This window comes from Taudactylus pleione, unplaced genomic scaffold (assembly GCF_031769625.1).
Source record: "Taudactylus pleione unplaced genomic scaffold, aTauple2 ptg000609l, whole genome shotgun sequence".
Classification (NCBI taxonomy): Eukaryota; Metazoa; Chordata; class Amphibia; order Anura; family Myobatrachidae; genus Taudactylus; species Taudactylus pleione.
The window spans coordinates 92,367-669,082 of NW_028285011.1; the positions used below are offsets into that span (position 1 = coordinate 92,367).

General features: G+C 44.0%; 2 protein-coding genes across 6 annotated transcripts; one reads left to right on the top strand and one right to left on the bottom strand.

Annotated features, from left to right (window-relative positions):
• Positions 1-8,107: 8,107 nt before the first annotated feature.
• On the bottom strand, positions 8,108-25,789 carry NIPA1 (NIPA magnesium transporter 1). Its single transcript, XM_088454033.1, has 5 exons — positions 25,517-25,789; positions 20,862-20,909; positions 19,558-19,648; positions 13,687-13,847; positions 8,108-9,637 (listed from the first exon to the last, which is right to left on the bottom strand). The coding sequence occupies exons 1-5, from the start codon at positions 25,632-25,634 to the stop codon at positions 9,126-9,128; spliced, it is 930 nt and encodes a 309-aa protein (XP_088310159.1). The 5' UTR covers positions 25,635-25,789; the 3' UTR covers positions 8,108-9,125.
• A 71,237-nt stretch (positions 25,790-97,026) lies between these two features.
• On the top strand, positions 97,027-365,533 carry HERC2 (HECT and RLD domain containing E3 ubiquitin protein ligase 2). 5 transcript variants are annotated; one of them, XM_088454087.1, is made up of 93 exons: positions 97,027-97,147; positions 107,916-108,006; positions 129,988-130,099; positions 136,819-136,956; positions 147,599-147,818; positions 155,206-155,342; positions 156,618-156,771; positions 159,284-159,394; positions 159,619-159,790; positions 159,932-160,105; positions 160,792-160,980; positions 161,241-161,392; positions 161,788-161,945; positions 164,892-165,005; positions 166,827-167,078; positions 172,197-172,390; positions 175,260-175,460; positions 175,761-175,989; positions 189,292-189,416; positions 190,160-190,338; positions 191,534-191,718; positions 191,801-191,956; positions 192,050-192,235; positions 192,393-192,563; positions 192,909-193,012; positions 198,295-198,445; positions 199,923-200,137; positions 201,061-201,193; positions 202,311-202,438; positions 202,535-202,730; positions 202,835-202,968; positions 203,851-204,024; positions 217,251-217,387; positions 217,473-217,624; positions 217,699-217,890; positions 218,835-219,022; positions 226,369-226,561; positions 230,012-230,194; positions 230,374-230,558; positions 232,558-232,705; positions 232,779-232,975; positions 243,878-244,111; positions 244,261-244,399; positions 244,813-244,956; positions 255,087-255,229; positions 257,486-257,756; positions 258,922-259,061; positions 261,272-261,370; positions 268,542-268,710; positions 268,796-268,921; positions 271,872-271,980; positions 273,558-273,697; positions 273,796-273,986; positions 282,004-282,109; positions 282,190-282,281; positions 282,366-282,541; positions 282,814-282,925; positions 293,661-293,742; positions 294,037-294,180; positions 294,288-294,378; positions 294,575-294,752; positions 296,403-296,484; positions 296,746-296,917; positions 297,998-298,142; positions 298,389-298,614; positions 298,764-298,938; positions 301,155-301,341; positions 311,246-311,383; positions 311,480-311,671; positions 314,622-314,775; positions 320,329-320,436; positions 326,708-326,839; positions 326,992-327,150; positions 327,775-327,893; positions 332,076-332,201; positions 333,353-333,508; positions 333,627-333,742; positions 333,861-334,059; positions 334,163-334,377; positions 336,850-337,027; positions 337,739-337,900; positions 347,063-347,154; positions 347,766-347,905; positions 349,068-349,255; positions 349,493-349,690; positions 350,204-350,287; positions 350,896-351,037; positions 351,645-351,839; positions 355,823-355,935; positions 357,393-357,583; positions 362,674-362,779; positions 363,474-363,686; positions 364,595-365,533. In XM_088454087.1, exons 2-93 carry the CDS (start codon positions 107,935-107,937, stop codon positions 364,865-364,867), a joined length of 14,553 nt encoding a protein of 4,850 aa, XP_088310213.1. In that variant the 5' UTR covers positions 97,027-97,147; positions 107,916-107,934; the 3' UTR covers positions 364,868-365,533. The 5 variants fall into 5 exon arrangements, with proteins under 5 accessions (XP_088310213.1, XP_088310214.1, XP_088310215.1 ...); XM_088454088.1 differs by having other exon boundaries at positions 243,881-244,111; XM_088454089.1 differs by having other exon boundaries at positions 156,618-156,759.
• Positions 365,534-576,716: the final 211,183 nt, after the last annotated feature.

A 576,716-nucleotide genomic window follows, 5' to 3' on the forward strand; every position in this document is an offset into this window, starting at 1 on the left:
ATGTAGTTGGCGGAGTGCAGGTTGTAAAAGGGTCTGCCAGTGGTGTGAGGATTGTCAATCCAAGGTGAGTAACTCAGAAGGGGAGAGAACTATAGTGGAGGAAGGATCCAGCAAGAAAGGTGAGTCACCCAAGGGCCCACACGCTGCAGGGCAGGGCTGAGAAGCAGGTCCGACAGGAGGGAGGCAGCACAGCAGGGGGGAGGTAATCAGGAGAGGCTGTGAGCAGACTGGTGTGATCTGAAGTGCAGGCCAGGCTCCAGGGCCATTTGCAAGATGGCGGCCACCCGCGATTTGCGGCTCCAGCCGCGGCTGCTGATAAGGGGCCTCTTGGTTAAATATCTCCCCTCCAGAGGACCACACACCACCAGGGAGGTCAAGGGAGAGGACCGGGAGGTAGTGCCGGTATTTGGGGCCATTCGCGGCTAGTCGCAGAGCCGCCGGCCTGCGGAGCTCCAAAATCGAGCCCTCGGCTTCTGGAGGTGAAGTAGGCCGCAAGGCTGCAGGAGCCAGACAACACTCCCGGAGCTCAGGTAAGGGGTCAGAGGGGTAGTAGGGGAGCAGGAGGTGCGAGGGGAACCATTGGGGCAGCTGGGACAGCAGAAATGGGGTGGTTTGAGGCAGCTTTCTGGGGAGCTCTGGAGAAACACAGCCTCTCTGCTTGCTAGTCAGGCCACGCCCCCGGCATATAAGATTTTATCAGCAAAGAACCCTTACTTAATTGCTAGTAGCCATGCAAAGTCATTTTCTTAATATTTTATTGCAAGTGAAAAGTTTGCCTGCCCCTGCTCTATACTACTTTTAAAGTGCACCAAAACCCATAAATATCACTTTCTTGTCCTGTATTGATTCCACTGTTCGATGGAGATATTTGTGGTAGCACCCTCTGTAAGGTTGCATTTTCAATTTCAGATTTCTGGACAGCGGGCATGACAAGAGACATGGGCAGAGGTTTACAAGGATTACAACAGTGGCATAACTTCATCCCAGGTGCCCGGAGGAAAGTTAAATGTTGGTGCCCCTCCCCCTAAATTAAAATGTACCACCCCCCCAGCACCTATGCCAGCCCCACCTGCCGCCGCCCCCCTATGCAGTTCCTTTTATACAGTGCCACCAGTAGTGGTCCCCCTATGCAGTGCCCTCAGTAGAGGTACCCCTATGCAGCGACCGCACCCCCTGCACCCTCCGTAGTTACGCCACTGGAGGTGGAGCACTGATCAGCGGTGCTCCTTCTCCATACAGCTCCTCCAGTTCTCAGCAGTGCCCGGAACGGCCGGGGGACAATGGAGCCAGGTAACCCCTTCAGGGCTGGCTCCCGGCGGCAAATGACTCCATTGTCTCCGGGAGTTCTGCCACTGGATTACAATAAATCTGCATTGCTGTCCTTGGGTGCCCAACACAGGGCTATACTTTCCATAAGTGGCCAATGCATGCAAGTAAACCCTGCCAAGGGCACCTAATATCTGACTTCTGCAGGCTCACTGAATGTGGCCCCCTAGCTGACGCAGGATACAGAAGGCCACGTCTGCAGAATCAAACTCTGCCTGGTGAATGTCATTCCAGGAAATCACCTCTAGCCAAAACACTACTCCACCACAAACCAATCAGCAGCAACGCGCAAGACTAACTTCAGATGCTATTGGCTGAAATAACAGTGGTGCGGCCAAGCGTTCTCAGATTAAAGGTTATTGATTTTTCATTTTCATTTTTTAAACTGCAGGTTTTAGAAGTACAAAATATGTTTTCTTTAAAATTATTATACTATATATATATATCCCATTGATTACGTGCGCACTTGGGTAAGTGCAGGGGCATAACCAAGACTTTGTGGGCCTCATAGCAAAATTGCGGAGGGGCCCCAGTGCCGTTAGAAAGAGGAAAACTGTGCTTACCTGCCATCTTAATGTTCAAATATGCGGTGTCGAACACGGACTTGTCTCCGTTCGCCCACGCTACTTCTGATTGTCATCCACCAGCCTTGTGTAGGAGGAAAAGGCACAGTTGGGGATGACAGTGGGGGCACAGTAAGAGATGGGGAGAGGGTCAGAAGCACATATGGTAAGGTGGTTTAGAGGTAAGGAATGGTAGGGGAGGTCAGAGGCACATATGGGAAGGCGGTCACCTGCAGACATAGGGAGAGGGGTCAGCGGCACACAGGGGAGGTGTGTTCATAGGTTCACTTGGGAAAGTAGGTCAAAGGTACACATGGTAAAGTGGGTCAGTAACACACATGGAGATGTGGGTCAGTGGCACACATGGGGAATTGGGTCAATGGCACACATGGAGGTGTGGGTCAGTAGCAGTTTAGTAAGGGGGGTCAGATGAACACTATTGGAGGGGGCCAGAGGCACAGTAGGGGAGGCACACATGGGAAAGTTCTGTGTGCCTTTTTGGTTCTGTAGCGTCTACTGCACACTGTCAGTCAGTGGGGCTGCAGCTGTTTGCTGCCAGTAGCAACAGTGCCAGCAGTCCTTACCACACACATTTACACACACCAAAGCCAGCCTGGTTATATTGTCCAGCAGCATCCCATGTAGATTTGCCTGCCCTGTGTAGGTCTACCCCATTCCATGTAGCTTCGCCTCAGCCCATGTACCCCTGCCCCACGGTGACATAGAGGAAGTCACCAGGACTCAGAGCAGGAGGGCTGTGATCATCAAGATCAGATCAGCTGCTTTAAGTTCTCTAATTATATGTCAGCGCTGCAGATGCTTATTTATAGATTGCAGACTAGGAAGCAACCGCTGGCTGCAACATGAGCGGATTGAGGTGATCTGGGTGCAGGGGGCGGGCCCTGTAAGTCCTCCGGGCCCCCTAGCAATTGCACACACAGCAGCTATGCCCCTGGTGGTGTGGGCTGTCTTGGGTTTTGTAGTTATACTCCATTTTGCAAGTCAGGACACTTAAGATTTGGATTTGATTGTTATGCTTTCCCATCTACAACGAGCTCCTTTAATGCACACTATGAATGAGAATAGATGAATTAACAAATTAAGAGAATGAGCAAAATCAAATAAGAAAAATTAGTAATTAAAAGAATAATAAAATAACCTTAGAGTTTGCTCTAAAAAGTACAATATGTAGTGAACAAAAAATGGAAAAAACAATTTAAAAGTAATTTAATAGGGTGTTGTGCCATCACTTTCTGCACCTACAAATGTCTAGTGAAAGACACTGATATCTGGTTGATGGTGGTGGACAGCTCTGTCTCATGCGTTGTTGCAGAATCTTTCAGGTGTGTGATTGGGTTCACATCTGGTGACTGAGAAGGTCATGACATATGAATACAGTGTCGTGTTTCTCAAACCAATCATACATACGCTGTGGATGAGGACACAGGCTCTATTTACTGCAATCTGCATTTGAAATGCAGATTGTAGTGTGATATTTTCACCTAAACTCGCATTGCAAATTTAGGCAATATCAAAGGGATTTATCAAAAATCCCATGCAGGGACAGAACTTGCGGTGAGCAATTTACAAGTCCTATAGGATTTGCTGCTAACAGCTTGGTGCCAGATACCACATGACACTTTGGGGGCGATTCAAATGTTTTGGCGGCGGCTTTTCTTTAAAGACGCCCGACAGAGCAATTCAATCGTTGCTCTGTCAGGGCGCGATAGCCGCCGGCACCGGCATTTCTGCACGCACTTAGGAGGGTGCGAGCAGGAATGTGTGAGAAACCCCCTGGTTAGGGTGCGCTTACCGCAGTTAGCGCGGCCTAACTATAATTTTAGACAGGTTTAGCCGTTTTACACGGCTAAACCTGGTCTCATAGGGGGCGAAGAGGGCGATTAATTAATGAGCACCCAGAACAATTGAATAGCAAAATTGGGCGCTCATTAATTATCACGGCTTAAAAAACATTTGAATCGCCCCCTTTGAGTGTTCTTGTGGAGTTCATGTCTTGATGGATCAGAGCTGTTTTGGCAGCACGAGGGGGACCACCTACACAGCATAATGGTACTTATTCTTCTTGTAAAAATCTAAGCGATAAGGGAAGAGAACATCACATACTATAATGAACGTGGTAAGTACACAGAGGTGTTACAAAGTGTGCAAAAGAAAAAAGGGATTTTAGATACAAATGTTGAAGAGTTGTAAGTGATAATACCAATGGGCAGAGCAGGAGTGAGAACTGGGAACCAAATGTACATGCACTAAAAGTCCTGACGCTCATCCTTCATCCAAAACAGTGGGAGGGTCACCAATAAGAGCACGAGACTCATGCCACTGAATTAAACATACACTATGAATTTTCTGAGATTGCATTAAAGTTGGAAGAGTGGTGATATAACTTTCCCATGTATAATTTATTGTGTTTATTGTATATGCTTAAGTTTGCATCCTCAACACAATGGAAATATCCACACTAAAAGTTATGTCCAAAATTACCTTTTTTTTTTCGTTAATAGAACATATGATGCGTCCAAAATACATTTCCTTTTACTTAAATAGAAATGTAAAAAAAAAAAAAAAAAAACACTCATGAAGACTGTAAGAACTTTTGTTTCTTTTTTGTCTGTTTTATTTTTCAAATATTGTATGAGATCAATATTATTATTATATAAATAATTTTAATAAAACAACATTACAAGGCATAGTTGTCTGAAATTCATTTGTAATTACAGTACATTAGTCTGATTAAACAAGGCATGTATAATATATATTGTCATGTGCTAATGAAATAAACCTTCATTAAGAGCATATTAAAAATCTTAGTTCTTTGCTGTGATAAATTCCAAAATATAATGTAATAGGAAGTGAACATCACACTCATGCAAGGCTGTCTCAGTAAAGTAGGAGACCTAAAGTAAACTCCACGTTTGAGGCCTCTTAAGTACATCAGATCTATAAAACCATGGATGTAATCAGGTGGAATGAGTAGTAGGTGCTGGTGTGTGGGGGGTGCTGTTAAAATGACATATATGGCAATACCTTTTATTGCTTATCTAAGGGAGCACATTAATTATGGAGCATACACATGGTCAGATTTGTCAGACTTGTCAGATTTGTCAGATGAACGATTAAACGATTTGAACGATTCTACCAAAGTTTTGAACGATTTGAACGATTTTTGACTGCATTAAAATGAATGGAATCGTCCAAGTCTGACTGCAAACACATCAGATGTCAGAAATAGTTATCTGACCATCGGGAACGCGCATCGTTGATCGGCCATCGTTCAGGTATGTCAGATTTTCCTTCAGATATGAACGACTGAACGATTTTTAAATCGTTATCGTTCATATCTGAAGGAAAAATCTGACCGTGTGTATGCACCATTAGGTTATCAATTCATTTTGCAAACATAACTGAAAATAATATTTATAGTAAACATTAACCAAAATATTTATGCCATCACAGAAGGGTGTGGTATATATTGTCAGTGTTGGGCCTGCTTTAGCAATGTACGCAGCGGCTGTGCTAGTATATGCAAAAGCCACAGGGGACGTCTTAAGTAAATAGATGCCCACTGCCGTCTTCTCTTATCCAATGACGCAGTAGTGGATCAACTGCGTGACCATCGGACATCTGAGTGACACTCAGCGTACTCAGGATGCCGGACAAAATCACACTGCCGGGGCCAGTGAAACTGCGTCAAAAGGACACAGCCACTGGCTATGACATGCCCTGAAAATGGATCCGACACGCCCCCCATTTTCTGGAACGCTCCATGTCACGGACACCCCAATGCCAACAGCATGTCAATCATGCTGTGGCGTTTGGGACACTGTGAGCAACATTGCAGACTCAGATCGGCACATGCGCAGTGGGGCTCCTGCGCACCCGCAGATCTAATAACATTGGAGATGTGCGTAAACATCGGTTTTGACTGTCGAGATGCCACTGTCGTTATTCTGACCGTCGCCATCCTGATGATTGGGATCCCTGTACCCAATCCCCCTAACCTTCCCTCTCGTAACCTAACCCTCTAAATACTTCACCACCTACTCAAGCCAAATGGGAATGTTCTATTCAGTAAGGTCTAGCCTTATGTGTATAAGAAGAGACGTATAGTTAGGTTAGTAAAGCATGCACATTATTTTCTTCATGTATATATTAAAGTTAACTGATTCTATGTCAACCGATTCTATGTCAATGCAACCGAATCGTATACTATATATATATATATATATATATATATATATATATATCTCTGAGTGAAGCTTGGTGATATTTATATTTTCTGCCTGGAATATAATTGCCCAATATCATTTAATAGAGAGCACTAAAAAGGGGAGAACCAGGGGCATTAAGATGCATGCTAAGGAAATGTAATCAAATTACTGATAACATATTTTGGCAGGAGTTTCTTATGCTTCCATTCACAAAACCAGTTGTGGCTATAGTGCCTTGGGTATAAGGTTTTTTTTTTATTTTTTTTATTTCAGTAACCAAAACCTTTTGCACAAACCAGGGCCAAGTGTGATTGCTTCATTGGACCTAATCTTCAGTCACCTCTGCATCAATGTATATTTTGTGGTGATGTTCCATTAATTAATATGTTCAGTGGGTGTCTAAAACGTCAGACAAGAGTTTTTTCATGTGTACCATTTACAGCGCGGAAACAAAATTGTTTCACGGTAGTAATTACCAATTCAGACAAATACAGCAGGAAAATAGGGTCACCCCTGACTGCTGTTCTAAACAGAGGTAACTGCTTTGGAAAAACAAGTCACACTATAATTTTTTGTAAAATAATAATACATGATACTGAATGGTTTGTACCCCTGTATTTATTTTATGTTTACAGGATAAGAAAAAAAATAGTCACAATACCCCTTTTTGTGAGGAGTTTTGTGATAAATAGTTGAAGTAGAAAAAGATTCTATAAGGTATTTTCTATACATTGAAGGATTAGGTATTTTATGACATGCCAGGATGCTCTTGCAGATCAGCCCTGCTGATAAGCCGGAAGGTCAAGTGGATGCAATTCACACTAGAACCACTTTATAGAACGTATAATACAACAACATACACAAATAACCTATTTATTGAATGCACATTCCTATACCGCCATCATTTAAATAAATAGTTCTGTTTACCTGTTGAGGCAGGCAATATAAAACTAACATAACTTAATTTTATCCACAGTACAATGCAATTATTAGGTTATTTTGTCCTATTTAAATCTTCACAGTTTTCCATTTTCTCTCATAACAATGGGTTAGAAAACCACATTTTAATCAGAGAAAACAATGAAAAGTGTCTTCGCTTAGTTAATGCAGAGTAGCTTTAGATGTGTTACCTGAGTGCAAACAAAGCTTTTTATAAGACTATACAGTATAACAGTGTAAAACCAGGCCTCTAAGTCTGACTCATATGGCAGATTACATACCAGGATAGGCATCTGACTTTACACTTACAAATTATATACTGTACATACAGTATTCTCCATTCCATGTCAAAGATCATTTGCAACCTGCTACTTGATTAATGTTTAAAAAATATACAGTATATACAGTATATATATATTTTTAGGCCTGCTGGTTTTTAAAGAGTGAAAATTTTAAGAGAAATTCAAGTCAACATAGCAGTTTTCTATTAAAGATTCTTTTGGTGTCTTTGCTGGTAATAAATAATAATAATGATTTTGAAAAAAGTAAATAATCTTGATCAATATTGTTTGTCCCAAGGGGATGTAGTCGGCATCCTGCACGCCGGGATGCCGACTACATCCCCCTGGGACAAACAATATTGATCCCGGCACCGGCTTACCAACAGCCGGAATTTCATATCCAACCCGTCCCAGGACTAGTCCATAACTAACATTATGGATGTTTTATATACTTAAACATTGCTGGGTTAGCTTATAATGAAGTCACTGGATCAAACATTAATATTGCTGTAATATTCAGTGTGCTGTGGTGGAAGGTTGACTCAGTTGTAATGGGATGGGTACGTGATGCCGGCGCTCAATATCCCAACGCCGGGATCCCGACAGAGTTAGGATACAGACTGTCAGTATGTATCCTAACTCTCCCCCTCTCACTGTCCCTAACCCTCCCTCCCTGGTGCCTGAGCCTAACTTCCTCCCCTAGTGCCTAAACCTAACCTCCCCCACCCCGCACCCTAAATCAAATCTACCCCCCCCTTAAGGTGCCCACACACATAGCGACATTTTAAACGATTTGGCCGATTTCGACGAGTCGGGTAAAAAAAGTACAAATCGTGAGTTTATACTCACGAGCACGATGCCGATGCGCGTCCCCGTTCGTCGTACATCGCATCTTCTGATCTGCCGTGCTGTAGGGCAGATTAGCCAATCTGGGATACAATGCATTGGCTGCAAGATAGATCTTTAGTCAGATTGGACATTTTTAACTCCAAATCGTGATCACGACGGCAAGGGAGCTCCCGTGAAAGTTCATGAGGAAAGTGGCCATAAAATCGTATCATGAGGACATCGGTATGTGTGTGGGCACCTTTAGTGCCTAAACCTAACCCCCCCCTAGTGCCTAACCCTAACCCTCGATACTTGACTTCGGGATTCCGGCAGTTGGAATGCCGGCGCTGGGATTATGACAGGTGTCAGAATTCCGGCACCGGCATTGTGAGCACTGGAATCCCCGTGGTTTAGGATATTCACCGCATCCCGTTGTAATAAGTCTATACAACCAAAATGGACTTGAATGATTACTGGATTAAACAATTTTATTTAAAACGGAAACTAAGGGCCTGATTCAAAGTTCTACAATTTTGCACAGCCCCTGCAACCTTGTACGCAGAGGCTATGCAATAATATTATAATGCCGCAGGAGGCATCTAGTGTAAATAGACGCTACCTGATGGCTTACGTGATGAAGGATTTTCGGACGCAACTGCCAATCAGGCTGCAGCATCCGGGCACTGCAAGCGATCTCACAGTAGGCGATCTGCACATGCGCAGTACAGATCCTATGCAGAGTTGTACGTAAACCATCAGCTTTGTGTACAATTTTGAATCGGCCCCTAAGCCAAGTGAAGCGTCTCTGAGGGTAAAGGCTGTCTGACAGTGAATTGTGCTATCAGTTTTGGGTATTTGGAGTATCTGTATAATAGTTACACATATACAGGCACACATCAGAGCAGGTAAGAGTCAGCTAGGTTATTTTGACATGGAATGTCCTGTCAATTTGTACTTTTTCATTCTTTTTTCTCCAGTGTCTTGTTCAGCTCTCGAAAGCTTATGTTAAGCTCTTTAAACATTTGAATTAATATGACTCCAGTGGAGACAGTGATGAAACCACATAATATAGCCAAGAAGTCCACTGCGCCTACTTTGGTCCATTCTTGAAACAGTATTGCTGTTGCGAACAGAACTGATGTTGTGAATATCACGTAATAGACAGCACTAAATATACAAGAGTCAAATTCTTCTAATGCCTTGTTAATATATCGAAACTGGATGAGGATGCTGCACCCCAATACTGCTATTAGACACATGAAAATGTATGCTGCTCTCGTGCTGCTTGGATTGTTGGTGAAGGCATCCTGAGCAACAAGGCCAATACCTTTGGTGCAGGGGACAGTGAATGTCCCTAACAGTGAGCACACCCCAATGTAAACCATGATATTTTTCTTTCCGTAAGCTGGTGCTAACCAAAATATCAGCAATGTCAACATCAGGAGAACAATGCATAGGTAACAGAGGAACACTGAAACAGAAAATAAGATATAGGTTAGAATCTTAAAATGATTCCCAATAAAGCTGCACTGCCACCTGCTGTAAAATGTGCTGCACCATCCCTGAAGGACCTTCTTCAAGCATCTGTTTTTTTCTAGGACTTCTCTGTTCTGCAGAGAAGGGGGTATTGTGAACGGCAGGTCCAATCAGAAACCAAAATTGAGAATTTGTGGATTCTGGGCCTGATTCTGACTCGCTCGCGAGCGCTGTACGCTCGCAAGCGGGTCGATGGTGCCTAAGTGCGCATGCGCACGACGGAGGGAGCTCCGTCGTGCGCTTGCGCGAGACCCGGCGAGCGACGGGGAATCCGTCGCTCGGGGTATCGCACCAAAGGGGGCGAGCTGTCGATGGTGAGTGACAGCACGCCGGCGTGGCTGCCCAGACGGAGGCGTTCCCATGGGAACGCCTACCGTCTGGGCCGGCCCCACTGACATCACTAGTGATATCAGTGGGAGTGATTTTGGCTCTGATAGAGCCAAAATCACTCATGGGCTTGCGGCAGCGAGACCCTACCGCAGGGCCTCGTCGCAAGCCCGATGGTCGCGATGGTCTTGACCATCGCGACCATCATCATGGACGCTCGCTATAGCTGTGGGTGGTAACCCACAGCTATGCGAGCGTCCAAGAGGCCGCTCCAAATTGAGGTAGGAGGGCCCTGATTCAGAGCCAGCGCTCTGGTTAGAGCGTTCGGCTCTGAATCAGGCCCTCTGATTGGTTCTCCCACTCACACATTCCCTAAGCCATTTTAAAGTGGTGAACAGAACTAACTGGAATTAATTTAAAAAAAAAAAATGGCTGAATGAGTGGCCAACAGGGTCCAGATACAGGGAGGAACAGCTTAGCAACATTTTACAGTAGTATAGAGCTTTAAACTAATATAGATTTTTCATTTATACAGACTAAATATGATATAAAACAATATATTTATTCAATAGATGAAATACTAAACGTGATAAAAACAAAAATAATTCACAATTGGAGTGACAGAATATTAATCCTTAGGGCATGATTTCAGTAATAGCATAAAAAAATAAATATACAACAAATAAAAAAAAAAAAAGAAAAATCAGTCAAAGTTCATCCGGAGAACCTCAAAGACATAAAATGAAAGAATAAAAGTAACACCAAAGAAATAACATTTAGAAATTGTTTAGGTTGCAGGGGGAGGTTAGACTGAGGCAATAGAGGGAGGATTAAGGGAGAAACACCGCAGGATCGCAGCTCTAACCTGGAAGTCACAGTCACATGACCACTGGGATCTGGAAGACATGCTAGACTGGCTGCAACCGTCAGGAGCAGGTAAGATACCACTGGGCCACCAGGGACAATATGTCGACATTGTAACAGGTCGACATTTAATCACAGTCTACATGATGAATGTTAACATGGCAACACCGACAATATGATGGTTGACATATCATACCAGACCTGCTGAACAGAACTTCAGAACTGAGTATTGTAAGTCTTTTTACTCTCAGTCCATTGGGGAAAACTGGATACCACGGAGTATAGAGTGTGGTGACAGGAGCTTGGGCATTTTACATTTTCTGAAAATAGCTCAAACTTCACCCTCTATACATCCCATTTGCTGCCTGGGATGGCATCCAGTTTTCCCAAATGGGCTGAGAGAAATGCATTTAACGTTAAGTACAATGTCCCATTTCTTTTCTCGTATCCAACTAAGGTACACTCACCTTATGTCCATAGGTAAACTATGGTGGCCCTGACTTATGAAGCAGATACCACCTTGGGTTATGCTTAGAATTTAGTGTACCAAGACCTCCTGGGCCAGTCCGATACTACCAGAAATGAAAGTAGGCCCTCAATATGTTTTTTGTTGTTAGGATCCCAGGAATCATCACTACCAAACGAAACAGACAAATCAGATTAAAGCTCCAAGAAATGGAGATGGAGCCTACAAGTCTGTGAATACTCTGACCAGGAGCAGAAACGTTCCACCTTGTGTCTCTCAACTAAGATACCACCATGTCAACATCTGGATAAAGGGACTAATCCCAAGGGTGAAGTGTTTGTCTGCTAAGAAAATCTGCTTCTCAGTTTCCTACCCCGTGGTTGAAAACCACTGCGATAGCTGGAATGTTTTGCTCAAACCAACACATTATCCTAATGGTCTCGCTCATAGCAAGGGCACTTTTGGTGCCTCCTTCTTGGTTTATGCAAGCAATAGCTGCATCATTGTTGGACTGGATATTGAAGGTCCTTCCTTTCAAGAACTGGCATTGAATATTACTCAGAGTTCCAGTACTTATATTGAAAGATTGAAGGACAGTCCCACAGCCTGAACCTCGAATCTGAGGATGCAGTTGTCCCTCAAATTGGAAAAGGAAAGTATCAGGTTCATAATAGGTCAAAAGGAACAATCCTGTTTCTGGGTCAGAAAGAAATGTGAGTAAAAATCCAAAACTGCTGTTTCAGGAAAGGAGTAACTACTCCTACAAAAACAAGGGACACCTGTCAGGACAGAATGTTTGGTCTCTAGAAAGATAGGTAGGAAAACAGTAACTGGATATTGACTTCAGGAGATATAGGAACTATCCTAGATCTCCTGTTGTGGAATCAAACCATTGTTCCTGGAAGGAGAGCAGATTGTCCCCCACCACATGAGTACCCATGTGGGTGGTCTTCAAGTCATGCTGACTGCTTGTCAGAGGCTTGGTAGCTTGCAGCCTAGCTGCACAAGCCTGCTTACCTCTCTGCAGCTCTCCATGGGAAGCAGAAGAAAAACCTTTGGAAGTCTGGGCCTGATTCAGACCCGCTCGCGAGTGCTGAGCGCTCCCAAGCGGGTCGATGTTGGCCCAGTGTGCATGCGCACGACGGAGGCGACTCGAGACCCGGATAGCGATGGGCAAGCCGTTGCTCCGGGTCTCGCTACAAAAGGGGGTGTGCTGTCGATGGTGAGTGACAGCATGCCCCCTTTGGTGGGCGTGCTGGGGGTGTGGCTGCCCAGACGGAGGCGTTCCCATGGGAACGCCTACCGTCTTGGGCCGGCCCCACTGACATCACAAGTGATGTCAGTGGGAGTGCTCTCGGCTCTGATAGAGCTGAAAGCACTCCAGGGCTTGCGGCAACGAGACCCTACCACAAGGGCCTCGCCGCAAGCCCGATGGTCGCGATGGTCTTGACCATCGCGACCATCTTCCTGGCCGCTCGCTATAGCTGTGGGTGGTCACCCACAGCTATACGAGCGGCCAGGAGGCCGCTCTAAAAATTAAGAGGGACGGCCATGATTCAGAGCGAGTGCTCTGTCAGAGCGTCTGGCTCTGAATCAGGGCCTCTGTCTCCTTACCTTCTTGTTTGGATGAAAGGAGCAAAACCATTGATTGAGCATTGTGTCTAGGGTATGTAGCCTTATGCATTATCAAGGTTTGGACTGGACATTACCACCCAGAGTATGGAAGGAACTCCAGAGTACTCATAGACTCTGGATTTGTCTTCCAAGTACAAATCCAAAGTACACGCTGGGCCGTGACTGCCAAGTTTGAAATCTTAGCCCCAGTGAGTCTCATATCAATGGTGGCTTCTCCCAGATACTTAGAGGCCACATGGATATTGCTTTCCCTGTGTTAGCACATCCGACTACATCTCGCAGCTTAAAAAAAAAGGTAACAGAACCAATGCTGCATGGGGATGGTCCCAGTGCTCAGACCAAGCAATCAGGTAAGTCTGGCTGCAGATGCATACAACTAAATTTGACCATTTTAGCTGTTCAGTACTCCAAATGGGACATAATAAATGGGACTTTGGGATGACTCTACACATTGTCAAACTGTGGAGATCAAGTGCCATATTTTCTGCTAGTCCAGATTAACTACCAATTGATCCCTATCAAAGTTGGGAGCTATTACAGGTGCACATACAACCAAATTGGGGAATATATATAGGAATAATATATATAGGAATAAGGATAGCCAATCAGTCCCCATACTATAATACCAAGTTATAAATCCAGCACAGCTAACCAGAATGGAGATGATGAAAATCCTAGAAAAATCACTGTACCTGGGTTGGAAAGTTTATCTTCAAACTCGGCTCGAGAAGTTATATTTTCAGATTTAGGGGAATGGATAATCAGAATAATAGAGCCCACGCAGCTGAGCAGACATCCAAGTTTGCCCAGGAAGTTGAGCCTTTCTTTCAGTAGATATGAAGCTAAGACAGACCTTTCAAATGTAAAACAAGATAATACAGAACATCAATCTTTCACAAATATCTTAGATTATTTATTTTCAAATACATGTTAATGTGTTTTGAACAAATGACAATGGATTTTATGTGTACATGATTTTCAATGTTTAAGACCACTTTAACTACTGTAAAATACTAAATAATTACATGTAATACACTGAACAGTATCAGGAGATCATACATAGGTCACCCTATCATATTTCTAATAAGCAGTGAATGTATTGTGACTGGCTTTAGTAGTGAAAGAGTGATAACAGAAAGTGTCCTGTCATGGAATATATGAACAGCATGGTGGCATAGTGTTTGAGATTTGTGTCTTATTAGCACTGAAGCTGTGGGCATTATGCTAGAGTACAATTGGTGTGCAGTTTGTATGTTTTCCCTATATTTTGCAGGGTTTCTTCTTGGAGCTATGCTTTCCTTCTGCAGTCCCCCAAACATTGGCTTCTGACAATGAAACCTAGGGCCCCATTTAACAATGAGACATAACCTCTTTAGCTAGTGTACAAAGGGTTATGCCCTCCTTTCAGTATTCAACAAAACCGCAGTACACTAAGATTACTGCTGTTTCGCAATGTATCGCTTACGCCATCAATAGATGGAGAGAGCGATATGTACCCATTGCTGGCAATGGGGACACAGCACAGCCTTCATCAGCGTAGCCTTCCAGGCACTGCTGGTACCCCCTGCCGGCTGAAAGAGTCATGCGCATGTGCAGACTGGCCATCACGCATACGCATGACACAGCAGCCCCTCGCAGGCAGCGATAGGCTGCCAGCAACAGAGCGGAGGATGCCACTGACGAGGGGGGAAAATGCTGGACCTCGCTGGAGGTAATTAATGTTAAATATCAATGGTATATTAGTTATTATCACTGCAATACTAAATTAAATAAGCAGCTGTTATTATGACTTGTTGTTAAATGGGGCCCTAGTGTGTGTGTGTGTGAGTAATGGACAGTTTAGACTTTAAACCTCAACTTGCACAGTGACTGATCTCAATGATCAAAACATCTTTTGTGAAGCGTTATGTAATATGTTGCTGCAATATTAATAAAAGGGTGATAATAAACTGGCTTTACTAGGTAAAAAGATGACAAGTCAAGAGGTTTAAACACACCCATATACCATAAATCAAATCCTAATGAAATAGTAAATTATAATAGAATAGAGTCTCCCAATCTGTGTGCCGCGGCTCCCTGGATTGCCGCAGCGCTGTCACTGGGGTGCCGCACCCTGTGACCTAACATGGTTGTCTGATTTTTTTTCCCCACGTCGGAAGAGGATCGGGTTGGTGAGCGGAGTGGAGTGGGTGTGGGGATTGCAGCGTGCAGGAGTGTGCGGGAGCTGTCAGAAAGGCTGCTTGTTGCTGAATGGGGTCCTAGCTGATCTGCGGAGCTGAACGGCGCTGGTGATCGTAGCTACTAAAGGTAAAGGGCGGGGAGAGGGCTGCATAGAGAACTATAGGGGTCTGCAAGGAGAGATAGAGAGGGTTGGGTGGTGGTGGGTACGCGCATATAGTGATGAGTGCTACATAGTGTTCTATAGAGAGGGGGCCGCATAGGGAACTACAGGTGGGGGAGAAGGGCTGCAATGAGAGATAATTGGAGAGGGAGCTGCACAAGTAGACAGGAGACACTTGGAGGGGGCTGAGTGCCACATAGTGTTCTATAGGGAGGAGGGCTGCAATGAGAGACATTTGGAGGGGGCTGCAAAGGGAGAGACTTGGAGTGGGCTGCAATGAGAGACATTTGGAGGGGGCTGCAAAGGGAGAGATGCAATGGAACAGAGATGGGGCAATGAGTAAGAATAGCACAGTTTTTCTTTCTTTTTAAATACTTATTACGTTATTTTGACCCAAATACTTTAAAAATGTGACTCCTCGATAATTATATTGGTTTGGGGGTGCCTTGAAAAAATTAAGGAGACCCTGTGGATGCCTCGAACTGAGAAAGTTTGGGAAGCACTGTAATAGACATATACTAGTCAGCAATTAGAAATCTAACAGAGTATATTATTTTCACTGAATGAATAAAATCCAGCCAAATGCACAAGACATAGGATTTTAAAGTTTATTATATTTCTATTTTCATGTTGCCTTTGTGCAACTTTGAGCTGATCTACAATCTGTCAAACAGCATTGTATGTACACGTTACACTTGGTTGGCGTACAAATACAGGAAGCTTGTCCCCCAGACAAGAAAAGTATGGTTCCTCTACCGAGGACACCATCAGTCGCACCATTGAAACCAGCCCTATGGTAAGTGCAGATTATCCATCTGAGTATGGTCTCCTATGTGAGCGATTGAGCATCTGTGTACGCACACACTTAAGTGACACTCATGTAACACGCCCAAAACACGTCCATAATACGGACCATCTCCACCTCCCAGTCATCGCCCAGCACTTTTCCAAGACATCCCTGACACTGTGCATCTTAATCGCAACAGCGCCTTTGTTCATCCACTCTGTAATGCATGCACTGTAGGAAATTTTAGGGATTTTCCCCCATGCGCAGCACCAAAGAAAATCACTCATCGGCATTGCGTGCAACTCTGCCTCAGGCCCACAGCCTCACACGTCTCACCAACTGAGGTTGAAGCTTCAAAGGTAGTAAATAGATTCAAATGTACATTATGCAGCAGTCTAAGGGCCTGATTCTGAGTCACACGCAATTTGCACACAATGCCAAAGTTCATGTAATTGAGGGATTATTTGCAACTGCACACATGCAAGAAGAGTGTACGCACAAAAGGTGCTGATCCGATCGGGACAGAAAGGTTGCGGAAAAGGGATGGGCATTCCTGGGAGGGGACTGGGTGGTGGCATGAAGTGAACACAAAAAAACCCCTGTCTTATGGGCGTGTTATGGGAGTATCACGGCATGTAAATGCAAGTGGTTGCGTTCACTGACACACAGCTGCAATCACAGGAGGCCGTGGTCAGAGACACTGCGTCTGCCAAAGGGGTTGGTGCAATTTTCAATGGTGCAGCCAATGGTGACATATAAGAACGCACCAATCAGTATTACAATGTGTACAGGCGCTAAAGGTGGACGTCTCAGCCCTTGAGCATTCAGCCACACAGACAGGGCCGGATTGAAGGCCACATGGGCCTAGAGCTGAAAATGATCAAGGGCCTATTATGAGAAGCAGAGGAGGTGTGACCATTACTGTGTAGGTGTGGAGAGTGCCATGTGGGAGTGTATACACCCTACACTATCAGCCCCAATGTCTCCCTAAATATGTAAAAGCAAAAAAAAAAAAAAAAAGCTTAATTTTGTGAGGTAACTAGAAATACAAATCTACTACTTATGATCTATGGGTGACCTTGTGGACAGCAGATGGCCAGTCAACATCATGCTGTCACGATGATGGGGCTATTTGTATGTGGAGGCCTGGAGCTGTAGCTACATTTGCCCCATTGTTAATCTGGCCCTGCACACAGATGTACACAATGGAAGGAGTTTGTATGTATAAATTCACAGACAGGCTACCGGCAATAGATGCTGTTGCGTGCAGTGTTCCACTTCTGGGATTACTTTCCTGGCCTAATAAAATTACGTTTTCAGGTTAGAATTTTTGTTTTCTGTAGTTAGTTTTGTTAGCTCCCCTGCATTTTAAGTACAAAATTTGGCAGGGAATTTATACAGGGAATTTCACCATTAAAACCAGGAAAATAAACTGGTAGAGACCAGGGAATCTGACAGTATGAAAGCGGAAACACTGGTTTGCGTGCGACCCAGCATCATGCCCAAAATAACAAATCTACCCTATACTAACAAAGCAATTAGTAAGAGCAGATGTCGGGTCCCTTGTGGAATCTTAAATAGGGCAAATTACACTGAATTTGGAGACAACGAACAGGACAAACTATAGTGTAGACCACAAGTAGCTAATGAGAACACATTCAAGTGTATCTCTTTTAGTACATTTGGTTACTAAAGTTTCTGATATTAAAGAACTATTCCAATGTGGGTATTTGGGGGTTGAAAGGACTCTAACCCTTCCCATGCCAGCCTGATGTTCACCCCAGATGTGCCATAAGTAGAGAAGAGAATAAGCAGAAAACCAAATATTTGTTTGAAGCCCTTTACTTGTAACTGAGGACTGTGGGATAGTTTTCTTTTATCTCCACAAACATCAGATCTCTCATGAGACTAATGCGGGCTATAGATCTACGGCTCGATTCCCCGTTCCGTTGTCAGATCAGGAAATTCAACATGTTAAATGTCCCCGACTCGCCAATTCCTACCATTTTCATGTCGGAGTCGGGAAATTGAGATTGTCCAACATGTTGGATTTCACCGATTCCCCAACCCCGGCAGGACTGGGAATTGCCGCGACAGCAGCTAGATGTATGGGCCCCATAAGCTCAAAGGGGGACATTTATCAAACCTTCTAAAAAGGACAAGTGGAGGTGTTGTCCAAAACAACCAGTGAGATTGCATGTATAATTGTATAGACTGTGGGCCTGATTCAGACCCGGTCGCAAGCGCTGAGCGCTTGCAACCGGGTCGATGTTTGCCCACTGGGCATGCGCACGACGGAGCCGGCTCCGTCGTGCGCATGCGTAAGATCCGGCCAGCGACGGGTGGGCCGTCGCTCCGGGTCTTGCACCAAAGGGGGTGAGCTGTTGATGGTGATTGACAGCTCGTCCCGTTTGGTAGGCGGGCAGGGGGGTGGTGGCTGGCCAAATGGAGGCGTTCCCGAAGGAACGCCTGCCGTGTGGGGGCGGCCCCACTGACATCATCAGTGATGTCAGTGGGAGAGCTTCCGGCTCTATTAGAGCCAGAAGCTCTCTGGGGCTTGTGGCTACGAGACCCTACCACAAGGGTCTCGTAGCAAGCCCAATGGTCACGATAGTCTTGACCATCGCGACCATCAACCTGGCCGCTCGCAATAGCTGTGGGTGGTTACCCACAGCTATGCGAGCGGCCGGGAGGCCGAACAAAAAAAACAAACAAAAAAAAAACGCCCTGATTCAGAGCGAACGTTCGTTCAGAGCGTCCGTCTCTGAATCAGGCCCTGTGTTAGATAATCATCCACTTGTCCTTTTTAGAAGGTTTGATAAATCTTCCCCCAGAAGTTGCCAAGCAGCAGCAGGAGTGTGCTGTATACAGGACATATTACTGCAGGCTGTAGAATCATAATACGTTATTCCCAAGGACAATAATGAGAACAAAAGCAGTACTTTATGCATCTATGATTGCACAGTGCCATCTGTGCATATGGATGTGCAGGTTAGCACAGCAATATGGCGCTGATAATAACTTTAGCATATTTTGGTTTCTTTTCATTGAAGCTTGTCTGACATGTATGGTCTGGGCAGTTCTATGGAGAATGTGGGATAACAGTCATGTGCCTACTTCTATTCACAAACAGATAGGATATTTTGTATTGCAAAGAAAAATCTTAAACTTGAATGTGGTCATTTTTGATCAGCTTACTATTCAGCATTTATGGACGGTATGCCTTGTAATTTTATACCATATGCCAACATTAGTGATGTAGAACGGCCAGATGTTTGCACCGACACACAGGCAGCACATGGTCTTGGCCACCCTCTCTGCAATAGTTATCAGACCATGTCTGCCAGATGTATTATTATCTATGGGTAAAAAGTGTATGGATTCAAATTTTAGTGTATACAATAATGACAAATAAATATTATGTAGACCACCTACCCAAAAGGAATGCCCAGAGCTCCCAAGGGAGTCACAAGTACAGCTGGAGCAGTGTTATATGCTAGGAAATTTCCAATCTGCCCCAAAGCCACTAAGAAAAAGTCAAAATATCACATTGCATTTCAGTCACAGTTATGCTACATAAATCACTAGTTTAAAATTAAAACCAAAGTGTGCCTGATGTAACCTTCTACATACAACCAGAGCATTACATATAATACCATATTACTGACCCACTTTAATTTGCAATCTCTAGGTTTTACAATATATTCAATAAAGGCTACTTTTATTTTTGTTACTATGTAGAATAAAGATAAATATACAAAAAGCCTTCAAAGTTGATGTCATATGTTCAGTCAGGCAATGTAAATATTTTCTAAATATTTTGTACTTAAGTCTATGGTGTATGTGATTCCCATTCAAAATCTGTATACTGTAACTTATCTGGCGTAGCTGGAACCATATGGTTTTAACTTTTGTGTGCCCAGTGTTAACAGCTATTATCCATGTAGACAACTGGAAGAGTGGAGAATTCTGGGATGGTTTGATTCTACCTCCTTTTCACTTGCTAAAATCTCTGGCCCACAATACCCCATTGCCCATTTCTAAGCATGTTCTGGTCCTATTGCTGACAAGAGTGTAAGCTCATTTGGGCAGTAAAATGTTTGTGCTTTACAAATATAATAATGATAATAAATAATAACACTAAATACATACAGCAATCAGCTGTTTACACTAGCTGGTATACAACACATAAAATGTGTGATAAAAGTCTAATGCTGAGTACACACTTGTTGCTCGATCGATGCACATATCATGCATGCAATGGCGGGTGTTTACACTCGATATGTCTCTGAATTATGTCATTCACAGACATAAAGGTCGGCTCTGCAGCACAGCCGATGTCGATATATCGGTTAATCTGCATGTGTGTACGGGCACCTGCCGACCGTCCATACACTGGCTGCAGGGACTGCCTATACTGACATCACAACTGAGTGGGCAAATTTAAATGCCAGCGCTCATTTGTGATGTCCGGCCAGAAAAATCGAGCGGCCGACTGGCAAGTGTGAATAGCTTACAAACAGGCTGATCGGACGGCGGATCGGTCTGCTGACAGATCGGTCGTTTAAGTGTGTACCCAACATTAGAGATCCAAAAACATATGACTTTGATCTCTTAGTTCTATTGCCAGATGTATCAATGCCATCATTGTCACTTGCGCAAAAAGGTGCATGAGAATATGAAATGATAGATCTGATTATGGATATTATTTATAAAGTACAACTAAGCTTGCTACTTACTTGTGATGGTGCCAGCCCACCAAATCAAGTCTGTAAGGTAAGATGCACCTACAATAATGACAAAAAAACCTTCTAAATGCAGACAGTAACATAAGGGGTAAGTGAAACACTCATATAACACTTCGCGGTCATGTTTCAAACCTTCAATTTACTTTATGGCTGGAATGAATTTCCCTCCTTCTCAAGAGAGAAGAGAATGTAGATCATTAGTCTCACGTAGTATTATGCAAAGGTGCAAATTTGCATTAGAAACTTTTATTTCTATGAAACTATGCACTAAACAGGTAAATGCAAATTGCTATCTGGCTGCTATGATTTCAGTGAAAATGTGCACCTTTTAGCAAATGTTAGTAAGTAACCCTGAGTGGTTCTAAATGTGTGGCTACTATAAACTACTGGCTCTTATAAATTCAGTATTTCTTATTTCCACTACTCCAAGTATATTAAACAATGCAGCGCCAGTCTAAAGACTAATTTTAAATTTGTAAATACAGTAAAGACACACATCCACTAGACGATTAAATTAAGCGATTGAACGATAACGTTATCATTCAATTATCGTTTGAAAATAGTTTACAGATCGTTTAAAAAAATGTCTAAAACGACCAGCGATGCACGCTTCCGCTGGTCGTTTAGATATCATCATATGTTGGAAACAACAAAAAGTATTCCCCCAGCACACTGAATGAAATCAGCAATAAGATTTGAAAAACTACATGGTGGTAGATAATTCAGAGATCTCAGTTGCATATATTTGCAAAGATATGGCTAAGCCTCCGGGCCGCGTCACGGCGTCTCTGATACCGGAGGTCCCTATCACTTGGTCAGAATCTGGGGTGCAGAACCCAAAAAAATCCGGCGATAGCCAGCCACCCCAGCGAAGCACACCAGTGAGAGACTAAAGTGTTAGTATAGGATTAAAGGAAAAACTATGTGTTAATAAGTGAAGGTGTAATTAAAAGGCTAAGAAAAAAAATATATATATATTATATATATATATATATATATATATATATATATATATATTATACACACACATACACACAAAATATATTGGACAGTTGGAAAGTGTAAAAGTGCTAAATAAAGTGTTAATGTGTGCCTCACCAGAGCAGCCCAGCCACACCAACCCCAAGGGGCACCGCACCCCAAACTCATCCACAAAACTGATAAGTATATCCAATTTGGGTAATAATTGCCCAATATACAATATGACGATAACGTCAGGTTCAATATGTTTGCAGATGATTGATGTGCCTACACTGAACAACTGCTTGTTCAGTGTAAGCACATCACAGACTGACAAACGACTGCACGATTACAATGTCGTATTCGTGCAGTCGTTTTGATGTCTGCAAGTGGATGCATGTATAAAAATATCCTCTAATGCACGGGAGCTTGTCCTATTTCATGTACAGCCATGGCCAAAAGTTTTGAGAATGACACAAGTATTGGTTTTCACAAAGTTTGCTGCTTCAATGTTTTTAGACCTTTTTGTCAGATAGTACCATGGTATATTGAAGAAAAATTACAAGCATTTCATAAGTGTCAAAGGCTTTTATTGACATTATATTAAGTTTATGCAAAGAGTCAATATTTGCAGTGTTGACCCTTCTTTCAAGACCTCTGCAATTCCCCCTGGCATGCTGTTAATCAACTACTGGGACACATACTGACTGATGGCCGCCCATTCTTGTCTAATCAATGCTTGGAGTTTGTCAGAGTTTGTGGGTTTTTGTTTGTCCACCTGCCTCTTGATTATTGACCACAAGTTCTCAGAGGGATTAAGGTCTGGGGAGTTTCCTGGCCATGGACCCAAAATTTTGATGTTTTGTTCTCTGGGCCACTTAGTTATCACTTTTGCCTTATGGCAAGGTGCTCCATCATGCTGGAAAAGGCATTGTTCATCACCAAACTGTTCTTGGATGGTTGGGAGAAGTTGCACGGAGGATGTTTTGGTACCATTCTTTATTCATGGCTGTGTTCTTAGGCAAAACTGTGAGTGAGCCCACTCCCTAGGCTGAGAAGCAACCGCACACATGAATGGTCTCAGGATCCTTTACTGTTGGCATGACACAGGACTGATGGTAGCGCTCGCCTTTCCTTCTCCGGCCAAGCGTTTTTCCAGATGCCCCAAACAATCTGAAAGGGGATTCATCAGAGAAAATAACTTTACTCCAGGCCTCAGCAGTCCAATCCCTGTACCTTTTGCAGAATATCAGTCTGTCCCTGATGTTTTTCCTGGAGAGAAATGGCTTCTTTGCTGCCCTTCTTGACACCAGATCATCCTCCAAAAGTCTTCGTCCTGTGTCATGCCAACAGTAAAGCATCCTGAGACCATTCATGTGTGGGGTTGCTTCTCAGCCAAGGGAGTGGGCTCAATCACAATTTTGCCTAAGAACACAGCCATGAATAAAGAATGGTACCAAAACATCCTCCAAGAGCAACTTCTCCCAACCATCCAAGAACAGTTTGGTGATGAACAATGCCTTTTCCAGCATGATGGAGCACCTTGCCATAAGGCAAAAGTGATTACTAAGTGGTGGTCAATCCGCAAGAGGCAGATGGACAAACAAAAACCCACAAACTCTGACAAACTCCAAGCATTGATTAGGCAAGAATGGGCAGGATGTGGCCCAGTATTTGATTGACAGCATGCCAGGGCAAATTGCAGAGGTCTTGAAAAAGAAGGGTCAACACTGCAAATATTGCATAAACTTAATGTAATTGTCAATAAAAGTCTATGACACTTATGAAATGCTTGTAATTTTACTTCAGTATACCATAGTAACATCTGACAAAAAGGTCAAAAATCACTGAAGCAGCAAACTTTGTTAAAACCAATACTTGTGTCATTCTCAAAACTTTTGGCCATGGCTGTATATAAACATTAAGTCATGCACAGGCCCGAGTTTACAAATCATGCTTTCTTCTGAGCCACTCTCAGCTCTCCCCCACCCACCACAATGCTCCATTGTTCTTCCTCCCTTTGCATTCCACCTATATAAATACACAAATATAATAATGATTACATGTTTTAAATAAATAATTAATATGTGCAATATTGAGCAGAGTGCCAGCATCTTCTACTCCTTGCCCCAGTTGTGTGGCTTTGATATAAATCCAAGCCTGCTTATGCAGAGAAACATCTAGACAGGACATTTCTTAACATAGGGAAAACAAGATTGGATCTTTAGTGGTGTTTGCAGAGGTTGGAAACGGGCTGCCGGTACTCAAAATATATCTACAGCTCAGTACCAACTCTAAAGCACACCATCTCTTGAACAATATATAACTCAGAGTAGAGTAGTCCACCAGCGCTGCTAGAGTATTATCTGTGGAAATGTTCTGTATTCTCCAAAAAGGAAATATTATTATTATTATAAGTGTAGGACACTTGGGTTCTCTCTGCAATGAGTCCGTAAAGTACACAAGTACCGAATACATTAAAGATTGCTGTTTGTGGAAAATTGACGAAAATTTCCTGTTTTTCTGTTTGGGGATGGATAATACTCTAGCAGCGCTTGTGGACTACTCTACTCTGAGTTATAGGACTTTAGATGGGTTTAGCCATTTTATGTGGCTAAAACCGGTCTAATTGGGTGCAACAAGCACGATAATTAACGGGGACCCAAAAACAATTGAATTGCTACATTGGGTGCCCATTAAATAGCACGGTTAAAAAAAACAATAGAATTGCCCCAATAAAGTTTAAATCCAGAATATCTGAAATCGTGGCAACTTCCCTGTTATGGATCCCAGGTATGTGGTCATTCTTGATAGGAAGTTATAAATAATATTAACATAATAATAGATGCTACACCCATGAACTTGTTAACCACCCAGACAAGGAGTTTGCAAATAGGTCAGATATCCCATAACACACATTACAATATTTAGAGAGCAATAATACTCCCTGCAGACCAACAACCTTTACATCAACTGTAAATGAGATAGCAGGTTATGTTCAGGATATGCTAGCACATTTATGGCTGAAAACAAAAACATATCTACCAATATATCTCACACACTATGAGCAAATGTAACTAATTCATTTACAGCAGCTACAACACCAGCTAATGTTATACAAATGTGATACATGTTATATAATATTATTTGTCAATTTGTCATAGGGCATCCAATAGTGACGTCCTTCTGGATAACTTATTCAGTTTGTTAACCTTTTAAAAAGATCAGAAGCTGTGTAAAACATGCAATATTCAGGAGGATCAGTGACTCTATATATTTTGATGTGTATAGGACAAATGAAATGTTTTTTTTTGCCATCTGCAAAGAAATGTTTCTAGGTAGCGGTCAGTAAACTTAACCCTCATAGGGAATGCTATAGTCTACATGCCGATCTCCAGTTGTTGTGGGACTGTAATACTGGAAATAGTAGTCCACAAGAGCTGTAGCTTTTCCTGTTAGCCTGCCAAAGCCTCATGCTGCTAGATTTTAAATGAAGATACATGGCCACATATTCATTCTGACACCACTGCTATGTACTGGCAGGACAAAGGCCACAGCTGATGGAAAAGCTCTGATCTCTAATGACTGCAGCCACTGAGCTGCGCAAGACGCATGACTTACTGCACCAGCCTCTGTGTACACTGAATGTCACACCTGCCCAGAGCCTGGCACCCTGCCCTTTGTACCTCTTGTGCGGGCTCTCAAGATGCCTTTCTTCTGCAGCACAAACGTGGAGCCATTGAGCAGGCTGGAGAAAATAGCCACGCTCAGCCCCAGGAAGGGCAGCTCTGCTTGGAAGTCCATCCTAGCAATTCCCTGCAGTTATGCTATTAGCGCTATGCCGGCAGCCTTGTCATCGTCTGTGCTGCTGTCAAAGCAGTCCGTGTCAGTCTTCCCTTCCGGGTGTATCCCTGCTGCTGCTGCTGCTGCTGCTGTCACTGTTGGTGCAGCAACCTCTGGACTGGGTGCTCCACTAGTAATAAGTCAGTCACACACTAGTCATACAGGGCTGTAAACTAAAGAGGTAAAGTACTCTTTTTTTCCTTGTAGAAACTTTATTGCAAAAACAAAGTGACACAATACATAGGCATTTTGTTCTTCTGTTCTAAAAATTAAATTTATATGCTGAATTTTTTTAATACCAGTTTTTAATATATTAAATAGCAAACCCAGTAAAGAAAAATAGACCTCATCACTTTAGATATTTTTATAATACAAACTGAGGGACATTCACATACCCTCCAACATGACCCCTTCCGCCAGGTACAAAATTCTCCACTCCTGGACTTCACTCTTAATTGTTGCTGTCACCCGTGATGAAACAGCCTTCACATCAATGAATCAGTTCAACACAGGTGACTGCAATCATATATGCTGCGGAAAGTCCAGGAGCAGAGCATTTTGTACCTAGTGGGTCTAGCATGCAGACCCACTGCGAAAATATGGTAATGAATGATATCGCAATGCCATCGCACAGCCAGCATAGAGACGCCCACTACCGCTAACCTCGTCGCACGCAGTGAGTACTCAAGCTGCGTATGCCGTCGCAGTGGCCCATTCAATGGTGTTCAAACGGACTGACACGCCTGCATTTCTACAGCCAATCCCCCGTCACCACCTCCAAACGCTCAAAGCCTGTCACTCTCTCTGCGATGGATTCTTATCTGCGTAGGTGATCCTAATGCGATCACAATGCTAACTCACACACGCGCATTGCGGTGCATGCACAGTATGCACCACGGCCGATCTGCATACACTATTGCAGTTGCGATCCGTAATAAATCAGGCCCCAAGTCAGGGCTGAAACTAGGATTTTTGTCACCCGGGGCAAGACAGTAGTTTGGCGTCCCCCTGGTAATTCGCCCATAGTAATGCCCCCTGCAGCAGTGCCCCCTTCAGCAGTGCAGCTATTGTAATGCCCCTGTAGTAGTGCCCATATGGTAGTGCCCATATAGTAATGCCCCTGTAGTAGTGCACCTATAGTAATGCCCCTGTAGTAGTGCCCATATAGCAATGCCCCTGTAGTTGTGCCCATATGGTAATGCCCCCATAGTAATGCCCCTGTAGTGCCGCTTACACACAAAAAAAACCCAATACTTACCTTAAACCTGCTCTTCCGCTGCTGTCCGGTCCGCCCGGCTGCTCCTCGGAACTATGGGAGAGACATCATGACATCTCTCCCATATTGCCCGTGGATGAGTCGGAAGCTGTAATTCAGGAGAGAACTCCAGCCTCCAGCTACCGCGGCACTACAGTGAAGGAGCCGGGTGCCCGCTGGTAATAAAATCTTTATTACCAGCGGGCGTCCAGCTTGGAGCCCCACTGCAGTGCTGGGCTGGAGGACACTGGCGGCGGGTGCAGCGGCTCACCCGGTGCATGTGCACCTCCAGTTCCCCCCTAGTTGCGGCCCTGCCCAAGTGTAAACTACCAATATTCTCTGTGGCCAGGACTTATAACCTTTTACCCTGTGTATTGCGTCCCAGTAGCCAACAGCCTCTAACTTCCAAGCAGGTGCATATGAACACCTGAGTGGGCCCGTGTGTAGTGGGCACCCCACTTCGAGCAGTGTGCCCCTCCATAACTTACAGCCTCTGGCATGTGGGTCCCCCTTCCTACATGGCTCCATTGTCCCAGTGATATTCAGGAAGATGGCATATGCGCATGCGCACAAGAAAACAAGCCATTACCCTATACAATGCCTCCCTTACTTCTGCTCTTGACTCTGGGTCTCATTCAGACCCGCTCGCGAGTGCAGGATGCTCGCAAGTGGGTCGATGGTACCCAAATGCGCGTGCGCACGACGGAAGCTGTTCCGTCGTGCGCATGCGCGAGACCCGGCGAGCGACGGGGAAGCTGTCGCTCGGGGTCTCGCACCAAAGGGGGCGTGCTGTCGATGGTGAGTGACAGCACGCCCCCTTTGGTGGGCGTGCCGGAGCATGGCTGCCCAGACGGAGGCGTTCCCATGGGAACGCCTACCATCTGGGTCCGGCCCCACTGACATCACTAGTGATGTCAGTGGGAGTGCTTTTGGCTCTGATAGAGCCAAAATTACTCCAGGGCTTGCGGCAGCGAGACCCTACCGCAGGGTCTCGTCGCAAGCTCGATGGTCGCGATGGTCTTGGTCGCCATCATCATGGATGCATAAGCTGTCGCGATGGTCTTGGTCGCCATCATCATGGACGCTCGCATAAGCTGTGAGTTGTAACCCACAGCTATGCACGCGCCCAGGAGGACGCACCAAAAAACCCCCCAAAAACGCCCTGATTCAGAGCGGGCGCTCGTTCAGATCATCCGGCTCTGAATCAGGCCCTCTGTTGCTTCGGTGATCACTACTCACACAGATCCACACCTCAACCCTGGCATTCCAAATGCACCAGATGCCTGCAAAATTGTTCACGAACCGCCAGTGGCGTCCCTCTGTCTTCACCCGGTGCGGGGAGTTTGCACTGCGCGTCGGCATATAAGGGCGTGCCAGAGATGCAGGCTGCCCCCGAGGACTAGCCTGTGTGAAGTTCCAGCTCCCTTACTGTCCTAGGAGCTGAGTGCTGCACGTAATCAGCACCCGGCTCCTGCCACTGAGGGGGAGCCAGCACTTTGGTGTCACCCCTCGGCTGGTGACACCAGGGTGCGAAAAGCACCCCCCCCCGCACCCCTCTTGTGACGCAAGTGCGAACCGCTGAGCGACAGTGGAGAAGATCATGCTCTAAGGCAGACTTTTCAAATGTATACTTTCATCCTACAGTGCTGCCCTTTCTCTTTCTAAACAGTCATATTTCAAGAACCTCATCTCCTCTCAGTCATTAAACCCATAGCATCTCTTCGCCACCTTCAATTCCCTCCTCTGCCCATCCCCTCCTCATTCTCTGCCTGTGACTTTGCTACCTACTTTACATCTAAAAATTATTCCATAAGTCAGGACATCATATCCCACCAGTCCCCCAGCACTCCACCCCCTCCTTTCCCGGATCACTCCTATCTATGGCCCTCATTCAGAGCCGTACACTCTGAGCAGAGCGCACGCTCTGAATGAGGGCCGTCCTCCATAACTATGGAGCGTCCCCCTGGACGCTCGTATAGCTATGGGTCACCACCCACAGCCTATACGAGCGTGCAGTTTGATGGCCGCGATGGTCGTGACCATCGCGACCATCGAAACTGCGAGCCGGAGCCTGCGGTTGAGGTTTTCAACCGCAAGGCCCGGAGTGATTTTGGCTCTATCAGAGCCAAAATCACTCCCACTGATATCACTAGTGATGTCAGTGGGCCGGCTTCTGACGGGAGGCGTTCCCATGGGAACGCCCCCGTCAGGGAGGCACGCCCCCGGCACGCCCACCAAAGGGGGCGTGCTGTCAATCAACATCGACAGCACACCCCCTTTGATCAGACACAACGAACAAAGGAAAGTCCTTCGCTCGTCGCGTCTGGCGCATGCGCACGACAGAGCTCCCGCCGTCGTGCGCATGCGCAGAGCACAACATCGACCCACTTGCGAGCGGACAGCCGCTTGCGAGTGGGTCTGAATCAGGCCCTATATTCCTGCATTTGTTTGGCTATAATCCATTTCCTGGTTGCTAGCCACTGGTGACCTAAGCTGTTTCCTGACTCTGGGGGGTATTCAATATGGGAGCGAAGAGTGCTGGACTTTTCACTCCTATCGGAGGTTTGACAGGGATAAAGTATCGCCTGCCGCTTTATGCCCGTTTTCAATTTGAAGGCTGCAAAAACGGGACCCAGCGGAAAGGTAAGTATCGGGGATAAAGTATCGGGCGTGCACCCGCATTATCCCCGTATTCAATTTGAAAGCTGCGAAAACGGGACTCAGCGGAAAGATAAGTATTGAAAAAAATTTGTGAATTTTCGGGAAAGCATCCAGGGACCTGGCATGGAGGATCGCTATGGGTACCCCTGTTTTGGCCTGCGGAAGGTAAGTATGGTTCTTAAATAGCCGCAGCAGGTGTTTTTTTCCGCCTGGGAAGAAGGGGTGAAGAAGAGCACTTAGCTTTTTATTTTTCTGAAAAAAACTAGGTGCATCAAATTTGGGGTACATGAAAATGGGTGCAAGCATATTTTTAAGTCCCTAAGGTGCATTTTTAAAATTCTTTAAAAATGCACCTGCCGCTGCCACCCGCATTCTTTAAAACACTTGCCACATACTTGGGAACCCCTCCAGAATTTATTTAGATTGTTTTAAACTTGTTTCCCATATTTTTTTCATTTATTTATTTATTTTTTACTTCAAAATTCAACTAATTTTTGGGGGGAGTCACGATTTTTTATTTTAACGTTTTTTAGACAGATCATTTTTAGGGGCCATTCCCAGGGGTGCAGGCTATTTTTTTTAAACCTGCGCCCCTAAACCCCAATTCTGCACTTTTTTTCTCCACCTATTCAGTGGTGAAAATGTATCCCCGTTTTTTTACAAAGACTTTTCGCACCGGCAAAAAGTCTTTGTAATTGAATACGGGGATAATTGAAACATGCGAAAATGATGTCATCGGAACGTCTTTTTGCAGCCAAATTGAATACTGCCCTCTGTGTCCTACCAGTCTTACCAGTCTTGACCTACTCCAGCTGCACTCTCTGTCGCCATCAGGGATTAAAGTGGGACGGAACGGGGCGGTACTGCGTTCTGTCACTTCTATTTGGAGATGGAACCAGTTCCACCTCCTCCGGCTCACCTCAGCCCGGAGCCGCAGGGATGCTTCATTTGCCGGGCTCCTTCCCCACAGCGCCAGCAGCAGCCAGAACTTGGAGCTTACTCCTGACCTCCGGCTTCCAGGCTCCTCCCATGGGCGCTATGAGAGAGACGTCAAGCGGACCAGACGGCAGCGGACGCAGGAGCGGGGCTTAAGGTAAGTATTGTTTTTTTTGTGTGTGTGTTTGTGTCAGCGCGCTGCACTATTAAAGGGGGCATTACTACTGGGGGCACAATTACAGGGGGCATTACTATTGGGGCACTATAACAGGGAGCATTACTATTGGAGACACTATTACAGGGGGCATTACTATTGGGGGCATTACTGCAGGGGCCATTACCACTGGGGGCATTTCTCTTATGGCCATTAATACAAAGGGGCATTACTTCTACAGGGGGCATTACTGCAGGGATCACTACTATTATTACTATTGAGGGCATTACTACTACAGGGGGCATTACTACAGAGGGAATTCCTACTGGGGCATCACCACTGGGGGCACTACTATTGGGGGCATTACTACAGGGAGCATTACTACAGAGGCATTACCACTGGGGTCAATACTACAGGGGGCATTGCATAAGGGGCACCACTCCTGGAACACTGCATAATGGGCACCACTACTGTGGGCTCTGCATAAGGGGCACTACCACTGTGGGCACTAGAAAAGGGGCACTACTACTGGGGGCACTGCATATGGGGGACCACTAATGTGGACTCTGCATAAAGGGCACTACCACTGTGGGCACTAGATAAGGGGCACTACTACTGGGGGCACTGATAAGGGGCACCACTACTGTGGGCTCTGCATAAGGGGCACCACTACTGTGGGCTCTGCATAAAGGGCACTACCACTGTGGGCACTGCATAAGGGGTATTTCCACTGTAGGCACTGTATAAGGGGCACCACCACTGTGGGCACTACATAAGGGGCACCATCACTGGGGGCACTGCATAAGGGGCACCACTACAGTAGGCATTGAATAAGGGTCACTACTGCTGTGGACATTATGTGTAAGGGGCACTACTACTGTGGACATTTTATAAGGGTCACTATTACTGTGGGCATTGTGTATAAGGGGCACAAATGTGGGCATTGTGTGAAAGGGGCACTGCTGTGCATCATAACATGAATAGGGGACACTACTATGTGGTGTAATGTGGATAATATTGTGCAACTGGTGAGTAATATTTCATGTGGGTGCCTATATGTGAGTTTTTTTCCTGCGGGTGTATATTATGCAGTGAAATGTGAATAAGATTGTGCTAGTGTGTGGAGTAATTTGAATTGGGAATACTATTATGTGACCACACCCCTTTCTTTTGAGACCATCCCCCTTTTTACAGCGCACGCTGTCCCTTTTTTGAAAAAGCGCCTTTGGTGACTTCTCTAGGACCACTTTAAGCACTGCTCGCCATCCAGCTTCTGACATAAACTCCTGCCACTTTTGGTATGAGTCCTGGAAGTATCTGAGTACCTGTGAGAATATAGATCTCAACAAGAAATGTTGCTGCTGCTATAGGTTTTCTGTAGCCGGCTTCTAAGAGTTCATGCTGTTACCCAAGAATGACACCTCCTTAACATCAAACTCTCACTTCTCCAGTTTGGCATACAGGTTGTTATCCAGTAATCTTTTCAAGATCTGCCTGACATGTCTCCGATGTTCCTCCACAGACTTAGAATAGATGAGAATGTCATTCAAATAAACCACTGCAAAGACTCCCAAGAAATCCCTTAACACCTCATAAAGTCTTGAAACACAGCTGTGTCGTTGGAGAGGCCGAATGGCATAATTAGATACGTGAAATGTCCTGAATGGGTGTTAAAAGCCGTCTTCCAATCATCCCCTTTTCTGATGCGAATGAGATTGCATGCGCCTCTGAGATCAATCTTTGAGAAGATGGATGCCTCACGCAGTTGACCAAAGAGCACAGAGATGAGTGGCAAGGGATATGCATTCTTGACTGTGATTTTGTTCAGTCCACGGAAGTCAATATAGGGTCAGAGGGATCTGTCCTTCTGGACAAAGAAGAACCCCGCTCCCACTGGGGATTTGGACGGATGAATGAAGACTTTATCCAGAGGCTCCTAAATATAGTTCTGCATGGCTTTATCCTCCGGAATGGACAAGGCATATAATCGGCCCTTGGGAAGCCTGGCACCGGGCAACAAATTGAGGGTGCAGTCGAAGGGACGATGAGGTGGCAGGACATCGGTGTTTTTCTTAGAGAAAACTTTGGCCAGGTCACTATATGGAGCTGGAACTGATGAGGCGACAGCAGCAGAAGCCAGACGAATAGGTCGGGACAGACATTGATTGAAGCAAGATGTACCCCATTCCAGAATCCCACCGGTCTGCCACTGGATCACCGGGTTATGCTTCTTCAGCCAGAGTAACCCCAAGACCACTGGGGCCAAAGGACACTGCAGAAGAAGAAACAACAGTTCCTCACGATGTAGGACCCCAACCGTCCGGAAGAGCACTGGGGCCTCAGAAAGACTGGTTCTATCCAGTCCAATCGCCGACACAGGAATGGATAACAACAGCGGGTCAGACCCAAAGTTTGGAAAAAGGACATGTCCATGAAATTATCCACTGCACCACTGTCGACAAATGCAGAGACAGAGACCTTGGTAGGTAAATAACTGCGGTTATCAGGACAGAATTTTCTGAAGAGATGGATGCAAGGCCTAGATGAACCTCCCCTTGTTCACCTAGACCCTGTCTGTTCCCGACTTCAGAGGACAGAGCTGGGCAACATGACCTCTACCACCGCAGTAAAGACATAAACCCAATGAGCATCTCCTACATTTCTCTTCTGGTGGAAGACAAAACACTCCCAACTGCATGGGTTTTTCCAAGTCAGACTGAGCCATCCACAAAGGAGATCGAGGGGGTTGAGAAGGCAACTTCTTCTCTATTCTGCATTCCCGAAGCCATTGGTCGACCTGAATAGCCAAGTTCATGAGGTCATCCTGGGAACTAGGGGCAGGATACTGGACCAGGATATCCTCAATTTCATCTGATAAACCCCAATGAAACTGGCTCCATAAGGCTAGATCATTCCATCCTGCATCGACAACCCACTTATGGAACTCCATACAATAATCTTCTGCAGCTCTATTCTTCTGCTTTAGTGACCTAAGACTTGCCTCCGCCATGGCTGCCTTATCCGGGTCGTCGTAGAGCAACCCTAAAGCAGTAAAAATGCCTCAACTGTCTGTGAGGCCGGATTGGATGAGGGAAGACCAAAGGCCCAGGTTTGTGGATCGCCCTGTAGTAGAGAAATTATGTCTACTTATTGGGTCTCAGAACCCGAGGACCTGGGCCGGAGTCTGAAATAGAGCTTACAGCTCTCTCTGAAGTTCAGAAAATCCTTCCAGTTTCCAGAGAACCGGTCAGGCAAATTTAATTTTGGTTCACTGATAGTGGGAGCAGTGGCACCACGAGGAAAGTTCCTGCACCTTCTGTGTTAATACCTGGATTTGGGCAGACAGATTCTGAGCCGGATTCTGACCAGGCTCCATAATTGAGGACCACAATAATATCCTGCAAAAGAAAAAATATGTTCATGGCCGGTGATAATGTTAAGCCTTTTCGTAAGACTTCGTAGGGTATTGTCCTGCAACCACCTTGAGGGCTGGTATAACCTTGGCTTGATGCAGTCATGTAGTAGCGTTAACCGCTCATGGCTAGTGTGGCTGAAGCCTGGATCAGTGGGATGAGATGCGGCCTTTGGGCCTGTAGCAGCCTTGAGGGCTGGAAGTGCCTTGGCTGGCTGTGGCCTGTGGGCCTGAAGATGAGATGCGGCCTATGGGCCAGTAGCAGCCTTGAGGTCTGGAATTGCTTTGGCTGGCTGTGGCCTGTGGGCCTGAAGATGAGAAGTGGCCCTTGGGCCGGTAGCAGCTTTGGGGGCTGGAGGTGTTTTGACTCGCTGCTGTAACAGATGACTGGAGGAAGTATGCTGGATTACAACTTGTGCCGCCAAGTTGACACAAGCGCGAGTACACTGGCTTGTGCACTGAGGAAGCTGGATTGTGGCCTGTGCTGCCGGGTTGACACAAGCGCGAGTACACTAGCTTGTGCACTTAGGATGCTGGATTGCGGCCTGTGCTGCCGGGTTGACACAAGCGTGAGTACACTGGCTTGTGTACTGAGGACACAGGAGTGTGACCTGTGCCGCCTGGATGACACAAACAGCAGATAGATGGTAAGCATAATTGTGCCACCCAGATGACACCAAAGGCAGGTATACAAGACAACAGAAGGGTTGGATACTTGACTGGATACAGGAGACAATTCCAGAACTGGAACCACGTGAAACTCTATCACCAGCATGGAGTGAAGGGCTGGCTGTAATTTAACAGATACAGGGTCCAATCAGAGCAAGCTCTGCAACCTCCCTAGTGACAGACCAGTGTGCACCTAGCTTGTACACACAGACAAGACAATTAACTAGTGTGCAGCTGATACTGCACACAGACAGACAGTTAATTAATGAACACATGAGATCAGCTCACAGACAAATAGGACTGACAGGCTATGAGCTAACAGACAAGACAGGATAAAATGCAACCAAAATGATCTGCTAACCGCAGATCCTAACAGTCTGTGGTTGATAGGCAGGGGAAAATTTTAGTTTTATTCCACAAGAGGAGCATAGAGCTTGCCAGAATCTGGCCATGATTGTACACCCCGGTCAGATACAATCTCTTTAGGTAGGCTGTGGAAGCAAAAGATTTCATGAACAAAGACCTTAGCCAATTGTAGAGCAGAAGGAAGTCCGACTAATGGAATAAAGTGCGCCGTCTTAGAAATTGGTCCACCACTAACCAAATAGTATTGTGTCCCTTGGAGGTTGGTAATTCCAAAATGAAAATCCATCAAAAGATGGGACCATTGACTAGTTGGAATCGTAATGGGTGAAGAGGACCAACCATTCTCCTACGAGTAGATTTGTGGTTCACTTGGCACAGGAGGTAATGAAACTTTTGATATCTTCCTTCATTGAAGGCCGCCAAAAAGAGCGTTGGAGGAACTTAAAGGTCTTGAGAATACCTGAGTAAACAGCAAAGACAGATGCGTGAGCCCATGTTAGTAATCTCTTGCGTAACCGAGGAGCCAGAAAAATTTTGCTAGGAGGAGGAGTCAGAATCTGAGTGTGAGCAAAAACTAGAGGATCAAGAATTGGGTGAGTTTGAGGCTGATTTTTGTCTTCATCCAAGGGTAAGAAGGAAAAAGAAAGAGCGTCAGCTTTTTTATTCAGAATACCAGGCCGAAATTGTACCTTGAAGTTAGACCTGGAAAAAAAAGTGACCAGCGGGCTTGTCTGGAGTTAAGACGGTGAGCCGTTTTAAGATACAGAAGATTTTTTTGATCAGTAATAATATTAATAGGGAACTTGGCGCCCTACAAGAGATGTCTCCACTCTTCAAGTGCTAACTTCATGTCTAGCAACTCCTGGTCCCCAATAGTGTAAGTCCTGGGGTATCCGAGTACCTGTGAGAATGTAGATCTCTATAAAAAATGTTGCTGCTATAGGTGAAGACCTCTCTAGCTGGGTTCTAGGAGGTCACCTTGGTGTACCATAACACAAGCATATAACTTTACAAACACACATAATTGATACTTCCAACCACCAGAGATCTTGCAGTGGGATGGCACACTGGGGGCACAGTCACACCACCAGTGGGTGTTGTCAGAACCAGTGGGCGTTTTTTAAAGAAAATTTTAATTTTATGTCCGTGCTGTGTACACCTGCCTCTATATTGTGCGGGAGTGCAAGACCTCTCAAAGCCCCTGATCCCTGTGAAACCATGTGTGGTTAAGGACAAAGGAAATCAGGGCTTTCTCTTCCTATATTAATTTAGTGTAACAAGCATTGTAAGGTGAGAAATTGAATCAATACAGTGTTCACATTCCACTTTTGCTGCACCATTCCACAGAATGCATTGTACATTACAGTATATGGATAGATCTGGTATGATGACAGTCCAATTATACTGCTGAGTAATGTGACTGGGAATACTTATGGCCAAATTCCAACAAAGAAACGTGTGAAAGTTTGTGTCCAAATGTAGAATACAGCAAATATTTTGCAAAATAGTTTTGAAATTTGTACTCACGTCCACCACCAACATACAGATACCAAGGTGATGATTTAGAGTTGCACTCAAGTCTGCGAATTATGAGTCTGATTCAGAGGTACTATTAACATGGCCGATAAGCTTCGTACAGAGACGCCAACCGGCTGCGGCGCTAATCTACTGCTGTATGTATTAAGATGCACTATCGGAGATTGCACCAGCCCTGTTGAGATGCAGAATCTCTGTCTGAACATGGCCGCAGATGCCACTGCCCCTGCAGCAGAAAATGCAGTCACTGAACACAACACATCCGCATTTGGATAGCCACTCCCCTGTTACCACCCAGAAATTACCCACTGAAGTTGCTTCTCCCTGCATCCATATTCGTTCTACTTCTTTTGACAGTAACCATCGGGACATAAGCACAGTGCGACTCAGACGCATGCGCCGACTGAAAACATTGGCCTCTTAGCAGCGCGTAGCATCACCACCTCTGAATCAGACCTTGTGTCTGGAAATATTGCAGATATTTGCCCATATTCAGAGTTGTATGCATCTGTGAGCTTGCACCTCCAATAGCCATGAGTTTGTGGATGTAGTCATCATAACCAATGCCACTTCCATGCAGTGTCCCACAGGGGTCTATACTATCTACCATGCTTTTTGCAGTATACATGCTACCATTGGGTGAAATAATCAGACGTCATGGCCTGGTCTAACACTGCTATGCAGATGATACACAACTGTACCTGTCCTTTGCTCCAAGTACAAAGGACCCCATAACAACCCTAAATGGCGGCCTAGTGTCGAAGCCGGATGGTTGGCTGAGACCTAAATTGTAAAATCAAAATCTGCACGACGCCATTTTGCGAATGGCTACACGACACCATTTTGCGTATGGCTACACAGTGCTATTTTGCATTCCCCACACTGGACCTCATTCAGAGTCGGTCGTTGTGGCCGCACGGTCGTACACCACCGATGTTCGCTAAACTGCGCATGCGTAAAATTTGCAATGCGCGTGCGCAAACTAGCTATTACGATCAGAAATTGCTCTCTCCTTCAACTTGGCCAGGTCGTTAGTTTGAGTGACAGGATGAGGCGTTTGTGGGTGGTAACAGGGGAAGGTGCTTGTGAACGGGGGAGTGGAGATCCGAACGCAGGCATGCCTGACTATGCAAACTGCGTTTTATGGGAGTGCATAATTAACTAAGTAGTGTCATGGCACATGTGAGATGGGAGGTTTTTACACTGACTTGATCGTAGTGCTTAAGAGAGGGTATGGTCAACCTTAAGCTCTACGACCAGCTCCGATTGTTCCCGATGGTCTTGATTAATCCTTATATGCCTGGAGATGACGTGCAATGGGAACGAGAAGGGGGCGTATTTTTAGTCTTACGGCCGCATCCTCCCCTTGCTCGTCCAGCTAACGATCCCATCTTAACGAAGCAACTTGCGAGTGCTTCATTTGCATATCCGGCTCCTTTTACCTTACGACTGTGCGGCCGCAACGACCGACTCTGAATGAGGTCCACAGTATCAGTAATATACAGCGCTATGTTGTTATTTAGCGTTGTGCGTTTCCCATGCTATAGAACACTGTTAAAAGTCCTGACAAAAACAATACGTACATTTATTACTACATATAATATGAACATTCCCGCAAAGCATGTACCATGGTGTACTTCACAAACACGTAGACGCACAACGCATATTAGCGACTATACGCAATATCCCCACACTGACACATTGCATACTTACACAAAAGGTTCCCTAGCATTAAGGTAATTTTAAAGGTTGTATACATTATCAAGTCTATTGTGAAATACATATATTTGGTATCTAAGGTTTAGTACATGATAAGCAGACCATGGCCCTCATTCAGAGCCACTCGCTAGCGGCAGTACGCTCGTTCCGAGCGATGTTCGCACATCTGCGCATGCATACGGTTTTTAGTACGCATGCGCGAACCAGTCAGTGCGGCCAAAAATCATTTGTACGCTATATAGCGAATGCCTGCTATTTTGAGTGACAGAATGAGGCGTATGTGGGTGGTAACAGGGGAAGGTGCTTGAAAACGGGGAGTGGAGATCCGATCGCAGGCGTGCTTAAAGGTCAAAACGGGCGTTTTATGGGTGTGCATAATTAATACAGCAGCGTCATTGACCACGTCACTGGGTTATTTTATAGTCAGAACTGCTCGCAAAATAGCGAGCAGTTCATACCCTGTTCGATGTACTCGATTAATCTAATAAATAGCGGACATGACGTATGGTGCGAGCGCCCAGGGGGCGTTTTTATCAAATAAACGAGCGTATGTTTTGCTCGCTCGTTCAGACTTAGAGGTGTGAACAGACTGCAATGTGCGAACGGATGCATAGCCGCCCCTTGTTTTTGAACGAACGAACGCAAATAGCGAACGGCTCTGAATGAGGGCCCATGTTTGGTGCCATTCTAAACCACTGTTTATTTGCAGATTTCTGGTTCCATCGGCAAGGAAATCACAACATGCATCTGCGAATTGTCACGAATGGTGCTTGAGAATTACCTGACTCAGGTGTTGAAGTGGATTCAGCGGAGACCGGCTTGACTGGAACCATGGTTGAGGTAAATAGCTCTATTTGCAAAAGAATTGTATAGCAGTGAGAACTGCCTTTGGTGATAAATCACAAGAACAGGAAACTTGTAACGTTGGAGTGGAACTAGTAGAAGACTTGGAGGAACCGGACCGGGACCGGCAGGAAGACTTGCTGAGTTGAACTGGTGAACTTGGAACTTGACTCTGGACTGGAATAACGTGGATTTAACTGATGAACTTGGAAGTTGACTCTGGACTGGAATAACGAGAATTGAACTGGTGAGCTTGGAACTTGACTTCGGACTGGAGTATCGTGGAATGGACTTGGAATATCACTCCGGACTTTAATATCATGGAATGGACTTCGAATATCACTCCAGACTGGAGTATCATGGAATGGACCTGGAATATCACTCCGGACTGGAGTATCGCGGAATGGACTTGGAATAGCACTCCGGACTGGAGTATCCAGGGCTGTGCTGGGAAGCACTGTTAATACATAGGGAACACAGGATCATAAGTCATGCGACAACAATGGACATTATGCACTGGCCTACGAACTGGTAGAATTTCTGGATGCTCCAGGTGTATTCATGTAGCAGGACTACAGATAGAACTAGTCTGGCAACCAACAGGATATCCGGATATACTAGGTATTGCAGTTAGCAGGATCGCTGGATATAGAAGGTATTGCTGTATCAGATTTTCTGGATTGCCAGGTATTGCTGTAGCAGGTTTTCTGGATTGCCAGGTATTGCTGTAGCAGGTTTTATCTGGATACAGGTATTGCTGTAGCAGGTTTTCTGGATGCACCAGGGTTGCTGACAGCAGGAGACAGACATACATTTGTACACAGAAACAAGCACGAACCATACACCACCAGAAGTAATGAGATATTCAGGCCCAGAATGCTATCAGGGGAGGATATATATACCCTGGGTCTGGCTGCAATTGGTGGATATGGACAGGTGGTAAGGCAGTAGCATTCTAGGTGGTGGAAGGCACAACATGCAGAGGGAGTACTCATCTCTGCAGTACTGAGAATCAGAACCACACCTGCGATTCCAATCAAGACTAGCAATGCTCGCTGACAGAGGAGAGCCCAGGTGAACAATCAGTGTGGAAGGGAATGCATACAGAGAAGTGCTGCAGCCAGCATGATCAGAGCAGGTCCTCCAGGCAAACTACACATACAAATCCATGGAGACAGTTGGCAGGGGTAAGTCTACAGGTAAAAGGTAAATACTAGACAGGGTCGTGACACGAATTATGGATCATAGAGAAATAGGCATTGAAATGTACTCTGTAATGTAATGTTTATTAGCCAGTTTAGACTTGTTCTTCGGTGGGAAAACGCACACAAAGAGCTGTTGGAGGGCTGAACTATTACAATAAAAACTGACCTATGAACTGTATCGTAATAGAAGAACCAGGAGGAAGAACCAATGGGATTATGCCAACTCTTACTATTGTATTGCCTATCTCTGCAAGGGTACGTATGCAAGCACTCTAGATCTCGTAGTCATCTTTCTTTTTCTGTTGGCGGAGGTTTCATAGTTGATTCCGGGAAATCTGGATCCAGAGCGCATGAGTATGTATCGACTGTACCTTGTATTTTGTATAACCTTTGCGCTAATTGTGTTCTAGATCAAGGCGTGTAACTATATGCTTTTATGTGAATAATATATTTTTTGTGCTTTGGAACCACAATCAAAGTCTGGAAAGCAATTATTTCTTAAGCGTACGCAACGCTAAATAGCAACTTTAGGGTATAGAGATTAAAAGGAATTCATAGTTGGGGGCTTGGTGAGTGAGATCACGCTGCCAATTTACATGGTAACATACGGTTATTGGTCTCTCATCAAAGGGTGGAGGCGCCATACGCAGGAAAGAACGCACTGCCTTCAAAAACCTGCTACCACTTGATGCTGAGAGACCGCTATCCGTTATTGTGTGTGTTCAAGGAGCACTGATTAGAATCCAGGGACAAGGAAGGAAAAAGTTTGTTTTCCTTCATTGATAAAGTTTTGTGTTAAAAGGGGAAGTTGCACAATAGTGTATGCATATTTCCTGTATTGCTGCCTCATGTTCAAATGGACATTGTATGCATAGCGTGATTGCTTGTTAAACCTCTGTATTATACTGCTATATTTAGGGAAAAGGTTCTATTTTCTGCACAGAAAAGGTGTGTGTAAATTGAAATGTGTGAGTGTGAAGGCTACTGTCTGTTAAGCCTAAATAGTGGAGGTTACTGTTTGTTAAACCTCAGTGAAAACTCGGTAGGTGCCTGACGGGGCCGTACAAACTACTGGGCCAGTGTACAAAGCAGGTACATTGTGGCTATCGAGAAACTAAGGAGTTTCTTGGTCTGGCACCCATTAATCACAAAGTCCATTGATCAGTTAGGTTCTTTGTGCAATGCGATCGAACCACATGGTTATATAAACCGTGATTGTGAAGTGGGTTGTTGTGGGAGTGAAACTGCTGGCAAGGTTAGGAGTTATTGGAACTTCTAGATGCTACTAGGGGGAGTAAACTGAAAGTAGGAGCGAGCGGTGGAAGCTCGGGTTTAATATCGTTGCAGGTAGAATAATTTTCAATAGGTGGTTATTCTGCTTCTCGTTGTACAAGCCGACTGTAATGCCAGGCAGGTCTGCTGTGTGTAACGGGAGGGAGTGTGTGAACGTAGCTCACTGAAAATCGTTCACCAATCGAAATTCTCTAGAAATTGCTAAGCGTTTTTCTCAGATGGGTGCAAAGCAATCTCTAGTAATGGTCGATGATGTGCTGCTGATGGAAGGGCCAACTGGATCGGCCAGATATGTTATGTTTAAAAAGTATGGTGCATACGCTACAGCGTACTGCAACATATGGGTCAAAATGACCAAGAATTGTAGAGCATGTATTCCTAAGATTGGTAGCTTTGATTTGGAGGTTCTGAACAATCTCAGAGACAGTATATGTTTAGTGAAGTCTCTGAAGAAAAGGGTAAAGTTTAATGATTGCTTGAAGTTGTGGCAGCATGAGGGGAACATATGGCTTAGTGCTGTGACGCGACGCAACGCAAACTAGCATTGCATGCACAATGCAAGGAAGCGTGCATGCACATAGCATTGTGTGCATGCCGCAAAGTAACGCACACGCAGAGCAAGGTAGCATTGCAGAAGGTAATGTCAGTAGCGCACACGCAGCACCAAAGCCCTATGAGGATGGGGGTGAAGGTACAGTCAATCTAAAAAATCATAAAAATGTAACAAGTAACTTGTACCCTCTCCTAAGTAACTATAAGGAACATGTTTATGATGCAGATGATGAACCTGTTGTGATGTCCGCTCTTTCCTATGTTGCACAAATGTTAAATGTACCACCACAGCAAGCACAGGTAGCTGCCCCGCTAGTACCAGAAATGGAGGTAGCCCCACCAGTGCAGGAAGTATTAACACCTGCTGTAACAGTAGCAGAGATTGCTAATATCATATATAGTAGCAATAGGCTGAACCCTCAAACAGGTAGTTAGGCCAAAGGTAGCAGTGTGGCGGGCATCCATCCCGTCCGGACAATAACTGTTCCCAATGGGAATCCGGATGCACATGGCGAGGTGGCCACAAGGAATGTAGTGATGCATGGTCCATGGACAAGAGCAGAACTACGTTCCATAATGACAGATTTCCCTGACCCTAAGAAAGAACTAGCAAAGTGTCAGAGATTTGTAAAGAATTTAGGTAATACTCATGAGCCAGCCAATAAAGATTGGTGAGTGGTATTACGGGCATGTCTTCCACACAATACTGACGTGAAAAGGTTTATCACTGCCTGTGTATTGGATGGAGATAGTCCCATAACTGATGAAGGTAATCAGGACAATATTACCCACATTGTCACCCAATTGGCTGTATTTTTCCCATTAATTGTTAACTGGAGTAAAATCTTCACGATTAAGCAGAGAGAGAGTGAGTCTGCAGCAGATTATTTCACCAGAGTGCTGCAGACTATTACCCAATACACAGGCATAGAGGATATAAAGGACAACACCCATCACAGGAAAATCACCATAACGTTGCTTATGGATGGTCTTAAAGATCCTCTAAAAGCCAGGGTTCAGACCTCACTTCCTTGTTGGAGAGGAGTTACAGTAGACACACTCAGGGAATCTGCAATTGAACATGACAAAAACATCTTTAGGAAGAGAGAAATGCAGAGCGAGAAACTAATGGCTGTTAGTATTCAAGCTCTGGAAGGAATGCAAATAACACCGCAGCACTCTTATCACACTCAGCCACAATACACTCAGCCCATACAACCTCCAAACCTTTATACACAACCACAATCTTTCCTCATTCCCCAACCCACACAACAAGAACCTTTCACAACATGTCAACCATGAAGGTGTTATAGATGTAACAAGGAGGGCCACATAAGTAAGTTCTATAAGACTAGAAATTGGGGAATGCAAAACCAGGGAACACCGACATACCCACAGAAGGGGCACCAACAGTCAGGACAATTCCAGCCATCACCTACTCACGTCACAGCAGTGAATGTTTTGTTGGAAGAAGATAGTCAGCTCTAGGGGTCAGTTCACACCTGTAGTCTAGAGCCGGTCAGGTTAACTGGGGGTACTAGGGGGTACTAGGGAAGAACCTGTAATGACGGTTGATGTCATTCTTTTCTTGTAGACGCAGGGGCCACCAGATCAGTGATAAAATCTCCATCTAATTTACAGGTGACCAGCAAAACAGTACAAGCAATGGGTGTAACGGGTAAAGTGCAACATTATCCTTTAACCAAATCTGCAGAGGTTACTATCGGTGCATTGCATACCAGGCATTCCTTTCTCCTGGCAGCAGTGGCCCCTACTAACCTACTGGGAAGGGATTTGTTATGTAAAATGGGATGTGTCATTTATTGTACCCCTGATGGTATATTTTTAGATATCCCAGAGAGAGTTGCGCACAAGGTGAGGAATATATTGGACACTCCCCAAAGGTTAATGTTTCACTCTACTGTTTCAGATAATAATCCATCTCAGGTAGAGCAGATGTTATCTCAAATACCAGGTTCACTTTGGACCAAAGATGGACAGGACACTGGAATGATGGCAAATGTAGCTACCGTAATGGTAAATCTAAAAAGTGGTAGGCAAGCTCCAAAAATTCCCCAGTACCCGTTAAAAGAGGAGGTAGAGATAGGGGTTTATCCCATAATTGAGCGGTTATTACAACAGGGAATTCTAGTCCATACAGCGAGTGTAGCCAACAGTCCCATCTTTCCTGTGAAGAAGAGTGGTGGGAGGGGTTGTAGACTGGTACAGGACCTTAGAGGGGTTAATAAGGTAGTTAAGAGCCAATTTCCCGTAGTGCCAAATCCAGCTGTCATTCTCATGCAAATCCCACCAACTGCAACCCATTTTACTGTCATTGACCTCTGTTCTGCCTTCTACTCTGTCCCTCTTCATCCTGACTGTCAGGACCTATTTGCATTTACATACAGGGGGGTACAATACACATGGACATGATTTCCCCAGGGCTTCGTAGACAGCCCCAGTATCTTCTCCCAGGCCTTACATGACTGTTTACAATCTTTTCAAACTGCCAATGGATCAGTGCTAATACAATATGTGGGCGATTTATTGTTGTGTTTTGATTCGTTTATGTCATGTTTAAATGACACTAAACTTTTATTGCTTTATCTCTCGAAAACATGACACAAGGTTGCTAAGGACAAATTACATCCATGCCAGTCCAGGGTTAAATACTTAAGACACTGTCTAACCTAGGGATTACGACATCTGACTACTGACAGAATCCAGGCCATACAGACCATGACACTGCCACAGAACCAACAGCAAATCCGTACCTTCTTGGGAATGTGTGGATACTGCAGAATGTGGATCCCAGGTTTTTCTATTTTGGCTTTACCATTGCAGGACTTAGGCCTTCATTCAGAGGCGGCCGTACGGTCTACGACCGCATGGCCGCCTCAATGTTTGTCAAGTGCGCATGCGCATGAGGGAGCTGGCTCCTTCATGCGCATGCGTGAGACCCGCTACAACTGACAGCGCCGGTCGTAGCGGGTCTCTTTCCAAAGGGGGCGAGCTGTCGATGTTGATTGGAAGGCGGGCAGGGGGGGTGGCAGCCCAAATGGAGGCGATCCCATGGGAACACCTGCCGTTTGGGGGAGGCCCCACTGACATCACTAGTGATGTCAGTGGAGAGCTTCCGGCTCTGACAGAGCCAGAAGCTCTCCGGGGCTTACGACAAGTGAGACCCTACCCTAGGGTCTCGTTGTAAGCCCCGATGGTCGCGATGGTCTCTGACCATCGCGACCATCACCCTAGCGGGCGTTAGAGCTGTGGGTGTAAACCCACAACCTAATGACCGAAACAGAGGCGGGCTGTCAGGATGCAAGTGGCTGCCCAGTTTCTGAGCGGCCGCTTGCATCCTCCGACCGCCTCTGAATGAGGCCCTTAGTCTCTTCCTCAAAGCCTGATCGTGTCGTACACACAGAGGAAACAGAGCAGGCTATCCTTAACCTTAAGGACAGTCTGACCAGAGAACCTGCATTGGGAATACCAGATTATGAAAAACCTTTTGATTTGTACTGTACGGAAGCCAATGGTTGTGCAGCAGGTGTCCTCACACAAAAACACGGTGATGCCAGTAGACCCGTAGCATACTACAGTGCACAATTGGACACTGTGGCAAGATCACTCCCAATGTGTTTAAGAAGTGTAGCAGCAACTGCTCTATTGGTCAGTAAAAGTGAGAATGTAGTATTAGGCCATGATATGATTGTTTATACACCCCATGCTGTACCTGCTCTGCTGAACTCTGCCCAAACCTGACATGTTTCCTCAGCTAGGTTCACAAAATGGGAACTAGCTCTTATAGCACCTGCAAACATCACCATTAAACAGTGCAGTATGTTAAACCCAGCAACGTATTTACCATATGTGCCTCAGGATGCACAAAGGGTGGAGAGAGGTGAGTCGCTGGTAGAAGGTGAGTTTTGCAGGTTGTTACAGTGTGTATATTAAAATCAATAATAATAAATCCTTATACAACTAGAATCAAATATATATATATATTCACACATCCCAGAGTCAGATCTCAGAACTAGTCTGGCCAGATGGTTTAACATACCCATAGATGGGAAGAGACCCCACAATACAATCTAATTAGCATTTGTTTATCCATAGCTAAGAGTCACAGTTTCCTGCCTGAGGCTCTAGATAACACAATAAGTTTTGGGATGCTTTTGTATGGGTACGACACCTTGTAGGTGGGAGGCTGGGAAAATAACAGATACTCAAAACACACAGCTGACTCACTGTTGGGACAGGATTGAAACACCCCCTTTTTGAACATACCTATCAGGTGTGTTCAAGGCGGAGTTGGGTTCACAAAGAGACCCTAGAGCTCAACTGAAGGGCTTGGTAACTCTGTGGCAACCAGACTAGGAAGATGCAACCTCAATCTCTTGGAGGCATGGAGAAACTGGCCGTTTACCTACCTGGAGGCTAAGTATTCTGTCTCTCCAACCACACATGGCGTACAGGAAAGATGTAGAAATCATGTATTTTTAGGGATATTAATTATGTATTAAGTAGTTAGTATAATATGTAGTGATTTATGTAGTGATTAATATTGTGGTTCATAGTGGAATCTTTGTTAACGGCCAGGTTATCAAGCTGTAATGCTTTGGTTATGCCTTAGATAGTTTGTGTTAATCTGTAGTAGACAATATGTAAAAGTTTGCAGTGATTTGGTTTCAGTTTTATATATATGGCTGGCTGTGATATATATATATATATATATTGTTTTATATAGGTATACTCTTTCCCCCCTTCTTCCCATGTGCTTGAACAATAGCATTGTCTGAGAAAGATAGGTTTAGTGTGTGTTGTATTCTTGTGGTCTGACTGTAACATTGTGTAGTTAAAATTAAGATGGAAATTGGGTGAAATATTGCAATCTGTAGATATATAATTGTTTGATATCAGCTGGTGATGAAGGAACCCGTAATTCGATAGTTGCCAATTACATTGTAATAAGTTTGTAAGTAATGTACACTGTTTAGTAGTTTATACTTTCTGAAATATTATATAATGGAAACTGGTTGAAATATTGTAGTATGGAATGTGAATATTTCAGGTTGAATTCGGCTAGTGGTTGTGGTTCCATGGGAGTTGTGGATTGCTAGCCATATTGTGATAGTATTGTGAAGTTATGTACTATCATAGGTTTGTGATTTTTGGTATAAGTAATAATAACCATGTGGAAGGTAGTCTGCAGTTTTGTTAAAGATGGCTGCCAGCAAATGGGTTAGACAATATCATTACATGTGATACTCCCCTCTCCCCCATTGAACCATGTGCTTATTTCAATGGAAGTTGTGAATTGCTAGTCTTGTGATCATAGTTATAATTCTACCTAGTTTTGGTGTTGTATAGTTCAGATAGGTTTATTATAGTTATTATAAGTATGATCATTAATGGATATGTGAGTTTCCTGACATTCAAAATGAAGTTTGTGTTCAGAGACCATGCGGTTTGAACAATAGGACATGGGCCCTAACAACCCCCACACACACTCTCACCATGCCTTCTCAGTAGCCACCTTGAATATGTGGCCTCAACATCCTCCTTCATAGCTCTCTCCCGATCTCTCTCCCTCATTCTCTCTCTCCCACTCATTGTATTTTGTCTAGTATTGTTAAGTTTAAACACTGTTTTATGAGAACTGATTTGATGAATATAAAAACATTTTACTTCTTCAACGCATCTTGTGTGCATCGTTATCCTTATGAAAGGAAATTATCCAAATGATTTAAAGGGTATATTATTCTGGTTAAACACGTTGCGAGTTTATATATTTATGTTACGTATAACCTGATGTTAGTTATATGAAAAATAGAATATTTGCTTCAGATATATTGGGATTAAACAAGCTGACAATGGCCTGTGTGTACAAAAAAAAGGAAAAACACCCCTCATCACAAGTATACTGATGCACATGATTGTATGGAATATTTAAATCAGACTTTTACTGCAAGACCTGACATACGTGATACACCTTTAGAAAATGTAGATGTGACATTTTACACAGATGGGAGTTGTCATAGACAAACTGACACTGGAGAGTTATGTACAGGTTATGCTGTTGTAAATGACGAAGACATCATAGAAGCCGGACCCCTTGGTCCACCTCACTCGGCCCAAGTGGCAGAGCTGGTGGCACTAAGGACAGCATGTGAATTAGCAAAAGGCAAATCTGCTAATATCTACACTGACTCTAGGTACGCCTTCGGGGCAGTAGATGATGTTGGTGCTCTACGGCATCTAAGAAATTTTATGACAGCAGCAGGCACACCAGTCGCACACTCAAAACATATAAAAGGACTATTGACAGCTATCCAAATGCCTAAGGCAGTAGCCGTCATTAAGTGTAAAGCCCATACATGTGAAGACGATCCGGTGTCACTGGGCAATAACCGGGCAGATGAAGCTGCCAAATGGGCAGCAGGTTTAAGAGTAATCATGCCAATTAATCAAATGATAATGGTTCTCCAAACGATTGATATGCAGAAATTAATTGAGATGCAAAATTTGTGTTCCATTCAGGAAAAGGCAGGCTGGAGATCCAAGGGATGTGGGCAAGAATCCTCTGGACTCTGGAGAGATGGACAAGGTAAGCCGGTGGCACCCAAGGCATATTACCCAAGCTTGGCTGAGGCAGCGCACCGGTCTGACTCACCTGGGAAAGCAAGGTATGTGCAAGTTGGCCAGGGCGTTTTGGTGTGCACCAGGTTTCTCTTCCCAAGTTGAAAAGAGGGCAATGTCCTGTTTGACATGCTTGAGGAAGAACATTGGAAAAACAATACCAACCGAGCCATCCCACGTTCCTCCGACAGACGGACCTTTTCAGGTAATACAATTTGATTTCATCCACTTACCACCCTGCAGGAATCTCAAGTATGTATTAGTTTGTACAGATGTGTTTTCTAATTGGGTTGAGGCATATCCAGCTGCTACTAATACTGCTGTGTTTACTTCTAAAAAGATTTTCCAGGAGTTTGTATGCAGATACGGTATCCCTAGAATTATTGAAAGTGATAGGGGTACTCATTTCACAGGTGATGTCTTCCAGAACATGTGTAAGTTGATGGGTATTAATAGTAGACTTTACACCCCTTACCGACCGCAAGCCAGCGCCAAGGTGGAGAGGATGAATGGTACTATTAAAAATAAACCGAGTAAGATCATGGCAGAAACTGGATTGGGATGGCCAGAAGCATTACCACTAGTCTCATGGCATCAGGACAACTCCCAGACTCCCTCTTAATCTGTCCCCCTTTGAAGTACTGTTTGGTAGACAACCTCATTTGATTCTAAGTCCACAGGAAGATTTGAAAAGTAACAGCGAGGTAACTGTAATGTATCTTATAACAATGAGTAAACAGTTGAAGCAGCAACAGCAGAAACTGAAATTGTTGTCACATGATATGCCAGAAACAAACTGTCATGATGTTGAACCTGGAGACTTTGTTATGATCAGAAATTTCTTGCGTTCATGTTGTTTGACAGATCGACAGGAAGGTCCGTATCAAGTGTTGCTGACGAGTACAACTTCCTTGAAAGTGGCAGAGAGAGATACCTGGGTCCATTCCACTCACTGTAAGAAGGTCAACCAACCGGTGGAGAGACAAAGCGGAGTCGAGGCAGATAACGTAGACCTGTCAATTGCGAATCTGTTCCAGGAGAGTTAAAAGTTGCAGTGAGACACCTGAGCTAAAGAAATTTGTAGATCACTGATCCAGCAATGGAGTGGTATGCTGGGGTTACATTTGTGTCTTCTTCCAGAGTTTTCATCGTCCTAGTTTGTTTCAGGATTTCTGGTTTTTGTGACAGAGGACAGATGACGGAGAGGGGAGCTGATGGTGATATTGATGGAGTGGAGTTGGGAGAAACCAATCGGGGGAGTATCTGACCAAACCCAGTACAATAATTGTTAAGAGATCTGTTATTTTGGAAAGTCGGAGACAGTGTGAAGGTCTATCATCTGAGGATTATTGTATGTGTGAGTTTTGTGGGTCCCTAGTCGATGAGTGATGCTTCCAACGGTGCCAGCCTAAGTATAACCCATATTGGGGTGGGTATCCTTTAGAGGATTATCATACCATGGTGGGTAAAGTTTTAAACCAAACTGACTGCTGGGTGTGTGTCAGGATGCGGCCTGGGATTGGCCGCTACTCACCTATGCGCTGGTATCCAAACGCTGGGAGTGGAGGTGAGTGGTGACTGAGTATTCTCCCTGGGGTCCGCTAGGGCTTCCATGCGTGCATCTTGGTTTCTGGGGTGTCGGGCATGGGCACAGCCATGTTGGCTTATAGCACCTGACTAGTCTCTCCCAATGATAGTTCTGTGGTCACTCAGCTGATCCTCTGATCCAATGATCAGCCACCCAGGGGTATTTAAGTCTGACTCCAGGAACAAGTAACTGCTGTTCAACTTCTTTGTTCCAGTGCCTGTATGTTGCTTCAGCCTGCTCACAGTTCTCTAAAGTCTCCAGCATTAGCTTCCTTGCTAGTCTCAGTCTGAGAGTTAGTTCTCTCCTAGTAACCATGTTTTTCTATGTCTGTGTGTCTTTGTATATGTGCTACTGAGGTGTCAGATTACCTGCTAGTACTAATTAGCTCCCAGCTGCCTCTTTAAGCATTCCCAGCCAGTCTACAGCTCTGTGTATATCTGCACCTGCATATGTAATTATTCCCAGTATATGCATGTGTCCAGCCTGCTCTGTGTTTGTCTGTGTATGTCAGCATTTCTAGTTTTCCCAGGATCAGCCCTTGTCCACTCTGCTCTGTGTTTGTATGTGCACCCAGCACCAGCATTTCTAGTTTTCCCAGTATCAGCCCATGTCCACTCTGCTCTGTGTTTGTCTGTGCAGCCAGCACCAGCATTTCTAGTTTGCCCAGTATCAGCCCATGTCCACTCTGATCTGTGTTGGTCTGTGCAGCCAGCACCAGCATTTCTAGTTTTCCCAGAATAAGCCTTTGTCCATTCTGCTCTGTGTTTGTCTGTGCAGCCAGCACCTGCATATTTAGCAAACTCCAGTACCCGCCAATGTCCACATCTCCCTGAGCTGCCAAGCTAATCAGTTCCTGGTTTTCTCAGCGATTCTCAGTACATTTCTCAGTAATCTCATGCAAGCCAGTGATCAGGATTTCTAATTGTGTTCCAGTTTATCTCCAGTGTTCTAGCAATAACTTCATGTAATATAGTTTCCGGTCTTCTGCCATTCCCAGGTACCTGTCCAGAGGGCCGCGACCTGCTCACTTGGTGCAGTGGAAAACCAAATCCCAATTGGAGGGATCACTGGAGAAAACCACCAAGTGGGGTAGACTCCGCGCCTCTGGGCAGGTCTAGCCAAACCTGGGTTCAGCCACAACTAGGAGACCTAGTCCAGTCACTCCCCTAGTCACTTGAACCTCCTGGCTCACCGTCCTCCGGAGGAACACTTGCACCGGATTGTGACAGTTTGAACAGCCATAATGCAAGTCGCCGGGTTCCAGGGTGAAGCAGGTTTTCAGGATTTTCTCCTTCGTGTGACTGCACAAGAGACAACTCTGCTACTCATGAGACAGCAGCTGCAAGAACTTTCTAGTCAAATGATGGTTATTCATTCGGTTCTAGCTGCTTTGTCCCCAGACACCACAAGTTCCGCCAGTGAATTCTCCACAGTTTTGTTCTGAAGTTCCAATTACCCCTACTGATGAAAAATTTTCTGTGTATGCTAGTGAACCTCTCAAGTGTCCTCTAGTTCCCCAATTATCTGATTTTTGTGACCTTGAACCTTTCAAGAGTTTCTACTGGCTGATAGAACAATTACAAAATCTCCATCCCAAAAATGTTCAAGTTGTTTCCAAGCTTCCTAGTTTTACTCCTGGCTTGACTAACAGCCCTTCCAAGCAAACTACAGTAAAGCATCAAAATTTCCTGCGCCCTAAACTTACTGAGGTTGAACGTCAGTGACGTCGGGAACTGCATCTGTGTTTATATTGCGGTTATGACGATCACTTTCTTAAGGACTGTACTCTGCGCCCACTGAGAAGTGGTGGCAAGTGTGTGACTCCCAACGTCTGTGCTTTCAGTTCTCCCCATCATCCATCAGTGATTTCCATTTCTTCAGTTACAGATAAGAAGATGATGTCCACTAAGCAAAAGAAAGTTCAAGTTTTCGATTGGGGTCCTGTTACAAGATGCTTCAACCCTCGTCTAAGAAATATTGGGAGGATGTTTTAACCTTCTAAAGTCAGGGACACTACTCATTCCATTTCTACTGGTCACAGCCCGGATTCTGCCCATTCCGGTCCCAGCCTGGATTCTGCCCGTTCTGGTCCCAGCCCGGATTCTGCCTGTTCCGGTCCCAGCCCGGATTCTGCCCGTTCCGGTGCCATGCCCAGATTCTGCCTGTTCCGGTGCATGCCCGGATACTGTCCCTTCCGGTACCAGCCCCAATTCTGCCTGTTCTGATCCCAGCCCCGATTCTGCCCGTTCCGGTCCCAGCCCCGATTCTGCCCATTCCGGTCCCAGCCTGGATTCTGCCTGGTCCGTTCACAGTCCGGATTATGTTTTTCCCAATACGGGACTCCAGTCAGTAGCCCCATGAGGGGTCCCAACTTCCTTACCCCAAGTGTTTCAAGCCTCACACCTCAGCAGGGGGTCTCAAGTCTTGCACCCCAGCAGGGGGTCCCAAGTCTCGCACCCCAGCAGGGGGTCCCAAGTCTCACAACCCAGCAGGGGGTCCCAAGTGTTGCACCCCAGCAGGGGGTCCCAAGTCTCGCAACCCAGGAGGGGGCTTCAAGTTCCACACTCTTGGTGGAAGTTTCCACTGTCCTGTCTAAGAAAAAACATCAATCAACTTTGGCTGAATCATCCAATCATCGCGTTAAAGAATCTCTAAGTGGTTCCGTCTCAGTTCCTGAAAAGAATGCTGTAACTCAGGATGCTATAGTGTCCATGACCTTCGATGATGATGTGTCCCAGTACACCATATTGCTTAAGCATTATGATGCCCTAATGAGAACCAATCCAACTTGTGGTATTACTCCCACCAACATCGTCATGTTTCTTTTTATGCACTTTAGAGGTAAAGCCTTGGAGTGGGCTAACCCACTCATTGAGTCCAAGGATCCAATTATACAAGATGTAATAGCTTTCAGTACAGCTCTGCTTAAAGAATTCGCTTCTATGCGTCCATCTTCAGAAACCTTTTCTGATAAAAATTCTAGATTTATTTCAGCGCCTTCAGATGTTAAACTCAAATGCACTTCTTTGAGTCTTTCCCAAAATAATCCGGTGCAAGGACAGCCAGTTCAGAAGGAGAAAACTCAGAGAGGCATTAGAATGATGGATTATAATACAGATTCTGACTACGATCATGAGCACGATGAAAAACTGTTTTTGGTAGTTCCCGTGGAAGACCGTTTTCAACTTAAGTCTTCAAGTGGTTCGAAAAAATCTAGGAAAAAGAAGAAGAATCGATGACTTCCTGGTGACCAACCTTTCTATGACAAATTGACATCTTGTTCTCCAAGGAATTATTTTATGAGCAAATCGCCTCAGGAAACAATATTCCAGCACCTTCTACAGTCCTCAAAGTTTCAAGCTCTTGAAGATATCTGACAGGTTCAGTCAAGATTTTGGAAGTTTTTTAAGTTTGTCCTGGAGTTTCAAGTTTTTTGGAAGCTTTCTTGTATTTCTGGAAGGAAATTTTGTGCATGTTCTTGGTGTCCGGAGTCCACCCTAAAAGGGGGGGGTACTGTCAGGATGCAGCCTGGGATCGGCCGCTACTCACCTCTGCGCTGGTGTCCTTGGGCTTAGGTGTCCAGACGCTGGAAGTGGAGGTGAGTGGTGACTGAGTATTCTCCCTGGGGTGCGCTAGGGCTTCCATGCATGCGTCCTGGTTTCCGTGGTGCCGGGCATGGGCGCAGCCATGTTGGCTCATATCACCTGACTAGTCTATCCCAATGATAGTCCTGTGGTCCCTCAGCTGATCCAATGATCAGCCACCTAGGGGTATTTAAGTCTGACTCCAGGAACAAGTAACTGCTGTTCAACTTCTTTGTTCCAGTGCCTGTATGGTGCTTCAGCCTGCTCACAGTTCTCTAAAGTCTCCAGCATTAGCTTCCTTACTAGTCTCAGTCTGAGAGTTAGTTCTCTCCTAGTAACCATGTTTTTCTATGTCTGTGTGTCTTTGTGTATGTGCTACTGAGGTGTCAAATTACCTGCTAGTAATCTGACACCTCACACCAGCATTTCCAGTTTTCCCAGAATAAGCCTTTGTCCATTCTGCTCTGTGTTTGTCTGTGCAGCCAGCACCTGCATATTTAGCAAACTCCAGTACCTGCCAGTGTCCACATCTCCCTGAGCTGCTGTGCTAATCAGTTCCTGGTTTTCTCAGCGATTCTCAGTACATTTCTCAGTAATCTCATGCAAGCCGGTAATCAGGATTTCTAATTGTGTTCCAGTTTATCTCCAGTGTTCTAGCAATAACTTCATGTAATATAGTTTCCGGTCTTCTACCATTCCCAGGTACCTGTCCAGAGGCACGCGACCTGCTCACTTGGTGCAGCGGAAAACCAATCCCAATTGGAGGGATCACTGGAGAAAACCACCAAGTGAGTTAGACTCCGCGCCTCTGGGCAGGTCTAGCCAAACCTGGGTTCGGCCACAACTAGGAGACCTATTCCAGTCACTCCCCTAGTCACCCGAACCTCCTGGCTCACCGTCCTCCAGAGGAACACTTGCACCAGATTGTGACAGTGTGCTCTCACGTGCCTCAAAGACAACATAATGTAGGGTTAGTGCCATTCCCATTGAATGTCTCTGAGGTTTTAGAATTGTGAAGAGGGGATGCACTGGATGGAAAATTTCTTATGTCCAAACCACCTCATTTTAAACTCCACCAGTACCAAGTAGATAGATCACTTTTATGTTTGAACATCACCAACCCCGAGAAACCAGGAATTTGGGAGGTGACTGGGAATAACCAGACGGATGACCTTCTCACTAAGAGCTGATAATGAACTTATCAATTTTGAACTTTTATGCACAATTAGAACAGGTGGAAGACACTTCCGGTATAAATATACACTAAGTTCCACCAAGGAAATGGTTGGTAGGGTACCAGAAGGGTACTGTGCCAAGGTAATACAACCAGAAACTTGTATGAGTCAAATGGGAGAACCTGAAATAGGATCACTGGCTAGGGAAATGTGTTTGACGATAATGATGTTTACTATCCCTTATGTACTCCCTGATTATGTGTATTTTATATGTGGAAGGAAAGCGTATAAATGCCTCTCCGAGTTCAGAAGGTTTATGCTATCTAGGAAGAGTAGTTCCAGAAGTTATGACCCTTTCACATGGTGAAATGCTTGGTATCCATAAAAACACACCATCCCCATAACTTCATCCGCATTATGAACACCGTTACAAGAGAAACATGATACCTGGTGATGTACATAAAGCCACATAATTGATTTCAAATTTTAGTAGCATTGGATCCCACCAGGATCGCTCAGGGTACTCTAAATTTCAGATATATTCAAGATCGTGCTAAATTAATAGATAATATCACCGAGATGTATGATGACACGTTTAGGTATACAGGTAGGGAGTTATAAGCTTATAAGAAAGAACTTGTGCAACATAGGCTAGTGTTAAATCATTTAACAGCTGTCACTGGAGGGTATTGTGTAACTTTGGCCACCAAATTTGGTGTCAAGTGCTGCACGTATATTACAAATAATACTAGTGACCCCAAGGAGGTGATAGACCGGAACATGGATGAAATTCTGCAGCTGAAATGGGAATTTCGGAAGAACCATAATGCTTCAGTGGCTGAAGTAGAGGAGAATGTAAAAGAATGGGTTTCTTGGTTGAACCCAGTGAAATGGTTCTCCGGTCTAGGAGAGTGGGTCCAGGAAATGGTTGCTAGTATAGGTAAACTCCTGATCCTTATATTGGTTGTCATCATAGTAATTGGCTTATGTGTCAGGTGTGTTCCTGCTGTGTTGAAATGTTGAAAATGTAATGCTAAAGTAAACCATGAGAATGAAATCATGATGGTGGTAAGCAATGATAGTATGAATACCAAGGTAAATGAAGAAATGCATTACAATCCTGAACTAGAATGTACCATTAGATAATGTATACATTTAGCCATGCATGAAATGTATTATTAAATGTTATTTTAAAACATCCTAAATAATGTAAGTCCCTATCCCCTTCAAGACTTCCTTTATAGGTTAGGTGCATCCCCACATCTTTCCCATGATCTTGCAAGATCCGCAAGGTGTGCGTATAGGGGTAGTTTTATGTCCCTCCCAGAGACACATTATTGATGATTTAATGACCACATTGTGCCATCCCATAATATAACATTAAATGATTTGTCATAGTGTAAGACTAAAAATAAATTTAAGACCAGAGTGTGATAGCGTGTGGTTTGATATCAAAGGGTGGACTGTCGAAGCCGGATGGTTTGCTGATACCTAAATTGTAAAATCAAAATCTGCACGACGCCATTTTGAGAACGGCTACACGACGCCATTTTGTCTATGGCTACACAGTGCTATTTTGCGTTCCCCACACAGTATCAGTAATATATGGCGCTATGTTGTTATTTAGCGTAGTGCATTTCCCACGCAATAGAACACTGTTAAAAGTCCTGACAAAAACAATACATACATTTATTACTACATATAATATGAACATTCCCGCAAAGCACGTACCATGGTGTACTTCACAAACACGTAGACGCACAATGCATATTAGCGACTATACGCAATATCCCCACACTGACACATTGCATACTTACACAAAAGGTTCCCTAGCTTTAAGGTTAATATTAAAGGTTTTATATGTTACCAAGTCTATTGTGAAATACATATATTTGGTATCTAAGGTTTAATACATGATAAGCAGACTATGTTTGGTGCCATTCTAAACCACTGTTTATTTGCAGATTTCCGGTTCCATTGGCAAGGAAATCGCAACATGTGTCTGCAAATTATGGATCATAGAGAGATAGGCATTGAAATGTACTCTGTATTGTAATGTTTATTAGCCAGTTTAGACTTGTTCTTCGGCGGGAAAATGCACACAAAGAGCTGTTGGAGGGCTGAACAATTACAATACAAACTGACCTATGAACTGTATCATAACAGAAGAACCAAGAGGAAGAACCAATGGGATTATGCCAACTCGTACTATTGTATTGCCTATCTCTGCAAGGGTACATATGCAAGCACTCTAGATCTGGTAGTCAGTCTTCTTTCTTTTTCTGTTAGCGGAGGTTTCATAGTTGATGCCGGGAAATCTGGATCCAGAGCGCATGCGTATGTATCGACTGTACCTTGTATTTTGTATAACCTTTGCGTTAATTGTGTTCTAGATCAAGGCATGTAACTATATGCTTTTATGTGAATAATATCTTTTTTGTGCTTTGGAACCACAATCAAAGTCTGGAAAGCAATTATTTCTTAAGCGCGCGCAACGCTAAATAGTGACTTTAGGGTATAGAGGTTAATAGGAATTCGTACTAGCTGAGCATTCAGGAGTGGATGAGTTCAAGTTGGCTGTGACTGAACCCTGATAAAACAGAGGTCCTTATGATAGGTCACAGGACAGGGCTACAGCATAGCCAACCAACAGGACTTACACTTGGGTGATCAGAATTACAAAACACTGAACATGTGAGGAATCTTGGTGTTGTCCTGGATAGTGGCTTGACACTTAAACATCAGCTATAAGCCACAATGAAATTCTCATTCTTTCATCTGAGGAACATAGCCAGAATCAAGCACTTAATTCCCTCAGAAGATCTGCCTAAAGTCATACATGCATTTATATCATCACGCCTAGACTACTGCAACGCCCTCTACCTTGGACTCCCAGCAAAAATATTGCACCGCTTGCAGATGGTACAAAATGCAGCTGCCAGGCTATTAACCAACCAACCCCGTTCCAGCCACATAGCACCCATTCTCTACTCCCTTTACTGGCTGCCTGTCAGATGGCAAATTGTTTTCAAGATTGGTTTACTACGTTTCAAAGCCCTACATGACCAGGGCCCAAGGTACCTGAAGCAGCTTCTGATTCCCTGCGGTCCCACTCTATTACTGCAATTCGTTATTAATAGTACCTAGAATCTCCCGGAATTCGTCTGGGGGTTGAGCTTTCAGCTTTTTATGGAACTCTCTTCCCCACACAATTCGAGAGGCCTCCACTCTAGAATCCTTCAAAAATAGACTCAAGACTCACGTATTCACCTAAGCATTTCACTAATGTCCCTTGTTGAGCTTGTTTTGTATAGTAAATCCAAATGTAAAGCACTTTGAGTCCTTTAGGAGAAAAACGTTATATAAATAAAATCCTCCTCCTCCCTGTTCAGCTGCAAGTGGAGATGCGACTGAGTTGCGTACGACTCTGAATTGTCCGTAATTTCTCAAAGATGTGTTTGGCCATGGAGCATGCACATGCTAAAAATTGCAAGATCCAACCCCAAGAGCCCGATGCTGACTAGCAGCCAGATGATACTTAGGGCTGGTGGGGCATAGCTAATGTCAGGAAGCCATCTCATTTATATGAATGTGCTGTTATAACATTAGTGATGAGTACAGAAGCCATCTGACTAAAGCAAACGATGTGAAGAGTCATTCCTTTGTAAGCAGATTCCTAATATATATGATATATATACATATATACATATATATATATATATATATATATGTATATATTGTATATTGGATAGGTCCTGTCATGACTGAGGCTGGGGTATTGGAAGCTGTGGGTCTGGGTTGTGGGAGAAAACGTAGACGAGGGGCCTGGATATATGTTCTCCTTATCCACAGATCTTGGGTGTTGACGAGACCTGGGCAATGGTATGGAGTCTAACCTACAAGGTGGTGTTTGCCAGTGACCCCTCCAAGCAGGATATGGGCTTAGCTGCACCCTGTAGGCAGGTCGCGGTCCTTTGACCAGGTACCCAAGCCCCGCGGGAATGGAGACACAAATAACGGGCCCTGGGTGGAATGCCTAATACTAGGCACTCTAGTATTGCAGGTTTCCATGAGAGATAGCACCCCTGAGAATGTATACAGATGCGCCTTAGCGCTGAGGACTGGCATCTGTAGTACTTTTCCAACAGTAGCGTGACGGCGCACTGTAGCGCAAGAAGCACGCTGGTAGTAGTGCACTCAGGCTGAGGTGTGACACACACTGTTGCACGGGAGATCTCTAGAGACGTGAGCACACAGGCAGAGATGTTTAAACACACTGTTGCACGGAGATCACTTAGAGATGCTGGCACACAGGCGGAGATGATAAGCACACTGTTGCACAGGAGATCACTGGAGACGTGGGCACACAGGCAGAGATGGTAAACTCACTGTTGCACGGGAGATCACTTAGAGACGCTGGCACACAGGCAGAGATGCTAAACACGCTGTTGCACAGGCGATCACTGGAGAAGTGGGCACACAGGCAGAGATGGCAAACACACTGTAGCAGAGACAAGGAGCAAGGAGCCTGGACCGGGAACTCAAGAATCACAATCTGCACTAGGAGACAACCGTTGTTCAGGCAGCTACCTGAAGAATGAGAGCCGGATATATACCCCACAGGACCCATTGATAGGTGCACAGCGTCAGCTGACACACACCTATCCTGGAACGGAAGTACTGTCACAAGGGCGAACTTTCATGGCGGCGCCCATGACGGGAACTCTGATCCCCGGCACCGGACCACCCACAGTCTCCTACGCTCAGGGAGAATACTCAGCTCCTCCTCCGCCACCGCACCAGCCACCCGACTGCCCGGGAAGTCAAAGGAAGCCGGCACAACGGTAAGACAGCGCCGATCCCTAGCTGGGCCCTGACAGGTCCCAAACTTTCATCACCAGCATAACCCAGCTACTGGGGTGCTTTCCAAGGATCCTCAAGGAAAGTAGTGTGCGGATGCTCCTGAGGTGAGACACCTAAATACCTCTCTTAACCCCAGCATTACCGCTATTCTGCTTACCGCTGTTATCCTTTTGATATCAATAAACCAAACATCCTGGTTATGGACTATCTGGGCTTGATCCAATTAGGTGCAAATTACTCACACCCACCAGTAAGTGTAGCTGTATAACACACCCAATAAGACGGACCATCAGATGATTTTTCATATCGATTTTTAAGTGTTAGTAATTGTTTGATTTAGCCCCTTAAACACAAAATAAATTTTGATCAACTTATATTGATTTTTAATATATTAAAATCGACCTTTAGGAAATTTACCCCAGTGCGTCTCAACTGAAACAGTGCCGTTATGCATACACTCTATGTAATGCATGCGCCATATTTGTTTTTAGAGATTTTCACGCATGCGTAGTAGCAAAAACATTGTTGCGTGCAACTCATAGTCACGCACAATGTGTGCAACTACAAATTGTCTGGATTAATATGTTTTTGTACCAGGGTTTGAGGTCAAATGAGAACCTGGCAACATCCCTGACTACAAATTTGTAATGAACTTTGGGGCTGATTCATTACAGATCGCAACTGCAAGAGCGTAAATTAGCCACTGCGACGGCATACACAACTTGAGTACTCATACGATGAGGTTTGCAATTTCTGAATAAGGTCTGACCTGTTGCAATTGTGCGTGAGGAGCCGATGTTACTCGATGTTCCCGATGTATATACAGGACTGCAAGGTATTACGGATGTGAGATAGCAGTAGTGGGCGGCAGTGGGTGTCTCTATGCTGGCTGTGCAACGGCATTGCGATAGCATTCATTAGCATATTTTTGCAGCGGGTATGCGTGCATAATTGCAGCTGCGATCGCAATAGCGATCCGTAGTGAATCAGGCCCTTTAATAAGTAATTCCAAACATATTGCAAGCTTTTGTGGGCAGAGGCAGACATAACTACATCTGTAGATTGGTTAGCAATTCAGAGTTCTGACTTGTATAACAATTTATTACTTTCTTCTACAAAATTGTTGCATTCATCGTATTAGTACAGTATGACTGATTTTTGCAACTTATTTATACAGTACAGTACAATGTATTTCAGCAATGGAACACTTTTTACCGCCATCTAGTGGATCTTTTAAAAAGTTTGTATGCGCTTGAGTTATACTTTTCACATGATGATGCCATTAATGGATTCAATAGAATTAGTATTACATACACCAATATTATTATTATTATTATTATTATTATTATTATTATTATGACACTATAGCATGGTACACAGAAACAATTACATTGATAGCACAACCACTTCAATATAGAAAATACAAAGAAAAAAATGTATAAGGTAATAAACTAAACAGTGAAATAAGGCAATTTCATGAGTCACAGTAAAACAAGCCAACTCAAAGATCTAGTGTCGTGGGGTGGGAGGATAGAAAGGATCACTGATAATGACTATTAGTGGGAGTGCACTAGGGACATGGATGGTGGAGAGAGAGAAAAAGAGGGAAGAGGGCTTTGCACGTGAGAGCTTACAGACTGAGGAAAATGTGGTCTAACTAGTAGGTGAACTGGAAAGAACAAATGGGAGGGCAGAGAGATGAAAGCTAAGAGGGTGAAGAGAGCTGAAAGAACTCGAGGAAAAGGTGTGTTTTAACTGAGTGTTTGTAAGCAGTGCAGTTATGCCATTTTGCTTTATTTCCATTGCACATGAGACATTTAAATATGCTGTTCCATTTATTGTTTGTGAGGCACCTGATCTTGCTGGGGAGAAGAGTGTCTGTCAGGCAGCCAGTGAGAGCTGTGAGGGGAGAGAAGTGAAGCTCCCTCCAGTTCTACTGTGCAGCTGCTAGCTAGACTGACACATTAGCTGATTATATAATAGATTATACAATTTAGGGGATTTGACAGTGAATTTACTTACATGTTTGGCATTTTTGGATTAGCTGTCAAACAAAGTGAGTGAGGCTTTTGTTTCTGACACTCAAACAGACAGTTCTTTGAATACGTTATTCCGAAGCCATACTGGGCCTGATACAGCAAGGAACGCACGAATGCAGACTGACGTCTGCTGCGAGAATATGCTAATCAATGCATACGCAGGGAGACCGTAGCACAAGATGCAGATGCCCAGCCCCATACTATGCCATCGATCTCCCTTTACTCCCAGCCTGATCAGCACGCAAGATAGTGTAAACATCGGGAACATCGAGAACCATCGGAGCCATTAGCATAATAGTGGTTGACCTAACCTGCCGCAGGATTTTGGCTGCTTCCTGTGTACAGCTTACGGTATGGCTGTGTATGCCGCCGCACTGGCTTAATTATGCACACCTCTATAATGGCGTTATAACGTCTGCGTTCGCCTGACCACCCCCCGTCACCACCCAAAAACGGCACTACCTGTCAATCAATATCGGAGAGGTCTGCATACACACTGCGTGTAGTCTGCATACCCTAACCCGATTGAACTGGCATTCCTTGCTGAATAAGGCCGATTATTCAGTTGTATACCAGTGAAACCTTAAAGGTAAAAAACTTAGGGCCTGATTCAGAGCCACTCGTAAACGGCAGCTCGTTCGCTCCGAGCGATGTTTGCCCAACTGCGCATGCGTACGGATCGTTATACGCATGCGCGAACCAGTCAGTGCGGTCGAAATTCATGTGCTCGCAAAATAGCGAATGCCTGCTATTTTGAGTGACAGAATGAGGCGTATGTGGGTGGTAACAGGGGAAGGTGCTTGAAATCGGGGAGTGGAAATCCGATCCCAGGCGTGCTTAAAGGTCAAAACGGGCGTTTTAAGGGAGTGCATAATTAATCCAGCAGCGTCATTGACCACGTCACTTGTTTTTTTTTAACTCAGAACTGCTCGCAAAATAGTGGTTGAAAAAACCAACCACAAGAATAGCGAGCAGTTCATATGCTGGTCGATGTACTCGATTAATCTAATAAATAGCGGACATGACGTATGGTGCGAGCGGCCAGGGGGCGTATTTTTCAAATTTACGTTCGCATGTTTTGCTCGCTCGTTCAGACTTAGAGGCGTGAACAGTCCGCAAAGTGCGAACGGTTCATTTGAATAGCCACCCCTTTTTAGAAAACGAACGACCGCAAATAGCGAGCGGCTCTGAATGAGGGCCTTACTTGGCCCCTGAATTTTTTTTTTTATAACTGTGATTGCTTTCCTTCTATCACAGTACTAGGAAGATTAGGATTCAGAACAGAGCCCCTAAGGCTAGCTGTGGCTACTGCAACGATGGCAAGGCTAGAAGGCCAAATGACACAGGACTTTTTACACTGGCACCTGGTCATGGTTGGCACCGCAGGGTGACGTTCTTCGATGGGGATGAAGCAGAACTGCAGAGTAGACTGCAGATATACAGTAGTAGCAATGATACTACAGGTTGCCAGAGGTTGGCAGGAGCAGCGAATGGATGTGCAGGTGATGATGCCGCAGACTGCCCGCAGGTGGCAGGAGCAGCATATAGATACAGGTGAGGATGCTGCAGACTGCCCGCAGGTGGCAGGAGAAATGTATAGCTGCAGGTGATTCTGTGGACTGCTCAGGGCAGCATAGCTGCACGGTAGATAGCAGCTGGGTGGAATTGCACTGGCAACTGGTACTTCAAAGAGAGGTGATAGGCTCTGAAAGGCTTGAACACACAGCAAGTTGGTAAATATGGGTGAGTCATATGCACAGCAAACTTGAACAACGCTGGGGATGAGAATACACAGTGAGCTTGAACAACACTGGAAAAGTTGAATCACAGTGACCTGGAAACAACACTGTAGAACTTGAATCACAGTAAGCTAGAAACAAAACTGGAGAACTTGAATCACAGAGATACAGGATTCCAAGAAGCACTCTGGAACCTTGAGCCAAGGCACACAGTCCACTGGTGTAATACTGTCAATCCATTGCCAGCACTGGCAGGTTTAAGTAAGGTGCTCCTGCAGCTGATTGGCGAGGCCAATCATGTGAACGAGACCTAGGAACTTTGGATTGGTTGGATGGCCGCATGATGTAATTTCAAGGTGGCAGCACCCATAATCTGGAGCTGCAGGAATAGAACGGAAGGTTGCCAGCCGTTCCAGTTTGGTTCACATGCAGCCTGACTTTCCCTGATGATGGCCGGATTTTTTTCTCTATCTTCACCAAGAACAAGAACCTTCATTATGTTCCGTAGGCAAATAGGTTGACCCATCAGTAGACACAGTGTATGTTACTCCTTACCAGGTTATCATTATACCATACTGGCCTGAATCCAGTGACAGGCCAACACATTTTTCCAGCAAATCTCTCTCAAACAATCTATCGTAGATGATGAAACCTCTCTAAACAGTGTTATGATACATGTGCCTACACTCTAGAACCATATACTGAGGTCTTCTGCCTATAACAACCGTCTTTATTCCCTTAGAGGTTGATACTCTCAACAGTACTGAGATGCCGCCAGATCTTAAACTCAGAGTAGTAGAGGTTTATACAAAACGACAGGTGATCACATGATCATGGCTGGAGTAGTAGAAAAGCACAAGCAATACAGACTGAATTATTCAATATGTGCCTAGATAATCACAGCAGGAACTTAGTAACAACATACTGTAATTGGTGATAGCAAACAACAATGTAATGGTTCCAAAAGTATGGTGATACTTAGCAATAGATGTTTTGCAGGAAGCATGAGACCATAGATCAAACTAGCTAGACACACATTGATAACAGAATCCAACAGCAGTGAGTAGACACCAAGGCAAGAAGCTATAACCTGCAATGCAGAGAAAGGCTGACTGCCTTTTAACTAGAGCATGGGCCAATCACTAGTCTCTACAGAGACCAGCCCTCTAATGAACTAATGCACCTGAGCAGCTGCATGTACAAATAGCATCCCGGCTGCTTAGGTAACAGCCAGGACTAAGAGCCATTGCGACCATCGGCCTGTGTGGCCGGCATGATGCGGCAAGAGGATGAGCCACTGCGGCTAATAACAGTCAAAGTTCTATTCTTGGTCCTTTCCTATTCTCCCTCAATACATCTTTTTTAGGTGAGCTGAACAGCTCCTTTGGCCTACAATATCGCATCTATGCTGATGACACTCAAATCTACCTCTCATCCCCTGACTTTCCCCTCTCTTCTCACTCATATCTCCAACTGTTTTTAGCCCGCTGTCACGATTCAGGGTCTTAGCCCCACTTACCATACCAAGCGTTGCCACAACATTGCGCTGTGCAAATCTCCATTGTCCCAGCAGCAACCCAGCTCTCTACAGCACGTGTAAACAAACAATAGCTACATGGGCGTGGCCATGTTGGATTTCCCTGAGTGACTCCCAGTCTAATCCCTGTGTTGCAGCTGTGGGCACATGATTCTGGCAGCCTATAGACTTCCACTGCTGCCTATTTAAATCCCTTCAGTCTAATGGTCAAATATAGAGGGTCAATGAAGATCTCAAGGCTTTCTTCCTCTCAGGATGATTGGGTAAATCTGCTTCCCTGGGCAGAGTTCATTTATAATTCCCATTATCACAAGACATTTGCATCCACTCTGTTCCCCACCATCTATACCCTACATCCCATGGTACCACTGTTTACACCTTTACCAGCATTCATCTTCATGCTTTTCTGGTGCTTGTCCCATGATATTCCTGTTAGCTGGGTGCTTGTTCTGTTACATCAGTACATCATTTGCGCAAGGGTTGGGGGTGGAGGGTGCCAGCCCAGTGAGTTGCCTTCTTACGAAGGCACAAGTAGTCACAGTTGCGTCATGCATTTTTGGCAATACATCATTTTGCATTTGTTTAGGAGCATTAGTGTAAACCGAATGTAAACATGTTTAGCACCACATTGAAATGGTGTTTCATCCAAAGAATTGCCTTATATGATATTTGCAATTCTCAATGAAAAAAAAATCTGTTGCATTAATGGCACCCTATGCCTCTCTGTCATGCTTCCCACAAGGTGGAAAGTGTTGGTATATGGAGTGCACTACTGCGCTTCCTCCATGATGCTCCTTTACATGAAGCATCTGATTATTTACCAATCTATCTGCCATTCTTTAGCCTGCGAATGCGTGGCGACATCTTGACTCACTTGAGTGCCACAGTAGTACATGGACATGTAATCCTGTGCCTACATACATGACCAGCTGATCCATTGTATGCTCCGCTCAATCTCTGCTATATGTATACATAACTTTGAGTATGGCTGTACTAAAACTGCGCACTACAATAAATACAAGCTCCTGGTTACGTCTATCCAGCTGACATGTCTACCAAACTTCTTTATTCTATCTTACATGGAAAATGTCAGCACAAGATATGTGTATAGCACTGTAGGCAGCGTATGTACTGCTAATAAAACTATCTGCATTTATTTTTACAAAGGCCCTTGACCGCTGCTTGAAAAGTGCAACAGTTTACCCCAAGAGACAGCACTTTTACCCAGTTCCTGCCACATAATATATACAGGGTCGGCTCAAGGCCCATTCTAGCAGGACGGCTGCACAAGAGTGCCACCTCAAGGATGCAGTGCGCTGGGTTCCACACCCACCGGGCTGCACCCTGATTCCTTGTAGCCTGACGCAGGCAGTAGTGGGCTCTACGAGGTGGTGCAGACCCTACAGAGACAACGATGTGTCGGCCTGACATCATATGTCATGTAGCTGCACGTCATCCCCGCCTGGGCACAGTGATGCAGTGACTCAGAGTGTTCACTGAGTCGCTGACACTGACGCAGGGCAGGCTGTGGTGCTAACTTTGGGCTGCAGTGATGACTCCAGCTGAAGGGCTGACCTGAGCAGGTGCTGAGGTAATGAAAATTACTCTATATGGTTTTGTTTCTGTAGGTGCCAATCTGTTTGTTTGTTTTTCTTATCGGGACCAATATGTTTGTTTTTTTTCCTCTGGGGGCCAATGTGTTTGTTTTTTTTCCTCCAATGTGTATGTTTTTTTCTCCTGCGGGAGACAATGTGTTAATTTTTTTCCTATCGTAGCCAATGTATTTTTTTTTTCTATCGTACCCAATGTATTTGTATATTTATTCTATCGGAGCCAATGTTTTTTTTTCTTGCGTCAGTAAAATCATCACTCCTTAGGTCCCTTTTGTCATAGATGAATTGTTCATACAACCTTCCTCAACCAATACTGTATAGAATAGTGAAAACCACATCAAAATCTGTCCAGTGGTTAGAGATTAGCCCAAACGGACAGACAGACCCCTAAACCAAGGACTTTATAATATACAGTATATATATATATATATATATATATACACACACAGTGTATATATATATATATATATATATATATATACACATAGTCTGAACCACACACAAGGGCGAAGATACAAAGGCACTCAACAGATTAATTGTAAATCAACATTTATTTTCTCATCTACATATAAGATTCAATCCATGTTGCAATAAATAAACACCAACGTTTTAGTCTACACATAGACCATTATCAAGGCATGCAATCCAAAATCCATAAATTATACATTTTGGACTCACATGGAGTCACCTCAACAAAGCAACTTGACAGCCATCAACAAATGTGCCTCACCGGCCCCTCATATTAATTAGAGATATCCGCTGACCCCCGTGTTTTGGTTTTGGATCTCCCCTGGTTTTGGATCTGGATTGGTTTTGCGAAAACCTCACCTCCGTGTTTTGTTTTTCGGGTTTTGGTTTTGGATTTTTTCTTAAAAAATCATAAAAACAGCTAAAATCACATAAAATTGGCCTTTTTTGTTCCTACAGTATTATTAACCTTAATAACATTTATTTCCACTCATTTCCAGTTAATTTTGACCACCTCACAGCCCACAATATTGATTTTTTCATCTAGTTAAGGGGCAAAAGGTTGCATCCAGCTAGCTGGCTCAAAACTGAGTGATAAATAGAGTTGAGGTCTGTGCAAAGATGATGGTTGGGGTACCCCTTGAGCATTGAAGAATTGATAGTTGATAATTGGCTGGCTAAAGAAAGATTTGATAGTTGGCGCAGCCACTGGCTGAAGTAAGAATAGTAAGAATAGTTGATACTTGATAATTGGTGCAGCCACTGGCTGAAGAATGAAGATCCACTCATAGCAGCAGCAGGTGTAACACTCAAGGATCCTTCTGATGAACAACGGATAGGGGTCAGTCCTTATGATATTGGATGCAGGACTACTTCCGATCACGAATGAGGATGTTGATGATGATGCAGGTGTTGGTGGATATTGCAGGTGCTTGGATCCAGATAGAAGGGAGCAGCTTGGGACACTGGACTGATTGTTGTTTGTTTTTTGTCCCCAAAGTTTCAATACCCTTTCCAATTTGATGAATGCGCTGCAAGTTACGTAACAGGGAAGAGGTTCCAAGATGGTTAAGGTCCTTATCTCTACTCACTGTTACATGGCAACAGTTACAAATGGCTTGGCAAAGGTTGTCCGGATTTGGGTGGAAATGATTCCACACAAGAGATGTGGATTTTTTTGTCCTTTGCCCAGGCATGCCAACAATGGGATTTTTCCCACCATGGGCAACAACTGTTGCCTGATTGTGATTAACAGTTTTTGCACAAACATCCTTGGCATCAACATCCTCATCATCCCTGTAGTTGTAATCGCCAACTACATAAATATCCTCCTCATCCAATTCCACAGAAGCACCGTCAATTTCTACATCAGCATGTTGACTTGTGCTGCTCATCCTCACATTTGCAGAGGGCACACAAATGGTGGAAGTATGATCCTCTTCAATTACAGTATTAGAAAGGTCAGGCTCACACATGGCAACCGAGGACACACTTGGACTCTCCTTGGGGATCTGTGACTTTTTTTTTTGAGACAATTTTCATTATTTTTGTACCTCTCCTACAAGCAGAAGGGCTTAAATCATCACAACTAGAACCACCTGTCATAAATAAAGGCCAAGGCCTTATCCTTTCCTTGCCACTTTGTGTAGTGAATGGCATATTGCCAATTTTTTGTTTCTCTAAAGCTATCTTAGCTTTAGATATTTTTGCTTTAACAGGGTAAAAGTTTATTTTTTTTGCCTGACTTTTTGGCCTGACTTAAGCCCTGGTACATCGGCCTTCATAGATGACGTTTACGGCCTTGCATCATCATCATGACTGCTGCCGGCAGCTACAAGACTGGTATGTGGATCCTGCTCTCCGGTCTTGTTACTGTTCTCCATACTCACTGTGCTCTTACAGCAGTGTCACCAAGCAATTATAGCGCAGCTAAGTTGGGGATAACGCACACAACTACACACTGGGGGTGAACAGCACCACTGAAAGAGGCAGCAAACCCTTGTCAGCAGCACAGCACCCCTGCGCACCTACGTTGATGACAGGTGTGGCTGACACGCACACAGAATTTTTTTTTCTTCACACTGGGGGTGAAGAGCACCAATGAAAGAGCAGCAGCCCCATGACAGACAAGCAGCAGCACAGCACCCATGCGCACCTACGTTGCTGACAGGTGTGGCTAACACGCACACAGAATTTGTTTTTTTTCACACTGGGGGTGAAGAGCACCCCTGAAAGAGGCAGCAGCCACTTGACAGAGAGCAGCACAGCACCCCTGCGCACCTACGTTGCTGACAAGTGTGGCTAACCAGCACACAGAAAAATTTGTTTTGTTTTCTTAATTTCACACTGGTGGTGAAAAGCACCCCTTATGGACAGAGTATCCCCTGGACAACACAGCAGAACAGCCAGCCCCTATGGACTACAGCCAGTCAGCCCCTATGGACAGGACAATAGCCAGCCCCTATATATGGACAACAGACAGCCAGCCCCTATGGATGGACAGAACAACCTCAGTCACAACAACAGCCAGCCAGCCCCTATATGGACAACAGCCAGCCCCTATGGACATTAAGCAACACAACTGTAGCCAGCCCCTATGCACAGCAGCACAGCTCCCTCCTCTTCACTCTCCACAGCTGGAATGAAAAATGGTGGTGATCGCAGAACCTTTATAGAATCCAAAACCCATGAGAATCCAACAGTGGGATGATGTTTTGCCTCATTTTGCGATCTGAGTCAGGCGGGTAAAACCCGAGTCGACTCCGATCTGACTCGGATCCCCCAAGTTCGGGTGGGTTCGGTTCTCAAGGAACCGAACCCGCTCATCTCTAATATTAATACCCTTCCTTCATTTTCAGCAATAGCTAAGTGTGAAATGCAAAAGCCAGAGATAAAAGCATGCTGCATGTAACAGAGTCAAGGATAGAGTGTACTCACATCCAGTTCTAGTCATAGGTGCCGCTCCCGGTCCCCCGCCATCCATCATCGCTCAAACAGCACATTCCAGACACTACCACCTTGTGCTGATGTCACTCAAAAGCGCCAACAGCGTCAGACCCCGGAACCCCACTCCTGGACCACACTGTTCTGGCACATGTGCCAGCATGGATACAATGTGACTCACGCCCGCTGCCCATGCCCAATAGCTATGCATCTCACTCATGGAACACAGGCCACAGGGCATATGCTCCCGGCCAACACCAAATTAGTCCAGATAAGCACTAGACAGGGTGGCAGGAGGCACCATTTAGAGGAGGCAGCAGGCACTGCTCTAAAGAATCACCAAACGTAAGGTATACAGTGATAACCACAAAACACTATTGGACATACCTTATTATAGAGAAGATGAAAGTAAATACCTTCCTTACCAGAAGGTGTATAGTATTGTTACATAATAATAAATGAACTAATTCAAAATGTATAAATCCAAGTGCCAACTGTGCAGGAATGTTGTAAATACACTTAAGCATGACAATTCAGTCTATAGCTCAGATATTTTTACAGCAAGATTATTGAGAAGGGGTTAAACTCATTCAATCCCCTAGGAGAGACAGTGTCCAGATGGCTAATCTATATACTTTCCTTTTTGGTATAAATTCTTTACATGATCGCCACCGCATTCTAGGGGAGTACCCAATCGTTGATTCTACACTTTAAGGACGATATTTGATGGTCTTTTGCAACAAAGTGTCGGGCCACAAGTTTATCAGACACCCGTGTCTGCAACGTTGCCCAAATGGAGGTCCTATGGTTAGCCATCCTCTTCCAGAATGCATGAGTTGTTATAGGACATAAATAACAAAATCCATCAAACAATGGAGACGGTATCTAATCTTTATTTGTTTTCTTGTGTGGGGATGCAGAAAAGATGTACCCTGCAATAAACTTCTGCAGGTCACGCAATTCCCATAACCAACACATCCGGGTTTTTGTTGCAACCAGTCTGTGCCTTTAGGGGGTCGGGGTTGAGCATTGGTCTTAGTAGAATTTGTTTTAGGCTGGGATTCCTCTTGTATGCTGCCATGGGTGGTGGTGTCCCTTTCAGAGTTCTGACTTGTATAACAATTTATTACTTTCTTCTACAAAATTGTTGCATTCATCGTATTAGTACAGTATGACTGATTTTTGCAACTTATTTATACAGTACAGTACAATGTATTTCAGCAATGGAACACTTTTTACCGCCATCTAGTGGATCTTTTAAAAAGTTTGTATGCGCTTGAGTTATACTTTTCACATGATGATGCCATTAATGGATTCAATAGAATTAGTATTACATACACCGATATTATTATTATTATTATTATGACACTATAGCATGGTACACAGAAACAATTACATTGATAGCACAACCACTTCAATATAGAAAATACAAAGAAAAAAATGTATAAGGTAATAAACTAAACAGTGAAATAAGGCAATTTCATGAGTCACAGTAAAACAAGCCAACTCAAAGATCTAGTGTCGTGGGGTGGGAGGATAGAAAGGATCACTGATAATGACTATTAGTGGGAGTGCACTAGGGACATGGATGGTGGAGAGAGAGAAAAAGAGGGAAGAGGGCTTTGCACGTGAGAGCTTACAGACTGAGGAAAATGTGGTCTAACTAGTAGGTGAACTGGAAAGAACAAATGGGAGGGCAGAGAGATGAAAGCTAAGAGGGTGAAGAGAGCTGAAAGAACTCGAGGAAAAGGTGTGTTTTAACTGAGTGTTTGTAAGCAGTGCAGTTATGCCATTTTGCTTTATTTCCATTGCACATGAGACATTTAAATATGCTGTTCCATTTATTGTTTGTGAGGCACCTGATCTTGCTGGGGAGAAGAGTGTCTGTCAGGCAGCCAGTGAGAGCTGTGAGGGGAGAGAAGTGAAGCTCCCTCCAGTTCTACTGTGCAGCTGCTAGCTAGACTGACACATTAGCTGATTATATAATAGATTATACAATTTAGGGGATTTGACAGTGAATTTACTTACATGTTTGGCATTTTTGGATTAGCTGTCAAACAAAGTGAGTGAGGCTTTTGTTTCTGACACTCAAACAGACAGTTCTTTGAATACGTTATTCCGAAGCCATACTGGGCCTGATACAGCAAGGAACGCACGAATGCAGACTGACGTCTGCTGCGAGAATATGCTAATCAATGCATACGCAGGGAGACCGTAGCACAAGATGCAGATGCCCAGCCCCATAATATGCCATCGATCTCCCTTTACTCCCAGCCTGATCAGCACGCAAGATAGTGTAAACATCGGGAACATCGAGAACCATCGGAGCCATTAGCATAATAGTGGTTGACCTAACCTGCCGCAGGATTTTGGCTGCTTCCTGTGTACAGCTTACGGTATGGCTGTGTATGCCGCCGCACTGGCTTAATTATGCACACCTCTATAATGGCGTTATAACGTCTGCGTTCGCCTGACCACCCCCCGTCACCACCCAAAAACGGCACTACCTGTCAATCAATATCGGAGAGGTCTGCATACACACTGCGTGTAGTCTGCATACCCTAACCCGATTGAACTGGCATTCCTTGCTGAATAAGGCCGATTATTCAGTTGTATACCAGTGAAACCTTAAAGGTAAAAAACTTAGGGCCTGATTCAGAGCCACTCGTAAACGGCAGCTCGTTCGCTCCGAGCGATGTTTGCCCAACTGCGCATGCGTACGGATCGTTATACGCATGCGCGAACCAGTCAGTGCGGTCGAAATTCATGTGCTCGCAAAATAGCGAATGCCTGCTATTTTGAGTGACAGAATGAGGCGTATGTGGGTGGTAACAGGGGAAGGTGCTTGAAATCGGGGAGTGGAAATCCGATCCCAGGCGTGCTTAAAGGTCAAAACGGGCGTTTTAAGGGAGTGCATAATTAATCCAGCAGCGTCATTGACCACGTCACTTGTTTTTTTTTAACTCAGAACTGCTCGCAAAATAGTGGTTGAAAAAACCAACCACAAGAATAGCGAGCAGTTCATATGCTGGTCGATGTACTCGATTAATCTAATAAATAGCGGACATGACGTATGGTGCGAGCGGCCAGGGGGCGTATTTTTCAAATTTACGTTCGCATGTTTTGCTCGCTCGTTCAGACTTAGAGGCGTGAACAGTCCGCAAAGTGCGAACGGTTCATTTGAATAGCCACCCCTTTTTAGAAAACGAACGACCGCAAATAGCGAGCGGCTCTGAATGAGGGCCTTACTTGGCCCCTGAATTTTTTTTTTTATAACTGTGATTGCTTTCCTTCTATCACAGTACTAGGAAGATTAGGATTCAGAACAGAGCCCCTAAGGCTAGCTGTGGCTACTGCAACGATGGCAAGGCTAGAAGGCCAAATGACACAGGACTTTTTACACTGGCACCTGGTCATGGTTGGCACCGCAGGGTGACGTTCTTCGATGGGGATGAAGCAGAACTGCAGAGTAGACTGCAGATATACAGTAGTAGCAATGATACTACAGGTTGCCAGAGGTTGGCAGGAGCAGCGAATGGATGTGCAGGTGATGATGCCGCAGACTGCCCGCAGGTGGCAGGAGCAGCATATAGATACAGGTGAGGATGCTGCAGACTGCCCGCAGGTGGCAGGAGAAATGTATAGCTGCAGGTGATTCTGTGGACTGCTCAGGGCAGCATAGCTGCACGGTAGATAGCAGCTGGGTGGAATTGCACTGGCAACTGGTACTTCAAAGAGAGGTGATAGGCTCTGAAAGGCTTGAACACACAGCAAGTTGGTAAATATGGGTGAGTCATATGCACAGCAAACTTGAACAACGCTGGGGATGAGAATACACAGTGAGCTTGAACAACACTGGAAAAGTTGAATCACAGTGACCTGGAAACAACACTGTAGAACTTGAATCACAGTAAGCTAGAAACAAAACTGGAGAACTTGAATCACAGAGATACAGGATTCCAAGAAGCACTCTGGAACCTTGAGCCAAGGCACACAGTCCACTGGTGTAATACTGTCAATCCATTGCCAGCACTGGCAGGTTTAAGTAAGGTGCTCCTGCAGCTGATTGGCGAGGCCAATCATGTGAACGAGACCTAGGAACTTTGGATTGGTTGGATGGCCGCATGATGTAATTTCAAGGTGGCAGCACCCATAATCTGGAGCTGCAGGAATAGAACGGAAGGTTGCCAGCCGTTCCAGTTTGGTTCACATGCAGCCTGACTTTCCCTGATGATGGCCGGATTTTTTTCTCTATCTTCACCAAGAACAAGAACCTTCATTATGTTCCGTAGGCAAATAGGTTGACCCATCAGTAGACACAGTGTATGTTACTCCTTACCAGGTTATCATTATACCATACTGGCCTGAATCCAGTGACAGGCCAACACATTTTTCCAGCAAATCTCTCTCAAACAATCTATCGTAGATGATGAAACCTCTCTAAACAGTGTTATGATACATGTGCCTACACTCTAGAACCATATACTGAGGTCTTCTGCCTATAACAACCGTCTTTATTCCCTTAGAGGTTGATACTCTCAACAGTACTGAGATGCCGCCAGATCTTAAACTCAGAGTAGTAGAGGTTTATACAAAACGACAGGTGATCACATGATCATGGCTGGAGTAGTAGAAAAGCACAAGCAATACAGACTGAATTATTCAATATGTGCCTAGATAATCACAGCAGGAACTTAGTAACAACATACTGTAATTGGTGATAGCAAACAACAATGTAATGGTTCCAAAAGTATGGTGATACTTAGCAATAGATGTTTTGCAGGAAGCATGAGACCATAGATCAAACTAGCTAGACACACATTGATAACAGAATCCAACAGCAGTGAGTAGACACCAAGGCAAGAAGCTATAACCTGCAATGCAGAGAAAGGCTGACTGCCTTTTAACTAGAGCATGGGCCAATCACTAGTCTCTACAGAGACCAGCCCTCTAATGAACTAATGCACCTGAGCAGCTGCATGTACAAATAGCATCCCGGCTGCTTAGGTAACAGCCAGGACTAAGAGCCATTGCGACCATCGGCCTGTGTGGCCGGCATGATGCGGCAAGAGGATGAGCCACTGCGGCTAATAACAGTCAAAGTTCTATTCTTGGTCCTTTCCTATTCTCCCTCAATACATCTTTTTTAGGTGAGCTGAACAGCTCCTTGGCCTACAATATCGCATCTATGCTGATGACACTCAAATCTACCTCTCATCCCCTGACTTTCCCCTCTCTTCTCACTCATATCTCCAACTGTTTTTAGCCCGCTGTCACGATTCAGGGTCTTAGCCCCACTTACCATACCAAGCGTTGCCACAACATTGCGCTGTGCAAATCTCCATTGTCCCAGCAGCAACCCAGCTCTCTACAGCACGTGTAAACAAACAATAGCTACATGGGCGTGGCCATGTTGGATTTCCCTGAGTGACTCCCAGTCTAATCCCTGTGTTGCAGCTGTGGGCACATGATTCTGGCAGCCTATAGACTTCCACTGCTGCCTATTTAAATCCCTTCAGTCTAATGGTCAAATATAGAGGGTCAATGAAGATCTCAAGGCTTTCTTCCTCTCGGAATGATTGGGTAAATCTGCTTCCCTGGGCAGAGTTCATTTATAATTCCCATTATCACAAGACATTTGCGTCCACTCTGTTCCCCACCATCTATACCCTACATCCCATGGTACCACTGTTTACACCTTTACCAGCATTCATCTTCATGCTTTTCTGGTGCTTGTCCCATGATATTCCTGTTAGCTGGGTGCTTGTTCTGTTACATCAGTACATCATTTGCGCAAGGGTTGGGGGTGGAGGGTGCCAGCCCAGTGAGTTGCCTTCTTACGAAGGCACAAGTAGTCACAGTTGCGTCATGCATTTTTGGCAATACATCATTTTGCATTTGTTTAGGAGCATTAGTGTAAACCGAATGTAAACATGTTTAGCACCACATTGAAATGGTGTTTCATCCAAAGAATTGCCTTATATGATATTTGCAATTCTCAATGAAAAAAAAATCTGTTGCATTAATGGCACCCTATGCCTCTCTGTCAGGCTTCCCACAAGGTGGAAAGTGTTGGTATATGGAGTGCACTACTGCGCTTCCTCCATGATGCTCCTTTACATGAAGCATCTGATTATTTACCAATCTATCTGCCATTCTTTAGCCTGCGAATGCGTGGCGACATCTTGACTCACTTGAGTGCCACAGTAGTACATGGACATGTAATCCTGTGCCTACATACATGACCAGCTGATCCATTGTATGCTCCGCTCAATCTCTGCTATATGTATACATAACTTTGAGTATGGCTGTACTAAAACTGCGCACTACAATAAATACAAGCTCCTGGTTACGTCTATCCAGCTGACATGTCTACCAAACTTCTTTATTCTATCTTACATGGAAAATGTCAGCACAAGATATGTGTATAGCACTGTAGGCAGCGTATGTACTGCTAATAAAACTATCTGCATTTATTTTTACAAAGGCCCTTGACCGCTGCTTGAAAAGTGCAACAGTTTACCCCAAGAGACAGCACTTTTACCCAGTTCCTGCCACATAATATATACAGGGTCGGCTCAAGGCCCATTCTAGCAGGACGGCTGCACAAGAGTGCCACCTCAAGGATGCAGTGCGCTGGGTTCCACACCCACCGGGCTGCACCCTGAGTCCTTGTAGCCTGACGCAGGCAGTAGTGGGCTCTACGAGGTGGTGCAGACCCTACAGAGACAACGATGTGTCGGCCTGACATCATATGTCATGTAGCTGCACGTCATCCCCGCCTGGGCACAGTGATGCAGTGACTCAGAGTGTTCACTGAGTCGCTGACACTGACGCAGGGCAGGCTGTGGTGCTAACTTTGGGCTGCAGTGATGACTCCAGCTGAAGGGCTGACCTGAGCAGGTGCTGAGGTAATGAAAATTACTCTATATGGTTTTGTTTCTGTAGGTGCCAATCTGTTTGTTTGTTTTTCTTATCGGGACCAATATGTTTGTTTTTTTTCCTCTGGGGGCCAATGTGTTTGTTTTTTTTCCTCCAATGTGTATGTTTTTTTCTCCTGCGGGAGACAATGTGTTAATTTTTTTCCTATCGTAGCCAATGTATTTTTTTTTTCTATCGTACCCAATGTATTTGTATATTTATTCTATCGGAGCCAATGTTTTTTTTTTCTTGCGTCAGTAAAATCATCACTCCTTAGGTCCCTTTTGTCATAGATGAATTGTTCATACAACCTTCCTCAACCAATACTGTATAGAATAGTGAAAACCACATCAAAATCTGTCCAGTGGTTAGAGATTAGCCCAAACGGACAGACAGACACCTAAACCAAGGACTTTATAATATACAGTATATATATATATATATATATATATATATACACACAGTGTATATATATATATATATATATATATATACACACATAGTCTGAACCACACACAAGGGCGAAGATACAAAGGCACTCAACAGATTAATTGTAAATCAACATTTATTTTCTCATCTACATATAAGATTCAATCCATGTTGCAATAAATAAACACCAACGTTTTAGTCTACACATAGACCATTATCAAGGCATGCAATCCAAAATCCATAAATTATACATTTTGGACTCACATGGAGTCACCTCAACAAAGCAACTTGACAGCCATCAACAAATGTGCCTCACCGGCCCCTCATATTAATTAGAGATATCCGCTGACCCCCGTGTTTTGGTTTTGGATCTCCCCTGGTTTTGGATCTGGATTGGTTTTGCGAAAACCTCACCTCCGTGTTTTGTTTTTCGGGTTTTGGTTTTTTCTTAAAAAATCATAAAAACAGCTAAAATCACATAAAATTGGCCTTTTTTGTTCCTACAGTATTATTAACCTTAATAACATTTATTTCCACTCATTTCCAGTTAATTTTGACCACCTCACAGCCCACAATATTGATTTTTTCATCTAGTTAAGGGGCAAAAGGTTGCATCCAGCTAGCTGGCTCAAAACTGAGTGATAAATAGAGTTGAGGTCTGTGCAAAGATGATGGTTGGGGTACCCCTTGAGCATTGAAGAATTGATAGTTGATAATTGGCTGGCTAAAGAAAGATTTGATAGTTGGCGCAGCCACTGGCTGAAGTAAGAATAGTAAGAATAGTTGATACTTGATAATTGGTGCAGCCACTGGCTGAAGAATGAAGATCCACTCATAGCAGCAGCAGGTGTAACACTCAAGGATCCTTCTGATGAACAACGGATAGGGGTCAGTCCTTATGATATTGGATGCAGGACTACTTCCGATCACGAATGAGGATGTTGATGATGATGCAGGTGTTGGTGGATATTGCAGGTGCTTGGATCCAGATAGAAGGGAGCAGCTTGGGACACTGGACTGATTGTTGTTTGTTTTTTGTCCCCAAAGTTTCAATACCCTTTCCAATTTGATGAATGCGCTGCAAGTTACGTAACAGGGAAGAGGTTCCAAGATGGTTAAGGTCCTTATCTCTACTCACTGTTACATGGCAACAGTTACAAATGGCTTGGCAAAGGTTGTCCGGATTTGGGTGGAAATGATTCCACACAAGAGATGTGGATTTTTTTGTCCTTTGCCCAGGCATGCCAACAATGGGATTTTTCCCACCATGGGCAACAACTGTTGCCTGATTGTGATTAACAGTTTTTGCACAAACATCCTTGGCATCAACATCCTCATCATCCCTGTAGTTGTAATCGCCAACTACATAAATATCCTCCTCATCCAATTCCACAGAAGCACCGTCAATTTCTACATCAGCATGTTGACTTGTGCTGCTCATCCCCACATTTGCAGAGGGCACACAAATGGTGGAAGTATGATCCTCTTCAATTACAGTATTAGAAAGGTCAGGCTCACACATGGCAACCGAGGACACACTTGGACTCTCCTTGGGGATCTGTGACTTTTTTTTTTGAGACAATTTTCATTATTTTTGTACCTCTCCTACAAGCAGAAGGGCTTAAATCATCACAACTAGAACCACCTGTCATAAATAAAGGCCAAGGCCTTATCCTTTCCTTGCCACTTTGTGTAGTGAATGGCATATTGCCAATTTTTTGTTTCTCTAAAGCTATCTTAGCTTTAGATATTTTTGCTTTAACAGGGTAAAAGTTTATTTTTTTTGCCTGACTTTTTGGCCTGACTTAAGCCCTGGTACATCGGCCTTCATAGATGACGTTTACGGCCTTGCATCATCATCATGACTGCTGCCGGCAGCTACAAGACTGGTATGTGGATCCTGCTCTCCGGTCTTGTTACTGTTCTCCATACTCACTGTGCTCTTACAGCAGTGTCACCAAGCAATTATAGCGCAGCTAAGTTGGGGATAACGCACACAACTACACACTGGGGGTGAACAGCACCACTGAAAGAGGCAGCAAACCCTTGTCAGCAGCACAGCACCCCTGCGCACCTACGTTGATGACAGGTGTGGCTGACACGCACACAGAATTTTTTTTTCTTCACACTGGGGGTGAAGAGCACCAATGAAAGAGCAGCAGCCCCATGACAGACAAGCAGCAGCACAGCACCCATGCGCACCTACGTTGCTGACAGGTGTGGCTAACACGCACACAGAATTTTTTTTTTTTCACACTGGGGGTGAAGAGCACCCCTGAAAGAGGCAGCAGCCACTTGACAGAGAGCAGCACAGCACCCCTGCGCACCTACGTTGCTGACAAGTGTGGCTAACCAGCACACAGAAAAATTTGTTTTGTTTTCTTAATTTCACACTGGTGGTGAAAAGCACCCCTTATGGACAGAGTATCCCCTGGACAACACAGCAGAACAGCCAGCCCCTATGGACTACAGCCAGTCAGCCCCTATGGACAGGACAATAGCCAGCCCCTATATATGGACAACAGACAGCCAGCCCCTATGGATGGACAGAACAACCTCAGTCACAACAGCCAGCCAGCCCCTATATGGACAACAGCCAGCCCCTATGGACATTAAGCAACACAACTGTAGCCAGCCCCTATGCACAGCAGCACAGCTCCCTCCTCTTCACTCTCCACAGCTGGAATGAAAAATGGTGGTGATCGCAGAACCTTTATAGAATCCAAAACCCATGAGAATCCAACAGTGGGATGATGTTTTGCCTCATTTTGCGATCTGAGTCAGGCGGGTAAAATCCGAGTCGACTCCGATCTGACTCGGATCCCCCAAGTTCGGGTGGGTTCGGTTCTCAAGGAACCGAACCCGCTCATCTCTAATATTAATACCCTTCCTTCATTTTCAGCAATAGCTAAGTGTGAAATGCAAAAGCCAGAGATAAAAGCATGCTGCATGTAACAGAGTCAAGGATAGAGTGTACTCACATCCAGTTCTAGTCATAGGTGCCGCTCCCGGTCCCCCGCCATCCATCATCGCTCAAACAGCACATTCCAGACACTACCACCTTGTGCTGATGTCACTCAAAAGCGCCAACAGCGTCAGACCCCGGAACCCCACTCCTGGACCACACTGTTCTGGCACATGTGCCAGCATGGATACAATGTGACTCACGCCCGCTGCCCATGCCCAATAGCTATGCATCTCACTCATGGAACACAGGCCACAGGGCATATGCTCCCGGCCAACACCAAATTAGTCCAGATAAGCACTAGACAGGGTGGCAGGAGGCACCATTTAGAGGAGGCAGCAGGCACTGCTCTAAAGAATCACCAAACGTAAGGTATACAGTGATAACCACAAAACACTATTGGACATACCTTATTATAGAGAAGATGAAAGTAAATACCTTCCTTACCAGAAGGTGTATAGTATTGTTACATAATAATAAATGAACTAATTCAAAATGTATAAATCCAAGTGCCAACTGTGCAGGAATGTTGTAAATACACTTAAGCATGACAATTCAGTCTATAGCTCAGATATTTTTACAGCAAGATTATTGAGAAGGGGTTAAACTCATTCAATCCCCTAGGAGAGACAGTGTCCAGATGGCTAATCTATATACTTTCCTTTTTGGTATAAATTCTTTACATGATCGCCACCGCATTCTAGGGGAGTACCCAATCGTTGATTCTACACTTTAAGGACGATATTTGATGGTCTTTTGCAACAAAGTGTCGGGCCACAAGTTTATCAGACACCCGTGTCTGCAACGTTGCCCAAATGGAGGTCCTATGGTTAGCCATCCTCTTCCAGAATGCATGAGTTGTTATAGGACATAAATAACAAAATCCATCAAACAATGGAGACGGTATCTAATCTTTATTTGTTTTCTTGTGTGGGGATGCAGAAAAGATGTACCCTGCAATAAACTTCTGCAGGTCACGCAATTCCCATAACCAACACATCCGGGTTTTTGTTGCAACCAGTCTGTGCCTTTAGGGGGTCGGGGTTGAGCATTGGTCTTAGTAGAATTTGTTTTAGGCTGGGATTCCTCTTGTATGCTGCCATGGGTGGTGGTGTCCCTTTCATTTTCAATGACCCAGCTGTTGTTAACAAAGGCCATCTATTGTTTAATGACTTCTTCCTCAATTTATACTGGTCATTCAATTTTGTCGACAAGACCATTCGGGGGTTCGATCCTACAGTCCATATCCCCGTTGTGTCCTGTGATCAGTATGTCATTTTTGAATTTTACAAACTTCACCTATTTGCACCTTTGGTGTACCCGTATTCCAAGAATCTCTGGCTCATCTACACCAGTTGCTTATTAGCGATCTTAGGGTCTGAATTATTCCATAGCACTATTCTTCAGGACCAGTGGTATAACTCTATGCATGCAAGATGGTGTTCTGGTCCGTCTCTTTACGATACAATCTTGAAAACAACTTATCACCAGACTAATATTTGTCACATCCAAAAAATGTATTGTAACTGGTCAACAGTGAATGTGAACCTAACACAGTGGGGTAATCCATTCAGAGTCTCTATCATATTCATATACAAGGTTTCCACACTATCACCCCAGGGCAGGAACACATTGTCTATATACTCTAACTCTGGAAAAAGATGATATTGGATCCAAACACTGGTATGATGTGACACACCTCATATGCCGCCACATAGATTTTACATATGAGGGTGCCAGGTTGGATCCCATTGCTGTACCCAGGCATTGCATATAGTATACTTTATTGTACATTAAATAGTTATTCTCTAGTACCAGCTCTGCAAGGTTCAGGACGTATTTGACCGGAAAATGAGTATGAGGTTGGGCTAGTAAAGCCTCAGAGTGTTTTAAGCCTCTCAGTGTGTGGTACAATTGTGTACAATGAGCACACATCCATCATGGTGAGCAAAACATAATCATCAAGATATTTAATTTCATTCAATTTCATGAGGTAGTAATTAGTGTCTTTAACATAGCTAGGGATGTGTCACAAGTGGTTGCAAGATCTGATCTACAAATATTGCTATAGGCTGTAGCAAAGATACTCAGGCGGAGATGATAGGTTTCCCTGGTGATCTAGCGAGTTTATGTACTTTAGGCAGGGTATACATATAGGGCTGATAGGGTGGTCCACGGTCAAAAACTGAAAGATGGTTTTATCAAGCCAGCCATTAGACCAGCTGAAAGAACTGAATTGATTTTTTATCTTATTTACAGGATAACAATGTAGCCTCTCATAAATCTTTCTATCAGATAATTGCCTAGTGGCTTCCTGATCATAATCAACCCAATCATGGACCACCACAGCCCCACCCTTGTCGGCTGGTCTAATAACCAGACTAGAATTATCCTGAAGTCGCTTCAATGATTCCCTTTTGGGGACCGATAGATTGTCATAGGATCTCTGCTGTGTGGACATAATTATATCGGAATGTGTCATCCTTAAAAACATTTTAATGCTCACATTGGATGGAGGGTCAAATGTAGATGTTTTTTTGAGCGATGTCACAATTGGTAACTTTGGTTTGTCCAAAAACTTCATGTAATCTTAATTTTTGACCAAATTTATAGTGGTCCATGGACCATTCTAGTGGATCAAACCTTGCGGTTGGCACAAAAGATTGAGAGTAATGATAATTCAGCCACATCGAATGGGTGTGATATTAAAGACAAAATTTAGGTTTTCCTCTTTAGCCTACAACCCCTCACCTCGGGTGCGGCCTGTGCCTCTTAGAGTGACATGTAGTTCTCCTGGTTTCACCAAAGGACCCGGCTCTAAAAAAGGCTGTTTGTTGTTCAATACTGTCAGTATCAGAAGAGGAGGCTGCTGTGGAATCAATCGTGTCGAACCGTCTATTATTTAGTCTTGGTCTCTGAGGTCTTCTTTTCTTAAAATCCTTTACATAACCGGTGTCACCCTCTAGCCATCTATACACAGTGTACGTCTTATAGTTATTTGCTACAATTGCAAGTTTCTTGCGCTTAAAGGCTACCAGATCACGTTGGTAATGATTCACCTATTCAGATAACTTATCCAGCCAATTAGTAGTCTTATCATGGCTAAGTGTAGAGGCATGTAGTATTAAATTATTCAATTTCTGCTTTCGTAGCTCAGTACCTACTTCTTCGATCACTAATAGGAAATCCAGTGAGCATTTATTCAATACCCCACACCATCGGCTGCAGAATACAGGATTGATGCGTCCGATGGTGGGGATATTGCGTATCCTAAACCCTTGTGGTATTTCATTTTTCCTAAAATACACTGACAGAAATTATCCATGCAGGTGCAGATCTATTTAGCATTTTTGAAAACGTAACAAACGATGGTACAAGTCAACTACTGTCTCACATCCAGTTGTAATCATAGGTGCCGCTCCCGGTCCCCCGCCATCCATCATCGCTCAAACAGCACATCCCAGATACTACCATGTTGTGCTGATGTCACTCAAAAGCACCGGCAGCGTCAGACCCCGGTGCCCCACTCCTGGACCACAGTGCTCTGGCGCATGCTGGATGTGAGTACACTCTACCCTTGACTCTCTTACATGCAGCATGGATTTATCTCTGGCTTTTGCATTTTACACTTAGCTATTGCTGGAATTTGAGGGGTATTAATATGAGGGGCCCGGTGCACATTTGTTGATGGCTGACTCTATGTGAGTCCAGAATGTATTTATGGATTTTGGATTGCATGCCTTGATAATGGTCTATGTGTAGCCTGAAACGTCGGTGTTTATTTATTGCAACCTGGATTGACTCCTTTATGCAGATGTGAAAATAAATGTTGATTTGCATTAAATCTGGTGAAAGCCCTTGTAACTACACCCTTATGTGTGGTTCAGACTATGTGTTGATATTTGGGTTGTCATCCAAGAGGAGCACCCCAGTGACTCTACCTGAATTGGGACGTGAGTGCAGAACTACATGACTGTATATATCTATATATATAAAAATAACCTGCAGGGCGGCACTCCATATCATCTTTTAAAGCCGCCGTGCACAGCATAAGAAATCATGTAGAAAGCACAGACGGAACTCGATCGGACTTCACAAGGACACACTACAAGGTTGACTTCAACATTTCAGAATTTAATCTGTCTTCAGGGCGTATACATATATATATATCATTTACACATAATATATACAAATAGATATACCACTCTTAGGTGTGCAGTTGCACTCTGGTGTATGCATGCCTTGGTGTGCGTAAATCAGAACACGACCAGACACCCCAGAGTGGTATATCTATCTTATAAAATGGTCCCTGCTGTGACAAAATAGTTCTATGTGGAGAATGATGTAGGGTGAAACAGATACAAAATAGGAGATAAAATTGTTCAGAATAGGCTATTTAATTGAAATTATTTTTAATGAATAAACATTTAACTGTATAACAGTGTAAGTGAATACAACAGTTGAACATTCAGAATAGGCTGTTTAAACAATTAAACATTAATCACTACTGTCACTTTAAGAGTGGTTCAGTTTGGAAAGAAAATGTGTTGAGCAGTGAATTGCACTGGCAGAAAGTGCTTATTGCTTCTTCAGGGTCAAGGCTGTCATGTCTACTCATTGTTTGCTGTGCTGGATTCTGAAGTGGCTGCTCAGGTAAGTCCTGTTAAAGTTCCCTGAATAGATCACCGTTGTACAAGTCAATCTTTGGTGAGGATTGGTGTCATGTCCTTTGAATTATGAAGTAAGACTGGCATTTGTTGAAATTATTCTGTGAGGAATGTGTATTTCAATCAGTCAGCGATGTGCTGCTTTTTGTGAGCAGTGTCTATGTGAGAAATGTTATTGTTTTCACTTCTGGAGTGATACAGCTGTGATGAATTTTTCAGAACAGTGGGAAGTAGATCAGGCATTAGGTGTGGGAAAAAATGCACGTTCATGTGATCTAGTGTGTCCCATCATGTTGGTGGTATCTGTCTAAATACACCACACTAGCCCAGTGGATTCAGTCCAAGGGTGTGTATATATATATATATATATATATATATATATATACACACACATACGTACATACAGTCAGGTGCATAAATATTGGGACATTGACAGAATTTTCATATTTCGGTCTCTATTCACCAACACAATGGCTTTGAAATTAAACAAACAAGATGTGCTTTAACTGCAGACTTTCAGATTTAATTTGAGGGTAATTACATCCAAATCAGGTGCATGGTGTAGGAATTACAACGGTTTCTATATGTACCTCCCACTTTTTAAGGGGCCAAAAGTAATGGGACTATCAACTCAAAAGCTATTTCATGGACAGGTGTGGGCTATTCCTTCGTTATCTCATTATCAATTAAGCAGGTAAAAGGTCTGGAGTTGATTCTAGGTGTGACATTTGCATTTGGAAGCAGTTGCTGTCGACTCTCTATATGAGATCCAAAGAGCTGTCACTATCAGTGAAGCAAGCCATCATTAGGCTGAAAAATCAAAACAAACCAATCAGAGAGATAGCAAAAACATTAGGTGTGGCCAAATCAACTGTTTGGAACATTCTTAAAAAGAAAGAACGCACCGGAGAGGTCAGCAACACCAAAAGACCCGGAAGACCACGGAAAACAACTGTGGTGGATGACAGAAGAATTATTTCCCTGGTGAAGGAAAACCTCTACACAACAGTTGGCCAAATCAAGAATACTCTCCAGGAGGTAGGTGTATATGTGTCAAAGTCAACAATCAAGAGAAGACTTCACAAGAGTCAATATAGAGGGTTCACCACAAGATGTAGACCATTGGTGAGCCACAAAAACAGGAAGACCAGATTAGAGTTTGCCAAACAACATCTAAAAAAGACATTACAGTTCTGGAACAACATCCTATTGACAGATGAGACAAAGATCAACTTGTACCAGAGTGATGGGAAGAGAAGAGTATGGAGAAGGAAAGGAACTGCTCATGATCCAAAACATACCACCTCATCAGTGAAGCATGGTGGTGGTAGTGTCACGGCGTGGGCATGTATGGCTGCCAATGGGACTGGTTCCCTTGTATTTATTGATGATGTGACTGCTGACAAAAGCAGCAGAATGAATTCTGAAGTGTTTCGGGCAATATTATATCCTCATATTCAGTCAAATGCTTCAGAACTCATTGGACGGTGCTTCACAGTGCAGATGGACAATGACCCGAAGCATACTGCAAAAGCAACTAGAGAGTTTTTTAAGGCTAAAAAGTGGAATGTTATGCAATGGCCAAGTGAATCCCCTGACCTGAATCCGATTGAGCATGCATTTCACTTGATGAAGACAAAACTGAAGGGAAAATGCCCCAAGAACAAGCAGGAACTGAAGACATTTGCAGTAGAGGCCTGGCAGAGCATCACCAGGGATGAAACCCAGCGTCTGGTGATGTCTATGCGTTCCAGACTTCAGGCTGTAATTGCCTGCAAGGATTTGCAACAAAGTATTAAAAAGTGACAGTTAAATTTAGGATTGTTTAGTTTGTCCCATTACTTTTGGCCCCTTAAAAAGTGGGAGGTACCGTTGTAATTCCTACACCGTTCACCTGATTTGGATGTAATTACCCTCAAATTAAATCTGAAAGTCTGCAGTTAAAGCGCATCTTGTTTGTTTCATTTCAAAGCCATTGTGGTGGTGAATAGAGGCCAAAATATGAAAGTTCTGTCAATGTCCCAATATTTATGCACCTGACTGTATATACTCATATACATATACACACTAACATATGTTTATATATCAATATTAGCAGAGATGGTGGTGACAGCAGGTGATAGTGTAAACTGTCACAATGATGCATATGCGGAATATGCTTGGAGCAGTACTTCTCTAGATGAATTTATACACCAGAGGATATCACTGGCCAGAATGTGAGTGATGTATAACATATTGTCACAAGCTCACAGGCGTATAGTGAATGCTACCCGTATTCAGGGAATTGGCTAGACCTATTCCTGAGACGCGGAGTCTAATGCGCCAGCGGTTTTCACCAGGGACCCTCGCAAGAAGGTATGGACTTGGCTGCGTCCGACACACAGGTCGCAGCCCTAAGGTCAGGTTTTCCTATACAGGTGCTGGAACTTGGTCGGTATACGGGAGACTTGAGCGTAGTCGACTTAGCCGGGTCAGAACCAAACGGACGAACCGGTACCAGGGAGCAGACATAAACTGGTCACAGGGAATAGCCGAGGTCAGAGCCACATATCAACGTAGAACCAGGGGTCAGGCAGAATCAGAGTCACAAAACATGCCAAGGGTCAGAACCAATAATCAGGAAATGCACAGGAACGCTGGAGTATGGTAATGGAGCCTATACTCTGGCACTGGAGTGCTCCCAGGAACTTCGTTTTATAGGTCAGAGTTCAAACTAGCCCCAATCAATGCTTCCATTTACAGGTGCCTGTCCCTTTAAATATAACAGAGCGGCGCACCTGCTTCTAAGGAAGCCGCGGCCGCCTGCACACAGCCGCCGGGGGAGAAGAGCAGCTGACAGCGGGTGTCGGGGATCTCCCGCCCGCTGTCACACACCAGCCCGGACTCCAGCGTCGCCGGACCAGGTAAGGGAAACCTGGATTCGGCGGCGCTGTGACATTACCCCCTTTCTAGGTGTGGGCACCGAACACCCCACAAATGGCTTGCCAGGGAACTTTTGATGAAACTTCCGAAGGAGTTGGGGTGCATAAATATCTGAAGCCCTAACCCAACAACCCTCTTCAGGACCGTATCCCTTCCAATCCACCAGGAATTGAACTGCACCTCAGGAATCTAGAATCTGTTTGACTTGATACTCCTCTTGGTGATCCACTGGAATAGCAGTAGGAGGGTTGCACTGCTTCGAATATCGATTAAGCACCAATGGTTTCAGGAGAGAGGTATGGAACACGTTGGGAACCCTAAGAGTACCAGGAAGTTTTAAACGAACAGCCACCGGATTGATGACCTGCAGAATCTGGAAGGGACCAATGAATCTAGGAGCAAACTTCATGGTGGGAACTTTTAATCGTAAGTGTTTAGTGGATAACCAGACTTTATCGCCAGGATTCAGTACAGGACTCTTTTTTCTTTTCTTATATGCCACCTGCTTATACCTAGAAGAAGCTTGACACAAATTTTTTTCACCTCCCTCCAAATCCTGAAGAACAGACTCGCTGAGCCACCAACAGCCAGAAGAGACACTGACTGAACAGCAGGAACTTCTGGTATCACGGGATGTAGCCCATACTGAATGAAGAATGGAGAGTACCCCGATGACTCATGGTACAAATTATTGTGAGCGAATTAAGCCCATGGCAAGAAGGAAACCCAATTGTCTTGATTAGCTGAGACATATATCCGAATGAATTTCTCCACCACTTCCCAGATTGTATTGAACCCCTGGCAGGAGGGCAGGTCTGTTATAAAGTCCATGGATATATGGGACCAAAGACGATCAGGTATTGGAAGTGGACAAAAAGACCCCGAAGGAAGTTGAGGAGGCACCTTATGCTGAGCACAGATAGTACAGGCAAGTCCTTGACATCGCGACGTACAGTCGGCCACCAAAAGCTCCTAAGGATCAGTTCCAAAGTTCTCCCAATTCCTGCATGACCTGAAAAACGAGAAGAATGGGCCCACTGGAGTAACTTAGACCGGAGTTCGGGTGCTACGAATGTTTTCCCTGACGGGATTTTGACCTTAGTGACTGCAACAAAGCACCCAGAATTTTAAATTGGTTTGTCTTCCTTTACTTCATCCTCCTGGGCCACATTAAATGCTCGAGACAGGGCATCAGCTTTTACATTCTTGTAACCTGGACGATAGGTAATAACTAGGTTAAAACAGTCGAAAAACAGGGACCACCTGGACTGGCGATAATTCAGGCAATGCGCGGTTTTGAGATAAGTGAGGTTTTTGTTATCTGTGGAGACTGTCGCCGGAAATTTTGCCCCCTCCAGCAAATATCTCCTCAACGCTAGCTTAATGGCTAGTAATTCCTTATCCCAACTGGATAATTTTTCTCTGGAGAAGAAAACTTACGGGAAAAGAACCCACAGGAGTACCACTTGCCCCACTCATCCTTCTGTATCAGTACTGCCCCAACTCCCACCGTGGAGGCGTCCACCTCCTAGAAGGCAGATCGCAGTCAGGTTGTTTTAGAATAGGGGCTGACATGAAGCACTGTTTTAAAAGAACAAAGGTCTCTTCAGCTGAGGAAGACCATCTCCAAGTATCTTGTCCTTTTTTGGTGAGTGCAGTAATTGAAGCTATGAATGAGTAATTCTTGATGAACTGGCAATAGAAATTGCAGAATCCCAGGAAGCGTAGTATTGCCTTCAACCCGACAGGGCGTGGCCAGTTAGTAATGGCAGCTAGCTTTGCAGGATCCATCTGAAGGCAGGAACCCAAAATAAGGAACATTTTTCAAGTTTGCAAAACAGCTGGTTGGCCCGAAGTTGTGTCAGCACTTCACATACATGCAGGCGATGACTTGTCACATCCTCTGAAAATATCAGGTTGTCATCTAGATATACCACAACGTATTTATAGAGCAAATCCCTGAAGATGTGATTCATATATTTTTGGAAGACAGCTGGAGCGTTGCTTAACCCAAAAGGCATGACTAGGTACTCGAAGTGACCATCACGAGTATTGAAGGCTGTCTTTCCACTCATCTCCAGCCCGAATCCTGATCAAATTGTAGGCCCCGCGAAGATCGAGCTTGATAAAAATCTTTGCTCCTTTAATTTGATCGAAGAGTTCGGATATCAGAGGTAATGGAAACCAGTCTTTGATGGTAATAGCATTCAGGCCCCGGTATAGGTCAGAGTTCAAACTAGCCCCAATCAGCGCTTCCATTTACAGGTGCCTGTCCCTTTAAATATTTAACAGAGCGGCATGCGCGCTCCTAAGGAAGCCGCGGCTGCCTGCACACAGCCGCCGGGGGAGAAGAGGAGCAGCTGACAGCAGGTGCCGGGGATCTCCTGCCCACTTTCACACACCAGCCCGAACTCCAGCGTCGTTGGACCAGGTAAGGGCAACCTGGATTTGGCAGTGCTGTGACACATATTATGTTGGTGCTGGTGGCGGTTAGTGCACACATGGTATGCTTAGCCAGTTCTTAGATTTATTATATATCAGGTAAAAAAACAGGTAGCATGTAACACAGGGAATTACACTTTTTGTAGCAAGATGTAAAACACTTTTTATTGCAGCTTGGGCATTATAGTGCGATGGAAATTATCTTGGTTCTGACATCAACAATAGCGCTGGTGGTATAGTGTACAATGGTGAAGGTATAGTGTACTTGCGGACATACAGCAGGGCACTGTAGGGCTTTTTGGTGGTCAGTCTCCTAGTCTGATCTCCTCATGGATGCTGGGGAGTAAAGACGCAAAGAAACCTAGCGAATGCTTAGTAGCATGTCAGAGGTTAAATCTCCCAGGCGGGTCCTAGTGACTGCCAGATTTCTCCTACCTGGATAGTGCTGGAGGGAGACAGAGCAAGAGTACTCATTTGACATCTCTTTCCTGCAATAGAAGACATGGAGGGTTAGGCAAAGACATTTAAAAAAAAAAAAAAAATCAACATTTTGAATATGTTCCAGTCCACATTCCTGCAAAAGAAAAATTTGAGCATGAGAAATTAGATATTTGCTTAACATTTTACTGGAAACATAAACATTCTTCATCAGATACCTAGTAAAGTGATCTTCAGCAGCAATGTTGATGGCCCTCTCTGAACTAAATAGATCTAAATAACATTTAGTCCCAGAAACAAGAAAAGCAATTGCAGAGGTTCTTCCATTTCCTTCCCTCGTAGTTGAATTCGCAACACTTGCTACAGGCATGCTTTTCATGCATTTGTCTTGGAAATTGGTATCATTAGACTTCCATTCCTGCCAATCACAGGTTGGTTTTGGATCATGAAATCTCTGAGGTATACAGCAAACAAGTCCAGCAAACTCCTCACTGAACTTCCTAGGAGATGACCTCTTGTTGCTCCTCATGGAACTCCTGTTCGACAAATGTTTGAATACTTTTGTTATTTCACTCTACTCAGACACACTTTCAAGTACAGGCATATCCAGTAACACAGGTCCGTTAACATTAAATGACGTATTCTCTTGAAACACAAAGTCCCGTGATAGCATAAGTATTTTGTTGTTAAAGTCCCATAGACTATAGCCTTTGCTCTGATCACAGTATCCAAGCATGATGCATTTGATGGCCTTGGTATCAAGTTTGTGTCTTCTTTCCTTGGGTACAGTACATGAGCGTACGCTCTACTTCCAAACACACACAGATGGCCAAAATATTTTTTTTAACCTTTTCACACTTCCAACGGTGTCATCTCCTTGACTGCCACTGTAGATTATGGATTTTTCAGGTAACCAGCTATTCTTACTACTTCAGCTCAAAAGTTATTATCGAGATTTGAATCACCCAGCATAGCTCTGGTTCTCTCAACTATTGTTTTGTTAGCTTTTTCACTGATTCTATTTTGTTCTGGTGTATAGGAAATAGCTGATGTTGGACGCCATTTTGTCTTACGTACTTGGCTAGTTCCTTATTCTCATATTCTTTACCATTATCAGATCTTAGAACTTTCTGCTTCTCTTTGGTTTTCAACGAGATTCCTGTACACTTTGATCCTACTTGTAACTATTTTCGCTCTTCAAGAAATAAGCATGTGTCATGCTTGTAGCATTGTTGATGAATGTCATGAAGTAAAGCCTGCCACTCATTGATTCAACCTCCATTAGTCCACACACGTCAGTATGTATTAATTCCAATGTCACTTGTGCTCTGTATGCGACTTTAGGAAAGGTGGAAAGTGTTTGCTTGTCTTTAACACAGCTCTCACATGTTGGTCTTCTAGGATTGTCCTTTGACATCGCAGTCACCATACCACTCTGAAACTTCTGTTCTCTGTCACAGCCTAAATTTCCCAACCACCTGTACCACAGTTCCATTGAGTGGGTAGATTCCTCAGCGACCATTGCACAGGACACCACAGTGTCAAGGGTATACAGTTGTTGGTACCACGTAGCTGACAGTACCTCTTTGGTTGTACACAACGCACTGACCCTTTGCAAACTGGACTCTGGCCCTCATTTAGAGGCGCTCGCAAAATGCAAGCGGTCGCTCTGAATGTGGGCGGCCGCTTGTGCTTTGAAGTGCGGCCTCCTGGTCGCTAGCTAAGCTGTAGGTTACCACCCACAGCTTTAGCGACCGACCAGGTTGATGGTCGCGATGGTCAAGACCATCGGGGCTTGCGACGAGACCCTAAGGTTGGGTCTCGGCAACCACAAGCCCCATGGAGCTTCCTGCTCTGATCGAGCAGGAAGCTCACCACCAACATCACTGCTGATGTCAGTGCGGCCGCCCACAAAACGGCATGCGTTCTTTAAGGAACGCCTCCGTTTGTGAAACCACCTCCCCTCCCTGCCTACTAAACGGGCGAGCCGTCGATCAACATTGACAGCCACCCCGTTGGTAGCTCCGGGGCTTGCGCACAAGCAGTGCGGCCGCTGATGAGAAATACATCGCTCGGGGTCTCGCACCGAAGGGGGCGTGCTGTCAATGGTGAGTGACAGCACGACCCCTTTGGTGGGCGTGCCGGGGGCGTGGCTGCCAGACGGTGGCGTTCCCATGGGAACGCCTACCGTCTGAGTCCGGCCCCACTGACATCAGTAATGATGTCAGTGGGAGTGATTTTGGCTCTGATAGAGCCAAAATCACTCCTGGGCTTGCTGAAGTGAGACCCTACCGCAGGGTCTCGTCGCAAGCCCGATGGTTGCGATGGTCTTTGACCATCGCGACCATCATCATGGACGCTCGCATAAGCTGTGGGTGGTACATTTCTATCATACAGAGGAATAAGGGTCTGTCCATACGGGAAGCAATCGGGAAGCCGACTGCCTAAATACCGGCAGCCGGCTTCCCGACTGTCATATCCCGGCAAGGGTGAAATGCCGGGCGTCTAGATGTAGACGCCCGCATTTCCCCGACGCCGGGAGACCGGCATCCTGATCGTAGTGATGCCGGGCGCCGCGAGCGGACAGCCGCGGGGGGGAGGGTTAGGTTTAGGGCTCCCGGGGGGGACTTAGGGTTAGGCACCCCCCGGGAGGGTTAGGCTAGGGGGAGGGAGGGTTAGGCACTCCCGGGGGGGACTAAGGGTTAGGCACCCCCCCCGGGGGACAGGTTTAGGCAGCGGGGAAGGGGGTGGTTAGGGTTAGGCACTTAGAGGGGGGATTAGGGTTAGGCACTTGGGGGGGAAGTTACGGTTAGGCACCCCTAAGGAGGGTTAGGGGGGTTAGGTTAGTAGATACTCACCTATCCACGATCGGGATTTCCAGCGCTGTTGGGCTTCCGCTACTCGGAACTCTGCTGATGTCGGGCTGCCGCTGACGGGAATCGAACCGCCGGCCCTGCGGCCGGCAGTATTTCATACCCATTCCATCCATACTCACTTAGATCCTCTTGTTCTGTGTTGTCTGTGACTTTGTTGAACTTGGTACCAGCGTATACCACACCAGGGTAATCTGGACTTTCAGCAGGGGTATTAGTGCACCGTGACAGCTTTGGAACAATTCCCACTTGCGTTAGCCTGGTGACTAGAGAGATTAATCTAGGGAAGATGGTAACTGCTAGCACATCGTTACTGAGCCCATAACCTAATAGTGGAAATGGTGGTGATGGCAGGTGATTGTGTAAACTGTCAAAATGATGCACAAGTGTAATTTGCTGGGAGCAGTAGTTCTCCAGATAAATTTATACACCAGAGTGTAATTTAACTGGCCAGAAGGTGAGTGATGTGGATCAAATATATAACGCAGTAGATGACCCTAGGGATGACCATCGATAGTTAATAATCTTCGATGGTTAACTGCCAATGGCCGATTGTGTGCCATCGATGGCAGGGAGCCAATATTTTGCACCATCAGGTAATCACTGATGGAACCATCGGTGCTGGTGGCAGTTTAGGATCTGATTCAGAGATGTACGCTATCCTGATGTTTAGCGTACATCTAAGATGCTTCTGAGTCTATGCATGTGCAGGATCCGTTCTGTGCATGTGCAGAACGGGTCCTGTGATATCGCTCGCAGATTCCCCCCAAGCTGCAGCATGATTGACATGCTGCAGCATTTGGGGGGCGGATTGGGGGCATGACTGGTCACTGTTCCCGGAAACCGGGGTGCGTCGCCCCAAGTTTCCGGGTGGAACCAGAGGTGTAGCGTGTGGTCAGGGTGCCCGGAGCACATGCATGATACGCCCCCCCCCCAAGTGTGCCAGGGAGGAGGTGTGTCTAGCATGTGGGGTTAAATTAAAGGGAAACAAAACTAAACATTAGAAGCATTATCAAATTGGGGCATGGTGGGCTAGATATATATTCCAATTCCACTAAAAAAAATCCAGTTTTGTGTGTATGCAATAAAAATACACCTTACCTATATGGTGGTTTCTCAGCAACACCACTCCTCTGTCACCCAAGCCCCGTCACACCACCCCTCTGCCACACCAGCCCCATTTCACCACCCCTCTGCCACACCACACACCAGCCCCCTTTCTCTTCAGCCCCGTCACTCCAGCAAAAAACCTTCCCTAGCACCCTCTGACTTGCCTTCTCTTCAACGTGCATGCTCCTCTTCCTGCTCCTGGGTGTGGCGTGGAGAGAGACATGGTGGGTGATCCGCGCATGCACAGAAGGCGCATGTTGGTGGTCATGCCGGGACCTAGTGCCCGGCTGCTGTTGGATGACTGGAGCCGTGGTGCCCTGGCCGAAGCAGGCACTAGGACCTGGCCAGACTGAGGAGCAACCATCAGTCATAATGGTCGCCATGCTGATCCCAGGCTGCGACTTAAGTCGCAGTGCTAGGATCGCGAATGCAGCAAGGTGGTGTCTGACACCTCCTGCTGCATTTGCATTTTAGAGAGACGGAATTACATAGCCGCTTGTGTGCGGCTCTGCAATACGTCCATCTGTGAATCAGGCCCTTAAGGTGCCTACACACATGGCGATATGTTACCCGATCTGGCCGATTCTGACGCATTGGAACGACAGATCGTGTAAAACTATGTCCTAATCGTGAGTTCCCACTCATGATCACAATGCTGATGCGCGTCCCTGCTGGTCGCACATCGCATCTTCAGATCTGCCGTGCTGTAGGGCAGATCTGACAATCAGGGATACGATGCACTGAACAAAAAGAAAGGATACACGATGTATCGTTTGTTCATACACCAAATCGTGTACCAAATCATGAGCAGGACTGCCGGGGAAGTTTCAAGGGAAATCGTACACATCGTCGGATCGGCAGCACATCGCCAAATGTGTAGGCACCTTTAGTCAGTACGTTGTATGCTTAACCAGTTCTTAGATTTATTATATATCAGGAAGAACAACAGGTAGCATGTGACACAGGGAAATACACAGGTTTAACAGTTGTAGATGTAATACGCTGTTTGGTGCAGCCCGGAGCTCAGGATATTGCTGGGTGTTATAGTGCCCCGGACGTCATCGCGACTGTGACATTGGCAGATAGTTGCGCTGGAAGTCTAGTGTACAACAGTGGTGGTATAGTGTACTTGCCTGCATACAGTAGGACTCTTTGGTGGTGAGAGTCTCCTCGTTCGACCTGTCCTTATGGACGGTGGGGAGTAAGGACATGCGGAGACACCGTTCATGCGCAGTAGCGCATGTCAGAGCTCAGACTTCTCTTAGCTGAGTTCCAGCGGGTCCTAATAATCGCCGGATCTCTCTTACCTGGATAGTGCTGGAGAGAGGCAGCGAAAGAGCGCACTCCTTCCAACAGACACACACATATATACTCCTATACACACGTATATAGTTTTATATATTTATATACACACATACTGTACATACATTCACAGACACACACATATATACTCCTATACACACGTAGTTTTATATATTTATATACACATATACTGTACATATTCACAGACACATACATATATATTAGTACACATAAACATGCTCATATACACACATACATGTATTTATACACACACACTACTTGCACGCTATGTGTTTTGCACAGCCTGGCAACACGTCACGTGAGAGCAGCCTGGCAGAGGCGTCACTCACTGCCCCTCACATTCCCGGGACCGGCCCCTCTCTGCAGATCTGGAAGGATATCCCGCCCCTCCGGCATCCTAATTCGCGACTCTGGATGTATTCTAATCGCTGATTGGCTGTCCTGCTGCTGGTTGGGTCGTTTTCTTCCTGTGTAGCTTACAGAGGCCGTTTGATCCTGACGGGTGAGCAGGGTACCTGCTGCTGGGGCAGGGTGTGTGCGCGCGGTCCATTGGGGGTGTCACCCCCACTCAGGGTACCGGGACAAAGCCCAGCAGGTAAGAGGGGAGGTGCCAAACGCCTGTAGGGGGACGTGTTTGTAAGTAGATGTGACAGCCATGATCTCAGTGTAGCTGTGTTCTTCCTATAGCTCTCCTGGCCGTCACCTCTACCATCATACCACTACATCTTTCTGTACATCTGTGCCATCCACATATCCCTGTGTACATCTTATTTGTGGCCCGTGTATGGAACACTGTATTCCCATAAGGAATACAGCTCAGCAGACGTTGTACATGTAATTTGTCCTATCACATGCACATATATACAGCTACCAGCTATCTTTCTATGTACAGATTTATATTACATGCAGTTCCTACTATCACATATTATTCTCTGGCCTATATAACAACCTTTACAGGAACATTGACAAGGCAAATAAGTGATTATTATAGGCAAGTTTTAAAAGCATACTGTACCATGATGGGAAGCTTGTTATGGGTTGGGTATGGGATGACGGCGCTCAAGTTTTTCAGCGATCAGAATCTGAAGCCGGTATCCCGACAGGGTTAGGATACTGACACCAATCGGTTAGGCAAGTATCCTAACCCTCCCCCCCAGCGCCCAAATCTAACCCTCCCCCTAGTGCCTAATCCCAATACTTACAATCCCGAAGCCGGCGTCTGGATTTTGGCACGGGCATTCTGAGCGCCTGCATCCTGACAGCCGTGATGTCAACTGCCTCCCCTTGCTATGTCTAACTAGAATGGTACTCTGCGTGATATCTAGGCTAAAAAGCACCTGCCCAGGACTATAGTGTGGTACTAAGGTGCTGCTCCTTGCAGGAACTAAACACAGCCATAGTTCCTGGGCTTTGCTACAGTAGTTCATTAATAGAGTATCTGCAAATCCATTTAGTTCAGCTTTAAATGGTGGCAGAGTGGGGGTGCTAGCAAGAGGACTAATTGCAAGCCACAATGTTTTGCTTATATTTGGTCTATGTTTCAGTGTTCCTGTGGTGTTTGTTTTTATTGTACATATGTGATTGGGAAACTTTGATCACTGTTGAAATATACTCCAATGAATTTCTCCATTATTTGATGACTAAAGGTGGGTATCCCTTACGCGATATTAATGACCGACTGAATGATAATGTTATCGTTCAGTCGTCCATTAATCGCGCACTGATCGGGCAGCAAAATGTCGGCAACGACCAGCGATGCACGTTCACATTGGTTGTTGCCGGCATCGATCATCGCCCGAACATGCTGGTCAATCTGCCGAAAACGACAGATTGACCATGTCCGGGGATGACTGAGGGTGCCTACACTGAACGACTAATACCCCTTTTCCACCTAAATTCCGGGTCTGACCCGGAGTTGGAACAAAGTTCCTATCCGGATCAGACCCGGAATTTTGCCGACTCGGGATATTCCCGAGTCAGCGCCGCTCACACCGCAGTCGGGTTTGCGGAGTGAAAGTGGTTGCTTGGAGATGATGTCATCTCCAAGCGCCACTGAAACCGGACCAATCGGCCGGCTAGCAGCGCACTCCAGGTCATCGTGACCCGGAGTGCGCTGTTCTCACAGCAGGGTTTCACGGGCTACGCCCGTGTTAAACCCTGCTAGTTACCTGGGTTGGATTGCCGGGTCCCTCGACCCGGCGATCCAACTCTCTCCCCTTTTACACCAGGGAGCTGCCCGGGTTAACCCTTCAAAAACCCGGGTTTTAGCTCTGGTGTAAAAGTGGTATAATTGTTCAGTGTAGGCTCTGCAGGGGATGGGGCACGACGGCACGACTACGATGTCTTAATCGTACTGTCGTGTACCCATCTGCTAGTGGATGTGTAGCTTTAATGTGTGGTCAGAAAAACAAAACAAATTGGACTTTTAGTTGGTAGCACAATAGAAACAGACTCTGTCTAAGTTGAAAATTAGATCACGGCACATAATCACAGTGATAAACAAATCGGCTTTTAACTGAAGGATTTGAAAGTTGATTAGCAGTGCTAATCCGCTATACTGGTGCAAAAAGTTAAATTATAAGATTCTGCTTGTTACATGTTTTGATAATTAAATTATCTGCAATAAAAGTGTTTCTGCAGTTCTGAACAATGGGTAAAATACAGCATATACAGTCAGGTGCATAAATATTGGGACATTGACAGAATTTTCATATTTTGGCCTCTATTCACCACCACAATGGCTTTGAAATTAAACAAACAAGATGTGCTTTAACTGCAGACTTTCAGATTTAATTTGAGGGTAATTACATCCAAATCGGGTGAACGGTGTAGGAATTACAACGGTTTATATATGTGCTTCCCACTTTTTAAGGGGCCAAAAGTAATGGGACAAACTAAACAATCCTAAATCTAACTTTCACTTTTTAATACTTTGTTGCAAATCCTTTGCAGGCAATTACAGCCTGAAGTATGGAATAGACACCAGACGCTGGGTTTCATCCCTGGTGATGCTCTGCCAGGCCTCTACTGCAAATGTCTTCAGTTCCTGCTTGTTCTTGGGGCATTTTCCCTTCAGTTTTGTTTTCATCAAGTGAAATGCATGCTCAATCGGATTCAGGTCAGGGGATTGACTTGGCCGTTGCATAACATTCCACTTTTTAGCCTTAAAAAACTTTGGTTGCTTTTGCAGTATGCTTCGGGTCATTGTCCATCTGCACTTTGAAGCGCCGTCCAATGAATTCTGAAGCATTTGACTGAATATGAGCATATCATATTGCCCAAAACACTTCAGAATTCATTCTGCTGCTTTTGTCAGCAGTCACATCATCATAAATACAAGGGAACAAGTTCCATTGGCAGCCATACATGCCCACACCATGACACTACCACCACCATGCTTCACTGATGAGGTGGTATGTTTTGGATCATGAGCAGTTCCTTTCCTTCTCCATACTCTTCTCTTCCCATTACTCTGGTACAAGTTGATCTTTGTCTCATCTGTCCATAGGATGTTGTTCCAGAACTGTAATGGCTTTTTTAGATGTTGTTTGGCAAACTCTAATCTGGTCTTCCTGTTTTTGAGACTCACCAATGGTTTACATCTTGTGGTGAACCCTCTATATTGACTCTTGTGAAGTCTTCTCTTGATTGTTGACTTTGACACATATACACCTACCTCCTGGAGAGTGTTCTTGATTTGGCCAACTGTTGTGAAGGGGTTTTTCTTCACCAGGGAATAATTCTTCTGTCATCCACCACAGTTGTTTTCCGTGGTCTTCCGGGTCTTTTGGTGTTGCTGAGCTCTCCGGTGCGTTCTTTCTTTTTAAGAATGTTCCAAACAGTTGATTTGGCCACACCTAATGTTTTTGCTATCTCTCTGATGGGTTTGTTTTGATTTTTCATCCTAATGATGGCTTGTTTCACTGATAGTGACAGCTCTTTGGATCTCATATTGAGAGTCGACAGCAACTGCTTCCAAATGCAAATGTCACACCTAGAATCAACTCCAGACCTTTTACCTGCTTAATTGATAATGAAATAACGATGGAATATCCCACACCTGTCCATGAAATAGCTTTTGAGTTGATAGTCCCATTACTTTTGGCCCCTTAAAAAGTGGGAGGCACATATAGAAACCGTTGTAATTCCTACACCGTTCACCTGATTTGGATGTAATTACCCTTAAATTAAATCTGAAAGTCTGCAGTTAAAGCACATCTTGTTTGTTTCTTTTCAAAGCCATTGTGGTGGTGAATAGAGGCCAAAATATGAAAATTCTGTCAATGTCACAATATTTATGCACCTGACTGTACAAAATAGACATGAAAACAAAGGCTAGGGGGATCCCTGCTATAATAGGAGAAGGGACCAGTTGGGAGGAACAAGTGTGGTTCAAAAAGGTGATTTGCTAGTTCTTTAATGGAAATGGTGTACAGAAAAAACAGGAAAAAAAGAAAAAAACTGCGGGCCGAGGACCAAAACTGGTTTGCAACCATATAGGGCCTTAGAGAGGTATTCAATTAGATATGAAAAGTTGGAATATTTTCTCCTGTCCGACTTTTCGCCTCATTCGCTGTTTTAGAGGCGAAATCATTCCATGTGCGTCCCCACTTTTCGCCTAATTCAATTGGAAAACAGGCGAAAACGGAATTAGGCGAATACGGAACAGATGAAAAGTACTGAAAGAATTGTGGAAATCAGTCTGTACCCCAGAAAAAGATGCACTAGCACAGGAAATCAATATAGATGTGTACTAATAGCCCTAATAAAACTATTTTGCCTACTTAAGTTGTGTAAATTGCTTGCTATTAGCATCTTTGTAATAGTGGTGAAGAATAGCATAAAGCAGTATTTTTTGGTGAAAATAAGTAGTCCAGTCAAATTTGGGGTACTTGAAAATGGGTGCAAGCATGCATATTGTAATGTCTCTAAAGTAAACTTTTAAAAACCGTGAAAAATCCACCTGCTGCATGCAGCTGCAATCCCAGAAACACCTGACCCATCCTTGCAGCCCCCCAAGAAGCCTATTTCGCTAGTTTTTATGCTTGTCCCCCCACTCTTTGCATTTTTACCCTAAAAATTACATGTCTTATTTGGGGTGCTCTTAGGTTTTTTTTTTTTGCAGATTTGTCTTTTGGGGGTCTGTTCCAAGGGTTCTGAGTAATTTCCCCACGTTTGCACCCCAAAAGAAAGATTTTGCACTACTTTTCACCTGCTATTGATTGGAGAATCTTTTTTGGAGAATTCAGTGCATCGAGTTTCCGCTTAGGCGAAATTGTCCTGGAATTGATTTTGGTGATTTTTTTTTTTAGACAAAATTTTCTCAAAAAAAAAAGGCTTTTCGCCTCTAAATGAATATGGCCCTTAGGCATGCTGTTAGTTTTGGAGTCCCCTCCAGCATATTTTTCTGTGACCACTAACTTTAGTGGCTGTGCCCTCAGACATTACTTATACCATAAGCTATGTCCCCAGCCACTTCAGCCAGCAGTAGTTAACTAAAAATATCAGAAGTTGTGCCTACACAAATCATGCCACTAGCCATGGTCATGTGCATTATGCACTAAAAGCACAAACAGCAACTATAAACTTTGACACTAGTTTTAATTATGCCAGAACCAATGGCACTAAAAAAAACAAAGCTGTGAATATAATGAATTACTTATACCCCTTTCACACTGAGTCGCTGACCTGGGATATTATTGATGGGGCAACCTGGGCCCTAGCTTGGTGTCAACCAGATTGTGTGTCCCGGGTCCTCGACCATTGTTATTCCCGGGACTGACCTGAGGGCCTGAATCAGAGCCGCTCGTAAGCGGCCGCTGGTTCGTTCCGAGCGATGTTTGCACAACTGCGCATGCGTACGGATCGTAATTCGCATGCGTGAACCAGTCAGTGTGTCCGAAAATCGTTTGTTCACTAAATAGCGAATGCCTGCTATTTTGAGTGACAGGAGGAGGTGTATGTGGGTGGTAACGGGGGAAGGTGCTTGAAAACGGGGAGTGGTGATCCGAACGCAGGCGTGCTTAAAGGTCAAAACGGGCGTTTTAAGGGTGTGCATAATTAATACAGCAGTGTCATTGACCATGTCACTGGGTTATTTTATAGTCAGAACTGTTCGCAAGATTGCAGTAGGAAAAACCAACCACAAGAATAGCGAGCAGTTCATACGCTGGTCGATGTTCTCGATTAATCTAATAGATAGCGGACATGACGTAGGATGCGAGCGGCCAGGGGGCCTAGTTTTCAAAAAAATTACCGCATGTTTTGTTCGCTCGTTCAGACTTAGAGGCGTGAACAGACCGCAAAGAGCGAATGGTTCATTTGAATAGCCACCCCTTTTTCCTGAACGAGCGAGCGCAAATAGCGTCCGGCTCTGAATGAGGTCCAGAGTACGCTACGGTCTGAAAGGTGCGGTAGAGGAGCTGAATGGTGGTTCAGGCGCGCTTTGAGATGTCACCTACAAGCCTAAGCGCAGGCAGCATGGCAAACTGATGGGATGCAGAGGTGAGGGAACTCCTTGCCATAAGGGGGATGATGAGATCAAGAAGCAGATCAGACACTGTGAAGGATACTTCAGTAAACAGCAACATTGCCATAATCCTGAGTGCCCGGGGGGGTTAAGTGCTCACAGCAACAAGTGGTCAATAACTTAAAGGTTGTCAGAAAACAGCAGAAATTTGCACAGGAACTCTGGGCTACACAGCAATAACTCACCAGCCATGATTAATGCAATGCGATGAGCAGTGACCACCCACTTTTCATGATTCATCTTTGTGAGCCTGTAATAAAAAAACTTCTTTCTACTGACACACTGTCAGTACCGATCGCAAGTGCAACTACGGTCGCAGATCGAGCGATGCTTTGCCATCGTGCATGCGTATAAGCCGCACTGCGTGCGCAAAGATCGCAATGTGATTATGGACGCACAGAGGTACCCATCGCAGGGTGAGTGACAGTCTGACAGCGTTTGGGGGTGGTTACGGGGGAGTGGTCGGAAAACGCAGACGTGCATATACATTTGAATGCCGTTTCCTAGGCGTACATAGATTAACCACTGCGATTGCATACACAGCATGGGAGCCCTCTGTGTACGAGGAGACTTGCAGTGCCTGTGGCAGGTCAGACAACTGTAAATGCTGCGCTAGTCCTCGATGGTACCAATATTTATGCCTAAGAGCGACATTGGATGGATGTGAGAAGGCAGAAGTGGGCATCTTTATGCCGACTGAGCTTTGGCAAGCATTAGCATATTTTTGCAGCGGCGTTCCGTACGAAATCGCAGCTGCATTACGTACTGAATCAGGCCCGGTGTTCAATAACCCGCATCGGACCTGGGATTTAGATGTGAAAGGTGAAAATATACAAGCAGCTGGCTCTATAAAGAATATAATTGTGTATGGCTTTCAAATGAATGAATAGACTGAAAAGAAAATATTGAGACTGCGCTGCAGTAATACAAAATTATGTATATAAAGAATAATATTATCTAGGAGTCAGGTATTAAAGTAAATTACAACATTTAAAAAAACTGCCACATAAGAACTAAATAAAATAGATTACTGTGCACATCACAAAAAAAATACTAAAATCACCTTTAGCCTCAGTGTTGCTTTAGCGATAAGTGCAGTGACTATAATAATGCTTTCAAAATAGACCAAATAAGTTGACACTCTTTTAAGGATGTCTGCAGTGATGTACCAGAGGGATGTGGGATAGTTCCCTTCAGAATAGATCTTTTGCTCCCCATACTGGTTCAAGATCAGGTAATTCCCACTGAAGTTGGCAATGTGTGTTATGGAGCATACACACGGTCAGATTTGTCAGGTGAACGATTTTACCAAAGTTTTGAACGATTTTTGACTGCATTAAATGAATGGAATCGTCCAAGTCTGACTGCAAACACATCAGATGTCAGATATCGTTATCTGACCATCGGGAACGAGCATCGTTCATCGTTCAGGCATGTCAGATATGTCAGATTTTCCTTCAGATATGAACGATTGAATGATTTTTTAAATCGTTATCGTTCAGATCTGAAGAAAAATCTGACCGTGTGTATGCACCATTACTCTTATCCCATGATAGAGCAGATAAACTTGGTTGGGTATAGTCACTCAGGCTTGACACTAGTGACTCATGCTCACAGCAGGGTTTATGAATGGATAGTCCCTCATTTGTGTGGTAAAAGGCTGTCTCCGGTACTTTTATGTATGCTTCCAGCTGCAGTTCCCGCTACTTACTGTAGTGTGTGTGAATTCATTTTATAAGGCCAACTTTTATGGGTAAAATATCCTCTTATTCAAAATGTGCATTGGCCATACTGTGAATCTGAAGGAAGCTGTGATAATGACCAAGAGCTTTCTAAGAAATGTATTGATAAAGTTATAGACCTGGACAAGGTGAGAAAAGACTGCAAAATAATATCAAAGGGCCTTGATATTACAGTGAGCACTGCTGCATCATACCACCCAGGCGCTGCATAAACAAGACCAACAATCACTTTGACGGAGCTTCAAAGTTTAGTGGCTGAGACTGGAGTGAAGGTGCACCAGTTAACCATATGAAAAGATCTGTATACAACTGGCCAGTATTGTGGCTAGAAAGAAGCCATTACTGAAGGAAAAAACTAAGCACTTTTGAAGTTTATCTAGCTAAAATGTGGAATAAAATTTTGTGGTCACCTGAAACAAAATTTGAGCTTTTCTAGGGGTGTGGATTAAAAGATCCACACTATTTAGATAGACCGTCAAAAGATTGACACCAACTGGTAGACAGACAATAGGTAGACAGGTACAAAAAGTTGACCTGGTCAAAAGGTCGACATGGATGAAGATCGAATTGTAGAAAAGGTCGACGTTTGGATGGTCGACACAAAAATGGTCGACATGATTTTTTTTTTTAGTGTCCCTCCTAGTGCCTAACTCTTCTGTAAGTGCCTTACCATCCCTCTTAGTGCTAACCCCAACTGTTGGGGTAAGTGCCTAGCCCTAAAGCAGGGTACACACTGACTATGTCTAGTGTGTACTGACCTCTCTCGAGACTGGACCTGGTTAAGTGCCGGCATCAGCAAGTGCATATAAACTTGCCGATGCCGGCAGCGACAGTGGGGGCCATGCTGCATTCGGCAGTATGGCTCCTGCTGGCGATATTGCCTGTCGGACCTACATGTAGGTCCGACGGACAAAGTCACTGACGACACATCGTCAGTGACATTGTCCGTACATGGACGACTTAACAAATTTTTCGTAACAATTGGTTGTTATCGTCAAATTCATTTACAATGTATAGTGTGTACCCAGCAACTGTCCCTTCTAGATCCTAACCCTAACCCTCCGATAAGTGCCTAACCCTAAAAAACAAACAAACTGTTTTCCATTCTTGTCTACCTTTTGTACCTGTCGATCTTCAACCATGTCGACTTGTGTGACCTTTTTATCATGTTAACCTTTTGTACTTATCGACCTATTGCTTGTCTAACCGTTGGTTTCTACCTAGACACTGTTGACCTTTTCATTGTCTATTGACCAGATCCTCTTTTATCCCTAAATCAAAACCATATGTGTGGCGCATACCTAACACTGCCCATTCCTGACGTGTGGGGCTGGTGACGTTGCAAATCCGAGGGCCCCACAAGTGTAGGGCTGACCGCAGTGAGTAGCGGTCTGCCCTACACAGAAACAAACACAGCAGCCAGTGGCAACTGTGTGTTTGTCATAGCAGCGCAGCCAGCCAATGAGAGTCATACAGACTGATTGGCTGCTCAGGCCACGGAGGGAGATGGCTAGAGCTCACTCATGAGCTCCCATTCAGGCTCCCCCCCCCGCAGCGTTTGATGGGAGAGACGTCATGACGTCTCTACCATGGTGCAGAGCGGGCCGGGCAGGTAAGTTGTCTATTTTTTGTTTTGTAAGTATGCGTTACTGTATAAGGAGGCTGCTACTGGGGGCACTGTGTAAAGGCGCCTGCTACTGGGGGCACTGTTTAAAGGCGCCTGCTACTGGGGGCACTGTGTAAAGGGGGCTGCTACTGGGGGCACTGTATAGGGGGGCTGCTGCTGGGGGCACTGTATAAAGGGGCCAGCTGCTGGGGGCACTGTATAGGAGGCTGCTTATTTATTTATTTATTTATTTATCACCAGTTATTTATATAGCGCACACATATTCTGCAGTGCTTTACAGAGAGAATATTTGGCCTTTCACATCAGTCCCTGCCCCAGTGGAGCTTACAATCTATATTCCCTACCACATGCTCGCGCTCACACACACACACACACACACACTCTAGGGTTAATTTTTTTTCTTGGGGGGGGGGGGGGGGGGGGGGGGGGGAAGGGGGGAGACCAATTAACCTACCAGTATATTTTTGGAGTGTGGGAGGAAACCGGAGTACCCGGAGGAAACACACGCAAGCACAGGGAGAATATACAAACTCCATACAGTTAGGGCCAGGGAATTGAACCCATGACCTCATTGCTGTGAGGCAGTAACGCTAAGCATTACACCATCTGTGCTGCCCAATGGGGGCACTGTGTAGGTGGGCTGCTACTGGGGACACTGTATAGGGTGGCTGCTACTGGGGGCAGTGCATAAGGGGCCAGCCTGGGGGCATTGCATAAGGGACACTATTTAAGCCTGGGGGCACTACATAAGGGACCAGTCTGGGGGCACTACTTCAGCCTGGGGGCACTGCATAAGGGCGAAGCTAAACTACAGTGGGAACTGTATAAAGGGCACAGATACAGAGGGCACTGCATAATGGGCACCTTTGACTGAGAGCCAGTGGGGGAGCAGCCTGAGACCTGTCGGGCTGGATTGGTAAGGGAGATACCCCTTTTCCCGGCGCGCATAATTGCGAAGGCCCCCACCCGGCTACTTTTTGATGCCACCCTGCTGTAAAAAATTTCTATGTAGAACACTACAAATGGGAACCATAGATAAGTGTTATTGTAGTGTAGTGCCCTCTGAGTACAGTTTACCAGTATTTTGGTAGTAGACCTCATTTTTATAGGTGGAAAAATTAAGAATAAATATATCTTGGTTGGCTTCAGTTTTAATAACCTGATTTTTTTACTATTCTTGGGCAGATAATGACACTATTCCTGTTCAGGGCAACATTTATTTTTTACAATATGCAAGAAATGAGTCTAATTTACTTTCCAATTGACCATTTTCTGATTTACTGTGTTCTTGTATATGCTACTGTATTCTTTTCATCTTTCAAGTCGTCTTGTTGTATCCATCACTTTGACTTAAGTTTTTTTTTGTCTTTTTTTTTTGGTACTAGAAATATACCTTTCAATATCATTGTCCTTGAATATATTTCCGAATTAGTGGAAATTACTTGAAATTGGGTTTCTTTCCTAGGAAGGCTACTGCAAGCAAGATGTCTTCAGAAATGTTCACCCTAGCTGCACAAACAAGGTTTGATTCCAAATGGCTGAAGACAGATTTGCAGGTAAGGTTGTATTATTATCATCATTGTATATTTTATTTATTTGTTACCAGTTATTTATATAGCACACACATTCCACTGCACTTCCAGAGATTATTCAGTCATTTTACATCCATCCATGCCCCAGTGGAGCTTACAGTATATATTCCCTACAACATGTACACACACTAGCATTAATTGTTTGTTGAGAGCCAATTAACCCACTGATGGGCGGAGGAAGCCCATACAAGCACGGTGAGCATATACATCTCAATATAGTGCCGTTGTGAGAATGGAACCCAAGTCATGCTAACCAGGACACCAACCATGTTGCCCAAATAGAGCTGATTTCTGGTGACTGTCTACTGCAGGTGGTTTTATTGTGAATAAAATATTTTGTTTGCAGGATTTGGTTTGAAGTGTTCCAATACTTATAAGGATTGCAAAGTGTTTGTATGGTGGTTGTTCCATCAATCTCAGATGTTAATTTGGGCCAATATGAGCACTCGGCGATGGACACCTGTTTTTCAATAGAAGATTAATTATATTCGTATTACAATAATGCTTACATTTTTATATTTACATTAATGGTTTCATTTACTGCATTTGTTTGTTTTTATAAACATCCCGCCACTAACTGCATCTAGTACCAGCATTGCATTTGGGAAATGTTGGCTTTTCCTGGTTAAAAAAATTGGTAAAACACCGACACTATGTTCCTGCATGAGGTGGACATGTGATCCCGGTAATGTCACTAAAAATTATTCCAAAGGGTCTGGCTGCAGAGGATAGGCATGATCTAGGTCTCCTGTCTCTCAATAACGATGGACCACTGTCAGTCTTAATTTAATGTTGCTTAGCGCAAGAGAGACATGGATAAATTTCCTTCTGCATCTCTGTTGACACCCCCCTAGTATAATAGAGAGAATATGAGCCATATTAAAGTAAGAACTACAAATGTCTTTCCAGCTAATCCATACTGCGTCAACGCATCAAGAGTGACAGCTGCACTTTGTAATGTCATAAATTGATACATCTAATAAGGAAATGATCGTAGGATGTATTTTATCCCAAAAGCACACAAAATTTGCTACCACCCTATCCTTTGTGTGCCCCCCCTACACTATACTCTTATGCCCACGCTAAATATTTTTGTGTTTAAATATTTTTGATGTGAGCAGAAAACAGGAATCTCCTGTGCCCTTTACTGGTACTTTCCTGCTCCACCCCCCTTCTCCCGCTTGTAAACACCTGTGCCTTGTGTTCCACTGTCGTCCAGTTCCTGCTCACAGCTGCGTGTATGGGGTTGCAGTGTTTATGGGGATCGGCAATAAGGGGATTGTCTGGTCTTTACAGTGCCCACATCTTTTCATGGGGTGCGGCGTTTACTCAGGAAAATAAGTTAGTTAAAAAGGTTACTTTTGTTTTTGTTACCAGCTAGCTTCATCAGATTAAATGGATATATATTAATGGGAAATTTTGTTTACAAATTAAGTAAAAAAAATGATAATTGCCCCAAACTACAGTTTATTAAAAATAAATAAATCAAGGCAGTTTTGGGGGATATACACTGTGCAAAATTATAGTTTATCCCAGTTCATCTGTATATGCAGAAAGTCTATGAAATATTTTTCCTATAGAAATAATGGGGAGAAGCTCAGCCAATCAATTTCTACATGCTGTTGAGTTCTGATCATGGATTGCGCTCCAGCCACACTGAAAGTTAAAGTGCTGAATGTGAACAGAAAATTAATTCTGTGGAAAGTTTCCTGGTTGACGGGGCATGCTTGTACTTATAGTTCCACAAATTCCAGCAATTGTTGGGACTTGCAGGTTCCCAAATAACCAGCATCTCCAAGCAGTCAATGGTAGTTCTTGCTGGGAGTTGTAGTTCCATGTGGTCATCAAATGGTTATTGACTAGCTAATGTACTTTTGTTAGGTCATCTTTATATTGCACCACAACATAGTATGCAACAATAAATATAATTTCTGTGGGATGTAGTTATATTGCTGGCCGATATTACCGAAGGAAATCAGGATACAGGCGTCTGCATCCCGAACCGCCGGAATCCTGAACGTCCACACTCTGGTAAGTATACTAGTTTCCCCGGGGATGAGGGTTAGGTTTAGGCAACACCCCCCTGTCACGACCCTCCGGCCGATCTCTCCAGAAACGCCAATCTGAGAATCGCCACCCGTGACTTTTTACAATTTAACTCAGCACACGTGGTTAAATATCTGAAAGCTGCCACCAGCAAAAGTAACTTTAATGCTTCTGCATAAGGTGAGCTTTTGCTCTCACCTGCATACACACTTAGAAAAATAGCTAACGTGGGCCTAGTTAGTTAGTTAGTTAGTTAGTTAGGCCTTGGGTCATAAAAACACAGTTCCAGAACTAGAATTAATGTTTTAATCAAAGAATACCTACAAAGCGTAGTTACAAAAAGTTACAAGATTATAATAATATTAAATAAAAGGTTGCACACAAATTACTTATAATTTCAGAAATAAAATAATAGGGAATAAACAAACCCCACCTTTGTCTTAAGTGATTTGCGACTAGGAAGTCTCAAGAACGAACTTCTGGGTCACTCTGTACCTTTGAGGATAGCCCCTCAGAAAAGTGAACACTGACCCAGAAGTCAGTTACAGTTTTTATGCCTGTTTCTCCATGCAGCATGGGTCGCTCCCCTCCCTTGGGGTAGTTTAACACTTCCATTGCTTAGGAGACTGAACACAGGGTTTCTTGGTCAGTTGAGCAGGAGTTAGTTCATTTAATTAATCATTGCTCGCTATCCTGTTTGGAGGTCAGAGATTAGCTCTGTGTCCACAGAACTGGACACTTCTTACAGATGGCTGGGGGAAAGATTTGACACCTGGCTGGTCGATCTGTCTCTCCTTGGCCTGTAAGCCTGACCCCCTGTGGGGTTATAACCAGACTCCACGCTTTGATCCCTGCTTCAAGTGAGGAAACCACAGATATTAACAACTTGTACCCTGAGCCTAGTCAAATGGCTGGTAATTTCTAGGGTCATTTATAACTGAAACAGGGACACAGAACTTCCTAACATCTCTTCACTCTAGGTTCAAAAGGCTTGTCACCCTTCACACACGAGTAACATTACACCAAGTCAACAAAAGGGCAAGTTACATGTTTATACCAATGACGTATCCTGCACAGTTATGCCCATGCGGACGCAAAAATCCATCTTTATGCTACACCCGGGGCGGTCAGGCATGACTGGGGGTAGATTAGGGTTAGCCCCCCCCCCCCAGGAGGGTCAGGATTAGGCTACGGGGAGGAGGTTTTAGGGTTAGGTACCACTGGGGGAGGTTAGGAAAATGCAACCCCCCCCCAGGAGGGTTAGGTTGACTGTGTGGGAAGGAGGAGTTAGGCACCACTAAGGGAGGGTTAGTGGGGGACAGTAGAGGGTTGGCATACCTGCCAGCCCCTGTCGGGATGTTTAGTCTTTGGTCTTCCAGCGTCTGTATTTCATTACCATTCCTTATCTGTTATGTGCTATTAAAAACTGTATAATATGACACATTCTCCATATGCTTGTATGTCAGGAATTGTGTTAAATGAACAGTACATTGAAACTTTCATATAGATGTGTCCTCATACATCTAGCCTCAATATGCCATGCAGCACGAGACCCCTGGTGTGAGTGAGCTGCCAGGTCCTGTGCAGGTGCTAGCGCCAAGCCTCTTTTTTTGTCTAAAAATGAGTCTTAGTTGCAATATGATGCATCTAAAATGCACCAGGAAACTGCACTGATTAATTTGATATGCGACACTTGTACTTCTTTGCGCGACGGAGTCTGAATAAAGCACAACAGAACGTGGTGTGGAAAAAAGCAGCGGCCACTGCATTGTATACAGATTCAGACTCTGTCACACACATATATACAAGTGTCGCATATCCAATTAATCAGTGCAGTCTACTGGTGCGTCTTGGTTGCAGTGCGACTAAGATGCATTTTAAGGAGAAAAAGGCACTCTGCGCAAGAAGAGTTGAATGGCATGTTGAGAGGTGTGGTTTGGGGTGACTGCAGCAACATTGCATGACACATATGTAGATCTCATTTTTCTTTATCATCCATCTGGGGGATGCCATTACCTCTGGTTTATATATAGTGAGCTGTGAAGTCGGGTACTAACTAAGGCTGGCTCCCACCCCCTATATAACCCCCCCCTTCCACTAGAACCTGTCTTTTTTTTTTTAGTGACTTGGAGTAAGACACTAGCTAGGTCCTAGTTCTTTTAGTTGGGTTTAATTTATTTATTATCCTTTTTTGGTTTGGGTGCTTAGTCCCTAGCAACAGGTGGCAAGCACTAGCAGAGTGGGATAGGAATAGAGGTTTTGTGTGAACCCTGTATCCCACTCTAAAGACCTGGGAGAGTCACCAAACGAAATAGTCCCTGGGACTCTCCATACCAGACACACATCTGAGGGGGGCCGCTGGCAAAAAGGGTAAGCTTGATAAATTTTTTCATGCATAGACATTGTTGCTTTATTACTGCTTCCCAGCACGCTGCTTTAGCAGAGTGACTGGGCATGTTACTAACGTGGCAGCTCGGCGCCGGCCCCCCGAGGCCTGTTGGACCGAGAGAGATTACAGAACAAGAGCATGCTGCTGGCTTTTTGGGGCGGCTCTTTGGCCACGCTCCCATGACACGGCTCTGCTGCACCTGCAGACTGCCTATGAAGTCATCACTGAGAGCCACTGTACACAAGTGCTGTGGATCTCCGGAAGCAGATGCCGGTGGCTAGGGAATGCCTATGATGACGTCAGGTGTCCTGATTGAAGCAGGATGCTGACAGCGTGCTGGTCACACCCCCATGCAAGTTGAGAGACAGCAGGCTCACTGTGCTTCATAGTCCACGCCCCAAACACTATTTGGCGAGTGTTTGAGCACTGCTGTATTCCCCTATCTGAGACTCACTGCAAATATCTGTCTGTTATCAGATAAGCAGTTAAATTAGAATGATTACTTTTGGTAGTTAACCTGGTGATGTATGAAGGTCTTATGACATTATGTGTATTTAAGCAACTTTACTGCACTATTCATTAGGAATTTAGGCAGTAACATGCATTGTTTTGTACTGAAGAGTCTGTTTGCCTTTGGTTTTGTTCAAATGAATGTGGACTTCAAGGAGTCTGGTTTTATTTTTTTGCATTAAAAAAGATAGGTGACATGGAGTCTTATTAAGCCTCCTCTCTTTTGCTGTCATTTCAGAAGCAGTGGTTGGTATTTTGGGTGGAAAAAAAACAACAAAAAAAACCCTTTCTTAGTTTTTTTTTTTCAATTCAAACAGTGCTACACTTTTTCCAGAGGAATTTAGGTAACTATCTGTATCGGTTAGTTATCTTTTCTCTTAGTATGGAGAAGCCAGACAACTGTTCCAAAAAACAGGGAACAGTCACTTATCAGGGGCGCTGAGGGGGGGGGGGGGGGAGCGGGTACAATTTGCCCGGGCTTCCAGTGGGGCCCAGCGGGGGCCCGTGTCCGGCGCCGCCCCCCCTCCCTCCTCACTATCTCCCAGCACACAGCATGTGCTAAGATGCAGTTGGAGATTGCTTTGGCTGCTGCTTAGCAACCGCGAGCAATCTCCTATGCCTGAGGGGGGGAGCGATCACACTGATCGCGCCCCCCCTGGCTTTGCGCTGGGCTGAGGGGCTCACAGCGCTACAAATGTTTTACTTTTTTTAACTTTTTTATTCGAGGGGGCATGGCCACGCCTCCCGCAATTAGGCCACGCCCCCTCTTTACCGGGGCCCGGCAGCGCTCTTAACGGCCCTGCTTCTTATACTTGTACAAAATGTGATAAAAAGTTGCAAAAAGGTTGTATGGACCCAGGGTCGCTCTGTGCTGTTGTTCACAGGGAAATTCAGTATCGGGAAGTTCGGCTGAACAGTCTGTGATGCCTGATTGGGCTCAGCTCTATGGCTGAGGCCATAGGTGAATTACGTCACTCTGGCAAATGCTATGATATCCTGTGCTCATATTCCTAGTTTGTCTGATCCCTCGGTAGAGCCCAGATGGGCCCAGGATATGGGTGTCTCGCTGAAATGGCAACGGCCATAAATAAAATGGTAATGTCAGCAGGGGCCACAGCCACTAAGAGATGTTCAAGCCAGTCCTCAGTAGATTTTTCCGGAGATGAGGCTTCAGCCACCTCTTCCCAGGAAGAAGGGGAATTAGATTGTGACTGGGAAGAGAGGATGACTCCCATTATTATTCATGGGTTTCTATGCTGGCATATACGGTCCAGGAGACTTTGCATCTATAGGAAACAGCAAGTCCAGTGACTAGTTCAGTCGCTTATTTAAATGTAAGAAGAAACCTATATCTTTTTTCCCAGAATTTTAAAATTTTGGAGAAATATTAAAAGAAGCCTGTTTAAAACCTGATTCCAAATGTCATATTCCGAAAAAAAATTAAGTATATTTATCCTTTTTTTGGAAGAGTATGCCAAGCTTTGGAAAATTCCACTCATGGTGGATGCTCCTATTGCTAGGTTGGTCAGGAATACTGTTATTCCCACAACAGTCTGTAATACTTAAGGATCCTATGGCTAGGAAGAAAGAAGCTGTGCTTAAGTCTATATTCACTTTATCAGGAGTCTCGCTGCGGCCTGCTCTGGGCAGCGCCTTTGTGATAAAAGCCATCAATTCCTGGATGGCCAAGATGATTTCTGGGTTTCAATCAGAGGATTTGTTTGAAGTGAATTCTTTAGCTGATCAAATTTCAGAGGCTCTGACCTATATAGGTGATTCTTTAATAGACACTAATCGTTATATCAATTTAGTAAAATTCAAGATGGAGTTCGTAAGGTCAGTCATTTGTTCCATGAACGAAGGGGAATTTCTTGCCTCCATAGATATCAAGGATGCCTACCTCCATATTCCTATATGGAGGGGTCATAAACATCTTCTACAGTTTGCAGAGGGACACTGGCATTTTCAGTGCCAGGCCCTGCCATTCGGTTTGCTCCCAGAGTCTTTACAAAGGTTATGGCACACATGATCTCCCTACTCAGGAGTGGGGGGGGGGAGGTCAATGTGTTTGCTTATCTGGAAGATTTGTTGCTAAGGGCACCTTCAATAGCCCTATTGCAACAACATCTTCAGATTACCATATGCATGCTCCAGAGATTCTGCTGGATCATCAATTTTCTCAAATCAAATATAATTCCCTTTCAGAGGATGGTAGTTTTGAGTCTTCTCTTCGATACCCAATCTCAGTGTTTCTTCTGGAGGCAAAGATTCAGGATCTTCAATCCAGAATAAGGATCATTTTACAGATGCCTCATATCTCAGTCCTCAAGGCTATGCAGTTTCTGGGAAACTGGTGGCTTCATTCAAAGCTGTTCCTTTCGCCAGATTCCATGCCTGCCCACTGCAAAACCAATTGCTTAATCGATGGGTGAAGTCAGACCCTCGATTAAACAGCAGATGTTCAGATTATCTCTGCAGACTCGTCGGTCACTTCTATGGTGGCTACAGGATGCAAATCTGAACAAGGGTTGCAAGTTGTCAGTAGTAAATTGGATCATTGTCACCACAGATGCCAGCCTAACAGGCTGGGTGGTGGTGGTTCTAGACATGCATCTACAGGGTCTTTGGTCCGTCCAGTAAGCTTCTCTTTTCTTCAATATTAGTGTTCGCTCTAGGTCCGGCGCCAGAGAAAGGGCACATTTGCGCATGCTGAAGGTGAGCGTGCCTGAAAAGGATGCATGGCGAAGGAAAAGGGGCATGTCTTTAAAATGCGTCCCCTTTTTGTCACTCTTGGAGGAGTGCCCGGCGCTTACGGGCATCCCGGGCTGCCCCCAAGCGCTGCTGTCAGTGTGAATGGATGCTGGGCACACATTTACTGGTGGTGACTGCTACACCGCAGTTTCCCCACTCGCGGGACACTACAACCCGCGGATGAGGACGGCACCCGCAGGCTGTTTCAGCGGGGTGAAGGGCAGGGTGCTTTTTGACCTTAGAAATAGGCCAGGGCACGGCGCCCTGCTAAAACAGCCTAGCAGGAACACTAAATATATTGGAATTAAGGGCGAGTCGGTATGCATTAGTTCAAGCTCAATACCATCTAAGAAGCCTACCAGTGCGAATCCAATCAGACAGTACCATAGCAGTTGCTTATATAAACAAGCAGGGTGGCACATACAGCTGGTGAGCAATGAGGGAGGTTTTTCACATCCTTCATTAGTTAGAAAGTTGGGTTTCAGCTATTTCGGCAATTTACACCAGGAAGTGTTTGCGGAAATAGTTTCCAGATGAGTGTCTCCAGACATAGATCTAATGGCTTCCCGTCTCAGCAGGGAACTTCCTCCTCTGGTAATGTTACCAAGAGTTCTTCAGCGGATTCAATCAGTGGCACAGCCGGTCTTTCTGGGAGCTCCAGACTGGCTGCACAGTCATTGGTAGGCAATTCTTCGGAACATGTTGGCAGACGTCCCGTATTGTCTGTCCCTGCGTCCATATCTGTTACTTCAGGGTGCATGCCGTCAACCTGATTTGCCTCGCTTGGCTTCGACGGCATGGTTCTTGAATCCAACATCTTGAGGGCCAAAGGGTTTTCAGAATCTGTCGTAAAAGCCATGATACAGGCTTGCAGAACAGTCACATCCCAGATGTGAAGCTTCAGTGTTTCGTCTTTTGTATTTTCTGCAGGATGGTTTGGTTAAGGGTCTTAGATTGTCCTCCATTAAGGGACAAATTTCGGCCCTGTCGATCCGGTTTCAAAGGAAATTGCCCGCTATTCCTGAAGTTCAAAACTTCTCGCAGAGGGTTCTACGCATACAGCCTCATTATGTCCTGCCGGTTCCTCCTTGGGACTTGAATTTAGTTTGGGAGGCACTTCAAAGGGCACCTTTTGAGCCAGTGGAATTTGTAAAATTGCGATTACTTACTTTGAAGGTGGTTTTCCTTTTAGCCAGAACTTTCTGCTTTTCTTTACTTTTCAAAGAATTGATACTGTTATTTAGATGTGTACTTGGGGTCATTACCTTGTTGCATAATTAACCCCTTTCCAATATTTCAAGTTCCACTTGGTACAGCTTGATGTATGAAGCTACTGTGATATTGTTTCTTATTCATAGTTGATGATATTTTAACCAAATCTCCACCAAAACCACCCCAAATCATGACCACCACCATGTTTAACTGTATGACTTATACAATTATCTAACACCTGTTCTCCGACCACTCTTCAAACATACTGATGTCTTTTGGTTCTGAAAAGTTAAAATTTGGACTTGTTGGTCCAAAATACTTTTTTTCCAGTACCAGTGCTCTTTGGCCCATTTAAGGCATTTTTACTTTATTTACAGACCTCAAAAATGGCTTTCTGTAAGCTATGCGACCATTTAGACCTACATTACGCAGATGTAGTTTTACTGTATCAACTGATACTGGAGTTTGTCTAATTTTATTGAGTTCTTCTTTGATTGCAGTTGCTGAGTCTTCTATTTTGCTTACTCATTACGATAATGTATTTCTTTCCTTTTTGATGTACACTTGTGTCATCCAGAACGTTTTTAGACCCACTTGTATCTGTTTCTTTGTATCGAGCTAATGTATACACTTGACCGTGGAATTTTAATAATTTATTTTTTTTAGCAATTTGTTGATGAGTATAGCCTTCTTCCAAAAGAGTTTGAATTTTGCCATGCAATTCAAGTGAATATTCGCATATTTTCTTAATTTTGCAAATGTTATGCATATAATTATTGATTTTAACACTGTAAAAAAGAAAAATATAAAAGTAAGATCTAAAATTAATAAAAATATATTGTAGATGTTAATATTATTGATTAAAATTAATCAACATGCATACCAGATTTATTAATTACCAGCTCTAAATTACGTACTTTAGTATAACCAAAAATATCCAGAAATACGCTTGTTTACCTCAAATGTACTATACTTAATTTACCATATTTGTAAAGTCCTAAAGTCTCGTTTCTAATCATGATGATGATTTTAGAAATCCATTAAAGTTGATATTCATTAAGATAGAGCAATATAAGTAAATCTATATAAGCTTTGGGCAAAGGGCCGAATTCAATTCAATGCGATATTGAATAGCCGCTGGAGGGAGCTCCCGCAGCTATTCAATACAACGCGCTCTGTGCCTTGTCAGGAATTGGTTAAGTCAGAGAATGCCGGTTCTTGCGACTTAACTTTTGTGTTTAGGCGCAAGAACCAGCCTTCTCTGATTAAAGTGCCGGGTTTGTGGCTGTTAGTGCCGTGCTAAGCCGGCAAACAGATGCGCGCCCGGCACTTTTCTTGGATATCTCCTCGCATCCCAAGGGGGGTGCCAGAGGAAATCCTTTAACCGCCCAAACAGCGCGATATATATTGAATAGCTGCGGGAACTCTCTACCGCGGCTATTCAGCTTCGCATTGAATTGAGTTCGGCCCACTGACTTTTGCACACTAGTGAACATATCCCACTTGTGAGTGACACATTGGCCCTGATTCAGAGCCGGACGCTTTGACCAGAGCGCTCGCTCTGAATCAGGGCCCTCCTCCATTAAAATGGAGCGTCCTCCTGGACGCTCGTATAGCTGTGGGTCACCACCCACAGCATATACGAGCGTCCAACAAGATGGTCGCGATGGTCTTGACCATCGCGACCATCGGACTTGCGAGTGAAACCCTGTGGTCGGGTTTCTCAACCACAAGCCCTGGAGTGATTTTGGCTCTATCGGAGCCAAAATCACTCCCACTGACATCACTAGTGATGTCAGTGGGGCCGGCTTCAGACGGTAGGCTTTCCAATGGGAACACCTCCGTCTGGCAGGCACGCCCACCAAAGGGGGCGTGCTGTCAATCAACATCGACAGCACGCCCTTTGGTGCGAGACCTGGAGCGATGGAAAGTCCTTCGCTCGCCGGGTCTCACACATGCGCACGACGGAGCTCCCCAGTGGGGAACATCGACCCACTTGCGAGCGTACTGCCGCTCGCGAGTGGGTCTGAATGACCCCCATTGTTTCCAAGTTGTTGTAAGATGTATATGGTGCTGCTATATTCAACTGACCATGCCAGCGAATTACTGCTTACTTCTCTGAGTTTTTTTTTTGACTATTACACATCAATTTTTGGGCAATATGACATTGAACATTCTGTTGTATTAATTTTGAAGTTGTTTTGGAATGTGTATATTTTTAGATTGGTAACATATATATGAGTGTTTAACAAGCTTCAGTTTAAATTTTACTTCTACAGAGCCATTGAGTTTTTTTTTCTGGTGCGCTTTCTTTAGGGACCACAACTTTAAATAAGGATAATGTTCTAGTTATTGACAACTGTATGTATAATTTCCACAATATCACCATAGACATTTAAAAGTAGATCCAATAGGTAGTTTACATTTTCTTTGTTTTATGTTTTTTTTTTTAATTGTGTTTATTTTTGATGTACCTTTTTAATTGACTTGGCATCAAGATCAATTGTTTTGTGTACCATAATCCTTTTACCATCATCTCTGGAACATTGATAACCCTTTGGAGCAGTCAGAAACCCTTATAGCTTGCAAAGAAGGATAACCTAAATCTATTATGTAGAATGTGTATGTATTTTTGTATAGAAGTGTGTGTTTATTTCCATTTTGGTGAGAGAAAATCTCTGAAACTCCAAGTTCCTGGCTGCTTTACAATACAGTGGTCTCCAACCTGCAGCTCGCGAGCTACCGGTAGCTCGCGGTCTTAATATTGGATGCTCACCTAGCTGAAGTACTGCCGAGTCAACTAGGAGGAAGTGACCTCAGACGTGTGCTCCCCCTTGGCATTGACTCTATGGGTGGAGCCACATGGAAGCACATCAAGTGATTGCCACAGCCTCTACAGCAATCGGCTGATATGTGCATCCCCGTGATTCCACCCATGGCGTCTACGCTACGGCGGAGCGAGTGACTCCCGCCCAGCCCTGCCGGAAAATCACACAGCAGCCCTGACTATATCTTTTGCTTCTCTACTGCACTTACCTCCTTGGAGCTGGTAATTAACAGTGAAATGTGCCTGTGTGTAAAATTGTATTTACAAACTACAACAATATATTTGTTTTTATTTATTTCATTAAATTACCTTCAGTTGTTCGGTTATTAGCCGGCTTTTTTTTTTTTTTTCTACAGTTTTAATAGCTCTTCAGGAGGTTTCATTTTTCTAAAGTAGCTCACACCTCAATTAACGTTGGAGACCACTGGTTTAATATATTAAAGCACAATTGGGTGTAAAGATATTAAATATGATTTTTAAATTATAGCCTCAGAATAATATGGTGACTTTACAAGATTTTTAAGGTTTGTTTTCCATGGAAACTGGAAATTGGTGAATGATTCTCAGTAATTTACATATTGATATACTTGTGAATTAAAATATTATCATGGGTTTTACCTTGTACGTAAATTGGAGCAATCTATTCAAATTAAGGGTTACATTTTGTTTGTACTGTTGTGCTTTTTAATTGCTTCTAATTTGAGCATGCAAAAGGCTATCTGATGCTGTAATACATTAGGGTTATTCTGACGTGTGAACTGTGAAAGCTGACGGCGTGGTAGATAAATATTTTAAGGTCTGTGTACTCTGGACAATGCACTATGGTTCATGCCCTAATGTTGGACACTCTCTAGGTGACCATTGGGCTGGTTAAATTTTGATAGTCTTGGGAACCATCATAATCCAATTCTCATTCATTGACTGCAGCAGTTCTGCCTGCCCCTGAGCAGGAGTCTGCCCAGATTAGTGTATCTCATTATACATTTTAGAGTGCACATTACATTAAAAATGGCAACTTATACTTCATTGTCTGGATAAACTATGATAAATACATTTGAATGTTAATGGTTTCTCTTATATATAAGAACTTCTTCTTCACCTTTTATTGGTAATTTTAAGCCATCCTCTTTTGAGTGGAAGGTAACTTTGATAAATGTCCCTAATCTACCACAGTAATGGACCCACTCATGACACTGAATGACCCTCCAGGCTAAATAGTAACTTGTGTAATAATAGTAGTAGTAGTAAACAGCATCAGCTCATCTGTCAGACTTGTTGATGTTTCTGGTAACTGACTTGCTATTTCTTCCGCAGTGCCTTTTTATAGCATATATTCCTGGAGTTTGTGGGTATGTCCTGTGTGTAGGGGACATTTTGCAATTTAGCACCTGAACTAAAAACAACTTGTCTGAGAAATACTTGTTCACTCAAATCTGTCATTGGTTCTTTGTATATAATATTTGTAGTTACTTTTATATATGGAGGTCTATGCCGTTCTCAAATTTAGTCCTATGTTCAGATCTGGAGGCTGTTCTGCTGGAAGTGTGGTTTATTGTATATTGGTCCCTCGTGCTAATATCTTGACGTGTCCGGATTATTTTTTTAAATCCGTAGATGCTAATTTACTTAACTAGATATCTGGCTGCATACTGTATGTTAAGTTATCTGAGCTCGGCAGAAGGGGAGTGTGATCTTGTGAGGCAGTGACCTGTTAGCTTGTGATAATGTTGGCATGGACAGGGCTGTATGTGGCAGGATAGTGTCACTTGAGAAAAATGAAATTTAGATTGTAAGCTCAGCTCAAGCAGGACTGTTATCTATTGTTACTTTGAACTCCCCTTTCTACTGTATTTTCAAAGATCACTGTATGGGGTACAATGGAAAACACATGATTTATAGAGGGGGGTTTCCAAATGCTTGACTTTAAAGCAAGTGTAGCCAGTCCATAAAGAGGGCATAATCCACAAATAACCAGCTAGAATATAAATCATACGAAGTATAGTGTATGTAAGAATTCGGACATATACAGGACCAACAATCACAGTACTCCATTATATGCGCATGTAGGGCCATCCTGCCTGACCTGAATGTTTTTATTTCAGATGTGGGCTCCATTACAGATCATTTCAGCAAGTTCAGGAATTTGGGGGGCAGCAAAAGAACCCTGCACTGCCCGAGAGAGAGATGTCTATGTACTGGCTAGTTCATTATTATACACTGTTGCTAATTAACCCTATAGGTGATCTATATCCGTGCACCCCGAATAGTGCATGTTTTCTGGATCTCCAAGTGTATTCATTACTGGCTCACACATTTTAAAAGATCATCATGTGATGCTTATTTAATTTGTGAAACTGAAGATCTTAATTTTTTTTTAACTTAAATATTATATGCTGTTTTTATTGTGATCATCATGGTGTGGGCTTGGAAGGGGTGTTTCCAGGCAACCGGAATCCCCCCCTTTCTCCCCTACGTTTGCCAATGGGGTAGATTCAGTTAGGCGTGAGCTTAGTGCGTGCATACACTGTACGAACTGTAGCCCAGAAATTAGACTTTTGTTTGCAGCCCACAATATCTGGTAGTAATGGGGCAATTTGATGTGCAGTTTCTTGCATTTCCTTGGCTTTGCAATGGCACATCACCTGCATTTGAATCTAAAATTTCTACACTAACGTCTATGCTTCAAACACTGAAAAGTAGTCAAAAAAAATCAAATGCACTTGCCTCCCTCTCTAGTATGGAGGCAACCATGTAAGATTTTCAATAAGAAGGTGCTGGCAAGGTTTTTTTTTTTCGTTTTTTTTTCTTTTTCCTCTTTTCTTTTTTTATTTCTCTCCTTCCATCCTATACTATCCTAATTTCTACTTCAGGGTCCATAGGGGGTCCACAGGGTTGACCTTGGGGTATAGCTTGGATCTGGATCCACGGGCACCATACAGTTAAAGCTTTAGCTCCCAGGATGCACTCGGGTCCTCCTCTATACCCCGCCCCCGAGCCACAGGCACCTCAGTTTCAGTTTGGTGCCGGCCGAAGTCGGTTGCACTGTGCAGTGGGGCTGCAGGAGCAGCCCCTAAGCTTTATTTTTACAGAAGAAAAGTTTTTTATTTTTTCTCTTGTTTTACACTTAATGCAGCAGCATAGGACTGTCCTTCTGGACGTCCATGCTGCCGCTTCAACATCCCGCTGGCGCTGCGACGCCAGTACTGCTCTGGGGATCGCAGCGGGACCCCGGAGTTATTCCTAGCATGGCTCCGGGACCTCCCTCTGACTGCTGCCGGACTCTACGGGGAACAGGTAAGCCGCGAGCAGCGCTCTTAGCGCCGCTCGCGGGGGTAAATGCAGTCAGTTGCCGCCTGTCTCTGGGGACAGACCGGCGGCGCTAGTAGCGGCGGCGGGCTCCCCCTCATGCAGGCATACCCCGCGCTCCGCTGGACCACCAGGGTATAAGTTCCGGAGGGGAACCGGCATCCCTGGGGTTAAATACTAGCCAGGGGAGGCAGCCTTCCCTGGTTTAGCGGCTCCTCCCCTCAGCTCAGCGCGCCTTTTCTCACGTGTACTGGCGTCGCTGAGCTGCTCCTCTGCTGGCCACTCCTCCTCAGAGCTCTCCGGCTAACGCAGGCTCCCAGGCAGGTGCATGGTCAGGTCCCCCTGTGTACCGCTCCCCTACCTAAAGGACAGTGTACACAGCGCTATAACTCCCCCCAGACACTGAATCTGGGTGGTTGAGGGCAGCGATTGGTGCAGTAAGTACAATCTTCCTGCATTGTATGTGACTTTGCAAGTGCTGCTGTCTGTACTCATTTTCTACTTGCTGTCAGCTTATATCTATCCCTTTGCTTCTCCTACAGCCCGAAGGTGTGTGGGGGAGGGGCGTTTTTCTATCAACCTCACTTTTATAAATCATGTATTTGTGAGGTCAGTCACATACTGTTGTGTGCTACACAGTACCATATTTTTGGGCCTGTTTGTGCTGCATGCTGGTGAGTGCGAGGGTGTTAACACCGTATGTCCTCTGCTGATAAGTATTTATTGTATAATTACTGTATCATGTCTGATGAGGAGACTGAGCACTCCGGGGCTCCTGTGTTGCTTTCCTGCAGACGCTGTTCTGCTGGTGTTAATGGGAGGATTTATCTCAGGATGGTCTTTGCGGGCAGTGCCAGCTGGCACCAGGCCCCTCTATACCCCCTATGCAGCAGGACCCCCCTTGGGCGATGTTTTCACAAGTGCTGACATCTATTGCAGATGTCGATCCCTACAGTGACCCCTTCTGGGGCATTGTCCCAGCACTCTATCTCCCATTCCCCGGATATTCCGCAGGTATTGCGGTCTCCCTCCGGGGCCCAGACTGTGAGACAGTATTCGGGGCTGCCTGTGTATGTCCAGCCTCCCCCTGTATCACAACAGTCTGTAGTGCCTTTTCAGGGCTTCCCTCAGTCGGCTCCTCCGCCTTGGGTGGATGTTCTCTCCAACTCGGTACAGAGTTTGGCGCCTTCATCCTCGACTTTTCAGTCATTTTTGCAGGGTGATGTGCCACAGAAGGCGACTAAGCGGCCTGTTGTGAGTTTACTCACTGCGCAGGTATCAGAATCGGATCCCTCTTCAGATGATGGAGAGGTCCATGAGGATTCTGATTTGGATGCTGTGGGACCGGAGGTTGAGCCTAGGTCCTCCATTAATGTTCCAGCATTAGTTAGGGCGGTGCGGGCTATTCTCAATATAGAAGAGGAGGCACCGGTCCCTAAGTCGAAGTTTCCTGACTTCAAGAAAGCAAAGGTTACTTCTAATGTGTTCCCTCTGTCCGATCAGTTGGCGGATCATATGGCGGCGGCCTGGCAATTACCCAGCAAAGAGATTCCAACCGCAGAAAGGGTTGGCTTCTCATTATCCCTTTCCTGAGGATCATTGCAGGAAATGGGAGACTCCACCAGCGGTGGATTCACATGTCGCTTGCTTGGTTAAAACCGCTACGCTACCATTGCCGTCTATTTCCTCTTTAAAGGATCCAACGGACAGGAAAGTGGAGATTTGTTTGAAGTCGCTCTCCGGAGCGGTGGCGCGCCCGTCCATGGCCAGTTCCTGCGTGGCTAAAGCCATTGAGAACTGGGCCAAAGCCTTGGAGGATTCTCTTACGGACGGTGTTCCGGATGTTTAGAGAGCATTAGTGGCACAAATGAGGGATGCCGATTCCTATATTGGGGAAGCGTCATTGGACGCAAGCATGTTAACCTCTAGAGTTTCGGCTGCGGCTGTGTCTGCTCGGAGATCCTTGTGGCTTCGGTCCTGGAGGACTGATGCGGACTCTAAAAAGGGTCTGGAGGCTCTCCCCTTTAATGGAGATTTGCTATTTGGTCCAGATTTGGACAAAATAGTGGATACCTTGGCTAAGTCCAAGATGGCTTTCCTCCCTTCGGCTTCTGCGCCGGCTAGGGTGAGGAGCACTGCAGTTCGGTCCTTTCGGGTTCAGGGTAAGGCCAAGGGCCAGTCCTTCCCGAGACATTCAGCGACCAAAGCCTCATCCAAACCCAAGAAGCATATGGAATGCTTGGCGCCCCTCTTCCAAACAGGAGGATAAACCTGCTGCCTGACGGGACAGGCCTCTCCCTGGGGGACTCCAGAGTGGGAGGCCGACTTCTCAGATTCGCCCAGTGTTGGTTCAGTACCACCACGGATGCTTGGGTTCGAGAAGTAGTCTCTCAAGGGTACGCCCTGTCGTTTCGGTGCAGGCCGCCCCACCAATTTTTTTGCACGAGTCCTTCGCTGGACGAGTCCAAAGCTTCGCATCTCTGTTTCTGGTGCAGAGACCCAATGGGACTCATCGCCCTATTCTGAGTTTGAGGCATCTGAACAAGTACCTCCAGAGTTCCCAAGTTCAGGATGGAAACATTGCGGTCCATCATCCTGGAGATGGAACCGGGGGACTTCATGGTCTCCCTCGATATCCAGGACGCCTATCTCCATGTGCCCGTGGCATCGGCACATCAGCGGTACCTGAGGTTTGCTATCCTAAACCAACACTACCAATTTCGGGCGTTGCCTTTCGTTCTTTCCACGGCTCCGAGGGTTTTCACCAAGGTGATGGCAGTCATGGCTGCCCACCTTCGGGGTCAGGGTATACGGTTGCTGCCGTACCTGGACGATCTGCTGCTGCTGGCGAGCTCCCCGGAGGTGCTTCTTCATCATCTCCACCTGACAATTGCTTGTCTTCAAGCACATGGGTGGTTGATAAATTGGAAGAAGTCGTCTCTGATCCCAACTCAACGGATGGTCCATCTGGGAGCACTTCTGGACTCCAGTCAACAAAGGATTTTCTTGACTCTGGAAAAGGTATCCTCTCTACAACTGAGGATACACGGTTGCCTAAGCAGTGGCAGGGTGTCAATACATTCGGCAATGAGTCCTGGGGTCCATGGTGTCGGCATTCGACATGGTGGAGTTCGCCCAGTTCCATTCCAGACCCCTGCAGGGGCAGATTCTTGTGGAATGGAGCGGGTTGTCCCGCCGGATACGATCCCAGATACTGGTATTGTCCCCGGAAGTGCGCCGGTCCTTGGCGTGGTGGCTGCAGTCAGCTCATCTCAGCCAGGGTCGCCCCTTTTGGATTCCGGACTGGGTTCTGCTCACGACAGATGCCAATCTCCGGGGTTGAGGGGCAGTGACCGGCTCGTTGTCTCTTCAGGGCCGTTGGTCGGCGGAGGAGGCCGTCCTTCCCATAAACATTCTAGAGCTACGGGCAGTGTACCGTGCTCTTCTGGCGTCAGGCACCGTTCTTCTCGGAAGAGCAGTTAAGGTGCAATCAGACAACACCACCACGGTGGCATGCATAAATCACAAGGGAGGAACTTGCAGTCGAGCTGCGATGTTGGAAGTGTCCCAAATCCTGACTTGGGCGGAGTGCCACCTTCCAGCAATATCGGCAGTCTTCGTCCCGGGAGTCCTCAATTGGGAGGCAGACTTCCTCAGCCGTCACGACGTGCATCCCGGGGAATGGTCGCTTCACCCAGAGGTGTTTCAACTTCTCAAGGACAGGTGGGGACTGCCGGAATTGGACCTGATGGCCTCTCGTCACAATTACAAGTTGCCCATATATGGCTCAAGGACAAGGGACGCAGGCGCAAGCCTAGTGGATGCGTTGTCAGTGAAATGGTCGTTTCACCTAGCGTATCTGTTTCCTCCAGTCTCCCTGCTCCCTCGGGTACTCAGAAAGATCTAACAGGACGGAGGCGCGTTTCTGCTGGTGGCTCCAGCTTGGCCCAGACGTCCTTGGTACTCCGATCTCAGGGGCCTGTCTGTAGACGCTCCGTACCTTCTGCCTCAACGTCGAGATCTGCTGTCTCAGGGTCCCTGCCTTTACCCGGATCTGGGTCGACTGTCTTTGACGGCGTGGCTCTTGAGACAGCCGTCTTAAGGTCCCGGGGCTTTTCAAGCGCTGTCAACAGTACCATGCTTAGGGCACGTAAACCTGCCTCTGCACGGATTTACCACAGTGTGTGGCACACTTACTTTCAGTGGCGCGAGTCTAGAAGCTATGACCCTCGGGTGTTCAGAGTTTTCTAGGATTTTGGCATTTCTGCAGTCAGGTCTTGACCTGGGCTTACGGCTTGCTTCCCTAAGAGTTTATGTATCGGCCCTGTCAGTGTGGTTCCAACGAAGGATTACCACACTGCCTGACGTTCACACTTTGTTCCAAGGTGTTCTGAGGATCCAGCCTCCCTTTGTGCCTCCAGTGGCTCCGTGGGACTTGGCGGTGTTTCTTCGGGTCCTGCAGGGACCTCCTTTTGAGCCTCTTGAGTCGGTTGACCTCAAGTGGTTAACACTTAAGACTGTGTTTCTCCTGGCTCTTACTTCGGCCAGGAGGGTATCCGAGTTGGGGGCACTTTACTGTATCCCCCGCTTCCTGAGTTTTTGCCTAAAGTGGTTGCTAAGTTCCACATAGATCAGGAACTTGTGGTGCCAGCTTTTCAGGCTCCGGGTCTTACGGCTGGCAAGGCTTCGCTGGACGTGGTCCGGGCTCGTTGTTCATCCTCTTTGGTTTCCATAAGAGGGGTTGGCCTGCCAACAAACAAACTTTAGCCCGTTGGCTTTGTTCTGTTATTAGGGAGGCTTATATACAGCAACGTTTGCCTGTTCCAGCCTCGGTTAAGGCTCATTCCACTCGGTCTGTAGGCCCTTCTTGGGCTGCTAGACGTGGTGCCTCCGCTGTTCAGCTGTGCAAGGCAGCCACTTGGTCTTCAATTCAGACATTTTTGAGGTTTTATGCGTTTGACACCTTTGCCTCTCAGGATGCATCCTTCGGCGCAGGATTCTCCTTTCTGCTCAGGAGCGTCCCCGCCCTTAGTTGAACTGCTTTGGGACATCCCCAAGGTCAACCCTGTGGACCCCCTATGGACCCTGAAGTAGAAAACAAGAGATATGGTAAGAACTTACCTTTGTTATCTCTGTTTCTACGAAGTCCATAGGGTCCACAGGGCGCCTGCCCTGACGCACCTGGCTTCAAATGGGCTGTGGTACTGGTCACCGGTGTTTCCGTCTCCCATTTCTGTGAGTATGGTTTCTTGTGTGTTCCAGTCTTCCTTCTCTCTGTTTAGTCTCCTCCTTCGGCCTAGGCTACTTACCAACTGAGGTGCCTGTGGCTCGGGGGCGGGGTATAGAGGAGGACCCAAGTGCATCCTGGGAGCTAAAGCTTTAACTGTATGGTGCCCATGGATCCAGATCCAAGCTATACCCCAAGGTCAACCGTGTGGACCCTATGGACTTCGTAGAAACAGAGATAACAAAGGTAAGTTCTTACCATATCTCTTGTTTTTTACCTGGTATTCCATTGGTTCATAAAAGTAATATAGACTCCAAACCAGTACACTTAAGAAATTGTCATTTTAGTACTTAATTAAATAAATAAATAGAGCTAGCCCTTAATTGGGAGTGCATATCCCCCAGGGTTAATGCAGCAATAACAATGATAGACTTCATTTTTCAGAATCTTTATACCTTCCTATTAAGTTAATACGCCCACTTACATCATTTACATCATACTCCTAGAACATCCTACATTATGCAAGCATATAACATTTGGCATATTCAAATAATTATGTAAAATATAATCTTTCTTGTAAATTAGCCTTCCGTCCTTGTATTACCATGCATTGGTTTTTCACACACCTTAACTGTGGGATTGATATCTTTTCTGCTTTATAAATAAAGACAAATAGTAGCTAAAATTCCTATACAAACAAAGTTCATACCTCCAACTTCATTGTAGAGTGGATTGTAACATCACCTCTATGGAGACCTGCGCAAATACCAAGGATTAAACCAGTGGTGCTTTCACCCCTGAAAGAATCTGGTGGTGCTAAGAAACCATATTGGACTAATGTGGCCACAAATGTGGATGTCTTGATTGGGCAGATCTGCTATATTGGTCAAGTATCTGTGTTACATAGGGTCTAATTTGTGTATTTTATGTAGCGTAGTTATCGGTTTCTGTAGAACATATTATTGCTCACCTTTTAATATCTATATTTAATGAACTCATGCCAGGCTTGCCGACTTTCTAGCTGCCCCTTCCGGGAGGAGGCGGGCCGTCCAGGCGACGTGCATCTGTGGGCGTGGGGCCTCACAATCGCATCATTTTCGCCCCGCCCCCGCTACACAATGTCGATATTAAAGGCATTGTGAAGCAGGGGACCGAGCCAAAATGACGCGATTCGGCGTGAATCGCGTCACCGGTCCCCCTGCTGCAGGGGTTTCTAAGGTAAATACAGGGGGATAGGAGGGGTGGGCGGCAGCTGGGAGGATTGCCTGCCTGGGAGGTCGGGAGCGGCACCCGATTTTCAGGAGACTCCCGACCAAATTGGGAGGGTAGGCAAGTATGACTCATGCAGCACATTACAATGAATGTTAAATTGTTCACAGTAGTCCCTGCACCAGTGGAGCCTACAGTCCTACTCTCTACCACATACTTACACGAACATTAACTAACAGTCATGGACTGGGGGAGAAAATTGGATCACCCAGAAGAAGATTTCACAGACATGGGAAGAACAAACAAACTCCACACCGATAGTGCCCTGGTGTGAATATAACCTACAGTCAGTGTTATGAAGCAGCAATGTTCACCATTGTGCCACATGTAATTAGATTTTTAGTGCTGTACAGATACATGAACCCTATAAATGAAACAATTACTAACAGCAATTCTCTTCACTTCCAGCTTGCATTCACACGCGATGGTTTCTGCAGTTTATGGAATGAAATGGTGAAAGACGGGGAGATTGTTTACACCGGAACTGAATGCACTCAGAGTGGTGACCCGTCAAGAAAAGGTGATGCTGTTCTCCTTGCTTATTTATGTAAATAAAAATCGACATCTTTATTACTGTATATAAAGAAACATATGTTTGTACATGTAGAATGGTTTGCAAATATTATTCAGACCAATGATAAAACTATCATGTAAGCAGGTTTTAAGACATAAGTAACTTTAAACAAAGTCCAAAATTGTATAAAAACACTGAAATTGTCAGTTGGAAAGCATACAAGGGAGGAAACATGCATTGCCAAACTTCTTTATAATTGCCTAAAGTCTATGGGATAGAAAATATGGGTGATGGTTGCAGGAAGAATGGGAGGATTAGGGGGCAGGACTAGGGGAAGCGGGTTCACTGGTGTGAGAACCCAAAACCGAAGATTAATCAAGGGGTGCTAAAACATCCCTGGGAGGGCACAGGGGTTCGAATGCTAAGTAACTGTTGGTCGTAAAAAAAAATATCTGAAGTGCCAACAATTTAAGGAAGGTAATGCAGGAGTTTATTTTCCATGCTGTATACTCAAGAATGTGATGGTATATTTTTTGACAGTCTGGATAGGGGTCCCCCTCCTGGGGTAGACTGACTCCCTCTTTACACACACCGCAGCCGGAGAAACAGGACACAATTCTGGGGTTCTCGTACAAGCTGGTCGGAGCCAGTCTTTATTGTGCCAGGTTCATAAATAAAACAAAACATAAACAAAATCCTAACCTGTCTGGGTTCTAACTAGACAGTTAGTTCCCTCACTATCAGAACACTAAACAAAATCCCTGTCCACAGTACCTTCTGGTTTACAGCCAAGAGTGTCTCGGAGCAAGGTAACCTGCGGCCTGCTCTCCCAGGTATGAGACACTTAGCTACAGCTGAACACAGCTTAAGTCAGCCAGTTCCAGGAGTAAGCCCTAATGAGCCTGCTACCAGGCTGAAAGGCCCAAAACCTGGAGTGGCCTGTGGATGGAGCCCTTCCCCTCCTCACATCCACACCCCCAGGACCCAAACCGGCTTTTCGAAAAGCAGATACTCTGGTCTGTTTACAAAACAAACTTATCCTGGGGTTTTTAGTACACATAGGCCAATAACCTAGGACAAACGTACCTTCCATTAACCACTTTACCAGTGCTTCTATCACATATCCCCCTCCTTTGTTTCGACCTGTGGGGCGGAAATGCTGCAGCCCCCAAACAATGGACACGTGACAGAGCATCTACATTGGCCAGCTGGCTTCCTGGCCTGCGTTCTACCATAAATTTAAAGGTTTGTAATGCCAAGAACCATCTTGTTGTTCTCGCATTACTGTCCTTTTTTTCTGACATCCACTTCAGAGGGGCATGGTCAGTGATCAATCTGAACTTCCTTCACACCAAGTAGTATCTGAGAGTCTCTAACGACTCACTTTATGGCCAATGCTTCTTTCTCGACTGTAGCATAGTTTCTTTCATGTACATTTAATTTCCAGTTTAAGAAGAAAATCGGGTGGTGTTCATCCGCTTTGCTTTGGGACAGGACCACTCCGATGCCTGCATCTGATGCATCGGTTTGTACAACAAACTCTCTCTCAAAATCAGGGGTCATCAGAACTAGTTGGGTACATAACACTATTTTTAACTCCTGGAAAGCATTCTCTGCTTCAGGACCCCATTCCACCATGACTTTGTTTGCCTTTGGTAAGGTCAGTAAGTGGGACTGCAATGGTGGCAAAATTTGGTATAAACCACCTATAATACCCAGTGATCCCTAAGAAGGCTCTCACCTGTTTCATATTCAGGAGTCGTGGCCAGTTTTGTATTGCCTCAATCTTATTGAGCTGTGGCTTTATCAAACCTCTGCCAATGGTGTACCCAAGATACTTTACTTCTTCCATCCCCAGACAACACTTTTTTTGGTTGGCTGTCAAACCTGCCTTTATACTCTGGGCAACACTGCTTGTACTCTGGGCAAGTGAGACTGCCAATCAGGACTATGAATTACCACATCATCCAGATAAGCAGCAGCATACTGTCTATGGGGCCTTAGAATCCTATCCATAATTCTTTGAAAGATAGCAGGTGCCCCATGTAGCCCAAAGGGCAACATCTTGTATTGAAACAACCCCTCTGGTGCAGAAAAAGCTGTCTTTTCTTTGGTGTTCTCAGTTAACGGCACTTGCCAATACCCTTTGGTTAAGTCAAGAGTAGTTAAATATCTGGCTGTCCCCAGCCTTTCAATTAGTTCGTCCACCCTAGACATAGGGTAGGCGTCGAACTTTGACACACTGTTCAATTTCTGGAAGTCATTGCAGAATTGCACACTCCCGTTGGGTTTTGGAATGAGCACAATGGGACTTGACCACTCACTATGCGATTCTTCAATTACACCCAACTCTGACATTTTTTTTTTTTTATTTCCTTCGACACTGATTCTCTTTGGGCTTCTGGTAACCTATAGGGCTTTAGGTTAACCTTAACCCCTTGGTCAGTGATTGTCATATGTAATGACCGTGGTTTTCCCTGGTAGGTCAGAAAACAGCACCCTATTTCTGATCAGAAATTCCTTAACTTCCTACTATTGACTGGCTGACAGGGTTTTTGCCACTGTCACTTCGGGTACCATGGGCCCAGGGTTTACTGGAGTGGCTCGGACGGCTGACAGTGCTGCTCTATCCTTCCAGGGTTTTATAAGATTTACATGGTATATCTGTTCTGGCTTTCTTTTCCCTGGCTGGTAAACTTTATAATTGACCTGCCCCACTTTTTCTAAGATTTCAAAGGGTCCTTGCCATTTAGCCAAAAGTTTACTTTCTACTGTGGGAACCAACACCAACACTCTGTTCCCAGGAGCAAAGTTGCATAAGCGAACATTGCGGTTGTATACCCTCTGCTGTGCCTGTTGGGCCTGTTCCAAGTGCTCTCTAACTATCGGCACCACAGCAGCAATTCTTTCTTGCATTTCAGAAACATGCTCAATAACTGTTTTATACGGACTGGACTGCCCCTCCCATGGCAATGTCAAGTAATCCCCTTGGATGTCTCCCGTACAATAAATCAAAAGGGGAAAACCCTGTGGAGGATTGGGGAACAACTCTTATGGCCAACAGCAAATAAGGTAACAAGTAATCCCAATCTCTACCATCTTTGTTCACTACTTTCCTTAGCATGTGCTTTAAAGTTTTATTAGACCTCTCCACTAACTGATCAGTCTGGGGATGGTACACAGAGGTTCTTAACTGGTCAATTTTAAACAAACAGGCGGCATAACTCCATCATGATTTTTGACATAAATAGGGTACCTTGGTCAGTCAGGATCTCCTTAGGTATACTCAACCTGCTAAAGACATGGACTAATTATCTAACAATGGTCTTGGTTGACGTATTGTGTAATTGTATCGCTTCAGAGTACCTGGTAGCATAATTCATTATCACCAGAATATATTGATGGCCCTGGGCAGATTTCATTAATGGCCCAACCAAATCCATAGCTATTTTTTCAAACGGGACCTCAATAATGGGTAACGGTACCAGGGGACTTTTGAAATGTGGCCGTGGAGCATGATACTGACATTCAGGGCAGGATGCACAATAGTCAGATACCTCTTTATGGACCCTGGGCCAAAAAAACCTCTGCAAAATTCGCTCAGTGGTTTTCTCTACCCCTAGGTGGCCTGCTGTTATATGACCATGGGCCAGATCTAACACTATTCTTCTGTATGCTTTTGGGAACTATTAATTGTTCCACAATATCTTCCCCCTTCTTAGTCACCTGTTCCAACAAATCCTTACATACTGCCATGTGAGGATATGACAAAGGACTATCTGGGTCTATGGGTTTACCATTGATCACCTTGACATTCTCCCTGGCTTTTACCAGAGTAGGGTAATTTAACTGCTCCACGGCAAAGACCTCTCTTCTGACCTCTAAATCAGGCAGACTATCAACTGGCTCAACAACACTACCCACCTCAGTGGGAGGCACATCACTTGGCGAGCCACCATCACGCTCCGCATTCTCTAGTTGGCCAATCATACTAGAAAAAGGGAACATCTCTGACTCTGCTACTACACCAGTAACCCTCTCAAATGAATCGGGGCGATTTACCTCTGTGCAAAATCTGCTTTCCCACAACTTCCAGAAGTGAGCAAAGTCCCTCCCCAATATTGCATCATACATTAAGCCATGTACCAAACCCACAGAGACTATCGCGGAACCACATGATGTCTCGATGTTCACTTCTGCAGTAATATAATAGCGAGTGTCCCCATGTATGCAGGTCACACTAACAGTTTTCCCCTTGCGCTTCAAGGGGTTCACCAGCTCCACTTTCACAAGTGTCACCAGGCTACCAGAATCTAACAGAGCCTCTACAGGGTTGCCTTCTACATTAAGTACACACATATGCTTATCAGTCTCAGCCCTCCAGTCGGCAGTACAGGCTGGCTGTGCAAAGAAAGACCCCCTGCGGTATACATACATGAGCAGTATCAGTTTGCATAGGTTCATAGGTAAGTGGACAACTATTTGCAATATGGCCGAAGCCACCACATCGGAAACACTGAATCGCATTATAATCTTGTCTTTTACGGGGAAGGAACCTTCATGTCCTGACCCTTCTCCCCTGGAACAGTCTTACCAGTGCTGATGGGAGTTCGCCGTTGCGCCATCGGAGCCCAGTGGGGCAGACTCAACAGCTCCTCAGCCGCCACGTACCTCTCCACCAGTTCGACTAGCTGGTCTGCAGACTTGGGGTCTGCATGGCTCACCCACTTTCGCAGAGGTAGCGATCGCAGATACCGGTCCATCACCACTCTTTCCACAATTTGTGGTCCTGTCAGCTTCTCGGGCTGCAGCCATTTTGTGGTTAGATGGACGAGGTCATGCATCTGTGAGCGTGGAGGTTTTACCATTTGGAACTCCCAGCGGTGGACTCGTTGGGCCCAAACAAATGAGGTGACTCCCAAGCGGGTTAGGATCTCCCGTTTTAACTTTGCATAGTCCTTGGCATCATCCAGGCATAAATCATAGTAGGCCTTTTGTGGTTCTCCAGACAGGAAGGATGCCACAAGACTTGCCACTGTTCCTTGGGCCAACTCTCCCTTTCCGCGGTTCTCTCAAAGGCCGTAAGATACGCCTCCACGTCATCACTCGGGGTCATCTTCTGCAAAAAATTACTGGCTCGTATAGAGCGAGTGTGGGTTGGAGGGTCAGTGGAAGTGTTGTACTACCTCTTTTAAGGCCTGGCGGGTTTCCTCGATGGCGACTTGTTGTTGCCTCTGGGCTGTCTCCAAGGCCAACAGTTGCACATTGGTGGATTCCTGCTGAGCTCTGGTAGCTTCCTGCTGCAGTTTGTTCGTTTCCTGCTGAGCTGCCATAGCTTGGAGCAAGGCTTTAACAATGTCCTCCATTTTGTCTTGGGGTGTAGGTGGGAAGCAGAATCTGGCTTCCCTGAGAATCTGCGGACGCCACCTCCTATGAACGTCAAAGGACACAACTTTTATATCCACACTGACTAATTGGTGTCTGTCCCTTTAAATTTTAAACGAAAATTTTTCCTTGCTGCAATTTCAGTGTGTGAGTTGCCCGCATTCTCCACCACTTGTCATACAGTCGGGATAGGGGTTTCCCTCCTGGGGTAGATGGATTCCCTCTTTACACACACCGCAGCCGGAGAAACAGGACACAATTTTGGGGTTCTCGTACAAGCTGGTCGGAGCCAGTCTTTATTGTGCCAGGTACATAAATAAAACAAAACCTAAACAAAATCCTAACCCGTCTGGGTTCTAACTAGACAGTAAGTTCCCTCACTATCGGAACACTAAACAAAATCCCCGTCCACAGTACCTTCTGGTTTACAGCCAAGAGTGTCTCAGAGCAAGGTAACCTGCGCCCTGCTCTCCCAGGTATGAGACACTCGGCTACAACTGAACACAGCTTAAATCAGCCAGTTCCAGGAGTAAGTCCTAATGAGCCTGCTACCAGGCTGAAAGGCCCAAAACCTGGAGTGGCCTGTGGATGGAGCCCTCCCTCTCCTCACATCCACACCCCAGGACCCAAACCGGCTTTTCCAAAAGCCGATAACTCTGGTCTGTTTACAGAACAGACTTCTCCTGGGTTTTTTTAGAACACACAGACCAAAAACTTAGGACAAATGTACCTGCCATTTACCATTTTACCAGTGTTTCTTTCACAATTTATATAAATATACTGTCATAATAGAACTGCATCTCTTACTGAAAAGGCAATCTAAATTTTGAAATTTAAGAAATAATAAAATCCATTACCAGTGAAAGCAATAGTTTCTTTCGTCTGGAAGGTGTGATTATAGACTTAAGTACTGTGCTGATCTGTAATTTCCTACCTTTGCTCCTCCCATTTTCCTTGATTTATTTTTTTTAAAGTTTTTGTTTCAGGTAAAAATCACAGGAATGCATGTTTAATGCAGCTTATTCCCAAAAGATAAAACATCACATATGAATTTATTATAAACTGGTCATCTGTGATTTCATGTATATCTTTGCAGATATATTGCTTGTTAGTGGATTGTATATGGAATTCTGGAAAATCCATGAAATATTCCTTTATAATAATATGGCTGTCATTGGGGTATGTTACTTCAAGCCAAAACTGCTGATCTTTCACTTGGTCGACAATATCTTCATACACATTTAGCCATGTTTCCCTATATAGATTTTCTTATTTTCTATTAATTTCCTGGTAAATTTGTGTTATTTGACATTATTATTTACAATGATCTACTTGTCTAGATGAAGGAAATGACACCCAGAGTAGCTCAAAGAAGGAGGATCAAAATGACAAAGAGAAGAAAGAGGAAGACGAGATGCCAATACCAAATTACAAGGCCAAAACCATTATGGATAGCTGGGTCTGGGGCAGACAGCCAGGTAACTTACACAGTTGGAGAAGCTGACTGCTTTGCATCATTTCTATACTCAAAACAAAAGTTTGCTAAAGTATTGGTAAAGGATAATGCCAAATGTGTAATCTCCAATGTACAACTGGGTCTCCCTTGGCATTCATGATTTCTAAAGGATGTTTCCTACTTCCTCGCTCACTACTGTACGCATCCACAGACAGTATAATGTTGAACAACACAGTCACTTCCTTTTTAAAAGAAAAAAATAATTATCTATAGAATAAAAAAAAATATTATTTGGAGGGCAGGAGTAAGATGAGACCTAAGACATCTACTCCACCACTCCATGGTTCTGCCGACTTGGTCTGTTTTCAGCCAGTGGGAACGTGTAAAAGCGCTCAGATCAGCAGCATTAGGCGTTGTAACTGCCTGAATGGTGGATCCCAGGTAAGTAGACTTGTGGAATTGAGTTGTACTAAAACTGGATTTTCTATGTTGGGTAGAATTTTTTCAATAAAATACGAAGTCAACGTCACAAAACGTGTGTTTTGGTCTTTTTTAATTTTTTTTATTTTTTTATAGAATCTATATAATTCGAGAGGAAACAATTATTTTTGTGATTTTTGCTGTTTTACATTTATTGAAAGTCCTTTATTTTTCTTTGCATGTAATTAATGTAGGCCGGTACAGTTAACATTAAAGATAGTCATATTGTGTTTTTTTTTTTTTTTTTTTAATGCATTTGAATAATTAGTTAAACATAGTTTAGCAACAGTCTATCCTGCATTATGAAAATATGTAATTACATATTTTTTTTTAGCCTATTTAAGAAGTTGATACCTGAAGATTGGATCATTGTTAGTGCTGACAGTTGTTACCCTGGAAATGTGGTTCAGGCACTTTTGAATGAGTGGCAGTCATTGCTGCACTATAGGGGTTTATTGTTCAGGTGTTAAAATTGCTGAAAATGAATCATTCATTCCCCACACTCAGGCGATTTTGGGCAATTTCACTATTTTTCCCCACTCCTCCTGAATAGGCAGTGTATTTCTGTGGGAGCAGAAAGCGACTTATATGAAGAGCACTGCTTCAGTTTTGGGCTGCAAGTATGGAAGATAGTGTCTGGGCGTATAAATGAGTCTGTCCCCAAACTGTATACCAAGTCATAAGATAATACAATCTTAGCAGCCTGTGAATGAAAGTTTTTCTAAGCAAGTTTTTTTTTTTTATCTATAGAAATGAATAGGAAATCTTTATTCCTTACTAATTTTCAGGCAAGTGTCTGATATCAATGGGAATACTTTGGTAATTTGTGAATCACCTGTAATAGATTTCCCCTGCTTTGCACCTGCAGGGGATTAGGTTTTTTGCTTGAGTGATGTATGGTGTTTTTTTGTTTTTTTTTATGTGAGGGTTTGAAAAAGTTAAGTTTTACTTGATGTTTTGCAAATCACTAAAACTGGGTTATTTAGTCGTCATCAACTTTCGACAGATCTCTAAATAGATGACCAGAGTTATTTATTTTTCAGCTGGAGATTGGGAATTTTAATACAGATTTACTATTTAATAAGTTCTAAAATAAAGGACAATGTCCATATGTAAAATATTTGCTGTAGTACATAATATTATATCAATTAAATGCTATCATGTTTTGAGAATTAATGTGAGTTTGGCTAGGCAAGGCATGGAAAGCAAACGCATACAAAGGGTATGTCAGGTCTGATTTAGGGTTGCACGCTATTGCAATTCCGCTGCAACATTGTACGCAGTGGCTATGCAGTAATATGCTAATGCCACAAGAGGCGTCTTGTGTGAATAGACTCCTCCTGCCAGCGTAAGCGATCAATCGGTCATCTGAGTAAAGTTTACTCAGGATGGACGTTGTTTTCACTCAGCTGAAGCCAGTAAAGCTGTGTACAATGTTGTAGCCACACTACATCATGCCCGGAAAACTGGACAGACATTCCCCCGTTTTCTGGAGCGCTGCCTGGTGCGGCCCCCAAACTGCCGCAGCCTGTTAATCAGGCTGCAATGTCGGGGCACTGTTAGTGTGCTCGCAGAAAGATCTGCACTTGCGCAATACAGATCCTGCACATGCACAGATCTGAAAACATCGGAGTTATATGCAAACCTTTGGGGGGTTATACATCTCTGAATCAAGCGCTATACGTATGAAGCTGAAGCTTTCTGAAGTTTTCTTATTTGAGTTTATTGCTCTAGCTCAATAGTTGACTTACTGGAAAATGTATATAATGGACACTTTAATTGGCGGATTTAAAAAATTATAAATAATAATTTACTTTGATGACGGAGTCCCAAGATGTCCTTTTAACATGATACTAAGGCTAGCATGACTCAGCTACACGGGGATTCACACTTCCTCCAACTTGGAGCAGTATTGGAAAGATGATTCTGTCATAGAAGAGGAACCATGCAGCTAATCTGTGATTTCCCAGAACTGCCTTGTTTAATTCATTATTGGGACGCAGTCAAGTAACCTGTTAATAATCACTTGTAAAATGACCACCATTATATTTTTTCCTCTGCTTTGCAAAATGCAGTTAACCACATGTCACTGCCTTCAGTTAAGTGAATATCTGAGAAGAGCTTAAGGGCCAGATACAAAGGTACACGCAGACACTGCTGTATCTTTATGCTAATGCAGCCACTGATATTGAACTTACCGAGTTGCCCGCAGGCAATGGCACTAATACTTTTTGGTGTGTCGCACCATTGGTGCATCATTGCTCGCAACATTGAAGCTTGCACCTGCCACCTGTCTGGACATGGCGACCTGTGCTAGTGCTACTGCGTCTTTTGACACAATCTCTGTTCGTGACATGTCCATGTCTGGCTGGCCACCCCCCCTGATACCTCCCAAGGACACCCATTGAAAACCAAAGCTCTTACGTCTAAATTCATTCTGCGTGGACTCATACACAGTATTTCCACCATTGGGCAACTGTGTGCATATCTGCATTGTGTGCAGTTAACATGCACCTCCGGCCCTAATCGAGAGCAAGTCCAAAACCAAGAATTCTACTTTGAGATCTGAAACACAGAAAACTAACCACCTAGGACAAATAATTTACCGTAGTTTGATTACCTACTGAGATTGATCACTTTTTACATGCAGGGGGGAATATAATATCCTCTTATTTTGCAAAACTGGCGCATTTCTGACGCCGATTTTCCGGTAAGTGTCAAGACGCCGTATGTAATAGAATTCGAATATACACAAAGTAGTCAGAAACCCAACTGAATCAATCTTGACCCAGCTTACCGTCCTGAGTTTTATATTGTCAAACATAGAGGTTGCCAGATATAACAGCCAGTGACTTCTGAAGTAGCCGAAATGCACCAGAATAACTCTCTAAACAATAGACAGGGTCCTGGGCAGCGAGATGGCTGTTAATGCAATTATTGTGTCTGTCTCCATATGGCTATTCTAATTTAGTTTACCACTTAGCTAATGTGGTGTTTGGTTTTTTTTTTTTTTTAACCAAATGACCCCCTTTTTTCTTTTTTTTTTTTCTTTTTTCTTTTTCTTTTTTCTTTTTTCTTCTTTTTCTTTAAAAAAAAAAAAAAAAAAGCTTTTTCTTTCACTACCTCATGGTTTGAAATACGACTTTAGAGCACATGTGGTGTTACTCCAGTTTGAATGTGTTTTTTGAAGTTTTTTATAATTTGCAGGAGAGACCTCTCACAAGATGATTAAATTGGCAATGAAATCATATTGGTCATTGGGTGGAATTCAATTGATTCCTGCCCCTATCGCTCCCGACAGAGCTACTCAATTCTTGCTCCTGTCGGGCACGATCAGCTGCCAGCGCTACATTTCAGCTCACAGCCCCAGGGGGGTGAGAACTGAAAAGTGACATGTTTGGGCGCCCAAACATCACTTTTCGCGATCGCGCCCAGCATTTTGGTCGGGTTTAGCTGCTTTACGCTGCTAAACCCGACCACTTTGGGCGCGATCAGCACGAAAATCTGGAACAATTGCATAGCGGACCGCAAACTCCTGTCACTTTAGACGGGAGATGTGGGCCGCGAAAACAATTGAATTCCGCCCATTGAGTCCATCTATTTACACCACTCTGTCTTATCTAATAAGTTTTTTAGCAGGTACTGGGATAAAGAGCTCATTGGATGTCTTATCTGTCTGAGCTGTAGTATTTATAATTGCCTGACTGCCACCTCTTTAATATAGAAACAAAATGTGTATATATTATAGTGCAATATAAATAAGTAATAATGGTCTTTACTATAGTAGTTTTATGAACACTGAATCAAGGAGAAATAATATATCCAAACCTATAAACTGAGGTGAGCAAAAGTAATGCAATATTTGGCATCATTTGTATTCATAGATGGAATTCACTCCATCATAATTCGAGAGAGAGGGTGAAACCAGTTGCAGTGGTGCAAGACATGAAATTAAAGCATGTGCTTGGCCAGCTCTTTCTACTTCAGGGTCCATATGGTTGACCTTGGGGTATAGGTTGGGAACCAAATCTGGGCACCACGCAGTTAAAGCTTTCAGCTCCCAGGATGCACTGGGTCCACTCTCTCTATAACCCCGCCCCCAAGCCGGAGGCACCTCAGTTTTTAGTTTGTGCCCGGCCGGAGTCTGGTCACCCTTGGCGCAGGGGGGCTGCTTAGCAGCCCTTAAGCATAAATTTTATTTGAAGGTTATTAATTTAATTTATTATATTTTACTACTCTTCAGAGCTGCAGCATCAGACTGTCCATTGGACATCCAAGCTGCCGCTCCTACACCCCTCCGGCGCTGCGAAGCCAGGACAGATCTGGGAATCGCAGCGGGACCCCAGAGTCTGTACTAGCTGGACTCTGGAGGAATCCCTGGGCTGCTGCCGGATCAACGGGGACAGGTAAGTCGCAGTGACCTGCGTATGCATGCAACCTTATGCCTCCGGTCTCTGGGGACAGACTGGAGACTGTAGCGGTGGCGGCGGGCTCCCCCTCCATATAGGCATACCCCGCGTGTTCACTAGACCACCAGGGATTATAGCGGGAGCCAGCACACCGGGGGTTAATTGCTAGCCGGGGGAGGCAGCCTTCCCTGTCTAGCGGTTCCTCCCCTCAGCTCAGCGCGCCTTTCCAGCGCATGGTCCGGCGTCCCTGAGCTGCTTTCTCCGTGTGCCACGCTTCCTCTGAGGTCTCCAGGCGGCCATTTTCCTCTATGGATGCAGCAGATCTCCTAGGATGTCAGTGAGTCCAGTCCCCCTGCGTACCTCACCATTTAGTTCAGTGTACACACAGCACTATAGCCTTCCCAGACACTGAATCTGGGCAGTTGAATGTAGTGACATTTGCAGTATAGTATATGTAATGTTTATGTATATATATTTCTGCATTGTATGTGACTTATGCTAGTGCTGACTGTCTGTGATTTTTCTCTCATCTGTCAGTGTATATCTATCCCTTTTCTTTACAATCTGCCCTAATACAGGTGTACCTAGGGTGGTTCTGAGACCTCACATATATATACTTGTCAATATAGATAATGGGTCCCTGCAGCTAATCTTAGCGCCAGTTAAGACCAGTATAGTGCTGCCTGATATTTCCACAATGATTGTTGGTCAGATATGTCTGACCAGGAAATGGAGCATAATACTGCACCCATTTTTGCTATTCTGCAAGTCATGTGCTGCAGGTGTGAGTATGGAGGATTTGACTCAGGAAGGGTTATGTCTAAGGTGCCATTAGGTGCCGGGCCCCGTACAGGACCCCCTTGGGCGGTTTATTTTCTCAAGACCCAGGCCTCCATTGCGGATCGCCTGGCGGCCCCCATACTTGGGGTTACCTCAACATACCCTTCCCTCTCAGGGTATCTCGCAGTTCTTGCGGTTTACCCCTATGACACAGACTATCGCTCCCTACCGGGGTTTTTCACAGTACATGCAATTCCCTCAAGTACCACAACAGAGTGTAATTTCCCTGGCAGGGTTTACCATAACAGCCACCCTGGGTGGATGTCGTTTCTACGAAACGCTAGATGGCGTAATACACGCTCTGTGGTTCTTCCCAGTCTGCACTGCTGTCTGACACAGATCGTCAGCTAATGGAGAACTGGATGATGTTTCGGACTCCTATCCCTTTCACACGAGGGGGAGCCTAGAACAAGTATTGTTATCCCTGCTTGGGTGCTGGCGGTCAAGTCCATCCTAGTTAGAGAGGATGTTGAACCTGCACCTAAAAAAATCACTCAGTATAATCATTAAAGTGTCTTCGGCTGTTTTCCCCCTCTCTGACAGCGGGTGGATCACATGGCGGAGGTCTGACAGTCGCCAGATAAGAGGTATCACAAAAGCGTTTGGACTCGTGTTACCCATTCCCTGGGGGTCATTGCAGGTAATAAGGATCACCTCCTGGGGTGGATTCTCATGTTACTCGTCTGATTAAGAGCGCTACTACGATTTCCATCCCTGCTCTGACAGATTCTACTTATATGTAGGTGGTAGCTTTGCCTGAAATCAATATACTCTCTTTTGGGGGCTGTTGCCCGTCCAATCATGGCTAAATGCTATTGAGAGATGGGCTGATGCATTTGTTGACCGTTTTTCCCTCAAAAACTTCTGGGGATCAGACTTCTCTTGCTGCTCACATACAAGATGCAGTTTTCATATGTTGGAGTAAAAACTTTGGATACCTGTCTCCTAACCTTCAGCGTTTCGGCCGCCACTGTATCTGCCCACCATACCCTATGGCTGCGCTCCTGGAAGGCAGAGGTGGACTCCAAGATAGGCTTTAAAATAATTACCCTATAATGGGGAGATCTTGTTTGGCCCTGACCTTGACAAGATTGGAATAACGTTGGCAGTATCACAAACGACATTTCTGCCTCCAGCTACTTCCGCTACAAGGCCTCGGACTACAGCTGTTTAGTCCTTTTGTACTCAGAGAAAGCCTAAAGGCCAGTTTTTTCCTAGACTGTCAGCCTCCACAAGGGCCGCCATACCCAGAACCAAGCAGACCTGGAACTCCAGACGCCCTGCTTCTAAACCTGAGGATACACATTCAGCCTGACGGGACAGGCCTTCATCTGGGGGATCCCAGAGTGAGATACTGACTTTTTCAGTTCTCCCAGTGCTGGTGTCAAGTCACCACGGATGCTTGGGTAAGAGTTGAAGTCTCTCACGGGTAGGCCCTCTCATTGCTCAGACGGCCTCCCCACATGCTTTGCTGCACAGGCCCTTCTTCAGACCCGAACATGGCATTACAAATCCAGAAAGCTATACAGTCCTTGTGGTAAGCAGGGGTAATTATGTCAGCCCCACTATCTCAGCAGGGGGCTGGTTATTCTACTTTCTTTATGGTGCAGAGGCCGAATGGTCCTCATTGGCCTATCCTCTATCTGAAATCCCTGAACCAATTCCTAAAAGGTGCCTAGGTTCAGGAGGGAACCCCTACGCTCCATCATCCGAGTTATGGAACCTGGGGACTTTATGGTATCGCTGGATATTCATGACGCATACCTATAGCGCCCTCTCATCAGTGTTGGCTCAGGTTTGCTGTGCCACAGCAACACTTCCAATTTTCGGGCTCTGCCCTTTGGACTGTCAACAGCCCCACCAGGGTTTACCAGATTTATGGCTTTTATGACAGCCTACCTGTTCAGGGTATCCGACTGCTCCTGTAACTGGATGACCTCCTGCTCTTAGGATCACCAAGGTACTTTAAGGCCATTTCCAGTTAACCATTGCTTTCCTTCACAAGCACGAATGGTTAAGCAACTGGGAAAAAGTCCTCCCTGAATCCCGCTCAGAGTATGATTCATCTGCTAGCCCTGCTGGATTCTCAGAATCGGAGAATCCTTCTGACGTCAGACAAGATCTCCACTCTTCAACTACAAGTGCGCGGATGTGTCCACAGTCGACAAGTGTCATCACACTCTGTACTGCGGGCTCTGGAATCTAGGGTGTCTACCTTCGGAAGGGTGGAATATGCTCAGTTCCATTCCAGGCCTTTGCAAAAACTGATCCTCTCCAGATGGAACGGGTTTCTCCATCGGATCACTGTTCAGACGATGATTCTCTCTCCGGAGGTGCGTCTGTCTGTCTGGGTGGCTATGGCCATCTCATCTAGGGTAATCGTTAATGGACGCCTGTCTCTGGGGCACAGTGACTGGTCCGCACTCCTTTCGGGGCAGTTGGACGTCTGTCGCTTCCTCCCTGCCAATCAACTTATTGGAACTTCAAGCTGTCTTGGGCCCTCGCTCTGGCCTAACACATACTTCACGGTAAACCTGTAAAGGTTCAGGCCGATAATGTCACCAGTGTCTTACATCTAGGAGAAACTCTTAGTTGGGCAGCAATGACTGAAGTGTCATACATTCTGACACACAGACCAAGGGTCTCTTCCCAACCATCTCTGCAGTGTTCTTTCCGGGAGTTCTCCATGGGGAAGCAGACTTCCTCAGCTGTCACGACGTGCATTCCGGGGACTAGTCTTTTCTCCAAGAGATGTTTCAACTCCTAGTTAGCAGAGGGTCCTCCCAGAGGTGGTCCTCATGGCCTCCTTACTCTATCACACTCTTCCGGTGTTAGGGTCCAGAACTAGAGGTACTGAAGCAACCTTCGGTGACGCGTTGTCAGTGAAGTGGTCCTTCAAATTTGTGTACCCGTTTCCTCCGGTCTCCCTTCTTCCTCGAGTTCTTCGGAAGTTCAATCAAGAGGGAGGTACTGTCCTTCTGGTGGCTCCAGATTGACCCAGATGTCACTGGTACTTAGATTTTCAGAGTCTCTTCATCGACACTCCGTTCCTGCTGCCTCAATATCCAGACCTGTTGTCTCAGGGTCCTTGCCTTTCCCTGGACTTGATTCGTTTGTCTTTGACTGCGTCCCTACTGTGGTCCTAAGGCTTCTCTGGCTCTGTCATCATCGGAATGTTTAGAGCGTGTAGGCCAGCTTTTGCTGGAATCTACCTCTGAATGTGGTACACATAAATCTTATGGTATCGTACCTGTAGCTACAATCCTCAGGTGTGTAGGATTTCCAGAACTTCTGGCATTCCTTCCAGCTGGCTTGGGTCTAGCCCTCCGCCTGGCCTCCCTGAAAGTGTGGGTCTCTGCACTGTAAGGATGGTGCAGATGTGGAATTGCTTCACTCTCTGGTATCCAGATCCTCCTTTAAGGGTGTTTTCTGGATTCTACCTTCCTTTATCCCCCCCTGGGGGCTCCTTGGGTTTCGGCAGTGGCTCTTCGTGCCTGCCTGGGGCCTTCATGTAAACCACTAGTTTGGATAGCCCTTACGTGGTTTATGACTTAGACTCTCTTTCTTATGGCGTTTGCATCTGCCAGGAGAGAGTCAGAATTGGGAGCATTCTCATGGGGCTCCCTCTTCTGGATATTTCACCAAGACAGGGTTGTGGGTCGAACTTGCCCTGTGTTTCTTCCTAAAGTGTTTTTTGAGTTCCATATTATTCAGGAACTTAATGTACCGACATTTCAGTCTCCAGTCCTATCGGCTGGGGTGCCCTCATTGACTGACTGTGGTCCGGCCTCTCAGGATTTACGTGGTCCGTTCACGTTCCTTCAGGAAATCTGACTCATTTGTGGTCTATGGATTTCTGGATTTCACAGGAAAGGATGGTCGGCCAATAAACAGATATTGGCTGGATGGCTTCTTATGCCTATCTCAGGGGCCTACACATAGGAAGGCCTTTCTGTTTCTGTTGATGCTTATTCTACTCTGGCTCTGGGCACCCCCATGGGTGGCTCGCTGTGGCGCCTCGGCTGTTCTGCCTCGCAAAGTGGCCATGTAGTCTTCTGTCTAGACCTTTCTAAGTTTCTATGCATTGGTTTCCTTTGCCTCTCAGGATGCTTCCTTTGGGCGACTGATTCTCCTCTCGGCACAGGAGCATCCCCACCCTTTATAAGGACTGCTTTGGGACATCCCCAAGGTCAACCCTGTGGACCCCCTATGGACCCTGAAGTAAAAAACAGATATGGTAAGAACTTACCTTTTGTTATCTGCGAAGTCCATAGGGTCCTGCCCTGACGCACCTGGCTTCATATGGGCTGTGTTACAGGTCACCGGTTTCCCGTCTCCTTCTCTGTGAATATGGTTTTTGAGTGTTCCAGTCTTTTCTTGCTTTCCTCCTCTGGCCTTTGGCTACTTACAAACTGAGGTGCCTCTGGCTTGGGGGCAGGGTTATAGGGAGAGTGGACCCAGTGCATCCTGGGAGCTGAAAGCTTTAACTGCGTGGTGCCCAGATTTGCTTCCCAACCTATACCCCAAGGTCAACCCTGTGGACCCGATGGACTTTGTAGAAACCGAGATGGTAAGAACTTACCTTTGTTATATTTCTTGGTTTCTATATTGTTCCTTATAACCAGTCTGGAGGTTTATGTTTTGGAAACCAGATCTTGTTTGCTCTTAATGCTTCCCCAGGCTTTTGAGCAACACTTCCTTTTCATCACTGAGGCCTCCTAGCTGCATACTGATAAATGACACACTGGACTAGGCAATTCTTTCCATAATTTATTAAACATTTAACTGGAAAGCCATCCTCTTTCCTGGAGTTATAGCACATAATTAGGCATTTTTGTGAACAGGATATAATACATATAGATGTTCTCTATTGTGTTTTTATTTGCTTTAGTGTTTATTATTGTTCATGACATTAGTGTTCCATTTTTCTGGTAGATGCGAGTGAACTTAAGGAATGCCTCTATGTGCTGGTCAAGGAGCAACAAGCACTTGCAACGCAGACTGCCACCACCACACTCTCTGCCGTGAGGCTAAAACAAAGGCTGGTCATACTGGAACGTTATTTTATTGCACTGAACAGAACTGTTTTTCATGAAAATGTCAAAGTGAAGTGGAAAAGTAACACTGCCTCAACTCCTGCTGCTGAAAAGAAAAGGTATTTGTAGAATTGTGTGTTTTACATATGTATTTGTGTATAAATAAAAAATACTGCTGAATGCATTTTTTTAACCTTTCATTGAAGGCTGTAAGATTAATTTGGTGCCATTTATGAACCAAAATATTTACCGACTTGTGGTCATATTCCAGATGAATACACATTCTGCAGTGATTTTGCACATATTCTTTGTTATGACCTACTGTAATCGATCATGACTTTTGGAACACCTTAATACTCGTTTTCTTTATTTTTGTTATTCTAACTGTCTAAAGGTGCCTACATAATTGGCGATGTGGTCACAATGCAATATTGTGTCCGATTTCCCTTGAACTCTCCCCAGCAGCTCCCCGGCAGACGTGGGCACGATTTGGTGTTAAAAACTGTCCAATGTGACAAACTATCTACCGTGCCTCCTAACTATTCCAGTTCATCGTGACTGAGATTGTCAGATCTGCCCCACAGCATGGCAGATCTGAAGATGCAATGTACGACCTGCGGGGACGCGCATTTGGACCTATTTTACACAATTTGTCGTCACGATACGTTGGAATCGGGCTAAGTGTATAGGCACCTTTATACCTTAAGCAATGGGATTTTGGGGGCATCTGTGCCACATTTGAACATTTTAAAGTTTATTTTTTTTATTGGTTTGTATTACATGTAAATTCTTAAAATATGTCTTGATAATGCAAATGGCAGTGTGCATGCAGTTACATCTATAGTAGGTAGAAGTTTTGTGTAATGCATGGGTTTATAAAGATTCAACATGCTGAAGAAAAATGTAAACCTATTTCCTAATATAGTAATGATCCTTCTATGTTCCAAAATGTATGGATCGACTTTGTACAGCAGTTTGCCTTATATCATGTAGTTATGAGGCTACCCCAACTTGAGCTTGGATGACGTGTTACCACATACAGACTAGCCATAAAATTAAGACCACCTGCCTAATAGTGTGTAGGTCCTCCTTGTGCTGCCAAAACAGCTCTGACCCATTGAGGCATGGACTCCACAAGGCCTCTGAAAGTGTCTTGTGGTATTTTGCACCCAAGGTGTTAGTGACAGATCCTTTAAGTCCTTTAAGTTGCAATTTGGAGTCTCCAGGGCCTGGACATTTCTATCTAGCACATCCCACAGATGCTTGTTCGGATTGAGATCTGGGGAATTTGGAGGCCGAGTCAACACCTGGAACTGTCATGTTCCTCATACCATTTCTGAACAATTTTTGTAGTGTGGCAGGGCGTATTATACTGCCATCGGGGAATAAAGCCATGAAGGGGTGCACTTGTTCTGCAACAATGTTTAGGTAGGTTATACAGTATGTGTCAAGGTAACATCCACATGAATGCCAGGACCCAAGTTTTTTCCAGCAGAACATTGTCCACAGCATCACACTGCCTCTGCCAGCTTGCCTTCTTCCCATGGTGCATTCTGATCTGCCAGCTTGCCTTCTTCCCATCGTGCATCTCTTCCCCAGGTGAATGACGCACAGTCACCCGGCCGTCCACATGATGTAAAAGAAAACACAAGATCATCCTTCTTCCATTGCCCCATGGTCCAGTTCTGATGCTCATGTGCCCATTTGTAGGTGCTTTTGGCTGTGTACAGGGATCAGCATGGGCACTCTGACTGGTCTGCTGATACGCAGCCACATATTCAGCAAGCTGACACCTTTTTATCATAGCCAGCAGAGAGAGGCACAAAGATTTTAGTTAGAAGCTTTGGTTTTGTCTATTTATTTTCCCATTATTTAGGGTGCCTGAATCCCCTTCAGGGATCAGGTTTTTAGGGTAGTGGGTGTTAGGCCACCTGCCACAGCTGGTCCCTGGATGTGGGTGCTTTGGGGCTCTAGCCTTTATCCATGTGATGCCCATTAACTAGCAGCGCTGCACTCTGGATCCGCAGTTTTCATACTATGTCCACATCAGCCTTCGCTTGTAGCATGGGGTGGCAGAGTATGGAATTGAGTTGACTGGAGTCTGCTCCTTAGGCCCCAGTTCTAACGTGCAGTTCTGCTTACTCTTTGTTCATTTATTTTATTTTTTGCGCCAATTTTATGGTGGCTCTCCTCTTGGGCACACTTCCCTATGGGCAGGGGGAGGTCTCTGCTATTGGACCCCTCCTACATGCTCACGGCAGTGATGTCACATGCCAACTAGTAGCATGGACAGGGTCTGGAGTGCTGGGAAGTTGGCTACTGTTAGAGGTTGCAGGGTTGCTTTGTTAGCCCTGCAGTTTTTTGCAACCGAAATAGTGCTTTTATATGTTCTTCTCTTACAGGGGCAGCTTATTAGGTTTAGTAATAGTTTAGGGAATTTGTTTTAACTTCTACTGATATTGGTGTTCGTAGCCTGCTTTTAGGCAGGCTGCTTACACATTTTCTCTTTACACACACGTATGTAGCATGAACCTCTCTGTGTATCTTGTTCGACCAAGGCACATAGTGCATATTTGAGGACTTGCAGAGGAGAGGAGGTGTTACCGGCCAGGGCGAAGGTCATGGCCCAGTCAATTGTGGCTCTGGCACATGTAGTACGTGATGTCTGCAACCAATCTGAGGCGAGTACTTTAATTCCTATCGTAACTCAACCGTGTCTGCTCCCTGTGGTTGCCCGTGCCTCTGTAGATCCCAGTTGACCCACCAGATGGGTAAACTTTCAATAGTGTGTTCCAACTTAGAAAAATTCATGGAGTCCTCTGTCCCTATTTCTGTAAGCGCCAGGCTCCACCTGGCATCCATTTTCCATGTGATGGGGATTTCCATGGCTTCTCTGACCAAGACTAGGATGATCATTCTAGTTTGGAGGACAGCTCTCCATGGGAGAGCCATGGAGTTGGTGACCTGACTCTGGCCATCTGCAGACTTGCCACATAGCAGAGGATGTGCCACCTGCCTCCGTGGCTCCTTCTGAATTTTTAAGATTAGGAGGAAGTAGGTAATTATGTTCTTTGTTTGTTGACTTGTTTCTGGGAAGCATTGGTCATTCCCCACAGGCACTTTAAACTTTCTACAGAGTCCTGGTACACATACCCAATCATGGATAAATACCCTGTAGTTTGATAGTATGCTCCTTTGGTGGACACCCTATTGCCCGGCTCTTTTCATGACAACTGCAGCTATATTGAAGGATTTAACAGACCATAAGTGTGAAGATAAGTTTTAATTACTGTTTCCTCTAGCAGCAGGGGCAGATCTTTGGCCAGTCTTGGCGAGGGCCTTGGCTACCAAGGCCATGAAAAGCTGGTCTGACCAATTGGCGGAGTCCATCCAAGCAGGAGCGGATTCATCGGACATTCCAACCCTTGTGGACAACTTGAAGTGTTGTCCACAAGGGCTGATCGTATGGCCATGGTGACCAGATGACCAGGCCCTCGGCAGAGCGACACACAAGTTGGCATGACAGCTTCCAGGCCTTTTCCTGTATTCGGGGTAGGTGCCCGCCTGCTCAGTTTCCGGGGACACCTGGGTCTGGGGTATCTTGTCTGGAGGAAATGTTCTTGATTTAGTTGGTCCCTATCCGTGCTGGCTCTTTGTTAATACCTCTTCCTCGGAACCAGGTCAGAGGAGCTACCTTACGAAGGGAGGTGCTTACGCCTTTACTGGCTCCTGTACATCAAAAAGAGTTGGGTTTTATTCCTATCTTTTTCTGGTGCAGTTACCGGACTGGTCTTTTCACCCCATTCTAAACGTGAGATAGCTAAACCTTCAATTACGGGTGCAGAAGTTCTAAATAAAATCTGTGCTCTGTCATAGCTTCCATGGGAAGAGTGGAATTCCTTGCGCTCCTCAAAATCCAAGATGCCTATTTGTACGTTACCTTCTGAGAACAGGACCACAAACTAGACTTTCCACTGAACTTAGAGTGTTCACCAAGGTCATGTCCCCAATGATCGCCCTGTTGTGAAACAAGGGGATCACTGTCATCCTTGGATTGTGGCCGGGTACCGTCCCGAACCAGCTCCCCTGCCCCCCCCACGTGGTTAATGGCGGCCGCAAGCTACGGCATGGTCTCAGGCTGCAGAGCTGGGTGCCCTATGCATAGCTTTCAGCGATCAAGCACTGCGGGGCTGTGGTTACAAAGTAGTATAAATGTACCAACAAATATATAAAAATGTTAAATACATGGTTAAACGCTTTTATACATTTTATGTGCAACACTGAGCCGGGCACACTGATCCTGAACTGCAGTGCTGTGCGTAAAGCCTGATGCTGTGTGCAAGCTCAGTGTGAATATTTTTAACACTATTCGGGGGATCCAGGGCTCTGTGGGTTGATGGGTACCCCAGCCCCTTCCAGGGAAACTGACTGCTCTCCCATGCAACCTCATATCTGAAAGTGGTATGAGGGGATGCATGGGGAGCTGGCCAAGGCAGCCAGCTAATTACTTTCAGGGAGCTCCAAAGAGTTTCCCCTCTGTGGCCAGGGGACCTTGGTTGCCCACCTCTGGAGCTCAGAATCAGGCTAGAGGTGGCAGACTTGGTCCCTTAGCAGATTCCACGAAGTACGTTTTGGAGACAATGTGACTGAGCCTGGGCGGGGACGAGCACTACTGGTGGGCCCAGGCACAGAGGAGTGACCACTCCCCACTGTCCAACAGAGACAATGTTAAAGGTGAGCATGCCTTGGGCATGCAAGTCAAATGCACTTAATTTGACTGGGTAAAAACCACAGGGCGTACTTACTCTCTGTGGTAATGTGTATTGAAATAACATACACCCAAGGCTCGCAGGCCTTCTTTTATCTCATTGAACATCAAGAAGGATTGTACTGCTGTGAACATCTGTATGCTTTGATTTACCCTGAGCACCTTCAGCGAGGGGAATTGTCTTATTCAAGACATTGAGCAATAAACATCTTTTCTTAATAACTATGCATCTGAATCCTGCGACAACAAATTTGCGCTAAACGCTATTCCGTTCTCCAGCTGTTCTTGATTGAACCCAGTGTAAGCCCTCTGCCAGCTACTGAGCAGAGCATGGTCCATTGCGAGGGATCAGGAGGTATTAGCCGACACCAATCAGGAGGTGTGGCCGCAGCTTCTCTATGCATTCACAGCAGCAAGCGGTTCCAGGGCCAGTGGTAGGACCTGGTGGTGGCAGCAACGTACCCTCCCAGTGGGTGCAGTCGGTAACAGGCGGTTACTGGCTGTAAGAGGGAATCCCTAATACCCCAAGATCCAGTGGGATCAAGAACTAATCTGTGATCGAGTGGCGAGTTGAGGTCATCTGGGCACACCTTACTTAGTCGACTTGTTGATAAAAGCGTCCTCCGGGACACTGCTTAGTAGTCCTCTGCGGGTGATTGTGTCGACCTTGGAGGAATATGGTTGGATGCTCAACTTTCCCAAATCCAACCTGGTTCCACCCCAGAGGTTTGATCTTCCTGCTGTTTCTGCTTGACATGTCCTGTCTCCATATAGGGCTGTCTTCCAAAAGACAATATTCTGGCCCTGCAATCTTTAATGCTGTCTCTTTTGCACCGCAAAGGGTGTCTAACCTGTGGTATAGGCAGTTGCTGGGGAAGACGGTAGCCACCTTTTGTTTGCTTACATTCCAGGACACTCCAGTGAAATTTCCTGTAGGATTTGAGGAAATTAGGTATTTTTTCCCTTTGTCACTTCTGGCCCACAAGTCCTTGGTTTAGTGGCTTCTCTCCCCCAACCTGTCCAGAGATTCTGTTCTCGATCTGGTCTTAGACCCTGGTCACGATGTATTGCAGTCTCCAGGACTGGGGTTCCATATTCCATGTGTCTGGTACAGGGAGGAGGCTGTCCTTTCCATCAATGTGCTGGAACTACAGGCGGTCTGAAATGTCATGTCGCAGGCACAGCAGTTCCTGTGGAGCAGGCTTCTCCTCGCTTAGTCGGACAATGCCACGGGTGTAGCGTATATAAACCATCAGGGTGGGACCAGGATTCACTAGGCCATGGGGGAGACTGCTTGGATCATGCGGTGAGTAGAAAAGTTTGTTGGGGCCATCTCTACCCTATTCATTCCACCAGGACACGATCAACCTGCTTGTGGAGGATTTGTGTTGTCTAGAAATCTTGTCCTGTCATTTGGGTTACCTGTTCCTGCCCTTCTCCATGCTGCTGTATGTGAACCGCCGCATAAAGAGGGAAAAGGCCCATGTTCTCCTCATTGCCCTGGACTTTCCATGGAGTACTTGTATGCGGACCTTTTGACTCTGTTGGTCGGGACCTGCTAAGTCCAGGGCCCTTCCTGCATCTCGATTTGTTTGCATTGTGCTTCAGACCAGGATTTTGAGGCCTGTGACGAGGACTATGTTTCAGCCTCGTAAGCCAGCCCTGACGGCCATTTGCCACTGTGTTGAAAAACACTCATTGGTTGGAGAGTGCCAGGGAGTCTCTGCTTCTCAGTTTCGCTTGCCTCATCTTTTTTTCCTTTTTACAGACCAGGTTGTCCCAGGGCCTCTGGGTTTCTATTCGGATGAGGTCAGGTTTTTGCCGTGCCAGTTTAGTTCCTGAAGCTCCTGGCTTCACTTACTGGAGTTTAAACGTTAATGCAGAGGGTACTAATGTACAGCCAATTTAAGTTCCACATTGGGACCTCAATTTGGTGTACTAGGGGACTTAGGACCCTTGAGGGACCATGACTATATGTCACTGGTTTACTGGTTGTCCTTCCTTGGTCCATTATTAATTTTTTTTTAATTTTTTTTATAGATATTAACAACTGCATACCAGAAACACCCCACAAGACCTGTCATTTTGGAGATGCGGTGACCCACTTATCTAGCCAAGTTATCCCTAAGTTTCAAAGTCGTTCAGATCCTTAAGCTGGCCATACACCAGACCAACTTTCCTCCAACCATCTAACTAGTTGGTTGGTTGGAATGAAAATCCGGTTATGTATGGGAGCAAAGGACAATCATCAATTTGCTCCCAAACACTAGAAAACACGAAAAGGGTTGTTTTCCAGTGCTTTGGAGCAAATGGCTGATTGTCATTTGCTCCCATACATAACCGGATTTTCATTCCAACCAACCAACTAGTTGTGTGGTTGGAGGAAAGTTGGTTTGGTGTATGGCCAGCTTTACTCTTGGCCATTTTCCTGCTTCTAACACATCAACTTCAAGAATTGACTGTTCCCTTGACAGGTGCTATTTTAACAAGCTAATCAATGTTATTCACTTCACCTGTCAGTGGTTTCAATGTCATGGCTGATTGGTGTACATTTATTTTTTATTTAATTTGGTACTTGCATAAAAAGCTTTAACAATGTTTGATTCATTTATATTGGGATCAAAGTGCTTGCTGACAGTATTGTCTGGTTTAATTGAATGAATAACATTTTGCTCCCCTCTTTGGTTGCTTGTCACTTGTGTTTTTGTTTCTGAAATCAATGACTTCATCCCTTGCAGTGAGGAGATTTTTGAGCATACCTTTCATGTACACAGCTCCCGTCCAGTTGGCCAAGGGGTGGAAGGACTTGCCAGAGTGGGCTCCAGGGCTGCCTTATCCTTTGCATTTGCATTCCTGCGAAGAGCATGGAGGTCTGGTAAGGCAAATTGGCTTTATTCTATCCACTATTTCCAAAGCAGTAAGTGTACACTAAAACTCGAGCTAGATATTCAGCAGCTCCTAACAGTAGTACCCTTGTTAGTGGGTACCAAAAACCATAACATACAGACAAAAATCCAGAAGGCGCTAGAGCTTCCGTCGAAGTTCTGGAATGACACTCTTGATCTTAGTCCTTGTGTCGTACGGAATATTTCATCCTTTATCTCAAAGTTGGTAATGGAATATTTAGATACAGTCTTTCTTTAACCATATGTGTATTTTCGTAGGTCTGCAAAAAACTCGCTCACCAAGGAAAACACCTAACCGAAGGCCAATCGGCCATATATTAGTATGAATACCAATAATTTATTTTGAATAAAAATAAGTATAAAATTCTTACATAAAATAGCCCGCCATTCGTTTACACCTTTGAGGGAATGTTGACAGTATGCCCACTATCACCCTTGGGTGTGAGCTCAAATAGTAGGGTCCACTCAGAGGTATTGAGATATGACGGCTTTCAATAACCTTATGCGTTTCGTCCTACACAGAGGACTTAATCAGGGGTAATCAGGAAAAGTATCACATTCTGAAATTAGACACTAATTGACAGCTCATCTTACTGAGGATAATAAAATGCAATCCAGGGTTGGCCTCTCTGGAAACTCTGCATCTTGAAGTGAATCTTCGTTTTGCAGACAGGAAGATTCCATAGATTTAGACAGACAGAACTGGAACATAGACCAAACAAAATGCAAGGTATCAAACAATGACCAGCCAAGTTTCCAGAGAGGCCAACCCTGGATTGCTTTTTATTATTAGATGCCTTGGTGAACAGTTGGAACAAATGCTTAGACAACTATGGGGACTATGTGGAAAAATAATCTGTGCCAAGGCCATACAATTGATTGTACGTATATATGTAAGAGTTGAATAAATTGATGCAATGTGAGGTCTTGTTACCTTATTTATTGAACCACCCTCGTAAAATGCTTAGTTTACGTTTTTTGTTAGCTATAACATCCCACATGGGTCCTCATGTTGAATTGAATCCCACCTTGAATGTTCAGTAAACTGACAATGTGCATTTGTGGCTGGAAATTTCTGTGCTACAGTATCATCCTTGTAGCACAGAATGTTTAGTTAAATAGATATCAATGAATAATACCTCTTCCTTTCATATGATTATTGCACCTACTTGCTATACATTTTTCTGCTATTTGCTATTATCTTCGTATCGCCCATTTTAGTGTTTTTTTTCTTTCTTGTCCAGGTGAGGATGCTGATCTTTGTAGTGAGCTGTTACAAGAATCACTTGATGCCCTCCGAGCACTCCCTGAGGCCACACTATTTGATGAGGGAACAGTTTCTTCTGTCTGGCTTGAAGTTGTAGAGCGAGCCACCAAATTTTTAAGGTCTGTTACAGGGTGAGTTAGTGTAATTTTTTTTTAATTTCAAAATGTGCTTAAATACTCTTGCAATGTTGATATGTGTCAGGTTTTGATTGGGTATGTGCTTGTATTGCTGGGTTTTTAAAAAAGTTGATTTCCAATTTCGGATACTGGAAAAAGTCATATTTTTCTAATGGATTTTATTTGGCAAATATTGTTTTGGCTTTGAAAATGTTTTTAACTTCCATCAGAATGAACAGTTATTAACCCTCCACCCCAATGACGGCATTTGCCTGCTATTTAGTTACCACTTTCAGCATGTGTAGACATTTTACAGGTACAGATGTTCCCTTATACATCTTTGCTGCAGTCATGGTAAAAAGCCCCTCTTGGCGCACCAGGTCCTGTGAGACTCTATCGCCGGATGGCTTTTTTTGTGCTGATTTAATTTGATATGTGACACTTGTATATCTGTGTGTGACGGAGTACCTGAATCTGTATATAAAGTGCTACAATGTAGTGGCCGCCGCTTTTTTATTCCAAGTTCTGTTGTGTTTCATATACAATCTCTGTTGCACACAGATATACAAGTGTCACATATCAAATTAATCAGCACAGTCTTCTGGTGCTTCCTAGTCGCAACGCATTGTGACACAGATGCATTTTCAGTATAGAGACACCCAACGCTAGCAGAGTAGCACAGGACCTGGCTGCTCACTCACACCAGGCAAGTCGTGGTGCGTGGCGTATTGACTCTAGATGTATGAGGATACATCTGTATGCATTCAGTTGTCGACATTTGACGTGGACATAGTGAAAATGTTGAGATTAAGGGATACCTTAAAAATGTGTTGTCAACCTTGCGACCATGTTGACATGCTGCATGGTGACATGGTCACTGTCTTACTAATACACAAACCTACTGGCATGCTAGAACATACTGCTTAACCTATTCATTGCCTATGGCCAATAGCTGTTTGTCTCGATTGTTTTGTTCTCTTTATTTTATTTGAAATATGGATTGTTTTTAAGACTCTTTATTTCTCCACAGTTTTGCTTGTCTCTTGAAATACCCAGAATGGGCAATGACTGTAACAAACGATTGAACATTTTTTAATTTTTTTTATATTCTGGCCTTAATTTTGGACCCCATAGACTTTGCTGTTCCCACAGCATATGTTTTTCATATAATTCTAGTCCTTCAATCTATAAATTAAGCACTCTGTCTGTAGTTCTGTGCTGGGCTTGTAGGCCATAGTCATGGGTAGGTTTACACTTCAGCAGACTGTGTATTGAAAATATCCTCATGCTATGAAATAACACCTACTGTGGTAACCTTGTTCTGATGGACTGGTGTGGCATTAACCAATGTCAAATGTAGCTGGGATTTTATCCTAAGCTTGTGACTAACTCTAGCTTTCCTCTGAGTGTTACATGGCCTCTCATCACCCTACCGATCTAAGCTGGCTTGCTGCAGTTTTCTCCTATTTAGACTTCAGTCTGTCAGATTACTGGGATGCCATGTCAGTGCTAACAACACTTTTTTGTCCAGTGACAAGTTTTTAGGCTAATAAGATTAGCTTGGTGAGAAATTAGCAACCCAAACCCAGCTACAGAGGTTGTTTATCAAGGTCTTAATCCTTTATGTGGGGACATGATGATGATTATGATGATAATGATAATGATTCAGTTTGCATTGTGTTACAGTTGTTCTCTGGGGAGTACTTGGTGGTCCTGCATGGTTTATATTTTCTCCCTAAAACTTACTGCTGCAGGTGCACTTATGGGTTGGGCTGGGCTGTGGATAAAATGCCTGTGTCATTTGGATTAGAATGTTATGGTAGATTGCAGTATGTTGTCATGGTAGTACGGTTCTGATATTTATTTTGAGCATGACCTTGTGTATTATTGGTAAACGTGGATAAGTATATATCCGTCTGTCGGTCATTTGGTACATCTTGTGCTTATTCTCTTTGCCCATAGCCAGCCTTATTTCCCCCTGTGATTAGCTTCCTTACATTGTTGCTGGTCTTGTTTTCTATAGCATTGTATTTGCTTTATCTGTATCCCTGGTTAGCTTGGTGTTTTGGGGGCTTGGTATGTCCTCTGGAGGAAGGGAGAAGTTTAACCGGTGTCTAACCTGCAAGGGGCTGGGTTTCCTCTATATTAATGTAATGGAGTCTGTGTCCCCATGGAACTTAGAAATTTGCTATAATTAGTAGTACAGAAATAGTTTTCTTCCTAATTTGTCCAGTGCAGACTCTATGCAATCTCCTTAATCTTCGTTTCACTCTTATAATGTCATATTATTTCTTTATAGCACAATAGAGGAGAGGCTCATAGAAAGAGGAGGGAGAATGTAACACATTTATTTGAGGATTTCTGGGGTAGAGAAAAACTTAATCTAAAGTGTTTGTATACATATGACTTGCTATGCAATCTTCATTAAATACACTTATTGCTATTTGCAATAACCTCCAGATAAAAAAAATATAAATGTTAGGGATGCTCATATGAACAGGTATGTAATATAGTATCTGTATTTCAGTGATGTCCATGGTGCTCAGAGTCCTCGGGGTGCAGGAAACATTCCACTACAAGACCAGCACTTGGCACTTGCTATTTTACTAGAGCTAGCTGTGCAGAGAGGTACCCTAAGGTCAGTATGTCTAAAATAATTTCAATATTTTTTTTTTCTGTGTTTTTAATAAAAATATATTTTATATTATACTTCTAGTGTACTCCCCACCCCAGTGGTCACTGGTCCACAGTATTTATTTATTAAACCAGTGTGTGAGAAGCTTACTCTGTAACCAAGCATTTCACCACCTATTGATTTTGAGTTCTGTTTTTCATTCGCTTTTGTTCTTCTTCTTATCCTAGCCAAATGTTATCTGCTGTTATGCTGCTACTTCAGCTTTGGGACAATGGAACAAGAGAAACTGATAATGAGAGGTCTGCCCAGGGAACCAGTGCACCTCTCCTCCCATTATTACAGAGGTTTCAGAACATTGTGTGCAATAAAGATGCTCTTAACCTGGAGAAAGAGATTCAGGTAAGCTTTTGATAAATACATTGTCAAAATGAGACCATTCAGATTTCTTTGCTCCTGGTCAAGAGTTAGAATAAATTGCCAATGTTATTAGTGTAGCTCAATTCAGTGTTTGTTGTATGTAATGAAAATATTATCTTCTAGATGCTCTCTTGTCCACTAAGCCCAAATGAAAACTTTTTGAGGTATCTGATCTTGCCCCAGGATAATGAGCTAGCTATTGACTTGAGGCAAACCGCTGTCGTTGTTATGGCTTATCTAGACCGACTGGCTGTGCCTTGTATGCCTCCGCAGTGCAGCTCTCCAACCTCGCACAAGGTATGTTGCCCTCAGGTCATGTCCGTTTCTTCTGGTAGCTATATGTATTAATCTGGGGATAATACCACATGATCCTCTAAAAGACTATGTATGTGTAGTTCACTATTACAGCATGTCTGGAAGTTGAAGTGGTCAGATGTACTCCAAGAGTCGGGCTAGCATGGTACTCCTACCACCAATTAAATCTGAGCCATAGATTTACAAAGAACTATAGAAACCATTAGTGAGAGAGATCTCTTCCACTTCATTGAAAAGGTGCGTATCCACTAGCAGATAGTGGAACGACAGTACGATTACAGCATTGTAATCGTACAGTCGTTCCTCTTCCTCTGCAGTGCCTACACTAAACGATATGTCGTTCAGTGTAGGCATCCTCCCTCATCCCTGAACATGGTCAATCTGCCATTATTGGAAGATTGACCAGCATGTTCAGGCGATGATTGATGTCGGAAACGACCAGCGGCAGCGTGCGTCGCTGGTTGTTTCCGACAGTTTCATGCACGATTAATGAGCGATTGAACGATAACGTTATCATTCAATTGCTCATTTTAATCGGCAAGTGGATACCCGTATTTACATTATGCATGGATATGCTGAAACAATCATCCATACATTAAATTAATGACCATTTCATATTACTATATGCAATAAGCCTTTTTATAATGTAATTTTCCTTTCTTCCCTAGGGATCTTTACAGGAGGTGATCAGCTGGGGTTTGCTGGGTTGGAAATATTATGCTAATGTGAGCGGCCCGATACAATGTGAAGCTCTTGCTGACCTTGGTGTTACACAGATAGCCTGTGCTGAGAAGTGTTTTTTGATACTCTCTAGAAATGGCAAAGTTTACACTCAAACCTACAACAATAATACACTGGTAAGTAGATTTTTAGGACTTGTGTATACTTCTGTATAGGAAATTACCATGGCAGTAGGTTAATCTGATCCTCTCCATTGCCAAAAATCTAGATGTAAGAACTTTGACAGGGTTTACAAAAACTACTTTTTTTTTTTTTTTCCCCTTAATCTGTTTTTTTTTTTTTTTAAACAAAATGTAGAATGCTTTTACTTGAATAGAAGTTTTCTAGCTGCTTAAATGGAACAATGGTTGCCTTTCTTTTTTTCCTGTACTTCCAGGGACCACAGCTCGTACAGGGTCTTTCTTCTCGTAACATTGTGAAGGTTGCTGCTCACTCTGATGGACAGCACTATCTGGCCTTATCTGCCACCGGTGAACTCTTTTCATGGGGCTGTGGTGATGGCGGCAGACTAGGACATGGAGACACAATGTAAGAGATAGAGATAGATATATAATTATATATATATATTTTTTTAAATGTGTTTATTAAGCTTAATATAGTAATTTGCAAGTACATTTGCATACTCCCCTTTCCACAAAATGGCATTGTGTCTAATGAACTTTCCATTTGCATACACACGGAGGTGGAGTGATTTATACAAGGCCCTAAGATTCCCAAAACTGAATCTACTTCAATGATTAGACATTACTTTACGGATTCTGCAATTACGGCATAAAAATGATTGGCCCTGTATCCTACACACTTGTGTCATCTCAACAAACCGTTCAGACAATCTCTATTCTCAGCTTGTTCAAACTTTTGTGTTCTGAGACTGAACACTGAGCAATGTATGCATATTTTCTCATGTTCATTTTTCTTTACAGCGCGTTAGAGGAGCCTAAGCTAATTTCTGCTCTGTGTGGAAAGCAGACTGGGAAGCAGGTAGTCCATGTCGCCTGTGGCAGCACTTACAGTGCAGCGATCACTGCTGAGGGAGAGCTTTACACTTGGGGCCGTGGGAACTATGGAAGACTGGGGCATGGTAAGTGTAGGAGTTAACGTACACTACTCTAAGCTAGTGACACATGGATGGTTTTGTGCATACGCATGTTTTTATGCATACACACGTAACTATTTTTTTGAACGATTTGTCGATAACTACGTAGTTATCGTTAAATGAAAATGAAACAAACAAGATGTGATTTAACTGCAGACTTTCAGATTTCATTTGAGGGTAATTACATCCAAATCAGGTGAACGGTGTAGGAATTACAACGGTTTCTATATGTGCCTCCCACTTTTTAAGGGGCCAAAAGTAATGGGACTATCAACTCAAAAGCTATTTCATGGACAGGTGTGGGCTATTCCCTCGTTATTTTATTATCAATTAAGCAGGTAAAAGGTCTGGAGTTGATTCTAGGTGTGACATTTGCATTTGGAATCAGTTGCTGTCAACTCTCAATATGAGATCCAAAGAGCTGTCACTATCAGTGAAGCAAGCCATCATTAGGCTGAAAAATCAAAACAAACCCATCAGAGAGATAGCAAAAACATTAGGTGTGGCCAAATCAACTGTTCGGAACATTCTTAAAAAGAAAGAACGCACTGGAGAGCTCAGCAACACCAAAAGACCCGGAAGACCACGGAAAACAACTGTGGTGGATGACAGAAGAATTATTTCCCTGGTGAAGAAAAACCCCTTCACAACAGTTGGCCAAATCAAGAACACTCTCCAGGAGGTAGGTGTATATGTGTCAAAGTCAACAATCAAGAGAAGACTTCACAAGAGTGAATATAGAGGGTTCACCACAAGATGTAAACCATTGGTGATCCTCAAAAACAGGAAGACCAGATTAGAGTTTGCCAAACAACATCTAAAAAAGCCATTACAATTCTGGAACAACATCCTATTGACAGATGAGACAAAGATCAACTTGTACCAGAGTGATGGGAAGAGAAGAGTATGGAGAAGGAAAGGAACTGCTCATGATCCAAAACATACCACCTCATCAGTGAAGCATGGTGGTGGTAGTGTCATGGCGTGGGCATGTATGGCTGCCAATGGAACTGGTTCCCTTGTATTTATTGATGTTACTGCTGACAAAAGCAGCAGAATGAATTCTGAAGTGTTTCGGGCAATATTATATCCTCATATTCAGTCAAATGTTTCAGAACTCATTGGACGGCGCTTCACAGTGCAGATGGACAATGACCCGAAGCATACTGCAAAAGCAACCAAAGAGTTTTTTAAGGCTAAAAAGTGGAATGTTATGCAATGGCTAAAGTCAATCCCCTGACCTGAATCCGATTGAGCATGCATTTCACTTGATGAAGACAAAACTGAAGGGAAAATGTCCCAAGAACAAGCAGGAACTGAAGACATTTGCAGTAGAGGCCTGGCAGAGCATCACCAGGGATGAAACCCAGCGTCTGGTGATGTCTATGCGTTCCAGACTTCAGACTGTAATTGCCTGCAAAGGATCTGCAACAAAGTATTAAAGTGAAAGTTAGATTTAGGATTGTTTAGTTTGTCCCATTACTTTTGGCCCCTTAAAAAGTGGGAGGCACATATAGAAACCGTTGTAATTCCTACACCGTTCACCTGATTTGGATGTAGTTACCCTCAAATTAAATCTGAAAGTCTGCAGTTAAAGCACATCTTGTTTGTTTCATTTCAAAGCCATTGTGGTGGTGAATAGAGGCCAAAATATGAAAATTCTGTTAATGTCCCAATATTTATGCACCTGACAGTACATATTTCTTGAAAATCTTAAAATACATTGTTCTTGTTTTGTTTCAACAACACAAAGACAACATACAGATATACTGACATACAGTATACACTCTGTGACTGATCAGGTCACACCTTCCTCATTAATTTATGAGACAGAGGATTTTTTACATGGGTGTGCACAACACTCCATTTACACACCAATGCTAAAACCATCGACTAAACATTCCAAGAATGTTTGACTATTAACTCTCTGTATCCCACTTCTGACACCACTTTAATGTTCCCAGTGGAACTAAATAAGGTTCTTGGATACAGAAAGTTAATTAAACCACACAAACCAGTATCTTGAAAAAAAGATGCAATTTATTACAACAAATAACAAGATATAAAAGAATAATAGTTACTCAGCTTCGGAATATAAATGGTTACACGATCCAGGAGCCTCGTCTCTATTCAGAAGAGAGCTGGAACAAACAATTTCCTGGCCACCAGCTGCAGTCTGATCCAGGCGTAGGGCAGGCTGCTCAAATCTCCTTTGTCTCTGTTTATATAGCATCCTAATTGTCATACCCAACTAACTCTTACTAATATGGGTATAACTTACTTCAAACTACTCTATTGGTTAACTACTGATAAGGACTTTCTAAAACTTAATGCAGACATACATCGCAAAAGACAACGCCTAAAGGATTTATGGCTTGTCTGCTTTCCACATTCCTATACCATTTCATGCCTGATACCACTTCATGTCTGATACTTGATAAATGGTACTTCAATGCTGATTGGTTGCTATGGGCAACATCTCCACACTTTTCTCTGATTGATACATAAACCCCTTAATCACTCGTAGTTTCCCAAAGTTGCATATGTTCGGCTGTGTGCAGTTAGAGAAAATGGCAAGAAATGTCAGCAGAACAGACTGGCATACAACTCCAGATCAGCTCCACAGTATTTAACTATGAAATTGATTTGTTACACCAGGGTTTCCCATACTCTACCCTCAAGGCACCCTACCAGTCCATGTTTTAAGGCTATCCATGCTTTGCATACATAGTATAATTAAACTCATTAAGCATGAATATCCTTAATGCATCAGCTGTTAGTGTGTCTTGAGGTCTGAGTTTGGGAACCACTGAGTTACACTGTAGGATCCCCAATAATTTGGAAGAAATGCACTCCCACTCTCTGCACGTATTGGATGCACCAGGAAAGTAACCATGATAATTCTCTTATGTTTCTGCCTCTATCATATAGGCTCTAGCGAGGACCAGACTGTTCCAATGTTGGTAACAGGACTTAAAGGACTTAAGGTCGTTGACGTTTCCTGTGGAAGTGGTGATGCTCAGACACTGGCAGTGACTGAGAATGGTCAGTTGATTAATCATATATTTGTAGCTGATTTAAATAACACAGGAAACGCAGGTTGTACAAATTGCCTGGACCAGAAATGTGTGCCTAAATGCTTCCCTAAAACTCCCTCTCCATATAAATGCATACTTAGCCGTGCTTTGTGTGCTATACATGTAATTTTAATTTAGTTTGATTGTTTTTTATAGAATTCAGGTGGGAAGAGTTGAATTGTTTTTTTGTTTTTTTTTGTTTTAGTGTATTTTTATTTGTCATGTATTTATGCAATTTCCATACTGTACATTGCCCTTATGTAGACTGAAGGTAATATTGCAAATCATGGTATGTTATGGCAGTTCTAGTAATTTCTAATGATATTCAATAAATGTAAGTTTGTGTTTGAATAATATAAGTAACTTTATACATTTGACAGACGAAAATGTGATTTTCTTGTGAAAGATTGTGATTGGTATGTCTAGTACTATACTTAGTACTATTAGTGTTATACTGTATATCATCAACATTCTTTTAAAGATAAAATTGTTGGCAGTTCTTTTTTTAAATGTTCATGCCAGTTATGTATATCTTACGTAAAACCTTTCCCTCAAAACTTGATAAAAGTAACAACAGTCCAAACATCTGCGATAGGACCAGTTCCCCAATACTCAATACCAGCCTTTACAATGGTTTAGCTCCCTTCTAGATAGTCATGTATACAATTTAGCTCCTTCTCTTCCCCTGTCTCTGGGTTAGGCAGGCAGAGCACTGTTTAGAGCAGTGGTTCTCAAACTAGATCCACAGGACCCGACACAGCTCATCTTCTCCAGGTCACCTAGCAGGTGCACAGGTGTATTCATTACTCACTGACACATTTTAAAAGATCCACAGGTGGAGCTAATTATTTCACTTGTGATTCTAGGGTAGATCTATTATAGCGGCACTTCTCGTGCCGCTATAACGCTTTCTGCTTCGCCTCTTAACCGAGGCAAAGCAGGAAGCACTACCAGTTAGATGTATTAACATCTCATCGACCGGAGCGGGAGAGTGAAAACTCCCCACTCCGGCAGTCCCTGCTAGAGCTGACAGCGCATCAGCCTAGTGCTGATGCGCCGTCTCTCACTCCCGGCTGGCTCCACTGAGCATGCGTGGGATCTCGTAAGCATCGCAAGATCCCTCGTGCAGCCCCCGCAGCGTGCTGTGGGGATAGGGTAATTCCTGCTGCAACTGTCAATATCGATAGCTGCAGCTGGCGTAAACGTCAGGCGAACTGACCATTCATACATAGCCCAGCACATCTGCGCTGATATCTTGTAGATAGCAGTGCCGATAATGACAGGGGCACATGGTTCCTCTGTCATTTACAGCCCAGCCCCCCAATCATACAGGGGGGAGAAACAGTATCAGCTCACATAATGTGCGCTGATGCAGCTTTGGCGGTTAATACATCTACCCCTCTGTGGGGAGACCTGGAATTCTAAACTACCAGAATGATTGACAAATGTAAAAGTCATACTTATGTGAAGGATACGCAATAATCTTAAATTGTTTAATCATATAAAATATATAATTTACTACAGGGAAATTGGGACTAATTTGCAGTTATGTTGTACCTTGATTAGACCATATATTTCAATATTGTAAAATTCAGTTGAGATGTGTCCTGGCCACTCCTTGTAATGAGTTGTTCAGTGTAATCTATTTGGCCTCTCATCTCATAAGTGATGATTTCTCCCCACCTCTCTGTCCTAGCAATGCTTTCCCCCATGTCTCAATTACATTTTCTTTTCTTTTTTTGTATATAAATACAAACTTTTTGTTTAAGTGCCTTCATCTTTATTTTAGGTCAGGTCTGGTCTTGGGGAGATGGCGATTATGGAAAGTTAGGCAGAGGAGGAAGTGATGGCTGTAAAACACCCAAACTGATTGAAAAACTGCAAGATCTGGATGTAGTGAAAGTTCGCTGTGGAAGCCAGTTTTCTATTGCTATCACCAAAGATGGCCAGGTCTATTCCTGGGGAAAAGGAGACAATCAGAGGCTAGGACATGGGACAGAGGAACATGTCAGATATCCCAAGTTCCTTGGGGGCTTGCATGGTAAGGAACTAATTCTAAAATTTAATAAGCATAATTAAAAGCTAGTTAGTAACCACCTCACTGTATCCTTCTACATTAAATATATTTTCCTCTTCAGCTGTAGACACAGACTGTCTAATATGTTTCACCCTATGGGAAGCCTAACCTTGGAAAACAAAAAATGACTCCTTGTCTTCTGCCTTGGACCATTCCTCAAGAGTGTACATGTGTGGGCCTGAGTACCACAGATTTATATCTTCCCAGGACCCGTCTACTTAAGTCTATAACTCTTACTGGCATTGGCCCTTCAAAGAAAGTTGAAGTCATGCAAGAACCTCATTGTGCGAAAGGCAACTGTTTTCTCTTCACTGCTACTTTAGCCTCTTGTGAGGTGTTTTGGATGAATTGATAGTGGGTCCTTTTTCTACTGAATAACATCATTCGGGAAGGTGATGAAGATATGGGGTTTCAGACAGTGTGCTATCTTATCTAGAATCCAATATATCCTCCCTGCAACTGATTCTGTTGATTGTTTTATTGCTGTGGTTCTTTTCTGTTCCTAAATATTTTCAAGAATTAAAGTTCATCCCCATGCTATCTTTTTCATTGCTGAGGAACAATAGGGGGTTAAACCCCCCTCCTTTTTCTATCTTTTTCATTGCCCTGTTTTTCTCCCTGATGTTCAGTGACAGAATTTCCTTAATCTACCACCCTCTTATCGAGGTTGTGAATTTCTGGCTGTATCTTGGGGGTTTTGCTTACGTCCCTAAGAACGGTTAATGAACACTTCTACAGTTGTGTATTAGCAACAAATTACTCACCTATTAAGGGTCAACTGAGTACCACCGTTTTGCCCTTGTTGGAGAGATCTCACTTCCACCACCAAGACCCTTCAACAGAACCTGGAACAGCTTGCTTCTGTGTAATGAGTTGTAGCTACCTCTTTATTGGTGACTATTGCTGGGTCCTGCTGACTCTGGATCAGCACAGCAGTGTATCAGAAAGAGCCAAGATGCTGGGTTAATAAATGCATTCCAATCCAGGAAGTCAATGTGTTTTAGATCTTAGGTAGCAGGAAAATACAGTAGGTGAATTTAAGAGCAATAGTGTATATTGGTTAATAGTGTTAAGAGCTATTACAAATCACTAAAGGTCTTGATGTACACACACATTTTGATTAACTTATCTTTCATGTGAATCAGCCTGGGCCTTGTTCACATTTAACATTGCAATCAATGGCTGCAAAGTATTTTTTCTACCTCCAAAGTCAGGATGAGCCAGGGTCTCGGCTTCCTCTTCACCCTTATGCTGCAAACTCTAGTCTGTTAGATTTATCTTTAAATCTCTGCCCAAACTACTTCCATTAGGTGGGTCCCCGAGTAGTGTCACGTCTAGACTGAATATGGCATCAACAGCCTAGATTACCCAGTCTGTAGAACAGCAGTCCCAGTGATGCGCAGTCATTTATTTTGACTACTGGCAGCACATGACTATTCATATCCACACCCAACCACCAGATTTGAGATTTGTGTCTTTCTTTTACACTTTTATATTTAAAACAATCAAGCCATTGTGTGACACTTTATACATGGGAACACTGTGCTGTCACTTCTGTACAGAAAACATTTCCATAAAATATGTAGGCGAAAGAGCTGAATGTCCTGAAAAAAATGTCAAAACATTGCCACATTACATTTTTAGGATAAAATATTTTAATGTGATACGCCAAATAACTGTTTAATTATTTTAAATCTTAAGGCACTGTAGTACCAGCTTTTAAGCTACAACATGTTCTGCCACACCAGCTCTTCATTTAGTTTATACTGGGTGACTAGGTGGTGCACGTGGTATTTTGGAGCAGTTAAGCCATTTTCTCACTTTGTTTTGGAGCAATCTTGAAAGACCACGATTCTTCTTTTGGGTATGACATCCTTTAGGAATGGATCCCTTAGAAAAAAGGCTCGGCAATCTATTAAAGAGCATATTTTCCACATCTGGTTCAGTGCTTGGTCAGCTTTTACCATTGATTTGGTTAAATCCACTTTCACTTTGAACTCCTGACGGAATTGTATAATGCTGTTACAAGGGAACAGCTGTTGTAGCTTGCCTCTTACTGTATGTCACAACTCACAGATGGATAATGGATGCTAGCCTGTACTTCGGTATTAGCGAGACCTAGTACTGAGGCGCGGAGTCTAACGTGCCGGCGGTATCCACCAAGGACCCCTGGGGTTTGGACTTAGCTGCCACCGACACGCAGGTCGCGGCCCTTAGACTTTGTGCCGTTGTACAGGTGCTGGTGTTCTCTGGATCACAGTGTCGACAAGCCCTACCAGAACCGAACGTATAAGACTGTACCAGGGAGTAGACTTAAACAGGTCATGGCAGAAAGCCTATGGTCGAAACTGGAATACCAAGTGCAGTAAGAGGGGGAGATGGAATCTGATCACTAACGAATCCAAGGTCAGGAGCCTATTCTCTGGCACTTGTTAGTGCCCAGAGACTACCTCTTATAGAAAGAAATTCGAATCTGGCTCCAAAAGTGACCACCCATTTAGCGCACCTATACCTTTTTAAAATTCTTCTGCAGGTCGGTTCGCACTCCCCTAGGGGAGCTGCGGCCGCATGCACTCTGCAGCCGCAGCACAGCTCAGGATGGAGCCAGAAGCAGGAACTATGGCAGCGGGCGCCTGGGACTACCTACCCACTGCCTGCTGCTGCATGGGACTCCACTGTTGCCAGACCCGGTAAGTGACCGCTTGTGTCCGGCACCCTGTGAGGTATGTCTTGGATGCATCCTACACATAGACTCTCAGCAAATACAGTTTGGAGTTCTCTGGCTCAAGTTTCGGCACACTAACTGTGCTCATCCAAAGTATATCAGATGGCCCTCCTTGCATAAAAGCAGAGAGAAGAGAATAAAGTATGCTTTGGGTGGGAACAGTTCCTTCCTCAAATTAAATCCAAACCTGTTAATTTCTACTGTAAGAGTTTTCCTTTTCCTGGGTGCAAATCTGATATGGGACCATTCCTTGAGGAATTGGTATGAAATCCTGGCAGTCGAGGAGTGTTTGCTGTCAATATACCGACAACGGCATCCCGATGCGCAGGATCTCGACGGGTAAGTATCATTACCCTCCCCCCTTCTCCCCCTAACCCTCTGTTTCTACATCCTAACACTCACCCCACCCCATCCTAACCGTAACGGTCCCAATTGGTGCATGAAGCTACCCTTCCCCCTACACCCAGTGGTGCCAAACCCTAACCCACCCCCAGGGGTGCCTAAACCTAACCATCCCCGCTATACCTACGTTCGGCATTCTGGCTGTTGGGATTCTGGCGCCAGTCTTCTAGCCGGGTAAGCAGCATTCCGGCTTCTGGATTTCTTCCTTGAAGTCAGAGGCCACCTTTAAGATTTTTCCATACTGAAATGTTATCGTGGCTAAAGACTGGTATACGGAGCTGACAAGTTATCCGCTTACTATGTAGGTTCTGGATATTCAAGTCCAGTTCATATTCGGAATCAAATTGTTGCTGATACCGTAGACCATCTTTTTCCTTGACCTCTGTTTTGGCACTGTTCAGAGTATTCATTCTTCAGAATAAATATTTTATATTCTTCAGGAGCTAATTTCTCCAATTCTGTGCAACAAATGCCATTTCAATATATCTAAATTGTTTGAGTGGTAGGAACCATGGTCTAGAATCAGTGTATTATGTGAAGCTCCACGTTTGCTCAAAACAAGCACCAGCAGGAGGGAATGCAATGCCTCTGCTCAGCTGATCTCCTCCTTGACTGGACTGCAATCTCATGACCGATTATGTGGCATGTATACTACACCTCACACTACACATATCACCTGGCCCTTACATACCTTTAACCACATTTTACAGTGTGCTGCCTCTACTGGATTCCTGCCATCCTGTTGATTTGTGTCTTTTCTGCCTGTGGCCCCTTACTATTGAAGGAGAAAAAAAAAAGATTTTATTTTTTTTCTTACATCCCAGAATTGTGTGTCTGTTTTACTCATTTCTTGTCTCTTGTGCTGCTAATTGTGGATGGGACATGGATGATCTAGGGTTTTGGAATTGTGTTCATTGTTGTTTTCCAGTGTCCTTCTTCTCTGGACTGAAATAGAAGTCCGTCTACAACAGGAGTGGGGAACCTTTTTTCTGCCAAGGGCCATTTTGATCTATATAACATTTGTGGGCCTGGTGCGGGCCACGCCACATCCCTGTGACATCACACGGGGGCGGGCCACAATTGCCAGTGATTGCAGCAATCACGGAGCTTCCTCAGGATGCTCCGGGGAGCTGTAAGGACAGCGGTGTGACATCCTAAGGACGCGCCAGGTGGCACTGCTGCATAGATTCTGGCTGCAGTGTGCCATTCTAGGCACCCTGCTAGCCAGATGAGGCTATCAGAAAAAAAAATAGATCCGAGGCCAGACCAAATGATTCCGCGGGCCTTATACGGCCCCCGGGCCTGAGGTTCCCCATCCCTGGTCTATAACTTGAGGAAAAGGATTGAACATGAAATACAAACATCATACCATTCTCATAACATAGTAAAATTCTGTCATTTACTCCAATTTAGAAAACAAGTGGCGGCTTCTCTGCCATTTTGACCTTGACATTTAAAACCGCATTAATATTGAATGCTCAACACGCATTTGTAACTTTCAGGGGTAAAACCTCTTAGTATATCTTGCCCTAGTTTTAAGCTGCATATACACTTATAGATTTTCTGTCCAACCATCCAACTAGTTGATTGGTTGGAATGAAAATCTGGTATCGTATGGGTGTAACTGATGATCAGCAATTTGCTCCTAAATGCCAGAAAACAGATGAAAATGGTCGTCAGACAAGTTTTGTTAAATGTTTGTTCTAAACAATTTGTTCAAACAGTTTTTGTCCATTTTCCGGCGTTTGGGAACAAATTGCTGATTGTCATTTGCTTTCATACCTTACCAGGTTTTCATTCCAACTAATCAACTATTTGGATGGTTGGACAGAAACTCTTTACGTGTGTATGCAGCTTTAAACTGAACTAATGAATGTCTGTGTAATCTGCGTATTTTCTTTTTTTGTGGAGCACATTGGTGCCTTACAAATCTACGATTTTCTTTTTTCTCTCAGGTAAGAAGGTGGTTGATGTTACAGTAGGATCCACACATTGCTTGGCACTTACTGAATCAGGGGAAGTATACAGCTGGGGGAGCAATGATCAATGTCAGCACTTTGACACATTACGTATTGCAAAACCTGAGCCCTCTGCACTCCCGGGATTGGACTGTAAACATATAGTTGGAATTGCATGTGGACCTGCTCAGGTATAGGGTTTTTTTTTTTTTTACTTTCTAAATGTACATTATGTATAACTATTATATGCCAGTTTTAGTTTGTAATAATTAGAAATTGTTTCTTCTACTATAGGACATAGGCCAACACAATTAGTTGTAGAGCTACACATTTTTACATGGCTTTGTTGTGTTTGGCATTTACTTTTCATCTTGCCACAGAATTTTTTTAAAGGCAAAGCCAAGCTGGTTTTTCTATTATAAAAAAAATAAATAAAAAAAAAATGCTTTAAATCCAGCTGCAAAATTTCCAGAAAATCTGCACTTTTGGCAAATCGCAGGCCTCAGGTCAGTGACATACCTACTCTCACCACCGGGACTAAGTTTAGGGTAAATCGAAACTCTTCTCTGGTTCATAAGCTTATACCTTTCCACACTACTGCTCTGTACTCAGAGGTAGTTCTTCCTGGACCCTGTGGAATGGAGCTTCAGGTAACTCACAGCTACTACATGGTTTTACACGCTTTTACTATGTTCTATAAGCTGATTATCATTGCATCTCTGTAATGTTTGGGAAGAAGACTAATTGTCCTCTTTTAGGACTTTTTCCCAGAAAGCTTACTTCTAAATAATTTTATCTGAAGCCAAAGGATAACAGAGCAGCCTTTATTTTATTTTGCCATGAAGACATATAGGATTTTTTCCCACAGTAACCAGTCTCCTATTGTCATCATGACTGAGGTATGTTTGATAGCAGTAGGTTTGTTAGGTAAAGGGTATCTAAATAAAAAGTTAATTCTCTTTAGACGATTGAATGGAAGGGATTATCTTATCCAAGTGGTGGAGATCTTTCTACTCTCCATGGATGGAGTCAATTAAGGCATTTGTGGCTGAGATGATAGAAGAATGTGATAGACACACAGAATATAAGCTTTGCTTCTGCTGAAAGCTTCACCCACAAATAACTAGTTCTTTATATTTTTTTCATGGTGATAAAAATTTTCCCCAACACAGACAATATTATTAAACTGGCGTACCTTGTTTTATGGAGCAGTGTAGAACTAATTTCCTGTGAGAGGTGCTCATCCATTTGCGCTCTGCAACGGAATTGTTTTTTGCACTAGCAAATCCCCATATCCTTTCGGTCCAGTATAATTGGCTGGCTAGCGTTTAGGAGCTCATAATCCATTATACAAAGTTGGCATTCCAGGTACCAAAATTTTGTGAATTCCCTCAGCCTCCACAGCCCGGAAGGGCCAGGATTAAATCCAGCACTCTACAGACCAGAGTGGTAGCACCTCTTGGGTGGGTACATTGCCTTTGCAGCAGCACTTCCCCATATAGGCACCAACAGTCTTACCAGGTCTTCACTATGGCAAGGGTACCGCACACCTGTGGTCTTCCTGTTACAGGGAAAAGCCGTCTCATGCTGTCTACTGCTTGGGTTGTTTGAGAATTTGTTCTGGGTGTTCTCATTTATTTATTTTGATTCATTAATGGGCAGCACTTGTTTTCACTTATCTGACGTATATAACTGAAGCAAAAGCCAGCAAATGTATTTCAATAAATAAAGTATCTTCAGTATTTGGGGTACACTGAAATATATCTATAATTATTTTTAAGAGTGTATATACATGTTTGTAAAATCTTGGAAAAAGAGCAAAGTTCATAATCCCCTTTCCCATTATTACAACACCTCATCATGCATGTCCCACATCATTAAACCCATTTTGCTGCTTTCTAGGGAAAATTGACTCTTTATTGACCGTCTTTTCCTTTTTAAAATCTCTAAATACATTATTCATTGTGTGGGCTGTCCCAGGGGTACTGCAATATGTCCTGACATTTTTACTTTTAAGGTATTTCCCCTACTTTTAAGGTGCATACACACGTAACAATTTTGTAACTAACGATTATCTGTCAGATGTTCCCTTGAAAAAGTGAATGATTTTTTGAAGTGTAATGAACGATTTTTACAACGATGAGCAAAAATGTTCCTTCCCTTAATGAAAATCGTTATGTTGGACAGTGAAATGGACGATGAACTACAAACGTCAGTGCGCTTGAACGATTATCGTTCAAACGATTTTCTTAACGATAAAGACGTCGTTAACGACAAATCGTTCAAAAAATCGTTAAGTGTGTATGCACCATTAGTCTACTCTGGAGGTGTCATGTTAACTCCCAATGAAACCTGCATTAATGGTGATTTCTAATTGAATAGCAAAAAGCAGCTGATTTTTACCTGCATCTAATTGAATTCTGCTTGTAGTATGATTGTGGCATAGTCCCATCTGCTGGCATAAAAGTGTATTACAGGAAATTCCTAAATTACACTGTAAAACACACTTCATTTAATTGATTCCTTAGTAAATGTGCATGGCATGAATGAAGGTGTGCCATGTTCAGTTTTTGTTTTAGTGCTTTCTACATCTTAAACTTGTTTTTTTTTTAATGCTTTTAATTCAGAGTGAATGACTTAAAAGAGATAGATATATATATATATATATATATATATATATCTCTATATTAGGGATGTGCAGGCTCGGATAGGTTCGAGTTTGCACGTTGAGTTCGGATTTTTCCCTCCAAAAAAACAGAGCTCAGAAAGAAGCAAAACGTCATCTTACATGGACGAACATCATCATTCCTAGACAAAAGTCCAGGAATGATGATGTTCGTCCATGTAAGATGACGTTTTGCTTCTTTCTGAGCTCTGTTTTTTTGGAGGGAAAAATCCGAACTCAACGTGCATACTCGAACCTATCCGAGCCTGCACATCTCTAATAAATAAATAAATAAAAAAAAAAAATATATATATATATAATAAAAAATATGGGAAGATATTCTTGTTTTGACTAAGTGAGGTTTTTGGTGACTGTTTTGTGTAACTTCTGTGCAGAGTTTTGCCTGGTCTTCCTGCTCTGAATGGTCCACTGGCCTGCGCGTTCCCTTTGTGGTTGATGTGTGTCCCACGACTTTTGAACAGCTTGATCTTCTATTGCGCCAAGTTAGTGAAGGAATGGACGGCAGCTCTGACTGGCCACCTCCGCAAGAGAAAGAGTGTATGGCGGTAGCAACACTCAATCTTCTTCGGTTGCAGGTATTGCTAATATTTAAGATTGCCATCAAGTAAGGATCTACGTATTTTATGCTTGAATTTGGACACTTTTCATCTAAAAGATATTCTGATGTCTCTTTTGTCTGTTTATTGGATATATAATGTCTTCTGTAACCTGTCCTTTTACAACACATTTGTGAACTTATTTTGCACTGAAATTTTTTATTTTTTTCTAAATCAAAAACACCTGTTCTACTGCAATTGGGCTTCGAAAACACTATCAGATATTGGTCTTAAATGTTCAAACTATTGACTCCTTTCCTCCTTACATTTTTCTTCCAGTTGCATGCTGCCATTAGCCACCAAGTAGATTCAGAGTGTCTGGGCCTGGGTCTTGGTAGTGCCTTGTTGAACAGTTTGAAGCAAACCGTTGTCACTTTGGCCAGTAACGCTGGAGTTCTAAACACTGTACAGTCAGCAGCCCAAGCAGTCCTACAGAGTGGATGGTCTGTTCTACTTCCTACTGCAGAGGAAAGAGCCAGGGCCCTGTCAGCCCTTTTACCAAATGCAGGTATAGTTAAGTCATTATTATCTCTCTATATTTGTATCTACATTTTGAAGTATTTTTTTTAAGTGTATATAGATGTATAGATTCTATAAATCCTATGTTAAAAACAAAAACATTGTACATTTTAAAATGCAACACTTAATTTCTCCTTCATCCACTAGGGGACACTGGAGTTCAAGACAGTGGGGTATAGACGGTGGTAGAGTAGAGCCTGACACTTTAAATAATTTAGAAGTGTGACTGGCTTCTCCCCCTCTATGCCCCATCAGCCCCAGTTTTTAGAATGAGAGAGCCCGAGAGAGCCGGTCGCACATCAGGCTGTCTCCAGCCTTTCTCATATAATTATATTTTAAGCTTTTATTACAAGCACTGAGGACAGGCAGGCTGCTTACTGTGGCAGTCTGCCTGCTACGTGGGAGCCGCCGGGAGGGCACCACACGGCTACTGCAGTCTGTGTCCGGTGACCCTGAGGGGGGACTTTAAACAGAGTCATCGGACTCCATGAGGACCCGCCACAACTGAAACCGGTTCGTGTCCGGGTTTCCTCATTTGCCCCCCAGCCCAGCAACCCGGTCGCAGCAGTCCGTAAGTATATCCCACTACTCCTGACTAGCTGGAGTGGTGGGCCAAAACGCTGGGCTCAGGGACAGCGCACACTGCATGACTGTCACACACGGCTCCTTCCCCCTGCCAGTGAACGTGGTAGTGTCGGAGCTGCTGACGAGACCTGCCGCTGCACTCGACAGTCAGTGTCCGGGTCTCTGGCTTATTCCTAGCCATCCCCCTCCTATTAACGAGGGGATGGAGCGCGGGCCCCTGCAGGTGCGTGTTAAGCGGCAGTGATTCCGTGACTGTCATTGAGACGCCTGTTCCTCCCTTCTCTATATGGGAGTAGAAACGCTGGGCGGTGTGAGTAAGATAACACAAATGACAGACGCCGCACCGCTGCTCACTAAATAGTGCAGCACAGGCGAGGTCCTGCCATCTGGTGTAATGGCCGGCTTCAGGTGGCCAGACGCGTCCCTCTACATGAGGCAGTGCAGCGCTGACAAGCAGTGCGATCCTTGGTGACTCCCGTACCCCGCTCAGAAGGGCCGGGAGGAAGGTTGGCTTCCCTACATTACGCCCAGCCCACTTTTTCCTAGTAAGTGGGCAGAGGCGAGCCTTACAGTGCACGCGCGCGCGCACACACTGATAGCCGGGATTTTAGGGAAGAGCGCGTCATGCATAATAGACGCGCCATCTGTAGTCGAGCTCGTGCTCTAAGCCCTCATCTGAGAGCAGCGCGGTCTGCCGGTCCATTAGCGCTGCTGCGCAGACATACTCTGCATTAGTCCCCCCGTGAAGGGACCTCAGAGGTACCTGGGAGGGCATCCTGCTGCGTCTAGAGCAGGCAGCAGCAGCCCCCCAGTATTAAAATGGCGGCCGCACTCGGGGCAAAGCCACGCCCCCTTCGCGGCCCTAATTGCGGGCGCGCAACAGCCCAACCAGCGGGGCAGCCACCACTGCCTGCCGCGGTGCCGCTGGTTAAAGGTGCAGTGCAGACCAGCGCCTGAATGAGTGCGGCTGCCTCCAAACTCCTGCAACAGGGTTAATTAGCGTGGGTATCCTACGCGACTCCCTCCTCCTCCCACGCTGGGAGTGCTGCTAGCACAAAAGTAGAGGTTGGAGTATAGTGCTAGCTAGAAATAAGTATCAGCGCAGGGCTCGGATCTCTCCACGGCTCTTGCTGTGTGGAGTTTGTATGTTCTCCCGGTGCAGGCAGCACTGTCTTTGCTTAGGCTGGTCTTAAAAATTAGCAACGCTCCTCATCTAAATCTCAGGAGGAGATGCCGCGTCCCGCAGCTCCTGGCTGGGCTGAGCAGGCTTCCCTGTTAGCTATAACATAGGGCTAATAGCCTTACGTTATACCAGCACAATGCGGCTCCCTGATGCAGCGCTGTATGACCATCATACTCCTGTCACAGCAGGACAGCTTCACCGCTTTATACTATTAAGGGGGCTAGCAGCGCTGTGCTGACTGGAGTGTAGTAGTTTGCACACGCACAGCGTGGTATTCATGAACAAACAGCGCCCCCTGCTTCCCTTTTAAGAACTGTAGTTACTACTGCACACAAGCATGATAGCTCAGTGCACTACCTGCAGCAGGGAGTGCTTTAGCGTGGGTCTCTTACGCCTACCACACTGGGTGTGCTTCAGCGCAAAAGGTAGGGGAGGCCCTGTCCTTGTATGACAGGAGTTTAGTGCTAGCTACAGTGGATAGATGGTTGCTAGCTGTATGGGAACTAGCCCAATTCCCTTTTGCACCATAACACCACGTTAGGCGGTTCTGAAAGAGGCCAGTTCAGTCGATGCATCACAGCTAGAAGCGAGGGGTTGACGAGACAGTCCCGCCAATGCAGCGCCGCTTGGCAGGCTTCCCTTCGTTCTATAACAAAGGGCGCCTAGCTTAATCTAATGGCTTGGTCAGCCTGTGAAGTATCATAGCCTCATGGTGTACTAGCTCTACTGTTCTGGTGCTGCTGCCAGAACTTATGGTTATAGCATACCCTTCACCCAGGGTTAGCACATTTTGGCGTCCCATCCCAAGGCTTATGCCTCACATGGGCTCGCCTTAAAGAGGGGCAGTATCTTCCCATGCATATATGTGGCAGCACATATACTACATTATAGGCTGGTCTTAAAACCTTTCACCAGCTTTCTGTGCTTACCTTAGAAGGTATGCATATGTGCATCTATTTATATCTCATGTGTTCCCTTCGGCAGCACATACAGGAAGAGGTTAGTAACGTGCGGCTAGTGTAGTTGTTGGCATTACTGCCTCACAGCACTGAGGTAGTCTTTTTGATTCCCACTTCGAGAAATGGGTTAATCTGGCGCTAAAATGGCTCACCTGCTAAGGCGAGTACACCTGTAACAGAAGGGTCCCAGGATCGAAACCAGTCTGGGACAGCGCGCAGCTAACATATCCTGCCCCTGCGCAGTAGCAGAGTGACGGCCACACGCGGTACATGAGCAGTACCCCTGCGTGGGGGTAAGCCACATGTATGGTATGTGTGTGTGTGTGCATATATATATATATATATATATATATATATATATATATATATATATATATATATATATGTGTGTATTGTATTTTATACTAGTGCTGCAGTAGAACATATACATGCTGGAGTGAATTTTGTCCTTGGGCTCAGTTCCTTCCATGGCTTTAATTTTTGCTCATGTTCTAATTTTACAATATTATCGTCACCTACTAAATTTGTATGTAGGTATGCGTATGCATATGTGGATATCACTTCTTATCCTTACCATAAGAGCAGGGGTAGGATTATGTCTGATACCTAGCATATTGATAGAAGGCTGCGATTGGAGGCTGGACTCCTGATGCGGTAGTTGGTACAATAACTCCGCTTAACACGATCTCTCCCGGGGGATTGGGTTGTGTGTGTATATACATGTATATGTGTAGGAGGCCTATACTTCCACAAGCATTAGGTTACCTATAATACCACGCATGGGAAGCCGCCTGGGATTACCAGAAGCTGTAGGCTATATCCATACATATTATATGGTGGCTCTATAATCTAAAGTCATGTGCTGCAGCTTACATAGTGATAGTCACAATTCCCTAAGGCATTGCTTCTAGTATGGACCCTAGACATGTCACATGTATATAAGGATATATACTTATATAGCTCGGTTCATGTCAGTCTATATCTATGGCGCCCCGTTTCGGGGGACCTATTATCATTACAGTGATGCACTTGGTAGCAAACTTGTAAGACGCCCATTCCTTGTATGTGTATTTCCTAATAATTGGGAAACAAAACCCTGTTTTCTGTTTAACCCTACTGGGGTTATCACTACTGCTACCTCCCTTCTTTGCTAGGGATAACTAACGAGTTCTATGTCTAGGTACAGGTACCCTTCTCAGTATCGATTCCGGTACTCCATATTATTGTCGCATATCTCAATAGAATGAGTTTAAAGGGCCCTTAGGTACAATTCATATCTTGAAGGCCTAGGGCCACCTACCGATTTAGGCAGGGACAGACCTGGGTTATACTAGATTGGTGGGCATAATACACATTGTAAATATTTATGTAAGGATACTTAAACTAGCAGACCGTTTTTGGGATATAAGTATAATCTACAGATACACGTCTCCAATGGAACAGGCTCAGGTATAGAGTCCTGTTTTACGACCTTCTTGTCTCCACTAACATTCTGCTAGTTTCCACAGTATTTTCTACTGCACATCTCCAGACTGAAGTACGTGCTGTAGGGCATTGGTCTTAGCCCACTGAAGCTACTCTCTATTCCTAATGTGGCGGGTTGCTTTGCGATAGAACAGGTCAGTGACATTCTACATTTCGGCCAGAGGGCTTCTGGTCGCTCATAGGTGAGAGCTTACCCACTAATGCCTCGGTAGAGGCTCCTATTTCATGTAAACTGACATACATAGAGTTCTTCTCCCTTACTGCCTCCTAGCAGCCATCCGCTCTTTTAATCAGTTGGCTCTACACTTTAGAATTTTCCTGGAGTGTGGGTGCATAGTTACAACATTGAGAACCAATTCTACTAGAATCTGTTGGCGTTATGGACCAAAGCACATCTCTGGGCTACTGCACATCTTTACATAGATGTGTGACAGTCACTATGTTCCACTCAGGGGGCCTGGTGGGTTTCCTGTTCAGTAGCTGTTGATATTTTTATCATACTGACAGGTACCTGACTGGTATCTTCCTGGTTGTTTTCATGCTATGTTCAGGCCAGCAGTTACTACTACCTATGCACTTCCATCATGTTGGAAGTTGTCCGTTGTTTTCTCTTTAGCGTCAGGGTTTCAGTTGCTGGTTTATTCCTGTTCTCAGAATGGGTTGTACTGCGGGATGACCCTCTGGAAGGTATTGTAATCTCAATCTTCTCGAAGCCGCCTCGGCCTCATGCCCAGGGTGATCTCCACTCGTTGGAGATTTCTATGGTCTCATCCTTCCGCTGGTTAACAACTTTGTAGTAGTTGGACTTCCAGAAGGGTTCAGGGCGACTGTGCGATCTTGACTTTTACCTCCTTGTATACTCTGTGAGGAGTCTGTGGACTCTCTGTTTTTGTAGATTGGTATCGTTATACTTCTATCTATATGAGTTATGTCCAGCAGTGCTGGTATTCTGCTATCTGCAAAATGTGGCAGCTTCCTGTTTCCGAATCTGGTACGGTTTCCTCGAGGTTTCTTCTCGGGTTACTGCCCTTCTCCTATGGATTCGGGTAGGAGTTCTCTGCTCCCAACAGTCTGGCTTGGTCTGTTTTCAGCTGAGTTTACAGTGTTCTGATGCTTCTCATCTGAGGGTGTTTTCGCGCTAGCCGCTTATTCCATTCGATTACTGTACGTTGTGGTATTCTGTGTCTGTTCCGCACGGAGTTCTGGTTGTCTCCTGGCTCACGACACTTGATTCTCAGGTCTTGCCTTACGTTGAACCTCCGGTTCTATGCGGTCCCTGTTTGGTTGGCCGAAGGGTCGGCATGTTCTCCGCGCTTCCCACCCGGGAGGTTGGCTTTGGGACGTCCCCACTGTCTTGAACTCCAGTGTACCCTAGTGGATGAAGGAGAAAACAGGATTTTGGTACTTACCGATAAATCCCTTTCTCAGATTCCACAGGGGACACTGGACGCCCGCCCGGCGCGGCGTACCTGCCTGTTGTGGGTCTTTATATAGTTGTGTGACTGCATGTGTTCCCTGCAGTGGTTTCCTCTGTTCTCCTTCAGTCGGTATTGTTCCGTTCTGTGGTCGTCTTCTCCTCGTTTTCCTGTTGTCCTCCGTCTCCTCTCGGGCTCAGTTTTTAAACTGGGGCTGATGGGGCATAGAGGGGGAGGAGCCAGTCACACTTCTAAATTATTTAAAGTGCCAGGCTCTACTCTACCACCGTCTATACCCCACTGTCTTGAACTCCAGTGTCCCCTGTGGAATCGGAGAAAGGGATTTATCGGTAAGTACCAAAATCCTGTTTTTAAATACACTTCAAATGCTGTCCAAATAGCTCCTTGACTTTCCTTTCTGGCCATTTTGCATGTAAGCCTTTGTTTTCTCCTTCATCCACTAGGGGACACTTGAGTTCAAGACAGTGGGGTATAGACGGTGGTAGAGTAGAGCCTGGCACTTTAATTTAGAAGTGTGACTGGCTCCTCCCCCTCTATGCCCCATCAGCCCCAGTTTTTAGAATGTGCTCGAGAGAGCCGGTCGCACATTAGGCTGTCTCCAGCCTTTTCATATAATTTTAATTAAGAGTTTTTACAAGCATTGAGGACAGGCAGGCTGCTTACTGTGGCAGTCTGCCTGCTACGTGGGAGCCGCCGGGAAGGGCACCACACGGCTACTGCAGCCTGTGTCCGGTGACCCTGTGGAGGGGGCACAGCAAGAGGGAGTCATCGGACCCTGCGAGGACCCGCCACTGCTGACACCGGCATGTGTCCGGGTTCCTCGCCGCCCCCTCAGCCCAGCATCCTGGCCGCAGCAGTTGTAAGTATGACCACTGCTCCTGATTAGCAGGAGCAGTGGACGTTAGAGCTGGGCTCAGTGACATGCCGCTAGCTGTCACTGTTAGCGGCGCTGCTATCCCCCCCCCCAACTTCCCACGTCGGGCCTTGGGACATAATTCCCGGTTAAAACACCGGAGCTAGCGGGGGTGGAGCTAAACTCTGGTTTAGAACATATACTAGTCTGGAGTGACCTCGTACCTGGGCTCAAGGACCTTGAGTCAGCTCATATTCTACTTAAAGTATGCTCGTCACCTATTAATTTGGTATATGGGTACGTGTGTATATGTGTATATATATATATATAATGTGTGTGTATATATAGATATGCTTATGTATAGCTTCTTGTTCTTACCCTAAAGGCGAGGGTAGGATCTGTTCGTATCGGCTTTATGTCTGATACCTAGCATATTTATAAGGAAAGATGCTGAGATTGAAAGGACTCTCCTGATGCGGTAGTTTGCTACGTATAATAACTCCACTTTACACTATCCCTAAGGATATATATATATTGAATATATGTGTGTATGTATATATGTATATATATATATGTGTGTGTGTGTGTGTGTGTGTGTATATGTATATGTATATATATATATATATGTATATATATATATATATATATATATATATATATATATATATATATATATACTATCCAATTTAGGTGGCTTTATAGACTAGAGTCACTTCTATAAGGGACCCTATTCATGTCCTGTGGCCGCCTTGTTAGTAAATCTATGTACTTACATAGATGCTCCTGGGACACTAGGTGTCTAGGTTCAGCTCAGGCTGTTCTAGAGGCATTCTGCCTCACAACAATTAGGTCTTGGGCTATCGCATTGCGACTTTGGACAATATCTAATATATAATTGTTCACGTCAGTCAATGTCTACAGCCCCCCTTTTCCTGGGACATATTAATTACTTGGCGCGCACTTGGCAGTGCCCGGTAAGTACTTTCAGGACTAGTGCACAATATTATAAGACACTAAAATGCAGTGTCTAAGTACTATATAAGCATGCTAATCTCCTGGTGCAGGAGTCTGAAAAGAAGAGTTAGTACTAAGTTGACTTGGCAAAGAGATTGACTACCCATGCACCTATGTAGGTGTCTGTGTGTGCGTATATGGTATGATGTATAAATAAATATATATATATATTAGGGATGTGCAGGCTCGGTTCTACTCGGTTCCGTTCGGTTCTTTTTACCGGATCTTATTGGGTTTCAGCTGTCACGAGTTTTGGATAGCCAATAAGATTCGGTAAAAAGAACCGAACGGAACCGAGTAGAACCGAGCCTGCACATCCCTAATATATATATATATATATATATTATATGCTGATATTTTCCCATTCCTTGTATGAATATTACCTAATCATTGGGAAGTCCGGTTTATAATCCCTAACTGGGGTTATGACTGACGATATATCCCCTTCATGGAAAAACTGATGCACGGTACCCTTTGCGGTATTCCATATTATTGACTTGTCGCATACGGCACAAGCTATCTCAGAAATCAGAATCTCTACAGTGGCCTCTAGATACGTTTCCTATCGGAGAATGGAGAATCCAAGTTCTATTCCATCCTGAGGGCTTAAGTGGTTAAATTACAACAGAGTTGCTGCTCCTATGCCTGAAGGACTGGGGCCTCCTGCTGATATAGGCAGGGTCAGGCCTGGGTTATATTAAATGATGGGCATAAAGTTAAATGTTTGTTTTCCATATCACTCTTGTTGTGACTACTATGATGTCAGGGGTCACTGGTAGGGATCCATAATCTAATAGGTGATATTTCCATGTGTTCCTTGACCGGTACAGGGTATTAGTTAATACCTTAATTCTGCCTCTTGGCTTATAAGTACTTCATCATTATAAGTGTTATTGTAATGATACACTAGTAGACCGGTTTTGGGGTATATGTATAATCTCTATATGGATACACATCCCTAATGGAACAAGCTCAGGTATAGAATGTGGTCCTGTTGATGACCTTCATGTCTCCACTAACATTCTACTAGTTTCTACAATATTTTCTAACATCTCCAGACTGCAGTTAGTGCTGTTGAGCATGGGTTCTTGCCCATCAAAGCCACTCTCAAAGTTGAGGCAGGTTGCTGTGGGATGGAAAAGGTCAGTGACATTCTATGTAGCGTCCAGAAGGCTTCTGGTTGCTCACAGGTAAGGTCTCGGAAGATGCTCCTATTCCATGCAACCTAACATTACATAGTCATTATTCTCTTCTGCACCCTAGCTGCTGTCCTAGCAGCCAATGTACTCCTTTATGGCACCTGTTCATATATGTTGGCTCTACACTTTTTCGAGCTTATACGGGCGTGTAGGTTCATAGTTCCTACATAGCAATCAGTGACACTATTCTATTAGAATCACTTTGGTCTGGCCTAGGGTGCATCTATGGGCTAATGCACATATTACGTGGAAGTGTGACATTCACTATGTTCCATGCCTGACGCAAAAACTACAGCCACTCCACACATCATATTGGAAGCTATGCTGTGTTGGGCCTGGTTAGTACTTGGTTGGGAGACCACCTGGGAATACCAGGTGCTGTAGGTACACTGGTTGGCTTTCCTGTTCAGTGTCTGTTGATACTTTCATTACTCTGACAGGTTCCTGTCGGGTACTTTCATGGTTGTCCTAGTGCTCTAACCTTGCTATATGGGATGCTTCACAATATGGGTAGCTCGCTCTCCCTTGGTGGCTGTTGCATCAGTGTCGATATCTTTATACGTATCTGTATGATTTGTTTGTCCAGCAGTGCTGGGACTATTCTGTCTGCGACTGTGGCATCTTCCTGTTTTCGACTCTACATTGGGATTTTCTCGAGTTCTTCTCGTGTTATTGACCTTCTCCAATGGATTCTGGTTGGAGCTCTCTGCTACCAACAGTCCGGTTTGGTCTGTTTCAGCTGAGATTACAGTGTTCTGTAGCTTCTCATCTGCGGTCGTTGCCTCGCTAGCCGTTCTGTACCTTTCCACCTATGCTGTATGTTGTGGAATTTCTATGGCTGTTCAGTGATGGAATTTTGATTGTCTTTTGTGCTCTACGACACTTGATCCTCAGCCCTTGCCTTTTCTTTGGGCCTACGGTTCTTGGCGGTCCCTGTTTAGGTTTGGCCAAGGGGTCGGCCAGTTCTCCACGCTTCCCACCCGGGAGGTTGGCTTTGGGACGTCCCCACTGTCTTGAACTCCAGTGTCCCCTAGTGGATGAAGGAGAAAACAGGATTCTGGTACTTACCGATAAATCCCTTTCTCCGATTCCACAGGGGACACTGGACGCCCGCCCAGCGCTGCGTACCTGCCGTTTTGGTTGGTTCCTTATAAGGTTGTGTGACTGCATGTGTTCCCTGCAGTGGGTTCCTCTGTTCTCCTTCCATCGGTCTTATTCAGTTCTGTGGACTTTCTCCTCCTTGTCTTCCTATTGTCCTCCGTCTCCTCTCGGGCTCAGTTCTTAAACTGGGGCTGATGGGGCATAGAGGGGGAAGAGCCAGTCACACTTCTAAATTAAAGTGCCAGGCTGTACTCTGCCACCGTCTATACCCCACTGTCTTGAACTCCAGTGTCCGATGTGGAATCGGAGAAAGGGATTTATCGGTAAGTACCAAAATCCTGTTTTCTCAGTGGCTGAAACTAGAGGAATTATTTTGTGATGCCACACTGTTTTTTTTATTTTGATTATTGATTTTTTTTTTTTTTTAATATTTTTTTTTTTATTGAAGTTTTGCAATAAAGCAAAAAATATAGAATAGTAATGTACGTATAAAGGTAGTACATAAAGTTAACATTAAGTGACACAAGAAGGCATAGTTAGGCTATCCGGAGCAAAGATATAACATCATTCCGGTCCTAGTTATTTCAGTGGATAAAGGTATCTAGTCAGGATTTATGTAAATCCTTTCCATATGAGAAGGCAAACGTGGTGGAGTGGTAATGCAATAAAGAAAGAAATTCAGAATGGCAATAGCTAAGAGGTATAGTTATACAAAGAGAGGGGCGAGCCAGGGGCGTATATATACATATTGCATATACAAATACATAGTATGGGGGAGAAGAAGAAAACTCTCTTGTTGGGGGCACTCGAATGTAAAGGTTATAATAAGAATAATATATAAAAAATAACTTTTATTAGATATATTTTAAAATACCAAAAACAAGTCTGAGCCTGTTACTTATTGGCATTACTGTTGGAATAACAGCTATAAATTATCACAAGCAGAACACGAACATACATAGAACATAAGACAACATATAATACAATACTTATCACAATTATGTGAAGCTAAGTGAAATATTACAAATAGGTCTATAATTCTCTGTCTCATACAATATTGAGACCTATATAAAACATATACTAGTTCAATGACCTCATAATGTCGTCATAGCACAATGGCTAATCAGAATTACGGCAGAAGCATACAAGGAAATCTTCTAGAAAAGAATGTGATAATAACCATACAATATTCAATATAGGTTACGTGAGATATCACAGCACAATAACACTGAACAGTAATCAGAGAAATACAATGATAAGGGGGTCAGATGAAATAATAGCTGACCCTGCAAATATCAAAATGAATATAAGTAAATCACAGGTTGTAATGAGAGGCAGATCACACGTAGGTCACCTGTGATGCCACCCAGGTACTTGTAGACAGTAAGGTTATAGGAAAAAGTAAAGCTACTCCTTTATGTGGAGTTTACAAAATAGCAGCTGCTGCATGCCATTGTATAACCATTGAATGGCATGTGAGCGTACTATAAAGGTACTCCCAGGGTAGGGAATAAGTACAATGAGTATCTGCTGTTGGACTGCGTTAAAAAGAAGGTCCTGGTGTAAACATTGCAGGAACCTCTAATAGGCGCACCCCAATGAGAGTACTCATAGAGACAATAGTTATCGTAATGAAATAACACAGCATAGGTTTGCGATCTGTGCTGCTGCCAGTCATATACCAAAGGTAGTGGTGAGTGGTGGGAAACCCAGATCGCATATGCAGTGATAGGAAGAAAGAGTATGAGTGTAGCTGCACTATGGCTAGTACAGGACAAGTGGAGCTCAGGCGGGATTCGTCATGGCAGCATACTGACAGGCTCTTCTAGTGGCAGATTTTCTATACTACACACCGGCTCCCTGGAGGTGAGCGCTCAGGTACTTTTCATACTACACTTTCTTTAGCGCACTGAGTGGCTTTATTTAACAGAGACAAGTTTGTGACCCTGCAATACCTTTAGGGCAACAGAGCTCCACTTGTCCTGTACTAGCCATAGTGCAGCTACACTCATACTCTTTCTTCCTATCACTGCATATGCGATCTGGGTTTCCCACCACTCACCACTACCTTTGGTATATGACTGGCAGCAGCACAGATCGCAAACCTATGCTGTGTTATTTCATTACGATAACTATTGTCTCTATGAGTACTCTCATTGGGGTGCGCCTATTATAGGTTCCTGCAATGTTACACCAGGACCTTCTTTTTAACGCAGTCCAACAGCAGATACTCATTGTACTTATTCCCTACCCTGGGAGTACCTTTATAGTACGCTCACATGCCATTCAATGGTTATACAATGGCATGCAGCAGCTGCTATTTTGTAAACTCCACATAAAGGAGTAGCTTTACTTTTTCCTATAACCTTACTGTCTACAAGTACCTGGGTGGCATCACAGGCGACCTACGTGTGATCTGCCTCTCATTACAACCTGTGATTTACTTATATTCATTTTGATATTTGCAGGGTCAGCTATTATTTCATCTGACCCCCTTATCATTGTATTTCTCTGATTACTGTTCAGTGTTATTGTGCTGTGATATCTCACGTAACCTATATTGAATATTGTATGGTTATTATCACATTCTTTTCTAGAAGATTTCCTTGTATGCTTCTGCCGTAATTCTGATTAGCCATTGTGCTATGACGACATTATGAGGTCATTGAACTAGTATATGTTTTATATAGGTCTCAATATTGTATGAGACAGAGAATTATAGACCTATTTGTAATATTTCACTTAGCTTCACATAATTGTGATAAGTATTGTATTATATGTTGTCTTATGTTCTATGTATGTTCGTGTTCTGCTTGTGATAATTTATAGCTGTTATTCCAACAGTAATGCCAATAAGTAACAGGCTCAGACTTGTTTTTGGTATTTTAAAATATATCTAATAAAAGTTATTTTTTATATATTATTCTTATTATAACCTTTACATTCGAGTGCCCCCAACAAGAGAGTTTTCTTCTTCTCCCCCATACTACGTTTATCTATACTCTCATAGGGAGCACCTCCACACTTTACAATATTTTTGCTTGACACCTATACTAGGGTTTGATATTTATAATTGTGGATTTTCATTATTCTTTTGACTAATTATATCCAATATATTATATCCTGTGCTCAAACTATATCCCCCTATTCCCCCCTTCCCTGGTCATTTATATACAAATACATATAAGAAAAGAACATGAGGAGAATTCAGGGTAAGGAGGGTTATAGGTGGGGGGAAGGGGGTAATATAGAAGATCTGGACCCGCATGGGCAAAAGGTGCGAGGTATAGAGTCAGGAACTTTAATTACTAAATGCGTACTGCCTAAGATGATAGGATAAATATACAGTATTACAGAATTTCTACAGCAAGGAAGGTACAATGCAGGTACAAAAAAAAAACAGGTTTGAATAAAGTAGTAGTTGCTGTAGGTACCATTTCGTGTTTGTAATTTTAATGATTTGTTTTTATGTTTAGCTTCCGGAAATGAGATGACCATAAGTCCTGGCCGTCGCTTTATGATTGATCTGTTGGTGAGCAGTTTGATGGCAGATGGAGGATTAGAGTGTGCACTAAACACTGCAATAACTGCGGAAATACAGGTACAATCGCATCTAGTTGCTGTGGATTGAGTGTGGGGTGGGGCGTCCGTGTTACCCTCTCATTCTCTTTCCTGGGTTTTTTTCTTTCTTTTAGTTTCCTTGTCTTTACCCTCTTTCACGTTTGTTTTGCTTGTTTGTATATAGATCAAAATCCTAAGTGCTAGCAATGACTTGCGGTCTACCTTAAAAAGCATTGCAATGTCCATTAAAAAACCCTAGTATCAGGTTGTCGTTCAGGAAACGTGCATTGGCAATACCTTCGCTATTTTATAGCTGAAACCCCAAAGAAGGTGCTGCACGTGTGACAATAAGGTTACGAGCTGGTTACACACCTCGGTTTTAGATTGTAGTGAAGATATTTCTTATGAAGAAAGCAGGAGATAAATGTGATTTATTTATTTTGTTACCCATTTTATTTCCCTAGTTTGCAGTAAAGACTAATCTTGTTTTTTTGGAGTTATAATTTTAGGTTTCCGCTTATATTCTGCAAAATTACAGATTTACTTCTCGAGCTTTAACATGTGTTCACCTTACCCAGTCTTATGGCCTGAAAGTACAGCCGCTAATATGTTTTATTGTTAATTAAATACTGCTTTAACATATACAGGTAAAATTTAAGGTTTACCTACTTGATGTTTACATTCATGTACCATTTGTTTATTATTAAAGCAAAGTTATACTTTTGGTTTTGTTGTATTTAAAATATTGCAATCAGAAACCTTAGAACGCCTACTATTTTCTAGGATATAGAAGCAAAGAAAGAGGCACAGAAAGAGAAGGAAATAGATGAGCAAGAAGCCAATGTGTCCTCACAGAACAGGTGCAGCACCACACTGGACAAAGATCTAATAAACACAGGCATCTATGAGTCTGCCGGGAAGCAGACTTTACCCTTAGTGCAGCTCATACAGCAATTATTGAGGTAATAATCACTTTTGGTTTGTACTGTTGGATTGTTACTGTTAAATAGTTTATCTGTGACTTGATGGACTTTAGGCCCTCATTCAAAGGCGCTCGCAAAATGCGAGCAGTCGCTCTGAATGTGGACGGCCGCTTGTGTTTTGAAGTGTGGCCTCCTGGTCGCTTGCTAAGCTGTGGGTTACCACCCACAGCTTTAGCGACCGACCAGGTTGATGGTCGCGATGGTCAAGACCATCGGGGCTTGCGACGAGACCCTAAAGTTGGGTCTGGGCAACTGCAAGCCCCAGGGAGCTTCCTGCTCTGATCGAGCAGGAAACTCCCCACTGACATCACTGCTGATATCAGTGCGGCCGCCCACAAAATGGCATGCGTTCCTTAAGGAATGCCTCCGTTTGTGAAAGCGCCTACTAAACGGGGCGAGCTGTGGATCAACATCGACAGCCGCCCCGTTGGTAGCGAGCCCCGGAGCGAGAGAATTTCTCTCTCGCTCCGGGGCTTGCGCACGCGCAGTGTGGCCACTGCACGTGCGCAGGGCCTAAACATCGACCCGCTTGCGAGTGCTCAGCGCTTGCGAGCGGGTCTGAATTAGGGGTGAGCGGGTTCGGTTTTACTCGGATTTACTCGGATCTTTAAACTGCATTTTATTAGCTATCGCCTATCGTGTTTTGGATAGCCAATATAATAAATCCGAATTTGCGGTAAAGTGGCGATAAGAACCGAGTAAAACCGAGCCTGCACATCCCTAGTCCGAATAAGGTTCTTAATGTGCACGATGGAAGTGCTTGTGTTAAGAAGCAGATATGTTGGTTTGACAACCGTGCTGGTAGGAAGTGATCTAGGTATAATGTGGCACTGGTAGACATGGAACACCAGACTACTGCTCACTATAAACTTTAAATAGTTAGACATAAATTCAAATATTAAAGTCTGCCAAGGAAACCTGAAAATACTTGTCTTTTACTTTTGTGAATTATACATTTTAAAATATACCGAAACAAGTTTATTTGATTCATGTAACTGGTGCTTTTTAATAACAGTATCTATTTTATATATTTTTTTTCTACAACGATGGTTTTTGGCTGTTTTGATCTGCTTTTATTCCTTTATGGCTTCCATCGTTTTTGTTTCAGATTTTTATTGAAATTGTATATTAATTTATTTCATTAATACCCTAAACTGATTGTTTGAACTCGTAGGAATATTGCTTCCCAGACCATTGCTAAACTTAAAGATATGGCACGACGTGTTTCCTGCACATTAGATCAAGAACATTTCAGTAAGGAGAGGTCAGCGTCGATGGATCTCCTGCTGCGATTCCAACGATTGCTTGTCAGCAAGCTCTACCCAGGAAGTGTTGTGGACCAAACGTTAAATACTCATGGTACATTTAAACAGGTGTATCTCTAATTACACACACAGTAAGGATTAGCTTGTGCTTCATCTTTTGATTTTCTGTCATTTAGCTCCTGAACTTTTAGGTGTCGGTTCCTTACTGAAGAAATACACTGCTCTCTTGTGCACACACATTGGAGATATACTTCCTGTTGCCACCAACATTGCTTCAATGTCTCATAGACATTTTGCAGAAGTAGCTCGCATTGTGGCAGGAGATCTTACAGGTAATGTTGATTTGCAACGGTCCATGTAATTTGAGATCCCTTCTGCATGTGCCATTTAATACACTCTCTTTTTGTGTTTATTGTCTTCACCAGGTGTTCTCCTTCCAGAACTTATTGTCTCCACAGTATTGCTGCTGTGTAAAAATGCCTGGCTAATGCAGGAAGCTGGTGCTATCCCCCTTCTGGCCAGTCTTCTGGAACCTCTAGATAGATTTAACCATCTTGCACCAGGCAGAGAGAGAGATGACAATGAAGACTTGGCCTGGCCAGGCATAATGGGTAGGTGGCACTTAGTTGATGTGAGTGTAATCTATAATATTCTTTGTGTCTGTCTATAAGTAAACAATATTGGAATTCTACAGATGTTTTGAAGTGATATAACTTTTGAATAATATATACTGTTTGGTTTGAAATTATCTCCTTTACTCCCTGAAAGGCACATTTATTAGTGCCCAGAGTTCTAGGAACAATGAGGAGGTCACTTTGATACGTAAGGCAGACTTGGAGAACCATAACAAAGATGGAGGCTTCTGGACTGTGATAGATGGAAAAGTCTATGATATCAAGGACTTTCAAGCACAATCCCTACATGCTAATACTATACTTGGTATGATCTGCTTTTTAATAATCCACAATCAAGTACCGAAACTCTGAGGTTACATTTTTTATTTCAAGCTCCCTGTAGAATGTTTGTAGCATCTTTCGTGTTTGGCAAATCCCTGTTTTTGAAAGCGCAGTAATTGTGATGCATATTTTTCAAGAATAGTTACAAAAATAAGTTAAATAAAACTTAACACTATCACTACACAAAGTATGACAAATGTGTAAAATGTATAAATTAAATTTAATTCTGTGTGTAAAATGCTTAGAAGAACCTACCAAGTTGTAGGGAATATTCCATTTTAATAGTACAAATATGTGTTGAAGCTTGGCATATTGTGTCTCCACTTAGCTCACTTTGCTGGGGAGGATCCCGTTGTTGCTCTTGAGGCTGCTCTGCAGTTTGATGACACCAGAGAGTCAATGCATTCCTTTTGTGTTGGTCATTACATGGAGGTAAGCAAGTGCAGCAGAATTTCACACAGGCGTTCCAGAAGTATAATTTTTAATAATTAGCCATCTGGGAGATATACACAAACTAATGGGGCTAATATGTAGTATCTATTTCTCCTTCAGGGTCCATAGGGCTCCACAGGGGAGACAATGGGGTGTAGGTGGGACTTGGAGGACCGGACACCAACAGCAAGCTTTTCAATCCTAGAATGTTTCGGTCCTTCCCCCTATAATCCGCCCACAGCCTGAGGGCAACTCCGTTTTGTTGGTGTCTGGCAGGAGCTGGTTCACCGTTTATGGTTTATTTTGTTTTCATTTATTTTACTGCTGAGCAGCAGCATGAGACAATCCTTTGGACATCTGCACTGCTGCTCCATCACTCCTCCACGGCGCCGTGACACCATCCCTCGGCTAGGTACTCCTGGCGGGGCTCTGTGGGGGACCTAGCTAGCAAGGCTCCCCGGACTCCAGACTACAGCCGGGACTCAAGGGGACAGGTAAGGCGGATCCCCGTCTAATGCGCTGTCTTGCCTCTGGTCTTGGGATCGGGGATGTGGACACCGGTTCGTCCGGGACTCCACTGGACAACCAGGGCAATACAAACACTGGCGCAGGGCACGAATTAAGGCCAGGGACCTGGTGATTAATGTGGGTATAGGGGAGAAGGTGCTCGCCCTGCAGCTCCTCCTCCAGCTAAGGCTGCCATTCCACTGTGGTCTTGCTGCTCCCGGAGCTGATCCTGCCTCATCCCTATCGGGGTACTCCCTGCAACTCCTTTGCCTCCCCCCTGGGTAGACGTACTTTCTACATCGGTGCAAAGTCTGGCGGGGTTACCTCTACAGCCTTTCAAAAAAAATGCTGCAAAAGGAGAGACTCTTACCTAATAAACCTACTAAGCATGCTGTGTTATCTTCCCAGTCCACCCAGCTATCAGATTCTGACTTATCATCTGGGGAGGCAGAAGACGCAGACCTATCTCACTCTGAGTCCCCCTTGGGAGACGAGGAACCCTCCCCTAAATTAAATATACCTGCACTTGTGAGAGCTGTAAAAATCTATTCTGCAAATGGAAGAGATGGAACCTGCTCCTAAGGCAAAAGGGACAGTATTTAAGCGACAAAGGGTAGTTTTGCCAGTTTCCTCACTCTGATCAGCTATCTGATCATATGAGCGAGGCATTGAATATTCTCAGTAAAAGATTTCAGCTTCCTAAACGTTTAAGTTCCTTTTACCCTCTTCCCACTACTGATTGCACTAAATGGGAAGTTCCCCCAGCAGTGGATTCCCACGTGACACGTCTGGTCAAGAATGCTACCTTACCTATCCATTCTGCAACCCCCTTGAAGGAGACTACAGATAGAAGGATGGATGCTTGTCTAAAATCTATATACTCTCTTACAGGAGCAATTACTCGTCCTCCTAGGGCTACGGCCTGGGTGGCAAAAGCCATTGAGAGTTGGGCAGAGGCCCTAGAAGAGACCTTTCCCTCTGATCCTTCGAGGGAACAGCTGTCCTACATATCTCACATTAGAGATGCAGCCTCCTATTTGGGTGAAGCAGCTATGGATGATATGGCTCTCCTAGCTTCCAAAGCATCTGCCACTTCTGTAGTAACCCGCCGTATTGTTTGGCTCCGCTCATGGAAGGCAGATTCGGACTCAAAAAGGCGTTCGAGTCTCTGCCTTATTCTGAGGATATCCTGTTTGTCCCAGAATTAGACAAAATTGTGACTACCTTGGCAGCTTCCAAGATGGCGTTCCTGCCCTCTGCATATAATGCAATGCCTCGGATGTCATCCATCGGTCCTTTTCATCCTGAAGGAAAAGTAAAAGGTCAGTCCTTTCCAAGGCATCAGGCATCAACTAAGGCCTCCAAGCCTAGAACCAAACAGACCTGGGCTACTAGACGTCCACCTACCAAATCTGAGGACAAGACTTCAGCCTGACTGGGCGGGCCTCTCCCTGGGGACTCCCAGGGTGGGAGGCAGACTTCTTCAATTCGCCCAGTTCTGGCGTCAGATCACATCAGACGCCTGGGTAAGAGAAGTGGTCTTCCACTGATACGCCCTCTCCTTCCTGAGACGACCACCCCCCCAGCAGTTCTTTTGCACAAGACCTCCATCGGACCCAAGCAAGACCCTGCTGCTCCAAAAGGCCATTCAGTCCTTACTGCTCTCAGGAGTAATAATTCTGGTCCCCTCCTCACAGCGAGGGAAAGGCTTATTCTACCCCTTTCTTGGTTCAGGAGCCCAACAGGTCTCATCGGCCAATCCTCAAGTCTCTGAACAAGTTTATCCGGGTCCCCAGGTTTCGTATTGGAAACCCTCCGCTCTATGGAGCCTGGGGTTTTTATGGTGTCTCTGGACATTCAGGATGCTTACCTACATGTACCTATGGCACATCCTCATCAACAGTATCTCTGGTTTGCTATACTACAGCAACATTACCAATTTCAGGCACTGCCTTTCAACGGCTCCTCTGGTCTTTACCAAGATCATGGCAGTTATGGCAGCCTATTGTCTCCTCCATATATACCCAGCCCCTAGCCATAGGACTTCAGTTGTTCGTTTGGAGTGGCAGGATCAAGATGCACCTTTGTAACAGGGACTGCTCAGAGCAGTCCTAAGCTTTAATTTTATGTTTTATTTTATTTAGTTTTTTGAGTTGGCAGTACCAAGCGTCTGAATTAAGACGCACGTACTGCGACTCTATCTACCTCCGCTGGGCCGCAACATCAGTGATTGTGCTGGTGATTTTGGCGGGTCGTAGCTGAGCTTAGCTAGCAGCAATGCTGCGACCTGGACTGCACTGGATCCTCAGAGATGTCAGGTAAGGCGATTCCTTGCTTACGAGGAATCGTGCGCTGCAGTCCTTGCTTTTGGTGTCCCTCACCAGAAGCCGCTGCTGCAATGTCATTGCAATTTAGTGCCCATTTGCAAATATATTTATGTGCATGTAGATCCTACCAAACTTATGGGTTTAGGTAATTGATTTTAATGCCCTTTTGCAAATATATTTTATGCATTTTATGTGACTTATGTTAACTCTGCTGTAAAGAAAAGTTTTTTTGTTTTTTCCTAACCCCCAACTACTGTACCTGGTGTATAGGGGTTAGAGAGTACTTCACATTTATTTTTTATCTGTGAAAAGGGGTCACATTGCATTGTTAACCCTGCACTGGTTGTAGGTTACTTGCAAGTATTTCCCATGTCTCAGGACAAGGGTAAACTGGAGATTGTTGTTCCTGTGCTGGTTTAATGTAAATCCTGTGCAGTTGGCTTTTCAGGATTTCATACAGGATGGACTGTGTGTTTGTTATGCACCTCAACAGTCCACTTCGCCATCACCTGTTCAGGGGTCACCTCCTGGTCTCAGGTTATGATGCAGCTAGTGGACCGCTTATCAGCCCCCACACTGCCTCCCACTTTGGATTACCCACAATGATTACAGCATATGTTTCCTCTTCCCATTCATCCTTCCTGGATGGAGGGTTATGTCCACTCAGTTCAGAATCTGGCTTTTGGCATCTACTTATCTACATGCGAATAGGGCATCAGCCGTCTAAGCATTAGATGGACTGCATCATCCTCTCAGTCCACCCTGCTTTCAGATTCTGATATATCTTCTGAGGAGGCAGAGGATACACAGGTTTCTCCCTCTGGATCTATCTTGGAGAGGGGCAGCATCATTCATCAGTGGATGTTCCTCTCAAGCAGGGGCGGTTAATTCAATCTTCATTATAGAAGATGAAGTACCGGCTCCTAAAGCCTAATAAACCTGGTGTTCAGATTGAGGGAATTCAGTCTAAATCACTTTCTGGTGTCTGAACAGCTCACTGAGCTTATGGGGGAAGCATGGAACATTCCAGGTAAGATCACTCACAATTTTGCCTAAGAACTCAGCCATGAATAAAGAATGGTACCAAAACATCCTCCAAGAGCAACTTCTCCCAACCATCCAAGAACAGTTTGGTGATGAACAATGCCTTTTCCAGCATGATGGAGCATCTTGCCATAAGGCAAAAGTGGTAACTAAGTGGCTCGGGGAACAAAACATTGAAATTTTGGGTCCATGATCAGGAAACTCCCCAGACCTCAATCCCATTGAGAACTTGTGCTCAATCCTCAAGAGGCGGGTGGACAAACAAAAACCCAAAAACTCTGACAAACTCCAAGCACTGATTAGACCAGAATGGGCGGCCATCAGTCAGTATGTGGCCCAGAAGTTGATTGACAGCATGCCAGGGCGAATTGCAGAGGTCTTCAAAAAGAAGGATCAACACTGCAAATATTGACTCTTTCCATAAACTTAATGTAATTGTCAAAAGTCTTTGACACTTATGAAATGCTTGTAATTTTACTTCAGTATACCATAGTAACATCTGACAAAAGGTCTAAAACCACTGAAGCATCAAACTTTGTGAAAACCATTACTTGCCATACTCAAAATTTTTGGTCATGGCTGTACACACAGGCTATTCTCCCTGTCCCAAGCACGGTGACAGCACATTTTACTCTGTCTGTAGGGCCATCGTTGGCATTTAGTCGTGCCTCTGCTGAGCAATTGTGCAAGGCAGCCACATGATCTTCTGTCCACACTTTTCTTAGGTTTTATGCCTTTTGATACTTTTGCCTCTCAGGATGCTTCCTTTGGGCGACGAGTTCTCCTTTCTACTCAGGAGCGTCCACCAGCCTAGAGGAACTGCTTTAGGACATCCACATGGTATCCCTATGAACCCTGAAGAAGAAAATTAGAGTTATGGTACTTACCTAGATAACTAATTTTCTTCGAGGTCTATAGGGTCCACAGGGCACCCACCTTGATGCACTTGGCATCATTGGTTGATTCTTTTTTCGGTCACACATTCCCTCATTTTTGTATAAGAGTGTTTCTGGTGTACAATTGTTCTTCCTTCTCCTGCCTTGAGATTTGTTAACTAAACTGAACTCATATGGCTAGGGGTGGGGTATATATGGAGGAGGACCCGGGGCATCCTGGGAGCTGAAGCTTTAACTGTTTGGTGCCTGGTCTTCCAACCATAATATCCCCATAGTATCCCTGTGGACTCTATGGACCTCGAAGAAAAGGAGTTATCTAGGTAAGTCTACCATAACTCTAATTTTCTCTTTTACTAGACCACGAAGCCCTCTACAAAGTTCACCAAGTGAATATTTTCCTTTATTAGAATACATTAATTGGTTGGTTAATTGCAAATATTATCATCCTATCTTATTTTCTCCCTGTTTAGAAACAATTTCTTTATCTTTTGTTTCACTATATGCAAAGCCTGATCAAGAAGTGATTACAGCCCCAGATCTCAGCAGTTTATCTTCTCCTCTTGTGGACACAGAAAGAAATTTAGGCTTGCTTCTAGGACTTCATGCATCTTACCTCTCCCTAAGTACACCATTGTCTTCTGTGGAAATTGAATGCGCCAGTAAGCAAGTTTTATTATCTGAGAACATTTTCAAAATATGTAACTGTTTAAAAGTGATATACCTTCAGACTTCATTGTGTGGATATAGATTTTATTTGTACCTGATGGCCAATAATCTAAATGTTTGCTGTAAATTAAAAAATGGGTTTTAAGTTTTTGATTTCGTTTTATTGGTTTAATTGTAAGGCTGGAGTTATTTAATAAAGTGTTAAGGGGGGATATCCACTACGCGGCCTGAAAGTCTGAACGTCTAGCGTTCAGACTTTCAGATCGCCGAGGTGCGGTGTTCGCACTGAAGGGCGTTCACTGAACGTCATTCAGTGAAGGAGCCCGACCTCCTAACCCTGAACATGCCGAACCTGACGAGTGTCTTCTGGTTGACGGGCATGTTCAGTAGACAGTCGGGGACGGCAAGGACCCAGCGTGCACGCGCATCGCTGGCCCTTGCCCGGCTATACATTATCTGATTTTGTGAACAATGTGACCAAAACCTCCTGGTTTTGGTCGGATTGATCACAAAGTCGGGTAATGGATAGGCCCCTTTAAAGTGTTCCTAAAAACTTTCAATTTTGTTCGTTTTAGTTTACTCTAAGATTATCTGTGGTGCTTACTGTGGGCTTGTAGGTCCTGGGTTAAGTGCCCGGGGCTGTTTAATTGCAGCCCACGATAAGCCTGCAGGCTGTACTTATGGGTCATTGCAGGGTAACATGCGTTACAAAGTGACATAGCAAACAATTAACAATTCGTGTATACAGTTTTTTTTAAAACTTGACCGGTCTTATTTTCTCAGTAAATAAAATTAATTTCAAATGTCTTTTGCTGTTGATAGCCATACATATGCTTGCTATGTCACTTTGTAACGTGAGTTACCATAGAATGATCCCTATTGTGGATTTCTGTTTGCCCCATCCTGAAATGTGAACCGAAATCCACGGTAAGTAGGACATTTTGCCCTTACCGTGGCTGCTGTTAACCCATAGCCCTGGGCACTTAATTTGAATTTGTGGTTTTGTGTGCAAACAAATGGACTTGTAAGCACCGAGGCTAATTGAATCTGGCCCTAAATCTAGCTCTAAAGGTGGGTACTCACTGGAAAGCTATATCTGCAGATCGACTGATTTGCAGATATATCAGCAGATGATGGTTGTTCACACACACTAAACAACCTTAACTGACTGCGGGTGCCGCTGGCTGGGAGTTGCATCGCAGTAAATCTGCCATCGGCTGTGCTACACAGCCAACGCAATAGGTGTGTGGACGACGTCATTCGGACATATCGTCTGTACGCACCGACATGCACACAATATATCGACCAATGTGTACCCAGCATTACCTGACGTGCACAATTCCCTCATTCCAACTGGTGTCTGAAACCTCCATTAGCTAAAACAAATGTAAATGTTTTGCAGAACTGCTCAGTAGTACCATTCCGTTTAATGCATTTGCACTGATCTTAAATTATTTACTTGTTGCTCAGAGTGGCTGAAATCATCTGTATTTTCTGGGGGACTCCAAACTAGTCAGATACATTACAGTTACAATGAAGAGAAAGATGAGGACCATTCCAGCTCCCCAGGCAATACTACCCCAAATAAATCTCGACTGTATGCACATCGGCTGACCATGAGTGATCATTCCCAGCCCTTCCTGCAGGCTATTGCTGACAACAATGTTCAAGATCACAATGTTAAGGTGAATTATGAGTCCTTACGTTTTTGCATGAAGACTATTTTTCACTTTTACGTAACTATTTTGGTTAATATATAATTTGAGCTTGTTGCTCCTACCTCTTTTTAGCAATTATATTAGAAAATCATTGAGGTGGTTGGGGTAGAGATTATTTGCATGAAATGTGGTAAGTCGATTAGATGTTAATGGAGGCTCTCGTATTGCATAATTCCATATCTATCCTAATTGATCCAGTGCAAGCAGAATATGATTATAAATGGGGAGGTTTATATATGACACATAGTGACAGTGATGATTTTTGGGGGATGTGGTCAGAATATCGACAGTTAGAATGCCGGCATCGGAATCCCGAGACCTGTCAGAAACCTGGAGCCGGAATCCCGACACCTGTCAGAATTCTGGAGCCGGCATCCGACCGTCGTCCTGACTGTAAGTACTGATGTTAGGGGAGGGTTGGGTTTAGGCACTAGGGTTAGACAATAAGGGGGGAGTGTTAAGTTTATGGTGGTTAGGTTTAGGCATCGGTTAGGGGTAGGGACATGGGGAGGGTTGTCTGACAGGTGTGTGTATCCTAACCCTGTCTGGATACTGGTGTCTGGATTCTGACCGCCAGGATCCCGAGTGCCGGCATCTCGTACTCACCCCGACTTTTTGCCATCAAATAGTGTTGTACACATTTTGCTGAGGAAATTTTCAATAAACATGATAAAATTACATTTTAAATAAAATCTCGACTTCCCAAACTTACCATTTGCTATTAATTACTGTGAATTTCAAGTCCTTGGCTAGGATATTATCAAGCCTTTTTTTTTTTTTTATTTATTTTTATCTTTTTATATATTGACAATTCTTGATAAGGTATGTAGGCATTCCCAATTTTGCTTATGTCGTAGGTTATAAAATGTTTGTTTTGCTTTGCTTTTTAGGACTTTCTGTGTCAGGTAGAACGGTACTGTAAGCAGTGTCACTTGACCACACCAATTATATTTCCTCCTGAGCATCCAGTGGAAGAAGTGGGCCGTTTGCTGCTGTGTTGTCTGTTGAAACACGAAGATTTAGGTTTGTAAGAGAAGACACATATATACAGGTCGAGTCTCCCATATCCAAATATTCCGAAATACGGAATATTCCAAAATATGGAATTATTTTGGCATGACTGTGAAAATGAAACCTTTGATTTTTGATGGTTCAATGTACACAAACTTTGTCTAATGCACAAATTATTAAAAATATTGTTTAAAATTACCTTCAGGCTGAGTGTATAAGGTGTATATGAAACATAAATGAATTTCATTTCTGTACACAAACTTTGCTTGAGCCACAAAATTATTGAAAATATTGTATAAAATTACCTGCAGACTGTGTGTATAAGGTGTATATAACACATACATGCATTCTGTGTGTATATTTGGGCCTCATTCCCAAGAGATTTCATTATGATATGCAATTATTCCAAAATATGGAATATTCCGTTATCCAAAATAGCCCTGGTCCCAAGCATTTTTGATATGGGAGAATACAACCTGTATGTATATATAATATATATAATATATATATATATATATATATATATGTGTGTGTGTGTTTGCTAAACACATTTCCTCTGGGGAATACACATCGCTATAGGTTACTGGTGGTTGGAGTGAAGACAAATTCAGGGAGCCTTCATCAGTGACTCTCTAGCCTTTGCCCCCTTTTTTATATGGTGTTTTTATTAGTAGCTTGCCGATGCCCACTTTCCCTTTCTTCATATGCAATGGGGGTTCGGGGGGGGGGGGGGGGTGTATGGGATGTGCTAAGCAACCTGTGCTTTATTCCTATTTCGTCATGGTTGTGAACAGAGATACAGGTTCGGTGTTTAAGCATTTTAGGTTAATATATACCAGCCATATTTTGGTGAAACTGTCTCACAGCATGTGCAATGTGTGGGGGGAAGAGAGCTGTCCATAGGTGGATTCTTTTTTTACTTGTCTGGTTTGTTTTATTCTTCTTTTACCACTATCTAGTCTGGCTTATTGTTAAAAAATGTAGCTCCTTGATTGGTTGAAGTTCCCTGGCTCCTATGGCTGGTGTTTAACCTCATCATCTGTCAGTTTCCCTCATTAATCTTCAGAAAAAAGGTTTTAATGGCTAGTCAAAATCATAATTAAAAACTCTTTCTCTTATCCTGGTGTAGGTAATGTTGCTCTCTCTATGGTCCATCGTGGTGCTTTGAATGTGGATCAAGTAAAACACAAGACATTACCAAAATCTTTTGTGGATGTCTGTCGTGTTGTTTACCAAGCCAAATGCTCACTCATAAAGGTTAGTTTCGCCTTTGAAGATTACAAGCTAAAATAAATAAAATAATTGAAAACTTATGTCTTGGTTTCTACTTTCTATCTTAATGGCATCTTGTAGACACACCAGGAACAAGGGCGATCCTACAAAGAAGTGTGTGCTCCAGTCATTGAGCGCCTCAGGTTCCTGTTCAATGAATTACGTCCTGCCGTTTGCAATGATCTATCCATTGTATCAAAGTTGAAACTTCTCAGCTCTGTACCCAGGTGGAAAAGAATAGTGCAAAGAATAATCAGGGAAAAACGAAAAAAGAAAGGTCCAATTTTTTTTTCTTTCTACTTTTTTGTTTATGTAGTGTCACTTTATTAAGACAAGTGGCTCTTGCTGTTTTTGTTTATGAATGTTTAATTTGATTCTTAGTGCCCAAAAAATCTGAATCGGCTGATGTGGATGACCCCAAACTCTGTAATGAGGAAAGTGAACAAGAGCCTTTTGTTGTCCCATCTAGTCCTGTGTCGGTGGATAAGAAGTCAATTACTCTGAAATCACCAAAGGTATGTAATGAGAATGAGTATAGAAACATGGCTTTTTACAGTATGTGAGTTTGAGAGGAACTACTAAGCCGTGGAGAGATAAAGTACCAATCAATCGGCTCCTAACTGTCACTTTACAGGTTGTTTGAAAAAGGACAGTTAGAAGCTGATTGGTTGGTACTTTCTCTTTCCATTCCAAGGCTTAATACATACAACCCTATATGGTAAAAATTATTATTTTCTTTGAGATGCGAATAAATGAAAACACAAAATATGTACAATATGGGCCTGATTTAGAGATGGGCGCTCTTGCGGTACGGAACACAGCAGTAAAAAAATTTTAATTGTCCCGAAGATCATTCGAAGATGGGGACGTCCACTGTTGCCTCCTTATCTGCGTATGACGTGGTCTTACCTGCATAAATATCTGTAACATCGACGCACATCGATCGGCCATCTTGCCCTTGTGGCAGGTCTGACCAGCTGCAGACTCTGCAGCTCTCCTGACACGCAGAGGGCTCTCATGCTGCGTATGCAATCACAATGGCAAATTTATGCACACCAATGAAACTGCATTCAAATGGAAGGACATGCCTGGATTTTTCTGATCACCTCCCTGTTACCACCCCCAAACGCTGACAACCTGTCACTCACTTTGTGATGCATAACTCTGTGCATCCGTAATCACAATGCGATCGCTGTGCGTGCAGTGCGGCTTATATGCATGTGCAATTGCAAGCAATCGCTCGATCTGCGGAAATATCAGCATTGCAAATATTTCTAAATCAGGCCCTGTGTGTGCAGTTTTTTTTTTTTTTTTCCTTTTAATAAGTGAAAGTTCTAAACCAACTTTAGTAATTACGGTTTGTAAGGGGGTACAAATGTGTTGTTCTTTTTCTGCAGGATAAGTGGCAGCCTATCCTGAGCTCTGTAACAGGTGTTCACAAGTACAGGTGGCTGAAACATAATGTGCAGGGATCATATCCGCAGTCTGCACTGCTGAGCACCATTGTGGAGTTTGCGTTGAAGGAAGAGCCAATTGATGTAGAAAAAATGAGAAAATGTTTGTTAAAGCAGGTAAGACACAAGCTCACACTTTATTTGTTTTGCAGTAGCACCTAAGATCTACAACTGATTTTCTATTGACATTCCTCTTGTTGTTCACGATCTGTGTATATTCTTTATTTTGGAGGGTATTTCACTAAGGTCTTGGCACATTTAAGTCATGTAATCTTTACTCAAGTACAGATGTGTCCATGCTCATCTTGCCTCCAAACGCCATGCAGCGCGACTTGCCTGGCGTGAGGGAGCTGCCAGATCCCGTGCTACTCTGCTAGTGTGTGGCATCATTTTTTGCCAAAAATGCGTTTAAGATGCAATTCAACTAGGGAGCACCAGGAGACTCTGCTAATTAATTTGATATGCGAAGCTTGTAATGTATATACAGTATGTGTGCGACTGAGTCTGTAAAGGGAGCTGGTCATGGAAAAGCTGTGGCCTCTGCATTGTAGCACTTTGGCTGCTTATTCAGAGACTGTCGCACACAGATATAAAAATGTTTATATATCAAATTAATCGGCACAGTCTCCTGGTGCATCCTAGTCGCATTGCATTGTGATTTAGATACATTTTCAGCAACAGACGCCTGGCGCTAGCAGTCTCACGGGACTAGGCGCGATGAGAGGGGCTGTTTGGCATGACTGCACCAAAGACGAGTGTGGACACATCTATATGTTCTTTTCTTCTTCAGGGTCCATAGGGCTGCACAGGGAGACATTGGGGGTGTAGGTGGGACCTGGAGGACTGGATACCAGCAGCAAAGTTTTTCAATCCCAGGATGCTCCAGTCCTTATACCCCACCCACAGCCTGAGGGCACTTCAGTTTCATTGGTGTCCGGCAGGAGCTGGACCACCATTATAACAGGGGGCTGCATTAAGCAGCCCAAGCTTTTATTTTATGATTGAATTTTTTCTACTATAACGGGCAAGGAGCACTAGACTGTCCGGACGTCTCTGCTGCTGCCCCATCACCCCTCCGAGGCGCTGTGACTCAAAGTCTGTGCTAGGTAATCCCGGCGAGGCTCCGAGGGGGACTAGCTAGCAGGCTTCTCGGACCCCAGACGGCAGCCCGGAATTCAGGGGGCAGGTAAGGCGGTACCCCGAACGCGGGGACCCGCAGTGATCCGCAGCCTTGCCTCCAGTCAGGAGACAGACTGGAGGCGCTGATGTGGACACTGGTGCGCCCACGACTCCACTGGACCATCGGGGCGTATAACATACTGGCACAGGGCATATGTAAGGAGGCTAGGGGACCCGGTGGTTAATGTCAGCAAGGGGAGAAGGCACTCTCCCTCTCCCAGTCCAGGGCTTCATTCCATTACGGTCTTGGTGTTCCCTGGGTTGCTCCTCCTTCACCCTCCACCCCCATAGAGAAGCGCGGCAGCTTTTTTCTACAAGCAGGTCTCTGGGAACGCTGTGTCCAATCTCCATGTATACCTCTCCCATGGGCCAGGTCATACAGCGCTATATCCTACCAGCAACTGTGGTCTGTGTAGTTGAGTTTAGTGCCCATTGTAAACATGTAATGTTTTTCTGCGTTTGTATGTGACTTGTGCTAGCGCTAATCTCTACTTTCTATACTGTACAGCCTATATCTTTCCCTTTATTCTACTAAAAAGGTATACTAAGGTATAGGGGGGTTCATACTAAGACATACTAAGGTGTAAGGGGGTTCATTGTACCTCACATTTCCCAGATGCTTGTGAGTGCTATCACATACTTTATCATACTGTGTATTTTGTTATTCTTCTGGCTATGGCTGGCAGAGGAAAGATTCCTGATGCTGCTGCTCCTACTGTGGTGTCTTGTAAATCCTGCTCTGTGGGCTTAACAACAGAGGACCTCATTCTGGATGGTCTCTGTATTGTTACACAGCCCCAAGCCCATCAGCCTCGGTAGCTCTCCCTCAGGACCCTCCCTGGGCTGCCTTTTCACAAATGCTGGCAAAACTTGCAGACCAAGTAGCAGTCCCCGTGGTAGCTCTATGGGATGACCACAGCAGGTACTCCCTGCAAATCCTTTGCATCCCCCATGGATAGACGTACTGTCTACCTCAGTACAGAGTCTGGCTAATACATCTACAGTTTTAGAGCAAATGCTGCAAAGAAAAGCATTTACCTACTAAACGTAGTATATCATCTTCCCAAGCCACACAGTTATCTGTTTCTGAGATCTCGCTCACTCTGACTCCGTCTCAGGAGAAGAGGAGCCACCCTCTAAACTAAATATACCTGCTCTTGTTAAAACTGTTCTACAAATAGAAGAGGATGAACCCACTCTTAAGAAATAACACACACTTTTTAAGCGACAAAAGGTTGTTTTACCAGAGTTTCCTCACTCTGACCAGCTATCTGATCACATGAGTGAAGCTTGGAATATGCCCGGTAAAAGGTTTCAAATTCCAAAAGTTTCAGTTCCTTTTACCCTTTTCAGCTACTGATTGTACTAAATGGGAAGTTCCCCCAGCAGTGGTTTCTCATTTAACACGTCTGGTTAAAAATGCCACCTTACCCATTCCTACTGCAACCTTCTTGAAGGAGACTACAGATAGACGTATAGAAGCTTGTCATAAATCTATATACTCTCTTACAGGAGCTATTACTCGTCCTGCTAGGACTATGGCCTGGGTGGCAAAAGCCATTTGAGAGTTGGGCAGAGGCCCTAGAAGAGACTTTTCCCCCTGATGTGTCGAGGGAACAGCTGTCCTACATATCTCACATTAGAGATGCGGCCTTCTACTTAGGTGAAGCAGCTATGCATATAGCTCTTCTGGCCTCCAGGATATCTGCCACTTCGGTATTGGCCCGCCGTATTTTTTGGCTATATTCCTGGAAAGCAGATTCAGAATCAAAACAGGCTCTAGAGTCTCTGCCTTATGCAGGAGACCTCATATTTGCTCCAGAATTGAATAAAATTGTGACTACTTTAGTGGCTAACAAGACGGTGTTCCTGCCCTCTGCATATAATACAAAGCCTCGGACGTCATCCTTTCGGTCCTTTCTCCCTCAAGGAAAAGCCTAGGGTCAGTCTTTTCCACGACAGCAGACATCAACCTAGGCCTCCAAGCCTAGGGCCAAACAGGCCTGGGCTACTAGACGTCCACCTGCCAAGGCTGAGGACAAGCCTACAGCCTGACTGGGCGGGCCTCTCCCAGGGTGGGAGGCCGACTTCTGCAATTCGCCCAGGTTTGTCATCAAACCACATTAGATGCCTGGGTAAGGGAAGTGGTCTCGTTCCTGAGGCGACCCCCCCCCCCCTCCCCTCGGGTCCCCTCCACGGGGCAAGGGCTATTATACTACCCTTTTCTTAGTTCAGAAGTCCAATGGGTCTCATCGGCTTATCCTCAACCTGAAATCGCTGAACAAGTTTATCCGGGTGCCCAAGCTTCGTATGGAAACCCTCCGTTCCATTATCCTAGATATGGAGCCTGGGAGTTTTATGGCATCTCTACACATTCAAGACGCTTACCTACATGTACATATAGCGCCTCCTAATCAACAATATCTCCGGTTTGCTATACTACAGCAACATTACCAATTTCTGGCTCTGCTGTTCGGCCTTTCAACGCCCCCCCGAGTCTTTACCAAGATCATGACAGTTATGACGGACTCTTTGTCGTCAAGGGATCAGACTGCTCCCATAAGTGGACCATCTCTTGCTGTTGGCCAGCTCCCCAGAGACTCTTCACCGCCATCTACAGGTAACATGGCCTTTCTTCAAATGCACGGTTGGCTGATCAACTGGAGAACATCTTCTCTAACACCATCTCAAAGGAATGGTACATTTGGGAGCCCTCCTGGACTCTCAAGTTCAGAGTATCTTCCTTACAGCGGACAAGATTTCAGCAATCCAGCACAAACTAGGCAGACTGCTCCACAAGCGCCAACTGTCAATTCACTCTGCAATGCAGGCCTTGGGATCAATGGTGTCCGCCTTCGACATGGTGGAGTTCACCCAGTTTCACTCCAGGCCCCTACAACACCTGATCCTCTCCAGGTGGAACGGCTACCCCATCCAGCTCTGTGGTCCAGACCATGCTCAGAGCACATAAACTGACCTCAGCCAGGATTTACCACAGTATATGGCATGCGTATTTCCAATAGTGTGCCTCCAAGAAACGTATGACCCGCAAGTCTTTTTAAGGTTTATAGAATTCTTGCCTTTCTTCAAGCTGGACTGGATCTAGGCCTCCGCCTAGCATCTCTGAAAGTGCAGGTCTCTGCTTTTGTCTATCTGGTTTCAGCGCAGAATTGTTACTATACAGGATCATACCTTCATGCAAGGTGTTCTACGTATACAACCTCTTTTTTCTCCTGTGGCTCCATGGGATTTGTCAGTGGTACTTCAAGAACCTCCATTTGAACCCCTGGAATCAGTGGATGTCAAGTAGCTCACTGTGAAGACTCTGTTTCTTCTTCTGGTTCCATAGGGTTCACAGGAATTACCTTGGGATATATAGTTGGATGACGTCCATTGCACCAAACAGCAAAGCTTTGGAGCTCCCAGCATGCACTGGTCCTCCTGACTATAGCCCCCGCCCCCAGACACAGGCATTCAGTTTTTTTGTTTGGTGGGCGGCAATACGCACCTGTTATACAGTGGGACTTCCAAGAAGACCTAAGCTTTTTTTTTATTTTTTTTTATTTATGTGTTCTTACCTTAAAGTTATGAGACTTCATGAGTTTAGCGGTAATGGCGCCAGGTTAGACGCTATACTGCGAGTCCATCTACCTCTGCCGACGGTCGATACACCAGTTCGCTGTATTGCCCGGAGTGTTTTCGGCCGGCCTCAGCATGGCTTAGCTGGCGGCCGGAAGGCGCTGAGGTCCGGGACTGCGGTCGGGCAAACGGAGATGTCTGGTAAGGATTCCCTTCGGGGAATCATGCGTGAGCAGTCCTCAGAGTGTTGAGATGCATCACAGGCCGCTGCTTGTGAGAGTTGTACTCGTATCACAGACTATTCCTCACCACGGCGGTCGGGACATTATTGACTGTTGCCGGGGATGGGTGGCAGTGCGTACTGGTCGGCGTCTTGCCACTTTGTAATGCAGCGTACCCGGCCGTCAATAGACGCAGCTTAGGGGAGATTGGCGCTCCCCCGGCCACTCCTCCTCCTAACTTCCGGCAAGAGACTCCAGCATCTGGTATAAATGACCTCCTTGTGCATGGGAAGCGCGCAGTTTAACGTTTGCTCAGCGGCTGCAGCGGAGTTCTCAGAGGTTTGGGTCAGTCTCTCTATACCTCTCCTTTGGGTTTGGTATATAGCATACTCTATATCCTACCTTCCCCTGCCGGGGCTTGGTTTAGTTGAGTACACATTGTGGACGCAGTTGCGTGTCTTTATGCATTGAATGTGACTGTGTGTCAGCTGCTGTATGTACACTGCCTGTGTTTCACAATTTGTCAGGTATTACTATTCCTGTTTTTCCCCTTGTCCTTTTTGAAGGTAGGGTGCGTCACCGATAGTAAAAAGTCACATTATGTTGTATTGCATTGTTCTTTCAGTTGATAAAGAACTAAGTGCTTCAGTACTGATGTTTTGTAAGTCCTGTGCTACAGGCCTATCTGAACAGGATGTGAATCTGGAAGGGTTTTGTAAAAAGTGCAGTAAACAGGTTCCCGGGGGGTCTGTTACTACTGCGAATCCTGTAGCAGCTACGGAACCTTAGTGAGTGGCTGTCACTCCAGAGGTACTGTTGTTGTTAATAAACAAGGTCGCAGTCAAGGGGTTTGGTCCTCCCCTCGAGTGCCTAGGAAAAGAGGGCATAAGAGTCGTCATGTCTCCTCCCAGAGTCAGACCCGGTTGATTCATCAGAAGGGGAGTCTCTGGTTTCTGGGTCAGGCTCGTTGAATGATAATAAAATCCCTGGTGGATGTTCCTGCCTTGGTGAGGGCAGTGGTGTCTGTCCTCAATATACAGGAGGAGGAGGTCCTATCAGCATCTAAAGAGGTGGTCTTTAGACGTCAGACTGTGGCAAAAGATTATTATCCACACTCAGGACAGCTCACAAATCTTTTTTCTGAAGCATGGAAGACCCCTTGCAGGTTGTTTTCAGCTACTAAAGATTGCTGCTAGGTACCCATATGCGCCGGGAACGTGTAGGAAATGGGAGGTTTCCCCCACAGTAGACGCTCATAGTACTAGAGTGGTTAGGAGCGCTACATTGCCTATCCCTACGGCATCTTCCCTAAAGGATGGTGTGGATAGGAGGTTGGATATTTATCTGAAGACAATTTTTTTTCCCTGTCAGGGGCAATTACCAGACCAGTCGGGAAGCCGACTGCCTATATACCGGCAGCCGGCTTCCCGACTGTCTTATCTCGGCAAGGGTGAAATGCTGGGCGTCTAGATGTAGACGCCCGCATTTCCCCGACGCCGGGAGACCAGCGCCCGGCATCACGATCGTAGTGATGCCGGGCGCTGCGAGCGGACAGCCGCGTTTTAGGTTTAGGGCACCCGGGGGGGACTTAGGGTTAGGCACCCCCCCGGAGGGTTAGGCTAGGGGGAGGGAGGGTTAGGGTTAGGCACCCCCGGGGGGGACTTAGGGTTAGGCACTTGGGGGGGTAGTTAGGGTTAGGCACCCCTAAGGAGGGTTAGGGGGGTTAGGTTAGTGGATACTTACCTATCCACGATCGGGATTTCCAGCGCTGTTGGGCTTCCGCTGCGTCGCACTCTGCTCCTGTCGGGCTGCCGCTGCCGGGAATCGAACCGCCGGCCGGCGGTATTTCATACCCATTCCGACCAGCCACGGCGATAGCCTGCCTGGCTAAAGCAATGGAAGATTGGACCAAATCTTTGGCCGAAATGATTGTAGACCCAACAAGAGAACAGAGGTTTTTGCTGGGTCAGATACAGGAGGCTTCTGTATACTTGGGGGAAACAGGCATCGATGCGGGTATAATGGCATCGAGAGTGTCGGCTAACTCAGTGGCGACCCGTAAGACCATATGGTTGAAACCCTGGAGAGCGGATCCAGGGTCCAAGAAAGCGTTAGAATCCTTGCCATTCACAGGTGATTTTTGGTCCAAGTTTTTTTAGATGAGATCATGAAATCTCTGTCTACACCAAGGTCCGCAGAATTACCGACTATCTCTACGACCAGAATACATTGGCCGTCTCGGTCCTTTCGGGCGCAAGAGACAAAGACAGTCCTCAGCTAAGAGACGGCAGTCTAAGAGAAAGGGACCGCCCAGGAAGTCCTGGGCAAACAAGCGTCCAATAGCTAAACCAAACGGTAAGCCTGCTGGCTGATGGGGCGGGCCTCCCCCTGGCGGATGTCAGGATTGGAGGCTGACTGCTACAGTTCTCCCGGGCCTGGCATCAAACGACCATGAATGCCTGGTACGGGAGTTGGTAGTTCGCGGCTATGCTATTTCTTTCAGAAGATGTCCCCCTTGGAGGTTCGTGGTACGGATTTGCCCGGGGCCCAGTCAGGGTCCGGGCCTACCAGGATTCTGTGGGAGGCTCTTCTAAAAGCAGGGTTGGTCGTCCCAGTTCCTGGGACGGAACAGGGGAGGGGGTTACTACTCAACCTTATTTCTAATCCACAAGCCTAATGGGTCGTACAGACCCATTCTAAATCTGAAAACTTTCAACAAATTTGTCAGGATGCCAAAATTTTGCATGAAGACTTTACGGTCAATCATGTTTGCAATGGAACCAGGGGACTTCATGGTTTCACTCAATATTCAGGATGCATATCCCAATTACAAAATCCCACCAGAGATTTCTCAGGTTTGCAGTAAACTACATTTTCAGGTCCAGTCTCTACCTTTCGGGCTGGCCACAGCTCCAAGGGTGTATACGAAAGTAATGGCGGTCATGACTCCCTGGCTCAGGCGTCGGGGAATCAGAATCCTGCCATACCTGGACGACCTTCTCATACTTGGTCAGTCATTACTATGTCATCTACGGATAACTGTAGCTTGCCTACAGGAGCACGGGTGGGTGATCAACTGGAAGAAATCCTCTCCTGCACCAACTCAGCGGATGATACACCTGGGGACGATACTAGACTCTCAGCAAACGTGGATCTTAATCTTAATAAAACATATATGCACACTCACACATACTCACCTAGTATCCGAAGTAATCCATAGGGGTGTACCTGAAAAAAAAATCCGTACTCACCTCTCCTATGCGTAGATCACGTCCACTTGTCCGAGTAGGCAATCCAGGGGTTAAAATAAAAAAACGAAAAAAAACCGAACCATACGGACTGAGCAAAGGTATGTGTGTACACATACCTTTGCTCCGCGTAAATGACCAGGGCACACTTCGGATACTAGGTGAGTATGTGTGAGTGTGCATGTATGTTTTATTAAAATTATACTTTCACGGTGTATGTTTGTTTATTTACGTATTTCTTTAGTTGTGGAACTACAAGTGCCAGCGGGCCCGTAATGCCCCGCATGCTGGTATTTGTGGTTCTCCAAATACCAGCATGCAGGGGAGGCTTGCTGGTATTTGTGGTTCTACAAATAAAGACAATATTGAAAACTTAAATTTTACACTATCAACCCGGCACCCACCGCCCTAGGGTGCCGGGGATAGCCCCGGGCTTTCAGTCTAGGCCTGGGGTGCCCTGGAGAGGGGTACCCCTTTATTGGGGGGGTACCCAACTCCCCAGGGATCCCCGGCCTGGACTGACTAGCGGTCAGGGGTAATGCTTTGGCCGGGGAAACCGGTGAAAGGTTTTCCCTGGCTGTGGCATTATCCCCCCGCTAGACAGAGTTCGGTGCTGGTTCTGGAATTTTCAGGGGACCCCTACTCGTTTTGTCCCCTGATTTTCCAGAACCAGGACCAGCTCAACAAAGCCCTGTGCTGGTTCTTAATATACAGGGGCCCCCTACGCATTTTGGCCCCTGTATTTTTAGAACCAGAACAGGCTTTATAAAGCCCGTGGCTGGTTATGCTTTTGGGGAGGGGGTGCACGTTTTTTTTTATTTTATTTAAAAACATTTAACATAAGTACACACAGAAACATGTACATATCTCATGGATATATGTGCATGTTTCTGTGTTAATCTGACTTGCTCAGGATGTACTCGCTAGCCTGAAGCAGGTCTGTTATTTGGGGACTTTTGGTAAACTTTTTTTTGCGAGTCTGAAACAGACACTCTATTACATTGGGCGAGTTGATTGTTTTCAATGTGAAAACATCTGGATGCGAGTTTGAGAATGGAGAGCTTTAGTAACTCTGAAAAATGCGAGTTTTAGTGAACAGACACCCTATTACATTGGAGAGTTGTGAAAAATTGCGAGTTTAGCACCAAACTCGCAATTTAACAAAACAGACTAACTATTACATTTGGCCCTATATATCATAAGATTCCCTCTTCGTACGTAGAGTGTTTCTGGTGAAATGTTTCTTCCTTCTCCATTCTCTGTCTCCTTGCTGCGATGATTAGTTACGAACTGAATGCCTGTGTCTGGGGGCAGGGGATTTAGTGAGGAGGACCAGTGCATGCTGGGAACTCCAAAGCTTTGCTGTTTGGTGCAATGGATGTCGTCCAACTATATATCCCAAGGTAATTCGTGTGGACCCTATGGATCTTGAAGAAAAATAATTATCAACAGGTATGTTCATACCATAATTCTGTATTTCTTCTGGCTATAGCATCTGCTCATCCGGGTATCTGATTTAGGGGAGCTTTCATGTTGCTCCCCCTTTTTAATATTTCATCAGGACAAGGCTGTTCTTCGTACACACGCAGATTTCCTTCCCAAGGTGGTTTCTCGCTTCCACCTGAATGAGGAAATTGTGGTTCCGGCATTTACGTCACCTGACCTCTCGGCAGGTGAGGCCTTTTTGGACATGGTCCCTGCTCTGGTCTACGTGGACTGCACTACTTCCATCAGGAAATCGGACTCCCTCTTTGTCCTATATGGATTCCACAGAATGGATGGCCAGCTAACAAACAGACTCTGGCCAGATGGATTCGCGTATCTCACAGGCTTACACGCAGACTGGCCTTCCTATTCCAGCTTCAGTATCTGCTCATCTGCTCATTCTACTCGCTCTGTGGGTCCCGGCCTGGTGCCTCGGCTGAACAGCTATGCAAGGCAGCCACCTGGTTTTCTGTCCACACCTTTCTAAGGTTTTATGCCTTTGATACATTTGCCTCTCAGGATGCTTCCTTCGAGCTTAGGGTTCTCCGAAGTCCATAGGGCACCCACCCTGACGCTCCTAGCTTCTATGAGTTTCTTCTCCTGGTCATTTGTTTCCTTCTCTGTGTGAGAGTGTGATTCTTCAGTGTACCAAGTCTTCCTTCTCTCCTATCCTGCTCCTGTCTTGGGCTTGTTAACAAAACTGCCCTAAGGCTGTGGGGGAAGGACCGGAGCATCCTGAGATTGAAAAGCTTTGCTATTGGTGTCCGGTCCTCCAGGTCCCAGTGTAGTGTCTTTTTCGTTGGAATGTGCATCTTAGCTGCAACACGATGCAACAAAACCACTTCACCACATTGCTCTGATTAATGACATGCGATGCTTGTATATCTGTGTGCGACTGAGTCTGAATCTGTACAGTGAAAGTTGGTGTGAATAAAATCTGCGGCTTCTGCATCATAGCACTTCGTATACAGATTTAGACTCTGTTGCACACATATACTTTATTTAAGCGTTGCATATCATATTAATCAGTGCAGTCTTGCAAAGCATTGCAATGTAACACCGTTTGAGTGAAAAAGGCATTAAGCGCAAGTCGAGTTGCCTGGGACCTGGCGCACCGAGATGTGCTTTTTGGCGCGAATGCTGCAATAGTATATGAGGTCACATCTGTAGGTTGTTGTCTAGTGAGATCACCACAATAGCCTCTACACTGTAGAAAAGTCCACAGATGGACAATCTTTTATGCTGCGAGTGCGACCTCCCCCATCTTGGGTCAAAAAACAAAAACAGGGGTCACCTCATTTAATGCAGCAGGTTTTCTTTTTAAATGGTTTGCATGGTTAGGCTACCATATAGTTTCCACAATTGTATAGATCAAAGACATTGAAAACTAGCTAAGAAACCCTTCCCCAAAATACATTATTTTCATGAGCAGATTTTATGAAAACCTCTGTGTAGAATCTTGCGTTTTTGCTATTCTGGAAAGTTATATCCATGCCGAAGCAAGACCAACAAAGGATTTCTCTTTTTGGTGTTTTTTTAAGAGAAAAATGTATACACATTTGCTTTTAGTTCACTTTCATTCAGTAAGAATAATCACTGGGTTTGTGTTTTGGCCATTTTGGATAGGTCTTCTTTGCTGTGTTGGAATAACATTAATCTTCTGGGAAAATAAAATCCACATGCCTATCCACTGTGCTGGAATTGGGTAACTTATATCTTAGTCAGATTTTTGGAATGTCCACAGCAGCAAAGTATTTTAGTAGGTGTGGTATGAAAATCGATATTCAGAATGTTGACACCAGAATGTCAACAGTCAGAATGTTGACATGGACATTATGTCGACAAGAAAAAATGTCGTTGTGCGATGTCAGACCGGAATCGTCTGATCTCGGGAACAATGCTGCAGAACGGCGCTCACTATCGCAAGTAAAGCTAACTAAGGGGTGGTGGAGGGGTTTAACATAGAGAGACAAATGGAGAGGGGTAAAGGGAAGGCTTAGTGATGTCTTGAAAAAATTATGGAGACCCTAAGGGAGCATCGAACTGAGAACGATTTGGAACCACTGCCCTAACCTATACCATAACAATAACACAAAGTACTGCTAACATTCTGAACATGACAACATTTTAACCGTGTTGACATTTTTGAATCTCAACATTTTTCTTGTTGACTTTGACCAAGTTGGCATTGTGACTTGATCCCATTTTAGTAGATTACATTCATGAGGGCAAGCCTGCCTAGAATCAAGGCCGTATCATAATGTGGAGCGTTTAAAGCGGGGTACACACTGAACTATGTGCTGCATCAACGATATCGCTGAACAATTTCCCTTGAATTCAGGACAAATTATATTGGGTGTACACACTGAAAGATATCTATGATCGATATCTTTCAGTAAAGTCATCCTGCCACATCTCTGAACAGGCAATGCTTAACGATATCGTCCAAATTGGCCTGCATGTACGGACGACCAAAGATATCGTTGTCGTCCATTCGGGAACGCGCAACGTTGGTCGTTCATTGCATACACACTGAGCGATATGAATGATATATCTTTGAACGATATCGTTCAAAGATAACTTCTCGTGTGTATGCCCCTTAAGAAGTGTGGTATAATGGATCGACAGTAGGTCGACTCACAATAGGTCAAAAGGGTGACTGACAAATGTTCAAAGGTGCATAAGGTTGACATAGTTAATGGGTTATCAGGTTCAAATGGTCATCACTGTTTTTTAATATCATTTAATCCAAACCCTATCCTAGTGTCTCGAATACTCCCCTTGGTGCCTAATACAAACTCTCCCTCTAGTCCCTAGCCCTCACCCTAACCTTAAAAATGTTGAAAAAACATAAAAATGTCGACCCTGCCGACCATCTGGTGTCAACCTATTCACTGTTGATCTTCCATCCTTATATCAGTTTAAGCAGGATGTCAAAGAACAGGGCAGCTACAGTATTTGCGGTGTCTGAGAAACTAGTTATGGTTTCAAATAAACTTCTGTATGAGGTTATATATCCAGCTTGTTGTTTATACGCAAGTTCTAAATCAGAGTTGCACACAATTCTGAGCACGGATCTCATGACTGCCCATGTCTTCGGGCCTGGATATGCAACTTTGAGCTTTGGGCAATTCAGAATCTTTTGCATCAGATCATCACTTGCAACTGCATGAGTATAACTGAGCGTCAATGTGGGGTTTACTTGTAGGATAAGGAGTCTGTGGGCATGTTGATGGGAATTGGCGGGATATTCAGAGATGAGCATATGTAGAGATCTATCCGACTTTAGACTGATCTCCTGCACCAAGGATGAAGCTGGTGCAGATTTGTGCTGTTTTCATGGCTGCTGCTTTCACCAGCTCTAAATAAGGCCCTTAAGATTGCATTATCCGTTACCGTTTCTCCATTTTAATGTATGCCGTATTTGCTTTGGTCACATCGTTTGATCTAAGTGTTGATGTTGTTTTTTCAAGAATACTGTTGTGTTTTTCATAAATGGCTCCATCTACTGTTTTTTTAGGGGATTGGTTCACTTTAAGTGTGTTGAGCATTTCCCTAATTATTTTTCTGGGGCAATGTGTAAACCTTTATTTTCAGATTGTTCTTATTTGAATGTTATTGTTGATTGTAGCTTGAGAGAGCAGAAGTTCGTCTAGAAGGAATCGACACTATGCTAAAACTTGCAGCAAAAAACTTTATACTTCCATCTGTACAATATGCTATGTTTTGTGGCTGGCAGAGACTTGTCCCAGAGGGAACAAATTTGAGGTAAATTTTTTTTTTTTTTAAAGCTACTTTTGCTTTTCTGCAGATAGGTTTTTGTTCCATGTTTAAGTTGCTTTTTGTATTATAGTGAGCCACTGACAGACTGTTTGAAGGATGTTGATCTTATTCCACCTTTTAACCGAATGCTAATAGAGGTGACATATGGCAAACTATACGCCTGGGCCATACAGAATATTAGAAATATATTACTTGAATCGACTATCAAATTCAAAGAAATGGGTAAGTACCTCTAGGAGACTTGTGGCTTTCTGTGTAAACCATTGTAGAAACCTAAAATTTCATTTTTATTTTAGGCATTCAACCTGTACCTCTTCAGACAATTACCAATGAGAATCCTTCTGGACCAAGCTTAGGGACCATTCCACAAGCCAGATTCATGCTAGTTATGCTGAACATGCTGACACGGCAACATGGTGCAAATAGCCTCAGTCTGCTATTCAATTCTGGGGTACTGGCCTTGACTCAGACCATCCTCCGATTGATCGGTTGGTTTCCATATTGGAACGTTTATATAATTGCTGTGAAAATAGAACATTTTTTGATAACTTTCATTAATCCGCTGCCATTATCTGTACTTTTGCTTGTTGTGACTGTACAAAGACAAGGAGACCCTTGGACTGACTGTGCTGGGTTTATTCACATACAGTAGGGCCTGATTCAGCAAGGATCGCTATTGCGATTGCAGCTGCGATTACACACACAGTTCAACTGCGATAGTATGGTAATTAATTGTGATCGCTATGCCGCTGCAGCACTACATAAGGACGCCCAGTTTACTTTACACACATCTGTAATCCTTAGCAAGACTGCGAAAACATCAGTACAATAGAGTTCCATCGCAGCACACTTGCACAAGGTCTGACCTTACTGAGAAATTGCTAACGTCAGCGCACGCTTGGAGGCCTCAGGCTGCATAGGGCATCACAGTGGATAATTTATGCACGCCCATACAACGATGTTCAAATGCACTGGCATGCCTGCGTTTCCCTGAGCACCCCCTCGTCACCACTCACAAATGGCACTTCTTGTCATGCACTCTGCGATGGGTCTGCGTAGTCACTGCGATCGCAGTCCTGATTGCAGTGGCCGGCACGCTCACTGCGATGCCTGCGCAGTACGCAACAATCTGCTGATTGCGTGCGTATTGGCAACTGCGATCCAAGCTAAATCAGGCCCATAGATGACAGTTGCTCAAAAAGTTTGTACAAATTGCATTTACCTGCTGGCTTGTTAGATTTTCTGTAGACATGTATTTGTTCTACTATTTAATATTTTGTGTGTTTTTTTTTTTTTTGTAGTCAGTGGATATTTCCCTGGCCTCTAGTTGGGGGACACTGTATACCGGCTGAATAAACCATAAGCTAAATTGTTAAAAATGAGGATCTCTTTGTAAAATCACTTTTATGTATTTATGATCTGGTTTACCCAGGTCCTAGTTCTGATAACTGTGAAGAAGATTCAAGTGCATGCGTAATAGGAGCCTCTGCCACTGTGCTGGAAGAGTCCAGAAAGGAAACTGCACCAGTGCAGCTCCCTGCCTCTGGGCCAGAGCTAGCAGCCATGATGAAAATTGGAACCAGAGTGATGAGAGGAGTAGACTGGAAATGGGGAGACCAGGTAGGCTCTTGGTTTGCAGAGTCTTCCAAATAATAAATTCTTGAAGTGCTTTACTGTGGGTATCTGTTTTTATCCATCAATTGTTGTTGTGCCAAAACTCATCATCTTTTAAGGGAGTGCACTATTTGACATGTAATTTTATCTGTTTTCCATGATTCTTTTATGGCAGAGACTGAATTAGTCTAAGTTGGATACTTTGGAAAAGTTTTCTTTCTTTTCTATCATATTCTATACTTGAGAACAATAAACTTACATTTGTAGTGAACTATGTTCTTTTTCTAACGACTTCCCACAGTCTAGGAAAAAAGACAGTAAAATGGAAACACCATCTATAAACTTTTTGATTAAGTTTATCATTGTGCGCTCACTGTTACTCAACAGATTTGGATAATAAAATTTAACACAAGTATAAAAATCCTGTTTTCTCATCATGCAATTGGTGACACTGGAACATAGGTTTGCACTTTCTGAATAAACCTGGTGTATTTTGCTGCAAAAAGACATCAAATTTCTAGAATTTTGAAAAGTTTTAACTGAAGCGCTTCTGAATACCTGACAGAGCACTGCACCACCCCCGAATAAGCGCTTGCTGTTCTGGGCGAATGTCTATACACTGCAAGGAAGTTTCCCTGCCACAATGGAAGCATGTCAAATCAATCTGATCCATCTAGCTATAATCTGTTTTGATGTAGACCAACCTATATTGTAGGCATGAACTTTCATGTCCTTTTGATATATATCTGCAGTTCCCGAATAACCAATAATAAGTGAAGATATCGGTCTTCCTCAGTAGACTGCTTCCTAATCAGTTAATCAGTATCAAAATCAGAATGTCCTCATTTAGATGCCACCTTTTTAGGCTCTCCCAATTTTCATACCCTCTGGGCGGTGGAAATAGCCAGAAAAAACATGGTTTTCCAAATTGTAAAAAACTTCACGTCCACTGAATAAAGTTTCAGTAAAGCCCTTAATTCCGTGATCGCGCTAATCGAAAGTTTGTGGGTCCCAGGGACCCCTCACTTTAAGAAATTGGGTTCCTACTCCAACTGTTTTTGGGTCCCATCAGATATTATGAAGAGTGAGGGCAGGCAGCTGTTAGGATAGTGCTGGGGGCAAGTAACAATTGAGGTAGAGGGGGTTAAGGACAATCAACATTTGGTGTAGAGCTGGGGGTAAAGGCAGACAGCAGTTGGAGTAGAGCTGGGGATAGAGGGGAGTAAGGGCAAACAGCAGTTGCGAAAGTGCTGGTGGAAAAGGAAGGGGCTAGGTGCAGATACTGCTGGGGTTACGGAGGGGTCAAATGTAGATAGCAGCTGGTGCAGTACTTGGGTGCAAGGAGGTGGTTGGGAAAGGCAGTGCTTGGGAATAGGAGGGGGCAAGAGTAGACAGCTAAAAAGTAGTCGTAGTAGCAGCAGCTGGCCCATCCTCACACCCCCCCAACTATTTGCCAAACGGTAGTATCCCTTTGTGGCCGCCCGCCCACCATTCTTCATTGTCATCAGCAGCCGTAGGAATTTACCCTCATCCCCCACAGAACCAAATAGCCACCTGCTCACCCCCACAGCACAAAACCCGGGGCAGGGGCAAACGCAGGATTTTCTGGGGAAGTGGGGGCGGGTTCTATAGAGAGAGAGAGAGAGAGATGTATAATGTATATACTCTATCTCTATCAGATGTATATGTATCTATAGCAATCAATCTCTACCAGATGGGAACATAACTGAATAGTTTTTTGTTTTTTTCTGAAGGTGCCGGTACACAAAACATAGCTCTGACACCCGCGAAGCCACACCCTCCAGTTCTGATTGGCCCACGGGCCAATCAGTCAAAGAACTGGGATGATCATGGGTTGTTGAAGCCATCGATGGTCATCCATTGCATAGTTAGTTACCATCGATGGCCACTTTCTATTTTGTTATCGATGGTAACCATACCGATGGCCATCCCTAGGGAAAGACAAGTGTCCTGGACTGCAGGGCTGAAAGCCACACATGAGGGGACCGGGCTAGCCGTCTCTCTGTGCGGCACTAGTTTACCTACACCTGGGCAGACTGTACACAGACTACTGGTGACTGGAGCTTAGCTCCCGCCACCCCTAAGCAGATTGGCCGCACTCAGGGGGACAGGGAAGCCCACTCCCTGGACCCCCCAGTGCTGAGGGCAGAAAGGGGGACCAGGCAAGCCAGCTCCTGGTACCCCCCAGAGCAGAGGGTTAACGGCAGCTGAGTGCTGCAGCCGAGCTGAGCCCAGCAGCTGCAGTGATTTGAGCTGTTTACCCGAATCGGCTCCAGCACTACCCGGACTGCAGGGCTTGGTGCCGGATTGAATTAGTGGCAATAATATCGGCCGATTTTTTTTTTTTTTTTTTTTTGTTTCGCTGATATCGCACCTGCGATAATAGGATAGACTGAAACAGGCGAAAAGCTTTCTCCACCTCAGACGAGGGAAAAAAAAAAAAATCTAAATCCCGATTTTTGCCTACAAACGTTGGGTTTTCTTTCAGAACCCTTTGGACACCCCACCTAATGATAAATGACCCCAACATTTTTTCGTAAGTTGCGTACTTTGTTGAAAAACAACTGCGCAAATTTTGGGTGAAAAAAAAAAGCCCCGTTGAAAATATTTGACGTATTTCGTCTGATTTTTTTTTGGGGGGGGGTGGTATGTATGCGTCATGTGTTTTAAACATTGCACGCTGGCGCAGCAGGCAGTTTTTTAACGTTCTAAAATTGCGTTTTTACGACATGAAAATATACTTGCACTCATTTTATAGTACCCCCAATTTACGTGGAACAATAATTTCCTGGAATTATTATTATTTTTTTTTTATCATTTTCAACGACTTTGTGCAGTCTTTTTTTTCTACAAAGTACGCAACTTATGAAAACTGTTTTTTTGGGGGGGGTAATTTATCATTGGGGAGGGAGGTGTCTATTTGTGGCTAAAAATGTGGGGATTTCTTTCAGAACCCTTTAGACCACCCCCTCACCCAATGATAAATTACCCTCCAAAATGTTTTCGGAAGTTGCATACTTTGGTGAAAAAAGACCACACAAAATCATTTAAAGTTATTAAAAAAAAAAAAAAAAAAAACATTTTTCCAGGAAATTATTGTTCCACTTAAATTGGGGGTACTTTAAAATGGGTGCAAGTATATTTTCGTGTCACAAAAAATGCAATTTTAAAAAGCGTTAAACTGCCTGCTGTGCCAGCGTGCGATGTTTAAAACACTTGACGAATACATAGCGCCCCCCGAAATATCAGATTCAACAGGTTTTTTTTTCCACCCAAAATTGGCGCGGTTGTTTGTCGACAATGTACGCAACTTACGAAAAAATGTTGGGGCAACTTATCATTGTAGGGTGTCCAAACGGTTCTGAAAGAAATCCCCACATTTGTAAGCAAAAATAGGGATTTTGCATTTTTTTTTTCTCCTGGTCTGAGATGGAGAAAATTTTTCGCCTGTTTTTTTGGCGAAAAACAGCAGATTTAATTTTTTGAGAAAATCGGGCGATTTTGCCGCCGACTAAAACGCCTGTTTTTCGCCTCTAATTGAATACGCCCCTAAGTGGCCCATGCTTGGGACTGGGAGCTTTGCTCCCAGTACCCCAGCACCGCTGGGGTGTGCTGACAAAGCCCATGTAATGAAAAAGGGTTTTAAATGCATTATAAAACTGTGTGCAACACTGAGCCAGAATGCTGCTGTGTGTAAAGCCTGATGCTGTGCACTGGCGCAGAGGATGTGTATGGTAAATGTATTTTAAATGTATTTTAAATGTATCCTTTAAAAAGCAAAATTGCACTTACCTTTGTTCCCTGAAAGTCCCAGGGGATCCAGGGGTCTGTGTGGGTTGCTGGATCCCTCAGTAACTTCCAGGGAAGCAGGCTGTCCTCCCCTGCATCCTCATGCCTGAAAGTGGTAGGAGGAGGTGCATGGGGAGCTGGCCAATGCAGCCAGCTAATGGTTTTGGGGGAGCTCCAAAGAGCTTCCCCTCTGTAGCCAGAAAACCCTGCCTGGGGTCCTTGGTTGCCCACCTCCTGGAGCTCAGATTCATGCTAGAGGTGACAGGTTTGGTCCCTTAGCAGTCCTGGAAGTACATTTTGGAGGTAACAATTTGTTCATTCAAGACGTGACGGAGCCGAGGCGTCGCTTAGCCCTGCGGGTGGGCTCAGGCACAGGGGAGTGACCACTCCCACTGTCCATAGGGAACAATGTTTAAGTTGGGCATGCAAGGCACATGTACTTAAGTTGTTTGGGTGAAAACCCCCTGTGGTAATGTGTATTAAACATAAGAGAGCATGTGAGCCTTTTGAGGGATGTATATATTTTTTGGACATCAAGAACTGCTGTAACGCTTTTGTAATGCTGATACCCCCCAAAGGGAATAGTCTTTTTTTTTTTTTTTTTTTTTTTAAGACTAACCCGAGCAATAAACATCTTTTCTTTACAATGACTGCATCTGAATCCTGCGACAACTGCGCGAAATGCTATTCCGTTCTTCTGCTGTGCTGGATTGAGCCCAGTGTCTCCAAGCTCAAACCCTCTGCCAGCTACCATACAGTCTATTGCGAAGGATCAATGGGTATCAGGCGACACCAATCAGGAGGTGTGGCCGCAGCTCATTGACTCTTACACAGCAGCAAGCGTTTCCAGGGCCAGTGAAGGACCTGGTGGTGGCAGCAATGTTACATGCCATTACATGACTGCGCAGTGGGAGTCCGTAACAGGCGGTTACTGACGGTAAGCGAGAATCCCTGATACCCCAAGATCCAGTGGGTATCAAGCCTAATCAGTGATCGTGTAGAGAAGTGAGGTAATCCGGTCACACATACACATACATACATATTAAAGCATATGTACTGTACATAATCTGTTTGTTGGGGCGTTTCTAGGTACCCAAAAAGAGATCGCATGATCTGCAAGACTCTATTATGGAGCACTCTTATAGCCTATATGAATATTGAAATAAAATATAACTTTTAATGTATCAAGAAAACAGATTAAAATGGACTTACAAAACAAAACCAAATAAATAAAAATATTTTTAAAGAAAGATGTGTAAGGTTTAAACCCCTGGTCTTTCCGCCTTTCCCATATCCTTTTCCTTTCTGCAGTCAGGTTTGGATTTGGGCCCTTGGCTCTCATCCTTGAAGGTCCAGATTTTTGGCTTTTCTGTCCTTTTTCAAGGAAGTGACAGAAGTGCGCACTTTTTCTGGGGGTTCTCCATTTTCAGCCACCATTCGTTTCTCCTGTGGCTCCCTGGGATCTTTCTTTAGTTCTCAGAGTTCTCCAGTCTGCTCCATTTGCGCAGTTCCCGACGGTGGAATAGCGTTGGCTTACATGGAACACTGTGTTTCTACTAGCCATAGCATCAGCCCGGAGGGTGTCTGATCTGAGCGCTTTGTTGTGTCGCTCCCCATGTCTTATGTTCCTTTGGGACAGGGCTGTATTGAGGACTCGCCTGGGCTACCTTACCAAAGGTATCCCGCTTCAATATTAATCAAGACAGTAGTTCCTGCATTTCAGACTAAGGGTCCAACTCAGCCGGAGACTTCGTTGGATGTGGTGAGGGCTCTCCGGCTTTGTCAGGAGGGACCAGAGAGATCCGCAAGTCGAACTTTCTGTTGTCTTATATGATGTTCATATGAGTGGCTGGCTGGCTACTTTGGCCCTTAGCGAACCTTCCTACCCCTGCCGTGGTAACTGCCCATTCCACCCGGTCAGTGGGGACTTCGTAGGCAACTGTAAGGCTGCCACATGGTATCTGCTCATATGTTAATCAAGTTTTATGCATTGATACTTTTGTGTCCTCGGTTGCCGCCTTCGGGCGTTCTATGCTCACTGTCCCAGAGTTGTCCCTTTGTCCCCCTAGTGGAGGAAGAATAAAAGGCGACTTACCTGTTAAGTCTTTATCTTCAATTCCATAGGGAACACGGTGCACGCCCTGACGCACCTGTCTGCTGGGGGGGTGTTTTCTTGGTGACTGGTTCGGCTGTACTTTCCATGGCGTGTATGGTTCTGTATGTATGCCGGCCTTCCTTCTCCTCTGCCTCGCTCCTGCCGTGTGGTTGCAAACTAAACTTAGGTCCCAGTGGCTGGGGGCGGGGTATAGAGGAGAGAAGCCTGGGCTTGTGAGTAATTTGCTTTACCCAGAGTCATCCCTGTGCCCCCTATGGAATCGAAGAAAGACTTGTCTCCCTCTTTGGATACAGCTGAAAATAGATATTGTCCCAAAAAGTCAATTCGATTTATCTATACATTTTGTAAATAGTACACATACATTTTGTAAAACTAGAACCTCCCTATGTGTTGGTGACACTCTTGGGTCACCACCCCAAACAGCATTTGTTTGAATTATTTGGGGTTAATATAACTGTTGTCTGAACACAGAGAATGGTGCTCCTTAACCTGCCCTGGATGACTGTCTAAGTGAAATGACCACAGCAGAAAAAAAAACTACCTGTGTGGTGTATAAAGCACCCCAAGCAGACAGACAAATAGAAACTCAACAGCAACAAAAACCTTACCCTCAGTAATGGGGTATAGAGGAGCAAAGGTGCCAAAGTCCTAATAGAGGTCCTGTGTCATATGGTACATTGGAGGAGATGTAAGAAGCGCCGAAGCGGTATTAGCGCATGTTATGTGCGCTGATGCCGCTTCTCCCCGATGTATGATCGGGGGGTTTGGTGGTGTCATTATCGGCGCTGCTATCTACAAGATCAAGCGCCGATAGCCTGGGCCATGTATGAACGGTCAAATCTCTTGACCGTTCTGCCCACTGTAGCTGTCGCTATCGACCGCTACAGCCTGGCGTTCCCTATCCCCGCAGCAGGGATAGCGCTGTCCCTGCTGCGGTGGCTGCGGCTCCAGGGCTGCACGTGGGATCTCGCGATACTTGTGAGATCCCGCGCATGCTCAGTGGAGCCGGCTGGGACTGAGACACAGCGCATCAGCACTAGGCTGATGCTCTGTGTACTCAGGCAGGGATCGCCAGAAGGGGGAGTTAACGCTCCCCCCTCTCCGGCCGATGAGATTGTTCATACATGTCATTGTTAGTGCTTCCTGCTTCACCTTGGTAAAGAGGCGAAGCAGGAAGCGATATAGCGGCACTTAACGTACCGTTATAATACAGCTACCCCTGTGTTCCTTGGATGAACGAGAGAGAATGTTGACTTTCTGTCACCATAAGCATATGTGCATAGGTATGGTGCGTGCTTGATATTCTTAGCTTGGCTGTACTGTCTAATCAAGGGAGTAAAATGTTCAATGGTTTATTGTCTTCTGAATAATCAATGCTTACTTGTTTACTTACGCTAAATACCCTCTCTTGCTTTGTTTTCTGAAGGATGGCCCACCTCCAGGATTAGGCCGTGTAATTGGAGAACTAGGAGAGGATGGCTGGATTAGAGTTCAATGGGATACAGGCAGCACAAATTCCTACAGAATGGGGAAAGAAGGGAAATATGATCTGAAACTGACAGAACCCCCACCTGCTGCTCAGCCCATGGCAGATGACTCTGACACAGAGGATGATTCAGGTCAGTCTTTGTGCTTCCACCCTCCCCCATATCTTTCTTTCTTGTTGTATGTGTCTTTTATTTGATTGCGCATATATTTTTGGTTTGGCTGGATTTGTACCAGCAAATCTGCAATTCCTTCTTCATTGCCATAGGGGACACGGGGACAACGCTGGGTATATAGCTGTGCAGAAGGACTGGGCACCAAACCGTTAACTACTTTGGCATCAGGGCACCCAGCCTTCTTCTCCCCTATACCCTGCTCCCAGGCAGGCCAATTTAAGTTTGGTGCTATTACAGGGGGCTGCTTATGTAGCTTTAATTTTTATTTCTTTTATTTAAAATTTATTTTGTTTTGAGTGAGCAGCTGCCACTCCACCAACCCCCAGTGCTGGTGGCCATGCTGCTGGCACTCGGATCATCGTCTTCGGCTGGGACCTCCACAAGTGCAGAGGACCGCAGCTGGACGTCGGGGGAGCAGGTAAGGCGGGTCTCTGACAAGCAGGTAGCCTGGTTGCCCATACCACCGGTAGACCTCCTGGGCACATAGGTATCGGGGGGCACTATTATAGTATCGGCCCTTTGCCATGGGGGCGTCTTGTCAGAAGGGGGGTGGATGGCTAAGTTGGCTCCTCCCCCAGTCCTTGGAGCGTTTCCTAACGAAGGCTTCCCACTAGAGGGTTTTTCCTCCGCCTCCACCTCCTTTCTGATCCATAAAGACTCTGAGCGGCCATTTTCAGTGCATCACCTGGCTGCAGCTAGTCTCTGGAGAGCTGGGCTCCTGTATTCCTGTATACTTCACTCTCAGGTCAGGTTTATACAGTTAAGCTCCTAAAGCCAACTGGGGTTTGGACTTCTGAGCACTCACTGTCCATTATATCTATTTTCCATTGAATGTACTGTGTACTTGTTCTTATTGAAAGGTATTTTCTTTCTTTCCTTCTTCCTGTCAGTTTTTCTGTCCAGTTTAACGCTAAACAGTCTCTCTGTGTATTTGGCACTTGAACCCCTCGCCCTGCTTGCAAAAGGGTTATCTGTTGCAGCTTTTTGTGTGGGGATTGCTTTGGGTTCTACCATGTCTTCCAGAGGCAAAGCACTTAAGGAGGCTCTCTCCCTGTCGCAGGTAAAGTCAGAGCAAGTTGACAATCCTCCCTCCGACTGGGGCCCACCCTGCCATGGTTTTGCAGTCTAATTTGCAGCCACCTGCTTTTGAACCGCCATGGATGAGTTCCTTCTCCCAGTCAGTTCAGGGTTTGGTGTAGTTGTCCGCCTCCTCCCAGCAGATGCTGGAGAAAGACTGTGCTTCCAAAAGCTGACCATCCAGACGGGAAAGTGCTACCCCTCAGTCTGCTTATGCTTCGGACTCTTAAGTTTTCTCAGACCTTGAGGAGATGAGGTCTCCACATCTGAAGCAACAGACCCGCTCTGTCCAGGATGAATCCAGGTAGATGTAGCGGGCTTGATTAAGGCAGTTAAACTGGTCCTGCAAATCGAGGACCAGGAATGTGACCCGGTTTTCCGAGCAGCGTCACAAATGGGAGTCTCCTCCTCCGGTTGACATGCATATTGTCCACCTAGTTAAGAACTGTACCATTCTTATCCATAATATGGCTTCCCTTAAGGATCCGTCGGGTAGGAAGTTGGAAATCTTCCTTAAGGCTATTTATTTCCATGCAGGTGATATCGCACATGCGGCTATGGCTTCCGCTTGATTTGCTAAGGCCATCGGGAATTAGACGGACGCCCTAGGAGAGGGCCTCTCCTCTGGTACTCCCAGGAACCAGTTATTATTCCTAGTGGCACATATTAAGGAGGCTGCCTTCTATCTGCATGAGGCAGCCATTGACACTAGTATCCTGACCTCCATAATGCCATTTTCCTCCATTGCGGCTAGGAGAGCCCTCTGGCTTAGTTCCTGGAATACTGACTTTGATTCTAAGAAGGCTATGGAGGCTCTTCCTTATTCTGGGGACATTATTTTTGGTCAGGAATTGGAACAGATTATTGCCACTGTGGCGGAATCCAAGACAGCGTTTCTACCTTCTGTGGCGGCCCCAAGGTCAGGAGCGTCTAACTTTCACTCCTTTTGCCTGAAAGGAAAGGCCAGGTGCCATTCTTTCTCCAGGTACCAGGTTTCTTCCTCCAAAGGCTCCAAGCCCTGAAGCAAACAATCCTGGGTTGCCAGATGTCCCTTTACAAAGTTTGTTGACAAGCCTGCGGCCAGATGGAGTGGGCCTCCACCTTGGGGGACCCCAGCTTGGGAGGCCGGTTTCTGTTTTTCTCCGAGACCTGGCTGGCGACCACATTCGGACGCCTGGGTACTGGAGGTGGTTTTTCAGGGCTCTGACCTTCTAAAGGTGTCCTCCGGCCTGGTTCTTTTCCACATGCCTTCCAGTGGGTTAGGAAAAGCAAAAGCTCTGCTGGAATCCATTCACCCCCTTCTGGCCTCCAAGGTAATTATTCCAGTACTCAAGGCTCAGAGAGGCATGGGCTTCTATGCCAACCTCTTATTGGTTCAGAAGTCGAATGGGTCCTTTTGGCCAACACTCAACCTAAAGTCACTCAACAGCTTCTTGCTGGTTCCCAAGTTTTGCATGGAAACTCTGCATTCTATCATTCTGGCGCTGGAACCGGGGGATTTCATGGCCTCCCTGGACATTCTGGATGCTTACTTACATGTTCACCAGCGCTTCCTCTGGTTTGCGGTCTGGGGGGGACCATTCCCAATTTCGGGCTTTGCCATTTGGTCTTTACATGGCTCCTCATGTCTTCAAGTAATGGCAGCTCTTTTATGGCACAGAGGTGTCAGGATTCCTCCTTACCTGGACTATCTTCTTTTCCTGGCCCTGGAGGTCCTCAGGGAACATCTTCATCTGGCAATAGATCTTCTCCAATCTCAAGGGTGGATCATCAATTGGAGAATGTCTTCTGTAGCACTACTTGGGCAGCTCGCCAAGGTGCCTTGGCGGTGCAGCTTTGCAGGGCAGCTATGTGGTCTTCTGTCCACACGTTTATCCGTTTCTATTCTTTTGACACTTGCCTCTGTGGATGCAGCATTTGGGCTGAGAGTTCTCAGTGCAGCTCAGGAGCATCCCCTCCCTTAGGCGAAATGCTTTGGGACGTCCCTGCATTGTCCCTGTGTCCCCTATGGAATTGAAGAAGAAAAGGAGATTTATGTTCTTACATGGTTAAATCCTTTTTTCTGAGTTCCATAGGAGACAGAGGGTGCCCACCCTGGCTTGCAGGGGTTTGTTCTGGGGGGGGGGGTGTATAGGGGAGAAGGAAGTTGGGCAGCACTAGTGTCAAAGAAGTTAACTGTTTGGTGCCCAGTCCTTCTGCACAGCCCTATACCCAGCGTTGTTCCTGTGTCCACTATGGAACTCTTAAGAAATGGATTTAACCAGGTAAGAACATAAACCTCCTTATCTGATGTACGCTATCTATTAGTCTTCCTTTATTTGCCCTTTTTAGAGGGAGAGCAAGTGGACAGAAATATACACCCTACCTCTTTGATGTTGATGAGCACTGTAAATCTCCTCCAGAACCTTTGTCTCTCAGCTGGTGTTAATGCTGAAGTTATGCAGAGTGAAGCAACCAGGACTCTGTGTGGTTTGCTGCGCATGTTAGTGGAAAGTGGCACAATGGACAAAACAAGTGAGTTGAACCTTTCAAGTTTTTATTGCAGATGAACTTTTAGGTTTATAAGAAATGAATAAACATATGTTGTTGCTTAACTACTCACTCTCCCTTGAAGTTCATTATTCTGACAATGTAATTTTTTTTTTTTTTTTTTAAACGAAATGTCTTTTTTTTTTTTCATACCTCCTTTCTAGTTTCTTCAACAAGTAAAGCTGTTTTTAAGGAGCAACACAGGAGCTGGTGCACATTAGGATTTATTCGCAGTGTTGCTGTTATGCCGCAAATGTGCAGTACTCTAAGTATGCCACAATGGATATCCCTGCTAATGAAAATTGTAGAGGGACCAGAATCCTTCACGGCTGCTTCCTTACAGCGTCAGGTATTCTTTACTACTAATTTCACTGACTGCTTTTAAGCTTGTGTTTTGTCAATTGCGTTAGTGTTTGATTTCTTTTATGCAGCCATATGCTTGAATTGATGAAAATAACCAGTCCATGCTTGATCACAGGTGACTTAATTAGTACTTCAGACATTTTGATTTAACGATCTATGCTCAAGATTGGCTATACTTAAAACCTGGACTGCAAGGGGACTTTAAGGGCGGAGTTTGGGCATCGCTACTCTAGATACTGTTTTAGAGTCTGAGACCAAACTTCTCTTAAAGTAGGTCCTTAGGCCAGATGTTTGTTTTAGAATTGGTAGGGTGTTGGTGCTCTAAAAATATCCAGGAAAGGTTCCAGGAGAAGTAACTTTGTTGACTAGAGAGAGGACATCTGAAATTGGATTTTTGGAGAAAGATGAAAACTAGGATGGGGTGGTGTGGACGCTAGTTGAAATTTTTGCACAATCCATTGTTTAACTCTTAAGGTGCCCATCCACTAGCAGACATGAAAACGACTGCACGATTACGACATTGTAATCGTGCAGTCGTTTGTCAGTCTGTGATGAGCCTGCACTGAACGAGCAGTTGTTTAGTGCAGGCTCATCAATCATCTGCAAACATGCTCAACCTGACGTTATCAGGTTGACCAGCATGTTTGCACGATGATAGATGTCTAAACTACCAGCGGGCATGCGCATCGCTGGTTGTTTAAGACCTTTTTTCAAACTATTTGCAAACGATTTATGAACGATTGTTATCGTTCAATCGCTCAACTTAATAATCTAGTGGATGGGCACCTTTTAAGTAGAGCATCAACGATAGATAAGAGCTTAAGTGGGTTTGATGATTTTTCAACTATCTCTAATACCTTATTCTGAATGTGGTCACATAATTAGATCATGATGGGATAAAGGCCCTGATTCAGAGCTGGACGCGCTCTGAATAAGGGCGTTTTTATTTATTTTTTTTTATTTTTTTTAATGGAGCGGCCTCCTGGCCGCTCGCATTGCTGTGGGTTGCCACCCACCGCTAAGGCGAGCAGCCAGGATGATGGTCGCGATGGTCACGACCATTGCGACCATCAGGCTTGCGACGAGACCCTTGTGGTAGGGTCTTGTGGCCGCAAGCCCCAGAGAACTTTCGGCTCAAACAGAGCCTGAATCTCTCCCACTGACATCATTTGTGATGTCAGTGGAGCCGCCCCCAAACGGTAGGCGTTCTCATGGGAACGCCTCCCTCTGGGCAGCCAACCCCCCCGGCCCGCCCACCAAAGGGGGCGTGCTGTCACTCAACATCGACAGCACGCCCCCTTTGGTGCGAGACCCGGAGCGACGGATTGCCCGTTGCTATCCGGGACTCACGCATGCGCACGACGGAGCCGGCTCCGTTGTGCGCATGCCCTCTGGGCCACCATCGACCCGGTTGCGAGCGCTCAGTGCTTGCGACCGGGTGTGAATCAGGCCCAAAGTTCTAAAATTTGGAAAACATTTGGATGTTCTACCTGTTGGAAAGTTGAATATAACGGTGGCATGGAGCAGTTTTGACAAGTCAAGTGATTAAAAGAGATTTGTTTTTTAACTAGTGTATTCTAGGATGAAAGGATTGTGTGGTGTCTATTTTTAATCGGTAGAAATGTTAACCTATGGAAGAAACATTTGTACAGATTTGATCATGTTTACAGGTAGTTGCAAGTGTGAGTTGACATCTTTTGAGAGTATTAAGATTGGGTTAATTTGTGTCGTTATCTGCACCAATATTCTGCTCTTGGATTTGCTGGATATGGTTACAGATTTTTGTTGTCTCTCTTGCATATCCTTTCAGAGCTTCCTCACTAGTGCTAGTATTTGTCCAAATAAAGCCAATTATTCTGTACATCAAAGCCTTTAATGTTTCCTGCTTGAATATGTTTAGTCATACTTATTTGTAAGAGCATTTGTTTATTCATACTTGTATTCTTTTATAGCCCTACTTAAAATTTTATTTTACTGTTGCCTAGATTCTTGCTATTCGGTTGTTACAAGCAGTCCTTCCTTCATGGGACAAAAATGAAAGATCAGGGGACATGAAAGTTCTTGTTGAAAAGCTCTTTGGATTTTTGGGCAGCCTGCTCAGCACTTGCTCTTCAGACATACCCCTTCTTAGAGGTAAGTAGTTCACATAATTACTAGAGCACTGCATTGCAGACATTTATAGGTTGTAATCGTACTGTTTCTCTAGAATCCACTTTAAGGAGGAGAAAAGCTCGACCACAGGCATCCTTGACTGCAACTCACAGCAGCACTTTAGCAGAGGAGATTGTAGCATTACTACGTACTCTTCATTCGTTGAATCAATGGAATAATCTCATCAACAAGTACATTAATTCCCAGCTAAGCTCTGTTACTAGAATTTTCGAAGGAAAACGCTTTGATATGGTAGGTAGTAAATTATGAAATAAAGTAAAAATATGTATACTAAATTTAACAGTATAAACATGAAAAATCTGTTGTAGCAGACAGGCATACGTTAATAACACTGATGCACTGAAAACTACGTGGAGTGGAATACAAATTGTGTTCCACATTTATAAACTCTGACATTTATTGTAAATACTTTCCCCTTCCACTAACACGCCTGTAGCACTTGTTTATGGTTTTCATGAAGTTCCTTGTCACATCCATTTCCAGTCTACTAAATAATGGGAGTTTTATACTTCCGTTAAATCCTTTTTACTGAATTCATTGTTGGACACTGGGAAATGGTCATAGGGAGTTCTTTAAGTATTTGGCATTCTAAAATATTTTCTATAGGGGTCTCCAATATATTTCTAACAAAGTGGGAGAAACTACATCACTTTTGAAAAACAAAAATATATTTCTTCTTCAGGGTCCATAGGGTCCACAGCATGCACTGGTCCTCCTCCCTATATACCCCGCCTCGAGCCACAGGCATTCAGTATTTTTATTTGGTGCTCGGCAAGTATCAAGACGCAACTGTTTTAACAGCTGGACTGCCTAGGGCTTTTTCTTTTATGATTTAACTTAGTTTTTTGAACTTCTGAGTCGAGCTGTACTAAGCGCCGAATAGGACGCAGGTATTGCGACTCAATCTACCTCCGCAGATGCCGAAATGCCAGTACCGCTGAATGCCCTGGGGATTCGGTGGGCCCTCAGTGAGGCTTAGCTAGCGGTGTTGCTGGGGTCCGGACTGCGATCGGATTCATAGAAATGGCAGGTAAGCGATTCCTCGTGAGGGGAATCGTGTGCGACGCAGTCCAGGCCTCTGGTGTAGGAGACGCACCAGAGGCAGCTGCGGCTGAAGGCCTCGTGTAACGTGTACTCACTAAGGCGGCCGGGGCCATATAGTCTGTCGCCGGGATGGGTAGTAGACTCACTAGAGCGGACTAGTTAGCATCTACTACTGTGAGGCCAGCGTACCTGTGCTGTCAAAAACTCAGCTATGGGGAGATAGGCACTCCCCCGACCTAGACGCAACTTCTGGTTACAGATTCCTGCCTCTGGGTTGCTACTTCTGAGCACCCTGGACATACAGGATGCATAGCTGCATGTTCCGATTGCACGATCCCACCAAAGATTTCTAACATTGGCAGTAGATCAGCAACATTACCAATTTCAGGCTCTACCTTTCGGGCTGGCCACAGTCTCTCGTGTATTTACCAAGATAATGGCAGTGATGGCGGCTCATCTCAGACGACAAGGGGTCAGGGTACTGCCATATTTGGACAACCTCCTGATATATTACCACAATCGCAGAAGTTGTTACAATGTCATCTGCAGATGACCATTGTCTGCTTACAAGAGCATGGCTGGATAATAAATTGGAAAAAGTTCTCTCTCTCTCTTTTTACAACTCAGCGGATAGGTAACTTGGGGGCACTGCTGGACTCTCTGGGCCAGAGGATTCTCCTACCAGAGGACAAGATTGCGGCACTACAGTCCCATGTGTGCAGTCTACTCTGCAAACAGTGTGCCCATGCCCCTGGCAATGCAGGTGCTGGGCTCCATGGTATCCACATTCGATATTGTGGTGTATGCCCAGTTCCACTCCAGGTCCCTGCAGCAAGGGATTCTGGGTGTCATTCAGACCCGCTCGCGAGGGAAGTTCGCTCGCAAGCGGGTCGATGTTTGGCGCATGCGCGAGACCCGGCGAGCGACGAGAAATACGTCGCTCGGGGTCTCGCACCAAAGGGGGCGTGCTGTCGATGGTGACTGACAGCACGCCCCCTTTGGTGGGCGTGCCGGGGACGTGGCGGCCAGACGGAGGCGTTCCCATGGGAACGACTACCGTCTGAGTCCGGCCCCACTGACATCAGTAATGATGTCAGTGGGAGTGACTTTGGCTCTGATAGAGCCAAAAGCACTCCTGGGCTTGCGGCAGCGAGACCCTACCGCAGGGTCTCGTCGCAAGCCCGATGGTCTTTGACCATCGCGACCATCATCATGGACGCTCGCATAAGCTGTGGGTGGTAACCCACAGCTATGCGAGCGTCCATGAGGATGCTCCAAAAACAGGTAGGAGGGCCCTGATTCAGAGCGAGCTCTCTGGTCAGAGCGTTCAGCTCTGAATCAGGCCCTCTGTCTCATTGGGATGGTCAGTATTATCAGATAGTCTCAGATAATCCGCATTTCGCCAGAGGTTTGGCTCTTCCTCGCTTGGTGGCTGGAGACGACTCATTTAGACAAGGGTCACCCATTATGGATCCCAAATTGGGTTCTCCTCCCCACAGACTGAAGTCTTCAAGGATGGTGCGCGGTGACAGGTCATCACATTTTTTTCTTGGAAGATGGACAGCTCAGGAAGGTCACCTGCCCATAAACATTTTGGAGCCTCGCGCAGTGCACAAGGCGCGCATTCTGGCACAGGACCTCCTTCAGGGCAGGCCGGTCCAGATTCAGTTTGACATTGCAACCACAGTGGCCTACATCAACCATCAGGGAGGCATACTTAGTTCGGCAACCATGAGGAAAGTGGTGAACATTCTGGTTTGGGCAGAACACCATCTTTCTGCAATCTCGGCAATATTTATTCCAGGAGTCCTCAACTGGGAAGCGGATTTCCTAAGTCGTCAGGACATACATGCCGGAGAATGGGCTTTCCATCCGGACGTCTTTCAGTTCCTGGTGGACAAGTGGGGACTACCGGAAGTAGATCTCATGGCATCACAGCACAACCACAAGGTCCTCAGGTATGGGTCCAGGACAAGAGACCCCTCAGCCGCCTTCGTGGACGCTCTGGTGGTGAGATGGGATTTCAGGTTGCCATACCTGTGTCCTCCAATCTCCCTCCTACCAAGAGTCCTCAGAAAATTCAAGCAAGAGGGCGGCAGGGTGATACTAATAGCCCTGGCTTGGCCCAGGCGACATTGGTTCACAGATCTGACCTGTCAATCCATAGACAATCCACTTCCTCTTCAGCCAGATTTGCTAGGGCATGGTCCCTGCCTACATCCTGACCTACCTCGTCTGGCTTTGACAGCGTGGCTCTTGAGTCTTCCGTCTTAAAGGCCAAGGGTTTTTCTACTTCTATGATTCAGACGATGCTCAGGGCAAGAAACCCTTCCTCTGCCCGCATGTATTACAGAATTTGGCATATATTTTTCAATGGTGTTGCCACAGAAAGTACGACCCTAAAGTTTTCAGGGTCTCCCGAGTTCTTGCTTTTCTCCAGGGTGTACTAGACCTCTGTCTCCACCTGGCTACCTTGAGAGTTCAGGTTTCTGCTTTGTCAGTTTTGTTCCAGCGCAGAATCTCTCCCCTGCCGGATGTTAGAAGGGTGTTCTCTGCCTTCAACCTCAGTTTGTGCCTCCGGTGGCACCGTGGGATTTATCCTTGGTTCTCAGGGCTCTCCAGGCTCCTCCTTTTGAGCCCTTGGATACAGTGGACCTCAAATACTTTACAGCAAAGACACTTTTTCTTCTCGCTATCTCTTCAGCTCGCAGAGTGTCAGATTTGGCAGCTCTTCCATGTCGCTCCCCATATTTGATTTTTCACAAGTATAAAGCTGTCTTCCGTACTTGGGCGGTCCTGTTTTCATATCAAATGAAGAAATTGTAGTCCCAGCCTTTCAGTCTTCAGACCTTTTCTAAAGGTGAAGCTTCCCTGGATGTGCTTGGAGCCCTTTGTATCTACGTGGATCATACTAACTCCATCAGGAAATCAGATGCGCCTTTTGTGTTATATGGTTTTCACAAGTGAGGCTGGCCAGCTACCAAGCAGACTCTGGCTCACTGGCTGCGTGTGACTATTTCCCTCGTTTATACACAGGCTGATCTTCCTGTTTCTAGCACATTTGACTCGGTCTGTGGGACCATCATGGGCGTTTAGACATGGCACCTTTTTTTTTTGTGCAAGGGGGCCACCTGGTCTTCTGTCCACACTTTCATAAAATTTTATGCATTTGATACTTTTGACTCCCAGGATGCTTCCTTAGGGCGGCGGATTCTCCTTTCTGCTGAGGAGCGTCCCCACCCTTAAGGGAACTGCTTTAGGACATCCCCAAGGTAGTTCCTGTGGACCCAATGGACCCTGAAGAAAAAATAAGAGTTATGGTAGACTTACCTTTGTTAACTCTTTTTTTTTTTTTTTTTTTTTTTTCTTCGAGGTCCACAGGGCGCCCACCTTGACGCACCTGGCCTCAGTTTGGGATCTGTTCCTTCTTGTCACTGATTCCCTCATCTTTGTGAGTGTTTCTAGTGTAAGTGGTACTCCCTTCTCCACTTTCCTGCCATTTAGGCTGGTTTACAAACTGAATGCATGTGGCTGGGGGCGAGGTATATATGGAGAAGGACCAGTGCATTCTGGGAGCTGAAGCTTTGTCTGTTTGGTGCCTGAATCTCTACAACCACATACCACCAAGGTAGTTCCTGTAGACCCTATGGACCTCGAAGAAAGAGTTAAAGGTAAGTCTGCCATAACTCTTATTTTTTCAACCAGGAACTTTTTATGGCTGTGACTGACCCCATCTTTCCACAATCTGCTAGAAGTTCTCAGATTGATTACACTCCAGTGAATGCAGAACATACCTGCTGTGATAAACACTGCTGATTTATCATGGGACGTTTTTGTCTGCAACCTACTGCAATTGTAAATCAAACAGCAGACCAGAAAAGCAAGCCTCTGTATAGGAACCACATATGATTTCTAACCATTTATTACCCAACAGTGAGACTGTCACCACTGCCACTCTGCAATACACCTGTAGCAAGGATGGAGACATGCATTGAGCAAGAGACTATCCAGAGGTTGTGGTATATTTTGTCGAAATTAATCATGTTAACACCGATGAAATGTTGTCATGATTAGAATGTTGACAAAACATAGCGGGGTCGGTGGTGTAATCCTGATGATTTTCAGCGGATTGATGAGTGCTTCCAGCTGTGACTATTGCTAACCCTAACCTCTATCTGACCCTCCCCTCCCGCAGGGTAACACTAACTCTCCGTTCCCTTCATAATGTCCACATGAACATGTCACATTAACATGTCGACATTCTGCAGATGTTGATATTTTTAATGTCGACTTTTCCACAATGTTGACATTTTGCAGTGCCGACATGTTCAATGTAAATATCAACATTGTGATTACATCCCCTGTCAAGATAAGTAGTAAATGTATCACCCCTTTAGACCTCAAAAGTTACCAAAACTCTCACAATATTTGAAAATCCATGAATTTGCCGCAGGAATAAAACTTTGGGTCTCATTCAGACCCGCTCGCAAGCGGGTCGATGGTTGGGCCCTGCGCACGCGCCGCGTGCGCACGCCCCGGAGCGCGAGAGAAATTCTCTCACTCCGGGGCTCGCTACAAAAGGGGCGGCTGTCGATGTTGATCGACAGCTCGCCCTGTTTTGTAGGCGTGGTGGGGGGGTGACCAGACAAATGGAGGCGTTACTGAAGGAACGCCTGCCATTTGTAGGCGGCCCTACTGACCTCACCAGTGACGTCAGTAGGGTGCTTCCTGCTCTGTTAGAGCAGGTAGCTGCCTGGGGCTTGCAGTAGACGAGACCCTACCACAAGGGTCTTGTCGCAAGCCCCGATGGTCGTGATGGTCTTGACCATCGCGACCATCAACCTGGCCGCTCGCTAAAGCTGTGGGTGGTCACCCACAGCTTAGCGAACAGCCAGGAGGCCGGCTCTTTACAAAGAAGTGGCCGCCCTCATTCAGAGCAAGCGCTCGCATTTTGTGAGCAGCTCTGAATGAGGTCCTTTAAGCCCAGAATTGAACATTTTGGAACCAAACTGCAAATCTGTAATATGCAAGTAAAAATTCTTAATGTCCATAGAGACCATAAACTCGTTCCGTTCTGTGCTATTGATGATGATTCTTGGGGATTCCTTTTTGATCCCGTCCACTTGAACTTTAATTGCCCTGAGCTTTATGATGGACAGAAAGTGATCATTTGTGATTTAAACCAAGAAAAGATTTTAATAAAACCACATTTTCTTGCACTCTGTAAATACTTGGACATTGTGGAAAAGTAGCATATGGGCATCTACCATTATTTCAGGGTGAGATAATTGCCCCTCATGGAGCATCTTTTTTGAGAGTTTTATTTTTGAACAAGCCTGTTGCCCTCTTTACTATCCCCACAAAGAGCAGTAAATTGTTCTGTGGCTGGCCCTCTTAACAGCAAAAAAGATAGTAAACTTCCCACTGTAGATTGGGTTCCTAGTCTTATCTGTTGCCTGACTGCTAGTGATATCCATCTTCGGGCTAAATAAGACACCCCCTGATGAAAAGTAAAGATCCCAGACTTGTGTTGAACTCTGTATTTGTGTTCAAAGCCATGAGCCGGGACATCTTCTGTGTATTCAGGTCATCCTGATTATTTTCTGCGATCACTCTTGGTGAACCTGACGTTAAGCGTTTATTTTATCATTTTTCTTTAACCTTGTTGACCCCAACTGAAGCTAAACTGAGTCTTCGATGAGCCTAAGCTGCTACTTAAATTGGTTTGAAATTGATCTTAAGTTCATACCATCCTTGACTGTAGCATTCAGGATAGTAGTGGCAATAGTTTAGAATCATCCATCTCTGATGGGTTCTCCTGTTTCCCTGTAGCCTATCTAGGTCCGGGATATATCGTCTGTAATCTGTGTCTAATTGAAATTTCTGATCAGTTTAAACTTTGTAAGGTATCGACAACTGTTAAATTGCAGAGAAAAAGGTAGTGAGGCAACTTTTTTTTCTTTCATCCTGTCAGGCACCTCTGGCTACTCGTTGTCTTGGATGTGTAACCCCTTGCACCCTACCTGCACTAACTGATCTATGCACTAAGCCTTGAAGAGAGATAGAGAATGGACATAAAGTACCAACTAATAAACTCCTAGAGACAGTACTAAGAAGGGCAACTAAAATGGTGCATGGCTTATTGCACAGAACTTACCCGGAAAGACTAAAAGATCTTATGTATAGTTTGGAACAGAGAAGGGAAAAAGGAGACATGATAGAAACTTTCAAATACATCAAGGGTTTTAACAAGGTACAGGAGGGGAAGTATTCTTCAAAGGAAGAGATGTACAAGATCACGAGTACATGCACTGAAACTGGAGGGAGGTAGGCTCTGTGGAAACTTGAGGAAACATTACTTCACAGAAAGGGTAGTGGATAAGTGGAATAGCCTCCCATCAGAGGTGGTTGAAGCGAAGATGGTGGAACAATTTAAACATGCTAGGGATAGGCATAAGAATATCCTTAAGATAGACCTAAGGAGCAAATAGTGTTGAATTTGCCAAAAGGATAAATGAAAAGGGGCAGACTAGATGGACCAAGCGGTTCTTATCTGCCGTCAAATTCTATGTTTGTATGTAACTGTCACTTTACCGGCTGTGTTCCAAAAATGACAGGAGCTGATTGGTACTTTGGCCCTCATTCAGAGCCGTACGCTCTGAGCAGAGCGCACGCTCTGAATGAGGGCCGCCCTCCATAACAATGGAGCGTCCTCCTGGACGCTCGTATAGCTGTGGGTCACCACCCACAGCCTATACGAGCGTGCAGTTTGATGGCCGCGATGGTCTTGACCCTCGCGACCATCGAAAGTGCGAGCCGGAGCCTGCGGTTGAGGTTTTCAACCGCAAGCTCCGGAGTGATTTTGGCTCTATCAGAGCCAAAATCACTCCCACTGACATCACTAGTGATGTCAGTGGGCCGGCTTCTGACGGGAGGCGTTCCCGTGGGAACGCCCCCGGCAGGGAGGCACGCCCACCAAAGGGGGCGTGCTGTCAATCAACATCGACAGCACGCCCCCTTTGATCAGACACAACGAGCGAAGGACTTTCCTTCGCTCGTCGCGTCTGGCGCATGCGCACGACGGAGCTCCCTCCGTCGTGCGCATGCTCAGTGCAGAACATCGACCCACTTGCGAGCGGACAGCCGCTCGCGAGTGGGTCTGAATCAGGGCCTTTATCTCCATCCACTTTATCTCTCTCCAAGGCTTAATACTTGGACGCCTAAATCCATTGTTGTCTATCAGACTTCTCAGTGTCTGTCTCTGCTCACCCTCCTCTTGTGAGGAGCCCTCATACTGTAAACTTCTCCAGGAACTGGCCAAAACCAAACTCAAGTGTTTTCACCTAACCTGTGGAAACTAAGGTATTGTATAAGTCCCTCTAAAGCAGGGCTTGACAAATCCCGGTCGCAATGGCGACCAAGATTTCAGAGCTGTCAACTAGGTTTTATAACAGCCTGGCAGGTAAATTACTAATAAAGCGATCTGTGAATAAAAAAAAAAAAACCTCTCTCCTCTGGAAGTGGTTACAGCTTGGAGGGACGGGATGGTGCATGCCTGTCACTTTAGGACAGAGGACTGTGTGCCCGCCCGCCACATTCAATCAGTGTGGCTCCGCCTCCTATGTTCTGCCCGCGAAAGATGCCACAAAGTGGGTGCCCTAGCAGGTGTCCTGTCCTTCACTTCCTGGCTCTGCAGCACTGCTGGCACAAGGAAGGAGGAGTGTGATGCCCGGTGGAGCTGGACAGTGCCGGTCCTGGAGCAGAAGTGGCTTGTTGCTTGGAACCCGCAAAGGAGGGACATCATAACAGAACATGGTGCACGGCAATAACGTTTATCTGCTGAAACAGATGTTGCAAGCTTTAAACAATGCATGTTGGATCCTCATCTAATGAGCTGAGAGTCTAGCTGCTTGCCTTTATTGTATTGTCTGCACCCAGCTGCTTAATTTTCTACAAGGACACCCTCCTTTTAGTGTTATTGTTTTGGTTGGGGTACTGCTCTCCAGATTATTTTTGGGGTGGGAAGCTGTACTCTGTGGCATAATATGAATTTGGTTCCAACTGTGTGGCATAAATTGAATTTGTGCATAATGTGTGGCTTAATCTGAATTTGGGCCCTACTATGTGGTATACTATGAATTTTGGGAATACTGTGTGGCATAATGTGAACTTGGGCCCTACAGTATGGCATGATATGGATTTGGGTTCCTACGGTGTGGCATAAAATGGACTTGGGGCCCTACAGTGTGGTATAATATGGATTTGGGGCCCTAGATTGTGGCTTAATATGAATTTGGGCCCTATGGTGTGGCATAATATAAATTGGGGACACTACAGTGTGACATTTTGAGTTAGGGGCAGGTTTGGTCTTGTGGCTGAATCTGATGACCATTGAAGAGGTGTGTAGTGGTCTGAAGGCATGTGGGGAGATTGAGGGGCATTGAAGTGCAGGTATGGTGGGTCCATACAAGTGTTCATATATTTTGGTCTCAGACGATGGTCTGGCTCCTAAAACTTTTCAGCTGGCTCTTAGATTTTAAAATTTTTTGTCAAGCCCTGCTCGAAGGAAGATTATTTTGGATCATATTCTAAGAGGTCACTCTTTTAACATTAACAACAAGGGAGGAAGTGTGTTGTTTACCCTTCGGTATAACCAAAAGCAGCGCAGCCAGCTATCCCATTTTAGAAATTAATTACGCCACAGACTTAGCCCAACAAGTCCTGCCAGATCAGTAGTGGACCGTGAATACATGAGCGCCACTCGGCCTTGGGTTTTGGATTCTTCGCAATTGCATTAGTACCTGATTGTCCACTAGGCAGTTTTAATTTGAACTATTCCACACTGAGCCAGGAAAACAATGTTAACTTTTACATAAACACCATAAAAGTCCCATCCCAGCTCTAGGGTTACTTTCCTGCAGCTCTGGAGGCTCTCGTGGTTAGCAGTAGAACAGGAGCTGCTTTCAAAATACACACTATATCTGATCTTCTGCCTTGTAAAAACACCCCAAGAAGATTGTGTGGTGCTACAATGTGAGCACCTGTACTGGAGGAGGATTCTTTCAGCGGCCCATTGCTTAAAGTGATGCTGCATTTAGAGTCCTGCACCCACCTGATCCTCTTTATGAACAGATCTCAGAGTTGTACCTTACTTGGCGATTCCCTGGTGGATGGTCTGGTGCTGTGGCACCCACCCATTGATGGAGTGCCCCCTCACATTATCTGTGGAGATTATGTTTGGCAATACCCACATCGGGAGCATGTAGATGGTGTGGTGTGTGCAAGAGTGGACACCAGAAGTCTCTTCAACCCATTCTGGCTTACTAGCCTAAGCCACATCAGTGGCTATTTGTGTAAAGTAAGCGGATACAAGTAATAATCTATGTAACAAATTGCTGTCAAGTCAGCTTGAAAAGGCCACCTTGTCCAGTCTTTCCGAAGGGATAAAAGAGTGAAAAATAATTGATTGTGCTACTAGTCTTCACAATCATTTTATCGCACTTTTCCCAATAAACAGGTAAGTGTTTAGTAGGGCAAATATTGTTATACGTAGGAGTACATTACATTTTTGGCTTTATAAATGTCTCCCATATTAATTTGAAATGCTATCTTTGTGGTAGTGACCTGTTTCACACAAATCCAAATGTACAGTACTTATAAAAGGATTTTAACATGTTATATGAATTATTGAAGACTTTTACATGATTGTTTTACAATGTTTTTAGTTCAGTGGTTGAATGCATTAAATAGCAATGGCACTGAAGGACATAAATCCTAGTGGCTGCTCTGAGACAAGTTACTATGTTTCATAGATACCAGTAAATTGTAAGCTATATGAAAGTAAAAGAAGTTTGTGGTCAACCGTAAATTGAATATTTAATTTCCAATTCTAAGCACTGGCTTTTGTCCATTATGCTGTAGTTACTCAGTGGTTACACATTTTGCCTATATTTCATTGGTAGTTTTTGCACGCATTAGACGTTATTATATTAAGGGGATATTCTACTTTGATTTTGTTTATTGTTGATGATCTCCTGGAAGTATGGTCTCTTACCTAGATGTGTCTCTGTTTTCACTGTTTTCTTTTAGCAGGCTGTGTTGGAAGATTACTTTCCTGACTCTGAAAGCCCTGAAGTGGGTAGCCTGATGGCAGTGCTTGCTGTGATAGGGGGCATAGACAGTCGCTTACGCCTCGGGGGCCAAGTGGTGCATGATGAGTTTGGAGAAGGCACAGTGACCAGAATAACTCCAAAAGGAAAAATCACAGTGCAGTTTAATGATGTGCGCACAAGCCATATTTGCCCCTTAAATCATCTTCATCCAGTAAGTGTACTTATCCTAAGTTTGGAAATCATTCTGTAAGTGATTGAGTGTACTTTTAGGGGTACATTTGGCTTTTTAACATGCTAGTGTGAATGCTATGTGTTTCTATTTTAAACTTATACTGCATATATTTTTTCTTTTTATCTTAGCTACCTGTTGTGCCGTTTTGTGTGAACAATTTGCCTTTTACCGATCCAATGTTGTCTGTCTGGGCACAGCTGGTAAACCTGGCAGGTTGCAAGCTAGAAAAACACAGGCTTAAGAAGTCTCTCAGTCAGGGGCTTGCAGGTAGAGTCCACTTAAGCTCCTTTGTGGAGAAATTTATAGCTGCAAGTAGTATGATTCTGTAAGACACAGCATGTGTGAAATGATTACAGAAAATTGTTGTGCATTTACCTATATGCTCGTTCTGATTTGTAGAATATTGTCTTCATGTCCTCTACTGCTTATTATGAAAATGTAAATGGTCTTAGAACTCTCAGATTAGTAGTGATTATAATGATTTGGAAATGATTATTCACTTGATTTATAAAATTAATCTTCCAGCACTGGTTGGTTAATTTTAGATTGGTTGCCTTAGATATGAACTACGGAGAGAAATGTGTTGCTTCCTGCAAGTGTTTTTGTTCTTTCAGGTCAAGAGGTCTAGAAGCTGTCACAACTGGATGATGATTCATTGTAGCAATTATTTTGTTTTATAGACCAAGTGGATCTTGACCATTTGAGGTGTCAACAGCTAAAACTTTACATACTGAAAGCTGGTTGGGCTCTTCTTTCTCACCAAGACAGATTGAGGCAGATCTTATCTCAGCCATCCATTCAGGAGACAGGATTGATTCCAGCAGGTATGGAGTGTTAAAACTTTCCACATGATGGCGTTGTAGGGTTACAGAGAAGGCAAATTTATCAATCTAAAATTATTTGTCCACGATTGCAATTGGCATGTGCAATGATGTTTTAAAGAAATAAAAAAAGTTGGAAAGAGAGAATTTAAATATTATATTGTATGTTTATGATGGTTCATTGCTTTCTTTAGGATATCAAATGTAATATCTATTTATTTAACAACTTTTATCGACCCATCTGTGCAAGAGCAGATTTTAATAAAATGGCAAAGCCTCAAGTTCATCATTTGTCTACAGAAGTTTTAAAGCTTGTTAAAATGCAATGTCTCCTTGGGAATGCTCTTTAAGAGAGTACAATGACTTGCATGGAAGCTTTGAGTCTGCTTATAAGTTTTGAATGTAGGGAGAAATATGGTTTTTGACAATGCTATCAGGTGTAATTTTGCAGTGCCTGTGTTTAGGAGCTCTGACACATTAAAACGATTATCATTCTATGGGGGACACTGGACCCTTGGGGATAGTGTATTCTTTAGACATTCTAAATAATTTTAAAGCGTTAAACGCTTCCTTTTTATATCCCTGTGTGGATGAACACCTTTTTTTTTTAAGGAATAAAATGGGCAGGAAAATCTCACCATAAAATATTCTCCTGGAGGGCTCCCATTGCCTTGTTCTGATCTGTGGCCTTGCACTACCATTATTTGTAGCATTGTACACTTTGCACCTTCCTGAGTGGCAGGGTAAAACCACCTCCTTCCCAGTTTAAGCCTAGATTGGTTCATAGGGAATGGGGAAGCCTTTGGTGTCTGTTTAAAACCTCGACAGCCTTGGGGTTCTAGTGGAAAAGCTGGGTCAGATGTTGGCAATCTCCAGGACATTGGTTACTGTAGTCCTTGGCATCTCTTCCCTGACTATTTCCAGTTACACAGATAACATCCAGTCTGAAACTTTTTTTTTTTCTATTAAATTCCCATTATACTTCACATTACATTTACAAAATGTAAAAGTTAAAGATTAAGTTTTTGATTGAACAGTCTGGCATGGACTAGTATCTTGCCAGATGTTCCTTAATCTGTTGCACACTTCTATAGGGAATCTTGAGTAATTGACTATGCATCTCAGTGCATTAAGTGAAGAAGTATATGGTCCCTTAGCGACTTACATTTTGGGTGACTTATGTGGCCAAAGCAGTGTAACTTCTGTTCAAAATTTCCTCTTTCTTACCTGTCTGTCATGGAAAGGTCAGATTTGTTACTTGCTCTAGACCTGAGAGAATCTTATTGTGCAGAGGTCATAGAAGCAGACTAATCAGGCCTTGCGGAATCCTCATGTTTTGACAAAAATTACGCATAGTGGCATGGAATGATTGTGTGCAGGCAATTTGGCAAGGACAACACATCTAGGACAGTGAGGAGTAGAGGAACATACACCGGCAGCCGCAGCAGTGGTGAGCGGGTCAGTGTCTTTGGCCGGTCCCCAGTGCACACCAGGAAACCAAAGCTGGATACCGAGGGGAGCATGGAGCCGCATTGCTGCAGCTGTCACCGCCGGCGTGGGACAGTGGATGGCCGCCTGACGTCTCTGCTAGACCACCAGGGCAGCAGACAATGGGGCGCTACTATGGAATCTTCCATTGCCCTGGTAGGCACTCCCTGTTAGCCCCTCCACCGCTCTCTTGGTGCTCTCCCTCACTGCAGAAGGCTGCCATAGGGATTATCCTCCTCTCTACCCTACCACACTGAGACGCTGAGTGGCCGTTTTAGCCTGTGCCTGCTTCAGCTGGTCTCTGGAGAAGAGCAAAGGGCTCCTGTTTCCCTGTATACCTCCTTCTTTGGGGTCAGGTTATTCTTAAACTCATTCCTACCTATTGGGGTCTGGTTTGTTTAGCAATTATTGCCCATTTGTGACTTACTTTGAATGTTTGTGTGCATGTTTGTGTAGGAGTACTTAAGTTGTCTCTGTCTCCTACCCTCTGTTTCTGCTCTTTTATTCATGCTATTCTATTTTTCTATTTTATCTGTAATTTTTCTATTCAGATAGCTGAGTGTTCTTTATTGTGGGATTTAGTAAAACCCTTCTGCAAGCCTCGCTTATTGTGGTGTGCTCAAGTAAATATGCATTGCACTACCCCTTAGTTGTACACTCATGTTTCAGTGTGTGGGTACAGTCTTTGCTTTGTTCTTAGAAGAGATGTTCTAGAATTCACCCAGGGAGGTGGGCGCTCCTACATTGCATACCTGCAAAATTTGTACCACTGTACTTTCTCCTCAGGACCCGGATAATCCCGGTGTCCGGTGTTTCGCAGCTACGCAGCAAGAGGGTCCGTCGATTGTAACTTCCAGCCAGGAACCAGCTTGGGCTGTTTCCCTGTTACAAGTAATGCTGCAGTTGGTTAATAATCTTTCAGCCCCTAAGTCTGCTCCTCCTTCGAGTGTCCGTTCAGGGGCCCAGCTGCCCCCGCTTATGCCTTCTCAGGTTGCTGTAAAGCAGTCTACCATAGAACCGCCTTTGATGCAGTCCTCGCAGTTTGTTAGGGCTTAGCGTAGGTGTCAGTCTTTCCAATGGATGTTGGATAGTGACCACACATCTAGACGCAGACTCTCCAAGCGAGAGAGTTCTACTTCCCTGTCAGGATATGATTCGGACTCTGTGGTTGCCTCAGTCCACGAGGACGATATGTCTAACACTTCCGAAACCACCTCTATTCCGTAGGACTCTCTACCTCAGGTAGATGTAGCGTCCCTCATTAAGGCGGTTAAGGAGGTCCTTCACATGCAGGATACAGAGCAAGCCCCTAAGGTTAGTGCTCCAATGTTTAAGCATCAGAAGAATGATTCTGCAGTATTTCCTGCTTGCAGCTGGAGTATCTTCTAGAGACCCTAATAGATTCTTCCAGGTTTCCAAGCACATTGCGTTTTTATCCCCTGCTTGCTGAGGATTGGGCTAAATGGGAGTCGTCCTCCCTTGATGGAGGCTCATATTGCCTGCTTGGTAAAGAGCACTACCCTTCCTATTTCCAACACAGTATATCTTAAGGATCTGACTGATAGAAAGCTGGAAACTTCCCTCAATCGGATTGTTTGTCAAGCAGGTGCCTTACAGTTTCCAACCCTTGCGTCTGCTTGAGTAGCTAAAGCCATTGGAGGTTGGGCAGTTGCCCTTAAAAGCGGCTTCTGCTCGGGTACCCATAGGAGCGAGCTGCTCTCTTTTGGAACACATCAGAGAGGCAGCCTCTTATCGGCAAGGTGGCGATTGACACGGGTGACCTTACATTCAAGGTGTCTGTGTCCTCCATTGTGTTTCTGGTGCTCTGAAAGCCCTTGAGAGGGACATCCTCTTTGGGCCAGATTTGGATAAGATCTTGGCCACATTGGTGTCATCCAAGATGATCTTCCTCCCTTCTGTGTCAGCCCCTAGGTCGAGAGCATTTCATTTTTGCTCCTTTCATCTGCAGGGGAAAACAAAGGGCCAGCCATTCACAAGGTTTCAGGGTTACTCATCCAAGGGTTCCAAGCCGCGAACGAAACAACCCTTGTCTACCAGATGCCCAACCTCTAAGCCTACTGACAAGCCTGCCACTTGACTGGATGGGCCCAGTGAGGGAGGCTGACTTCTGAGATTCTCCGGGCCCTGGATGGAGACCACGTTGGACGTCTGGGTAAGAGGTATTGTCTCATTGGGCTGCGGCCTTCAAACCAATTTTTTTCCTCAGGCCTTCTGTCGTATCCAGGCAAACAAGAAACTCTGCGGGAGTCCATCTGCTCCTTGCTGGCCTCCAAAGTTAATGTTCCAGTTCCCTGGTCTCAGGCCAGGGGATCTATGCCAATCTTTTCTTGGTTCAGAAGCCAAACTGTTCTTCCTGACCAATTCTCAACCTGAAAACCCTCAACAGGTTCTTGCGGATCCACAAATTTTGCATGGAGTCTCTACGGTTCGTCATTCTAGCTCTGGAGCCAAGGCATTTCATGGCCTCTCTGGCCATCCAGGATGCCTATTTGCATGTTTCCTGCTCATCCACCAGTGCTTTCTTCCATTTGTGGTCCGGGAAGACCATTTCCAATTTCAGGCATTGCCATTTGGGCTTTCCATGACTCCACGTGTCTTCACGAAGATCATGGTGGCTGAATTGTGGTGCAGGGGTATCAGGATTCTTCCTTATGTGGATGACCTACGGATTCTTGCCTGATCACCAAAGGGCTTCAGGGAACACATTCATCACAAGATCGATCTGCTCCAGTCCCACGGTTGGCTCATCAATTTGAATAAATCCTCCGTGACTCAGTTGCAGAAGATGTACTGTCTGGGGTTTTTCTTGAATTCTAGGGAGCAGCGGGTCTTCTTTCCAGTAGAGAAGTGTTTGGACCTACAGGCCAGGATTCACAAGTTCTTGCGTCATCGCCGGGTGTCAATGCACTCTTGCATGCAGACCCTGGGCTCTCTGGTCTCCACCTTTGACATGGTGGATTATGCTTAATTTCACTCCCGGTCTCTATAAATGAAAGTTCTATTTGGGCTGAGTGTCCTCTTCTGGCTCGGTTGTCGATTTTAATTCCTGGGGTCCAAAATTGGGAGTGGACTTCCTCAGCCATCAGGATGTTTACACCGGCAAATCGTCACTTTACACAGCTTTCAGCTCCTGGTTCTTCAGTCGAACATAGACTTGGTGGTGTCTCAGCATAACCACAAGCTACAGAGATACTGCTCTTGCATCAGGGATTCGGGAGCCTTTCTAGAGGACGCCTGGGCAACCCACTGTCAGTTCAAACTCATCTACGTCTCCCCTCCCTCCCAATCTTTTTGATTCCGAGGGTACTTCGCAAGTTGAAGTTGGAGGACAGCATGGTAGTCCCCGATTGGCCATGTCAAGCTTGGTATGCTGATCTTCTCGGCCTGTCCATCGACTTTCTGTCTTCCTCTGCATTCTGATTTTCGGTCTCTGGGCCTTTGCTTCCATCTGCATCTGGCCCATCTCGCTTTGACAGGGTGGCTTTTGAGACATCTGTCTTGAGAGCGAAGGGGTTTTCCAGGTCGGTCAATGCTAAATACCCGTAAGCTCTCCTCTGCAAGAATTTTTCATCGCGTATGGTGGATTTACTACCCTTGGTGTTCTGCAAGATATTTTAACCCCAGAGTCTTTTGTCTCTCTCGGGTCCTCTCCTTTCTACAGGCAGGTCTGGATTTGGGCCTCCATCTCTCTGCTTTTAAAGTGCAGGTTTTCTAACTTTCTGTCCTCAGCCAGAGACAGATTGCTCTGGTGCATGACGTACAGACTTTCCTTCAAGGTGTTCTCCATGTACAGCCCCCGTTTGTTTCTTCGTTGGCTCCTTGGAACTTTGGTGCTTTGGGCTCTTCATTCATCACCCTTTGAGCCTGTAGATTCTGTGGACATTCGTTAACTTATGTAGAAGACAGTCTTCCTACTGGCTATTGCGACGGCCTAGCGGTTGTCACTCTCCATTTCTGGTCTTTCACTTGGACTGGGCCATTCTTCGGACTCCCCTGGGCTACCTTCCTAAGGTAGTTTCTCAGTTTCACATCAACCAGGAGATCGTGGTCCCTGCTTTTCATGCACCTGATTCACAGAAGAAGGCCTCTTTGGACGACGTGAGGGTCCTCCGGATCTATGCGGATAGGACTCGGGATCTCCGTGAGACTGATTCCCTTTTTGTCCTCTCTGACTTTCACAAACTGGGCTGGCCGGCTACCAAACTGACTTTGGCTTACGCTGCGGCAGACCACCTTGCCCAGTCTGTGGTGACTGCTTATTCCACCAAATCGGTGGGTACTTCCTGGACAGCCCTCCGGGTCCCCTCGGTTGAGTAGCTTTGTAGGGTTGCGACGTGGTCCTCTGCCCATACATTCCTCAGATTCTATTCATTTGACACATTCGCTTTGGGCTATAGGACTCCTGACCTTCACCGAGAACCCATCACTTAGGGGGGGGTGGGGTCGCTTTGGGACGTTCCACTGGCCTGTGGCCCCTATGGCATGTAGAAGTTTTTCTTTGAAATCCATAGGGGAGGGCACCCACCCTGATTCACCTGGCTTGACGGGTTTTTACTCTGACGGCCACTGATTCCCGAACAATAGGGTACCCGGTCAAACGGACCTTCGCGTGGCCACGCTAATCAGCGATTCGATAACAATTGCACACTTGGTTGCAGCAGGATAGCTACCTTAATGTAATTAATATTTTACAAGTTTAAGACTGTGACGCCAGTGTCCACAGACTATACCTATATGGCAGTTTACTAATTGAACCGGCGTGCTCATTATACTAATTCCTATGAACTTGTATTAATGACTGCATCTTGATCAGCTTGCACTTATTTTTGTGCTGATGGATTGTATTTGAAATGGCTACAAGCTAACAATCAAGTTGCTATTCTTTTGTAACAAATATCTTCTTATGTGGCTTGGATTTTAATGTTGCACAAGCAACAGTTGCTTTTTATATTTATACAATTTGGTGTTTTAGATTTGAAGGGGTGCTTATATTTTTACTGAATGAAACTGATTAATGTATTACAAACCAGCCTCATTTTGAATCACTAGAGAGCAGATGTATTGATTATATATTATATACGCGTGTGTGTGTGTGTATGTATGTATGTATATATGTATGTGTGTGTGTGTGTATATATATATATATATATATATATAATGTGTGTGTGTGTGTGTGTGTGTGTATATGTATGTGTATATATATATATATATATATATATATATATATATATATATATTATATGTGTGTATATGTATGTGTATATATATATATATATATATATAACTTAATACCTAGCGCAGGGAACATCATATTTTTGTTCTTTCAATTGAGATGATATATCTTTGGGGTCTTGACTCGACCGCAATTACATGCAGCAGATTTTTTAGTATTTTCATTATATTTATAAACATCGCCAGGAATTGCAGCAGATTACTGCCCATTTTGTTTGGCTTTCTTTTAGGCTGACCGTCTTTTTGTAGACCACCAGTCCTCATGATGGGCTGGTATATGCTGTGGCGGGAGCCTATCTGCTATTCTTCTAGGCTCAGTGGTTAATTTACATTTTATATTTCTATGTGAGGGATTGGGGATACATTGCTGAGCTCTTCACAGCTGCATCCTAATTTTTTTCTCTGCTAGTCTTTTCTCATTTCTCACTGCTGGGGTGATTATCCCAATACCAGTAGAACACGTGGGGACTGGTTTTTATACAAATTGATTGAGATACTAATTAAGTCACCTTTGCTCAAGCATGGATATCCTTAAAACCAGGGTGGTAATGGCATTATTTCGGAACCTCTGGGTTAGTGGTTCAGTGTCCCCATGTCCCAGTTTTGACTTTTGACTGGTATTTACAAAACTCATAGCTGTCATGGTTGCTGTCCTCAGGTACTGAGAGGTGATGATTCTGCATTATTTGGAGGACATCTTGACCAAGGCAGAGTTTCCAACTTGCAGTTCAGGCACTTGAGTTGGATTATCGACTATCAAAAGTAATCCAACCTAATCCCAAAATGGAAGCAACAAACATTGCTAAAAGCTCTGTTTCAAGGTTATAATCTGTTATAGGGTTATCCCATTTGGTTTCAGTCTGATGCAATACAAAAGCAGGGTAGTCCCATCAAACGAAAGGGAGGCACAACATTATGGCTTGCAATGAAGAAAGGCACCAAGATCGTGTGCTGGACCTAAAACTGTACAACGATATTTTCAGTTTTGATTCTAAAAGTCGACAACTTTGAAGCCAATCACTCAGGTATCTTTCAACAGAGTGTGGACAGATGGAGTCAAGCAGATATCAACATGATGGCATCCTTGCTGACTCACATGGTAGCGCACTTCTGCTCAGCGACCAGGGATTTGCAAACATTTCTTGTAGATGTCAATATTTACCTGTTTCTTCTGGTTGTGATGTTCCACGCCTTTGCAAAAATTTTAACTGGAAGAGATCCAGGTGCTGTAAGTAGCACCAGACTAGCCAAGATAGGGCATTTTATTTACTTTAATGGGTCTGTCATGGAGTATTATTATCCTTTATTTATATGGCGCCACAAGTGTTCCGCAGCGCCTTACAAAGTACATAAACAAATTGTAGACTAGCGACTTACAGAACAATACAATACAAAACCAGGACATGGATAATATATATTGCTACATTACCGACCATAACACCCATATAAGCAACAGAGCATAAGCAACCAAGTGTTTGGTGCACTAGTGGTGAGTAAGAAGTAGATGAAAGTAAAGTAGGGAGAAGCACAAGAGGGTAGAGGGCCCTGCTCGTAAGAGCTTTAGAGTACAACACATTTTTCCTTCAACACATTTTAAAGCTTCACTGTCTGTTTTTTATATATGTATTTCACTGTTTTATTTTTATTCTTTATATGCAGCTGCGGCTGCTCTTAATTATTTATTTTACACTTCACCTTACTTATTAGAACGGTGTCTTGGAGTGGCTTAGCTAGGCTAGTTTGGGGGTTTCCTGCGCTCTGGATTTGAACCCTAGCATGTTAGTGACCTACCCGACAGAGGTTACCCGGATGTGGTGGGTAGGCCCTTAACCTTGGCCAAGATTATGCCAAAAACCTCTATTCAGTGCAAAAATTTATTTATATACAATCCGTTAATTTGGAGTTCAGCACCTGTATTTCTTTTTGTGTATAGATGTCAATATTTACCTGTTTCTTCTGGCTGTGATGATCCACGCCTTTGCAAAAATTTAAATGGGCAGAGATCCTGGTTTTGTAAGTAGCACCAGACTGGCCAAGACAGGGCATTTTATTGATTTTAATGGGTCTGTCATGGTTCCTTCCTCAAGGATGGGACAACTAGGCACAACTGACCTTCACGGTGTGACACTTGAAGCCATGACTCTGAATAGAGAGGGGTTGCCTGACAGTGTGGTGGAAACAATTTTCAGATCCAGGAAACCAGTTTCTGCTAGAAATAACCACAGGCTCTGGAAGGCTCATGTCAGTTGTTTTGACTTCTATCCAGTTAGCTGTGTTGCTCTTGTTTTTGTAGTATAGCTGTTACTAAGGGCCAGAGGGTGCCAGAGCCAGTATCTCTATCTGTCTATTCTTGGTGTTTACATGATAAGGCTGTTCTTTGTACAAAACCTTTTTTTTAGCATATTTCCAAAATACATCTTTTTGTATCAATAGTACAGTATGTCCGAATCAAACTACAGTGAAAAATGCCTCTTTTATTCCTTGGATGCTCTTAGTTCCTTGAAGATATATTTTGCCAGGACTCTAGATTTAAAAAAAAAAAAAAACAAACCCTACATCTCCTGGCTCTGTATGATGCTAACAAGAGCAGTTACATTGCAGTAGTAATATGTGTTCCTAAAAATGAAAAGGCCTGTTCTACCAGTTGAGCACCTGTTGGGTGGTGCATTTGCTGAGCAGCTGTGCTGGCCGCCAAGTAGTAGTATTTAAACCTGTAAAATTTTGTAAAACAAAAAAAATTGCAGCTAAAGACACTAGATTTGGGCATAAAAGTGCATATGTGAGTTTTAAAACACCTATTTGAATCCTGTTAGGACTCCCTTTTTACCCTGTAACGCTCCTGTTAATGTGTTTAAATATTGTTTGGGATATATATCTGGCTCTGTGCAGTGGGACTCTGTTAGAAAAATAACGTAGTGTACAGAAAGATGAAGATATGGATGTTGGAGGAGTGAGCACTTTAGAATGAATCTTATATCTCCAAGCGCCCATTTTTCCCCAATGGATTTATGGAAAAGGATTTAACATAAGTGTAGAAAAATCCTGTTATTCCATTCTACTAAGAAGATGAAATACATGAAAAGTAAACACAAGATTGTATTCTTAGCTAGCGGCATAGCATGATATTTAGATTTGGATATTTCAGGGCATCCCAACTGGAGAACCTAATCTTTCTGCTGTTTGATGCATTATATTAAGAATTTGGGTCATGTAGGGTATTACACAACTGAATTAAACCTAGTGCTTTACTAGTACAATATGTTATTGCTTGGATCTTTTAGTCTTTAGAACTAATGGTAGAAGCGGTTTTATCCTTTTATAATTTTATCTCTTTCTAGTTTAGAAAGTTGTTCCAATAAGCGTAAAACTTTTTTTTATTTTTCCCCTTTCAGATGAAGGCGCTGCAGCAACTCCTGACTTTGGCGAAATGTCTCCAGAGTGCCCGCAGTCTCCGATGATATTACTACAGCAGTTACTAACTGCTGCTACACAGCCTTCTCCTGTAAAAGCAATATTTGACAAGCAAGAGCTGGAGGTAATTTCTTTTCTTTTAAGAATGTGGGGACAAAAGTCGCTGCAAAGAGTCAAACTTCTAAAGACTTCCCTCTCATTAACAGTGCAAGGGGAATGTTACTTCCAGTCAGTGACATGAAATGATACAAGCCTACAACTCTGATCTGTAGGAATATTTTAATTGTGATAACTTCTTCATGCTGCATATGATAATGACTTATGCATCGTTTATGCATAAAGGATTCCAGCCCACTGGATACTTAAAAACTTATAAAGTTTATAGTAATTATTTCCAAAAGATCCAGAGCTTTGCTGATTAACCCTTCAACGGCTTTTCCCATGACAAACACAGAACATGATTTTTGGGGATGGGTACGAGATGCCGTCATCCGGGATCCCGATGTTCAAAATCACTCAGGCAACCCGACAGGGTTAGGATAACGACACCTGTCGGTCGGTATCTTAACACTCTCCCTACACTAACCCTTCCTTCCCAGTGCCTAAATTTAACTTCCCCCTGTAGTACCTAAACCTAACCTGCTCCTCTCCGCAGTCTAAACCCAACTTTCCCCCTAACCCCGCTACTTGCCTTCGGGTGGTCGGGATGCCGACGCAGGGATTCTGACTGTTGTTCTGACCGCTGGAATTCCATGTCGGATAATGAACGGATCTCGAATTTTATACTACAGATGTACACATCTATCCTCCATGTGCTACAAGTCGCGCCACACATAACGCGGGAGCTCAGTGTGCCATCGGTAGTGCCGAGCGTCTTTTGTGCAACTTTATACCCAAAAATGCGCCTTATTTACACAGTGATGCGAGTGGCTAGCACAAGCAGCTTCTGTGCGTCTGCATGTGAAATGCTACGTTAGTGTCAGCAGCTGTAACACTGTAACGTAGCGTTTCGCATGCAGATACACCCGCAGACGCACATAGAACATAGGCATGCTACATATCATTTTAATCAACAGAAGCTGCTTATGCTAACTTTTCACATGGCTGTGTGAATGAGACGCATTTGAAGGTAGAAAGTCACACAAAAAGATGCTCAGCGCTACTGAGTCGCGCCACAGAATGGCGCGATTAGAAGGGCTGTTTCTAGCGCAGGGAGGCTAGATGTATGAGGACACGTCTGTATTGCGAAATCCTTTTTGCTGAATTCTTTGCAGGACACTGACTGGACCATGGGGATATAGAGTATACAGGGTGTTGGCACTTCAAATATTGCAATCGACTTTAGTTTACACAGAACTAGTGCTAAATTGGATGGGCCTGCAGGGTGTCCAAATGGAGAAATTGATTCAATGCAAGTATAATCATGCAGTCATTATCTTGATCATCCTACAGAGGACAGAGGCCACGGTGGATGTCCCAAAGCTCCCCCATATGGATGAAGCACTAGCAGAGCTGCAGTGCATAGTAATTTATGCCCAAATTAGGTGTTTTCTGCAGCAGTAGTAGTATTTTATTATATATATATATATATATATATATATATAAAATATATAGCCAGAGCCTAACTGAGCCTAAATGATTATCGGTGAAGAACCAGCTTATATTTAAATAGATGTAAAAAAATGGTTTAAGTAAAGGCTGTAAATTGCGAGCAACCTGAACTGTCCACGCCTCACAAAGCTATTTTTCCAATTTTTGGGAAAAAGGCAAAGAAAACAACTGTCTCGCTCTTCGCGGTCCTGTATGTGTTGTGACAGACACTAAATCATCTACCCATGCTAAATCATACTCCCAATGCAGTCTTGCAGAATACTCCTCAAAACAAAAGAATCCTCATTGCCTGATTCTCCCTTGCTGCCTTCTTGGGAGAAGCATTTGGAGTCGCTCCCTTTCCTGCAGTTGGGGACACAGAACAGAATTGGCACTGCTGGCTAGCCTCGGTCCCAAAGAATGGCCCTCTTATACTGCAACGGTTCAGCTTTTGCTCTGGCTACCCCTACTGACCTGACTTATCAAGCAGTGACGTGCTACCAGGCCTCAGGACCCCAGAATTGCCTTGACATTTTCTAAATTTTAAGTGTCCGTGTCCTATGGGAGGCATTATCACAATGGTTGAGTGTCGTCATGGAATAATAGAGACTAAGTTGTATTTAAATCCACTTCATAATTCTCTCACAATCAGTTTTGATATTTCTAGATTGTGAAGGACTCACATGTGATGTTGCACTCCATTTTAGCAACCAATGGCTTAATGTTTTTAAGTTTTAACTTTGCTATACAGTAAAGTTGTCTTGAGTTAATTTATATATATTTTAACTAGGCAGCAGCACTGGCTGTATGTCAGTACCTGGCAGTGGAATCCACACATCCATCAACTCCTCTGTTTGAGGACTTCTGCAGTTCAAGTGAGGTCTCTTCCCCTTTGACTGTACAGCAGATTTGCCCAGTTAAAGTCAAGAAATGCAAACAATCTCCCATCCCACCAGCTCCTATTGTTGTACAACTGATGGAAATGGGCTTTCAGAGGAAAAACATTGAGTTTGCTCTCAAGTCACTGTCTGGAGCATCGGGTACTGCTTCAAGTTCTCCAGGTAGGTCTGTCCACATATACAACACTTACATGTTTACTTCAAAAGATAAAGCTTCAATCTTCAATGTCAAACAAAGTAAAGTTTAAAATTTCATCTATAGGTTAATAATAGTGAGAATTATATAAGTCAAAGTGCAAAATGTGGTAAGTAAAATGCGATGTTGTGTTAGCCTATGTTTCTACATATCAGTATAAATTTTGGTGACAGAAGGCAATTGTATTTATTTCGTTTTGTTTCTTGTTGTTATTTGACTCCTTGGGCAGTGGTGTCTGGCAGATTTAAGTTTGTGTTTATTGAGGAATCAACACAGCAGTTTTGATCATAGTAACAAATGCAACTATACGGATAAGTTAAGTTCTGTTTTAAGAGATTGGAAAGGTCTAAAAGCTAAACCAAATTTGTGGATACCAATTATTTTTCCTTAAATTAACATGAAATAGAGGTCCTTAAAACTAACACTTTAGTCATGCCAATTCCTAATAATAATTTAGTCCAGTCTGCTTCCACTTGAATACTTTTGTAGCTACTGCTTTGCAGGACCATAATGGGTGTCCTTGTTACTGTGGGGCATATAGCATGAGGTGCTTCTTCTGGTGTGGTGTCCCCTCACCTGTACATGTAACACAGGCCCTGGTTATGCAGGTATCCTGAATGTGCAGTTGTAAAATATTTTGCCATTGGATATTACATATCTTTTCTGCACTAAAAATGAATACAACAATATCCATGTATCATAGGCGTCTTTATAATGGGTGTACGGTGCACACTGGCCCCTGGGTCCATGGGGGCCCACACCGCACACCCTGCACCCATAGTTAATAATATTTACTTCTCTGCAGATTCCGGTGCAGAGCAGCAAAAAAAATCACTGGGAAAATGGCCATGGACATTTTCCCAGAGACCCGCACATGCTCAGTAGATTCTGGCATGAAGCTGACAGAGGAGGGGGCCCAAACAGCGGCTGCACATGGGCTCCCTCCTCTCTTAAAACGCCCCTGCCATTTATCAATTTACGTTACCATCCAAGGCCAAATAATTCTGGCAAAACATTTAAATGAAAACTACTGAATTTGATTAGAAAGAAAAAGCAAAGTGCAAACTAGTAAGAGAGTGCACTGTACTTTAAACAGTGTGGCTATTTGTTGATTTGGTCCTATGTTCACAGGTGTGGAGGCATTAGTTGGTTGGCTCCTGGATCATCCTGATATTCAGATCACCGAGCTGTCTGATTTTGAAACTGCATCTGAGGAGTCGGATGAAGAAGTGGTGGAAGAAATAGAGGAACTGGAGGCAGCATACCCAGATGTTAGTATTTCCACATCTTTTTGGTTTCAGGTGATGGGGAGTTTGGAATGTTGAGAAATATTATTTAGTTAGAGCCACTTCTCTTGCTTTCCACTATCTGTAGATGCACACCTATATCATAGCTGCCGATCAACTTACTCACTAAAGAACTTTATACTTTGAGGAACAGCTTAGCAGTTTGGTGCTTCATCTGCTTTGAACTGTAAATGTATTACATATTCATGTTTCAGTTTGGAAAATCCTGTCTCTTTCACTCCTCTTGAGGGTGACATGGCCAACCATGGAATGTAGAGAGCATTTTGTGAGCTAGCTCATCAAACTAAACTTGTTCTATCTAGAGCTTTCCCTCTGTCACATCACCCCCTAAAGAGCCAACAGGATCAGTTTATATGTGCCCATGAAGTGTGTTTTTACCTTCCTATGGGGGACTTTAAACACTTAGATATGGAGTCACCTTCATGACATTTGCACCTTAGAACACTTGTGTTAACTTTTCCTTCCATATATCAATCATGCTAGACATTGAGCAGATTGGTACATCCTCCCTGTCTCTTTCCAGACTCATAAAAGACCCTACTTGCAGCTCCTGCTTTTATCTGTGTTCACAGCTGCAGGAATTTATTGTAGCTTAGGTGGCATTTTGTATAGTATTTGTCCGCTTTGCTTTCTTTGATATTGTTTCTGTTTTAGTTGTTAATTTTCTTTGTGTATGTTATACTTGCTTATTCCTCTTATGCATTATTTCATAGAGGGTGGATAGTTCTAGGTCTTAGCATTGTGAGACTTCATCTGTGACTTTTTACACTTGTGTAATATGCCATGTAAAATTGTGGAATTGACAGTCTGTCGTGTGCCAATTGTGTGCAGCTTGCCATGTAGACTGAATCAATGGCCTGCAGTGATCTGATAGACGAAGTCGATTTTAAATCACCAGCGCAGTCCATTGCTGGCTATCAACGAGAGGATTAGACCTACTTAATGCTCCACTGAATCTTCAGTGACTAAATCCATGTGTCAGTGCATTTAGCTAACCGGCAACTGATCCTTTATTGACTCCAAAAGTTCAGCAGGTTCAGGCACATCGATAAGTCAAATAGGTGCAGTGTCGGGGAGTTTGGTTTTGTTCTGGTTTGACGCACTCTACACCCAAGGTATGGCAGTGTCACCCCAGAAAGGATGAAAGAGAAAATGGTGCATGCGATCTTGCACTTAAAGCATTGCTAGTGGCTGAAGTGGTAGTGGAGATTGAAGTGTTAAACATATACTGTGCTCTTTCCTAACTTTATAGTTTTGACAAAGGTGTAGATGATACTGCTGTTAGTAAGCATCCCGCTGCCCTGTTCTCAATTATAGCACTGTGTCCTTAGGCTTGAATAAATTGCCACTAGAAACGTGCAAAGAAATGCTGAGTGTACAGCTATTACTCAGTTGCTGTCTGTATACAATTTTGATAATCAGAACAATGATGTTCGGTGAGATACTTTATACTGGACAACTTTTTGTATGTCAGCAGCAATGGGAGAATATTGCACCTTCCATACTTTGTTCAACTATATTGTTTTTGTGTTTCCTTTTCTACATATCGGTGACTGTCATTTATGTCTTCTGGTTGAGGTTAATCTGTGCTTTAGGTACACAAAAGTAGAAGTTCTCCCTAAAATGTTTGCATAAACAAATTTAAATGACAAATCCGAACAACAAATGTTCTTGCTGTGCAGCCAGAGCGCACACCGTTCCCTGTGTTGTCCTTTGTGTGTATGCATGTGTTTTTGTAGACTGAGCGAGCTAGAGAGACACACCTATTGTAAGTAAGTAATACTGAGAACTGCTAAATGGAGAATAATTAAAAAAAAATGTATACTTTTTAAATCCAGATTTCAATAAAGCTTTTCTAGATTATACTATCTTGGCCAATTTTGTCAGCATCAAAACATTTGAAAACAAAATGGGATCACACATACCCATGGTGTATATGTATAGTTTAAGTTTCACAACATTTGATGATAAATGTATATTAAAAATTCTGTAGATAATATAATGCTGTATACTACTATTTATGTAATGTGTGAACTAAGCAGTTTTTTTTTTTTAATGTATCCTGTAGACTGAGCAACGTTAACAAAGTGTTTCTCCACAAGTGTGTTTCTGCAAGATAAATTATGCCTTTATTCTGTGTTTGTAAAAGTGACTTATCTAATTTATATTTACAGTCGAATGGTGCAGTTGTAACCGAAAGTCAGACTTATAAGAAAAGAGCAGACTTCCTAAGCAATGATGATTATGCAGTATATGTGAGAGAGAACATTCAGGTATGTTTTGCTCTTTTTAATAATTTGATCTTTATGTCCAGTAGATTGAATTGTGTAATTTTCTGATATTTTTTCATATATAGTGTGCTCTAGAGCTCTTGGGTATAATATGCGATGACTCAAGCTCCTCCACCTCTATAACCCAATTTGTTGTTGGAGGCTTTGTTTGCTCTTATGTGCCATCTGCAACTGGATGCTGATCTTGGCTCCTAGTTTCTGCGTCTATAGCTCTAGATTCAGAGTGGTTTTCAGTGGTCTAGTCAGAGTGCACCATTTTGTTCAACAAAGTGCTATCAACCATACACACAGTGCTACAGGGGTGGTTTACCTAAATTGTAAAGAGGCCACTAGATGTGCTTTGACCATAAGAGATCAGCAGGTTAATGCCATTGGTAAAGCAAACTTTCCCAGCAGTTGCAACAGTTTTCATTTATGGGATTGGAAACTGGGAAGCAGATTTTCTCAGCAGACTGTACCTTCACCCCGGCAAACAGATTGTGGGCATTTGGGGTCACGTAGAGGTTGACATGATGGAACTTTGGGTTGTGCTATGGTGCTCCAGGTAACGGCACCCGAAGGCATTCCTAGTAGAAGTCATGTATTTTCCTGGAATTTCCTCTGATCTCTAATTTTTCCTCCACGAGTGTTTCTTCTGCAGGTGCTCAAAGAGTTAGAGAAGGCATTCGGGTAATTAAGGTAGTACTGGACTAGTGAAGGGGGTCATGGTTGACCACCTTATCTCTGGGTCACAACTTTACTAATTTGAAGATGCCTTTTTTTTTTTTTTTTTTTTTTAATTACTGTAAGATGCAGCACACCACAGCTACTGGGTGTACCCTCCCCAGTGTTTCATCATGAGTGAAAAGAAAAAAGATTTTTATTTTTTTTAACTTGCGTTAAGCCCAGTGTCCAGTATGAGACTTGACTCCATCCCTTTACACTCCTTGTTATTATTTGTTGTTTTTCATTTATTTTGTTTCTTAACTGTTGTTCTTGTTAGGATTATTGTTCTCATTTGAGATTGTTGTTCTCTCCTCTCCATGTTCTGGTTAAGTCCTTTTTCAGGTTTGTTAGATAAATACTAAAGTCCCAGATACCTAATGGGGGTATAGAGAGGGAAGGGGGGATGATCTTTTCGAAGTAAGCTTGAAAGTGCCAAGTTCTTGCCATGCACTCTATACACCAGCTGTAGTGTAGTTCAATGGACTCGAAAACAGGATTTTGGTACTTACCGATAAATCCCTTTCTCCGATTCCACAGGGGACACTGGAGTTCAAGACAGTGGGGTATAGACGGTGGTAGAGCAGAGCCTGGCACTTTAAATAATTCTGAAGTGTGACTGGCTCCTCCCCCTCTATGCCCCATCAGCCCCAGTTTTAAGAACTGAGCCCGAGAGGAGACGGTAAGGAGAAGACCACAGAACGGAACAATACCGACTGAAGGAGAACAGAGGAACCCACTGCAGGGAACACATGCAGTCACACAACTAGATAAGGACCCAACAAAACGGCAGGAACGCAGCGCTGGGCGGGCGTCCAGTGTCCCCTGTGGAATCGGAGAAAGGGATTTATCGGTAAGTACCAAAATCCTGTTTTCTCCTTCATCCACTAGGGGACACTGGAGTTCAAGACAGTGGGGACGTCCCAAAGCCAACCTCCCGGGTGGGAAGCGCGGAGAACTTGCCGACCTTTCGGCCAACCGAAACAGAGACAACCCAAGACTGGAGGCATGTCGTAGAGCCAGGAGACAATCAGAGCTCCTTGCTGAACAGTCACAGACATTCCACAACTTACAGCGTAAATTCAATGGAATACGGCTAGAGAGTAGCCGCAGATGAGAAGCATCAGAACACCGTAAGCTCAGCCAAAAACAGACCAAGCAAGAACGCTGGGAGCAGAAAAACCCCAACTAGAATCCATAGAATGGCAGTAACATGAGAACAAAACTCGAGAAAACCGTACCAGTGACAACTACAGGAAGCTGCAACAGTCTCAGACAGCAGAATCCCAGCACTGCGGGACATCAATCATATAGATAAAAGTATAATGATACCAATATACAGAGACGGAGCTGAACCCGTCCACAGACTCCTAACCAAGCAAACAAGGAGGCAAGAGTCACGACCTAACAGTCGCCCTGAACCATTCTCGAGGTCCAACTACTAAAGGGTTGGTAACCAGTGTAAGGTTTAGACCATAGAAGTTGTCAACGAGTGGCGATCCCACTGGGCATGAGATGGATACGAGAGGATTGAGACTACAATTCCTTCCAGTGGGTCAGACGGCAGTACCACCCCTCCTGTCAAACAGCAGACAACTTCCTACATGATGGTAGAGTGTAATCAGTACCAACTACTGGCCTGAACATAGTATGAAAACACCCAGGATACCCTTAGCAGAAAAAGAGCACGGATGCCACCTCCACCCAGGGAGAGTTACCAATATAGGGAAGTATCCCATCCGCAAAGGCTAAAGCACTAGGACAACTATGAAGGTACCATTCAGGTACCTGTCAGTGTGCTGAATTTATCAACAGATACTGAACAGGAAACTAACCAGGCCCTCTGTATGGAACATAGAGACTGTCACACTTTATAGTAAAAATGTGCATTAGCCCATAGATGCGCTTCAGTCCATAAACCCAACAGATTCCAGTAGAATAGGGTCACAAATCTCAATGTTACAACTATGCACCTACATACCAGGAAAGCTCTAAAGTGTACAGCCAACTGATTTAAAAGAACTGAAGGCTGCTAGTACAGCAGCTAGGGTGCGTAAGATAGAATAACAGCTATGTCAGGATGCATGAAAAGGAAGCATCTTCCGAGGCATTAGTGGGGTAAGCCCGCTTACCTGTGAGCGACCAGAAACCCTCTGGACGCTATGTAGAATGTCACTGACCTTATTCATCTCACAGCAACCCACCACGACAGGTACAGAGAGTAGCCTCAGTGGGCAAAGATCAATGCTCTACAGCACGGACTTCAGTCTGGAGATGCTGCAGAAGAAAATACTGTAGAAACTAGCAAATTGTTAGTGGAGACAAGAAGGCCGTACAACAGGACGCTATACCTGAGCCTGTTCCATTAGGGATATGTATTCATATAGAGATTACACATACCCCAAAAACGGTCTGCTAGTGTATCCTTACATTAACACTTATAATGGTGAAGTGTGTATTACGCCCACAATCTGATACAACTCAGGCCAGACCCTGCCTATATCGGCGGGTGGCCCTAGGCCTCATGTAAATTAACTAATAAGCCATGAGGATGGAATAGATCCTGGATTCTCTATGTACTGATAGGAAATGTACCCAAGGGACCATCAGATACCCATTTTATTGAGATATGCGACAAGACAATAATATAAAGTACCAGAATCGATACTGGGAAAGGTACCTGTACATAGACATAGAATGCGTTAATTATCCCAAGTAAGAAGAGATATATATATGTAGTGATAACGCCAGACAGGGCCAAAAACAGATTTCTCCAATTATTAGGAAAATTCATACAAGGAACGGGAATATATCAGTATATATACACATACACACACATAAACATAGCTGAATGAAAAGGCAAACTCTTTGAAAGGAAGAGTTAGTACCGACATAGTAAGTCAGTTGTCAAACTCCTGCACCAGGAGATCAGCACGCTACATACATATACACACATATATATATCCCGCAATAGGAGATCAGCATGCTATATCTATATATACACACACTGCATTCCTAGTGTCTTACAAGTTGGTTACTAAGTGCGCCCTAGAGTGTAGTTGTAATTAATAGGTCCCCCGAAGTGGACGCCGTAGATATAGACTGATGGAAACAGGACTATAACCCGAGGCGGGTGTAAGTACATATACATGTGTGGACATACAGGAAGGCCCCAGGACATGTATAGAGTCCATACTAGAAGCAATGCCGTAGGAGCCTGTGACTATCCTATGTAAGCTGCAGAACATGACTCTAGTCTATAGAGCCACCATATAATATGTATAACAGACAGCTTCTGGTAAACCCTGGCAGCTTTCCAGACGTGGAATAATATGTACCTTAATGATTGTGGAAGTATAGGCATACCTACACATATCCATAATTATATACATATACACACACACCACCCAATCCCTAGGGAGAGATGGTGTTAAGCGGAGTTATAGAACAAACTACCGGATCAGGAGAGTCCAGCCTCTCGTCGCAGCATCCTCTTTAAATATGCTAGGTATCAGACATAAAACTGAGAAGAACATATCCTACCCCTGCTTTAATGGTAAGGATAAGAAGCAAAATATATATATATATATATATACACACATATATATATATATATATATTACACACACAAATCCCCACATGCCTACGCGTACCTACATACAAGATTAGTAGGTGACGATATAATTTGAAAAATATAACATGGGCAATAGTTAGAGCCATGGAAGGAACTGAGCCCCAGGTCTTAACGCCGGGTTTAGTTTAAAATACAAGTATATACATACATGTGGCTTACCTCCACGCAGGGAGACTGCTCATGTGCCGCGCGTGGCTGTCATTCTGCTACGGCGTTGGGACAGGAAATGTTAGCAACGTACTTTCCCAGACTGATTGCCATCCTGGGACCCTTCCGTTACCGGTGTACTCGCCTTATCAGGTGTGCCCTTCTGGCTCCAGATGATGGAAATCAAAAGATGACCTCAGTGATGCGAGACAGCAATGCCAACCACCACAACGGCCATATGTTACTACTTCGTGTTGTGTGTGCTGCCGAAGGGAATAAATAAGATATAAATCCATATAGATGCACAGATGCATACCTTCTAAGGTAAGCACCGAAGGCTGTTGAGATTTAACATATGTGCAGCCACATATGTGCCCTTCTTATGCATGAGAAGAGTACGGCTCATTGTTAAGGTGAGCCAATGTGAGGCATAAGCCTGAGGATGGGACGCACCCTTTTTGTAACCTTGAGTTAAAGATATGCAATAACCGTAATTTCTGGCAGCAGCCAGAACAGTGGCCCGACTATGCATACTATACACATTTAGGCAGAGTGATCTCTGGCAGCTATAGATGGAAGAAACACACTGCATTATTCTGTTACACATCAAGCATATTTGCCCCAGATGTTCAATGTAATAAGCCTGCCGCACCTGGTATACCCAGGCGGTCTCCCATCCAAGTACTAACCAGGCCTGGCGCTGCTTAGCGTCCAAGATCAGACGAGATCGGGCGTGTGGCCGTAGGCGCTGATAGATATGTGGTGGGCAAAGTGGCGTGGACACAACCTCTATATTAGCCTGTGGCATGTTCCTCCCTGTGCTTCATTTTTTTTTTTTTTTAAATATAATATTAAACCAGTACACTACCCAGTTCCGTAGGGTAACTACCGACGTGCAATATAACAGAGATGAGGCAGAGCCAGAATCTATATAAAGACTGCAGGTTAAATTACAAACTCCACAGTTGTGCCGTTAAACCTAATAAGACCAGGTGCTGTAGGTTTAAGTAAAGAAAAAAACGGAAGAGGCCATATGCAAGCACAGGGAGAACATACAAACTCCAAACAGTTAGGGACGTACTGGGAATAAAACCCACAACCCTGTTAAGGGTTGCACCCCCCACAGAACTCCAGAGTGAGGATGCAGGAGATGCTGGCAATAAGCCCCGGCTCCTTTTAAGGCAGGTGCATATGCTGTTTTAGAATACTCGCTGGAGGTAATGGCGGCATCTGTGCACGCCAGCATGGACTAGACTCCGCCCCTTATCAATAAGCGGGCGGGGTGCAAACAATGGCTGGTATAGCAGGCATAATGCGAGTGGGGGAGCGGGAACGTAATAGCCAGCGCCGGTGCATCTTCATACAAGCACCGGCGCCGCAACCAGTAGCCGAGAGCGCTGTGAATAACAGCCTCGCTCTCCGGCGGCTGTGTGCAGAAGCCAGCGCTTCTACAAGCACCAGCGCGGCAGGGAACAGCCGCACTGAGCAGCTCCCTAAGCCCCGCCATGCGGCCAATTGTAGCCAGCGCCGGTGCAATCTCCGGCGCCGCAACCAGCAGCCGAGAGCGCTGTGAATAACAGCATCGCTCTCCGGCGGCTGTGCTCCTCCCCCTGCAGAAGCCCAGTGCTTCTTCAAGCGCCAGCGCGGCAGGGAACAGCCGCGCTGCTGCGCAATGTAGACTCCCTTATGGGAGTAGCGGGTCGCGGCAGGCTCCCTCCCCGTGGGGATATAGCAGAGGGAGGATTCGGCTCTCATGAGAGCAGCAAACAGAGCGCTGTCAGGCTCTATAAAGTAAGACAGCGCTCATCGTGCAGGGATCAGGCATGCTGCTAGGCAGCAACATTACAGACTGTCTGAACAGTCTCCCTGTACATGTATCCGCCCCTTGTAACAACGCTAGCGGCGTTATAACAGGATTCCAGGAGGGGTTATACTACAGTATATACCACCTGAGCCTGGGAGGGGGCAGAGGGGCCGCAGATTAAACTCCGTTCCCCATAAGGGGAACAGAGCTATACTTACCACTGCTGGCATCAGGGCTGCGGCTAGGCATTCGGAAGCACGGACACAGCCTCTATATTAAGCTGTGGCGTGTCCTCCCTGAGCTACTGCCAGGGTGCCTGGGACTCCGACACACACTCTTTTTAGTGGAGGCGGGTCTCCTGATGCCTCCATGTAGCAGGCTGACAGACGCAGTACTCTGTCAGCCTGTCCTCAATGCTTTGTGAAAGCTAGAAATTAAAATAAAGTTGAAATAAAAGAAAAAATACTAAGTGTGGGCTGGAGCTCAGCCCTATGTGACCGGCTCTCTCAGGCACATTCTAAAAACTGGGGCTGATGGGGCATAGAGGGGGAGGAGCCAGTCACACTTCAGAATTATTTAAAGTGCCAGGCTCTGCTCTACCACCGTCTATACCCCACTGTCTTGAACTCCAGTGTCCCCTAGTGGATGAAGGAGAAAAAAAAAAGTTTCACTTGAGTACAAAAACTTTTTTTCTTTCCACCCCCTAACATATCTGGCTTTCTAATTGGTTTATCAGATCTTTGTGATGCTCCTTCATTAATTCCATTTTTTTTTAGGTTCCTAAGAGACCTCCCTAGTTTGCAGTGACACACACAGTGAAAAATAGAGCTCGTTGATGGTCTTTTTTTTTGTTTGTTTGTTTTAAGGTTGGCATGATGGTGCGTTGTTGTCGGACATATGAAGAAGTTTGTGAGGGTGATGTAGGGAAAGTCATTAAGTTGGACCGTGATGGACTTCATGACCTGAATGTTCAGTGCGACTGGCAGCAAAAAGGTGGCACCTACTGGGTTCGATACATTCATGTGGAGTTGTTGGGTGAGTCTTCCTCCTTTGCTATAGTTGTTGCTGGATGTAGCATGAAGAAGAGAAGATAATGAACTGATGTTACTGAAATCCATAGGTTTTCCGCCCCAGAGTTCCCATTCACATATCAAAATTGGTGACAAAGTGAGAGTGAAGGCCTCAGTTACAACGCCAAAATATAAATGGGGATCAGTAACTCACAGAAGTGTGGGTGTTGTGAAAGGTATGTTTCTAGATCATAAGTAATTTGTTTGAGCCTTTTAGAATATTACTATATAATTATTCTCATATCCCCAGACTCATTGCTTTTTGTATTATTTTAGTTTGGATAGGGAGTCAAATATTTTCAGATTTTAGTGAAGACTTGTGTTAAATTGTTTCAACACAAGTCATCACAAGTGTTTTTAAGTTAAGGGGTATGTTCCTCATTTTTGTAGTGCAAGCTGTCATCTCATATACCATATATAGTCAATTGTACCCTTTATGCTTACTCTGCCATGCCTGGATATGTTTAATTACACTACTGTCCACCAGGTACTATCAACAAAGGGCTGGAAATGATTGGCAATAAAATTAGTCTTCATAAATAAAACCAACACAAAAAAGTGAAACTACGCTAATCAATACAAAATATCCATTAATCCATGAAAAATTATTAAATACTGATGACAGAATAAGGAATGGTCAAGACACACCAATGCAAAGTAAAACATCAGATTTGATACAAATATACAGTATTTAATTAAATATAAATCCTTATTTTGAACTTGATGATAATCTGGGTCACATATATCCCCTAGGAAGAGAATAATATAATATGAGCTGTTTCTATAGTTAGTCCCAATTATTTCAATGCATTTTATGGAAATCGAAAGAGCCTCCTAGTGCCAAGAGTATGTAAACGGTCATGGACCCAATAAATAAAGGAAGCTGATCATTTTACCAGAAGGTCCGGCTAAAGTAATGCATTCCCAGGTCCAACATGTAGTTGGGTTTCCACTAGGCGAGCTGATCTTTTAGGTTGGTGCTCACTGCCACAGCACTTTCAGCCCAGATGGACAAGTGGTGCAGCCAGCGCCGCTATATATTGAGCTCCGGACGCACATCGGGGAAAGTTTTTTTTAGAATAAAACCAGCAGCTCAGATATCCAATAATAGCATGGTGCAGGTCCTCTGACTAGTTTCACCCCTAAATAGAGGCTTTTTCAAAATTCACTGATTATTTTGAAACAAGCTGCTGCTATTAATTTTTTGTTTAATTATCACCAAGGATGTTGTTTTTTTTTTCTTTCATAAATAATAGCATTCTTTCATTTATATTTAATTCACTGCTACTGTCCATTCCAATTTAGGGTCCATTTTCATGGGTTTACAATCTATAGGGGATATAGGTGTACACAATAGATAGAAGAGGGCAGAGACTACAGCATTAGGAGGAGGGGTGGTAAGATGCAATGCTAAAGTGAGTTTTAAGGGCACATTTGAACCCTGTGAGGCTGAATTGAAAGTTTAATGGAGCGAGGGAGGGCATTCCAGACATAAGGAACAACTTGGAATAAATCGTGAATATGAGTGGGTCGTTTTGATCAACCTAATGATTTCATCCTCACCTTCTCCCTGAAGAGGGCTGATGGGAGTATGTGAAAAAGAAGCTGGAGATGTAGCTGAGAGAGGAGTTTAATTCTGAGTGGTATACGGAGCCAATTTAGTGACTGGCAGAAAGGGGCAGCAGAAATAGAGCACCAAGAGAGGAGTATGAGGCGGCAGCAGAGTTGAGGACAGACTGCAGAGGACTTGTATACAGGTTAGGAACACCATAGAGGAGCAGATTACAGTAAACACGTGAAATTATGAGAGCATAAATGAGTATTGATTAGCCTTTCTAGCAATAACCAGACTGGCAATATTGCTGAAATGTAAATGGCGGGATTGTGAAATTAACTGTGTGCTGGTTGAGATGGAAAAAGTAGACTCTGGCTACAGAGGAGAGTGAGACCAGGTCAATAGAGAGGGAGAGAGTGATAGTAGAGGGAGTCTTGGCTAGAGGAAAGTTGATGAGTACATTTGGAGATCTAGTTTCAGGAAGTGCTTTGCCATTCAAGATAAGATGGCTGACAGACAGGAGGTGATATGAGGAGAGGTTCAGGATGAGGTACATTTTTGTGGTATCACCATAGAAATAGAACTCTGTGTGTGAAGACATGTAGAATGAGAGAGCACCAAGGACAGAATTGAAGTGGGAGTGTGGAGAGAAAGATAGGTGAGGAGGGGCCTAAAGCAATAATAGGTCATGGCAGTTGGACTCTATTTTGTAGATGAAGTTGGTTGCAAAATCAAGTTCAATGAGGGAGGCTGGAAGGAGAGGTGGAGTGTGGGGAGCTGGAGGTAGCAAAGAGCTGGCAAGAAATGGAGGCCTGGGAGTAGATGAGGCCATTGAAGTAGGATTATTTAGCAAGTGAGAGCAGTGCTATAGGATGAGAGGATAAACTCTGTGTGAGAAAGCAACTTCCCCCAGAGGCACTTAGCAGCGCGAGAGCACTTCTGGTGGAAACTGTTCAGAGCAGAGTGACAGTTTTGGGAGGGAACAGTTGAAGATTGATGGTAACAGCTGGGGCTGAAGAGTCAAGAGCAGTAGTGAGGGCATAGCCCTAGAAGAAGACTGTTTGGTCAAGGCATCTGAGGTGGAGAGGGGAGTTGAAGTCTAAAAGAGTATAGAGACAAGAGAATACCAGGTCAAGGGAGTGATCATGGATGTAAGAGGAAAAGGCGATCCATTGGGGGGAGGCCAAATGAGGAGAGGGAGAGTAGTTTGGAGGTAGCATGGTTGGAGTGATTGTCGATCGTGATGATAAATTCCCCAAGGATATGAGAGGGGAGGTCAGAGAAGAGGGAGTAGACAGGCGGAGAAGTTATCAAGAAATTTGGAGACTGGGCCAGGGGGACAATAGATGGTGGCAATGCAAAGGTGGATTGGAATGTAAAGTCTGATCAAGTGGACATCCGAGGAGGAGAATGAAACTTATGGGCCTGCCACCGTGATGCATATCGTGGCCATGAGTGAAAGATGCATACAGTTTTCCATTAGTTGTGCAGTCACAGCTGTGAAAATATTCTGTCACAATATGTACAATAATTTTTTTTATTTTTTTTTATTTTTAATTCTTTGTGGATAGCTTTCAGCGCCAATGGAAAAGATGTGATTGTAGATTTCCCACAGCAGTCACACTGGACAGGACTGTTATCCGAAATGGAATTGGTTCCAAGCATTCATCCTGGAGTAACGTATGTTGATTCCTCGTCTACTTTGGCTTTAATGTGCAGTAACACAGTTTAACTTGGGTGTTGAACACTTTTTATTTTATTTTTTTGTCGTGTTTTTTTTGTTTCCGCAGCACATTTATGGAAAGTCGACTTTAAGCTATGGGTTTCCATGATGCAAGATTAATATCAGTTTTACCTGGTCAATTTTCAGTTTAAAATTTGTGTCTACATCACGGATTTTTTTATATTTTTTCCTCTTCTCCCCTACTAGAGGTTTTAGTTTGGGAAGTAGGCTAATCAATAGAATAGTGGTGTTGTGCTCGAGTTTTTATTTTGTCTTTTGTATTTGTGACGTTGGCATCCTTACATTTCTCTCCATCCAGTGTGCTCCAATCTATCTTCAGTTTTTAACCTACCATAAAAAAAACCTACTGCATACGGTATATCTCAAAACCCTTCCAGTTTAATCGTGAATGGGTAATTCTGCAGAAATTTTAAATTATTAAAGATCCTGTAAAATCTCCTCCCTCAATCTTATTCTCAAAGCTTTTAAATTCTGGTAGGAATGTAATTACTCGATCATTCAATAGGGAGGATACTTGGCCCTTGGGTTTATTAAATCCTTCTAACCTGTTAGGTTTTCCCACTTTCATATTCCCACCTATCGCAGCAGCCAAATATACTTTTTTATGAATTCATAATTTTTGTGTGTGTAGACTCAAGCTTCCTGAGTAACTCAGTGGGCAGAGGATACTTTGGTCCCAGAGCTACCTTTTGATTGCAGTTTGCGCCCTCTATGGGCTCTCCCCTTTCCCCATTGACATTGGTGGAGAACAATGGAGCCATGTGCTGCTGTTGCCATCAGGCTTAGAAGTGCGGATCATACTGAATGACATGGTAATTGGCTCCCCCTTCCTATCGTCAGAGGAAGGAGTCTGGAAACTTCAGTGTGTTAACCCTTTTTTTTTTCTGGGGTCTTTTATTAAGTCCTCCACAGTCCCGGTATTCCACTGGAGAAGCCAGGTCAGTTGGGCAGCCTCAGCTGTGGCTGCCCTACACTAGATACTACAGAGCTGCCGTGACATGGTCTGTATGCAGGCTTGACAGCACTTGCTGTGGTTTTCTGTCCCAGGCTGCAGTGACTTACTCTAGCTCAGGTTGGGTTGCATAGGGTGTTTTGTGTATTGTTTCAGCAGTTTTACTCTTCTTGGTTCAGTGTTGATCCTTGTATGAGATTCACTTTTTATTATGTATCTGTCCTTTTAGCCCTACTTTCCATTATATTGGAAAGAGGAAGGAGTTTTAGGTCTTGTCCTGATGGGACTTCAGTTGTGACTTCTAACACTTGTGTAAAATGTCAGCTAAGTTGCAGGGTGGACAATCTTGCGTAAACGCTTCAGTACTCTGTCGCACACGCTTTCAGTGGTTGGGTGAAGTTACTAACACAGTCCATTGCTAAGCTAAAGCACCTCGATTATACTATTTTATATATGATCATTTTGTAACCAGTTAGAACTAAGCAGTTGTCTTTCATACTGACTTACTGGCTAAAGGTTGAAGTGTTAAAGATATATATATATATTTTTTTAAATCAACAGTTGTGATGGCTGTCAGATGTTTCCTATTCATGGATCACGATTTAAATGTCGAGATTGCGATGACTTTGACTTCTGTGAAACCTGCTTCAAGAATCGAAAACATAATACAAGGCATACTTTTGGCAGAATAAATGAGCCAGGTAGATTCATTAGCAGCATATCGTGTAAGTAATAATTATGAGTTAATGTCTATATACATTGAGAGCCTTTATTGTTTTTTGATATTTTGGTAAAACAGGTCAGTCACCAGTGTTCTGTGGGCGCTCTGGCAAGCAGCTAAAGCGGCGGCATAGTGGCCAGAGGGGCATGTTGATAGATGATTGGTCCCGGATTGTGAAAAATTTGACCGTTTCTTCCTCTGCGAATCAAGCATCACGTCTTATTGATGGCAGTGATCAGTGCTGGCAGTCTTCTGGCTCACAAGGCAAGGTATATTTAAGCATGTTCTGCAGACTCAGGAGACCTTGTTCCAAGGCGAAAGTGATTAATAAAAATCCAATGCATTATCTTCTACCACCCACTTTACCAAGGCAAAATTCCTGAACTGTATTTATGTAGATTAATGCCCTCTTATATGGCACATTTCCATGCTTTTATCTATTTAAACATGGTGGATCTTTGTTTATTTTTTAGATTTAATCATGGGTTTAGACTTGCGTCTGTTGAGAGCAGTTAGAAACTTACCAACAATCTAACCAAACAATGCAAGAATTATATTTTTTTCCCCTTGATTTGTAGAAAACTGCATTACAACGCTCTACAAAATATATTTCTACTTCAGGGTCCATAGGGGGTCCACAGGGTTGACCTTGGGGTACAGCTGGATCTGGATCCACGGGCACCACGCAGTTAAAGCTTTGCTGCTCCCAGGATGCACTTGGGTCCGTCCTCCTCTATACCCCGCCCCGGCCACAGGCACCTCAGTTTTAGTTGGTGCCCGGCCGGAGTCGGGTCACCCTGTCGCAGTGGGGCTGCAGGAGCAGCCCCTAAGCTTTATTTTAAAAGAGAAATTTTTTATTTTTTTCTACTTTTTTTACACTTAGAGCGGCAGCATCAGACTGTCCTTTAGGACGTCCACGCTGCCGCTCCTTCTCCCCGCTGGCGCCGCGACGCCAGTACAGCTCTGGGGATCGCGGCGGGACCCCAGAGCCTGTACTAGCCGGGCTCTGGGGACTCCCTTGACTGCTGCCGGACGCGACGGGGATCAGGTAAGCCGCGGGTCGCAGCGTGCGGCGGCCCGCGGATACTTCAATGCAGTCAGGAGCCTCCGGTCTCTGGGGACAGACCGGAGGCGCTAGCGGCGGCGGCGGGCTCCCCCTCAATTGAGGAATACCCCGCGTGTACGCTAGACCACCAGGGTATCAGGCTGGTAGCGGGACCGGCAACCCGGGGGTTAATTGCTAGCCAGGGGAGGCAGCCTTCCCTGTCTAGCGGCTCCTCCCCTCAGCTCAGCGCGCCTTTCAACTAGCAGTCTGGCGTCGCTGAGCTGCTCTTATCTCTCGGCCACTCCTCCTCTGAGGTCTCCGGCGGCCATCTTTACTGGCACATCGCAGACTCCCAGGTGGTATCAAGTGGACCGGTCCCCCTGTGTACCTCTCCCCTGCTAAAGGACAGTGTACACAGCGCTATAGCCCTCCCAGACACTGAATCTGGGCGGTTGATTGTAGCGGAAGGTGCAGTGAGTACTAACTTTTCTGCATTGTATGTGACTATTGCTAGTGCTGCCTGTCTGTGACTTATTCTCCTTACTGTCAGCTTATAACTATCCCTTTCCTTCTCCTATGGCCCGGCAGGTGTGTGGGGGAAGGGCGTTTTTCTGAGACCCTCACTTATATAAAACACGTATTTGTGGGGTCAGTCACATACTGTTGTGTGCTACACAGTACCATATCTGGGCTGTTGTGTCGCATACTGGTGAGTGCGCAGGTGTTAAAACCGTAATTCCTCTGGTGATACCTATTTCTTGTGATTTACGGTATCATGTCTGATGAGGAGACTGAGCGCTCTGTGGCTCCTGTGCTATTTTCCTGCAGACGCTGTGCTGCTGGAGTTGATGGGGAGGACTTATCTCAGGATGGTCTGTGCGGGCGGTGCCAGCTGGTACCGGGCCCCTCCAACCCCCCTGTATCACAGGACCCTCCTTGGGCGATGTTTTCACAGGTGCTGGCGTCTATTGCGGACCGGTTATCGGTCCCATCAGCGGTCCCTTCTAGGGCGTTACCGCAGCCCACCATCCCCCATTCCCCGAGGGTTCCACAAATGTTGCGGTCTTCCCCCGGGGCCCAGACTGTGGGTCCTTACTCGGGACTGCCTGTGTATGTGCAGTCTTCCCCAGGGACGCGTCAGTCTGTAGTGCCTTTGCAGAGTTTTGCTCCGACGACTCCTCCGCCTTGGGTGGATGTTCTATCCAGCTCCGTACAGAGTCTGGCGGCTTCATCCTCTGCGTTTCAGTCCATGTTGCAAGGTGATGTGCCACCAAGGGTGTCTAAACGTCCGGTTGTGAGTTCACTAGCTGCGCAGTTGTCGGACTCGGAAGTGTCCTCAGATGATGGAGAAATCCATGAGGACTCTGACTCTGATGTCATGGGGCAGGAGGTGGAAGCTAAGTCCTCCATTAATGTTCCAGCCTTAGTTAGGGCGGTGCGGGCTATCCTACATGTTGAGGATGATGCGCCGGCTCCTAGGTCGAAGTTTCCTAATTTTAAAAAGGCCAAGGTGACCTCAACTGTGTTCCCCCTGTCTGATCAATTATCGGATCATATGGCGGCGGCCTGGCAATTACCTAGTAAGAGGTTCCATCCACAGAAGAGGTTGGCGGCGAACTATCCTTTTCCTGAAGCTCATTGCAGGAAATGGGAAACTCCGCCGGCGGTGGATTCCCACGTTACCCGCTTGATCAAAAGCGCGACGCTGCCATTGCCGTCTATCTCCTCTTTGAAGGATCCCACGGACAGGAAGGTGGAGACTTGTTTAAAGTCCATTTATTCTCTTTCCGGGGCGGTGGCTCGCCCGTCCATGGCTATCTCCTGGGTGGCTAAAGCCATTGAGGCATGGGCCAATGCCTTGGAGGATACCTTTCCTGATGAGGCTCCGGATATCCAGAGAGCGTTAGTGGGACAGATGCGGGATGCAGCTTCCTATATTGGGGAAGCGTCTTTGGATGCCAGCCTGCTCACTTCTAGGGTGTCGGCTGCAGCAGTGTCTGCTCGGCGCTCCCTGTGGCTGAGGTCCTGGAGGGCTGATGCAGATTCAAAAAAGGGTCTGGAGGCCTTGCCTTTTAATGGTGATTTACTATTTGGTCCGGATTTGGACAGAATAGTGGATACTTTGGCTAAGTCCAAGTCGGCTTTTCTCCCTTCGGCCTCTGCGCCGGCTAAAGTGAGGAGCTCTGCCTTTCGGTCCTTTCGGCTTCAGTGTAAGGCCAAGGGCCAGTCCTTCCCGAGACATTCGGCGACCAAGGCCGCACCCAAGCCCAAGAAGCAGGCATGGAGTGCTCGGCGCCCTTCTTCCAAGCAGGAGGATAAGCCTGCTGCCTGATGGGACGGGCCTCTCTCTGGGGGACCCCAGAGTGGGAGGCCGACTTCTCCAATTCGCCCAGTGTTGGCACAATACCACCACGGATGCCTGGGTTCGAGAAGTAGTCTCTCAGGGGTACGCCCTGTCTTTTCGGTTCAGGCCGCCCCACCAGTTTTTCTGTACGAGTCCTTCTCTGGACAAGACCAAAGCTGGTCAGATTCAGGTAGCTATAGAATCCTTGCTACAAGCAGGGGTCATTGTTCCCGTTCCGCAGTCTCAGCGCGGGACGGGGTACTATTCTACTCTGTTTCTGGTACAGAAACCCAATGGTTCTCATCGCCCTATCCTGAATTTGAAGTCTCTGAACAGATACCTCAGAGTTCCCAGGTTCAGGATGGAAACGTTATGTTCCATCATTCTGGCGATGGAACCCGGGGATTATATGGTCTCCCTCGATATCCAGGACGCCTATCTCCATGTGCCCATAGCACCGGCACATCAGCGGTATCTGAGGTTTGCTATCCTGAACCATCACTACCAATTTCGGGCGTTGCCTTTTGGCCTTTCCACGGCTCCGAGGGTGTTCACCAAGGTGATGGCGGTTATGGCTGCCCACCTTCGGGGTCAGGGTCTACGTCTGTTGCCGTACCTGGACGATCTTCTGCTGCTGGCGAGCTCCCCGGAGGTGCTTCTTCGACATCTCCACCTGACCATTGCTTGTCTTCAAGCACACGGGTGGTTGATAAACTGGAAGAAGTCCTCCCTGATTCCATCACAGCGGATGGCTCATTTGGGAGCCCTGCTGGATTCTCGTCAGCAGCGGATTTTCCTGACTCCAGAGAAGGTCTCCTCCCTGCAGCTGCGGATACACAGTTGCCTGAGCAGTTGCCGCCTGTCGGTCCATTCAGCTATGAGAGTTCTGGGGTCCATGGTGTCGACATTCGACATGGTGGAATTTGCCCAGTTCCATTCCCGGCCCCTGCAGGGGCTGATTCTATCGGAATGGAACGGGTTACCTCACCGGATCCGCTCTCAGATGCTGGTGTTGTCCGCGGAGGTTCGGCAGTCTTTGGCTTGGTGGCTTCAGACGGCGCATCTGGTCGAGGGGCGCCCCTTTTGGATCCCGGACTGGGTCCTGCTCACGACGGATGCCAGTCTTCGGGGTTGGGGGGCAGTGACCGGCTCATTATCGCTTCAGGGTCGTTGGTCCGCGGAAGAAGCACTTCTCCCCATCAACATCCTGGAACTGCGGGCTGTGTACAGGGCCCTGCAGTCGTCCGGCCCCGCTCTTCACGGAAGGGCGGTTCAGGTGCAGTCCGACAACGCCACCACGGTGGCGTACATCAACCACCAAGGGGGAACTCGCAGTCGGGCAGCAATGTCGGAGGTGTCTCGCATTCTTGCTTGGGCGGAGTGTCACGTTCCAGCGATCTCGGCAGTCTTCATTCCCGGAGTCCTCAATTGGGAGGCGGACTTCCTCAGCCGTCACGATGTGCATCCCGGGGAATGGTCGCTTCACCCAGAGGTGTTTCAGCTACTCGTGGACAGGTGGGGGCTGCCGGAGCTGGACTTGATGGCCTCCCGTCACAATCACAAGTTGCCCGTTTACGGGTCAAGGACAAGAGACGCAGGCGCCTGTCTGGTAGACGCTCTGTCGGTGAAATGGACGTTTCACCTGGCGTATCTGTTTCCTCCGATATCCTTACTTCCTCGGGTTCTGCGGAAATTCAAGCAGGACGGCGGCACGCTCGTGCTGGTGGCTCCGGCGTGGCCCAGACGTCCTTGGTACTCCGATCTGAGGTGCCTCTCCATCGACGCTCCGTACCTTCTTCCTCAGCGTCGGGACCTGTTGTCTCAGGGGCCCTGCCTTTACCCGGATCTGGGTCGGCTGTCTTTGACGGCGTGGCTCTTGAGACAGCCGTCTTGAGGTCTAGGGGTTTCTCCAGTTCAGTGATTGGTACCATGCTTAGGGCACGCAAGCCTGCTTCCGCGCGGATTTACCACAGGGTGTGGCGCACTTATTTTCAGTGGTGTGAATCCAGAAACTATGATCCGCAGGTGTTCCGGGTTTCCAGAATCTTGGAATTTCTTCAATCGGGTTTGGACCTCGGCTTACGCCTGGCCTCTCTGAAGGTTCATGTGTCTGCTTTGTCCGTGTGGTTTCAGCGACGGATTGCTACACTGCCAGATGTTTACACCTTTTTCCAAGGTGTTCTCAGGATCCAGCCTCCCTTCGTGCCTCCGGTGGCTCCGTGGGACTTGACGGTGGTACTGAGGGTCTTGCAGGGTCCTCCTTTTGAGCCGCTTGAGTCGGTGGAGCTCAAGTGGCTGACGTTTAAGACCATTTTTCTCCTGGCAATTGCTTCGGCCAGGAGGGTTTCAGAATTGGGGGCGCTTTCCTGTCGCCCTCCTTTTCTGATTTTTCACCAGGACAGGGCAGTGCTCCGCACGCGTCCTGAGTTTTTGCCCAAAGTGGTTTCAAAGTTCCACATTAATCAGGAACTTGTTGTGCCAGCTTTTCAGTCACCTGATCTTTCTGCTGGTGAGGCTTCCTTGGATGTGGTCCGGGCACTTAGAATCTATGTGGACCGGACTGCTTCGGTTAGGAAGTCGGATTCTTTGTTTGTCCTCTTCGGTTTTCACAAGAGGGGTTGGCCTGCCAACAAGCAAACGTTAGCCCGTTGGCTTCGTTCAGTTATTTGTGAGGCTTATGCGCAGGAGGGTTTACCTGTGCCAGCCTCTGTTAAGGCTCATTCCACTCGTTCTGTGGGTCCCTCTTGGGCTGCTAGACGTGGCGCCTCCGCTGTTCAGCTGTGTAAGGCGGCTACTTGGTCTTCAATTCAGACGTTTTTGAGGTTTTATGCGTTTGACACCTTCGCCTCTCAGGATGCATCCTTTGGGCGCCGGGTACTCCTTTCAGCACAGGAGCGTCCCCGCCCTTAGTTGAACTGCTTTGGGACATCCCCAAGGTCAACCCTGTGGACCCCCTATGGACCCTGAAGTAGAAAACAAGAGATATGGTAAGAACTTACCTTTGTTATCTCTGTTTCTACGAAGTCCATAGGGTCCACAGGGCGCCCGCCCTGACGCACCTGGCTTCAAATGGGCTGTGTGGCTGGTCACCGTTTTTCCGTCTCCCATTTCTGTGAGTATGGTTTCTTGTGTGTTCCAGTCTTCCTTCTCTCTGTTTAGTCTCCTCCTCCGGCCTTAGCTGCTTACCAACTGAGGTGCCTGTGGCCGGGGCGGGGTATAGAGGAGGACGGACCCAAGTGCATCCTGGGAGCAGCAAAGCTTTAACTGCGTGGTGCCCGTGGATCCAGATCCAGCTATACCCCAAGGTCAACCCTGTGGACCCTATGGACTTCGTAGAAACAGAGATAACAAAGGTAAGTTCTTACCATATCTCTTGTTTTTGCTCAGATTCGACAGATACAATAAATAGTTATCCGCTAAAGCCGATATCTTAGTTTCCTCATTATCAATGCTGCTACCCTGAAATTGTAATCCGTGTTATCAAACTCTAATCAATGGGTCCAGGGCTAGGTTGAAGAGTATGGGTGATGGAGCACAACCCTGTCTTGTACCTTGAGACATAGGAGCTCATTCAGACCAACTGGCTAGATGCGATCGCTCGCTCCGAGCATATGGAAATGCGGGTAAGTGACGTCAAGGCAGCTGCTCGTAGGGCAAGTCATAAGCACTCCCACTTTGTTTTTGCGAGTGATCACTTTTTGTTTGTAGACGCCCACCAGCCTGTCTAAAGACTCCCACTTGCGTACGTCATCTCCAGGAATTGCATGAAACCATTAATACATTCCGCAGCATCGAAAGTGATCGCAGCGCTTGAGGTTGACTATACCTTGCCGCAAGCACTGCGAACACTTCAGTGTGAAATTCCACCAAGTGACGTGACCTATGACGCTGCCTTTTAATTATGCACGCCTCTGAAACGGCGTTGCAACACTCAGGCACGCCTGCGTTCGCACCTCCACTCCCCCGTTAGTAGTGCCCTGCCCCTGTTAGCACCCACAAATTGCTTCTCCTGTCACTCATTCAGGTGGGCTGTCTATGCTGGGCGAGCGAGCCCTTCCAAACCCCTCGCAGTGGTTCACGCACGCACATTGGGATGCATACACATGCGCAGATTGGAAATATCGGCCACGAATGAGCGAGCGACCGCTTGCGGGTAGGTCTGAATCAGGTCCATAGTGAGTCTATCCCCAACAGTACCATTAATCAACAGTGAAGTAGAGGGGAGAGTGTAAAAAATGTAATTAGGGCCATAAAGCTAGAAATAAACCCGTGTGTGTCTAAAATTTCATAGAGATACGGTCAAGTGACCATAGCAAAGGCCTTAGTAGCTTCAAGGCTTAAAAAAAATTGGCAACCACGCCGCAGTTGCATTGCGGATGCCTTTAACAGAGTTGTCTGCCTCTGACATAGCCTTATTGATGGTCTGTCAGTAAAGAAGAAAAAAAGGTCTGAAGCCTATATGAGATTTTCTTGGCTATCAATTTAAAATCAACATTAAGTAAGGTAATTTGGGGAGACGAGGAAGGTAAGGACAGGTCTTTATTCGGCTTAGAAATAGGTGTATTGAAGGACATATTGAAGCCAGGAAAAATGGAGTGTATTTCTGTATAAAGCAAAAAAGCTCACAAAGGATGAGTACAATGTCATGTTTCAAAAGTTCTATAATATCGTCCAGTTTATCTATTGGGCCCAGGGGATTTATTAGGGTGAAGGGCTGATATAGCCTGGGCAATCTCAACGATCAGCAATTTTAAAAGCAATTATTTTCAATGGACATGATTTATGTGTGTTTGTTTTCATTGCTGTAAGGATGTGTGTTCTGTGAAGGAACAATGATATGGAACTATAAATCCCAGCAAGTGTAACTTTCTCTTGATATGTTGTGCCCCTTCACTAGCACTGGATCAGGCTGGATATGTTTCCAGATGTACTGCTGCATAGGTTGATGATGATTGTGGACCCAGCAGACAGCAGTTATATGCCCTCTCTAGTTGTTGTATCAGGTATGAGCAGTCCTTATTCTTAGTTATGTTGTTGCTTTTGTGTGTTCCTTACAATTGGTAACAAACGTTTCAATTTTTAGGTGGCAACTCCCTCAATAATCTAATAGAGTTAAAAACAATCAACATAAATCCTACTGACATGAGTGTGTTGCTTCTCAGTGACTGTACAGAGGTAGGTGGAACTGTAGTAGCATGTTTGGGGTTTTTTGTTATGTTTTCAATTTCTGATGTATCTTTACCTCTGTATTTTGTGAAGTATCACAGATATATAGAAATTGCGATAAAGCAGTGTCGGAGCTCTGGTATCGATTGTAAGATCCATGAGCTGAGTGTTATTGGGCAGATCCGGGCAGAGGATGAAGATCTTGCGACTGTTCCATTTCTTGCATCAGACAATGAGGAAGAAGACGACGATAAGACAAGCACTGGCAGGTAAGTGTGACAATTGTAAAGCTAAAGTGACAAAGAATGTGTCTTTCATATGGGAATTGTTGTCTAAAATGAAACCACCCTACAATATTTTCAATTTGAATAATGTCTCATCCAGTTCTGGTTTATTTATTGTGAATACATGTAACTCAGTGTGTGATTGATTTTGAGTTATGGAATGATATAGATATATTATGAATGAGATCTTTAATTAGGAATTAGAATATTTTCTGGTGCCATTAATGTGTGAATTTCTGCAATAACACTGTTTTCAGTTTTGTTAGAAAAAAGGCTGCGGCTTCCGAATCTGCAGCAACAATCCGAACCAAGGTTTTTGTGTGGGGTCTGAATGATAAGGATCAACTGGGAGGATTAAAAGGTTCCAAGGTAAAGTCTTCTTGATCACTCCTTTCTTGCCACAAACCATTGATTAAAACCTTATTTTTGTATGCATAAGTGTTATTTTGTGCCACTGTCTTTTATGAACAGTTGTTTATTGGCAACAGATAAGCCAAACCATGTCTACTGTTCTTACAATTTCAGTGGTGATTTCACAAGACTTGGTTTATACATTTAATACAGTAAGTTTAACAGATATCGTCAGTTTAACCACTTACCTGGCGCGGTCGTATGTAATGCTACCGGAGCCAGTAGCGCTTCCTCTGCCAAGGTCGCATCACATCAGCCACTCAGTCGTCTGGCTACTGCAGAGGAGATCTGTTCTGCACAAGAGCAGAACGATCTCCTCCTTCTGCTCTTGCCTCCGTGCAGTGATGCGACAGTCTGTGACCACCGACATCATTGCCGGAATCGCAGCACAGAATGCAATGCGAATGGCACTCTGGGGCGCCATGCATCTATAGTTAAAGTGCGAGCACCAGTATGCTGATTTCTGCGTGTGATGATCAGTCCCCCCTGCACCACGCCGCACTGCGCTTTGCATCCAGGAGGTGAGGTGGTGGGGCTAAGCTCGGGGGGCGGGCAGCTATTGGCACTAGGGAGGGGGTTATGATGGTTATACAATCGGGATGCCGGCTTCCCGACTGCTTTATCCCGCCGTGGGATAAATGACCGGCGTCTATCTAGGCGCCGCTTATTTCCCCGACGCCGGGAGACAGGTGCCCGACATCCCGACCGAGCGGATGCCGAGCGGACAGCCTCGGGAGGGAGGGTTAAGTTTAGGGCACCCGGGGGGGACTTAGGGTTAGGCACCACCCCAGGAGGGTTAGGGTAAGGGGAGGGAGGGTTAGGGGGAGGGACGGTTAGGGTTAGGCACCCCCCCGGGGGGGGGACGGTTAGGGTTAGGCACCCCCCCGGGGGGGGGACGGTTAGGGTTAGGCACCCCCCCGGGGGGGGGGGGACTTAGGGTTAGGCACCCCCCCGGGGGGGGGACTTAGGGTTAGGCACCCCCCCGGGGGGGGGGACTTAGGGTTAGGCACCCCCCCGGGGGGGGGGACTTAGGGTTAGGCACCCCCCCGGGGGGGGGGACTTAGGGTTAGGCACCCCCCCGGGGGGGGGGACTTAGGGTTAGGCACCCCCCCGGGGGGGGGGACTTAGGGTTAGGCACCCCCCCGGGGGGGGGGGACTTAGGGTTAGGCACCCCCCCGGGGGGGGGGACTTAGGGTTAGGCACCCCCCCGGGGGGGGGGACTTAGGGTTAGGCACCCCCCCGGGGGGGGGGACTTAGGGTTAGGCACCCCCCCGGGGGGGGGGACTTAGGGTTAGGCACCCCTAAGGAGGGTTAGAGTTAGGGGGGTTAGGTTAGATTAGACAATACTTACCTAACCACGATCAGGATTTCCAGTGCTGTCGGGCTTCCTCTGCCGGGCTCTGCTGTTTTGTCGGGCTGCCGCTGCTGGGATTCGAACTCCCGGCCATGCGCCAGCCGGTATATCATACCGATTCCTTATGATGAATGCTAAAATATTTTTCTCTGGCAGCAAGGCTGGGGGGACACTGGACCATGGGATTCCAGGTTGGAGCTGGCACTTAAACTATACTGTAGATTTAAAACTGAGCTCCCCTTGCAACCCCATAATGCCAGTCTTCTTTAGGTGCCTGATGAAGCATGGCACGTTTTGGATGGGCTGATGTGCAGCCCTGATTTTAGGTAGCTCTTTCTATTTTATTTATAAATAATTTTTTTTCTTTTTATATATTTAGGGTCTGTACGCTGCTTGTAGCAGCGCACAGTGGGAGTGCTGGCAGCTGGGGGGAGCTGTCAATTAGCTCGCCACTGTGCAGCCATAGGAGAGGGGAGTGCGCTCGGCGGGACCCCACACATAGCTCTCCGATCTCAGAAAGAAAACAGTCTGGACCCAGGGACAGAGCGTGCCCTCACCCTTTTAGAGGGTGCCTGAAGGCAGCACTGTCCTGGATGCTGGCTCCGTCTTGGCTGGGTTTTCCAAAGGGCGGCTCCCTTGCAGGGAGTGCGAGCCTCACAGACAGCTCCTGTACGGAGCATATCAAGTGCTTTCCCCTTCTGAGCGGGGAGTAGCACTTGTGATAGGGAGAGTGCAGCACCAGAGCAGGGGGCAGAGCCTTTGGCTTGTGGCCTCCCTTGGACATGGCTACAGCAGGGATACAGTCCTGACTTGCTGCAACCATGTCCAAGGACGGCTGCTGAGCTTCTGTTCTCTTCTGGACTCTTCTGGACTCTTCTGGGATCTTCTTGCATGCTGGGATCCTTCGCTAGTGCAGTCTCATCTAAGCGCCTCTCCTCTGTAGCTGTGGGCCTCTCAGGAAGGCTAAGTATATTTAATTGCTATATTGCCTTTTCTGTAGAGAATCGTGCAGTTGCCTGTGACTTGTGGTGGTGTTATTTTCATGTGTCCAAGATCCCTAGACCGCTATATCTCATGCCTCAAGTGAGGCCAATGACTGAATACGCAAAACACGTCAAGGTAAAAAATGTTGCCATGACTGTGTTTTTCACTTGTGTCAAGTGTAATTTAAAATTGTCGGTAGCCATGTGGACTGTGGGGTGTTGTGCACTGACTGACAGGCGAAGTCTAGTGTCATACAGGCATCCGGGGTCGCAATGTCTGCCCCTGGGGTCCGTTCAAGCATTGGGGCAGCAGTTGTTACTTTCCCTTTTGCTGCAGATCTCTCCACTCTCATCGAGGAGACCTGGCAAGCACTGGATAAGAAGTTCTCCGTTCCTTGCCGTTTTGCTTGCCTTCATTCACAACGGTGGATCCTGTATCAATTTTGGAATTGCCTCCCACGTTTTCCGCGGCGGTGGCATATTTGGCTAAGCACATGGCTCTTCCTGTTCTGTAAAAACTTGGAAGGTTGTCTTATGTCCATTTTCTCCTTCACCCACCAGGGGACACTGGAGGTTAAGACCCTGGGGTGTAGACGACTGAATGAGTGGAGCTGGCACTTACATTTTTTAGATGTGAGTGACTCCTCCCCCTCTATCCCCCAGAAGCTCCATTGTTAGAATTGTGCCCGAGGCTCTGATACCTGTTGCAACCCATCAGCGTTGTCTGGGTTTTTACTCCAATCTCTTTGAAGTTCCGAAACCAGACTGCTTTGACAGGCTTATTTTGAATCTGAAATCATTAAATCTCTATCTGGCGTTTTACAGATTCAAGATAGTCTCTTCACTCGGTGATTGCCGGTCTGGAACAAGAGGAGTTCCTAGCATCCATGGATATCAAGGATGCTTATCTCCATATCCCAATTTGGCCACATCAGGCGATTTGCCATCAAAGAGGAATATTTTCAGTTTCAGGCTCTGCCCTTCGGTCTGTCATCTGCACCTCGGATCTTTACCAAGGTATTGTCGGCGGTGATCGCTCATCTCAGATTGTTGGGGGTCACTATTGTTCTTTATCTGGATGACCTCCTCATCAAAGCTCCATCTGTTCAGATTCACAATGACCATGCAGCTTTGATACGCCAGGTACTTATCCATCACAGCTGGATAATCAACTTTCAGAAGTCCCATCTCAACGCCTCCAATTTCTGGGCATGATCTTGGATACGGCTGCTCTACGAATCTTCCTTCCGGTGGACAAGGCTCATGCTATTAGTCAGCTAGTCCTCCTAGTTCTCAAGCAGAAATGGGTGTTCATTCATCCATGCGTTCATCTTCTTGGGAAGATAGTTGCTGCTTTCGAGGTTCTTCAGTTCGGACGATATCATTCTCGTCCTTTCCAGTTGAATCTCCTGGCTCAGTGGTCCGGATCGCATCTTCATATGCACCGCCTGGTACGACTTTCCCCTCAAGCTCTAATCTCCCTTCTCTGGTGGACTTAGCTCGAACATCTCACGGCAGGTCGCCAGTTCGGCATTTGGAATTGGATCATTATTACAAAAGATGCCAACCTCAATGGTTGGGGAGCGATTGTCCGGGATCATCTCTTCCAAGGCAGTTTGTCTCAACATGAGTCTGGTCTTCCGATCAACGTGCTGGAACTCCGGGCGATTTTTATTTATTTTTTTTATGCCCTTCTGGAAGCGTTTTTTTTTTATTCGTGTCCAGTCGGACAATGTGACTACCGTTGCCTACATAAATCATCAAGACGGGAGTCGCATGGCCATGCTCGAGGTACATCGCATTCTTTATTGGGCAGAAATCCATGTAGTGGTGATCTCAGTCTTCGGCAAAGAGGGTTACTGAATTAGGAGCTCTTTCTGGTCGACCTCCTTTTATCTAATTTTTCACGATGATCGCGCGGAACTCCATACTAAGGCATCTTTCTTTCCAAAGGTGGTTTCGGCTTTTCAAATCAATCAGCCGATTGTGGTTCCGATGTTGTCGGATTCTTCTCTGTCTTCACGCACCGTAGATGTCTTTTGGGCTCTCAGGATTTATGTGGCCCATACTGCTACCTTATGGAAGTTGGATACCTTGTTTGTTCTTTATGATGCTTCCAAACGTGGTTGGCCTGCTTCTAAGCAGACGTTGGCCAGATGGATTCGTCTGGCCATTCAACAGGCCTACTTTTCTGGCAGCCGGTCTCTTTCCGCTCATTCTACTTGCTCCATGGGAGCCTCCTGGGTTGCTTGTCGGGGCGCTTCTGCTTCACAGATGTGCCGTGCGGTCACTTGGTCCACGGTTCATACCTTTGTTCGATTTTATCAGTAAGATACTTTTTTGCGGCCTCCAAATCTAGTTTCGGTCGCAGGGTTTTGCAGGTTTCTCAGAGCTCTCCCGTCCGGGGAGGAAAATTTGGGAAGTCCCCAGTGTCTTAACCTCCAATGTCCCCTGGTGGATGAAGGAGAAAATAGGATTTTGGTACTTACTAGTAAAATCCTTTTCTCCAATTCCACAGTGGACACAGGACTCCCTCCCAGCTCTGCTTTACCTGCCACTGTGTTTTGTTTTACATGTATTGAATGTTTCTCTTATGTGTGTTTTTATTCGGCTCTGCCATTGTGGTGGTGTTTCCTTCTACTCGGCATGTAGGCCAATACATTTTTGGCCTCCCTTGATGTCAGGGACTCGTATCATCACGTTCCACTTTGCAGTCGGATCAGCTCCCAAGCAGGTCTTGGCCTTAACTTTTGGTATCAGTACGGCTCTGCGCGGTTTCAACAAGCTCAGGTCGGTAGTGGCGAGTTTGCTGCGCACTGAAGGTATTCCAATCATACCTTATTTGGGCTATTTTCTCGTGAAGGCCCATTTGGCCTCGAAGTGGCAAAAGAACTTAGATCATACGGTTCAAGTACTTCGGGATCACAGACTGGATCCTTAATTTCGAGAAGTCTTTCCTACTACCCTCGTCAGTGCCTTCAAGTTCTGGGGGTGGTCTTCGACACCTCTCTTCAGTAAGTTTTCTTGCCGGAGTCCATGGCATGGCCCTACGGTCCTTAGTCACGACTGTGCTGTTGGTGCCTCGCCGTCGATACCATTCAGAACGCCAGTTTCCACTGTATGGTAGGTGTTTGATAATCTCCTCCAAGGACGATCCATCATTGCTCTGGATTGGGTCATTGGGGTCATTTTGACAATGGATGCGAGTCTCTTTACATCCTTGGCCCCAAAGCCATTGGTCACCATTGGGGACAGCTATTCCAATCTTTCTGCCTTACTTGGGAGGTCAGTCTGTCTTGATCGGCCGGTCAGATTAGTTTGTCAGACAACGCCACGGCAGTGGCATGCGTCTCTTATCAGGCATGAAGAGCGCCTCGACAATGGTGGAGGCAGTCCGAATCCTTCCCTGGGCAGTGACTTGTTCCAATGCTTTCAGCGGGGTTCATGCCGGGAGTGGAGACTTGGAAAGAGGACTTCCTCAGCAGAACCAAGCTTCTGCCGGGGGAGTGGTCTCTCAATCCGGAGGTTTTCCATCAGTTATTTAGGAAGTGGGGCTTTCTACTGGTGGATTTCATGGCCTCGCGTCACAACTGCACCCAGTTTATGTGAGATTCAGGGACCCGCTGGCTTCCACAGGGGATGCCATGACAGTCCTGGGTTTTTTTCATCTAGCATATCTCTTTTCACCGACCCCGATGTTGCCTCGAGTACCTAAGCACATCCGAGAGCTACAACTGCTGGTGCTCCGGGTGGCTCTAGGAATGGCCTCTCAGGTCCTGGTACGCAAACTTTCTCCAATGTCAGCGGCATCCTCCACTTCGACCAGACCTACTGCAACAGGGTCAGTTTCTACACGAGGACCTTCCTTGGTTGGATTTAACGGCCTGGCTTTTGAAACCGAGCTTTAAGAGCTAAAGGTTTTTCTCGCTCGTAGTCCACACTATGCTGCGAGCTCGGAAACCGCTTTAGTCATGCTATTACCACAGGGTATGGAAAATCTACATCTTTTGTTGTGCACAGCGAGGAATCTATACCTCAAAGTTTGCCGCCTTATTACTTTGCCTTTCTTCAAGGTGGTTTGGAGGCTGGCCTCACACTTTGTTCTTTGAAAGTTCAGATTTCGGCCGTGTCAATTTTTGTTTTTCCAGAGGAGGTTAACCTTTCTTACAGAATTTTAACCTTTTTGCAATCCTTTTATTTTTTTGCCTGGGGGAGATATAAATATATTTCAAAAACTATGACTATATATAGTGATACATGGGGAGGGGGGTGCTAAACTGGGGCCCCTTGTCCCTCGGCGTAAGGGCAGGGGCTCTGCCAGCAGACCTTTTACCAGTAGGGGAGTGGGGGTTTATATTGGTGATTTTTTTGACACTGGGGGAGGTGGGCTTTTTTTCATGGTGGGTGGCAGGTGAAGGGGGCCTATGGACACGGGGGTCTTAATTAAATTACACTGGTTTAACGTAATTAAATTTATTTAAAAAATGCCCAGTTAAGTGGTTAATCAAGACAAAAAACTATTCTCACAATTCATTTACCAAAGAACATGGTTTACTCCTTTTCCACATTTAAATATGGAAGTGCTCACAACCTGAAAATCTCATGTTTCCTCATTTAGATTTGGTGGGATACACAAGAACAGGAGTCATTGATCAGGCATAGACACTAGTACAATAAATAGCTGTGATCTAGTTTTAACAATTTTTATTTTACGTTATGTTTACCCCTGCATGACATTTATATTTGAATTGGTTTACTGGACAGATTCTAGAATTGGTCATTGTTTTCCTTTAGTAAAGGGCTTCTGTGTCTTTCCTAAAGCAGGTCATTATTGACATTGATTTTTAGTATTCACTCTAGGTCCGGTGCTAGGCAGGGAGCTGGACTCACAAAGGGACACATCTGCGCGTCCAAAAAGGGGGCGTGGTTACAAGAAAAGGGATTGTGACTTTAAGATGCGCCAACTTTTCATCACTCTTGGGGCGTGCCCGACACGGATATGCTGGGCTGTCCCCAAGTTCTTCTGTCTCTTTGAATAGATGCCGGGCGCATGCTCCCGGCATCTGTTCACCGGCGGTGATCGTTTCACCAGTATTTTTCCCACCCGCCCACAGGTGGGGGCGGAACCTGGCAGCCTAGCCTAACAGGAACGCTAATTTTGCGCCTCCTGGTGGAACTTAGAAATTGTCATTTGTCAGTTCTTCCAGGCCTGGCCACTTGTAAATAGGGGTGAGCGGGTTCGGATTTCTGAAATCCGAACCCCCCCGAGCCGAGGCCGATCCGAGTCAGGCTCGACTTTTCCCGCCTGACTCGGATCTGAAATCGAGGCAAAACGTCATCATTCCGCCTTCCGAGTCTCGCGGGTTTTGGATCCTATATAAGGTACCCGTGTCGGCGCCATTTTCTCACTCGGCTGTGGACAGTGAAGAGGGAGGGTGGGAGTTAGGGCTGGCTGGGCTGTGTAGTGTAGAGTAGTGTTGTGCTGTGCTGCGCTGTGCTGCTGTTGTCCACTACTTCAAAGTCCATAGGGGCTGGCTGTGTTGTGCTGTGCTGCTGTTGTTAATAGGGGCTGTGTCCACTACTTCAAAGTCCATAGGGGCTGGCTGGACTGTGTTGTGCAGTCAGTTCTCCATAGGGGCTGTGTCCACTCCAAAGTCCTGTGCAGTGTCCCAGTCCTAAAGGGGTGCTGTAGTGTTGTCCAGGGGGTGCTCTGTCCATCAGGGGTGCTCCCCCCAAGTGCTAAAAAAATATTTTTTGTGTGTTTGTGAATTGTGTGCGCAGTAGCCGCACGTGCATCAACAAAGTAGTGCCAAGCGTGCGCCTGTGTCATAAGTAAAGGGCCGGCTGGCTTGACCGTTAAAGGGTGCTGTAACCCCCAAAGTACACTCCAAACCAAAAAAATATATATTTTCTGTGTTTGTGACTTGTGTGCACTGTGGCTGCACGTGCATCAACAAAGGGGCAGCGCCAAGCGTGCGCCTGTGTCCCATAAGTAAAGAGCCGGCTGGCTCATTTCTTAAAGGGTGGTGTAACCCACAAAGTGCACTACTCTCCAGCAAAAATAAAAAAATATTTTCTGTTTGTGTGCGCTTTAGCCGCACGTATATATCAATATAACATCAATGGAGGACCAAACTTTCTCGGATAAAAATAAAATAGGGAAAGATCAAGAACCACTTCCTCCTAGTGCTATTGCTGCTGCTGGGAGTTGTTCATCATCCCAGAGAGGAAGTAGGAACATCACTACTTTTACTAAACAATTGACCCTCCAACAGTCCCTAGCGATGAGGATGAAGTACGACAGCAGTCATCCTGAAGCAAAACGTATAACTGAGGCCTTGACTGCTATGTTGGTGTTAGACGTGCGTCCGGTATCCGCCATTAGTGCAGTGGGATTTAGACAATTGATGGAGGTAGTGTGTCCCCGGTTCCAAATCCCGTCTAGATTCCACCTGCATCCTGAAAGCAGCAGCGACAAGCGTGCGTCTGTCTGTTTAAGGGTGGTGACACCCTCAAAGTGTGCTACACAAACAATAAAAATATTCTTCTTCTTTTTTCTGTCTTTGTGAATTGTGTGGGCTGTAGCCGCACTTGCATCCTCAAAGCAGCAGCGACAAGCGTGCGTCTGTCTGTTAAAGGGTGGTTACACCCTCAAAGTGTGCTACACAAACAATAAAAATATTCTTCTTCTTTTTTCTGTCTTTGTGAATTGTGTGGGCTGTAGCCGCACTTGCATCCTCAAAGCAGCAGCGACAAGCGTGCATCTGTCTGTTAAAGGATTACATCGGTGACAGCATCTAAGTAGGCATGTCACACAGTCCGTACCTGTACTGGCAGGAAAAAGAAGCAATTTGGAGGTCCCTGTACAAACTGGCTCTATTTTACCTGAGTTGTCCCCCCTCCAGTGTGTACTCCGAAAGAGTGTTTAGTGCAGCCGGGAACCTTGTCAGTGAAAGGCGTAGGAGGTTGCTTCCACAAAATGTGGAGAAGATGATGTTCATGGTTCCAGCGGGGACGAATTAATACTCTGTGAGGATGAGGATGTACACACTGAAGAGGGTGAGGAATCGGTGGATGAGGAGGATGAGGATGACATCTTGCCTCCGTAGAGCCAGTTTGTGCAGGGACAGATTAATTGCCAGCTTGTTTTGTGGGGGCCCAAACGAACCAATCATTTCAGCCACAGTTGTGTGGCAGACCCTGGCGCTGAAATGATTGGTTTGTTAAAGTGTGCATGTCCTGTTTATACAACATAAGGGTGGCTGGGAGGGCCCAAGGACAATTCCATCTTGCACCTCTTTTTTTTCTTTGCATTATGTACAGTTTGGGGCCTAGTTTTTCAAACTGCCATCCTGTCTGCCACTGCAGTTTCACGCCTAGATGGGTAACGTGTTTGTGCCACCCACTCGTGTCGCTTAGCATAGTCATCCAGCTACCTCGGTGCAACCTTTTGGACATAAAAACACTATTGTGAGGTGTGAGGTGTTCAGAATAGACTGGAAATGAGTGGAAATTAAGGTTATTGAGGTTAATAATAGCATAGGAGCAGAAAAACCTACAAATTCTGTGATTTTAGCTGTTTTTATGCTTTTTAAAAAAAAAAAAAAAAATACAGATCCAAAACACAAAACCCAGAACCCAAAACACGGAAGGGTGGTTTTGGCAAAACCAATCCAGATCCAAAACATGAAGAAAGATCCAGATCCAAAACCAAAACACAAAACACGAAAAGTGGCCGGTGCACACCCCTACTTGTAAACAGCAGGATTTGGGATAAGTCACACTAGTTGTAAATGAGGAAATGAAATAAAAGCTGCTTCAATTATATTGCTTGTTTTTTTGCTTGTTTTTCGATGCATCCTCTATTGTGATATTATCTCCCTTTGTAAGGATAAATACAATAATAAGTAACATGGAGTAAAACCAAACCTCTGTTATGCAGGGTGGTCTTGTGATTCTTGTGTTAAGGGGAGATGTGATATCAATTGTGAGCCATGTAACTCAGACTAAAATGCTTCTGTAGCAAACCTAAAGTTCTGGAGAGACTATTTTCTTTAAACTGTTCACACAACCTACTACACAGCTTTATTGTAAGAAGACTTTTTGATGACTTTTATTGCACTCCTAAAACGTACTGGTAGGTTAAGATGTAACCCCATTATGATGTGTCCATATTGGAGGGAATGTAGATTGTAAGCTCCACTGGGATAGGGACTGAAGTGAATAAGTGACTAAATATTCTCTGTAAAAAGCTGCCTAATGTGTTTGCGCTATGTAAAGGTAAATAAATTATCAGCTTAGTGATATGGACAACAGGCTTAGCCTTGTAAATTAATTGGATGCTTTTACCTTGCAGATCAAAGTTCCATCATTTTCTGAGACACTATCAGCTCTGAATGTTGTACAGGTTGCAGGTGGTTCCAAAAGTCTCTTTGCAGGTACACAACTTATTTTAATATTCTGAGCCCTTCATGACCAGACCAATTGCTTTTATTTTATTTTCAATGAATTATAGGATAACATTTTTTTATGTCTTTGCATTAATATCTGACCGTGTCAGAAACCTCTTGACTGTTTCTGGTTCTCTTTCTGTTCTTGAAAGGTCCTGCACAGTGCATAGAAAATATTTGCATAACACATTTCAGTGTCCCTTTGCAGTGTTTCACCTGTTTGTGCCAGACTGCTATGGAGTTGAACATGGTTACTCTTGTCATCTTGTTCTCTCTTTACAGTGACGGCTGAGGGTAAAGTGTATGCATGTGGGGAGGCTACTAATGGAAGATTGGGTATAGGTATATCCAGTGGCACAGTGCCTATTCCCCGACAAATGACAGCTCTCAGTAACTATGTTGTGAAGAAAGTTGCTGTTCATTCAGGTACAGTGAAATTATTGAACCTCATTCCTACAGTACATTGCTCAGTGTGTCTCTTTTTTTAACTTACAGTAGGTTTTGTCATTGATTTGATTTAAATATATTTTTAGGTGGAAGACATGCAATGGCTCTGACTGTAGATGGCAAAATTTTCTCCTGGGGAGAAGGAGATGATGGCAAGCTTGGTCATTTCAGCAGAATGTGAGCATAGTCAAAGTTTTTATTTCATTAAGTATGTACAAATAGAAGTTGTTGAGCTACCAGTGATCATCTTATGATCTATGAACATCAAATGAGAATAAAGAACTTTCAGTACATTACACATTTCGCTTCATTTGTTTGCACTGCCTGTTACATTATAATGTCAGTTTACATACCAGCTATTGTTTTTCTGCAGGAACTGTGACAAACCACGTCTTGTAGAAGCTCTGAAAAGCAAGCGTATTCGAGACATTGCCTGTGGCAGCTCCCATAGTGCTGCTATCACATCTAGCGGTGAGCTGTACACGTGGGGGCTGGGAGAATATGGCAGACTGGGGCATGGTGACAATACAACACAGCTCAAGCCTAAAATGGTAAGACTTGGACTTGTTTATAGAAGCGCTCATTAGATTTAAATATGAATATTTTGGCCATGAATGTGGTTGAATCTGAAGTTGCTTGTACTTGTGCTTGTTACCATTACTTTTGGTAAATTATTGGCACATGGTAAGGTTGGGCTTATAGCCTGGCTTCAAGTGATATGCACTAAGGTAAAAGCTCTCTGTGAGAAAAGGTTTTTTTTTTCCTCCATATGGCCATTTATGTTAAGTATGGAAGTAAGAAAATATTATAAAAAAAAAAAAAAAAAAAGAGAGTGAGTGGGGAGTCAGGTGGTTGGCAGTGTATGGTATGTCGACAGTGTATGGTATGATGGCAGGAAGGGAGTTGCCAATCCATTAAAATGAAGTGGGGAAAAAAGGAGGAACATAGATTCTTAATTTAAAAATATTGTCCACTTACATGCTGGAACAACCCACATATCCAGTTCCATTTGGTAGCATGGTTGAAGGCTTCATTTCTGCCTGCCAACAGCTTCAAGGACCACTCTGAGAATGGTCATTCAATTTTGAGTTTGGTTATTCCAGTACTGAAGGTGTAGAAGGAGTTGGCGTTATATTCTTGGTCTAGATACCACATGGATTTTTTTGGTCATATTTGAACCTGAAATCACCTAATTAAACAAATTTGGCTGGGCAGGTTCAAGATGGGGGTTCTATGAGATTGCTCATAAACAGTCTCTATGGACATTAGGAATGCATATTGGCTTGTCTCCATACCATCTCAGATTCCCATTCCGTTATACTTTATCTGGAACACCCTTCTTAGGAACCATGCAAATTGCATTGCCTCAAACGTCCTGACCATTTTCCTTGGAATGTCATGCAAAACAGAACAAATGTCTGTTTGGGAGAGGTTATGAGAGAATTTTTTTTTCTTCTGTCAAGAATCACTTCTCTTTCCTGGTTTCGAACAGCAGCCGATGAAAAATAATTTGCTGGGCTAGAACAAAGCTGGGATCGTTGACCTCATATTATTGGTATAATATTTTGTCATAGTATAAAGCTCACAATAATTATTAAACAAATTGAAAAGGATGTTGAAAAAACATTTTTAAATCCCTTTCTTTGAAGCCATTGGAGGGCACTCGCCTTTAAATTCAAGAAGTTGGTTTTTGTAAGAGGACAAGTGCATCCTTTTCTTTCTTTTTATTTTCAGCCATCTCTTCTCACTATATCTCTCCTCCCCATTCCTCCTTCTCCCATCCTTTTTCATCTCCTAACACGTCTTTTTGTTTTTTTTTTTTTCTTTCACCCCCATCCTTCTTTTTTATTTATTTTTATCTCCCCGTCCTTTTATTTAGATTTTTTTTTTTTCCTCCAGTCTTTTTTTTTTTTGGCCCCCCTTTCCTTTTTTTTTCTTCCCCATCCTTCTTTCTTTCCCCACTGAGCCCTTTCCCTCCCCTTTTTTCCTTTTAGGCCCCCCCCCCCCCCCCGAAAGATTTCACTCCTCCATGCCACTCTTTCCCACTCACTAGCAGCTCTTTCCTCCACCCCCTTCCCTCTCTCCCACCACCAGCCTTTTTCTCCAGCACCCTGTCCTGTCTCTTTGTCTCTCTGACCATCTGCCTCCCACCCCATCTCAAAAAATGTGGCTAGCTAATTAGCTACTGTTTATTTTTTCAGGTAAAAGTCCTCCTGGGCCATAGAGTCATACAGGTTGCATGCGGAAGCAGAGATGCTCAGACACTGGCACTTACAGATGAAGGTAATTTCATGTTTAAGAATTCAGAGTTCCCTAGCAAGAAAAGAGTTCTTAGATGTGTTACTCATTTCATTACAGATCTGAAGTGGCCATATTATGTTTAATTAGCTTTAAGGTTTTGTAGCACAGATTTGTGTAACTGTAGTAAGAAGCATTCTTTCAGCAAACAAATACTTTGATTTCAGCTTGACAGGTTGTGGAGTTTATTTAGTAAAGCCATTTTCCCATTAACTATGATCTCATAATGTCTCTTTTTGTTTACAGGCCTTGTGTTCTCCTGGGGTGATGGAGATTTTGGGAAATTAGGTCGCGGAGGCAGTGAGGGCTGCAATGTCCCCCAGAATATTGAGAGACTGAATGGACAGGGAGTGTGTCAGATCGAATGCGGTGCTCAGTTTTCATTGGCACTAACAAAGTCTGGCGTTGTCTGGACTTGGTAATACTGTAATACCTGTATAGAGAATGTTTAAAGTTATGTTCTGTGAATTTTCCTACATGTGTGTATATAATAGAGCAGGATCAGTGTAATTGTTTCAATTTCTTGAATGCATAATATAAGGAGGTAGAAGAATTTCTTCTTCTGTCTAAAGTTGCTAAGCCTAAATAAGTTTCAATCTAATATGCATACCTGTTAAAACATTCATAAGTAAGTTGATGTTCATAGTAAAATCCCACCTTTTATCTCTAACTTAGATCATCATTTTAATTTCCATGATTTTTTCTTTGCCAGTGTTGACTACGTATTAATCAGTGTTGGCTCTATAATAATCGAGACATTATTAACAGGATGTTATCCTTTTTGGGCATACCTCTAATTCAAATACTAGATGAGCGCTTGCAGGGGTTTCTTCTAACTTCTTAATAAACATGTCTGTTCCTTCCAATAAAATGAATGTACTACCTTGTAGGTGCCTTAAGTTTGTATTTGCCATGTTTGTCAAGGTTTTAAATGTACATTGCTACATGTAGATTTAATTGTTTGCATGTTTGCTTTATGGCCCGTACACACGGTGTGATAAGCTGTCAGATTTCAATGATAACGATCCTATCTGACAGTTTCTGGGCCCTGCTAATGACTATACGATGGATGATGTGTGTCCGCGTATGGTAGTTGACAACGAACTAAAGTACTCTGTGAAAGCATGCAGACCTGGTCAATATCGACCAGGTTAGCCTGTTTACTATAGGGGTCGTTATAGTAGTGGGGGTCTGCTGGATGTTCGATCCAGCACATGCAGAACGATCAGACGATCGTCTGCATTAGAGTTTATATGAAATTCTTTCAAGACTGTTGCATTTGTGTGGGGTTTTTTTTTTGTTTGTTTTATTGGTATCTTTTCTTTTTTTATAGCTGGTTTACATACCAATTGAAAATTTTAGGCTTTCTAATTGTAGTTTAGTAAAGACTCTGTAATGCAAGCCAGTTACTTCTTTGCAATTCCTAGCACTGAGTGTGCATCTAAAGCAAGTCCTTGATACCATAAAGATGCATATTCTAATCGTACTAATTTTTCAGGGGCAAAGGAGACTACTTTCGATTAGGCCATGGTACAGATGTCCATGTAAGAAAACCACAAGTTGTTGAAGGGCTTAGAGGAAAGAAGATCATTCATGTGGCTGTCGGAGCACTCCATTGTCTCGCAGTGACTGATGCAGGACAAGTAAGATAGATACATATTTATTGGGTTTTATTTGTATTTTGCTTTATCTTGTGTAGAAGTATTCAAGTAGTCAATTTCTGTACACTGGCTTCAGTACAATGTCAAAACTGAATATCCAATCTTTCTAGGTTTACTTCCCATGCACAGTACACCTAGTAACAAGTTTTTAGATATTTGGCAGTAATGTCTTCAGTCTTTAAAAACTAATCAAGAAAAGAAGGGTCTTCATAATATAGTATCTTTCAGGTCTATGCATGGGGTGATAATGACCATGGTCAGCAAGGCAATGGAACAACTACAGTAAACAGAAAGCCCACCCTGGTCCATGGATTGGAAGGACAGAAGATAACACGTGTGGCTTGTGGATCCTCTCACAGTGTGGCTTGGACAACAGTGGATGTGGCAACACCTTCAGTTCATGAGCCTGTCCTTTTCCAAACAGCCAGAGATCCATTGGGCGCTTCCTATCTTGGTAAATTGCCTTTTGGTTTGTGCTGTAAAATCGTAAACCGTTGTAAATTCCATAAATAGTTAAAATATTTATCATATAATCTTGGTGATTTTGGAACATATTTGTTACTCACGCAGCAACTGAACACTTTCCCCTTACCTTTTTTATAGGTGTATCTTCAGATGCAGAGTCTTCATCCTCTTCCAGCAACAAGATAAGTGGTGTGAATAATATGAAGCCACACCGCCCATCCCTTGCAAAGATTCTCCTGTCTATTGATGGCAACCTTGCCAAGCAGCAAGCGCTCTCGCACATCCTGACTGCATTGCAGATTATGTATGCAAGGTAAGAAGCACATTACTAGTTGATAGATTTCTCAGGCTAATTTGTTTTTGTTAAATACATCTGAGACTGTCTATGTAGATTAATTTGCATTTAACTGATCTTTTATTATTGATTAGGAATTCCCAGCCCAAGTGTTTTGTATGGGATTCATTTCCAGCTTCTACTGCACACTAAAACAATTGTACCCCAAAGAAATCTGTTCAGGATGCAGTGTTTTAATTTCAGCAGGCGCTGAAACCGTGCAATCAATATAAGGTTCTAATATACATGTTGTGAGGCTTACTGATTAGAGATTAGAATTTAGTTTAACCCATGTTATAGTACAAACAAGTCTTTGTATTCAGTGTTCTTTGTCATCGTTATGTAGTGTTTTATCATCTGTCATATGCCCCAAATGTTCTTCTTTTTCTTTCTGTATGCTTTTAAAAGGAATGTATTTGTTTTTGAGCTATGTAAAACTAAGTTTTCTCATAACCCTATATGTAAGTTCACAATACAGGGGCTTGATTGCAGTTGTCACTAGTAGTGGCGTGACAAACCATTAAGTCTTCTCACACAGCTCTCATGCCTAGGAATAAACTAAAATGCAAACTAAATGGTCTGCAATAACGGAGTTCTCTGCCATGCCTCAAGCATGGACTTGTAGCCCCCTCATATTGGCCTCATGTAGTGATTCCACTAGGAAGCAGGGGGGCATCTTCTTTGGGTGGGGGGCACATTGCAGGGCGCAGTTTGCCCTTTTAATATCGCTAAAACAGCCTAGCGGGAAGACTACTCATGTATTCTTTCAAAGTAAAGTGTTTAGTTGTGAAGCATTCCATATTATCATGTCATTGTTCTATCAATATTGATTGTATCAAACTATTGCACTTTAGTTATTTGTTTTGTCTGAAAGTAAAATTTAAAGTAATTGAAAAGAAAAAAAAAAAAACCCAGGACATCCGACCACTACGGCTCTAACAAGTATAAGCAGGTGACATTTCACACCTTGTGAGTAAAACATGGAGTAAGTCCTAACAAGGTTCTCATATGATGAAAATCAGCATAAACCTAAAGAAAACAAATGACAATAGTACAGTACAATTTGTAACAAGCCCACCCTTTATGTGATAAAATAAAGATGAAAGTGTATGTGTATGTATTAGACTTCTCCCACAAGAAATGAAGAGCAGAGTTTCTAGACACTAGCTGATTTATATATCCTACAAATTTGTCTGAAAGTAGTCATAGGAGGCCCAATTGCTTTGTAACTTAACATCGCACTAATGCAAGTGTCCGATTATGGTGTGTGACCCAGTGGGCTTAATCTCTATTCTCTTATTCTGTCTGGAGCTTGATTTACCAATTTTCCATTGGGTCTTCTCTGTAACCTGATAGTGACAAAAGGAGCAGCGTACCTCCTGTGTGTGTGGTGTGTTGCTGCTGCGGTAACTCTTTGCTGCCTGCTCTATTCTAACTGCTGCTCACAAATGCAATGTAGCAAGCAGAGCATTGGCTCGGTACAACACAGGTCAGGACAGATTGCATTGGTAGTCCTTACCAGTACGCCACAAGAGTTCAGCAAATGGGCATCATGTACGAGTAGACAAATGTGGATGAAATACACACCTTAAACTGGGCTTTGATTTTCCTTTTTTATTTATTTATTTTTTTTTGCACATCTTTCTGTCCCTTTTAACCACACCAAATGTATTTACCTTACATGTGAATCAGCCTGGGTCATGCTTTTTTTTCCTTTTACATTGTAGTAAGTTTTTAGAGACCCTACCATGGTGAGGGGGGTGGGTAGCCTGAAGCTTAAAGCAAACCTAAATGAAAAGATCACTTCAAATAACACTCTTAATTTGCAGACTAATTAATAAAGGTAAATAAATTACTAAAGTTATGGTGGAACTAATAAAATGTAATTGTGTCGTTTGGGGTGTTAAATACGTTTATAACAAAATTCTGTAGTAAAGTGTGTGCGCCTTGTCTTCCATTACTATAAAGTGTACTAATGGACGTTTTGTATAAACAGTACATTGTAGCCGTTCTTTTGGGTTTTTTTCCTGTTAATTTGTGAACAACATTTCAGTAAATTACATTGTGAAGTACATAATTTGTAATGAGCGGTTTTGTCATTTACATTATGAATCGCACAAACAGAATCTTTGTTTATAATGTGTAAGCTGTTTGTGATTGTTAATAAATGCTGTTTTACTACATTCTTGTTGCAGAGATACTGTTGTTGGTGCTTTAATGCCAGCCAGTATGATTGCTCCAGTGGAGTGCCCGTCTTTGTCCACTGCCCCTCCTTCAGATGTGTCTGGAACATCAAGTCCTATTAATGGTGATGATGTGGGCTTGACCATGGATTTAGAGGATAGATTAAGTCCCAGTCCTTGGCAAGACAGGCGTGGAGAGGTAGGTCATTAAGTCAGTCTACATAATTACAGCTTCTGGGATAAAAATATTTTACAAATCAGTTGTATGATTGGAATTTTTAGTGTGTAAACATTTGTTTATTTTTTTTCATTTCTAGATGTATATTTACTGTATTAAAGAATAACTGCAGTCCCAGTTTTATTCCTCTTGCGTCTTATCTGAGGGACACTGCAGACTGTGGGCTTAAAGGGGAGGCTGAGGAGTAGACACTAAATAGTTAATCTATTGGATCTGAAACTCGCCACACCACTGTCTAAGCCCTCTTCCTCTATAGCTTCTCAGTTTTTTTTTTTTTTTTTTAATTTCCTGCCTGAGGAGAGACCTGTGTTTTGTTAAGCTGGCCATTCATCAGGCATCTATCGGGCCAATTCCCATTTCTGCCGATGCCTGGGTTGGGTGATCGGCAAAATCCAATATGTTGGAAAATCTCGATCTGCCGATTTGGACCCATAAATTATTGGAATCAGCAAGTCTGGGATTTTTAATATTTGGTATTTTTTGTTGATACTCAGAGAATTCGCTGATCATCGGAGTCCGCCGATCGGCAAATTTGGATAAATGATCGGTGTTTGGGAATAAGGCATCTGCCGACTGCTGTATGGCCCGCATTAGTGTAGAAGGTTTTTTTTTTTTTTTTTTTCTTTTCATTCTGTGGGTGCTCTGGGACCCTGTCTGCCACCATGAGAGCCCATGACTTGCTGCACGCGCTGCACCGCATCCGGGAGTCACTGCTTTTATATACTACTCCAGTTCTAAAGGTGGTTTTGGAAAGTGCAGCCTTATGCTGGCTCCCAATTTGACCAAATTAGTTTTGGGAGCGCTTCCACATGGCGGTCACCATCTTAGGAGCACTTCCCTTGAGCGGGGGGTGGTCGTTGCTATCGGCAACAATGTGGGGTTCTGGTTATAATCAGATGCTGCTGTAGTTCAATAAGCAGGATCATAGCCTTCAGTGCCAAACATTCTGGGTTAAATGGCAGCGGCGGAGGGAGGATGCTTAGATCCGCTGAGCTCCCTTCTGGTATGACACCCAGGCGCCTCGTGGTACATGAACTGTGCCGTTTCAAAAGGCGCTGCGGCACCCGCCATAGTATATTTCTGGTAATGTTGGGTGGGTGGAACAGAACTGATGAGGACCATAGTGGGCTCTGGGGCTCTTGTCCTCCTTGGTAAGTTTTTAATTAGTCTCTAATTGCCTTATCTTGCAGTAGCAGCTTGGTAAGTGACAGTCACAACCTACCTTAGGTAGTGCTGGGCTGTTCAGATATCCCGGTCACTGACCTATATTTCAAATGCTCAGTGATCTGGAGGGGACAGATATGAGAAGACCGCAGTGGGGTGTACCAATGTCCTGGACTGGGCCAAGTCCATGGTAGAGGCCATTGTGGACCTCACACGACATGTAAATAACCAATCTGCGGTCAGTGATTTCCCCCCTTCCTGCAGCTCAACAGTAGTGATTATGGGCTCGTAAGGGTGCTTTTCTAAGGTTTCAACCTATATAAATAAGATATCAGCCTCTGCTGGCCCTTCCACAACTAGGAAGCATTCTAAGTCACTTTATATGCTGCTTTTCCAGGTGAATCTGACTCAGATTATTCACAAGAGAATACTAGACCCTGATTGGGAAGATCCAACCGGATGGAGGATGAATCTCCTGCTAATTTAGGCGGGATGTAGTGAGGATGCCGGCGGTCGAAATGCCGACCGCCAGAATCCCGGCACTGAAAATCTGCCGTGGGACTAAAGATAGGAGTCTAAATACCGACGCCTATCATTAGCCCCACGACGAAATCCCGACGCATGGCATATCAAACGTTTAGGCTAAGGGAAGGGGACAGTTAGGGGGCGGACTTAGGGTTAGGCACCACCCCCGCAGTCTTAGGGTTAGGCACTCCCCAAGGGAGGGTTAGGGGTAACCAACTGCTTTTAAGCCGTCGTTAATTCACACCCAACCCTGAACCGGCTTATAGGATATAATAACTGGTATGCCAAACTTTAAGACACCGAGGTGTCTGAGGCGAGTACCTCTTCATTCAGCAGCCAGGAAACCGTGACCATCGGGCTTGCTACAAGACCCTTGTGGTAGGGTCTCGTTCCCCCAAGGCCCAGTGAGCTTCCTGCTTTAATAGAGCAGGAAGCTCACTACTGACATCACGAGTGATGTCAGTAGAGCCGCCCACAAACGGCAGGCATTCCTTCAGGAACGCCTCTGTTTGCCCAGCCACAAAACAGGCCGAGCTGTCTATCAACATCGACAGCCGCCCCATTTGTAGCGAGCCCCGGAGCGAGTGAAATTCTCACTCGCTACGGGGCTTGCGCGCGCGCAGTGCCCCACCATCGACCTGCTTGCGAGCGGGTTTGAATCAGGCCCAGAGTTTGGCACTCTTATTTTTAAGGGTGCTCACCCAAAGGTTATGACCTTATTGTTAAGTGATTCTGGGTGCTTGCTTTTTATTTCTTATCTAGAACAGAGCTGTCCTCAGTACCCAAATTGGTTACTTTCCATAAGTGGTATCCTGGGGTTTTCATTTTGATTGAAGTGTGTGTGTGGTTTCGTCCACACCTTCCTTAGGTTTTTTGCCTTTGAGACTTCTGCCTCTCAGGATGCTTCCTTTGGGCGCAGGATTCTCCTTTCTGCTCAGGAGCGTCCCCATCCTTAGGGGAAACTTCTTTAGGACGTCCCCATGGTAATCCCTGTGGACCCTGAAGAAGAAATTAAGAGTTATATTAAGAACCTGCCCTTGTTAACTCTAGTTCTTCCAAGTCCACAGATCGCCCACCATTGGGTATTTTTTTTTTTTTCTCGGTCACTGATTCGTTCCTTTTTTTTTTTTTTGTGAGTGTGTTTCCTGAGAGTAATGTTTCTCCTTCTCCTCTCTCCTATTCCTGCCTTGGGCTTGTTTACAAAACTAGCTACCTGGGGCTGGGGTATATATGGAGAAGGGGCCGGTGCATCCTGGCAGCTAAAGCACGGCTCACTCCAACCAACTACACCCCATGGTAATTCCTTTGGACCTTATCGACTTCGAAGAAATAGAGAGTTCTTACCATAACTTTTAATTTTCCTGGGGTTTTTAATACATATAGATCAGAAACCTGGGACAAATTTGATGGCCAGTGCTTCTTTTTTGATAGTGGCATAGTTTCTCTCATGGACGTTCAACTTTCTGCTTAGATAATGATGCGCTTCACCCTCTTTGTCCTGGGACCGGATCGCAACTATCCTTATATCCGACACATCAGTTTACACCACAAATTCACAAAGTCAGGTGTAATCCGAACTGGTTGGGTACAAGATGCTACCTTAATATCCGGAAAAGCCTTTTCTGCTCCAGGATTCCATTTAACCGTAACATTCTGTTTGCCCTTGGTAAGGTCCGTCCAAGGGAAAGCAATGGTGGCAAAATTAGGTATGAACCTTCTATAATACCCTGTGATTCCTAAGAAAGCTCCCACCTGTTTCTTATTTAGGGACCATGGACAATTTTGTATTGCCTCAATTTTTTTAAGTTGGGGCTTTATCAAAACTCTACCAATGGTGTATCTACAATACTTTAACACTTCCACCCCTAAACAACATTTTATGGGGTTGGCTGTCAATCCTGCCTTATAGATGGAGTCAAATACTGCTTGTATTCTGAGTAAGTGAGACTGCCAATCTGCACTATAGATGACTACGTCATCCAGATAGGCAGCAGCATACTGTCTTTGGGGCCTTAGAATTCTATTCATCATTTTATTGAAAGGTGGCTGCTGCCCCATGTAATCCAAATAGCAACAACTTGCATTGGAACAATCCTTCTGGTGCAGAAATAGCTGTCTTTGGCATCATCTGTTAATGACACTTGCCAATACCCTTTTGTTAAAAGTACCTTGCTGTTCCTAGTTTTTTCAATAAGTTCATCCACCCGAGACATTGGGTAGGCATCAAACTTAGACGCATTATTCAACTTATGGAAATCATTGCAGAAGCAAAACAATACTCTATTTCTTACATGAAATTCTTAGCCTCCTGCTGTTGGACAGTGGAGAGGGTTTTGCTATTGTTACTTCTGGAACCAAAGCTACTCTGAGGGTACTGGAGAGACCGGGGTGGCTGACATCATTACTCAACTCTTCCAAGGTTTTAGAAGATTTACATGGTAGATTTGTTTTGGCTTTCTCATCCCGGGCTGGTACACGTTATAATTAACCTCCCCCACTTTTTCTAGGATTTCAAAGGGTCCTTGCCACTTTGCCAAAAATGTACTTACTACCGTGGGAATCATAGCAAGCATTCTGTCCCGAGGAATAAAGATGCGCAACTGGGCTTTGCGATTGTAGACCCGCTGCTGTGCCTGTTAGGCCTGATCCATGTGCTCTATCACTATCTGCACCACTACAGCTATTTATTTTCTTAATTTGAGAAACGTGCTCAATAACCGTTCTGTAAGGACTGGATTGCCCCTCCCATGTCTCCTTTGCAATATCCAGCAATCCCCTTGGGTGTCTCCCGTACAAAAAATGAACAGGTGAAAACCTTGTGAAGGATTTGTGAACCTCTCTAATGGTCAGTAATAAATAAGGTAGCAAATAAATCTAAATCTCTTTCATCTTTATCCACCACCACTTTCTTTAGCATGTTTTTTAAAGTTTTATTAAACCTTTCCACTAAACAATGTTTGGGGGTGATACACTGAGGTTCTTAGCGGAGTAATTTTAAACAGGCAGCACAACTCTTTCATGATTTCACACATAACTATGGTACCCTGATCAGGCAGGATTTTTTTTAGGTATCCCCAATCTACTAAAGACATGTACTAGTTCTGTAGCAATGGTCTTTGTTGACGTATTGCACAATGGTATCACTTCCTGGTATCTGGTAGCATAATTAATTATCACTAAAATATATTAATGGCCCAGGGCAGATTTTATTAGAGGTCCAACCAAATCCATAGCTATTCTCTCAAACGGAGCCTTAATAATGGGAAACGGGACAAGCGGACTTCTAAAATGTGGCCTTGGAGCATGGTACTGACATTCAGGGCAGGATGCACAATATTAAGATACCTCTCTGATAGAATCTGGTAGCCTGGTAACTCCTAACAGAGGGTCTGATTCAGAGATGTACGCTAATGCAATCGCAGCCCATGCATGCCCATGTAACGGCTTTTAAATGGACAGACACGTCTGCTTTTTCTGACCACTCCGTTACCACCCCCCAAACGCTGACAACCTGTCAGTCACTTTGTGATTGGATCCACTGTGCGTCCGCAATCGCAATGCGATCGCTGCACACGCACAGTGTGGCATATACGCATGTGCGATGGCAAATCATTGCTCGATCTGCGTGAAAATTGCATTAGTGTCCATCTTTGAATCCGGCCCAGAGCCTCTACCTGTTTGCCTTCTGTAGTGACTATATATATTTGCTTATCTGACTCAGCCTGTCTGCAGTGCAGGCTAGCTGAGCAAAGAAAGACATTCTGCAATTAACATAAGCAGCGTCACATTGCATAGGCTCAGAGGTAAGAGAACAATTACAGTAGCAGCGAAATGGCCTAAACCACCACGTCGAAAACATTGGATCATATTATCAAGTATTTTACGGGGTAGGAACCTTCCTGGCACTGCAGGCTTACTTCCATGTTCCAAACCAACAGTATTTGGTTCATTCCACCTCCCCTGGAACAGTCTTACCAGTGGTCACTGGAGATTGTGGAACTAGGGCCAGGTGGGTTTGTTTGTCCGGTTATGCATTCGGACACCCCTGCACCGATTGGGATGAAACCAACGCGAGGTGTTAGCGCTTCTTTGATCATGTTTTTTTGGAAGAAAACTGGTCGCGTCGAAAGATCAGTTTTTTGTGGAGTTCCATTTTCATCCAATTCAACACTACACTATTGGGCAATATCGGGCAAAAAGTGAAGTGTGTACACACTTTTGACTATTATGTCTGCTGTTTCTGCCCATAATCCTGCAACAGCAGTGCCACATTTGTCTCTTTTCAGCACATATTTTACACAGATGAATTTCCTGGATCACAAGTTAGATTGTAAAATCTCATTGAAAGTATGATTGTACAAGTGTGTATCTAGCTTTAGGCATAATCAGGTGTACCTCCTTACAGTATTTAACTACTTCTTGTGCGTATAACCACGTTGCGGCATACTACATAACGGTTTGTTTGAATCTCCTTTGTTTACACTAAACTGAGTGTGCACTCTCTCCTTCTTGGAGTGTTTAGATATTGCCCAAAAACCTGTCCTATAAGTTAGATACAGGCTCCGTGAAATTGACTGGGAGTTATTTTAGTTATGTTAGGTGTATACAGGGTGGTCCATAAGTGTGGAACCACCCTTATAAAAAAGGAAATGAGTAAGGAAATATTAATCCAGTGTTTACACACATGACATGGAAGTGGGGGAAAACTTTTTAGGGTATGTCACCAGTATGGCGGCCATCTTGAAGTCGACCATTTTGGATGCAAATCTAATTTTTTAATTGGGATGTTAGTCATGTGACCTATCAAACAGATGCAGAATTTCATAAGAAAAACAATGCTGTTCTTTGTTTTAACGTATCTTTAATGATTCTCGAGTTTTAATAAAAAAGTTTTTATAGGATATGTTTGAAGTGTTGTACACCATGCTGCAATGTTAAGACTATTTTCTTTTCCCATCCCTGATGAACCTTGACCAACATATCTGGCTGAATCGAAGCACAATTGCAGATGACAACAATCTTGTATCTTCACAGCATAAACACGCTCCTTCTGGCACCTGTCAAGGGGTGGGCTATATTAGGCAGCAAGTGACCAGTCAGCTCTTGATGTTGGGAGTAGGAAAAATTGGCATTCCAATTATGAGTGATTTTGACAAGGGCCAAATTGTGAAGGCTAGATGACTGGGTCAGAGCATCTTCAAAATGGCAGGTCTTATGGCGTGTTCCTGGTATGTAATGGTTAGTACCTATCAAAGCTAGTGTAAGAAAGGATAACTGGAGTATCGGGACGGGGTCATGGCTGCCCAAAGCTCATTGATGCGCATGTGTGGTTCGATCCAATAGAGCTATTGTAGCACAAATTGCTGGCTATGATAGAAAGGTGTCAGAACACACAGTGCATTACAGCTTGTTGCGTAGCTGCAGATTGGTCAGAGTACCCATGCTGACCCTTGTTAACTGCCAAAAGTACCTGCAGTGGACACAGGAGCGTCAGAACTTGACCATAGAGCAATAGAAGGTTTCCTGGCTTTAATGAATCACGTTTTCTTTTACATTATGTGCGTCATTTACCTGGGGCAGAGACTGCACCAGGATGCACTATGGGAAGAAGACCAACTTAGTTCCAGACGGAAGGCAAGTACTCAGTCAGTCGTCCGGTTTCAGGGTTTTCTAGGCCTGACACATCAGTAGTCAGTCCAAGAGGAGAACTTAACCAGGCAGTCTGTGGGGTTGTCTGCCCCTCGTCCTAGACCGTGCCTTTAGCAAACTTTCCTTTCCACTGGTAGATGGCCCTCCCCATCAGTTAGCTATTTATTTGGCTCAAATTGTGAATTTTCACAGGGGTTCTCATTCACTGAACTCAGTTAAAGTGGGCACATTTTGGATGTTCTACTTCTTTGAAAACCTTTCCCCTGCTGTGGGCAGGTTTATTATGCAGTACCTTCCCCTACTAGAGGATAGACGTTTCAGATTCAGAACGTGTGGGCCAGTATTATGGGGCTCTTTCAAGATCACTCGGGACCTTGTTAAACGCTTCTCCTTTTATTATTATTGCTCTAATGACTGTACTTTGACCATAATACCCTTGTCACTATATGTTCTATTTACTGATTTTCTTGCACAACGTGTTTTCTCCTTACATGGCTATCTGACTTGCCTGCATTATGACATTTCACGGTCTATTGTACCTATAGTTTGTACTTATTTATTTGTTGAAACGCAATAAACAGGATTATAAAAAAAAAAGAAAAACTGTCTTCTCCTAGTTTTTAGACTTTAGTTTCTTGGGGCTAGTCCCATATAGTGGCAGCCACCAAATTTTGGTGCCCAGCAGGGACAGGTAGGGGTACATGGCTGGTAAGGGTAGTGTGTAGCCATTTGCAAGGGTGTCAATGTCCTCCATTTTTCAAAGTCTTGATACTGTAACAGAAGACTCACAGCATCTACCCCGGTTTTGAACTTAAGGACCCAGCAAGGGAGGTTTGCGGATCTGTCCAGGACGCGCCATAGCTGGTCTTCATTGTGACTGGTGGGTACAGGAATCCTGCACCTATTGCTGTGCTACTACATGATGGTTACATTTTCTGGTCTCTTGGACACCACCTTTGTCCCTGACCGACCAGTTGGGTCATGTCCATATCCATTGAGATTCAGCCCAAATACATTTTTCCAATCTTACATGACCATTACTCCAGTACTTTTGGTGATTAGCTCGTTTCCCCAAGTCTAGGCCAGGTTTGTCTTTTCTGAAATTTCGAATGGGGAGCTTTTCCTGCCATTTTTGGGTTGAGATTATGTCTTGTACACCCTGGAGTGGTCCTGAGTCCTCTCTGGGAGGTATAGGTACCACTCTGAGATTGCAGTTTTTGTGTGTCTGTTCTGTGGGCCCATATTGTTAGCCAGAATTGCATCTGCAGGTCAATCCCTTAGCTGTTGCTTATGCAGAGCAATCCTTCTTATTCGGTCCCAAAATCTTAGTTGCAGGCTTGGGCGTTCTGCCATCTATGCAGGGTGTGTTGCATGTGCAGCCTCCTTATGTTCTGTCTGTCCCATCTTGGGACCTCTATTTGGCCTAGGAGGCAGTTCAGCGGGCTCATTTGAGGCACTGGAATCAGTTCACCTGAGGTGGCTAACTTGGAAGGTGGCATTTCTGTTGCCCATTTTCTGCTAGGAGGGTTTCAGAGCTGGCAACTCCATCTGCTAGTTCTCCTCTGATTTTCCACTCTATCCGGGTGGTGTTCCGCACTGGCTCAGATTTGGGAGTAGAGTAAGAAAGAACAATTAACTGTGCATCTTAGTAAAACAATGTTGCACTGCAGGTGGTGTAGATTTAAAATATGCACAGATTTAAATTTGGGAGGGGTGTGTCCAGACTGAAATCTAAATTGCAGTGTAAAAATAAAGCTGTACAACATGTGTGAACAACATGCAAAAGCAACCAGTATTTATCCCACATGCAAAAAATGTATGAATTTGTACCCCTTGCATTGCAGCATGGCTTGTTCAGGTACAGTTATTTGCTTGGTCCTGCTCTATTCCCAAAATTGAATTAGGCCCTAAGCAGTCTTCCAGACCAAAGTGGTTTCCTGGTTTATCTGAATCAGGTGTTTGCGTTTCTGTTTATCCTCTCTGCTTCTTGGTTGTCCAGCATTTTGTGGATTGGACCATGTTAGTTCAGAGTTCAGTCTCTTGGTCCTTTATGATGGCTACTGGCGGGGCGAGCCTTTCTGCGGCCTGCTGTGTTACTTCTGCTACTCAGTAGTATTTTGGTCTGCTGATGCCTGGCCCTATCCGGACATAATCTCTTTGGGTCGTGAATGCTACTTAGGCATAGCGGCAGGGTGGCTCTTTGGTCCTTAGTGCTGATCTTCACTAAAATGTGTCCGTTGTACATGTTTGTTACCTTATTAGATGCCAGATTTCGGAACAAGGTTTTGCTCTCAGTTGGTGCTGATATATTCTTGACTGCAGTGAGTGTGTGTGTGTGTGTGTGTGTGTGTGTGGTTTTTTTTTAGTAGAATTTATTTTAAAAATAAAAATACAACTCTTAACTTCCCCTAGACTGACAGGGGGTTTCTCTATCTGAATCCTGCTGCTCTAGCTCTGCTTATCCCCTATCTTGGCCCAGCCCACTTCATGCACTTTTTTACAACTATATTTTTATATTGTTTTTAAGGTTACAACATCTGAGGAAGTAGTGACTCCTGCTGTTACACCCTCTGCTTCTGCTGCCTCCTCTCGTCCTTTTATTCCAGTTACAGATGATCCTGGGGCAGCTAGTATCATTGCAGAGACGATGACCAAAACCAAAGAGGTAGGAGACTGCTTACAGTAATTTGTTCTTCTAAAGGGGTCTCTAAATAGTTCTGAAGTGGCAGTTATTGATTTTTGGACTTTGTGCTATGTTTAGGATGTGGAAAGCCAGAATAAAGTGTCAGGCCCTGAGCCCCAGTGCCTGGATGAATTCACCAGTTTACTTGTCCCAGATGACACACGAGTCATGGTTGACCTGCTGAAACTTGCAGTTTCTAACCGAGCTGGAGAGAAGGGGAAAGATGTCCTATCCGCTGTTCTGTCTGCCATGGGCACTGCCTATCCACAGGTAATTCTGATTTGCTAGCATTGATCAAGTTTCTTCTTGGGTCTACTGGATTCGCCTTTGTATACTTTCCAAGTGCCTCTTCCAAAGTGCTCAAATGCATTAACAATGTTGCAGCCATAAGCTAATCACACGAATAAGCCTATATGATCCAGTTTCTTTTGCCTGGGCACTGAACGACGGAATGTCTAATCTGTCTGTACATTTGTTAGGTCTAAAGCTGGGTACACAGCTATACAATCATCGGCCCGACCACCCACTATCTGGTGATGGGGCCGACGATTGTATAGGTGTGTGTAGGGCTGTTGCAGGAGTGTTAGCTTATAACGCTCCTGCAATGGTCAGGATCTGGAGGTCGCATCTTATTTGCTATTTAATATTTATCGACCTGACCTGACCTCCTGATCCCATAGAAGCCCGTACACACCGAGCTATTTCTAACACCGTGTGTGCTTGCAGGGAGTCAAGCTGTGGCACACAGTACTCGGCTGAGCGTTTACGCGATCAGCTTAGTGATCGCAAAGGTGTGTACCCTGCTTAACTGCATCCAGATGATATCATTTATTGCTGAAGCTGATTGTGTGCGGGTTCAATATCTCCACCTAATTTATATCTATCCTTTCTCCATAATTGGACCAGTTTTGTGTCTGGGCCATCTCATCAACACCTTGTCTCATCTATTTACCATGTGCTGGCTACATCTGTATCCTGTACTATATATGTAGTTATCTAGACCATTGGATGCTGACAATTGTAGCTAAACCACATCTCTGGAGTGTGTTTTTCCTGAGGGTACTCTAATTACTACAGTATGTTACAGAAGATAAAATATATATGGTTTAGGTCTCAGCAGTTTCAATTTAATAGTAAAAAACTGCTGCATCGTGCAATTATCCACAAGGATCCAATGTCTGAGCGAATGATTTATCATCCACCATAACCCTGGGTGGCTTAGGAACTATTGGATATGATCACTCAAAAAGTAGCAGAGGCAGAGCTGTCACATATTTGGTAATAAAACAGCAAAACCTTTGTAGACAAAATCATTATTAGCAAAAGAGAAAGCATGTGATGCTGCACCAGGGATTAATGGCTTGGTTTCATTCTCAGCAAGTCTAAAACTGATGTTCCAGGAGATTGAAAGTGAAAATCTCCAAGTGGACATCATGAGTGAAAGAATAAAAAAGGCCAAAATATAACTTAGGTCATGAGTGCAGTTTACAGTGAGGTATTTGAGGCAAATATTAATATTAACACATTCTGCATAGAAGAATTGTTTAAATTATGTCTATCTTTGTGTCTGTTCAGTATTCAAGAGTTGTAATGTTTTATGATAGACCACTTTATTATAATCCACTACATGTTGTACAGTAACAATCCCTTAACCCTAGCACTGGTTTCATACATATTGCATTTATATAGAACGCACTTTTTGCGCTAAAAAATGTCTGTCCGTGAACGGTATGATCTATGTGCTGTAACACTAGCAGTCAATCACATATTTGTTTCAGTCGAAGCATGCTCCATTTGTATACTGTAAATATGCAAGAAATTCATTCTCGTTTCCATTTTTGAACTCTGATCTATTTTTTTGTTGAGGGGTAAAAAAGGCTACAGAAACAGCTACTGATTATGTAGATAGACTTGTACAGTGGATTTCAGCAAAACATGCCTACAATTAAACATACATTCATGCTTTTAAAATATATAAAATACTTCATCTGCATTTAAAAGATTTTATTGAGCGACGTTACAGCTGTCAAATTACATCTTGACCACTGTAAAGAGCATCAACTATGACTCAAGATTCACAAATATTTTCCAATAGTACCATTGAAAATCCTAGTGAGGACAGTGGGCCTGATTCAGCAAGGAACACAGTTGCTTATTCTCATGCAATCGTCCGATTGTTGCGTACTGCGCATGCATCGCACTGCACGAACTGGCCGCTGCGCTCGGAACTGCGAACAGAGGATACGCAGACCCATTGCAGAGTGATTGACAGGAAGTGCCGTTTGTAGGTGGTGACGGGGTGCCAGTGCATTTGTACGGCGTTGCATGGCCGTGCATAAATTATCCACTGTGATACCAGATGCAGCTTGAGGTCTCATAGCGTATGCTGCAGTAAGAAATTCCTGAGTGAGGTCTGACCTGCCTTAACTGTGCGTTTGGGTCTGATGTTACTCGATGTTACCGATTTAATTTGCTATGTTGGCTTAGTATACGGATGTGAGTAAGGGGAAGTGGGTGTCCTTATGTTTGGCTGTGATCGCAATGCAAATGCAAATTTCCATATCACCGCTGATATTAGCAACTGCATTGTGTACGTATAAGCAGAATAGCGTTCCGTAGTGAATCATGCTCAGTGTTTGCAAGACAGTGCATAAGCTTGGGATTCACATTGTGTATAAATAAATATTATCACTATGACTAGTAAACCCGTGTGGGTGACTCCCCACTGTACATAGTATAGACCAGTGATTCCCAACCTCGGTCCTCAAGGCACACTAACAGTCCTGGTTTTAGTGATATCCATGATTGTACACAGATTGTTAAATCAATATAACTGAGGTACGAGTTAAGTCACTTGTGCTCAATTATGGCTATCCCTAAAACCTGGACTGTTAGTGTGCCTTGAGGACCGTGGTTGGGAACCCCTGGTATAGACCATACAGCTTCCCTTGCACCCGTCCCCCCAACTCCCTTAGAGTTCAAGTTTTTAGAAATCAAAGCAGAAGCTTTCCATTAGTGTACTAATCCAAGGAAGTACTGTTGATACAGGAGAGCACATTTTATTCTACCCAAGATATCCACCATCATATACAAGATTTGGCAGGCAGAGTTTAATTTAGATGGTTGAGCAGTTTACCTGCGCATAAAAAATCTATAATATTAGATGCCCATGCTTTCCCGTGATCAATATTAAATGATGGATGTGACCATCTGTTTTCAGGTAGCGGATATGTTGCTGGAACTTTGTGTCACAGAACTGGAAGATGTGGCTACAGATTCCCAAAGTGGCCGCCTCTCCTCACAGCCAGTTGTAGTAGAAAGTAGCCACCCTTATACAGATGACACTTCCACAAGTGGCACAGTAAAAATACCAGGTATGTACATACGTTTTCATGTTCTGTGTAATATTTCAGGGAAAAGTGGCAGATTTCTTTTTGATCAGATTCCAGTGTGTTTGTTAGATCCTAGTGTAAAAAAATTAGCACTTTATTATGTGAAAAAGAAAAACATTTAGTGCTCACCCACTATTTTACCCATAACGTCAGTTCTCATTTATGGTACTGTTTATTGCAGGAAAGTTTGCCTTTAGTTTCTATATGTCATTCAGTAAAGTCTGGCCCATCAGTCGCTCCATTTTCCTACACAGTAGAGACTGCTAAATGGGGATTAGGTACTTTGTTATGTATTGTGCAATTGATTAATTTTACATTTTAGGCTAATTGTTAAGAGATTATCTGTTAAGTGTTTGCGCTAGGGTATCTACTTTTGTAACAGTTCTCTCAGCCCCATTGTTTCAAGCTGTAAAGCGTTTCTACGTGATACACTAGAATGTCATACACGCCACTTTTTAGAGGAGACTGATTCAGTTGCAGTGCTGAATGCAGATTCCCGATTATCGGGATTCTGCGCATGCACAGGACCCATTCTGTGAGTGTACAGAATGGGTTCTGCTTAATCACACGCAGCCCTTTCGATGCCTCTGCCTGATTGACAGGCAGAGGCTTTGCAGGGGTGGTCGGCGTTCCCGGAAATGGAGGCGTCTACGCCCAGTGTCGACAGTGTCCTGGCCTCGCCAGCCAGCCTGAGGATGGCTGGGGTTTACTCAGCTGGCCGGAAGCCTGCCGCCGTCCACCATGGCGACCAACAATGGCCACGATGGTAATCCCAGCCTGCGACCTTGGTCACGGTGCTGGGTATCGCAAATGCAACAGGGGGTGTCAACACCTGCTGAATTTGCATATTTGCAAGGATGGAATTGCATGCAGCTTTGCAATTCCGTTTGATGCTAGATCACCCCCTCTATTCAGTTTTAAAGCAATAGGATGATCGTATTACGGTTTGCATTTTCTCACTGATGCTCAATGCAGGTTGAGTCTAACATATCCAAAATGCTTGGGACCAGGGCTATTTTGGATATCTGAATATTTTCCGTATTTTAGAATATTTGTATACCATATTGAAATATCTTAGGAATAGGGTCCACATCTAAACACAGAATGCTTTTATGTTTCATATACACCTTATACACACAGCCTGAATGTCATTTTATATAATACTTTCAATAATTTTGTGGCTCAAAGAAAGTTTGTGTACATACATGAAATTCATTTATGTTTCATATATACCTTATACATACAGCCTATAAGTCATTTTATACTTTATTTTTAATAATTTTGTGCCTTAGACATAGTTTGTGTACATTGAACCATCAAAAATCAAAGCTTTCACAATCTCAGTCATGCTAAAAATATTTCGGAATATTCCGTATTTTGGAATATTTGGATATGGGAGACTCAACCTGTATTGTATTTCTATTGTGCGGCACTGATTGTAGACTCAGGTGACATTAACAGTTACTTATTTAATTCCAGTGCTTTTATAGAAATCTAGTATTTTTAGAGTTTGAGCATTGTATTCACTTCAGGGTCGTCTGGTTTATCCTCTGTTGAAGTGATTTGTGGTAGTATCGCCTGTAGCCCATCCAATCATCCAAATGCTCACAAAAGCAGGACATGAGTGTGCTGATCTAGTGGTAGGCAGGAAGCTGTCAGCTTCTGTGATTGTGTAGTGACAGAGCTGAGTGTTGCAGGGGCAGTTTTATGATGCAAGGAGAAGCAAAAGCCACATTCTTTGTAAGGTAGTGGTGGATCAGGCTCCCCCAATAGGACAGACTAATCATATGTTCGGTTGGAACAGAAAAACTGTTGTTAAAACGCATTTACATTTTTTTTGTAAGCTGACTGCTGTTTATTTACTACTGTGATGTAAATGTATTATATACAATTTGAAGACTGCTCCTCTACCACTATTGCCACTATTGCTACAGGGGTTGTTTGTATACAAATGTAATAAATCTCAAAGGAAAATATGACTAGAGGTGATTTAATATACCCATTTTACCTGTTATCTCTGAAAACAAATACAAGGTAGTGATGAGACACCCACAGTTAAATATACAGCGAACGTCTTGTACTATTTCAAGATGAACACAGCGTTAGGGACACATCACCGACAAGTAATGCCTAAACAGTATACAAGCGGAACATAGAAAAGGCATCATTATTATTGGGATTATCAGCCTTTATTTATATGGCACCACAAGGGGCCGACAGCACCTTACAAATTACATAAGCAGAAACAGTGCAAACAAAACGAGAGTGCAAGAGACTAAACATTGTGGCACATTGAATACAAACCATACCAACATTGCTGCAGATTCTATTCTAATACCCACAATAGCAGTGCCAGCTGAACCCAAAGGTTCAGTTTTGCTGTTTGCAGTGAAGAAGAAATGATTGTGTAAATGAGGGAAGAGGGCCTTGCTTGTCAGAGCTTACAGTCTAAAGGAGAGGGGCAGAGAGCAGGGGTGACAGGTGAGAGTGCGTAAGGCACATGGAACGGTGGGTTAAGATGAGAACTGGAAGGCTTTAATAAAGAAGTGTGTTTTAGGAGCCTGTTTGAAGCTTTGAAGAGAGGTGGAGAGTCTCATAGGGAGAGCGTTCCAGTGGTACGGAGCAGTACATCTAAAAGCTTGGAGGTGGGAGGAGATAATCAGTTGGGAGAAGAGGGGCAGTTATTGGTAAAGCTGCTAGAGCAAAGTGGGTTGGCGGGGAGATGTAGGGGCAGAGAGGACTGAGTGAGGGCTTTGTAGACGAGTGTGAGGAGTTTGTGTTGCGGTCTGAATGTGAAGGGGGGCCACTGTAGGACCTAGTGGAGAGGTGAAGCAGAAATGCTTAGTTTGGAAAGGAAGATGAGCCAAGCCGCAGGCATGAAACCTACTTTATAACAGTATTCTGACCAGTGCCAGGTCGTACCTAGAAGACTTTATCCCCTTTCGTAAAACACGCCACCGCAAGGACTGCCTAGCCATTGCAGTGACTTCCCATTGTAAGCACACTCTGCTAATCATGTGATGGACAGGCAGTCCCAGGGGGAGATGTTTTCTTCCCCTGGAACTGCTAGTCCTGACTGATGGCAGAGAGCACTTCCGATGGGAAGCCACTACACTGCTATGGCTGCCGCCTATGCAGTCCCTAGAAGCAGGCTGGCTTGCTAATTTGTGCGCATGCTATCGTGTGCATGTGCCCAATTACAGATCCCCCCCCCCCTGGCCAGCTAAAGCAGCAGTCCTGCTAATTATGACACATGAAAACTTGAATTATCTGTTAATGTGGAGTAACAAAAGTTAGACTTTAATAATCTCTGGTTGGCTGTAAAAGTCCGCAAGCAGCTGGCTATTTTTGGCACATAGTCCCTGTTGCTATAGCAATGTATCATCTGTTTAGAGGATAAAAGTTGCTTCAGGATCGCTTGGTCTGATTTAATGCTAAGGCCACAAGGTCTTTTTAGAATGCCTTACTTCTCCAGCCAGAACAGCAGTGTAGGTAAAACTGTTTTCTCTGCCACACAGTAAGCGCCTCTGCTGTGGGTACAACCTGAAACTGTTCCTGCAGTAAGTTCTCTCCTTGCAGTTCATCAGTACAAGTGCTTCAGGACACCATGCTTTTCTCACTGCAAAAGTAAAATCACCTATTACCTGTATGTAGCCCAAAATAGAAAGGTCTCATTAATAGCTGACTGGTTCTGTGCACTACTCAAAACAAAACGTACAAATTAACACTGTTTTAAATGTGTTCAAATAAGACATTGAAATGAGTGGGGTAGACTGTTTTATTTAGTCTCTACTAATCAAACCAAAACCTATACAGTAGATGTGTCCTCATACATCTTTGCTTCAGTCGCACCAAACAGCCCTTCTCGTGAGACTTAGCTAGCGCCAGGCGTCTTTTTTGCCGAAAATGCATCATAAGTTGCAATGCGACTGGTACGCACCAGCAGACTCTGTTGATTCATTTGATATGCAACACTTGTATATCTGTGTGCGACTGAGTGTTTAAATCAGCATATTAAGAGGGGTATTCAATATGAAAGGTTAACTTCCCTGGCGAAGTTAACGTTTCATATAGGAGTTTTTTTCTGCGTAAAGGTACGCTTATCCCCGTATTCAAAATAAAAGTAACGAAAACGGGAAACTCTGAAGTTGGATTTGCGTAAAGTTACGAATTTTTCCTTAAAATAATTGTAAGACCCCCCTAAAGTTGTAAAAACATGGGGGAACACTATGGATACCCCCGTTTTAGCCTTTAATTGAAAGTCGGGGATTTAAATAAGCCGCAGCAGGTGTTTTTTTTCCGACATTGAAGAAGTGATGCAGAAGAGCACTTAGGTTATTTTTTTCGGTTTTTTAAGTGGTCCCATCAAATTTGGGGTACATGAAAATGGGTACTAGCATATTTTGGTGTCCCTAAAGTAATTTTTTTTAAATTCTGCATTTGTGCACCAGCCGCTATAATTCTATTCTAGAAAACATCTGCCGCATACTTGCAGAATAGCCCTGAACCTATTTCCCTATTGTTTAACAATTTTTTTAACATACTTTTTTTTTTTTTTTGCACCCCAATTTTTTCATTTTTTGGGGTGTCCCTATTTTTTATTTTATTTTTTTCAACTTTTTTTGACACAGTTCTTTTTTTAAATGTCATTCCCAGGGGTGCAGGCTATTTCTTTTAAGCCTGCACCCCTAAACCCCAATTCTGCACTTTTTTTCGACACCTATTCAATGGTGAAAACTTATCCCCGTTTTTTAATCAAAGACTTTTCAAAACTGCGATAAGTTTTTGAAATTGAATACGGTGTAAAACTAAAACCAGTGATATTAACGCTAAAAAGTGTGATATTAACGTAAAAAACGATGTTATCGCACCCATATTGAATACCACTGTAAGTGCTACAATGTAGCGGCTTTTTTTCATGGCTACAATGTAGCGGCTTTTTTTCATGGCTACAATGTAGCGGCTGCAGCTTTTTTTCATGGAAAGTTCTATTTACAGTCTGTAGTATGCAGATATAGAAGTGTCACATATCAAATTAATAAGCACAGTCTCCAGGGGTGTCCTAGTCACATTTAGAGCAAAAAGATATCCAACGTTATGCCATGCCTGGTATGGGACCTGAAGGGTCCCTCATGCCAGGCATGCCGCGCTGCATGGCATATTGAGAATAGATGTAGGAGAACACATCTGTACCGTTACAAGAAATATTGGTAAGCACCTCATAAACCTTTCATGTTCATTGGTTCTTGTTAAAAGCAGTTTATAAAGTGATGCTTTAAACTGCAGTGCATTTTTTTTCTTCTACCCACTTGTGATGTTACATGAATGGGCAGGCTGTTTTTTATATGTAAATTTAGATTAAAGAAATAGAAAATCCTGTATGTATTTTTTGTTTGTTTTACTACCTTTTGTATGCTTGGTAATGCAATTTGTTTTTACGGTTTATTTGTGTTAATTTTAGCCTGCACATAATTTACTACTACGGTATATGATTTGTAATTGTGTTAAAACCAAATTCTCTTTATGGTTGTTTAGGTGCTGAGGGCCTTAGAGTAGAATTTGACCGCCAGTGTTCTACAGAGCGGCGTCACGACCCACTTACCATAATGGATGGGGCCAACAGGATAGTGTCAGTCCGATCAGGTGATATGCAAAGATTTGAGAAGTATCAATACACTAGTCGCCCAACTATGTAAAATTGTGTATTTGTACGTTAGTTGTCTTAGGACAACTAATGTACAAAAGCTAGCTGCTTTTGGATTGTGTATTTATAGAATTTTGGTTAACATAGACTCTGTTGTATGAAAAATTTAATTGTGAAATACATAAACCTTGAGTTCCATTCACTTAGTGCCAGAACCATATGTGGGGTACTTACAGCAGTTTTTTTTGTTTTTTCATTTGAGGGGGGGATTCTACTGCAATTTTTTACCTTTTTTTAATTTATAAATCTATCCTATACTCTTTATAGCCTGCAGTAATATAAATTATCATGGAATACTGCTAAAACATAAAAATGTATGTAACAAAAGAATCTGTTTTACATGTTTTAAAAACTAGTACTAAGGCCCAAATGTAAGTATGTGAGATGTGGCAGAGGCCATTTAAAACAGGTATTTATGTATGTGTTTTTCTAGATTGCCAGCAACTCAAAGGCTACTACTTTATTACCTAAGGGTTTTCATTTACTAAGCGATGGCCAGTAAGAGCCAGCTTGTTTAAGCCCAGAGTTTTAATAGTTGATTCTTTTAAAAGCTCCTAGGTCTGTAAATAAAAAAAAATAAAAATATTTAAAACATGGTACGGGTTGAGTCTCCCCATATCCAAATATTCTGAAATACGGAATATTTTTAGCATGACTGAGAAAGTGAAACCTTTGCTTTTTGATGGTTCACTGTACACAAACTTTGTTTAAAACACAAAATTATTAAAATACAATATAAGGTGTGTGTATAAGGTGTACATGAAACCTAAATGAATTTCCTGTATGTACACAAACTTCTTTTTTTTTTTTTTTTTTTTTAATGCACAAATTTTTTTTAAATATTCTATAAAATGACTTGCAGGGTGTGTGTATAAGGTGTATATAAAACATAAATGAATTCTGTGATTAGATTTGGGTCCCATTTTCAAGATATCTCATTATGGTATGCAAATATTCCAAAATACGGAATATTCCGTTATCTAAAATACCCCTGGTCCCAAGCATTTTGGATATGGGAGACTCAACCTGTACTATAACATCAAACTCAAAAATTAAGATTTTTGACGGTTAATGCTGATTCTCAGTTAAGTGTTATGACACTTTTCATTTTGATATAATAGATGAGTGGCTTGTTTTAAAAAAATCATCTTAAAACATCATGTTGTATCTGGTATACCAATTATAAGCCTAATCTGAGGTAGTAAAGTGCACTGTGCAAATAATTAAGACCAAGTTGAAGTGTGTGTTAGGCGAGTGTCGAGACACTTGGTATAACACGGGTGGCACTAACCCAGAGGCGTTCCTTGATGCTTAGTCCTGGTATTACTCTTATTGTAAACACTGAATACCAATAGTTATCTGATTTGTATTGTTAGTTCATGAAGCTCAAGGCTGTCTAGCCATTCTATATGATATGGTGTGAGGTCATTTTAAATATGATTACTGAGTGTATTGGGTCTCTACCTGCATACCTTCAATTTCTTTCATTGTATATTCTCTCAATCAAGTGAGACTTTTCTGCAAAAAAACCCCCAAAATCTCTGCGCTCTACTTTGGAACGCTTTTTTACTAGTACTGCTTTTGCATGCTTCAGTTATTTGCACAGGGCACTTTGCTCATTTAATTTGTTTAAGGTTTGTACATACTATTAACCCTGCGTACAGGATATTCTACTATTGAATGCGCATTGACCTTCTATAGCAAATATGTATTTTTCATTTACACAGCTGCTAAGGACATATTTTGGTACCATAGTGAGATAAATATAGTTTTACTGTAAGTGAATTATAAGTCTGTCCTATTGCCTGCCCTGACATATTAGTCACTGTGAAGTCCAGGCTACATAACCGTGCTGATTCAGAGCTCTGAGCTTTGCTAACCATAAGGAAATCCTCACTATTCACAGGAAAACCTGTCCTGTCTTAATGATGTAAGTAGGGAAGTCCACACTTCCGCACTGTGGCTAGACTGCATACAGGGATCTGGTGGTCAAGAACCTTCCTGGCCACTTCCATATTACACTGGGTCTTCAGTATTTCTTTTATGTTTTTTCTTTATTGTATTAGTAGTCAGTGAATGTACAGTTATTTGTATGCAAAACCTGTGTGGGTGTGGGACAAAGCAGCAAAAGCATGTGGTGATGTCAGCATGGGACTGTGAAGGAAAGCCATTATAAGCAAAAGGCAGCAGTGGGTGGAAGTGCATGCTTTAGGAAAGTGCGATAATTAGAAGGCAAAACAGGCAAACAGCTGCAGATCAATTGACTGCAAGTTTCATACTGTGGCGTAAGCCGCTAGTTTCATCTACTCCACTGAGCAGGATATTGGTTTGCTTTCAGTGTTTAAACCACTCATACCAATTCTTGTCGACCTTAAGATAGTACCTTTTGGGAGGGGAGATGCAGGTGGCCAGTGCCAATAGGGCCAGTCCAGCCTCCACAGCGTTGCACTGAGGATGCAGAGCCATGATGCTAGAAAGTATGGATTATGTAGGAGGAGGAAATACTTGGAGACTCTCCTGAAATTAGTGAGTAGGTAAGTATATGTATTATACCTGGTAGTGCATGTTTCTACAGACAGTGATCTGTGTGTATGTGATATGAAGATCTATTTATATGTAGATATGTATATAAATATAGAAGGGACAGTAGTATGCATGATGTGCTCTGGATAGTGTTTTTTAAGGCATACAATAATAATAATAAATGTAGACTTCCAGTGTTCATAACTCTCGGTCCACACTTTTTTACCATATGTTTTACTGTTCATTTATAGGCTGTATGAATAGTTTTTGTTTGTTATACTCCGGAAACAGTACATGCACTTCTATTTATACAAATTCTTTAAAGATTTGTATTGACGAAAATGTGGACTTTTAACTGTGATTGGAAAAATACATGGAAATAAGGATTATATTGGTATTCTTTGTGTCTAGACCTAGATTCCAATGTCCATGTGTAATTTTATCAATCATGTTTGGTTTATTGATTCATGTAACACATCAGATGATGAAAGGATGTAAAACATTTAAATCTTCCAATATTCACAAAACCCACAACTAAACAAACAGCATGGAAAGAGTCGAATGAATAAATGCAGTAGATGGATAACTAAATGAAGAGACCAAGATTGTTAATTTCCTAAAAACAAAATGATACAGTTGACTGCAGCTAATTTCAGGCATGGTTAAGGCTGTTCTCCCCATATACAGCTAAACTGAAGTGATGCAGTATATTAGACGTTTGAACCCAAAGAGAAGATTCATTTCTGTTTAGCTGCTCTGGTGAAATGAGATATACCGTGTGCTTTCTGTTGTCTTATAAGTACAGCTCGTAATTCCTGTTATTTTTCTTACACTCCTGGGAGTATTAGTTGAAGTGCAATTTTGTTTTGACGTTATCAATTCCGTGATGAAAATATATGTGAAACATATATTTTTATGATGCTTTGGTTTCACCAAGAGTTTATTTTTTTTTTTTAAGTCTTCATAAATAAATGGTATTCTTTTGGCATGTAAGTGGTAGCAGAAGGTCTCCAGTGGCAATCTCTCATGTGAGCATGAGGTGTTTGAGGTGTGAATACTTAAACTTAGTAATAGGTAAGCTCAATAAATTTAAAACCCAAAACTAAGTAGTAACAGGGAGAGGGAGCCCAGTTATTTCCTCAGAGATCTTGCACACCTGCCAAATTCCTGACAAAAAAAAGCACTGCCATCAAAGTGTGAAGATGGGAACCCAAAGCCTTATTGCATCTCCAACAAGCATCAGAGAAGCCGGGAAACATCCCTTTGAGTAGGGTTGGAAACCAATATCATCTGGAAAAGGTTTTATCTAGTGTCTGTTACCTACATAGAGCTAGAGCTGGTACGTGTAAATGGTTGATGAACTGTAGATATTTCAATGTTCAATTTAATTTTTCAGATGAAGTCAGGAAGGAGGGTAAGAGGACACTTCTACACAACTTAGTGTTGGAATACCGTTATGGGGCAGGTTCTGTGCTAGGCAAAAAGACACAACTGGAGAGGGAGCCCTATAAAGTGAACGATGATGAGCGAGCAAGAGAACATAGGGATATGTATGAAGCAGTGAAGAGAGTAGAGAAGTTACCCATGGCAACCAAACAGCTGCTACCTATCATCTTATGCAATGTACTTGATAAATGCACCTCAAAGCTGGTTGGTTGCCATGGGCCACTGCACTGGCACACTTCTCCACTCTTTTCACTGCTTCATACATCTACCCCATAATAACATAGTTGGCGATATAACCAGAACTAGTGTGCTGGAAGTTTGAAAACACACTGTTCATCTGCAAAAGATTCAACTCCTCCTGAATCCAATAGCTAATCAGGTCTAAACTTACCATCTGGCTCAGCGGAAAAGGAGTTATGAATGAATATTGGTAGAGTTTGAAAGAGATAAAGTATCTTTTGTTGGATATTCATCTGACTGTAATAACCTTCCCCAACAAAAACAATTTCAGTGATAACCACATTTGAAAGTCCCGTTTGAATTTTGCTAGTAGGGGGAAGGACATTGTGATAGGTTAGTGTTATTTTTAGTCAGTATGACCCCCAAACAGGGCCGGCATGAGGAGGGGGACTGCCAGGACTGAAGTCCCAGGCCTGGTCACAGAAGGGGGCCCGCCCTCAATCCATCCACCTGTTCATCCGCCCGCAATCCAGCCAGCCCGCAATCCATCCCATTGCCCGGCGCCCATCTGCTGGCGCCGTGCAATAAAGGGTTTGTTTTTTTTCTGGAGACTCAGCCCGTTGGGATGTGATGTCACGTGCACCGAGTGTCCAAAAAAAAATAACAACTTTATTGCACGGCGCCAGCGGGCGCCAGGCATTGGGATGGATTGCAGACGGACTGAGTGAGGGATGGAGGGACAGCTAGCTTCCATGATGTGCACTTGTAAATTATTCCAACTGTTGATAGTTTTCATTTCACTAAGGAGGGGGTCTGGCAAGGCGACACAGAAGGGGGAGGGCTGGCATGGGAGAGACAGAAGGGGAGCTGGCTGGAACTGCTCCGCTGGAGTTGCAAAAACACAGGGGGGGGGTGCGTGCGTCTGTTTTGTTAGTCGTGGGTCCCACAATTTCTGATTGCAGCCCTGCCCCCAAGTAATTGATGTATGATGGGTGCCCCTTAAATGGAAAGGCCTGCTTTTGTGCAAAGTGGTTCAGAGCCGTGTAGCGGTGGTACCCCCTGCCTGTTTCCATTACAGGTAAGCAAAGGGACAGAGAGGGCAACATTTATTTGAATCTTGGCTGATTGAGAGCTATAAGGACTTAGGGGTATTTTTACTAAAGTGAGTTTTTAGAAATGTAGATGTTGCCCATTGAAACCAGTTAGATTCTAGCTATTATCTTCTAGAAGGTGCTAGTTAATTGTTAAGTAGAATCTGATTTTTTGCCATGGGCAACCTTTCCATTTCTAAAAACTCATTTTAATAAATACGAAGTAGCTGCCACAGCTTTTTTCACACCAAATTCTGTTATACTTTCGTATACAGACTCAAACACACTCATCTATATACTAGTGTTGCATATCAAATTAATAAGAACAGTCTCGTGAAGCGGTTTGTCGCTTTCGATTGCGTCTAAGGTGCATTTTCGGTCAAAAAAGATGCTCCGCACAAGAGTCACATGGGACCTGGCCTCTCATTCGCGCTAGGTGTTTGTGCCATTGAGGCTAGATATGAGGGCACATCTGTAGCAAAGTCAGTGGTGCGCTAAACGGGGCATGATTTGAGGATAGGTGTATGTAGACATCTGTAGTCTCCATCTTAAGTTTTTTTACTCTTTTAGTCCAGTACCTCCTCTACATTCACATGGTTGCAGAGAAGAGGATTAAAAAAACCCTCTTTTCTCACATCGAATGCCATGCAATTGTGGCTTCCATGGTAATTCCATTGTACTTGGCAAGCTGAATCGTTTAAATATCAGCTTGATTATTAGCTTGATTTTGGTGTGTGTGTAGTGTTTTTTTTCTTTTTCTTTTCTTTATTGAACACCAACCAGTAGTACAGCTGTGAATAATATTTAGTCTAACTCTAGTGAAATCTAGCTTGGGTGGAACCTGGTTTATTTTTGCTAAACAGAGATATATTAGCAAATTATATAGGAATCCTGGATGTGCAGATAAGGTTATTTTTACCATAACACAGATTTATTAAAATGCATTTTTTTAATTTTCCCTGCTTGGTAGGCCGTGAGTGGTCTGACTGGTCCAGTGAGCTACGAATTCCAGGCGATGAGTTGAAGTGGAAATTTATCAGCGATGGATCAGTAAATGGTTGGGGCTGGCGATTCACAGTTTATCCCATCATGCCTGCTGCAGGTAAGGACTCTTTAATACATATAACCTAACGTCGGTGGGTTATTGTTACGGTGATCTTATTCATGTCCTGGTATTGCAGGACAAGACTGCTTTGTTAGTCTAGAAACCTTTTTTTTCCCTTTTTTTTTGTTTAATGTACATTTACTTCTTAGGTCCAAAAGATCTCCTGTCAGATCGGTGCATCCTATCCTGTCCATCTATGGATTTGGTCACCTGTCTCTTGGCTTTCCGGCTAAATTTTGCCTCTAATCGGGGAATTGTTCCTCGTCTGGCTGCATCTCTTGCGGCCTGTGCTCAGCTTAGTGCTCTTGGTATGTACATCAAATACTGTTGGTATTTCTACTAGTATTCGTGTGTCTTTTTCGGTTTTACAGCCATGGCCAAAAGTTTTGAGAATGACAAGTATTTGTTTTCACAAAGTTTCCTGCTTCAGTATTTTTAGACCAATTGGCTAAAGAGTAACTTCTTCCAACCATCCAAGAACAGATTGGTGACAAACAATGCCTTTTCCAGCATGATAGTTATCAGTTTTGCCTTATAGCAAGGTGCTCCAATGGGCGGCCATCAGTCAGTATGTGGCCTAGAAGTTGATTGACAGCATGCCAGGGCGAATTGTAGAGGTCTTGAAAAAGAAGGGTCAACACTGCAAATATTGACTCTTTGCATAAACAATGTAATTGTCAATAAAAGCCTTTGACACTTATGAAATGCTTGTAATTTTACTTCAGTATACCATAGTAACATCTGACAAAAAGGTCTAAAAACACTGAAGCAGCAAACTTTGTGAAAACCAATACTTGTGTCATTCTCAAAACTTTTGGCCATGGCTGTACATTAAGTTTTTATTGTCCTTACTGTCCCCGATGTTTATATTGTCCACCACGATTTTTCTTTATATGCTTTTGATTTACCTTATTGGATCATGTGCATTGTAGCTGCAAGTCACAGGATGTGGGCCTTGCAGAGACTGCGAAAACTTCTTACCACAGAGTTTGGACAATCTATCAATATTAATAGGCTTCTTGGCGATGGAGACATTGAAGCACGTGCAATGGTATGAGATTTATTTATTTATTTTTTCACTTTTAATGCAGACTGAAATATAAATGGGTACATTAGGTTAAGATGCCCTGATTCATTGATGGTACTTTTAAAATTGGGTTTGTTCACCTTCCTGAAGTAAGTGTGGCTTGATTGATTTCAATTGTTTAGAAAAGTGTTGAAGATGGTGAGGCAATATGTGAGTTCTAAATTGGCTACATCACCTTTGTGGATAGGAAATAGATCATAAATGGACATTTATGAACAACAAGTGACTAGGCCAATTTCCATAAAGCAAAAGCAAATTTCTCTTTCGTCTGGGCTGGGGGACACTGGACCATGGGGGTTGTAGGTGGAAAGGTGTGGAGTTGGCACTAATGGCTGAAATCGAAATCGAGGGGGGCCCCCCTGTCGGCGGCTCCTGTGGGGAGAGCGCCGACTACAGACCACACGCGGTGACCACAGGTCAGTCAAAGTGCTTTCCCCATTGAGAGGAGTGGCACTTGAAGGAAGGAGCCATGGGGCTTGCTTCGGTATAGTGGGGGGAGGAGCCTTTGACTGCTGGTTCCCCCCATTCAGCGGCTTTATACAGGACTCCCGGAAGCTGCATGGGCTGCTCACAGCCTTTATAGTGAGACAAGCCGGGCCAGCATGGAGGAAGGACAGTCCCCTTTTCCTCTGCAGGGTACAGCTAAGTAGTTTTCAGTCATTTCTGAATCTTTTTTTGTGCCTGTTGGGGAGTGTTGGTATATTCATTGCCGCATGTTATAGATATATATATCTATATATATATATATATATATATATATAGATATATATATATATATATATAGCTGTGTGTGTGTGTGTATAATATATAATTGTGTTTTTTTCCCTGAACTGGCTGCTGCGGCAGGGTAGAACGAGGCGGAGCTCAAATGACGGACAAAAAGTCCACAAAGGGCCATACCCCCACTGGGGCTTTATATTTTACATGTGCCCAGTGTCAGGTTAAATTACCATGTGGACAGCTGGATGCAGGATCTTGTGTGTGGACTGTCAGGAGCCCATGTGTGCGCAGCCTGGAGGGGATCCACGCCGGTTACGGAGGAACCTGCGTGGGCTCGGGTGATGAACCGTTCGCTCTCTGACTTGGTGATGTTGCGTCACCAGAGAGAGGAACTGGCTCAAGTAGCGCCAGCCCCTACTTTACTGTCACCGCCCACAGCTGCGGCAGTTGATTACCAGGGCCCTGATCCTCCATGGGTCCGTACCATGGAGCGCTCAGCGGCAGGGTTCGAGAAGGTTTCTTCCTTTATGGACCGCTTCTTTGAGGATCCTAGATTGCGCATGGCGCATAAGCGTCCTCTTCCATCAAGGGGCCTGTTAGAGGAAGATCCCGAGGAGGAGGGGGAACTCCCATTAGAGGAGGTTCTGCCCGAAGAAGAAGATTCAGAGTCCACGTCAAGTCAGGGAGTGGAGGACCTAAGTATGGCAGTATGACAGTCTTTTGACTGCCTGGACCTTGACGCCTCAGCAGCGGCAGAGGGGCCGTTCAAGTGGAGGTGTAAGAGGGTCTTTTTTGTTTTTCGGCTTCTCAGGATCTTTCAGATCTGGTTGAATAAGCCTGGAAGACCCCGGACGAAAAGTATGCTACTTCTCGTAAGTTTGCAGCCCTTTATCCTTTTCCACAGGAGCAGGTCACTAGGTGGGAGCTGCCTCCGAGAGTGGATGCAGCCGTGGCTCGGTTAGCCAAGCACACGGCTCTGCCGGTCCAAGGGGCGGCCTCCTTTAAGGATCCGCTGGATAAAAAATTAGAGGGATGCCTTAGGAGTAGCTTTATGGGCACCGGGGTTGTTATTCGCCCATTGTTGGCATCTGCATGGGTCTCTCGTGCCATGGAGAAGTGGGCTGACAAATTAGTTGCAGGCCTATCTGTTGACTCATCCAGAGAGGAGTTGCTGGAACTGGGGGAACAGATTTGTGCGGCGGCAGACTGTTGTGAGGCCGCACAAGATGGAGCACAGATTTCTTCTAGAGTCTCAGCTACGACAATCACGGCGCGCAGAGCACTCTGGCTCCGCGCCTGGGAGGCGGACGCCGAATCTAAACTCGCTTTAGAATCTCCTTTTTGGTGGGGGGATTCTGCTCGGCCCCGAGCTTGATACAATCATATCCCAGGCGACAGGTGGAAAGAGCACCTTTCTGCCTGTGGTGCCACAGAAGCAAAAAGGCTCACGGTTCTAGGTCTTCCGTCCTTCCTTTCGAGGAGGGGGGGGGGTCTGGTTAGAGGGTAAACGGTCCAAGAAGGCTCTTTCCCCAGTAGGGGTTCTGCGCCACGAGGCAGATTTGCTGGTACATTCAGGCGCCCGGGTGCTGGGGCCACCGCCGGTCGTGGTTCACCACGGTTCTCAGACTAGCCGCAGGTCCAGGTTAGCATCTTCCACTGCAATCAGATCTTCTTCTGCAGGGGCCATTCAGTCACGAGGGCCTGCCTCAGCTGGCTTTATCGGCCTGGTTGTTGAGACCAAGCTCTTAAAGGCTAAGGGGTTTTCCCTTTCAGTCATCGGTACCATGCTCCGGGCGCAGAAGCTGGTATGTGCTCAAAATTACCACAGGGTTTGGAAAACTTATGTGGTGTGAGCGGCGTAGAGTGCATACTGCTCAGTTCTGCCTTCCAAGACTGTTAGCTTTCCTTCAGCGTGGTTTGGAAGCCGGCTTGCGGCTACAATCTTGGAAGGTACAGGTTTCAGCTCTATCCATTTATTTTCGTCTATACGTCTGGCTCTTCTTCCAGAGGTGTAGACTTTTTTACAGGGGTTTTTGCGAGTGCAGCCTCCGTTTCAGCCGCCAGTAGCACCATAGGATTTGCCCCTGGTTCTGTCGGCTCTTAAGCAGGCTCCATTTGAGCCATTGGAATCCGTGGACCTTTGGTTTGTCACGTGGAAAGTGGCTTTTCTTATGGCCATTGGCTCGGCGGGTTTCTGAGTTGGAGTCTTTGTCTTGCAAACTACCTTTTCTTGTTTTCCATGATGACAGGGAGGTCCTCAGAACGGTTCCTTCTTTTCAACCGAAAGTGGTTTCATCTTTTCACTTGAACCAGGAAATTGTTTTACTGTTTTTTCACCTTCACAGTCTTCAAGGGACCAGGACGATCTGTCACTGTTGGTCGTCCGAGCCCTGCCAATTTACTTAGACAGCACTTCGGACTTACGTTGCACGGACTCTCTATGGGTCCTCTATGACGCCCACAAACGTGGCTGGCCAGTCACGAAGCAGACCATTGCAAGATGGCTCCGCTCAGTGATCTCAAAGGCTTATTCAGATGCAGGGCGCCCGGCACCAGCCTAAGTGTTGGCTCATTGCACTAGGGCTGTGGCGGCCTCTCGGGCGGCGCGTCATGGCGCCTCAGCTGAACAAGTTTGTCTCGCAACTACATGGTCCCCTGTCCACACGTTTGCGCGGTTCTACAGGTTTCATATTTTTGCCTCCGGTGATGCCCATTTTGGATGTACAGTTCCCCGGTTAGGCAACCTGAGCGTTCCCTCCCCTGGGGGTGGCTTTTGTACGTCCCGTGGTCCAGTGTCCCCCAGTCCAGACTAAAGAGAAAAGAGGATTTTTGGTACTTAACGTTGAATCCTTTTTTCTGAGTCAGGTTGGGGGGGGGGCACTGTGTTCCCTCTCACGCTCAGTCGTATAGAGTTTGAGTTATGATTTCGGTCCTAATTGACCGTCAGTTTTTTTGTTATTTTTCGGTGTGACAGGGTCAATGAATATTGCTTCTCCTTAGCAGGCACTTTTGAAGTTGTACTGAAGTCAGAGGTTGCAGAGGGGGTCGGTGGGGGGGGGGGGGGGTGAGAGAGAGTTATAGATTTTACTCATTAGTGCCAACTCCACACCTTCCAATCTACAACCCCATGGTCCAGCGTCCCCCAGCCTGACTCAGAGAAAAGGATTCAACGGTAAGTACCAAAAATCCTTTTTATTCTTGGGAAGCTAAAGCCACTTCATAAACACAAATGCCTCCCAAAAAGCAATCCTTAAGAATTGCGTTTTAGCAGGCAGTTGTGCAATCCTGATAATGTGCTTCCTCAATGCACTTTATGCTTATTACTAATTTTGTAACTTCTTTACTATTGTTAAGCTAATAGAAAAGTGTCATCAAGATGTGAACATTTTGTGTGCCTCTACTTATGTCTTTGCTCATGTGTCTCAGAGTTTTACTGGCAGTGCTTTGGCTGCGCTGGTGAAGGGCCTCCCTGAAGCTTTACAAAGGCAGTTTGAATATGAAGATCCAATTGTAAGAGGAGGAAAACAGTTGCTTCATAGTCCTTTCTTCAAGGTAATGTGCTATTAAGGATTTTTTCATGGGGCGTGGATTTTTTCAAAATTGCATTATTGAGCAGCCAGCTAATGGGGGTAATCGGTTCTGATATCTGATTTGATGTTTGTAAATGAAAGACATAACCTCTCTGACTCACTAATTGCTAATGGCGGGTATGCTTTACTTTAAAAAAAAAAATAAAAAAAAATCTTTGAGAACTTGTGTTAAGCCCGCGGTTGTGTTGTAGTGAATGGCTGGCTAGGTGCTGACCTAGGTCCACAACTGCCATTACAACTTTTGTATTGGTTCTATAATATTTACTTTAAACAAAATTATACAGTGCATAGGATCTAAGTATAGTCTTGTAAATGCCTCCATTTTGACCAGTTTAAATGCATTTTCCTGCACAATTTTATTGCTGGTTCTACTACTACTACTACCACAATTCTTATCTCTCATAAAGCATTGAAGACTACAATACAGTGGCCATCTTTGCAATCCACACCAAGTGCCTTCAAGATCATTTCCTGGAATTTTTTATCACCCTAACCTTCCCTCACCCCCCTTTTTTTTACATTGCTGACTTGATCCCCAGCTCACTAAACCATCATATAGTGATTAGGGGTATAAGGTACCCTTGTGCCCCCACTAGAGGCTGCTTTCCCGAGTTGCGCTTAGGTGCTGTATAAATTCTTGTGTATTCTATCATATAGTGAGATTGTTCCTACATGGTTTTGCCACTCAAGATCTGGAAGTTTAAAGTCCAGGGACCATTGTGGCGGGGCTTGTATATTCTTCCCATATTGTCATTTGTTTCATCTGGGTTTTCCGGTTTCCTCCCACACTCCAAAAACATACTCATAGGTTATTTGGTTTCTGACAAAAATAACCCTTGTGGGTGTGTTTGGATGGTAAACTCACTGGGGCGTGGAGTGATGTGATTAAGTATTCTCTGCAAAGTACTGTGCAATATGTAAATAATTTTACATCATTTATGAAATTGTTTACGCTATAAAGCATGAGAAAAAAATTAGATGGTCCTATGTTTTTTGTTACGGCTTTTGAGCATCCCAATTATGGTTACTGCTGTTTATTTAAGAAAACTATAAAATATGTACTGTAGTTGGTCCAAAGGAAACTTGAAGAAATGTTGTAAACGTGTATTTCAGGTGTTGGTGGCGCTTGCTTGTGACCTTGAACTGGATACTCTTCCATGCTGTGCGGAGACTCACAAGTGGGCATGGTTCAGGAGATACTGTATGGCTTCAAGAGTTGCTGTTGCACTGGACAAGAGAACCCCTCTGCCTCGACTCTTTTTAGATGAGGTAAACTTTTTACAGTGACCATTTTACTTGGATAAAGGGCATCAGGACCAAATATGTAAATTGCATTTTATTTCCCTTCAAATTTTTTTTCTTTTTTTTTTCGTTTTCCTTTGTCTAGGTTGCAAAAAAAATAAGGGAGTTAATGGCTGATAATGAGAGCATGCATGTTGTCCATGAGAGTCATGAGGTTTTCCGGCGAGAACAGGATGAACAGCTTGTCCAGTGGATGAATAGGTTAGTTAGTACAGGGTTTTTTTTTTTTATTGTGCGTATACATTTTATTTAAAGAATTAAAAAATTAGATTCACCATCCACATCACTAATGAGCATTAATATATTTTTATGATCTAAGACGACCTGATGATTGGACTCTGTCAGCTGGTGGCAGTGGAACCATCTATGGCTGGGGTCATAATCACAGAGGACAACTTGGAGGCATTGAAGGTGCCAAAGTAAAAGTTCCAACACCGTGCGAAGCATTGGCAACGCTTAGACCAGTACAGTTGATTGGAGGAGAACAAACATTATTTGCTGTCACAGCTGATGGGAAGGTAATGATGTTGCTAGATGCTCATCCTATGTGTGTGTTTTGTTTTGTTTTTAATACTAATATTGTGTTAATGTTTCTCATTCTTAATATTTCCCATTTTTCAGTTATATGCTACAGGATATGGAGCTGGTGGTAGGTTAGGTATTGGTGGCACGGAGTCTGTGTCTACCCCTACACTACTGGAATCCATTCAACACGTTTTTGTTAAAAAGGTGGCAGTAAACTCTGGTGGAAAGCACTGCCTAGCGCTCTCCTCAGAGGGGGAGGTATATTCCTGGGGAGAGGCAGAAGATGGAAAACTTGGCCATGGTAATAGAAGGTACAGTATGAATCATTATCACTAAAAGATGTTTAAGGATAATCCAATCTCGAATAGCAAAAGTATACATGTAAAATGTATAGATTTTTAGAGGTGTATATGTATGTATGTGTGTATATATATAATAATATAATATAATATTGTTCTTTTTTTTTTTTTTTATCATGTTGGATTTCATTGAATTATTCAGGTTAAAACAAATGTATACTTGTTGATTTACTTGTAAACTAAAGGCACACTTTCATCAACATGAGTATGTTTAGATGTTTAAACGTAGAAAAGATGGTGTAAATTGTGAGAAATGTCCCTGCTTGGTAGAGCTGTGGGTGGGCATAGCACCTTCGTCCTTAGCTTTATTTTTCCGCTATAAATTTTTTAATTATTATATTCATTGCCTTTCTTATGCCTTGTAGCAGTGCTTCTGCAGGCACAGAAGTGTGTAAAAAGAGTATGTTTAAGTGATTCTAGTAGCACCAGAATGGTCAATAATTAGAAACACATGGACGTTCTCTAAATGGCCACGGGACTATTGTGGCATCTTTCTCAAGACAGTTTTCTTAAATCAGGGTCACTTTAAACACCAGAGTTTTAGCTCAGCTGGCTTTAATGGTGTGAAGTCATTATCATTAGTGCTAAGGGTTTCTCTGACAGCATGGACCAGACTCAAGGCTAGGAAGGTAGTTTGAGCCAAAAATTATATCACATGGTTGGAAGTCCTACATCTCTTCTTGTGAGGGGGCTTCCTTCCTCTTTATTTCAGTTGACACAGTTCCTGCTGATGTTGCAGAACATCTGGATGGGATTGTAATCTTAGCTCCTTGATGGCTCAGGTTTTATCCCCATCAGTTTTATTTTTTTCAGAGAAAACTGTCTCTTTTGCTGGCAAAGGAGACCACCTTATGGGGAGTGATGCATGTGGAGCCATCATAAATTCCACCAATTGCTCATTGGAATCTCAACCTAGTATTTAACAGCCTTTGAGCAAGCTCCCTTTAAACCTTTGGATTTGTTGAAGTTTAATTTTAAGACCACTTTTTCTGTAGTTGTCCTTTTCTTCTTTCATGAAGACAAGGTGGTTGGTCGGACTAAACCTGGCTTTCAGCCCAGAGTGGTCTCTAAGTTGCATGTAAATCAGCACGTTCGATTTCGGCCTTATGGTGCATACACATGGTCAGATTTCTTATCAGATATGAACAATAACGATTGTAAAAATCATTCATATCTTTGACATGTAGTGCATGCATCGACAAACTATGCGCGTTCCCGCATGTCAAATAACGATCTCTGACATCAACTGTGTTTGCAGTCAGATTTTGATGATTTCATTAATTTTAATACTGTCAGATATTGTTCATTGTTGATTTAAATCGTTCAAATCGTTGTAAAAATCGTTCCATCGTTCATAAAGTCTGACCATGTGTATGCACCATTAGACTTGGGTAAGTCTGAGGAAGAAGTTGGCTCTTTACTGTCTAGTCAGGATTTTGAGGACCTATGTCTGTAGGTACCTTGGAACCTGCAGAGTGATAACAGACGTGAGACAGTAGATTGAGCTAACCCCACCCATGAGAGCTTACATTCTATATGCTATGTATGTTGAAATTGTGTAAGATACAAATAAGAGCTACTAGAATCACTTAAACATGCTCAACCATGGATATCTCTAAAACCTGAACTGTTGGGAAGCCTTGAGGACTGCGTTTGGGAACCACTGCAATAAGCATTCAGAAGGAACCAGACATGGTAACCAGGAAAAAGTTTCTGCAGCAATGTTTGTCCTTTTATGATGTCTACAAGGCAGGTTGGCTAGTGTCAAAATAGGCCATTGCAAGGCAGATTACTTTGAGAATACTGTAGGCTTACATTGGGGCAATTAAACATGTTTCTGAGCAGATTACAGCCCATTCTGCTAGTTTGATCAGTACTGCCTGTGCAGTGCTGGCCCTCGGCTGATCAGCCTTGTCAGATTGCTATCTGGACTTTTGGTACATGCATTCACACTAAATTCTACAGACTCAACATATTGCGTCCTGCCAGTTTTGGACATAAACAGCATCTGACAGTAGCCTGTGTAGGGACTGTTTATGGATAGCCTCAGTTTTTCAGTGTTGCCCACATATATGAAAGAGGAAATTTGATTTTTTTTTTTTTTTTTTTTTTAACTGATGTTATCCTTTTCTCTGTGTCCATTGGGATACACTAGCTGCTCACCCTTTATGCTCTTGTTCATTACTGTGCTCCTTGTTAAAGTTCATGTTCCTGTATTTTTTTGTTTTAAGAACATCAAATACAAAAACTGTCTTATTTTCATCACAAATTGTTCTGTTCTGTAGTGAATAACTGAAGCCCCTCCTGTCATAAATGGAATGAATCTAATCTGTATGATTGCTCACCCATATTTTGTTCTGTTTATCTGCCTGAAGAGTACATATGTTTTCAGCTCTGGTGTGACATTCTACTTTTCACTTTCAGTCCATGTGATCGGCCTCGTGTTATAGAATCTCTGCGAGGAACTGAAGTAATAGACATTGCTGCTGGGGGAGCACACAGCGCTTGTATCACTGCAGCTGGAGAACTTTATACTTGGGGTAAAGGAAGATATGGTCGACTAGGCCATGGAGACAGTGAGGATCAATTGAAGCCTAAGTTGGTGAGAATTGACCAGCAACTTTTTTTTATTTCTGTTCATATATTCAAAATAGAAATAAACCGCTACAATAATTTAGGTTACATATACAAGGAAAAGTTTTAGGTAAAATATATGCAATTACTGCCGGTTTGCGTTTTATGAAACATAATTTTGGCTGGCTACTGACCTTCTCTGCAGTAAGAGGGTTTAGATTGTGATCTGGAGCTTAAACCCCCATCTGTTCAATCTGGGTCTACCAATTTGTACAAACCGCAGATGGAATTAGGCATCCCAGTTCTGCAATATTTACCTTTTCCCTGACAGCTGTAAATCAAGCCTTGCATATATACAGAGATCATCTATGATCTGCAGTACACTTAACATGTTTTATTTAAATGCTTGTGTAAGACATTTATTTATTTAAAAAAAAAAAAAAAAACACTTTATTTTTAAATGTTAATTTCTTACACCCTGATAGTATATTAACCTAATGAAGCATGTACCTGGTGGCTTCAATTTAGCATGTATGGCATTCATAAAGTTAGGCTCACTGGCTTATATGGATTTGCTGTAATTTCAGTGGGAGAATAATGGCTTCTGCCACCTGCTCTAATGCATACTGACGTGTAAAGTATGTTTTTAATGGAAAGGAATTATTACTACTTCATACCAACAGTACTTGCTGATTAAAAGCCACTGAATGATTACCTCTTGGTGTAAATGTTTGCCCAGGTGGAAGCCCTACAAGGATACCGCGTCATTGACATTGCCTGTGGCAGTGGGGACGCACAAACTCTCTGCTTGACTGATGATGACACAGTTTGGTCCTGGGGGGATGGAGATTATGGAAAACTTGGACGAGGTGGCAGTGATGGCTGCAAAGTACCCATGAAAGTATGTGTTTAATTTAGATTTCACTGTGGCCTTTTTAGTGCATCGCTCATCCCCACATAACACTGCACCATGTCTTATGTATAGTTGATTGATAAATTATAAAGCTAGTGCTGTAATTGCCATTTTTGTTCATAAAAAAAGACCTAAGTACATTCAGTAATGATCATTTCTACTTCAGGGTCCATAGGGTATCCACAGGATACCTTGGGGTATAGGTGTGACGTCAGTCGCAGGGCACCAAAGAGTTAAGCTTTCAGCCTCCCAGGATGCACTAGGTCCCCCTCCTATACCCCGCCCCCGGGCCAAGGCACCTCAGTTTAGTTTGGTGCCCGGCCGGAGCCGGGTGCACCTGTTGGAGTGGGGGCTAGAAGAGCCCCTGAAGCTTTTTCTTCATGCAGCTGTGGCTGCACATCTGGATGAACAGCATGGACAGTCAGTCCTGACGTCCATGCTGTCTTCCCTACACCCCGCCGGTACCAGAACGCCGGTACTGATCCGGGGATGCTGGTGGGCGTCTGGGGTCACAGCTAGCGGTGACCCCAGATGTTCCGGACCATGGCCGGATTCAAGGGGGACAGAGGTAAGCAGCGGGGTTCCGCGGTGGGTCCCCGCTGATCACATGGTCCTAAGTCCCCAGGCAGGGGGCTCCCTGGGGACTGGCTGCAGCGTGGAGCCAGGCGACCAACCTGCGCTTCCACTACCCCCTGGGACAGCGGACCGCAGCAGAGCGGTAGCGCTGCGGCGTCCCAGGGGTTAAATGCATGCCAGGGGAGCGCGCCTTCCCTGTCTCACAGCCGGCGCCTCCCCCGCTGCACACAGCCCTCTCTGCACTGTGCTGACTGGTCCTGTGTCAGCGCTCCTCCCCCAGGCCAGCTTCTCTCTGCTCCTCGGCGGCCATCTTCTCTGCAACGCATGGTGAACGCTGCTGGAAGTCTGGAAGGAAGCATCGTGGTCTGGGTCCCCCCGCATACCTCTCCTCCGCTGTGGCTCAGGTCTGTGTATGCAGCGCTGTGTCCTACCAGGCCCTGTGTCTGTGTAGTTGAGTGATCAGCGCTGTTAGTGCAGGAATTGTTATTTCTCTGCATTGTATGTGACTGTGCTAGCGCTGCCTGTAACTTTTCTTCTCTAAACTGTCAGCTTTATTACTGTCCCTGTTCTTTCTGCTAAAGCCCTTGCGGTGCGGTGCTGCAGGGTGGTCTCTCGCCTATTTAATACTTAATTGGTGAGAGAGGTCACATACGTGGTGCCATCATGTCTGAAAGTGATTTTCCCCTCCGGCTACAGTGTACCACGTGCAAAGTACCGTTAGCGGAGGGGGAGGGTAGCGCGGAGGGCCTTTGCCGGCAGTGTTTGTCCATGGCGCGGCCTATTACGGTTACAGCACCGGTACAGGAGCCGCCCTGGGCTTGTTTCGCTCAGGCGTTAACAGCTTTAGTGGGCCAGTTAGCTCCGCAGCCCGCGTTTACTCCGATGGGTTTGTCCCAGCAGTCTGTGGTGTCGTCACCCATGCAGGGGTTCCCACGACAATTGGTGGTACCCCACAGTCTCCCTATTTCCCCGCTCCCGGGTTCTCAGGAGCCAGCGTGGGTTAACTCCCTGACGAGTTCTGTACAGCACTTGTCGGATGTGTTGCAAGGGGAGTCTGTGATGCGGCCTCATAAAAGGCCGGTGGCGTCTCTGTCCGCTCCTTATGAGGATGACGAAGGGACGTCTGATGATGGGGAGATTCTGGATCCTTACGATCAGGAACCTTTCCATACTAAGGACGCTGATGCTAAGTCCAAAGTATATATTCCTGGACTTATTCGGGCAGTCCGCACAGCCTTGGTGATTGAGGACGAAGTTCCCCCAGCGGCTAAATCTAAGTATGCCTTTTTCAAAGATGTGAAGGGCGATGCCACAGTCTTTCCTCTTTCGGGTCAGTTGGTGGACCATTTAGAGGAGGCGTGGAAACAACCTGGCAAAAGATACCAGCCGCAGAGACGCCTGGCGGTGGCTTATCCGTTCGCGGATAATTATTTTGCTAAGTGTGAATCCCCTCCACAGGTGGATTCTCACGTGACCCGTCTTGTCCGTAGTGCCACATTGCCGATGCCATCCATGTCCTCCCTTAAGGATGCTACGGACCGCAAAGTAGAAATCTGCCTGAAGTCTGCTTATTCCCTTGCAGGGGGGGCAGCACGGCCGGCTATGGCCATTTGCTGGGTTGCCAGAGTGATGGAGCGCTGGGCGGATTCATTAGAGGCTTCTTTTGAATCCGACTGTCCGGCCGAACAGGCGGAGTTGATTGGCAATCTCCGTGATTCGGCCACCTACATCAACGAGGCGGCTCTAGACATTAGTACTCTGGTGTCTAGAATTTCTTCAGCAGCGGTAGCTGCTCGTCGCACCTTGTGGCTGCGATCCTGGAAGGCGGACGCAGATCCAAGAAAGGTCTGGAAGCGTTGCCGTTTACCGGAGAAGTTCTCTTCGGTCCGGATCTGGATAAGATTGTGGCCACGCTGGCGGCAGCCAAATCTGCTTGTCTCCCGTCGGCCGCTGCTCCTTCTGGTTCTGGACCATCGTCCTTTCGGTCATCTAGGGCCCAGGGCAGGCCCAAACCACAGTCGTTTCCTCGACAGGCTGGCCCTAAGAAATCGGTCAAGCCCCGGAAACAGGCATGGAGTACCAGACGTCCGGCCCCCAAGCCAGATGACAAGCCTGCGGCCTGACGGTCCGGGTCTCCCCTTGGGGGATCCCAGGGTGGGAGGCCGCCTGCTGCAGTTCTCCCGGTGTTGGTCGTTCACTACGACAGACACTTGGGTTCTGGAGGTGGTCTCTCACGGGTACGCCCTCTCCTTCCGGCACAGACCCCCGGCTCGATTCTTCACCACGGGTCTACCATCAGACCGGAACAAGGCTACGGAGCTGCGGAAGGTATTGCACACTATGCTCCAGGCTGGAGTTATAGTGCCTGTTCCATTCTCCCAGAGGGGCCAGGGTTTCTATTCAAATCTTTTTTTGGTACAGAAACCCAATGGGTCATATCGTCCGATTCTCAACCTCAAAGCACTCAACAAGTCTTTGCGGGTCCCGAAGTTTCGGATGGAGACCCTACGGTCCATCATTCTGGCGCTGGAACCTGGGGACTACATGGTGTCATTGAACTTACAGGACGCTATGGCGGTCATGGCGGCTTCTCTGCGGCTGCAAGGAGTCCGCATGTTGCCGTACTTGGACGACCTGTTATTGGTGGCAGGATCTCCAGAGCTCCTGTTACACCACTTGGACCTGACCATTGCACTGCTGCAATGGCACGGCTGGCTAATCAACTGGCAGAAGTCCACTCTAATCCCGTCTCGGAGGATTCTGCATCTTGGAGCCTTATTGGACTCGGGACAGCAAAGGATCTTCGTGACGGAGGACAAGATCTCTGCTTTACAGTCAAGGGTGCGCAGTTGTCTGCACAGCCGCCGGGTGTCCTTACACTCGGCGATGAGGTTACTGGGCTCCATGGTGTCGGTGTTCGACATGGTGGAATACGCCCAGTTTCACTCCAGACCTCTGCAGCACCTGATCCTGTCCAAGTGGAACGGGCTGCCTCAGTCTCTGAAGTTCCAGACGATTGTGCTCACCCCGGAGGTTCGCCTGTCCCTTGCGTGGTGGTTAAAGACGACCCACCTCAACAAGGGACGTCCGTTCTGGGTTCCAAATTGGGTCCTGTTGACAACGGACGCCAGTCTTCGGGGCTGGGGAGCAGTTTCGGGTCCACACTTGTTCCAGGGCAGGTGGACACCGACAGAAGCGGAGCTTCCAATAAATATCTTGGAACTCCGTGCGGTCTTCAATGCTCTCCTGCAGGCACAGCGGTTTCTCCAGGGTCACCCGGTGCAGGTCCAGTCGGACAATGCTACCACCGTGGCCTACATAAACAGGCAAGGAGGAACTCGCAGTCGGGCGGCTCTCGTAGAGGTCTCTCGGATCCTGGTTTGGGCGGAGCGCAATCTTCCGGCCATATCAGCGGTCTTCATCCCGGGAGTGCTAAATTGGGAGGCAGACTTTCTAAGTCGCCAGGACGTTCATCCAGGGGAATGGTCCCTGCACCCGGACGTTTTTCAACTACTGGTGGACAGGTGGGGTCTTCCAGAAATCGACCTCATGGCGTCCCGGCACAACAACAAGTTGCCGGTGTACGGGTCTCGCACAAGAGACGAAGGGGCGTCTCTGGTGGATGCTCTGTCCGTCCGGTGGACGTTCAGGTTCGCATACCTGTTCCCTCCGGTCTCCCTTCTTCCACGGGTAATCCGGAAATTCAAACAGGAAGGAGGGACGCTCCTGTTGATAGCTCCCGCGTGGCCCAGACGGCACTGGTTCTCAGACCTTCAGGGTCTGTCCGTGGACAGTCCTTTGCGGTTGCCGCTACGACCGGACCTTCTGTCTCAGGGTCCTTGTCTTCACCCGGACCTGACTCGGCTGTCTTTGGCGGCGTGGCTGTTGAGACGGCCATGCTGAGGTCCTGGGGGTTTTCCAGCTCTGTGGTGCGTACCATGTTACGAGCTCGGAAACCGTCTTCCGCGAGGATATACCATCGCGTGTGGCATATGTTCTTCCAGTGGTGTCGACCGAGAGGTTATGCACCGCGGGAGTTTCGTCTGTCTCGGATTCTCGCCTTCCTACAAGCGGGACTAGATCATGGGCTTCGCCTTGCTTCTTTGAAGGTACAGGTTTCGGCCCTATCTGTCTGGTTTCACCGTAGGATTGCTACAATCCCGGATGTGCGCACCTTTATGCAAGGTGTTCTCCGTATTCAGCCGCCCTTTGTTCCACCTGTGGCGCCTTGGGATTTGGCTGTGGTCCTGAGGGCTCTCCAAGGACCGCCGTTTGAACCACTGGGCTCAGTGGATATTAAATGGCTAACAGCTAAGACTGTTTTCCTTCTGGCCGTTGCTTCAGCCAGACGTGTTTCTGAGTTAGGGGCTCTTTCTTGTAGACCCCCTTTCTTGGTTTTTCATGGGAACAGGGCAGTGCTCCGCACTCGGCCCAAGTTTCTTCCCAAAGTTGTTTCCCAGTTTCATGTTAACGAGGAAATAGTTGTTCCGGCCTTTAACTCACCGGGTCTTTCCGTGGGTGAGGCCTCTTTGGATGTTGTGCGGGCCTTAAGGACTTATGTTGACCGCACTTCTTTGTTTAGGAAGTCGGACGCTTTGTTGTCCTCTATGGCTTCTGTAAAAAGGGTTGGCCTGCTTCAAAGCAAACTTTGGCAGCCTGGATCCGTATGGCTATTTCTGAAGCTTATCTTCATGAAGGCCTACCGGTCCCTCCTTCTCTGAAGGCTCATTCCACTAGGTCTGTGGGTCCTTCGTGGGCAGCTCGACGTGGTGCCTCGGCAGTTCAGATCTGCAAGGCTGCTACGTGGTCTTCTGTCCATACCTTCGTGAGGTATTACTGGTTTGACACCTTCGCCTCTCAGGATGCTTCCTTCGGGCGGCGGATTCTCCTTTCTGCACAGGAGCGTCCCCACCCTTAAAGGATACTGCTTTGGGACATCCCCAAGGTATCCTGTGGATACCCTATGGACCCTGAAGTAGAAAATATGAGATATGGTAAGAACTTACCCTTGTTATCTCTATTTCTACGAAGTCCATAGGGTTCCACAGGACTCCCGCCCTGTCGCACCTGTGCTGCAGATGGGCTTTGCTCTGGTCACCGGTTTTCCGTCTCCCTCTGGTGAGAATGTGATTCTTGTATGTGTCCAGATCTTTGTTCTCTCTCTTCCTTCTCCTCCTCCGGCCTATGGCTTGGTAACTAACTGAGGTGCCTTGGCCCGGGGGCGGGGTATAGGAGGGGGACCTAGTGCATCCTGGGAGGCTGAAAGCTTAACTCTTTGGTGCCCTGCGACTGACGTCACACCTATACCCCAAGGTATCCTGTGGAACCCTATGGACTTCGTAGAAATAGAGATAACAAGGGTAAGTTCTTACCATATCTCATATTTTTCCTTTCCCTTAGCAAACAGTTTCATGTGACGAATCTGTAACATTCTGTGGCCTACTAAACCATATTCCAGGGCCAAAAATGTTTAGGAATATTGGGCCTGATTCAGCAAGGATCACAACTGCGATTATGCACCCAATCGGCAGATTGTTGCGTTCTGCTCATGCATCGCAGTGCGCGTGTGTGCGAACACTCCTCTGTGATCGATCTGTGATTGCTGTGACTATGCAGACCCGTCGCAGAGTGATTGACAGGAAGTACTGTTTGGGGGTGGTGATGATGGGGGGGGGGGGGGGAGTGGTCAGCGAAATGCAGATGTGCCAGTGCATTTGAACGCCGTTGCAGGGGCATTCAGAAATCAGCCACTGCGATGCCATGCGCAGCTTGTGTACTCACTGGGTGCGAGGAGGTTAGAATTCCTGAGTAAGCTCAGAGCTTGTGCAAGTGTGCGCGAGGCTGCGATGGTACTCTGTCACCGCTGATGGTTTCACAGTCTTGCTAAGTGTTACGGATGTGTGTAAGGTAAGGTGGGCGTCCTTATGTTGGGCTGCGACGACATAGCGATCGCAGAGGATTAGCATATCTTCACAGTGAGACTGCATGCGTAATCGCTATTGCAGTTGCGATCCGTACTGAATCAGGCCCATTGTCTTTAACATTTATCATAGTCTGTACAGAATTTTTATTTTGTCACAGATAATCCATACTTTACTTTTGCCTATGCCCTGCCCAGACAATGAAGAACTTTCTGCATATCATCAACTTTTTTTTTTTTAAACTGTCTTTAGCTGCCATCATATTGTGGTAATGTGAGTAGATTATGACACACAAATAAGACTAAGGGGCATAATCAATTAGGTACGAAAAGTCACGGACTTTTCACATGCCGGACTTTTCGCCGTCATTGCTGGTTTTCCATGCGAAAAAGTATTGCGCGTCCCCGCTTATCCCCGTATCCAATTAGAAATCAGCGAAAACTGGACCTGGTGAAACTGTATTACACCTGTATAGAAACAAGGCAATAATATCTATGACTCACAGGATAACTGATTTGTAAACAAAAGGGGTTTTCTATGCCCTCACACTTAAGGTGGGTGAAAGATATATCTGCAGATCGAGTGATCTGCAGATGATGATCGTTCATACACACTGAACGGCCATCATCTACGGGTCCCGCCTCCCCTCCCCCCATGGCTGCAGCTCCGTGTGTACGGGCGGTCTGCAGATCGCTCGTACACACCTGCCGAGGGACAGATATGTCTGCAGACCTATCGGTCCATCGGCTGTGCAGCCAATGCAATATGTCGGTGAACGCCGACGGGCAGCAGATACATTGGCCGATCAATTGATGTATCTGTCAGTGTGTACCCGTCTTACTATCACAAGTGACTCAAGTATAAGATAGGACTAGGTTTTCATTAGCATGTTAATTCCACCCAAGAGGATATGTGGAGGTCATAAGGGTGTATCTCTGAGGGCATCCTATGACCAGGAATACAATTAAGGCCTTTTGGCTGGAGCCACATGTTGATTACATATGAAGCAGGAAATCATACTCAGTAGGCATCTGCAGGTATAAACCAAAACTATTCCCTCTGGCCTTCAATTGATTACACATACAGCAGAGATTAATGAAATTAATCATTCTCTAATCGCTAGCAGTGTCCAACTGCCCACAAAGAGGTATCGCGCCTATTCGCAGGTTAGGTGCGATTTTTAAATCGCTTAAGTGTTGTTTTAGAGATATGAGATCTCAACAATCCCACATCGCATATGCATGTCATCTGATAGCTAAAATAATGATAATTAAATTGAACACTCAATATTTTCGGTAATCATTCGACAGTGAAAGTTATAAAGGATTATTTGGTTTTAAGCTTAAAGGGATTTAGCAGTTAGCTGGGAGGGTCCTAGAGCTAATTAACCCACCATTCAGCCAAGACTGAGATGACCTCATCCAAAATGTGATGTTCTGCTGATAAAATGTATGAACTACCTGCGTTCAAACTGAGGGATCAATTCCGTGTTGAAGTTTAACCTGCATTCCTTGCATTTCTTACCGTTCCTTCCGGACAGATTAGCTGAGTGTTAATTTGTAAGTCTTTCCTTTTTATTATAAATTGCTTTACATGTATGTATACTTTTGTAACCATTTTTCTTTATAACAATCGTTTAAAACGAAGCATTGTACTCCTTTTGTAAATAAAGTATTCTTTATCAGTTTATTTTATATATGCCCCAAACCCAGTCTTCAGCAGTCTAAATCTCTTCAAAGGCTAAGCTATAAATTGTTGTTAGTTGCCAAGCAGGGGGCCAGCGAACTGTGCGGTCGTTTGTGTTGCCCAGCCGCCGCAATTGTGATAGAGGCTATGCTATAACTGTGTTAATTGCTAGAAGCAGGTGGCGACCGATTAACTAACTGAGTGGGAATCCTGTTGCCGAGCCTGTGCAATTGTTAGATAGCGCATCGGTGGCTTCTTTGAGTAAAACATCCATCAGTGGAGGCAGTACAATAAACAAGGTATTCAGATTACGGCGCACTGTTAATAGCAGAGTTGCACCTCCAGTCAGGGATTCTTGCAGAGGTCCCTGACAGCCTGCAACATAATTATAATTCTATATTCTTCTCAATAATTGTGCTGTGAAAAATAAGGAATATTAAATTATATAATTGCACCTTTAAAAGGTAAATTCCATTAATGGGAGTTCAATTTGCAAAGTTTGAACAGGATTAAGGAATATTTTATTATAGGTGATTCGTAATTGAAGGAGTATTTCCAATAGTAGTTTACAAATAGTAATTCATGCTAATCAGGAAGAAGAGGAAGGTCTAAGATCACAAATAGCAAGTCCGGTTCAGTATAGTAGTAAGGTGGGATAACTCCAGTATCTGATGGCATCTCATGGAGACAAATGGTTTGCATCAACTGTATTAGGCGATGGCCGTATTTATATTAAAGACACCTTGGGTAACATGGTTACATATATTTGTTCAATATGTTTATTCGGTACATAACATTTAATATTTTATATAAGAATTAAATTATTTTGAGACAAAACAAATGAATGCAGCCTCATGCCCTCTTTTTACAGATTCTGAATCTCATGAAGCAATTTACCTTTTTTTAATATTACAAATTTTGTAATTCCACTTTGTTGGTGTGCTTTAATTAACACTGTATTTTGCAGATTGACTCTCTGACAGGACTTGGCGTTACCAAAGTGGAATGTGGCTCTCAGTTCTCTGTAGCTCTGACAAAGTCTGGTGCTGTCTACACATGGTATGTTGAGTTTGCCTATTATAAAATAGGTGTAAAGTAATGCTAATATCTTCTCATTCACAAGCTGGGTATACACCATATGATGTGTGCGCATGGCATACACACTACAAGATCCGGTGTAGAATGGCACAGATATAGCAGCATGGCGTTGTTCATTGCGTCATCTCATCTGCTGTGCAGAACAGCAGATGGTACAATGCGTTGTATGACTGGTGTGTATACGCGATCGTGCATATACAGTATGCGATTGGCATGATATAATTCTGGACTGTCAGAACGATATATCTTATAGTGTACTTAAGGGGTTTATGTGAAAAGCGTGGCGAAGTGGACCAGTGTAAAATTTGCCCATAGCAACCAATCCGCCTTTACCTATTTTTTTTTTTTTTTTTTATAGACTGTACTTGATAGATGCTACTTCAAATCTGATTGGTTGCTATGGGCAACTTCTCCACTGGTTCACTCATCCACTCATTCACTGCTTGATACGTAAATGTTTTGTTTTGCTATAAACAAACATATAAAACCTGTGAATAACTGTGTCACTTTTTACCAAGTGTATTGTTGCATACTGGTTTGTCAGAGTTTTCACTTGCTAACTTACTATTCAGGGGGAAAGGGGACTACCATCGCCTAGGTCATGGATCAGATGATCACGTGAGGAGGCCACGCCAAGTCCAGGGTCTTCAGGGGAAGAAAGTTATCGCAATTGCTACTGGATCATTGCACTGTGTATGCTGCACGGAGGATGGTAAACCCTTTCTTATATTTATTTTTTATATAGTAAATGCTTTGCAATGCACACATTTAAAGAGTATATGTCTGCAGGTGTAACAGTACTGAGGAGAGTGGTAGATTTCTCAATAAAAATTAGCTTTCCTTTTAAATTGAGCTTTATAGCCAATTTCTGAGTGAAAATGGCCAGCACTATTACTTGTTCCCTCAGGATACAGGGGTTTTATTGCTTATAGAGTCTTCCAATATGTTTCAAGGTTTATTTCTCTCTATAATCTTAGCACTGCTCGCAGGAGTCAGGGAAGACTATCCATTTACTCTTTTGTGGCTTGTTTACCATGTTGCTGCTGCAATTTAGATGTAGATATAGAGGTATATTTACTAAAGTGCGGGTTTATAGATGTGGAGGCGTTGCCCATAGTAACCAATCAGTTTCTAGCTATTCTCTTCTAGAAGGTGCTAGATAAATTATAAATAGAATTCAGCAGGAGACATTACAATTGAACAGAACAACAAACACATTGATGCAATTAAAAGCAAATCACATGGCATACAGAAAGAAGCAAGCTCTGGTCAGAACTTTAAGGAAGTCTGTCTATAGGTACCTTGAAGCATGTAGAATGATAACAGATAGCTGACAGCCATGGGACACAATGTAGAGAGATCCTGCCTGTGAGAGCTTGCATTATTTAAGTTATATTTGCTAAAATTGTTTGATACAAATAAAATCTGCTGTTCTGTCATCCAACACCTGTCAAAAATTCTCCCTGCTGCACTGCAGTTCTGTTCCAAAAAAGGAAGGTTCCGCAGCACCTACCAATACCACCCAAAATTATGGGATTACTGGTGCTGCTAAAGGATTCTGGTGGTGGCAGCAACTTGTGACACTTTGGTGGTGTGCAGTACACCCCTTAGTGAGTCCCTGGTGGCCTATGACTGGATAAGTATACCTAAGACAAATCTGTAACTACCCCCCCCACCCTTCCCCAAAGAGGATGGCAGTATAAGCCCGTACTGAAATTGTAAAGAAGCAATTGTGAGCTCCAAATCAAGCCCAACCAATTAGATGGGCCATATGGTACATTGTTTTTAGGGTTTGTGCGTCTTTTTGGTTTTTTTACCCTTTCCTCATTATTTTTGTGTTAATTTTTTACAACTAAAATGTCCGTGTTCTGTAGGAGAAGTGTACACATGGGGAGATAATGATGAAGGGCAGCTCGGAGATGGAACAACAAATGCTATTCAACGACCCCGCCTCGTGGCAGCTCTTCAGGGTAAAAAGATAAACAGAGTGGCTTGTGGATCCGCTCACACACTAGCCTGGTCTACTAGTAAACCTGCTAACGCCGGCAAGCTCCCCACACAGGTAATTACCAACGGACCTATTTGCTGTCTATTTTTTGAATTTCACCATCTTTTGCACGTGGTTTCATGGCTACAGCTCTGGGAGGTTACATATCATCTTGAATGGTAGCTGCTTTATTGTTTTTGTTCACATGTTCAAAGGCTTTGTTTGCCCTTCAGCCCTTCCCAGGTATCTTGTACCATATATGCTAAAATACACTACATTACTTTTATTTTATGAGGTGCATTGTTTTTGCAGGTTCCAATGGAATATAACCACCTCCAGGAGATTGTGATCATTGGTTTGAGGAATAGGTTACTGTTACTGCACCATATTTCTGAGCTCTTTTGTCCATGCATCCCTATGTTCGATTTGGAGGGGAGACTTGATGAGACCGGCCAAGGTCCCTCTGTTGGCTTTGACACATTACGTGGAATTCTCATCTCCCAAGGAAAGGTACTAATGCTTCTGAGCTCTTAAATTCTAAAAGAGGGGGACCTTTGCATTATTGGAACTGGTCACTATTTCTCCTAAAGGAGCTGCCTGTAGTATGTTGTGTTTTTTTTGTTTTGTTTTTTTTTAGAATTCAAAATTAAAATAATATTTTTCTAAAGTATCATTCTTGGGGCTTAAGCAGAGTTGTGTGTGTTTTTTATTTTACTTTGCAATGCTACAATTTCTCTGTAAAACGTGTACAATGAGAATGGTCATACTGCTTCCATGTTTTTTTTCGTAAAATGAGCTAGTATCCAATAGGAAAGTGCTGCTAGATGTTCGCTTTGAGATGGATGAGTGTTTGCGTGACATTACCAAGCCATAACTTTTGTACAAAGTCAGTCAGATTTGAGGGACTTATACTTTTACAGCTCCTTTTATGGAATATGTTGTATGTCATATGTGCTATTACATCTTGCGTTGCTTTTCTGCAGATCTTAATTTCAGAATGATTTTAATGCTGTTTGTCTGTAGGAGGCCGCATTCCGCAAAGTTGTTCAAGCCACTATGGTCCGAGACCGTCAACATGGTCCTGTAGTTGAATTAAACAGAATACAGGTGAGCTTGTGTACAACACGGACTCAAGAATGACGCCTAAGGCAGCATCTGCTTCTGCCTTCCGAAACATAGAGGCTGATGTATCACAGCATGCAGAGAGATGAAGTGGATGGAGATAAAGTACCAGCCAAGCAGCTCCTAACTGTCACTTTACAGGTTGTGTTTGAAAAATGACATAAGTTGATTGGTACTTTTTCTCCATCCACTTTATCTCTCTCCAAAGTTTGGTACATATACCCCGTAGTTCTGTGTCAATCCTGTCTCCTAAAACACATTTCTGATTTAGGACCCAGGCAGGCACTGCACACAATGTTGGGCTAAAGTGACCTTGTGTTGAGCAACATTCTTGAGCATTTATTATTTAGACAAGGATTCCGAACAGCCGCCACTGTTAGCTTGACCTGCTTTAACCTAATAACATAGAAATAAATCTATTGTGTATAACTATGTGAATACAACACTAGTTACCTGTATACACTTTCATTGAGAACTTTTGAGATTAGGAGGAGGAGAAAGTAGTATGTTCTGCTAGGCCTGTTCACATCCAAATGCATTAATCTCTGTTGTCAATGTAGTAAATTTAATCCCCAAAGTTTTTATTTTAATAGGTCAAGCGCTCGAGAAGTAAAGGTGGCTTGGCAGGTCCAGATGGTACCAAATCTGTCTTTGGCCAGATGTGTGCAAAAATGACTTCCTTCAGTCCGGACAGCCTATTGCTACCTCATCGTGTCTGGAAAGTCAAATTTGTTGGTATGTAATGAATTTTCCAAAAGCATACTGTATATTTCCACTGTATAGTATTCCATACTTGCCTACTCTCCTGAAAGGTGCGGGAGACTCTGAATATTTTGGGTAGTTCACCACACCCCCGGAAGAGTGGCCTGATCTACCGCATCCCGCCTACTACCAAGTGAAGAGGGCAGGATGGGGAGATAATACCGGGAATTGTGGGTTCATAGGGAGGGGGCGGGGCTAAAGTGCCACAAATTGCAACACCTCCCCACGGACATGTGATTTGCAGCATTTTCCTGTGACAAAGCTGGGCCCAATGACGAGAGTCCGGCCCAGCCCCCTAAAGTGGTTAGCTGCATCACCTCTCTGGGCTTCTCTCGAATAGAAGATTTTAATAAATATATATATATATATATATATATATATATATATATGTGTGTATGTATGTGTATAATACAAAAAAAATTCTAAGTACAACCATCCTTAATTTTGGTATATTATTTTAAATATTGAGTATGAATGTTAAAAAAAAAGCCTTTATTAGAGTAGCCTCAGTTGTCCATTGTTTTCAGAGTCCTGCGAGTCTTAATAAACCTCTACTATATAAACAATTTTATAATGTTAGGTGAGTCTGTGGATGATTGTGGAGGAGGATACAGTGAATCCATCGCAGAGATGTGTGAAGAGCTTCAAAATGGACTGACTCCACTACTTATTGTAACACCGAATGGCAGAGATGAGTCTGGTGCTAATAGAGACTGCTTCCTGTTAAATCCAGCAGCTAAGACCACTCTTCACATGAACATGTTTAGGTTTCTAGGTAAGCGTTTTAACAGAGAAAGTATTGATTTAAAGAAAGTGTTTGTGTGTATACAGATGCATCCTCATACCCTTAAAGGTATATTTACTGAAGTGAGTTTTTAGAAGTGGGGATGTTGCCCATAGCAACCAATCAGATTCTACTTAACATTTAACTAGCACCTTCTAGAAGATAATAGCTAGAATCAGATTGGTTACTATGGACAACATCTCCACTTCTAAAAACTCACACTTTAGTGAATACACCCCTTAGCATCAATACTCCATGCAGTACAAGACTTCTCGCGCAAGTGAGCCGCCATGTCCTGTGCAACTTGGTTTGCGTAAAAAACATATCTTGTGTCTTTTTCAGCCTCATGTGTTTCTTCATAAGAGTGCACTGATTAATTTGGTATGTGGCACTTGTAAATCTGTGTCTGTATACGAAGCATAACTAAAAAAGACCTTCGGCGCAAGCCAAGTCGCATGGGACATAGCGCACTGAGAAGGGCTGTTTGGTGCGACAGCAGCAATAGTGTATGAGGACACATCTGTATGTATATGTGTGTATAGATATTGTAACCTTTTCTGAACCTGTAGTGCTGTCTGTTTATATCATTTTACTATATTGTGTTTTATATATTCTCACAATTTAAGTCTATAAATTAACATGTATTTGTGTGTGTATGTACCTATATCTCTATGGATCTATATTGTAATATATGTACTGTTTTTTTTTTTTTTTTTAGGGTTTTATATTTTTTCATTTTTGTTTAATTGTGGGGATGTGATGGATGATAGTGGACTTGGCCGTAAGGAACCCTGGCTACGGTCTTAAGTTATAATTTGTAAAGGTGCCCACATGCTCTTTGAGAGTTAGATGGCCAATTTGTACATTTTAGATGGACACAGACTAGCGATTTGTCCTTGATAGCTGAGGAAATATACTTACATCAGTCCCCCATTTCATTGGTGCATTAAAAACTTTAATCTGGGATATACAGGTTGAGTCTCCCATATCCAAAATGCTTGGGACCAGGGGTATTTTGGATATCGGAATATTCCGTATTTTGGAATAATTGCATATTATAATGAAATGTCTTGGAAATGGGACCCAAATATACACACAGAATGCATTTATGTGTTATATATATACCTTGTACACACAGCCTGCAGGTCATTTTAGACAATATTTTTTATAATTTTGTGCATCAAAAAAAGTTTGTGTACATACATGAAATTCATTTATGTTTCATATACACCTTATACACACAGCCTGAAGGTTATTTTATACAATCTTTTTAACAATTTGTGCCTTAATGTAATTTGGCAGAAAGTGCTTATTGTACCCAACTAATGCCCGTATTCAATTTGAGGCGAATTGTCGGAATCGGCCATAATTTATCGCCGAAGATGTCATTTTAGCCTATTTCAATTATTCCCGTATTTAATTACATTGACTTTTCGCCGGTGTGAAAAGTCAATGTTAAAAATCGGGGATAAATATTCGCCAGCCTGCACCCCAGGTAATGTCATTTAAAAGTAAACTGTGTCAAAAAAAATATAGAAAATAATCTGGGTACCCCAAAAATTTTTTCAATTTTGGGGTTAAAAAAAAAAAAGAGGAACAATGTTTAAAAAAAGAGGTGTTCTGTGAGTATGCGGCAGGTGTTTTCTAGAATAGGCTATTAGCGGCAGGTGCTTTTTTCCGAATTTAAAAAAAAAATCGTTTAGGGACTTAAAAATATGCTAGTACCCATTTTCAGGTACCCCAAATTTGATGGGACCACTTTTAAACACGAAAAAAAAGAAAAAGCAAAGTGCTCTTCTGCATCACTTCTTCAAAGTCGGGAAAAAAAACACCTGTCGTGGCTATTTAAAAACCCGACTTTCTTTTGCAGGCAAAAACGGGGGCACCCAAAGTGATCCCCCAGGTCAGGACATCTTTAGGGGGGTCCTACAATTATTTCCCGAAAATTCCTGTATCTTTTCGCCAATCAAAGTTTTGCCTGTTCTCGATTTCGCCTACTTTGGAATTAAATACGGGGAATAGCGGGCACGCGCTATACTTTTCCGCCTGGAAAACAGGCGAATGAGGCGAAAAGTCTGGACTTTTCGCCTCAAATTGAATACGGCCTAAGTCGCTATTTTACTGCTGATCGCTTCTATGTCTTGTTGACTTTAGTGATGGTTGCTTGAATAGTCATGTGACACCTGACATTTACGTTACCAGCCCTTGCACATGCTCATTCTTACTATATGCTGTTTGAGTCTCCCATATCCATATTTTCCAAAATACTGAATATTTGGCATGACTGAGATAGTGAAACCTTTGCTTATTGATGGTTCAATGTATACAAACTTTGTTTAAGGCATAAAATTATTAAAAAATATTGTATAAAATTTTACTTCAGGTTTTGTGTATAAGGTGTATATGGAACAGAAACGAATTTCATGTATGTACACAAACTTTGTTTGAGCAACAAAATTATTGAAAATATTGTATAAAATGACCTGCAGGCTGTGTGTATAAGGTGTATATAACACGTACATGCATTCTGTGTTTAGATATGGGTCCCATTCCCAAGATATTTCATTATGGAATGCAAATATTCCAAAATATGGAAAAATCCGATATCCAAATTACCCCTGGTCCCCAAGCATTTTGGATATGGGAGACTCAAGCTGTAATAAGAATAAGCTCCATTTGACTCTTGAGATCACAGAACAGACTAGCAGACCAATTACCACATAGAGAGCTGGGGAACTGCATACATTGTGTGTGATTTTTTTTTTGGAGCCTGTAGAAAGATTAAATATTTAGGCTGAAAATGCATTGCATCACTAATGCTGGGCATACACAGCCAGATAAAATGTCTGTCGGACCGACAGACATTTTATCTGGCCGGCTGCCAGCCGCAGATGTCGCCACCATACACTGTGAGAGAAATCTCAGTGTATAGCCCGACATCCGCGCTCCGCCCCCGGGGGAGGAGACATTTCCTGGAAGGAACACAGGAAATGTCTGTGTCGGCCGCGCTGGGCATACACTGCCCGATGCGGCCGACAGTTACCGGGTAAATATCGCATCGGACGGGCATGCTGGATAATCCTGCATGCCCGACCGAGCAATATTTAACCCTTAGTCGCCCACACACACGCTAAAATTATCGGGGCGATCCGCCTGATATCAGGCGGATCGCCCCGATAATTGTAGCGTGTATGGCCAGCATTAGAAAGCAACAAGTTCTCTGTTAACTCTGTATCTGAATGGACAATTGTAGGTTTTAGAGAAAATGATCCAATCCCATTTACTGTACATACTGTACAATTACACATGTATAATGGGTAATTTGTGTTGCAAAGCTGTCAGTTCTCTTGCTATCATAACACTGTTAGCTGTGCATATGATATGAAACTTAGTTGCTGTAAAATGAGACCCTGTATTATGGATGTGTATGGGAATGGTTTCTTTTGTTGCTTTGTGTATGTCTATGGTGCTGTAATGCAGTAATCTAATTTACAGAATCTAGTGAAACGTTTAAAGACTGTGCTTATGGTTGAACACATTCCAGATCTGCAGAACATAATATACATATAAATGCTAAACATCACACTCCGTAATGGGACTTGTGCTACTGCCAGCAGATATATGAATTGCTGCATTGCAGACACTAGTGAAAAGTGGTAGTTTAGTCGAGTATATGTAAAACATAAAAATACTATAGACCTTCAGCACTGTCACGGTTACTTAATGTATTTAGTTCTGTCATATCTCTAAAGCATATAATCTGTCTGTACTCCATATATCTTTTTACCACACATACTTCGAGCAAATGCTAGATCTCGATCTGTTGTGTGTATTGGAAGATACACAAGTGATTTGCAGACTTTCTTCACATGATTAATAGCTTACACTGCTGTGGTATGGAAAAGCAGCCTGTGTGAGCAAATAACTAGTGACTCGCAAACTATTAAGTGATTTTAGTTGTCTTTATTCTCTAGGCGTGCTCCTCGGAATTGCAATTCGAACTGGGAGCCCTCTAAGTCTTAATCTGGCTGAGCCAGTGTGGAAGCAATTGGCAGGAATGAATTTGACAATTGCTGATCTCAGTGAAGTAAGCATGTGTTCAAACTCCTAATATGTGACTATTAGCAGAGGACCCCATACCTTTTCACATCACCCCAGTGCTTCTCTTTGTATCGAGAAATAAGGGAATACATGAGAGAGAGGTTCAATTAATTAGAGCTTCAGATGTGTAGTCAGCACATGATGCAGGATTATCATTAACCGCTCAAAGGTAAAGGGGCCTATCCATTAGCAGATAAATTTGAACGATGAACGATATATTGTTCAGTCGTTCAATTTATCTGTCTTGGATAGGCCCTGAACGATGACAGATTCGCACTCCTGTGGCCAACAAATTGTGTCTTTCGTCTCTCCAACATGTTGGTCAATTATCGCTGACAGATATTAGAGTTATCTGTCAGTTTATAAGCGATAAATGGCGAACGATATTTTTTATGAAAATTAATAGAAACATAAAAATAAATCCACTCCCTGAATGATGTCATGCAATATCGTTCGTTGTTTGCAAAAATCTGTCATGTACATGACATATATGTCACCGCAGCCCCAGGGATTTTCAAGGGATAAATCTTTTGTCTTTCATCGTAGAGAAAGATCTGCTAATGGATAGGCCCCTTAACACTATGGGTCTGATTCGCACGCTGTTTTCCGAATTTTTAATCTTCTGCGCATTAATTCCGATTTTGTACGCAGAGTACGAGATGTTGCTTCTCATAGGAATGTCGCTGAAAGCTGCTGCGTGCAAAGGCGTTGAACCGTTCAGACAGAGATGCTGCGCCTGCCATAGGTACCGAGTGGTATTTCAGCATCTGCGGATGGTGACAGTAGGAGTCTCAGTCCTTGCACATTCAGACGTACGGATGTACATTAAGGAGGACTACGTAGTAGTATTAGCATAAAGATGCAGCCGAGACTGCAGCAATATACTCGGCCCAATAAGAAATTCTTCCTCGTTTCCCTTCTTTCCCTTATTTTTTAAATCCTAAAGGGGCTATCCAATTAGCCGTGGTAATTTACCGTGTGCTAATTGATCTCCCGGGGCTATCCAATTACCCGCGAAGCGCGGCCACGTGCAGCACTTATTGGGGATTTCGTTTTGCGGGATTTCAGCAGGCTCCAGAAAAGAATCTCCAATAATTAGCCTGCTTTCGTGAAGCCGCAAGCGAAAAGACACACGTTTGTGTACTTATCGTGGTTTCTATGTGTATTCACCCGAAAACAGATGTTTCAGGTGCAAAAAACAAGCTTTAATTGAATTACCCAAAGCTTAAACATGGGGAAAAGTTCAGTTTTTTTTTTTGCCCCTGAAAAATGATCTAGCCTAATTGAATTCCCCTAAATATTTGTCATTGCCTCATCAGATATGTTCATTTCATGTCATATAGTAACTTTATTATAGCACAATGTGGTGCCTTATTGTAGTATTGAATTGGTGGAATTGTATAATATTATTAAAACAAAATGTCTCATCTTTAATATTTTAAGGTGGATAAAGACTTTATTCCTGGGCTTATGTATATACGCGATAATGAGGCCACCTCAGAGGAGTTTGAAGCAATGATTCTTCCTTTTACTGTGCCCAGTGCAAGCGGTCAGGACATCCAGCTGAGCTCTAAGCACACTCACATTACACTTGACAATCGAGCAGAGTATGTGAGACTTGCAATCGGCTACAGGTTTGTATCACATCACTTGTGTAATAAAGTATTATGTATGTAAAAAAAAAGCCTATTGTACAGTAGATGTCTATTGTATACTGGTGATTATGGTACTATGGTTTCACATTTGTAAAAATTAAATTTCGTATAGTGACAGAGTAAGACCTCTTCTTTATTGATCTTTTAATATTGCTGGTACAGCCCATTGTTTCTTCTTGGCTGCAATTAAAACTGAAGATGACATTTGCTAGTCTGAAACCGTAAATTGTGCCAGCTTGGATCCCTTCCTGCTCGAGGTGATTGCCATTGGTAAAGCAACTTTCATCTATACATCCTTAGAGATGTAAGGATCAAGGTTCAAACAAACTGTCCTGTAGCCCTCAGACAGTAGGGAAGGGGACATATGAGGTACATTATAGGAATGTCAACACCCCTTGGAGGAATAGGATTCAGGCTGGGAATATTACTCTGAGGCGTCAGAGATTTGCTGATGTACAGTCCCTCCAACATGCAGAGAGTGGGTGAGTGAGTGAGTCCTAAAGCTGCAGCAAAGCATCTGCTGGAGTGTAAAAGGCAGCAGATTGCTTTGCTTAAGAAGTTCCTTGGAGTCGATCATTCAGTAAAGGGTCTTGTATTACAGGGCCACCACTTAGAGCTTAAAATACTTTACTACAGAACTGTCTGCCAGAGTAAGTGCAAAACCTCGTGACAATAACAGGCTTTCATCATAAGATTACTTCCCAGGCTGTGCTTGATGTGAAAAGCAGGAAATCCTCTGATGTAGTTATTATATATGGCCACTGTCCGCCATTGCAATGCAGGGCAAGGAGATGTTTTACAGAAATTATTATTTGTGTTTTAAAGTTGATATTACACTCTCTATGAGCAGAGTATAACACCAGGCTTTGTGTCACGCTATTGTGCCAATACAAATCAAATGCTCTTTAAAGTAGATATTTTCTAAGAAAATGGTGTAACAAACTCTTCTACCACAGGCTTTAAATTTAATTTAATTACTGTGTGTATCAGTGTTTCCCAAACCTAATTATAATCCTTTATTTTTAAATTGATTACTTTTTAAAATGATTTTTACAATTTTATACAAAACTACTCTGCAACATAGATATACCCAGACTATCATGCAATAAAAATCACTGCAATGGTGAGAGGAAATTGCAGGAAATACAACATTATACAGTCTATAGTAAATGCGGGTAACGGGAAATCTCCTGACAATTATAGTTGAAATATGAGTAATCAATCGGTGGTGGTTGAGCTCCCGTGCCCATCAACTTCAGTATAATCAGCAGGGTCAGCCTACTGTGGCCAATTTAACACTACCACGTTGATCCACCCAGATCAGAAAGGAAACTGCTAACAGACTTATGAAGGGGTTGGGTACGGGATGCCCGTGATCAGGATCCCGGCCGTCAGAATCCCGACGCTGGCATATCCGAGGGTTAGGATACTGACGCCTGCATGTAAGTATCCTAACCCTACCCCTAAATCTAACCCTCCCTCCCCACAGCCTAAACCTAACTCTCCCCCTAACCCCAATACTTACCGTTGGGAAACCGGCAGTCAGGATGCTACCGCCGGGATTCTGACTGGTGTCGGGATTCCGGCGCCGGCATCCTGTCAGCTGGGATTTGAACTACATCCTTTATGAAGTACTTAGTGAGAGCTTGGGTTGAACAATCATCTTAGCCAGGTTTACTTTGTTTTTATGCCAAACCTGCATTCTGGATTTAGCCATGCCAATTTCAGATGAATGTTTCGCTTAACCTAATCTGACACAGCGTTGGTAAATCTTTAAGTATTTATATCTGGACACCAATTGGAGAGGGAGGCCTGTGGGGAGAGCTGCAGGGCATGCATCCATCAGACAGAAAATGAGGGGTTTATTCCAGCTACTGCGGAGACCCAAGAAGAGACCAAATTGGTCACCACCTGTTACGTGTTGCCCAGGGAGGCGTATGAGTCAGAATGAGCAGCATATCAACCACATAAAGAGTTGATGGTATTCACTCTCTGACTGAAGGACCAACCTATCATCATCTTTTATTTAAACAAGCTTGCCGCGGGCATGGCAGGAAGGCCTGGATCCTGGAGGATCCAGTCCCCTTTAGCCATTACTGCAGAGTCCGGCCACCTTTGCAGCCCCACTTGTACAAAGTCAGCGCAGCCCATTTTAAGAAAGTGACACGAGTGATTGGCACGCTCGCAGCGCCATTTTTGAATTTGGCTGCAAGCTCAAGATGACCATGGCAAGCCAATTATGGCTTGACGCATCATCGCATCACCCGCAGGGGCTGGCTGATAGTGGCCAGCATGAGGCAGCAGCAGGGAGCTCGTTTGCAAAGAAGAGCTCCTGAAGATTGAAGCTGAAAGAAGACGCTGGCAGTCTTGGTGGGAAGCTGCCATTACAAAAGTGTTTAAACAGGCTGTCACCCACCAGGTGGTGGTTGGTTGTTTTTTTTTTTTTTAAATAAATTACAAAATTATTGGTTGTTACACAAAGAAGAAGAAATACAGGTGCACAACTCCAAATTAACTGATTATATATAAATAAATACATTTTGCAGTAAATACAATAGAGGTATTTGGCATAATCTTGGCCAAGCTTATGGGCCTGCCCACCATATCCGGGTAACCTCTTGTCGTGCAGGTCCCTAACATACTAAGGCTCAAATCCAGAGCGCAGGACACCCCCAAACTAGCCCAGCCAATCCACCCCAAAGCACCGCTCTAATAAGAAAAGTGAAGTGTTAAGAGCAGCCGCTGGCCGCATATAAAGCATAAAAATAAATGTAATATGCAATGTAATATGCACACCAGTCAGAGGCACAATAATAGGTAAGTCCTGCTAATATTTAGACTGTGTAGTGCAGCTTTGGTTCATTTTTGGGGTGTGGGTCCCCCTAGATTGCTTTGCTGATCTGCTTCAGGGCACCGCAGTATAACACATTTTCCTTTAACACATTTTAATACTTCACTGTCTGTTTCCTTTATATGTATTTCACTTTTTTATTTTTATGCTTTATATGCGGCCAGCGGCTGCTCTTAACACTTCACTTTTCTTATTAGAGCGGTGCTTTGGGGTGGATTGGCTGGGCTAGTTTGGGGGTGTCCTGCACTCTGGATTTGAGCCTTAGTATGTTAGGGACCTGCCCGACAAGAGGTTACCCGGATATGGTGGGCAGGCCCATAAGCTTGGCCAAGAATATGCCAAATACCTCTATTGTATTTACTGCAAAATGTATTTATTTATATATAATCAGTTAATTTGGAGTTGTGCACCTGTATTTCTTCTTTGTGTATATATCAATGGTCTCCACAAGTAGCACCTCCAATTATATATATATATATATATATATATATATATATATATATATATATATATATATATATAATGTCCAGAATGTGCAGTCTGAGATCTATTTTTTTTGTAAATTATTGGTTGTCCTGTATTTACGTTAATATTTTCTTTCCTTTCAATGCGGATTACAGGTGCCAGTGAGCCCTTAATGTCCAGGCATGTGCCATCATGCCGAGGCAGGTTTGCTGGTGCCTGTAGTCTGCATGTAAAGTACAATATTACTTCTATTTTTACAATATTACCCCGCACCCATTTCCACAAGGTGTGTGTTTGTGTGTAATTCTGGGCTCTTCAGCCCAGGACTGGTTGTTCCTTTGGAGGAGGGACCACATTTTATTTTTGGGGTCCCCACTTTCTAAGGACTTCTGGCCCTTGGCTGACAAGTTTGGGCCTAGTTAATGTGATGTCAAGGAGACCCCACACTGTGTCCCACTATGACGGCTGGTTCACAAATCAAGAAATAGGATCTATATATCCTGCGCAAACCACTATAGCAGCCTGTGAAACAACCTGGAGCCTTCACCAAATGAACCCCTTAAACAAGTATCCAAACAATAGAAAACGTGTCCACAATGGCGCTTATAGTGAGTTCTATATACAGAGGTGATTCCTATACCAGTCACCCAGTAACAGGTAAAAATAATGAGGTCTTACTCTTCAGAGTGAAGATGAAAGTTTTACGCTTTTCTCTTTATATGGACCCAAATGATCCTACTTGTTTTGTTAAAAGCTTTTGTTCATATTATGAGATCTTGAAAAGTGAACACAGAGAATAGCAAACAATAGTGTAATATTGCTTCTCCATGTATTGTAATTGATAGATTAAATGCACTCACAAAGGTAAAATATAAAGGCATATATCCACCACACTCATGGGTCCTCCTGGTACACCCTTGCTTCTAGGATATTCCAGCCATGGTTCTAATCCATTGTACTCCTCAAAACAAATCGCAAGCCAATAGTGCAATATTGCTTTTAAAACTTCATAATTTTAATCAATTAAAATGTACTCACATAAATAAAAAACATGTAAGCATATTTCCACCACTTTTGTGGAATCCTCTAGGTGAAAAACTTGCTTCTAGGATGATTGCTGGAAAGATGGTAAATCCTCCAAGTAAAAAACGGGTGCCGGCTCACTTTTATTGCCTCGACGTCATCATTTTAGATTTAAGAAACAAAAACTTGAGAAACCATACTACTGTACAGATTTAGCTATATATGTAATATGTAGTTTAATTCCGATCAAGATTCAGGCATGTCCATTTAAGATTAAATGGGATGTAGTCAGGATTACAATACCGACAGCGGCATCCCAACAAATTCCGATAGTGTTAGGGTTAGGCTGCGGGAGGGAATGATAAGGATTTGGCTGCAGGGAGGGGGTGGGTTAGGGTTAAGATTAGGCTGCTGGAGGGAATGATAAGGATTTGGCTGCAGGGAGGGGGTGGGTTAGGATTGGGTTTAGAAAATTTACCAAAATCGGTCAAGGTTTTGACAGTCAGGATGCCGCTGTCTATATTCTGACCGTCTGCATTGTAACCATCGCGATCCCATATCCAAACTGATTAAATATATACTACTTATTAGTTGTGTTTTCACAATTTTACAATGTACTTTGTTTTGATTTTACCCATATCCTATTTCTAAAATGTGATATTCACATAAAATGAATGAAATAAATGAAGCGGATCTTGCAACCTTGTGATTTTTTTCTTTCTCTTCTCAGGTTGCATGAGTTTGATGAGCAGGTTGCTGCAGTACGTGAAGGGATGGCCCGAGTTGTTCCTGTGCCCCTTCTCTCTCTCTTTACTGGTTATGAACTTGAAACTATGGTATTAACCATTTTCTCATTCCTTCAATTTTAATGTGTTCTTTAACCACTTAACTAATGATTTATTTCCCACAAAACCGAAATTGTCAGTTTTTTATTATTTAATAAAGAATAAAAATTATTTGTAATAATTATTTTAATCTATTTCAATATTTAATAAAAAAATATATATCTAGGGGGGGGGGGGTTTGCACCCCATCCGCCGCTGTCCGTAGGCCCACATTATAAAAAATCCCCCCCGTTGGCAATAGACCCCACGGTGATCATAAATCCCTAGTAACATTACCCCTTCCTAATAGTAAAAACAAAACAATCCCTGTTTTATAAACCACCCCCCTGCAAAAAGAAAAATTTTTGTTTGCGCCCCCTCGTCCTTCTCTTACCCTGTGACCAGTTTATATTTTTTTATTTTACCCCCCCCCCTCCAGCCTCATGATACATTATTTTATCCCTCCCCCAACAACACTTATACTAGATCCCCATCTACCCCCAATGCTCCGGGCATTGCTGTAATCACCAGCGATTGTGGCCCAATCCCCATGTGACATCATATTGAGGAGGCGTGGCCTGCAGCAGGCCCGCAAATAATGTTCTATATATCAAAATGGCCCTCGGCAGAAAAAAGATTCCCCACCCCTGGTCTATAGTAATAAAAGGGAATTTTATTTAATAAACTAATGTATTGTGTTTTTCAGGTCTGTGGCAGCCCAGATATTCCTCTTCACCTTCTAAAATCTGTAGCCACATATAAAGGGATTGAGCCCACAGCTTCCCTCATTCAGTGGTTTTGGGAAGTGATGGAGTCCTTTTCCAACACCGAACGTTCCTTATTCCTTCGCTTTGTGTGGGGCAGGACCAGACTTCCCAGAACGATAGCGGATTTCAGAGGCAGAGACTTTGTAATTCAGGTAGTTCTGACATTTCAAATCTTCTGGAATCTCCTATTGTACTACTGCTCTTTGTGCCTGACCGCAGATACATGCTTACTACTTTATATCTCTATCTTAAAAAGTGACCTGTTAGACGACTACTGTCTGTATTTTATTGTATATAGGTTAGTACTAATCAATGGTAGGCTATGGGACACAAATGGAGTCAATTATGGAAACCAGCATTAATTAAGCAAATAATATCTCTGCTCAGGCAGGGCAGTGTATAGCAGTGCACAACCCCGAATGCCTATAATTATGGCTGCAAGAGGTGACTTTGACACAGTTGTGGTTGTTGGGGCACATTTATCAGGGGCTTCCGTGGCCAGAGCTGCTCAATTTGTTAATGTTTCACGAGGAAATGCTTCTAAAGTAATGTCCATAGACCGTATGAAAGGGCGAAAGTGGGCTGAAGGATTGTGGTATCTGACTTCAACTTCAAATTAATGCACAAATAGACAAATAGATCAGTTTTACTGTACATTGCAGATGTAGGCAGCCAGTGTAATAAACAAATATGTTGCTGTACCTTGTGCTATGCTGTACCTTGTGCTATGAACAAGGTGATAGCTGAACGTCAAGCATCAGCCAATATATGATCTACAATACAAATGTTTTATTGCTGCTGTCCATATAACATCTATGTATAAAAGGACTTTACTGCTAGAGTATCTGGTGATATGGTTTGTATGTAACTCACCTCCTGCACTCAGTGTAAAAAGAGTGAGGAAATTATACAGGGGAGGGAGGGTAAACCTTGGAGGCAGATAGGCGACCATGTTATTCTAATCTGTGTTAACATAGCAAAAGGGGGCATTACTTGTATATTTTAAATAAATCAGTTCTTGTATATGTTGACATTTTTTTTCTTTCCTTGTATTGTACAGGTTTTAGATAAATACAATCCTCCAGATCATTTCCTTCCAGAATCCTATACCTGTTTCTTTCTACTGAAGCTTCCAAGATATTCTTGCAAGCAGGTTCTTGAAGAGAAATTAAAATATGCTATTCACTTCTGCAAGTCCATAGACACAGATGACTATGCACGTATTGCACTAACTGGGGAGCCAGCAGCAGATGACAGCAGTGATGACTCTGATAATGAAGATGCAGATTCATTTGCTTCAGATTCCACACAGGACTACCTAACAGGACACTAAGGGAACAGAGGCAAAAGAAGTGGGTTCTCCTAATGCACTGGGAATCTTGGCATTACAATGGAACTGGGCAGTCCAAAGTTTAGCCGTAGACATACAAATATATGAAGAAAGACTTAATTGAACTTTTTAAATTGTGTTTGAAAAAAAGTAGGTGCCTATTCCTAATTACACTGCACTTATATTGTGTGTTATAAAATGTGTTGTAAATGTTTATTATGAGAAACAGTGCAGTGTCAAATTATGAGGCAGTATAGCCTATTTCATGTGAGTGCAATAGTTTTTTTTTTTTTTTTTCATTTTCCTCTTTAGTGTTGTGTTCAGATGTAATTCCTTAATGGTTGCAAATAACCGTACCATGGAGAATATGGAAGTATTAATCATTTTCATTTTCCTCTCCTAGCAGCTGCTTATTAAAACATGTTTTCAGGAGCAACTGATCAGTATTCCTTAGTGTTACATGTAAATTAGACGTGAGGGATATCCCAGTGTTTTCCTAACACTAGTTCTGTTTATATATTTAAGCTTCCACATTATGCATTAAATGGACTCCTGCAGCAGTCAGTACATTTAACGGGAAGTGTGTATAGAGCTGACCAGTGCCACTACATATGCAAACCATGCCCCCTCTGAATAAAATGTGTTACAAACATTTGACTCTCTTCTTGGTGGTTGGGATAATGGAATGTGTCCAATTGGTGGAGATTCACAAAGACTGCTAGGGAAATATGGAGTGGAATTATGTTCACCATAAAATAGGATTAAATTACTTTATGTAAAAGTAACAAAATGAATGCAATGGTTAAATCTGTACGTACATCTTAAAGGCTAAATCCACTCTAAACTGGAATTCCACTTTCGTCCTTATCTGGGGAACACTGACGCTGGGATATGAGGGAGTGGTTGAGGAGTAGGCTCTAAAATAGTTAATGGGCTGAAACTCGCCCTCTGTTATATACCCTCCTCTTCCCCTAGCTCCTCAGTTCTTTTTGTAGTGCCTGCAGGAGTGGCACGAAGTTATAGGGCTTAGGTTTTAGTTCATTTCTAGTTTTTCTCTACCTGTCTTTGGTGCCTGAATCCCCTTATGGGCTAGATAGGAGCGGGCGTTATACCAGCATCGGCAACAGGCATCTGCCTTCCCCTGACGCATCTTGCTCCCGGAAGAGGGTCACTCCAATTCCTTTGGTCTACAGCATGCCCCACCATCTCGCTCTTCTGAAATAGTAGGTAAGATTCAGACTCTGGGTTATCTTTACAGATAGACAAGCTTTCTAAGGTCTGTTCATCTTTGGTAGCAGTCCAGGGTTCGTCTGGGATTTGTACTCTTAAACAGCCGCCTCCACAGACATGTGCATTTCCCAGGAGTTAATGATTTGTACAGATCATCTGCAGAAGATGGGGAAGTGGTTGATCAGGACTGGCTAGACCACTCTGGTTGGGAAGACAGCTCTCTGGATATACTGGGAGTACCTGAGCTCATTCATGCTATCCACCGGGCATTAAAGATTGAGGATGAGGAGCCTTATGCTTCAGTCAGTCATTCATTCAGGATTATTTAAGAGAAAGAAGGAGGTTTTGGCCCTTCCGTCATTTACATAATTTTCAGGTGTTTTAGGTGAAGAAAATAACATAAGTGCGCTGTAGAGTAGGTTGCTGTAAATATATTTAATAATAATGTTTTTTATAATTTATATTTCTCCTTCATCCGCCAGGGTACACTGGAGATGTAGACACTAGGGTATAGACGGGTGGGTGAGAGGAGCGTTTAAGTGTGAGTGACTCCTCTCCCTCTATACCCCAGAAGCTCCAGTTTTAGAAATGTGCATGAGAGAGCCGGTCACATAGGGCTGAGCTCCAGCCCACACTTTGTATTTTTATTTTAACTTTATTTATTTTCACAGCTTTCCCACAGCATTGAGAACAGGCTGACAGAGAACTGCATCTGTCAGCCTGCTACATGGAGGCATCAGGAGACCCGCTGCCACTAATAAAGAGTGTGTGTCCGGGACCCAGGTACCCTGGCAGTAGCTCAGGGAGGAACACGCCACAGCTTACTATAGAAGCTGCGTCCGTGCTACCCTATGCCTAGCCGCAGTCCTAATCGCCGGCAGTGGTAAGTATAGATCTCTTGCCCCATCTAGCGGGGGACTGAGAGATCTACTGCCCCTCTGCCCTTCCCCACTTGGCTACCTGTGTAGCTGAGCTGTAATGGCTCAGCACTAGCGTTCTGAAGGGAGTGGAGCTACCGCGCAAAAGTACGCGAGTACCATGGCAGTCTCCCTCTAAGGGAGAATGTACAGAAGTCCCCAGTTTGAAACTGGGCACAAACAGGTGATCCTTGCACTCTCTGACTTACTTACTAAGCTGACTTACTATATGAGCTCCAGTGGCTCAACAGGCTAATAGAGTAGGAATGGACATCGGAAGCCCACCATCATATGATGGCAATGCTTCCACCATTGAATCTTTCGATGTGATGGTAACTAACCATCGCATCAAAAGTATTTAATGATGAAAACTATTCAAATGAATAGTAAAGGGGTGGGGTTAGGGGAGGGGCTTGGACACAAAGGTAAAAAAAACAAAACAGGCAAGGCAGGCAGAGGTGACTGAGGACGAGGAGGAGAATGAGAAATACTGGCACTGCCACGCTGCTGTGGGCACTTAAAGCAGCAAGAAAGTGAAGTGTAAAAACATTATTAAATATACTTATAACACAACGAAAACTAACCTCTTACAGCACCAGCAGAGAAATCACTCTGCTGTGTAAACGTTACTCTGTGTGTCTGTGAGTGGCTGCTGCTGCAGGGCCAGGGCTGCACACTGATTGGCTCTGAGACAGAGAGAGCCAATCAGAGCTAGCAGAGAGGGGAGGGAGGGCCAGGTCTGAGGCAGTGAGAGACCGCCTCCAACGATCCCAGCAGAATGAGCCAGAAAGGTTATCCGAGGCAGAGACACAGCACACAGCAGCCAGGGGAGGCAGAGCTTTTAGTATTTAAAGAAAAGAAGCCACCATCGAAACACCATTGAATGATTACCATTCGATGGCAGCAAACATCGGAACGCTGCCATCAAATGGTAAAAACACTTTAACATCGGAAGAAAAACATTGATGACTTGCAAATAGAGCAAACTATATCATGTAGCAGTCAGCTGTCTCACTTTAATCAGACCGCAACAGAAATACAGCACTGTGGCAGCCCGGTGCCTGGCCACGGCTGTCATGAACAGTGAGAACCAGCGGGGAGCGATCTCCCCTCCCTCTGCTCTAATGGAAAGCAATCGGGAAGCCGACTGCCTAAATACCGGCAGCCGGCTTCCCGACTGTCATATCCCGGCAAGGGTGAAATGCCGGGCGTCTAGATGTAGACGCCCACATTTCCCCGACGCCGGGAGACCGGCGCCCGGCATCCCGATCGCCGCGGCCGGGCGCCGCGAGCGGACAGCCGCGGGGGGGAGGGTTAGGTTTAGGGCTCCCAGGGGGGACTTAGGGTTAGGCACCCCCCCGGGAGGGTTAGGGTTAGGCTAGTGGGAGGGAGGGTTAGGCACCCCCCGGGGGACTTAGGTTTAGGCAGCAGGGAAGGGGGTGGTTAGGGTTAGGCACTTAGAGGGGGGATTAGGGTGAGGCACTTGGGGGGGAAGTTAGGGTTAGGCACCCCTAAGGAGGGTTAGGGGGGTTAGGTTAGTAGACACGGCGGTATTTCATACCCATTCCGCTCTAATACCTAGCGGTGAGCAGTAGGGGTTACTTTGTTTGCCGGTCAAGGCCGGACGGAGTAGCGCCGGAGCTCTGTTCCCGGCGGTGAGGGGGCAGGGTTTAGGTGCAGCGGCTATGTACTGCTCCTGAGAGAGGAGCAGGCGCCTCCTTCTCAGCCTCTCCCATAGTTGGCGCGCACTACAGTGCAGGGAGAGTTCTGCAGTCAAAGAAGCGGCTGCACCCACATCGTTGGCTGTATCCACCGCTGTTGGAGCCAGGTCTCTTCACATATTAAGATTCCTGGCTCTGCCCCCACTATGTATGGAGGAAAGAGATCAGGTGGCTCAATGAACTTGAGCTCATTACCTCCAACTTAGACAGCTTCACTGCAATTCTGTCACAGGTTCCCTTCCTGTGACAGTTTGCTGAATGTAGTATGTTGTGTAGATATGCATACATGCCTATATGGGTTATGTGTGTATTATAAATATATATATATATATATATATATATATATATATATGTGTGTGTGTGTGTGTATGGTCTCCCCTGTACACATAACTGTAGACTATGTGCCTATTTAGTTGAGCAGCTGCAGTATATGTGTGTGTGTGTGTATATATATATATATATATATATATATATATATATATATATATATATACATACACAGTCAGGTCCATAAATATTGGGACATTGACAGAATTTTCATATTTCGGCCTCTATTCACCACCACAATGGCTTTGAAATGAAACAAACAAGATGTGCTTTACCTGCAGACTTTCAGATTTAATTTGAGGGTAATTACATCTAAATCAGGTGAACGGTGTAGGAATTACAATGGTTTCTATATGTGCCTCCCACTTTTTAAGGGGCCAAAAGTAATGGGACAAACTAAACAATCCTAAATCTAACTTTCACTTTTTAATACTTTGTTGCAAATCCTTTGCAGGCAATTACAGCCTGAAGTCTGGAACGCATAGACATCACCAGACGCTGGGTTTCATCCCTGGTGATGCTCTGCCAGGCCTCTACTGCAAATGTCTTCAGTTCCTGCTTGTTCTTGGGGCATTTTCCCTTCAGTTTTGTCTTCATCAAGTGAAATGCATGCTCAATCGGATTCAGGTCAGGGGATTGACTTGGCCATTGCATAACATTCCACTTTTTAGCCTTAAAAAACTCTTTGGTTGCTTTTGCAGTATGCTTCGGGTCATTGTCCATCTGCACTGTGAAGCGCCGTCCAATGAGTTCTGAAGCATTTGACTGAATATGAGCATATAATATTGCCCAAAACATTTCAGAATTAATTCTGCTGCTTTTGTCAGCAGTCACATCATCTATAAATACAAGGGAACCAGTTTCATTGGCAGCCATACATGCCCACGCCATGACACTACCACCACCATGCTTCACTGATGAGGTGGTATGTTTTTGATCATGAGCAGTTCCTTCTCTTCTCTTCCCATCACTCTGGTACAAGTTGATCTTTGTCTCATCTGTCCATAGGATGTTGTTTCAGAACTGTAATGGCTTTTTTAGATGTTGTTTGGCAAACTCTAATCTGGTCTTCCTGTTTTTGTGGCTCACCAATGGTTTGCATCTTGTGGTGAACCCTCTATATTCACTCTTGTGAAGTCTTCTCTTGATTGTTGACTTTGACACATATACACCTACCTCCTGGAGAGTGTTCTTGATTTGGCCAAGTGTTGTGAGGCGGTTTTTCTTCACCAGGGAAATAATTCTTTTGTCATTCACCACAGTTGTTTTCCGTGGTCTTCCGGGTCTTTTGGTGTTGCTGAGCTCTCCGGTGCGTTCTTTCTTTTTAAGAATGTTCCAAACAGTTGATTTGGCCACACCTAATGTTTTTGCTATCTCTCTGATGGGTTTGTTTTGATTTTTCAGCCTAATGATGGCTTGCTTCACTGATAGTGACAGCTCTTTGGATCTCATATTGAGAGTTGACAGCAACTGATTCCAAATGCAAATGTCACACCTAGAATCAACTCCAGACCTTTTACCTGCTTAATTGATAATGAAATAATGAGGGAATAGCCCACACCTGTCCATGAAATAGCTTTTGAGTTGAGAGTCCCATTACTTTTGGCCCCTTAAAAAGTGGGAGGCACATATAGAAACCGTTGTAATTCCTACACCGTTCACCTGATTTGGATGTAATTACCCTCAAATTAAATGTGAAAGTCTGCAGTTAAATCACATCTTGTTTGTTTCATTTTAAAGCCATTGTGGTGGTGAATAGAGGCCAAAATATGAAAATTCTGTCAATGTCCCAATATTTATGGACCTGACTGTATATATCTATAGAACCTCGTTTGGTCTCTCTTATAATATAAGTAAATGCTGAGATAGCTCTGTCTGCATCAGAATAATAATCTGACAATGACTAACTTGCGATTGCTGCAGGAGTCAGTTTGATTAGATAATTAATCAGTATTCACTAATGTCATGGAAGGCAGCACAGATGGTGTAGTAGTTAGCATTGCTGCACCTCAGCGCTGTGATTGTGGGTTCGGTCCTCACTTTGGTTCCCTCTACACATCTAGGAATCCGCCGCCGCTATTATAGAGTGAGGGTCTGGGTCCCAGGCACCCTGACACTAGATCAGGAAGGCAGCCTTATACAGAGGTTGTGTCCATGTCACTTTTGCCTACCGCAGGCTCTGCAGATTGTTAGGTAATCCTTCCCCGTTACCTTTAATGTCTGTGTCACATTTGCCTGTATAAGTTACAGAATAATGTAGCGTGTTTCATTGCATATGATGGGGGGCTCTTGTATCATATATAGTAATTGCTTATCTAGTGCATCCAGAAAGTATTCACAACGCTTCACTTTTTTCCACATTTTATGTTACAGCCTTATTCCAAAATGGAATAAATTTTTGTCCTCAAAATTCTACACACAATACCCCATAATGACAACATGTAAAGTTTTGGTTTTTTTTTTAGATTTTTGCTAATTTAATAAAAAAAAAAAAAAACCGCTATGAAATCACATGTACATAAGTATTCACGGCCTTTGCCATGACGCTCAAAATTGAGCTCAGGTGCATCTTGTTTCCACTGATCATCCTTGAGATGTTCCTACAGCTTAATTGGAGTCCACCTGTGGTAAAATCAGTTGATTGGACATGATTTTGAAAGGCATATACCTGTCTATATAAGGTCGCACACTTGACAGTGCATGTCAGAGTACAAACCAAGCATGAAGTCCAAGGAATTGTCTGTAGACCTCCGAGACAGGATTGTCTCGAGGCACAATACTGGGGAAGAGTACAGAAAAAGATCTTCTGCTTTGAAGGTCCCAATGAGCAAAGTGGCTTCTATCATCCGTAAATGGAAGAAGTTCGGAACCACCAGGACTCTTCCTAGAGTTGGCCGGCCGTCAAAACTGAACGATGGGGGGAGAAGGGCCCTAGTCCAGAAGGACAACCAGCTCCGCAGCAATCCACCAATCAGACCTGTATGATAGAGTGGCCAGATGGAAGCCGCCACCTAGTAAAAAAGCACATGGCAGCCTGCCTGGAGTTTGCCAAAATGCACCTGAAGGACACTCAGACCATGATGAGACAAAGATTGAACTCTTTGTCGTAAATGCCAGGCGTTATGTTTGGAGGAAACCAGGCACTGCTCATCACCAGGCCAATACCATCCTTACAGTGGAGTATGGTAGTGGCAGCATCATGCTGTGGGGATGTTTTTCATCGGCAGGAACTGGGAGACTAGTCAGGATAGAGGGAAAGATGAATGCAGCAATGTACAAAGACATCCTGGATGAAAACCTGCTCCATAGCGCTTTTGACCTCAGACTGGGGCGACTGTTCATCTTTCAGCAGGACAACGACCTTAGGCACACAGCCAAGATATCAAAGGAGTGGCTTCAGGACAACTCTCTGAATGTCCTTGAGTGGCCCAGGCAGAGCCCAGACTTGAATCCAATTGAACATCTCTGGAGAGATCTGAAAATGGCTGTGCACCAACGCTTCCCATCCAACCTGATTGTGCCTGAGAGGTGCTGCAAAGAGGAATGGGCGAAACTGCCCAAAGTTTATTTATTACATTTGCAAAAATCGCAATAAAACTTTTTACACATCATTATGGGGTATTGAGTGTAGATTTTTTAGGACAAAAATGAATTTATTCAATTTTGGAATAAGGCTGTAACATAACAAAATGTGGAAAAAGTGAAGCGTTGTGAATACTTTCCAGATGCACTATATGCCTCTTGGCTGATCAGTTGAATATCTGATATGCCTCCTATCTGTTACACAGGCATTGAGGCCGTTTGTCCGACTCACAGTACACACAGCCAGAAACTCGATCAAGAAGTAGGCATTGCTGAGGTTGTCATTCACAAGCAAGAGCAAACATCTCTGCGTTTAAGTGGCAGCAAATATTGCTGCAGTTAAGGTGTCTGACTACAATTTAATATTAATTGTTTACAGATAACTCAGCTTAACAATATATACGGTTATCTGAGATCAGAAATTATGGGTTCAGGTCTCATCTGGAGTGATGGACATTATTTCAACAGTCTTATCAATAGAGGAAACCTTTTTACAAGACTTCGCTTGACAGATATTTGTGAAATCATAAATGTATCTATTATTTCCCCCTCCTTCAGTTGGGATCCCAATTACCGAAGTTTTTTTCTACAGGTCCTCCAGAATTTTTACTGTATGAAATGTTGGTATAACAAGGCTTATGCTTCTAATGTGTAATATACAGCATTATGTTTTGCTGTAATGATTGGCCCATCTCTTCTAACATACATTAGCACCTTTACATAGCATTTGTGTGGCGGTCATGTGTATGGTGTGTGTATATGTATGTATGCACATATATATATTAGGGATGTGCAGGCTCGGATAGGTTCGAGTTTGCACGCCGAGTTAGGATTTTTCCCTAATATAAATATATATATATATGTGTGTGTGTGTATTTTTATGTACTGTTTCTGTACTTTTGTTTTTCTACTTGTTAGGCGCTGCGGAACCCTTGTGGCACCATATAACTAAAGGATAATATATACAGTCAGGTCCATAAATATTGGGACATTGGCAGAATTTTCAGATTTTGGCCTCTATTCACCACCACAATAGTTTTGAAATGAAACAAACAAGATGTGCTTTAACTGCAGACTTTCAGATTTAATTTGAGGGTAATTACATCCAAATCGGGTGAACGGTGTAGGAATTACAACAGTTTCAATATGTGCCTCCCACTTTTTAAGGGGCCAAAAGTAATGGGACTATCAACTCAAAAGCTATTTCATGGACAGGTGTGGGCTATTACCTCGTTATTTCATTATCAATTAAGCAGGTAAAAGGTCTGCAGTTGATTCTAGGTGTGACATTTGCATTTGGAATCAGTTGCTGTCAACTCTCAATATGAGATCCAAAGAGCTGTCGCTATCAGTGAAGCAAGCCATCATTAGGCTGAAAAATCAAAACAAACCTATCAGAGAGATAGCAAAAACAGTAGGTGTGGCCAAATCAACTGTTTGGAAAATTCTTAAAAAAAGAGAGAACACACCGGAGAGCTCAGCAACACCAAAAGACCCTGAAGACCATGGAAAACAACTGTGGTGGATGACAAAAGAATTATTTCCCTGGTGAAGAAAAACCCCTTCACAACAGTTGGCCAAATCAAGAACACTCTCCAGGAGGTAGATGTATATGTGTCAAAGTCAACAATCAAGAGAAGACTTCACAAGAGTGAATCTAGAAGGTTCACCACAAGATGCAAACCATTGGTGAGCCACAAAAACAGGAAGACCAAATTAGAGTTTGCCAAACAACATCTAAAAAAGCCATTACAGTTCTGGAACAACATCCTATTGACAGATGAAACAAAGATCAACTTGTACCAGAGTGATGGGAAGAGAAGAGAAGGAAAGGAACTGCTCATGATCCAAAACATACCACTTCATCAGTAAAGCATGGTGGTGGTAGTGTCATGGCGTGGGCATGTATGGCTGCCAATGGAACTGGTTCCCTTGTATTTATTGATGATGTGACTGCTGACAAAAGCAGCAGAATGAATTCTGACGTGTTTCGGGCAATATTATATGCTCATATTCAGTCAAATGCTTCAGAACTCATTGGACGGCGCTTCACAGTGCAGATGGACAATGACCCGAAGCATACTGCAAAAGCAACCAAAGAGTTTTTTAAGGCTAAAAAGTGGAATGTTATGCAATGGCCAAGTCAATCCCCTGACCTGAATCCGATTGAGCATGCATTTCACTTGATGAAGACAAAACTGAAGGGAAAATGCCCCAAGAACAAGCAGGAACTGAAGACATTTGCAGTAGAGGCCTGGCAGAGCATCACCAGGGATGAAACCCAGCGTCTGGTGATGTCTATGCATTCCAGACTTCAGGCTGTAATTGTCTGCAAAGGATTTGCAACAAAGTATTAAAAAGTGAAAGTTAGAATTAGGATTGTTTAGTTTGTCCCATTACTTTTGGCCCCTTAAAAAGTGGGAGGCACATATAGAAACCGTTGTAATTCCTACACCGTTCACCTGATTTGGATGTAATTACCCTCAAATTAAATCTGAAAGTCTGCAGTTAAATCACATCTTGTTTGTTTCATTTCAAAGCCATTGTAATGGTGAATAGAGGACAAAATATGAAAATTCTGTCAATGTCCCAAGGAGATGGTTGACGAGCTTGCTCTGTCCACTCCACGCATTAATTAAAGAATATTTTTGCTGTCCCTCCTTTAAGGTGGGTCTCCATTTTCCTGTGTATAATATTTGTTTATATACATCCCAATTCAAGATAGCATGATCTGGTTTCTCCCCTAAACCGGTACCTTAAACTGAGTCTTCTCCTCCCATGTGTATATATGAGGAATTCTAGTTTTGCGCTGTTATCATTCTGTGAGTCACAGACTGTGTTTTCTTGGTGTAACCACAAATGTCTCTACTAACAACTCTGCTAGTTTTTTGTTTTACACAGGGCGAGGTCTTTACTGATGCAACTCCAGTCTAAGAACCATGCTGTAGAATGTAAGGTCTCAAGATTACCTACGGAAACTTGCTGCTCTATATTGCCAATGTTGAACAAGGGTCAGTAAAAGTCTACATAATGACCAGGTGGTCCCTAGTTGCTCGCAGGTAAGGGCTTGCTCTATTTTTCTAGGCAGACGCTCTTGTCTCAGAGCCATTTAAAAGATTGACAAGAGCACTGTGCAGCAGCACGCATAACTCCTTAACAGCTGTACTGGTAGACATCTGTTACTGTAAGGTATCTCCTTCATATCAGTTGGGCTCTACACCCTACGAGCCTTCCTATCTTCAATAACATCGCTCTGACCTAGTGTACGTAAACTACTACATTTATTATGTGTTTTTTTTTGTCTCCTGCTGATTCTCTATCCTTCTAGATCGGATAGACCTTGTCTGCCAATCTTGTATTGCGCAGATATCTACTTGGGGGATTATATCCACTTTGCTTTCTAAGGTACACATGTGTCCATAGTTTTAACTTAACCGTTTTCACTCCTTGCTAGAGGAATACGCCTTGCCTGGCATACTCTAAGTGTTTATCAGTTGTGCAGTACAACCTCTACTAGGGTCGATGGTCGCTTCACAAGTTGAGGCTACCAATCAATGTGCTGGAACTCTGTGCAATCTTCAGCGCTCTTCTGGAAGTTACCTTCCATCTTGAGGGTCAGCCCTTTCAAGCCCAGTTAGACAACGCAGCTGCAGTCGCATACTTCTCCTTCTACTAGGGATTCTCAGCTGTATGGCCATGCGAATGGCGAGTTGCATTCTACGGACAGATGGCCCGATTCAGACCCGCTCGCTAGATGCGTTCGCACGCAGCCGTCAGCTGCCAAAGTAATGCAAATCCCGCGATCGCACAGCAAGACATTAGCACACCCACTATGTCCTGGCGTGCGATCGCGGTGTGTATTAAGACAGCCACTTTCCCTTAGTAATACATGTAATCTCCAGGAAGTGTATGGAACAGTCGGTAACATCGGACCCATGCGCAGCACTTGTGGCTGACCGTACCCTACCGCAAGCACTGATAGTGCTTCAGCGTGAATTTCATCCATGTGACGTGTATAATGACGCTGCGCCTTAATTATGCTCGCCTCTGAAATGACATTAAGATGCACAGTGACTCCTGGTTTTACACCACCACACCCCCGTTTCCGTGTACCAACCCCTTTTACCACCCACAAACAGCTTGTTCTGTCACTCATTCTAGCGGGGCAACTATGTACAGCGTGCGAACGCTTCCCGATCGCATGTACTAGTTCGTGTACTGCATCTTATATGCAGTCGCAGATTGCAAACCTTGGCAGGCTACGTACGAACGCAGCCTAGCGAGCGGGTCTGCATCGGGCCCAGAGCTCAATGTGATGAAGATCTCGATGGTGTTCTTCCAAGAGTTGAAAACTGGGAGGCCGTCTTCTCCGTCGTCAGGATCTTCATCCCAGAGAATGGGCCCTTTTCCCTAAAGTTCGTCAGAGGATGGAGCAGACCAGACATGGATCTCATAGCAAATTGATGGGGAGAGTGGATCTGTGCACACAAATACTCGTGCAGCAGGTTTGACAATTTTCATGTGAAGGTACCCCCACACCTCTACCAATACAAAGTGACATAAATGAAAATAGAAAATCACATAACCTGCACTTCGTCACAATACTTCAGAGTCCCCTTTGGTGGAATCAATCACTTGATAAAGACTGAATGATAGATGACCCGTCTCAACTGGAGACCTTAAGCACTCAGTCACAATAGAAGAAAAAAAGGTGCATATAGTGAAGCACAGTATTATAATCAAACAGTTAAAAATGCAGCATTCCCTAGGCAGGGTATCCCAAAGGACAAAGGTATGTAATTACCAGATTGCAGAGAGGTAAAACCTCAATGGGCGTGTGATGTTAAACATCAGTGTAAGTCCTGGGCACTCCACTGGTTCTAGCTCTTATCTCCAGCCTTCCGGGGAAGAATGGTACCTCCCTTTAGCCCTGGATAGCCGCCTCCTTACACCGACGCGTTTTGACCCCTATTCCTATGGTATTTTTCAAGGTGTCCTGATCGTGAATGCTGCTCCCACCCACAACCACCCTTATATGTCCCTTGTGTCCAATCCAAACACCGCCGGCGCAGCTGATCTCTATACATAGAAAAACTACATTGTCCATGATCCTTTGCTGCGCCGGGACAGTGTTTCCGGTCTCTATTGCATCCCTTCCTGGCATTGAGAATAGTCTGTGTCCTTTATTAGCACCACAAAGCTGCCTCCCATATATAGTATGGAACATCCGGTGTCACAGTTGTTGCTATGGTGACGTAAACAGCGGGGATCTTTCATAGATACTGCGCTTATTCCGGATGAGTAATGCTCGTTTTAAATGAATTAGTCCATAGGAAGTACCATTCGATAAGCATAAACCTCAATGAATAAAAAATAAATAAATACATTAGTAATATATAAAATATACAATATAAAGAACCCAAGTACAATAGTGCTCATATACAGTGCAAAGTGAAAGCAGATTCGTAAATGGTGCAAAATACGCAAAAAGTGCAAATACTCCTGAAAACCACTTTATTTCAAAATCCGCATTGAGGCCTCCTGGGTTTAGGGTGCCGAGTTCATAAATTGCTTTCATCTCGGCCTTGCCCAATTGTTTAGCCAGATCCCTCCTATGCCAGTGGCCCTCAATATGGTATAGACCCATGAAACATTTGATCTCTGTAGGGTTACTATTATGATATTTTTTAAAGTGGTTGGACAAGGCATGTGTTTCTAACCCTTTGCGGATGTTCCTTAGGTGCTCCCCAACTCGGACCTTAAGGGGCCTTGAGGTCCTGCCGATGTAAAACAGGTTGCTGCTACAACCTATTGTATAAATGACACTTTTGGTGTTGCATGTAAAGAAATCCTTTATTATGCAAACTTTGTGATTGATAGTGACTTCAGTTATTTTATTTTTTCCTTCCCCTTTTATCCCCCTGCTTCCTAGGTACATACCACAACGGAAAAAACCTGTTGATTTGATGCCTACTTTTTTTTTCATTTCTCGGTAATGCACTTTTCACTAGATTAGTACCTATATTTGGTGCTTTTCTATAAATGCACTTAGGTACTTTAGGTAACTGAGGACCAAGTATTGGGTCTTTTTGTAATATCCCACAATGTTTACGTAGCGATCTCTCCAATAGGATTTTGGTACTTACCAGTAAAATCCCTTTCTCCAATTCCACAGGGGACACTGGACGCCCTCCCAGCCCTTATTTACCTGCCATTGTGTTCTATTTTACATTCATTGTATGCACTATGTTGTTCTGTGTGTTTCTATTCGGCTTTGCCGTCCTTGTGGTTTGATTCCTTCTCCTCAGTTTGTCTCCTGATTCTGTTTCCATCTCCTCGGGCTCCATTTCACTAACTGGGGTTTCTGGGGGATAGAGGGCGAGGAGTCACTCACACTTAAAAATTTAAAGTGCCAGCTCCTCTCATCCACCTGTCTATACCCCAGTGTCTAGATCTCCAGTGTCCCCTTTGGAATCGGAGAAAGGGATTTTACTGGTAAGTACCAAAATCTTATTTTAGCAGTATCTAATACATCCATGCAAATTCCATACAATAAACAACCGGCATAATTAATGATGTCACCAAGATATATAAAATATGTATTTAAAAACTTGTGGCCATAGGGTAAATGTGTAATAATGAGAATGGTCTTCACATATAACCAGTAAACATTTTCAGTCTTGGATGATATGTCAATAGAGTCCCCACTGGAAGTAGCACCCTTTGGTAATTATGTTAGTAACTCATACAATGTGGAAGTAGCAAATTATGGATAGACACAGCACATGGAGGTGGGTAATAACAGCAACAGAATCCAGCGCAGTGAAAAATCATGCGGAGGTCCATTCCAAAGTCTGCCTTATAGCACAATTTCACTTTTGGCTATTATATTTTATGATGGTAAATTACATATATTACTCACGCCCCGTGGATATCGGGGAAGAATTTCCTGGATTCAGAAGATAGGTGTGTGTGATTAATCTGATATGTTGGTTGGATCCATTAATAAGATTCCTGTAAAGCTGGAAGCCACTCAACCTGCGGGACACAACTGTCCTTGGTTACTATGCTGTGTACTGTCAGCTCTGTCCTTTACACCTTTGATGTTGTAACTCTCAAGGGGCTAATCTCCAGAAATATATGGCTCCAAGAATGTGTGCCCGGAGCTCCAATGTGTAAAGCGCCCGAGTCGCTATGTAACCTTTTCTCCGATCCAAAGGTCCCGGTTGTCTCGGCTGCGGACACTCATTTTCCACCGTCTGTGCTTGTGGCACACTTCTCTGGAGAACTGATATAATGGAATTGTAGGTTCCCATGTGTTCCTCTGCCAGCGTGCGTTTCAAGATGAAGGCTAGGTCAGCTGATGCGTTTCTCCGCCCTATTCAATAGCGGTTTCGTCAGAGGGTGAGAGTCCTAGCGCCTCAGTGTACTATTTATTTTAATTGACAGCCAATCATGAACAGATAGGGGTTTGTTTATTTAACTCTTTCATTACTGTCCCAGGGGAAGAAAATGCATATCAAGGCCCGTATTCAATTTGAGGCGAAAAGCCAGAATCCGTGGAAAAGTTTTGCCGATGACGTCATTTCGCCAGGTGGAAAAGTATCACCGTATTCAATTTGAAAGACTTTCTGCCAAGGTGGAAAGTCAATGCAATGTAATAGGCGGAAAAGTTTCGCCTATGAATAGCAGGCGGAAAAAAGTGCAGAATTGGGGTTTTGGGGTGCAACGCTGCAGGAACCCCCGTGCAGCCTTCAGACAGTCCCCCAAAGGTAAACTGCGTCCCAAAATAAAAAAAAAACACTTAAGAATACCCCAAAAAATCACTTTGAATTTGGGGGCGAAAAAAATAAATGTTTGGGGACTAAGTTAAAAACTAGCGAACTAGGGCAGTCCCCAAGTATGTCCCAGGTGTTTTTTTTTTATTGCAGGGGTTTGCGGCAGGTCAATTTTAAACTTAACTTTAGCAACTTTATAATATGCTGACCCCCATTTTCAAGTACCCCAAATTTGCTGGGATAAGTTATTTTCTGCAAAAAATACTCCTGAATACTATTCTGCACCACTTTTTAAAAAAACGTATTTAGCAGCTATTGAGCCCATTTAAAAACACCAATACCTTCAGCAAGCCACATCGGGGGGTACCATGTCAGAGCATCTTTTGGGGTGGTCTCAGGCTGATTCCCCAAATTTGACATGACTTTCCACTTGTTTAAGTTTCGCCGGGTCCCGTTTTCGCGTACTTTCAAATTGAATACGGGGATACGCTGGCACGCGCGCGATACTTTTCCGCCTACAAAACACGCGATGTAGGCGAAAAGTCCGGGAGTTGGAAAAGTATCGTGGGTCCACTCAAATTGAATACGGCTCCAAGTATGTTTTTTGTTCTGTTATTAGCCTTCATTTATATGGTGCCACAAAGGTTCTCCAGCGTCTTACACAGTACATAAATGAGCACACAAGAAAAATCGTTATTCGCAGTACAAAACAATGCAGGACAAGGACAAGATTTATAAACATAGCTGCATAACACAAGCAGTAGGGCCTCAGCAGCCAAGTGTTAGGTGCCAATTGGGGAGTTAGGAGTAAATGATGATATAAGTAGGGACAGGAGAAGCACATTAGGGACGAGGGCCCTGCTCGTGAGCTTACATTCTAAAGGGGAGGGGCAGGCAGACTGGGGTGACACAGATGGGGTAGATGGTGAAGATGGAGCAGTCTGTTAGGATATATGCTGCAGAATGTGTGTGTTTAAGATGTGACCTTATGTTATGTAAAAATGAAGTAATTCGTTCATCTATCTATGACAAAAAAATAATTTTTATGTGTTATTTACATGAAAGAGACAAAAAGTGCAACTACTTTATTTTGTGCCTTCCATTTTAGTGTCTAAATACATCCAGCTAAAAAATGCAGTTAATATGGGACTGCTCCTCCATCCTAATAGTGAATACTTTAGCCCCAGGTGCTGGGTGCTATGCCATGCTCCTATGAATGGGTGCTTCTCACATGCTAGACCCATCCACAAAGGGATGCAGACAGGTGGTGGTCCCACATGATGTTGCTGTACCCGGGCCCAGAATCTCTCTTGGCAGCCCTGGAGGTGACAGGCAGAGACAGGAGGGAATGGGGCTTAGTGGTGGGGTAACAAGGCCATGAGGGAAGGGAGGTGAATGAGAGTGGAGGAACAGGAAAGGCGGAGAAAAGAAGCAGAGGGTTGGAAGGGAGACTAAGGGGGAACAGCAAGTGGAGGAGACGAGGGGGAGGATAGGGATGGATACAGTAGGTAAAGCAGAGGATTATGTGGACACTGTGTTTGAAGTAAAGGTGTTCATGCTGTGGACGAGGTAATAAGCGAGATGAAAACTGAAGTGGAGGCTGTGTGATGTAGAGACAGTGTGATGTGGAGGCTGTGTGATGTAGAGACAGTATGGATAAAAGTAATTAAATATTCAAAAAGACACTTAAAAGAACAGTGCTGCTAATGTACGAGCGCAGCTCCAAAAGTGAAATATAAGGAGAGGTATGTGAGTAGGGGATGCAGGAGTTAGTTATTAAAATAAAGAATGTTTAAAGTAGATAGATGTGATGCAATGGATAAAGGCAATACAAAGGATTTTCAGTAGTATGAAGGCAAAAATTACAATGTACAGAATCGATCCAGTTGGAGGTATTTTGAACAACGAGCAATCCATAAGAGAAGCACACAGATAGGGAAGTTGCAATGTCCAAGCAGGGAGTGCATTATGGAGTTTCCTGGATATGCATACAGCAGCTGTTAGCTTGATGTCCTTCAGAAAGTGTTCTGGCTTTGAGGATGTTCTCCCTCAGTTTTCCTCCAGCTTATCTCTAGCGTAACTATGTTTTAGTTATCAAAATGTAATTACACTTATAATCTAACACGGACTATAGCAACCTAACTGATTAGTAATAAGTATAGGTGCAAACGTGTCTGTGTGCTCACTGATTGGGACCCCTCCCCCCAGTACTCCACACACACTAGGTAGGGATGCAATAAATTCTAAGATATACAAATTGTGAGAGGTGAGTAGACCATCACAGATTAACAATACCTTTCTAACTTCATTTATATTTTATAGTAATGGCTGCTAATATAAAAGTAGTGGCAGTTTACCTAAAACTTTTTGAAAGCTGTACATTTGCAATCAATATAACAGCATCTGATGGGAACAGTAGTGGGAATTTACCTGCAATTCAGAGAAAGTCACATCAGTCTTTGCATGGTGTGCATATGGCTGATAAGATCTCCGGCGTAACTATATGTTAGCATATAAACTTATTAGAAGCACTTATTATAAACCAAAACATTTTTAATAGTAACATCATTAAATCATTATCCTTCAATTACCTTTCTGTTTAATCTTAATGTCATTAATTATATTAATGTAATTTGATTATCCATTGATTCCATCAAAGGTATAGGAAACAACATTACACAGAGATGAGTTTTTTTAAAAGTAATAAAAATACCTTTGTAAAAAGAAAATTATCCCGTATATCTAGAAATCCAAATCCCAATAACTGATCACCAAGTGATATCGGTATGTCTGAGGATATCTGAGAACTAAATAATGAACAAATAAAGGGGAATAAAGAAACTGGGAACTGGGAGAGACCTTAATGTATCTTAATCATTGCAAATAGGATTAAGGTGAGTGTAATATATCTCTCATACCCTCACCATCAGAGCGAGAGAGCCAGTCAGCATGTATACAAGCTATGGCGTCTGCCCAACGGGTGTCAGATTTAGGGGTGCTTTCATGTCGCTCCCCATTTCTAATCTTTAATCAGGACAGGGCTGTTCCCCCGAAGTCGACCTCTCGGCAGGTGAAGCCTCCTTGGATGTGGTCTGTGCTCTCAGCATCTACGTGGACCGTACCAGTTCTCTGAAGAAAGCAGACTCCCTGTTTGTGCTATATGGATTTCACAAGAAGGGATGGCCAGCCAATAAGCAGACATTGAAAAGATGGCTTCGCATAATTATCTCACAGGCCTACACGCAGGCAGGCCTTCCTGTACCGGCTACTGTCACTGCTCATTACACTCGCTCTGTGGGTCCCTTGTAGGCAGCTCCGTGTGCCTCAGCTGTACAGCTTTGTAAGGCGGCCACGTGGTCTTCTGTCCACACCTTTCTTAGGTTTTATGCCTTCCATACCTTTGCCTCTCAGGATGCATCATTTGGATGCCAGATTCTCCTCTCAGCTCAGGAGCGTCCCAACCCTTGAACACTGCTATGGGACATCCCCATGGTATCCCTGTACATGGTATCCTTTGTTACATATTCCAAGTTATTTTTTAGAGGCAATGACCATTATAGGCTTAAAGACTTATAATGCCAACACTTAAAATACTTTTGTGGCAAACAATTGTACAGAATTTCATATTTAGACAAAAATACATGAGATTGGATTGAAGAAGAAAATGAGTTATGGTAAAACTTATCTTTGTTAACTCTCTTTCTTTGAAGTCCACAGGGCATCTGCCCTGACACTCCTGGCTTCTCTGGGTTGGGTTTTCTGGTCACGAGTTTCCCCTATATGTGAGTGGACTGGGAAGAGGGGGGCGGTTAAGGAGGATACAGCAGCCGCCTAAGGTTGACGTTTAATGTGATATTTCCAATGGATAACCAATGTTTCAGGGTGCACATGCCCCTTTGTCCAGTTACGTACACATAAAAAATTATGTTGCTTACCTTATAAAGAGAGGTGCCCACCATATTGCAGGAGTCCCGCTATGATAACTTCACTGCGCTAGCGTCTCCTGGTTATCATATGACATGGGAAACTTTTGGCTGTATGAAAGCAGCCGTTGCAGTCATTATCAAGCCTGGTAGAAAATAGATCGGAATAGCTGTGGCAAATGCCACCCTATATTTAATGTTAACCCACAATTTTTGCTAAACTCCTGGTGGACTCATCACTAGTCCACCCACAGCAGATGTTGCTCATTAATAAATGCTAAGTCCTAGATAATGTACAAAGTTGCAGTGGATGTGCAATAGCATACAACTTTATTACAATACCAGGCTCAGCTAACATGGTCAAAAATAACATTCTATTGAGAGTGCTTTATGAATTTTCATGAATTCCAATCAAGATTCCATCGAAAGTTCTACATTCTCTGTAGTGCAGTCTATCCGTTCATTTGGCCTGGCCTACATCTGAGGGTGAGATTGTAAATTCTATAAAATCCTGCTAAGGTGAGAGGCCTCAGAGTTTCAGACCTACCATTTTACTTACTCCATATGTATTGTGGCATTTTTTGCCTGGTTTCTGAGACTCTATTGAATCCAACACTGTGGGGTAAATGTACTAAATGTCGGTTTACTGTTGGTTTCAAAATTCAAAGGAAACTGTTTCCTAACAATGGCTTGTTGCTGTGTAAAAAAAACACAGATTTATCAGGTTTCAGCTTCTATTGAACCCCGATGTAAATTTTTTGCAGCTCTAAATGCTGTCAATTTTGTTCTTTCATTTAAAAACTGACATCCTATAGAAGCTGCATTAAAACAGAAGCACTGCACAGATCATTATGATCTGTTCAGGATTCTTAGGGTTAAATGTAATGAAATAGTTAAAATATAAAAATGTGTCCCCTTCCTCTCCCCCTCCCAAATCCACAACTAGCCCAAACCTTTGTCGTCTGGTAATGGAAAATCAGGGCAAAAACCAGCAGGAGAACCTACCGATGTTTCAATAACCAGCACTGGGCTGAACCAGCTGGGGGCTTACACTATAGCAGGGACACACAGTGTGGGGTTCCTCTGCAATAATGTAAAACCAGCTCCAAACTGGTCCAGGCCTTAGATAACAAGTTGGGTCTGGTTTTACATTATGGCAGGGTGTGTCTCCCTGCTATAGTGTAAGTCCCGCAGCTGGTCCAGCCCGGTGCCGGTTAATTGAAAATCAGTACTAGATCAGGGTGAGAGGTCTGACACTGATTACTCATTTGAGGTTGGGTCCACACTCTATTTTCTTTTTTTTTTAACGCTATTCTTGTTAACCTAACAAGATTACAGAATTGTAATTAGTGGTGGCTCCAGAGGAGGGGCTGCAGCACAGTGGAAAAAAATTCAAATAGGGAAGCCACGCCAAGTGCCCATCCAAATGCTGCCAAGCATCGCCGGTCGGGACTCGCTGGCAGTTGGTGTGGCTGCAGCCCCACTTCTAGATCCACCACTGATTGTAATACATTCCGTCGTGGCTTTCTCACTTGAAATTTCGGATGTACAAACATAGAACTGGAATCTTCCAAATTTTGGACAGTTAAGCATTTCCTTCTGGATTTCAGCACTCTAATCTCCTACTATATTAAACTGGACCTTTTTTAATTCCCAACTGTGACTTTCCTCCATTGTAATCGTGCACAGTACTTATTCTGAATGACTGTATAATTCACTTTCTCAACATTGTTGGCGGAATGCATCAAGCATCGCATTCTGCATGCGATGCATCCCACCACTCATCGCATGCATGCCGACGTTAATAATGCCGGTATGTATGAAGAAAATCGTAAAGGACAGCTCTCCTGATGAGAGCTGTCCTTTGCTAGAGAAGGACTTCCGGGTTTATGACACAAAAGTCCCTCTGCGTATGTTATGGGCCGACGGGGGTGCTGGTAGGGATCCCTCTCACAGCACTTTGCGGAAAAAAGCGCATATGCTTCTATTGGGTAATGCCATCTAAAGACGGTGTTACCCATTGGGTCCAAGCTGCAGAAAGCTTTGCTTTCCGAAGCTTGGTGCATATAAGAGATGCGGTTATACCCCCGAAAACTGCATTTGACCACATTATTGATAATAGTGCATCTCACCCTAGATGTCCAGATCACCTCAGCATTCTGCACTTGAATCTTTCTGATAGTTCAGATCCCCTCCAAAGGTCTGTTGTGCACCATTTTGTGCCTTTTTTGGGGGGCAGCTAATGTCCCCATTAAAGATACTCATGAGTTAGCTTGGGAGTAGGATAGAGGGGACCTCTGAATCTAAGATTTAGACCCTCATCATCTCTAATGTTGCTACCGCTTCATGTTTTGTGTTTGCATAGATGAAAACACCTCCAAAGTGTTCCTTCAATGGTACTTTGTTTCCACACAGATTCACAAAATATATCTGCAAGTTTCACCTCTTTGTTTGCCAGGATACTGGAGGACATCCTACTCCTCCATATACTTTGTTATTGTCCACATTTAGCCTTTTATGGAGAGAAGTTAAATTGCCTTATCTGAAAATCATGGAGTTCCATTGGCCCTACAGTCCATCCTACTGTCTCATTCTGCAGCCTCTCTCTGAGGTCCCAAAATGTACTTAACAATTGATCTGACATATATTTAATGTTACAGGATGTCAAATTTCTACTTGAAGAAGCCAAATCTATGCTCCTTTAGTTCCATCATGGAACAGATTTGTTTTGTCTATAAAATGGAGTATATTTCATGCATTGTTTCTGACACACCAAACAATTTAGCAGTAACATGGTCACCCTGTGGAGACCAGGAGACCCTTCATTCCATCTTGGCTGAATAAATATTGTAACGCAATGCAATTTTCCTTATTGTTGTATAATGATTATTCCTGTAATTATTATATGTAACGATCACCCAATGCTGTATTATGTGCTGCTCTATCTCCCCTCCTGTTTCTTTTTCTCTCTTCTCCTTTCTGTTTCCCTCGCCTTGACCAATTGATTCACAAGGTCAACCCAGTCTTCTTGCTTTGCAGGTAACAAAAAAATGAAGACAACTAAACAAGAGTCCTATGTTACAAAATACATTATGGAAAGGTTTTCATTTAGAGCAATGGACTAAAAATAAATTGTCAATCAGTCCTTTCCATGTAATCAAAACTAGGCTTACAAATTGACTTAAAGGAAATAACAATTTCAGAATTGCTTCCAGAGCTCAAGTGCTGAAGTATGATTAATACACTGACTGAAAAATGATGGCTTACGAGATTGGCTGAATGCATTTTTATTGCGTCTTAAAGCTTGCTTTACAATTTCAAGTGTGTGTGAGGGAGGTGATGCTTAGGGGACATATCAAGCCTGCTGTCTGCCATGACATACACTGGAAATGAGTTCCAAGAAATGGGTAATGAGCTGATACATTCCACTAAGAATTCTGTTCTCTAATACACTAATAACTGACTCCAGAATGAGGTGACGAAAAATAATATAATAATTCTCGTGGGCTAAACATAATTATTCTGAGAATTAAGAAAAATGCACTTGTTGTTTAACTCTTAGTTGTGGATTTTACATGGCCAGGGATGAGGTTGGTTGTATGAGATTTGTATTCTTAAGTTATGCCAGTACTTAATAATAATAATAATATATTTTTGTACAGGAAGTTATTTAAGTAGGCAAGCTAAGTGAGCATATCGCAGTTTATCATTGGCGCTCCATGTCAATTAGAGAGATTTATCCTGACGACAGGCCGCTTGCTTCCTCTACTTTTCACTCTAGAAAGATGATGCAGCAGAAAGCAGCAGTCATAGATTAGTGTGGGAATAGGTGACCTGTGCAGTGTGACTGATTGGGACTTAATAATTGATCTGAATTCATAAGAGAAGATATGCAACATGTAATGGGGTGCTTGGAGCGTTAGATATGGAAATCGTATTTAACACCTTCATGTCGTTTGCAGCATAGTGATTAGAACTATTTTTGTATGTTTGTGCTGCAGAGTTGTAAGGTGTAGCTGCTCTGTTTAAAGGTTTTTAAGTAAGCAAATTGTGTGTGTGTGTCAGGGTAGAGAAGGCGTACAAATACAATTGTCTACATTTGTTTTTTATTCAAAAGATAATACTGTATGTATATAGTTTTAGATCAGAAAATTAAAAAAAAAATTACAAAATCAGTGGTCAAATCAAATCAATTCGTCAAAATAACTGCAATCAGCCACTGCCTAATGCCATGGATGAGCTTCCAGCAGCTCTTTTCTGGTAGTGTGACCCACTCTTATAATGCAAACTGCTCTGATTCTCTCTGCTGTGAAGGGTGTTCTCACGTAACTGCTTTTTCAGATCTCCCCACAGCTTTCCTATGGCAGTTAGATTGCTGGCCACTTCCGGGCAGTGCAATGTCCTGACTGGAACCACTTCTGGTTGCTTTTTGAAGTGTGTTTGGGGTCAATGCCATGCTGGAAAACCCATGAATGTTAGCAGTGGCTTCGCTTTCTGACACTGGGTTCAACATTGTGTTAAAAATGCTTATAACAATATTTTAAGATGGCATTAGGCAGTGGTTTCCAAACTTTTTTAAAACACGGCGGCGCCCTAGGAGTATCAGCATTGTTTTCATTGCACCCCAAAGCCAAAAGTTTGTTATTGAGAAATGCAAATTTTTTTTTTAGTAAAGTGAAGTAAATTGTGCTTACCTGTCATCCTTAGGTTCAGTTATGTGGTGGTGGACAGATTTGCGCTTCTTTGTCCACATATTTACATTATATTGACCATAAATAATTTGACTTGGTGCTGGACCACCAACCTGAGGCACCCCAGCGCACAGCTTGGGAACCACTGCATTAGGGTTACCACCTTTTCATATTCTCAGCCAGGGGTTTGGCCCACAGTGTACTTTATATGCCTCAAGCCATTAGCCACATCCCCTGTCCTTACGCATCTATATATGCCTCAGACCCTCTCATTCCTCTGTCACGCTTGCGTTCTCTGGATTCTCAACCGGAAGGTTTGAAGTCGAGGCCCTGGGGTGTGGAGATAACAGGAGACGGGGAGCCTGTATATATGTCTTCCTCATCCACTAGCACAGGATGTTCACGAGACCTAACCAAAGGCGCGGAGTCTAACTTACCGAGAGGTGTTCACCAGTGATCACCACCATTTGGGATTTGGGTTTAAGCAGCACCCGGCAAAGTCGCGGCCTTTTGGTCAGGTATCCGGTACTAGCAGGAAAAAACAAAGACACAAGCACAGGAAGACATGGGAGAAGCACTGTGAGCATATATTAGCTCTGGTACACAGGGAGAGTCCCAGACGCAGATAGTGTATAAGTGCAGCGGGGATCCAGATGAAGACAGATGTTATAAGTGTACTGGGGATCCGGACGCAGATAACACTGGAAGACACACGAGGATACTGCGAATAAACTGAGTACGGACAACCGTGGACTCTGGAACACAATCACAGCGAATCAACACTGAAGTAGCTGTTACACGGAACCTGGCTAAATACTCAAAGGTAGCAGTCCATTGGAGGACCATGTCAGCTGACAGCTAACAACGCTACCACAGGGAAAAAGGTAGTCAGGTGACACAGACTGTCATGGCTGCGTCCATGATGGTAACTGCAGGAACCAAGTCACAGAGCAATCCATGATAGTCCTAGCAGACCCCAGGAATAATCCTCAGCGTGTTGCTCATAGCCCCTTCAATGCACTTTTTATACAAGCTGAGAGCCTTTTCATGCTCATTTATATGCCTCAGTCCTCTCATGCCATTTTATATGCCAGTCCAAAACCCCCTCATAACACTTAATATGCCTCAGAACCCCTCATACATTTTTGTATGCCATAGCCCCACTTGTGTTTCTTTTTATGCTAGCCCAGAGCCCCGTTTTGCCCCTTTATGGGCCTAAGAGCCTGCTCATGACACTCTATATGTCAGCCCAAAGCCCCCTCATGCCCTTTTGTATTCATTGGAGCCTCCCCATACCTTTTTAAATGCCTCAGAGCCCCCTCATGCCCATTTACATGCCTTCTTCTAGTCCCTTTATATGCCTCTGTGCTCCTCATGCTTCCTTATATTTGCCTCAGTCATCTCATACCTGTTTACATGCCTCAGAGCCCCTTCATGCCCCTTTATATGTAAGAGCTCCTTCATGCCCTTTTAAATGCCTCAAAGCTACTCATGCCTCCTTATGAATGCTTTGGATCCCTCATGCTCCTATATATACCGCAGAGCCCCTCATGTCCCTTTACATGCAAGCTCAGAGCCCCCTCATTCATGCCCCTTTATTTTCCAGCCTGCAGTCTTGCCTTTATATATACCAGCCTCAGAGCCCCTCAGTCATGTATATGTATATATATATACAGTCAGGTCCATAAATATTGGGACATTGACAGAATTTTAAGATTTTGGCCTCTATTCACCACCACAATGGTTTTGAAATGAAACAAACAAGTTGTGCTTTAACTGCAGATTTTCAGATTTAATTTGAGGGTAATTACATCCAAATCAGGTGAACGGTGTAGGAATTACAACAGTTTCAATATGTGCCTCCCACTTTTTAATGGGCCAAAAGTAATGGGACTATCAACTTAAAAGATATTTCATGGACAGGTGTGGGCTATTCCCTCATTATTTCATTATCAATTAAGCAGGTAAAAGGTCTGGAGTTGATTCTAGGTGTGACATTTGCATTTGGAATCAGTTGCTGTCAACTCGCAATATGAGATTCAAAGAGCTGTCACTATCAGTGAAGCAAGCCATCATTAGGCTGAAAAATCAAAATAAACCCATCAGAAGGATAGCAAAATAGCCAAATCAACTGTTTGGAACATTCTTAAAAAGAAAGAACGCATCGGAGAGCTCAGCAACACCAAAAGACCCGGAAGATCACGGAAAACAACTGTGGTGGATGACAAAATAATTATTTCCCTGGTGAAGAAAAACCCCTTCACAACAGTTGGCCAAATCAAGAACACTCTCCAGGAGGTAGATGTATATGTGTCAAAGTCAACAATCAAGAGAAGACTTCACAAGAGTGAATCTAGAAGGTTCACCACAAGATGTAAACAATTGGTGAGCCACGAAAACAAGAAGACCAGATTAGAGTTTGCCAAACAACATCTAAAAAAGCCATTACAGTTCTGTAACAACATCCTATGGACAGATGAGACAAAGATCAACTTGTACCAGAGTGATGGGAAGATAAGAGAAGGAAAGGAACTGCTCATGATCCAAAACATACCACCTCGTCAGTGAAGCATGGTGGTGGTAGTGTCATGGTGTGGGCATGTATGGCTGCCAATGGAACTGGTTCCCTGGTTTATTGATGATGTAACTGCTGATAAATGCAGCAGAATGAATTCTGAAGTGTTTCGGCAATATTATATGCTCATATTCAGTCAAATGCTTCAGAACTCATTGGACGGCGCTTCACAGTGCAGATGGACAATGACCTGAAGCATACTGCAAAAGCAACCAAAGAGTTTTTTAAGGCTAGAAAGTGGAATGCTATGCAATGGCCAAGTCAATCCCCTGACCTGAATCCGATTGAGCATGCATTTCACTTGATGAAGACAAAACTGAAGGGAAAATGCCCCAAGAACAAGCAGGAACTGAAGACATTTGCAGTAGAGGCCTGGCAGAGCATCACCAGGGATGAAACCCAGCGTCTGGTGATGTCTATGCGTTCCAGACTTCAGGCTGTAATTGCCTGCAAAGGATTTGCAACAAAGTATTAAAAAGTGAAAGTTAAATTTAGGATTGTTTAGTTTGTCCCATTACTTTTGGCCCCTTAAAAAGTGGGAGGCACATATAGAAACCGTTGTAATTCCTACACCGTTCACCTGATTTAGATGTAATTACCCTCAAATTAAATCTGAAAATCTGCAGTTAAATCACATCTTGTTTGTTTCATTTCAAAATCATTGTGGTGGTGAATAGAGGCCAAAATATGAAAATTCTGTCAATGTCCCAATATTTATGGACCTGACTGTGTATGTGTGTGTGTATATATATATATATATATATATATATACATACACACACACACACACACCAGCCTCAGGGTCCCTTCAGTAATGCCCTTTTTAATTTTTTTTGTATATTCCAGCCTCATATGCTCCAGATATGCCCCTTTATATATGCCCTTTTACATATGCTAGCCTCAAAGTCACCTGTCATGCCACTTTAGTCAGTCGGGATGCCGGCAGTCAGAGTACCGACAGCAGCATCCTGACCCCAACTCTTCCCCTAACCCACCTTTCCTGCAGCCTAACCTTCCCCTCCTGCAGCCTAAACCTCACCCCCACCCCTTCCCAAAGCCTAACCCAAAGTCACTTATAGTGTACTAGGCACATTTAATTTAGTATTTTTTGTTGCAAAGGAACCGTATAAAGTTGCAGATTAAGCATATCGATTACGTGTCGCAAGGCATGGCTCGGAACACTCATAATGGATCTCTGTCTTTTGCCTTCTACTCAGATTAGCAATTGAGTTGCACACAGAAGATACATGAAATGTCAACGTTAGTGTTCAGGGTACTCCTACATTGTACTTTTGTTACATTATTGATGAAAATAAGATGCATATTTTGTGAAAAAAATACTCTGGGCCTCATTTAATGATGTACGCTAATATCTCCTCAGGTGCAAATTTGTACACAGCGGCTGTACGGAAATATGTATTGAGATGCCTACCGGCGGCTTTGCAAATCCATGTGGCTGTGTACAATGACGCCGCATTGGTCGCAAATTATTTCATTATAGGCCTCCTGAGTAACCCTATGGTTGTAAACAGAAGAATTGAATTACCCACACCGATAAATGTATCATAAGTCCTTCCTTACAGAGATTATATTGATAGTGTCAGTTAGAATAACTGAATTTGAAATAATTAAAAAGAAGGTGCACCCTGGAATACAATTAACAGTATGGAGTGATACAAAGCGAACAAGTTATTCCGGACTAATATTTATTACAATTTGACATATTTGATGTCAACTAGACAATGGAGATGGTGACAATTAATTAAAATATAACCTTTATTAATAAATCAAAAATAAAAAGTTGTCTGCGAAATATAAGATATATCTTATATGTAATCATATATGGATCAAAATAAATTGATCCAAAATCATAGAGAATTAAAATAATGAAACCACTATATGTCTCCTGTATGATTTTTCCTATATAGTAATAATCCATAAACAGTACATGTATTTCTTGGGTGTCTGTGAAGCTGTGGACAAGTTCTACTTCTAATAATAACCAGATATAAGATCAAATAATGTCCAGGGGTCTAATTTCTTAATCCTCACTACCTCCTTTTATATCCAAATTCAAGTTGTATGGTCAATTTAAAAGATGTTTCAGCTCAAACATATATAATTTCACTTAGATAGGTGCCATATATCTAAATGATCCGGATCGCTATCCACACTCAGTAAATTGGTCCAGACAAGATTATATAGTGCGACAATATTGCTACTAGGTGTATAGAGTGACCATACCACCATATTCACTTTGGAATTATAGCAAATCCCAGAGCATATATGTGACTTGGGGTGTATTTGATTATCTTAATAGATATAATGATCCATGTCACTATTCAGACTTCATAACTTAGTCTGGACAGAAGTATAGTACATAAATATTGGCTTGTGATGTATCAACATCTTGTTCACTTAGGAATTATTGCAAATCCCACAGCATATATGTGGTTTATGGTGTGTTCTCCACTACAAAGTCACTCCTTCTCAGGTGGCTTATAGACAAATAAGTTCTGTCTCAGACATAAACATTCTTCAAAATTAATAGTGACTGACGGCTAGTTTAATAGAATCTATTAAAAGGTTTTGCTAAATCCCATAAGTATATCAATAAAATAGTATCTTATAATGTCGCTGATGTTGTTTTTTATTCAATCATGAGTCATTCCCTAATCAATAGGCAGCGTTTGGTTAACCAAATTTAATACAGAAAAAATTTATTATTTTTTTTAAACAAATTATGGATACATATTGAAATATTCGGGTAGTGGTAATTACCCCTGATCGACTGACGGGTAAAACACGTGATCCCGCGTATTGTATTACACAGTATATTATTGTGCAGTTTCAACAATGTAATTAAATGTAATAATGTAGATACAGAGAGTCACATGCTCCCGCTTATCAGTCCCACTGTCTCCCAGACACCCTTCTTATTACAATATTAAGGTTTCATAGTGGTTAAACAAACAATAAAGTTAAAACGTAGCACGCGCTACACAGCGTGTGCCGCGTGTCTCCTGAAGCACGTTTCGCACAAACATCTTAGTCATAGAGTCAACCCGTCTCCCGGGTTGACAGCTCTCTTATATCATCGTGAATGACTGTTATAGGAGCCAATCAGGACATCCTGTCGGCTTTCTTATTGGTTCAAAGCTGTGCCTAGGAATCCTTTTAGTAAATAAACAAACGTGTATTGCAATGCCTGCGGCAATCGTAAGTTATACATATAGATCAATAATATCTGCAAGGTCTGTATAAATTTATAAATACTATGAATGTTAAATGAGAGTCTACAGAAATAACACATTAGCGTTCATGCTGTTTATGATTAAGGAAAGAATGTGAGTAACATAAAGTGATTATATCACTGTATCTCGTGTAGTAAAATGTGAAAACAAATATAATAGCTGTAGCTATGTATGTGCTAATAATTCAAATTCTATTAAATATATAATCATATATGTTTAGTGGTGAACAAACCAAAACTACAATGTTGAATGTGAAAAATAATAAGTGTGTATAAAGTGAAAAAAAATGTATAGTTGTGTATTGAGTATAACAAAAATGATCATGTACAGTATATAATGAATATCTACAGAAAGGCTTCATAGTAAATATATTTATTCATACCAATTGGTTGGAGACCTCCCATCAAGAATGTCCAGAAGCTTTCCTTCTTGAGCAATTCTTGTGTTAAATTTCCACCTCTGATACCAAGGATCACTTGTTCAATTCTGAAGACTCTTAGAACAGTGGAGTTTCCTTTGTATTTTGTGGAAATGTTTCGCCATTGTGGTTAATTTTTTACGTTTTTTTTTAAATCTGTCTCCACATTCCTTATTGTTCCCACATGTTCTAAAATACTCTGTTTGACACGATGCAGTAGATTACTACCGAGGAATTACAGTTAATGAACTGCCGTATCTTATGCATTTTATAATATTTGTTACTAAATTCTGTAGTTCTTTGCATGTAAGTACAGGCCTTACATTTACCGTACTTAAAAGACCCTTCTGCAGGAGGTTTTTTCCATTTGTAACTAGTAAAATGGCTAAGGGACCAGTTTGTCCCTTAGATTGGGAGATCGCCTCTAACTGATCCGTGCTCTTGGTCCCAAACTCTTCTCTAGATCATGATCGAAGGTCAATACAGACCAATGTTTTTGGATGATCCTTTAAATTTCACCCCACTCCACACAGTAATTTCCCACAAAACGTACAGTACTATCTTCCTTTACTGTGTTGATTTTATTTTGATACAATAGGGAGTTCCTATCTTGTTGTAAGGCATAATGTTTAGCCTTTTTAATAGCTCTATTGCTATATCCCCTGTTCTCCAATCTCTCTTTAAGTTCTTAAGATCTAATATGGAATAATTCCAAGTTTGAACAGTTCCTTCTAAGGCATAAGAATTCGCTCTGAGGAATTCCTCGCAGTACTGGCTGAAAGTGTGTGCTTGTTCTGTGTAACACACTATTTGTGGCTGTGTTCTTCCTAAAAAGAGCGGTCCAGATTTTACCATCTGGCATTTTTTGTATTTTAAGATCTAGAAAAGTGACCTCTGTATAGCTGGTTTCACAGGTGAGTTTAAGGTTTAGATCATTCGTATTAAGGACTCCAATAAAGACACAAAATAAGTAATCAGGACCATCCCATAGAATCAATAAATCAACGCATATACATCTAGGAGGTTCCTAGATGGTTAAGGTCCCTACCTCTACTTACTGTGGCTTGTAGTCACTACAGATGGCTTGACAATTGTTGTCCGGAGTTGGGTAAAAATAATTCCACACATAAGAGGTGGAGTTTTGCATCTTATGCCCAGGCATGACAATGAGCTTTTTCTTATAATGGGCAACAACTGTTTCCACTGGTGCCTGACTTACACAAACAACTTCATCAGCAACATCTTCATCAACATCCTCATCAACATCCTTATTAGCACCGGTTTAATATATTGCATCCATAATTGAATATGCTGGATGTAGAGTTAATTCTGTTCACTGAAAACAACAGTCTCCTCCCACTGTATATATTGGTCCATACACGATTACATATAGATATATCATATATTTCTCGGACAACTTTTAATTTTTGATTTATTAATAAAGGTTATATTTTAATTATTGGCACCATCTCCATTGTCTAGTTGACATCAAATATGTCAAATTGTAATAAATATTAGTCCGTGAGTACCCAACAATGAAATAACTTGTTCACTTTGTATCACTCAAACCTTATGGTTGTGCAGAATGGCCCTGGGAGTTGAGATGCTAGAGCCAGTATTACTGCGTACAAGATCACATTCTCAGCCTAAGACATGCCCAGCAAACAGTTGCATCGCTCCTGCGTTTGAGCAGCCACTGCGAGCGTCGACGGCAATGGAACTTAACTAATGTGCAGTTTGACCAGGCACATGGGCAGATCACCGATAATCGCTCAACTACGGAAACATTGACATTGCATGCATTTCTGAATAAGGCCCTCTGGCAGGATAAATGGCACGGCTAAGTCACAAAGTCTGTGGAACGCCAAATGGAGCTATTTGGCGCAATTTGAGGATAGAGTAGTTGTATGTGGACACATCTGTAAGAACAGTTTTGAGTAAATCTTGTTTTTGTGTTTGCTGTTCAGTATATAGAGACCAGCCCATCCTCTCCCAAGTCAGAAATTTGCTAACTTCACAGATCAGTATCATTCATATTACTCTCGCAAAATCAATCTACAAATGTTATAGATGCCAGATGAGTCTGTTCTCAGCTGTCAGATAAAATATTATCATTCAATTCATAGAATGAAAATGTTTTGTGGAAAAATAGAGTGATCCAGCATTAAAAAAAAGAAAAGAAAATCACCTGGCGCTGATCCAGTTATGTGCAGATAATTACTGACAACCTGTAGCTCCTAATAAGTTATAACTTGCCCTTGAACACTCAATGAAAAGAATGATATAAAGCACTGGATGTCAGAGATGTTTATTTAATACAATGTAATACAAATACAATATAGTATATTACCGGCCCATATATAATACATAAAAAATAGTAAATAAAATATATAATTAATAATCTATACAACAGGAATGGACAATATATAGGTCAATTGTCCATATGTTAGGATTAATGAAGTCACTTTTAGTAAGTAAAATGTCCACATATAGTGGTAATATTAGTGGGTTAGTGCAGTCACTTGTTAGTATGTTATTGTCCACATATAGTAATCTAGATGTAAACAAATTAGAGAGAATAGTTTACTTACAGTTCCAGCTCAACATCCATTAATGGAGATATCATATGACTGAATTTTTAGTATGGATCCAGCTCCTGCACAAAAGTCCTCTGTGAGATAAACAGTGTTCCACCAGCTGCTGGTGAGTGCCTTTATACTAGAGATGAGTGGGTCTGGTTCTCTGAGAACTGGACCCACCCAAACTTAAAAAATCCGAACCGGATCTAATTCAGGTTCGGGTCTTACTGCCTGACTCAGATCCAAAAACGAGGCAAAACATCACCAATCCCGAGTCGGATTCTCACGGGTTTTGGATTGCATATAAGTCCCTCCACACGGTGACTGGCGCTATTTGTTGCAAATCTGCGGTACTCTGCTGTGGCTGTGCTGTGTCTGTCCGAGGGCTATGTTGTCCATCCAGGGGGGCTGTGTTGTGTCCATCCACAGCTGTACTCCGCCTAGGGGCTGTACTATTCCATCAAGGGGGGCTATGTTGTGTCCATCCAGGGGCTGTATTGTCCATCCAGGGGCTGTGTCCATCCACTCCCTGTCCTCTGTCACACACTGGTTCTGCAGTGAGTCCACATGACATAGCCCACTGAATTCAACAAGTTCGAATAAGCAGCACTGTGACTCCGAGCGGTGTCAGTTGGTTGTAAAAAAAACACCAGTTTAAATTTAAAAAAAAGAGTAAAAAAAAAAAACCTGTTTTGATAAAAAGTTTAAAAAATTTATATATTTGGTAATTGCCGTTTTGGTGTTGTACTTGTTCCATCCACCTATACTGTGTCCATCCACTCCCTGTCCTGTCACACACTGGTGCTGCAGTGAGTCTGCAGGCCATAGCCCACTACGTTCAACAACTTCGAATAAGCACTGTGTCAGTGACACTGAGCAGTGTCAGTTTATTGTAAAATAAATAAAAAAGTTTTTTAAAAATATACATTTGATTCTATATTGTTTGTTACTGGTACTGTTCTGTGTGCTGTACCCCAGTGATTATGTTCAACTAAAAATTAAAAAGCCCTTTGAATCTCCGCAGTGTGAGTTGAGCTGCAAATTGAAAAATGGATAAGGATCAGTTTAGTTAAGAGCAGAAGCAGGGGCATAGAAGGCTTAAGTCAGGGCATCTAAAATCAAAGAACTAATATCTGATAAAGGGAAAGTATAGTGCGGAAAAGTATAAAATTGACAATATGCCATTCACCACACGAAATGACAAGGAAAGACCTTGGCCTTTATTTATGAGTGGTGGTTCTGCAACTGTCAGTGAGGCATCTTCTGCCTCTCATGACGATGTAAACCCTTTTCTAAAAGAGGTGTAAAAAAAAAATTAAAACCACTAAGGCACAGGAACCAACTATGGCCCGGATTCATCATGGAACGCAGTTGCTAATACGAATGCAATCGGCCGATTGTTATGTACTGCACATGCGTATGCATCGCAGTGCATGAACTAGCCTTTGCGATCAGAACCGCGATTGCAATGGCTACGCAGACCTATCACAGAGTGATTGACAGGAAGTGCCATTTGTGGGTGGTGGCCGGGAGGTGGTCAGGGACACGCAGGCATGCCAGTGCATTCTAATACACAGCTCGTGAATAAATTCTGCACTTTATATATTTCTTCTGTATACTATGAATTGAATAAACTGAACATCTAGTAGAAATATATTAATCAATTTAACAGTTGCCTTTATCTAAACACACAACGTTTTAGTCAACTTTGCAGTCCTATAGGGGGCGCTATAATATGCATATCGAATCAGTATAGCCCACACATCCCTACAGGGGGTGCTATAATAGGAACATGTGTTGTATATATAAAAATCATTGCACAACATGATATCCATTAACTGTACCCACTATACAGATTGTGTAGGAACCTGGTAGTCCTATAGGGGGCACTGTTAATATAATCCCTAACAACATAATTTACACATCCCTATAGAGGGTTTTGCAGTGAAAACTATTCTGGTAATAAACTATATATGTAACTCATACAGCCCATATAATTATATGGTTGATTATATTTTATCCCAATAGGGGGCATAGTGTTCTCTTATTGGAAATTGAACACATGTTCACATGTGACAAAGTCTACGATAGATGTTTCTCCCCCTACAGAGGGCGCTGTGAGAACTACATTATAAATCAATCAGAATTATCTCCATAATACACAGCCTACAATGTAATTACAGATTATATCCAATAGATGTCACTGTGATACTGAAGACTGAATTAATATACAAATATATCATCAGAGACCATACTGATATACTGAGTTTAATCTTAAGAGTTGCATCAGATTAGTGTGCCATTAAGAGACAAGTAGGCTGTAGTAATACAATTTATTTATTTTTATTTATTAATCAACAAATAGTGCATAAATATTAAAGATATTAAAATCCAATACATATGATTGATTTATTATTAAGTATAACACATAAAGGACATGTCGACAATTTTACTGTTAACAATTTAAATACCAATAACGATTTTGTGATACATGCTTGTTTCACATTTACTACTTTTAATGGAATATTTCACAAATAAGGCAAAGTGAATTTTAAATATTTACATAATAAAAGTTAAATTTTATTTCTTTTCTCATATGTGCACCAACAGAGAGACAATCCTTTTCTTTTCTTTTGCAAGTGTGAGTGAGGCTGCGATGGTACTCGAGTTGTACCGATGGTTTCGCAGTCTTGCTAAACATTACGGATGTGTGTAAGGTAAAGTGGGCGTCATTATGTTGTGCTGAGATTGCATTGTGATCACAATGGATTAGCATACTATCACAGTTGACCTGCGTGCATACGCAATATTGCGTACCATAGTTTATCAGGCCCTGTGTGCTCAGAAACTACACAAATCCCTGGGGAGAGTTTAAGTGTGTCCGCGGGTGCAATATGTAAGCCTGACCTTTCCAATACTGTACTCGAAGAGAAGCCTCCTTTCACCATTTGTGCACCCTCTACAAATGTGGGGATGAGCAGCACATGTCAACATGCTGACATAGAAATTGAGGATACTAGTGTAGAAGAGCACCAGGATGAAGGAGATATTAATGTAGCTGACACCAGTGCTAATAAGGATGTTGATGAAGATGTTGCTGATGAAGTTGTTTGTGTAAGTCAGGCACCAGTGGAAACGGTTGTTGCCCATTATAAGAAAAAGTTCATTGTCATGCCTGGGCATAAGTTGCAAAAATCCACCTCTTATGTGTGGAATTATTTTTACCCAACTCCGGACAACAATTGTCAAGCCATCTGTAGTGACTACAAGCAGGGCCGGATTAAGGGGGGTTGACAGGGGCGGCCGTCCCTGGGCCACCACACACAGAGGGCCCCCACACAGGGTCGATGTGACCCTGCTGAGAACAGGTGCAGGCGGCACCTGTTCCTGGGAGGAGGGCGCTCTGCAGCTGCATGCAGCAGCACAGTCAGTGCTGCTGCATAAGCTTGGGGCAGGGCAGGGCGGTAGTGCGGACGGCACATAAGTGCCGTCCGCACTACACAGCACAAACACACAGCCGCCGGCGCCGGCAGCTGTGTGTTTGTTGTAGCAGCTGATGAGAGTCAGACAGACTTTCATCGGCTGCTGCACCGCGGCCCACTGCCGGAGCATCCGTCTTCCGGCTCCCGCAGTGGCTGATGGGAGAGATGTCGCCGTCTCTCCCATCATCCAGGATTCCTCAGAAGAATCCTTGAGCACTAGACCTGCTAATGCTGCTGCTGGGGGTGGATCTTCATCCCAGAAAGGGACCAAGAAGACTACTACTAGTAGTTTTAAAAAAAATTGACTGTTAAACAATCCTTTGATTAGATAATGCTGTTACCCAGTTGCACACCGGATTGAGGATGATACTGTGGAGGAAGTGCAAAATGAGGATGAGGGGGATATTTGTGTCCAACCTAATGCTAATGAGGATGTTGATTAATAGGATGTTGTTTGTGCAAATCAGCCAGCAGTGGTAGCAGTTCTTGCTTGTGATAAAAAGAAAGACATTGTCATGCCTGGAAATAAGATCAAAAAAGCTACCTCTTGGGTGTGGAATTATTTTAACCCAAATCCTGATGACATTTGTGAAGGCATCTGTACCATTTGTGAAGCCAAAGTTAGTATAGGTAGGGACATTAACCATCTAGGCACCTCCTCCCTGTCACGTCATTTGCAGCAAGTTCATGCAATTTATTTAACAAAATTATAATAATTTGTAAATTAATAACAAGCAGTCCAGTATCAGCTACCAGCAGCTTGGACCAGCACATGCAATCTCCACCACCAACACCCTCATCATCAACCTCCTAAATAATTGGAGGTAGTCCTTCCAAAATATTGTTTTGTGGGAGCCCAAACAAACCAAGGACTTCAGCCACAAAAATGTCAGTCCTTGTCCCTGAAGTGCTTGGTTTGTTAAACAGTGCATGTCCTTTTTAATATTAAACATAAGAGTGGGTGGGAGGGCCCAAGGACAATTCCCTCTTGAACCTCTTTGCATTTTGCACTATTTTGGGGCATTGCCAATTTTACATTGTTATGGTTTATTAAACTGCCATCCTGTCTGCCACTGCTGTGTGGCAATGTTTCATAGATGTCCTATATTTTTTTAAACTGCCGTGCATTTGTGCCGCTGCTCTGTCGCTTACTTTAGCCAGCCATCTCACTGCAGCCTTTGACCTATATTGGTAAAAAGTAGTGAAAACAATATTGTGAGGTGGTTAAAATTGACTGGAAATATCTGGAAATTATTGTTACTAAGGTTAAGAATACTGTAGGAACAAAAACAGGCCCAAATTGTGATGTGATTTTAGCTGTTTTTATAATTTAAAAAAAAAATACAGAGCCACAACTAAAACACATGAGGGTGATTTTGCAAAACCAGAACTGAAACCAAAGACACGAAAATTAATCCAGATCCAAAACACAGGGGTCGGCACACATCTCTATTTTATATTCAGCAATATAGAAGGTACAAGAAAGACTGTCCACATCACCTTCATACAGGACAAGAGTTCCAGCTAGTAGCTTAATCTTAATTTCATTCCACCACCTCCAAAGTATTTCAGTGGCTTCCCCAGAAGTTATATCCCATTATATGTGAATTATATTGCTGTGAAGGAAAAACAACAGAATTAACATAGAATTTAGTGTTTTGACATTTAGATTCATTTGTTTTTATTGTGGCTGTTAGTAATGGGTGCCCAACAGAGCAATTCAATTGTTGCCCCGGTCGGGCATGAGTGCCGCGGCCACCCACATTTCTTCTCACAGCCTTGTGAGGGGGTGAGCAGAAATGTGTGAAAAGTACGGCTTTTGGGGGCCCTAAGCAGTACCTTAGACAGGTTTAGCCACTTTGCACAGCTAAACACTGTGCTTTTAGGTGCGACAAGCGCGATAAAGGGCACCCAAAACACTTGAATTGCTTTTTCGGTGTCCATTAATTATAGCTGCCCAAAAAAAACTATTAAATCGCCCCCTCAAAGTACATTTAAATTTCACAATTTATCCTGGCTATATGCATTTTCATAATAAATATATCTATACTGAACCATATGATGTAGATGATGATGATCCTTCGCTTTCATTTTGGTTTTGAGAGCAGAAATATTTGCATGAACCGTAGATTATTTGCAGCAAGTTTTGTTCTTAAGAATTTTGTGGTAAAGCTGCACACAGCATAGTTGTACAAAGTGAGTCTTCACTATTAGACTGACTCCTACTGTATCAATCTCTAATCTATTTCTCTCATCTGTCCATAGTTAGTTCATGAATGAGAATACACGTTCCAGTGAAGAGTGAGTTGCTGGAAGTGGGAATACAAATTCCAACACAGATGAAAACACTGATACTGTACATCAATTCCTTCCGCAATTAATGTTTTGAAAAGATGAACCCATTTATCTTCTATGCATAGACTGGCTTCTGAATTAGAAGTCTGTTTCTCCCAATTTAATATGCCTTTCAACTATTTCATTTTGGTCAAAATATTGTTCTTCATCAATAGCGATGGAAGAAATTGCTGAACAACTGCTAAAGATGATTTAGCATCAGACCAACTTATATTTCCCTTTGAGGTTAGCCCCAGCCATGAATAATTAGCTTATTTCTCTGTAGGATTTTGAGCTATTCACTTTTCAGTATATTTCTAGCAAACATTGTAAAACTCATCGTGTTGGCTATGAAAACATTGTTTGGTTACGACACCCTCACCGAGCAATGCTCTTACATGTGAGTGAGTTTCTGTGGGCAAGGTTGCCGAGAATGGCTAATGGTTTCTATTGCTGTAATTTTCTTGTTATCTATTTGTTTAATGCCAATGTTGAACACTGAGCTTGCACTGTAGAAATGTAAGCCACAACATGGAAGTGCTGGATGCAAAGAAAAGTTTCAGGATTTTGGGACATGAAACTTGGGAAAGGAAGTAAGATTTCATTAAATAATAAATACTAGCCTGTCAATTGTGGGACCTCCTGCAGTCCACTGTCTGTCCCAGTGCAGTCAATGCACCTGAAGAGTATTGTCAAATTGATTTGAGCAGCTTCCACTTACAATAGACACTTACATGGCCCAGAGTAGGTACTGTTATCATGCAGTGTAGGGAATACCAGTATCAGAGAAGCCGTAAAGTTGGCCTGGTGGCTTACCAAGTATTTGAAACGCATGCAAGACATATCTCTGAACTTCTATTACCATATAGTTTTCAAGTATTGTTGCAAGTACAATTTACTGTGCTGGGTTTTTTCTTTGTTTAGTATGACCCTTCCCTTTCATGCACCTGAAGAGTATTGCCAAATTGATTTGAACAGCTTTCATTTTGTTATGTTTGCTATTTTGAGAGGAACAGATGGAACTAACATTTGGAGAACATGCTGATTTCTATAGTGCTAATTGGAGGTCCCAGTGGTGACTCCCAGGTAAGCTGACTCTCAATTTGGATGTATTTCTGTATGTGCTTTTACCATTAGGCCTTACAATAGACAATGACATGGCCCAGAGTGGGTACTGTTATCATGCAGTGTAGGGACCCCCAGTTATCAGAGAAGCCTTAAAGTTGGCCTGGTGGCTTACCAAGTATTTGCAAATGTATGCAACAAATATCTCTGAATTTATATTGAAAATATGGTTTTCAAGTATTGTTGCAGGTACAATTTAGAGTGCTAGGGAACATCTGGGGGACACCCCCCTTTTTATTTTTTGTTTAGTATGACTCCTCCCTTTCATGCACCTAAAGAGTATTGCCAAATTGATTTGAGCAGCTTTCACTTTGAGTCCCAAAACGTGCCTACATACTTCCAACAGAGCTCTGCCTCACTAGTTCATGACATGGCTTTTGTGATTTTAGTGCCTTTGTCAATAGCACTAACTGGTTTTGCTTCTGGCATTGAATACTTAGTAAGTACAATTGTATTCAATATATATCTGCTGATTGATTGTGACAGTTCCTGCATTCAAGTTTTGTAAGATCCTCAAGCCTAACAGGTGATGTGCATGCGCTTGGCTATATTTTCTCCGGATTTGCTAGCACCAGATCATCCGCATATACGATGAAGAACAACTTTTGCTCTATTGTCTTGTGATATAAACATTGATCAGTCTCTGAACACACAAAGTCCATCTCCAATAGCACAGTATCGGCCACTTTGTTTCAGACTATATAGTACAATGCTTTCTTCAAAGAATAGACTTCTCCCTCTTAGAACATGTCCTCATTGAAATGCTCAGGAGGCTCCATATAAATTTCTTCAATTAACTCTACATTTAAGAAAGCTCAGTCAAAGTCTAACTGATACAGCAGATGGGATACCGGCGTTGGGGATCCCGGTAGTCAAAATCTCGATGTGGGCATCCCAACAGGAAAAGAATAACGATACTTTGTCGGTTGGTATGTTAACCCTACCCTAACCCTCCCTCCCTGGTGCCCATTCCTAACCTCTCCCCATGGTGCTTAAACCTAATCCTCCCCCCTAAGTGCCTGACCCTAACACTAACCCTCCCCCTAACCCTGATACTTTCCTTTTGGAATTCCAGCGGTCAGGATGTCAGTGCCAGATTCTGACAGGTGTTGGGATTCCGGTGCCGGCATTCTGACCACCAGAATCCCCTCCATCGGTATTTTAACTGGATCCCATGGCAGATATGGCAATGACTAAATGCAATGTACTGTTACTTGCAACAGGTGAGAAGATTTTCCCATAGTCAATCTTGGATTTTTGTTTATCCTCTATAGCGACAAGATGGGCTTTGTAGCGGACAATGGTTCAGTCTGCATTTAACTTTTTACAAAAGCACCACTTATTTTTGTCTCTCTTGCTGTGACTCAGCCTGTTAATAACAGTCCACATAATATTGGCATTCAATGATGCCATTTCTTTGCCTATTGATGGCTTCCATGTCTCTTAGTCACTGCTTGACTTTGCTGCTTGGATATTTTGTGGTTCACAGAAACAATATTTGCAAACTTCTCAGCATTTCTCATTGCACTTATTTCTCATAGCCCACCTGCAACTTTGCAATCCAAGCATCTGCATACAAAGATGCAGCATCGGTCTCAAATCATTCGATTACTACAGTTCTGCGTAGCCCCATGACCACTCGGAATGGCCACAGGAACTGAATCACCAGAGCCATTTTCACTGCATATTGGATTGCACACATGGGCTTTGACACGCCCCGAAAACGGTCACAACACGCCTGCATTCTTTGCCGCCACTCCCCATTACCTCCCAAAAAGTATTCCTGGCTGTCAATTACACTGCAAGTAAAAACTAAAAAGTCGCCGCGAGCTACTATGGTAATGAACCTTGATGGATGCTTAGTGTGACTCAGCTGCATGCACAGTTTACCGATAAAGGCTTCGCTGTGCAAAAATTTGGAGTTGGCACATCTCTGAATCAGGCCAAGTTATGACAGCAGACATTACTCTGGAGACCAAAATACACTAAGTACATAACTCTGGGCCTGATTCAGTACAGAACACTACTGCAATTGCAGCTCCGTAAACGCACACAGTCTCACTGCAAAAATATGCTAATGGTCAGTAGCGTATCTATACTGGGTGCAGTGTGTGGGGCACATGGGTCCCTGGGTCCAGGGGGGCCCTGCACCGCACACCCTGCACCCATATTATTTTAAACGTACCTGTCCGTGGTCCTGTGGCGCATGTCAGCGCTGCTCAGAACACCAGAAAATGGCTGCCGCAGCCATTTGTCCGGTGTTCTGCGCATGTGCAGTAGACTCCGGGCACACTCTAGTGCCCAGAGTTTACTGTGCATTCACAGAATGCCGTAAAATGGCCGCCGCTGCCATTTTCCTGGCGTTCTGCACATGTGCAGCCGAGCACACTCTACTGCCCGGAGTCTACTAATGCTGCGGTGGCTGGCCAGCCGATTCAGGGAGAGAGGAGGGGGCCCCGCATGGGGATTGCACATGGGCCCCTCCTCTCTTAAGATGCCCCTGCTAATGGTTGCAATCGCAATGCCGTCGCAGCCAAACGTAAAGACGCCAAATTTACCTTACACACATCCGAAATACTTAGTCTGCAAAACCATCGGTAACATCGAGAACCATCTCAACCTCACGCACACTTTCAAAAGGTCTGACCTTACTCAGAAATTGCTAACCTCATCACATGCAGTGAAAGCCAAAGCTGTGTATGGCATCACGGTGGCTAATTTATGCATGCCTTTGTAACTGCATTCAAACGCACTGGCACGCTTGCATTTCACTGACCACCCCCAAATTCTCACTTCCTGTCAATCACTCTGTGATGGACAACGGGCGCCCGGCTCCTTCTTTCCCCCCATCGGTAGCCGGAGGAACGGAGCTCACTCCTGAGCTCTGCTTCCGGGTCCCGCAATGCACTATGGGAGTGACGTCATGACGTCAATAGCCGATTTTTGACGATGTTAGATATGGTTGACACCCCTATGCGAAATTGCATGGTCGACATGCCAAAAGTCTACATTTACAATGTAGCTTTTCTGGTACTGCCCCGCCATCTCATTTGCAGGCCACAGTGTCCTGCGGGGGGGAAAAGGTTGGAGGGGGGGGCACTCTGTCACCTGCTGCTCTGTAATAAAAGGAAAGAGAGTCTGGGGGCAGCCCAGCAGCTTGGGAAATGCTCAGCACATCCCCAGTGTGACAAGGTACAGGCATATGACCACAAAAATGACACACAATGAAGCACAGCCTCGTGTGCCATGAGGGCACGTCCTTTTTGTTTGCATGCAAAACAATATAAAGCACCCATGCTCTTATACTCCCAAATGTTGGAAAGTACAGCATGCTTTAGTGTGTAGGCATTGCTGGGATCCCAATATAATAAAAATAAATAAATACAAATATACCTGAATTAGGGACCTAGGTCTGCATTGATTAAAATATTAATACAAATGACAAAAAATCTACACATACACAAAAAATAGTACGTACTGTTCTTGCAGGTACAGCTTTGCTCCAGTAGTCTTCTCTTATCCTGCAGCAGTGCAGCTCGCCAGCTGGGGGGTGGAGCTTTACTGAGTCACTGGCTGGGAAGGAGTGTGGTGCGGGCTTCCTGAGTGCTGCAGCACCAGGCCTGTAAGTATCATACACTACTGCTGCCACTTGCAGCCAGACCAGATGAAGGGGGGAGGGCGGGGGTGGCATGTAAGACAAGCAGCTGGCACCAGCACTTTATAGAATAATGATGTCTCTGAAAACATCCTTAATTTAAGTGCTAGGCGGCCTCAGCGGTGCTTCCCAGGTGCAGGCAATCTAGGCAGTTTGTTTAAAGCTGCCTAATGGTAACTTCGGCCCTGCTTGCAGACATTACAATATACTGTAGCTTGCAATGGCATAAAGCCTTGCAAGATAACCATTTTATGGTTACTTAGTGCACATGAGCAGCCGACCCCAGAAGTTCATGTATGTGCAGTGGAGCTGTAATACAGACACTCCTTCATGGTGTTCACAGCAATGTATGCATACAGTATCAGCCATTGAATGAGTCACTGGAAACAAGCATGCGATGGTGGCAACCACTGCAATCCTGGTACAGTAGCGAATGGAAAAAGCATTTCCATTGTACCGGGAACATCAATCATTGCTAAACCATGGTTACCAAAGGCCATCCCTGGTGAGAGGAAAGAACTCTCAGAGAAATGTTATAGTAGAATGCGTGCTGCTCACTGTCCACACTTACCTGTACTTGCAAGGCATTGTGGGAGTGACCAGTTTGGGATGTCAGTTAATAGACCGTTTTCTGGCAAGATCTCTGCAGTAGAGCAAACTCGAACACACAGACTGAGGGACACTACTGCTGGTAACTGCAGGTTTATATAGCCGGTATAATCCTACCTGCTTACTTTGACCACTGTTTGCCCCAAGCATTTTAAATGGATTAACTATATGAATATCTAACACTTTTTTGTAGTGAGACATGGAAGTGTCACCCTATTTATAAAGAACTGCTTTCTTATGTCATATTTATATTGGGATAAAATAATTATCTATAGAATATTTTATATTCATTCTCTGTTATTGTGATTTCCCTGGGTGTTCGACCAACCTCCCACCATATATATTCTAACAGTTGCTGTAATATTCACTAGTTCCAGTTCCCAACCTGTAATCACATTTTGGTGGAAGGTGGGCTGGGGTTGGTGGTTGTTATCTTGTTAAGAACTTTATATAGCACACAAATAAGCTCTTTCTTATTTTAGGACATGCTTATGAGGCATAGGACAGGGTTGGTGTAATCTCTGCATCTAATCTTGTGATCATCGTATTTGGCAATCTACTGTAGTTCTGTAACTGGAGACAGAATAGTCAGCCCGTGCGTCATAAATTACCACTGTCCTCCAGCTCTGGAAAGGAAATGGCTTAAATCTCTATTCCTGCAAAGTCAGTCAGCAGTATAGATAATTTACTATATGATTATCTTTTAAAAACTGCAACCAGAAATGTTGGGAACATTGAGGTCTGTAACTTTTTTAACATAAAAACACTTTTTCTCACCTTTCATCTCTCCTCTGACTAATGTATTGAAAGAACATGTTATCACATTTCTTTTCCAAATATATAATCTTCCTTTTGGTTTGTGCTTCAGCACATTTTACTGAATAAATAGTCAGTATTTCCATATCTTCTTCTGGTTTGGTTTGCCTATCTTTATATGTATCTTTATTAGCACTTAAAACATCTGCCACTTACAGGACAATTTTGGCTTTTTCTTTCATTTACTTTAGCTATAACATCTAGCAGAGCATGTTTACTGAAGTAAATTGCTTAAGTAGCAATGTTTTTTTTTTTTAGTAACTCAGGGGCCTATTTATCATTGATAAATGGCCTGGTAACCACACGGAAATGCTAGTTTCTGCATATTTTACTTACCTGGCCATTCATCATCAGGGGTCCGATAGGAGCCTCTGATATTCAGCAAACTCCGAAAACTGCCATAGGGCCTTCGATGATGAATAGGCCCCTCAAAGTTTTGTATAAATATATATATATAGTGATAGAAGCACTGGAGAAGTTAGGGTTGGCGTGTATTTGTGTCCCAGATTCCTGTAATATGTGTTTTAACCCCCATGAAGAGTCTGTTTTACAAACAGATCTGAGTGTCGGCTTTTGGTAAAAGCCGGAGAATGGGTCCTGGGGGTGTGGATGTGAGAGAGAAGGGAGGGCTCCATCCACAGGGCCGTTTCAGGTATTGGGCCTTTCAGCCTGTGAGCAGGCTAATTAGGGATTACACCTGGAAGTGGCTCAATATAGCTGTGTAAGAATTTTGATGCAGGGTCTCACACACCCTGGGGAGAACAGACACAGAGGTTTGTTCAGAGACACTGTGACCTTTTGAAAGTGCTGTGTTTGTGGTGAGGTAGTAGGCCTTGCCAGTTGTAGAGAGGAAATTACCTGTCTAGTCAGTGCCCAGCTGGGCTAGGAGTTATTTTGTGTTTGGTTTATTTGTCTATTGGTGTTGCACAATAAAAACTGGCACCGACCAGCTTGCACGAAAACTCATGACTGGAGTGCTGTTTCCTAGCTGATGTGTGTAAGGAGATGTCCATCTACCCCAGGAGAGGGACCGCTACCCTGATCATATCACAATTGGTGGAGAATGCGGGCAATTACACTCTAAAAATTGCAGCAAGAGGAAAATTCTATGTTTGAGATTTAAAGTGACAGACACCAGTTAGTTGTGTTGGATATCAACTCGTGTTCTGTGAAGTCCATGAAGGTGGCGTCGATAGATGCTTAGAGAAGCCAGGTTTTGCTACAAACCTACACCTAAAGACAACATGGAGGACATTGTTAAGGCCTTGCTACAATCTAACAAAACTCTGCAAGAAGCTATCAAAGCTCAGCAGGAAACAAACAGGACTCAGCAAGTCGCCCTAGAGGAAACCCACCAGGCTTTAAAAGACATGGTACAACAGCTAGTAGTCTGGTCTGGAGATGCTTCCACTGGACTTCCAAACAACACTCACTCCATACGGGCCAGTCGCTTTCTACAAAAAATGACTGAGAGTGATGATGTGGAAGCATATCTTATGGCCTTTGAGAGAACTGCAGAAAGGGAGAGTTGGCCCAAGGAACAGTGGGCAAGTCTTGTGGCACCCTTCCTGTCTGGAGAACCACAAAAGGCCTACTATTATTTGTGCCTGACTGATGCCAAGGACTATGCAAAACTAAAACGGGAGATCCTAACTCGCTTGCGAGTCACCACATTTGTTTGGGCCCAACGAGTCCACCGCTGGGAGTTCCAAATGGAAAAGCCACCATGCTCACAGATACATGACCTCGCCCATCTAACCACAAAATGGCTACAGCCCGAGACGCTGACAGGACCACAGATCGTGGAAAGAGTCATGATGGACCGGTATCTGCGATCGCTACCTGCATCTCTGCACAAGTGGGTAAGCCATGCAGACCCTAAGTCCGCAGATCAGTTAGTCGAACTGGAGGAGAGGTATGTGGCGGCTGAGGAACTGTTGAGTGTGTCCCACCAGGCCCTGATTCCGCAACGGCGATTTTCCGTGACTACTGGTAAGACTGTTCCAGGGGAGAAGGATGCAGGGCGGTGGAATGAACTTAAGACTATGGGTTTGGAACCTGGGGATAGGCCAGCCAAGAACAAACAGAAAAGGAAAAACTCTGTGTTGTGAGCACTCTTGGGTATTATACAAAGATTAATACGTAACTTTTAATCAGTAACAAAAATACATAAAATGCAAGCCCTACACAAGCTACTAAACAAAGTAGTGGGGACACATGTAAATAGAAAAATGCTTATGATATACCACTAAATATAACTAGACATACACATATATTGGGTACATACATACATTTAAGATAGGATGAACAACTCCTCCTGGATATATAATCAATTACCAATGAAGAGCAGATAGCTGCATGAGCATAGCAATAAGCTCTGATTTCTAACAATTCAAAGTTGATAGAGTATATAGATTTGTTAAATCAGCACCTGGCGAAATATCAAGTGGAATAACATTCATACCATGTCAAAACCAATCATAATGTCATAATGGTATATACAGTCAGTATTCAAAATATAGAAGCATCACATAGCATAGAGGACACAGCTGTCCTCTCCGTGAACAAGCCATTGGCGAAACGCGCATCGGCAGACAGGAAGGGTGCCCGTGGCTGCGAAGCACGGGACCCGACTACTATCAGTTGGTATTTAGTTATGTGTCTTTCCTTTATGTCTAATTGTGTGACCTTTATTTGATATATCACCATGTCTTTAATTCTGTAAACTGGTATGGATAATCTTTCCATCCTTTAACACTTATCGGGGGATGTATTCTATTTTAATACCACATGCACTTTAAACCAAATGAAGTTTTTGTTGTACTGCTGCTCCGAGTACATACCTATAAAGAAATCCTCAATTCTGTATTCTCTTGGGAAGTCATATTAATTTCCTGACATGTGGACACACCTCTATATATGATCTCTATAGAGGATCGCGACTTTGCTAATGTTTGCAACTTATAGCATTTATTAAATTTACACCAATGTATGCATGGCTTAGCAATTTGTTATATATATATAAGTGCTTATAAGACCAGTGACATGATATTTGGATATACCTCTATATATGATTTCCATAGAGGATCATGATTTTGTTGTTGTCTGCTACTTATGGCGTTTTCCAAGTTTACATCAATGTTTATAAGGGTTAATGTCTCCCTTTTATATAAAAGTTCTCACAAGACAGCATTAAGGGAATTTACACTAGGATACCTTTCCCTGTGAGAGCATATGAGGATTGAGATTTTGTTACATTACAAGTTGTTACATTATCCAGCAGACACACAAGATTTGCCTGCTACAGTGTTTCCCTCACTAATATGTGATTCATTGAAGTGAATACCTTGTGGAAGCACATAATATCACCAGACAAAGAGTGTCTTATGGATATTAGCACTATACCCATATTATTAGCACACGCAATATTCAAACTTTGGATGTGCATTTTACTTTAATGGGTATTTAACGATCTATTGATTGTGTTAACAAAATTACTATATATTTATACTATATTCAATATTTACTCAATAGCAGCTATAATTATTTAGTCTTACACTTTGTATCACTCTGACTGATTAGGTACAATCTCAGACTAATACTTCTCTCATCAGTTGTCTGATGCCGAGAGCATGACATCAGAAAGCAGAAAGGAACATCTGAGTAACGTATCACTCACTCTTTATTTTCAGAGGGTATAACTGTCCCCCCATGTCACACCTCTCATCAATGGCCTTGGACTAAATGAGTAGTGGTAGAACTGGGAGTATCGGTTCTTTTTCCCTCGCTTTTCTGATATTTCTTCTTTATTTGGTTGATACAAATCTGTTATTATGATTTTGCACATAATGTAATATATTGACATCTTCGGATGGTCAATAAATATTCTCACACTATTGTATTTTTCTTATTGAGTGGTGACTAGCTCAGATAATCGGTCCTTTCACTGCACGTCCTATGCACAAGTTAGACGTCCGGGGATTTGAGACTTATTCTGAGAAATGTACCATGCACTCTTTATATTCTAAGGGTCAACGCATGTCATCAGCTCTTATGTTCTCACAGATGACCTAGGCCAGGTGGGAGCTATTTGAGTTATTGGCAGCAATCTTGTTGTCTCCTGACTATTTTTGTTATTTCAACTTGAGGTCATCAAGGAATGCTATGTGATGCTTCTATATTTTGAATACTGACTGTATATACCATTATGACATTATGATTGGTTTTGACATGGTATGAATGTTATTCCACTTGATATTTCGCCAGGTGCTGATTTAACAAATCTATATACTCTATCAACTTTGAATTGTTAGAAATCAGAGCTTATTGTTATGCTCATGCAGCTATCTGCTCTTCATTGGTAATTGATTATATATCCAGGAGGAGTTGTTCATCCTATCTTAAATGTATGTATGTACCCAATATATGTGTATGTCTAGTTATATTTAGTGGTATATCATAAGCATTTTTCTATTTACATGTGTCCCCACTACTTTCTTTAGTAGCTTGTGTAGAGCTTGCATTTTATGTATTTTTGTTACTGATTAAAAGTTACATATTAATCTTTGTATAATACCCAAGAGTGCTCACAACACAGAGTTTTTCCTTTTCTGTTTGTTCTCCATATGATTATGACTCTAGTGAGCACCACCACTGCCCTTATATATTTATTTTAGATGTGTTCTAATTTATTATCAGTATAGTGGTCCTATTATCCTTAGATAGTATCTCTCTCAATAGTCTGTGCGACGATATCCCCCTTTTTCCACTTTCCCTGTTTTCATTCCATTGATAGGCCAGCCAAGCCTGGAAGGTTCTTACCCCATAAGAGACTTGGTAATAATATGATACAATGTTTTCGATGTAGTGAATTGGGCCATATTGCTGCTAATTGTCCACTCACCTCTGAACCAATGCAATGTGATACTGCTTATGTCCTTCGCAGAATGTATTTCTTTGCACAGCCTGCCGGTACTGCTGACCAACAGGCTGAGACAGATAAGCAAATGTGTAAGGTTACTGTAGAAGGCAATCAAGTAGCAGCTTTGTTAGATTCTGGCAGCCTGGTTACACTTATGAGAGCTGAACTGGTGAACCCATTAAAGTGCAAGGGAAAAGCTGTTGGTGTGACCTGCATACATGGGAATACTCGGTATTATGTTACTGCGGAAGTGAACATAGAAACACAGGGCTGTATTCAGAGGCGGCTGTACGGTCTACGACCGCACGGCCGCCTCGATGTTTGTCTAGTGCGCATGCGCACGAGGGAGCCGGCTCCTTCGTGCGCATGCATGAGACCCACTATGACCGACAGCGCTGGTCGTAGCGGGTCTCTTTCCAAAGGGGGCGAGCTGTCGATGTTGATTGACAGTGATGACCACTAGTGATGTCAGTGGAGAGCTTCCGGCTCTGACAGAGCCAGAAGCTCTCCGGGGCTTAAGACAAGTGAGACCCTACCCTAGGGTCTCGTCGTAAGCCCCGATGGTCGCGATGGTCAATGACCATCGTGACCATCACCCTAGCGGTCATTAGAGCTGTGGGTGAGCCTAACGTCCGAAACAGAGGTGGGCGGTCAGGATGCAAGCGGCCGCCCAGTTTCTGAGCGACCGCTTGCATCCTCCGACCGCCTCTGAATGAGGCCCACAGTGTGGTTCCGCTATAGTCTCTGTGGGTTTGGTGCATGGCTTGAGGTATGATATAATATTGGGGAGAGACTTTACTCACTTCTGGAAGTTGTGGGAAAGCCGATTTGTTACCGAAGTAAATAAACCCGACCCATTTATGAAGGTTGCTGATGCAGTAGCAAGGGAAGTTTCTTCCGAGTTTGAGAAGTTCCCTTTTTCTAGCGTGATTAGTGAACCAGAGAATACTGAGGTCAGAAAAGAGATCTTTGCAGTGGAGCAATAAAATGACCCTACTCTGGTAAAAGCCAGGGAAAATGTAAAAGTGATTGGTGGTAAATCCATAGACCCTGATAGTCCGTTGCCACATCCTCACATGGCAGTACGCCAGGATTTTTTGTACGGGAGACATCCAAGGGGATTACCTGACATTGCCAAGGAGACAGGGGAGGGGCAGTCCAGTCCCTATAAAACTGTCATTGAGCCTAGGAAAAGAAAGCCAGAACAGTTATATCATGTAAATCTTATCAAACCTTGGAAGGATAGAGCGGCTCTGTCAGCCCCCCCGCCACCCCCAGTAAACCTAGGGCATTTGGTTTCTGAAGTGACAATAGCTAAAACGATGTAGACTGTTCAACAGCAGGAAGTTAAGGAATTTCTTATCAGAAATAGGGTTTTGTTCTCAGATGTACCGGGCAAAACCACAGTCGTTAAACATGACATAATCACTGACCCAGGGGTTAAGATTAACCTAAAGCCCTATAGGTTACCAGAAGCCCAAAGAGAATCAGTGTCTAAAGAAATTTAAAAAAATGTTGGAACTGGGTGTAATTGAAAAATCGCATAGTGAGTGGTCAAGTCCCATTGTGGTTATTCCAAAGCCTGACGGGAGTGTACGTTTCGACAACGATTTCTGAAAATTGAACAGTGTGTCAAAGTTCAATGCCTACCCAATGCCTAGGGTGGATGAACTAATTGAAAGGCTAGGAACAGCGAGGTATTTAACCACTCTAGACTTAACCAAAGGGTATTGGCAAGTGCCATTAACTGAGAGTGCCAAAGAAAAGACAGCTTTTTCGACACCAGAAGGGTTGTTAAAATACAAGATGTTGCCCTTTGGGTTACGTGGGGCAACAGCCAGCTTCCAAAGGATGATGGACAGAATTCTAAGACCCCATAGATGGTACGCTGCTGCTTGTCTAGGTGATTCATAGTCCTGATTGGCAGTCTCATTTGCCCAGCGTACAAGCAGTATTGGACTCCATCTAGAGGGCAGGATTGACAGCCAACCCAAAGAAATGTTGCCTAGGGATGGAAGAAGTAAAGTATCTTGGTTACACCATTGGCAGGGGTTTAATAATGCCACAGCTTAATAACAAGGTGGTTCTTGGCAGTACAAAATTTCAAGTTCACAGGAGAACACAGGCCAGGAAGCCAGATGGCCAGTGCAGGTGCTTTGTCAGTTGTCCATTGTGTGGGGGCTGCAGTTGTTCCACCCACAGGTCGAAACAAAGAGGGGGGGGATATGTGATAGAAGCACTGGAGAAGTTAGGGAAGGCGTGTATTTGTGTCCCAGATTCCTGTAATATGTGTTTTAACCCCCAGGAAGAGTCTGTTTTACAAACAGATCTGAGTATCGGCTTTTGGTAGGGGTCCATCCACAGGGCCGTTTCAGGTGTTAAGCCTTCCAGCCTGTGAGCAGGCTAATTAGGGATTACACCTGGAAGTGGCTCAATATAGCTGTGTAAGAATTTTGATGCAGGGTCTCACACACCCTGGGGAGAACAGACACAGAGGTTTGTTCAGAGACACTGTGACCTTTTGAAAGTGCTGTGTTTGTGGTGAGGTAATAGGCTGTTGAAGCTGGATGATTGGCTGAGACAAAATCTTAAATTAATATCTGGCGACACCATTTTGTGTCGCCCCTGATGACGCCATCTTGCATCATCAGCACGAAACCATTGTGTGCGATGCTATATGCGTTTATTAGCATCATGCGTCTGCATTGCTACCGCATATTGTTGAAAGTCCTACCATAACCTATACATTAAATAATACATATAAAATATACAAGATGCACAAAGCACAGTTGCACTGTTCATCAGAGCACAGATAAGCGCAAAAACACATAGATGCACAGCACATACTAGCGACTTTACGCAATATGCAATCACTTATAAAAAGGTTCCCAAGCATTAAGCTTAGTATTAGAGCTTTTATTAGCTAATACTTATGTTATGAAATGTAAAGTATATAATATTTAAGGTATAGAGACTAGGAGACAAGTCATGTTTGGTACCATTTTAAAGAACTGTTTATTTGCAGATTTCTGGTTCTATCGGCAAGGAGATGGCATCATGCGTCTGCAAGATATGAATCATAGGAAATTAGTGGTTAGAATGCATCTCTATATGTAGTGTCTTTTATTAGTTTAAACGAGTTCTTTGGCGGGAAACCACACAAAGCAACATCTGAGGAACTGGGACATACCCCCAGTGATGCTGTATGAACTGTCCAATGACCTGCATCGTACCAGAATGTCTAGGACCAAGACCCAATGGAAATCTGTTAACTAGTCTCTTTGTTCTGTAAGGTATATAGCCTGCTCACTGGTTATAGTACACAGCCATTCTTTTTGGATGACCACAGGCTTCTGGAGAGACAACTGTATACTGGGACCAGTGCGCACGCATATGTATCGGCTTGTACCTTTTGTATTTACTTGCTTTTTGCGCTAATTGTATAGATCACAGTGTGTTATACTTCTCATTGAATAATATAACTTTTTGTGCTTTGGAACCACAATTGGATTGGAAAGCAATTATTTCTTATGTGACTTGTAGCGCTGAACAGCGACATTTTTGGTATATAGATTTAGGGGTATCATTAAGGCCTTGCCACTTGTAGAGTAGAAATTACCTGTCTAGTCAGTGCCAAGCCGGGCTAGGACTTATTTTATGTTTGGTTTATTTGTCTATTGGTGTTGCACTATAAAAACCGGTGCCAACCAGCTTGCATGAAAACTCATGACTGGAGTGCTGTTTCCTGGCTGCTGTGTGTAAGGAGATGTCCATCTACCCCAGGAGAGGGACTGCTACCCTGTGTCACGCTGGGTGGTGGGTTTTTGAAAGCTGAGGTCTGAGGCTGTGGGAGGAGGCGAAGGCGAGGGGCCTGGATGTATGATCTCTGCATCCACAAGTCTTGGTTGTTGGCTAGACCTAGTCAATGGTGCAGACTCTAACTCACAAGGAGGTGTTCGCCAGTGACCCCTCCAAGCGGGATATGGGCTTGTGCAGCTCCCTGTAAGCAGGTCGTGGTCCTTTGACTTGGTGACCAAGGCCTGCAGGGAAAAGAAAATCAAAACACCCGTGGCCCAAGGGTAATGCCTGGAATAGGCACGTGAGGAGTGGGATAGAACTCCTGGCTGGAGAAAGGCACTTGAGGTGCTGGATAGAGAGGTGTGGAGATTTATTGGTAGGCTGAGGTAACAGCTGGAATTCCCACGAAGTATATACCGGATTGCCGGCCGGAGATCATGCACTAGGGTGCAATGAGACAAAGAGTTAAACTGCACACAGGCTGTGATGGTGAAAGCACTGCGATGAGATGAAGGGTTAACTTGCACACAGGCTGTGATGGTAAGCACTGTGGTGAGATGGAGGGTTAACTTGCACACAGGCTGTTGCTTAGTAAAGGCACTGTGGAGAGATGGAGGTTAAACTTGCACACATGCTGTTGATTAGTAAAGGCACTGTGGAGAGATGGAGGTTAGCTTTCACACAGGCTGTTGATAGTAAAGGCACTGTGGAGAGATGGAGGTTAAACTTGCACACAGGCTGTAGACAGTAAAGGCACTGTGGTGAGATCGCTTAGAAGCTTCTGGAAAAAAACACACTGGAAGCACGGGAACCTGGAACGAGACTCCTCTAGTTACACTAGCGGCGACAATGATTGTTCAGGCAACTGCCTGGAGCACAGGAGCCGGATATATACCCCAGGAAGCCTGCTGATAGGCCCACAGCATCAGCTGACCAGCCGGGCCACTCAGGGAAGGAAGTACTGACATAGGAAAAGTGTCATGGCGGCGCCCATGACGGAAACTGCGATCCCCGCTCACCGGGTCGCCTGACACCACAGCTGCAGGGTGAATGCTCAGCTCCTCCCACATCGCCGCGCCAGCCGCCCGACTGCCCGGGAAGTCAGAGGAAGCCGGCGGGACGGTAAGGGACGGCCAATCCCCGACTGAACTCTGACACCCTGATCATATCACAATATATATATATGAAAAAGGGGTATTTTTATCACATCTGAATTTTTAATGTGATGTGATAAATATTTTTCACCCAAATTCGCAATGTGAAAGTGAATATTTTCATGCAAATTTTCTCTTGCCAGTAGATGGGCTCCAATAAGATCCCATCTTGGTGAAGAGCTGAAAGCAGTGTGATGATGTAATACTATCACACTGCTTCCTGGTTCAGGTCCCTGGCAGCCAATACACATGTGCAGTCGTTGGCAGGCTACTATAGGGTAATGCCATTTGCAGATGGTGTTATACTATCAGGTCCAAGCTCAGGAATGATTTGCATTCTGGAGCTTGGTAAATCCGGCAGCACAGCAGCCTCATTAGAAACCTATGTGGGCAGATGAAAATGGAGGGACCATGGCAGATATTGGAGCTATCTGCTGCAATTCCTCCATAGCAGCTGCTCCTACCCTCTTGCATGATGGGGGGCTGCCGTTGCTGCTGGCCTTGCCAGCCGGGTCCTGGCACCATCACAATGGATCCAGCAGGTGTCTGGACCAGCACAAGCGGTGGTGGCGCCGCACATGCGCATAACACTGGCTTCTAGGGACTGCATTGGCTGCACTGGAAGCTGCTCATGGCTAATTGCAGCCCAGACTGGCAGTCTCAGAGGGAAAAAATGCCTCCCCATGGGCTGCATGTCCTGTGTGTGAGCACTACCACTGGGAAGCCATCTCACCAGGGACCTGGTGAGAGCCTGGGCCTGTCAGGGAGGTGCAGCTGGTATAGAGAAGGATCTATATCTTCATGCCTAGGCGTGGCAACATCCCCACATGATTGGTCATGTCCCCAGAAAGTACTGGAGTCTAGTTTTTTTCAAGGCACCCCTGTTTCTATTCATTCTCTTTCTGGTTATGTCAGAGGATATTGAAGCAAATCATGGCCCATTCCCTAATGATAATAATGTCCTTTTCAAGTTTGAAAAATAGTTATTTAATCCATATGAGAATTCATAGTCTAATACATCAACAGGGTGTGGTATATTATGTCAACATGCTTAGAATGTCAACATTTATCATGTCAAGGTTCAGAGGGCCTCATTCAGAAGCAGTCGGAGGATGCAAGCGGTCGCTCAGAAACTGGGCGGCCGCTTGCATCCTGACCGCCCGCCTCTGTTTCGGTCGTTAGGCTGTGGGTTAACACCCACAGCTCTAATGACTGCTAGGGTGATGGTCGCGATGGTCATTGACACGACCATCGGGGCTTACGACGAGACCCTGGGGTAGGGTCTCACTTGTCGTAAGCCCCAGAGAGCTTCTGGCTCTGTCAGAGCCGGAAGCTCTCCACTGACATCACTAGTGATGTCAGTGGGGCCTCCCCAAATGGCAGGCGTTCCCATGGGAACGCCTCCGTTTGGGCTGCCACCCCCCCGGCCCACCTTCCAAATGGGGCGAGCTGTCAATCAACATCGACAGCTCGCCCCCTTTGGAAAGAGACCCGCTACGACCAGCGCTGTCCGTCGTAGCAGGTCTCACGCATGCGCACGAAGGAGCCGGCTCCCTCGTGCGCATGCGCACAAGACAAACATCGAGGTGGCCGTGCGGTCATAGACCGTACGGCCGCCTCTGAATACAGCCCATAATGTGAACACTGACATTATGTCAGCATTGCCAGAATGTCAAAACGTGAATGTTGACAGAATGTTGACAATGGGATTTTCAATGTAAACCTAACCCTAACCCTAATTGTAGCCTAACCCTAACTATAACCCTAATTGTAGCCTAACCTTAATTGTAGCCTAACCCTAACTATAACCCTAATGTTAGCCTGACCATAACCATAAATGTAGCCTGACCATAACCATAAATGTAGCCCAACCCTAAACCTAATGGTAGCCTAACCCGAACTATAACCCTAATTGTAGACTTACCCTAATTGTAGCCTAACCCTAATGGTAGTCTAACCCTAACTATAACCCTTATTGTAGCCTAACCCTAATCCTATTTATAGCCTTACTTTAACCCTAATTGTAGCCTAACCCTAATTGTAGCCCAACCCTAACCATAATGGTAGCCTAACCCTAACTATAACCCTAATTGTAGCCTAACCCCAACCATAACTGTAGCCTAACCATAACCCTAATTGTAGCCCAAACCTAACCATAATGGTAGCCTAACCCTAACTATAACCCTAATTGTAGCCTAACCCCAATTGTAGCCCAACCCTAACCATAATGGTAGCCTAACCCTAACTATAACCCTAATTGTAGCTTAACCCCAACCATAACTGTAGCCTAACCCTGACCCTAATTGTAGCCCAACCCTAACCATTATGGTAGCTTAACCCTAACTATAACCCTAATTGTAGTCTAACCATAACCATAATTGCAGCCTAACCGTAACCCTAAAACTAAAATCCCATGTTGACATTCTGGCTGTCAAAATTCACAATATCGACATTATGTCAGTGTTAACATTGTGAATACCAACATGTTGCATTCTGCATATTGACATTTAGACCTTGTTGACATTATGCTGTCCACATTCTGAATGGTGACATGATGACTGCATACCCATAAACAGGATGAAACAAGAGCTTGGTGCAGCCCCACCCCTGGAGCAGCCACTGAGCCTTACAGAAACATGGCTGAGCACCAACATTGTGTCTATGGCCATATAAGGGGTCTCTGGTAAAGTTAGAATATAGTGAGGAGGAGGAGGAGGAGGATCTCATTATATAAATAATTCCCAGAATTTTGGAAGGATCAGTAATATCTGTGGGTCCTTCTACATTTCATTATATATACTTATACAAACGAATCGGCGGCCCTCCAGTATAAACAGATACATGGGCACCTGCTTAATGCTTTAACATTTCGATAATTTGAATGCATCGTCATCCGGATGTGCTGCGGAGGGCACCTGGGACTGTTATCGCTTTATGTGGGAGTGCCATTCTATATCTTGATTATATATATATATATATATATATATATATATAAAGCACTAATCCACTAATCCACGGCACTCACCATTCCTAGATTGGGGCTGCGACATGGTATGTGACCACATTGTTTAAATAGAAATTACAGGGGCTCTGCACTCACCACAATAACTAATAATAATAATAATAATAATAAACATAATAAACAGTGGGGTTTTAGTTCATGAATTGATCAATGCATTTAAGCTTGCAGCCCATCATCACGGGAACACTAATGTGATGGCTATGTCCATGTTATAATTCTGAGCAATAGAGTAGGGACATGCAGTAAAGTGAGGCCCCTTGACGATGGTCTGCAAGCTTAAATGCACTGATCAATTCATGAACTAAAACCCCACTGTTTATTATGTTTATTATTATTATTATTATTATTATTATTAGTTATTATGGTGAGTGCAGAACCCATGTAATTTCTCTCTCTCTCTCTCTCTCTCTCTCTCTCTCTCTCTCTCTCTCTATATATATTTTTTTTTAAACATATATTTATTATATTTTAGTATATTTTGGTGAACAAATAAATGACACACATTATGCAATATAAGAACTAAAGATCTGAAAGAGCATTTCAATCATCAGTCAGATTACAAATTAGGAATTAGGATATGACAGCATTTATAACAGTAATATAAGGGACTGGAGTGAAAAATGTATTATTATTATTTATTACCAGTTATTTATATAGCGCACACATATTCTGCTGTACTTTACAGAGAATATTTGGTCATGCACATCAGTCCCTGCCCCAGTGGAGTTTACAATCTATATTCCCTACCATATGCACACACACATACACACTAGGGTTCATTTTGTTGAGAGCCAATTAACCTACCAGTATGTTTTTGGAATACTATAGATATTAACCTCAACATGAGGAAACTCAAATCAAGTCTACCTACCAGTATACAGTAGGGATGTGCGCCGACCCCCGTGTTTTGGTTTTGGATCTATATCTCCTTTCAAAAATGTATAAAAACTGCTAAAATCAAATAATTTGGGCTTTTTTTGTTCCTACAGTATTATAACCTCAATAACATTAATTTCCACTCATTTCCAGTAAATTTTGACCACCTCATAGCTCACAATATTGTTTTCCTCCAGTTTAGGCCCAAAAGTTGCACCAAGCTAGCTGGTTGACTAACTTAAGCGGCAGCAGTGGGCGGCACAAACACGTGGCAGTTCAACCTCCAACATGGCACATAAAGAAACATATGCTTTCATTATTCAAGAGGTCTGATGGAAATTGAGTATGTATGTAGTTAAAGGCAGAGAAAGAAGGGTTGATTCATAGTAAATTTAAATAAATTTTTTTACTCCGAAGCAAATTTATGAGGGAGGAGGGGAGAGCATGGGTAAACAATATGTCCCATGTTTTGCCCAAAAAATCAAGTTGGTGGTTCAGAATATTTATTAAACTTAAAGGGGCATGTAGGAAATGCTGTCTGTGGCCATAAACATTTCGGCATTCAGCAACCATATATCAAAGATTGCAGCAGCTGTAGCAGTTCAACTTCCAACATGGCACATCAAGAAACAAATGTTTTTATTATTCAAGAGGCCTGAGGGAGTTGGAGTATGTATGTAGTTGAAGGCAGGGAAAGGAAGGGTTGATTAGTAGTAAATCTAATTTAATTTTTTGATTCCGCAGCAAATTTATGAGGGAGGATGGGAGGCATTTGCAAAAATATAATTTACTCATTCACATCAGTCCTTGTCCCAGGAACAGAAAGGGAGCAGAGGGCTTTTAAAGTCTGGTACTAAACATCTCTAATCATTGTACTTCTGGGATTATGTATGGGAAGGGTGGGAGGGGAGGAGGAAGAATATTTCAAGATACCATCACAAAATAGCCTCTCCATTTGGTGTTTAAATTGCATCTGACCAAACATGGCTTTTATGATCAAGGAAAGCCAAGCCCACCAGGTTGATATCTAAAATCAAGGTTGAAAAATGGCATAAGAGCATTTGTGATTTTAGTTGTAATAAATACAGTATGAAACGAAAAAAGAAAAAAAGGAAGCATCAGAGCAGCGGCACAAAAGCATGGCAGTTAAAAAAAATATAGGACATCTATGAAACATTTGCCACACAGCAGTGGCAGACAGGATGGCAATTTAATAAACTATCAAATTAAAAATGACAGGCAGCAATGCTCCAAACAGCACATAGTGCAAATAAAAGAGGTTCAAGATGGAATTGTCCTTGGGCCCTTCCACCCACCCTTATGTTATATGTAGTAAACAGAACATGCACAGTTTAACAAACCAATCACTTCAGCGACAGAGACTGCCAATTGTGGCTGAAGCGATTGGTTTGTTTGGGCCTCTACAAAACAAGCTACCAATGGGCAGCTGACATTGTTGGCAATGATCTCTCCATGCACAAACTGGCTTTACAGAGGCAAGATGTTGTCGCCATCATCATCCGATTTCTCACCCTCATCAGTGTGTACATCATCTTCACACAATATTAATTCGACCCCGCTGGAATCCACCATTACAGCCTCAGGTGTCTCTGTAATTTTTGGATGGATTTGGCAGTAAAGGTCTTCCTCGTGAAATTTGTAGTTAATTTTGATGAACAGAATTTTTTCCACATTTTGAGGAAGTAGCCTCCTATGCCGATCGCTGACAAAGTTCCCGGCTGTGCTGAAAACTCTGAGTACACAATGGAGGGTGGGCAGCTCAAGTAAAGCAAAGCCAGTTTGTGAAAGGGCCTCCAAATTGCCTTTTTATCCTGCCAGTAGTGAAAACAGACTGTGTGACATGCCTATTTGAATGCTATCATTAAAATAGTCCTCAACCATTCTTTGAATGGTGACCATATCAGATGGAGTCACTTTAGAGGTCTCATTGTGGGCAATTCTTTTAGACCCAACCAGATGTCAAAACTTGGTTGTGTTGACTCATCTGCATCACCAGTGGGTCTTTTTTGGGGAAAGTTTAGTTTTTTCCTGGCAGCCGCACTTGCTGGAGAAACTGAAGGAGGAGCCATTGTTGCATCATGTGCCGCTTAAGCTGACAAGTTGCTTACCAACAGCACTTTGTATCTCTTCAGATCTGTGTCAGCTGAGAAGAAAGACATGCCATATAACTTAAAAGTAGAATCCAGCACAGTCGCCAAAAATGTATTGATCCAATTGTAAGATCCTGACAAGCCTTGGATCCTGATGAAGGAAATAAGGGACTGATCTACAAGTCTGACGTGCTTAATGGAATCACTTTGTTTCAGCTCCTCCTTCAGTTTCTCAAGCTGCTTTTCCAACAGTCTAATTAGGGGAATTACCTGACTCAAGCTGGCAGTGTCTGAACACAAGTGACTACTTCGAAGGGTTTCAGTACTTTGCACAACATGGAAAGTATTTTCCACTGAGCTTGAGTAAGGTACATCCCCCATCCTCATCCTATGTAATAGTTCGGCCCTGTCATTTTTAATAAAAATTTGCACCACCAAGTTGATTGTGTCAGCAAAATGTGCTGGAATTCACCTTGCTGTAATGCTTTCACAATATTGGTGGCATTGTCAGAAATCACAAATCCCGAGTAGAGTCCAAGTGGGATAAACCATTTTGCAATGACTTCCCTGAGTTTTTCTAAGAGGTTGTCAGTGGTATGCCTCTTAGTGAAACCAGTGATACACAGAGTAGCCTGCCTTTGAATGAGCTGCTGTTTCTTAGATGCTGCTGCTGTTGATGGCGCTGAAGGCAATACACCTACCCAGTGGGCTGTTACTGTCATGTAATCTTGCGTTTGTCCTGTTCCACTTGTCCACATATCTGTGGTTAAGTGGACAGTGGGTACAACAGAATTTTGGAGGAAACTAAGTTATTTTTAATGTTCCTGTGCAGGCTGGGAATTGCTTTTCTAGTGAAGTGGAACCTAAATGGAATTTGGAAGCGGGGACACAGGACCTTAATTAACTGTCTAAAACCCACTGCACTAATGGTGGATATCGGATGGACATCTAATACCAGCATAAATGTTATGGCATCAGTGATCTGCTGTGCAACTGGGTGACTGCTGTCATACTTGCTCCCCCTTGCAAAGGATTGTTTAACAGTCAATTACTTTTTTTAGAACTACTACTAGTAGTCTTCCTGGTCCCCTTCTGGGATGAAGATCCACTCCCAGCAGCAGCAGGCATAGTGCTCAAGGATTCTTCTGAGGAATCCAGGATAGGGGAGGACTGAGGGCCTGATTCAGATGCACTCGTGAGCACTATGCGCTCGTAAGCGGGTCATTGGTGGCCCAGTGCACATGCACCCATCGCTCCGGGTCTCGTACCAAAGGGGGCGTGCTGTCGATGTTGAGTGACAGTACGCCCCCTTTGGTGGGCGGGCCGGGGGAGTGGCTGCCCAAACGGAGGCGTTCCCTTGTGAACGCCTCTGTTTGGGGGCGGCCCCACTGACATCACAAGTGATGTCAGTGAGAGAGATTTCAGCTCTGTGAGAGCCGAAATCTCTCTGGGGCTTGCGGCAATGAGACCCTACCACAAGGGTCTCGTTGCAAGCCTGATGGTCATGATGGTCTTGACCATCGCGACCATCTTCCTGGCCTCTCGCTATAGCTGTGGGTGGTCACCCACAGCTATGTGAGCGGCCAGGAGGCCACTCTAAAAAACAAGAAGGCCAGCCCTGATTCAGAGCGAGCACTCTGTCAGAGCACCCGGCTCTGAATCAGGCCCTGAGTTAGCATTATTAAATTGCATTAAACAGGGATATACTGCAAAGGCGATAAAACATCATGAACACTGTATCCACAAACAGAACAAATAAAAAGGCATTTAATGATAGCTCCCGGGAGTTAATAAATAGTAACACAAAACAATCAGTAGATTAATGATTAAAGAGCATATAGACTGGTGATTAACTAGTATCATGGAGCATAATAATTGCAAACTCAATAGTGCTGGTTACACAGAAGCATAGTGAAAATTAACCGGCTCAAATAGACACTAAGGGGTAAATTTACTAAGAATTGAGAATGGTTGAGTTTACTTTTTTTAATCTTGATTTGCATTGCCGAATCTCGGATGATTTTCACATTTTTCTACTCGCAAATTTACTAAGAAGTGACTTTAGCTGAAAGTGAGATTACCGATGGTGATGCAGATCGAGATATCTCCCCCGAGTTGCAAGTGAAGATGAGATTACTCACCCGAGATTGCAGTGTTTTCTCTCTGCAAATCTCTCCCGAACTAGCAGCCTGCACATATCAGTTAGATATGTGGAAGCTGCTTGTGTTGTTCCTGTAAAAAATGGGTTAATTTGTTTTTAAAAATGATGTGAGGTCCCCCCCCCAAAAGACTAACCAGCCCTGGACTTGCCAGCCAGTCCTGGTTCTTAAAATTACAGGGAAAAAATGTGTAGGGTTACACTGTAATTTAAGAACCAGCACCAGGGACAGAGCTGGTTTTAAATATAGGGAGAAAAAAATTGGCATAAGGTTACCCCTATATTTAAAACCAGCTCCAGACCCTTTCTAACGGGGGACTGATGCCACAGCAAGGGGTGCCCTTTCACTGGGCCCCCCAGCTGCAGAATCAGCCCTGACCATTAGTCAGCGCAGGCTAGGGATCCCTGGGGAGTTGGGGACCCCTCCAATAAAGGGGTCCCCCTCTCTAGGGCACCCCTGGCCTAGGCTGATAGCCCGGGGCTATCCCTGCCACCCCTGGACGGTGGGTGATGGGTTGATAGTGTAGGTGTAGTGTCAAATAAATGGTTAAATATTGTCTTTAGTTGTGGAACTACACATACCAGCAAGCCTCCCCCGCATGCTGGTACTTGGAGAACCACAAATACCAGCATGCCGGGCATTACGGGCCCACTGGTACTTGTAGTTCCACAAAAAAAGCAATATGAAAAAAACATGACATACACTGTGAAAATAAAATTTTATTATAACATACATGCACACTCACTATCACACATACTCACCTAGTATCCTATGTAATCCATAGGGGTACCTATAAAAAAAATCCATACTCACCTCACCTATGCGTAGTTCACATCCTCTCCTCCAAGTAGGCATCCATGGGGTAAAAACAAAAAAACGGGTGCTCCCGAATCCAAGCCGGACTGAGTAAAGGTATGTTTCAACACCTTTACTCCGTGCGAATGACCGGGGCATATGTGTGCCCCGTCATTGAAGGACCCGCCAGCCAATCAGCAGGCATCTCTGTCGGAGCAGCACACTGATTGGCTGTGTGCGGTCAGCCTGTCTCCCCCATAGACTTCAACGGAGAGAAATCTCCATTGAAGTCTATGGTGGGAACCGCTAAATTGTATCATTGATGTAACCACAAGGTTCACCTCAGAACGATCGCCCTGAGTTGGCTCCCTTGTCCTTTACCTACGGCCCGGTTCACTATACCGTGACCAGAAGATGCTGGAATTGCTACACAATAACCTCAGACCGGAGTCTAAGAGGACTGTATTCAGTGAGTACCGAAGGATTTCTCCTATGTGCTGTTACATTTATTTTATCAACATCCAAAGGATTACTATTCCAGCTTAATTGTGAGTTATTACTCCCACATTTGTGGAAAACTCATTTACATTCTATTTACTTGCCTGGACACAAAAGACTTGATATTTAGTCTCTATTTGAGTCAGTTACTTTTCACTATGCTCCTGTGTAACCAGCACTATTGAGTTTGCATTATTATGCTCCATGATACTAGTTAATCACCAGTCTATATGCTCTTTATTTATTAATCTATTCATTGTTTTGTGTTACTATTTATTAACTCCCGGGAGCTTATAGTCTTATATGTGTATTTATCATTAAATGCTTTTATTTATTCTGTTTGTGGATACAGTGTTCATGATGTTTTAGTGCCTTTGTAGTATATCCCTGTTTAGTTATCTTTTTGTATTGGAGCAAGGCAATCTCCAATTCTGCAGGTGGCAGCTACATCCTCTTAGCCAAACTCCCCACAGGTTCCCAACAGGCGCCAGGGTTAATTTTGTGATTACTCTCTCCGTTTATTAAATTGTATGCAGGACTGCTTCAGATCATGATTGAGGATATTATTGATGAAGGTGTTGGTGGTGAAGATGCCAGGTTCTTGGATCTAGCAGAGAGAAGGAAGCTAGTTGACGCTGGACTGCTTGTTGTTACTTTTTTAGCCAAAGTTTTTGAATTTTGCAAACACTTTTGATGGATGCGCCATAGATGATGTTACAGGGAGGAGGTTCCTAGATGGCTAGGTCCCTACCTCTACTTACTCTGGCATGACAACGGGTACAGATGGCTTGACAATTGTTGTCCGGATTTGTGTAGAAATAATTCCAAGCATAAGAAGTGTATTTTTTTGTTTAATGCCCAGGCATGACAATGGACTCTTCCTTATCATGGGCAACAATTGTTTTCCACTGGGGCCTGATTTACACAAACAACATCCTCATCATCAGCATCCTCATCATCAACATCCTTATTAGCGTCAGCTAGACAAATATCCTCCTCATCCTGGTGCACTTCCACAGAAGCATCCTTAATTTCTATGTAAGCATGTTGACTTGTGCTGCTCATCCCCACATTTGCAGAGGACTTTTGGAAAGGTCAGGCTCATATATGGCACCCGCCGACACACTTAGACTCTCCTCAGGGATTTGTGACATTTCTGAGCGAACAGTTGGTTCCTGTGCCTTAACGATTTTAATTTGTTTGAAATGTCTACAGGGAGAAGGACTTACATCATCATAAGAGACAGAACCACCAGTCATAAATAAAGGCCAATGCTTTAGCCTTTTCTTGCCAATTCGTGTGGTGAAAGGCATATTGCCAATTTTATGTCTTTCTGCAGCTAACTTTCCCCTTGATGTTTTTTTCTTTACCAATGTATATGATTGGTTCTTTGATTTTAGATGCCCTGACTTAAGCCCTGTATGCCCTTGGGCATCGGCTTTAGTAGATGACGTAGACAGACTAGTATCGTCATAACAGGTGTCACTGGCAGCAGCTCCAGCCTTAGTATGTGGTCCCTGCTCTCCTCTCAATTGATCGGTCTCCATATCAACAAACACGAATGAAGTGGGTTACACACATGTCAATATGTACCAATTTTAAATATTACACTGTGATATCAATTACCTACAGTGTCACAATATTTTTTATGAATAAGAAATGAATAATACACTGCGCTACCACTTAGTGTCACAAGATTTTTTAAGAGTAAAACACTGCGCTACCACTTACAGTGTCACAAGATTTTTTATGAATAAGAAAAGAATAACACACTGCACTTCCACTTACAGTTTCACAAGATTTTTTTAACAGTAAAACACTACACTACCACTTAAGGGGCTTATCCATTAGGCGACCTGAAAAACGGAATGACTAGCATTCAGTCCTTCAGGTCGCCTAGGTGCGGTGCCCGCACTGAACGGCGTTCACATTTTTTTTTACACTGGGGAAGAGCACCCCTGGACGAGGCATCAGCCCCTTAATGATCAATACAGCACCCCTTTATGGACACCAAAGCACCCCTGTGGAGCAGCGGAGTGGAGACAGACCACCTGCAGAGTCACATATACGTTGATGATAAACTGCTGTCTGGCTGGCAGTATTATCGAACAAATAACAGCATAACTAGTTACTAACTAGTAACTACCTGGGTAGCACACACACAAAAATAAATATAAGATTTTAATTTTAACTTTTATATTTTATACACTGGGGAAGAGCACCCCTGGATTGACAGAGCACAGTGGTGCAGAGAAATTAGCAATTTGCTCCTTAACTTAAACAGTGGTGTCGTCCAAGCACTCTAACTTAGCCAATAGAGAGTTAAATACATAAAATAGAGTAAGATTCTGGAAAGTAGCAAGGGTAGGTATGAAACAATAAGGACGGGATGTATTAAGCATCGCATCCTCGATATGGTGCATCCCCCTATCTTCGGGTACATACTGCGGTTCATTACTGCGGTATGTACCAAGAATATCACAAGAGCTTTACTTTGCAATGACTCCGGACAGAGGGACTTCCGGGTTTAACACCCAGAAGTCCCTCTGCCGTCCTTCTGCACATGCGCAGAAGGCCGCTGGCCGTGGGGGGTGATGGGAGGGATCCGATCGGATCCCTCCCAAGGGGGACCATCCCGATAAGAAGCCCATAGGTTTCTATTGGGTAGGTGGCGTTATTCATCGGGACGCGATGCATTTTGGTGCTTAGAAAATTTGGGGAATGCAGTAAAACCCCCGAAAACTGCATATTTGGGGGTTTTACCGCATTTTCGCCTTTAGTACATCCCGCCCTAAATCTCTAACGATTGGCACAGGAATCAAAGAGTCAAAGTTAAGATAAGTTATCCAGTTGGTGGTGTAAGAGCCTATGGGGTAAATTTACTAAAGTGAGAGTTTTAAAAATGGAGATGTTGCCCATAGCAACCAATCAGATTCTAGCTATTATCTTCTAGAAGGTGCTAGTTAAATGTTAATTAGAATCTGATTGGTTGCTATGGGCAACATCTCCACTTCTATAAACTCTCCCTTTAGTAAATATACCCCTATGACTAGATTTGAATAGTTTGCGTATTTCTGTTGCTGCGTCCACATGGGCAATATAGAGAGGGGCCTAATTCTGAGGAGGGAGTTTAGCAAATAAGAGAAAATAACTGTGCACCTTGGTAAAACCATGCTGCACTGCAGGTGGGGCAGATGTAAAATGTGCAGAGAGATTTAGATTTGGGAGGGGGGTGTACAAACTGAAATCTAAATTACAGTGTAAAAATAAAGCTGTCCAGTATTTGTGGGCTACATGAAAAAGCAGCCAGTATTTACCCTGCATGCATGTATTTGCACCCCTTGCATTGCTACATGGTTTGTCCAAGTGCACAGTTACTTGCTCTTGTTTGCTTTACTTCCACCTCACAATTAGGCCCTGTATTACTTGTGAAACATAAATATCCTTCTCAAGTGGGAAGAAAATCCTTTCTACCAAAGTACAAAGTAGTAGCAAGAAATGGGGACATGTTGTCCTGCTGAGTAAATTAACGTTCTTATACCATACTTGCCCAAAGTTGCTGGAGACTCACAAATTTGTGGGCAGTCTCCCAGACCCATGAAAGAGTAGGCATCCCTCTCACACCTTCCATACTTTCTAGCAAAGTGGGCACTATGGGAAGGTTAATGCCGAGAATCGTGGGTAAACGTGGAGTGGTGCTGCCAAAATGACATGTTTCTATTAGGGATGAGCGGGTTCTGTTCCCTGAGAACCGAACCCACCCGAACTTCGGGGATCCGGGGCGATCCGAGCCCAAGCTCGGATCACCCTGTCTGCCCTGTATCCCTCTCCCGAGCCAAAACCTCGAGATCTGCTGTCGGATCTCGAGGTTTTGCCTCGAGCGGCCATTTAAAAAAAATGCCTTTGCCTTTAATGGGCAAAGTGCTGATTGGCTGACAGAGCCTTCTGTCACGGCTCTCAGCCAATCAGCATTATGGTGCTCATTTGCATGTAGCACGGACTCGTGAGATCCGTGCTACATGCATCTGTGTGATTGACAGTGACACAGAGCACAGATGGGTCAGTGAGACCCATCTGTGCTGCTGTGTATTTCAATGACACAGATGCGCGCATGGACCAGGAGATCCGTGCTACTTGCATTTGTGTCATTGACACAGAGCACTGACGGGTCTGTGAGACCCGTCTGTGCTGCTGTGGTAAAAAAAAAAAACCTGTGTAAAAAAAGAAAAAAATGGCGTGCACCCCCCCAAAAAAAAGCAACCAGCCCAGGGCATTAGTGACCCAGTGCTGGGTGTGCTTAAATACAGGGGACAAACGACGTAGGGGTCCCCTGTACTTAAGCACAACCAGCACCGGGCTAGTCAGAACCAGCGCTGGTTGCCAAAGTACGGGGGGACAAACGACGTAGGGGTCCCCCTGTATTCCGCACAACCAACTCTGGGCTCTGATCCGGTCCTGGTTCTGGAAATACAGGGGAAAAAAATGAGTAGGGTTCCCCTGTATGTTCCAGAACCAGCACTGGACTTTTTCTAACGGAGGGCTGATGCCACAGCCAGGGGAGCCCTTTCACCGGGCCCCCCAGCTGCAGCATCAGCCCTGACCGCTAGTCAGCCCAGGCCGGAGATCCCTGGAGAGCTGGGGACCCCCCCAATAAAGGGGTCACCCTCTCCAGGGCACCCCAGGCCCAGGCTGATAGTGTGGTGTGGTGTAAATAAAAAATATCAAACAGGGTAAACTTTAATCACCTTGCGGCTCCCACCATTGACTACAATGGAGGGAGCCGTTCATTGGCTGAGAGACGGGAGATGACCTCTCTCAGCCAATGAACGCTTAGCAGCGGGGTTTCCATGGTGATACCCCGCCGCTAAGCTCTCATTCGGGAAGTACCGTTCTATAGAACAGTACTAAGTTCGTGGATCGGGTTTTTTTTTTTGCCTAGGCCGGGGATGCCTACTTTGGAACGAAGAGGACAGAACCTCGCAGAGGAGATGGTGAGTATGTTTTTTTTCACAGGTCCCCTATGGATACCTTACCGGACAAGTGGACTGATGCTACAGGGTTACATAGGTGAGTATGTGTACATGTGTGTGTGTGTGTATGTATGTTTAATAAACTTATACTGTCACGGTGTGTGTGTCCTGTGTTTTTTTAAACATTTTTTTACAGATGAACTACAGGTACTAGTGGGCCCTTAATGCCCTGCATGCTGGTATGGGACTTGCAGTTCTACTTGTAAAGACAATGTTTGATATTCTTTATTTACACCACACCACACTATCAACCCGCCACCCACCGCCACCAGGGGTGGCGGGGATAGCCCCGGGCTATCAGCCTGGGCCTGGGGTGCCCTGGAGAGGGTGACCCCTTTATTGTGGGTGTCCCCAGCTCTCCAGGGATCCCCGGCCTGGGCTGAGTAGCGGTCAGGGCTGATGCTGCAGCTGGGGGGCCCGGTGAAAGGGCTCCCCTGGCTGTGGCATCAGCCCCCCGTTAGAAAAAGTCCAGTGCTGGTTCTGGAACATACAGGGGAACCCTACTCATTTTTTTCCCCTGTATTTCTAGAACCAGGACCGGATCAGAGCCCAGAGCTGGTTGCGCAGAATACGGGCACAATAACGCTGATTGGCTTCCTGTCTGCCACTGCAGTGCCACTCCTAGATGGGCCACGTGTTTGTGCCGCCCACTTGTGTCGCTTAGCATAGTCATCCAGCTACCTTGGTGCAACCTTTTGGCCTAAAAACAATATTGTGAGGTGTTCAGAATAGAGTGGAAATGAGTGGAAATTAATGTTATTGGGGTTATAAATAGCATAAGAACAAAAAAAGGCCCATTTTATGTGATTTTAGCGTTTTTTTTTATTTTTGAAGAAAAAATCCAGATCCAAAACACAAAACCCAGAACCCAAAACACGGAAGGGTGGTTTTGGCAAAACCAATCCAGATCCAAAACATGAAGAAAGATCCAGATCCAAAACCAAAACACAAAACACGAAAAGTGGCTGGTGCACACCCCTAGTTTCTATCAAAACCAAATTCATAATGACACATACGTCCAGTCAGCTGCATCTCTCCTCTGAGCTTCTCCCGGAGGAGACACTGCAAAAGTAGGCAAGTATGTCTGAGATGCTGCAACAATTGTTGTGAGTAGGGGAACTATTATCTTATTTCAACATATTAATATTTAATTTGAAAAAACTGCTGATTCTAGGCGACTTTGCCCAGAATTGTCAGGATCACTGAATCGGCATATTCTATGCCAAATTCCAAAAATGAATCAATCCAACTAATTTCCCGGCCAAGGAGGACCAATATATTTTTTCCATACATTACTTCTCACTTGCCATATCCATGTTCACTGCTCTGGTATTCTCTCTGACATCATTAGTAATACTGCAATACTGTATTGTGTACATGCAATCAAAGGGTCTGATACAGAGATTTACACAAAGCCGATATCTACAGAGTTCTCTGACTAATGCGCATGTGTCTTTGTCTCACAGTGCATGCATCAGGGTACATTGTGATTGACAGTCAGGGAGCATTTGGGGGAGTGGTGGCAAAAACGCAGGCGTATCACAAGCATTTTCAAGGTGTCGCAGCCTGCATCTACGATCCTGCACGCAGATAATATGGCTCCGGCGTCTCAGTATAAACGGCCATTCTAGTCATAGGGTCACTCAGAAGGCGACCAATGCTGCGTCTTTGTACACAGCCGATTAGATTTGTGATGCCATCTATGGGCGTCTCAATACAAATTCCGGGGCTGCAACATTTGCATATTTTCACACAGCAGCTGTGTACAAGTATGTAGCTACAATGGCATTAGCTTACATCTCTGATTCAGGCCCAAAGTCCTGTACACAAGAACATTCAAACACTGTAACCATGGCCATTTGATAACCTTTCACTCTAATGTGTACTTGAACTGCACTACCTGTAGGTTATCCTTAACTGCACCCCCAAATTCACTGTACACATCCTGTACTTTGTACTGCTCATCACCTTCTCCTTCCAAACAAGAAGTTTCCCCTTTTTTACTCAGGACGTTAGTAAACCACTTAGCCATTCTATACATATCTGCTGCATTGACTAATGCATCCCCTACTAACCTGCCTTCCACTTGTTTTTTCCTTTTATAATATTTCTTAAATGCTGCTACAAGACTGATCTTCCTGTCTCTACTCTCCACATCTGCTGTACCACTCTGCAAATCCCTTCACTGGCTCCCCATTACCTCCAGATTCCATTCAAGCTACTCATCCTCACCAACTTCTCCACTTCATAAATCTCTGACCTCAACAAGAGATACACTCTGGGCCTTATTCAGACTTGGGAATAGAGAGAGATATCTCTCTCAACTGGTCATCTTGGTGAAACCATGCTGCACTGCAGGTGGGGAAAATTTAAAAAGTGCAGAGAGATTTAGCATACCTCCCAACTTTCTAAGGCCGGGATGCGGGACTCTTTGCACGCCGAAGGCGGACGCGTCCGAAAAATGGGCGGGGCTTCCCAAAAGGGGCGTGTCATAAAAAACAGGGCGGAGCCTCACGGAAACCCCCGTTTACATCACTATAGGGGGCGTGCCCAGCACTCTCTGAGATGCTGGGCAGCCCCTAGGCTCTCCCTACACTAGTGAACAGATGCCGTGCGCCAGAAAAACGGGACTGTCCCGCTGAATGCGGGACAGTTGGGAAGTATGGATTTAGATTTGGGAGGAGTGTTTCCAAACTGACATCTAAATTGTAGATTACTAATAAAGCTGTGCAGTATTTGTGGGCTACATGCAAAAGCAGCCAGTATTAACCCCACATGTAAAAAAATTTATGTATTTACATCCCTTGCATTGCAATATGGTTTGTTCAGGTTCACAGTTATGTGCTATCTCTCTCTCTATTCCCAAGTCTGAATCAGGCCCTCTGTCTCAAACGAATCAATTTGCCTCTTACCTATTTGCCTCTGACCTATGCCTCTCTATCTTTCTGATAACCACATGTCATTCCCACCTGTAAAACTTCTCTTGTGCTGCTCCACACTTATGGAGCTCTCCATTCTGCCTGACCAGTCTCTCCCAATCTTCAAATTCTCTCTCTCATTTCCCACCACTTCACAATAGCGATTGTACCCTAACCTGGTACTACTCCATCTGCATGCTCTACCAGCTACAGGGGTCTATTTACTGAGCTTTGTTAGGAGATAAAGTGAACGTGATAAGGTACCAGCCAATCAGCTCCTAACTAACATTCTTCAAACAAAGCCTGTGACATGGCAGTTAGGAGCTGATTGGCTGGTACCTTGTGTCCGTTCACTTTATCTCCTAGCACAGCTTAGTAAACAGACCCCACAGTCTTTTGTTCCCTCAGAATCTGACTAGCTCCTATTGTCTCATCAATACCTTCTTAATCTATACTGTATGGCATGGGTCTTCAACAGTGGCGGGCTGGGCCGGGGTGCACATAGCCGCAGCATCATGCGGGCGGCGGGCAGTCTGTGTCACTGTGACACAGACTGCACCGCGTGTGCAGCGCTGACCGGACGGAGTTCGGTCAGCGCTACACAAGTGACAAACACACAGACACCGGCACCGGCAGCTGTGTGTTTGTTTTGATCAGCAGCCAATTAGAGTCTGTCAGACTCTCATTAACTGCTGCTGCTGCGCCCACTGCAGGAGCCGCTCCATCTTCCGGCTCCCGCAGTGGGTAATGGGAGAGGCGTCATGACGTCTCTCCCATAATGCAGAGTGGCCCGGCCCGGGAAAGGACAGACGGAGGAGCGGATGGCGACGGCGGGAGCGGGGATTCAGGTAAGTGTTTTTATTTTTATTTTTACTACATGTGTCTACTGGGGAGGGGGGGGGCTGGCACTACAAGGGGGAGACCGGCACTACAAGGGGGAAACCACTACTGGAGGCACTGGAAGGGGGGTACTACTACTAATGGGGGCAATGCAAGGGGGGCTACTACTACTGGGGGCACTACAAAGGGGGAACCACTACTGGGGGCACTACAAGAGGGAGGGACTACTACTGGGGGCACTACAAAGGGGGTACCACTACTGGGGGCACTACAAGAGGGAGGGACTACTACTGGGGGCACTACAAGAGGGAGACCACTACTGGGGGTACTACAAGGGGGAGATCACTACTGGGGGCACTACAAGGGGGGGATCACTACTGGGGATTATAACTGGGGGCACTTCAAGGGGGGGGACTACAACTGGGGGGGACTACTACTGGGGGCACTACAAGGGGGGGGACTACTACTACAAGGGGGGACTACTACTGGGGCACTACAACGGGGGGACTACTACTACTATGGGCACTACAAGGGGAGGGGACAACTACTAGGGGCACTGCATAGGGGGAGGGGACTACTACTAGGGGTACTACATAGGGGGGAGGGGACTACTACTAGAGGCACTACATAGGGGGGAGGGGACTACCACTGGGAGCACTGCATCGAGGGACCACTGCTGGGGGCTCTATAAAAAGGGCAATACTGGGGCCACTATTTAAGGGGCACTGCATAAGGGTTACTACTATTGGGGGCACTGCATGGGGTGTGGACTGCTACTGGGGGCACTACAGGTATATAAGGAGCACTGCATAGGGGGTACCACTACTGGGGACAATATATAAGGGGCTTACTACTGGGAGCACAAGGAGCACTGCACAGGGGGGACCACTACTGGGGGCACTGTATAAGGGTCACTGCATAGGAGGGATCACTACTGGGGGCACTACTGGAGGCCTGCATAAGGGGGTCCTCTCTTGGGGCACAGGGGGGCACTGCATATGGGCACCACGACAGGACTGTCCCTAATCTTTATTTTTACTTTACATTAACCCCATATGGACCCGCCTCCTCCCTGGAGCACTTGAGGGGGGGGGGGCACCGTAGCACGCACGTTCTTCGGGCACCCTGGCTGCACGCTACACCTCTGCCAGGGCCGCCTGCATGCATTTGCCCCCCAGGCTAAAAGTTGCCAGCCCCTGTTCTTCAACCTTTGGCCCTCTAGCTGTTGTGGAACTACAGATCACAGGATGCCCTGCCACAGTTTTAGCATGCTGTTATTTCCAAACAGTGGCAGGGCATGCTGGGATGTGTAGTTCCACAGCAGCTGGAGGGCCAAAGGTTGAAGACCCCTGCTGTATGGTTTCATGAGCAGGTCCTTCTCTGTCCTCTGTTTCACCTCTGCACCTCCTTTGTTACCCTTGTATGTACCTGTTCTGTTTTTTTGTGAGATATGTATTTAGTATGATTTGTGGCATAGTGCTGCAGAGTTTTGTTGCACTGATGATGACTTAATGAACTGATAATTCATGTATCCAGGATATAATTGAAATTGAGAGGTGACTCTCAGAGGGGTATTCAATATGAAACGTTAACTTCACTTTAAGCCTGCACCCCTAAACCCCAATTCTGCACTTTTTTTCGACACCTATTCAATAGTGAAAAGTTATGCCCATTTTTTATCAAAGACTTTTCAAAACTGCGATAAGTCTTTGATATTGAATACAGTGTAAAACTAAAACCTGCGATAATGACGTCATAGCTACGATATTAACGCAAAAACGATGTTATCGCACCCATATTGAATTCCCCTGTCAGTGTGTTAAGTGCTGGTAAAATACTTACAGTATATCCACAAAGCTCTGTTAACCTTAAAACAGCATTTTATTTTATTCCACTATTCTTGTGTCTTCTCAAAGTATGTTCTTATATAACAAGTAGGGGTGAGCGGGTTCGGATTTCTGAAATCCGAACCCCCCCGAGCCCCCCCGATCCGAGTCCCCCCGATCCGAGTCCGATCCGAGTCAGGCTCGACTTTTCCCGCCTGACTCGGATCTGAAATCGAGGCAAAACGTCATCATCCCGCCTTCCGAGTCTCGCGGGTTTTGGATCCTATATAAGGTACCCGCGTCAGCGCCATTTTCTCACTCGGCTGTGGACAGTGAAGAGGGAGGGTGGGAGTTAGGGCTGTGTAGTGTAGTGTAGTGTAGTGCTGCTGTTGTCCACTACTTCAAAGTCCATAGGGGCTGGCTGTGTTGTGCTGTGCTGCTGTTGTTAATAGGGGCTGTGTCCACTACTTCAAAGTCCATAGGGGCTGGCTGGACTGTGTTGTGCAGTCAGTTCTCCATAGGGGCTGTGTCCACTCCAAAGTCCTGTGCAGTGTCCCAGTCCTAAAGGGGTGCTGTAGTGTTGTCCAGGGGGTGCTCTGTCCATCAGGGGTGCTCCCCCCAAATGCTAAAAAAATAATATATTTTCTGTGTTTGTGAATTGTGTGCGCAGTAGCCGCACGTGCATCAACAAAGTAGTGCCAAGCGTGCGCCTGTGTCATAAGTAAAGGGCCGGCTGGCTTGACCGTTAAGGGTGCTGTAACCCCCGAAAGTACACTCCAGTCCAAACCAAAAAAAAAAATATTTTCTGTGTTTGTGAATTGTGTGCGCAGTAGCCGCACGTGCATCAACAAAGTAGTGCCAAGCGTGCGCCTGTGTCATAAGTAAAGGGCCGGCTGGCTTGACCGTTAAGGGTGCTGTAACCCCCGAAAGTACACTCCAGTCCAAACAAAAAAAAAAATTATTTTCTGTGTTTGTGAATTGTGTGCGCAGTAGCCGCACGTGCATCAACAAAGTAGTGCCAAGCGTGCGCCTGTGTCATAAGTAAAGGGCCGACTGGCTTGACCGTTAAAGGGTGCTGTAACCCCTAAAGTACACTCCAGTCCAAACCAAAAAAAAAATTATTTTCTGTGTTTGTGAATTGTGTGAGCAGTAGCCGCACGTGCATCAACAAAGTAGTGCCAAGCGTGCGCCTGTGTCATAAGTAAAGGGCCGGCTGGCTTGACCGTTAAGGGTGCTGTAACCCCCGAAAGTACACTCCAGTCCAAACCAAAAAAAAAATTATTTTCTGTGTTTGTGAATTGTGTGCGCAGTAGCCGCACGTGCATCAACAAAGTAGTGCCAAGCGTGCGCCTGTGTCATAAGTAAAGGGCCGGCTGGCTTGACCGTTAAGGGTGCTGTAACCCCCGAAAGTACACTCCAGTCCAAACCTAAAAAAAAAATTATTTTCTGTGTTTGTGAATTGTGTGCGCAGTAGCCGCACGTGCATCAACAAAGTAGTGCCAAGCGTGCGCCTGTGTCATAAGTAAAGGGCTGGCTGGCTTGACCGTTAAAGGGTGCTGTAACCCCCAAAGTACACTCCAGTCCAAACCTAAAAAAAAATTATTTTCTGTGTTTGTGAATTGTGTGCGCAGTAGCCGCACGTGCATCAACAAAGTAGTGCCAAGCGTGCGCCTGTGTCATAAGTAAAGGGCCGGCTGGCTTGACCGTTAAAGGGTTCTGTAACCCCCAAAGTACACTCCAAAACAAAAAAATATATATTTTCTGTGTTTGTGACTTGTGTGCACTGTGGCTGCACGTGCATCAACAAAGGAGCAGCGCCAAGCGTGCGCCTGTGTCCCATAAGTAAAGAGCCGGCTGGCTCATTTCTTAAAGGGTGGTGTAACCCACAAAGTGCACTACTCTCCAGCAAAAATAAAAAAATATTTTCTGTGTTTGTGTGCGCTTTAGCCGCACGTATATATCAATATAACATAAATGGAGGACCAAACTTTCTCCGATAAAAATAAAATAGGGAAAGATCAAGAACCACTTCCTCCTAGTGCTGTTGCTGCTGCTGGGAGTTGTTCATCATCCCAGAGAGGAAGTAGGAACATCACTACTTTTACTAAACAATTGACCCTCCAACAGTCCCTAGCGATGAGAATGAAGTACGACAGCAGTCATCCTGAAGCAAAACGTATAACTGAGGCCTTGACTGCTATGTTGGTGTTAGACGTGCGTCCGGTATCCGCCATTAGTGCAGTGGGATTTAGACAATTGATGGAGGTAGTGTGTCCTCGGTTCCAAATCCCCTGTCTAGATTCCACCTGCATCCTCAAAGCAGCAGCGACAAGCGTGCGTCTGTCTGTTAAAGGGTGGTGACACCCTCAAAGTGTGCTACACAAACAATAAAAATATTCTTCTTTTTTCTGTCTTTGTGAATTGTGTGGGCTGTAGCCGCACCTGCATCCTTAAAGCAGCAGCGACAAGCGTGCGTCTGTCTGTTAAAGGGTGGTGACACCCTCAAAGTGTGCTACACAAACAATAAAAATATTCTTCTTCTTTTTTCTGTCTTTGTGAATTGTGTGGGCTGTAGCCGCACTTGCATCCTCAAAGCAGCAGCGACAAGCGTGCGTCTGTCTGTTAAAGGGTGTTGTAACTCTCAAAGTGCTCCAAAAAATATATATATTTTTTTAATGTGTTTGTGACTTGTGTGCGATGTAGCCGCACTTGCATCCTCAAAGCAGCAGCGACAAGCGTGCGTCTGTCTGTTAAAGGGTGGTGACACCCTCAAAGTGTGCTACACAAACAATAAAAATATTCTTCTTCTTTCTGTCTTTGTGAATTGTGTGGGCTGTAGCCGCACCTGCATCCTTAAAGCAGCAGCGACAAGCGTGCGTCTGTCTGTTAAAGGATGGTGACACCCTCAAAGTGTGCTACACAAACAATAAAAATATTCTTTTTTTTTTTCTGTCTTTGTGAATTGTGTGGGCTGTAGCCGCACTTGCATCCTCAAAGCAGCAGCGACAAGCGTGTGTCTGTCTGTTAAAGGATTACATCGGTGACAGCATCCAAGTAGGAGTGTCAGACAGTCCGTACCTGTACTGGCAGGAAAAAGAAGCAATTTGGAGGTCCCTGTACAAACTGGCTCTATTTTACCTGAGTTGCCCCCCCTCCAGTGTGTACTCCGAAAGAGTGTTTAGTGCAGCCGGGAACCTTGTCAGCGAAAGGCGTAGGAGGTTGCTTCCACAAAATGTGGAGAAGATGATGTTCATAAAATGAATTATCAACTCTTCCAGGGAGACCAGCCTCCAGAACGTACAGAGGGACCTGTGGTTCCAGAAGGGATGAATTAATACTCTGTGAGGATGAGGATGTACACACTGAAGAGGGTGAGGAATCGGTGGATGAGGAGGATGAGGATGACATCTTGCCTCCGTAGAGCCAGTTTGTGCAGGGACAGATTAATTGCCAGCTTGTTTTGTGGGGGCCCAAACGAACCAATCATTTCAGCCACAGTTGTGGGGCAGACCCTGGCGCTGAAATGATTGGTTTGTTAAAGTGTGCATGTCCTGTTTATACAACATAAGGGTGGGTGGGAGGGCCCAAGGACAATTCCATCTTGCACCTCTTTTTTTTCTTTGCATTATGTACAGTTTGGGGCCTAGTTTTTCAAACTGCCATCCTGTCTGCCACTGCAGTTTCACGCCTAGATGGGTCACGTGTTTGTGCCGCCCACTCGTGTCGCTTAGCATAGTCATCCAGCTACCTCGGTGCAACCTTTTGGACATAGAAACACTATTGTGAGGTGTGAGGTGTTCAGAATAGACTGGAAATGAGTGGAAATTAAGGTTATTGAGGTTAATAATAGCATAGGAGCAGAAAAACCTACAAATTCTGTGATTTTAGCTGTTTTTATGCTTTTTTTCAAAAAAATACAGATCCAAAACACAAAACCCAGAACCCAAAACACGGAAGGGTGGTTTTGGCAAAACCAATCCAGATCCAAAACACGAAGAAAGATCCAGATCCAAAACCAAAACACAAAACACGAAAAGTGGCCGGTGCACACCCCTAGCTTATATATGTATTGTATACACTGGGGGGAGTACAGCACACAGCGTCACAGTGCTTATATATGTATACACTGGGGGGGGGTACGGCACACAGTGTCACAGGGCTTATATATGTATACACTGGTGGGGAGTACGGCACACAGCGTCACAGTGCTTATATATGTATACACTGGGGGGGAGTACGGCATACAGTGTCACTACTTATATATGTTTACACTGGGGGGGAGTACGACATACAGTGTCACAGTACTTATATATGTATACACTGGGGGGGAGTACGGCACACAGCGTCACAGTGCTAATATATGTATACACTGGGGGGGAGTACAGCACACAGTGTCACAGTGCTTATATATGTATACACTGGGGGGGAGTACGGCATACAGTGTCACAGTACTTCATACTTGCCTAGTTTTGAAATAGCATTTCAGGGAGATTGTGAAAGCAGCATCTATGAGCGCGTGTTACAGTGGGCGTGTACTGATAAATCTGAGAGGCGTGTCCTAAACCTGACTTACATCCAAATGTAAACCAGCCCAAAAGCAGTTAGTAAGATCTGTTTGTTGATGAAAACACACTAATACTTTTCAGAAATTCATAGGGATCATTGTGCCTTATAATAACCAATGCAAGGAAATGACACTAATGATCCCATTTGAATGTATATATCTCTGTTTTTTAATATAACAGCTTCATAATGGGGGTAAGGATGAAATGAGGGAGATTGCTAGAGTCTTCAGGGAGACAGGGAGATTGCTACTATTTCAGGGAGTCTCCCTGACAATGAGGGAGAGTTGGCAAGTATGCAGTACTTATATATGTATACACTGGGGGAGGAGTACGACACACAGGGTCACAGTGCTTATATTTGTATACACTGGGGAGGAGTACGGCACAAAGGGTCACAGTACTTATATATGTATACACTGGGGGGAGTATGGCATACAGTGTCACAGTACTTATATATGTATACACTGGGGGGGAGTACGGCACACAGCGTCACAGTGCTTATATATGAATACACTGGGGGGAGTACAGCACACAGCGTCACAGTGCTTATATATGTATACACTGGGGGGCGTACAGCACACAGCATCACAGTGCTTATATATGTATACACGGGGGGGGGGAGTACGGCACACAGCATCACAGTGCTTATATATGTATACACTGGGGGGAGTACAGCACACAGCATCACAGTGCTTATATATGTATACACTGCTGGGGGAGTATGGCACAGAGCGTCACAGTGCTTATATGAATAAACTGGGGTACAGCGGAAAAAAAAAATCTTTTCAACTTTTTTTAACTAATAATTTTTTATTTTATAGCCAGTGTGCAGCTTCTTCACATCCATAGAGAATTATAAATGTCCACACCTAAAGTAGGAACACTATACAGCCACAAATGTCCAAATGTTTGCACCAATTCCTAATCTTCAGACCGCTGCTCCCTTGTGACACCTGACAAATCACTGTTAGAAGGTGGCTTTGGTATAGGCACATGGGCCTGTGGTGCCCTTTCCCTTCAGGACTGCTCTGTTTTATTCTGTGTACTATTGGAAAATGCTGCATAATACAATGGTATAAAGTAGTGGTCATTAAAACTTTTAGGGCTCAATACAATTAGCCGCGTGGCCATGGGCGTAACTACCATGGGTGCAAGGGGTGCAGCTGCTATGTGACCCAGAGCTGAGGGGGGGGCATCATCCTTGTCATAGTTACGTGTGTTATATACATTTCTCCCCATTGGGTGGTACATAGGGGCCCTCGCACACTTTTGTTATGGGAATTAGAATGTAATTGTTGGCATCATCTGCATGCTGGTGAACAAAGGCCATTTTCTTGTAGCCCAGCTATCCCTGGTAAACAAACATTATAGTAAAGCATGTGAGTCATTACATGCAGTGGTGGAAAGCAGGCAAGTTGAGGCTGATGATGTCACAGGCTGCCTTTGTGATGTCACTCAGGTGTGGGAAAAAAGGCCCTGCTTGGTACAGGACAATCAGTTATTGGATGAGAGTGAGTTGTGTGCTAGTTATATATCGGTATAGCTATCTACACGCATTTTTTTCATTACTTTAACGCTTTTTGCTGATACGAGAGTCTAAGGTAAGAATATTTTAAAGTAAATATAATTTTAAAATATAGTTTAATAACATGGCACTATTATAGTGGGACCATCTAAGCCTGGCATAGACCGGTGCTGGTTGCAGCTTTTTGGGGGACCTCACAACCATGTTTGTACCCGTGTATTAGCTGTAAGTAGACCATGCTATGACCATTTGTACTTAGTTAGAGCTATGTTGTATTATTAGAAGGGTGGGATATTATTTTCCCTGTCATCTTTTCTTTATTTATTTCTAATTGTTTTTGTTGCCAATCATCATTAATCATATTTTCTTCTACAATTGGGATTTCCACACCTATAATATAAATAAGCGCCTTAGAATGTATCTCAACAATATCAGAATTAGAATTTCTTATTGTACTCTCCTGTTCTGTCTGTTTCATGCTGTGACTTGTTTGTCCTACATCAGTGGGATTCAACATGCATCCCTCCAGCAGCTGCGGAACTACACATACCAGCATGCCCTGCTCAGCTTTAATATGCCCTAACAGCAAAACTGAGGCAGAGCATGCTGGGATGTATAGTTCTACAGCCACTAGAGGGCCACAAGTTGAATATCCCTGGCCTACAAAATCAGCTCTATGTGGATATTTTAAAACATAAATGACTGTAATACAATCACTTGATTCCAGGCCCCCAGTGATGAATAGGCCCCTAATCACATAGATATACCAGGCATACACTGCATATTACATATGTCACTGACTAATAACAACCATGGCTAAACTCATACAGTCTACTAAGGAATGGCTTAGTACACCATCTTATCCCCTCTCCCTTACCCTATACATATATTAGGGGGCTTATTCTGAGTCACATGCAAAGTGGCTATATATACAGTAATTGTATTCAGAGTCACTACCTTATACTAATGCGGCTATACATTCAGCTCATGCAGGAGTTTGTGCATCTGTACATAGAAACCTGCGCCACCCATTAATATTACGCCGGCCGCCGTAACCATCATCATTAGTATTTGCACTTGCACCACCTACATGCTGGGTACAAGAGAAGAGATACATCAGACACAGACTTCCATTCCCCCTATGTACAACTCAGAATCACATATGGCTTTTACTACATGTCCACAACAATCCCATGGCACTCCCACATGTCAGGGAGGTTACGTGTGATCACATTGTCACTGCCCAGTTCCCACTCTGCAATGACATGACATGGAAACGACAGTGTCTGCATGCTTCATGTGCTACAGTGACATGGGAGAGGGATCTGGCAGATGGTCAGTGCACATGTGAGAGTATACTACTGCACGCTGACACTGTCCTAATTCACTCCACATCTCACCATTGGGAAACATAATAAGTTACAGAATGTTATCAGCACTCACATGACTAAGAAGAAAGATGCCTGACAGTCAGGACCTCTTTCCTGGTTGCTGATATCTAGTGAAGCCCCTGAAAACACAAATACTGTAGGCCAAAGTTACCTACTATGACTTTCCTACTCTTACCTTAATAGGCCAACACAGCCATGCCACACTGACTTTATCATAACTGCAACCGAATAATAATAACCCACAGCTACATTGTCATCAGCCAGAACATAAACGTGCTACAATGCCATCTTACAGTGACATTTGTGCACAGCGGCATGAAGGCACAGAATGGGCAACAGCAGTCATGTGACCTTACGGCTTTGGCTTTCATTCTTTACCAGTCTTATGTTTTATTGTTCCCGGTTTGCTGCAAAACATCGGTGTTCTTTAGGACCGGATTTCATATACCAACATGTCTCCTTTATGCTATTTGTTTTGTTATATACCACTAATTCATTTTACTCTCATTGGCTTCCAGCAAATACTTTGACTATACTGTTACATTGATTACATATGTAGTACCCTACCACCCTTGTATACCATTACCTAGTGACCTAAGCAATGGGCAAATGCTGTGCATGTGTCTTTATTGCACATGTAAATAACATTGGTTTAGTAGGTAGAAACATATTGCCATTTATCCCTAATTCCACTTTTTTCTTGCACATTTACAGATAATGTGGCTGGCTCATTTATGGCTAACACATGAACATAGACTCAGCCTGCAGGGCCGCGGGCATCTGGAAGCCAGCATCATTGATGCCGCCCAGAACATACTGCAGCGACAATTTAATACGCAAGGCTTGCAAAGCACATGGGGAGGAATATTTAGCTCCTACATCCCCGTCTCTGGGCCTGCAGTACAGATCCACGCAGATAAGTGTCACCAACACTGTTTCCTGTCCTGCTTTCGGAATGGGGAGATACAAGTTGCAGACAGTCTTCAAGAGTTAATGTTTACCCCCTGTGCTCTTAAACAACTACAAGACCTCTACGGAACTGTTGTTCCAAGAAACACGCTGAAAATGATCAAAATCCTGGATGTGGAGCAACAGCCGGAAAACTCACTTGACTGTGTGGTATATGCCATAGCAACTGCTGTGGAGCTGCTCTTCTACAACGACATTCCCACCAGCAGCTACAACAATGAGCTAATGAGGGAACATCTCATAAAGTGCCTAGAAGCTGGAACTTTTACACCATTTCCAAAAAATAGGAAGAGAAAACTTTGTGAAAAGTATGGCACTAACAAAAGGAGGAGACTTAGTTCAGCTTACCTAGAAACTGGATGCCTAGAAACTGGATGCCTAGAAACTGCAATAGTTACACCATTTCCAAAAACTATGAAGAGAAAACGTAGTGAGGATGAGGAGCATGTCAGTAACAAAAAGAGGAGACTTAGTCCAGGTGATTAGATGCAGTTTCACATAAAATCCCAGTTGAAGCTGTGATTGGCCGACCTATTACAGACATGCCCACCTGGCCGCACACTGCCATGCTGCTAAGTTACCGAGCTGGCAGAGGACTGAACGCTGCACCAGTGGCGTACTTCTGGCTAAACCAGGCATGACACAACTGCATGGTTAATATAGAACAGAGATCTACTTCCCACAGCACTGGAGCACACTCCTTGGTGCTACAGACCCTATTGCCACTACAACGGACACCGCTGCTGTCCAGTCTGCCGGGAGAATAGAGAAGCAGGATGAGGCAGAGACAGACATCCGGCAGCTTAGCCGCCTGTCCCAGCACTGTGACTCAGACACAGACAGTGCTCACTTACACTGTACACCTGGACCTCCAGGAGTCACCTGTAGAGGAGGGTTACAGTGATCTGCAGGAGCAGAATACAGAAGCAGGATCAGATGGAGACAGACATCTGGCAGCTTAGCCGCCTGTCTCAGCACTGTGAATAAGACACAGACAGTGCTCACTTACACTGTACACCTGGACCTCTGGGACTCACCTGTAGAGGAGGGTTACAGTGATCTGTAGGAGCAGAATACAGAAGCAGGATCAGATGGAGACAGACATCCGGCAGCTTAGCCGCCTGTCTCAGCACTGTGAATAAGACACAGACAGTGCTCACTTACACTGCACACCTGGACCTCCGGGAGTCACCTGTAGAGGAGAATTACAGTGATCTGCAGGAGCAGAATACAGAAGCAGGATCAGATGGAGACAGACATCTGGCAGCTTAGCCGCCTGTCTCAGCACTGTGAATAAGACACAGACAGTGCTCACTTACACTGTACACCTGGACCTCCGGGACTCACCTGTAGAGGAGGGTTACAGTGATCTGTAGGAGCAGAATACAGAAGCAGGATCAGATGGAGACAGACATCCGGCAGCTTAGCCGCCTGTCTCAGCACTGTGAATAAGACACAGACAGTGCTCACTTACACTGCACACCTGGACCTCCGGGAGTCACCTGTAGAGGAGAATTACAGTGATCTGCAGGAGCAGAATACAGAAGCAGGATCAGATGGAGACAGACATCTGGCAGCTTAGCCGCCTGTCTCCGCACTGTGAATAAGACACAGGCAGTGCTCACTTACACTGTACACCTGGACCTCCGGGACTCACCTGTAGAGGAGGGTTACAGTGATCTGCAGGAGCAGAATACAGAAGCAGGATCAGATGGAGACAGACATCTGGCAGATTAGCCGCCTGACCCAGCACTGTGACTCAGACACAGGCAGTGCTCACTTACACTGTACACCTGGACCTCCGGGAGTCACCTGTAGAGGAGGGTTACAGTGATCTGCAGGAGCAGAATACAGAAGCAGGATCAGATGGAGACAGACATCCGGCAGCTTAGCCTCCTGTCTCAGCACTGTGAATAAGACACAGGCAGTGCTCACTTACACTGTACACCTGGACCTCCGGGACTCACCTGTAGAGGAGGGTTACAGTGATCTGTAGGAGCAGAATACAGAAGCAGGATCAGATGGAGACAGACATCCGGCAGCTTAGCCGCCTGTCTCGGTCCTGTGAATAAGACACAGGCAGTGCTCACTTACACTGTACACCTGGACCTCCGGGACTCACCTGTAGAGGAGGGTTACAGTGATCTGTAGGAGCAGAATACAGAAGCAGGATCAGATGGAGACAGACATCCGGCAGCTTAGCCACCTGTCTCAGCACTGTGAATAAGACACAGGCAGTGCTCACTTACACTGTACACCTGGACCTCCGGGAGTCACCTGTAGAGGAGGGTTACAGTGATCTGTAGGAGCAGAATACAGAAGCAGGATCAGATGGAGACAGACATCCGGCAGCTTAGCCGCCTGTCTCAGCACTGTGGATAAGACACAGGCAGTGCTCACTTACACTGTACTCCTGGACCTCTGGGAGTCACCTGTAGTGGAGAATTACAGTGATCTGCAGGAGCAGAATACAGAAGCAGGATCAGATGGAGACAGCAGGGGTGTATCTAGGGATCCAAGCGCCCCTGGCAATGTAATGGACTGGCGCCCCCCCTATGCAGAGCCCCCAGTAGTAACCCTTCAGTAGCAATCCCCCTATGCTGCGTTGCCCCCATTAGTAGCCCCCCTATACAGTTCCCCCAGTAGAGTGTTCCCCCTATACAGTGCAACCCCCCTAAATTACCCCCAGTAGTGGTCACCCCTATACAGTGCCCCCAGTAGTGGCCACCCCTATACAGTGCCCCCAGTTGTGGCCACCCCCCTAAATTGTCCCCAGTAGTGGCCACCCATATACAGAGCCACCAGTAGCAGGCACCCCCCCATAAAGTGCCCCCAGTAGCAGCCATTCCTTATTTCAGTGCCCCCAGTAGTGGCCACCCCTATAGAGTACCCCCAGTAGTGGCCTCCCCTATAGAGTGCCCCCAGTAGTGGCCACCCCTATACAAAGCGGTCACCCCCTATTTCAGTGCCCCCCCTACACACACACACACACACAAAGAGAGAAAAAAAAAAACTTACCTGATCCTCGTTCCTGACATGACCGCCGCTGTCCGCTTAGTCCCGCCCACTCTTCTCCTGCTTGGGAGAGACATCATACGTCATGACGTCTCGCCCATCACATGCCTGCAGAGGGACCCGGAAGACGGAGCTCATTAGTGAGAAAGAACATACTTCTATACCCCAGGGAGAAGCTAACAGATAATGATCACCACATCCTGGGTGTAAAAGACATCAATATTGCACCTGTTTGAGACCCACTCCCCAGAGAAATCCAAGATGGAAATTTAGGACAGAGATTTTGGTGATCATACGTGCGGTACACCGCTTCCATTTCTTATCAGTCACCCCTAAGTTTACGTCCCTCACTGATGGTCTCATAGAAAACCACATCAGGGTAACGTATGGAACTGACAAGATAAAAGACCTTACAGAAAGACAATCCCTGAAAGAGCATCTCATCCCGCACAGTGAGAAGGTGATTGGGGTACATACAGCCATCCCTAATTGGGATTTAGAGATTTTAATATCAATAAACATAATTACTTTATACGTCTTTGTAATTGATATGGTTTTTCCACATACTTCCCATCCTCAGTTGAGTGTATATCCCCCATTCCAAGGGGGGTCCCCACTTCCCCAGGGAACCTTAACCTGGGCTGGCTAGCAACATTACACCCCCGCTAAAAAAGAGTCCAATGCTGGTTTTGGAAAATACAGGGGACCCCTATTCATTTTGTTCCCCGTGCAAGGACTCACTGAGCCCGGTGCTGGATGTTGAAAATATGGGAGAACCCTACATCTTTTGTCCCCCTGTAGTTTCAAACCCGGACCGGCTCAGAAAAGCCTGGTGCTGGTTGTGCATTTAGAGTGATACCCCATGTGGATTTTAATTTTATTTTACACTTTTAATGAGTTTTTTTCACACAGAAAGATGCACGGATCTCACAGGTCTGTGCATGTTTCTGTGTAACTGGCACCTGCTCATGCTAAAATTGCCAGATCTATTATTTTGGGTGATTTTGAGTTTGATTCTGTGTTTAGGAAATCACTAGTCAAAATCTTACCACATCAAATTCAATTTAGAAAACGGTTACAGAATCAAATTTCTGTAAATGTGGGATTTTGTCAGTGATCCCTTGATTTGATTTGATTTCAGGTGAGCTAAATTGAACATAAAATCAAATGCAAAACAGAACTTTGATGAATAGACCCATTAGATTACACTGACTCCAATTTACACAGTCTTACTTGGTCAATATGACCTAGACTAATTTCCAGTACTGTCCATTTAGTACATTAATAAGTAGGGATGTGCGCCGACCCCGTGCAATTTCCAGATTGCCTTTTTTTCCTGCCAGTACTCAAGCGGACTACCTGACATGCTTATTTGGCCATTATCATTAAAATAGTCCTCAAGCATTCTTTGAATGGTGACCTTATCAGATGGAGTCATGATAGAGGTCTCATTAATTGTAGGCAATTCTTTTAGACCCAGTAATGCAGAAACAAGCCTAAATGCCCCCATACATCAGCAATCTGAAAACCACAATTGAACAATTTGACGATTTATTGCCCAATTTTAGGATTTCCCAATCTAGCAATCTGCGCCCATACATTACAGATCTTTTTCAGTTATTGGCAGATCATTTTCAGCAAACACAGATCTGCCAATCTTGAAAGGCCCATCATTTTACTTGTAATGGTTTGCAAATCTGCTGATCATCTCCATACACTAGTAATCTACTGTCCCAATTGATCTGTGAAATCCAACATGTTGGACAATCTGATTTAACAATTCCAATCACTTTTTGGATGCGATCTGTGAAGCCCATACATTGAAGATATTTTTATACTATCATCTGCAAATTGCAGAATTGCCAGAATCGATTGCTGATGTATGGGGGCCTTTAGTCAGCCCCAAGGTAAAAAATAAGTAACAATGTGTATAGCAGCTTTTGTGTATAGCAGCTTTTGAACCAAGGAGTGGATACAATTGACACGTTCACTAAAACTTCATATAAGAATCAATTATTTATTGCTATAAATTCTGATTTATTAAAATAAAATATAATCGCTGAGATTAATCAGTATAAAACATATATACTCCAACAGTGTGTATTATATTATTCTCCTCTATCTAAAATAATGGCACCCGTATAAAGCACATGGACTTTTAACAGTGTATCAATTCACAATAGTATCACTGTATTTCTCTTTCTTCAAAGGATTAGTATATATTAGTGCTGCAATAGATGAATACCTGTAAGGTGCTTTTATCAGAGTCCTTTTTAGAATTGTCCTGTAAATATATTCAGAGCTCTGAGGATATGAGAGACATAGCTCTATCCTTGATCGGAGAGCTGATAATATTCCAAACGGAGTGTTTAACTGTAAAAACCCCTTATGCTATGCGTCCAATGTTAAGGAGTCTAGTATTAGAATTATACCTGCCAGGCTCCATGTGGTGGGCTCCCCTGATGACCGTATGTTTTACCACCGGAATGGTAAGCACAGTAACTGGAACACCTGTTCTGCTGTGTGAAGGTCATGATATCTCAGCTCTACCCACTTGTGGGGAGCCTGGATCTCCATTTGTCAGTCTTTCCCGGTGGCTGTAGCTTCCATTGCAGGTGTAGATGTAAGATACAGTAAGTTAGCGAAGTTTAGACAGGTAAGAACAGATTAGGTAGCAGCACTAATATAAGAGCGGCAAACGTTCAAAAGATAAAAATTTATTTCAAAGTGCCCCGTGGAGAAAGAAATGTCATATCCATTCCAGCATATGTTATTTAGAGATGTGCACTTACCCCCATGTTTTGGTTTTGGATCTGGATCCTCCTCTGGTTTTGGATCTGGATTGGTTTTGCCAAAATCTCACATCCGTGTTTTGTTTTTCAGTTTTGGTATTGGATCTGGATTTTATCTTAAAATATCATAAAAATCGCTAAAATCACATAAAATGGGCCTGTTTTTGTTCCTACAATATTATTAACCTCAATAACATTTATTTCCATTCATTTCCAGTAAATTTTGACCACCTCACAGCTCACTATATTGTTTTCATCCAATTTAGGCCCAAAATTTGCACCAACCCAGCTGGCTGACTAAGCTAAGCGGCAGCAGTGGGCGGCACAAACACATGGCAGTTCAACTTCAAACATGGCACATCAGGAAACACTTTTATGATTCAAGAGAGGCCTGAGGGAGTTGGAGTATGTATGTAATTGAAGGCTGGGCAGAGACAGGAAGGGTTGATTGGTAGTAAATTTTATTTCATAATTTGATTCCGAAGAAAACTTATGAGGGAGAAGGGGAGGGGAGGAGGCATTTACAAAAATTTTTTTACACATTCCCATCAATCCTTGCCACAGCATAATCCTTGAGCATGGCTTCTGCTCGGAGTGGATTTTCTCATCCCAGAAGGGGACCAGGAAGATTTCTAGTAGTGCTTTCCACATGAAAAAGCATTTCCCAACCTGTACAGGGACATTAAAAAAAACAGAGTTAGTTAGTGGCTTCAAGCGTAAGATCTATGATTTAACTAACCCTGAGAGCTACCAACAGTGCATGTTTTCCAGGTCTCCTCACAGAATAATAACTGTAATAATTAACTCCACCTGTGGATCTTTACAAATGTATTGGTGATTAATGAATACACCTGTGTACCAGCTATGTGGTCTGGAAAACATGAACTGTTAGTAGCCCTCGAGGACCGAGGTTGGCTACCCCTGATTTAGGCCTTACATTGCGTCTTTCTTAAGAATCCTGCGCCTGCTTCTGTGGCTAGGAGTGGATTTTCATCCCAGAAGGGGACCAGCAAAGAGTGTTTCCAAAAACAATTGATATAAATAATCCTTTGGTATAGTGGAAGTAAAGGCATTTCCCAACCTGTACAGGGACGTTAAAAAAAAACAAAGTTAGTTAGTGGCCTTCAAATTGCCATTGTTCCCACTGTCCACTTAACCATATTACTTAGAAATGTGAACAAGCGGAACAGAGCATTGAATGCAACATTTCAGTTTAAGGTTTAAGTTTTACGTTGTGTCTTTCTTGGGAATTCTTGAGCACCATGCCTGCTTGCTGAGAGTGGATTTTCATACCAGAAGGGATGAAGACCTTGTTTTTTCTTCCCAACGGACACAGATCTGAAAATAAAGAGATACATGTAAATAGCTACTGGAAGGAAAAAGAGGCAATTTGGGGTTAAGTTTACTTTTACTAAAGTTTCTAAAAAGTGTTCATGTTGCCCATAGCTACCAATCTGATTGTAGTTATCATTTCTCTATTGCATTCTACAAAATTATAGACAGGATCTGATTGATTGCTATGGGCATAATGAACACTTTTCATTTTTAGAAACTTTAGTAAATAAATATACCCTTTGGAGGCCCTTACACATAAAACTGCCTTTGCTTTACTTGAGCTGCCCACCTTCCAGTGTGTACTCAGAAAGAGTTTTCAGCACAGCCGGGAACCTTGTCAGTGATCGGCCTGAGACTACTTCCCCAAAATGTGGAAAAGATGATGTCCATCAAAATGAAATACAAATTCTACGAGAATGACCTTCACTGTCAATTACATTCAAAAATTACAGAGGCACCTGTAATGGTGGATTCCAGCGGGGACAAATTAATATTGTGTGAAGAAGATGATGTATACATCACTCCAGATTATACCATCACCCAAGCCTATATCGTCATTCCATCCTGTGTTGTGTATAAATTACTGTTGCGCTCCCTGTTAGATTGGGGATCATTGTCCACTGTAGTGGATGTGAGCTCCATTTTTAGTCCATAGTCCCCCTACACATCTTCTGACCTGGACTACAGGAGGAGCAGCTGCACTCTGGAATATGGCTGCATGGAGTTGCCCCTCTGACTCACTGAAAGTCAGGTAGAGGGGCCATGGGTAGGGAGTAGGGACACTATAATCAGAGAACGCAGTTTTAGCTGCTTTATTCCATTTTTTAAACCATATCCTCTATTTTCACCTTTGAAAATGTTTATGCAAATCTCAGCAGAGGCGTTTTGTGATGCCATGGCTAACGTGCACACACACAAAAAAAACTGATTGATTAACTAATATTTTTTTGGCACTTGGGAGGGAGCAGAGCCGTAACTAGACTTTTTGTTGCCCTGTGCCAGAAAGAGCATTGGTGCCACCCTCATTTTTCAAAGGGACATAATGCACCCAAAAAAGGGCCATGGCTTCATGGGGAAGGGCCAGGAAAGAGATAGGAGAGGCCAGGAGATGCTGGGGATGAAATAAGAGGAAGCTACAAGCAAGAATGATAATAAACAGAAATTTGACAGGCCCAAACAGCACTCCCTGACCTGTGGTGCCCTGTGCGATGGCACCGTCCATACTACCCTAGCTACGGCCCTGGGAGGGAGAGCACCCGAATGAGGCAGCAGCCTCTTGATAAACAACACAGGCAGCACAGCACCCCTGCGCACCTACGCCGATGACAGGTGTGGCTAACACGCACACAAAAAAAATTGTTTCTTATTTTTTGGGCAGCAGCCCCTTGACAGACAGCACCCCTGCGCACCTACACCGATGACAGGTGTGGCTAACATGCACACAAAAATAATTGCTTATTTTTTTTATTTGAACTCTGGGGTGAATCCCTGAAAGAGGCAGCAGCCCCTTAACAGACAGCAGCACAGCACCCCTGCATTGATGACAAGTGTGGCTAACACACACACAAAAAATAATTATTATTACTTTTTTTTCACACTGGGGGGTGGGTGAAGAGCACCCCTGAAGAACAGAGCACCCCCTGGACAACACAGTGCTACAACCAGCCAGCCCCTATAGACAGGACAACAGCCAGCCAGCCCCTCTGTAGATAACAGCCAGCCAGCCCTTATGGACAGGACAACAGCCAGCCCCTCTATAGACAACAGCCAGCCGTTATGGACAGGAAAACAGCCAGCCCCTATATGGACAACAATAGCCAGCCCCTATGCACAGCATCAGTGTACAACAGCAACAGCACAGATCCCAGCTCCCTCCTTCTTCACTCTCCACAGCCGTAATGAAAAAATGGCGGCGATCACAGGACCTTTATAGAATCCAAAACCCGCGAGAATCCGACAGCGGGATGATTACCTCATTTTCAGATCTGAGTCAGGCAGGAAAATCCGAGCTGACTCGGATCTGCCTCGGATCCCCGAAGTTCGGGCGGGTTCGGATCTCTGAGATCCGAACCCGCTCATCCATACTATTAACCACAGTGGAGTGGTTTTATTGGTGTTCACTGTTATACACCGTTTTGATGGAGCTGAACTTGAGTGGAGCAGGTTAGTATACAACTCACCAGCTGATGAGTATATCTGGTGACTGTATAGCCATACAGGGATGCTGGAAGGCATTGTGACTACTGCCCCCCACTGTGACACTCAACACAGTGAGAGACAGTAGAGCTTTAAACACGTCCTATACATTTAACGGGTCCCTGCTCCTGAACGTTGCAGTTTGGTGTAGAATATACACTCCAAGTTTATGTAAAAACTAGGGGTGAGCGGATTCGGATTTCTGAAACCCGAACCCCCCCAAGCCCTCCCGATCCGAGGCCGATCTGAGTCAGGCTCGACTTTTCCCGCCTGACTCGGATCTGAAATCGAGGCAAAACGTCATCATCCCGCCTTCCGGGTCTCGCGGGTTTTGGATTCTATATAAGGTACCCGCGTCGGCGCCATTTTCTCACTCGGCTGTGGACAATGAAGAGGGAGGGTGGGAGTTAGGGCTGGCTGGGCTGTGTAGTGTAGTGTAGTGCAGTGTAGTCTTGTGCTGTGCTGTGTTGCGCTGTGCTGCTGTTGTCCATAGGGGCTGTGTCCACTCCAAAGTCCATAGGAGCTGGCTGTGTTGTGCTGTGCTGCTGTTGTCCATAGAGGCTGTGTCCACTCCTCCAAAGTCCATAGGGGCTGGCTGGACTGTGTTGTGCAGTCAGTTGTCCATAGGGGCTGTGTCCACTCCAAAGTCCTGTGCAGTGTCCCAGTTCTAAAGGGGTGCTGTAGTGTTGTCCAGGGGGTGCTCTGTCCATCAGGGGTGCTCCCCCAAGTGCAAAAATAAAAAATAAAAATTCTGTGTTTGTGAATTGTGTGCGCAGTAGCCGCACGTGCATCAACAAAGTAGCGCCAAGTGTGCACCTGTGTCATAAGTAAAGGGCCGGCTGGCTTGTCTGTTAAAGGGTGCTCTAACCCCCAAAGTGCACTCCAAATAATATATATTTTTTTCTGTGTTTGTGAATTGTGTGCGCATTAGCCGCACGTGCATCAACAAAGTAGCGCCAAGCGTGCGCCTGTGTCATAAGTAAAGGGCCATCTGGCTTGACCATTAAAGGGTGCTGTAACTCCCAAAGTGCACTCCAAAAAAATATATAATTTTTTTTTTCTGTGTTTGTGAATTGTGTGCGCAGTAGCCGCACGTGCATCAACAAAGTACTGTAGTTCCAAGCATGCCCCTGTGTCATAAGTAAAGGGCCGGCTGGCTCGTCTGTTAAAGGGTGGTGTAACCCCCAAAGTGCACTCCAAACAAATAAAAAAATAATTGTTTCTGGTTTGTGAATTGTGTGCGCTGTAGCCGCACGTGCATCAACAAAGTAGCGTCAAGCGTGCGCCTGTGTCATAAGTAAAGGGCCGGCTGGCTTGACTGTTAAAGGGTGCTGTAACCCCCGAAAGTGCACTCCAAACAAAATAAAAAATAAGTTTCTGTGTTTGTGAATTGTGTACACTGTGGCTGCACGTACATCAACAAAGGAGCAACGCCAAGCGTGCGCCTGTGTCCCATAAGTAAAGGGCCGGCTGGCTCATCTCTTAAAGGGTGGTGTAACCCCCAAAGTGCACTCCAACAAAAGTAAAACATTTTCTTCTGTGTTTCTGAATTGTGTGCACTGTACGTGCATCCTCAAAGCAGCAGCGCCAAGCGTGCATCTGTCTGTGAAAGGGTGGTGTAATCCCCAAAGTGCGCTCCACAAAAAATAAAAAATTCTATTTTTTTCTGTCTTTGTGAATTGTGTGGGCTGTAACAGCACCTGCATCCTCAAAGCAGCAGCGCCAAGCATGTGTCTGTCTTTTAAAGGGTGGTGTATCCCCAAAAGTGCACTCCAACAAAAATAAAACATTTTCTTCTGTGTTTGTGAATTGGGTGCACTGTACGTGCATCAACAAAGGAGCAGCGCCAAACGTGCGCATGTGTCCCATAAGTCTGTTAAAGGGTGGTGTAACCCCCAAAGTGTGCTCCACAAAAAATAAACAATTCTTTTTTTTCTGTGTTTGTGTGTGAAATGTATGTGCTGTAGCCGCATGTGCATCAACACAGTAGCAGCACCAAGCGTGCCCCTGTGTCATAAGTCAAGGGCCGGTTTGGACATCTGGTCCAGACTGAAGGACGTGCCAACAATTTCTGACATGTCTACTGTCACTGCATATGATATTGTCACCATTGACAGAATGGTGGAGGATTACATCAGTCACAGCATCCAAGTAGGCATGTCAGACAGTCCGTACCTGTACTGGCAGGAAAAAGAGGCAATTTGGAGGCCCCTGTACAAACTGGCTCTATTTTACCTGAGTTGCCCCCCCTCCAGTGTGTACTCCGAAAGAGTGTTTAGTGCAGCCGGGAACCTTGTCAGCGAAAGGCATAGGAGGTTGCTTCCACAAAATGTGGAGAAGATTATGTTCATAAAAATTAATTATCAACTCTTCCAGGGAGATCAGCCTCCAGATCGTACATAGGGACCTGTGGTGGTGGATTCCAGCGGGGATGAATTAATAGTCTGTGAGGATGAGGATGTACACAACACTGAAGAGGGTGAGGAATCGGTGGATGAGGAGGATGAGGACGACATCTTGCCTCCGTAGAGCCAGTTTGTTCAGGGACAGATTAATTGCCAGCTTGTTTTGTGGGGGCCCAAACGAACCAATCATTTCAGCCACAGTCGTGTGGCAGACCCTGGCGCTGAAATGATTGGTTTGTTAAAGTGTGCATGTCCTGTTTATACAACATAAGGGTGGGTGGGAGGGTCCAAGGACAATTCCATCTTGCACCTCTTTTTTTTCTTTGCATTATGTACAGTTTTGGGCCTAGTTTTTCAAACTGCCATCCTGTCTGCCACTGCAGTTTCACGCCTAGATGGGTCACGTGTTTGTGCCGCCCACTCGTGTCGCTTAGCATAGTCATCCAGCTACCTCGGTGCAACCTTTTGGACATAAAAACACTATTGTGAGGTGTGAGGTGTTGAGAATAGACTGGAAATGAGTGGAAATTAAGGTTATTGAGGTTAATAATAGCATAGGAGCAGAAAAACCTACAAATTCTGTGATTTTAGCTGTTTTTATGCTTTTTTTCAAAAAAATACAGATCCAAAACACAAAACCCAGAACCCAAAACACGGAAGGGTGGTTTTGGCAAAACCAATCCAGATCCAAAACACGAAGAAAGATCCAGATCCAAAACCAAAACACAAAACACGAAAAGTGGCCGGTGCACACCCCTAATAACAAGTGTAAATGTAAGAACAGTAATTCATAGAATCGCAGGAGTTATTCAGGGTGTAAATAGAAACTGAAAGCTACATCTTTAAATAAAACTCTGGCCTGCGAGCTTAATTTCTGCACCTGAAATCTCCACTGAACAGATGTTACTTAATGAACTGTTCAGAAAGAACCCATCCAGCCTTCACATGCAACTTATTTGGCAGATCTCTGGATTGCAGTCTTATTTATTATCCTGTTTATTGTGCACTAGTTCTAATGTTCAACATTTTATCTCTCTCTCTGGCCATACCCCTCTCCTCCTCTAGTTCCCCCCTCTATATCCCCCCGTCTCTCCCCCTCTCTCCATCTCACTCTCCCCTCTGTCTGTTTCTCTTTATCCCTCGGACACTGTTCCCAGGGACATTGTACCTTGTGCGCTGGAAAGGGGGTCCCTCCCCTCGCCGTGGTGCCAGCTGCCCAGTGATAGTCAGGAAGATGGCACATGCGCACACAATAGATAAAAGGCTCTGACACATTGCCAGAGTATTTGCTGTCACAGGGCCTGATTCAGAGCCGGTCGCTATTTGCGGTCGTTCGTTCTGGAAAAAGGGGTGGCTATTCAAATGAACCGTTCGCTCTTTGCGGTCTGTTCACGCCTCTAGGTCTGAACGAGCGAAGAAAACTTGCGGTCATTTTTTGGAAAAATACGCCCCCTGGCCGCTCGCATCCTACGTCATGTCCGCTATTTATTAGATTAATCGAGTACATCGACCAGCGTATGAACTGCTCGCTATTCTTGTGGTTGGTTTTTGCTACCACAATCTTGCGAGCAGTTCTGGCTATAAAATAACCCAGTGACGTGGTCAATGACGCTGCTGCATTAATGATGCACACCCATAAAACGCCAGTTTTGACCTTTAAGCACGCCTGCGTTCTGATCTCCACTCCCCGTTTTCAAGCACCTTCCCCTGTTACCACCCACATACGCCTACTCCTGTCACTCAAATTATCAGGCATTCGCTATTTTGCGAGCACATGAATTTTGACCGCACTGACTGGTTTGCGCATGCGTATAACGATCCGTACACATGCGCAGTTTGGCAAACATCGCTCAGAGCGAACGAGCGGCCGCTAATGAGCGGCTCTGAATCAGGCCCACTGTGCGGTGCCACCTTCCTGCAGATGTCACCGGGAAGATAGCGCCGCGGAGGAAGAGGGACCCATTTTCCGTCACAAGGTAATTATAATCTGGGTTTAGGATGTACAGTGCGGGGGGCCACCCTGGACCCCAGGGGTCAGTGTGCACTGCCAACCCTGCACCTATTATAAATATACCTAGGACTCTTCCCCCTTTTTTCTTCCCTTTTACTCTTTTTCTAGTCCCCCTTTCTTAATCTCCGGGTACTCTCTATTGGTGGAATGTACTAATCATCGCATCTACGATGCCATACATACTGCCAGTTATCGGGTACATACACTACGTACCTAGAAAATTGCAAAGGATGGTAAGAGTTGTCCTTTGCGATAGAGGGACATCCAGGTTTATGACCCACTTGCATTTTTCTCTATACTAAATATGGAGATCCCATATTTTAGGTTTCCTCCAGTTACAATGCTGAATGAAAGCCTGTCTTTTTGTAGTTTACTAAACAGATCCCTATGTGAGCATAAGTCTGTGTGTGAAGAGGCTACACCATGCAGTGCCTGTATAGTGCAATTCTACTGTATTGAGAAAAGATGTGATTTATAGAGAGACAGACCTGGCTGGGATGAAGAGACACCTGTATATTGTCTGCTGAGCGGAAAAGAGAGGCAGAGTGTGAGAGGACCTCCTGTGAAGAGTAATAGCACTTGCGATGGGTGGAATGACAGCTAAAGTTACAGGGTGAGAGCTATTAGAGTAGTATTAGTTTGATCTGTATAAAGGCTGCATGTAGGAGATGCTGTACAGGACTACAAGTGTTAGCCAGGAGAGAGATGCTAACAAGTGGCTGTGTCATTGAAATCTTTCGGTCTGTGAGATAAGATAACATCCTGCTGTATAAGAGGTGCAGGTGAAGATGTAACCAATACTGTACTCAGCTGGAGGAAGAATCAAGAAAGTTTATTTATGCAGTAAAGAGATGTGCTGGTGCCCACTGTATTCAGTCAGGCACTGTTGCCTTCATTCACACCTATGCCTGCATATTTATGCTTGCTATAAAGCCTGCATGTGCTGGGACTGCTTGATCCTTTATTCCCCACACCCCTAAGAACTAGCTGTGGCATGGGAGAAGAGTTATAAAGGAGGTGCACTACTAACTACGCAGCATTGCATAACGATCCGTACGCGGTGTGAGGAGTTTACATCAACAAAAATAGTTTTTCTTTGGTTGCTGATTTCTTTTATATTAAAAACCGAGGACATTATAGAGAGGTAATAAAAAAAATTTAAATGCTCATAAGCAAGTTAAATATCAAATTTATACTCTATATATCTTTGTATTTTAACTATTGATATACAATGATTCACGATGGATATCGATATTGTATTGTGCTTATGTTTATATTTTGATGGAGCCAATTCAAACAACATAATGCGAATATTTTTACTTTGTCTTATATATATATTATAACAGTTTTGTACTGTTCTTTGAAATTTGTGTTACATATACTTCTATATACTGTATTTTATTCAGATGTTTATATACACAAAAATGCGAAAATCCTTTTTGACATTCACTGTACTTTGTTTATTGTATTTTCAATAAAAACATTCTTGAAAAAAAAAATCTAATATATTAAAAAGAAATACTGTGATAAAATAGGCAGTAAGGGGCTGTCTTCTGAGTCACAGGCATCTGTGGCACCTTTTCATATGACTGAGGCCGCCTACTTACTAGCTTATTTTAATGATAGAATCCACCTGTGTATGCTGAACATCCATGTTTCTGCATGTCTAATGCACCTGTCATCATTAATATCTGGACATGCACCCACCATGCTGGGTGTGCAAGATCCATTTGAAATAGGGATCCCATCCGTACTTACATGCCCACGACACTTCCATGGCACTCCCACTAGATGGAACAGTTCAGTGTGACTGCATGGTCTCCATCCAGTTACCACCTATTTCACGGAAAGAGTGGTCTGATCAATCCATCTGCACTTGCATCTTTCTATGGCACATGCACAGTATCCTAAAATACACGAGATGCGTACTCCCGACTGGCTCAGAATCGGGCCCTTAGTATGTAGAAATCACTAAACCTCAATAAAATAAAATATAATATATCCTGTGGCCACAGGCAATACACTTGTCACAATATTATTAACTTATAAACTGGTATTAGAAGCATTTACCAGAGATTATTATTATCATTATACTTTATTTATATGGCGCCACAAGTGTTCCGCAGCGCCTTACATAGTACATAAAACTAATAAGTGAACGAAAAAAAAACTTACAGTACAGTGAAGGACATTATATACATTGCTGCAATAGTGATTAAAACACTCACAATAAGCAGCAGGGAGTTGGCAGAGACGTGTTAGGTGCCCTTATGAGGAGTAAGGAGTAGAAGAAAGTGTAAGGAGAAGCACATGAGGGAAGAGGTCCCTGCTCATAAGAGCTTACATTCTAAAGGGGAGGGGCAGACAGACAGGCGTGACACAGAACGGGAAGATAGGGAGGAGAGCTGGAAGGCCTTGATGAAGTAGTGGGTCTTGAGAGCCCGTTTGAAGATATGCAGTGAGGTGTAGAGTCTGATAGGGAGAGGGAGAGAGTTCCAAAGGTAGGGAGCAGCACGGGCAAAATCTTGGAGACGGGAGTGGGAGGAAGTAATCAGTTGGCAAGAGAGGCGGAATGCATTTGTTGAGCGAAGTGGACGGGCGGGAGTGTGAAGGGAGAGAAGGTCAGAAATGTATGTGGGGAAGGATTTAGTGAGGGCTTTGTAGGCGAGTGTAAGAACCTTGAATTGGCATCTGAAGGGGAAGGGGAGCCAGTGTAGGGCTTGAAGGAGAGGGGAAGCAGATGTAGAATGTCTGGAGAGGAAGATGAGCCGAGCAGCAGCATTGAGGACTGATTGTAGTGAAGAGAGGTGGGAGACTTAGAGGCCAGCTAGGAGAAGGTAAATTTGAGTATCATCAGCATAGATGAGGGCCATGACTTCCTCTCCAGAAACAGGGGAGAAGGATGTTAGAGTTGGTGAGACAGAAAGGGAGAAGTGGTCAGGGAAAGGAGGGGAAGGAGTGCTGAGGGTCTGATGGGATAAGATGTCCTCACGTATGGAGTCAATTTTAGATGTAAAATAGGTGGCAAAGTTAAGGGCAGAGAGCGAGGAGGAAAGGCGAGGAGGAGAAGGGCAGATTAGGGAGTTGAAAGTGGCAAAGAGACACCGGGGGTTTGCCGACTGGGAGGAGATGAGGTTCTTGAAATATAATTGTTTGGAGAGGGACAGGGCAGCACTGTAGGATGAGAGAATAAATTTGAAATGGAGGAAGTCAGCCATAGAGCATGATTTCCTCCACTGGCGCTCAGCAATTCTTGAACACTTCTAAGGAGTTTAGCGGCAGAGGATTCTGTGGGAATGTCAATAGGAATATTAAAATCACCTAGGATAATGGAGGGAAGATCTGAGGAGAGAAAGTGAGGGAGCAAGGGAGCGAAGTTATCAAGGAATTTGGAGGGAGAGCCAGGGGGACGGTAAATGACAGCTACTCTGAGGTTTACTGGTTGGAAGAGGCGTAAAGCATGAAGCTCAAATGTGGGGAATGTAAGGGATGGTTCAGAGGGTATTAGCTGGTAGGAGTAATTGGCGGATAGAAGGACACCAAAACCACCTCCATGGCGACCCCCAGGCCAGGGGGTGTGGGAGAAGGTGAGGTCCCCAGAAGTGAGAGCAGCAGGAGAAGTGGTGTCGGAGGGTGAAATCCAGGTTTCAGTAATGGCTAGGAGATGTAGGGAGTTGGAGATGAATAGGTCATGGGTGGGGACCAGTTTATTACAGCCTGACCTGGCATTCCAGAGGGCACAGGACAGAGAGATAGTGATTGTGGGGGAGATGTGAATAAGTTTATCCGGGTTGCTGTAACGTGGAGGTGAGATTAATTTGGGGGACCGATATGAATAGAGTTTAGTGATGGTGCGGGCACCTGAGCTAGAAAGGGAACCTGTAGGAGGTGTGCAGGGAGGGAGATGTGGATGGCAGTGGGGTGAAGTGACAGGGAGAGGAGTGTAGGAGGAGGGATTAGTGGTGGGGTAGTAGGACAAAAGGGTGGTAGAACAGGATGAAAGTGGAGTAATGAGAGAGGAGGGGAGAGTAGGCAGACAGAGGAGGGGGGAGAAGGGGAGGAGGAGGTGGAAGAGATAAGGGGAAAAGGATAAAGGTAGAAGTAGGGGGCTGAACAGAGGATTAGGTAGAGACTGAGTGAAGGAGGGAGTTGAAGAAAGCCTAGTAATGGTGTTGTTAAGTAAACTAAAGGGTTGAAATTTGGAAATATAAATGAAATATGAGTGCAAGAGATTTGTAGAAATACAACTGAAAGAACAGTGTTGGTAAATATGTATGCAGATTACCAAGTTTATTATTGAGTGGATTAAAAGTGAGGAAGTTTTTATTACTGATGATAATTATTTCAGTAAATACCCAACCAATATTATCAAGAGATTATTAGTAATAGCTCATTCGTTAGTAAATAGCTCCTCCGCTGTTGGGGGTATCTCCACAATCAGCTTGCTGGAGTTCAGCTTATAAGTGGCAACCTCAGATACAAAGGTGTTGTTTCAAGATGAAACTACAACTGTCAGTGCAGAATCAAAGAGTAACTTGTTAGTGTAACATATCAGCTGCTTGCATATAGCTTCATAATCCGCTCACCAGAAACAGCTCACACAAGCACTTAATTACTGAAGGATTTTACAGTCTATTGAAACAATCAGGCTGTAAAGAGCTGTCAATCACCCAGTGATGCTGCTTTTCATGCAGTAAATAGGCTTAAATTGATAGTTTCCTTCTGGGATTCCAATATTGTTTACTTTAGCCACTGATAATAGATAGATTTGGTATTTTGCCAATATATAGAAAACCCCATAAAATGTATTTCGGCAGTGCTAATATTAGCAGTAAGTACCATCATTTCTGTAACAGAAAGCATTACAGTGTAATTATACATGAAAACATATTGGTAATACAGTTCTTGGTATTAAGCTTTCCTTGTATGGCTTATAGGGGCGTCCCACAGTTCTGGAGGTTGGAAAAGATAATAATTTCCTTTTTTTGCCAATAAGTGTCAGTGGATCCTTTCAGCTATATACAGTACAACCAAGGTGCACTACGCAAATAGATAAATGGCAGTCAGTCTCTGCATAGCATCCTCATGTACTGTAGGATGTTATGTGTAACAACCACTAATAAACTGCTCCAACATTTCCACAGCAGACAGCTTCATAAATGATATATTACGGAGCTGATCTTGATTGGAATTAAGGAGCTTCCTATATGTTACTCTTATGTTTGGGAAGACTAGATGAATGGTAGAATACGTCATGGAGTATTGATGTTCTTTGAGTTTACCAACTGAAAGTATATGTGTTTTCAAAGTCGCTGATCATTGGCAGCATTTACCGATAGATGTAAAACAAATGATAAATCAGGCTTGCTTAGCATTTATTTTTATTTGCTGTTTTAAATCCTTCAGTCAAAACCCCCCAATAACACTACTCAGCAAATTGTAAAAAATATCTGCATCTGGCATGTGAATATGTGTTTTGGCCTAATTTAGGGATGCTGAATTCAGTGGAAAAATCGAATTTTCTATATCACGTCACATTTATTAGATACACACAAATAGCAAACGTGGTAATAGCTACTGTATATCTGAAAAAAAAGTAGGTAGGATAAGTGAAAATTGAAATTAATCTTTAAAGAATTGAAGTATTCTCGTCGTGTTCATTTATAAAACACTAATAAAACTACAGAAACGCTTAAAACTGCAAAAACTAAACTTCAGAAAGTCTTAACAATCCAAATGAGCTATATTGTAATTGTTAATAAAATGTAAAGTTACCTTGCTTTAGGGAAATAGGAAGTTGATGCTTTCAGTTTGTTCAGTGTCTCATTGGTCTCTCTAAAAAGGAACTAGCAGTAGTGCCTTATCATTGCAGGGTCCCAGCGTCCTTGGTAGTGACGCTCCATTGTCAGAATGTATTTTTCACGTTTGACTTTGGGAAATCCCCTACTGAGGGGGTGAAAGCTGAGGTCCCGGGTTGAGGGAGGAATCGGAGGTGTAAGATCTCCTCATCCATGAATATCAGATGTTGACGAGACCTGAACAAGGTTGCGGAGTCCAACCTGCTGGGGGGTGTTCACCAGTGACCCCTCCAAGTGGGATATGGGTTTAAGCTGCACCCAGCAGGCAGGTCGCGGTCCCTTGGTCAAGTATCTGATATCCACGGGAATAGAGACAATACAACGATGGCCCAAGAGATATTCAGGAAGAAGCACAGTTGCATGAGAAGTTGGTATTAGTGGTTGTACACAAATAAGGGTTTTTGATGCACAGTTGCACCAAGAGGCGGCACTTGTAATTGTACATGCAAGCAAGGTGATGTTTTGATGCTCTGCTGCACAAGGAGGATGGTACTTGTATGGCACACAGGCAAGATGTTCAGCACGCACTTCGAGGAGATGACACTTCTTATGGCACACAGGCAAGATGTTCGGAGGCACTGTTGCACAAGAAGATGGCACTTTTAAGGCACACAGGCAAGATGTTCAGGACGCACTGTTGCACAAGGAGATGGCACTTGTAAGGCACACAGGCAAGATGTTCAGGACGCACTGTTGCACAAGGAGATGGCACTTGTAAGGCACACAGGCAAGATGTTCAGACGCACTGTTGCACAAGGAGACTCGAGGGTATCACGATAGGGAACCTGGACTGAGGTGACTGAATGTATACACAAGGTAGCGACAATGTTGCACAGGCAACTTCCTGCTATCCGGAGACAGGCTTTATACCCTGGGGTAGCAGATCATTGGTAAAGGGTGGTCAGGTGATGCAGACTGTCATGGCTGTGACCATGATGGCAACCGCAGTAACCAAGGTACGGCGCAGCTCATGGATGTACACATGGCTCTAGGCATAATAAAAACACACAGAGGACAGAACCTCACAATGATGCTAGTGTGACTCTAGATTATTAGAACTCTCCACAATAAATTGATGCAAGTGTAACCCCACATAAAATACTGTGCCAACTGAATACGGTAGCAGTTACTAACGTATAAGGAGCTGGGCCTTATCTAATATAATCTCAACAGGACAAAATTCATCAAAAAGAAAGAGCGCTAACCATATACATTAATACAGTTTAATAATACCAGCAAATAGCACTAAATAGAAAAACAGTCATGATATTAATAAATCTAAAAATAATGTCAGCTGATCACAATAAATAAAACAGACATAAAATAATTACAAACACAATTTGGGTAGCTGCGAGAGAAAATAACAGGGATCCACCAACCCTGTTTGATTATGAATGTGGAAAAAAAGGAAAATATTCCCAGCACTCACCACAGCTTATAGGTATAATGGAACCTTATACACTCTATTTAATACTATATGCATACCTATATTCTAATTTACGCTAGATTTTTATAGGTCAGTTATTATTTATATATCTTTTATTTTAGACATTAACTGTGTCAGAGACATTTGTATTAGAAAATTACGCCATTCAAATAGGGTGAGCGCTGGGAATCGTTTCCTTTTTTCCACAATTTGACACAGTGTAAAGCGATAAAAAAGGACCATGTAATTCTAAACATATGTGCAGTATCTACTCATGTAATTAACCATAATCCACTGGTAATTGGTTCTCCCTTCCAGAGTCATACAAATTCCCTTATTCCTAAAGGTTAATTGCATACATACGATAATGTTCCATAAATGGCAATTGAAAGCTCTTGAGCACAATATGTGTAAATTTATATAGATTTTCCTTTTCCTCTGTCTCGCGATGATTAGTTGGTAGCAAGATGAGATACTTTTGAGGTGGATTAGCAACTCTTAGATTCTCTGATCCCAGATAAGACCATAGGAGGCATATTTATGTATGAGTATATAAGTCTGATGACCTTAGACAGACATATGTCACAGAGGAGCTAGATAAGTTTATGGTACTCCAGTTATTTGGAAGTTGAACTCAGCAATTGTTATTACTGTCATTTCTCAATGAAAGCACTTTGACAAGTGGAATTGTTGCAAGATAGTTTTACACTTTACCCTTCTGTGTGCAATTATGTTTCAATGCCTGTGATGCTGTGATAGTTTTTTCTCATATGTCACAATTTGGCCAGTTGGATACAGAACTATTTCTGCTTGTATGTACTGGCACTGATATGAGCACAAGCTTTTGGATGTGTGCAAATGTGGCAATTTTTTAACATTGCCTGGTTATTGTTATCCATAACAACCTGCTATTTGGAAATATTGTAATATCGCAGCAGGGCTTGGAACTACACTTAGGAGGATTTTGTTCTGAATCCTCGTCTAAGTAATATATGTTTATGCTTTACTAACCTTATTTTAAGGAATGTGAATAAATGTTAAGTTTGATCAATATTTAAAATACACACAGGCAGCGCCCCCAAACAAGAGTCTTCTTTTTCTTGTTCTACTTGTAGCGTATTTGTCTGACTCTGGGGAGCACCACCAACAACTATTAGTTACCATTTGTGGTAAGAAACATTGTTTTCATTTGGCCTTATATGTACTAATCTTTATAAGATAAATCCTGTGCGGCTCTCACCCCTCCTTCTGTCTTCAAGCCTTGTGGGTGTCCGGAGTACACCTGAAAGGAAGGGGGGGTACTGTCAGATTGGGGTCTAGGATCGGCCATTACTCACCCCAGCGCCTGATTCCCCTGATCCCTCAGGTGGTCAGACATCAGGTGCGGCGGTGAGTGACGTGCTGAGCATTATGCCTAGAGGACCAAATTCATCAAAAAGAAAGAGCGCTAACCATATACTGTACATTAACACAGTTTAATAATACCAGCAAATAGCACTAAATAGAAAAACAGTAATGATATTAATAGATGTAAATATAATGTCAGCTGATCACAATAAGTAAAACAGACATAAAATAATTACAAACACAATTTGACACAGTGTAAAGCGATAAAAAAAGGACCATGTAATTCTAAACATATGTGCAGTATCTACTCATGTAATTAACCATAATCTACTGGTAATTGGTTCTCCCTTCCAGAATCATACAAATTCCCTTATTCCTAAAGGTTAATTGCATACATACGATAATGTTCCATAAATGGCAATTGAAAGCTCTTGAGCACAAAATGTGTAAATTTATATAGATTTTCCTTTTTCTCTATCTCGCGATGATTAGTTGGTAGCAAGATGAGATACTTTTGAGGTGGATTAGCAACAACCAGTCCACAGTGGTCCATATCTCAGGTCCATATCAAAACACTGTGTTAATTTGACACATACCCTATTTGGACATAAAAAAATATCAGTGCATTAATATCTGTCATGCTGATACCATAGTGCTGCAAGTATTCCTCAATAAGTGCAATGAGATAGAAATGAGTCAGTAATATTTAGCTCATTTCACATTCCTCCATATTTGCAAAGAAATAGAAATGCAAGAGTCAGCGATACTTAGATTATTCCATTGGCAACTTAACCCAGCTTGGTATTCTGTGCGGCAAATGTGTGCTTGTAATGCTGTCATGAGTAGTAGAAATGCAGGGAATTTCTTCCTGTACTAAAACTGGAGGGTGTCCAGCCACTCGTATCCGTGTTATAGGCTCTGTGTGGTGATGTGTGGCGATATCGCTGGAAGCACGCGGCAGTGGTAGTGGGGAATCTCTCTCCACACTATTCTAAGGAGGGTACCTGGCTGTTAGTGGCTTCTCAGTGCATTGGGGTGCATGGCTATAGCAGCAGGGATCTCTGCTCCATAAGACTTCTCAGGAAATTTTCTGTGGAAAGCTCGAACCAATAGAGGAGCATGAACATCAGAGGCTTTGATCCAAGTCCGTTCCTCAGGTCCGTACCCTTTCCAATCGATCAGGTATTGAAGGCAATTAGATTGCCGGGAATCAAGGATTTTCTGAACTTAAAATTCCACTCCCCGGAGAGTTTGTACTTGAGGAGTCTTAGGTGGAGAATATTGAAATCGATTAAGAACTAATGGAAATAGCAAGGAAACATGAAAGGTATTGGAAATTCTTAACTGCGGGGGAAGTTCCAATTTATAGACCACAGGGTTGATGACCTTTAGAATGCGATATGGTCCAATAGCGAGGGGCAAATTTCTTACTTGGAACCTTTAGACGAATATTCTTGGAAGAGAGCCACACCCTGTCTCCAACCTTCAAAAGGGGAACTGCGAGATGTTTCCCATCAGCAAATTTCTTGTAGTTAGAAGAAGTTTTTTTCAAAGAACGATGGACATATTTCCATACAGTTAACAAGAAATCGACCAAACTCATAACCACAGGAACTTCCATTTGTGGTAGTTCTTGGAAATCTGGCACCCGTGGATGTTTACCGTACACTGTAAGGAAAGGAGTGGAACTAGAAGAGGAATGGTATCTAAAATTGTGAGCAAATTCTGCTGAGGGTAATAAATTGATTGTCATCTTGCGAAGAGGACACAAACAGTCTGATGAATGTCTCCAACTCTTGATTTACCCTTTCTGTTTGGCTGTTGGTCTGAGGGTGAAAGGCAGACAAGAATTTTAATTTGATTCCACAGAAAGCACAGAGAGCCCTCCAAAACTTTGCCACAAACTGTACCCCATGATCAGAAACAAACTCTTTAGGCAAGCCATAAATTTGAAAGATTTCTTGTATGAACACTTTTGCCAGTTGAGGAGCAGATGGAAGGCCAGTGAACGGGATGAAGTGGGTCATTTTTGAAAACCAGTCAACTACCACCCAAATGGTAATGTGTCCCTTTGAAGGCGGAAACTCTGAAATAAAATCCATTGAAAGGGTTTCCGGCACAGGTAGAGGTCGCAGGGGACCAACGACTTTGTTACGCCTGGATTTATGGTGGGCACGTTTGGCACAAGATACAACAAAACTCCGAACATCCTCTTTCATGGTAGGCCACCGGTAGGATCTCTGTAAGAATTTAATTGTTTTAAGAACACCCGAGTGACCAGCAAAAAGCGAGGCATGGGCCCAAGTCAACAATTTCTCACGTAGATGAGGAACAACAACATTTTTTCCAGGAGGAGGAGACAAAACTTGAGTGGGAGCAAACACAAGAGGATCCAATATAGTCTGGACCATTGGTTGATTATCCTCTTCCAAAGGTGACAGAAAGGATCGTGAAAGGGCCTTTTTATTCAAGATCCCAGGATGAAATTGGAGCTTGAAATCGAATTGAGAGAAAAAAGAGAAATCAGTGAGCCTGTCTGGCATTTAGACAATGAGCAGTCTGAAGATATACCAAATGTTTGTGATCCGTGATAATTATAACCGGAAATTTCACCCCTTCCAAAAGGTGTCTCCATTCTTACAAGGCTAGGCGCATGGCCAACAGCTCCTGATCTCCAATGGCATCATTTTTTTCTGCCGGAGAGAATTTATGAGAGAAGAACCCACATGGATGATTTTTCCTGTCCACAGCAGCTTGTGATAAAACCACTCCAACTCCTACTGAAGACGCGTCTACTTCCAAAATGAAAGGTTTATCCAGTTGTAGCTGGCACAGAATTGTAGCTGTGGAAAAAGCTGTTTTAAGGTTTTGGAAAGCAGCTATAGCTGTGGGTTGCCAGCGGGATGGATTCAAACTATTTTTAGTGAGAGCTGTGATAGGGGCAACCACAGTAGAGAAGTTCAAGATAAATCTTCTGTAATAATTAGAGAAGCCCAAGAAATGTTGGATGGCTTTTACCGAGGTTGGCTTGGTCCATTCTTGAATAGATTTTAGCTTGTCTGGGTCCATTTGTAAAGAACTCCCAGAAATAATGTGCCATAGGAATGGCATGGATGACTGTTCGAATGACATTTTGACATTTTTACATTTTCCTGTAGAGACTGTGGTCGTGAAGGCAGGACAAAACTTCCCTGACATGACGTCGGTGACTCTGTAAGTCCTTAGAAAAAATGAATATGTCATCGAGATAAACAACCACAAATTTGTAGAAGACATCTCTAAAAATGTCATTGGTATATCCCTGAAAGACTGCAGGAGCATTACATAAGCCAAATGGCATCACCAAATATTCAAAATGGCCATCACGCGTATTGAACGCTGTCTTCCATTCATCTCCGGATTTAAAGAAAAAACTGGCTCCTGCCGGAGAAGAAGATGGTGTGATGAATCCCTTGGAGAGAATTTCTTTAATGTATTCTGATATGGCTGCCAAGTGGATAGATATGACCTCGAGGGGCATTTTTCCTGGAATGAGGTCAATGCCGCAATCCAAAGAACGAGGTGGAGGCAATTTATCCGCAGCTTGTTCATTAAAAACATCAGTAAAATCTTGGTATGCCTCCGGCAAACGAGGATCACTGAGGGCTTTCAACTGATTATGGACTGAAGAAGGTTTCTGAGGAAGTTGATGGGTACGTAAAGGCAGTACTCGAGATAGACACTGATGGAAACAGCTCTTCCCCCAAGCGAGGACTTGCACATTAGACCAGTTCAAGGTAGGATTATGTTTTTTTAAGCCAGGGTAGGCCGAGAACTAAGTCATAAGAGGTCCTAGGAAGCACTAACAATTCTAACCTTTCTTGATGAAGGTAGCCAACATGAAGAGTTACTGGATGTGTAATAGATGAAATGGAATTTCCCAGAACAACACTGCCATCTACTCCTGAGAGTTCAAGCTTTCTGGGAAGCGGATTGAGTGGAATACTTAGGGAATGGGCCAGAGATTCTGAAATAAAATTTCCAGCTGCTCCAGAATCAACTAATGCCTTCAAATCCTTTGTCTTCGCCTTGTAGGAAAGAAACACTGGGGGTCATTCAGACCCGCTCGTGAGCGGCAGTACGCTCGCAAGCAGGTCAATGTTCCCCACTGCGCATGCGCGCGACGGAAGGAGCTCCGTCGTGCGCATGCGCGAGACCCAGGGAGCGACGGGCTTTCCATCGCTCCGGGTCTCGCACCAAAGGGGGCGTGCTGTCGATGTTGATTGACAGCACGCCCCCTTTGGTGGGCGTGCTGGGGGCGTGCCTGCCAGACGGAGGTGTTCCCATGGGAATGCCTACCGTCTGAAGCCGGCCCCATTGACATCACTAGTGATGTCAGTGGGAGTGATTTTGGCTCTGATAGAGCCAAAATCACTCCAGGGCTTGTCTCCATCACAAGTCCGATGGTCGCGATGGTCAAGACCATCGCGACCATCTTTTTGGCCGCTCGCATATGCTGTGGGTGGTCACCCACAGCTATGTGAGCGGCCAGGAGGCCGCTCCATTTTCATGGAGGAGGGCCCTGATTCAGAGCGAGCGCTCTGGTCAGAGCGTTCAGCTCTGAATCAGGCCCACTGATAATAGACTATCCATTACATGAGATGGTTTGATCAATACCCCTAACTGGATGCCCTCAGAACCAGTTAAGGTCTTGTGTTTCCCGTAAGGAGAGGACAATTCTTAAGGACATGATCCGGAGCGGCACAATATAAGCAAAGCTTGTTTTGGAACTGACGGGTTAGTTCAGCAGTAGTTAAGCGAGGTCTATTGACCTGTATAGGTTCCTCTTGGCTACTAGTAGGATGAGAAGAATGAACATCCAAAGAAGATCGATCTTGAAAACGGTCCCTTTGACCACTGCTAGCCAAATGCTCCCTGTGCCGTAGGGCAATTTTAATACATAGAGGTACTACTTCAGCAAAAGACTCTGGGAAGCCCTGAGAGGCTAGTTCATCTTTCATGTTTTTCGGAGAGCCAATGAAGAAAAGCTGCATTAAGGGCCTCCTCATTCCACTTTAGTTCAGAGGAAATAGTTTGGAATTGAACCACGTATTGTCCTACAGTACGGGTTCCTTGACGGACTCGAAGAAAGTCAGAAGAAGCCGAAGCAATACGAATGGCTCATCAAAGATTCTTTGAAGGTAGCAATGAAGGTTTCATAATTGGACACTAGTGGATCCGCTCGTTCCCACAGTGGAGAAACCCAGTCCAAGGCGTAGGAAAGTTCTGTGGTAGGCATTCGAATTGGATTTCACACTGATTGATGAACCCCAGGCATTGTCGAGGATTTCCATCAAAGCGTTCAGGAGATGCCAGCTGAAGATGAGGCATTGAGGCACCAAAAATCGGAGGTTGAACTGGAGGATTAGATGGTGCAACCACAGCGGGAGGAGGGAGTGTAGCCAGGGTCACCTGTATAGACAGTAATTGTCCAGAGACTTCTTGAAGGTATTGACCCACCTGATTTTGAGCCGCCTCCTGATTAACCATGCACGAGGCAAGGTTTTGTAATGCCCCTGCCACCTGGGACCCATTAGCTTCCATTGGACCTGTGCAAACTGTCATGTTTGACTTTGGGAAATCCCCTACTGAGGGGGTGAAAGCTGAGGTCCCTGGTTGAGGGAGGAATCGGAGGCGAGGGGCCTGTATGTAAGATCTCCTCATCCACGAATATCGGATGTTGACGAGACCTAACCAAGGGTGTGGAGTCTAACCTGCTGGAGGGTGTTCACCAGTGACCCATCCAAGCGGGATATGGGTTTTAGCTGCACCCAGCAGGCATTTCACGGTCCCTTGGTCAGGTATCCGATGTCCATGGGAATAGAGACAATACAACAATAGCCCAAGAGATATACTTCAGGAAGAAGCACAGTTGCACAAGAAGTTGGTATTAGTGGTTGTACACAAGTAAGGGTTTTTGACACACAGTTGCACCAAGAGGTGGCAGTTGTAATTGTACATGGCAAGATGCTTTGACACACCTCTGCACCAAGAGGTGGCACTTATGAGTACACGCAGGCAAGGTGTTTTGATACACTGTTGCACCAAGAGGTGGCACTTGTAAGTACACGCATGCAAGGTGGTGTTTTGATGCACTGCTGCACAAGGAGGATGGTACTTGTATGGCACACAGGCAAGATGTTCGCACGCAGTGTTGCACAAGGAAACTCGAGGGTATCACGATAGGGAACCTGGAACAAGGTGACGGCAAGTATACACAAGGTAGCGACAACATTGCACAGGCAACTTCCTGCTGTCCGGAGACAGGCTTTATACCCTGTAGTAGCAGATCATTGGTGGACAGTGTCAGCTGACCACCACCATGCTACCATTGTGTAAAGGATAGTCAGGTGATGCAGACTGTCATGGCTGTGACCATGACGACAGCTGCAGTAACCAAGGCATGGTGCAGCTCCTGGATGTCCACATGGCTCTAGGCATAATGCTCAGCGCATCACTTGCCACGGCACCTGACGTCTGACCACCCGAGGGATCACGGGAAGCTGGTGCTGGGGTGAGTAATGGCCGGTCCTAGGCCGCAAACTGACAGTCTTGGTGAAAACATTCCCCCTGTTAGATGTGAATGTAAAAGTGAATTTTAAGTGATGTTCTACAACCTATAGTCTTGTAGTTCATTCACGATGGACACGTTGTAGGCCTCTTTTCGGTTCCCTAAAAATCCACACACAGCAGCCTTGAAGGAGGACCTAGCAGCAGACTTAATTTCTGTCAATTCAGTGTTAAATATTTAATACGTAAGCAGTTTTTTTATTTGGGGGCCAACAAATATGTCGCCTTCTAGCTTTGCTTCACTTCACATCGCAAACTTTTCCTTCAGATAACTGAAACACTGGCATTTTTCCGTAGCTTTCATGAAATAGACCCAACCTAATGTGATGTGGAGTAAGAATGATTTTAAGCGGCTAAACCAACAGCAACATAGGTTTCTCTCTCTAGTCACTTCTTTGTGTTATAGTGATTTTTAGTGTCTCTGCTGTCCCATAAACTCAGAACACAGCAGTACTTTAGGAATCCACCTTACAAACCTAACAGTAGTGCAACTATCTTTACGTCACAACAAAGATTCCATCCATGATCCTTATACTTGATTCACTCCAACAACACAGCCATACTTTAATATGTTTCTTTCATGACCACTGCTTAGGCCAGAGGTACTGAATGGAGTTTGTTCCCATTATGGAGTACAACTGCTTTCAGACTACTCTTCAAGGAATAAATAAACAGTTGTCACTCACTAGCATTGTGCTGACCACCAAACTCAATCATTACATCATTACATACATTGGTACACACACACATTGAATTCTTCTTTTCAAAAATTGTGACCAAAGAAAAGTTCTTCTTCTAAAACATGAAATTGTCATACCTTGTACCAGAAGTTTCCACTGTTGCAGCCTAGAATCCAAAAGTTTGGCTTGTTGTTTTGACAGTTTCAAGTTACTAACCAAATAATTTAATTCTTCCTGTTCTATGGTGTAAGGTGATTTGTCTTGAGTTTTGGGGTGATACTCTGCTGTAATATCTGTATTGTATGACTCGCTTTCCTCTGATGTCTGAGATTCACCAGTACATACACAAGGTACAGGAACAGGCCTTCTCCATGAGGCACAGGTAAAATATTTTTATTGAGTTTTTCACATAGATAACAAAGAACAAAATATAAAGTACAATTCCATTTGTCAAATAATAATATATCATCATGTAAGATCATGGAATATGTTACTTTACATAGACAAAGAATCCTAGACCAGCCTGAGATAACAGCATAATCTAACTAACAATAGATGTAAAATTATTACAATCAGGATCAAATACAATAGTAAGTTTCAAATACGAAAGAAAAATGGTTTAAGCACTGAAGACATTTGGGTATATTGGATAGTGTGCTTAGTTCTATTGGAATAACCAGCAATATTAGTTAGACAAAAATAAGAGTCAGTACAGTGGTCCTTAGGCTCACGACCTACCACTGGGAAAGTGAATGGCATTGTATGGTGATTTCCTTTGAAGCATTCTGTAATATTAGCTGCGCAGGTTATGCAAGATATGTGGGGTGTCCAGATTTTATCCTGGTCACCATGAGCACAGTCAAAGTAAATTTTATAAGCATTCCTTATCAAGGCACTAATAGGCTAGCCGCTATCTTTAACTTTTTAGTGTGAACTTACCGCATACATAACAGAAGTTATCAAGATATTTTACACACTCACAAATTTTAGTGGCTGCCATTACTTTGTATGTACTTACAAATAGTGCATAAAATGTACATATAAAGAAGCAAAATAATGAACACAAGAAAAGAATATCACTGATTTAAAATGGAGAAATGAAACAAAGGTAAAATCTCCATGTGCAATGGTCACTAGTTACCAGTGGTGTGAGGGCCACATATATCTCCTTATCAGTGGCGTCACAAGGAGGTGCGGGGGGTGCAGGCCGCATCTTGGTGTCACCCGCCGAGGGGTGACACCAAGGTGCAGGCTCCCCCTCAGTGACAGGAGCCGGGGGCTGCACTGTATAATAAGTGCAGCATTTGGCTCCTGATAACTGTGAGGAAGCTAGCTGGCACTGCGCACAGGGCAGTCCACACCTCTGGCACCCCCCTGCCCCCCAGTATTAACAGGACCATGGGGGTTCGGTCATGAGGCCACACCCATTACCACGAGGCCATGCCCCTTTTGGCAGTGCGAGAGTGCCCGTGCACATATCGTCCCTCCCTGCACCAGGGGACACTGTGGGGAGGGACACCACTGCTCCTTATGGTGATCAGCCAACAGCCAAAGTGCTGGAACACAGAGACAGATGCTCTGTCATGAAGCAGCCCACTAATGAGAACACCCCCCAGTTACTGATGGTCATGGCACAGTCCAGGGAACTTCCTGCTTACTACCCCCTCTGCACGCTGGCTGGGAGCTGAGACAGGAGCCAGTAAGCGACATGGCATCCAGCACTAAGAGGTGGGTTCTGCCCCAGGACCAGCACATGGAGGAGAATGAGGGAGATGAGGAGGGGGATTTTGATGACATAGAGGATGAGGAGTCTGGGCAGGATCCGTAACCCATAGCACAGGCAGAAAGGAATCTTGCCAAGCACTTACTGTGATTAAATTCTCTAATTTTCTAATTAAAATGTTTCTAAATATCTCAAAAACCTTATGTGATATCAAACTTTATTTGGAGTCTACACACAGAATTATATGGAAGTTGATATACATCATGTCAGATGCAAAAAGGCTGTTGAGTATGTAATCAACGGCTTTGAAAACACAATGTTTAGTAAATCTAGCCCCAGCCTCTGCTGGCAGTTTCTGAGGAAGCTTTTCTTAAATGGTGAATGTGATTAGGTTTTGTCTTTTGAAAAATTGCTTCTTTAAATCTAGTGTCTAAATAACCAACATCTCGCTACTGCCTGCAATTCGCAGGCCATTACCTATGCCTCATATTGTGCAAGTATGAAAGTGATTAAACATTTATATCTGATGGACATGTAAACCACAATATAATTTTAGTACTAGCTCACTGGCAGTTATAATGGTCATATAATTATTATCTCTCAAAGTGAATTATACAGTATATAATATTCTTTGTGTGTAATTCTCTCTAATGGCCAGCTGCGCACACACCATTTCTAAGTCCATTAGTTTATAAACTGCACTCTAAAAGCAATGTCCATTTACTACATTGTCCTGTGAGTCATGCACTATTCAGCCATTAAATACACCTGCACTATATATTTCGTCTCTAGAGTACACATTTTTCAGAGCAAATCATGCAAACTGAAATATCCCATAATTATCACTTTACCATGCTACAAGTAAATGATTTGTTCACAAATGTTAAATGTTGTCCATACAGTTTAACAGAGCAACCATTAATTACACTCAACTTTGTGGCAGTTTGGAAAAAAACCCAAATCTTGCCTGAACAGAATGAATAAGAAAAGCATTAGAGCAGGGTGACGTAAGAGACTACAAATTTACAGTTGTTTCTTAGGCAAAGATTAGACACCTGCATTCAGGATGGACAGAGACACTGCTGTCATAGCAAAAATATACTAAAAGTAGCAGCAGGAACAATACTTAGCAGAACTCCATGTGTACAGTGAGTATGTCAACCCCACAAAGCCGGCACCAGAATCCTGATATTGGTTTATTGGCCCTTACTGCTTTTTGCCCATCTGGGTGTAGATAAGTGGCATATTTAAAATGTTAACACTCCCATGGGTAATATGCTATAAGGAGCATACTCTCTGTACATACAGGGCGGGATGCACTATTGTGTTTTTTGCAGCCAAACCTCTGAAAATAACATATTTGAAGGTTTGCCCGCTTACCGCATACGCACCAAGTGAGATGACTGGCGGGATGCATCTCATTCAAAATGCAATACATCATGTATTCCGCCCACAGTGAGAGTCACCTTCATGACTAGTTATAATGTAAATGAGATAACTTTACAAAGTAATATGAGATAACTTTACAAAGTAATGTAATACATTGTTTTAATTTATATTTGTAAGGGTTACCATTTCAAGATGCACATTCAGGAGCTAATTTTATTGTTCGTTTAAATTTGTATTAGTTGTGACCTTGTTCCCGAAATTCCACAGTTACAGTACTCCATTCAGTCTCCCACTATTATCTGCATGTGTAACCCTAGAAAAAGCAGGGTCGAAGTCCCGGCTTTGGTCTGAAAGTCCATTTGGGACTGGACACGTGTTCTCTAATCACATGCTGAACTACTAATTAAGGACTGACAGGGGCATAAGTTAATTAACTTGAAAAAGTCTTAACTGAAAGGTGTAAAGAGTTGATCTTTAAAGGAGGAAAGAATATATTTATTATGCACCTGGTGGGCATGTGCTCCAAGTACACCCCCAGGATTGATACATCTCCCCCACTCTGCTCTACCATATATTTTGGAATTTTGCCAACAAGTGTTATTTTCTTCCTCCCATGCTTCTATATTAATTTATATTAGTTTGCTAATGTAACAATTATATTGCTGATTTATATTTCTATTGTTGCACTGGATATTATTTTTGCAGTCACATCCATTTTTTTATATTAGCGCCAGCACTGTATGGTTTCAATCTCTGCAAACGGCCTAATAATATTATCTGATAATATTGCTAGATATGGAGATAAAGCTTCTAAAAAGAAAGGCATTTTTGGAGCTTGATAAATAGCAGTACATTGCAGTTCCCATTGCAGACATGCGTACTGTGTTGTGCACACAATGATGTACCAATAATTCGGTAACACAGGAGATATTTACATGTTAATACATTTGCACAATAACCCCAAAAACATGCATAAAAAGACATTTACACATGTTTTTAGAAAAGAGGTTGATGAATAGGCCCTAATGAGTTTTTGATCAATAAAATATGAAAGATACTATTAGTTATCTTATAATAGTAATTGCCAATGGTACCCATTTATAGTTCCTGCACCAGGGTAATTTACTGGCTGCTTTGAAAAACAATGATACTTATGTGGGGGCACTGGGTGATATGTGGGGGCACTGATGGTAGTTTAATCGTTGGGCACAGGCTGGTATATATAGTCACTGGTACTAGTATGCTATGGCAAAACTGGTAGAAGTTGTATCAGGGATGATGTTGTATTGGTGCAATACATTCATTTTTGTATGTGTACTGTGTACAGCATATTTACTTCCAACATTGCTGGCTCCTGAAATGTGGACATGGGGCTTCTGACACTTGCCACATCCCTCCATTGATGACCATACCTACCTAATGGCTGTACACGTCCCATCAATGGGCCCCTACCATTGCATTCCCTGTTGAGCCCTTCATGCCTCAGTCCAATATTGCTTGTAGGAGGCTAATTGATGCCAGCACATGGCTCCTTCACTGACAGCTGTAATTGCATATGCTTGGACAATATACATCTGTTGCAGCACCTCAGGTTGTTACTCTGGTTGAAGCTGTCCTGACCACTTATAACTTGGCTCATGACAGCTTGGTAACTGGCAGAACACTGACTGAGGAACTCTGGACTAAAATGAAAACAGCCAGGGATGGATCATATTATTATCCTAATCCTTTGATTCACAGGGCATGCTGGGACTTGTAGCTTCACTACAGATGGTGGTCCACAGGTAGCTTAAGCATAGGTGAAAATAATAATATGAAGCAAATAATAATAAAGGTAAAAAGGTAGAAAACAAGCACAAACATCCCTCTAAATGCTGAGACTGAAAACATTAACACAATTGCAAAGTTCATATTAACCCTTGCTCTGTGTCTTGAATTGTTTATCTGACATGAAAGACTATGTTACTCCTCATCTTCTTTCATAATGTCCTGATATGCCATAGTCGTATTTCATGTCGTCCTTCAGCTGTTGCAGGATCCCCAAGGGCATGCATTTTGTATTGACCTGGCCAGCCTCACATTAGGGATTGTGGTGGATACTTTGCTAAACCATCTGGGAGGCAGCATGGACATACTCCCTACTCTCCCCCCCCTTCCATGCCCAAGCTCTTGGCAGCCCTGCTTCTGGGCTAAAATATGTCTTGTAACCAATGAAGCAGTGGGGTATCTACAGTTGGTGCAGGTCATGTGGTGCACATGGGTGCATGGGTCTGCACACCCTGCTCCCAGAACAGACTTAGGGGGAATTCAATTCAGCCTGTTAAGTTTGCACTGGTAAAAAAGGGAGATAACCTCGGGCTTTAGCGCATGAGGCAATTCAATTAGACTCAGTTTTTCACCTGAATACCTTTTTATTGACTGTTAAAAAGGGGCATTAAGTGCAGTTAATGGGTGGTAACTCAAAAAGTATGTGAAAAGTTTGTGGATTTATGCATTAACTGAGTGTTTTCACCCATTAACAGCACAGACGGTGTAATGGTTAGCGTTACTACCTCACAGCACTGAGGTCATGGGTATGATTCCCACTACGGCCCTAACTGTGTGGAGTTTGTATATACTCCCTGTGCTTGAGTGGGTTTCCTCCGGGTGCTCTGGTTTCCTCCTACACTCCAAAAATATACTGGTAGGTTAATTGGCTCCCAACAGAAATTTACCCTAGTGTGTATGTGTGTGAGCATGTGATAGGGAATATAGGCCCTCATTCAGACCCACTCGCAAGCGGGCGCACGTACGTTAGGCGTACGTAAAAAAATATTTAAATTCAAGGGCTCGCTCGTATTTTCGTTCGCATCTAAAATTCCTCCCTAAACTCAGGCGACCCCTCCTCTAACTAACGAGCGTACGAAATAGCGAGCGTACATCCCCGAAATGGCTTGAAAGGAACGCACGCACAAGTATAAACAGGAAGTGGCCTTGTCAGATGTCGATTACCTGCTCCTTTATTCTGCCTACCTCCATCAATCGTATCATGCCAATCAATGTATCAATTAGCTTAATTGTTTGTTTTTTTCAACACAATGCAAGAAACTTTACTCTTGTCCGTGTTTGTGTTTACCCGCAGAATACGTACGGATGAAACATTCGCTTTTATTGTTCAAAAAACATGTGAACCACAATTAAACAATTGTACTATTGCTGTGGATCCCCGCATATTTCCCTGGGTTCATTTCTTTATTTAAATTTGCTTACGCATGTCACTGCATCAAGCCTATCATAACTCTCCAGAGATTTCTGGCCCTGTCGAACACATGACTCATACACTAACCAATAAAACTGCTCCTGTTAATTTCCAAAATACATTAGCCAATCAGAAAATTTTTACACACTTTATCAAAAATGATTTTTAAGAAAAACACCATTGCCATCATGAGAGCCTCCGCATTCACCAGGCGTGAGCTGCTGGTGCTTACGGAGGTCATGGATCGCCGGATCACCAGCCAACCTCAACCCATGACCAACCGCCAGAAGCGCTCCGCGTATGCGGAGGCACGGTCCCGCCTGCGGTCCTTCGGCTCACGCCGCAACATCGGGCAGCTGGAGCGCAGGTGGTCCGACCTGCAACGGCGAACGCCCCGCTTGCTGGCATGCTTTCGCATGGAGATCCTGGAAAGTAAGTGTTATGTATTGTGGTTTTAATGTTTGTGTTTGTGGGGCAAACTGCGTGTGCATGTTTTCCAGTCTGTCCTATTTATTATTTGTACTCATATCTGCGTGTGCATGTTTTCCAGTCTGTCCTATTTATTATTTGTACTCATATCTGCGTGTGCATGTTTTCCAGTCTGTCCTATTTATTATTTGTACTCATATCTGCGTGTGCATGTTTTCCTGTCTGTCCTATTTATTATTTGTACTCATATCTGCGTGTGCATGTTTTCCTGTCTGTCCTATTTATTATTTGTACTCATATCTGCGTGTGCATGTTTTCCAGTCTGTCCTATTTATTATTTGTACTAATATCTGCGTGTGCATGTTTTCCTGTCTGTCCTATTTATTATTTGTACTCATATCTGCGTGTGCATGTTTTCCTGTCTGTCCTATTTATTATTTGTACTCATATCTGCGTGTGCATGTTTTCCCTCTATTTCTGATTTATTCATTCTACTGCTATTTGGGTTTTTTTTTTTTTTTTTTTAGTTTTGTTGCCCGGATTTGTCCATAAACTAACCGCAATTTCTTTGTCATATTTTAGGGGGACAGCCAAGACTCCGCCGTCACCGTCCGTCCAGACGGCGTTCCCGGCCACTATCCCCAACCCCCAGCCAACACTCCACCCCAAATCTTTCCCCTATTCCCCACTCCTCCCCATCCTTCCCAGACCCTCTCCCGGAAATGTCGGGCCTCCTTCCCCTCCGTCCCACTTCCCCCTCTCCTCCACCCACCCCTCTTCCAATTACCCCCTCCCCGGAGTCCATCATAACTCCTCCCCATTCTTTGGGGAATGACGGATCCTCCGAGGAGGATCATGGAGGTATTTCCGGAGCTCCCGTTTTGGCTCCCGGTATGTTTTTATTTTCTATTTTTTTAAAGCACAAACTGTTTGTATGTAATCATGTGTCGTGCCTTTCTTCGTGTTTTTGTGGCTTGACTTTTGGTGATTTTGAAGGTTTGCCTTTACCTCTTCCTGGTGATTTCAACATACACATATCATACCTGTGGGAATTTTTACCTAGGCCTTGTATTTTTGCCAGTCCCCCCTTTTTTTTTTTTTATTTTCGGTTTAGGAGTGATTTGGTTGTTTTTATTTTTTTTTAATGTGGATTCCCTATTGTTGTATTAACCCACACACTTTTCTCACCCACAGAGGAACAGAGGCGTCGGCAAGAGGTGGCGGATTGTGTGGGGCAGATGCGCCAACATGTAATCGGCATTCTGGTGGCCCTCGACCGGCTGTCTGGCCTCCTTCGGCAGTAGTTTTTTAATTTTTGGTATTTTTTCAAAATAAATTTATTCAGACAAATATACGTTGTGGCTCATTTTTTAAATCCAAAACCAAGATAGTTTAGCATGACATAAGTAGACTGTTCCTGCAAGGATTTCCCTTTTTTCAAAGTTAGATTGTGTTTTGTCTTTGTATGTCAAACAGACCCAAGAAACACATAACAGTAACAATGTCATTTCCCTTTTTGGGTGTAGTGTCAATTACATATTTCTACATTTTACAGGTTCCTAGTTGGTGCGCAAGCTGCTTAGGCCAATCTTACAAATCCCAAGGTTGGGCCAGGCTTCCTTTTGGTGTGGGTTGGGAAGCTGAAAACATATTTCAGTTTAGCTCAACTGGCGTCAGTACTGGTTTACCCCTTAGTCAAATGTAACTTGTGTTAACCTGGTTACACTTGCTGTTAACGTCCCAAAAAAGGAAGACCATTTCACTCTCCAAACATTTATTCACAACATAACAGAGAAAACAAAGTGGTCACTCCCAAAAAAAGAACACAGTGATAAATTCAAATACAACACATACCAAGAAATAATTAAATAAAAACAAAAAATCAAGAACTGGTTGACGAAGGACCATGCCAACATGATTCCACAAACATGGCGTTGCGATATGGGTTCCAGAATATATGCCCAAAAGGACCAGATCCAGGTTTGGTAAGGGTAGCAGGAAGTAGTGAGCGTTGGAGTGCCAAAGATTATGTGAACAAACAGAAGATGGTGAGAAAAAAAAAACAAAATTAGATGTTCGCAAACAAACACAAACACATTAGGTATAAACACTGTAGTTTTGTTCAAACTTACCTAAAAAATCTGGCCACCACATCATCGCGTATGGCCCCCCCACATACTGACCTTCGACCAACCTCGGGGGGGCCATCCTCAGGTAAGGCATCCTCTGGCTGCATTGGGACACCACTCCTTATGGCAATGTTGTGAAATATCCCACACAGGACCACAATTTTAGACACCATATCCGGCACATACATGAGCTCGCCACCAGAGCGGTGGAGGCATCTGAATCGGCCTTTTAAAAGGCCGATACAGTGCTCCACCACTTGCCTGGTGGCTGTAAGTGCGGAATTATATGCACTTTGTGGCCCTGGTGTGGGAGCCAAATAAGGAGTGAGCAGCCAGGACATGCAAGGGTATCCACTGTCTCCTGTGAAAAAAAATAGACCACATCAGGAACACTGTGTATCAAGCTTAACATTGTTATGTACTAAAGGTCTCCACTTACCCAGAAGCCACGCATCACCAGCTTGTAGGTTGGTTAATTTCTGCCATATCCCTGATTGCCGGATGACGAAGGAGTCATGAGCACTTCCTGGTAATTTAGCATTCAGGGACAGGATCTGGAGGGAGGCATCACATACCACCATTACATTCAGGGAGTGATAGTGTTTACGGTTTCTAAATATTGCCTCCAGCCGTGCTGGAGGCTGAAGTGGTATGTGAGTACCATCCACAACCCCTATGATGTGTGGGAAGCCAGCTATTTGGTAAAAATTGGCCTTGGCCACACTAAGGGCACCCATATCCAAAGGCATTTTAATAAAATGATGGAGGTGCTTGAAAAGTGCCTCCATCACTGCCCTCAGGATCCGGGAAAAGGAGGATTGGGAGATGCCCGCCACTATTCCCACCGTTGTTTGAAACGATCCTGAGGCACAGAAATGTAACACCGCCATAAATTGCGTCAGTGGTGGTATTGCTGTTGGACTGTCAATTTGCCGCTCAAGATCACTTTCTATTAATGAGAGAGTGTCTATGATGATTTTGGGAGGTAGACGGTAGCGTCTTAAAACCTCATCATCGGGCATTCCAAAAAGGGTGACACGTGTTCGAAATATCTGGGGCCTTGCATGCCTACGATGCCTACGCCTGGGACGAGTTTGAGGTTGGTCGTCTTCCGGGAGCAGGGCCAGAACAATTCGCCCCAGATCTACCTGAAATTCAAAGTTTACAATGTAAGGCTTTTGAGCCACCCCAAAAGTAACATAAAACAACTTAGCTTTCTGATACCATCCATAGCTGCTTACATGCCGGGGTATTGTCATGATACGTATAAACTGTAAAAAAGCCAAAAATGAGACATCAAAAATTTAGAGGGTGATTTTTTGTTTGTCAAATTGTTGCAAGCCAACACATAAAATAGGCGAAACACACATTTGGCCATCGATGAAAACGACATTGCACACCGTACGTCAAATAGGGTTCAAATGGACCCCAAAAATGGAAAAGGGAAAAGCAAAACTGGTTTACATGATGAATAAGCCTCGAAAAATGCGTTAATTAGTTCGCAAATGCAAGTCACTACACCAACAGTCAAAAATGCGTTAATTAGTTCGCAAATGCAAGTCACTACACCAACAGTCAAAAATGCGTTAATTAGTTCGCAAATGCAAGTCACTACACCAACAGTCAAAAATGCGTTAATTAGTTCGCAAATGCAAGTCACTACACCAACAGTCAAAAATGCGTTAATTAGTTCGCAAATGCAAGTCACTACACCAACAGTCAAAAATGCGTTAATTAGTTCGCAAATGCAAGAAAAAAAATGGACTTACCCAACTCGAATATATAAGATTTCCAACAAAAAGGTCTTTGGGTCCGAAAGCCAAAACAAACTAAAAAAGATGAAATTAGTGTTTAAAAAAAAATAGCTAACCAAAAACCAGAAGTAGACACCAATTGGCCACAAATTAGACTGCACAAAACTTACCAAATCAGGAAAGGATGGGGAAAAAAAGCAAAAAAATGCGAACGGAAAACCAAAACAACTGTAGCAAAACCAAAAAAAACCCAACTCTGCCAAATCCTCCAACCGCAAACAACCAAATCCAAACAACTTAACCGCCAACAATCCAACAACCCAACCTCGACTCCACACACACCAAGCCATAAATAGTGTTTATTTTCCCGCACAAATTAAGGATGAATCATAGGGACGCACAATCAATGATGCGTCCGCAAACTAAGGACGCATGTATAAATACGTCACGAAATCACATTTAATTTCTGGTTGATTTCATTCTGGAAGCAGAGACATGGCTTCAGACCAGGGAAACAATGGCCAAAAATCCGGCGGTAAGGCCTTCATGCATTTTGTCTCAATGATTCTTTTTAAACATAATATTGTGCAAGTTGTGAAGTGGCTAAATCTGCATATTTACCCAAATAGGTGAGGAGGATGACATGGAAGAGACTGCTGGCCCCAGTCAACCCGCCAAAGCTGCCAAAAAAAAAAGGCAGCCACATTTCACAAGCAAGGAGATGGAGGTTTTGATCCAGAAGTGCGTTGACATCCTGCCCCAGGCAGCCAGGAATATGAGCCAAAGCCAGAAGTGGAGAATGTGGGAGGAGGTCGCCGTTGCTGTCAATAGGGTGGGTGATTATGTCCGTCTAGCCCGGGATGTCAAACGGCGGTAAGTAAACACTTTCCCATCCTATAAACAAACCCCATTGTAAAAAAAAGGATAATGGTTCCAATTTCATTCCACAGATGGGCAGACTTCAAATATCGTCTCAAGCAAAAACTTGCCGACAGGGCTAGGCATGCAAGGGGGACAGGTGGGGGTCCCACCCCTGTGTCATTGGAGTTGACAGACTTAGAAGAGCTGGCACAGGGGTGTGTGCAGGCTGTGGAGGTGTTTGGCGTGTCCAACATGGATACGGACATGCCAGACTTTGCGGCTCCTCATGTTGGCCAAGGTAAGTCTTGTGATGTCACCAACTCTGAAATGCTATTGTGCCAATATGTAGATTCTAATGTGAGTCTTTTCGCATTTTTCCTAACAGAGACAGAGGCGGATGAGTCTGCTCCAGAGGGGAGCCTTGGCCGCAGAATTTCTGCTGGCTCTGCAGGGGAGGAACCAGTACATCCGGCTGAGGACCCTGCAGAAGCCAGTCCAGGGCGTGCCCCCTCGCAGGCAGTGGGCCTCCTCACAGAACTCAATTTTAAATCGGATTTCCATACGGAGATTCTGCAGAGGATGGACGCCAGTCTGATACGGGTGGCTGAGGCCCTGGAGCAAAATGCTGCGGCCAACGTGACCATTGCTCAGGCCCTGGCGGAAAATACCAGGGCCAACATCCGCATCGCCGATGCCCTGGAGCAGCTCGTTCGCCAGCACATGGTGGAGCCGACCTCCCTTCCTGCCGGAACATCAGGATCCTCCACCTCTGGCACAACATCAGCCAATCCTCCAAATGTGCCTAGCCCTGTGCCTAGTCCAGAGGCCACAACATCTGCCTCTGGACAGGCCAGCCCGATGGCATCCCGGACCCGGTCTGGCGCCCACCCTCACCCAGCCAAACGGGCGAGAAAACGGTGACAGCAATGGCGACTTTTCCCACACTCCTTCTGTGCTTGGCTCATATTCCTTTCTGGTCAAAACTTCCCTCTCCTTTCTTGTGAAATTTTTTTACATTTGGTATTTACGTTTATGTTACCAGTTATGGCTTTTTTTTTTTTTTTAACAAATATCTTTGCCACAAAAAAAAGGCAACAAAATATTAGGCCAATTTGTTTGTGTTTAAACAATAAATTTAAAACAAAAAACTGACATTGTATTGTGACATTATTGTACAAATGGGTTACATTTAATCCTGGCCCTAAAGGCAAAAACTGACCCTCTTAAAAAAAAAAAAAGGCCTCTTTAAGGAACGTTTAAAAAATCACTTAGCGATGCAAATTCCACAGTAAACCAAAAAAAAGGGGAGCTAATTAAAACATGATGACATTATTGTTACAATAGGCCATAACCAACAAATTGTGGCCAAAATAAAACACCAAAAATGTACGCTAATTGATTGTGTAATCATGACATTAGCAGCTCTGATTTCCACCTGCGTACGCTTTTGTGCTATCCCAATAAACTGCTTTCCAAACACATACCAAGCCGGTTTTCAATCCAACACTAATTACTTTACTGACCAGCCGCGATTAATCGCAGCACCATCGTTGAGTCCCGGGACGGAGGAGAAGGCCATCGCCAATGTGGTCGAGTAATCCTGACCCTAAGCTGTGCGAGCATTTTGAAGGGAAAGCGGATGTTCCAGTGACGTATGAGACGGTCCGAACACATATGACGTTCGCATCTGCTAATGTATGTACGCCCCAAAAACGCCTCGCCACGCCTGCGTTTTTTCATCTCCACCCCCGTCAACACCCAAAAACGCCCTGTTCTGTCAATCACATTTGACATGTCACTTCTTGTACGCTATTTTAGGAACGAGAGAAAAAAAAATCGCAATCTGCCGTACGCACATGCGCAGTGTAACACCGACGCATGCGCGGTTAGTCAACATCGGAACGCAACGAGCGTACTGTTGTTAACATGCGGCTCTGAATGAGGGCCATAGCTTGTAAGCTCCACTGGGGCAGGGACTGATGTGAATGGCCACATATTCTCTGTAAAGTGCTGCAGAATATGTGTGCGCTATATAAATAACTGGTAGTAAATAAATAAACTGCATATTTATTGGGGATTTCTGTACAGGTCTATCAAATAGCACCCTTTAATGTAACGGGGGTTAATTGAATTCTGCCCTTAAACTGTGCCATACAGCCAGTTCCCTCTATACAGCGCCTACTATGCCAGAGTCTTTGCTATCCCCTGCTCATGCACTACTGTATCTTTCCAAAGATATTGCCAGAAAGGTGGTACTGCTGGTAGCTGGTATAGGAGACGGGGGCTTCACACATCCCTCCATTAGTTAATACACCCTGCAACAAAAAATGACAGCAGTAACAGCATCCTCATAGTAAGAGCATACTATTGCCTTAATTTGCACTTTCCATTACAGCTTAAAGAACAAAGCAAAGTGAACACATTTATTTGCATGAGGAATAAAAGATCTTCCATTTTAGTTTTCTCCACAGACAGCAAAAAAGCAAGATCCTATCTAATATCCTCCATTAAAACATAATCTCGCTGGCCTCAATTGCAAATTAGCTGGTGTACAAACAGGGAAAGATTGCTGCTAAAAATTACAATATGCACAGTATTTAAGCCTGCAAAAGGACACAAGAGGGCACTGAATGATTTTTTATGTTCTTTTTTCTTTTTAAGTGGACTATGCACTATATATTAATATGATGAAATATGTTAGTTACTGTTATAGAGTAGGTGCTATTTCTAGTTTTAAAACTTAACTTTTATTTGTCAGTGTTCTGTAAAATGACCGTAGCTATCAGCACAGTTACCACAAATTCCGTTTGAATAAATGATTACAGCTCCTTACATTTCTCATGATCTGCTACTTACAGTAATGTCCATAGCATAGTAATATATGAGCACAAAAACAGCAGTTGTGTTTAGAGATGTAATTCAGCATCCTGTTAGCTTCATGGCTGATAAGGACTGAAGCACAAGCACGATGCATAAACTTGCTACCACATTGATATTTAATAACATATTACTGACTGTTTCAGAATTTCTTTTTGTAAACTCAGTTGTTGCATACATAATTTATACAGTGCAAATGATTGACCTCTGTTTCCTGTTCTAAAGTTATGTTGGGAACATTTATTCAAGAGGAAAAGGTGGTGTTACCGTACCTAAATTTCTCTTTGATTCACTATGGGGGACACTGCTAAACTTGGATTGCAGAGGGCTCTGGTGCTGGCGTAGGCACTAAATGTAAAATTGGCAACTTTTTTGCAGTTCACCTTCTCTACTCTATACCCCTCCATTAATAGGTTTTTAATTTCTTTTGTAATAGCTGGTTTTTATTTTCATTATTTTTCTTTTCTTTTCTTTGTCCCTTTCAATACTCTATGGCAGTCATTACAATGCATAGCATCCCTTCTAATGAAGGAAAAGATAAAATAAAATTGTTCTGCTGCAAGTCAAGGACAGGGCTGTACTCCCACCATGAGCATATTTGGTTGTGAAAATAAATATGTCCATGCCTAGACTACAGTTGGTGCACATCCATTGTGTCAGTGAAGTACTATAGTGTCGTGAAGACTGAAAAGGGATTCATAACAGCTCGTAGTGTTCTCTGGGCCTGATTCAGAGCCGGACGCTATTTGCGAACGGTCGTTCAGAAAAAGGGGCCGGCTATTTAAATTGAGCGCTCGCTCTTTGCAGTCTGTTGACGCCTCTATGTCTGAGCGAGCGAACGAAACATGCGCTCGCTATTTTGTAAAGTCGCCCCCTGGCCGTTCGCATCATACGTCATCTCCGCTATTTATTAGATTAATCGAGTACATCGAAAGGCGTCTGAACTGCTCGCAGTGCTTGTGGTTGGATTTTCCTACCGCAATCATGCGAACAGTTCAGGCTAAGAGACAACCAAGTGACGTGGCCGATGACGCTGCTTTGTTAATTATGCACACCCTTAAAACGTCCGTTTTGACCGTTTGGCACGCCTGCGTTCGGATCACCACTCCCCGTTTTCAAGCACATTCCCCTTTTACCACCTACAAACGCCTCATCCTGTCACTCAAATTAGCAGGCACTCGCTATTTTGCGAGTGCACGATTTCCGACCGCTATGACTGGTTGGCGCATGTGCAATATGACCCATACGCATGCGCAGATGTGCAAACATCGCTCGGAGCGAACGAGCGGCCACTTACGAGCGGCTCTGAATCAGGCCCTCTGTTCCTAGTGTATAGCTTCTTGCACATAGCTGGTTTGCTGGGGTGTTCGACCAGTGCAGTCGAACAGGGGCGCCAGCCATAGAGGGTGCACCCCTCCTCAACATCCCGATTGCAGCCGGACAGTATTGTCCCGCTGTTCCACCCGTGGGCCGAAGTGGCCCACAGGTGGTCAAATTGGGAGGTTGGGGACCCCCACCGCCACAGCTGTACAGCGCTGCCGGACCCCGGAGTCTGAATGGATGCTGTGCGCATGTGCACAGCATCCATTCAGTGATGGGAGAGGGCTGGGGGAAGCCCAGCTAGTGAGGCTCCCCTCTGCCTGATGTTATTTGGAGGCGTGCCATGTGGGCACGCCCCCAAATAATGTCACATAGGGACGTGGCCTATGGTAATTAGGCCACGCCCCCATTTTCGGCATCGCCGCGCACAATATAGTGGCGCACTATAAGAGACGGCACAAGGTGCTCCGATCTCTGGAGCCGGCCCTGTTCAGAACCTAGATCACTATAGCTACCTTAAGAAATATGGAAGTGAGGCATTATGACATAAAACAGCTTTTCTTAATGGTGATATAGAATAAGATTTGTACATGACACAGCCTGCTATAAAGAACATCGTGTTTGCAAATGACAAAAATCGCTCTATAGTCTTAAGCAATCGCCAAGATCATGGAATTGTAATATTTGATGTAGGAGAGTGCTCTGCAGTGTCTCCTTTGAGCCTCAGAGACCTCGTACTGCTTGAGTCACATCACAGTGTGACTTCTGACTTGGCTAACTGAGATGTGCTACTGCACATGTGCGGCTTGTCCACATGTCTTCTAGTTCTGTCCTCCATTGCGGAAGGACGTGCCCCTGTGTGTCTCTCCTATGCGGAGAGAGTGAGTAACACCAGAGACCCTGCAAGTGCCACTATGTCTCCACTGCTAGTTGAGCTGATCCATGCCTATGCTCAAAGTTTGAAAGAGAGAAATGTATATATCAGCTCTTATATGTAGATCAGTGATTCCCAACCTCGGTCCTCAAGGAACACTAACAGTCCTGGTTTTGGTGATATCCATGCTAAAGCACAGATGGTTTCATCAAAATAACTGAGGTACTAATTAAGTTTCCTGTGCTCAAGTATGGCTATCCTTAAAAGCTGGACTGTTAGTGTGCCTTGAGGACCGTGGTTGGGAACCTCTGATGTAGATGATTTGATTATTGCTCATGACAAAGAAGAGATACAGTACCAAAAGACCTGGAAAAGGTGACATAATACCTAAGAATACACATATAGCGAGAAGAAGATGCAAGTTTTCTCCTCAGTCTGCTAAAATTGGTACAATTGTCAATCTGTTTGGAATGTCTGAAGCAAAAGATGTGACAACATCATTGGACGGAAATTAGGAGAAATAATGAACAGTACAGAAAAGTATTGGGGGACTTTTATATGTGGCAACTACTACAAGACATTTCAGTAGCTAGGGAGGTGTCCTCATATATCTAGCATCAATATGTCATACGGCGCGAGATGTCCGGCGTGACTGTGCCACTCTGAGATGTGTAGGGTACCAACTATTTCTTTACAGTTTACATCTTATTCTGCAGGGCCGGCTCCAGGGGTCAGATCATCCTGTGCTGGATGTGGTTACAGCGCCCAATAGTTGCGTGCGGCTTTTCTACACGCGACTGAAAATGGGGTCATGGCCTAATTACGATAGGCCACACTCCCTAAGTGACGTTATTTGCAGGTGTGCCCGCATGGCACACCTCCAAATAATTTCAGGCTGGGGGCAAGCCCAGCGCTTTGTCACTAGCTGGGCTTCCCCCAGCACTCTCCCGGCACTGAATGGATGCCGCGCGCATGTGCACAGCATCCATTCAGCTACTCCTGGGTCCGGCAGTGCCACACAGCTGCGGCGGTGGGGGTGCCCAACCTCCCGATTTGACCACGAGCGGGACACTTCGGCCCACGGGTGGAACAACAGGACAGTACTGTCCCGCTGAAATTGGGATGTTGGGAGGGGTGCACCTTCTATTGGGTGGCGCCTCTGTTCGACCGCATTGGTCGAACACCCCAAGAGCTGGCCCTGTTATTCTCATCACAGACGCAGAGAAGCACCACTCAAAAGGTGGTATTCAATTGTTTCGCCCCTGTACGGGCGCGATCAGCTGCTGGCTCACAATTTCAGCTCGCAATCGCAGGGGGGTGCGAGCTGAAATGGGCGAAAAGTGACCTGTTTGGGTGCCCAAACAGCACTTTTCGCGATCACGCCCAGCACTTTGGTCTGGGGTAGTCATTTTACATGGCTAAACCCGACCACTTTGGGCACGATCAGCGTGAAAAACAGCAACAATTGAATAGCACCCCGTGATCTCCCATCACTTTAGACGGGAGATTGGGCGCGCTATAACAATTGAATACCACCCATTGTGTACTAGAGATGCTGGGCTGACACTTTAAGTGCATAGGAATTAAGGGTCTATTTACTAAGCCTTGGATGGAGATAATGTACCAGCCAACCATCTCCTAACTGTCATCTTTCAAATACAGCCTGTGACATGGCAGTTAGGAGCTAATTGGCTGGTACTATATCTCTGTTCACGTTATTTCCATCCAAAGCTTAGTAAATAGACCCCTTAGTTTTATACATGTACATAGTCGCAGATGAAGCACAATGGAACTTTGGATGAGAAAAAGCTGTGGCCACTGCATCGCAGCACTTCGTATACAGATTCAGACTCTTTCGCATAGAGATATACAAATGCCGCACATCAAATCGATCAGTGTAATCTAGCAGAGTATTTACTATTTAGTCACTTCCAGTTGTTTTTATTTATGCAAAAAAACTAAAAAGATGCCCAGGGCGGCCGCGTTGCCAGGGACCTGGTGCATCACATTTGGAAGTTTCATCTTTGTAGATGTGTGAGTAAACCTCATCAAAAATATTGGAATGCAGTTAAAAGAGCGATGCAGTACCTTGAGCACACACAAGAAAACTTGATATTGAAAGCAGAAGGTAAACTTGAATTACCAGGATATGTAGATGCAGATTAGGCAGGTGATTACAGGAATCACAAGTGGCTGCTTGTTCAAACTTGGAAACAGTCCAATCCCATGGTCCAGCACAAAGCAAATGTCAGTTGTTTTATCAGTCGGTGTGATTCCCCATTTTGATTTTTGAACGGCACTGCAGCCCCACCTCTGGAACATCAATTACTTTAAAAGCTTTTTAAAAGAAAAACTTTGGGGCCAATAGCTCCTATGTAGCCTATCTGATAACAACCACAATGGATTCAATTACTATCTGCTAATAGCAGAAAACTGAGGGTACAGCAAACACAGGCTCACCAACTGGACAGCTTTAGGAAAACCTTGCCTGTTCTGATTAATCATGAACTCTGCACCCTAAAAAGTGTTGTTCTGTGTATAATGTGAAGCTGCTCTATAAGCCCTCTAGTCAAGTGATTGTTCATTGTTTGTCATCTGACACAGCATAAGAGTTTGCAGACTTCCAGCACATGATTGCAGCCTGCTACATTTCACTTGATGAGTTTTCCAAATTGCCTGGTAGGTATGATGCTTATGAGTCTAAACTTATCAGCTTCTCTCTCTATGGGCATCACATGAGATAATGAAAGGATGGGTTGTCTGATAAAATGTTTTCTAGTATTGTGAGTTTGAACTTATAAAAACTTAAAAAATAACCCTCAAGCCAATTAAATTCTTTCTACAAATAGTTTTCAGCAGCAAATGGTTAATTAAATGTCCGTGTCATTAGTTACTGAAGCGGCTCAGTGCAGGGTAAATAAATCCTATGATGTGACAGTCGGAGCCGGGTCAGCAGTGACCCGGCTCTTCCGGCATGGAAGTGGGCGCTTGGAGATGACGTCATCACCAAGCGCCACTGAAGCGGGCCAATCGTCCGGCATGCGGCGCACTCCAGGTCATCATGACCCAGATCGCAATGTTTACACTGCAGGTTTTCACGGGTCATTCCCCTTTTAAACCCTGCAAGTTACCTGTCCCCTTTTACACCAAGGAGCTACCCGGGTTAACCCAGCAATAGGAAAAAAAGTGTGAGGTGCTAATCAATAATAAGATATCTTTAATTATACAAATGAAATATATAATTATATATAATTTATCAAAGTCAGGGAGGATTTGTGTCTGTCTCCGTCACAGAGATCCTGCCTTTGTCCTCGTCCCTCAGCATTATGTCAAAACAGTCCAGAAAAAGACTGTCCACAGAGGTGAATAATGATTACTCCACAGAGAAAAAATGTTTTGTTCCAGTCAGCTCTGAAGACAGCAGGGACCGCTCAGAGGCTGAGGGAGTGCCCCCCCCTTTTCAGTCTCACTCTCCTCCTGTATTTCCTCACAATAAGATGAGAGAAGTACATCCAAAAAGAAACATTTGGATAATGTTTCCCACAGAGATGCCCGCCCAGGGAAAAACATCTCCTTTGCTGGTATTGCCTGTAGCTGGAATACCTCAATGGTGCACAGTAAACCAATATCACCTGCCTATGGCCGGCACAATTTATCTGCTTCTAACAGCAGCACTCACTGACCTGCTCGCATAAGGGTCCAGCATACACCGTTTAGTACCTCACATAATTATAGTTAATCTCACTTTCCCTCTGTAGATTGCGAATTTGAGGAGGTCACTAGGACTTCTGTGTCTTCTGAAAGAGGTGAGTATAGTAACCTGCAGATGGCCAAAGTCGCATTGGCAAGTAGAATGCCACCAAATAAATTATACACATCTCATTGGGCACTAGATGAATGGTCTGAGGTGTACCAGTTTGCCCAATTAGCATTTATAACCGCACTCATTAAAAAGAATGAGATGGGCCAAGTGGTTCTTATCTGCCATCAAATTGTATGTTTCTATATTCTCAGAAATCATATCGATATACCAGACATTCCGGCCCTATTTTCCCTGGAGGTTGATCAGACACTTAGTTCTCTCATTGGAGATAGAGCCCAGAGTGACAATATACAAAAACTTTTGAGAAAAAGACAGCTTAAAGTTGCTGATGCAGTAGGCCCCCTCCTATTTGACCTAGACAAGGCCGAAAAGGGACAGTCTAATGGCTCCTTAGACTCATTGGTAGCCTCCAAGTTTGCTGTCCTTAAGGCGATAAGCAGAGCCACCTTAATGATCGACCAAACTTTTGACTTTATATCAAACACCTGGAGAATCCACTGGCTGGAGCAGGTCTAACTAACCTAGCCAATAGTCTTGTAGATGTCCCAAACTTGATAGATGCATCTATTTGGTCCAGAGTTCATCAGTGAAGTCAGGTCCGTTATCAGGCCTGGAAATCAGATCTTAAGGGTCAGGAGTCCTCAAGAAGTAAATTTTTCTAGGAGGGTTGATCTGCAACAGCCAGCAGTTTGACCAGAGACCACAGAGGCACCACCAGAGGCTCAAGATGCGGCTTCTTCAGGACACAGGTTGCAAGAGGTGCAGTGTCCTCCATCAGGAACACCTCCAAGAGAGACAGAGGTTATGGTAAGTCATACCCAGGTAACTTTTGACCTCTCCTAAGCAATAGCATCCTGGAGGAAGATTATCATAGACATATGGCTTTTAAAGAGTTGTCCTTACCTTTTTTCTCATTTTCCACATCAGAGGTTCCCCTGCTCCAAAAAATTACAGTCCTCTACTAGATGATGTATTGTCTCAAGCGCTATCCCAGGGCAAGTCAGAATTATTGGACATAACAAAGATTGGACCAGCCATCTCTTCCCAGTGCAGAGCAGGATGGCTTGTACCAACCAGTTTTGATTTTCAAAGCCTTAAATCTTTTCTTAAAGAGATGAACATTCAGAATGGAAGGTCTACCAGAGGTCACCTTCGGTGTCTCCCAAAATGATTTCTGCATCAAGACAGACCTCAAAGAGGCCTTTCATTCAATCCAAGTCCATCAGAATCACAGAAGGTTTCTGAGATTTTTCTGGAGAGACACTCTTTACAGTGGACGGTTATGGTTTTAGGGCTCTACAACACCCCATACACATTTAACCATCTTATGAAAGTGGTCATCACCCACCTTAGTCAGAAAGGGATCCATTGTCTCATCTATCTAGACAATCTTCTAGTAGTTCACCCAGACCAAGAGTTGTCACAGATTTCATTATGTCCTTCCTTCTCAACCTAGGTGCAGACCTTTGTTAATCGCTCTCTTTGCACCAGCTCTTAGTGAGAGACTTGGCCAAACTCATAGGGAAGATAGGAGCCCAGGGTTTGGGGTTTCTTCAGGTTTCTCTATTATGCAGACAGTCACATTTCCTCCTGGAGTCCTTCCTCAGGATGGAGTCTCCCTTGGTCGCACAAAATTCAGCTGACCTCTCCTCTTTGCAAAGAGGCTTGGATGACTCTTCTCTTGCCTCCTCTTAGACCTCTCCTGGACTTTCCTCCAGACATGATAATCTCCCCAGATGTCTCCCTCATGGTTTGAGGGACATTCGCATAAGACAAGCAATCAGGGGTACATGGTCAATCTGGGAATCCAGCTACCGCATAAACCTGGAGTTGAGGGCAGACAAACTAGCCCTGCAATCTCTGGTTCCCCTCCATCTCTGAGAGGTTTCCATACAGGTTTTCCTGAACAACAAAATGGCTGCTTCTTAACTAAGGAGAATGGGGGACACCAAGTCTCTTTTTCTCTGTCAAGAAGTGATAGGAGGCTGTTCCTCTGATTCCAAATCTCTATCTGCCATTTACATACCAGGAGAGCTAAATGAGCTAGCGGACTCCTTGTCTCAAAGACGTATCATGCTAGAAAGAGTAAGCCTCAGATCAGAGGTTTTCCAGGACATTGTGAGCACATTTGGCCTTCCAGGGTTGGACCTGTTTGCAACTCCATCGAATGCCCAAGTTCTAACATTTGTCTCCAGAGTTTGGACTTTGGGGGCCTTCTGCATGGATGCCATATCCTTTCCATGGACAGATCTTCCCCTTCTGTATGCCTCCCCCCCTCAGCCATACTGTTGAAAGTCCTATACCAGGTCAGGCTAGTTTCCTGCCTTATCCTAGATTATCCGGTCTGGCCCCCCCAGGATTTGGTTTCCCTTGATCAACCAGCTAAGCAAGGGACACAATATTCCTCTAGGCCTGTCCAGTGACTGCTTTCAGGAGACTCCAGAACTTCTTCAGGAGCTCCCATAGTCCATGTGGATGGCAATATCGCTTGGTTATTAACCGACTCTAATCTGTCTGCTTCAATGACTCTAATTAATGCCTCTCTGAGGTCCAGAACAAGAACCAGGTGCCATGCCATCACTAATGAATATAGTTCTTGGATAGCTACACAAATGAACCCATCATCCTCTACTACTCTCAATATGGCATTACATTTCTTAGCCGCCAAATTTGAAGTGGGCTTGTGTCAGGTTGCGGCCTAGGATCGGTCTTTACTCACCTTTGCGCCGGCTTCCCGTGATCTCCTGTGGGGTCAGACGTCGGGTGCAGTGGAGGGTACATACTGAGTATTCTACCTAGTGCCATGTGAACTGCCTTGTACTGCTCCATGCCTGGTTTCTGCGGTTGCCGTTATGGATGCAGCCATGACAGTTTGCATCACCTGACGACTCCATACCCAACGGTAGCATGACGGTGGTCATCTGACGCTGTCCACCAATGATCTGCTACTGCAGGGGATAAAGCCAGACTGCAAACCACAGGAAGTGGCCTGAGCAATATTGTCATTTTCCATTGTCTGCTGATGCTACTTCATTCCAGGTCTGTCCTTATGTTTCTCCTGTGATTACCAGTGGTGACTCTTGTGCTCCAGTGTGTTCAGAATATCTCTGCTGTGCTTATAGCAATTACCAAATCATTGTGCTCCAGGGTGTTCAGAATATCTTTTCTGTGTTGCAGCAATTACCAAATCATTGTACTCCAGTGTGTTCAGAATATCTCTCCTGTGCTTGCAGCAATTACCAAATCATTGTGCTCCAGTGTGTTCAGAATATCTCTACTGTGCTTGCAGAAATTACCAAATCATTGTGCTCCAGTGTGTTCAGAATATCTCTACTGTGCTTGCAGCAATTACCAAATCATTGTGCTTCAGTGTGTTCAGAATATCTCTACTGTGCTTGCAGCAATTACCAAATCATTGTGCTTCAGGGTGTTCAGAATATCTCTCCTGTGCTTGCAGTAATTACGTTTGCTGTCACTACAGCATCCAGCCACAGTACCACTGTCAGTACAGTGTCCAGTCTCAGTTCTGCTGTCACTACAACGTCCAACTTCAGTACCGCTGTCCAGCCTCAGTAGCGCTGTCAACACAGCATTCAGTCTCTGTACTGCTGTCACTACAGCATCCAGCCTCAGTACCGCTGTCACTACAACATCCAGCCTCAGTACCGCTGTCACTACAGCATTCAATCCTCAGTGCCATTGTGCTTCCTTGATCCTCTGGTGTAAACATTGGAAGCTATACAGAGGTATAGCATATTTCTTGAAGAAACATCCACTAGGGTCACCGTAGCAGGAATCTCTATTCCCGTGAGTACCAGTCACCTGATCAAAGGAACGCGACCTAGGTGCAGCTAATCCCATATCCCGCTTGGAGGGATCACTGGAGAACACCTCCTGGCTGGTTAGACTCCGCACCTTTGGTCAGGTCTTGCCAATGACTGGTACTCGTGGATGCGGAAAGCTTGTGTACAGGCCCCACGTCTTAGACTTCCTCTTAGCCCTGAACCTCAGCTTGCACCCCTCAACATACAGCCAGTCGTGACAGCTTGGCTTTGGCCGCCATACGTTCTTATGGCTCTGCCTTAGCCTTATTGGTCCCAGGTCTGATGGAGAGTAAACTCTAGCTCTGTCTACTTAAAAGTGCCTTTCTGTCCAGACCGTGTTGTCCACGTTACTCTAGCACATCGGACATCAAACCCTTCTTGGGTTTCTTAGCTACTGTAAATTCCTCCTGTGATATTCTCTGGTTGTCTAGAAAGTTAACATCCCTTTTGGCATTAGCCTTGGCTGCAAGGGACACAGGGGCTGATACAGAGCCACTCGCAAGTGCACAGCACTCGCAAGCGGCTCGCTGTTACCTCACTGAGCATGCGCTGCCTATGGCATGCGTGGGACCCATCCAGTGACTGCAGCTCAGTCGCTACGGGTCTCGCTACAAGACGGGGTGGTTGCCAATGGTGAGTGACAGCTCTCCCCGTTTTGTAGGCGGGGAGGGGGGGGATCGCTGCACAAACGCAGGCATTCACTTAGGAATGCCTGGTGTTTGTGGTCGGCCCTAAAGAAATCACTAGTGATGTCAGTAGTGGACTTCCTACTCTATTAGAGCAGGAATTCCACTTGGGCTTGCGGGAGCTGAGACCCTACCACAGGGTCTCGTCGCAAGCCCAATGGTCGCGATAATCACGACGGACTCCAGGCTGCTCGCACAAGCTATGGTGGTCACCCACAGCTTTGTGAGTGGGCTGGAGAAAAAATAAAAAAAAAATTACACCCTGATTCAGAGCGAGCGCTCGCCAGCAGCGAGCGGCTCTGAATCAGGCCCACTGAACGCAGCCTTATACATATGCCAGATCCTTGGTTAATCCAGACGTCAGTGGGATTTCACGTATTTCTTAAGAGTCACACAAAAACCAGTTCTCTGAACAATCCATTAGTTGAATTTGATCTAGTTCTGATCAGTCAGACCCCAATCTCTGCTTAGTTGCATGACTGTCTGTCTACCTGGATCTGACAGATTCTCTGTGTGGTGAACTGTTCCAACTCTTCATCACCTGCCATAAACTCTTCCACCCTGCTAGACCATTCACTATCCGAGGGTGGATAGTTACTGCTATAAAACTTTCTGGAATAGATACCTCTATTTTTAAGGGTCATTCGTTACATAGCACTGCCATCACGTCTGCTGCGCTCAAAGGCTTGTTCCTACATGTTATAATGCAAGCTGCCCTTTGGTCTTCTAGCCATACCTTCGTAAAACACTACTGGAGACCATCCGATTCTCAGAGGATAGAGTTAATTACAGCATCCACCAGATTTATGGTAGTCTGCTAACCAGCTGTTGCTAGGTGACAAGCCTCCTGATGAACAAACAGCAGTTGGCAGGAAATTATGACCTGCAAACTTTCTTTGTTCTAGGGAATAGGATTCCCACCTAGCAACAGCTTCTGCCCAACCCACCCTATATCTTGCTAGGTCTGTTGGTTTCTCTAACCAAGGGCTATACTAATCCACAATTTGGTTCTATCTCATTGTAGGTGCTCCCAACCTAAGTAAACTAAGTGACTCCAGTGCCATTGTCTGAGTTGACCAGATCTTCCTAGTTCTGAAACCTCCTTCATTATTAAAGGCTTTCTTTCTTCCTTCACAGTTCTTACCAGTTCTTGTTGAATTGAGAATTCTCACGTTATCAGTAAACACTTTCATGTTGCATCTCACTGTTCCTGTCATTCTTCATCATGAAACAGACTAAGAATATTTTTTACCCTTTTTTGTTCTCCATTGCATTGCCATCGGCAGGCTTCCATAAAACTGAGCTAGGGGGTGGGACTTGGCGCACACATGACCTACGTGCTCGTGCACTGGTCTGCTTCTTAGAGCTGAGGAAAGGTAAGTAAAAGTTTTTTTTTCACTCTACCTTATCTGCGCAGCCGGGAGACAGTGTAAACTTTTACTACTAGTAATTAGTGGTGAAATTATCAGTGAATTATCAATGAATGGACTCCTGGGGACAGATGTTTTTCAGAGCAGCTTTCTTTTCACTGGAGCAATACTGAATTGGTTCAGTGTATATGTGTCCACTGCTGCAACTTGCAGCAAGACATACTTATATCATGTGGTAGAGTCTTATAAATAAATAATGATGATGTTATTGCTCATAAACTAAATATGTAGATACACCTATTGCACTTATTGATATATTACAAGGGTGGTTCAATAAGTAAGGTAATAAGACATCTCATCTGGGTAACGGGGATGTAGTTGGTATCCTGGCGGTCAGACTCCTGGCGCAGGAATCTCGACAGCAGTCAGAATACCAGCTCCAGGATCTTGACTGCAGACATCCTGATGATAAGTATTAGGGTTAGGCACTAGGGGGGGTTAGGGTAGACTGCAGGGGGGTGGGAGGGTTAAGTGTTACGGTTATGCTGCAGGTGGGAGGGTTAGGTTTATGCTGTTAGGTGGGAGGGTTAGTTTTAGCTGTAGAGTTAGATACTTACCTACAAGCATTGGTATTTCCAACCATTCAGGATTCCGGCATCAGGATTCTGAGCACTGATATTCTGTGCACCGGGATCCAGTACCCAACCCATGTAATTTCTCTATTTCATTCTAATATCCTGCCAGAGCAGGAAGACCAGTGCTTCCCCTCACAGCCATTAGACTGTGCCTCATATCAGTCACACTGTCCCAACATCAGTTGTAAGATAGTGGAAACGGTCAAACATTAAAGTACGTAGTGTGATCAGATTTCTGCTTCTAAAGGGCACAGTATCTGAAATTCATTGCCAACTTGACGAGGTATATGGTGATAACGTCATGTCACAGAAACTGCTTTGGTGCACTGCCTTTGATAACAGCAGGACAAGATGAGCAACGATCCAGCCGGCCGAGCAGGTCCACCACAGATGACAATCTAACTCAAATGACGCATTTGAGTTACTGATATTGCTGATGAACTGAACATCTCAGTGGGTACTGTGCACAACATTGTTCATGAGCCACTGGAGTACAGGAAAAAGTGTTCAGATTGGGAACCAAAGCAACTCACAGAAGTTCACAAAACCATATTGGATGGGATTGTCTCTCATGGTCTTGACCTGGTACCATGAGGTGGGAGTGCAGTTCCTGCAGTAGGTGATGAAATGTTGGTGCATCATGTAACACCGGAGATGAAGCAAGCATCTATGACATGGATACAACCATCGTCCCCACCTTCAAAGTAATCCAAAACAACACCATCAGCAGATCATGGCGACCATGTTTTGGGACCACAAGGATGTGCTTCTTATTGAATTCCTCACCAAGGGTGATACTGTGAATGTTGTCTGCTATTGGGACACATTGAGCCGGTTGAGGAGGGCAATTTGTCGAAGACTACCTGGGTTGCTGCGAACAGGCATCGCATTGCTGTACAATAATGCCAGGCCACACTCAGGCAATCGCACTTGTGAGTTGTTATGACTCTGACCTGGCACAGAGTGATTTCCACCTCTTTGGACCTGTGAAGAAGCCCCTGGATAGAAGGCAATTCGCAACCGATGGTGAAATTCAGCAAGCAGTCATGTCCTGGCTTCAGGATTTCATCTATGCCGGGCTAGATGCCTTTGTGTACTGTAGACACACATGTTTAGACAACTATGGGGACTATGTGGAAAAATAATCTGTACAAAGGCCATACTTTTGATTTTATGTATATGTACAAGTTGAATAAAGTTACGCAATGCGAAATGTTGTTACCTTATTTATTGAACCACCCTCGTACACAGGGGTGTATTTATAATGGGTCCAGGGGGGGCCTGCACTGCACACCCTGCACCCATGAAACTTACCTCTCCAGAGTCCCACGTCGGCTCCGATGTCTGCGCCTGTAAAAAACGGCTGGAAAATGGCCACGAAACCATTTTCCCGTCGTTTGTGCATGCGCAGTACAGGGAAAATGGCAGCTATAGACTCTGGGCACCACTCAGTTCGCAGCCGGCCACTGGGCGGAAAGGAGGGAGCCCATGACGGAGACTGCACATGGGCCCCCTCCTCACCCCCCCACTAGTACATATTCTGTATCATGTAATATATGTGTTTGCTCTTCACTCTCCTGGATCTTACATCTCCTATATGTTGCCATGCACCCTTTGAAAAAAGCATCAAATAGTCTGACAATTATAGAAATGCTACTTTAGGTTACATTGAAATGTTCTGTAATGTATTATGCAAACTGCTTTAAATATATTCTGCTTAAAATCTAGAATGGTGCAGAAAAAAATGTTTTATGGATAAATTATTTTCATATAAATGTGCCATGATTTGCCATTAACAACTAGTACACAAAGCTCATCCTCAATAAACAAAGCTTTATGATTCTTCACAATAAGCACTTTGTGCAAGTTTTTCTCCAGCATTCTTTATGACTGATTCTTCCATTTAAAAATCTTGCAACCCAGCAGGGATGTACTTAGTCTTATGAGGTTACATGTGTAGGCAGCAGACATAAAAGAATAATGACTTTTGTCAGATTTTTGGCTTTGCCGTATGTTCAGAGCTGCAACCATTTTAATTATATTTCAGTTGCCAATCTAAAATCAGTGACAAAGGTTAATTTATAAACATTACTGTTGAACAGTTACAAGATGCCTTGAACAGTAGCACATTTAATAATATGAAATACTGTCTATTGCTATAAATGTGAACACTCACCTAAACTTTAATGTTTAGTGTTCAATATTCTTGACTGAAAAATTCTTCAATATGTAGAGATGAGTGCAATATCAGTGCTCAGATTCTGGTGGCTCAGGAAAGGGATAGCTGTTGGGATATGTTCCAGATACACCTAAAATACAAACAGTGAGAAAAACATAGGTACAGTACAGTACTCAGTCTTCTCTATGAATGTATAAGGAGAAAGATGCACCATGGCACTTACAGTTTCCGTGGTGATGAGTGGTCTCTTCTGATTGGACTGTGAACCTCCAAGCTTGGGTTGGGAGTGGTAGTCCTGAATGCATCCTGTGTGTTATCTCCCCACAGCCGGAGTACCGCATACTTTTCCAGCAGACACAGCCAATATTGGAAAGAGGATAATAGCTGAGCAAACATACAAAATGTACATTTATTGTGGCTTCATTATAGCATTAAATAAACTTAATTTTATTACAAATACTTGTGTTTACATTACCCCCTCAGTATTTAGCTCTACACCATAATAGAACACAAATCCCAAAACGACAATACATACCCTAACTTGTCATTCTTTCCTTCCTTTCAACTGTCCAGTCCCAACACACCTTTGCACTTATTTTTCTTAACAATTCTTATATGTGATTGATGTTCATTGACAGTTCAGCATATACTAATAGCAAGTATGGTGGTGTAGTGAATGTAAATTAGGGGTGTGCACCGGCCACTTTTCATGTTTTGTGTTTTGGATCTGGATCTTTCTTCGTGTTTTGGATCTGGATTGGTTTTGCCAAAACCACCCTTCCGTGTTTTGGGTTCTGGGTTTTGTGTTTTGGATCTGTATTTTCTTGGAAAAAAACATAAAAACAGCTAAAATCACAGAATTTGTTTTTTTTTGTTCCTACGCTATTATTAACCTCAATAACATTCATTTCCACTAATTTCCAGTCTATTCTGAACACCTCACAATATTGTTTTTAGGCAAAAAGGTTGCACCTAGGTAACTGGATTACTATGCTAAGCGACACAAGTGGGTGGCACAAACACGTGGCCCATCTAGGAGTGGCACTGCAGTGGCAGACAGGATGGCAGTTTGAAAAACTAGGCCCCAAGAGTACATACTGCAAAGAAAAAAAAGAGATGCAAGATGGAATTGTCCTTGGGCCCTCCCACCCATTCTTATGTTGAATAAACAGGACATGCACACTTTAACACACCAATCATTTCAACGCCAGGGTCTGCCACACGACTGTGGCTGAAATGTGGTTCATTTGGGCCCCCACAAAACAGGCTGGCAATTAATCTGTTCCTGCACAAACTGGCTCTACAGAGGCAAGATGTCGTCCTCATCCTCCTCATCCACCGATTCCTCACCCTCTTCAGTGTTGTCCTCATCCTCACAGAGTATTAATTCTTCCCTGCTGGAATTCACCACCACAGGTCCCTCTGTACTTTCTGGAGGCTGGTCTTCCTGGAAGAATTGATAATTAATTTTGATGAACATCATCTTCTCCACATTTTGTGGAAGCAACCTCCTACGCCTTTCACTGTCAAGGTTCCCGGCTACACTAAAAACTCTTTAGAAGTACACACTGGAGGGGGGGCAACTTAGGTAAAATAGAGCCAGTTTGTACAGGGGCCTCCAAATTGCCTCTTTTTCCTGCCAGTACAGGTACGGACTTTCTGACATGCCTACTTGGATGCTGTTACCGAAGTAATCCTCCACCATTCTGTCAATGGTGACAGCATCATATGTAGTGACAGTAGACATGTCAGAAATTGTTGGCAGGTCCTTCAGTCCAGACCAGATGTCCAAACTTGGTCCTGTCTGCCCTGTATCAGCGCCAGCAGGTTGCTTAGGATACCTAAGTTGTTTCCTGGCAGCCCCAGTTGTGTGAGAAAATGAAGAAGGAGATGTTGACGCGTAACATTCCGGTTCAGCTTACAGTGTTTTCACCAGCAGGTCTTTACGCCTCTGCAGACTTGTGTTTGCCCAGAAAGAGAGAGACCACGTAGGCTTTAAACCTAGGATTGAGCACTGTGGCCAAAATGTAGTGGTCTGATTTCAACAGATTGACCACCCTCGAATCCTGGCAAAGCGAATGAAGGGCTTCATCCATAAGTCCCACATACCGAGCAGAATCACTCCATCTTAGCTCCTCCTTCACTTTCTCCAGCTGCTTCTGTAAAAGCCTGATGAGGGGAATGACCTGACTCAAGCTGGCAGTGTCTGAACTGACTTCACGTGTTTCAAGTACGAAGGGCTGGCGAACCTTGCACAACACAGAAATCATTATCCACTGTGCTTGTGTTACCAACCAAGCTTTGGCCTCTTAAATAGTGCCCGGACAGGATGGGGTTAATCCAGTGTTTTCCCAGGCCAGAACAATCAGGCACGCCCCTGGAAGTAAGGTCATGATTGCACCAGCTGGTTGATTTGTGCTCCTGGATATTTAAACTCATTTGGAACCATGCTGCCTTGTCGACTATACTGGATTTGTTGTTCCATCGGCTGCTGCATGGTCAGCACATTACTTACCTATTGCTGGACACGCTGTCGTCCTGCTACCATCATGTATCTTTTGACTCTAGACTGGCTAAATCCTGCTGACTCCGGGTGAGGGTGCCTCCTCGTTCCCATACAGTTTCTCCGGATCCCTGTGCTGCCATCTGCTCTCCTTAGATGCAGCACCAGCTAATTCCTGCTGACTCCTGGTGCTGGGTGCCTCCTCGTTCCAGTACAGCTTCTCCGGATCCCTGTGCTGCCATCAGCTCTCCTTAGATGCAGTACCAGTTAATTCCTGCTGACTCCTGGCACTGGGTGCCTCCTTGTTCCAGTACAGCTTCTCAGGATCCTGGTGCTGCCATAGGCTTACTAGCCATCACTATAGGCTCAGTGGCCACACCATCGGTCCCTTGACCAAATCATTGGCCTGTTGGCCACTCCATCGGCTCACTAGCCATCACCATTGGCTCAGCAGGCTGCACCATCGGTCCCTTGACCAAATCATCGGCCTATTGGCCACTCCATCGGCTCACTAGCATCACCATTGGCTCAGTAGGCTGCACCATTGGTCCCTTGTCCAAATCATCGGCCTGTTGGCTACTCCATCGACTCATCAGCCATCACCATCAGCTCAGTAGTCGATTCATCGGCCCTTTGGCCGTACCATCGGCCTGTTGGCCATCTCATCGACACACCAGCTGCCACATCGGCCTGTTGGCCATCTCATCGACACACCAGCCATCACCATCAGCTCATTAGCCACACCTTCGGCTCCTTAACCACAAGACCAGCCTGCAGGTTGCACTATCGGCCCTCTTGACACCTCTGCTCCAACGTCTGATCTTCTCAAATTCCCAGCCAATCTGGACTTTTGACGGTTACCTTAAAAGATATATCTGGAGTCCGTAACATTATAGTCAGCCCAAAAAGAAATTTGGAAGAGAACATTGGGGGTGTCATCGGCCATACCCATCGCTCATTATGGAGCAAGGACAGAATCCGGCCCAGGTGCTTGCTGCACAGATTCAAGTCCTAACTCAGAAGGTTCAGGAACTTTCATTACGGGTTGAGGAGAATCATGCACCAGTGTATCCAGTTCCTCTTCAGGAACCCAAGATTAATTTACCTGATCGATTTTCTGGAGATTGTTGACAGTTTTTTTAAATTTTTGGGAAAGCTGCAAACTCTACTTTAGACTTCGTCCAGTCTCTTCAGGTACTCAGCTGCAACGAGTGGGACTGGTTATCTTTCTCCTTCAGGGGGATCCACAGACTTGGGCCTTTGGATTACCCACAACACATGCTGCATTACAGACTGTGGAGGCTTTCTTCATGGCCTTAGGCCTATTATATGATGATCCTGATCGCCCTGCTCTTGCGGAATCAAAGTTACATGCCCTCAGACAGGGTCAGAAAGCGGCGGAGGATTATTCCTCTGAATTCCGCCGATGGGCCACCGACTCAGGCTGGAATGATCTTGCATTGCACAGCCAGTATCAACTCGGGCTGTTGGATGCCATCAAAGACATCCTTGTCCATCATTCACCCTCAGAGTCACTGGACGATTTAATGCAGCAGGCCATTAGAATTGATCGATGACTACGGGAACGAAAGCATGAACAGAAACTACCAAGTCACCTTGCTCCCTTTCGTGGATTGCACCCGCAGATAGAGATGAACCCATGCAAATCAGGGCTTGTCTATCACCAGAGGAGAGACACAGAAGAAGGTCTTTAGGCCTGTGCATGTACTGCAGTGACAAGGGACATTTAGTTAGTGCCTGCCCACTCAAACCAGTAAAAAACAGGGCCTAGGTGTTTGGGAGGATTTACACTTAGGCCTAGCTTCCATTTCCTCCAAAAATTCCATTCTAGTTCTGGCAACCATCCAACTGGCCGATTCTGTTTTCACCACTTTGGCTTTTTTGGATAGTGGAGCAGCTGGAAATTTCATGGACATCCGTTTTTTCCACACTCTAGGTGTTCCAGCTATTCCTCTGGAACAGAAAATTTCCATCTGGGGACTAGACGGAGGATTGATCTCTTCAGGTCAGGTCAAGTCTAAACACCCCCTCTCCATGTTTCCATTGGGATCTTGCACTCTGAGACTTTGTCGTTCTACCTTCTCCATTACCCCTTGGCTTCAGTCATACTTGGCTTCCCATGGCTTAAGGATCACAATTATACTATTGATTGGCAATCTGGGGAGATTGTCAAATGGAGTCAGACCTGTCAGTGTCGTTGTTTTCTCCATTCCTGTATGTTCTGTTCTCTCCTCACATGTGGAAGTTCATCCTGCCATTCCTTCTCAATACCAAGATTATGCTGATGTTTTCTCAAAGAGATTGGTGGATGTCCTCCCTCCACACAGGTCCTATGACTGCGCGATCAACCTCATCCCTGATGCGAAACTACCTAAAGGACAGTTATATTCCCTTTCGGTACCAGAGGAGAAAGCTATGAAGGAATACATCGAGGACGCCTTGGCTAAAGGATTTATACTGCCTTCAAGGTCACTAGTGGGAGCTGTTTTTTTCTTTGTTTTTTTTTTGGTTACCGAGGGCTCAATAACATTACTTTAAATAATTCTTATCCTCTACCCCTCATTCCAGTCTTATTTGATCAACCAGGTCAAGCTAGTATCTTCTCCAAAATAGATCTCCGGGGGGCGTACAACTTAATTCACATCAGAAAAGGGGATGAATGGAAAACAGCCTTCAGTACTCATTCAGGGCATTACAAATATCTAGTTATGCCCTTTGGTTTATCCAACATCCCAGCTGTTTTTCAGGACCTGATTAACGAAATCCTTCGTGAGTTTTTTGGGTTTTTGTTGTATACCTGGATGACATTCTGATTTTTTCTCGATCAGTAGATCAGCATCATCTGCATGTACGTCAGGTTCTTCAAAAGCTGTGAGAGAATCATCTGTATGCCAAATTCGAAAAATGTGGCTTCGACGTATCACAGGTTTCGTTTTTGGGATATACCATCTCGTCTCAAGGATTCTCAATGGATCTTCAAAAGGTCGAGGCTATACTCAAGTGGGTTCAACCAACTTTGCTTAAAGCCATCCAGCGGTTGGCTTTTCAAACTATTACCGACGATTTATTAAATCTTTCTCCAGCATTGTGGCACCCATTGTAGATCTGACCAAAAAAGGAGCTGACACCCTAAATTGGTCAGGGAAGGCAATCCAATCTTTTGAAACCCTCAAGATCGCATTTACTCAGGCCCCAGTTCTTCGACATCCTGATCCGGATCTTCCATTTGTCGTAGAAGTCGATGCTTCAGAAGTGGGAGCTGGAGCGATATTGTCACAAAGGGACCTATGTGATGATAAGCTACACCCTTGTGCTTTTTTTCCCATAAGTTTTCTTCTGCTGAACGCAACTATGACGTTGGTAATCGGGAATTGCTAGCCATTAAATGGGCCTTCGAGGTCTCGAGACACTGGCTGGAGGGAGCCAAGCATCAAATTTCTGTCTTGACAGACCACAAAAACCTGTCCTATATCCAATCTGCCAAGAGGTTGAACTCACGACAGGCACGCTGGGCATTATTTTTCACCCAATTCAATTTCCTAATTTCCTTTTGACCTGGCTCAAAAAGCATCAAGGCCGATGCTCTGTCCAGAAGTTTTGAACCTATTCAACAGACTTTCGGTATTAATGTGGCTATCATTCCAGTGATAATGGCCAAACTGAGCACACTAATCAATGCCTTGAACAATATCTATGCTGTTATATTTCCAAATGTCACAACGACTGGGTATCGCATTTATCACTTGCTGAATTTGCGTTTAATAACACATGCCATTCTGCATCCTCGGTATCTCCTTTTCTCCGTACTTGCATCCTTGGTATCTCCGCTACTTCTGTCTCAAGACTCCATTATATCTGGAAGAAAGTTCATCTGAGTCTTCGGAAAATATCTCTTCGTTCCAAGAGGATTTCTGACAAACATCAAAGCGCATGTGGATTTAAAAAAAATGACTTAGTGTGGCTCTCCACAAAAAATATCAGGCTCCGCCAACCAACTCAGAAGTTGGGCTCCATTCCGTATTATTTCACAAGGGATTCCAGTAGCCTTCAAACTTCAGTTACCCAAATCTCTCCGTATCAATAATACATTCCACTGCTCTTTGTTCAAACCAGTTTTTTATATAGCAAAATTTAAACTGAAGGCCTCCTCCAAACCTGCTCCAGTAATAGTCCATGGTCAGCATGAGTTCATTGTGGAAAGTATCTTGGACTCTAGGATTTCCAGGGGTCGTCTTCAGTTTTTAGTCCTCTGGAAAGGCTATGGTCCAGAGTAACGTTCTTGGGTTCAAACAGCACTACATGCTCCCAGGTTAAGGAAATGTTTCTTCTGTAGGTTCTGGGGTTTCCTCAACCCTGCATCAAGGGGGGGTACTGTTACCAACCGCATTTTGGCCTCTTAAATCGTGCCCGGACAGGATGGGGTTAATCCAGTATTTTCACAGGCCAGTACAATCAGGCATGCCCCAGGAAGTAAGGCCATGATTGCACCAGCTGGTTGATTTGTGCTCCTGGATATTTAAACTCATTTGGATCCATGCTGCCTTGCCGACTATACTGGATTTGTTGCTCCATTGGCTGCTGCATAGTCAGCACGTTACTGGTACAGCTCCTCCGGATCCCTGTGCTGCCATCTGCTCTCCTTAGCTGCAGCACCAGCTAATTCCTGCTGACTCCTGACGCTGGGCGCCTCCTCATTCCAGTACAGCTTCTTCGGATCCCTGTTCTGCCATCGGCTCACTAGCCATCACCATTGGTTTAGTGGCCGCACCATCGTTCCCTTGACCGAATCATCGGCCTGTTGGCCACCCCATTGGGCTCAGTGGCCACACCATCAGTCCCTTGACCAAATCATCGGCCTGTTGGCCACTCCATCGGCTCACTAGCCATCATCATCAGCTCAGTAGGCTGCACCATCGGGCCCTTGACCGAATCATCAGCCTGTTGGCTACTCCATCGGCTCACTAGCCATCACTATCGGCTTAGTGGCCGCACCATCCTGTCCTTGACCAAATCAATGGCCTGTTGGCCACTCCATCAGCTCATCAGTCATCACCATCGGCTCAGTAACCGCTTCATCGGCCCCTTGGCCATACGATCGGCCTGTTGGCCATCTCATCGACACACCAGCCATCACCATCGGCTCATTAGCCGCACCTTCGGGTCATTAGCCACAAGACCAGCCTGCAGGTTGCACTATCGCCCCTCTTGACACTTCTGCTCCAATGTCTGATCTTCTCAAATTCCCAGTCAATCTGGACTTTTGACGGTTACCTTAAAAGGTATATCTGGAGACCGTAACAGCTTGAGTCAGGTGCATACCCCTTCCTTTGCCTATGTCATAGGTGGATGTATAGGCTTGAATGGCCTTTTGCTGCTCCTGCATCCTCTGAAGCATATAGAGGGTTGAGTTTCACCGCGTCACAACCTCTTACTTCAGGTGATGGCAGGGCAGGTTCAAGAGTGTTTGCTGGTGCTCCAGTCTTTGGCACGCAGTCGTTGAATGGCAAAAGTGGGCAGAATTTTTCGGGACACCCAAAGAGTCTCCTGCACGCCCTTGACTTATTTCAGAAAATTCTGCACCACCAAATTTATTGGGTGAGCAAAACATGGGATGTGCTGGAATTTGCCCAGATGTAATGCCCGCACAATATTGGTGGCGTTGTCAGATATCACAAATCTCCAGGAGAGTCTAAGTGGGGTAAGCCATTGGGCGATGATTTCCCTCAGTTTCTCTAAGAGGTTGTCAGTGGTGTGCCTCTTACTGAAACTGGTGATACACAGCGTAGCCTGCCTTGGAACAAGGTGGCGTTTCTGAGATGCTGCTTCTGGTGATGCTGCTGTTATTGCTGCGTAAGGAGATACATCTACCCAATGGACTGTCACAGTCATATAGTCCTTAGTCTGCCCTGTTCCACTTGTCCACATGTCCGTGGTTAAGTGGACATTGGGTACAACTGCATTTTTTAGGACACTGAGGACACTTTTTCTAACGTCTCTGTACATTCTCTGTGTCGTTTGCCTAGTGAAGTGGAATCTAGACTGGATTTGGTACCAGGGATACACTGCCTCCATCAATTGCCTAAATCCCACTGCACTAATGGTGGATACCCCGACGCACGTCTAACACCAACATAGCTGTCAAGGCCTCAGTTATCCGCTTTGCAACAGGATGACTGCTGACGTACTTCATCCTCCTCGCTAAGGACTGTTGGAGGGTCAATTGCTTAGTAAAAGAAGTAGTGGTGTTCCTACTTCCTCTCTGGGATGATGAATGACTCCCAACAGTAACAGCAGCAGTGGCAGCAGTAGGTGTAGCAATGCAGGATCCTCCGGAGGAAACCCGGATAGGAGAGTCAGTCATGCCAGTGTCATGGCCTGCAGGACTACTTCCGATCCTGACTGAGGAGGAAATTGATGAGGAGGGAATTGACAGTGTGGTTTACAGGCACTTGGATACAACAGGACAAAGGGATTTAGGTGTCCCTGGACTGCTTACAGTCTTAGCCATGGTTTCTGAACTTGACAGTAACTTTTTATGAACGAGCTGCAGGTGACATATAAGTGAGGATGTTCCTAGGTGGTTAACGTCCCTACCCCTACTTATTTCACCTTTTCATATGGTACAAATGGCAAGACAGTTGTTGTTTGGATTTGGATAGAAATATTTCCAGACCAAAGAGGTGGAATGTTTGGTCTTCTTCCCAGGCATGACTGTGATGGGCTTTTTCATCCCACGGACAACAACTGTCTCCCCCGGTGCCTGATTTAAACAAACCACATCAACATCAGAATCCTCCTCGTCAACTTCCTCCTCAGTGCCAGCTACACCAATATCCTCATCCTGTTGTACTCCAACAGTGACATCTTCAATTTGAATATCAGAACTGGACTGTGGGCCTGATTCAGAGCCGCTCGTAAGTGGCCGCTCGTTCGCTGTGAGCGATGTTCGCACAACTGCGCATGCGTATGGGTCGTAATGCGCATGCGCAAAACAGTCATTGCGGTCAGAAAAGTGTGCGCTCGTAAAACAGCGAGGGGCTGCTAATTTGATTGACAGAAGGTACCGTTTGTGGGTGGTAACAGGGGAAGGTGCTTGAAAACGGGGGGGGGGGGAAGATCCGAACGCAGGCATGTCTAACGGTCAAAAGGGCATTTAATGGGGGTGCATAATTAGTAAAGGAGTGTCATCGACCACGTCACTTGGTTGTCTTTTAGCCTGAACTGCTCGCAGTGATAGCGGGAAGAAAATCCTACCACAAGCACTGCGAGCAGTTCAGATGCCTTTCAATGTTCCCGATTAATCTAATAAATACCGGAGATGATGTGTGATGTGAACGGCAAAGGGGCGTCTTTACAAAATAGCGAGCGCATTTTTCGGACGCTCGCTCAGACATAGAGGCATCAACACACCGCAAAGAGAGAGCGCTCAATTTAAATATCCGGCCCCTTTTTTAGAACGAGCGTCTGCTAATAGCGTTCCGGCTCTGAATCAGGCCATGTGGGTGCTCCTTCCAGCACTTCCAGAGGGTGTGCAAATGGTAGAAGGAGCAACCTCTTCCTGTCCAGTGTTGGGAAGGTCAGGCATTGCAACCGCCGCCACACTTGGGCTCTCCTTGGGGATTTGTGATATCTTCTTCTGTGCTTTTTCCAGTTTAACTCTTTTCATTTTTCTGGGAGGAGGAGGGCTTCCATCATCATGTGAAGCTGAACGCGCTGCCATGAACATAGGGAAGGACCTTAGCCGTTCCTTGCCACTCCGTGTTGTAAATGGCATATTGGCAAGTTTACGTTTCTCCTCAGACGATTTAAATTTATTTTTTAAGGTCATTTTACTGAACTTTGACTTTTTGGATTTTACATGCCCTCTACTATGACATTGGGGATCTGCCTTGGCAGACGACGTTGATGGCATGTCATCGTCTATGTCATGACTAGTGGCAGCAGCTTCAGCACTAGGAAGAAGTGGTTCTTGATCTTTCCCTATTTTATCCTCCAATTTTTTGTCCTCCATTATTTTAATCACCCCTGTAAAAAAGATTTTTTTTCGGAGCAGCAGCCCTCCTTGACAGACAGCAGCACAGGACCCCTGCACAGCTACGCCGATGACAGTGACAGCTACACCAATGACAGTGACAGGTGTTTTTTTTATGAAAGTGACAGCAACAGCTACGCCGATGACAGTGACAGCTACACCAATGACAGTGACAGGTGTTTTTTTTATGACAGTAACAGCGACAACGATGACCGTGACAGGTGTTTTTTTATGACAGTGACATCGACAGCTACTCCAATGACAGTGACAGCTACACCGATGACAGTGACAGGTGTTTTTTTTATGAAAGTGACAGCAACAGCTACGCTGATGACAGTGACAGCTACGCTGATGACAGTGACAGGTGTTTATTTTATGACAGTCACAGTGACAGCTACACCGATGACAGTGACAGGTGTTTTGTTTATGACAGTGACAGCGATAGCTACGCTGATGACAGTGACAGTGACAGCTACACTGATTACAGTAACAGGTGTTTTTTATGACAGTGACAGCGACAGCTACCCGAATGAAGGTGATGGCGACAGCTACGCTGATGACAGTGACAGCAACAGCTACACCAATGACAGTGACAGGTGTTTTTTTATGACAGTGACAGCGACAGCTACACCAATGACAGTGACAGGTGTTTTTTTATGACAATGACAGTGACAGCTAGGCTGATGACAGTGACAGTGACAGCGACAGCTACACCAATCACAGTGACAGGTGTTTTTTATGACAGTGGCAGCGACAGCTACACCAATGACAGTGACAGGTGTTTTTTTATGACAATGACAGTGACAGCTACGCCGATGACAGTGACAGCGACAGCTAGGCTGATGACAGTGACAGCGACAGCTACACCAATCACAGTGACAGGTGTTTTTTTATGACAGTGACAGTTACGTTGATGACAGTGACAGCTACGCTGATGACAGTGACAGCGACAGCTACACCGATGACAGTGACAGCTACACCGATGACAGTGACAGGTGTTTGTTTATGACAGTGACAGCAACAGCTATGCCAATGACAGTAACAGTGACTGCTATGCTAGTGACAGCGACAGCTACACTGATGACAGTGACAGGGTTTTTTTTATGACAGTGACAGCGACAGCTACACCAATGACAGGTGTTTTTTTATGACAGTGACAGCTACACTGATGACAGGTTTTTATGACAGTGACAGCGAAAGCTACCCTGATGACAGTGACAGAGAACGCTAAACACCGATGACAGTGGCAGTGACAGCTACACCAATGACAGTGACAGGTGCTTTTTTATGACAGTGACAGCGATAGCTACGCCGGTGACAGTGACAGCGACAGCTACACCGATGGCAGTGACAGGTGTTTTTTTATGACAGTGACAGCGACAGCTACTCCGATGACAGTGACAGGTTTTTTTTTTTTTCGGGGCAGCAGTCCTTGACAGACAGCAGCACAGCACTGGGCAACAGTAGCCAGCCAGCCCCTATGGTCAGCGTCAGCAGCAACCAACAAATCCCAGCTCCCTTCCTGTGCACATTCCACAGCAGCCCTTGCAGACAGCAGCACAGCACTGGGCAACAGTAGCCAGCCAGCCCCTATGGTCAGCGTCAGCAGCAACCAACAAATCCCAGTTCCCTCCCTGTGCACATTCCACAGCAGCCCTTGACAGACAGCAGAACAGCACTGGACAACAGTAGCCAGCCAGCCCCTATGGTCAGCATGTCCCTATGGTCGGTGTCAGTCAGCAGCAACCAACAAATCCCAGCTCCCTCCCAGTGCACACTCCACAGCAGCCCTTGCAGACAGCAGCACAGCACTGGGCAACAGTAGCCAGCCAGCCCCTATGGTCAGCGTCAGCAGCAACCAACAAATCCCAGTTCCCTCCCTGTGCACACTCCACAGCAACCCTTGACAGACAGCAGAACAGCACTAGACAAGAGTAGCCATCCAGCCCCTATGGTCAGCCTGCCCCTATGGTCAGCATCAGTCAGCAGCAACCAACAAATCCCAGCTCCCTCTCAGTGCACACTCCACAGCAGCCCTTGACAGACAGCAGAACAGCACTGGACGACAGTAGCCAGCCAGCCCCTAATGGTCAGCGTGCCCCTATGGTCAGCGTCAGTCAGCAGCATCCAAGACACAAATCCTTGCTCCCTCCCTGTGCAGACTCCACAGCCAGAATGAAAAATGGCGGCGATCGCGGGACCTTTTATAGAATCCAAAACCCACGAGAATCCGACAGCGGGATGATGACGTTTTGCCTCGATTTCAGATCTGAGTCAGGCGGGAAAACTCGAGCCTGACTCGGATCCTGGCTCGGAACGGGTGGGCTCGGGGTGGTTCAGATTTCCGAACCTGCTCATCCCTAATGTAAATATTAGGAAAGTAATTTATTTCTGAAAACAATTGCAATAAACACAAACAGGACTGTGGCCCTCATTCAGAGCCGTACGCTCTGAGCAGAGCGCACGCTCTGAATGAGGGCCGCCCTCCATAATTATGGAGCGTCCTCCTGGACGCTCGTATAGCTGTGGGTCACCACCCACAGCCTATACGAGCGTGCAGTTTGATGGCCACGATGGTCTTGACCATCGCGACCATCGCCACTGCAAGCCGGAGCCTGCGGTTGAGTTTTTCAACCGCAAGGCCCGGAGTGATTTTGGCTCTATCAGAGCCAAAATCACTCCCACTGACATCACTAGTGTTGTCAGTGGGCCGGCTTCTGACGGTAGGCGTTCCCATGGGAACGCCCACGTCAGGGAGGCACGCCCCCGGCATGCCCACCAAAGGGGGCGTGCTGTCAATCAACATCGACAGCACGCCCCCTTTGATCAGACACAACGAGCGAAGGAAAGTCCTTCGCTCATCGCGTCTGGCGCACGCGCACGACGGAGCTCCCGCCGTCGTGCGCATGCGCAGTGCACAACATCGACCCACTTGCGAGCGGACAGCCGCTTGCGAGTGGGTCTGAATCAGGCCCTGTGTAATTAAATTCTGTGCTACAAATTCTGTGCAGCATCTTGTTGGTAAAAGTCTCTTGTGTGACTCAACCACAAGAAAGATGTATTGCAACTTTTCAGGTATATCCTGAGATACAAAATAGTGTTCACTGACCTATATTTATAAAGCACACTGGATACATGTTTATTCATTCACAGTTATTTAAATAGCACAAACATATCTCTGCCCCAGTGGAACTTACAATCTATATTCTCTACCACATGTGCACACACATACACATTAGGGTTACATTTTTGTCAGAATATTTTTGGAGTGTAAGTGGAAACCAGTGCATCTGGAAAAAACCCATAGAAACACAGGGGGGTGGGGGGCATAGAAACTTTACACAGATGGACCATGACCTCCATGCTTTGAGGCAGTAATTCTAACCAATACACCATCTGTGCTGCCCTTTGCATAGTGCAAAACATAGGCCCTCATTCAGAGCCGCTCGTAAGCGGCAGTACGCTCGTTCACCGAACGAGCGAGAAAATGTAAATTCCAGCGCTCGCTTGAAAGTTCGCTCGTAGCTATTCTTCCGCCCCAAAGTCTCCCAACCCCTCCTCTAACTAACGAGCGAGCAAAATTGCGACCGTCCATCTCCCAATTTGGTTGCAGGGAACGCTCGCACAAGTCCAAACCAGAAGTGGGCCTGTCAGATTTCGATTACCTGCTCGTTCATTCTGCATACCTACTTTAATCGTTTCATGACAATCAATATATTAATTAGCTTAATTGCTCTTCACATGTTTGCAATCCATTTTTTTTTTCATTTTCAATAAACTTTAATCTTGTCCGTGTGTCATTTTTCCCGCAGAATACGTACGGTTTCAACAATGTGTAACTTTCTAAAAAATACATGTTTGAACCAATGATCCTCTTGTTTTCCTGTGTTTGTGCTAGGCATATTTTACTTTGTCATTTCTTTATTTAAATCACCTTACGAATGTCACAGCATCGAGCCTATCATAACTCACATTATATTTTTTAGCCTGGAGGATACATGGCTCATACACTAACCAATAGAATGGTTCCTGTTAATTTACCAACTACATTAGCCAATCAAATTTTTTCTCTGGCCTTTATTAAAACTGTTTTTTTTAAAATCAACCATTGCCATCATGAGAGCCTCCGCGTTTACCAGGCGGGAGCTTTTGGTGCTAACGGAGGTGATGGACCGGCGGATCACAGCCAGCCTCCCCCCATCAGCAACCGCCAGAAGCGATCCGCCTATGCGGAGGTTCGCCGCCGCCTGCGCTGCTTCGGCTCACGCCGACAGATCGGGCAGCTCGAGCGCAAGTGGTTGGATCTGCGCTGCCGCACGCCACGCTTGCTGGCCTGTTTTAGACAGCGGATAGCTGAAGGTAAGTATTTGTTTGTGTTTTTTCCTTTATTTTTTGCGGCCCTATCTGCGTGTGCATGTTTTCAGTCTAGCCCTGTTGTTTTTTTTTGAAAGGCCTGCGTGTGCATGTTTTCATTCTCGCCCTGTTGTTATTTTCCGGAAAGGCCTGCGTGTGCATGTTTTCAGTCTAGCCCTGTTGTTTTTTTTTTGAAAGGCCTGCGTGTGCATGTTTTCATTCTCGCCCTGTTGTTATTTTCTGGAAAGGCCTGCGTGTGCATGTTTTCATTCTTGCCCTGTTGTTATTTTCTGGAAAGGCCTGCGTGTGCATGTTTTCAGTCTAGCCCTGTTGTGATTTTTTGGAAAGGCCTGCGTGTGCATGTTTTCAATTTTTAAAATGTTCTAACATTTGTGTAGTTGTTAATTTGTGGCCCAACCCCCCCAACCCAAAAAAAATTAAAAACATTTTCCGCTACTCATTTAGGGGCTGAACGCAGAATCCACCATCGCCGCAGGCACAGACGCCGGGCTCGGGCCCTCAGTCCAACGCCCAGCACAGCAGACACTCCTCAATTTGCTCCCAATTCCCCCTCCACCCCTGACCGGCCACTTCCTGAGGCACCTCCCTCTGGAATTTGGAGCCCCCCACAAATTCCCGACTCCACTCCCCCCCCCTTCTCTTTTCTTCACCCTCCCCTCCCCCCCGGCGCTTTTCATCGCCATCAACCTGCTCCCAGATCTCCCCTCCATGGAGCCTAAGTCACTGTCCCACCTCCGAGGAAGAGGAGGATGTTGGGCCTACAAACCCCCAATTCCCAATGACCGGTAGGTTTCCCTGTTATAAATTTTTCCATTTGTCGTGTTTTATTTTTATTTATATTTTGATAGACAATGTATTGTTTTTTAGGCCATGATACATATCACACTTGTCCAAACACTCATACTTGGGTAGTTATTGTTTACCCTAACAAGGCATCTTCTTATTGTTTGTGGTTGTCTTTTTGTGTGTTCATTTGTAATTTAGTATTTCTGCCATCTTTGCATTTTCCATTACTTTGTTTTTTTCATCACAACTGGATCTTTGTTTACACTTTTTTTTGGGCTGAATTGGTTTTTTAAACTTCTAATGTAAGGTTTTTGTTTTTTTCTCTTTGTTTTTTCCAACAGAGGACCAGAGGCGGATGCATTGTATCCAGGAAGGATTGGCCGCCTTGCGTGGCCACATGATTGCCATGTTTGTGATCCTTGACCACATGGCGGCGGCCCTTCGGCGTTAAATTTTGGTTTGGCATGTTTTTTTTAGGTAAATTTTTGTATTGTAAATAAAAATGTGTTGTATTTTAATGAGTCTCATTCATTGTCTGAAACAATTACATTGTTTAACCTTCCATAAGTCCACTATTTGATCATGTTCTTTAAAGTAAGGTAAATTATATTGTACAAAGTGCTAGGTAGTATGTAAGCTACCACAGTAAACACCTCAACATACCAATAGGTTATTACCAAATCAAAAATTTTCTGGTTTTTCTTTGGGTGGGTAATGTTTTTTTTTCCTAAAAACAGCTTAGGCCTAGTTTTTTAAACATACTGATTCAACATAATACCTTTGAGGTTTTGGATAAGCCAAAAAGCAGGTTCAAACACGGAAACATTTCAGACATTACAGGATTAGGCATTACGAAAGTTGGCCTTTTTTGTGCCAGGTTACACGTGACTAGAATTTAGTGAAAAACAGTCTTTTTAATGGCAAAAAAATTAATACACACCAAACACATACAGAAAGTGAATTGTGTCAAGCAACTCACACAGTGAAAAGACAATCCCCAAAAACCCCAACACCAAAATCCTAAAAAAATTAAACAATCAAGAACTGATGAAATAAGTAGCAGGACAACATAAAGCCACAAATGAGGCATTGAAATAATTGTTTCCAAAGTAAGATCCAATGTGGCCACATGTACACAATTTAGTGGAGCAGGTAGTAGGCATCGTTTTGTCGAGGTGTGTAAAGGAAGACAAGAAAAGTTAAAATTAAAAAATTAATTTCAAAAAGGAACATTACAATGGTACATGTCGACATTGTGTCAATTAAGTTAATGTTTGAAAATAATTACCTGAAAAAATGGGCCACCACATCATTGCGTATGGCCCCCCCACATACTGACCTCTGACCAACCTCGGGGGGGCCATCCTCAGGCAAGGCATCCTCTGGCTGCATTGGGACACCACTCCTTATGGCGATGTTGTGAAAGATCCCACACAGGTCCACAATTTTCGAAACCATAGCCGACAAATACATGAGTTCGCCACCAGAGCGGTGGAGGCATCTGAATCAGCCTTTTAAAAGGCTGATACAGCGCTCCACCACCTGCCTGGTGGCTGTAAGTGTGGAATTATACTCACTTTGTGTCCCTGGTGTCGGAGCCAAATAAGGAGTGAGCAGCCAGGGCGTGCAAGGGTAGCCACTGTCTCCTGTGAAAAAACAAAAACAACAATCAGGATCACTGTGTATCAAGCTTTGCATTGGTTTCAACTAAAGGTCTCCACTTACCCAGAAGCCACGCATCACCAGCTTGTAGGTTGTTTAATTTATGCCAAATCCCTGATTGCCGGATGACGAATGAGCCATGTGCACTCCCGGGTAATTTTGCAATCAGGGACAGGATCTGGAGGGAGGCATCACATACCACCATTACATTCAGTGAGTGATAGTGCTTTCGGTTCCTAAAAATGGCCTCCAGCCGTGCTGGAGGCTGAAGTGGTATGTGAGTACCATCCACAACCCCTATGATTGTGGGAAGCCAGCTATTTGGTAAAAATTGGCCTTCGCCACACTAAGGGAACCCATATCCAATGGCATGTTAATAAAATGATGGAGGTGCTTGAAAAGGGCCTCCATCACTGCCCTCAGGATCCTTGAAAATGAGGATTGGGAGATTCCGGCCACTATTCCCACCGTGGTTTGAAAGGATCCTGAGGCACAGAAATGTAACACCGCCATTAATTGTGCAAGTGGTGGTATTGCTGTAGGACTGTCAATTTGCCACTCCAGATCACTCTCTATTAATGAGAGAGTGTCTATGATGATTTGTGGAGGAAGACGGTATCATCTTAAAACCTCATCATCGGGCATTCCAAAAAGGGTGACACGTGTTCTAAATATCTTGGGCCTTGTACGCCTATGATGCCTATGCCTGGGACGAGGTTGAGGTTGGTCGGGTTCCGGAAGTATGGCCAAAACAATACAACCAACATCAACCTGAAATGGGAAGCCAGGTAGTTAATGTTTGTTGAAAATGTAAATTCAAAAATATACTTATCTTAGGCGAAAAATCCAAAGATGCTTACATGCCGGGGTATTGTCATGAGTGCACCAACCTACATTTCCAAATTTGAAATTCAGGTTAGATTTTTTGAGGGCCATATTTGATTCTTTAAAAAAACCAAAAATGCGTTAAAAGATAGGGGGAGCACACATTATTTAGAAAATGCACCCTACATTGAGAGGACAAACAAGAATGGCCAAATTTATACCCAAACACTAGTGCGCTAAATAGTTAGCATTTTTACATTGAGAATAAGGAAACATTAGTGCGCTAAATAGTTTGCATTTTTACATGGAGAATAAGGAAACATTAGTGCGCTAAATAGTTTGCATTTTTACATGGAGAATAAGGAAACATTAGTGCGATAAATAGTTTGCATTTTTACATGGAGAATAAGGAAACATTAGTGCGCTAAATAGTTTGCATTTTTACATGGAGAATAAGGAAACATTAGTGCGCTAAATAGTTTGCATTTTTACATGGAGAATAAGGAAACATTAGTGCAATAAATAGTTTGCATTTTTACATGGAGAATAAGGAAACATTAGTGCGCTAAATAGTTTGCATTTTTACATGGAGAATAAGGAAACATTAGTGCGCTAAATAGTTTGCATTTTTACATGGAGAATAAGGAAACATTAGTGCGCTAAATAGTTTGCATTTTTACATGGAGAATAAGGAAACATTAGTGCGCTAAATAGTTCGCATTTTTACATGGAGAATAAGGAAACATTAGTGCGCTAAATAGTTCGCATTTTTACATGGAGAATAAGGAAACATTAGTGCGCTAAATAGTTTGCATTTTTACATGGAGAATAAGGAAACATTAGTGCGCTAAATAGTTCGCATTTTTACATGGAGAATAAGGAAACATTAGTGCGCTAAATAGTTCACATTTTTACATGGAGAATAAGGAAACATTAGTGCGCTAAATAGTTCACATTTTTACATGGAGAATAAGGACATCCCGGACCCGGTCAGGCTCCCACCCTACCCCAGCCAAACGGGGCAAAAAGCGATGACAGCACTGGCTAATTTTCCAACAATCTTTCTGTGCTTGCCCCATATTCCTTAAGGGCCAAAACTTCCCTCTCCTTTCTTGTGAATTGTTTTAATGTGTGTTATTTTATTTTGGCCAAATGACACTCTTGTTTTTTATTTAATTATGTCATTTTTTTTGACGTTAGCCAGACCTGCAAACTGGCAAATGCACATGAAAATCTAAAAATGTGTGTAAAAAATAAAAACAATTCAAAATCTTCTCCATTGTATTGTGACATTATTCTAAAAATGGTTTTCAGGTAATCCCGGCCCCAAAAACCCCCCCCAAAAATATATTTTTTTAATTAAGATTCCAAAGGGTTAAAAACCATTTAGGAGTTTAAAGGAACACTTTCCCCTAACAAAATGGATGTGAAATTTCCGGGAACATCAAAAATGTGGCAAAAACACAAACATGATGACAATATTGTTGCAATAACAGAAAACCAAAATAAAAAAAAAAAATAAAAAAATAAAAAACGCTAATTGATTGTCTAATCCTGAAATTAGCAGCTGAGTATTTCACCTGCATACGGTTTTGTGCTACAAAAAAAAAACTAGTTGCTAAACACATTACAAGCAAGTTTTCTAATCAAAGTTGATTACTTTTCTGGCTAAAATTGATAAATCGATGAAACATCGAAGAGGCACGGGGAGGAGGACGAGACCATCGACATTGTGGTAGAGTATACCAGACCACAAGCTGTGCGAGCAGTTTGAACGGAAAGTGGATCAGACAGTGACGTATGACTCGTTCCGATCACATTTGCCGTTCGCATGAGATAATTTAGGGACGCCCACAAAATGCCTCGACACGCCTGCGTTTTCCCATCTCCACCCCCATCACTGCCCAAAAACGGCCTGTTCTGTCAATCACATTTTACATGTCACTTCCTGTTCGCTATTCGACGAACGACTTAAAAAAAGATCGCTATCAGCCGTATGCACATGCGCTGTGTAACACCGGCGCATGCGTGGTTGCACAACATCGGAACGCTACGATCGTACTGCTGCTAACGAGCGGCTCTGAATCAGGCCCATAATCTGTACTTCTAGATGATCATCCTGACACACTTAGGAATGGAACATTTGGACAAAGCATTTGCAAAATAGATTTATATCCAGGTTTGAAAGCAGGAGAAAAAATCTGAACAGACACACTGTGGAAATCTCCACACATCACAGTTACATCCAACCATCTTACCACTTTATAACCAATTTCAATAAATTACAATTTTCTATATGGCTTCTAAAATACTCTGTTTAGCCTCATCTGTTTAGCCTCATTTATAGTTAAAATTAGAGATGTGCACCAACTCCCATGTTTTGGTTCTGTCTTGTTTTAAAAAATTTATAAAAACAGCTATATTCATGCAATTTTGGCCTGTTTTTGTTCCTACAGTATTTTGCATCTTATAATACATTAATTTCCAGTCATTTCCTCTAAATTTTGCCCACCTCACTGCTCACAATATTGTCACCAATATTGTCCAAAGGCTGGCTGGCTAAACTAAGTGACAGAGCAGCGGCACAAACACACGGCAGTTTAAAAGCCTATGGGGTCTTTTCATCATCGGAGGCCTTATGGCCTCCAATGATGAGGTATTGAACTCGCTCCGAGGGATACTTAAGTATCTAACTCGCAGCGGGGGATAGATTACACAGGAGCAATTCATCATTGCTCTGGTGCGGAGACAGCTGCTCTGAAAGCAGCTGTCCCCTCAATTAGTATCACAGCTACAGATGTAGCTGCATTACTTACCTCCTCCTCATCATCCTAGCTAAGCATACGCACAGCCGCCGGGGAGGTAGTGAGGAGGCAGCGGAGAGATCTGCTCAGATCCCCCTATGCATCCCCAGAACTCCTTCCCATAGGAAGGAGTGGGGACCCGAGAACAAGCACCATCTGAAGATGGCACTTGTTCTTGTAAGCAAACTGAAAACTTTCAGTTTTTGGAGTTTGCTGAATATCACGGGTCCTTTTCGGACCCCTGATGATGAATGGTTTGGTAACTAAAATATGCGGAAACTAATGTTTCCGCATGTTTACTGGGCCATTTAGTGTTGATGAATAGGCCCTTCAAGCACATCTATGAAACATTGCCACACAAGAGTGACAGACAGGATGTCAGTTTAATAAACAATACAACCCCATAGAAACCAGGAATGCTTTCATTAATCAAGAACTAGGTTAGAGGCCCCAGGGCAGTACAGAGAAATGGAGGAGGAGTATGTAGTGGAAGGCAGGTAAAGGAAGGAAGGATTGATTAGTTTAGTAAACTTGATTTAATTGATTCGCAAGATAAAATAGACAGAAAAATAAAAAAATACAGAATTATGGAGCTTCTTTGGTATTATTCAGTAATATGCGCTAGAGAAATGATTCACAGCAATCAACAGAGTTGTTTGTTGACCATGGATATGCAGAAAATTTAGATGTATTTAAGAGAAAAAACATTGCATTATTATCCCTCATACTCAGACTCTCTGGTGCATCTCATAAATATACTACAGGGTTGTGTTACCCAATTAGGAAGGAGGGAGGAGAGGAGGTAGTATGGCCAGCAGTAATTAGTAATGCATTAGAGCAATAACCAACAAAATGTTTGTCAATGCAAAAAAGACCATCGCCAATGCCCTCCAAAAATACAGTCTATAATAAAAAGAAACGTGGTGCAAGATGGAATTGTCTTTGGGCCCTCACACCCACCTTTATATTGTATATTAGTAAGGATATGCACAGTTTAACAAACCAAGAACTTCAGCGACAGGGACTGCCGCTTTTGTGGCTGAAGTGGTTGGTTTCATTAGGCCCCCACAAAACAAGCTACCAATGGGCTTAAGGCAGCAAATAGTGACTGCTAATGATCTCTACAGTGACAAGATGATGTCATTATCATTCTCACCCTCATCAGTGTTAACACCATCATCACCACACAATATTAACTCATCCACGCTGGAATCCACCATTACAGAAGTTGCCGTACTTTGATGCAATTGCGGGAAAGGTCTCCTTCATGGAATTTGTAGTTAATTTTATGAACATTATCTTTGTTTCATTTTGCGAAAGTAGCCTCCTACACTAATTGCTTGCAAGGTTCCTGACTGTGCTAAACACTCTTTCTGAGTAAACACTGGCGGATGGGCAGCTTAAGTAAAGCATAGGAGTTGGTACAAGGAGCTCCAAATTGCCTTTTTTCCTCCTAGTAGTAAAAGGGACTGTCTGGCATGCTCATTTGTACACTATTTTTAAAATAATCCTCCACCATTCTATGGATGGTTACCATATCAGATTGAGTCACGGTAAAGGTGTCACTAATTTTGGCCAATTCTTTTAGACCTGACTAGATATCAAAATGTTGTGTCACTCTGGTGCACTGAGTTGACTCATCCTCACCACCAGTGGGTTTCTCGGGGAAGTTCAGTTTTTTCCTTGCAGCAGCAGTTGCAGGAGAAACTGAAGTGGAAGACATGATATCTCTTGGTATGTGAACTTCATGTGGACATTTGTTTCAGGCTACAATATAGCCAGACTACTTCTTGCCCCACTTAGTATCACAGTATAACAGGACATTTTTCACAAACATTGCCCTTTCTATCTATTTTCCAATCATATGGACATATTCCTCTAGGCTCACAAGTGATTATATTATTGTCTCGTTTACCTATCTTAGGCATTGCTAACATTCAATACAGTGCTTAGATCTATATATATATACTTTATTTTGCTATTTTTGTCATGAGAGATAAATAAATAGGTTCATGATATATCTATAAATATGTATTAGAGCACTTTTGACACCTTCTAAGTGTATATTAAATTCTTTATTAGAAACGGAATATCTGATTGATGTTTGTGTGTGCAGCGCTCTTTGCCTCTTATTTCATTATATGGTCATTAAAATGTAGTGATCTGATTTCAAGATGTTGACAACCCTTTGGTCCTGGTGAAGCAAAAAAGAACTTGATCTATAAGTCCAGCATACTAAGTAGAATCACTTTGTTTAATCTCCTTCTTCAGTTTCTGGAGCTGCTTTTCCATTAGTCTAATTAGGGGAATAACCTGACTCAAACTGGAAGTTTCTGAACTTACTTCTTAGGTTACTACTTCGAATGGTTCCAGAACCTTGCATAACATGGAAAGTATTCTCCACTTTGCTGGACTAAGGTACATTCCCCCTCCTCTCCCTATATCATGGCTTGTTGTTTAGGTTTGGATGGCTTGTTGCTGTTCCTCCATCACTGTAGCATATAGAGGGTGGAATTCCACCTTGTTACTACATCTTATTTCAGTTGATAGCATAGCAAATTAAACTGTAATGCCGAAAATCAATTTGCTGGCCACACCTGTCTGAAGGTGATACACCCACCCAGTGTTCTGCATTTAATACAGTGGGTTTTACAAAGCTAATTGAGGTCCTGTGTCCCCTACACCAAATTCCATCTCAGTTTCATTTTACCTGAAAAAAGCCATTCCTCAGCTGTACCAGACCAGGACGTTAAAAAGAACCTAAGCATTGCCCTACATAATGCCATTGTAACAATTGTCCACTTAACCACAGATATGTGGACAAGCAGTAGTGGGCAAACTAATGATTACATGACTGTGACAGCCCACTGGGTGGGTGAACCACCTTCAGCAGCAGGAGAAGCAGTATCTAACAAACAACACCAGCTCATTCTGAGGCAGGCTACTCTGTGTATCACTGGATTCAAAAAAGGCATAATGCTGACAACCTCTTAGAAAAACTAAGAGATGTTATAGAAACATGGCTTACCCCACTTGGACTCTCCTCCAAGATTTGTGATTTCTGATAACTTCACAAACAATGTGAAAGCATTACAGCTGGATGAATGTCAACACATCCCCTGTTTTGCTCACACAATCAACTTAGTGGTGCAGGGTTTTTTAAAAAATGACAGGGGCGTGCAGGAGATGCTGTCTGTGGCCCGAAAAATTTCAGGACATTTTTGGCATTCAGCAACAGCATGCAGGAGATTGCAGCATCTGCAAGAAGAATTTAATTTGCCCTGCCATCAACTGAAGCAAGAGGTGGTAAAAAGGTGGAACTCCATCCTTTATATGCTTTAGCAGATGGAGGAACAGCAAAAATCAATCCATAGCTATACAACAAGCCATGACATTGGGAGAGGAGGGGGAATGTACCTTATCCCAATACAGTGGAGAGTACTTTCTGACTTGTAAAAGGTGCTCAAACCATTTGTAGCCACATGTGAAGTGAGTGCTGACACTGCTAGCTTGAGTAAGGTGATTCCCCTAATTAGGCTTTTGGAAAATCAGCTGGAGAAATTGAAGGAGGAGATTAAACAAAGTGAATCTCAAAAAAGTATGCAAGACTTGTAGATCAAGTCCTTTATTCACTTCATCATTATCCACGGTTGACCATGACCTTGAAATCTGATCACTACATTTTAGCAACTGTGCTTGAGACCTAGGTTTGAGTCGTATGCTGTATCTTTCTTTCCAACTGACCCAGATCTTAAAAGATGCAAAGAGCTACTGGTGAGCAAGTTGGCAAGTGTCACAAGCACTACGATATCTCTTCCTTCAATTTCTCAGCAGCAGCCAGAAAAGAAAATGGCTTTCCCAAAAGACCCAGTGGTGATGCAGATAAGTCAACCCAACATTTTGACATCTGGTCAGGTCTAAAAGAATTGCCGAACATTAATGACACTTCTACCATAACTCCATCTGATACGATCACCATCCAAAGAATGGTTGAGGATTATTTTCATGACACCATAAAAATAGACATGTCACAGAGTACCTTCGAGTACTGTTAGGAAAAAAAGGCAATTCTGTGGCCCTTGTATGAACTGGTGCTGCTTACTTAAGCTGCCCACCCTCCAGTGTGTACTCAGAGAGTTTTCACTGCAGCTGGGTACCTTGTGAGCAAACGTGTAGGAGGCTACTTCCTCAAAATGTGGAAAAGATGATGTTCATCAAAATGACCTGGAAAGGAAGACCTTTCCCGGCAATTACATCACAGTACTGAGTCTTCTGTAATGGTGGATTACAGCGGGGATGCATTAATATTGTGTGAGGATGATGTACACACTGATGAGGGTGAGGATGGCATAAACTATATGATGCTGTAGAATGTTTTCATTAATCAAGAACTAGATCAGAGGTCCGAAAGCAATACAGGGAACTAATGGAGGTGGAGTATGTAGTGGAAGAGAGATGTGATTGATTGAATAATTGATTGATTGATTGACTAATAATTGTTTTATTACTGCTATAAAAAATAAAAAGCAGAGTGGAAAATGCGATTAAAAAACAAGCACCCAAAATGGATGAAAGTGGTGCATTAATTAATTGATTGATTCATTAATGAATTAATTGATTGCTTGATTAAGAAAATTGAATTTAAGGTCAGAAAAAATTATACTTTCAATAGGCAAGGATTCCTCAAAAGGGTTGAAAGAGAAGCCAAGAATCTTTATAGGTGCACTGCAGAGCAGCTAACTCCAAATCAGCCTACTGTGTACTAAAAACAGGAGAATGACCTGCTGGACATACTACCCCCCCTATTTTCTTATCACAGCCCTGTAGTACATTTATGAGCACCAGTGGGATAATACACACAATAAAATTTTGATTTTGATTAAAGATGAAAAAAAACTGCCCATCAACTGCAACACACTGTGCAGATATTAAGGAGGTGGCCCTTGACCTACTGACTATGTGTTCTTAAATACTTCAGTATCACAGTCTGAATTCTTTAGAACACAAAAAAAAATTAGATTTTGATAAAAATAAGACAAATAAAATAAAACTGGCCACCAATAGCAACACACTCACACTGCGTGGAGACAACACATATGTATGTAAACAAAAAATGCACTGTGGACAGTGGGCCTGATTCAGAGCTGAACGCTCTGACCAGAGCACTCGCTCTGAATCAGGGCCCTCCTACCTGTTTTAGGAGCGTCCTCATGGACGCTCGCATAGCTGTGGGTTACCACCCACAGCTATAGCGAGCGTCCATGATGATGGTCGCGATGGTCTTGACCATCGCGACCATCGGGCTTGCGACAGAGACCCTGCGGTAGGGTCTCGCTGCCACAAGCCCTGGAGTGATTTTGGCTCTATCAGAGACAAAATCACTCCCACTGACATCACTAGTGATGTCAGTGGGGCCGGCTTGAGATGGTAGGCGTTCCCATGGGTACGCCCCCGGCACGCCCACCAAAGGGGGCGTACTGTCAATCAACATCGACAGCGCGCCCCCTTTGGTGCGAGATCCGGAGTGATGGAGAGCCCGTCGCTCGCCGGGTCTCGTGCATGCACACGACGGAGCTCCCTCCATCGTGCACATGCGCAGTGGGGGAACATCGACCCACTTGCGAGCGTACTGCCGCTCATGAGCGGGTCTGAATGACCCCCAGTGCACAGACGTGGTACAAACAATGGAAGATAATTTTTTTTCCCACTTTTTAAATTCAGAGCTCAGCTGACACTGCGCGCAGTCGCAACGTTTATATGTATGTGAACAAAAGCACTGGGGTAGCGCACATATGTAGTACAAACAACAATAGAAATAATTTTCTTTTCTACTTTTTTAAATTTGCAGCTCATGTTAACAAAACTCACTGGGGAACAGCGCACAAACGTAGTACAAACAATAGTAGAATATTTTTTTTTCCGCTTTTTTAAATTCGCAGCTCAGCTGTCACTGTGTGCAGTCACAGCGTTTATATGTACATGAACAAAACGCACTGGGGGACAGTGCACAGGCATACTACAAACAACAATAGATATATATAATTTTTCCACTCTTTTTTAGATTGCAACTCAGCTGACACTGCGTCGTCACAGCGCTCATATGTACAATTTACAAAACGCACTGTGGGACAGCGCACAGGCGTAGTACAAACAACAATAGAAATAAATATTTTTTCCACTTTTTTTCAATATGTAACTCAGCTGACACTGCGCCGTCACAGCACTCATATGGAAGTTAACAAAACTCACTGGGGAACAGCGCACAGACGTAGTACAAACAATAGAAGAAAATATGTTTTTCCCGCTTTTTTCAATTCACAGCTCAGCTGACACTGCGTGCAGTTAAATCGCTTATATCTACATGAACAAAACTCTCTGGGGGACAGCGCACAGATGTAGTACGAACAATAATATAAATAGTTATTTTTTCTACTTTTTTTCAATTTGAAACTCAGCTGACACTGGCTGTAGTCACAGCTCATATGTACATGAACAAAACACACTGGGGGACAGCTCACAGACGTAGTACAAACAACAATAGAAATAGATATTTTTATAAAATTTGCAACTCAGCTGACACTGGGCTTGATTCAGACCCGGTCGCAAGCGCTGAGCGCTCGCAACCGGGTCGATGGTGGCCCACAGCGCATGTGCACGACGGAGCCGGCTAGCGACGGGCACTCCGTCGCGCCGGGTCTCGCAACAAAGGGGGCGAGCTGTCGATGTTGAGTGACAGCTCGTCCCCTTTGGTGGGCAGGCCGGGGGGCTGGCTGCCCAAACGGAGGCGTTCCCATGAGAACGCCTGTCATTTGGGGGCGGCCCCACTGACATCACAAGTGATGTCGGTGGAGAGATTCCGGCTCTTTTACCACAAGGGTCTCGTTGCAAGCCCGATGGTCGCGATGGTCTTGACCATCGCGACCATCATCATGGCCGCTCGCTGTAGCTGGTCACCCACAGCTATGCAAGCGGCCAGGAGGCCGTTCTAAAAATGAAAAACCCGTCCATGATTCAGAGCGAGTGCTCTGTCAGAGCGACCGGGTCTGAATCAGGCCCTCTGTGTGCAGTCACAGCGCTTATATGTATGTGAACAAGATGATTGGGGGATAGCGCAGAGATGTAGTACAAACAATAGAAATATATATTTTTGCCACTTTTTCAAATTTGCAGCATAGCTGACACTGCGTGCAGTCATAGTGCTTATATGTACGTGAACAAAACGCACTGGGAGACAGCGCACAGACCTAGTACAAACAACAATAGAAATAGATATTTTTTCCACTTTTTCAAATTTGCAGCACAGCTGACACTACGTGCAGTCATAGCGCCTATATGTACGTGAACAAAACGCGCTGGGGGACAGCGCACAGACGTAATACAAACAACAATAGAAATAAATATTTTTTTTCCACTATTTTAAATTTGCAGCTCAGCTGACACTGTGTGAAGTCGCAGCGCTTATATGTACAGTACATGAACAAAAACGCACTGGAGACAGCGCACACAGGTTGTATAAACAATTTTTTTTTTTATTTATTGTTTTTTTACTTTTTCTGCAAATGACAACTGCGGAGTCACAATGCAGCACCACTTTGTATAATACTATATTACCTGCACTATAAAAAATAATAAACAATGATTTGCTATCTGCCTGTACTGTAAATCTAGCTCAGCCAATATTAACAGTGCTTAACACTGGAGTGGACACAGCAGCCACTGAACACAGGAACTGGAGTGGGCATAGTACAGCATCAGCCACTGGAGGTGGAGATGATGATCACAGCACAGTAGCCACTGGACACTTTAGCATAGACTGGAGTCAGTGTGAAATGGCGCTCGAATCACCACAGGAGGGACTTATATAGAATCCAAAACCCGCGAGAATCCGACTCCGGGATGATGACGTTTTTGCCTCGATTTGGAATCCGAGCAAGGCGGGAACACCTGTTAAAGCAGCATATTTACACTTATACTGACAACACCATTAAAATGATTAATTAGCATTTTATAGAGGTCAACATTTTGGTGCCGGGATTATGGTGCCGACAAGAACATTGGGCCTGATTCAGACCCACTCGCGAGCGGCTGTCCGCTCGCAAGTGGGTCGATGGTCTGCACTGAGCATGCGCACGACGGAGGGAGCTCCGTCGTGCGCATGCGCCAGACACGACGAGCGAAGGACTTTCCTTCGCTCGTTGTGTCCGATCAAAGGGGGCGTGCTGTCAATGTTGATTGACAGCACGCCCCCTTTGGTGGGCGTGCCGGGGGCGTGCCTCCCTGACGGGGGCGTTCCCACGGGAACACCTCCCGTCAGAAGCCGGCCCACTGACATCACTAGTGATGTCAGTGGGAGTGATTTTGGCTCTGATAGAGCCAAAATCACTCCGGAGCTTGCGGTTGAAAACCTCAACCGCAGGCTCCGGCTCGCAATTTCGATGGTCGCGATGGTCACGACCATTGCGGCCATCAAAATGCACGCTCGTATAGCCTGTGGGTGGTGACCCACAGCTATACGAGCGTCCAGGAGGACGCTCCATGAAAATGGAGCCCGGCCCTCATGCTGAGCGTGCGCTCTGCTCAGAGCGTACGCTCTGAATGAGGGCCATTGTCTGCAATGTTCTTGTTGACATTATGAACACAAATATGAGTCATCCCTTTTTTACCTAAACATTACTGTACATTATATTACTGTAGAACGCTGAACAGTATAATTGCCTTATTAGTGCATTGTACTTGCCTGTTACTTGTGTAGCCTAGTATTTTCAGCTGCTTGTCTCTTTGTGAGGAATAGAAAATGGCATGAATAAAACACTAATTTCCTTACTTAAGGTTATAGTGCAAACACAAAAAATACAAAACAATAGGTTTAGTGAAATATTAATTATATAAATGTCTCTGTCTGTCTGAAAAAGAAGAAAATGCTATTATTTTTCTTTCATCAATTCCGTTCTCCATCACCATTCTGTATTCTATTTAGCTTTGTGGCAAACATTAGATTCATTATCAGGAGCAAAGAAAAAAATAAAATAAAATAGAAACACTACAAATGTTTTCTGTTATTGTAATTGGTAAAACCAAAGATATATGAATAGTAATGTAGATTAAAACAAAGACATTGGACAATTTGGAAACAAAGCACTGATGTTCTCAATTGGTTCTATATACAGGATTGACGTCCTTTACATTTCCATGGTGACCCAACACTTTTGAAAGGTTTAATTATCTTCTAAACTCTTTCATGATAAGACTGCTTGTAATCTCTTGTATCCACAGGAAAATTGTATGTGAAAGCAAGTGAAATACGTAGCATACATTTGTTTTATAGACAATAATGCGAACATAGCAAGTGTGTTTGAAATTTTCTAAAGAGCATAATTGCACTGATGAGATGCTTGTTTGTACTGTATATAGTCTCTTTGAAGTGGTTATGTCTTTAAGACCATGACAGAAATATGTTTTGTTTTTGTCAGAGGTTACTTTCACTAATTGTTCCTATATGGTTTCTTTTCCAGATTTGTGAGTCCCGCAGACAACAAATACTGGACATTCCAGAAAATTGTTGTTATTTAATGAGTTTACAGCTTGTGTGTTAATAACAGTAACCGTTATTTAGTAGACCATGTGTGTGATGCATCTTTGTGAACCCAAAGACGTCAGTGCGTATACAACCACATTGTTCTAAGCACAAGATCCTCAAATGTTGATGTTTGAAAGCAGCTTTCACTTTAATTTGAAACTTAAAATAAGATCAAAGTACTTATTTTATATTGTTTCATAAACTTACAAATGGAGCTAGTGTTGTACAGTATTTAAAACTGGTGGCGTTCAACGTATTGGTTTTCATCTGTCAGCCACCCCAATATGAAACTCCTCTATAAGCCATTTATCTCATAGAAGGGAAATTTCTGCGCCAAACACTGATGGGTCTGCTGAGTTCTTATTGGCAATGATATATATATATATCAGCACAGATGGTGTAATGGTTAGCGTTATTGACTCAGAGCTATGAGTTCATGTGTTCAATTCCCACCATGGCTGTAACTGTGCGGCGTTTTTATATTCTCCCTGTGCTTGCGTGGGTTTCCTCTGGGTATTCCGGTTTCCTCCCACACTCCAAAAATATACTGGTAGGTTAATTGGCTCCCAACAAAAATTTACCCTAGTGTGAGCATGTGGTAGGGAATATAGATTGTAAGCTCCACTGGGGCAGGGACTGATGTGAATGGCCAAATATTCTCTGTAAAGCGCTGCGGAATATGTGTGCGCTATATAAATAACTGGTAATAATAATAATAATAATCATCAGCAGGTTAGAGTATATCTCTGAATCAGGCCCAATGTGCAGATGTCACAGACTAGTCAGTGTGCTCCAGGAAAGGTCGGCCTTACAGGAAGAGGAAAACGTGCATTGGCTTCGGTGGCAAAGGTGAATAGGTGGAAATTTTGATGGGCATATAGTGCATATTAGGGGGTTGAAGGATCTGTGGAGGCAGGGCCATTACTAGGGTAGTGCGACCTGCGGCACAGGACACCGTAGGGGCGCTGTTTGGGCCTGTCCATTTTCCTGGGTATTATCATTCTTACTTGTAGTTTCCTCTTCTTTTATCCCCAGCATCTCCTGGCTGCCCCAGGAGTACCCCTATCTCTTCCCTGGCCCTTCCCCATGAAGCCATGGCCCTTTTTCAGGTGCATCATCTTATGTCCCTATTTAAAAAATGGAGTGGGGGGGCGCCAATGCTCTCTCTGGCACAGGGCACCAAAAAGTCTAGTTACGGTTATGTGTGGCGGGGCGTAATGACACATAAGGGCAGGGCAGTTTCTAGCCAATCTGGCTCCCAGTGCGAGCATTCAAAATGCGCCCCCACCCGTTATAATATTTACTTCTCTGAGCCATGTAATCAATGACATCACTAATAATGCAATGATATTTGAAGTGCAGGTCACTGAGTGAGGAAAGGGCATTGCTCACGCTCCTGGAAAGGGGATGTGGCAAACTGGGAGGGGGCATGTCCCTGTGACATGTCCCCAATTTGTCACTTTTGAGGGTAGGGAAACTGAGGTGGAGTTACAAGGAGGGTGAAGGCAGAGACACTGAGGTGAAGTTACAGGGACGGTGAGAGCAGGAACAATGAGTAGATGTTACAGGGAGGGAGAGGGAAGGGGAACTGAGGGGTACTTACTGGGAGGTACCTGTCCCACATAATTTAACCAATTTTTTAACATATTAGAGAAATTCACTTGAAAACGGTCATGTTAGTATTGGCCATACTGTGCTCTTTAAATGCCTCCAAGTGCCTGATTATTCATTGTCAAAGGTGTACGAGAGGTTCGGTACTTTGTCTAAGCATTGCTAACTTAAAAAATATATATATTTTTCCCCCACCTTCTCCCATAATCATGAGCATGCGAGGGAAAAATGCATTTTGCTGTAAAACGTGTCCGTGAGTTTGGAGTTGAATTACTACATTCCGTTCAAAATACACCTTACCTGTATGGTGGTTTCTCTGCAACATGGAACCTCTGAAGAAACTGATCCTCTCTGGGCAGATGGTGTTTCTTTATTCGGTATTCACTATTCATGTAGCAGATCACATGGTCCAGAAGATGCCTGTTTGTGTAGAAATATAACCAATGTCATCATAATATAACAGAGGTTCAACCATACTCATGCCCCGTGTATCCCCAGCAGCCTCTTGTGTCTTTCCAACCTCCATTCTTTACAGCCTCATGCCCCATCTCTCCAGCTTCCTGCCTCCTGCCCTGTCACTCCAGCCTCCTGCCTTTACAGCCTCCTGCCCGTGTCTTTCAGCCTCAATTCCTCTTGTGTCCCTCAGCCTCCCCTGTGTGTCAATCAGGCAGACCTCGTTCGACAATCAGCTAGAACTTTCCCTGTTTGTCAATCAGCCAGACCCCCACCGTGTCATCCAGCCAGACTCTCCCCCTGTTTGTCAACCATCCAGACTCTCCCCCCCATTTGTCAATCAGCCAGACCCTCCCCCCCATTTGTCCATCAGCCAGACCCTCCCCCATTTGTCAGTCAGACCCTCCCCCAATTTGTTAATCAGCCAGACCCTCCCCCATTTGTCAATCAGCCAGACCCCTCCATGTTTGTCAATAAGCCAGACCCCCCTGTCATTAGGCCAGACCCTCCCCATTTTTCAATCAGCCAGACCCTTCCCCTCAATTTGTCAATAAGCTAGACCCTCCCCCATTTGCCAATCAGCCAGACACCCTCCTGTTTCTCTTATCATGCACCCCCCAACATACATTACACGACATGCTGCACCCTGCACAACTGACATAATCATTACACATGCTGCATGCACACACATCCCCCTTCCCCCCGCGGAGGTGCAGTTACCTGGTGCACTCTGCTGCACTTGTCCCTTGCCCAGTCTGGAGTGCGGGCGCAGCAGATGGGAGTGGACAGCTGAGCCCCAACCACCGAGGGGATAGACAGTCTCAGGCGACCGTGTGTAGAGGGCAGTCTCAGCCGGAGTCCGGAGTCAGTGTGGCTGACGTGTGTGCCTCTTCCTGACATGTGACACCCAGGAGGAGAGGAGGGAAGGCGGCTATTGGCTGCACCGTGCGCTTGCGAAGTTACTGTAGCCGCCTGCCGTGATTGGTTAGAGGGAGACTCTGACAGCGCTGATGCAGAACTCGGCATTAATTTATTAAAAAGTGAGTCCCACGCAAACACTGGTCAGGGCAGAGCGCCCAGTGCGATTGCACGGGTCGCCTGCCCCTAGAAACGGCCCTGCATAAGGGTCATGTTGAGGTGTCTGATGGCATAGATGTTGGAAGCGGAGAAGTCTGATGGCATAGAAGAGGAAAGCGTTTGGGTCTGTTCAAGTGTTTTGGTTCGTATTCAGATTTGTATTCAGTTTTGGATTTCTTTAAAATCGATAAAAAAAATTATAAAAAAATGCTAAAATCATGTAATTTGGACCTGTATACATGCAAGGCAAAACCTGAGTTTGGTTTTTAAATCCAAATTCCGAAATGGGACTCAATTTGACTTGGAACTCCTAAGCTTGGGTGTGTTAGTTTTTCAGGAAAACCAAAATGCATATCTCTATGTGATACTGTAGCTTTTAAAAACCCACCTATGTATAATGCAATTAAATAGAAAAATATATAATTAAAAAAATGCTTTAAAAGGAATCGTATCATTTGCATATAAGGTCTGAAAGACTATTAGGGGTATATTTACTAAAGTGCGGATTTTTAGAAGTGGAGATGTTGCCCATAGCAACGAATCAGATTCTACTTAACATTTATCTAGCGCCTTCTAGAAGATAATAGCTAGAATCTGATTGGTTGCTATGGGCAACAACTCCACTTCTAAAAACCTGCACTTTAGTAAATATACCCCTTAGAGTCGGAAAAAATATAAGCTCTGTTAAAAATATTAAGAGCACATACCTCCCAAATGGGACTGTCCTGCTTTGGGCAGGACAATCCCACCCACTTTCTGTGGACTGTCCTGCCGTACCACCCATGGAGGGGAGGTTTGAGGGGAGTTGGGGGGACGCTGTCATCGCAGAGCTGCAGGTGAATAGATGCTGTTTGCATGCACAAGGCATCTATACAGTGCAGGGGATAGCCTGGGGAGCACCCCAGCATTTCCCAGGTAGGACCCAGGAGCCCTTGTGCACCGCACATCAAGCACCCATGTAAATATGCCCCTTTCATGCTGGTCATATCCATTCTGGGGGCGGGGAGTATAAACCACACTTTAAAGAAACCGGGGCAAATGCAGAATTTCTAATCACATTCCTTTTATTTACTGTCTCAGTTTTATTCTTTATTGATTCTCTTCTATTGTATTAATTATCTTTTCTCTTTGTTAAGTCTTTCTGAGTTGATTATTTTTCTCTGACTACATAATAGACCTAATAATAAATGTTATCTAATTTAAACTGCTACTATCTTCTTCCTCACACTAACTCAGTGGTTCCCAAACTGGGTGCCGTGGCACCCTGGGGTGCCTCGTGACACTTGCAGAGGGCCACGGGTAGGTGGTCCAGGACCAAATCAAATTATTTAGGGTGAATGTGATAGGCAATCTCATAGCTGGTGGCTGCCAATGATAAAGTATGTGGACAAGCAGAAGTAAAACTCTGTCCACATCTGAACTTAAGGATGGCAGATATGCACAGTTCACTTAAATTATTATTATTTTAGAATTTTTCAGTAAGAAACTTTTGGCCTAGGGGTGCCGCTAAAAAATTGTGATACTTTAGGGTGCCGTGATTCAAAAAAGTTTGGAAACCACTGCACTAACTTATTATATTTCTCTGTTAGCGGCACTTACTATATAACTATTTCCCTCTTTCTTGCTCTCTCTTTCTCTCTCTTCCCCCTCCCCCCACCTCTCTCTCTCTCATCAGCACATTCTAATGGTCCCTGTATTGTTCTGTTTATAGGCGTGTGTGTCTCTCCGCCAGATTCATGCAGGCTGTTCATTCATGTTATTTCTCAATGACTTGCAGTCTGCCACTTCTTAAAGGCATAATACCCTTTTTAATGTTGTTGTACAAATTTCCACTAAGCAATTACCATGCTAACAGTGGTCTCCCACCTATTTAATTTCTACGTGTCCCCTCCACATGACTAGACCTTCAGTTTTTTACATTCCTGTTTTTTAAAATGCATGTTTCTTTCCTATGTCTCACCTTTGTAGTATGTGCACTAAGTGGCGTCACTAGGGGGGTGTGGACTGCACTGGGTGACTCCAAAATTTCAGCTACTCCTCAGTGACCAGGAGCCGAGTGCTGCACTGAGATGTTACAGTGCAGCACCAGGCTCCCAGTCACAGAGATGGAGCCGGCAGTGCAGGCAAAGTCTCTGGGGGAAGCCCGGTATCTCCGGGAGTGCTGGGCATGCCCCCACAGTGATGTCCCCTCCCAGCGAGGTCACACCTCTTTTTCGGATGCAGGGGCTCTATTGGGTGCACTGGGTGCCACTGACCTTAGTGTGTGAGGTTCTGATTTTGTGGTCCCGGGGTGGTGATAGGAGCAGACACAGAAGCAGACAAATGAAAAAAGTGGGGTTTTTTATAAGTGGCTTAGTTAGAAGACATGGGAATGGCAAATGAAAAAAGTCCAGGTATAGAACTAAATTGTAATTGATAACTGTAGTGGGGGTTAATGGGAGAATGTCCAGATAGTGACAGGCAGGAACAGTCCAGTATACAAGTATGGTGAGCTGTAACAGAATACAGGTATGATGAGCTGTAACTGAATGCAGGTATGGTGATGAAGTCCAGCTGGGAGTGAAGGGAGGCAAGGTGCAGGGAAACAGCAGGTTCAGGTATTCAGGCAGGTAAGAAGGTATATGGAGGGTGCAGGGTAGGTCCAGCAGGTTGAAGCAGGCAAGATTCAGGCTAGAAGCGTTTACAAGCAAACAGGTAAGGCACAGGTACTCTCTCTCACCTGCAGCTGAGAAACACATTGCACTGGCAAAGAAAGGAAGGCTCTGGACCTTCCTAAATACTCAATGCCATGCTGTGACTGGCTGGAATGAGCACATGACCTACCAGGACTGGACAGCTGGAATCACATGGCAGCATGCAAGATGGCGGCGCCCATGCCAACGGAACGGAAACACCACCAGACCTCACCAGGCCTAGTGACAATGTGCCAACACAGAACCATGCGCAGGCAATTCCCCTCACCAAACACCAGCACCACTGCCAGAGACCCCCCTGCCATAACGACCTCACAGGTAATACCCGGTGACTACCATGCCGAAAAACCCTGGCCGTGACATAGTGATGCCACTGTGTACACTACACACATGTTCTCCTGTAATGTGGGTTACATTTACAATACACAATTAAGGGAAATTGGGTTAACAATTCGTGCGCTTCACAGATTAGGAGCTGCTACAAAGGGTTAGGTGTACACCCAATAAAAAACACCAGATAAGGAGTTAAAAAATATAGAAATAACCCTGAGCAAAACCTTAAATTGGGATCATAATGAAAAATTAATGAAAATGATGAAAATTAAACTTTTTAGGAATATTTGTCATAAATCCTTTACAGTCTCTGGAAATAATTGTTGGATCAATGTCATAGGTGCACAATACTTCACAATTCTGTCAGTCTGCCAAAAGAGAAGAAATTGTCTCTTGTTTCCTCTTCAAAACGACTTGTAATCACCCCTTGTTTCTCAAAAGATAAAAGGGGACAAATACAGGTCGCCAATAGTGTGATAAGGTTTTATTCAAGATAAAATTGTATATAAAACAACAGAGAGGCAGCGTACCATAAAACCAGGTGTATACAAACACCATCAAGCGTATAATGTATAACTTCTGGAAAGGGTACCTCCTGGGATCAAGAATCTACCTCCTCCTTCCTGGTTAGCCTGGTTACCTCCTCCCTGGTTCACCTATGACAATTTCTTCTCTTTTGGCAGACTGACAGAATTGTGAAGTATTGTGCAAGACACCTATGACATTGATCCAACAATTATTTCCAGAGACTGTAAAGGATTTATGACAAATATTCCTAAAAAGTTTAATTTTCATAATTTTCATTAATTTTTCATTATGACCCCAATTTAAGGCTTTGCTCAGGGTTATTTCTATATTTTTTAAACAATTGAGGGGTCTGGAGCATAAAATTGCATTATATGCGGATGACGTTATTGTATCCCTTGGAAATCCTGCTCACTCCCTGCAGCCTCTCCTCACTGAAATTGATCTATTCCGGTTATTCGGGCTACAAAATTAATACCAGTAAAACGGAGGTATTGGACTTTTATGTCCCTGGGCCAACGAAACTCCTATTGGAGACATCTTTCCCATTTAATTGGCATAAACAAAAAATCAAATAACTTGGCATTTTTTTAACACATCGCCACCACCAGCTATTTCAGGCAAATTTTCCCCGAATGTTAGACCAAATAAAATCAGATCTGAATTCTTGGTCTGGTTACTATATATCTTGGATAGGCAGAGTAAACTCTGTTAAAATGAACGTACTCCCTTGGATACTGGCCCAGATTCAGAGCCGGATGCTCTGACAGAGTGCTCGCTCTGAATCAGGGCCGTCCCTGCTCCTTTTTGGAGCGGCCTCCCGGCCGCTCGCATAGCTGTGGGTGACCACAGCTAAAATTGGACTTTTATGTCCCTGGGCCAACGAAACTCCTATTGGAGACATCTTTCCCATTTAATTGGCATAAACAAAAAATCAAATAACTTGGCATTTTTTTAACACATCGCCACCACCAGCTATTTCAGGCAAATTTTCCCCGAATGTTAGACCAAATAAAATCAGATCTGAATTCTTGGTCTGGTTACTATATATCTTGGATAGGCAGAGTAAACTCTGTTAAAATGAACGTGCTCCCTTGGATACTGGCCCAGATTCAGAGCCGGATGCTCTGACAGAGCGCTCGCTCTGAATCAGGGCCGTCCCTGCTCCTTTTTGGAGCGGCCTCCTGGCCGCTCGCATAGCTGTGGGTGACCACCCACAGCTATAGCGAGCGGACAAAATGATGGTCGCGATGGTCAAGACCATCGCCACCATCGGGTTTGCGACGAGACCCTGCGGTAGGGTCTCGCTGCCGCAAGCCCAGGAGTGCTTTTGGCTCTATCAGAGCCAAAATCACTCCCACTGACATCACTAGTGATGTCAGTGGGGCCGGACCCAGACGGTAGGCGTTCCCACTGGAACGCCTCCGTCTGGGTAGCCACGCCCCTGGCACGCCCACCAAAGGGGGTGTGCTGTCAATCACCATCAACAGCACGACCCCTTTGGTGCGAGACCCTTAACGACGGCTTGGCCGTCGTTATTCGGGTCTCGCGCATGCGCATGATGGAGCCGCCTCCGTCATGCGCATTCACACTTGGGCACCATCGACCCGCTTGCGAACGCTCGCGAGCGGGTCAGAATCAGGCCCACTGTACCTTTTTCAAACTCTCCTGATTTTTATTCCTCCCTATGTTTTTAAATTTCTACAGTTTCAGACTACACGATTTATATGGGCTGATAAACACCCACGATTAAAATTATTGTAACGTCCTACGCATAATGGAGGGTTGGGTATCCCTGATTTTAAAAGATACTATCTAGCTGCGCAACTAGCTCATAGTGTGCAATGGTGTGACCCGAATGCTGGGAAGGTCTGGATTGCTATTGAGGCTGCTGAGTTGGGTCTATCTATGGTTTCTTCTCTCCTTTGGCTACCAAGATCACATCGGCCTAAAAATGTAGTCTCACATTGTTTCCCGCTCGCTATCAATATGGGATTATGCTAATAGAAAATTTGGACTGGCTCCCAGTCCTTCTCCTGTTATTCCAATTTTTCACAATCCTGATTTTCTTCCAGGTAAAGATAAGATATCTTTCTCTTCATGGAAAGAGAGGAATATTTTCTATTTAAACGATATCACTAAAGATTTGATTTTTCCCCAATTTTCCCAGATCCAGGAGGTTACAGTTCTTCCCACTAATGTTTTTTTCCAATTGTTTTACCTTAGGCATTTCCATTCTAAGGTAAAACACCTTTTAGCCAACAGACCCCTTACCAAATTTGAGGCTTTATGCTTGCAACGCTCCTCAACCAGAGGTTTAATTTCCTCCATCTATACAATGCTCGTTGAGGGGTTGTCTCCACAATGTGACCCTTACGAAAGGGCGTGGGAAGCAGATTTGGGTACTTCTCTAGATGACGAGGAATGGGCAGAGATTTGGGATAATGCTGCCTCCAGCTCAATCTGTGTTAAGATCAAAGAGAATACGTACAAGCTATTATATAGGTGGTATTACATTCTCTCTAGATTGAGTAAAATGTATCCTGGTACTTCAGATAGGTGCTGGAGAGGTTGTACAGCTGAGGGTACCTTTCTTCCTATCTGGTGGACGTGCCCTATGATAGTAAATCTTTGGAAGGAAGTTATTGGCCTGATACATAAGGCCTGATTCAGAGCCGGACGCTATTTGCGCTCGCTCGTTCAGAAAAAGGGGCTTGCTATTTAAATTGAGTGCTCGCTCTTTGCGGTCTGTTGACGCCTCTATGTCTGAGCGAGCATCCGAAACATGCGCTCGCTATTTTGTAAAGACGCCCCTTGGCCGTTCGCATCATACGTCATCTCCGCTATTTATTAGATCTTTCCAGAAGGCCTGGATATGAGAGCAACTCCAGAAAATATGAAATATATCTCCAACACTCATATTGCATCTCCAACAGTATTTTGATTCGTTGGCCATATTACGTGTAATTTGGCCGGAGTGAAATATAGCCTATGGAGTATTTTATACTGTAATTCTAAATGATTATAACATTTGGACAATTTGTGGGCAGTAGTGAAAATAGATTCCCATTGCTGGGGAGTATAGGCCTCCTGAAGATCAGACTCCCATTGCTCTTGGGACTTAGATTTAACTGGAGGGCTAGCCTCAAGACACATGGAGTACCAAAAACCAATAGTACCTTTAGAATTACCTATTTTTAATTTAGCCAAGATATCAACCGAAGGTAATTCTAAGAAACCGCATACTTTTATTATAGTAACCACCCAATGTTGAATTCGAAGATAGGAGAAAAGCTCTCCAGGTAGCAACTGGGATTGAATTTGAGAAAACGGGATTAGAGAGGAAGAGCTCGAAAATGTCAGCGATGGTTTCAATCCCACATGAACGCCAAATTGCCACTGATAAGTCTGGGATTAAGCGAGCAATAGCTGCTAAAGATAAGGTTTTAGCCGGTAGTTTGATACATTTAGATTGCAGTATCATGTTGTCCCACCTATTAAGAGAGTCGATTATGGCTCTAGGAGTATTATTTGATAAAGGGCACATTTGTTTGGGAGTCCATATTAAATCCACTAAAGGATACTTTATCAATAATGCCCTTTCTAAGTCAACCCACGGTTTAGTGTTAGGGGGAAGAAACCAGTCGCTAATTTGTGAAACTAGACAGGCTGACTGATATAGCTCTAAGTCTGGGATTTGTAACCCCCCCTGGATTTTAGGTTTAGTCAAACGCTGGTAAGCTAGCCGTGGAGTTTTACCTTTCCATATATAAGACACAATTAATTTACGAGCCTTAATTAGGAAATGTTTCGGGACCGAAAAGGGAATGGTACGAAATAGATACATTAACTTTGGCAAAATCATCATGTTAAATGCCGCAAGACGAACCAGCCAGGAAACCTCAAAACCCAACCAATTATGTAACAGTTCGGCTATATGTTTTATCGTTGGATCAAAATGTATCTTAGCGAAGTCATTTAGTCTGTTCGGTATGTTAATACCAAGATAAAGAAGATAATCCACTTTCCAATTATACCTGTATTTGGCCTGCAGACGAGACAAAACAAGATCAGATATGTTAAAAGGTAGGGCCTCAGTCTTGGTAGTGTTAAATTTGTATAGGGAAGCTGCACTAAATTTGTCTAGTATTCCATGAAGGGTTGGTAATGAAGCAACAGGGTTGGTTACAAACAAAAGAATATCGTCTGCGAACAAACATAATTTATGTGAAGTTGAACCAACTGTCACTCCAGGAAATAAAGGGGAAATTCTAATTGCTGAAGCTAATGGTTCAATGGCTAAAATGTACATAAGTGGGGATAGAGGACACCCCTGTCTTGTACCATTCCTAATATTAAATGGGGATGAAAGAAAGGCATTACAGAACACTCTAGCTGTGGGATTACTGTAGAGTGCCTTGATAGACTTCAAAATAGCACCCTGAAAACCAAAATGACTTAGTGATTCGTAGAGAAACAGCCAATGAAGGCGGTCAAACTCCTTACTTTGCCTCAACATCAGCTCTGCTAAATCAAAGACCCTGCGAGTGTTATCTGATGTTTGTCTGCCGCTGACAAAGCCCACCTGGTCCGGATGAATCAAAAGGGGAATAAAGGGGGCCAACCGGTTAGCTACCATCTTGGCATATATTTTGATGTCTGAATTGAGTAGGGCTATTGGGCGAAAATTCAGACAGGAGGAAGGAGGTTTACCTGGTTTAGGTAAGGTGATAATTTCAGCTTCCAACATCTCTGTTGGAAAGTTGCCCTGACCGGAAACAAAATTAAATACAGAAGTAAGTATGGGGGAGATCGAATTCGCAAAATGTTTATAGAATGAATTGGTAAACCCATCCGGACCAGGGGACTTCCCCATAGGCAATGCTTTGATTACACTCAAAGTTTCCTGTTCGGTCCTAGGGGCGCTCAAAACTGCCAAATCATCCTCTCCTAACTGAGGAAAAGTAACATCACGTTGAAAAGCAGAAATAGAAGCACCAGACGGTTGTGTTATAGTACTGTCAGTATGGAGGTTATACAGTCCTGCGTAATACTCAGCAAAGGCGTTTGCAATCTCAGCAGGGTTAAGTAGTTTCTTATTATTAGATGTAATTAAATATTCAATCTTATTTCTGTTCTGATGTTTGCGCAATTTACAAGCTAGAAACTTGCCTGCCTTATTCCCTGAATTGTATAACTTTTGCTGAAGTTTAATTAGGGATGATTTCATACGCGCCAAAAACAATTTCTGAAGTTGATTTCGGATAGACACTAATTCTCTCTTAAGAGTACGGGAAGGACGTGCTCTATTTAGAGACTCAACCTGAGCTAAGCATAATTCCAGTTCAGATTGATTAAGTATTGTCTCTTAAGTCGAGAACTTGTTTAAATGGCCACTCCTCTAAGGACAGCTTTGAGAGCGCACCAATGTGTTGTATGAGAAGTGTCTTGTGGGTCATTAGTTTCCAAATAAGATTCCAGGACATCTGCTAGCGATTTAACACCTTCCGGAGAAAATAATAAATGATCTGGTAAACACTATGGTCTAGGGGGAATACTTGTAATATGACCATCCCAAGTCCACGTTACCGCAGCATGGTCCGACCAAACTATGGGTTTGATACTGGATTGGCGAGTATGTTGGAGTGAATGTTTGTCTAAAAGAATCAGGTCAATACGTGAATAAGTATTATGTACATGTGAGAAAAATGTATAGTCCTTCACATTGGGCGAGTGAACCCGCCACACGTCATATAAATCAAATTCTGCCAAGAGCTTCCGCAACAGAGCTAATGAATCGGTAATGCCACTGCTAATACCGGCAACATTAGCAGATGATTTATCTATCCGACTATCAGGGACTAAATTAAAGTCACCCATTATAATCGTATGACCACGTCTAATCTGGTGGACTTCCTCAAACACTCGTCTAAGAAATGGGATTTGAAGCATATTAGGGGCGTAGAGAGAGACTAGCGTGACCTCTCTACTGTCTAGCTGACCTACTAATATCAAATACCGGCCGTTCTTAACTTCTACCTTTTTAGATAAAGTGAAAGACACTAAATTATGGAACAGTACAGCTACGCCATTCCTTTTGAGAGGACCTTTGGCATAATATGCAACATTATATCTCGCGTCTCTCAAAATCGGTGGAGCCAAGGATGAAAAATGAGTCTCTTGTAATGCTACAACTTTAGCTCTATGTCTATGGAAGGTGGACAAAGCAAGCCTGCGTTTGTTAGGGGAGTTTAGAACATGAACATTTAAAGAAAAAAATTGAACCATAGTCTATAATCCATAAATAAGAGATGTTGGTTTAACAAAAATACCCAAGGTTCTAGTGAGTACAGAATAATGTGAACTGTGGTACCCAAAATACAAATTAAACCAGAAAAAAAAGAAACAAAAAGACACAAATAGCATTATAAATAATAAAAAGAGGAACACATAGGGGAAACTGAGATAACCCAAAAAATTAGGGTTAAAATTAAGTGATCAAAAGACGTCTTGTTTCGGATGGTGACCTCAGTGAGACACACCAATCTTTTCTTCTTGATTCTATTTTATTTATTTTATCACATAACTATTTTCTTTTCCTAGACACTTTTTATCTTCAGGTAATGGGGACGGCCATGGGGACCAGATTCGCGCCCAGCTATGTGAACCTATACATGGGCGACTTTGAGGACGCCCATGTGTGGGGGAGCGAGTGGGGTGCGTCTCTGGTCTTCTATGGCCGTTACATTGACGATCTTTTTATAATTTGGGATGGGGATCTATACTCTGCACTTTCCTTTGTTGAGTCTCTAAATCACAATTCATATAATTTAACATTTACTCACAGTTATCACAGGACGTGTGTCAATTTTCTGGACGTGACACTCAATATTGTGGATAATCAGATCACAACTTCTAACTATGTTAAAAATGTCAACACATATTCTTATCTACATTATAATAGCGCTCATTACAACCCATGGAAAATTAATATTCCAAAAGGACAACTAATGCGTCTCCGACGCAATTGTAGTGATGTGGACACTTTCTCGGTACAGGCAAAAGACATGTTAGAATCTTTTACCAAGTGTGGCTATCCAAAAAATTTATTGGATGAAGCTTACCTAAACGTGTTGGGGATGGACCGGAAAACCTTACTGCAGCCAAATAAATTTCATGAAAATAAGAAAATGAGCAATAATAATTTGGCTTTTATATGTAAATTTAATAATCAAGCAAGTGAGATTAAAAGAATCATAAAACATAACTATCAGATTTTAAGACATGATCAGATATTGGGTAACCTATTACCAGTAGACCCACAAATTATATATAGAAAAAATAAATCAATAAAAACAATAATTGCACCGAGTCATCTAAAAAATCTCAAAAGCTCAACAACATCTGAGACCAAAAAAGATACAACTTGGCTGATACAAAGACCACCTGGTTTTTATAAATGTGGTAAACCAAGATGTAATATGTGTATCCACATGGACAGAAGGACGACCACTATTTCCATCCCTACACAGAAAGAAAAATATCATCTTAAAAGCTTCATCAATTGTGAAACATGTTATGTCATTTATCTGTTGACTTGTGGTTGCGGACTATTTTATATAGTTCGCACCACCAGAGCCCTTCGGGTTCGTTTTGGGGAACATAGACGAAATATTATTAATAAATATCCACATCATAGTGTTTCTCGTCATTATGCCCAAATACATAACAACAACCCCAAATGTCTATCTGTTACGGGGCTAGAAGCGATACCAATAACTGCTCGAGGAGGTGACAGGTACAATAGACTATGCCGACAAGAAGTATATTGGACACTACAATTTGATTCATTATATCCAAATGGGTTAAATGAAACTATTGAATTGAACTCCGTATTATGATCTGTTCCACATTAGGTCTATAGGATTTATTGGGATATTTTGTCGGTATACGATATCCCTTATTGCAGATTCATCTTTTGGACCGAGATTAAAAATTAGGGTAAGATTCATCATGATGTATGTGATAGCAGATTTGTTGTCAACACTATATTCTTATGTAAATAGTCATGTTACATTACTGTACTCATCAATTTTTCGTAGATTTCATTTCCGCTCATTCAATTTAGTTCTGCAGGTGATGCTTAATTTTAGTAGCGTTATAAACTAAGAACTACTATCTAACGATATGTATAGGATTTATACTAATTTCATCAATGATGTTACATTGGTGACTCTATATATATATATAATTGTACTCTTTAAAACATCTGAATGTATGCAACATATCTTTTTTATATATATATGAATGTTTATAAAATATGACACTCGTAAGTTAAAGTAGGATTTAGCAATAAGCCAATGATTGAGAAAAATGGCTAACAATATCACTGGGGATTGGGTGGGTTGCTTAGCAACAGGCGATATGAATAGATCACTAGCTACCATGTATAATCTGGTTTATTTCAGTATCATGTGATGGTCACATGATCTGTGACTCTGTATATACAATTATACTCTTTGAAACATTTAACTGTATGCTATATATTATGCTTATATATATATGAATGCTTATAAAATATGATGTCTGTAAGCTAAAGAAATATATACCCAGTAAACTAAATGTAATAAACCATTAATGGAGAATAATGGATAACACTATCACTAGATATGTGGTGAGTTGCTCAGCAACAGATGATACAAACAGATGATTGGCTATAACGCATCATCTGGTCCACTTCCGCATCATGTGATGGTCACGTGATCGTGTGAATCGAAGAGATGCATGACATTAAACTCCGTTGCTTAGCAGCAGTGTATGCGGAAAGTAGATGAATCAGTATACCACATGATCCGTCTGCGTGTCATGTGGTGGTCACATGATCGGATAAAATCAGGAAGTACATGGGAATAAGGTACACTCAATTTAAACGAGTTTTTATAGTTATAATAGACAAATTTTTGGTTCTATATGCATTTAGGATTGCCTTCAATAATAGAAGTTTAAATCTTGATTACATATATATATTATATATATTTTTTAAAATGACGGATGCGTGTGCAATTGATTGTTTTAATGATATGCAGCTGTTTGCCCTAATTGATAAAGAACAGGGTATTTAAGGAGCTTGAATAACACACTGGAGATATGCTTCAGAAGAAGCTGGATACATATTGGCCAGCGAAACGCGTTAAGCCTTATTTCCATTGCTTATCGTTTTGGGGACAACATCAATATACCATCTTGGACACTTTGACACATAATATTGGACCAACGGTTATTACTATTGAAGGGAAGCAGCTACAAGTGGGTCCTATCTAGTCTACATTCTGTGCTTACACCAACAGGATTTTGGACACAGGAGACACCTTCTGGACTGAGCAATCAGGACATTCCACTTGGTAAATATTTGCTGGACCCTGCATATGGAATATATACTAGTCCACATCACAGTGTCATAACAATTGGATTAAACAGTTCCCCACTAACGATTTTATTTGGACATTGAATCATATGCTCCTCAGATATAGTGTATTTTATATGTTATGTTTTTCATTTTTTTATATGCTCTATAGTAATATTATGAATTAAATATGATTTAAATTGCACACCCATCTGTGTTTTAATTACAAACAGCAACTCCATCTAGCGCCGGTATATACTCTTGCATATAAACTTTAGCTCTATGTCTATGGAAGGTGGACAAAGCAAGCCTGCGTTTGTTAGGGGAGTTTAGACCATGAACATTTAAAGAAAAAAATTGAACCATAGTCTATAATCCATAAATAAGAGACGTTGGTTTAACAAAAATACCCAAGGTCCTAGCGAGTACAGAATAATGTGAACTGTGGTACCCAAAATACAAATTAAACCAGAAAAAAAAGAAACAAAAAAGACACAAATAGCATTATAAATAATAAAAAGAGGAACACTTAGGGGAAACTGAGATAACCCAAAAAATTAGGGTTAAAATGTTTGCCGTATAGGATAAAAAACGGCAAAACCAAGAACATGGAGGAACGTGGCCTGAGACAAAGGCCACCCATGCAGTATATTGGTATCAAAATATAAAGAAAGTGGACAATATTGATATGGGAGTATAGCAAAAATGATATAGTCAATGTAGCAAGGTGCGTAAGAGCTATTCAAGTCACTAGAGGTCTGAAACGCACTATAGCTAATTCCAAGAACAAACTAACAAACTCATCCACTGTGTGAACAATATAAATGTGGAGTCACTAAACCCACAAAACAGCATAAATAGCAGTGATAACATGAGAATTTTGGAATCTGAATTACACAGGATAACATAATCAATATGCTCTAAACATGTTTATTTAACTACAGATGTACTAGAAAGGAGGCTCAAAATTAGACTTTTTGCAATATTAAGAAGGTGGAAAACTCTTAAGGGTTCCCTCCCCTGATTTCCTAGTGGTAAATAAGGCTCTTAAACTAACAAAAATACAAGTAAACATTATTGCTTTCTAATTTAGTGCAATCAGACCAAATAAAAAAAAAACACAAGGAAAAACATACATAAGAGATGACTCTCTCATGTAAAATATAAATCCAATATCTCTGATCCTATCGAGAAAACAGGACTGACAAGAATATAACATAATTAACACAGTATCTGTATGTATGTAGAATTCTCACGTAGCTTTAGACCAGTCTTGAGATACTTGACCGCTGGGACCAGAAGCTCGCGTCGACACTGGGATGTCCCATTCCGCCAGAAGCTTAATTCCAGCTTCCACAGTAGAGATTATGTATGAGGAAGCCTCGTAGCTGACCAGGAGCTTTACGGGGAACCCCCATAGATAGGTGATGACGTTATCTCTTAGAGCTATAGTAATGGGCTGAAATGAGCATCTTTTGGACAGAGTAGCAGCTGACAGATCAGGAAAGATTTGAAGACCCCCTAGGGTATCCGTGCCTTCAGCTTGATGTGCAGCATGCAAGATTTGCTCTTTGAAATGAAAGAAATGGACACGCATTAAAGTGTCTCGCGGGTAATTTCTAGATCCTGATCTCGGTTTGGGAAGGCGATGTACCTGGTCAATTAACAAGTCTTGTTGAGTAGCCGAAGGCACCAATTTAAGAAACAACTTTGAAATGTAATCTGGTAACTTTGCGTTAGATACAGAGTCTGGGATACCATGAATCTTCAGATTGTTTCTTCGTGAGCGATCCTCCATATCCGCCATTTTATCTCTCATAGATGTAACCTCCGATTGGAGTTCTGCATGGGCTGAGAGGAGTTCATTATGAGATGAGACCAATTCCTGCATCTTCACCTCTAGATGGTCTGTGCGATTGCCCAGCCCCAGAATATCAGCTCGGATAGATTGTATAGAAGTATCCACACCCTTTAACACATCAGACCGAAACGCTGCAAAAACCTGAAACATTGCCTGTGTGGTTAGCGGTGCATTAACATCCAGGTCAAGTCCCAGGTCCGCTGGTGAAATCGAATCACGTGAAGTGGACATAGATGATGCTCCAGATGTTGGGGCAGGCATCTGTCCGACTTTAGATATAGGGGCAGTAGGAAATCGGATTGGTGCTGGAAGTTTTTGTTGTCTTGTTTTCTTTGACGGCATAGTCGGATAAATGAGTAGAAATCCCAACTTGGAATGGACCAGAGAAGTGTTTTGGGGGAAGCGACTCAGAGAATTACTGCATGGGTAGGTAAAGCATTACCCGGATAGGGACAACATTCTATAGATAGGTTTCTTCACATTGTCTACACAGTTGACTCAGGTAAGTATCTATTAGATTATTGTCCGCTTGCAAGGATGGCAAAACAAACAAGTACCGGGCTCCGTCTTCTGTCGAACGACCCCTTCTACTGGAACCTCCAGTGTTGAGTATCAGCAGGGCCCGGGGTCTCCGTCAGGTAATGGGGGTTTGGGCAAGGTGTGGAGGCTGCAGGTGGCGTAGTTGTGTCCGGCTGTGGTGATCGGCGGTGATCGCAGCCATCTCGGCCCAGGTGCCAAAATCGAGGCCGGTGCTTCCGGACGTGTGATAGGCCCCAACAGCCCCGGAGCTCAAAATTCACCCCCGGAGTACAGGCAAGGGGACAGCGATAACGCAGGCCAACATCGGGTGTGGGAGAACCCTCTGAGGCAGCAGGGGTCCGTAGAAACAGGCCTTGTTATATTGAGGGCACCAGGGCATCAGCTGCAAGTAGAGGACAGAGGCGAATCCTCAGGGTGTGCAGCCACCAGCAGTGTGCAGTGAGATGGGGGGACCAGTGAGAGGCACCGCTGCCGATATCTTCCACAGCACAGCAGGATGGGAGCTTGGTTTGGCAGCAGGGGAAATAGAAGGGAGTCAAGATGGCGGCCTCCCGCGTTGATGTCTCCAAGTCGGGCCTCACCAGGGGATCACAGGTGACATGGGCTGCCTGGGCTGTCCAGGCTGAATGGGCAGACAGGCAGAGAGAGTGCGGCAGAGGTGCACAGCCGTTTCCAGTAGTGATCGCAGCCGCAGCGGTCCGCGCACCACACACGAGGCCAGGGCTGCTGGGTGCGGCGCGTGCCTCAACGCCACGGGACCAGTGCCCAACCCCCGGAGGAGAGGTAGGGCATCAACGGGACCACCCACGGTTAGCAGGGACAGGAGTCTCTTTTTGCGGCCCTCTATAAGTAGCGGCAGGCCGTGTCCGAAATTGAGGCCGCGGCTTGTGTGCGCGAGGTAGGCCTCAGTACCTGTGGGTCCCCGGAGCCGTCACTGGGGGTGCGGAGGCCACAGGAAATAGGACTGCTGTGTCCACAGAGGCGGGAGCCAGAGAACAGGGGGCCTCAACACCCAAGTATAGCATAAGACATAGGAGCTCTCCGAAAATACGTCCGCTCGGTTCAGCAGTCAAGCCACGCCCCGCTCCTTCCCCTTTTGCTTTGTAAAAACCGTCTCTATGTATGTGTGTATGTATATGTGTATGCATATATGTATGCAGATATGTGTCTACAATTTGTGCGCACGTGTATGTGCGACTATTTATATATTTTTTTTTAGTCAGGTGACCCACCTCGGGGTCCCCCTTTTTTTTTTTTCTTCTCTGTTTTCCTTCTTCTGCTTTTTTTTTTTCTCTCTTCTTTACTCAGTCTATTTTTACTTATGTGTTTTTTCTCTTTTTTTGAATGTTTCTATTTCTTTGAAAATATGTAAATGATCATAATTTTCAAATTTAATTTCTTGTGAAACTTGGAATGTCTTTGTGACAAATATTTGTTCAAATGTGTCTTTGATTTCTATGATTTCTGTTACTCTATGTGATCCGGCAAATAAAATGTATTTAAAAAAACAAAAAAACCCCCAAAAACAATTGAGGGGTCTGAGGATTAAGGGAGGTATTCACTATGCCGCAATAACCCATTTCGCATGTAAAAGCGAATTTTCACCCTATTCAATTAGCCGCCCAGTTAATGTGCACTAATTCTACATAGGAGTTAAAGCATCTTTTTTATCGGGACCCCTTGAGCTGGTGAAAATTTGCGGAAAATCCTTATTTTAAGACAAAATGTTTGGAATTGGTTCAGAACCAATGGAACACCTTCCATAATGATTAATTAAGGACTTAGAAGTTTTTAAGGAACTTAATTTGGACAGTAATGATATGAAATTCTGCCAAGTGCAGAATAATGGGCTAAAAGATGTGGGTCAGGTATATGAGGGGGTATACAATCGGGAACCTGGCTGCCTTAATACTGGCAGCCGGCTTCCCGACTGTCATATCCCGGCGAGGATGAAATGCCGGGCGTCTAGATGTAGACGCCTGACATTTCTCCGAAGCTGGGAGACAGGCGCCCGGCATCCCGATCGAAGGGATGCCGGGCACCGCAAGCGGACAGCTGCGAGGGGGGAGGGTTAGGTTTAGGCAGCGGGGAAGGGGGGGGATTAGGGTTAGGCACTTGGGGGGGAGGTTAGGGTTAGGCACCCCTAAGGAGGGTTATGGTTAGGGGGTTAGGTTAGTCAACACTTACCTATCGACGATCAGGATTTCCAGCGCTGTCGGGCTTCCGCTGCCGGGAGCTCTGCTTTGGTCAGCCAGGCACTGCCGGGAATCGAACCCGCCGGCGGTATTTCATACCGATTCCTATGGGGGTGCTGCATAAATGGGGCAGGTGTTTTAAACATTGTAGGTGGCAGTTACAGGTGATTTTTAACACTTTTTTAACAGTGGCTTAAAATTACCCAAAATTAAACTGACAGGTATTTTTATGCACCCCTTATTTCATTTGCTGAAAACTTATTGAAAAATGCTTATAACAGACATTTGACAACTTTAAGAACCCAAATAGTTTGCTTTTGGCCACTAACATACTTCTAGGGGTATATTTACTAAAGTGCAGGTTTTTAGAAGTGGAGATGTTGCCTATAGCAACCAATCAGATTGTACATATCATTTATCTAGCTCCTTCTAGAAGATAATAGCTAGAATCTAATTGGTTGCTATAGGAAACATCTCCACTTTTAAAAACCCTCACTGTAGTAAATATACCCCCTATACTTTTATCCTATACTAGTTTACATATTTGTGGGGTACAGGCTGATTTCCCCATTTTCATCTATTCTTAACACATGTAACACCTGCAAGAATGCTGGAAGATTACTTTTTGAATTGAATTTGAATTTTTTAATTGAATTTTGCATAAAACGGGCCATAAGTGCATTAAGTTAACGCACGTTAACTTAATGTTTTATTGTGGCTAATTCAATTTTCCCCTAAGTTGTGTTGTAAAGAAAAAATATGTATATTTTACAATATTTGTTTACAATTTATGTAAGGTCCCCATACATCAGCAATCAATTGGGGCAATTGGGCACTTTGCAGATGATTGTGTACAACGGTCTGCAATATATGGGGTTTACAGATCGCAGATTCCAACCAAAAACTGATTGGTATCAGGTTGTCCTACATGTTGGATTTCACAGATCAATTGGGGCTGTAGATTGCTTGTGTATGGTAAGTATCAGCAGATTTGCAGACTGTTATACCGCTTTTATACCTAAATTCCAGGTCTGACCTGGAGGTTGGAACAGGGTTCCAAACCGAATCAGACCCGGAATTTAGCCGGCACCGACCCAGGATATTCCCGAGTCGGTGCCGTTCACAAGGGAGCCGGGTCTGCAGAGACCCGGCTTTTGTGGCATTGTAGTGGACGCTTAGAGATGACGTCATCTCCAAGTGCCACTGAAGCCGGCCAATTGGCAGGCATGCGGTGCGCTACAAGTCATCGTGACCCGGATCGCGCCGTTTACACTGCAGGGTTTCACAGGATATTCCCGTGTTAAACCCTGCAAGTTACTTGGGTTGGATTGCCGGGTCACTCTACCCAGTGATCCAACCCTTTCCTACATTACAATAAGGAGCTACCCGGTTTAACCCAGCAAAAACCCAGGTTTTAGCTTTGGTGTAAAAGAGGTATTACTAGTAAAATGATGAGCCTTTCAAGATTGGCAGACCTGTTATTTGCTGAAAATTATCTGCAAATCACTTTTTGTGATTACTGATGTATGGTCCCCTTAACTTATTTCTAAAGCTATACTCTTCCATACCTCTAGGTAAGACTTTTTTCAGCACTTTGAAGATTTAAAAGTACATTAATATAATGTACTGCAGAGTTAAATGCTATTTGTTTCCATGGAGGCGATTCAATTGTTGGTACTGTAACTCCCGCAGCTAGCATCTAATGAGCCCGGGAGCTATTCAATTGATTGCGTGACAAGCCATGCGCTGGTCGCGATGTCCGCATTCTCTCATCCTAATACACCGGATTAGCCGTGGTAAGCGGCTTCTCCTGTGCTAAGTGCTGGGTGCACTGCAGTTAAGGGGCACCCAGCACTCCCAACCAGCCCCAAAGCTCTAATTTATGCAGACTTCTGCTCACACCTCAGGAGGACAAGTGCAGCTGTAGGGTTGGTCGCCCAAAACAACTAAATAGTTCCTGGGCTCTTTAGACAGGAGCTGCCGAAGATACCAACAATTGAATTGTACCCATGAACCTTTTTAAAGCACTGTTAGTAAAATGAAAAACATGGAACATTCTCATTTCAGTATCAATTTTTTTTCCCTGAAAGTATAAACATGTGCGCTAAATCACAATGAGATACAATTTGATTGCAACATCCACACTACAGCCACATCAAATGCGCTGATGCTCTTCACCTTAGTGCATTCTGGGTCTGACTCTTAGGTGGGTATAAAGCAAAAAAGTGCAAGTAATACTATATGCAAAAAATACATATTTGTTCTTGCATGCAGGGTAAATACTAGTTGCTGTTGAATGCAGCCCACTAATGAATGATGGACATCTTTATTTACACTGAAATTTAGATCAGAGTTTGGACACACCTCTCTCATGTAACATGGTTTGTCCAGGTGCACAGGTACTTGCTCTTTTTTTGCTTTACTCCCACCTCAGAATCAGACCCTCTGTTTTCTCTTTAGTATTACAATCTGCATTTGTGATGTCAATTCCTTTCCTTTTCTAAAGTCATTCACTCTTTTGTAGTCTAGCCCATCTAGCAGTTTCCATGACAATGTCAGAAAATGTCATGAAGTATACAAATGGAACATTCATAGCAAAAATCTCTCATTGTGACACAAGCTCTAACCTTTTTATTAGCTTGTTAAATTGCAAATACTCCCTTTACCCGCATATAAATAAAGTGGGCAAGAAATATTTTCCATTATGTTAATTTGTATAGTAATATATAGTAACATTCTCTATTGTTATCTTTTCAAATCCCCATCACTATTCTTTTATATCTCACTAAAGCTCATTTGACACCAATTTATATTAAGATCTGGATCAACAATCTATAACAGTCAAAGAAAGACACTATTACCCTGCCCCTTCCATTTATAAACATGGTCTACAGGGACTGTTGTTAGCATTTATAATAGGTATTATTAAACATGCCTATCAAAGTGATGGGTGACGTAATATTGAAGAGACGGCCTCTCTATATTGAAAGAAACTGTTATTTCTGAGGATGTTATTCTTTTTAGAGCACTGTTCATCGTGATGGTTCTGGGATAATTTTTTTTTATTTAAATCAATGACAATTGGTTTCTTTTTTAATGATTTAGATTTATTTTTGAAATGCTTCTTCAATTGCGTGTTTAGCAATATCTATGCATGATTCGCGAGTGGCGTGCCTGTCTGTTCTGTCCTCGGCTCCTCTCCTCTCTCCGCTCTGTCCATCTAGGCTGTCATTGTGACTGTCACTCACAGTCACTGTGTATGCAGGACCAGTGGGTGGCGCTGAGTGTGGTGTGAGAGGAAAGAGGTTTCATGATGTCACAATGTGTCATCCCCGACCTGAGAAGTGAAGCAGTTGCAGAACAGCGGGAGGGAAGGGAGAGCTGGGAGGGGAGGGAGGGATTAAGAAAGGAAGGAAGGAACCTTCCCCTGTTACCACCCACAAATGGCACTATCTGTCACTCAAAGTAGCGCTCAGTCTTTGTGCTATGAGCGCATGATTCACGATCTCAGTGACTGGCTCGCGCACTGCGATGCATATGCATGCGCAGACGGGCTATTATCGGCCACAGCGTGCGATTGCGGCTTAGCGACTGGGTCTGGATCATGCCCTAAGAGCTTTGATGCTCACTATGCTGGAAGTCTTGTCCAGTGTTTGGGGCATCTTCTAAGGATCTTTCTACCCATATTCTTAGGATTGTGAACAGAGGGAAGAGCTCATACTTACCTACCTTTTTTTTTCTCTTACCAGGAGAAGCCCGGGAATGAGATGCAGGAGGGTTGTGACAGGGGGCCTGATGATTTGCATCATTAATCCATGCCCCTCACGGTAAATTTCCACGATTGGCTTAAATTTAAATAGGGGTGGGGCCAAATGACACGATTCATGAAGAATCGCGTTATTAAGCCACACCCCCTGCACAGAGACCCCTGATCACCACGGACATTCTCCCATTCTACCCACTACATTAGGAAGTGGTCAGGAATGTGGGAGAAATGCCTTCTCTACTGGAGCTGCGGGGAGGTTACCTGGAAAATCGGGAGCCTTCCGCGACTTCCGGGAGAGTAGGCATGTATGGAAGAGCTATTAGTGAATGTCTATGAATAAAGTTAGAAGAGGCAGAGCACGGGGGAGCTTATTTATGTGTTGGTGAGACCAGACAGTAGTAAGACGAGTATGCATTTAAGTGCAGGGGGACTGATGAAGAAGTCCTGAGCAGAAATTAAAGGGGATGTGAGGGTGGTTTGAGAAGTGGAGAAGAATGTACCAGGACTAGTCTGCGATTAATGAAGTTTTCGATTCAGTAAAATATGTATCTGTAGAGGTGAAGTGAGCATTTGTACAAGAATGTGGAAGCAGAGTGTGGTTTGGGTGTAATTAGTGTTAGGGAAGCGTCTGGCAACAGCTTGTTCCTATTCCTTCTACTCTGATTTAGTAAAATTCAAAAAAATTCTATAGCTACAATGATAGGCAGCTGGTCTGTCAGTGCAGAACAGGGATCACAGATCTCTTTATCTCATAAGATGACATATATTTTATCTTGTGAGAGGAAGTACTTTCCTCTTTACTATGCTGGAAACCTGCACCCTGGTGGACATCTGTGCAACTATTAGCATGTAAATACAAGGGGCATGATATGTCTGGGTGTGGCATGATATGGCTGGGTCTGGCATGATATGACTGGGGTTGGGATGGTATGGCTAGGGATGGCATTAACACTGTATTGTGGCACAAATATGCTCTATGTATTGTGTAGCAGTCACAAGGATGTCCTTTGTTTTGTGTGGTGGATACTGAAATACTGAATACTACTCATATTGGGTCAGTAGATGTTGTATTCGATTAGAGCTCTTTGACATAAACATTTTCGTATATTTTTCTGATTATTGTTACAAAAGCACAGAAAAAGTTGTAAATGTGAGCTATGTGTGCCCTAGAGTCCAGTGTTCTGTCTGGTGGACAGATACTAATTGACAACATTGACTGTAAGAGCACCTGCGAGAGGCTGATATAAGGTGTGTCAGTTGCTAGTATCACTCTCTCACTATCTGGGAACACACAGCAGGCCTATTGAACAACACCACTAGCGCACGGAGGGGGGGTTTCTAAGTACCCAGAAACCCCCCCCCCTGACCAACCAATATTTTTTTTTATTCAGAGATGGGGACAGCCTTGTCTCCATCTCTGCACCATCCCCGGGCCACCCATGATTGCCTGCGCGGCGCTGTCCGGCCAGGCCCCTGCCAGTTCAGATGTCAGCGCTTCCGCGTCAGGAGGCTTTCATACCACCTGACGCGGAAGTGCTGGCAGCTGAATCAGCAGTGGATGGGCTGTGCACACAACCCTCCCAGAGGGAGCTAGACAGAGGGAAGCATTGCCGGAGCCGGGCTGCACCTTCCGGCTCACGGACGGAGGCGGGCACAGGAGCGGGGATACAGGTAAGTGTTTTTTTTTTTGTTTGTGTATTTTGTGTTGTATATGTAGGGAGCACTGCTGGGAGAGGCACTACTGGAGGGCACTATATTGGGGGTACTTCAAGGGGGGACCACTAGTGGAGGCACTGTCACTGCTGGGGGAGGAACTACTGGGGGCACTGGCACTGCTGGGGGGAGGCACTGCTGGGGGGAGGCACTACTGGGGGCACTGGCACTGCTGGGGGGTACTATCTAATGGGCACTACTGGGGGCACTAAATAAGGGGCACTGCATAGGGGGGACTACTACTGGGGGTTCTGGCACTGCTGGGGGGGCACTTCTGGGGCACTATATAAGGGGCACTACTGGGGGCACTGCATAGGGGGGACCACCACATAAGGCACTGCATAGGTGGGTCTACTACTGGGGGCATTATATAAGTGGCACTACATAGGGAGGACTACTACTGGGGGCAATATATAAGGGGCACTACATAGGGAGAACTACTACTGGGGGCCTCTGTCGTGCGCAACTACTTATATATATGTGTGTGTGTGTGTGGACATATATATTGGAAACCCCTCCCTGAGAATCCTGCGTTTGCCCCTGAACACTATGATTACTAGTTGTAAGTACTGTGCTAATACTGTTGTTTTGTGAGAAGGACATAATGTTCCTCAATGCTGAGAGAGGGAATCATTTGTTAAGTTAGAGCCAGGCAGGCTAGGCTTTTCTTTTATGTTTTATTTATCTTTATGCTGCAAAATAAAACTAACTGCGGTTACTTGTACCAAGGCCTTAGACTAGTGTGCTACTAACTGACTATTGTGCACCCATCTACTCCAGGAAACATCATCCTTAACCTGATCTTGCCTACATTTGTCAAAATGTACTGGAAATGACAGGAAATTAATGTTACTGATGTTAATAATACTATAGGAACAAAAACAGGTCCAAGTTATAAATTTTTTAAAGAAATCCAAAACCGAAACTGAACCAAAACACTTGAGGGTGGTTTTGTCAATACCAAAACCATAACATTTAAGGGTGGTTTTGCCTAAACCAAAACATGGGATTCTATGCACATCTCTAGAGTTTATTGCATGCATAATTGATTCTTTGATGTCTGTGACCACAGATGGATATGTTTTATGCTTGTTTATCCTATCGGTATTAATTATACAGGTATACATTTGTTACCATTCTTTTATTAATATTTTATATGCTATTGTGGGAATTTAATACATTTAATATTGCCATTTTATATTCAGCATCTTAATAGCAGCACCTGTATTCTTTGGTAAATGTGTTTTTGGTTGTAAGATTACAGGTCTTGTTATTTTAAAGTGCAGCAGCTGTTCTTTTGGAATTGATAGTTTGTTATTTTGCATAGCTCCCTTTTTTGCTTATTTATAAAGGGTCAGCAAGGTTTTGCCTTTTAAGAAATTGATGCTTTAAATCCAGGACTAGATCAACAAAAACATGTGGCTCTTGCATTTACCCCACAGTGTTGAACTTATCTTACTTAATTTATTGAGGTAGTGGAATAAACCTAAACATTATATGCAAAGTTCTCTGCAATCATTTGTGTATGTGTGGGGTATTCTTGCCTCTCTTCTGGGGCGTGGTACAGTGAAGAGCTGCTATTAAAGGAGTGCTGTGAAGATTCATCCCGCACCAAGGTACCTCTGATCTGCATACACATAATTTCATTCACACCTGTGGCTGAAATGATTGGTTCGTTTGGGCCCCCACAAAACAAGCTGGCAATTAATCTGTCCCTGCACAAACTGGCTCTACGGAGGCAAGATGTCGTCCTCATCTTCCTCATCCACCGATTCCTCACCCTCTTCAGTGTTGTGTACATCCTCATCCTCAGAGTATTAATTCGTCCCCACTGGAATCCACCACCACAGGTCCCTCTGTACTTTCAGGAGGCTGGTCTCCCTGGAAGAATTCAAAAATCATTTTGATGAACATCATTTTCTCCACATTTTGTGGAAGCAACCTCCTATGCCTTTCGCTGACAAGGTTCCCGGCTGCACTAAACACTCTTTCAGAGTACACACTGGAGGGGGGGGGGCAACTTAGGTAAAATAGAGCCAGTTTGTACAGGGGCCTCCAAATTGCCTCTCTTTGCTGCCAGTACAGGTACGGACTGTCTGACATGCCTACTTGGATGCTGTCACCGATGTAATCCTCCACCATTCTGTCAATGGTGACAGTATCATATGCAGTGACAGTAGACATGTCAGAAATTGTTGTCAGGTCCTTCAGTCCAGACCATAAGTCCAAACTTGGTCCTGTCTGCCCTGCATCATCACCAGCGGGTTGCTTAGGATACCTAAGTTGTTTCCTGGCAGCCCCAGTTGCGGGAGAAAATGAAGAAGGCGCCGTTGATGTGTCATGTTCCGCTTCAGCTGACAGTGTTTTCACCAGCAGGTCTTTGCACCTCTGCAGGCTTGTGTCGGCCGGAAAGAGAGACACCACATAGGCTTTAAACCTAGGATTGATCACGGTGGCCAAAATGTAGTGGTCTGATTTCAACAGATTGACCACCCTCGAATCTTGGCAAAGCAAATGAAGGGCTTCATCCACAAGTACCACATGCCAAGTGGAATCGCTTAGCTCCTCCTTCTCTTTCTCCAGAGCTTCTGCAAAAGCCTGATGAGGGGAATGACCTAACTCAAGCTGGCAGTGTCTGAACTGACTTCACGTGTGGAAAATTCAAAGGGCTGGAGAACTTTGCACAACATGGAAATCATTCTCCAATGGCTTGAGTCAGGTGGATGTATAGGCTTGAATAGCCTTTTGCTACTCCTCCATCCTCTGCCATATAGAGGGTTGCGTTCCTCCACGTCACAACCTCTTGCTTCAGGTGATGGTGTGGCAGGTTCAAGAGTGTTTGCTGGTGCTCCAATCTTCGGCATGCAGTCGCTGAATGGCGAAAGTGGGCAGAAATTTTTCGGGCCACCCAAAGCATCTCCTGCACGCTCCTGATGTTTTTCAGAAAATTCTGCACCACCAAATTTATTTGTGTGAGCAAAACATGGGACGTGCTGGAATTTGCCCAGATGTAATGCCCGCACAATATTGGTGGCATTGTCAGATATCACAAATCCCCAGGAGAGTCTGTGGGGTAAGCCATTGGGCGATGATTTCCCTCAGTTTCTCTAAGAGGTTGTCGGCGGTGTGCCTCTTACTGAAACCGGTAATACACAGCATAGCCTGCCTTGGAACGAGCTGGCGTTTCTGAAATGCTGCTACTGGTGATGCTGCTGTTGTTGCTGCCTAAGGCCATTCATCTGCCCAGTGGGCTGTCACAGTCATATTGTCCTTAGTCTGCCCTGTTCCACTTGTACACTTGTCCGTGATTAAGTGGACATTGGTTACAACCGCATTTTTAGGACACTGAGGACACTTTTTCTGACATCTCTGTACATTCTCGGTATCGCCTGCCTCTTCCCGTCCAGTGTTTGTAAGGGCAGGCATCGCAACCGTCGCCACACTTGGACTCTCCATGGGGATTTGTGATATCTTCTTAGAATTAGAAAGCACAGTTCTTTGCTGTGCTTTTGCCAGCTTAACTCGTTTGACTTTTGTAGCGGGAGGGCCCATCGTCATGTGAAGCTGAACCACTAGTCATGAACATAGGGGAAGACCTTAGCCGTTCCTTGCCACTCCGTGTCGTAAATGGCATATTGGCAAGTTTATGTTTCTCCTCAGATGATTTAAATTTATTTTTTAAGGTCATTTTACTGAACTTTGCCATTTGGGATTTTATATGCCCTCTACTATGACATTGGACATCGGCCTTGGCAGACAACGTTGATGGCAATTCATAGTCTATGTCATGACTAGTGGCAGCAGCTTCAGCACTAGGAGGAAGTGGTTCTTGATCTTCCCCTATTTTTTTTTTATCGGATACATTTTTGTCCTCCATTTATGTGATATTGATGCACGTGTGGCTAAGGCGCACCCAAACACAGAAAAAGATTTATTTAATTTTTTTCCTGGCACTTTGCGGGTTACACCACCCTTTAACAGACGAGCCAGCCGGCCCTTGACTTATGACACAGGCGCACGCTTGGCGCTTCTACTTAGTTGATTCATGCGCACTGGGCCACCATCGACCCGCTTGAGAGCACTAAGCGCTTGCGAGCGGGTCTAAATCAGGCCCACAATTCACAAACAGAGAAAAAAATAAATTTTAATTTTTTTTGGAGCGCACTTTGGGGGTTACACTACTCTTCAACAGACAAGCCAGCCAGCCTTTTACTTATAACACAGGCGCACGCTTGGCGCTGCTACTTTGTTGATGCACGTGCGGCTTCTGCACACACAATTCACAAACACAGAAAAAAGAATTTCATTTGTTTGTGGAGCGCACTTTGGGGGTTACAGCACCCTTCAACAGACGAGCCAGCTGGCCCTTTACTTATGACACAGGCGAACGCTTGGCATTGCTGCTTTGTTGATGCACGTGCGGCTACAGCGCACACAAGACACAAACACAGAAAAAAATTACATTTTATTTTTTATTCAGGCAATTTGGGGGTTACACCACCCTCCAACAGACGAGCCAGCTGGCCCTTGATTTATGACACAGGCACATGCTTGGCGGTGCTACTTTGTTGATGCACATGCGGCTACTGCGCATAAAAATTCACAAACACAGAAAAAATTATTATTTTTTTTGGAGCGCACTTTGGTGGTTACACCACCCTTCAACAGACGAGCCAGCCGGCCCTTGACTTATGACACAGGCGCACGTTTGGCACTGCTACTTTGTTGATGCACGTGCAGCTACTGCGCACACAATTCACAAACACAGAAAAAAAGATTTTACTATTTTTTTTGGAGCGCACTTTGGGGGTTACAGCACCCTTCAACAGACGAGCCAGCCAGCCCTTTACTTATGACACAGGCGCATGCTTGGCGCTGCTACTTTGTTGATGCACGTGCGGCTACTGCGCACACAATTCACAAACACAGAAAAAAATAATTGTTTTTTTATTTTTTTGGAGTTGACTTTGGGGTTTACACTTCAACAGACGAGCCAGCCGGCCCTTTACTTATGACACAGACGCATGCTTGGCGCTGCTACTTTGTTGATGCACATGCGGCTACTGCGCACACAATTCACAAACACAGAAAAAAATATTTTTTAATTTTTTTTGGAGCGCACTTTGCGGTTTACACCACACTTCAACAGACGAGCCAGCCGTCCCTTTACTTATGACACAGGAGCACAACACAGCTCAGGCAGCCCCTATGGACAACAGCAGCACAACACAGCCCAGCCAACCCTAACTCCCACCCTCCCTCTTTACTGTCCACAGCCGGAGTGAAAAATGGCGCAGACGTGGGGACCTTTTATAGGATCCAAAACCCGCGAGATCCGACAGCGGGATGATGACGTTTTGTCTCGATTTCAGATCCGAGTCAGGTGGGAAAACCTGAGCCAGATCGGGGGGGGGGGGGCTCGAGGGGGTTCGAATTTTATAAATCCGTACCCGCTCATTCCTAGTAACAACATCCTCATATGTTGTTACTAGAATAGTTAAAAAACAACTTTATTTTTAAATAAATGAATTTATTAAATGCAGGATTTATTGTTATTATTTTTATGGATTTAAAAAAAAAAATAAAGACACTTTTCAATTAACAAGGGTCACCGTTGCTCACTTCAATTTTCTTACCTCCGACTGTCTGGCACAAGTGATTAAGACATATCGTCAGCCAGGCAGTGGAAAACTTGAAAACATTGGTTCAAGTGGAAGAAGCAGATTGGACCTAGTGAACTACAGTGGGTCCATAACTGTATAAATGTCAAGAAATAACGAGTTAAAGATGTCTTTCTTTAATTTAAGTAAGGTATCTTATATATATTAATATAAATTATATAACATATATACTGCTGTTGCAGCTAGGAATGGGAGGTTAATAAAATATAGATAGGTTGGTGTTACTGCAGCATTAACGTACCTTGTTAATCATGATTTTACCTGGTATTTCTGGGCCTGGGTTCTTGTTAATGTTGGCATCTTTTTAATCTCATGCTCTGCGTTTGGGCTCTAATACATTTACTCCATATTAAACAAGAAGGCAGGAGACAATTTAAAAAAAAAAATAGAAACACAAAATATGAAACAATGGGCCTGATTCAGACCCACTCGCGAGCGGCTGTCCGCTCGCAAGTGGGTCGATGGTGTGCACTGCGCATGCGCACGACGGAGGGAGCTCCGTCGTGTGCATGCACGAGACGCGACGAGCGAAGGACTTTCCTTCGCTCGTTGTGTCTGATCAAAGGGGGCGTGCTGTCGATGTTGATTGACAGCACGCCCCCTTTGGTGGGCGTGCCAGGGGCGTGCCTGCCAGACGGAGGCGTTCCCAAGGGAACACCTACCGTCAGAAGCCGGCCCCACTGACATCACTAGTGATGTCAGTGGGAGTGATTTTGGCTCTGATAGAGCCAAAATCACTCCGGGCCTTGCGGTTGAAAAACTCAACCGCAGGCTTCGGCTCGCAGTGGCGATGGTCGCGATGGTCAAGACCATCGCGACCATCATCCTCCACGCTTGTATATGCTGTGGGTGGTGACCCACAGCATATACAAAAGCAATTTTACAGTCATTTTCTCCTGCTATTGCTATCCTAAGAATAAGGATTACGACGATACTTGTACTGCCGTGGTCAGGTTAATTTAGAAGCTTTGGTAAGTGACATCCTGTGAGTCTTTTCTCCTGTGGGGATGCTACCTGCAATAACACCATTATAGTTAAAGCCCTTATAATCTAAACCAATGGTTCCCAAATGGGTTGCCTCAGGGCACTTGCAGGGGTGCCTGAGGTTAGTGGTCAAGTACCAAATAATTTTTTTTTCAGTGTGATAGGCAAAACCAGAGCTAATGGCTGCCAATCAAAAAAAAGAAGCACAGCCCTAAGTGTGACATATAAGCACAATTTACTTTAGTTAATTTTTGCTGAATTTCTGAATAAAAAACTTATGGCCCATGCGTGCCATGGAAAAATACTCCAGGGCGCCATGATTCGAATATTTTTGGGAACTACTGATCTAAACTCATTCATCAACTCCTTTGTCATTAATTAATACATAACATTAACTATTCATTAACATTTCTTTGTTATAATCACTTCTCTCTTCATATCCATCTCCCACTCACCTGCTGCTGGTCTGTCTATTTGTTGATTGTCAGAGACAAAGTGATTATCAGCTCCCATCTGTGCATCTATGCCTTAGTGCAGAAGAAGTAGCAGTGGCCCAGTTTCTTTTAATGTAAGTAAAGTTTTGCTGCTTACTCAATCCCTGGCACAGGCCAATGACAGTGTATATGGAACCAGCCCATTGGGGCATATCCCCTCACCTGCCCGCACATGTTACCTAGTGTATTTGAACTGTTTGATACAGTACATTGACTAGCATAGTCGATATTAGTTACTAAATAGAATTTATAAATAACACTCCTTTACATGGGACTTCTGGGTAATGGTGTGTACAGTGCATCCGGACAGTATTCACAGCGCTTCACTTTTTCCACATTTTATGTTACAGCCTTATTCCAAAATGGAATAAATTCATTTTTGTCCTCAAAATTCTACACACAATAAATCACATGTACATAAGTATTCACGACCTTTGCCATGAAGCTCAAAATTGAGCCCAGGTGCATCCTGTTTCCACTGATCATCCTTGAGATGTTCCTACAGCTTAATTGGAGTCCACCTGTGGTAAATTCAGTTGATTGGGCATGATTTTGAAAGACATACACTTATCTATATAAGGTCCCGCACTTGACAGTGCATGTCAGACCACAAACCAAGCATGAAGTCCAAGGAATTGTCTCGAGGCAAAAATCTGGTTAAGGGTAAAGACAAATATCTGCTGCTTTGAAGGTCCCAATGAGCACAGTGGCCTCCATCACCTGTAAATGGAAGAAATTCGGAACCACCAGGACTCTTCCTAGACTTGGCCGGCCATCTAAACTGAGCGATTGGGGGAGAAGGGCCCTAGTCAGGGAGGTGACCAAGAATCTGATGGTCACTCTGTCAGAGCTACAACATTCATCTGTGGAGAAAGGAAAACCTTCCAGAAGGACAACCATCTCTGCAGCAATACACCAATCAGGTCTGTATGGTAGAGTGGCCATACGGAAGCCACTCCTTAGTAAAAAGCACATGGCAGCCCACCTGGAGGTGCCAAAATGCACCTGAAGGACCATGAGAAACAAAATTCTCTGGTCTGATGTGACAAAGATTGAACTCTTTGGCATGAATGCCAGGCATTATGTTTTGAGGAAACCAGGCACCGCTCATCACCAGGCCAGTACCATCCCTACAGTGAATGGTTGTGGCAGCATCATGCTGTGGGGATGTTTTTCAGCAGCATGAACTGGGAGACTAGTCAGGATAGAGGGAAAGCTGAATGCAGCAATGTACAGAGACATCCTGGATGAAAACCTGCTCCAGAGCGCTCTTGACTTCAGACTGGGGCGACGGTTAATTTTACAGCAGGACAACGACCCTAAGCACATAGCCAAGATATCAAAGGAGTGGCTTCAGGACAACTCTGTGAAAGTCCTTGAGTGGCCCAGCCAGAGCCCAGACTTGAATCAGATTCAACATCTCTGGAGAGATCTGAAAATGGCTGTACACCGATGCTTCCCATCCACCCTGATGGAGCTTGAGAGGTGCTGCAAAGAGGAATGGGCGAAACTGCCCAAAGATAGGTGTGCCAAGTTTGTGGCATCTTATTCAAAAAAACTTGAGGCTGTAAATGCTGCCAAAGGTGCATCAACAAAGTATTGAGCAAAGGCTGTGAATACTTATGTACATGTGATTTCTTAGTTTTTTTAAATTAAATTTGCAAAAATCTCAAATACTTTTTACCTGTTGTCATTATGGGGTATTGTGTGTAGAATTTTGAGGCCAAAAATGAATGAATTCCATTTTGGAATAAGGCTGTAACATAACAAAATGTGGAAAAAGTGAAGCGCTGTGAATACTTTCCGGATACACTGTATTAAATATTTACCACTTGTAATGCTTCTCACATTGTGGTTCTCTTCACTTCAGTGCCTCCACCCAAATCTTGACACAACATGTTCTTCTGGGGAGAGTTCAGGGTCAGGAAAACCAGGGAAAGATTCAGGGAACCCACTGTCCAACACATGCACAGGGCCTTATTCAGAGATGGACACAATGTCAATGTTGCATGATGTGAAGCATTTTTTTTTGCCACAGCAAATGATTCATAGGTGCACTGCGTTCGGGTGGCGATGGACTAGCAACGGCATTCACAGAGAGGAATTCTTCGCAAAGTGAGTGAGAGGTGGTCAGTTTTTTGGGGAGTTAATGAGGGGTGATTAGAAAACACAGGTGTGTCGAGACTGCTTTCAGGATGTACTCTAGTGAACCTCTGAAAATTTATTTGCAGCTGTAGAGGCCCCGGAATCTTAGGAGAGCCGCTCTGTCTGAGACAGCATAGGCTTATTTAGAAGTTCAATGTGCGGCCAATGTGCGACCAGTGGGCCTGATTCAGAGCCGCTCGTAAGCGGCCGCTCGTTCGTTCCGAGCGATGTTCGCACATCTGCGCATGCGTATGGGTTTTAGTACGCATGTGCGAACCAGTCAGTGCGGTCGAAAATCGTGTGCTCGCAATATAGCGAATGCCTGCTAATTTGAGTGACAGAGTGAGGCGTTTGTGGGTGGTAACAGGGGAAGGTGCTTGAAAACGGGGAGTGGAGATCCGAACGCAGGCGTGCCAAACGGTCACAACGGGTGTTTAATGGGTGTGCATAATTAACAAAGCAGCGTCATCGACCACGTCAGTTGGGTGTCTTTTAGCCAGAACTGCTCGCATGATTGCGGTAGGAAAATGCTACCACAAGAATAGCGAGCAGTTCATTCGCCTTTCGATGTACTCGATTAATCTAATAAATAGCGGAGATGACGTATGATGCGAGCGGCCAGGGGGCGTTTTTTACAAAAAAACGTCCGCATGTTTTGTTTGCTCGTTCAGACATAGATGCGTCAACAGACCTCAAAGAGCGAATGGTCAATTTAAATAGCCAGCCCCTTTTTCTGGACGAGCGAGCGCAAATAGCATCCGGCTCTGAAACAGGCCCAGTGTTTCTGTTGTTCCTGCGTTTGTGCTTGAGCAGTGGACGTCAGACACTGCAGGTGGGAGTCTCAGTGCACAAGACGGTGGCTGAGTCATTAGCATATTTTCACAAGTCCACTGCATAAGGAATCGTAGTCGCGACGGGATTTGCGTCCATCTCTGAATGAGGCCCTCAGACAATTACAGGAATGTAACACAGATATGTTGCAAAAGCCACCGTGACACATTTATTAAAGGATTTTGGATAGCTGCTTCTTTTATGTGTTTTATATCAAGCAACTTTGTAAGATTAATATAAGAAAATATATACAAAATGGGTATAGAGAGATAATTTGGGATGTACAGTAGTTATGAGACCGACGGCCTCTACGCTACTGTTCTCAATACCGACAAGGAAATCCCAATAAAAGACTTAAGATAGGCGTCGAAATACCGATGCCTATCTTAATTCCGACGCCGGAACGCCAAAGGACGCCAGCCCAAATGAGGTAAGTCCGGGTTGCCCTTAACATTAGCCGAACGGGGGGAGGGTTAGGTTTAGGGAGTGTAGCGGGGTTTGGGTTAGTTACCCCCGGGGGGAGGTTAGGGTTAGGCACTAGGGGGGAGGTTAGGGTTAGGCACCCCTAAGGGAGGGTTAGGGTTATTGGGGGGGAAGGGGTAGAGATAGGGTACTTACCTGGCCTGTCGGGATCTTCTCCCTTTGGGCTGCCGGCGTCAGGACTTTATACCCATTCCAGATAATTTAAGTCAGTAGTGTACACAAAACCTCTAAAGGGCATATAGAGCCTGATTTAGAGTTTTCCGTTATGCCGATGTTTTTTAGCTGTCTTCCCCGTGTTTTCTGCCCCCCATCCTCATCTCCTGCAGTGTCTGTAGGGACTGGACTTTCGTTGGGCACAGCCATGGCACTTTCTCTTCTTTTCTGCTCAGCCACTGAGATTGTATTATCCCCTTCAGCTGGGTTCTCACAATCCTAGGCTCTCTGCACTGATACTGTGACTCTTTTTACTGTATTGTCCAGCCAATTGCTGCTGTATCTTAGGATCTCTATCTCTTGATCCCTTTCTCTTTGTTCTCTCACAATGGCTTCTTCTTGTCTCTCTACTTGGTCTCTGTGCACATGGAGCTCTCTGTCTCCCTGCTTGTATATAGCTTTTCTGCCCTCTACTTCTCTGGACAAAGCACTGCACTATCGCTGTTTGTGGATTATCTACTATGGGACTCTCTTTTCTCCTCTCTATTCTCTATGGAGTTCTCCCCAATGAGGGTCCTTCACTCTTCCCCCCCACTACAGGGGCTAGGGATGGCCATTGACCTTCAATAGTTAACCATCATCGATGGTAAATTGATGGCTTTGCCATCGATGGCAGAGATCCAATGATTCTCTGCCATGGATTGCATACCTGGACAGAATGATTCCAACACCCCCCACAACATGAAGCTTAGCCAAACCCCCCCCGATGGCCTGCTAAGCCCTGCCCCTGATTCTGACTGGCCCACGGGCCACAATGCTTCCCAGCGGCGGTGGCCATTGATAGGTGCAAACCATCGATTATTCCCCCAGGCTAAAGCTTGTCAGCAGAGCTTTTGTATGCATTGTGTGGGCAAATAGTCACACTTTTATTATTGCTATATTTATAACATCTTTATTAACACCTGTGTGCATGAGACTTTAATGTAAATATGTTTATTTACAAGAGCAGATTGTTAAAAAATGGCACAAGGATTTTATTTATCAGTCTGTCACATTGAGCATTCCTGAATAACAATAATATTAACTGGCTTCCAAGTTTCCATTAGTTGAGATTTGAGCATCACGCTGAGAGCATTTTTCTCTAGACTGTAACTTTACTACAGCACTCAGTCTAGGAGCTCTCTGATGCTTTGGACCTCAGTATAGGAGCTTTCTAATGCTCTGGACAAATAGGAAGCCACAAGGGCCACACAGCATAATTAATTTGTTAAAACATTCAACCAGTCAAGGCCTGGGGCTTACACAACTTTGGCCTGCCCAACTTATATTAAAGTGACCTAGTCTTCATCTTTATTCTTCTGCCACTGACCAATCCTGGCAAGTGGTGTATCCTCTTCTCCTCCGCGTCCAGTCAGCGCCATGCACCTTCTTACTCGACCATCTTCTGGCCTCTTCCGTGGCCGTTGGAGCTTTTTATGTGATGTCTATCTCTTCTGCCCACCACTGTCGAACTCCCTGCTGTGCTCAGCAGCATCTGACATCAGACGCCATGAGTGGGCAGAGCTATGGCATGGCTCACCATAGCTGTCCCTGATTAGTTGCCGGTTCATGAGCTCTAATTGGTTCGCTAGCAGCTCCAAATTCAAATAGCCGTCTCATCATGGCTACTGATCAGCTTGCGCCCACTGCCAGCTTGGAATCGCCGGTGTTGTTTGACCAGCAGTGGGAGCATAGACAGTGTCCCAGTGCCGGCACCGACGTGTCCTGCTGAGGAAACATCCCTTCCGCTCGTCGTTGCACTTCCACTGCTGGGAGCCGACACCTGATCACAGTGCAAGCTACCTGCCGCCTCAGCTGTACCTCCGATGCTGGGATTCAACACTTGATCCCAGCATGGAGCACCTCTCCACAAGAGCACCACAGTTAAACAGAAAAGGAATACTGGGCAGAAAATGGTAGGATTTTTGCTGGCCTACCAGGGCATATGATAATCGACTTATGATTGTTTTTATGCCTATTTTTGATTGCTACGCTTAGGTAACTCTGGATGTTAAGATCATCTAAATGCATCACAATGTCTTCCCCTCAAATCTCCCTTTTGAACCAAGATCCATATCCATTTAAATAC

Bases quoted from the DNA above. Each gene is read 5' to 3' on its own strand.
- NIPA1 (XM_088454033.1), bottom strand. From the start codon at position 25,634: ATGGACTTCCAAGCAGAGCTGCCCTTCCTGGGGCTGAGCGTGGCTATT. The intron at 20,910-25,516 runs GTACAAAGGGCA...TCATTATTGTAG, and splicing joins CTTGAGAGCCCGCACAAGAG to GTGCATCTTACCTTACAGAC. The intron at 13,848-19,557 runs GTAGGTGGTCTA...TACATTTGAAAG, and splicing joins GCTCTGGGCATTCCTTTTGG to GTCTGTCTTAGCTTCATATC.
- HERC2 (XM_088454087.1), top strand. From the start codon at position 107,935: ATGTCTTCAGAAATGTTCACCCTAGCTGCACAAACAAGGTTTGATTCC. The intron at 244,400-244,812 runs GTAGAGTCCACT...TTTGTTTTATAG, and splicing joins TCTCAGTCAGGGGCTTGCAG to ACCAAGTGGATCTTGACCAT. The intron at 296,485-296,745 runs GTAATTTCATGT...TTTTGTTTACAG, and splicing joins ACTGGCACTTACAGATGAAG to GCCTTGTGTTCTCCTGGGGT.